This window comes from Plecotus auritus (assembly GCF_963455305.1).
Source record: "Plecotus auritus genome assembly, chromosome: 1".
Classification (NCBI taxonomy): domain Eukaryota; kingdom Metazoa; phylum Chordata; class Mammalia; order Chiroptera; family Vespertilionidae; genus Plecotus; species Plecotus auritus.
Window position 1 is genome coordinate 61563163 of NC_137770.1, and position 447593 is coordinate 62010755.

The following is a 447593-nucleotide window of genomic DNA, read 5'->3' on the forward strand; positions in this document are numbered from 1 at the left end:
AGAGATGTAAAATAGATAGTTGCAAACATAAAACAGGAAGGCGCGGTGATGGCCAGATATTTTGTAAGGAATAATCTCAGAGGGTATGTGCTGTGGAATATAATGAACAAAATAAACTGATGAACAAAAGAGATCCAGAGACATAGAAGCATAGAACAGACTTCGGAATCTCAGAGGGAAGGCAGGGGAGGTGGGTGGGTGGGAAGAGATCAACCAAAGAACTTGTATGAATATATGCATAACCCATGGACACAGATAATAGGGTGGGGAAGGCCTGGGGTGGGGGGTGAGGGCAGAGTAGAAGGGGTCAATGGGGGAAATAGAGGGACATATGTAATACTTTCAACAATAAAGATTTAATTAAAAAGAAAAAAGAAACAACAGGCACAAAATGGAATCCCTTTTGTTAAATCCTACCAAGACTTAATCCCTAACCTCATTGCAGTTTCAGCCTCTCCCAGGAGTGGAATTTTAAGCCAATCAGTCTAGAGTTTCCTGGTCGGCACTAGCAAGGTAATCTGCCTGATAAAACCCCCCTGCTTTCCCTTAGGAAAGCCGTCCTTGACTGAAATAATCCACTCATCCTAAAAATGCAAGGTTGGTTTAACATCTGAATATCATTTAATGTAAAATACCATGTTAATACAACAAGGAACAAAATCCACAGTATCATCATAAAAGATGTAGAAAAAGCATTTGACAAAGTTCAGTGTTTTTTCATGATAAAAACTCTCAACAAACTAGAAATAGAAGGGAACTTCCTCAATGTGATAAAAACACATCTATAAAAAGTCCACAGTGAAAAAGGGGACATACGTAATATTTCGAACAATCAAGATTTAAAGAATAAAGTTCAGAGTTAACATCATACTTAATGGCCAAAGACTGCTTTCCTCCTAAAACTGGGGACACGTCCAGCATCACCACTTCTATTCAAAATTGCACTGCAAGTTCTAGTCAGGACTATTAGGTAAGAAAAAGAAATAAAAGTCATCCAGACTGGAAAGGAAGAAGTAAGACCATCTCTATTCACAGATGGCATGATCTTGTGTACAGAAAATTCTGAGGGATCTACGAAAAACTAAGAAATTCAGCAATGTTGGAGGACACAAGATCATTATACAAAAATCAAGTATATTTCTATATACTAGCAACGAACGATCTGAAAATAAGAAAGAAAGAAAAAAAAATTCTGCCCTGGGTTGGAGCATCATCTGGTACACCAGAAAATGGCAAGCTTGATTCCCAGACAGGGCATGTACCCAGGTTGCAGGTCCCATCCTCAGTCAGGGTGCATGCGGGAGGCAACTGATCAATGTTTCTCTTTCTCTCTCTCTGAGATTAATTTTTTTTAAAAAGAGAAAGGAAAACTTTCATTCACATTAGCATCAAAGAGAATAAAATAGGAATAAATTTAACAAGAGAAGTGGAAGATTTGTACAGTGAAAACTCTAACACATTATTGTGTTGTAGGCAGTGAGAATGACACCAGGTGTTAGACTCATGGGGTCAGACCAGACCTGGGTTCAGCAACCTCAGGACTGAGTTCTGGCCTACAAAGAATTCCCCAAGACTCAAACTGGAAGAGAACATCCTAATATATAAAAACCCAGGGTCTGTAACATCCAAAACCACCAAAGGCTCACCAACCGGAAGTCAGTGCTGGGTCATGACTGTCACCACTGCGGGCGCCCCAACCCAGCACTGACTGCTGAGGGGGCTGTGGATCAGGCCTGAAGAGAGGCCTGGAGAGAGAAGTGCTGACCTGTAGCCTTGTGGCAGCTGTTGATCAGCACTTGCCTCTCTCTTTCACTCCGGGACTGGCCAGCAGCAGCACCTCTCTTTCTCTCAGGCCTCCCTGGGGCTGTTGATCGGCCCCACCTCTCTGATCAGGCCCATTGATAGGCCCAGAGACGCTGACTGGCATAGAAACTGACCAATCAGAACCAAAACTGGGTGAACTGTGAAGGCAGAACCTAAGGTAGGGGCTGAGGAGGGCAACAGCTGTTTGGTGTAAGGTGTAAGGGCAACAGCTGTTTGGTGTAAGGTGTAAGAAAGTGATTCAATTTTTTAATGACCAGTTTGGCAGTATAGTGTATATGGCTGGCTATCAGTCCAGATATAGGGATTATGTATTTTTGTCTGCCAAGAGCATCTCCTCCTGCAGAACAAGGCTTTTCCCCCTTATTTAAGCAATCCTATCCTATATAATCTATCTATACTACTAAAAGGGTAATATGCTAATTAGACTGGGTCAACTGGCCATCTTCTGGACATCCGACTTCCTTCCAGACAAAGCCATGGTGGTGGGGCCGAGGCAGAGGCTGTTAGGGGTGATCAGGCCGGCAGGGGATGGAAGTTTGGGGCAAGATCAGGCCAGCAGGGGAGGGCAGTTGGGGGTAACCAGGCCGGCAGGGGAGGGCAGTTGGGGGCAAGATCAGGTCGGCAGGGGAGGGCCATTGGGCGTGAGATCAGGCCGGCAGGGGAGGGCAGTTGCGGGCAACCAGGCCGGCAGGGGAGGGCAGTTAGGGGCGATCAGGCAGGCAGAGGCAGCTAGGGGTGATCAGGCCCGCAGGGGAGGGCCATTGGGGTGAGATCAGGCCGGCAGGAGAGGGCAGTTAGGGGTGACTGGGCCTGCAGGGGAGGGCAGTTGGAAGCGACCAGGCCTGCAGGGGAGGGCAGTTGGAAGCGACCAGGCCTGCAGGGGAGAGCAGTTAGGGGCAACCAGGCCAGCAGGGAAAGGCAGTTAGGGGTGACTGGGCCTGCAGGGGAGGGCAGTTGTGGGTGAGATCAGGCCGGCAGGGGAGGGCAGTTGGGGGCAACCAGGCCGGCAGGGGAGGGCAGATGGGGGCAAGACCAGGCCTGCAGGGGAGGGCAGTTGGGGGCGAGATCAGGTTGGCAGGGGAGGGCAGTTAGTGGTGACCGGGCCGGCAGGGGAGCAGTTAGGGGCAATCCGGATGGCAGGGGAGTGGTTAGGGGGTGATCAGGCTGGCAGGCAGAAGCAGTTAGGGGCAATCAGGCAGACTGGCAGGCGAGCAGTTGGGAGCCAGCAGTCCTGGATTGTGAGAGGGATGTCCGACTGCCCATTTAGGCCCTATCCCTCGAGGGGTCCCAGATTGGAGAGAGTGCAGGTTGGGCTGAGGGACACTCCCCCATGCACGAATTTTGTGCACTGGGCCTCTAGTCCTAATATATAAAAAGCCATGGGCCGTCACGATCAAAACAACCAGACGGACCACCGAACAGCAGGCTGCATGGGGCGACCAGGCTGGCAGGGGGTTAGTTAGTATTTACATCATGTCTTTGTTGTTGTTATATCATGTTGTTATTGTGTATTTATTAATCAATTTCTATATTATTTTCATATACATTTTACTAATTTTCTTTCATCTCTGACACTTCTATTATAGAGAAAGGGTAAATAGCGATATTAAACTATTTCTTCTAATTAATTTCCTTTCAACGTGCACAAATCCATGCACTAGGCCACTAGTTTATTTATAAAACTACAGAGGTGGAAGAAGTCATTCGTAGAAGAAATAAGCTTAGGAAACAAATTATAGGGGTAAAGGAAGAGCTCCAGGAGACTGGGAGTGGGGAAGGTAATGGTAAGCAGCTGAGGGTAGGGGTAGAGCGTGGGGGGTGAGGGGGGGGCGGAGGAGGTGCAGGCATGCTCTCTGGAGGGAGGGTTGTGGGTCCTCAGTCCTAAGGGTTTTAAGGGTGGAGATTTTAGGGAAGGCCTCAGGGAAAGATTGCAGTAGAATATTCAGTAGTTTCCAGGTGTGTCCTTTCAGGGTCTAGGTCTCCACTGATTGATTGGTCAGCACCAGGGCAAAGGGTCATTATCCAATGCAGCTGGACCTGAGGTCAGTCGTGAGGTCACTTGTCTGGTTTTGCTACTTTTCTGGACCTAGAGCTGAAATGCAACTGAGACCTACTAGTAGATGTTATCTCTAGGGAAGAAAAGTTCACCCTGGGGGCAAGGTCCCACCCTACAATTGTCCTTTGCTAGGCACCCAGGACTTTACCCTAGTGACCTTCTGTACCTGGACCATGTCCTTGCTCTGCTCATGTCTGTCTAACTGCCTACCACAATTGCAAGAAATTCAAGATAATGGCAGATAAGCATGTGAAAAGATGTTCAGCATCATTAGTCATTTGGGAAATGCAAACCTAAACCACTTCATACCCACTAGGATAGCTATAAAAAAAAAAATAGCTCTAGCCAGTTTGGCTCAGTGGATAGAGCATCAGCCCTTGGACTAAAAAGTCCCAGGTTTGATTCCTGTCAAGGGCATGTACTAGTACCTCTGTTGCAGGCTACATCTCTGGCCCAGGTCGGGCTAGTACCAACTGATGTGTCTCTCCCCATCCCTTCCACTCTTTCTAAAAATCAATGGAAAAATATCCTCAGGTGAAGATTAGCATCCTTGTCAGCACTTGTTATCTTTTATTTGACAAGGATGTAGAGAAATTGGAAGACTCAAACATTGCTGATGGTAATATAAAAAGGTTCAGCTGGCCCTGGATGGTTTGGCTCAGTGCCAGCCTGCAGACTGAAGCATCTCAGGTTCAATTCCCAGTCAAGGGCATGTACCTCAGTTGCAAGTTCCCCAGTCCTGGTAGGGGTGTGGAAGACAACCAATCGATGTTTCTCTCTCTCTCTCTCTCTCTCTCTCTCTCTCTCTCTCTCTCTCTCTTCCCCCCTCCTCCCTTTCACTCTCTCTAGAAATCAATGGGAAAAATATTCTCTGGTGAAGATTTAAAAAAAAGGTTCAGCTGTTTTAGAAAACAATCTGCAGTTCCTCAGAAAGTTAGTCATGAATTACCATTTGATCCAGCAATGCTACTATGCTACTTGTAGGCATATAACCAAAATAACTAAAGACATATGCTCATACAAAAAACCTGCACACAAATGTTCTTAGCATCATTGGTTGTTATAGCCAAAAAAATGGGAACAAGTCAAATGTTCATTAACTAGTTAATGGATAAACAAAGTGTGGTATGTCCATATACTGGACTATTATTCAGGTATAAAAAGAATTGACACATGCTACAACACGAATGAACCTTAATGAATTATGCTAACTGTCCAGGCAGTGTGGCTTAGTGGTTGAGCATCGACCTATGAAAGAGAAGGTCACGGTTCGATTCGCAGTCAGGGCACATACCCGGTTACAGGCTTGATCCCTGGTGGGGGCGTGCAGAAGGCAGCTGATCAATGATTCTCTCCCATCATTGACCTCTCTCTCTCTCTCTCTCTCTCTCTCTCTCTCTCTCTCTCTCTCTCTCTCTCCCTCTCCCGTCCTTTCTGAAATCAATGAAAATATATTTTAAAAAATAATTTTAAAAAGTGATGGGGCCCTAACTGGTTTGGTTCAGTGGAGAGAGTGTTAGCCTGTGGACTGAAGGGTCCCGTGTTCGATTCTAGTCAAGGGCTCATGCCCGAGTTACCCTGTCTTCCCTGGGCATCACGGCAGTGCATCAGGAATTGCCACATAGGGTTTAAAGACGATGTCACTCCCACGAAGACGCCTGGCGAGAGACAAAAATATATTTCTTCAATCTAATCATGAGAAAGTATCAGACATACTGAGGGACTATACAAAAATAACTGACCAGTGTTAGTGTCAAGAAAGACTGGGAAAGCCCGGCCAGTATTGCTCAGTGGTTGAGCATGCCCTATGAACCAGGAGGTCACAGTTCAGATTCCCAGTCAGGACTGCATCTGTCCCCAGTGGGGGATGTGCAGGAGGCAGCCGATCAATGATTCTCTCTCATCATTGATGTTTCTATCTCTCTTTCCCTCTCCCTTCCTCTCTGAAATCAATACAAAAATATATTGAAAGGAAGAAAGGAAGGAAGGAAGAAAGAAAGAAAGAAAGAAAGAAAGAAAGAAAGAAAGAAAGCAAGCAAGCCTGGGAAGCTGTCACTTTTGGAAAAGACTATGGAGACAAGGCAATATGAGATCCTGGACCAGATCCTGGACAAGAAAAAGGCCATTAGTGGGAAAACGGTCAAAATTCAAATAACCGTGTAGAGTAGGAGAAGCTCGGATCAGATACTTTGTACCGTTTGTAGTATATTGTATCGATGTTGGCTTCCTGGTTTCAACAATTACACTATGATTATGTAAGATGTTAATATTAGGGGGGCTGGGCAAAGGGTAAATGGAACTCCCTATATATTTGTTTAACTTTTCTGCCTAAAATTATTTCAACATAAAAAAGTTTTAAATCTTTGATTTAAACAATTATGTTCAGATTCATTTTTTTCCTGAAAATGCAGGTGTGGACCCCTTCTTTGGTTCATAGGTTGGTTGCTAACAGAGTCATGTGAAAAGAAGCAACACAGCAGGTTGTTTTAGAAACCTGTTTTAACATTTTCCATAGCTCGGCTCCTTGGTTATATATACCTAGACCAGTAGGTGGCAGCACTTGACCAGTTTCTCATCAGAAAAACCCCACAAGAAAAACAGCTGAGATTGAACAGTGGGAGGGAGGTAAAACAATGACACTTCCCCGGCTACAGGGAGATGCCATTTTTATGGGCACTTCAGTGATGAAGCATGGAGAAAAGAACTTGTAAACAGTGACGTAAGGCTTTTAGGCAAAATTGTCCACCCCTCCCTGGCCCCACCCAGCCCGGGGCGTCAGGAAGGAGCGTGAGGCATCACCTCCGCTGAGATGCTGATGCCCCACTGTTACAGAATAACAAAGGTCACCTGCAAATTCTACATTTCAAAGAATGAATTACAAAGAAACAATAAATCATGAATAGTATAAGAACTTCAATAGTTTTTAAATAAGACTATTGCCAGTTTGTTGTTGTTTTCTTAGAATCGCGGGCCTGGAAGGAACTCCACTCAATTCTTTTTCTCCTCTCAAACCCCAGAACTGCCCCCATCAAAGTCTCAGACCTGAGTTATCTCAGCTATCTTTAGTAGTTGCTAGGCCCCAGGCGGGGCAAGAGACTTGTTTAAAATACCACAGCCAACAAGTGCCAGAGGTAGGATTTAAAACCAGACTGTGGATGAGTCCAGTCCTCCCTCAAGTCCTTCCACCGAGCTTAAGCCCATGCTAAGCTCCTGCCTTTTATCTGTGAAGGACTGGGCTCAAAGGGGCAGGAATCCAGGTTGATTTCTGGTGTGGGCACCAAGGTCTGCCTGATGGAGTTGAGTTGCAGTAACTAAGCTGAACCTTCCCTGCAATGGTTAAGACTATAAAACATGTATTTTAATAATGTACTATATTCTGATTTTCCTAGACTGAGAATTTTTGTTCCTCAGTCTACAACCCCACCCGGCGAACCTTTTCTTTTCCCCATGGAAGTGGGAGGGTATGGTCACAGACTGTAAAACCCGAAGCTTCTGCCCAGAGCTTCCTGCTGCTCCTGCCGCTTCTCCCAGGGTGACCTCAATCACCAGGCCTGAAACCAAACAGACAAAAAAAATCTATTTAAAGATACCCTTTCTGCCACTCCTAATCCACAGCCTTCTGCTAATGGACAGATGGGCATGGTGGTGCCAGCTCAGAGAGCTCCCCACCAGTATTAAAATACTCAGTTAACAGCCCTCACCTGGCATCCCGAAACTCCCCTACCCCCACCTTCACAGCTCACTCTGGAAAGCTGTGTGCAAGGACATGGCCTTCAGAACCAGCCAGGAGCAGCAGGGATCCCTGGGGCCTAGGCTTGAGAGATATTAGGACTGACAGGGATGCGCTTAGAGAATCCGTTCCAACAGGAGATGTTCTTGAGTTTCTGGTCCAGGCCCAGGTTGGGGCCACTGAGGGAAGCCATCGCTGTGGGAGTCTTAGGAAGCGGGAGGGCCCAGATCATAGGTGGTTCTTCTCAATGGTTCCTCCTGAGAAAGGATGCCTTAGAATGTAGAGGCACAGGCATGATTCTGAAGTCTGGATGCTGGAGAGGACCCTGAAGGCCCATGTGACTCACATCTGCCTTCCCTCCCAACCTGAGTGCATGCAATTCACTTTGACCCACAATGTGCTGAGGCCCAGAGCACAGGTAGCAGTGTTGGGGGCAGGCCGACTGTATTGCTTTGGAGCTTCTTGCCACCTCTGCAGCTGAATGGGACAGGATGTGAGTGAGAGGGCTTGAATACTCTGATGCAAAACTCCATGGCTTTAGATAACACATGGCCCAAGTGCTGACAGTGCAAAACGTAAGACAAGAACTCAATACCCACACAGAGGCAACTCAAGAAAGGCAGCCATGCAGGGCTGCAAACATTTTGAGTCACTGTTATTTCCTCCCTACACACCCCACCCCCAGTTGTCAATGATGATGCTTGCTTTTAACCACAATGAAAATGAAAACATAGCACAGCCCTAAGACCCTACCCTGATCTTGTAAACCGTCTTTTTAAGGACTCAGAAAGTTCTCGGGGATGGGGAAGGGGAGAGTTGGCTGTTTATTTTTTAGCTTCCGTGTACATCTTTTTGTTGTTGTTAATCCTCACCAGAGGATATTTTTTCCATTGATTGGTTGCCTCCGGCATGCACCCTGACCAGGGCTGGGGATCAAATCAGCAACCCAGGTACGTGCCCTTGACCAGGAATCGAACCCAATACCCTTCGGTGCCCAGGCTGATACTTTAACCACTGAGCCAAGCCAGCCAAGGCTTCAATGTACATCTTTTTAAAATAAGAACTTTGGGGTTTTTTTCAGTCAAAGTAACATTTCACATTTAACCAAGATAAATTATATATATATATATATATATATATATATATATATATATATATACATACATATATATATATATATATATATATATATATCCCTAGCTGGTTTGGCTCAGTGGATAGAGTGTCGGCCTATGGACTGAAGGGTCACAGGTTCAATTCCTGTCAAAGGCACATGCCCGGGTTGTGGGCTTGATCCCCAATAGGGGGCATGCAGGAGGCAACCAATCAATGATTCTCTCTCTCATTGATGTTTCTATCTCTTTGAAATCAATAGAAAGGAAGGGAGAGGGAGAGAGAGATAAAACTGGAGACCCTTCAGTCTGTAGGCTGATGCTCTACCCACTGAGCCAAACCAGCTAGGGCTAATTATATTCTTTAATATATATAATTCCCAGTTCAAATTCAAATTCTCCCAAATTGCTCATGCCCTGGCCAATTTGGCTCAGTGGATAGAGCATCAGCCCACAGACCGAAGGGTCCCGGATTCAGTTCCAGCTAAGGGCACATACCCAGGTTGCAGGCTCCTCCCCGGCCTGGGCCCTGGTCAGGGCTCGTGCAGGAGGCAACCAATTGATGTGTTTCTCTCACATCGGTGTTTCTCTCTGTCTTTCCCTCTCTCTGAAAATCAATGACAGAAAAAAAAAATCCTTGGGTGAGGATTAATAAAAAAAATGTCCGTTATAGTTGGTTTGTCTAAAATAGGATCTAGGGAGCGGGCTGGAAGAGATTAATGGGCGGAAAGGGAGAACCTGTGTAATACTTCCAACAATAAAGATTAAAAATAATAATAACTAAAATAGGATCTAATAGCAGGTCCATACATTGCATCTGTTTTTTATATCCCTATCATCTCTTATTCTACAACAGTGACCTTTTTCAATGCTATTGACTCCCTGTAGACATGGGTCAGTTGACTTGTAAAATGTGTGGGTGTGTCTGACGGCTTCTTCCAGATGTGGTTTAGCTTGTTTCTCTATACCTTAAATTCCCTATAACCTAGAATTAGGTATAAAAGTTAGATGCAGCCCTGGCTGGTGTGGCTCAGTTGGTTGGGCATCTTCTCATGCACCAAAAGGCTGCTGGTTCGATTCCCAGTCAGGGCACATGCCCAGGTTTTGGGCTCATTCCCCAGAAGGGAGCATGCAGGAGGCAGCCAATCAATGTTTCACTCTCACATCGATGTTTTCCTCTCTCTCCCTTTCCCTTCCTCTCTCTCTAAAATCAATAAAAACATATTTTTAAATAAATAAATAAAAGTTAGGTGCAAGCCAAACATTTTTAACGTGCCAGAATTCTCAGTATATTGTATAAAATGGAGAGAGTATCCCACAGGAAAGCTGAATGAGATAAATGACAATGACCTACACTACATAAAATATCACACATGTATCAACTGGTACTGCTCAATTAGATCACATTTATCTTAACCTCATGAAACACAAAATCTACTTATATGCTGATCACATGAACGGGAATCTCCTTAAATTCTATCTTTAGACTCTCATAAGTCACAAACATGTGGTCTGAGGGGCTTGGAAAAAAATTGGCATAAAAGAAATCAGAATATTTAAAACTTCTACAGGAAACACCCCTGTTTCCTCTTAGGAAATGGACCTAATTCCATTTTTTGACTCACAACCCTACCCTGGCCCTGCTGGTTCTGGTCTGAGTCCAATCCATTTACTCCCCACGTGTTCTGTTTGTTCCCACCTCAGCCCTGCCCCATGGTGACAAATCAAGAGTAGCAACAACAAATCAAGGTGGAAGAAGGTTGGACCTTTGAAGTTCTACCATGCTTTCAAAGTTTATGTAAGAGCTTCACATTTCAAAACTTTACCCCAACATCTAACTATTTTACCATGTTTTATTGAATAAATAATTTGTTCTATGAGCTTGGGTCTTACTCAAAGAAGCCACCATCAGTGATTTTGGCCATTTCTTCTGTTCAAGGAAATGCAGAGTTTGGGGATCATTCTTGGACCGGTCAGCGCTGCCCTCTGTATGGCGGTCATGCAACATGGGGCAGGGCCCAGAGGATGCGCTCCGTCTCCGAGGGCTAAGTTGCCCTCTGTGTAAATCACTCGTGAAAAGGCCAGTTAGCTCAGTTGGTTGGAGAGTGCTCCCGATGTGCCATGGTTGCAGGTTCCATCCCTGGTCAGGGCACCATTTAAAAAACAAAACAAAAAGAAAAGCACTGGCTGGTGTGACTCAGTTGGCTGGGCATCGCCCCATGCCAGTTGCATTCCGGTTTCTGGTTCAATTCTGGTCAAAGCACATGCCCAGGTCTCAGGCTCAATCCCTGTCGGGGGAGTTGTGAAAGAGACGGCTGATTGATGGTCAATCTCACATGGATGTTTCTCTCTATTTCCTTCTCTCCCTCTCCCTTTCTTTCTAAGTGATCAATTAAAATTCCATATATAAAGAAAACTAGAAAGAAAAAAGAAAAGTTGGGAGGAAAGGTTGGGGTAGAGGTGGGGGAGCAAGGAGCCAGAGCTGTTTCCTCACATGTCGGTAAAAAACAAAGGAGGGGACCATACAGGGACATCTACCTTACAGATAGATGCCAGAATATGTATAGGATATTTTTGGAAGGATATGTAAGTTTTGTTGTTGTTGTTTAATACAATGATCTATAATGCTACCCTTCTTGGGAAGAAATGCCCTTTCACGTGTCTTCAGCTAAAGGCATCTGTCAGTGAGAGAATTTCAGGTGTCTGGTTATAGGAGTAGGGAAGACATTTTACCCAGAGAAAGCTTTTCCCAAGTCTTTTGAAATTGTGATGATAGCTCAAGACTCCCCACTGTGCTTCTGGGGAAGCGTGTGGTGGGCTGCAGCAGGGTGCCCTGGTCAAGCAGGCAGTGGCTTGTGGCCTTAGCGCCCTCTCCCCTCTCCACGGTGGAGCCCTGCTCTCCCCCAGCCAGAACAGAGAGAGGTATTTTTAACCTTGGTGTTGACTTACACAGAGCTTCAGGTATTCTCTGGGGTGTACTATGAGACAGGAAAGCTGAGATCTGACGCTTAGACTCATTTGCCCTACCTCAATGTGCTGGTTTTATGCACCTTGGAGGATTGGACCATAAAAGCTGTAATAAGGGAAAACTATTATATTTCCCTAGAAACCCTTTGGATATCATCTTTCTTTAGTTTCTGACACAGAAGTGCAGTGCAGGCATGGGCAGCTAACCCCACTGCCTACCTACTCCCCTGGGGAAGGGGATAGAACAGCGACTTTCAACTTTTTTTCATCTGTGGCACACATAAACTAATTACTAAAATTCTGTGGCACATCAAAAAATATTTTTTGCCAATCTGACAAAAAAGTAGGTATAATTTTGATTCGTTCTCAACAGATGGCTATTGTGTTGGCTGTGGTCATTTTTTTTTTTTTTTACAACCTAAGGGGAAAGAGGTCAGTGCCTCTGACTAAACAGTTAGGTATTTACAGGTCTTAAAAATTCTTTTGGCACACTGGTTGAAAATCGCTGGGATAGAAAAATGACCTCCGTATCACCTGCCTCAACCAGACCAGGAAGAGAAACCATATGTGGGTCTATTACAAAAGAACTAGAATTACAGGTAGGTTATATAGGTCCTCTTCGGAAGGTGGTGTGCATTAGTCAGAAGACCTAATGGCACATGCATGACACAAATGAAGTCAACAGGAAACTGATCATATTGCCTGGGAGACAGGGCAAACGTTGAAGTCTGTGTGCTACACAGAAATATTCTTAGGGGGTTGGGGGAATCACGGATTTTATTTTATTTTATTTTTATCACCAAAGGATAGAATGAAGGAAAGTAACCAGTCTGGGCCCATTTGGGGAGATTGTCCCTTCCCTTAAGAGACAAGAAGGCAAACATAATCAGGCAGTGAATTTGTTTCAAAAAAAGAAACGCAATAGGAAAATAAGTCTATAGAGACATCAAAAATTCTGATTAGGAGAATATGTAATTCTTTTTTCTTTTCTTTTTTTTTTTTGTTTGTTTGTTAATTTTCACTAGAGGATACTTTTTCCATTGCTTTTCAGAGATAGTGGAAGGGAGGGAGAGATGGAGGGAGAAGGAGAGAGAAAGAGAGAGAAACATCAATGTGAGAGAGACACATCGACTGGCTGCCTCCCTCACATGCCCCAAATGGGGTGGGGGTCAAACCCGCAACCCAGCCAGGTAGGTGCCCTTGACCAGGAATCAAACCCGTGACCCTTCGGTGCGCAGGACAACACTCTAATCACTTAGCAACACCAGCCAGGGCAAGGCTATGTAATTCCTAATTCCATGGCCCTTCATGAAATAGAGCCCACTGAAGACTATAAATCACATTCAGTCCAAGCTTTAGGGTTCACACTGGTGTAAGCATAAGCTTGTTCCTCGCAGTCTCTCCTCACGGTAAACGAAGACCTGGCTCCTCCTTTGTACCACTGACACAGAACGCTGCCGGTGCAAGGCAGGATGGGGCAATGCGTAGTTTTAGTATAGCTGTCTGTCTTGTTCCAGATTGCAAACGCCTCAAGGCAGGAAAGGAGGAGGCCTCTTCCAGCCGTCTGAGTCATCTCAAAAAGGAAGCCTTGGTACTGCACTCCCCTCACATCTCCATCCCCCCTGCCCAAATGTCTGTCTCTCTTCTCCAAACTCTAAAGTAACTCTGACCATGGGCTCTCTAACTCTTCAATCTTTATTTTTTACTTAATTCATTCTAATTTCTTCAGCCATATAAAATGACATGATGGAAGAAATCTGAAGTCTCTGTAATTTTAAAAATCAGAATTCATTTACAGACCAAGTCCCCATACTGAAAGGGACTCCGTGTAGTTTTGGTCTAACATCCACTGCCACACAGACCGAACTAAACAGCCTTGGTTCTTCGGTCTTGCTTCTTACTGGAAGAAGAACCTGGAAATCATTGCCAAGTAGACTGTGTGAGTCACAGCAGGTGACTGTATTTTCCTTTCTGGTGCGAGGCAGGGCAAGATAAATTTAGTTTCATTATTTTTGTTGTTTCTCAGGAAGAACAGGGCTTACAAAATAAACTGGGATTGCTGCTCTGATTCATTTCAGTCTTGGTGTCCCTCAGGGGTGTTTCTGGGCCAATAATGGACGGTCTCTTCATGAACCCCTCCCAGGCTCTCTGTGAATCAGGCCTCAGACATGATCTTTGTGTTGCTAAAACATACCTGGACCACTTACTACCCACAGCCGGGGCCTGTTCAGGGCGGGATGGACAGCTCACCGTGGGAGGCCTTGTTTTTGGTTTCACACGCACTCACTTCGCAGGCATGGAGTCCGCACCTGCCGCGTGGAGGATTGCCTTCTGCGCTGTGGGAGAGAAGGCGGTGTAAGATTTGGCCTCTGTTTTCAAGAAAACACGAATTCGGAGGTAGCCTAGATGGCAATAAATAATGTATGTGTACGTGCGAAGTTTCAGGAGAGGAAAGGTTACCCTGGGAGATTACTCAGGAAGATACGGGGGGAAGCGGAGTGAAACGGTAGGTAAGGCAGCAGTAGACTCGGAGGCACTTTGGAAGCATCTGAACAGATGCCCCAACAGAACACTAGGTGTTCAATGAAACTTGCTGCCCTGTGCATCGGTGAGCTCTCAGGAAGGGAAATTTCCCGGCGGAAGAGATTAAATGTGAGGTGGAACCAGGGTGGTGGAAGGAGCACATAGGAGGAAAGCCGCAGGTGCCGAGGGCCAGCCCTGGCGACAGCACTGTAGAGCCTGTGTTAGTTCGCTAGGGCTCACAAACTAGGTGCCCTAATGACAAATTTGCTTTCTCACAACTCTAGAGGTGAGAAGTCCGAGATCAAGGTGCCAACAGGGTTGGGTTCCTCGGAGGCCTCTCTCCTCAGCCGGCAGATCCTCTCCCTCCATCTCCTCCTCACCTGGTCATCCCTGTGCTCAAGCCTCCGTGGTCTCTTCCTTTTCTAAGAACACGGTCATAGTGGGTTAGGGCTCCACCCTAAGTCTCATTTTAACTTGATCGCCTCTTTCAAAACCTTATCATCTAATAGGCTACATTCTGAGGTACTGGGCATTGGGACTTGAACATATAAATTAGGGGGTGGACACAATTCAGCCCATAACCCTGGGTCAGCAGCAACAGGAGGGAGCTGAACCTTCGTCTCCAGGTTAAGCCAAGGACCCTGGAAGGGGCCCAAAGTTTCCAGTAGGGAGTGCCCCGCGTTTGCAGATGCAAATGAAAATTTCCTCTGAAGGAAAGTAACCCCAGTTTAGGCCCTAAGGGAGTGACAGAGTGAAATGCCTGGTCTCTTGGACTCCTGGTTCAGCCTGTTTGGTTCCCCTGGCCTTGAGGCTAATACCTTCGGCTTCATCTTCCATAAGCACATGCTAATCGTTAGAGGAATTCTGCTTGCAGCTTGAATTTTACAAAAACACCCCCTCCCATTTCCCCTCTCCCTCAACACAAAAGAGGCCTGAACTCTGTACTTCGTTAAGATGAATTTGAGGTACCACTAAGGCTCCATCTTCTTGGGTGGTGTCTTCTCCATCAATAAATCTTTTTCCATACTCCAAATTGATGTTTTGAGTTTTGGCCTTTTAACCTAGTGGGCTCAAGGACTTTGGACCTGTAACAAAGGTTCCTGCGGATTAAAATCAAACAAATAGACTGTATGTTCAGCAAAACTATTTTCCAAAAGTAAGAATAAATGAAGATGTTTTCTGATAAATAAAACTGAATTGGCCACCAATAAATTCACACTAAGAAACCTCTAAAGAATCTTGTCTTGGTTCACTTTCCCTTAAAAGTACACCCTTGATTGGCCCTTGACCAAAGTGGGAGTTAGGGGTGCTTTTGACTCTACATTTGGCCCTTCGAATCCGTGGATCAAAAACAGCATATACAATCCAGGCTGGGAAGCTGTGACTGGGAAATTGCAGATGGGAATGTGGAAATACTGTTTTCAATCTGCTGGTGGTCGAAACTATGGATAGGATGGGCTGACTGCATTGACTGAAAGAAATTTGCATGTAGAGGGACCCTGCAGTCCAAACCCCAGTAGTTCCAGGATGAACAGCTGTTTATGTGAGAAGTAATTTCAGGAAACACCTTGTGGGGTCCTGGGGAAGTGAGAAAGGAAAGGAAGGGATGCCAGAAAAGGCACATAACCAAGCAAGCCACCGCCATTGTCAACCGGAGCTTCATCCCACTGAGGAACCCACTGGGGCCAGGGCAGAAAATGTCTCAGTTTTCCTGCCTGAAAGGCAAGACAGCTGGGTATCCCCCAATTCCCTTCAACTGCTCCCAGGAGGCATTCCTCCCCTGACATTTTGTGCCTGCACCTGGCAGGAGCAAGGGGCTGGGCAGCAATCAGATAACTCAGGTCGAGTTGCAGGTGCTGGGGTGAAGATTGGCTGGCTGAGCTTGGAAACAGTAACTGTTGATGGGACATGGAAGGCCCCTGGCAAAGTCTACTACCGTATACTGCAGGAAACCTGCAAAACGACCGTGGAAGGGGAAGGTCTGGTGTACCAAAAGCAACAACGAGTCAATACATTGGCCACAAATATATATTTGCCACTATGTAGGTGCATCTAAACAAACATTGTTAGCATAAAAATATGTTAGTGCCCAGCCAATGTGGCTTGGTGTTTGAACCAGGAGGTCATGGTTCAATTCCCAGTCAGGGCACATGCCTGATTTGCGGGCTTGATTCTAAGTCTCCCAGTGCAGGAAGCAGCTGATCAATGATTCTCTCTCATCATTGATGTTTCTATCTCTCTCCCTCTCCCTTCCTCTCTGAAAAAAATTTTTTTTAAAAAGAAAAGTATAATGTTAGTATCTAATTTGTAGTCCAACACAAATCAAAACAGAACATAACTATACTATTGGATACTAGCATATTTTAAGTCAGAGTCTGCATCACTATTATGGGGAAGAAATTAAAAGTTAGGAACCATATGACCGTTTGGATTGGTAGAAGGAAGATATAGGTATGCCACCTAGGTTACCTGATGGAAGAGAAGCTTGGAGGGGAGCATGGAGTAGCACAAGCTTCCAGAAATGGCCAGCTTGATTAGAGGGGAGGAGCTGTGTTGGGAATGGCTGGAGAGGTATGGCAAGGGGGGGAATGCTGGAGAAAAACCTTGAAGACAACATTTTATCCTAGAGGCCAGGGATCCCCAATGTTTTGTCTAGTTTTATTGAGAATAATTAGCAGACATTACTGTATACGTTGAAGGCATACAGCATGATGGTTTGACTTACATATATTGTGAAATGATAACCACAATAGATTTGTTTAACATCCATCATCTCATATAGACATAATAAAAAGAAAGAAAAAAGTGCTCTCCATGTGTTGAGAACTCTTAGCCCAATTTTTAAAAGTACACATCTCCATCTTGCAGGCTCCTCCCTGCCTGGGCCCTGGTCGAGGCTCATGCAGGAGGCAACCAATCGATGTGCTTCTCTCACATCGATATTTCTGTCTTTCCCTCTCTCTTCCACTCTCTCTAAAAATCAATGAAAAAATATCCTTGAGTGAGGATATAAAAAAAAAAATTACACACCTCATCCATTAATACTTTGAGCTTGTACCTTTATGTGTAATACTTGTACTATATTACTAATATGTACAGTATAAAACATATACTCAAAAATAATTTTTAAAGTGAGATTGATTAGTTTTAATAAGCATTTTAATATTTGTTCTTCCTAAAGACAATATGAATAATTTAAGTGTGAGGATTAAGCTTGACTATGGTTCATTATTTTGGAAATCTTGACTTATGGAAGATGGGTATATTTTGACATTGGGTGTTAGTGGCTGTCATGGCCGATAAAAGATACCTTACCAAAGTAAAGCAGACCCAAAGGAAGAAGTGTACTTATAAAACATGATAATTTTTTTTGAGACCATCTTTTAATTTTATTGATTTTCTCTATTTTTTTCTTTTTTTTATTGTCTAAAGTTTTACATATGTCTCCTTTTTCCCCAATTGACCTTCCCCCCTGCCCCCCCCCCCCCCCGCAGCCATTCCCACCCCAGGCAAGCCCCCACCGCCCCAGTGTCTGTGTCTGTTGGTTATGCTAATATGCATGCATACAAGTCCTTTGGTTGCTCTCTAAACTCCCCCCTCCCCCGTCCCCTACCATTTGTCTCTGGATCTATTCTTGTTCATCAAATTATAAAACATGATAATTTTTATTTTGTCAGTCCCACGTACCCATTATGCAAGCATTTTTGTTGAAAGTCATCTAGGAAATTTCCACGTTCTCTGATTTCAATCAGTAGTAATAGCATAGTAATCAGAAGGGGCTAATTTACACTTTTTAAAACAAACAAGTCCAACCCATTGAAATTCTTCATCAGAAGAATTTTTAAACAAATTAGAAAATTATGTTTCTGCGTTTTTTTAGCAGGCCCTGCTAGGAGGCCACTGCCGCTACCAAGATTAGGACCTCCAGTCAAGAGGTGGATGGAGAAAGGAGGGGTCTCAGGACAGTTTTGGCAGAATGTGGTAATGGCCTATGCGAGAAGGAGAAGGCTAGGGCTCTAAGTTCCTGGGTTGCTCCGTTTTTTCAGGTTGCAAGATGCAATAATATAGTCAAAATACCTCTGTGAATGGGAGAGTATTATAAGGATCCATGCAAACCTAGTGGTGACAAGGAACCATCTTCGTAATTGCATTGCTGGCTCCATGAAAATGTCCCTGATGTGGTTTCAAGATTCATGTGGCTCTGGTAACCCCGTTTAACTCAGGGCTTGACTATAATCCCCGTCCATGGCTGAGTCTGTGATTCGGTTCCTCGGATCCTGCTCTTCTCTGTTTTTTTCTCACGACTCCTGCTTAATCACGGTTTCTACTTCTTCATGACTCTGCTGCTTTTCCTGTGTCTCAACCCCAATTCACTCATTCAACATCCCCTCTCTGTCTCACATGAAAAGTCTCAAAGGGAGAGAGTCTAATTTGTCCAGGCACCACATTGTTGGCCAAAGGTCTTGAGTGAGGCCAGTCCATTCACTGGCCAGACTTTACATGGCTGCCTTTGGAGTATGTGTTCATGCCTAGGGTGGTGGGTCATGTCTCCATGGCACAAATTAGAGCAACCTATGTACAAGGTACTCCTCAGAATGGACTGTGAGTTTAAAAACAACTTAAACCTTGAATAAGTGAACTGGGTAATGAGCAGGTTGCCTAATAGGGTCTGTCCATTGTAGTCAGGGAGATAGGAAGATGAGATATTCTGGATGTGGCTTATTTTACAACCATGGCCAATGATATGGATGCATGTATTTCACTTACTACCTAAAGCTTTACTTTGGTTATTAACATAAGAAATTATTACTTAAAAGTTATTATTATACTACTAGCAGAAGGATTATAAGATGCCAAGTGGTTAAGATCACAGACTTTAGAACTAGACCCCTTGTGGTCATGTCCCAGCACTCTCATTTACTGGCTGTGTGACCTTGGGCAAATCACTTAACTAGTCTGTGTCGCAGTTTCCTCATCTGTAAAATGAGCATGATATAGACCTATCTCATTGGGTTGTTATGAGAATTAAATAGTTAATATGCTTAAATTGCTTAGAACAATACCTGGCATGAAATTAGCACTATATGAATATTTGCTATTTTACTTTCAATCATGAGTTAAACTCCAACTATATACCAACATTCATGCATTATAGCTTCCACTTTAGTCCCTCTTATTTAAGTTTTTGAATTATTTTCTCATGCAGTCTTGGCTCTTTAATAAGATTTATACTTTCATCTGTATAAAATAAATACTTTCTGACTCAGAATTTTAAAACGATTTTTTTTGTTTTTATTTTATAGACAATTCTTGGAAATAATTCTTATCAAAATAAATATTCTTTTTATTTCCCCTGCTCTTATGTTTGTTTTAGGATGTTATTTTGTCATAGTTTTATTGATTTCCCTCTGGAGAAGGTCAATTTCCCGGGAACATTTGATGTCATTATTCAGAGATGAAGGTGTTACATGTTTATTTAAAGTGATCCACAAGAGTCATTCAGAAACCAGGGTACATTGATATTTTTGCCTCATTAATTTTGCTGGTCTACTCACATGCTTGAATTCGAATGCCGGTATAAATTAATCTTTTGTAAATGATCAATAGTTGGTATGATTTGCTCTAAGTATTGCAACTGTAATATTGCACTATATTTACAGATGTAACAAAGCAAATCTTCATGATATCATTATATTTTGAGATTTCACACCCTAACTGTGGGACATAAATCTACTCTTTCTAGACTTCACTTTTCTTGCTGATTTTTGTTTTGTTTTTATGTAGGAATATTAATCCCTATCTTTTGAATAATCCTGTGATGCACAAATGTAACAAAATATGTGCCAGCACTTTGAAAAATTCTTAGCACTATTCAAATGTATGGCATTATTATTATTGCTCTGATCATTGCCATGGTTATTATTAATATGACTAGAGGCCAGCACACAAAATTCGTGTGCAGGTAAGGTCCCTAGGCCTCGCCTGCGATCAGGACCATCTTCCCCGGCTGCTGACAGCCAGCCCCCCCCCCCCCCCCCCACCATTCACCCAGTTCCCTGTTCACTATTGGGCGATTGGAGCTTGCTGGCCGGTGGGGGAAGGGACCAAGAGGTGGTTAGTGACTGGTTGAGTGGTCGTTCTGGTCATTCCGCCATTAGGGTCAATTTGCATATTACCCTTTTATTATATAGGATAATATTATATCAGGGATCCTGGTACTCAGGGAAGTGTGCCCAGAGAAGGCAGTATCAGAAAATCTGAGCCAGCGTTGGAAGGTGTGAGGGATTCAGAGGGGCAGGAACAGCCCAGGCCTGGGGGGACAGGGGAGAGCAGAGCAGAGGCAAGGATGGATGTGTGAACAATATGAGGTATAGCCCCACCCGTGTGGCTCAGTGGTTGAGCATTGACCTATGAACCAGGAGGTCCACAGTTCAATTCCTGGTCAGGGCACATGCCTGGGTTGTGGGCTCAATCCCCAGTAGGGGGCGTGCAGGAGGCAGCTGATCAATGAATGACTCTTTCTCATCAGTGATGTTTCTCTTTCTCTCTCTCTCCCTCTCCCTTCCTCTCTGAACTCAATAACATACATACTTTAAAAAGAAGATAAGGTATAAGTGGGATGCCCTTGGCTGAGCAGAGGGGTTGCCAGGGGAGGAAGAGAACACATTTGTATGGATAAGGAGACTGACCCAGGGCAGATCCCACCATCAAGGGACCCCCTGTGCATGTGTCCTGCAGCTAGAAAGGAAGAAGCTGGCGTTTCCTTTTTTTTTCTCTCTAGATAAGTCTGTGCTTTTTATTGGATGAAGCAGGAGGCGTAGGCGGCCCGATGCCGTGCAGGCAGGGCTTCATCGCCTTGTAGGTGATGGAGAACTCGCCCCGGTAGTGGCCAGTCGTCTCAGGCTTGATTCCACCTGGTTGACGGTCTTGCCACTGTTCACGCCCTCCGTGCCGTCCACCATCTCCGGAAGGATGAACATGTGTCTGTCCCGCAGGTGCGTCTTCACCACGGAGGGCTGCTCCGTGGGCGGCTCCTCCTTGGCCTTGCGAGGCGGGTCAGCATCAAGTGCTGCTTCCTCCGCAGGCGCAGGCGCAGGCCCGGGTTCAGAGGCCACTGCCAGGCGTGGCGCCGCTGCATCAGCTGCTCCCAGGACGCGTGGAGCCGCTGGTGGAGATCCACGCGTGCCCGGTGAGCTTGCGGGAAGTCGCTTCTGCTCCGCATCTGCCATCCCATCGGTTCTTCGAAGGCCGGTGGTGCTTCCCTTGTTCAGGATTAGGGCTGTGCCCGGCGGTGTGCGCAGTGGTTGAGTGTGGACCTATGAACCAGGAGGTCACGGTTGGAGTCACGGCGGGGCAGCCAGGGTTGGGGCTCCATCCCTAAGCAGGAGGCAGCCAGGGGACAACTCTCTCCTATCACTGATGTTTCTCCTTTTCCCTCTCCCTTCCTCTCTGAAATCAATAAAAATATATTTACCAAAAACAAACACAAACAAACAACTAGGGTTTGCTTAGAAGAAGCCAACTAAGCAGTTCAGATGTCCAGAGAATTACAGTTGACCCATGAACAACACGGGTTTGAACGCGCGGGCCCACTTACAGGATTTGTTTTTTCCAATAAATGCATCCTGCCGGTCATATCCGGAGGTTTTGCGTCTGTGGATTCAACCAACCACAGATGGAAAGCAGTATTTTCACATTCCCAATTGTGGATTCCCAACCACGGATGAAAAATACTGTTTTGGATCCGTGGTTAGTTGACTCTGAGAATAGAAAGAGCCAACTGTAAAGGCAAAAGTTGTTCACGGATTTTGGATCGCGCAGAGGTGGCGCTAACCACCCCCTACCCCCAAACCCCTCACTCCGCATTGTTCCAGGGTCAACTGTAAGAGGTCTCATTCTGCTGCACTTCCCAACCATGGCCCCATCATTCCCAGTGAAAATGTTCTTTTCCTGTGACTTTTTTAAAACATATTTTTATTGATTTCAGAGAGGAAGGGAGAGGGAGAGAGAGAGAGAAACATCAATGATGAGAGAGAATCATTGGTCAGCTGCCTCCTGCAAGCCTTACACCGGGGATTGAGCTGGAAACCCAGGCCAGGGAATCAAATCGTGACCTCCTGGTTCATAGGTCGACACTCAACCACTGAGCCACCCTGGCCTGGCTCCTGTGACTTTTGGGCTGGAGACAACCAAGTGCCCTGAAACCACTGGCTGAATTGAGTCCACACCGCCTTGCGTTATCGCCCACCATCACGCTAGTGTTGCTCCCCGTTCCTTTAAGTTACCAATGACCTCATGCTGTGCCAATCACTGGTCACTTCTTTGTCTTCATCGTTCTTGACCTCTGCTGACACTGCGCCCGGCCCACTCACAGCATGTTTTCACAGAAGGCCGTATTGTCTGCTCCGCACTGGGAACAATGCCATCCCCAGGCAAACAGCTTCAGAATTCTGCCTGAAATTTAAACCACTGAGATATTTATACCTGTAAACCCGTGTTTTCTTTAAAATACAAATGCATCCAAGGTGGCTAAAGAGGGCTAAGGTTCGCACTTTGTTGTTAATTATTTTAATTAATTTATTTTCCTGCTGCCATCTACGTATAAACGGCACTTGAAGGAACGAAGACATGCTTGTTTTGACAAGTGTAGATGGAGGAAAGGTCATCTGCGGATGAGGGACACAGGCGGGAGGGAGGGCTTTGGTCAAGTGAAGAGCAGGGTGAGTGAGGATACCAGAGATAAACTAATTTTCAGACTTCTTCAGAACTCAGTGTTGCCCGTGTGCACACATCTAGGTTTCCCCTTCAAGCTTCTCACTGCACTCTGGGCTTTTCTCCCCCTGACAGACTCTGAAGGGAGACGCCTTTCATTCCTCAGGGCAGCTTCAAATCAAAGTAAATATAAATTACTCTCTTCCCTCCAGACAAGTCCTGTGGGGGGAGAGGGGGGTCTCAGGAGGGAATCTTCGGTTCCTTCCCAGGATTGATCTCAGAGTTTCAGTTGCAAATGCTCAAACTGCAAATTACACCTGCCTCCCCCTGCTCGCCCACCAAGAACAAGAGGGCGTGAATGTTACCCAGTGCTGCTCTGATGAAAACATGAGCTCATTTAGAAAAATATCACTTCCAGGACCCACCAGTTCTGGAATGTTCCCCTGAGAGGATAAGACAACTAAGGAACACTTCTCCCCTTATTCTCATGTTCCATCACTGACCCCTAAAATAGTTACTTCTGCCCACATTTTGTCCTCTTAGAGTAGCAAGAAAGCTGCTCCCAGCTCTGCCCTTTAGAGAGGGGTGACTGATATGACCAGGCAGATGGGGGTAAAGGTCGCACTGCCTGCTCACTCTCTCTGGCTGAGACCTGCCGGTACATGCCTGTGCAGCAAGCAAAGCTGGGAGGGGACTCGGCCTGCCACCTGGAGTGGGGCTCCTCTCGGCATCCCATAGGGACTGCGGGTCTTTACTGCACAGGCAGGTCAAGTGTGCTTTGCAGAACAGCTCTCCCCATCCACAGGTAGAACTGAAGAGCCCACCTTGGCCCCAGGTGCAAGCCGTGTCCTCTAATCCAGCCTTACCATTAATAAAGATGTGGTTTTATTCCCAAGAGTCTTGTATGCCCATTTTTCAACTAATTCAGAACCAGAAGGGAGGAACATGTGGTTGACCAGCATCCCTAAGATTCCATGACTTGAGAAAAATTGCTTAGCAAAGAATTCTACTCCTGCCCAGCAGGCGTGGCTCAGTGGTTGAGTGTCGACCTATGGACCAGGAGGTCACAGTTCTATTCCTGGTCAGGGCATATGACCAGGTTGAGGGCTCGATTTCCAGTGTGGGGCATGTAGGAGGCAGCTGATCAATGGTTATCTCTCATCATTGATGTTCCTATCTCTCTCTCCCTTTCTCTGCCTCTCTGAAATCAGTAAAAATATATTTAAAAATAAAAGAATTCTACTTCCTTGCTTCTTGATATCCTCTGAAGAACAAGAATCAATTCTGATATATTTTCTTAGAGATCTTGCCCTTACCCTCACCTCCCCGCCTAGCCTTCACCTACCCCAGCCCCATTTGAGACCTGGAGTTTGTCAGGTATATTCTGTGGGTTACAGAACAGCTAAAGTTGAAGACGAGGACCTAGCCACTCACAAATTATATCCTTTTATTTTTTTTTACACCTTTTTAGTATCCCTCAGGCTCTGGTTTGGGGCGCACTGTGGATTACCAGGGTATTTGGAATTCTCTAAGGAAAACAAGGTACACTTAAGTGTATGGTTTTCCTGCACAGTTATCGGTATTAAGAGAAAGAATGGAACATTTTTAAAATTGTTACTATTTATAAAAAAAACACATTGTGGGAACACTGTAATCTATTATTTCTCAGTGGGACCTTTCATAAGACTAAATATTTTTAATCTTTCAAGCAACCATTTGGTGTGTTACTTTTAAATAAAGATACATTTTTGTTTCTCAAAGGGGGTTTAAATAATAACTCTAGAATTCAATTACAGTGCTACATTGTCAGAGTTATCTGGCACAAACCAGTATTGCAATGTCCCATAAAAAAACAGTGAAATAAGAAACTAAACATTGTTTTTATGTCTGGAATGTTGGCTGACTGTTTGTCATGGCCATATTCTGATGGAAATAATTATATTCCAGCTATATATTTTTCATCTACAATTGGCTGGATTGGCCTGTAACAGGAAAAGTCATTTATCAGACATTTGAGGACTCAGGCTTAGAAAATCTCACCCCATTCCACTCTAGAAGTGGGCTTTCAAAATTAGTGGTAAAGCAATTTCAATAGCCCCATTTTGCAGCCAATTAAATTCTTAGCCATAAAGGCTACAGAATGAAGTTTTATTTGCATGGCTTGAGGTAACAGAATATTTAAATAGAAATCACACATTTTCCTATCAGATATTGCTGTTAATATATATTTCTAAGCAGAAGTGTTCTTATATCTAACTAGAGGCCCAGTGCACAAATTCGTGCATGGGTGGGGTCCGGCCAGCCTGCCCCAATGGGGGTAGATTGGACCGGGCCAGCGGGGGAGAGGGGATGCAGAGGGGCCCGATTGAGGTGGGGCCGGCCAGGGGGAGGGGCCACAGGTGGTTGGCTGGCTGGCCCCACCCCCGATTGGGGTGGGGGGCAATCGGGGGCCGGGTTGGGGGGGGAGGAGCCGTGGGAGGTTGCGCCAGGGGGGCGGCAATCGGGGCCCCAATCAAGCTGGTTGGCCGCTGAAGTGTGCGTCATAGCGACCGGTCGTTCTGGTCGTCCCGGTCATTCTGTTGTTCCAGTCACTTGGCTTTTATATATATAGATGTTTGGAGCAAATGCTTAAATAGCTGCATTATCCTGAACACATATGAATGGGGGGCAATTCTGTTTGAAAATATTTGGGAAACGGTGTTGCTCAGTCATGAAAAATCAATACGTGCTACAGAAATCTGAGATTTCCTATGTCAGAGGCTTACCCTGACCCTACCAATAACCCAGGATTGAAAATTTGGCATCTTCTGTTGTCTCTTTTCTTTTTTGTTCCCCGCATGTTGGTCACGCACAATCTTCCCTGTATGGCCTTCCCGACTGCTCTCTCCTTTTTATTCCTTTGGTCACAGCCTTGTCACCACCCTTCACTGGGGCTTTTGCAAGAGCTTTCTAAACGCAGTCCTGTTCTTAGCCAGGGGAGGGGCCCTGCCCTGGCCCTCCTCTGGCTGAGCCCTTCCCCACGAAAGGATACTGCAGAGCTGAGGGACATGCCACTGGGAGTCCAAGCCCTGGCTTTTACACCACTACCGGAATACTACTATTCAGACCCTGGGATTCCTTGTCCAAATAGTCCTGAGCCTGCTTCCAGAGACCGTGCAGGCTTCTTCCTGGGGTCTATCCTCCCAGCAGTGACTGGTAGGTCCCTGCATCTAGGGTAGCCTAGCCCGGCAGGCATGGCTCAGTGGTTGAGCATCGACCTATGAACCAGGAGGTCAGGGTTCCATTCCTGGTCAGGGCCCATGCCTGGGTTGCGGCCGATCGATGATTCTCTCGTCATTGATATTTCTATCTCTCCCTCTCCCTGCCTCTCTGAAATCAATAAAAAAAATTAAAGGGTGGCCTAGGGAAGGCTGTTTGCAGGGGGTATGGATGTGTAGTCTGGATGTAGGGGAGGCCTTCACAGAGCTAGATGGTGGTAGGGGAAAGAAGGGGGGTGGGCCCCAGGGCAGGGGCTGGCAGCCAGGCTCAACTCACTCTGTGATGCCACATTTTTATATGAATTTCTGAAAATTTAAAATTTAAACCTGGCCCTCCAGGTTGTTTTGAAGGTAGGAGGATAAAACGTATTTTATTTAGCAATTGGTCGGCTTTATTTACCACTTTTAAATATTTAGACGTCTGGTGTGTGGGCTTCTGTTTGTACTCTTGCCCGAGCCCTGCTAGTGTTAGCGGAAGGCCTGTCTACCCGGCCTCCCCACACCCAGAATTTTTCCAGGTAAACAGGAGCTCCTCCAGCTCACAAGCACAATGAAGAGACATCAGTGGTATCTTCGGTTTTATCTCTAAGAATCTGGAAATGGGTTTGAGGTTTTGCCTTCAATTATTCATTTTGTGTCATTTACAACGAGTTAAAAAATAAAAAGCAAGCAGCTTGTTTAAATGACGAACTGCCTTGGTGAGTCCATCAACATCTCGAACCAATCAAACCATTAAGGTGTCCAGAGTCACATTTCCCTGAACTGAGAGAACTACATACTAGCAGAGAGCAAGCAAACCAATCAACGTCTACATTTGCAGAAGCCTCCGTACAGTACCCCGCCCCATTTGACCCTTATAATTACCCCTGCAAGGCAGCTAGGGAGCAAGCTGATTCCCGTGCGTAGACAAGAAAACAGGCTTGGAGAGTTCAAATGAGTTAGTAAGTTGCCTAAAATTATACAGCTAATAAATGGCAGAGCCTCCTAAGGCCTGATTTCAACTTCTTGCTTCTAAGGGGTGTAGAATCCAAACTTCCTCTAAGACACACAGATGCTCTGTTTATATTAGGAAAGTACTAGTGTACTTGGCTTCCAGTTCTGATTTGCCACTGACTAAGGTTTCTTGGGGAAGGTGTCCAACAGAGGTGGGCCTCAGGTTCCACCTTCAAGATAAAGGAGTCAAAGGAGATACTCGCTAAGGTTTCTTCCAGCTCTGTGGTTCTTTTACAGTCTATACCCCAGATTGCTTTTCACATTTGTGAACGTGGCTTTGAAACCCAGGCAACATTGGCTGTGTTATATTAATGAGTCTTTATCAAATGGCCCCAGGTGTCCTCCATCCCCCCTGGTTAATCAGATCAACTGGCACCAGTTTAATCAGAAGTTAAAAATAAACTTTGGGGACAAAATGGCAAACCAACAGTACATATTTTGTTGCTATTTCCAGACATTTTTAGGGACAAGACCACAGGGCAGTATTTTCCACAGTAAAGCAGTTCCAAGGTATATTAATAGGATCTCCTTGAAAAGGGAGTTTTTGGTCACTGGGTTAAACAATGTCAAACAGGTATTTCTTGTGTGTGGAGATCCTTTAATACTTATATGGATTATTAATTATTAATCTCCAGGAGGAAGATTTATCATCTTCAAGAACTAGTGCTCAGAACATAGTTTGGAAAACACAATTAAAAAGTGTTTGGGCCAGACTGGGTGGCTCAGTGGTTGAGGGTCGACCTATGAACCAGGAGGTCATGGTTCCATTCCCAGTCAGGGCACATGCCCCGGTTGTGGGCTCCATCCCCAGGAGGGGGCATGCAGGAGGCAGTCCATCAATGATTCTCTAACATCAATGATGTTTCTATCTCTCTCTCTTCCTTCCTCTCTGAATTCAATATATATAATTTTAAAGTGTTTGGAGTCTACTGATTGTTTCCAGCTCCTCAGAATTTATCTCAAAAGCAAAGTGTAGCTTTTGGTGATGGCTGTGATATAAGATATAATATAAGGTGTTCAGGCAATTTGTTTGTTTTCTAATAAACCCAAATTCAAGAATGCACCTGTTTCCCTAGCTGGTTTGGCTCAGTGGATAGTGGATAGAGTGTCGGCCTACAGACTAAAGGGTCCTGGGTTCAACTGCAGTCAAGGGGACATGCCCAGGTTGCGGGCTTGATTCCCATCAGGGGGAGTGCAGGAGGCAGCTGATCCATAATTCTCTCTCATCATTGATGTTTCTATCTCTCTCTCCCTCGCCCTTCCTCTCTGAAATCAATAAAAATATATTAAATTTTAAAAAAAGAATACACCTACCTACATGGCAGTTCTTCATACTCTCCCCTAGGAGATGATATACTTAATAAAATACCCAGTCAAATCCGCCATGGTAATTAATGAAATGATGTTGGTTGTTTTATTTTTTTCTCCAAGGTATTTTCAATGTTGTTCGTTGTAAAAGTGCCAGAAGTAGCCCTGGCTGGTTTTGCTCAGTGGTTAAAGCATCAGCCCCATAGACTGAAGGGTCATGGGTTTGATTCCCGGTCAAGGGCATGTATCTCAGTTGCAGGTCCCCATCCCTGGTTGGGGGGAGTGTGGAAGGCAATCAATGGATGTGTTTCTTTCATGTCAATGTTTCTCTCTCCCACTCTTCTCTTCCTCCCTTCCACTCTCTCTAAAAATCAGTGGGAAAAATATCCTCCTGTGAGGATTAAAATGATAGTAATAATAAATAAATAAAAGTGCCAAAAGTGGTCTTTTGAAAATGAATTCTGGATTGGGTGTAATCCACAGAAAGAAATGTTCTTACAATTTAATAGTTACATTCCTCATTTTTTAAAGAAATCCCAAAACAGCTTTACTCATTGACAATTTTCATCAAATTTAACTCCTAAAATTTTTCGCTATTTTAAAAACATTTTTTAAAATATATTTTTCTGATTTCAAGAGGAAGGGAGAGAGAGAGAGAAACATCAATGATGAGAGAGAATCACTGATGGGCTGCCTCCGGCAAGCCCCCTATTGAATTTCAAGCCCTGAAACCCAGGCATCTTCCCTGACTGGGAATCAAACCGTGACCTGGTTCATAGGTTGGTGCTCAACCATTGAGCCATGTCAGCCAGGCATTACTATTTTTGAAAGTCAAATCCACCACTGTGGCAGATTGTATTTTCCAAAGATGCCTACAAGAATCTCATTCCCCATTCTCCTCTTACAATGAGACCTAGAGTCAGCTCATGAAAGTGTCAGGCACCTCTGCCTTGCCTGGGTGGGACACTTTTTCTTGGAACCCAGCTATCATGCTGTGAGGAAGTCCAAACAGGCCTGTGTGGAGACCACACTGAGAGACCATGTGTAGCTGAGCTTCACCAACAGCACCATCAACTTCCAGACCTATGATGAATGACAGGGTGTCCTTTTGATTCCAACCTTCAGCCATCAAATCACCCCAGCTGAGGACCCAGAATCAGAGCAGAGACAATTGTCCCCTCCCTGCTCTGTCAGAATTCCTAACCCACAGAATCTCTGAGCATAATAAAATGATTATTTTATGTCCCTAAGTTTCAGGGTGCGTTGTCAGGCAGTAAGTACTAGTAACTAAACAACCACCAAAGGATAAAACAAATAATTTTGAAAAAAATTTTAAGTGCCACAAATGTTTTATTTTATGAATCCTTAAGAGTTGAGATTTATAATCCTAGACTCTTGGACTTTTTTGTATTGACTATTTCTGGATTTGGCACCCAAATCATCAGCATTTTAGCATTTGAGTTTCCCCAAATCATAGTTTATTTGTTTAACAAAAATTTTCCAAGGATTTCAGAATCCTGACAATTTCTCAGCATGTCCAAGCTGGGCTCATGGAATCAAATGCCTTCAGGGGCCTGACAGGTAAGAGAAGTGAGTCAAGTAGAGATTTAGGGGTTTGGGGGGAAATTAGAAGGTTCCAACAACATTACGGGTGTGTGACTTCTCTTAGATGAAAGTGACCTGGTCCCACCTTCTCTTTTGAAACTTTACAGGAAGCCCTATTGACCTACTGCAATCCCTGCCTCATGCCAGATCTCTTTTACAAGCTCCAAAGGACACTCAGATCCCTGGGACATCCCCCAAATCTCAATCCTTTGGATGTTGAAACACGGGTTCAAAAGTTATTCTCAAACTCACTGAGCCTGCTGAGTATGCTGGTGCCATGGGACGGTCTTGATTAGACTCCTCAGCAGAAAATTAGTCTGAGACCTGGAAACTCGGTCACTTGCCCCATGGGATCCTATCACATTTTCAGGAATGAAATGCTTTTATCACTTCATAAATGTGGCCTAGAGTCCTGAGAATTCTGAGCTCCGTGGCTGACAGCTCACCTCCTAGTATGTATGTTCAAAGCAATCTGTGAACAAACAAGCAATTTCTTATTTGCTTATTGTTTTTTTAAGACACATTTTTAATTAATTAATTATTATTTTAATGGTTGTCTTCGTTTCTAGTCTGGAAGCCTCTCCTTAGGGGAACCTCTTCCTAGCTTTTTATTTTTACTGATTGATTTGAGAGAGAGATTTGTAGTTCCACTTATTTATGCATTGCCTCTTCCTATCTTGTTTACAGTTGTATCTCCTGCACTCAGCACAGTGCCTGGTACACACCAAGTACACAATAATATTTAGTCAATGAATGAATGCCCCATTCATTTAGTTAATGCACACACATTAGACACCACTTATGTGTCAGGTGTTAATATTGGAGGTAGGTATAATGGTATGAGCAATACAGACCCAAATTTGCTGTCATGGCACTTACAGTTTAGTGAGGGGAGAGGACTGGAGACATAAACAAATTATACTCAATAATTTCAGATATTACCAATAAAAGAAATAAAAAAAGTAGAATCAGCCTAGCCAGTTTTGCTCAGTGGATAGAGCTTCAGCCTGTGGACTGAAGGGTCCCAGGTTTGATTCTGGTCAAGGGCATATACCTAGGTTGCAGGCTCAGTCTCTGGCCCTGGTCAGGACACATGCGTGAGACAACCAATTGATGTGTCTCACATCAATGTTTCTCTCTCCTCCCTTCCACTCTTTCTAAAAATCAATGGAAAAATACCGTCGGGTGAAGATTAACAACAGCAACAACGAAGAAAAAGACAATCAAAAAATAGGCCCCCTCCTCCCCCCAAAAAAAGAAAAAATAATAATTTCAGGTAGTACTAATAGCTCTGAAGAAAACAAAACAGAGTCCTTTGTTACTGTACTCTTACAACCCATAAACAATCTTTGAGGGTAAAGTCAGGGGAAATCCTTAGAAAGACCGTTCCTGGTCTGACTAATGGATGTTGGGGAGCCAGATGTTTATGTAAAGGAGAGAGCAGTAGCAGTGGGATGAATGTCCCAGTTGCAGAAATAGCCCATGCAAAGGTCCAGAGGCAGAACTGGCTTATTTAAGGGATATGGTATGTTTAGAACACAGTGTAATTGGGGCATAGCGGGAGAGGGTCGCATGGTAGGGCATAAAGTTGAGCTGTTGGGGGTGCAGAGCAAGGCAAAGGAGCCCGTAGGCCCAGGCCTGTCCCTCATGGACCTAAAATAACACAAACACACACATAACAGGAACAGAAACTTGACTAGTTACAGCTGCAGTCTCCCAGGTGCTCACTCTTACAGCAGGCCTCTGAGCTTCAGGACCCCTGACCCACTGCGGCCTTTCTTTGGGACCAGCTGCCAGCAATGCAGCACGCCAGGGACTGGTCAGCAACTCACTAGCCCAAGGAATTGTGAGTTCTTGTGGGGCAGATGTCAGCCTGTTTCAACATCGTTATCACTGTAACAATAAAAACGCCCGAGCTGCTTTACTGTAGTTTGGATGAATCAGACGGCAGTGCTGGAAACCAGGCCTTAACAACCAAACTATTTGGGGTTAGTCAGTCTGTGACAGTCCAGCAACTCCCTCCAGCAAACCAGGCCTCCTCTCCTCTCTCCCTCAAGAGCTCCGTTGGTGCTTCCCCTCCCACAAACTTGACCCTCTGCAGTTGAAGCCACAAGCCAGGCTGCTGTCCTGTCTTCCGTGGCAGGGAACACTTCTGTCCCCTGTGGACAAGACCTGGTAGGTATGTGTCTGGAGAAGGGGTGTGGGGGGATGGGAAGGGAGGTTGGGGATAAGGAGATAAAAGATGGGAAAGGGGTATATGTGGGGTACGTGGTGGAGGTGAAGAGGTTGAAGAGACTAGGCAAGATGAGGAGCTCAAATAGCGTTGTAATCGGATGAGGTAAGAGTTATCTGGAGTATTCAAGGGGAACAAATGGAATTTGGTAGCAATCTTGGTGGGGGGGAAAGGAGTCTATACACATTTTATGGTAAAAGGTCAACGTGAACATAATCCATAACTTGTTTTGTTACCAGCAGCTTGGTCCTTTAAGAGAGACGGTCGAACTCAAGGTTTGGGGCAAAGTTCCACAAATGCAGTTGACTGTTGAACAACATCGGTTTGAACTGTGGGGTCCATTTATGTGCAGATCAATACGTACAGTACTGTACAAGTATTTTCCTTGTTCTTTTCTTTTTTAAATTAGGAATGGTGTCTTTTTCTTTTTAATATATTTTTATTGACTTCAGAGAGGAAAGGAGGAGAGAGAGATAGAAACATCAATGAAGAGAGAGAATCATTGATTGGCTGCCTCCCTCGCACCCCACACTGGGGATTGAGCCCACACCCCAGGCACGTGCCCTGACCGGGAATCGAACTGTGACCTCCTGGTTCATAGGTCAATGCTCAACTACTGAGCCATGCTAGCCAGACCCTTGTGATTTTCTTAGCATTTTTCTTTAGCTTACTTTATGGTAAGAATATGGAATATAATACATATAACATACAAAATATGAGTTAATCAACTGTCTTATTGGTAAGTCTTCCAGTTGAACAGTAGGTTTTGGGGGGAGTCAAAATTATATGTGAATTTTCAACAGGGTGGGGGATCAGCATCCCTAATCCCCACATTATTCAAGAGTCAACTGTACATGAAATATTTTATGTGAACTTCTCCTTCAATAATAATCACTCTACCAAATAAAGGCCAAAGATTTTGCAATGATACGTGATCAGCCAGATCCATGCAGGTTAATAAATACTGGGGGAAAGGCTCTGGGCCAGTTAACATGCCAAATGTGAAACTTCAAAATAATCAATTGCAGATTTGGGAGCTAAAAGGGAATTTAGACATCCTCTAATCTAGAGAGGGCAAAACTGACCCACTTACTTGGATGTGCTATCTCCATTGGCCCAGTCCTCACCACTCCCTAGTGCTCAGCTCACGCAGCCAGCCACACAGAACTGTGTTACTTGGTTACGCCCGCCTGGAGGTCTTGAGGTTGTGACCCCCGGTCAACTAAGAAACCTCATTTTACCAGGGAGGAAGGGGAAGACTCCCATAGTATGTCAATGAAACAATTAGCTATCTGTAAATAATTGGGTAATATTGGGGTGAGTGGCCTGGGGGTTAAAGTAAGAGGCTCAAAGAGAATTTGTTCACACCAACTGGAATAGAAAAAAAAAATTTACACCCTTTTAAATTGGTGCTGTATTCTTTCTTTCCTAAAGCAATTTAACAAAAATTCTCTCTTCAGTCCCAACAATTTTGTGAGGTAGATTTTACAAATATAACTATTCCCACGTTACAGATTGAGAAACTGAGGCAAAGAAAAGTGCCTTAATTCCCATCTATACCTTGATTTTTAAAAAGTTTCCCAAACCTGAGCTCTGTTGTAAAGTTGGTCTGAAAAGCAAAGTTCCTAAGTCGTGGGAGCAGGAGAGTTTGTGTTCTGCAATTTGATAGCAATGATCTCAAGTGGCTTACCTGGAATCCCAGGATTAGCTTTCTAGCAAATTATAAAGGTAGTAAGGATCTCTCCTTTCCTTCTTTTTTAAATGTATTTTTTTTCCCCCTTTTCTTTTTTTCCCCCCTCTTTATAACTCAGGGATTTTTTTTTTTCTTCCTTTTCTTAGTGCCTCCCTTTTCCAAAATGAGGAAATCTATTCCTAGTTTTTTCTTAGTCCTTTGCAACTGTGAATTGTACTGATTAGTTAGCTGGTTATGCTTCAGCATGAACGCATTTCCAGGTGCCATACTCTGACAATTATTTACACTGGAAGACATTATCACAAATGAAAGACTGCTTTCTGCTTAAAGGATTAAGACTCAAGTGAGGAGTTAATTTGAGGTGGGGAGTGGGAATCCGTCAGCATCAGCCTTTACTCTCAAGGCCAGTAAGTGTACTTGAGTCACCTTTTAGAACCCGAAAGAAAGCCCTCTTTCTCCCTCCCCTCCCTTCCCTGAGGAAGAGGGGCGCTGGAGCATGAGTGAGAGGAGAGGTTCTGGAAGTGTCGCTGTTCTGGTTTTAGAGTCACAGCCCCCCAAGCTGCTGAAAGCTGGCTGACCCCAGCTTCACACAGAGGGACTGACCTTCCTTCATTTTGTTCATTTTTCACCTTGTCCTGTTAAAAAGAAACAACAGGCCCAAAATGGAGTCACTTGTGGTAAGCCCCACTAAGACCTAAAACCTAACCTAATTGCAGTTTCAACCACTCCCATAGGTGGAATTTTAAACCAATTAGTCTGGAATTTCCTGGTCTGTTCTAGTGAGGTCATCTGCCTGATAAGAACTCCTGCCTTCACCTAAGGAAGCTGTCCTTGCCTGAAATAAGTCATTCCTTCCACTCCCCGTCCAGCCGTCTCTGGCTATAAAGGCCTTCTATTTCACACAGCTCCCCCAGCACCTTTCTGTTTTGTTGCATGAGATACTGCTTGGTTCATGAACCGTTCAATACAGCCAATTAGATCTTTAAAGCTACTCAATTGACTTTTCCTTCTTTAGTAGTTCTATGTACTACTATTCTTATTGTTCACTGTGTTTTTCCCTGGGTAACTCCCCTCTTTTCTTGAAGTTCCAGAAAATATCCCTAGGTCCCCTTTGGTTCTACTGTCTGGTAAGTTTTCTATGGCAAACAGATACAGTAGTGTGGATTTGGGCGTAGGGTTTTATCCTCTTTGGACAAGCAAAACTGCCCTCAGGGGCTCACATGTGAAAGGCAAATGAGTTTAACGGTATCATTTTGTGACATTTCTTACAAACAGACCCCCCCTCCATGATTTGTTTATTTATTTTTTTAATTTAATTTTATTGTTTAAGGTATTAAAATAGTAGCACGTATGTCTCCTTTTTTCCCCCCGCCCCCTCCCCCGCAGTTGGCCCCCTCCCCTCGCCCAGTGTCTTGCGTCTGTTGGTTGTGCTTATATGCATGCATACAAGTCCTTTGGTTGATCTCTTTTATTAAACTTTTATTTACAGAAACATTTTAAGAGTAGTACAGAGAGCTTCTGCATACCCTGTACCTAGATGCACCATCTTTTCAACCTTTGCCACATTTGTTCTATCATTCTCTCTCTTCTTTCCCTTCTTCTCCCCCGTCCCCTACTATTTTACTTTCAAAAAAAAAAAAAAATTGAGCCATAACCGGTTTGGCTCAGTGGATAGAGCGTTGGCCTGTGGACTGAAGGGTCCTGGGTTCGATTCCGGTCAAGGGCATGTACCTTGGTTGCGGGCACATCCCCAGTGGGGGGGTGTGCAGGAGGCAGCTGATCGATGTTTCTAACTCTATCCCTCTCACTTCCTCTCTGTAAAAAAATCAATAAAATATATCTTTTAAAAAAATTGAGTGTAGGTGCTCCTTCAGTGTGTATTTCCTAAAAACAAAGATATTCTATTACATAACCACAATATATTAACAAATTCAAAAAATTTAATACTGATAAAATAGTTTTATCTCATCTACAGTCTATATTCCAATTTTGTCAATTGTCCAAGCAACATTTTCCCCCTACTGTAGAAGATTACATCACGTGTCTTTAGCCTCCTGTGATCTGGAATAGCTCCTCAGTCTGTCTTTGTCTTTCATGACCTTGACATTTTTGAAGAATGTAGGCCAATCATTTTACATGTTCTCCAATTGGTTTATGTAGTATTTTCTCATAATTAGATTCAGATTATGCATCTCTGGCTGGATTATTACATAGATGTGAGAAAGCAAGGTGGGGAGGGAACCTCTGGGTTTGGATAAAGACTAAAATGATAAACACATACTTCTTTCACTTAGGTGGGTACAGGATAGTTAACAGTCAACAAGTAACATGATAACAATAACAATGAAGGAATTTGTGGTATCTCTCCTGGTGCACAGGGCATTTGGTTGTGGCCTGAGGGATCCTGAAAAAGAGAAGTTACAAGTTACCCTGACATTTCAAGGGTATGTTATCATGGATGCAAAAAGACAACAGGATCAGTTCAGTAAGGTAAGATTGACCTTGTCAGGGAAGGTACTGACCTGGGACATGACTACCCACCATAACTGCTTTTATTTGAAGTTTTAATTTCAGACCATCCTTGTGGTTACTTTAGGTCTTAGATTCACCACCTTTTCAACATTTGCCACACTTGCTTTATCAAATGTGCTAAGACTGCCATACAGGCCTACCCTGAGCTTGTCAGGTTAGCATGTGGCCCCTTTCATCCACACATCTGTTGGGTGATGTCAGTTTTAACCACCCAGTCATTGTTTATTTTTTCACTGTATATTCATTACTGTACCCTTACAACCAATAAACCATCCTTGGAAAGACAGTGAGGCCATGTAAATAACCTGCTCCTCATCAAACTTTTCCTTCTTGATTTAGCATTCATTCTTGTTCAAGTCAATCTTTTCCACGATGGTTGCAAAATTGTAACTTTCCTATTATACCATCACTGGCACTACATTTATCAAATGACACCTGTTGTAAGGAGGAGTCTTCCTTTGTATGCCATTTTTGTTTGTTTGCAGCTTCAGTGACATAATTCACATCTATATATATAAAACCCTAAGCGACCGTTTGTCCGGTAGCTAGGATGTGCACTGACCACCAGGGGGCAGACACTCAATGCACAGGCATGGAAACATGGAACAGACTGATGAATCTCAGAGGGAAGTGGGGAGGGGGGAGGGCGGGAAGAGATTAACCAAAGATCTTATATGCATAGTAGAGGCCCAGTGCACGGATTTGTGCACCAGTGGGATCCCTCGGCCTGGCCTGCGGGGATTGGCTGAAACCAGCAGTCCAACATCCCCCAAGGGTTCCCGGATTGCGAGAGGGTGCAGGCCAGGCTAAGGGACCCCAACTGGTGCACGAATTCATGCACCAGGCCTCTAGTACCATATAATTAATTCATTCTTTCAAAGTGTACAATTCAGTGTTTTTTTTCTCTTTATTACATAAAATACACATAATAAAAATTCATTATCTTAACCATTTTTAACTGTACAGTTCAGTTTAGTACAATGTATTTAACTGTACTAACTACATTCACATTGTGCAACCATCACCATCATCCATCCCCACAACTCTTTCATTTTGCAAAACTGAAACTATACCTCATTCTCCCCTCCCCCCCTCCCCCAGCTGCTGGCTACCATCCCTATCCTCTCTGTCTGTAACCACTCTCAATGGAATCATAAAGTAGTTGTCTGTTTGTGACTAGCTTATTTCACTTAGCATAATGTCCTCAAGGTTCATCCATGTTATAGCATATTAGCATATTCTAGAATTTATTTCCCATTGAAGGCTGAAATATTCCACTGTAAGTGTTTACCACATTTTGCTTATCTATTCACCCACTGACCAACACTTGGGTTGCTTCTGACTTTCAGCTATTGTGAATAATGTTGCTGTGAACATGGGTGTACAAATATCTCTTCCAGACCCTGCTTTCAATTCTTTTGAGCATCTACCCAGAAATGGAATTGCTGGATCATATAGTAATTTTATTTTTAATGTTTTGAGGAATGCCATACTGTTTTCCATAGCTGCTATGGTATCTTACTTCCCCACTAAGAGTGCACAAGGGTTCCAGTTTCTCCACATCCTCACCAACACTTGTTGTTTTCTTTTTTCTGGATAGTAGCCATTGTCATTGGTGTGAGGTGGTATCTCATTATAGTTTTGATTTGCATTTCCCTAATGATTAGTGGTGGTTAGCATATTTTCACATGATTATTGGTCATTTGTCTACCTTTGGAAAAATGTCCATTCAGTTCCTGTGCCCATTTTTTAACTGAGGGGTTTTTTTTGTTTGTTTTTTCTTTAGTTTTAGGAGTTCTCTATATTTAGATACTAATACCTTATCAGATATATGATTTGAAAATATTTTCTCCCTTTTTGTAAGTTGCCTTTTTACTTTGTGGATAGTGGTTTTTGGTGCACAAACTTTTAAAATTTTCATGAAATCAAATTTGTCTATTTTTTCTTTTGTTACCTGTGCCTTTTGTGTTCAGGAATTGTAAGCAGTTTGGTGTGCAGCATTCAAGTTTGCTGGATATCACTTCTTTGAGTGTGCTTTGGGTAAATGAAGGGTAGTTGCTTCTAGGTATAAATAATAAGCCTTATCACTCTAGGGATTTTTTGTTTGTTTTTTGAAGGTATCTTAGATCCCTTTGAGAACCTGAAAGCTATGGTCGGTTCCTCAAATACATATGCTCCCTTTCTCCTAAAATACATATGCTCACAGTATTTTTCATATGGTGGAGGCGGCAGAAACTCCCTGAAGCTAATTATTTGGTGCTAGTTTTGAACCCTGCTATATAGGCATTATCCAGGTTCGGTTACTTTACCCACTGGCATTAATGCATATTATTTATGCCTTTATATTTCTTCTAAGGGACTTGTAATCTATATATATAAAAGCCTAAGTGACCATTATGACCAGATGACCGGCCGGTAGCTATGACATGCACTGACCATCAGGGGGCAGACGCTCAATGCAGGAGCTGCCCCCTGGTGGTCAGTGTGCTCCCACAGCCAACCTCCCATAGTCCCCCCCGCGGCTGACCAGCCCCGATCGGCCCAATCACAGGTCAGGCCAAGGGACCCCACCCATGCACAAATTCGTGCACCGGGCCTCTAGTTTAACGTAATATGGTTCAGAGCAAATTTTAATTTGGCATGCAAAACCCCACCAAGAAGACTACAGTGTTGTCCTTGTGAAAGTAGTAGAAAAGAGAGTATCTATCTTCTTCCTCTGCTGGTGGTTAATCTAATTCCATACTAAGAATGTAAACTTTAGAATCTAAAGGATTTATACATTGAGACTGAAGTACTTGATGCCATACATATTCTGAGCATTAAGGAAGAGAAGGTGTGTTCTAGAAAGCCCCATGTCTAGTGTTCAATCTACTTCTAATTTGGAAATCTCACTCTTGGAGCTGACACTTCTAGGAGACAAAGGCAAGAAGGCAAATGACAGAATTGCTGCTGATATCACTAGTATTCTTCAGATTCTCACAAGTACTAAATCCAAATGCTACAGTAGGCAGCAAGAGTCAGACACCCCTAGAACTCTGGGTCATAGTGACCCTCTGAAGGCTAACGTGGGGACATTGATATCACATTCTAAGGACAGGCACAGATTGACTGCAGAGGAGATAAGACTGGAGAGGGAGACATGCATCCACAGATCCTTAAAGGCCCACTAACCACCATGCACTTTGACTTTTTTCTGAGACAAAGGGAGCCCACCTAAGTGGAATGACATGATGAGACCTACTTTATGGGTGAATCACTCCGGCTATTGGAGAATGGAACTAGGGGTAGAGAGGACATCAGAGGCAAGAAGACTATTTAGGAGACTGTATTAAAGGCAGTGGAAGGCACAGGCAGGACTGAAGGGATTTGGGGGTTGCATTAGGAGGACACATCCAGGATGAGGGGGTACACTTACAAGGATGTGGGAGTGTCAGGCCTTGGAGATCACACCCAGTGAGTCCCTGTCTCGCTAGCCAAATGATCTCTCTCAAAGTAATTTTCTATCTCGTGCCTGGCTGCCAAAAGAATAAAATGGTTTTCACTCCCAAGTGTTACCAGTGTGAAGACACAGACAAGAGAGAGGAAATAGGAAGTAGACGTGACAGAGATGTTGGATAACCCTAGAGTAATCATATTGCAATATGTATTTTTTTGTTTTTATTGTAACATATTTTTTTGTTTTGCTTTGTTTTTAATCCTCACCTGAGGATATTTTTTCCATTTTTTTTTTTTAGAGAGAGTGGAAGGGAGATGGAGAGACAGAGAGAAATACCCAATGTGAGAGAGACACATCAATTGGTTGCCTCCTGCATGCCCCCGACCAGAGCTGGGAGCCTGCAACCGAGGTACATGCCATTGACCAGAATCGAACCCGGAACTCTAGTCCGCAGGCCTATGCTCTATCCACTGAGCCAAATGGGCTAGGGCAATTGCAATATGTTAAATATATTACATCAACACATTGTATACCTTAAACTTATACAACATTATATGTCAATTTTATCTCAATAAAAAGAAACTTTATTTATTTATTTTAAATATATTTTATTGATTTCAGAAAGGAAGGGAGAGGGAGAGAGAGACAGATGGTGAGAGAGAATCATTGATTGGCTGCCTCCTGCACACCCCCTACCGGGAATTGAGCCCGCAACCTGGGCATGTGCCCTTGACCGGAATCGAACCTGGGACACTTTGGTCCGCAGTTTTGATACTCCATCCACTGAGCCAAACCAGCTAGGGCAATAAAAAGAAACTTAAAAAAAAAAAAAAAACCCACATGTATTGATGGTTAGGAGACCAACATTGTTACTCTGTTCAGTGAATTCTGAGCCATTGGCTTAACCCAGGTTGTTTTTGGTCCAAGGCAGAGGCACGCTTGTGTGAACGTGGTACATTTGTGTAGTGTGTTTTTGCTTTCAAAATACTTCTATTTTCATTCTCCTTTTTACTCATCCAAGAATAACTTTCTTATTTTTTCCACTGGATCAACTGGTGGTTTGTTTTGGACTATATTAAAACCATTTTCCAAATGGTTTTGCCATGGTTTGAGTTTCCCAAAACACTACCACTTCTGCAGAATTTACCAACTTTATTTTTACTAATTGAGGAATAACATGCATATGGTAAGGTGCATAAAGTGCACTAATCTTAAGCATAGAGTTTAAATGTTTACATATATATATATATATACACTAATATATACTAATATATACACACACACACACTCACGCACATCTGGATAACCACCATTAAGATAAAACTATAATATTTTCTGCACCCCATGAGATTCCCTTGTGCACTTTTCATTCTGCTCCATGAAGGAGTAATCTCTTTCCTGACTTCTAGAAACAATTTTTAGTTTTGCTTGTTCTTAAGCTTTATATAAATGGAATCATATACTAGAACTCTTTTGTGTCTGGCTTCTTTCATGTAATATAGTATCTGTGAGATTTCTCCATTTTTTTGCTAAAGCCAATTATTTCTTCTTTTAATTGATTGGTAGTGTTTCATTATATAAATGTATCACAATTTATCTGATTGTTGGTGAACAATTAGGTCGTTTCATCTTTTGGATACTATGAATAAAGCTGCTATGAATATAATGTACAACTGAGAGGACATATGCACTCATTTTTCTTGGAGATAAAGAATGACATCCTATATAATAAAAGGCCAGGACCATAAGCATAACGACCGGAACCAGTTGCCATGAGGTGCATTGACCATCTCTTGGTCCCTCCCCCACACCCTGCAGGCTCCGATCCCAGCATGGTGAACGGGGAACCACAGCGAATGGGTGGTGGCAGCGGGGCAGGACTGGGGACTATTGAGTGGCAGCGGGTAGTGGATGGCAAGCAGCGGTGAGCATCCAGCAGCGAGCTGCAGTGAGCATCGTGGGGTGGCGAGCGTCATGGGGCATCGCAGGGCATCTCAGGGCGGTGTGAGGTGGTGGACGTGGCCCTGATTGCAGGCTAGGTCTAGGGACCCTACTCACACACGATTTTGTGCACTGGGCCTCTAGTTGCTCTATAATGAAGCAAATTCATATTTAACCTTAGTAGAAACAATGGTTTTCCAAAAAGATTGTGTCATTTTGAACCCCCATCCCCACCTACAATACATGAGATCAACAACCTTGAAAACACTTGATATTCTCAGTCTTCCAAATCTTAGACTTTCTGGAATGGGAACAGTGGTCTCTCGTTGTGGTTTTAATTTATGTTTCCCTGATGAGTCATGTAAAGCCCTGGCAAGCTTGACTTCAGATGTTTACTGACCATTTGGATATCTTCTTTTTCCAAGTTCCTTTTCATGTCTTTTGTCCAGTTTTTTACTGGACTGGTTGTCTTTTTCTTACTGATTTGTAAGAGTCTTTTTTAATGGTGATTCATAGGATTTTGAAAATAATGCAGGTAATACAATCAGGTCTAAAAGGATTAGATATGGTTAGAAAAGTACTTTTAACCTTTTCTGGTCATGAATCCCTTTGGAAAACCAGTAAGTACCTAAGAATAATCATTTTAAATGTAAGTTAAGATACAGCCCTACCTGGTTTGGCTCAGTGGATAGAGCATTGGCCTGCGGACTGAAGGATCCCGGGTTTGATTCCGTTCAAGGGCACATGCTTGGGTTGCGGGCTGGATCCCCAGTATGAGGTGTGCAGGAGGCAGCTGATCAATTATTCTCTCTCATCACTGATATTTCTATCTTTCTCTGTTTCTCTCCCCCTCCCCCTTCCTCTCTGAAATCAATATAAAAATACTTAAAAAGAGGAAAAAAAAAAAGAAAGGGCCTTAAATTGTGTTCAGTGGCCTTGGTTAAAAAAAAAATACATAGACTTAAAAGGAATCCAATAACGTTGAAAATACAAAATATTTCTTAATTATGACATTTGCTCCATTATTAGCACATTTTTAAAAAGATGTAGTGGCAGTTTAATAATTATAGTAATTTCAAAGTAATAATAAGTGTAAATGATATCTTAAGATATATGTTTCAACTATGATGTGATATGAAAATATCTATAATTTTAGTTGATGACAGTCACAGGTTCTGCTAATACTATGGTTGTTGCTGACATCCATAACTAAAGGAAATATTACATTCCAGTGAGATGTTAATAAAGATAAAAATGCACTTTTCTCAGTAAGGCCACAAACCCAGTGAAGTCCATGTAGGCATCCCTAATTAGGATTCCCTGTGATTGCCTGGCTGGTGTGGCTCAGTGGTTGAGTATTGGCCTATATACCAGGAGGTCATGGTTCAATTCCTGGTCAGGGCACATGCCTGGGTTTCTGGCTTGATCCTCAGTGTGGGGCATGCAGGAAGCAGCCAATCAATGATTCTTCCTCATCAGTAATATTTCTCTCTCTCTCCCTCTCCCTTCCTCTCTGAAATCAATAAAAATATATTTTTTAAAAAAGGTTACCTAGCTGTTAGGATAGACTAAAAGGGATAAATGAGGCAGGGAGGCCATTTCAGTGGGCCAGATAAACCTGAGTAGAGGCTGTGGTCTGGGGTGGAGGACAGTCCTGGAATTTGAAACTAGAATGGAGGTGTGTGCACGTGGGAAAATGGCTGGGGGCAGGGAGGAAGGAATGACTAGGTAAGAGGGGTGATGGCAGTCCCAGCCACAGTAGCTCTTACCTGGATTGCAATAGTAGCTACTAACTGGCTAGTAGTGTCTGTTCTTGCCCCACTATAGTCTAATTGCAACAGAGTAGTCAGAGTGGACTTTTAAAACATAAGCACGATTACATAATGCCTCTGCTCAAGGCCCTGCAATTTGGCCCCTTTGGGGCCAAAGTCCCTACAATAGGCCTCAATACCCGTGTGATGTGGACCAGCATCTTCTCTCTGACCTCATCCCCTATTGTCTCCCTCTCCACCTCCTCCCTCCCCCATTCACTGTGCTCCAGATACACTTGCTCTTCTCAAACATACAAGACAATGTTCCTGCCTTGGGCCTTCGCACTGACTCCCCTCAATCTGGAAAAGCAACAGCCACATGCTAACTTCCTTAACTCTGTCAAGTCTTTGCTTAAACCTCTTCAAATCTTTGCTCCCTTAATCTTCAAATCACAAAAATGAGGTGTACCCTGACAACCCTATTTAAAATAGCCTCTCCTCAAAATAAATAAATAAGTAAGTAAGTAAGTAAGTAAGTAATAAAATAGCCTCTCTTCAAGTTCCACTTACTCTGCTCCGTTTTTCCGCTGCCTTTTATGTACCATGTAACTTAATTTATTGTCTATCTCCTCTCTCTAGAATGTAAGTCCCATGAGGACAGGGATCTTTGTTTTTGTCACTATAATTCCAGACATCAAGAACAGTGACTGGCACATAACGGTGTGCATTAGATACTGTGTGAATGAATAGGGGATAGTGATGCATCTCCAAAAAAGAAAAGGGAGGAGAGGAGTAGGAGCTTTCAGAGCACAAAGAGAATGTCACTGATTGAATATACAGAGGAAGGATCTGTGGGTCCTCCTGGGAGATGCAGATAGCTGAGTGATCTGGAATCAAGGGGAAAGGATGAGCCTGGCCAGCAGGTGGTTGAGCATCGACCTGTGAACCAAGAGGTCAGTATTCAATTCCCAGTCAGGGCACATGCCCGGGTTGCAGGCCCAATCCCCAGTAGGGGGCGTGCAGGAGGCAGACGATCTCTCATCATTGATGATTCTCTCCCTCTCCCTTCCTCTCTGAAATCAATTTAAAAAAAATTTTTTTTTTAAAGGGGAAAAGGATGATTGGTACAAAATTGGAGATTTGGAAACTAATTAGCATGTGGGAGATAGTTGAACCTTGGACTTGTTCCCAGAGTACCTGTAGAATAATAAAAGAAGAAAACTGATAAATTTTGGGGAAAACTAACATTTAAAACAGAGTCAGAAAAGAGGTCACAGTTCTTTCTATTGTTCTTTATTTCTTTTGCTATCAGAGAACATACAGTAATTACTAAGTTTACAAGTAGAAAAGTATGGTGATCCAGGGAAATCAGTGAGACAAATATATTTTTAAATTAGATTTTAAAAACACGTAATGAGTTTTTCTAATTGTGCCAACAGTGCTGTTGTAAAACAGTGGGGTTCTGTGTGTGTTACAAATGATTTGTTTCAGTGTTGTTTTCTAGCTGACTTAATACAAAGGCACCAGGTCAAATTTCCATCTATGGCTTTTTGAGTCTCAAAAGAGAAATGGTAATTATCGATTTTATTTTATTTTATTTTTAATTTAATAAATCTTTATTGTTCAGATTATTACAAATGTTCCTCTTCCCCCCCCCCCCCATAGCTCCCCTCCACCCGGTTCCCACCCTACCCCATACCCTTACCCCCCCGCTGTCCTCATCCATAGGTGTACAATTTTTGTCCAGTCTCTTCTCACACCCCCCACACTCCTTTCCCCCTGAGAATTGTCAGTCCACTCCCTTTCTATGCCCCTGATTCTATTATATTCACCAGTTTGTTCTGTTCATCAGATTTTTTTATTCACTTCATTTTTGTATTCACTTGTTGATAGATATGTATTTGTTGTTCATAATTTTTATATTTACCTTTTTCTTCTTCTTCCTCTTCTTAAAGAATACCTTTCAACATTTCATATAATACTGGTTTGGCGGTGATGAACTCCTTTAGCTTTTTCTTATCTGTGAAGCTCTTTATCTGCCCTTCAATTCTGAATGATAGCTTTGCTGGGTAGAGTAATCTTGGTTGTAGGTTCTTGCTATTCATCACTTTAAATATTTCTTGCCACTCCCATCTGGCCTGCATAGTTTCTGTTGAGAAATCAGCTGACAATCGTATGGGTGCTCCCTTGTAGGTAACCAACTGTTTTTCTCTTGCTGCTTTTAATATTCTCTCTTTGTCTTTTGCTCTTGGCATTTTAATTATGATGTGTCGTGGTGTGGTCCTCGTTGGATTCCTTTTCTTTGGGGTTCTCTGCGCTTCCTGGACTTGTAAGTCTATTTCTTTCACCAGGTGGGGGAAGTTTTCAGTCATTATTTCTTCAAATAGGTTTTCAGTATCTTGCTTTCTCTCTTCTTCAGGCACCCCCATAATTTGGATGTTGGTACACTTGAAGTTTTCCCAGAGACTTCTTACACTATCTTCAAGTTTTTGGATTCTTTTTTCTTTTTGCTTTTCCGGTTGAGTGTTTTTTGCTTCTTTGTATTTCAACTCTTTGACTTGATTCTTGCGATCCTCTAGTCTGCTGTTAGATCTCTGTATATTTTTTATTTCAGTCAGTGTATGCTTAATTTCTAGTTGGTCCTGTTTCATATCTTTGAGGATCTCACTAAATTTATTGGCCTTTTCTAGAAAATTCATGAAAAACCTTATAACTGTGGTTTTGAACTCTATATCCAGTCATTTGCTTTCCTCCATTTCTTTCATTTGTGATCTGTTTCTTTGTCTCCACATTTTGGCTGCTTCCCTGTGTTGATAGAGTGGCTTTGTGTGCTAGGTGTCCTATAGGGCCCAGTGGCTCAGCCTCCCCAGTTACCTTAGGTGGACACTCTTGGTGCACCCCTTTGTGGCCTGTGTGCACAGTCTTGTTGTAGTTAAGCCTTGACTGTTGTTGGTATCACTGGGAGGAATTAACCTCCAGGCCAATTGGCTGTAAGGATCAGCTGTGTCTACGATGGGAGAACTTCTGTGCTGGAGACACCCTTGTGAGACTAGACTTGCTAAAGCCTCTGTGCTCAGCTTGGGTGGGGCGGAGTCTCAGGGGGGAGCAGACAGCATTGGTTTCCCATCAGCCCTGCCCTAATAAGCCCCTGTGTCTCAGTGTCCTGTGGTAATCGCTGCAAGCACCTCTGAGAGAAAGCCACCCTCGAGTTTCGCCTGCTGCCAGACAGTCCAGTTTCTCTTCCAATGAGTCTGGGTCCCCAGAGTCTCACCCAGAACTGGAGTTCAGTGAAGTCAGGAGCTTTTGTCTCCCTCCCTCTTGAGAAAGCCAGCCGCATACTCAGTTGCCTGCCCTCTCCGCGCGCACACACCTCGGTACCTCTGCCTTCCGCAGTTCCTCTGAGTCTCAGTGTGCTTTTCTCTTTCCTGACAGTTTAGTTTCACCCCGTATGAGTCTGGGTCCCCAGAGTCTTGCCCGGAACTGGAGTTCAGTGCAGTCGAGAGCTTTTGTCTCCCTCATGCTTGAGAAAGCCAGCCGCGCACTCAGTTGCCCTCCCTCTCCACACGCGCATCTCAGTACCTCTGCCTCCTGCAGCTCCTCTGAGTCTCGGTGTGCTTTTCTCTTTCCTTCTAGTTGTAGAATTTCCACTCAGCCAGCCTTCCTGTGGTTCTGGATGATGTCCGTTCTGTCTTTTAGTTGTAGTTTTGAAATTGTTGTACGAGGCAGCAGTTTAGGTGTTTACCTATGCCGCCATCTTGGTTTCTCCCCAGTAATTATTGATTTTAATTCTAAGCAATTATATATTAAAACTAGAGGCCCAGTGCACAAAATTCGTGCACGGAGGGGGGTGTGTGTCCCTTAGCCCAGCCTGCACCCTCTCCAATCTGGGACCCCTCGAGGGATGTCTGACTGCCCATTTAGGCCCAATCCTACTGGACTGCTGGCTCCCAACCACTCCCCTGCCAGCCTGATAGACACCTAACTGCTCCCCTGCCGGCCCGATTGTCCCCAACTGCCCTCCCCTGCTGGCCTGGTCACCCCTAACTGCCCTCCCTTGCCAGCCTGGTCACCCCCAACTCCCCCCCCCCCGCAGGCCTGGTCGCCCCTAACTGTCCTCCCCTGCAGGCCTGGTTCCCCACAACTGCCCTCCTCTGCTGGCCCGGTCATCCCTAACTGCCCTTCCCTGCAGGCCTGATTGCCCACAACTGCCCTCCCCTGCCAGCCATCTTGTGTCCACATGGGGGTGGCCATCTTTTACCACATGGGGGTAGCCATCTTGTGTGTTGGAGTGATGGTCAATTTGCATATTACCTCTTTATTATATAGGATGTATTCAGTGGAGGTTTAAGTGTGAAATACAAAACACACACACACACAATAAACTGATTTGAAAATGTGCAAAATTCTAGGTTGTTAATTTAGTGAACTCACCTGAACAAAATAAATGAGGTCTAGGTGTGAGAAAGGAGAGAACAATTTAAATAGTGCAGGCACTCATATCTGCCATTTTCCTCAACTAATATCTCTGAGAAGCAAGGCATAAAGGGATGATTCCATTAATTGGGAAGAGTTTTCACATACTCTTAGTGTAAGCATTTTCACTGTGTGAAGTGTAATTCTAGTGTTTCATATAAACTTTTATAATCAACTTGTCAATTCCATTAAAATTTTCTTTAAAAAAATTTATTTGAAGCGCAGTTATCACACAATATAATATACAGATGATGTATTATAGAATTGTACACCTGAAACCTCTCTAATTTTATTAACCAATGTCCTCCCTTCCCCAGAATATTCAATTAAAAAAATTTCTTTGGAGATTCTGATTGATGCTGTATTAAATTTATAGCTTGAGAAAGCTTATACTTAAAACATCAAGTCTTTCTATCCATGAACATAGTCTGTCTTTTCAGTTATTTAAAGCTTCTTTTATGCCATTGTTTTTCCTGAAAGTCTTTAACATTTTTCATTAGTTTTATTTCTAAGTGAAGTAATGGTTTTGTTGCTATTGTGAATAGATACGTTTTCCCTACCATTTTTGACCTGTTTATTATTGAAGTATTAGAAGCTAATAATTTGTCAAATGTTAATCATATAGTCAATTTTTGTATTGAATTCCCTTATTAGTTTTACTAGTTTAACCATAACTTCTGAAATGGTTTTTCTCAGCCTTTCTACTTACTTGTGTCTTACATCTCTTTTCCTATGTTAGTGTGTCAGCAAAAATCTCAAATATAATAGCAAATTGTAGTGGTGGAAAAGGTATTCATATATTTTTGACTTGCAAGGGAATGGGTGCTTTGAATGTTTCACTATTAGGTTTGATGCTGCTGTAAGGTTGTGGTAATTGTCTGTAAAGAAGTTTTCTTCTTACTCTCTGAGGCATTTTAATATGAATGGTATTAAATTTTGTCAAATGTATTTTTCAGCATAAGATTATCATTTGGCTTCTACTTCCTTTAACTAGATAGTATGGTGATTTCTTTTAATAGACTTCACAACATTGAGGCACTCCTCTATTCTTAGAATAAACTTTCTTGGTCACAATGTAGTATTTCTTAAATAAACTGCCAGATTCTCTGCTAATACTTACAGTATTGGGGATTTTTGCTTCAGTGTTCAAAAATGAAATTTAGTTATTATAGTTTTTTTTGGGGGGTGGGAGTACTTTCCATTTTGTTTTGTTACAGGATCATGTTGGTCTCAGAATGAAATGGGAAGCTTTTTATCCTTTTCTTTGCTTTGGGCAGTTTATTTAACAAAAGAATGATCTGTTCTTTTACAGTTTGTTAGAATTCTCTCATAAACTCTTCTGGGCCTGGTATCTGTTTTTAAATTTTAATAATTCTTTATTGTTGAAAGTAATACATATGTCTCTTTTTCCCCCCTATTGTGGCCCCTTCAGCCCGCCCCAGGCCCTCACCACCCCATTGTCTGTGTTCATGGGTTATGCATATATGCATGCAAAGTCCTTGGTTGATTACCTCCTACCTTCCCAACCTTCCCTCTGAGATTCCACACTCTATTCCATGCTTCCATGTCTCTGGATCAACTCTGTTCATCAGTTTATTTTGTTAATTAGATTCCACATATGAGTGAGATCATGTGATACTTGTATTTCTCTGACTGACTCATTTCACTTAGCATGATACTCTCCAGGTCTCTTCATGCTGAGTCAAAAGGTAAGAGATTTTTACTGCTGCATAGTAATCCATGGTATAAATGTACCACAGCTTTTTTATCCACTCATTTACTGATGGGCATTTGGGCTGTTTCCAGATCTTAGCTATGGTGAATTGTGCTGCTATGAACATAGGGGTGCATATATTCTTTCTGATGGGTGTTTCAGATTTCTTAGGATATATTCCTAGAAGTGGGATCACAGAGTCAAATGGCAGTTTCGTATTTAATTTTTGAGGAAACTGCATACTGTTTTCCATAATGGCTGCATCAGTTTGCATTCCCACCAGCAGTGCGTGAGGGTTCCCTTTTCTCCACATCCTCACCAGCACTTGTCATTTGTGGTTTGTTGATGGTAGCCATTCTGACAAGTGTGAAGTGATACCTCATTCTCATTTTAATTTGCATCTCTCTGATGACCAGTGACTTTGAGCATTTTTTCATATGTCTCTTGGCCATCTGTATGTCCACTTTGGAGAAGTGTCTATTTAGGTTCTTTGACCATTTTTCAATTGGATTGTTTGTCTTCCTTTTGTTAAGTTGTATGAGTTTCTTATATATTTTGGATATTAACCCTTTATCAATGTATCATTGCCAAATATGTTCTTCCATGCAGTGGGCTCCCTTTTCCTTTTGTTGATGGTTTATTTTGCTGTGCAGAAGCTTTTTATTTTGATGTAATCCCATTTGTTTATTTTCTCTTTAGTTTCCTTTGCCTTAGGAGATGTATTGGTAAACATATTGCTATGAGAGGTGTCTGAGATTTTGCTGCCTATGGTGTCTTCTAGGATTTTTATGGGTTTCATGACTTATATTTAACTCTTTTATCCATTTTGAGTTTATTTTTGTGTTTGGTGGAAGTTGTGGTCTAGTTTCATTTTTTTGCATGTATCTGTCCAATTTTCCCAGCACCTTTTATTGAAGAGGTTGTCTTGACTCCATTGTATACTCTTGCCTCCTTTGTCAAATAATAATTGAGCATAATGGCTTGGGTTGATTTCTGGGGTCTCTGTTCTGTTCCATTGATCTGTATGCCTGTTCTTGTTCCAGAACCAGGCAGTTTTGATTACGGTGGCTTTGTAGTATAATTTGAAATCTTGTAGTGATTCTTCCAACTTTGTTTTTCTTTCTCAAGATTGCTACAGCTATTGGGCTCTTTTTTGATTCCATATAAATTTTTGGTATATTTGTTCTAGGTCTGTGAAATATGCTATTGGTATTTTAATAGGGATTGCATTGAATCTGTAGATTGCTTTGGGTAGTAAGGACATTTTAATGATGTTGATTCTACCAATCCATGAACAATGGGCCTGGTATTTTTGAAGAGTAGATCTTTGACTAACTTTTCTGTTTCTTAGATGATGGTTGTTCTAGTCAGATTCTCTATTCTTGGCTCTATTTTATGGTTTATATTTTTATGAGATTATCCACTTTGTTATAATTCTCATATTTGTATAAAATTATATAAATAAAACATTTTTGTAATTAAAATTATTTTCTGAGCTATAGTTACATCATCTTTCTAATTTCTAATGTTGTCTGTGTTCTCTGCTTGGAGAGCTGCAGACATTTAAACTGCAACCTATTGAACTGAACACGACAAGAGATCATTTGGGGTTTTTTTGTGTTGTTTTTTTTATCCGCATTCGAGAATATTTTTTCCATTGATATTTTTTTTTTTTTTTTTTTTTTTTAGAGAGAGTGGAAGGGAGGGGGAGAGACAGAGAGAAAATTGATGTGAGAGACACACATCAATTGGTTGCCATCCCCACCCCCTCACCCTCAACGTGCCCTGGCCAGAGCTGGTGATCAAGCCTACAACCAAGTACATGCCCTTTGAACCCGAGAGCCTTCACTCTTCGGGCCAATGCTCCAATCCCTGAGCCAAACCAGCTAGGGCAAGAGAGAATTTCTATAGCAGTACTATTGCAACCAGACTAAGTTTAATAAAGCAATTAGAAATTTAGGTGTTTAGGGATTCAGGTATTTGGAAGGAAAACCTGAAAAACACTGAATGGTAGAATATGAGAATCCAAGCAAAACAGCTAGAGAGTCTGAGAAACTCTGAACAGCTTAACAGTGTTTCCCCACCACTCTACTCTCACAGGAACATCTTATCTCTAGTAAGAAAGATATTCACTCTTAATTTTAGTCAGTCTAGGAAATATAGCATTAAAAATTTTTACTTGACTATTGAGTTACCAGCAGAATGCATCAGTGTCAATTTCTTGACATTTCAATTTCACCAAGCACCAGATTCCATCTTCTCCATTTTTCTTCAATCTAGTTTAATGAATCACCTATATCTTTATTTTCGGCCTTGTTATCATGGGTAAACCATGTCATTAATTTTCAGTTTTTCTTTTACTTAGAATGAAGAAAAATGTTCAGCCTTCTTACTTCAGGACTCACTTTCCTTACAGGAGGCACATTCCCACTGTTTCGAAACGCTGGCATATCAACGTCATCACTTCATTTCCCTCTTCCATTGATTTGTGCAAACCACACCTTGTTACTTTGCTCCTGGCTAGTTAATAGTTTATAGTTTTGTTAATCCTGTTATTTGCTGTTTCAGATGTGGTAAATCTTAGAGAGCTCTGCATGAAACTTGGTTCTGATACAGATGAAGGTATCACTAAAGCATTAACATAGGAGTTTTAATGCTATACCTTCATCAATGTAATATATTTGGAAAGCCATGAATATTTAAAACAAACGAAAACAAATGTAGAGTACAAGCTCCTGAGACATATTAAGTGTAGGTTTGACATGTTAAGTTTAGTGCATGTTAAGACCCAAGTTGCCTAAGTATTCCAGACTAGACCGCAGCACCACACAGGCAGGGGTCATGTCAATCGTGTTCACTGACTAATTCCTAATGCTAGTACAGGTCTGGCACAGAGTAGATGATCAGTACATATTGTTGATTGAATAATTAATTGACATATGGAAGGAATCTAATTCACAAATGTATCTTAACATTTTTACTCGTGACTTGAAAGTAATGTAAAGCTGTGTTAGATGATTCCATGTTTCGAGTATCAGAGATGTTCAGGTTGCCTTTGTTCTAGAGGTATTTTGGAAGGATTTATGGAGCCATAAAAGGAAGGCAAAACACCTCACCAGCTATACAATTAGGCTTTGCAGAAAAATGGACCTTCATCCCCACCTCCAGCAGCCTAATTGCAGCTCTGGGCTTACGAGGTTGATTGCCAGTCTATAGAGGGGAGACTTAAGGTCAGGAATTGAACCTTGGGCAGGGAAATAGGGTCAAATGGCAAAAAGGAGGCTACCAATGAGGCAGGTACTCGGAGGCACCTTGCCTGGCTTAGTACTGCCTTACTAATAAAAACAAGAACCAGGGTCTGTGAGGTAACCACCCAAACAGTTCTACTGGTTTTATTTCATATTCATGTTGCCACAGTGTTTGCTGCATGAATTTCATTTGCTAGACAAGCCATCAATATCCAGTCATGTTTCCTGTCATCATAATGGCATATCCTGAGAAAGGGCCAGAAATGAGCCATGATTTATTGAGAGGAAAATTTCATGTATTATAGCATACTGAAGAGAAATTTCATACATGGGCAATTATGAATAAGAGCTGGAGAGGTGGTTTTTTAAAAATCTTTTTCATATGTGACATTCCTATAAATCAGAAAATATTTCTGAAGTACATTACTCTCCGAAAAACAATTTCCCTGAGATCTCTGCATGTTAGATTTAGCTGGAAAACTTCATGAAATCATGGATAATGGTCTTTCTGGGATATACTACAAATTATGTTGAATTCCCCAAATATGTGCTTAGGGAAAATCTATTGACTATTCTCTGAATTATGCCATACTGGTCTGGTGTGAAGTAGTGATCTGATTCAAAGCATTGGCACACCGAATTTCCCAACTGTGGGTTATTTTCTGATACACAGTGAATTCAATTGGGCCCAGGCTGCCGCTGTTCATCTGTAAAAGGGCTTCAGAATTGTTCCCTCTCTTACGGGTGACACGATTACCAAATCAAAAGAATGTTTCTCAGTCCTTACTTCATTGGACTTATCCACAACAGCCGACATCGCTGAGCACCTTTCCTTCCTGTATTCCATATCTTCATCTGCCTCCAAGGAGTAACCACCATTTGTATGCTGATGGTTTCTGCGTAATATATATCTGAACGGACCTCATCCCCAAGCTATAGTGTAGAATCTTTCTCTGCTTTCAGAATATCTGTCAGGGGTGGGGAGCCTTTTTTCTGCCAAGGGCCATTTGGGTCTTTATAGCATTATTCGAGAGCCAGACAAAATTATCAACTTAAAAGTTAGCCTGCTATATTTGGTCAAACATTTAATTAACTCACCCCTAATGCCTTGGCAGGGCCAGACCAAATGATTTTGTGGGCCTTATACAGCCCTCGAGCTGGACGTTTCCCTCCCCTGACTCTAGAAGCTTACCAGTTTTTCAAACTTAATGTGTCTAAAACTAAATACCTTATATCCTGTTCTCCACCTCTACCAAACCTCTCTCCAGTCTATCTTCCCTACTTCATCCCACTGCCACTGCTGTAGTTCAGATTTGCATATTTTGGGGGTTGAACCATTGGAATAGCTTTTTTTGCCACCCTCTCCCACCATACTCTTTTCTTTTTCTTTTTAAAAAATATATTTTTATTGATTTCAGCAATGAAAGGAGAGGGAAAGATATAAACATCAATGATGAGAGAGAATCATTGATTGGCTGCCTCCTGCATGCCCCCTACTGGGGCTCGAGCCCTCAACCTGGGCATGTGTTCTTGACCAGAATCAAACCCGGGACCCTTCAGTCCACAGGCCAACGCTCTAGCCACTGAGCCAAACCAGCTGTGGCTGCCACTATCCTCTTTTCATCTCCATCTTCCACTTTGCTCCTGAAGCCATCTTTCTGAAATAATCTAATCATTTATTTATTCAAATCCTTTAAAGTTTTCTGCCACCCACAAGATAAAACCCCAATTCACTAAGATGGCTGAATTGGTTTGTTATTGCTGTGATAATTCTGCATAACAAACCATTCCCAAACGTAGTGACTTAAAGCTACAAGTGATACCCATGGCTGTATGGTTGTCTATCATGGTTCTAAAGCTGGGTTAATCTGTGGGTCAGCTGAGGTGGCTATTGTTCCAGGAACCAGGTTAGCCTAGGCATCTATTTGGTTTTCATGGTAATCCCTGAGGCACAATAGAGCAAACAGCCTGGACCTCCTAAGGTTTAGCTCAAAACTATCATTTTTGTTCACTCAAGCAAGTAATGAGGTTCAACCAGGAGCTGGGAAATATATTCAGATATATTACTGGGAGGGACTGCAAGTTACATGGGAAAGGCATAGATATAGGGAGGGATAAAGAACTGGGGCCAATGGCAAAAAAAAAAAAAAAAAAGGTAGATAAAAGAAAAAACCTCTGCTAATGTTGTATATGTTGTATCTATCACTTACATTTAACTTCCTTGAATCTGACCTTCTAATACAGCACCTTGAATAAAATATGTTCTGTCATGCCTTGGGGACATGCTGTTTCATCAGTTAGGAACAACTTTCCCATCTCCATCCCACCCCATTTACCTGTCTGATGTCCTCTCATGCTTCTGAAACTTAGCCAATATAGAGTGGGGCAAAAGTAGGTATATAGCTGTGAGTACTCAAAACAGTTTATTCTTGTATTATTATTTATTAACTAGAGGCCCGGTGCATGAAATTCATGCACGGGGTGGTGTGTCCCTCAGCCCAGCCTGCACCCTCTCCAATCTGGGACCCCTCGAGGGATGTTCGACTGCCCGTTTAGGCCCAATCCTGGTGGGATCGGGCCTAAACGGGCAGTCAGATCCCTCTCACAATCCAGGACTGCTGGCTCCAAACTGTTCACCTGCCTGCCTGCCTGATTGCCCCTAACCTCTTCTGCCTGCCAGCCTGATCACCCCCTAACTACTTCCCTGCCAGCCTGATTGATGCCTAACTGCTCCTCTGCCAGCCTGATTGCCCCTAACTGTCCTCCCCTGCAGGCCTGGTTGCCTCCAACTGCCTTCCCCTGCTGGCCCAGTCACCCCTAACTGCCCTCCCTTGCCAGCCTGGTTGCCCCTAACTGCCCTCCCCTACCGACTTGGTCGTCACCAACTGCCCTCCCCTGCAGGCCTGGTCCCCTCCAACTGCCCTCCCTTGCAGTCCTGGTCCCCCCCAACTGCCATCCCCTGCAGGCCTGGTATCCCCTAACTCCCCTCACCTGCTGGCCTGGTCGTCCCCAACTGCCATCCCCTGCAGGCCTGGTCCCCCCAAACTGCCCTCCCTTGCAGTCCTGGTCCCCCCTGCAAACTGCCTCCCCTGCAGGCCTGGTGCCCCCCAACTTCTCTCCCTGCAAGCCTGGTAGCCCCTAACTTCCCTCACCTGCCAGCCTGGTCGTCCCCAACTGCCCTCAGTGGCAGGCCTGGTCCTCCCCAACTTCTCTCCCCTGCAGACCTGGTTCCCCCCACTGCCCTCCTTGCAGGCCTGGTCACCCCTAACTGTCCTCCCTGCTGGCCTGCTCGCCCAACTGCCCTCCCCTGCAGGCCTGGTTCCCCCCCCCAACTGCCCTCCCCTGCAGGCCTGGGTCCCCCCAACTGTCCTCCCCTGCTGGCCTGATTTCCCACAACTGCCCTCCCCTGCTGGCCATCTTGTGATGGCCATCTTGTGTCCACATGGGAGCAGCCATCTCTGACCACATGGGGGCAGCCATCTTGTGTGTTGGAGTGATGGTCAATTTATTCTTTTATTAGATAGGATTATTATATTATTTTCCATATGAACAACTGTAAACCCACTTATTCTTTTATTAGATAGGATTATTATATTATTATATTATTCTTTTATTAGATAGGATTATTATATTATTTTCCATATGAACAACTGTAAACCCACTTTTGCCCCATGCTGTACATTCTCTTTTTCTTCTTTAGCAACTCTCTGTTCTAGAGAGAAGTAACATTTCTCTTCTTTGTATCACCTGTTTTCTTTAGGCTTTTTTTTTTCTTTATCAAACTAAATTGTAGTTATTTAGTTCCATGGCTATATCCTTTTAGATTAATGGAAATTTTTGAGGGTTAGTATTTGCTTTTTTGGTCTCGGTCTCTCTAGGGCCCAGCAAAGTATTTGGCATGCAAAGTTCAGTGAATGCTGTATTGAATTAAACTTACATTAGACAGAAATGACATTTTGGAAATAAGACCATTTACATTGAGTTGCAAGTACAGAATTTTCCTGTGCAATTTGGAATAAGAAGGTAGCTAATGTTCTGTTCTCTCAGAAGCAGATACATCCAGAAAGCAAATAAAAGAATCACTTCTAGAATTCTCTTTAGGCTACATGGAGTTTTTGGGTTTTGCTAGAAGCAGCAGAAATGTGACTTATTTAAAAATATCCCAGCCCTGGCCAGTGTGGCTCAGTTGGTTGAGCATTGTCCCATGCACTAAAAGATTGTCCATTCGATTCCCGGTCAGGGCACATGTGGGTTGTAGACTTGATCCCTAGTGGGACGGTATGTGAGAGGCAGCCGATTGATTGGTGTTCCTCTCTCACAATTATGCTTCTCTCTCCCTCTCCCTTCCTCTCTCTCTAAAATCAGTAAAAATACACATAAATAATAAATACATACATAAATAAAAATATTGCAGATTACTTTATCATGCTCTACCTAGTACATGTGAAGATTTTAATTTCGATTATGAATAATCCCATTTGTGAAATGGAGTTGAGGATTTCCTGCATTATTTATGTGTAATCTTACAAACCTTTGATTTCTTTCTTTAAAACCTAAGATAATAGCATAATAACCTAAGAAAAGGTCCTTTGTTTTTGTTTTGTTTTTAATCCTCAGCTGAGAATATTTTTTCCATTGATTTTTAGAAAGAGTGGAAAGGAGGAAGGAGGTGGAAAGAGAAAGAGAGAGAGAAACATTGACGTGAGAGAGACACATCAATTGGTTGCCTCTTGCACATGCCCGGACTTGGGCTGGGGATCAAACCTGCAACTGAGGTATATGCCTTTGACCAGGAATCTGAACCCACAACCATTTGGTGCTCCGGCCAATGCTCTAACATTAAGGAAAACCAGCCAGGGAGAGCGCCAAGATGGCAGCATAGGTAAACACCTGTACTTGCTGCCTCCCACAACCATATCAAAATTACAACCAAAACACATTACAGCTATCATCCATCCAGAACCGCGGGAAAGCTGGATGAGTGGAAGAACTACAACCAGAGAAGTAAAGAAGAAAGTGCACTGAGACTGGTAGGTGCGGAGGTGCAGAGGTGCAGAGGTGCGGAGGCGCGGAGGCACGGAAGTGCAGAGGCGGAATGGGCTGGCATCCAGGTGTGCTGCTTTTTTAATTGGGAGGGAGATACAAGCTCCTGCTTGCTCTGAGCTCCAGTGCCAGGCAAGACTTTGGGGGACCCAGACACATACGGGGAGAAACTGGACTCTCTGGCATGGGCTTTCTTCCTGATGGAGATGCTAGCAACAGTCATTGTTCCTGAGCTGGGACCTCCCTGGTACAGGGCTGACTGGCAGCCATTGCTGTTTGCTCTGCCCTGGAGATTCCCTCAGACCCCGCCCCATCCAATTTGCAACCCCACCTAATAGTGGCTTTTGCATATGAATGGCCCGTCCTTTCTCAGCCTAAAACCTGCCAAACTGCAGCTGGGTCAGGAAGCCCCAAAGCTATCAAAAGAAGGCAAAGACCAGCACGGTAACAGCCTGCCTTGCTTCACAGCTGGGCTTCATCTGGCCACTTCCAAACCCCATACAAAGAGGAGGGATCTGTAGATCTCTCAGTAGCTCCTGCTGAGTGGCCACAGGCAGTGACTGACTTTGCACCTCCTTGGAGATCCAAGAGCCAGTGTACCCAGTGGTCAGTGTGAGACCATCCAGATTACAACTCTTCACATCCATAAGTGACACACTCAAGGGGCAGACTCAGTGAGCACCAAAGCCCCACTGAAGCAAGTCCTGCCCCATAAGGGTGTCTCCTGCACAGCAGCTCTTCCATTGTAGACACAGCTGGTCCTCACAGCCAATTGGCCTGGATGTAAACAAACACAGGGAAGCAGCCAAAATGTGGAGACAAAGAAACAGGTCACAAATGAAAGAAATGGAAGAAAGCAAACTACTGGATATAGAGTTCAAAACCAAAGTTATAAGGTTACTCAAGAATCTTCTAGAAACCTCCAAGGAACTTAGTGAGACCTTCAAGAATCTTAGTGAGAATGCCAAAAAAAAAAAAAAAAAAAAAAAAAATGGAAAGGACCAGTCAGAAATTAAGCATACACTGACTGAAATAAAGAATAATATATAGAGATTCAACAGTAGGAGTAGAGGATCCCAAGAATCAAGTTAAAGATTTGAAATATGAGGAAGCAGAAAATACCCAACCAGAAGAGCAAAAAGAATCCAAAAATATGAAGATAGTGTAAGGAGCCTCTGGGAAAACTTCAAGTGTACCAACATCCGAATTATGGGGGTGCCAGAAGAAGAGAGAGAGCAAGATACTGAAAACCTATTTGAAGAAATAATGACAGATAACTTCCCCTACCTGGTGAAAGAAATAGACTTACAAGTCCAGGAAGCACACAGAACCCCAAACAAAAGGAATCCAACGAGGACCACACCACGACACATCATAATTAAAATGCCAAGAGCAAAAGACAAAGAGAGAATATTAAAAGCAGCAAGAGAAAAACAGTTAGTTACAAGGGAGCACCCATATGATTGTCAGCTGATTTCTCAACAGAATCTATGCAGACCAGAAGGGAGTGGCAAGAAATATTCAGAGTGATGAATAGCAAGAACCTACAACCAAGATTACTCTACCCAGCAAAGCTATCATTCAGAATTGAAGGTCAGATAAAGAGCTTCACAGATAAGAAAAAGCTAAAGGAGTTCATCACCACCAAACCAGTATTATATGAAATGCTGAAAGGTACTCTTTAAGAAGAGGAAGAAGAAGAAAAAGGTAATGATAAAAAATTATGAACAATGAAGTGACAACAAATACATATCTATCAACAAGTGAATCTAAAAATCAAGTGAATAAAAAATCTGATGAACAGAATAAACTGGTGAATGTAATAGAATCAGGGGCATGGAAATGGAGCAGAGTGACAATTCTCAGGGGGAAGGGGGAAGGGAGTGTGGGGGGTGTGCGGGAAGAAATGGGACAAAGATCTTATATGCATGTAAGCAGTACCTATGGATGCAGACAGTGGGGTGGCGAGGGCCTGGGGTGGGGTGGGAACTGGTGGAGGGGAGCTATGGGAAGAAAAAAAAGGGACATGTGTAATAATATGAACAATAAAGATTTTTAAAAAAGAAAAAGAAAAAGAAAAACCAGCCAAGGCAGAGAAGATGCTTCTTATAAACATTTTTGAAGGATAAAACTCAAGATTTTCCCCCTAAAATATATGATCATTTAGTTTGTCATGTACATTTTGAAAATCACTGCTGTTGTTTTTTTATCTACTTTTCAAGACAAAATGGTATGGATTCTTTTTCTTTTTTACTATATAAAACACTATCATAGAATTCTCATTATGATGCAATGAACTGATATATTCTTATGAAAAGATTTAAAAGATCAGTAACTTGATTTATAATTGGCTTAATGTTTCTATCAGATCATGAAGAGTTTAACTGTTTAGTGAAGTCCACATATCACTGCTTCAGAAAACAGCTCAGTGTACCGGTAAGATGGTTCTGAGTGTCAATCTCTAACAGGCAGGAAGAGAAAAATAATTTCTTTTTTTTTTTTTCATTGATGTTAGGGAGAGAGAGAGAGGAACATCAATTTCTTGTTCCACTTATTTATGCATTCATTGCTGATTCTTATATGTGCCCTGACCAGGGATGGAACCCGCAACCTTGGTGTATTGAGATGACTAACCAACTGAGCTACCCAGCGAGGGCAGTGCTTACTACGGTAAGTACTAAGGAAATGTGAGCTGCTATTATATTTTTAAATAAATCTTTATTGTTCAGATTATTACAATTGTTCCTCTTTTTCCCCCCATAGCTCCCCTCCACCCGGTTCCCACCCTACCCCATACCCTTACCTCCCCCCCACTGTCCTCATCCATAGGTGTATGATTTTTGTCCAGTCTCTTCCCGCACTCCCCCACACCACTTTCCCCCCGAGGTTTGTCAGTCCACTCCTTTTCTATGCCCCTGATTCTATTATATTCACCAGTTTCTTCTGCTCATCAGATTTTTTATTCACTTGATTTTTATATTCACTTATTGATAGATATGTATTTGTTGTTCATAATTTTTATCTTTACCTTTTTCGTCTTCCTCTTCTTAAAGAATACCTTTCAGCATTTCATATAATACTGGTTTGGCAGTGATGAACTCCTTTAGCTTTTCCTTATCTGTGAAGCTCTTTATCTGCCCTTCAATTCTGAATAATAGCTATGAACCAGGAGGTCATGGTTCAATTCCTGGTCAGGGCACATGCCCAACTGGTGAGCTCTATGCCCAGTGTGGGGCATGTAGGAGGCAGCTGATCAATGTTTCTCTCATACCATTGATATTTCTATCGCTCTCTCCCTCTCTCTTCCTCTCTGAAATCAATGAAAATATATTTAAAATAAAATAAAATGAGTCCATTTAGGAAGTAGGCTCCTTCCACTTATTAACTGTAGCTTTGGGAAAGTTACTCACCTATCTGAGCCTCCGTTTCCTAATCCACAAGATGAGAGAGTGATATTATGATCAAGTGTATAATATATGTAAAATGCTGAGTCCTTTTACTGCCACAAAAATGAACAATTATTATTTTTACAAATATTTTTTATTGATTTCAGAGGAAGGGAAAAAGAGATAGAAATATCAATGGTATGAGAGAATCATTGATCAGCTGCCTCCTATACGCCCTACACTGTGGATCCAGCCTGCAACCTGGGCATGTGCTCTGACCAGGAATCAAACTGTGACCTCCTGGTTCATAAGTCAAAGCTCAACCACTGAGCCATGCCAGCTGGGCTGAACAATTATTATCAATTTTTTTTTTATTGATTTAAGAGATAGAGAGGGGAAGGAAGAAAGAGAGAAACATCAATTTGTTGTTCCACTTATTTATGCATTCATTGGTTGATTCTTTTTGTGCTGGGGATGGAATACACAGCCTTGGCCTATTGAGATGATGTTCTAACCAACTGAGCTACCCTGAGAGGCTCTTACTAATTTTTGAAATGACCTTAAGTCTTGATGACTCAGAGACCTCCAGCAGCTCAGCAAACCTTCAAATAAAAGGTTTCTATGGCTTGAAGTTAACAGGCTTTTGTACTTTTCTAAGTACTACAGTCACTTATGCAGGCAGGAACCAATAAGAATCACTTTTCACTTCCTTATACTTGTGGTTACAAAAGTTACACAAACAGGAGCTTCAAAAAAGTACCAACCAGCCAGGAAGGTGGAGGGTTGTTTATAGTACCTTAGCAATGACTACATGATTTTTCTCTTTAGAAAAAAAAATGAACTGCAATGAATTTAAGTGAACTACTGGAAACAATTTAGCTATGGAAACGATAGCTTGTCTTTCAACTTGTTGCTTCAAGAACTAAAAGTACACAATTTGATTTTTTTTTTTTTTACTCACTAAGCAAGACTAGATTTACCTATACATTTCAGTTAATTGTACTTTTTATTTTGTTATTATTTTTAAAAATCCTCACCTAAGGATATATTTTTTTATTTTAGAGAGAGGAAAAAAGAGAGAGAAGCATTGAAGTGAGAGAAAAACATCAATGTGAAAGAGAAACATCGATCAGTTGTTTCCTATACTGCCTTGACCAGGGATTGAATCCACCACCTTTTTGGTGTACACACAAGCATGTCAAACTTGCGGCCTGTGGGCCGCATGCAGCCCACAGTGAATATTTTTGTGGCCCAGTCAATATAATGGTATGTAAAAAATGTTTTAATAAAAATTTCGTAACTTAATTTTTACAATATTATACATAATCTATATATATATAAAAGGCTAATACGCTAAGTGTCCGACCAGTCGCTATGATACACACTGACCACCAGGGGGGCAGACACTCAACACAGGAACTGCCATGATGCGCACTGGCCATTTACAGAGAAACAGCATGGCGGACCTGGCACCCACAAAGCAACACTCAGCTTCTCCCAAGTGGGACACAGTCTCCGCCATCACCCAAGAGTGACAGCGCAACAAATCAGAGCCAACACTACCGAGATCCCATGGCACAAAATGCGGCCGATAGCCCAGCCCAGCCTGGAAACAGTCGCTGTGGGTGCCGGGTAATGATGTCATGTAGCAATGCCTGGCTTCCTTTCCCTAGTGACTAGCCTCCTTGGAGTTTCTTCAGCCCAGGAACATGACTTGCTTTATAGCCAGGTGGAAACATTTTACACTTTAACCAAATGTCTGTGAAGTGTTTTCCCATGCCTCATCTCATTTGATCCTCACAGAAGTCCTGGAGTAGGTAGATAGGAGACTCAATGGAATTCTATTTCCTTTTCATTAGCTGGAAAACGGAGATTTAGAAAGCTTAGAAACTTGACCCGACTGAAAAGAAGTAAGAAATGGTGGACCTTGAAAATGACTTCAGGTTTTCTCACTGTGCAGAATATAGTCAAACACTGCTGCAGTTAAATATTTTACCCTTGAGGAAAACCAAGATGGCGGCATAGGTAAACACCTAAACTGCTGCCTCGCACAACAATTTCAAAACTACAACTAAAAGACAGAACGGACACCATCCAGAACCGCAGGAAAGCTGACTGAGTGAAAATTCTACAACTAGAAGGATAGAGAAAAGCTCACAGAGAATTGGAGGTACGGCAAAGGGGCTTTGTGCGCGCAGAGAGGAAGGGCGGCTGAGAGCCTGGCTGACTTTCTCTGGCGGAAGGGGGAAGGGAGCCCCCGACCGAACTGAACCCCGGTTCTGACTGCACTGAAACCCTGTTCCGGGTGAGCCCCTGGGGACCCACGCTCTTGTGGGGGGAGTCTGGACTCTCGGGCGGAGACTCAGGAGCCGGGGAAGGCGGAGGACTGAAAGTCCGCTCGCGCCAGTGCGCACAAAGGCTGCGGAGGCTGCCACAGGCATTCACTAGCGGAAGGGAGTGAGAGGCTCCTGACGGCACTGAACCTCAGTTCTGACTGAAGTGAGCCCCAGTTCTGACTGCAGTGAACCCCAGTTCCAGGCGAGCCCCTGGGGACCCACGCTCTTGTGGGGGGAGTCTGGACTCTCGGGCGGAGAATCGGGAGCCGGGAAGGCAGAGGACTGAAGGCACACACGTGCGTGCAAGGGCAAGGCTGACAGGAAGCCAAGACTGAGACTCCACCCCATCCAAGCTGAGCACAGAGGCTATTGCAATTTGGCAAGTCTAATCCTATAAGGCTGTCTCCAGCACCGAACTTCTCCCAGCATAGACACAGCTGATCCTTACAGCCAACTGGCCTGGAGGTCAATTCTTCCCAGTTACACCAACAACAATCAAGACTTAATTACAACAAGGCTGTACACACAGTCCACAAAGGGGTGCACCAAGAGTGTCCACCTCAGGTTAACTGGGGAGGCAGACCCACTAGGCCAAATTGGAAACCTAGCACACAAATCTACCAACCCAGGGAAGCAGTGAAAATGCGGCGTCTAAGAATCAGATCACAAACAAAAGAAATGGAGGAAAACAAACGACTGGACATAGAATTCAAAACCACAGTTATAAGGATTTTTAAGAATATCCTAGAAAAGGCCGATAAATATAACGAGACCCTCGAAGAGATGAAAAAGGACCAACTGGAAATTAAACCTACACTGACTGAAATAAAAAATATTATACAGAGACCCAAAAACAGACAAGAGGAACACAAAAATCAAGTCAAAGAATTGAAATACAAAGAAGCAAAAAACACTCAACCGAAAAAGCAAAAAGCAAAAAAAAAAATCCAAAAAGTTGAAGATAATCTAAGAAGACTCTGGGACAACTTCAAGCGTACCAACATCAGAATTATGGGGGTGCCAGAAGAAGAGAGAGAGCAAGATACTGAAAACCTATTTGAAGAAATAATGACCGAAAACTTCCCCCACCTGGTGAAAGAAATAGACTTACAAGTCCAGGAAGCCCACAGAACCCCAAACAAAAGGAATCCAAAGAGGACTACACCAAGACACATCATAATTAAAATGCCAAGAGCAAAAGACAAAGAGAGAATATTAAAAGCAGCAAGAGAAAAACAGTTAATTACCTACAAGGGAGCACCCATACGACTGTCAGCTGACTTTTCAACAGAAACTATGCAGGCCAGACGGGTGTGGCAAGAAATTTTCAATGTGATGAGTAGCAAGAACCTACAACCAAGATTACTCTACCCAGCAAAGCTATCATTCAGAATTGAAGGGCAGATAAAGAGTTTCACAGACAAGAAAAAGCTAAAGGAGTTCATCACCACCAAACCAGTATTATATGAAATGCTGAAAGGTATTCTTAAAGAAGAGGAAGAAGAAAAAAGGAAAGATAAAAATTATGAACAACAAATACATATCTATCAACAAGTGAACCTAAAAATCAAGTAAATTAAAAACCTGAGGAACAGAATAATCTGGTGAATATAATAGAATCAGGGGCATAGAAAGGGAGTGGACTGATAATTCTCAGGGGGAAAGGGGTATGGGGGGGTTCATAAAGAGACTGGACAAAAATCATACACCTATGGATGAGGACAGTGGGGGGTAGGTAAGGGCAGAAGGTGGGGTGGGAAATGGGTGGAGGGGAGCTATGGGGGAAAAAAGGAGAAATAATTGTAATAATCTGAATAAAGATTTATTTAATAAAAAAAAAATATTTTACCCTTTGTTCTCCCTGTGTGATCTACAATAATAATCTGCTTTGTGTTGATATTTACTGCTGTGTTGCTGACAATTACCTGAAAGAGAAGTTGGGATACTTCACTGGACTGGAAAAAGTTTAGCTAAATCAGAAAGCAGGTCTAATTAAGCAAGTTTATTACACACACACACATACACACCCTTTATTATATTAGCCTATATAATAAAAGGCTAATATGCAAATAGACTGAACGGTGGAAAGACCGGTCACTATGATGCACACTGACCACCAGTGGGCAGACACTCAATGCAGGAGCTGCCCCCTGGTGGTCAGTATGCTCCCACAGGGAGAGTGCCACTCAGCCAGAAACTAGGCTCATGGCTGGCGAGCGCAGCGGCGATGGTGGGAGCCTCTTCCGCCTCCGTGGGAGCGCTAAGGCTGTCCAACTGCTGGCTTAAGCCCGCTCCCCCAGGCCTAAGTCATTAGTCAGACATCCTTCGAGCGCTCCCAGACTTCAAGAGGGTGCAGGCCAGGCTGAGGGACTACCCCCCCCCCCCGAGTGTGTGAATTTCGTGCACTGGGCCTCTAGTGTATATATAAAAAGTCAGTGTCTGTGACAACCATGACAACCAAACGACCGGTCACAATGAGGTGCATTGAGCACCTCTCAGTCCCTCCTCCATGGCACACAGGCTCTGATTGCAGCAAGGCAGGCAGCAGGCGGGTGGGGCAGCGAGTGCAGCAACAAGCTGTGGGCGGATGGGTGGGACTGCAAGCATGGCAGGGCAGTGGGCGGGTGGGCGGGGCTACGAGCAGCAGTAGGCTACCATGTGCGATTTTGTGCACTGGGCTTCTAGTGTGTGTGTGTGTGTGTGTGTGTATATATATATATATATATATATATATATATATATATATACACACACACACACATACACACACACACACACACGCACACACACACATACATATACACTAGAGATCCGGTGCATGAAATTCGTGAAAGGGAGGGGTCCCCTCAGCCCAGCCTGCACCCTCTCCAATCTGGGACCCCTCAGGGGATGTCCGACTGCCGGTTTAGGCCTGAACCTGGGGATCAGGCCTAAACTGGAAGTTGGACATTCCTCTCACAATCCGGGACCACTGGCTCCTAACTGCTCACCTGCCTGATCGCCCCTAACTGCCCCCCCCCCCGCTGGCCTGGTCATCCCCAACTGCCCCCCTCTGCCAGCCTGGTCACTGCCAACTGCCCCCACCCCTGCTGGCCTGGTCACCCCACGCAGCCTGCTGTTCAGTCATTTGGTCATCCCTCACTAACCCCCCTGCTGGCCTGGTTGCCCCATGCGGCCTGCTGTTCAGTCATTTAGTCGTCCCTCACTAACCCCCCTGCAGGCCTTGTCACCCCACGCAGCTGTGTTCGGTCGTCCGTCCAGTTGTTTCGGTAGTGATGTCCCCTGGCTTTTTATATATTAGGATATGCCTAAGTTGACTCGTGCATGTGCGATATATATAAAGTTCTCCCTGGCACCAATTGCACACGTGTGTTTCGATCTGTCATTGTCGATCATGAATTTGGTTGACACTTCCATTATAGAGAAAGGGCAAATAGCGATAAGAAGATATTTCTTCTAATAAATTTCCTTTCAATGTGAATCAATCAATGCACTGGGCCACTAGTTATTAATAATGAACTACAACATTCCTAATAGCTGGTTACTATAATCATGTTGCATTCATTTCCCTTACGCACCTCACGCGCAGGTGCACCATTTCTCTTCACTAATACTAGTAGCGAATATTTTAGCAGCCAATTGTCACATCATTAGTCTTGGACTGACTTGTTTGGTGTGTGCAACGGGAAATATTTCATTTTTGGAGAACAAGAAAAATAGGTTTGTGTTATGCTTATTAATTTGTGCAGTTATTTAGTGTCTGGTAAGTTGATGTTCAAGAAAAAATATTACTTTTTATTAAATGTTCTATTATTTTATGTTAACAATTACCCATTTATTTCAGCCCTTTGTACTCAGCATGTCTCTATCGAAATAAACCTACATTCTATGGAAATTGAAGCTTTTGTTTTTTTGTGGCCCACATAAACTTAAACCTTGTTTATTTGGCCTGTGTTAGCCTTCAAGTTTGACATGCTTGGTGTACAGGATGACTGTCCAACCAACTGAGCCACCTGGCCGGGGCATTAATTGTACTATTTATTCATGTGTGGTTTTTCTTAGACATTTTAAACTATATATATATGTGTTTTATTGACTTCAGAGAGGAAGGGAGAGGGAGAGAGAGAGAGAAACATCAATAATGAGAGAGAATCATTGATCGGCTGCCTCCTGCATGACCCAGACTGGGGATTAAGCCTGCAAAATGTGGGCATTTGCCAGATCCTCTTGGTTCACAGGTTGATGCTCAATCACTGAGCCACACCAGCCAGGCCTATTTATTCTTCCCTACCACAATACTTTATGATAAACAGATCTACTAATCACCATATTTAAAATTTCATTTGATGATTTTCAATCACTTATTCATAATCGTTTCTTAGCTGTAGGTCACAAGGTTGCTCCTCCGTGACACTTGAGATTTTCTTCACATTTGCAACTGATTTATTGTAATTTTTACAGAATTAAAGACCTCTGTGTTTGGTGAGCATTCAGAACGTGGATCATTTAGAAAACTTGCAATATCAACAACACAACAGGCCAAGAAAAAATTACGACAATATTCTTTGCCAGAGTTCTATATTAGTTTCCAAGGGCTAGAGTAACAAAAGACAACAAACTTAAACGGCTGAAAACAACTGAAATTTATTCTTTGTTCTGAAGGAGAAAAAACAAAGTGAAGGTATCAGCAGGGCCATCTGCCCTCTGACATCGCTGGGGGGATTCCATACTGGCCTCTTACTAAAATTCAGGGGGCTCCCAGAAATCTTTTGTATTCTTTGGATTGCAGCTGCATCATTCCAATCTCTGTTGCCTTGTCACATGGCCATCTTCTCTGGGTCTCTCTGTCTTCATATCTCTTTCACTTTATAAGGTTACTAGTAATTGGATTTAGTATCCATCCCTATGCAGCATAACTTCATCTTAACTTTATTACATCTGCAAAGACCTTATTTCCAAATCAGGTCACATTCACAGGTACAGGAGTTAGGATTTCAACGTATTATTTCGGGGGGCACAATTCAAACAACAACACATTCCTACTATTATGAGACAACACCAAAAGTGCAATTAAAATGTATTCTTCACAAATAAAGTTTGTATCACACACTGTTTTCCCAATTCTTTTTTTCTCTTTTTTTAAAAGAAAGGCAGACTGCCATGTGCAGCACCTCATTTGGATGTGTCTGGAGTCTTGGAAGCTTGACTACCCTATGTTCTCCTACAAATGGACCTTGAGAGCTTGTTTGGAGGTTCTAGCAGGGGAGTGCAGCTACTCGTATTCCCTTGACCAAAGACCGGTCCTCTCCTCTGGGGAGAAGGTCGTCCTCTTCCACCAAGCACCGAGCACGGCTTAGGGAGGGACGCACGTGGATCTCTGAGGGAGGAGGGGGACACCCGCCTAGCCAGCCAGATCAGCCGAATCAACACTGGTGATCAGTGGGGTGACAGATGTCACAGCCAGATGGCCCTCACAACCTGTTTTCCCAATTCTTAAGCTTTATCCCACTCAGGCAGTGGTTCTCGACCTTTTTAATGCCGCGACCCTTTAATACAGTTCCTCATGTTGTTGACCTCCCAACCATAAAATTATTTTCGTTGCTATTTCATAACTGTAATTTTGCTAGTTATGAATCTTAATGTAAATATCTGTGTTTTCTGATGGTCTTAGGTGACCCTGCTAGCGGTTCTCAACCTGTGGGTCGCAGGTTGAGAACCGCTGCTGTAGAGCCTAAGACCATCGGAAAACACAGATATTTACGTTACGATTCCTTAACAGTAGCAAAATTACAGTTATGAAGTAGCAACGAAAATAATTTTATGGTTGGGGGTCACCACAACATGAGGAACTGTATTAAAGAGTCGCGGCATTAAAAAGGTTGAGAACCACTGAGGAAATGCCATTTGATATTAGGGGTACAGTTTGTGGGTATGTGCAAGAAAATTTCATTGGTCATGATAAAGGTTGACATGTATTGAGCTCCTACTCCGTGCCAGGTCCTTTACTTGGTGCTAGAGATACAGGAATAATAATTTTTTAAAAAGGCACCAATCCCTACTTTGATGGAGCTCATTATCATAGCCTAGACTGGTGCCATGACCTTGGCTATGGTAACAGCCTTGTAATAATAAAGTGAGAACACCAGCTATTTTAATCACTTTAGTAAGAGAACTTATAGAGAACTCTATTAACTACACTGTTTTGTTAGATACTGCCCATTTCAACAAAACCTGCAAAAGTTGAGGGGATTACCTTCTTGCTGAAGATGAGTTTACGTTTTTGAAGGTAGCTATGCATAAATCTTTGGGACACTAGGGGAAAGAAAAATGGAGAACAAAACAGATGGGAAAAGGGTTTGGTTTTGCCAGTTGTTTTGACTTTCTTGCGTCACCTACCCTCACCCCTCACCAAGTATGAACCAGAGATATTTATTTTGCTTGGGTGCCCCAAGATGCAAACTCACTTACTGCCAACATGTGGAGTTGCTATTGTAGGTAGGTCCTTACTTCCAAACACTCTAGACATGTTTTATGCAAATACAGGATTTGTTTAGGATTAGAAAGGAAAGAGATTATTTACTGTCAGAGTCCAAGCACCTCATTTTTATAGGTGAAAGAAGGCTGAAGAATATGACTTGACCAAGGTTATGCAACTACAGTAGTGAGTACAGGAAGCTCCATGAGAATAGTCACCCTGTTTTTGGTGACCTTTGTATTCACAGAGACTAGCACATGCCTAGCAAATAGTGAGTGCTGAGTGAACAAAATAGTAACTTGAGGAATGAATGAATGAGTCAAAAATATACCTCTTTCGAATACTTTGTGCAATGCCATAATGATCTCCAATTTCTAACAGACCTAAGATTCTCAATAAGAAGTTTCATGGTAAAAAAAAAAAAAGAAGTTTCTAACAAATGCTTAGACAACATCATTTATTCACATGCTGTTAACTTAATTATTTAAAAGAGAATTTGTTAGTTTGTGTTCCAGATTATCCAATATTTACAGCTTTTGCTCTCAACATTTTTTTCTGGCCTTTATGCTTCTTGAAAATTAAGCAGAGAAAAAGGAACTACTAGTAAATCACAGATCTTGCTGGCTTGTTCACTCAGTAAGCCTTTTACAATAGTTGTTATCTGGTCCCAGCTGTTGTGCTAAATTTAGGATTTTGGATTATATGTAACTGTTCTTTCTGTCTCCCATTACCAAGGTTAATTGAGAAGTGATTGCAGAACAAGTGAAACTTCAGTTCATAAAAGAAACTACTTAATATGGTATTCAGTAATATCAGAGCCAAATCTACTGAGAGTTAACATTTGTAGCCATTATGTAGATTAAAGAACTGTTACCATTGGTCAGAAGTTTCATCTTCATCAGAACATTTCCTTGAAAACAAAATGTTACCTCCCTGTATGTCCTGCCCTGCTCACCCAGTTTTTTCTCTGACAGGGCAAACAGCAGTGTTTTGACAGGGCAAACAGCACAGAAAGATCTGGGCAATCAATAAAGAGAGGGAGAGAGATGAAGGGAGAGAGAGAAAAACACATCAATTTGTTGTTCCACTTTTGCACGCATTCATTGGTTGATTCTTAAATGTGCCCTGACTGGAATGGAACCCACAACCTTGGTTATTTAAGGATGATGTGCTAACCAACTAAGCTACCTAGTCAAGGTTGTTTTGTTCTGTTTTTAAAAATATGTTTTTATTGATTTTTAGAGAGAGAAGAAGGGAAAAAGATAGAAACATTGATGAGAGAGAAACATAATTGATTGGCTGCCTCCTGCACACACACACACAACCTCTCCCTTCTACTGGGGACCAAGCCTGCAACCTGGGTATGGGCCCTGACTGGGAATTGAACTGGTAACCTCTTGGTTCATGGGTCCATGCTCAACCACTGAGCCATACCAGCCAGGCTGCCCTGTTTTTTTTGTGTGTATTTTTTTGTTTGCTGGTTTTTTAAATCCTCACTTGAGGAAATGTTTTTTTTAATTTTAGAGAGATGAAAGGAGGGAGAAACATCTATCTGTTGCCTCCCATAGAGGCCCCAACGGGGAATCTAACCTGAAACTGAGGTATGTGCCCTGACCAGAATCTATCCAGAAACCTTTTGTTGTACAGGTCAACACTCCAACCTACTGAACCACCTGGCCAGGACTGCCCTGTTTTGATTAGATACAATCTTAGAGTTAAGGCTGATAATTGCAGCTGTGAATGTAATTTTACAGTACATATCAACACATCTAGAACATATTACTAATTTTTCATAAAAGAAATTTCATGTATTTGATAGATCTGAGGCAAAAAAAATGCAATTTACAATTTCATACTTCCCAATAACTTTTCTGAAGTAAAAGTAGTACATACTCACTGTAAAACCTTGGATATCACAGAAGAGTACAAAGACAAAAGTAAATCACCTGTGAACCTTCCCTATTGTGATTCTTGTATGCAAAATTATTTCTAAAAAAAAATCTTTTTCTAATGAAACCAAAGAGCATGGCAAATATCATACTTCTTGCCTCTGTTTTGAGCTCACAACCCCATATGTACTTTGCCTATTAACTGAGTAGCTAATAGCTTCAGTACTTGTTAGGATTGCTTTTTTAAATTACAGCAGATCCTTGTCATCTGTTTGTGTTTGAGTGATGACACAACATCACAACCAAAATGTAATGTCACATTGTTACAGCAAACACGAAAATTACAGCTCCCAACAATAACATGGTGTCAATAGTGCTCTCCTGGCATGAGTCAGTGTTTTTAGATGTTATAAAAGTTATTTTTAGCACAGCCAGTGCCTCCGGAGCTTGGGTTCCGAATCCTACAAAAATCCCCAGTGATTGGGGAAAATCTAGGGTATGAGGGGTTATTTCTTAAACTTCCGTATCCCCGATGCGCACGGCTGCCCACTCTCCTGTCCTGATCACATTAGCCGCGGGTCCACCGTGCGCTGCAATCCACTTGGTGCTCAGTCAGAACTCTGCGCCAGCATCGCGTGTGGAGGAGGCGGCGGCGAAGGAGGAGACTAAAATTATCCTCCACGTCTGGGGCAGGCCCTCGGATGACATCTCCCCAGTCACCCTGTGTTCTAATAGCGCAGCTCAGATTCCTGGTCCCAGACGCGCTGCAGCTGGCTCAGAGCTCAGAGTTCAGACGGGAGGCGACCGCCACCGGAGCGCCTCGAGCAGTTCCGGCCTCCCGGGCTCCGCCGGCCGCTCGCAGCCGCCACCCGCGCACCCTCCCAGCCTCGGGGCACCTGCACCCAAACCCAAGCCCCTCCAACCAGCGCCCCGGGGCGCGCGGGGCGTTGCCATAACAACTGGGCGCCAGCGCGGAGGCCGCCGGGGAGGAAGTGACGAGCGGTGGGTTGGCTGTTGTTGGGACACGTGACCCGGGCAGTGTTTTGACAGGGCAAACAGCAGAGAAAGAACTGGGCGAGCAGGGGGGACCGGGAGCGGGGCGCCGGAGCAGAGGCAGGCGGAGAGCTGGCCGAGGCGCGGGGCAGGCGGGCCGGCGGGGGGCCGCAAGGCTCGGGCGCGCGTCGGCGGGGCGAGGGGCTGAGTGCGGGGAACAGCGAGGTGGCCGCCGAGGCGGGGGTGCATGGACACAGGGGCTCCGGGCAGCCACGTCCGACTCGTCCTCTCGGGCCCCCATGGTCCCCTAACGCAGCGCGGGGGGGCTCTGCGCGCCGCTCTCCGCTCCCGCCGGCCCTGCGCCTCTCCGAGCCTCACGTCTCCAGGGGGAGTGTGATGTGAGTCGCCGCGAGCGGCTGAGAAGTGCCAAGAGGAGGGATCGGGACCGCAGAGAGCGAGTTGGGCAGCTGAGGTCGGCCGGGGGAGCTATGAAAACAACTCTCCGGTGGGGAGAGGGGCTGGCGGGGCGGCGGGGCTGAGGGAAGTGCGGCCGCGCGGGACGGCTGCGCAGAGCGGGGCGAGCGCCCAGCCGTGAACCTGCCCGGGCGACCTCGGGCTCCGCCGCGCAGAGCCTGGGGTGGGAGGGCGGGACCCCGGACGGTTCCGCAGAGTGCGTTTGGGACGAGGGGCGGGGCGCGTGGAGGTGGCTCGCTTAGCTTTCTGGCCCTCTTATTGTGTAAACTTGGCCGGGGCGGGCGCAGGAAGGCTAGCCTGAGGGTAATTACACAGGTGAGGCGGCTGGAGCCCTCGGGAGGCGCCCGGGGGGGTTGAAGAGTTTCCTGCGCCCAGGCACCAGGTCGGAGGATTCCTATACCAGCCCCGGAGGAGGTGCCACTGTTCCCAGCGGCGTTTTTTTGTTTTGTGTTTTGGTTGTTTTGTGTGGTTTTTTTTTGTTGTTTTGTTTTTACAATGGGGTTATTTAGCTTGTGTTGCTTGAGTCTTTTTTTTTTTTTTTTTCCCTTGCCTGTACCTCCAGGTTATAAATAGATCTTCCTTTGGTTCAGAGACACTGTGTCAAGGAAGGACACTTTGGCCTAGAGAGCAGCGGGCAGGGAAGAGGGGTGCTGGGTCCGGAGGAGTTGGGGAAGGCGGTGCAGAAAGAGTTTTGATTTTTTCAAACCTGCCGATGGTGCTGTCACCGTAGTTAGTGCCAGGAAGAGGCCTCACTGTTAACAGTAGTTTTCTTGCAAGGTCTGAATGTTAGAGCAGGACCTGATTAATTTTATTTTGGTCTCTTTTAGCATTTTGCTAACAGCAGTAGCCACAGAATCTGCGGCGAGCCTGTTGAAAGAACCCACACGTGTATTTCACAGCACCCTGGGTGGAAATTGGATGTGAAAATGAAGCCAGACCGAGGTAAATGACTTATTTAAGTTGGCTTCACCCCCCCCCCCCCCCATGTCCCATTTTAGAAGCGTTAACCTATGGGAGGACCAACATTTTGTGTATTACATATGCTTGCTTATTTCTGTTACAGATTCCAGCTGGTAAGGTAGAGAAGGGGGCATGGAGAGACAGGATCTAGATGGGAGGATGAGGTCTTCAAAACTGAAGTAATTTCAGAAGAAGTTCTGTTGTCACTCAAACTGAGATTGTCAAGAACAGCATTTGTAACTGTTGCCACAATACTTGGTATCATTTTAGAGATACATTACTCATTTTAGGTAAAGTCAGTCTAATTTCAGTTTTAAAGAGGTTTACAAACTTTTTCAGCTTAAGAATTTGAAATTGATATGTTGAGGAAAATTTAGTTTAAGACTGTTTGAGTTGACAAATACTATTTTACTATTTGTGTCACTTCCATTAGCTGATTTTTGTGCCTTAGGCAAACTCTAAAACTTTGCAAAGTACTCTAGGGCCTTATTCAATATATCAATATATGGACAGCTAGGGCTATTGCAATCCCTAATGATAAGTAAATGTGTCATTTCCTTTCCATGCCTGTATTTTCAGGACTTATGAGAATAATGTACACACTGTTTTTTAAGGACTTCAGAGGAATTGGAAACTCATTTATCAGTTTTCTTTTGATGAATGGCATGGACCAAGATGAGATTTTAATATAGTAGTAGTTAGGAGTGAAGGCTTTTCAGTCAGATGGGGATTTGAGTCCAAGGGAGATTGTAAGATGATGATTATTGTATTTGGTAGGGAGTTGGACTAGATGACAAAGTTCCTTCCAAACCTGAGAATTAAGGTGTGGAAATGTTAATTTATCCTCATATGAATTAGATGCTCATTTAAAAAAAGATATGTATTAAACTGGTTATTTTTCCATATTTTTTTCCAAAGTGAACTAGAGAGAGAAATTTTCTTTTCTCGTCATCGGAACTAGTGTCTTTTAAAATGCACTAGAAGTGGAGAAAGCCATGCTTAACTTAGTAGCTTAAATTAGTTTAAAGTGTTAGACTGTTTCTTAAAAGCAGCCTAAGTATATTAGTAAGTTTATTGCTACTAAGCAGGTTGTTTGTGTAGAATCCCAGGTTTATTTAGACTTTTAGATTACATCAGTGACTTTGGAAAAATGGCACCAACGTCACTAATTGCATCTCGGAATAAACAAGCAAGTAAAATCAAAGTTGCTATTTGCTTTGGGGTTTTTCATTGTTGTTAAAAGTTGCTTTTAAGGTTGTAAAAAGTTCAAAAATATTGGCACACAATCTCTGTTTTTGCCAAAACTAGTACTAAACATAATAAAATGTTAGTTATATACTAATATAGATTATTAGGGAAAATAAATAAATTTATTCATCAAGACTCCTGAAGAAGTAATTTTTTTCTCTCTAAAATTGTATCTTTCTTAAGCATTATGGTGTAAATATTATGGGATTGCAAGTCTGGTACTGTAATTATATTTCACAATAATTACTTGAGTCTTTAGGCCCATGGCTCATTCTTTTGACTAGAACCCAGAGTAAGTAATACCTTTTACTTTGCAAAGTAGTATAGAAATACTGAAATAAACTTTTCACAAAACAAACTTACGTCAGTTTGTGCAATGTGGCTTGTATTTACTGTTCTATTTCTATTTTTAAAAATTGCTGTCACAACCCATTGAATTGATTTCTTGACCTGCATTTGGAAAGGCACAGTTATGGGCAACACTTATCTAGCTGACAGTGATACTTCATTGTTTTCTAAATTGTGACTAAGAAACTGTTCTATATGAGCGAATTTTCTGGATAATTGAAACCTGACCCTTTAAGTGCCAAAAATATTTTCGATTGTAATCATGATATGTGGACAGATCTCTAAAATAGTAATGCTTCCTTGCCCTTTAAAAAAAAGATCTATAGAATCAATGTAGTTTAATCTTTAATAGTAAAGGGGCATTGTTATGAATTTCAACTTTGAACTCTGTCATTACCTAGAAATGCCCTAAAGAGAGATTTAAATTTATAAGATTTTTTTTTTTGCCTCTAGCTTAAACCATTTCTACAGATTTTTGTGTTTTAGATTTGATTTTTAAATTCCCATGCTGTCAATAGTTTTTATTGCTAATATGCATATGCTTATTCTTGCCTCCACTTAATTTCATGGCTTTAGATCTGTGGGCTAGAGAGGCTAGATAACCACCACACTTAACGTTGAGTTCTCTATAAAATGAGAGTAAATAGGAGAACCCTTGGGTATTCTTCAGAATCTGAGTCAAGTGTATGAATTCTAGTGTAGAAACATTTGCTTAGTGAGACACAGGTGTGCTTCAGAGAGTTTCTAAATATGCCTACATGATTGGGTGTGATAGTTGGCTAGTTGAAAAAGTTATTTTAAGTGAGGAATTACAAAAAATAACACCCTTAATTATTCACCTGTCTTTTAATGTAGGATCAGGCCCTTTTAGGGGGTAAAATTTGGGCCCATTTTTCAGAGATAATCTTTTTTTTGTATAAAGCACACCATATGAACATCTGTTTTTGATTTTTTTAAAGTTTTTTTTAATGGATTTTAGTTTTGATTTTTTTTTAATATATTTTTTTTATTATTGATTTCAGAGAGGAAGGGAGAAGGAGAGAGATATAGAAACATCAATGATGGGAATCATTGATCAGCTGCCTTCTGCATGCCCCGTACTGGGGATCAAGCCTGCAAGCCCCTATGTGCCTGACCTGGAATCAAACCATGACTTCCTGGTTCATAGGTTGACGCCTAAACACTGAGTCATGCCAGCCGGGCTAATTTTGATTTTTTTTAACATGGAATAAGACTTTGCAGAGCAATCTGAGGGTAGAATCTCTTAAATTTTAAAAAGTTTTAATTATTTTTAATGTTTCACAATTTTATAGGTATCTTATAGGAATTTGTTTTGGGGGAGAAGGGAGTATATGCTCACCAAAATGATATTCATCAAAATATGCTCCAAAGCATTCAACATAGTTTTCACTGAAATAACTTTTGCACTCATTTCATTGGTTTATATAATATTCAAATAAATTAGTTAATTTTGGTTGGCATAAACAGATTTGGGAACAAACACCAGATACTAAACATACAACTCTACTAAGTAGGAGAAAAGCATGCAGGCAACTAGAAAATACAATAAGTCCTCACTTAATGTCATGGATATGTTCTTAGAAATGGCAACTTAAAGTAAAACAATGTGGAAAAAAAACCAATAGCCCAGCTAGTGCGGGTAGGTGGTTGGGCGTCAACCTATGAACCAGGAGATCACAGTTCGATTCCCGATCAAGGCACATACCTGGGTTCCGGGCTCGATCCCCAGTGGGGGGGCGTGTAGGAGGCAGCCAGTCAATGATTCTCTCATCATTGATGTTTCTCCCTCTCCCTCTCTCTTCCTCTCTGAAATCAATAAAAAAATATTTTTAAAAAATAAATATGTTTTTAAAAACACCAATATTACCATAGGCTAATTGATATAAACAAAAGTTAAGTTCCGGTGGCATATTTCTAGTCACAGAAACATTACCAGACTTTTAAATAAAGACCCAAAACACTTCTATTAAACATTGAAATAAATGTGAGTTATACACACATTTAAGAAGATTAATAAAAACAAGGAAGATAAAAAAATTAAAACAACAAGGAAGATAATTGTTTTCCAACCCACTTATTCCATCTCAGGGTCACAGTTGGCTGGATCCTTTCCCAGCAGCTCAGGGCAGGAGGTGGGAAACATCCTGGACAGGATGCCCTTCCATTGCAGGATGCATCACGCACACCCATACTCAGTTTGGGACAATTTAGACACCCCATTCACCTCACATGCACATCTTTGGGAAGTGGGAGGAAACCCACATAGACATGGGAGGACGTGTTAATTCCACACAGACAGTGCCCACCCTCCCACCCCTTAACCCCCTCCCCCATCTAAAAATGGATTATTTTTTCATCAACATTATAATGAAACAACGTTAACAATGATATCTCAGGACCTGTTGTACCCTATTAGCTATTAGTGACTTCTAGTTGCTTTTATGGAGGGGGAAAGCAATGGTCAACCTTGCTAGTAGGTTAAGTGAAAGTCAGGAGAGCTTCTACCATACTTTCTGATAATCAAGATGTTACTGTTTAATGCAGTGGTTACATTTCATTACAGTCAATAGTATTTACCATTTCTCAGGTAAATACTTAAAAAATTTTTTTAAAGCGTTTACATAGCATTACTTGAGCAATGCTGCCAACGATGACTCTTTCATGTTATTAGCACAGGCTTTGGAATTATTTGTATTTGTATCCTTGTTACATTACTTGCTAGCTATGTGGTCTTCATCAAATTACTTAATCCCTGAGAGTTTCAGATTCTTTGTCTGTAAAATGGGGAGAATACCAACTTCTCATAGTTGTTACAGTGAAATATGACAGTGTTTGGTACATAGATATAAATTAAATGATAACTTCGATCATGTTAAACAAGACATTACAAATGCTTCTATGTTGGTCAGTTATAAAATATGTTCAACTGAGGTAAGGAAATAATCAAATGTGCAATAACCTAACACTATTTCATTTTGTTTTAAAATTCATAGTGTTCAACCTGCTAAGGCTCAAGCAGATTTAATCGGCTGTTAATGTATAGTTATCTGAGAAAATATAAAAACTATAAAAGGATGCTTGCCATAGGTGTGATTTATTCCTTACATAGTGATTTGTTATTATAGTTATAGTTTAATCGCTCTATGTAAGAGGTGACCTGGGTGGACGAAGCTTCCTAGGAATAGCGTTTGCAAAGTTGTTAACTGCCAAGTAAAGGTGGGCAGCTGGGAAGGTTAAGTGACATTACTCTACCTTGTACTCGTGTGCCAAGGTTGGACCTGGTCCTAGACATGTATGGAATATGTCCAGTGTTTCAAGAGAAGTCCAACGTGAGACCTTCGTGTAGACATAATTAAAGCATTATGTTATGATATGCTATAAATGTATGGTATTTCTAATTATATTTATTTTTAAATGAGTGGTGTTTTTCCCCTATACAAACTTATTTCAAAACTAGAGACCCAGTGCACGAATTCATGCACAGGTAGGGTACAGCCAGCCCGCCCTGATCAGGCTGGCCCGGGGGAGGGGACACGGGAGGTTGGCCGGCCCGCCCTGTCCCCTGGTTGAACTCCCAGTCAAGGGGACAATTTGCATATTAACCTTTTATTCTATATGATAATGGACTATAACCTTACCTTTTTATTTCTAATGTTCCCAAAGTTTCAGAGTCTTAAGCTTATGGTATTGTACAATAATCTGAGTAGAACCAGCATCTTTTTAGTTTAAAATATAAATATCAATTTGGTATGCTTTATATTTTGATTAGAAACAGTTTTTTCATTAGCCATTTCTAAGAGTGTTATCTGAGCTTATGAACTGTTATGAAAAATGAAGGCCTATAAAATCTAGTAAATCATCAATAAATAATTTAAACATAGTGTGTTTCAATTCATATTTGAACACATTGTAGGCCATCTATGATTCTTAAGTTGAAGCTCTTGGAGCAAAACCTGTTCCACAAGCAAAATACCAAACAATTTTACTTTTTTGAGGTTAAAACTGAAAGGAGTGCTATCTCAGAGTATAAAAGAGGCCCAAGAAAACTCCCTCTCGCATTCCACTCTCTGAAAAGACTGCCATCTATGAGGAAGCCAAATCTGCTGGTGCCTTGATCTTAGATTTCCCAGCCTCTAGAACTATAAGAAATAAACTTCTGTTGTTTATAAACCACCTAATGTTTTTTATTTGTTTTTTTTAAATTTTATTTTTTATTGACTTTATTGTGGTGACATTGGTTAATAAAATTATATACATTTCAAGTGTACAATTCTAGAATACATCATCTGTATATTGTATTGTGTGTTCACCACTCAAAGTCAAATCTCCTTCCGTCACCATTTATCCCCTCTTTTACCCTTTTCTACCCTTCTCCCCCTTCCCCTCTAGTAATCACCATAGTATTGTCTGTATTTATGCGGGTTTTTTGTTTGTTTTTTAAATTTATTTTAGAGAGAGAGAGGAGAGAAAGAAAGAAGGAAACATCAATGTGAAAAAGAAACATAAATCCGTTGCCTACTGCATGCTCTCCCACTGGTACAGACCCTGGGTATGTGCTCTGACCAGAATCAAACCTGCCACCTTTTGGTGTACCAACCAAATGAGCCACACTGGCCAGGCCTATTTTTTTTCTTCTTAATCCCTTTACCTTTTTCAGCCAACCCCACAACTCCCCTTCCACTCTGACAGCTATCAGTCTGTTCTCTATCTATGAGTCTGTTTCTGTTTTGTTCTTCAGTTTATTTTGTTCAGTAGATTCCATATATGAGTGAAATCATATGGTACTTGTATTTCTCTGACTGGCTCATTTTACTTAGCATAATACTCTCCAGGTCCATCCATGCTGTCACAAAAGGGTAAGATTTCCTTCTTTTTTTCACGGCTGAGTAGTATTCCATTGTGTAAATTTTATCCATTCATCCGTTGATAGACACTTGGGTTGCTTCCAGATCTTGGCTATTATAAATAATGCTGCAATGAGCATAGGGGTGCATATATCATTTCAAATTAGTGTTTTGGGTTTCTTTGGATATATTCCCAGAAGTGGAATCACTGGGTCATAAGGCAGTTTCATTTTTAATTTTTTGAAGATATATTTTCTGTCCACAGTGGCTGTACCAATCTGCATTCCCACCAACAATGCATGAGGGTTCATTTTCTCAGCATCCTTACCAACATTTGTTTGTTGATTTATTGATGATAGCCATTTTGACAGCCATTCTGGTTTTAAATTGCATCTCTCTGATAATTAGTGACATTGATCATCTTTTCATATGTCTGTTGGCCATCTGTATGTCCTCTTGGGAGAAGTGTCTATTCAGCCACCTAGTTTATGATATTTTGTTACAGCAGCCCAAATGGACTTTCTGATTATATTACTAATTTAGCTTTAGCCTTGGTAGTTCAGTGGCTTATAAACTTACCTATCGTTTAATGCAAACCTGTTAACCTCCAACAGTCCCTTCCTGGGCAACTGAACTAGGAGGAAAGAAGTGGTAAGGATTAGAAAACAACAGCAAGGGAATTAGCTACATTGCTTACTTGCTAAGAATAGTTCATTGTTAGCCAGTGTAAATCAACCAATAGAAATGATAGATGTTGATAGAAAAGAAAAGAAGTGTTGATTAGATTAAATAGAGTAGCCTTTTGCTAACTTCCCGGTGGAGATGGTGGTGGTTATATTGATAATAATGGCTAAAACTTGTCCATAATATGTGCCAGGCTCTGTTCCAATTAGTTTGCATATATAACTCATTTAATCCTCACAGTTCCTCAAGCAAGTAGGTAGATGTTATTCTCATCTTGATAAATGAAACCGAGTCACAGAAAGTTTAGTAACTTAACCTTTGTTAAATAGCTAATAAGAGGGTTGGCCCAGATTTGATGTAAGCTCCAGTACATGCTCTTAACCCTTTGATTGGGAGCAGCAAATTTTGTTAAAATATTATAAAATTTTGGGACAAATTGGTTTAAAAATAGGCTTGAGGAAAACTCAAAACCAATTTGGTAAATAGTACAGTCTTGTAAAGCTCCTTATTTTCTCTGTTTTACTGCTTCTTCCTCTTTTTAAAAAAAAAATATATTTTATTGATTTTTACAGAGAGGAAGGGAGAGGGATAGAGAGCCAGAAACATCGATGAGAGAGAAACATCAATCATCTGCCTCCTGCACACCCCCTACTGGGGATGTGCCTGCAACCAAGGTACATGCCCTTGACCGGAATCGAAGCTGGGACCCTTCAGTCCACAGGTCTATGCTCTATCCACTGAACCAAACCGGTTAGGGCGCTTCTTCCTCTTTACAGTGGGAGAAGTTAGAGTACTTTTTCTTTGGGTTATTTTGAGATTAAATAAATTAATGTATGTAATGTGCTTAGCATAGTGGCTGGCACATGGTAAACATTCAAAGGTGAATGGCTATTGTTATTGGACATATTCTAAGTTAAGAAGTCAATCATTTAGGAAAGCAGGGGAGGACAAAAGAAAGGTGTTAATTGAGCTATGCGTGTTTTGCATATGCACTGTAATCTCAAAACCTGACTACTATTGATCTGTCATCCATTTACATTGATGGGTCTTGACATATGAGTAGCTGTAAAATAATCGTTGGTTTGATACAACTTCTGAGATTCAGATACTAAAGGGATTGACATAGAGGTTCTTTTTTTTTTAAATATATTTTATTGATATTTCACAGAGAGGAAGGGAGAGGGATAGAAAGCTAGAAACATCGATGAGAGAGAAACATCGATCAGCTGCCTCCTGCACACCTCCCACTGAGGATGTGCCCACAACCAAGGTACATGCCCTTGACCGGAATCGAACCCGGGACCCTTCAGTCCGCAGGCTGACGCTCTATCCACTGAGCCAAACCGGTTTCGGCGACATAGAGGTTCTTTGTGTTGTGTTTTTGCCTGCCATTTGAGGCTAAGGATGTTAAAAACTGAATATTAAACTTAGAATAACTTAATACTGATATTTCTTGTAATAAAAAAATCAAAATTGTAGTGCCTAAAAATGGTATTTTTCTTGGTAGGTAAATGACAGTCAATTTGTCTGGTTAATTCTGTCTTTGCTTAAATGGGTGAAAACTCAGAATAGTTTCTTTTTAATATATATATATATATATATTGATTTCGGAGAGGAAGGAAGAGGGAGAGAGAGATAGAAACATCAATGATAAGAGAGAAACATTGATCGGCTGCCTCCCACACATCCGACACTGGGGACCGAGCCCACAATGACTGGGAATCAAACCGTGACCTCCTGGCTCATAGGTTGACACTCAACCACTGAGCCATGCTGGCCAGCCTCGGAATAGTTTCTTGATTATGTCAGACTTCCTTACTGAACTGAAATAGGATGGACTGGGTAAAAATGGCAGTAGCTAGTAAAAATATTAGATAGTAGTCCAGGTTTAATACCAAAGACACCCAGCAATAATCTGAGTTGCGTTTTCTCATATTTTCTGTCCATATAAAAGATACTCATCCTGTAAAATTACAAGAAGGCCTTTTGCATCTCTTCCCCTTGTTCACCAGGCCTAGCTCCACTGGCTACCTTTGAGGTTTTTGATTACTTCTCAGGGCCATATATACACTATTCCTTCTGCCTAACAGCCTTTCTCTCTAGTCATCACATTGGTAACCCCTTGTCATTCTGCTGATCTTGGCTTAAATGTCATTTTTCAGAAAGGCTTTTTCTGACTACCCTATCTAGCGTGCTCAATTAATGTAAGATGCTATCATTATTAAATTAGATGTCCTTTGTTCTGTGTCTCAGCAGTCTTGTTTGTTTTCTTCATAGCGTTTACCACCTCTTGTAACTTTTTTCTCTTTGTTCATTGTCTGTCTCCAGACCAGACATTTAAGTTCTATGAGGCCTGGGACCTTATCTCTTTTTCACAGCTGTATTCCCATCACCTAGCAGGTAGCCTTATTCATATGGATGCGTTGTGGGTGCTTAGGAGTTGCTTGATATATATTTGTTCATGTTGTTGCTTCAGATGAGATATATATTTGTTCATATCTTCAGGTGAGATAATGTGTCAGAGAACTCTGAAAGCTATGAAGTGCTGTATATATGTTGACTAGCTTACCTATGGGCAGGAATGTTTATATAGATGAGCAGAGGGCAGATGCTTCCAAGTCCTGCCACCTACATCTTAGAAATATCCATTCACACAGTGCCTAATTATTACTATTTTTAGAGGTTTTCTTTGTTGTCCTCATTATACCAACTAGAAATTCATTTAGATTAATAAATGTATATTTTAGTTACATATGTTTGAGGACTATTGAAATGAAGGTTATACTTTGGTATAAAATTAGCTCAAAGGAGTCCTTTTTAGTAGCATGCTAAAATGCAGGAAGAGTTTAGGCTTTACAGTCAGACTTAGAAATTCTAACTTCAGCACTTACCAGCTAGATGACCTTGAGGAAATTATATAGCCTGTCTGAACTTCAGTTCTTTTATTTTTCAGTGGAAGGGATGGGGGCGGGGAGAAAGAGAGAAAGAGACATTGATGTGAGAGACACATTGATGTGAGAGACACATAGACTGGTTGCCTCCTGCACATGCCCCTACCAGGGCTGGGTATTGAACCCACAACCTTGGACTGACACTCTAACCACTGAGCAACCGGCCAGAGCTTCATTTCTTTTTGTTCTAACACCATCAACCATAAGGATTGTGGGAGAGACTTAGAACCCATGGTTTAGCACCTAGAATATACGTGGCACAGGGTAGGGATTGGTAAATGTTTTACTTCCAAGGATACACAACTTGGGTTAGCTGCACTGAGAAAATGAGACTTTCTTTTTTTCTTCTTCTTCTTTTTATTTATTTATTTTTTTACTAACTGAAAAACATACAGTTTATTTAGCCTTTATAAGGAAATGAAGATCTAACGAAATGGGTAAAACAGACTGTTTTTATACTAGGTTTGAGGAAGGTTGGCAAGTTGTGGGAAAATGTGATAGGTATAAGCTAAGGGTAGTAAACTGGGGAAAACTTAGAAAGACCTGTTTATTCAATTTCCTCTGGGTAGAAGGAGTTACCTCTCATGTGAGGGTCTTATGACCTGCTTCAGGGGGGATGGAGGTTATCACAGAGTCATTCTTTTTTTTTTTTTTTTTTTTTTTTTTAGAGTCATTCTTTTTAAAAAATATATATTTTATTGATTATTTTACAGAGAGGAAGGGAGAGGGAGAGAGAGTTAGAAACATCGATGAGAGAGAAACATCAATCAGCTGCCTCCTGCACACCCCCTACTGGGGATGTGCCTGCAACCAAGGTACATGCCCTTGACTGGAATCAAACCTAGGACCCTTGAGTCTGCAGGCCGACGCTCTATCCACTGAGCCAAACCGGTTAGGGCACACAGAGTCATTCTTGTACCTGCCAGAGAAAATGAGTGCTTCAATGTTCTGTTGGGAAGGCTGGTCAAAACAGCCATAAGAGATCAACAGACCCATATTGTGTCCCTCTGAAACATATTCTGCAATATACAACCAGAGGAACAGAAAACCAGCATTTGCCCTAGCTGGCTTGGCTCAATTGATAGAGGTTGGCCTACGGACTGAAAGGTCCCGGGTTCGATTCCAGTCAAGGGCACATGCCTGGGTTGCGGGCTCAATCCCCATAGCGGGCGTGCAGAAGGCAGCCGATCCATGATTCTCATCATGGATGTTTCTATCTCTCTCTCCCTCTCCCTTCCTCTCTGAAATCAATTATCTATACTAATAAAAGGGTAATATGCTAATTAGATTAGGAGACCTTCCAGGAGACCTTCCGGATGTTCTTCTGGACAAAGCCATGGTGGCAGGGCTGAGGCAGAGGCGGTTAGAGGCCAAGAGTCGAGGGCAGTTGTGGGTGATCAGTCCAGGATGGGACAGCAGTTGTGGGTGATCAGGCTGGTGGGGGGCGGGGCCGTTGGGGGTAAGCAGACCAGCAGGGAGGCCAGTTGGGGGTGAGCAGGCCGTCAGTGGGGGTCAGTTGGAGGTGATCAGGACAGTGGGGGGGGGGCAGTTTGGAGTGAGCAGGCCAGCAGGGGGGCAGTTGGGGGCGAGCAGGCCAGCGGGGAGGGGAGGTGGGGGTGAGCAGGCCAGCAGGAGAGGCAGTTGGGGGTGAGCAGGCTGGCACGGGGGGCAGTTGGGGGCAAGCACACTGGCACGGAGGGCACTTGGGGGTGATCAGGCTGGCGGGGGGGCATTTGGGGGCAAGCAGGCCAGTGGCAAGGAGCAGTAGGGGGTGAGCAGGCCAGCAGGCAGAGTGATGAGGGGCAATCAGGCAGGCAGGCAGGCAGGCAGGCAGGCAGGTAGGTAGGTGAGCGGTTAGGAGCCAGCAGTCCCAGATTGCAAGAGGGATGTCCAACTGCCGGTTTAGGCCCAATCCCTGTAAACCGGCGGTAGAACATCCTTCGCGGGGTCCCAGATTGGAGAGAGTGCAAGCCGGGCTGAGGATCACTCCCCCCCGCCCCCCCGCACTGGGCCTCTAGTGTGTGTGTGTGTGTGTGTGTGTGTGTGTGTGTGTGTGTGTGTGCGCGTGTGTGTGTAAAACCCAGCATTAGACCTCTGGAATGTGCATGCAACGAGGGAGGGAAAGTAGGTAATTGGAGCACACCAACTATTTCTGGGCAATAACGTGCTGTAATGAGCACTGAGTGCAGCACTAGGGCAGAGAGACTGGGGCGGGGTGGACTCCAGAAAGAGGTTGATGGAAAATATTAGAGCGGTGAGATAGTGTCCAAAATTGCTTTTTTCTTTATTTCAGAACATTAGCTAGGATTGATTCAGGGCTTGGAGCATGGCCCTTCAGCTTCTGTGACTCAGGATTTAGACTTGTTCCATGATGCTGCAAGTAATGGCCGTTATAGGTTCAGAAAGTTTGGTAGACTAGTCTAGGAGTCTTATTATAACTCACATTATTTATAAATAATAATATTAATTCTAAGTATGACCATTATTTACTTAAAAACTTACCCTTTTGGGAGCACAACCAATTTGTAGTTGGGGATAACATTTTAAATTAATATGGAATTTCCTTTTTTTTATTTTCCCACTTATCAAACATATATTGTTGAACGGAATTAAAATCTGGTATCAATATTTGACATGAGATCATTTAAAACTTTTATCTTGAAAATTTTTTTACATTTTTTAACCAAATCACCAATTTTCTTTTGTGAAGAGATAAGGTTTGTCACATGATAATGGGTCATTTCTACTTAAATTTATAATAGAAAGAGAATGTGTAACTTTAGGACTTACTATTGGCAAATTGCCTTTTGGCTTTTGAGGTTTGGTTTTAAAAGTAACTTTAGGTTAAAGCTCCATACCGTATTTGGTATACTTGATGAAAGGATACTGATATACAAGAATTTCTAATTTATTCATTTCACTAAAGAATTAGCCATAAGGATTTTTTTTTAAACTTCCCTACTTTATTTGCTCCATAATTTAATTTACATCTAATTTTTTAAAATTGCAAACCCACAGAAAAGTTGGAATCCCACAAGTAACATCCAAATACCTTTACATAGATTGATTGTTAACATTTTACTGCTTTTGTTTTATCTTTTACTTGATAAGTAGGTAGATGGGTAGATTAGCTGGACAGCCACAAGGATTTCTTACGTTTTTTTATTTTTTGTTTTTATAATTTGAGAGTATGTTGCAGACATCATGACACTTCAGTCCCGTGTACACGGAGCTTGCTGGCATCAGCACATGAAGCTGATTGTGTAAATTTCTTCCCAACTCTGACATCAACTTGGTTGCTTGAAGTCTGCTATGTGGTATACCATGGAAATGGACATTGCAACAAAACCAGGGGTTTTTTTTCCCCTCTGGAGCCAGTTAAACGTTTATCATCATACCACTGCACTTATCTCCTAACAATAAGAACTTTCTCCTACATACCTGCAACTCAGTTATCACAGTCAAGAGATCTAACACTGATGCAATCCTAGTACCCAAAACGCAGTTTACATTCACGTTTCCCGTAGTCATCCCAGTGTCATCTTTAGTCACATTGCCTTTTAAGGAAGTAAGTTGCTTCCTATTACAGAAATGGAGGTAGACTCATGTTGGGCAACATTTAGAAAGGTTTTAGGGGACGCTGCAAGAGCTAAAGGTAGAGTGAGTAAAAGGACTTCCTTTAGTGAAAAAACAATTAGGCCATGTAAATTTTATAATTAAGAGTTTAGCAGTTTTCCCCTTATACTGTTTAACTTTTTTAAAGATTACTTGGACAAAGTGGCTTTAAGAGGAAAAGTACTGATGAAATTTCAATATTCTTTTGAATTGGGAGAATTGTATTTTTAATCCTAACACATCAGGCTAGGACCTCAGTCCTTAGTATTCTAAGGTTCCCTGCACTTGCATTTTGGGCACATTGATCTCGCTGTTCTTCAGTCACCACAAACACATGGACGAGGTGGGGCCTTTGCATTTGCTGTCCTCTTTTGAAATACAAGTTTCATGACTGCGTCCTTTATTTCATTAGACTCTCTGCCAGGTTGTCACCTCTGCAGAGAAGCCTTCCCTGATCATCCTATCAAAAAAGGGTGTAGCACCAAAACCGGTTTGGCTCAGTGGATAGAGCGTCAGCCTGCGGACTGAAAGGTCCCAGGTTTGATTCCGGTCAAGGGCATGTAACTTGGTTGCGGGCACATTCCCAGTAGGAGGTGTGCAAGAGGCAGCTGATCGATGTTTCTCTCTCATCGATGTTTCTGACTATCCCTCTTCCTTCCTCTCTGTAAAAAATCAATAAAATATATTTAAAAAAAAAAAAAAGGGTGTAGCTCTTCTCTCTTTACTATGCATCCCTCTTCTTTAGACTCCTTCTCACTACTTAACCTGATGTTCTATATTTATTTATTTGCTCCACCCCCCCCCCCCCCAATAAGAAAGTAAGCTTCATGAGGACAAGAACTTAGTGACATTTGTTCACTGGTGTTTCCCCATGTGTGGACTGGTGCCTAGTAGTGAGTAGCTGCTCAATAAATATTGTTAAATGAATGCTTGTATGCATTCTAGCATCTTTGCGGTACAGCATAAACTTATTTTGATTGGAAATTTATACATTCTTTTTCTGTTCTTTGTTGGTTTTGTAACATAAGGAATTGATTCTCTAATCTCAGTTTCTGTTTCTAGATGCTTATATTTATGCCCACCTTTCAAGGTTATTTGGGGATCAAATGAGATGACTACACAAACATAATGCAACACAGCCCTGGCTGGTGTGCTTAGTGGTTGGAGTGTTGGCCCATGCACCAAAGGGTTCCCAAGTTCAATTCCGGATCAAGGGCACATACCTGAGTTGCAAGTTCAACCCCATCCCAGTTGGGGCATGTGCGGGCGGCAACCAATCATTGACTCTCTCATTTGCATCAGTGTTTCTCACTCCCCTTTCCACCCTCTTAAAAAATCATTGGGAAAAATATCCTCTGGTGAGGATTAACACAACAAGAAAACATAATGCAAGGCATTTGATAACTGAATAAATGGTTAGAGTAATGTCTACTATCAAGTTCATAGGAAATTATAATTACGGTGGAGCGATTAATTTCCGGGCAGGGGCTGCCTTTTTGCAGAGACAGCAGCTGGATTGAGCTTAAAAGGCAGGTATGATTTGGATAGATGAAAATTTATAGAGATTGAGAGGGAAAGGTCTGGAAGAGAGGACATTCTGAACAATTAAGATGTTCAAGGGATGGCATGTAAACTAATGTGCATTGGAGGGGTTGTTTCCCTATTTTCTCTTTGCTACCATTCTTTGTAATATATGAGAGATTAGTGTTTCCTTTTATGAAAATCTTGGGCATACTAACATAGCATACAATACCATAGCTGTTGTTTTATGATACTCTTTTGTTAGAGTCGTAAATTGCACTATTTATTATGAAGTATCCATGTGTTATAATAAATACAGGGAGGAAAGCGGGATGAAGTTGGAGGTTCCTTTCCACATTCCAGATAATTGCTAGCAAAAACATCATAAACTCTGGGATTAGCAGCCCTTGTACCTCCCAAGCTCACATGTGTTATGAAAGCAAGGAGACCCTCACAACACTGATAAACTTTCCCAGCTGTATTAAGGAGAGAATGAACTCATATCTTCTCTCTTACCCAACCAGATAAATACTTTCACACCAAAGCTTCAAGAAAACATAATTTTGGGCTATAGGAGAGGTTTGTTCAGTGTATTGTAGTAGAAAGAGCGCAAAGCAGGAAATCTTATAGGCCATCATTTATAACTCCTTTCTTAAAGATTGTTTCCCTGGGAATGTGTATTCTTCTTAAGTTGGTATACTCGCTATTCAGAAGTTAGGATAAGGAACATGCCTGTGTCTTTGAGGAAATGTATTCAAATCTTTGTAATTATTGTGTTGATTGAATACTGGTCCTGGGGGCATATTTCTTAGTCTAGCATATAACAACCCTAGCCTGTGCTTTTTCTTGTAGCTTATCTTGCAGAGTTCAGGTATCTGCCAGGGGACTCTGAATGGCTAACAATGAAAAAAAAAAAAATCCTAGGTTACATGGTGGTACAGATTACATTCCATTTTGAAGAGCTCAAGACATGAAAATGCTTTTATTATTCTGAAATTTCTCTCAAAATCATGCTATTGCCAGAAATCAGAGTAGGAAAGGTCCTCAGAGGTTGTCTCTTTCATTTTTACAGTTGAGAAAACATAAAGCCCAGAGAAAAGAAGGAATCTGTCCAACCACAGAAATAAAACTCACATTTCCTATAGGCCAGTTGAATATTTTCTGTACTACTGTACCTCTAGCAAGAGCACAGAGCACATCACCTGTAGGTTCTGGCAGCAAAAACGGCATAATGGTCATCCAGCCTTTCTCAAGGAACTTGAAAGAAACAAAGGCTGTGGTTATATTTTAACATTGTTCTCCAGTTAATGTCTAGTACATGCTGGAAATAAAATGATGAGCGAGGACTAACACGGCCTCTGGCCTCTGGAACTTGTAGCCAAATACAGTCTTTCCTGACTTTTTTTTCCAGAGTCAACGGACAGATCAGGACTGGAAGTTTCCATGTGCTGTTTGGAAGAGGCACAGGTGGGGAGTTGGGGAAGTAACCCAAGAGGAAAAGAGTATCAGAGGGCCTGCGCAGACTTGTAGAACTCCTACATTCCACTCGTCTTTTCTATTTGTGGTGGTCTCAGACATCTTTGGTTTGAGTGAGTGTGTGTGTGTTCTGTTCTGTTTTGAGAATGAGGAATGGAAATTTATTCTCAGTCAGTGCAGGTTTCAAATGAGGTGCTCCCTTCCCTAGGCTTTCTCCATTTCCCGCTCTAGGCAATGAAGCTGAAACCTTCCTGGTCTAAAAGGTTAGAAACTACTTGAGACATTCAAATCATAAGTACTTTCCACTGACCTGCTGGGTGAAATGATTGTATAAACAGAAATTGTGTGGAAAATGCAGAGCTTGATGGATTGACTGTAGCATTTGTATGAGGAAAAAGAAAACTCCTGTCTCCCTCCACACAAAAAGGTATACTCAATAGGTGCATTCCTTTGGAATCTACACATCTGTGACTCCGGTAGTGTAGTTAAGAAAGGTTTGTAGACCTCAGTTATGGCAGCCTGTGAGGTGTGTGAATTCTGGTTGTAAATGTCTAGCAACTACTTCTTTATCAAACTCTATTTAGTAAAATAAAAATATCAACCTTGAATATATGTTTCTGAAGCCCATGTTGGTTGAATGTGATAAAGTAGAACCAAATACTTATTGGGGGACATTGTAGGGGTTGGTGGTAATTGAGAGACAGTATCACATGAAGCAGTGGCTTTACATTTTTTTGCCTGCCACCCTGGCTGTTGTAGCTCAGTTGGTTAGAGTGTCGTCCTGAGTCCCAAAGGGTCTCGGGTTCAATTCCTGGTCAAGGTTCCATCCTCAGTAGGGGCCATGCAGGAGGTGGCCAATCAATGTTTCTCTCTCACATTGATGTTTTCTCTCTCTCTCTCTCTCTCTCTCTCTCTCTCTCTCTCTCTCTCTCTCTCTCTGTTCCTCTCCCTTCCTCTTTCTCTAGAATCAATGAAAACATATCCTGGGGGAAGGATTTAAAAAAATTTTTTTTGACTGCCCACAATTACAAAAAAAAATTGATGTTGCTGCCCCATAACAGCACTCTCTCTCTCCCAAAATAATAGTCTTAACCCAATCTTGCTCATGCAATGGTGGTAAATGGTGGTACATCTTTTTTCTATTTTATTTAAAAAGGAAATAATAGTCCCAACACTTTAAGTTAATTTCACAGCACATTTAATCCAACAGATTGTTTTAGCATTTAGAACCAGAAAGACCTGGGTTTAAGTTCCGGTTTTGTCACCTCTGTGTACCTAACTTCTCTGGGCTTCAGTTTCCTCACTGCTTAAAATTGAGATAATAATGGCATTTATTTTATAGTTTGTTTGTTTTTAATTTATAATGACATAACCTGAGTAAAGTGGTTGTGCCAGGCACTTGATAAACACATAACCAGTGGCTATTTTTCTCTCTCCAAGGTTTGTTAGCTTACTAGTAGAGGATTGGGAGTGAAATAATGTTGAATCTTCTTCAGAGGGAAACTAATTCAGTTGTAGGTATGTTGGAGTTTTAGGTAGCCAGAAGAGTTTAGTTATATCATTTGTTAACAAGACTATATGAAATAGTCTGAGATTAGCAAATTTTAAAAATGTAAGCAAGCAGAGTATTAAAATTTCAGGGACTTAATGATTGAGCCTTTTTTTATTAAAAAAAAAATTAACTTCAGAGAGGAAGGGAGAGGGAGAGAGAGAGAGAAACATCAGTGATGAGAGAGCATCATTGATCGTCTGCCTCCTGCCAGCCCCACAACAGGGATCGAGCCTGCAACCTGGACATGTGCCCTGACCAGGAATTGAACCGAGACCTCCTGGTTCATAGGTTGCCACTCAGCCCCAGAGCCACACCAGCCAGGCTAATTGGCTGCATGAGGTTTACTTAATTCTACACAACTGATTTACCTTTTCAGATTTCTGCTAAAATTCTCCAAAATTTAAAATACAGAATTTGTCTTACGTATGAATGACTATTGGCATAATTTGTAGAGGTTATGAGATCTACCAGTAATAGGTAGTTGTGGGAAAAAAAGACACAAGACTTGGAATTGACAGGTAAACCCACCAGCTGCCTTAAGCTCTTCATCTACAAAATATATATATTTTTAAAATTCTCACCCAAGGATATTTATTCCATTGATTTTAAGACAGTGAAAGGGAGGGAAGAGGGGGAGGAGAGAACATCGACATGAGAGAGACACATCAATTAGTTGCCTCCTGCACTTTAGTTGCCTTCTGCATGTGCCCTGACCAGGGCCAGGGATTGAACCCACAACTGAGGTACATGCCCTTTTTTTTTTTTTTTTTAATATATTTTATTGATTTTTTACAGAGAGGAAGGAAGAAGGATAGATAGTCAGAAACATCGATGAGAGAGAAACATCGAACAGCTGCCTCTTGCACACCTCCTTCTGGGGATGTGCCCGCAACCAAGTTACATGCCCTTGACCGGAATCGAACCCGGGACCTTTCAGTCCGCAGGCTGACGCTCTATACACTGAGCCAAACCGGTTTTGGCTGAGGTACATGCCCTTGACTGGGAATCGAACCCGTGACCTTTCAGTCCCCAGGTTGACACTCTAACCACTGAGCAAACCAGCCAGGGCTCTAAAAAGTCTTATTTCACAAACTTACAATGATCTTACATACAGGTAAATATAGTATACATTATCTCCATAGGAATAATTTTAGTAAAACATCATTTTTTAAATAAAAATAAAAATATTCATGATTGGTTCTAGATTTATGAGTCAATCAAACGTATCATTTTTTACTAGCAGGAGTAACAATATCCCAGAACATGTCTTTAAATAAGTATGGGTATAGGTAAAGGGAAACCCATGTGCATCTTGGCATACAATTTATGTAATAACGGTGATATTAATTTATAAAGACAAAGTATATAGGCGATTAGAAGTGAATTCTTATACCTGATCTTAACGTGTGTGTGTACAAGATATTATTAGACAAAGTGTTTGTCCAGTAGCTCAGATTATAAATAACCCCTGTTCTAGCTCATTTTAAACAATGTCGTATGAACGATGCCAAAAAAACAGGCTAGAACATTTTCTTCTCTCCAAGATCTTAGATTTTGTAAACAGAGCTCTGCTCCTGGAACTAATCTAGGTCATTATAACCCAAATCTTTTGAAAGATGAGAACCCCAATTAAGACTCTTAGGCACTTTTTAATATTTAAAAATGAAGAAGTGTTTTAGCTCTTAGAAACACAGTATTCTTGGATTCTGTTTGGCCACTTGGCTTATTTGTGCCATGCCAAAATGAATACAAATCACTGAGTAATTACAGCAATAATGATTGCTAGCAATCTCCATGGGAGTGGAAATTAATGTACTTTATTATGGCTTAATTTATCCCAATACTGTCCTAACACCATAACATTTTGTATTTGAATAAAAAGTGATTTTTTTTAAAAATAAAATGTTTAAAAAAAAGTCATTTAATGAGAAAAACAATACATTTCCCTAATTTCCAAAATTGGTAACAATGTTAAATTTTAGCTGTATAGTCTTTCTTGCAAATTAGCTATTCAGCTGTGAAATGTGTTGTTAAATATGACATATTTAAGAAGCTTTAAAAATATCAGTGTCATAAAAATCTTTCTTTGGTATTCAAGATTTAAATTTCATCCCCATTGTTATTAATATGGGATGCTGCTAATGTATTGCCCTTTATTTGTTGGAGTGGGTGTGAATACTATGTGTGTGGACACACATGCACAGTCACATCTATTAACATCCTGTAGACCTGCTGTTTGCATAGGAAAAGAGGAAACCTAAATTGCTTGAGAGCCAAGTACTCAGCTAGATGGTTTATACCTCTTAGAGAAATCATTATTCCCACTTTATAGATGAAGAAATAGATTCTTATAGGTTAAATGAATTTTTATTGATTGATTTTAGAGACAGAAGAAGAGGGGAGAGATTTGTTGTTCCCACTTATTTATGTATTCATTGGTTAATTCTTGTATATGCCCTGACCAGGGATCAAACCCAAAACCTTGGTGTATTAGGATGATGCTCTAACTGAACTACCAGGCTAGGGCTTTGGTTAAATAATTTGATAGCACAGCTTGTTAAGTGGAAAGAACTTGAGCCCTAGACTATCTGTCTCTTCTCCATTATGTCCTACTACTTGAAGGGATCATTTCCAGTAATGACACTGGATTTTGTACAAACATGTTTACTAGTATACTGCTATCCCCTAGAAGACCACCAGGGATGACAATAATACTATTGGTATAGCACTTAGCTGTTTTCAGATAACTTTAGCCTATCTTAGTTGATCCTTACAACATATCAATATTGCAGGCAAAAAATACTGACGTAAAATTTGAGCAATTTCAGAGAAGTGCTTAAGATCACAAAGCTGGTGAGAGGTAGAGTTTAGATTAGAACCCAGATCTGTGGTTCCTGGTCTAGTGCCCTTTTCTACTCCCTTTACATTGTCTGGATGAGGTATGCGATCTCTGAGCATGAAATAGTGACGTTTTACAGACTGCATCTTTTATTGTGTCATGTAGTGATCACACTACAGCTACAGTCTGACTCCCCTATTTAGCAGTCCCGTTTTCCTGTATTATAAGTATGGCAGTTTTGAGGTGTAATGGGCTGTAGTAGTGGTTATTGAATAAGTAATAATTGGGAAATGTTGACTTGAGATTTCTGCATTTAAACGTTATTTTTGTGTGAGGCCACATTTGCCTTGTGGAAATGTATATAAGAAAGGAATTGTTAGGAAAGGATAGTAGTGGTTAAGAGCATGCACATTAGATTTTGGAAGACCTACATTTGAATCCTGGATTTGCCCACTTAGTTCTGGTTACTTGGGCAAGGAACAAGATAGTAGTAGCTACCACAGGGTCAGAGGATGGGTAGTAGAGAGATTAGCACCATACCTGGCCAATGGGCCTTATATATACAATAGTTATTTAATCATTACCTTTGGCGGCCTTTTTTTTTTTTTTTTTAATAGCAATATTTCTTTTTGTTTAGAAAGTGTCTAACCTAGCATGATTATCTCTAAAGTATCTTAAAACTAGATAGTTTTCAATTACTTGTGCTAAAAGAGAGCATACATGACATGAAACAATTGGTATTTTAAATTATTCCATTTTGTATTTGAAATATGTAGTTTAAAAAAACTCATAAAAGATCTGCTTTCCTATTTATTCCATTACATTACAATAATATGAGTAATTTATATTTCTTGAGCTGGTCGTTTGGAGAACACAATTATGACATGTTAGGTGGGATGCAGGGGATCTAGGGTTTTTCTCATGGCTGGGGGTGGAGAATTAAGAATCTGGGACTAGTATTTAGTATAGAATTTCATATTACTCAGAATCCTAACTTGTAGGCTCTTGAGATCTACAAAATAGATAATGTGTCGATATGTTATAGCACATACATTTACAGCTTTGTATGTACCAAGATGAACAAACTAGGGAAAAGCAAGCATTTTTCAGGATCATATAAAGTGTCATTTTGAAATTTACTGGAAAACTGGCAGCACATTGGAAGCATTTCACTAAATAAACCTCTTGGTTGGGTTTTACTTTTGAAGATGGCATGTCTCTTGGAATGCATGTTATTCACTTATTAATATTTTTTTCTGTAAATTCTCTTTGTATATGACGTTAACCAATAGTTTTAGGTTGTAGATATAGGATATCATTAGCCTTTAATTAAAAAGTTTATGGATTATAACTCAAAGGAAGTATTCCAAAACAATTTAGAGATTATGTATTACTAGAGGCCCGGAGCACAAAATTCGTACACGGGGGGGGGGGGGGGGGGGTGTCCCTCAGCCCAGCCTGCACCCTCTCTCCAATCTGGGACCACTCAAGGGATGTGCAACTGCCCATTTAGGCCCACCGGGATCGGGCCTAAACGGACAGTCAGACATCCCTCTCACAATCCAGGACTGCTGGCTCCCAACTGCTCCCCTGCCGGCCTGATTGCCCCTAACTGCCCTCCCCTGCCAGCCTGGTCGCCTCCAACTGCCCTCCCCTGCAGGCCTGGTTCCCCCCAACTGCCCTCCCCTGCAGGCCTGGTCCCCCCCCCAACTGCGCTCCCCTGCAGGCCTGGGTCCCTAACTGCCCTCCCCTGAAGGCCTGGTCCCCCCCACCTGCCCTCCCCTGCAGGCCTTGTCACCTCCAACTGCCCTCCTCTCCAGGCCTGGTCCCCCCAAAATGCCCTCCCCTGCAGGCCTGATCGCCCACAACTTTCCTCCCCTGCTGGCCATCTTGTGGCGGCCATCTTTGACCACATGGGGGTGGCCATCTTGTGTGTTGGAGAGATGTTCAATTTGTATATTAACTATTATATAGGATTCCTTCTTTGAAAGCTACAGGAAGAGGTTAATTTTGAATTATATAGTTATTCATTCAAAAATTTTTAAAATTTTATTTCCTTTGTCTTCTAGTTGTATGATGTAAATAAACAGACTTTTAGAGCTGATTTTCTTATTCAAACACTGCAAATAATGATGCTTATTCTATTTACCTCCCATAGTTGTGAAATCAAATCAAATAGTATATGTATATAAATCAGGCATGGTGCTAGGTGAGCAATAATGTAGACAAAGCACTTACAGTGTAGTGGAGAAGAATTTTATTAAACCAGTCATTTTGCAAATAATTATTTAACATTGTATGAGCTAAGTACTAAGAAAAAAATACAGAGAACTTGACTAGTCTTGGATCTAGATTGAAAACTGCCTGGGGAAGAGAATTTAAACTGAGACATCAATTGAAGGCATTATGGAAGACCACTCCTAGTGGAATAGGAATAGTATTTGCAAAGAAGCTTAAGGGTCCTTAGTAAGTAAAAATCCAGTCTGGCTGGCAGTAAGCACCCTTTAGCCTTCACAATAGCCCTGTGAGTAGTTAACTCTATTTTACAGATAAGAAAACTGAAGCTTAGAATGGTTCAGTAATTTATATAGGGTCTTGCTGTTTATAAATGGCAGATTCATGTTTTGAACCCAGTTTGGTTGGCCCAACTCCAAAATCCTTGTTCTATCTACTGTGCCATTCTTTTTCTGAGTCACTTACCTCATAGGCTTATTGTGCTCCCCAAACACATCTTCCCTCTTGTTATTTCTCAGAGGGCTTTGTAGCTCTCCCTCCGGCTAATTGTGGAGCCAATGATCGGGTTCTTTCTTTATGCTAAGGTAATAATGGGGCTTAACTCCTACAGGTTATTTATACACTGTCTACTCTTACTTGTATGCTATAGAATAGCGATTTTCAACCTTATGTGCATCTCATGGCACATCAACTAATTACTAAAATTCTATGGCACACCAAAAAATTTATTTTCTGCCTGACCAAAAAAAAAAAGGTATAATTTTGATTCATTTTCACCAGACAGCTATTGTTTTGGTTGTTGTTGGGTTTTTTTATTTGACAAACTAAGAGAAAAAGAGGTCAGTGTCCCTGACTAAATAATCAGGTATTGCATGTTTTAAAATTCTTGAGGCATGCTGGTTGAAAAATCACTCTAGGACTCCAGGGATCCTAGAAGCTTTTGTAGGGATAAGAATCTTGCGGATTCTGGGGCTCATAGGAAACTGCAGTGTTGTTTATGGCCTCCCATTTAAAAATAGCCTCGTGGTGCTCATGGGGTACTTTAATAGAGCCAACATTTCCATCGGCCTCTGCTCCCTACCCCCAAGACACTCCAGATAAACAAAGATCTGAGTAATAGCAGTGTGCTTCTGCTGTAGCCTCTGCCTACTCCCACAAACCTGCCTGTATAAAAGTCCTCAAGCACCACTAATAATGCACTTTATTGGAAGAATGCAAGTAAAAAGGTTCCCATTGCTATAAAAGTTTGAAAAAACACTATCCTAGTTTATGTGATGTTCTGGGGAAATGTTTCCTAAATGAGGTGTTTTGTTGTTTTTCCTTCTGATCCTTCATATCTGCTTATCTCCTACTACCTGCATTAATTCCCCCAAACGTCTTTGTAAGTTGGGGAGGGATTTTGTTGTTAAAGCTTGTAAAGATAGTGCAGACTCTAGTATACTGAAGCTCAGTACTTGAAACCTGAAAAAAACCTCCTATGCCTTTATATTTCCAGATACTTTCACAATAGAGAAAATAAATGAATTCAGGCTAAATGTCATTGTTGTTTTATGTTAGAAGAGATGTTTTGTTAATATATTTATTTTTTTCTATTTTCAATGTTATCTTTTTATTGAATTTATTGGGCAACTGGTTTCAGGGGTACAATTATACAATACATCATATGTACATTGTGTTGGGTATTCACTACCAAGAAGAGATGTTTTAATGCCAATATCTAGTTAAATCTTTTACTGTTGCCAGAGTTTACTAAGTAACTGATTATTTTTCCTTTTTAAATCTTTTTCTAACCAATCTGTTAACCTCCAATTCTCTCGCCCACTTAAAAGGCACTGCATACATTTGAAGGGGGGCTGTTTCAGGCCCTCATCCATTTTAATTAACTCGTTGTGCTTTTCTAAGAATTGTGAAGTTTATGGTAAAGCAGTTCCTAGTCCTAGGTAGATGGAGGTTGATGCTTTATTTTAGTTGTAAATTTTTGTATCTCTGTGGTTTCAGGGGGTTTCACTTGGTAGAACCTGATTTACTTGAAATTCGAAGTAATAAATCGATTCCCTCCACCAACTCCCCCCCCCCCCCACCTCTTTGTCCTCAGTTTTATGTGAAACACTGACTGAAATGTTTGCCTTACAAATTTATCTCTGTTTAAAAGCACCCAGAGACATTTTAGGGGCTCGTGCTAGAATACTCTGTCATTATCGCTCTACGGTTCCTTCCTTTCAAGTTGCCTAACCACAGCTGAGTTGGTAAGAGGAGCAGAGACAACAGGAGAGTGCTGCCAAGTAGACAGGAAGCCGTAGTGGACCCAGCGAGCAGGGGCTGAGCACGCCCTGCGTCCAATCAGCTGTGAGTGCTGTTGCTATGTGCGCTCTTACTCTGCTGCCTTTGTGAACAGCCTTAGAGGGAGAGCGGAATCAGCACCCACCACTGAGCATTTGTTTTAACCACTGCAGACATCTGGATCCCTCAGTTACTGACTGTATAGCAGTTGACAGCCAGAAGGCAACTTCTTTTATGCAAGGATTCCAGTATGGTTTTCAGTGGGAACAAAGGGCTTCACAGAGAAGGTGTGTAATGAAGTGTTTTTAACGGCATTATTTTTAAGCTTCCAGTTTTCTGTAGCTGTTTACCAGTTGTGGTGTTTGCTTTGCATGGATTTGTAATAAATAGGTCAAGAAAAAATGATCTTACTTTGAAAAGCATTGAACTTAGGGAATTTTATTTAGCTTCATATAGCCTGTTTTCTTTGAACAGCATTGCTTTAGAGATTATTAAAATGCTGGTCTGAACAATGAGTAGGAAGAAAAGAAACCAAAATACAATGCGCTCACTTTAATGGGGTGTAAAATAAGATAAAAATGAGAATACTAGGAAGAGAATAGGGTTAGCCAGAACCATGAACTGTGTTTGAGGGCAGGAGGTAAAAATAAAAGCTGTTAAGGAGAATGTATTTGAAATAAGTTACATGTTTTTAACTACAATCTGTTGTTTATGAATTTGACAGATTGTCAGAATTTAGGTTAGTGAGAATTTTGACATAGTTTAAGGAATTGATGTACTTACTATCTTTTTACAAAGGATTTCTGAAGATGCTACCTCCAATTGTACAATTCCCTAATTATCTGATCTGTTGACTAATTCTGTGCAGTTCAGATAAAGGACAGTAGTATAATCCAACAGCAAAGTCAGTGTTGTGTTCTATTAAATGCCCATCTAGAAAACTGAAAATAAAGGATTTTGAACACAACATATCATAAATGGTTAAGATTGTATTTTAAAATTAAAGTAGGCCTCTTAATAATTCCATATCTGACATAGTAAATACTAGTAGAATATAGTACAATCTTATCTAATTAAACCTCACTAATTCAATATTTGTAGTACTTGAACACAATATGTGTTACAGTTTGGTTTTATGGGTTCTGGAAAAACCAGTTTATCCAACTGATTATAACCAAGTTTTAAAATATCTTAGATAAGCAAGTGTTTTTCCATGTTCTCAAATACTGTGAAATTATAGAGTTTTCATAGTTGATTTAACTAATGATTCCTTTAAGTTAATTAAAGCAGAGCAGAAGACTAATTAGCATATTATCCATTTATGAACAATTTTCTTTTGCTCGTTCAGTTTCACCTGGTTGTGTAAATAGCTCCTTTTTAATTAGTGATTTATGTCTGATGAATAAAATTAGTATAATATAAATTCAAAGTTAATATTCAAGCTTTATTTCTTTTCTCTACAAATATATTTTGGAATCAGATTGGTTTTGATAGTGTTGTTCTTTTCAAGAAGTACCTGTCATTAGGAAGGCTTAGCAATTAGTGTTAGTATTATTTGATAAGTGACAAGTTATTTCTTTTCTTTGAAAAGAACTAAAAACATATCTCACGCTTTTGCGCCCATTACGGATCACTTTTAATGATACATATATAATACTTAAATATTAAGTTAAAGACTTCAAATAGTAGATGCAAATATACAAAATAAATTGTCCTTAAACATTAAAGGAGTGTTTCAGATGAACTGACATGTTGCTGAAATTTAAGAGACTCTGGCATGTCTCAGTTTTTCCATTTGTTAGGTGTAGTCCAAAGCTTGAACTTTATAGGAGTTATAAAAATTATAACAAAATGAAGAAAGCTATTATATTCTTTGGACTCAGTGGCCTCCACAATATAAAGCACTCATTTGCAGAAGGGGAGCGGTGAGGGGGTAAAGGATGGGAGGCAGAGTTATGTTGAGAGGATTAAATAATAGCTAACCATATGGAGGTCAGTCTAGTCATTTCCATTTTTTGAGCTATCACTCTCCTCAATTACTTTTTTTAAAATTATAGAACCACAAATACCAAAGCTTTGCTTGAATTGGCTTACTGCCCTTTTCCCTTGGTTTATTTCTTAAGAATTAATAGGCTTCCAAGAGCAGGCTGATTTTATTCATATATTGCAAAAGATAAAGGAACATGATATTGGCAAGAAAATTGAGCCTATTGCTGTGTCACACAAAAGCTATGCCTTTGTGTTGCAGGAGAAACAGTCTTGGAAGAATCCCAGATTTTGTGTGTTTTTTCTGTTTGTTTTTTCCTTTCTTTTTTAATACGTTGTTATTGCTTTCATAGAAAGTAAGGGAGAGGGAGAGAGAGAGAAAAAAACACTGATGTAAGAATAAAACATTGATCAGCTGCCTCCTGCATGCCCCCTACTGGGGATCAAGTCTGAAACCTGGGCATGTATGTGCCCTGAATGGAATCGAACCATGACTTCCTTGTTCATGGGTCAATGCTCAACCACTGACCCACATAGGCTGGGTGGAAGAATCCCAGATTTTATTCCTGGGCTCAGCACCTAAACATTTATTTTGTTTTGTTAATCCTCACCCGAGGATATTTTTCCCCTTGATTTTTAGAAAGGTTAGAAGGAAAGGGGAGGGACAAAGAGAAACATCTATGTGAGAAACACATCAGTTGGTTGCCTCTTTCATATGCCCCAACCTGGACCGGGGATGGAGCCTGCAACTGAGGCATGTGCCCTTGAGTGGAATCCAACCCGAGACCCTTCAGTCTGCAGGCTGACACTCTAACCATTGAGAAAAACTGGCTAGGACTTTTTAAATTTTTATTTTAAATTCTTTTTAAAAAATATATTTTTATTGATTTCAGAGAGGAAGGGAGAGGGAGAAAGAGATAGAAACATCAGTGATGAGAGAGACTCACTGACCAGCTGTCTTCCTGCATGCCCCCACTGGGGATCGAGCCAGCAACCCTGGCGTGCACCCCTGACTGGAATCAAACCCAGGACCCTTTAGTCCTCAGGCTGACGCTCTATCCACTGAACCAAACCAGCTAGAGCTATTTTAAATTCTTCATTGTTGAAAGTATTGTACATATGTCTCCTTTTTCTCCCATTGACCTCTCTCAGCCTGCTCCCGCCCCCCTCCTCCCAAACACACACACAGGCCCTCACCCTCCTCTTGTCTGTCTATTGGTTATGCTTATATGCATGCATGCCAGTCCTTTGGATGATCTCTTACCACCCCACCCCCACCCCCGCGCCCAGTTTCCCCTCCCCTGCCTTCCCTCTGAGATTTGATGGTCTGTTCAATGCGTCTATATGTCTGGATCTATTTTTGTTCATCAGTTTATATTGTTCATTATACTACACAAATGAGTGAGATCATGTGATACTTATCTTTCTCCGACTGGCTTATTTCGCATAGCATAATACTTTCCAATTCCATCCAGGCTGTTGCAAATGGTAAGAGTTCTTTCTTTTTTACAGCAGCATAGTATTCCATTGCATAAATGTACCACAGTTGTTGTTTTTGTTTTTGTTTTTTTAATAAATCTTTATTGTTGAAAGTATTACATATGTCCTCTTTTTCCCCCCCACTGACTCCCTCCAGCCCGCCTTCGCCGCCCACCCCAGGTCTTCAGCTACCTATTGTCTGTGTCCGTGGGTTATGCATATATGCCTACAAGGTCTTTGGTTCATTACCTCCCACCCACCCACCCTTCCCTGCCTTCCCTCTGAGATTCCACACACTGTTCTATGCTTCCATGTCTCTGGATCCACTCTGTTCATCAGTTTATTTTGTTACAGATTCCACATATGAGTGAGATCATGTGATACTTACTTTTTTTCTGGCTATTTCACTTAGCATGATACTCTCCAGGTCCCTCCATGCTGTCTCAAAGTGTAAAGAGATTCTTCTTTTTTACTGCTGCATAGTATTCCATGGTATAAATGTACCACAGCTTTTTTATCCACTCACTAGAGGCCCGGTGCACGAAATTCGTGCACGGGGGGATGGTGTCCCTCAGCCCAGCCTGCACCCTCTCCAATCTGGGACCCCTCGAGGGATGTCCGACTGCCCGTTTAATCCCGATCCTGGTGGGATTGGGCCTAAACGGGCAGTCGGACATCCCTCTCACAATCCAGGACTGCTGGCTCCCAACTGCTCGCCTGCCTGCCTTCCTGATTGCCCCTAACTGCTTCTGCCTGCCAGCCTGATCACCCCCTAACCACTCCCCTGCCAGCCTGATTGATGCCTAACTGCTCCCCTGCTGGCCTGTTTGCCCCTAACAGCCCTCCCCTGCAGGCCTGGTCACCCCTAACTGCCCTTCCCTGCAAGCCAGGTCACCCCAAACTGCCCTCCCCTGCAGGCCTGGTCCCCCCCAACTGCACTCCCCTGCAGGCCTGGGTCCCCCCCAACTGCCCTCCCCTGCAGGCCTGGTCACCCCTAACTGCCCTCCCCTGCAGGCCTGGTCCTCCCCAACTGCTCTCCCCCGCAGGCCTGGGTCCCTCCGACCTGCCTTTCCCTGCAGGCCTGGTTGCCCCCAACTTCCCTCCTCTGCCGGCTTCATCACCCCTAACTGCCCTCCCCTGCAGGCTTGATCGCCCCCAACTGCCCTCCCCTGCTGGCCTGGACGCTCCCAACTGCCCTCCCCTGCTGGCCATCTTGTGGTGGCCATCTTGTGTCCACATGGGGGCAGGATCTTTGACCACATGGGGGCAGCCATCTTGTGTGTTGGAGTGATGGTCAGTCTGCATATTACTCTTTTATTAGAAAGGATAGAGGCCTGGTGCATGGGTGTGGGCCAGCTGGTTTGCCCTGAAGGGTTTCCCGGATCAGGGTGGGGGTTCCCTTGGGGCGTGGGGCAGCCTGGGCAAGGGGCCTGTGGTGGTTTGCAGGCCAGCCACGTCCCCTGACGACCCAAGCAAAGGCCCTACTATCTGGGGTTTATTTATCTTCTACAATTGAAACTTTGTAGCCTGGAGTGGAGCCAAGCCTTCTGCTTGCTCCGTGGCAGCAGCCATTTTTTTTGGATTTATGTATCTTCTATAATTGAAACTTTGTAGCCTTAAGCGGAGGCCTGGGCCCGCCAGGGTGTGCGGAAAGCTTGGCTTCCTCCATCACCGGGGGCAACCCTAGCCTCCTGCTCTTTCCAGCTCCGTGGCTGCCGCCATTTCTGTTTGGGTTTATGTATCTTCTATCATTGAAACTTTGTAGCCTTTAGTGGAGGCCTAGGCCGGCAAGGGCAGGCGGAAAGCTTGGCTTCCTCCATTGCCAGGGAAACCCAAGCCTCCCTCCTGCTCTCTGTGGCTGTAGCCATCTTGGTTGGGTTGATTTGCATATTCGCTCCTGATTGGCTGGTGCGCGTGGCTTGTGGGCGTGGCTTTGTGGGTGTAGCAGAGTGATGGTTAATTTGCATATTACTCTTTTATTAGATAGGATTGGGCTGTTTCCAGATCTTAGCTATTGTAAATTGTACTGCTATGAACATAGGGGTGCATACATTCTTTCTGATTAGTGTTTTGGGAATCTTAGGATATATTCCTAGAAGTGGGATCACAGGGTCAAATGGCAGTTCCATATTTAATTTTTTGAGGAAACGCCATACTGTTCTCCACAGTGGCTGCACCAGTTTGCATTCCCACCAGCAGTGCGTGAGCGTTCCCTTTTCTCCACATCCTCGCCAGCACTTGTCATTTGTTGATAATAGCCATTCTGACAGGTGTGAGATAGTTCCTCATGGTTGTTTGATTTGCATCTCTGATGATCAATGACTTGGAGCATGTTTTCATATGTCTTCTGGCCTTCTGTATGTTCACTTCTGAAAAGTGTCTTTTTTTCCAATAAATGAAAGTTCCTGTTCAATTTCAAAACTTCAGATTAATAACAGATGTTTATAATTTGATTAAATGTAATAGCATTGCTAGAGTATTTCAAGTCTCAGAATTTATTGTTTAACAACAAAAATTGGTCTTATTCTATGTCAAATCTTTAAATCTAAATCGGTTACATTTTTGTGTGCTTATAAGTAGAAAAATATTTCAGTTCTCAATAATAGTGATTTTTTAAAAGACCTTTAAATTTTATTTTTCAATTACAGTTTATATTCAATATTATTTTGTATTAGTTCCAACATAGTGGTCACACAACCATATACTTTACAAAGTGTTCCTCCTGATACTTCCAGTACCCACCTGCCACCATACCTAGTTATTATAATATTATTGACTATATTCTCTGTGCTGTATTTTACATCCCTGTGACTACTAGTATTTTGTAACTACCAATCTGTACTTCTCAATCCCAGTCCCTCAAGCCCCACTCCTCTCTGGCAGCCATTTGTCTCTTCTCTGTGTCTGAGTCTGTTTCAAAAAATAGTGCATTTCTTTTTGTCTTGGCCACTTGATAAAGCATAGCAAATAGAAATATTCACATTTATCAGATTTAGTGATTTCTATAATTGATTTTATTTTAAATAAATTCTTTCTTTATTTTGAAATCACCAGGCAATATTATGTAAGTAGTATCTCATTTGCAGTTCTTCAAAAAATTCTCTAATTTAAAACCTCAGGTTAGGAAGGGATAACAATTGGAATTTTTCTTTTTCTTGACAAATCTGTGAAATCTCTTTTTAAATTCATTCCTATATGAATACTCTAAAAAAAGTTTAATGTACTTTGTTGCTTTTTCTTTAATCCTCATCTGAGGATGTTTTACTGATGAGAGATAGAGAGAAAATGAGAGAAACATGTTTTTTAAATTGGCTTCAGAGAGAGGAAGGGAGGGGGGGAGAGAGAAACATCAATTGGTTGCATCCCACATGCACTTTGGGGATCGAACCTGAAACCTAGGTATAATACCCTGACTGGAAATCTAACCGGCAACCTTTAGGTGCATAGGATGATGCTCCAATCAACTGAGCCACACCAGCCAGGGCCTATATGTATGCTTTAAGTGTGGTGTGACACATGTTTCTTTGACCCTTCCTTGAAGAAATTCCTAGTCATTCATATTCTGATTCCAAAAAAATGATTTGATTATCATAGTCAGCTGAGCAGGGAATTTTAATCTTTACAACTTTTGTCAGGTCTTTTCACATGGCAACAGTGCTAGTGCATAAACTGGATTGTTTTTGTAAAAGGATAGTAAATCTTTTTTATTTTATTTTCAGATGTTACACTATCTAAAGTCAAAGACCCAAGTTTTATTATTTATTTATTATTTTGTAAAATATATTTTTATTGATTAGGGAGAGGGGAGAGAGATAGTAACATCAATGATGAGAGAGAATCATTGATTGGCTGCCTCCTGCACGCCCCCTACTGAGGACCAAGCCCACAACTTGGGCATGTGCCCTGACAGGGAATCCAACCGTGACTTCCTGGTTCATAGGTCAATGCTCAACCACTGAGCCATGCCAGTTGGGCCTGAGTTTTAAAAATATAGTTGTTTGCAGTATTGCTTGAATTTGATTATATAATCTTTTGTGGTGCAGCCAAGTTAAAAGTGGTTGCATGCAGGCTATTAATTGAGAAACGGGAAGTATCTTCTTCTTTCTTCATTGGTCTCAATTTTTTTCATTCAAAAATTTATGAACATTAAAGTATTTGAATTATAAGGTTTACAATAAGCCCAGGGACATTAAAGTAATAGATTATAGTAAGTAGTCAAGATAGGGTAGAAAAATAAGGCTCATAAGTAATTGGGCCTCAGATTTGCAGTAAGCTTCTTGTCATACAGTGTATGAAAGGGAAACTACCAGTCAGTTTTCTGTTGTTTAACATTTTATTGCTAATTTGGCAATTAAAATTTAAGTTGGTTTCTATTTTCTTAATATTTTAACTTTTGGGGCTCAGATTTGGGATAGCTTGTCCTATCCTGTATGATTTATTATTATTTTGCTACGTGATGCTGTGCCTCTTTGAGCCTCCACACCAGTAGAAAGAGGTCTTAGGGCAATTGTGGAGTTTAAATTGAAAGAAGGTATGAAAACTACTTTGATTAGTGACACAGAGTTAAGACTCAATAAAAATATGATATTTTATTATAGTAAACTTTCCTTTAAAATTATTCTACATTTTAAAATTCTGAGAATTTTTAGTATAGTTTTTTTTAGACTTTTCCCCCTGAGCTTTTTATAGGCAGGTATACTTTTCTAAGGTAGGAACTTCATGATCATATAAATATTGGGATTTATTTATTTTATGTTTTTAATATATTTTTTATTGATTTCAGAGAGGAAGGGAGGGAGAGAGAGAGAGAGAGAGAGAGACATCAATGATGAGAGAGAATCATTGATTGGCTGCCTCCTGCACGCTTCCTATTGGGGGTTGACCCCACAACCTGGGCATGTGCCCTTGACCGGAATCGAACCCGGGACCCTTCATTTGGCAGGCCTATGCTCTATCCACTGAGCCAAACCAGCCAGGGCGAAATATGGGGATTTAGACAGAAGAAAGAAGAGGGTTTGAAGGGAAGTACATGACTAAGTTTTTGAAGAAAGATAATAGTAATAGTAAGAAAAAGTAAAACAGGAAGATAAAGAAAAAAGGCAGGAAGAAAACATTTGTGTTCTTTGATGTTATTTTTGGGGTGTGTGTGTGTGTGTGTGTGTGTGTGTGTGTGTGTGGTATGCGCCTGTGCACATGCACACGAGAGCCCACAGATGCTGAACTGTCTGACTAGAATTGCTAAGTACACTGGGGATTTTTTTTTACTGGGAAATAGCTTGTTTCTGACTTTTCTTTTTAATTCCTCAGTGAGGATTGGGCTGAGAGTGACATTGTATTTGCCACCTATATTAACGACAAGGGAAAAGCCAGCTGCTTGGGAGCCAAAAATTAAATATCATCACATACATACCTGTCTTGAAATATAAGACCTTCAAGAATAACAATCTCGTGGTGTAGGGCTAAATTTTTAATTCAAACTTCTAAGCCAAAATGTTCAGAAAATGTTCTTTTATTTGTCTTTTTAATAAGCATGCAAAATTTCAACTCTCCACAGAATTTTCATTGCTTTGAGCAGTCATAATTTTATGTTATTTTGGAAAAGAGGTTTAATCTGGGTTCCCATCCTGGTTTTCCTATTTTCTTTTTAAATGTGTTGTTATTGATTTTTAGAGAGAGAGGAAGGGAGAGAGATTGAGAAACAGAAATACTGATGAGAGAGAAACATTGATCTGCTGCCTCCTGCACAGCCGCTACTGGGGGTGGAGCCCACAACCTGGGCCTGGGCCCTGAAGAGTAATCAAACCTGCAACCTTTTGGTTTATGGGTTGATGCTCAACCATGGAGCCATACCAGCCAGGCCTGGTTTTCCTATTTTTATTAAGCACTAAGATTTTGTGAGTCCTGCATTAACATATTATTTAGCCATCCAATTTGCTGAAGATACAGGTTAGCTTATTGAGAATTAGAGAACTAACTGATGTAAAGAAAAGAAAATCTCTTCCATGTGTGCTCTATTTTATCACTGTCAATGCATTCAATAACACTGCCCAAGGGGTTTCTGCAAAGAGACTGTTTTGCAGTTGACATAAAAGGTCAGAGAACTTTTTTAGAAATAAGTACCCTGGTTTTACCTGATTGCGTTGCATTGGTGTATTTGCGTTAGGTAAAGCATACTTACCTTAAATAAAAAAATCCAAACAGAAAAGAACAGAAGCTGTGACTATGTTAGTGTTTCTCAGGTTGCTGTACTGATCCTTTTGAGAATCTGCTGAACTGTCTATTCCCTTGCTCAAAAAAAAAAAAAAAAAAAGCATCATAATTTTGTGAAAAATAGCAAGATGTTCATAAATTCTCTTTGATTAAGCAATCTTGTTAAACATGGGTTCAGTCTGAGAATAAAGGCATTGATTTTTTAAAACAGGCTTAAAGCAGACTGGAAAAGGACTTCAGGATATGTATGCAAGCAAAGTATTAAGTACTGAGCATGGGGCACTGTTTTGTAGCTTCTAGGGAGATGATACAATCAATGTTCCAGCAGGTCCTCCATGCATTAGTACTCTTGCCGATTGATTTGCCTTGGGGTGTATCCCACATTCCTGCACTGACTCCTGTATTGTGGATGAGCTTTTGATAGAGAACCTAGTACAGAAGGGCCAGGCTGGAAGGCAGTGTTTAGGTGCCCAGGACTTGCGTGCCCTCTCTGACTATTAGAGGAGACCAAGGAGACACTCCTTTGGCCGTAGGCTACCTCCTGGAATCACTTCCAGGAATCATTCTGCACTAGAGGTGACAGGTCCAATGTCATGTAGTTCCATCTTTGTTTGAGAGAACTGAGCAGAACTGATCTTACTGTGTGCTCAAGTTTCTCAACTCTTAATTAAAAACAACTAATCCATCCACTTTTTTTTTTATTTTTATGGGAGTTTTAGGTTTCATGCATACAAATACACACTCAGTGAAAAATATGAATGTTGAGAGTACTTAGAAGTAGGGGTCTATGTGGTAGAGGGAAGGAGGTTGAAAGGACAGAGTGTATTTTTTGGGACCAGTCTATGTTGTAACCATATTCCCACGAGGTAAAAATGTAAGACTAAATTAGGTTAAGCTGGAGGATAATTTTGGAAAGTCATGTGCCAGTTATCTGGGATTAGTAACAGTGGAACAAAACAAAACACTAGAATAGTAGATTGTTGCTTTTTTAGCACAGGGTTGTCTTCTGAGTGTATAGCTAAATCTAGAACTTGTGGTTTTGAGAGAGGATTTTGTTTCCTTCTGTGACAATATTTTCTCAGCGTTTTGCCCCATGGTTCTTTCTGCATGGGGTGTGGAGTGATAAGACCATATAATTAGGAGTATTCCCACAAAGGACAGTGAAAAGGACAATATTTCCTACTTGAGGATTTTTAAGCCCTAAACAGTGATGAATTAGGTCTAATGGTTTACACAGAGCACAGAAAAATGAAATTAAATAGGGTTAGTGCAGGTAAGAAGCAAATGAATAAAATCTGTGTAGTTCTTAAGTTTGTGCCCATGCATCTGTGATGGTGTGGCTAGGAGCCTCATTCTGACAGCCTTTAAGGAGGCAAAACAAATGGCTACCGGTAAATTTCCTCAATAACACTGACTGGTTCTAATTCTTTCACTTTAAATATCAAGTCCTCTGGGAGCTTTCTGTGATGTCCAGGATTGATTTTCTGCCTGTGCATCCCCATAGCACCCTGATCTTCCCCTGCTTTCATTTATCACATCACCACGAGTGAGGGTGATCTATATTCTCTCCATAACATGGTCTGTAAGGCAAAGGCAGCTTGTTCTCCTAGTGCCTCCAGAGAAGAGCTGAACTGCAAAGGGACAGTCTTTGACATGTAGATAGTTCTCTTTCCCATGCTGATCTTCTAAGCCAGGGGTGGGCAAACTTTTTGACTCGAGGGCCACAATGGGTTCTTAAACTGGACCGGAGGGCTGGAACAAAAGCATGGATGGAGTGTTTGTGTGAACTAATATAAGTTCAAAGTAAAAGAGCGGAGGGGAGAGCAAGAGAACCGGATAGAACAGCCGGATCCGGCCCGCGGGCCGTAGTTTGCCCACGGCTGTAAATTACATAAAATTCAGTTCTCTTTCTAGAGCTTGAGTTGCCCGTAACGCATTACACAAGCGCTCAGTAGGTATTGCGATGAATTTTCTCTATAATCCCTTAAAAGACTGTGGAGGCCCGGAAATTCCAGTAAGCAATTTGGAAATTAGAACTCAGAAAGTGCTCTCTTCTTTTTTATTTTTGACAACTTAAATATTTTTGCCGTGGGCTAGAGATTTGGTGATTACCTAATGCAATTTTATTATTTTAAGAACAAATATTTCCTTGTCCCATTTAAGAGACTTATATTGATAAAGGGCATTAAAAACAACTCACAAAACTATTTCAGTACAAAAGAGAGAGTGGGAACTAGACCCCTCTTGATTTAAACTAAGACCTGCTTTAGAAGCAAAGAAAGTTCAGGAAATTAGGTTTAGTGCATGGTTTTATGTGATATATTTGTAGAATTTTATTTCCAACTTTGACTTTTTAATGTGAAAAAAATTAGAAACAGTTGGCAAATAAAATATCAAATCCAAAAGAAGAATAAAATGATAATTACCTGCAAAGGGTAACGCAAGGTTTTATCACTTTAATCAGAAATAGGCGTGGCTCAGTGGTGAGCATTGACCTATGAACCAGGAGCTCACGGTTCGAATCCTTGTCAGGGCACATGTCAAGTTGTGGGCTCGATCCCCAGTATAGGCTGTGCAGGAGGCAACCAATCAATGATCCTCTCTCATCATTGATGTTTCTATCTCTCTCTCTCCCTCTACCTTCCTTTCTGAAATCAATAAAAAAAATTATTTTTTAAAGAAAGAAGCTGAAATAGGAAGAAAACCACATATGATGGAACATTGACCATTCATTATTTCAACACGTGTTCAAGTGCTGGTTCATGCCAAGCCCTGTGCTGGGCAGCAGGATCAACTTGCTCTTATGGAGCTTAATGGGTTAGAGGAGAGATGCAAACACTTATTTAATTTAATTTTATTTGTGCTAAGTTTAAGTAAGGAAGAATGTAAGTTGCAATGAGCTCTTCTCCTAAGAGAAATAAAAAGCCATGGAAGAGTGTAATGGGACTGGATGAGCTGGAATTAGACCTAATGAAGAATTTTGTGTTTAAGCCAGATGAGGGATCATCTCGTCATTTCATACCCTATTTTTAAAAAAATCTGTAGAACTTTAATCAAGTGGCAAAGTTAAAATTTTAACTCCATAAAAGTAGGAATTCTGTTACGAAATGTAATAAAAAGTTCCCATGTACAAGAGCAACAAACAAATCTAATTTTGAATGAACTTAATAGAAATATTTAGGGCCTTCATTAAGAAAATATTAAAATTCTACCAACGAATGTTTTGAAAGGCTTGTATAAATGGAGAGAATTGCAGTCTTTTAAAAGTTAGATGAAGTGATTTTTGAGTCATCAGCTATAATTTTAGGAAATTACTGAAGACCAGAAAAGCAGGTAAGAAGAGTGTTAAAAGAGTTGGGAGTGCTCTCCTGATACACAAAATGATGTCACCGCCTTACCACAAAGTTTTTCCATGGTGTGGCTTTAAGAATATTGACATAATTGGAGAGAAGGATTGCAACAGCTGAGGTGGGGTCATGTGGCCTGCCAGGAAGGGGGTCGTGGGAACAGGAGGAATTTAGTGAGTCGGTGGAGTACTACAGAGGGTGGGGCACCTTGAGGTGGCTCTATGAGAGAATAAGTAGATCAGTTTAGCCAGAGCATTGGATGCATAAAGGAGAGTAATGAGAGATGAGGTGAAAAAGGACCCTATCTACCTTTTTTCACCTCTTCTCTCATTACTGCCCCGCATGCATCCAATGCTCCAGCCAAACTGAAAATGGTGAGGGATCAGGTATGGGAAGTTGTTAAAAGAAGCAGTCAGACTTTAACCATTGATGGCTTATTGGGGACAAGAGAAAGGAAGGAGGCAAGATGATTGTAACATTTTGAGCCACAAAAACAAAAATAGCTGTGGTTGGGACAAGTCTCGTACTGTGATCAGCACCCCCCTGATTATTTTTAGTTTGTAGTAGGCTAGATATACCCCCGTCAGTCTGTGCTTGTGGCAAAAGTGGTACTAACAATAAATGGGATTGTATTATTTTATAACTCCCAAAATTGGCACACGTAGAATCAGATATTTAAATTGAAGGACCATCTAGTTTCACACACCTTCATTTTACAGGTGAGTTTGCTGAGTGAGGGTCACAGTTTAACTGACCTTTCCCAAGGTCGTGAGGCTAGTTTATTATTAAAGCAGATTGGCACATTTATTTTCTAAACAGCTGATTTTAGAATAATACAACAACAAATGCTTGCTTGATCGTAATAACTATACTCAATTGACTATAGTTGTGTTTGTGAATTGGCTGAACTAAAACCAGTTTAATCTGGTTCTAGGAAATATTCTATACTTGGCTGACTGAAGTTGATAATGACCACAGAGTCATCCAATAAAACATTAATTAAAAGCATTGCTTAAGCATTAAATCCCCATGCTTGATCATTATCTTTATCAAAGGATATTGCCTTTGGCAGAGTACCATTTGAAAGGGGAAATAGAACAATATGAAACTGTCTTGGAGGAAAAACATTAGGGAGCAAAAAGTATTGTTTTTGTTTTCACCAACCTTGTATCCTATATAATAAAAGGGTAATATGCAAATAGACCAAACGGCAGAACAACCGAACAACCAATCAAATCATAGTATGCTAATGGGCTGCTCAACCACTTGCTATGAAGTGCACTGACCACCATGGGGCAGACAGTCAACTGTTGACCAGTTGCTATGACATGCACTGACCACCAGGGGGCAGATGCTCCAACCGGTAGGTTAGCTTGCTGCTGGGGTCTGGCCAATTGGGACTGAATGAGATGAGCCGGACACGCCCTGGAGCCTTCTCACAGTCCCTCCTGGGCTGGCCAACCTCCCGCATCCCTCCCCGGCCAGCCGACCCTGATTGGCCCGATCAGAACTGGGTGAGATGGGGCCGGACACACCCTGGAGCCCTCCCGTGATCCCTCCCTGGCACGATCGTGCACCGGTGGGGTCCCTCAGTCTGGCCTGCACCCTCTCACAATCCAGGACCCCTCGGGGGATGTCGGAGAGCTGGTTTCGGCCCTGTCCCACAGGCCACTCCCTTTGGGAGGGCGCCAGATGCAGAGCTCATGGCTGGCAAGTGCTGCTGCAGCAGCGCGAGCCTCTCCCGATCGGACTGATTGGGCGTGAGCCCGCAGCAGGCACAGTAGGGCCTGAATGAGCAGGAGCGGCAGATAGGAGCTGCAGGTGGCCTTGGACTGCGGGTTTCACCCAATCCCTGCAGGCTACCCAGAGGGACCCCACCCATGCACGAATTCGTGCACAGGGCCTCTAGTTTTTACAATAACCATTTACAATTAAACTGCAACTTTCCATTCTGAATAATTGATCTCACATTTGTGCAGAGGTTAATGAATGAATGCACTTGAACAAACAAATGCTTACAAGGCTGGCATTGTCTGTCTTCTTCAAGTGGTTGAGCCACTGAAGGAACCAGTGGGTATTCTTTCTCAGTGCTATTGCATCATCTCATTTTCTTTTTGGCAAGCTATCATTCTCATAGCCTCTGGTCCATTGCCCCCCTTTTTTTAGAATTGGCAGTTTTCCACTTTTGTGGAACATGGTCTCTACCCTCCCCATCATTGCTCCTTCAAATGACAGATTAGCTTCTCAGGCTGATTGAGGTGGGAGCAGTGGGCAGGGTGGAGAAGGACTTTGGTTACTTTTATAATTAGTGGTAAAATATTGAACACTTTCTTGCTAAGATCAGAAAGAAAGTCTTTAGCCACTTTATGCCACATTGCATACCAAGCCGTTGCAGTAAGTAAAAGAAAAAATAAGCATTAAGACTGGAAAGAAAGAAGTAAAATTATTTGCAGTGACATGATTATTTATATAGGAAATTCTAATGTAGAAGATACTGGAATTAATGAGCTAGCCTCTGTCTTCAAGGAACTCACTCATTGGATTGTTAGCTTTAATACCAATAGGATAAGAAATATCTGCCCGACGGAGGAAAGGATGTTTTGTTTATGCCTCTATTAAATGATTTTTAAACTAGTTCTTAAAAAGTGAAGGTTGGGGCCTTAAATTGTAAACAGTGGGAACCATTAAGGAGATTTAAGACAACATAATCACATTATCCAAATATATAAAGAGCCAAGGTCCGTCACAACCTAAATGTCCGGACGGACAACCAAGCACCAGGCTAGGGTCCCAGCCGGCGCGGCAGAAGTCAGTCCTGGGTCCTGAGAGTCAGTCCTGGGTCCCGGCAGCCCATGGCACAGCGCCTGGAGGGAGCTATGGGAACAAAGCCATGCTGCCATGGAACTGGCCTCTGGGTCCCTCCCCCTGCCCGCAGGCTCTGGGGAACCAGAGTCATGCTGCGATGGGACTGGACCCTACCCAAGGGGTCCCGGACTGTGAGAGCGTGCAGGCTGGGCTGAGAGACCCCCCAAGTGCATGAATTTTAGTGCACCGGGCCTCTAGTATTTTAAATATAGTTCTAACAAGGGATATGAGAATGTATGGGAAGAATAAGAGACTAGATGCATGGAGACCAATCACAGAGCTATTTTAATTATCCATGTAAGAGATAGCCTTAGTAGTATTGGCATGGGTTATGGAACGAGGAAAAAAGTGGCTAGCTCTACTTAGGAGGTACAATTTATAGGACTCAATTGCCAAGTTTTGGCTTAGGCAGTTGAGCATGGATAATATTAGATTATACAGGTTGGGGCAAAAGTAGGTTTACAATTATGGGTATATGAAACAGTTGATATTTGTATTACTATTTATTAATTATTGTATTATTACAGACAACTGTAAACCTACTTTTGCTCCACCCTATATAGAGAACTCAAGAGGAGGGGCAAATTTGGGGTTGGAGGTGCATGCATAGTAAGGGGGAGAAGGTTATAATATTGGGCTTAGTGAATTCTACATGTATTTATCATTGTTTTTGTTTTTCTTTTCCCTTTATTCCCCACTCGTTTTCTCTCTGATTTTCTCCCGTTACCCCTACCTTGACTTTATTAAGTAGCTATGACAAATTACAAAAGGTGTTTTTTTTTTCCTTTTGAGTAAGACTAATTTAATGGTTCAATTGACATATCTCACTTCTGATCCTCACAACAATTTTCCAATATGGTTGGATAGTCATTATAATTGCTAGGGATTCCTGGTACTACTCAACTACTCCCCATTTCTCCCTCTGAGCTCCAACTGGAATTATGTACACACATGATTGATAGTCAAATAAGAAATACTACTTTATTAACCCCATAATCTCCCAAGTGCAAGGCTTCTGGAAACCCATTTATGCCTGGTATTTTCACTCTCTCTTTTATTAATTTGAGAACATGTAGGCTCTAGGCACAGGCTGCAGCATGCCTTTTCCAGAAATCTGGAGCCAAGTACAAGACTGCTTCCTCTCAGTTTCAGGAATGGAAAGGAAATATGGAGCCACATATCTGACTTTTAGCTTTGTGGTTTTAGTCAGCTTGGGCTGCCATAACAAAATACCAGACTGGGAGGCTTAATCAACAGAAATTCGTTTTCTCACCGTTTTGAAGGCTGGGAAGTCCATGATCAGAATGACAGCTGATTTGGTTTCTGGTAAGGGTTCTCTTCCTGGCCTGTAGGCAGAGGCCTTCTTGCTGTGGGCTCATATGGCATTTCCGGAGTGCATGTGCCTAGAGAGAGAGGCAGAGGGTTCTCTTCTGCTTCCTATAAGGCCACCAATTCTATAGAATTGTAATGACCTTATTTAGTCCTAATTACCTCCTAAAAGCCGTATCTCCAAATATATTTGCTTTGGGGGTTAGGGTTTCAACATGAATTTTAGGGGAACACTATTCGGTCTGTAGCACTTGATAACCTCACTTCAGAGTAAATGGATGGTCCAGTGACTGTTAAAATCAGTCATTTAGTTCCCAAATATTTAGAGATTTTCCAGATATCCTTCTCTTACTGACTTATAATTTAATTCCATTGTGGTTGGAGAACACACTTTGAATGATTTAAATCCTTTTCCACGTAGTAAGACTTGTTTTATGGCCCAGAGTATGGTCTGTCTCGTTAAATGTATTGTGTGTACCTATTAAAGATGTGTACTCTACTTTTGTTGAGTAAAGTGTTCTGTAAATGCTAGTTAGGTCAGTCAGGTTGATGGAACTTTTCGTTTATATATTCTCATTGAAATTCTGTTACTTGTTCTGTTGATTATTGAAAAGGGGAGTGTGTTGAAATCTCCAAATAAAATTCTGGGTCTTCTGTTTCTCCTTATAGTTCTATCAGTTTTTTCTTTATCCATTTTGAAGCTATTTTATCAGGTGCAAAAACGTTTAGGGCTGTTACGCTCTTTGGATGGATTGGCCTCGTTACCATTATGAAATGGCCATCATTATCACTCGCAATATCATTTGCTCTGTCCAGAGTCTGTTTCATCTGATATTAATACAACTACTTCAGCTTTATTTCTTTTATTTAAAATATTTTTTAAAAATATCTGTATTGATATCAGAGAGAAGAAGGGAGAGGAAGAGACAGATAAAAACATCAATGATGGGAGAGAATCATCAGTTGGCTGCCTCCTGTACACCCCCTTCTAGGGATTGAGCCCACAACCCAAGCATGTGCCCTGACTGGGAACTGAGCCGTGACCCTGGATTATGGGTCGACGCTGACCCACTGAGCCACACTGGCCGGGCTCCAGCCTTTTTTGATCAATGCTAGCATGGTATATCTTCCCAATCTTGGTCTTTCAACCAATTTGTGTCTATATTTAAAGTGGGTTTTGCTTAGATGGTATGTAATTGTGTCTTGCTTTTTAATCTATTCTGATAATCTCTGCTTTTAATTAGATAATTCACATTGAAGGTTATTATTGCTATGGATGGTTTCTTACCATTTCCTTTCTATTTGTCCTATCTGGTCTTTGTTCCTTTTTCAGTTTTATAGCAGTTTTAGTTAAAATAATTTTATTTATTTATTTTTTAATATATTTTATTGATATTTCACAGAGAGGAAGGGAGAGGGATAGAGAGCTAGAAACATCGATGAGAGAGAAACATCGATCAGCTGCCTCCTGCACACCTCCCACTGGGGATGTGCCCGCAACCAAGGTACATGCCCTTGACCGGAATCGAACCCGGGACCCTTCAGTCCGCAGGCCGACGCTCTATCCACTGAGCCAAACCGGTTTCGGCTAAAATAATTTTAATGGAAGATATGTAATTACTAATAAATAAATTCCATATTTCTTAATCATGTAAGCTTTTAATCTATTTATAATATAATCACACAAGCCATTTAAATGACATAAAATATATGCCTTTTGAAAAGTTTTGCTATATTCTACAATAGTATTTTGAAAATTATATAGCACTGTATTTTTATTACAGTAATAAATAGTGATGGTAAACAAATTCTAATTGGTAGGAAATTGTTTTATATTAGGCAGTATTTGTGAAGGTGGGAGAGGGTGAGTACTTATACTATTACTTGGCTGTAAGTAACTTAAAGAACATAGGAACTCAGTGTGGCTTGATTCTGAGTACACAAGGACTGTCATAGCTCATGTCAAAGGAGTGCCTTCTAGGCTTCTAGAATTCTCTTAGGTTCTCTTAAATTTTTGTATATACAGAGTGCAGCAAAAGTAGGTTTACAGCTGTTTGTATGGAAAATAATACAATAATTAATAAATAATAATACAAGAATTCACTGTTTCATGTACTCACAATTATAAACCTACTTATAAAATTCGCAAAACACTAGTCTGGGCCTGATAGAATGCCTACAAAATGAGCAGCAGCATTAGAAAAATTTAACAAACATTTCAGAGCATTGAAATTACCAATTCCCACATGTCCAATCACTAAGCCTGTCTTTCTTTTATTCATTTATATTGGTTATACTAGTTGTGCTAATTATTAATGATAGAGAATTCGTGACTAGGGGATTAGCTAAGACTTCTTTAGTTTCTGTGAGATTTTAGTGTGATGACATTTACAAGACCTGTTCCTCAAAATTACCTGCTTTCAGCATTTTAGGCAGAACTAGCTTTCAAGTTGGAATTTTAAAAATGAATTCTCTTGAGACACTGTTGACTGAGTTCCAGGAACATACATAATATCATTTTAGTGGGGTCTGTGTGTAGGGGGAGGGGTTAACATATTTATTAAAGTATCAGTGTGAATAAGTTAAATTATTTTTTAAAAAAACATAGTAAAATAGAAGTTAAAAGAACTTCCTGTACATTGTCTGATGTTTTGACCACCTGCAGCCTGCCATTGGTTATAGGGCTAATAACCTGAGTTTACTTGTCCTATAACATCTGCATTCTTCACAGTTGGTCATACTTACATATAGATCTCAAGTAGACATACAAGTGCTAAAGCCTTTTCATTAGCTGTATAACTACACGTAAGCATACATTCATTTTGTTTATGTATTCATCGGCTCCTATATGCCAGGCACTATCCTGGGCATTGGTAAATAGAACGATGGATAGGCTCATGCACACCCAGAGTTATAGTCTAATTAGAGACAAACAGCCTAAATTACAGTGGTGTGATAATTGGAGTGGGAACACATGAAGCTTATGAGAGAATTTCTCTTTGCATCTGCTTCCCACTTGAAGTTTCACTGAAATCGGACTGAAAAGAAGTTGGAAGATTTTTCAACTTCTCCATTGGAAAATATGCAGTTTGTAGCAGTGTATTCTTTAACTCCTTTTAATGCCTTTAACTCCTGCTTCCCTCTTTGGTGTTTTCTAACTCATTCACAACTCTTCTGTTGCAACCTTCAACGTGTCAGGTTTAATTTGGGTGCCCATGGCATATTAGAATCCATACTAGGTATAATAGATATGAAGAAACATACCTGAGGTAGGTAAGCGCCTGTGTCTCAGTGGCAAAAAATAAGGTCCAGACTGGTTATATGAGCAGAGAGAGAAAGCATTCTGGCAAGAATACAGACTAGTAGCCATGTAGACTGGATGTCCAGTTAGGATTCACAAGGATTGGGAATTAGACACCAAGATGTTTTATACTAGAACCAGAATTGACGTTCAGAGGCTGGCTAACTGATACAGAGTGAGCAGCAAGAATGACCTGGATACTAAGTCAACGAATACCTAAGGCTGATTTTCCATCCATGATTCCTCCCTGAGTCAAAATTGGAATTGCACTAGTAGGGTGAAAGAATTTAGGTAGGCAGACTAGATGAGATTTGGAAATAAGTCCTCAAATTTCTAACATTTTACATACACAGGAGCTCTGGTTTAAGGCCTCATGTTATTGCTGTGTGTGTCTGAACAATCTTTTTACCTTTCTGAAGTCCAATTTCCTCACTATAAGTTACTAAAAATGCATGCTCTTGCAGGTTCCTTTTAGTTCTGTAATTCCTGAATTCCTACAAAAACCAAGTCTCAGCCTTCTTTTTTTTTTTTTTTTAATTTTACTCCTGTCTTTTTGCTCACAAAAGCGGCTTAATTTTCTTTGATGATAAAGGGACCAAGCTTGGTTTTCATTAATTCTAAGTGCTTTTATGCACAAAACAGAACTTTGAAATGCTTTATTTATAAGCATATGTAATTGTACAGTTTTTTCAAGCATTCTGAGGATAATGTTTCTTTTTTTTAAATATATTTTATTGATTTTTTTACAGAGAGGAAGGGAGAGAGATAGAGAGTTAGAAACATCGATGAGAGAGACATCGATCAGCTGCCTCTTGCACACCCCCTACTGGGGATGTGCCCCCAACCAAGGTACATGTCCTTGACTGGAATCGAACCTGGGACCTTTCAGTCCGCAGGCCGACGCTCTATCCACTGAGCCAAACCCGTCAGGGCATGAGGATAATGTTTCGAAGTGGGATATCCTCTTGCTGTTTCTGGAACCATATGTGATCTAGGCCTTTTCAATAATATCTAAACTGAGAGAGCTTTAAGCAGGCAAGACAGACAGAAAAAAAAGAATAGCTATTTAAATTCTTTTATAACCAGGAATAATTGAAAATATGTCTGTCTAAGTAGCTTTCTAGAATCTATGCCCTGAGTTGGTAGGGTAACTTTGGTGTGAAATTAAAAATATGAGCTTTTGTAATTTGAGAATTAAGAACTTTTCCTTAGAGAAGGCTTTCTAATTACTAATAATGTATGTGGCAAATGATTTTACAAATTTTGTTTCCTCATCTGAAAGTAAGAGAAAGACACCACATCATTGCATTTATTCTTATTGTAAATTTAACAAACACTTATGTGTTGCTCACTAGGTGCCAGGCAATATCCTAAAAATTTTATAAATAATAACTCAATCCTTGTGACCACCCTCTGAAGGTTGATACCAGTATTATCCCCCATTTAATAGATTAAAAAACGGAGGCAAAGAGAGGTTTTGTAACTTGTACAAAGCTGAACAACTGGCAAGTAGCAGAACTGGTTGCATGAGCTCACAGTTCATGCTCTTAACTGTTCCTCTTTGCTACGACATCATGAGAATTAAAGTGAAGAAGCACCTGATGAAACACTTCACAACTCAGAATGATGGTGATCATCTTTGTTTAAATTGAATGTTTGGATCATGTGACAATTAAAATTTAGAGGCAGTTTTCAAAGAGCTAGATTATTATAAAAAAGCATGCTTATGACTTAGATTTTCAGATGGCACCTCAGAACATTGCAATGCTTTAATCATAATTTTCACTTCAGTGGTTATTATATAATGTCAATGTACAGCAGAAATATTTGATTGAATTCAAACAAACCACATGCATGTCCAGAAAGTTGCTTTTAAAAGTCAGTCTGTAATACATCTATGTGCAGATCACTTTGCTTTTTTCATAATAGAGTGCTAAGGATTTTTAAAAATTCAGCTTATTTTGTTGTTGCTTAACAAAAAAAATAAAGAATATTTTTGTATTTGAAGATACTATTCTGGGTGTGAAAATATTTAAGTGCAACAAATATTCATAAAATAATAGTGCGCATTTAAAGTTGCTCTTTTGTTCACAGCTATAGCCACTATTTTTTGCACTTGTCACTAAAGTCAACATTGGATTTTACTCTCTGCTTAAGGACTTCTTCTCGTGGTATATAAGTCAAAAAGTGAAGAAACCTGGACTCTAGCTTGCAATATACAGCTTTGGACAAGAAAATTGATGTCTCTGTACCTTATTTTCTTCATCTAGAATTAAGGTAGATTAGGCTACATGATTTCTAAGATCCTTTTCTCAGTCAAAACAGAAACACATAACTCTGAGATTGAAACATAAGATTAGAAACCAAAAATATTTCAATGTATGTAGAATTTAACTCATATGCATCCATGAAATATTAAGAATATTATTATAAAGAAGTGGGTGGGAGCTTGTAAGCATGCTGAGTTTTTCCTGAAGTGATGGTTGATTTGCACTGACCTGCCCTTTCCTTTCTCATGGTCACTTGTGATCAGTGCCCCAAGTTTGGGAGAAGGTTGGCTGAAGTTAGCAGTACAATCTGTCCATGGGACAGAGTGAAACTTACCCACATGGTGGTGAAATTCATGACCTTAAGGTTGTGCGCCAGCACCATGAAGTAACCCTTGATAGCCTAGATTGCTTACGTGAGTTCTGGGGAGGAGTGCAAAGTAAGTGAAAGATCAGTGTGGAAATGGGTTTGGAAAGAAGTCTTTTGTGAAAAAACTAGGGAGTCAGGAAAGCTCTTCAGAAAGCTCATAATTGGTGGAAAGGAGAGGAGGAAGGCATGTCTCTAACAGAGAGTAAGCAATGGTACCAGGTGGGAAATGAGTAGAGGGCCATGTAGGGAACAGTTGGACTGGAACAGAGGGAGCATGTAGGGAGCAGTAGAAGATGAGATGAGGAAGCAAAGGGGGAGACCACTGAGACTTCGAAGGTGCAGTCTTAAGCAGGGTCTCCTCTGTATCATTCCAGCCCGCACCATTCACATCGAATCTGGCAGTGCTCTGTGTGGTGGCCCTGGCCCTCATGTCAGGCTTAAGCGTTTACATTGGATTCAGTAGCTAGGAGACCGTTGTAGTAATTCAGGTGTGAAGTAATAAGAGCTTAGCTGGGTAATTGTCTTGAGGTTACAAAGGAAGTATTTAAGTCCAAGACAACTTTAAAATAACACATTAGTAAGATTTAGTGAATGGATTTCATGGCCATAGGGAGGGAGACTCTCCTGCCCCCATCCCATAGACTTAGAAGGGAACTTCTTTTTTCTGTTTTAGGGTTTGGCAACAAATTTGTAAGAATGATGATATTGCATATTTAATACTTATCTTGCTTTTATAGAAAGGGCTATTGTGATACATGAATGGCCATTGTGTTCAAAGAATACTAGGAAAAGTAGGCTTTTGTATTTATCATCTATACCCTTCAGAATAATTGACAATTCACAATAATTGACAATAATTGACATCTGTCCAAGCTTCCATCATCACTGTCTACTGAGATCACTGTTGTCAAGGTCACCAATGACTTTATTATTGTCAAATCCAGTGGCCTCTTCTTTGTTTATATTTTATTAAACCTCACCAGTGTTTGATTCCATTAACCACACCCTCCTTGAAACTTTTCTTTTCTTGTGTCTTTTAAGATACCATATTTGACAGCTGCTTGTAGTGGTTCATCATCTACCTGATTGGTTCTTGTTGGAGGGCCCCAGGGCTCTATTAGGAGTTTCCTACATATTCCTCTGGGTAACTCTTGACTCTAAATACTTTCCAAATGCCAGTGATTCCCAAAACTATACCCCAACCCTGCACAACTACGGTGACCTCCTATCTAGTATACCTACCTACTTTGAATCTTTTTTCTGTTTTATTATCAACACTAGAGGCCTGATGCATGAAATTCGTGCAAGGGGCTCGGCCCTTGCAGCCCCAGGTTCATCCAGAAGGTAATTTGGCTGTCCAGTCTAATTAGCATATTACACTTTTATTATTATAGATAGCAACCAGGGTGATGCTTTTAAAATGTAAGCCAGATCATACCATTTCTCTAGTTAAAACCCTTCAGTGGCTTCCCGTGGCATTTGGGATAAAATCTAAACCCCTTGTAGCTTCAACACCCTATCTAATCTAGTTCCTGGCCACCATTCTAAACTTCACGTCCTACCACTTCTCCTCTCTCCCACTGCCGTTTCAGCCTCACTCAACCTCCTTTGAGTTCCAGAGACATTACCCATTCATTCTCACCTTACACCCTCGGCTCAAAATATTCTCTCCCCTATTTTCCAAAGGCTAGCTTCTTGTTCAGATCTCAGCTTAAATATTATCTGCTCAGAAAAGCCTCCCTTGAATACTCAATATACAGCGTTCATACATCACCCTTTTGACAATGATGGCACAGCACTTAGCACCATCTGATATTTTTCTTATTAATTTGTTTTTGTTTTTCTCTGCTCCCACTAGAATGTAAGCTCCAATTCTCAGTATCTAGGAAAGTGCCTGGCACACAGTAGGTGTATGATGAATATTTGTTGAATAAATGAAGTCTTAATACCTACTACATACTGGTTAAGTCAACTGAAAGTCCTATTTTTGAGCATAACCTCTTCTGCTAATTCTTAACACCTATCCTTAGATCCATCCATATATGTTTCTCATCAATATGAGTTTCTAGCTTTTACCTCAATTTTTTTGTTAAGTTATTCTTAAGCCTAGGCCAGGGTGACTCAGTTGGAGTGTCATCCTATATACCAAAAGGTCATGGGTTCAGTTCCCTGTCAGGGCACATACCTAGGTTGTGGGTTGGATCCCCAGTTGGGGCACATATAAGAGGCAACCAATTAATGTTTTTCTCTCTCAAATCAATAAACATATCTTGGTGAGAACTTTTTTAAAGTTTATTTTCACAAAGAGAGTAAAAGAAGTGTTTCAAACTGCTAAGTTCCAGTCTTTAACTCTAGAACCTGTGTGCTTCACAAATTCCCCATGTATGTCTTCATAAATTCATATATATATATATATATATATATATATATATATATATATATATATATTAAAGTAGAACAAATCCACTTGTACTTATTTGCTTTTCAATAATTTTAAATCCTTGCCAAAACCGGTTTGGCTCAGTGGATAGAGCGTCAGCCTACAGACTGAAAGGTCCCAGGTTCGATTCCGGTCAAGGGCATGTAACTTGGTTGCGGGCACATTCCCAGTAGGAGGTGTGCAAGAGGCAGCTGATCGATGTTTCTCTCTCATCGATGTTTCTCTCTCATCGATGTTTCTGACTATCTATCCCTCTTCCTTCCTCTCTGTAAAAAAATCAATAAAATATATTTTAAAAAAATAATTTTAAATCCTTGAAGGGTACAGCGTTACACAGATGCTGTGTCCAATGGCCTTAGCAGGAAGGTTGCTTTGGAATTTGACACAAACAATGCCACTGTTTCCCTGAGCACGAGTTACCTCTCCCCAGGTGACTCTGGTTTTGTTTGGTTTGCCACCAAGGAGTCACTGTGTTGTTCTTTGCCTTGTACACGTAAGCACATCTCTTGCCTAGATAGAATTCAGTTTCATCTCGAGCATAAACACCTTCACTTGTTGTTTTTAATTTTATTCTTTACACTATTATAAATGTTCCCAACCCCCACCTTCCACTTTGCCGCCTCCACCCATCCCTTGCCCCCTGCCCCTTCCCTCTGGCCAACACCACACTTTTTTGTCTGTGTCTATGGGTCATGCATATATGTTCTTTGGTTAATCCCTTCATCTAGTACCCCCTCACCTCTGACAGCTGTGGGTCTGTTCCATATATGCTATCCATGCTTCTGTTCCTGTTTTGTTCGTCAGTTTATTCTGTTCATTAGTCTCCACATATAAGTGAGATCATATGGTATTTGTCTTTTTCTGACTGGCTTATTTCTAAACACCTTCAGTTTTAAGAAGAGCTCCTCCTGGTTCCAGAGACCCCACTTATAGCCAGCAAAAATGGCCTTGGACCACAGCCTTCCACACACTTTGTTGTTTTACAAGCCCTGTTCCCAGCAGGCCTCCACAAGCTCCAAGAGGAAAGAGGAAGGTCACAAATTCCTATGTTAGTAACCAAACTATGACCTACATAGTAGGGATTCTACAAAACAATAACTAATTAAAGTGTATGACACTAGGTAATGCTTTTACTTATATGTTACTTTTCAATTAATAGGCCTTATCATTTATCTATAATCCTAGTCAGAGAATAGTAATTTATTTCAAATTTAGTTTATGGCCCTTGAGGATGTGACTCAGTTGGTTGGAACATTGTCCCATACACCCAAAGGTTTCAGGTTCTGTTCTCCGTCAGGGCACATGTCAGTGTTTCTCACATCAATGTTTCTCTCTCTCTGTCGCCCTTCCTCTCTCTCTAAAACCAATTAAAAAATAATAATAATAAAATGTAGTTTATGTGTGTGTGTTTGCTTTATAGGACTGATAATAGTTTGTTAGTATGTATATCTTTCAATGCATGTATGCCCATGTATCCCATGAACACATAATCATAACATTCTTATGAAACATTGTGTTTTCACTTACACTGTAGATATCTTAACTCAGTGGTCAGCAAACTGCGGCTCGCGAGCCACATGCGGCTCTTTGGCCCCTTGAGTGTGGCTCTTCCACAAAATACCACGTGCGGGCACACACGTACAGTGCGATGGAAACTTCGTGGCCCATGCGCAGAAGTCGGTTTTCGGCTCTCAAAAGAAATTTCAATTGTTGTACTGTTGATATTTGGCTCTGTTGACTAATGAGTTTGCCGACCACTGTCTTAACTTGTCAAAAGTAGATTTATTTTAGATATATACCACAGTATATTGAGCCAGTCCCATATTATTGGACATTTAAGTTTATTTCATTTTTTTAAACTGGTATAAACATTTTCAGTCCCCTCAATGACACCCCTGACAATTGCTTATCAGTCTGTCCTTGAACCCTGTGATGAAGAATTTACTTCCCAAGTTAGTGGATTCGTCTGTGGATCCGCTCTGATTGTTCAGAGTTTTTCCAGTGGCCAAATTGTTCACCTTTTTTTGTTAGACAGAAAAGATGACAAACTTTAAGAATATGGGTAAACTCCAGAGCCAGGCGAGCATGTCACTAAAAAGCAGCCAGTCCAGTCACGGCTCTAACTAGTAGGTCAGCCTAGCCACATTTGTCTAGATTTGAAACACTTTTTGTTTTTGAATAGGTAAATTGTTTTTAGAGGTCCTGAAATCATAACTTATTTCTGGAGTAAGTTATGTTGTATTTGTCTTTAATATCATCAAAATATCAAGTTATATCTATTGAGTTTTCTTTAGCATGACATGATATTTCCCAGTTGCTATTCATATTCTTTACTGCAGTAAACTCTCCTCCCAGGTATTTTAGAGGTTGACATTATCAAATTTAAATTGTGCAACTTTTCTAATGACTAGTGATTAATATTCTCATTAATTAAAATTCAGACACATAAATTTTTCCTGACAAATTTCTAAAGCTTGTCATCACATAGTCACATGCACGTAGGTAGTACTTTATGTGTTTCATAATACCATTGTATAGTTCATACTGTTCCTTGCAGTGCTTATGTAACAGTTACATAGCTAACTAATAGATAACTGCTGTCATCTCTAATTTTTGTTTCAAATATTTCATATAAATATTCACTACTCTGGCTAAGTTCAATAAATCATCCAAAGGATCACAGATCATGGTTTTAGAGTTTACTATCTGAGGAGATAATGACCAAAATAACCCAATTTTAGTCAAATGTTGTATTATTCAAAAGTGCTTTTTTATAATAATTCAGTTTTTATTGCTTTAAATGTGACGATTCCTAATGTATAAGTAAGCCGCTCCTGCTAGTGCTTTGGAGATTAATTATATGCCTCTTGCAGGCATAAGGATAATGAGTGAAAGGGTCCTGTTAGCCCAAAACACAACAAAAACACTCTCTCATACTCCCCTTTCCACATGCCCTCCTCTCCTCCCTAATCTGACCAGGAAGTTTTCTCTCAGCAGTAGAAATACTAGACTTTTTTTTTTCTAAGTAGCACATAAATATGAGACATCAGTTAGTTTGTGGGCCACCCTTAGTAGCTGACAGCTGGGCACCACTCAACATTCCATAGATCAGGAGCCACTGCTCTGCCACAGTTCTTAGCTCCCCAGAATTATCCCACAAACTGAGGGAGAGACCAGGATGAGCCCAGAGAAATATCCCAGGAGCTAACATGCCATGTAGCCCATGGTAAGCCTGAGCTGGCCTTGAAAACCTGCAGAACCAGCAGAGAAAGAGACTGAATGGAATTCTTTTTATGTCTTTTGCTCCCCTCTGAAGGACACCATGATTTACCTTAGTGAGTCCCAGGAGAACACAGGAAACCCCTGATTTATGTATGACCTCATTGGGCCCTGGAGGAGAGTTGAAAGTCGAGCCCTCTCCTTTTTTCCCCACATTGGCACATTATTATACTAGAGGCCCAGTGCACGAAATTTGTGAATGGGTAGGGTCCCTAGGCCTGGCATGCGATCAGGGCCAATCAGGTTCCCCGGCTCCCCGCACCCCTGCCTCCTCCTTCCCTTGCTCCCCCAGTGCCCCGCTGCCAACACTGGTTGCCTGCCATGTTCTGTACCGCCCCCTGGTGGTCAGCGCATGTCATAGCAAGCGATCAAACTCCTGTTCTCCCAGTTGAACTCCCAAGGGGACACTTTGCATATTAGCCTTTTATATATAGATTAGGGTACTATTCCTGGAAACTAATTCTATACCATAAATATTCCAAAATGTATTATTAAAATATATGTTGGATATATATTATTTTCATTTATAATTTTACAAACATAATATTAAAGTATGTAAAAACAAAATTTATAGCCAGAGTGAATGAATACATGTATGGGGTGATTAAGAACCTAGATTCTAGAGCCAAACTGTATAGGTTCAAATTCCATCTTTGCTACTTCTTAGCTCAGTGATCCTACACAGGTTCTTTAACCTCTCTGTGTTTCAGCTGTCGTAAAAGGGTGGTAATGGTTCTCACCTTCTAGAGCTGATCTGAAGACTAAACGAGTTCACGTGTAGAAAGTACTTAAAACTGGTAGTGCCTTGACAGTGTCACTAATTGTTAGCTCTTATTTTAGGTGTTATAAATAGGTCAGTTTAAGGAAACTTTACAAATCAGTGGTTCTCAACCTTCCTAATGCCGCGACCCTTTAATACAATTCCTCATGTTGTGGTGACCCCCAACCATAAAATTATTTTCGTTGCTACTTCATAACTGTAATTTTGCTACTGTTATGAATCATAATGTAAATATCTGTGTTTTCCGATGGTCTGAGGCTCTACAGCAGCGGTTCTCACAGTCGCGACCCACAGATTGAGAACCGCTGCTGTAGAGCCTAAGTCAGATCATCAGAAAACAGATATTTACATTACGATTCCTTAACAGTAGCAAAATTACAGTTATGAAGTAGCAACGAAAATAATTTTATGGTTGGGGGTCACCACAACATGAGGAACTGTATTAAAGGGTTGCGGCATTAGAAAGGTTGAGAGCCACTGTTCTAAATGGTCTTAAAATACCTGTTCAATGAAGTTGGCATTCAAGGCTCCTTCTTTTCCTGGTAAGCCTGCGTGAGTAGGCATTCTCCAAGCTCCCCTTTCAAGGCTGCCCACAATCCATCTCCAGTCCTGCCATTTCCACATTTTCCACTCAAGTTGCACTTTCTCTTTCATGGTTCTGCTCAACAACTACCTCTTTTGCAAAATTTTACCACTATCTGAACTTCTTTGGGATATATTAAAAGTATGTTGCTTAATTGGATTGCACAACAAACTGAATTTTGTGTGTGTACATGTGTGTACATGTGCATGCATGTTCAACCTGTGTAGCAGGTTAAAAATTTTGAAAGTAATCTGTTTTTAAAAATTAGAGCACATTGGAATCCAAAGAGAAAATAAACAAATGGGACTACATCAAAATAAAAAGCTTTTGCACAGCAAAAGAAACCATCAACAAAACAACAAGAAACCACACTGTATGGGAGAACATATTTGCAAATGTTATCACTGATAAAGGTTTAATCTCCAACATCTATAGGCAACTTATACAACTTAATAAAAGGAAGATAAATGATCCAATAAAAAAATGGGCAACGGACCTAAATAGAATCTTTTCAAAAGAAGACAGAAGGAAGGCCAAGAGACACATGAAAACATGCTCAAAGTCACTAATTATCCAAGAGATGCAAATCAAAACGACAATGCGATACCATCTCACACCTATCAGAATGGCTATCATCAACAAACCAACAAATGACAAGTGTTGGCAAGGATGTGGAGAAAAAGGAACCCTCGTGCACTGCTGGTGGGAATGCAGACTGGTGCAGCCACTGTGGAGAACAGTGTGGAGTTTCCTCAAAAAGCTGAAAGTGGAACTCCCATTTGACCCAGTAATCCCACTCCTAGGAATATATCCTAAGAAACTAGAAACACCAATCAGAAAGGATATATGCACCCCTATGTTCATAGCAGCACAATTTACAATAGCTAAGATTTGGAAACAGCCTAGGTGCCCGTCAGCAGATGACTGGATCAGAAAACTATGGTACATCCACACAATGGAATACTATGCTGCCATAAAAAAGAAGGAATTCTTACCATTTGTAGGAACCTGGATGGAATTAGAGAACATTATGCTAAGTGAAATAAGCCAGTCAATGAAAGAAAAATACCACATGATCTCACTCATTTGGGGATAATAAAAAACATTATAAACTGATGAACAAAAAGATAGATACAGAGGCAGTAAAGCATCAAACAGACTGTCAAATTACAGCGGGAAGGTTAGGGAGAGGTGGGGGAAATAAGAGATCAACCAAAGGACTTGCAGGCATGCATATAAGAATAACCAATAGATGCAGGACATTGGGGGGTGAGGGCATGTATGGGAGTGGGGTGGGGGGGCAATGGTAAGTTATGTACACATACAATACATTAATAAAAAAAAATAAAATAAAAATAAATAAAAAATAAAAAATTAGAGCACTTGTAAGAAATTGAAAAATTGGAGAAACCAAGATGGTAGCATAGGTAAGCACCTAAACTGCTGCCCCGCACAACAATTTCAAAACTACAACTAAAAGAACGGACACCATCCAGAACCACAGGAAAGCTGGCTGAGTGGAAATTCTACAACTAGAAGGAAAGAGAAAAGCTCACAGAGAATTGGAGGTACGGCAAAGGGTCTTTGTGCGTGCAGAGAGGAAGGGCGGCTGAGAGCCTGGCTGACTTTCTCTGGCGGAAGGGGGAAGGAAGCCCCCGACTGCACTGAACCCCAGTTCCGGGCGAAACCCCATGGACCCAGGCTCATACAGGGGGAGTCTGGACTGTCAGGTAGAGAGAAAGGCACCCGGAGACCCGGGGGAGCCCCAGCGGGCAGGGTTCCGGAGGCGCGCGCACCAGTGTGCACAAAGACTGTGAATCCACAGGCAGCAAAATCTCAGACATATGCCGAAAGAACTTTTTCAGTGATACTGCCCCTAGGGCAATGGAAGCCAAACAGAAAATAAACAAATGGGACTACATCAAAATAAAAAGCTTTTGCACAGCAAAAGAAACCATCAACAAAACAACAAGAAACCCCACTGTATGGGAGAACATATTTGCAAATGGTATCACTGATAAAGGTTTAATTTCCAACATCTACAGGCAGCTTATACAACTTAATAAAAGGAAGATAAATGATCCAATAAAAAAATGGGCAACGGACCTAAATAGAAGCTTTTCGAAAGAAGACAGAAGGAAGGCCAAGAGACACATGAAAACATGCTCAAAGTCACTAATTATCCGAGAGATGCAAATCAAAACAACAATGCGATACCATCTCACACCTGTCAGAATGGCTATCATCAACAAATCAACAAACGACAAGTGTTGGCGAGGATGCGGAGAAAAAGGAACCCTCGTGCACTGCTGGTGGGAATGCAGACTGGTGCAGCCACTGTGGAGAACAGTATGGAGTTTCCTCAAAAAACTGAAAATGGAACTCCCATTTGACCCAGTAATCCCACTCCTAGGAATATATCCTAAGAAACCAGAAACACCAATCAGAAAGGATATATGCACCCCTATGTTCATAGCAGCACAATTTACAATAGCTAAGATTTGGAAACAGCCTAGGTGCCCATCAGCAGATGACTGGATCAGAAAACTATGGTACATCTACACAATGGAATACTATGCTGCCGTAAAAAAGAAGGAATTACTACCATTTGTAGGCACTTGGATGGAATTAGAGAACATTATGCTAAGTGAAATAAGCCAGTCAATGAAAGAAAAATACCACATGATCCCACTCATTTGGGGATAATGAAAAACATTATAAACTGATGAACAAAAAGATAGTTACAGAGGCAGTAAAGCATGAAACAGACTGTCAAATTACAGTGGTAAGGTTAGGGAGAGGTGGGGGAAATAAGAGATCAACTGAAGGACTTATATGCATGTATATAAGAGTAACCAACGGATGCAAAACATTGGGGGGTGAGGGCATGTATGGGAGTGGGGTGGGGGTGGGGGGCAATGGTAAGATATGTACACATATAATACCTTAATAAAAATTTGAAAAAAAAAAAGACTGTGGAGGTTGCCACAGGCTTTCCCTAGCAGAAGGGAGTCGGAAGCTCCTGACTGTACAGAGCCCCAGTTCTGACTGCACTGAACCCCAGTTCCAGGCGAGCCCCTGGGGACCCACACTCTTGTGGGGGGAATCTGGACTCTCGGGCGGAGACTCGGGAGCCGGGAAGGCAGAGGTCTGGAGGTGTGTGCGCGCAAGGGCAAGGCTAACGGGAAGCCAAGACTGTCTGCTCTGCCCTGAGACTCCACCCCATCCAAGCTGAGCACAAAACTTTTGCAATCTGGCAAGGCTAATCCTATAAGGCTATCTCCAGCACCGAACTTCTCCCAGCTTAGACACAGCTGATCCTCACAGCCAACTGGCCTGGAGGTCAATTCCTCCCAGTGATACCAACAACAATCAAGACTTAACTACAACAAGGCTGTGCACACAGTCCACAAAGGGGTGCACCAAGAGTATCCACCTCAGGTTAACTGGGGAGGCCGACCCACTGGGCCAAATAGGAAACCTAGCACACAAATCTACCCTACCAACTCAGGGAAGCAGTGAAAATGCGGTGACAAAGAAACAGATCACAAATGAAAGAAATGGAGGAAAACAAATGACTGGATATAGAATTCAAAACCACGGTTATAAGGCTTTTCAGGAATATCCTAGAAAAGGCCGATAAGCCCTAACCAGTGTGGCTCAGTGGATAGAGCGTCGGCCTGCGGACTGAAGGGTCCTGGGTTCGATTCCGGTCAAGGGCATATACCTTGGTTGTGGGCACATCCCCAGGTGGGGGGTGTGCAGGAGGCAGCTGATGGATGTTTCTCTCTCATCAATGTTTCTAACTCTCTATCCCTCTCCCTTCCTCTCTGTAAAATAATCAATAAAATATATCTTTAAAAAAAAAAAAAAAAAAAAGGCCGATAAATATAACGAGACCCTCAAAGATATAAGAAAGGACTAACTAGAAATTAAGCATACACTGACTGAAATAAAAAATATTATACAGAGACCCAACAACAGACTAGAGGAACACAAGCAGTCAAAGAATTGAAATACAAAGAAGCAAAAAAACACTCAACCAAAAAAGCAAAAAGCAAAAAAAAAAATCCAAAAAGTTGAAGATAGTGTAAGAAGCCTCTGGGACAACTTCAAGTGTACCAACATCAGAATTATGGGGGTGCCAGAACAAGAGAGAGAGCAAGATACTGAAAACCTATTTGAAGAAATAATGACTGAAAACTTCCCCCACCTGGTGAAAGAAATAGACTTACAAGTCCAGGAAGCACACAGAACCCTAAACAAAAGGAATCCAAAGAAAATCACACCAAGACACATCATAATTAAAATGCCAAGAGCAAAAGACAAAGAGAGAATATTAAAAGCAGCAAGAGAAAAACAGTTAATTACCTACAAGGGAGCACCCATACGGTTGTCAGCTGATTTCTCAACAGAAACTATGCAGGCCAGATGGGAGTGGCAAGAAATTTTCAATGTGATAAATAGCAAGAACCTACAACCAAGATTACTCTACCCAGCAAAGCTATCATTCAGAATTGAAGGGCAGATAAAGAGCTTCACAGATAAGAAAAAGCTAAAGGATTTCATCACCACCAAACCAATATTATATGAAATGCTGAAAGGTATTCTTTAAGAAGAGGAAGAAGAAGAAAAAGGTAAAGATAAAAATTATGAACAACAAATACATATCTATCAACAAGTGAACCTAAAAATCAAGTGAATTAAAAACCTGAGGAGCAGAATAATCTGGTGAATATAATAGAATCAGGGGCATAGAAAGGGAGTGGACTGATAATTCTCAGGGGGAAAGGGGTATGGGGGGTTCAGGAAGAGACTGAACAAAAATCATACACCTATGGATGAGGACAGTGGGGGGAGATAAGGGCAGAAGGTGGGGTGGGAACCGGGTGGAGGGGAGCTATGAGGGGAAAAAGGAGAAACAATTGTAATAATCTGAATAAAGATTTATTAAAAAAAAGAAAAGAAAAGAAAATTGAAAAATTACTGAAAATAAGTGAAAATATCTGCAGGTTAGATTGTTTGGAACTGCATAGTAACCAAAAAATATCACAATTTATGTATAGCAATTCAGGCCTGCATTGCCTGCTGGATAATTACAGCATTTCTCCCTCTGAAACTGCTACTACAGCCTAGGAAAGGCAGAGAAGGTCCCCATGACTAGTGTCCACATCACAGAATTAGGGCTACGAAAATAAGGCACTAGTTAAGGAAGGGAGAAGGGAAAAAGGGGAAGAGACATGCATCTGGATCTGCATATTTTTCTAATCTATAATAATAAAAGGATAATATGCTAATTAGACTGGACATTCTTCTGGACATCCTTCCTTCTGAACAAAGGGGCAGCGGGCGGGTGCCGAGGCGGAGGCGGAGACGGCAGAGGTCCCTGGCCACGGCAACGGGAGGCGTGGGTAGAGGGGGCAGGGGTGCCCAAGGCCCTTGCACGAATTCGTGCATCAGGCCTCTAGTATTTAATAATAGTAATAAAATATCTTAACCTAAAAGGTGACATAATAAAACACTTTAACCTTTGGCTAGTGTTGAAGGGTTTTGTGTGAAAACTATTATATTTGACATCCAAAACCATAATTATCTATAGGATTAAAAATGATATACCTAAATCTTTGGTATTTTAACTGAAGTTTGCATGAAATCAATTTTATGCCATAATTTTTACCAGCTTTGTCTTAACTGGAATTTTGAATTATGCATCATCTCCTGACTCTGTGTACCTTGTGAATCAAGAGTTTATTTTAATTGCCTCATTTTTATTCTCTTTTCAGTCCTTTGTTAGTGAATATACTTGAGTATGGAATGTGACAGTTATTTTAGACATAAAAGGTGAGTTCTTGTCAAGAGAGTTCATTAAAGCAAGGGCTCTCTTCTCTCTTTTTTTAAATACCAGATAATCTAGATGAATATTTTGAATACGATGCAGAGGAGTTCTTGGTCTCCTTGGCCTTGTTAATAACAGAAGGACGAACACCAGAATGTTCTGTAAAAGGTCGTTCAGAAAGTTTCCATTGCCCTCCAGCACAGTCCTGTTACCCAGTAACCACCAAACATGAATGCAGTGACAAGCTGGCCCAGGTAAGAATTGTGTGTCAAGTGCTTTTTATTTATCTTTTATATAAACTACACAGATTCTGTCATCACCTTTGTTACACTGCAATTACAATGCCCTCATTTACATAATGAAATCGGTCACAGCCGTAACGAAGAAATCCTGATCCTGGACCATAGCCAACAACCTTGGCTCTTAAACAAGCTCTGGGAGGCACTGGGTAGTTTTGCTGATCGGCAGGCAAGTGGGCGGCCGATTTCAGACCTGCCTTCTCACACACCAGGTTTAACATTATGTTTGCTGCTGATTCAGCTTTCTTTATTTTAGAGTCTCAGCCCTGGCTTATCGACTTTATGTTCTTATTTATTTAGTGTACTAATGTTAATAATTACTTTCTCCCTATTAACCAGATTTCTATATTTCTCTTTTTTTTAATGGGTGGATGCGTTTTGCTATCACATTAATGTTTTGGGATAAAATACTGTTAAAATATTTATTTTGGTAAGTACTGTCTAATTTGCCATAAGGTTTTTTCCCCAGTTAGTTTCTTAAATGTAGTCCAAAATTTTTAACTGGTATATATTGTATATATTTAATCTTGTACATATTGAGCATTTAATGAAAATGAGTTTTTAATATTTTGGTCAGAATGAATCTTTCCTCTGTAATAATGATGTAATTAACAAACTAGGCAATGCTGGGCCACCTCAAGAAAGAGCAAAGATGTCCCCCCAACCAGAAAATTTGCATCATAAATGTTGTTCAAAACTAATCCTTGAACTTTAGAGCTCACTAGTGTGAATTCATTATTTAGTGAGGAAACCTAAATAGGCAAATCTAAGCGAGTTCTACAATTGATGACTCATTTCACATACAGATATGTACTTTACAATTATAATTTTCAAAGTAAAATATAAACTTGTGGGGTTTACTGAGACCTTTTGCTTACATTCATTTTCTCTAAGTGTCGCCAAGCCAGAAGAACCAGGTCTGAGGTCGCGTTGCTGTGGAAGAACAGCCTTCCGATCATGGTGGAGGTGATGCTGCTGCCAGACTGCTGCTACAGCGACGAGGGGCCCACCACGGACGGCGTGGACCTCAATGACCCTGCAATTAAGCAAGACGCATTATTGTTAGAAAGATGGGTGTTGGAGCCAGTTCCTCGACAGTAAGTTGCACAACTGAGTTTACAGTTGTTCTCGGTAAATCAGGTTTCCCACAACTTTCTGTACATTATTTTAATAATATATACTTTCTCAGAATCCCTCTATTTATGTAGTAAAATTTAGTGCAGATATAACTGTAGATACTTAGTACAGATATAACTTTAAGTGACAACTGGTAAGTCTACTTCTCTGCTCTTGAAAGCAGACATCCTGAGGGATATGTTTATTTCAGCTTCTCTCTATCTGAAACTCAGTTATTTTGTACTTGCTGACATTTAGATGATGCTTTTTCTTTACTTCCCTTAGGAGTGGCGATCGATTTATTGAAGAGAAGACCCTTCTATTGGCTGTCCGCTCATTTGTGTTTTTTTCTCAATTAAGTGCTTGGCTGAGTGTTTCTCATGGTGCTATTCCACGAAATATTCTTTACAGGTAAGTGTAGGCACAAAAAGAGCCGTGTGTGTTCAGCTGCATTGGTTAGCTACTGAATGATATTTTACCTTTTCAGTATTTTAGTCCCTTCATTTTTAATTTAAGTGGATAAAATTTACTGGCATTTTTCTCAAAACATATTACAGAAATGTTGATATGAATCAGTATGAGTTTTGTTTCTCGGGTTATATTTGATGTAGAATAGTTTGCAGAGAACTTTAATGCTTGGATTATAGAACCAACAGTGAACTTAGTGCTGCCGTTATAAATAAAGCAGAAAAACGTTCAGGGCTGATGAATTTCCATAATGGCAGGCTTTCTTAATTTGGGGCATTTTGATAACTATAAACATACAAACTGCTGAACAACTATCTAATTGTCTCTTAGGCAGGTGGCCATGAGATAGAGTATCTCTTAATCACCTTGCACAATAGAATTAGCTGAATCCAATTATTTAGTGGTAAATACAAAGCCCTTTTATTCTTTCTGCTCTGACAGGTAATTTTAAATTATAATATTCTTGAGCTTTAATGCTTGCGTGGTCAGTCTAGTGTTCTTAAAAAGAAGATCATCTCTATTTGAAGCATAATCTATACTTCTCATGTTGGTTTTATCAGAATGACATGCATGGCAAAGTAGCTAAAAGCAAAACCTCAGTCATAATTAATGCAAACAAAGATAAGTATATGACTGTTTAAAATTTTTTAAAATCATACACAGTAATGATTTTCATAACCTATCGATTCCATATTTTTCTGTGTGATTCTAGAATCAGTGCTGCTGATGTCGACCTGCAGTGGAATTTTTCACAGACTCCAATTGAACATGTGTTTCCTGTTCCCAATGTTTCTCACAATGTGGCCTTGAAAGTCAGTGTTCAGTCCTTGCCCAGACAATCTAATTACCCAATTTTGACGTGTAGTATCCATACTAATATTGGCCTTTATGAGAAAAGAATTCAAGAACATGAACTTAAAGCCCATCAGCACCACAATTCTAACGAAGCAGAACAGTGTAGTACAAACAGTTCACAGCGTGTGTGTAGCAAACAGACTTGGACCGTGGCACCTGAAAGCGTATTACATGCAAAAAATGGCACGCCTCCAGAATACACTGCAGCTGTCAAAAATGGCAAACTGTATCCCGGCCCTGGCGGTAAATCTGACTATGGAACTTGTCAAGCCAATATTGTGGGCTTCGGTGGTACAGGAGATAAAAAGTCACAGGAAACATCAGTGAGGACTTTAAAATCATTTTCAGTGATTGATTCCAGTGTCCCTAGCCGCCAGACTTCCTGGCAGTCAGTTGGTGAGACTAATCCTTTAGTATGCTCTTTAATTCAGGATCGACAAGAAGTTATTGCAAGAATTGCTCAGCATTTGATCCATTGTGATCCAAGCAGTTCACATGTTTCTGGACATGTATTTAATACTCAAGAGTCCAGTTCACTTAATTCAAAACTTTTCCGGGTTTCACAAGAAAATGAAAATGTGAGGAAATGTAAAGAAACTTTCTCAATTTCTTTTGGTAGTCCAGAGCTTACCTCCTCAGAAGACACCAGTGAGGGGAAGATCCGAGTAAAACCAGAAATTCCTCGAAGTGAAATTTGTACTGCTAATGGTCTTTATTCTCGTCGGTCTGTTGGTGAGACTAACCCTTTAATAGGCTCATTACTCCAGGAGCGGCAAGATGTGATTGCAAGGATTGCTCAGCACTTGGAGCACATTGATCCTGCTGGATCACGTTTACCCCGGCAATCCTTCAACGCACATGACTCTACTTTGGTTCCTTCTAAAGTGTTTAGGAGTTCATATGAAGACAAAAATTTGTTGAAGAAAAACAAGGATGATGCCTCTATTTCCATTTCTAATACAAAATTTTCCTTATTAGAAGACGGCAATGAAGGGGAAAACTTAATACCTACTAAATCTTTTAGTTCTTTTAAATGCAATAGTAAAGTCAAGTCCTCTTCGAAACCTCAAATGAGAAGAAATCTGCATCAAGACAATCCTCGTGAAGACATCCAAAGTACATTTCAGGGGATACAGAGCAAAGCCACTAGTTTATTGGCTCCCTCAAATATGTCTCATTGCAAAGAAGATAAGTTAGTTTTGACAATCAGGTTGGAAAATACACTTTCTGAGTGTCAATTTAAGGAGCAAGAAATTAGCAATGGAATTGATAAACAGTATTCAAATGGCAACGGTGTTGACAAACAGATTTGCATAAGTAAGAATAAGGAAAAAATAATTCAAAATGAAAATTGTAACCCAGAATCTTTTAACAATCACCAATTTGATAAGCCCAAAAATAATGACCCGAAAATAAAAGTTACTACATTGGAAATGTCTGGATATTTGAACAAACATGAGAACAAGTGCTCAAATAAAGACTCAAAAAGACCTACAACATATGAGCAAAATATGCAACTTAATAGTATTGAAAATTATCTCAATAAAGATAAGGAAGATTTCAAATGCAAAAGACAAGACCAATTAAAAAATGAACAGGATAAGAAAGAAGATCCAACTGATGAAAAATTTCAAAACTGTCCTCAGAGAAAGAGTGTAAATGGCTGTTTGTCTACAAGTGAACAACTGAAAAATACAGAGGTGTTGGTAAGTAATATCTAATATTTCAAATATAACTCTTAAACATCTGTTATGGTGTGGATTTTCTTTACAGGAGGTCTAGTTATAAGGTGTAAGGAGGTGCCCATTATCTATAGAACATACAAGTTGATGTAATAAACCTGCTACAGAACTGGTATTAATATCCTTGCAAATAACTCACTCATTGAAGAGCAAATGCTAGGTACATTCCTCCTGTTGCCCCTTTTTTGTTTATTTCAATATTATGAACAATTGCTGGAGAGTAAATAGGAGTCATAAATAAAATTTATTTTAACTTAACTTATTGTTGATCAATTGTTCTGTCAGTGTACGGACCTGCAACCTTGGCATATCAGGACGATGCTCTAACCAGCTGAGCGACCCGGCCAAGGCTATGTTCTATGATTCACTCCGTTTACAAATGAGAGCCCAAGGCCTGGGGAGGTTAAGTTAATTTGCCCAACATCACAAAGCTAGTAAATGGCAGAGCTAGAACCCAAATGAGTCTTTTCTGATGTTTACTCATGTGTTTTTATGAGCTTTTGATCTTTGCGTATAAACTTACCTAGATTCTGAAGAATTAGCCTATTTCCTGTATCACTTCAAAAACATGGTACTATGACTGTATTAGATATATTTTAAAATTCATGTTTATTATATTGCTGTATCATGCCCCACCAACTTATATTGTCTGAGAACCTCTTGATATTTACATAGGTTTATATTTTAGAATAGTATGCTATTTTTCCTACCTGTGAGTAGTTTTTTCACAAATAAACAGAATCAAATATTACCTTACTAGATGCTAGAATCTGAGTATTTATAAATATGACCATATGTTGATAAGGCATTTGAACATACTTTTTAAAGAATATTTGAGTTTATTTAGCATCTTAGAAAAAGCTTAGACATTGTTTTCTGATTAAAGTGTGTGTGTGTGTGTGTGTGTGTGTGTGTGTGTGTGTGTGTGTGTAAAGATACAGATATATAGATCATTAACTTCACCACCAAGGATGTAATACGTCAGTACATATTAGAAAGGAGTCTAACATAAAAAAAACCATCATCGAAATTTAATTCTTTTCCTAGCAGAAAACTATACCACTGAAACATTCAAGTGTCTGGCGGAAACATAATTTTCATTCCTTGGATGGAACCTTAACTAGAGCCTTTCATCCTCGGACTGGATTGCCTCTTCTTTCAAGTCCTGTAAGTATTTTCCTTTGATCTCATATTTAGAAATTGAAAATATCTAAAATGTTTGCAAATCATTTATCAGCATCACTCTGGTGTAAAAAGCACTATAGACTTCATTCAATATGGTGCACTAAGTTGACACAGGAAGACCTCCTCCTCCTTCCCAAACACAGAAATCCTGGATAAGACAACACAACTTGTAAATGCATAATATAGTGTAACAGCAAGAAAGGTACACCTCTGAATACTAACTTGGAAAAATTATGGCCCTCTCGGATATCTGAACTGAAGATAGTGCTAGGGTTTAATGGCCTTCCTGGGACAGGAGTCAAGGCAACAAGTCGGCTCCAGTCATAGCTGGGTCCTAAAAACCAAACTTCTCATAAAACTAGAAACAGGAGTGAACTACCCTTCTAGAACTGCGAGAGGAGGGGGGGAAATCACCTGTTTATTTAAGGGTGCAACGAGGAGGCGTATAGTGGGTGGGAAAATAATCCCCCAAAAGAATTTTGACTTTAACCTAAGCCACTCCTGGTAGTTCTGAATGTGTGCTGTCTATGAGGTTCAGAAACATCTAGCTAAGAAATAACCATAGACTAAATTGACACCTGTAAAATCCATTGAGTCCTAGCAGAAGAAACATGAAACTATTCCACGTCTATACCCCATGGCACCAAGGATTTATTTTCCTAGAAAATAACTCTTGCTGAAGATTATCTCAGAGGAAAAACACTACAGAGCACCTTAAAAAAATCAGAAGGTGCAAGAAATGGGAGAATTCACATTTAGGAATCCTGCTATCAGAGCAACCTGAAAAGAGAGTAAAAAGTAATTGTTTAAAATATTCTAAGATATAAAAGATGATAAAGACTGGGGTTAAGATGAAAGAACATGTGGATTTGAAAGAGAACTAAACACCAATTATAAATATGAAAAACTATTATAATTGAAGTATACACAGGTGTACATACACATACAGGTGGATTAAACAGTGGACTAGAATGAGCTGAATAGAAATTTAGTGAATGGATTAGACAGATATTAAGAAAGCACTTAGGGGGAAAAAAACACAAAAGAAAGCACTTAGAATGATGCATAGAAAGGAAGAGAGATGGTAAAATATGAGAGCCATGGAGGATAAAATGAGATGCTCAATATAAGTCTAGTAGAAATTCTAAAAGGAGGGCTAGATAGAATAAGGAAAATGCAGTATTAGAAGAAATAAAGATAGAAACTTTTCCAGAATCGAAGCATGAGAGTTTAGATTGAAAATTTCACATTAAGTGCTGACTAAAAAAAAATTGCCTGGTGTACTTGCACAACTCTCAAAAATATTGAGGTTGGCCCTGCCGATTTGGCTCAGTGGATAGAGTGTCGGCCTGTGAACAAAAGGGTCCCTGGCTGATTCCAGTCAAGGGCATATGCCTGGGTTGGGGGCTCGATCCCCAGTAGGGGGCGTGCAGGAGGCAGCCGATCAATGATTCTCATCATTGATGTTTCTGTATCTCACTCCTCCCTTCCTTTCTGAAATCAATAAAGTATATTTAAAAATAACGTCAGATAAGATGGTGCACATTTTAAAAAATATTGAAGTTGTTTAGCTTTCCAGTGTCATCTGTTTTTTCGTAGTCACCAATTAGACTGATCACTTGGATACTTGTATATACTTAATATTAATTCTAGAAATATCTGTCTAACTTGCAAGTTGTACATAATTTTACTTTTAATGTACACGTGGGTCTTTCATTTTTAGGATATTTTGATCTAGATGGTGGTTTGTGTTAAACGTAATCTGGTGTACAATGATGCTTCAGACTGCAAAGTGTAGTATTTTTCAAATCTATTGGCTATGGAGCCCCAGGGTTCTTGGAAATGTGCAGTGTGGTGGGGATGGGCAAAGGAGCAACACAGCTGGCCCCACCCCAGGCTCCCATCACCATTTAATTCTTCTTTTCCTTTTTATTTTAAAGCTATAAATCTTTTATTTCTGCTCCCAGAATACGGAAGTATGTAAAACAAAAACATCTTATAATTATATTGGGATTCCATGTAGGATTTAGTTTTAGAAAAAACTGGTTCTGCTTCTTAAAAAATAATAAAAACCTAGTAAAAGTGCTTTTATTAATCCCATTTTTCCCATATTAGTTAATAAAATAAGAACATAAAAACAATAAAGAACATGATTTTAAGTAAGCTGTTTGGGGAGAAAGTTTATTATTTTTAAGATACAGTTAGCTTTCATTTGTTAAGTATTGTCAATTAAAGAAAAAATTATAGTCTTTTTTTTTTTTAATTTCACAAATGATTACTTTGACCTTAGGTTCCTCAAAGAAAGACACAATCAGGTTGCTTTGATCTGGATTCTTCATTACCGCATCTGAAAAGCTTATCATCTAGAAGGTATTTACCTTAAAATTCATTTGTGTATATGAAATAGTATTACACAAAATTCTGACCTTTTACAATAAATAATGTTGGCTCTAAAAATCACAAATTTAACAGAAATCTTATTTTTCAATTGGTTATCATTTTCAATGTGATTTCACACATACAATTATTAAGGATGAGTTAGGGAGAAATTAATACTACATAAACAAATTTTTAACATTGGTTTTAACATTTAAGTGGGTTTGTATATTTCCAGTCATTCACCTCCTCTTTTGCCCTATACTCATTTGCAAAACAAGCCTCAGCATTTGTTCTAAGTTGACATATAATACTGTCATTCTTTAGTCACATAATTTTGCATTTGTATTCTCATTTTCACTGAAAACAAAGACTGATACAGGAGACTGCATTATTATATATCTCCAGCAGATGCCACTACATGATATGTTATAAATTCCACCATGAAAACTTCCAAAATGTTATATATATTCTTTATCAAATATTATAACAATGATTATAAAATCTAATCAAGAATGTTAAGCTAGATATTTAACATCTTAAAATTTGGTTAAATTAATTTTTTATGGTTAATATGTCCATTTGCTTTTTTTTTTCTTTTTACTAGTCCTCGGCCCTGTTTAAACATTGAAGGCGACCCAGAAATTCATGAAAAACCATTTCTGAGTTCTAGTGCTCCACCTATAACAAGTCTTAGTCTCCTAGGAAATTTTGAGGTAATGTTTTTTGGGGTTTTTTTTGAAACTATTTTAAGAGTGCAAGTTTCTTAAGCTAGATCCAGGGTATAATTTATGTCATTTGTTTATGAAAGGGAAATAATAAATGGGTTGTATTTTTCCAAAGCCTGGAAATCATCTTTCTTCCCCCCGCCCCCCGTTTTTTTCCTCCCCCCCCACCCCCTTCCTTTTCAGGAGAAGTGGATTTGAGAGAATTGTTAGTTGTGACATCTTAGAATTGGGTAGCTTGTAGAGGAGACAGAGGACTTAGATGCAATCAGGTTGGATCGAGGTATCTGTGACTCTAGCTGCAGGATAGACTTGACTCACCTTCTTACCTGGTGCACTTGGCTCTGGGACACAGGAGGGATGATGGTGAACTGATAGCAATCCCTTCATGACCAATGAGGTTGGCTTTTAAAATCAAATGGTTCTTTGTACTATATTTGCAATTTCTCTGTCAACCTAAATCTGTTCTAAAATATGAAGTTTTTTTAAAATCAAATGGTTAAAGGTCTCTGGTACATGTGCTGCTTTATCCAGTATGGATATTTCTACTTGGGACCAAGTGTATTATGGATTTAGTTGTCATTAATTAGAAAACGACCTTAAACATGAACCTGTTAATGACATTTTAAAAGTTACTTTAATTGATGAATTTTTATGGGAAAATAACTTAAGATTTGTATTTTTAATTTAAATAGCTTATCAGAGTTATGCTTTGATATATTAACAGTATTGCTTTATTCAAGATAATTTTTTTAATATTGAGGCTATCTTTTAAAGTTTTAGTAGCAACAACAGGAAATATGTTTTATGGTAAGTTGATTGATCTCTTTTCCATGTCACTGACCAAGGCATCAGTTCAGAGAGATTGATCTCACTATTTTTCTTTGGCATCATTTGAAAATTAGATAAGGTCATTGTGAGGCTCAGTTCCTTTGCAATCTTTGTACAGTAATCCAAGAACATTTATGAGAGGGAAAAGAGAGTTTTGATATGTGAAAACCTTAAGAAAGAGAAGATGGTTAAAAGGTCAGTACTACACTGTTCTTTTCACACGATTCTATGCAGATAGTGCATGTATTTTCACGTGACTTAAGTAGAAAAACAGAAAAGTTCTGAAACTGTCCAACTCATAGGTCCTCTTTAATTTATAATGAATTAGGTGCTCTCTCCAATAAATCACTGATGATATATATATATTTTTCTAGTGCATTTGACTCTCTATGGCAATTTTAAAAAGAGGGAGAGGATAGATGAATACTGAACTGACACATTGGTCTTGTTTCATGAAACAGGGCAAAGCCTTACCCTGCAAAGTTGTTGAGGGGAATCTGGATGTTTTTTATTATTTGTGGGGCTTCAGGTGGAGTCTAGAAACACATTGACCCAAGTAGAAGACTCTGTATTTATTTCTGAAGCTAGTGTTTTTTCCTTGCTACCATTTAGAATGTTCTATCTGATAAGGGGTTGATATCCAAAACATATAAGAACACATACAACTTTATAGCAAAAAAAAATCTTTATTAAAGTTTTCTACTCCAAAATAAGTACAGCAATTAATAAAATAAAATAAAAAGTTTTCGAGTCCAAAAACCTTGTCTTATACATTCCACTCATCTATCCTGTGAATCTCTTCCATCAATTCAGTCCAGCACAATACTGACAACTGTTAGAAATGGGTGGTGTTTTTTTTTTCTACACGAAGGAATTCCAGGAATTTCTATCACTGTAAAAAAAAACTTGCATTTTCTAAAATTTTATATAAATAGATTGATTCAGCATTTACTTTTGGGGGTGGTGGCGGTCAGGGGTTTCTTGTACTGACCATTATTAGTTATCCATATTGTCCTGTGCATCAAGAGTTGATTCCTTTTTATTGCTTTTATATGGGTATAGCACAGTATGTTTATTGGTTCACCTAATTGTAGACATTTGGGCCATTTCCAGTTGTCAGTTATTACAGATAAAGCTGCTGTGAATATTCATATTTTTGTGCTAACAAATTTTCATTTTACTTGGGTAACTACCTAGGAATGGAATGTCTCGATAGTATGGTAGGTGTATGTTTAACTTTTAAAGAAACTGCCAAGCCAAAACCGGTTTGGCTCAGTGGATAGAGCGTCGGCCTGCGGACTCAAGGGTCCCAGGTTCGATTCCGGTCAAGAGCATGTACCTTGGTTGCAGGCACATCCCCAGTAGGGGGCGTGCAAGAGGCAGCTGATCTATGTTTCTCTCTCATCGATGTTTCTAACTCTCTATTCCTCCTCTCCCTTCCGCTCTGTAAAAAATCAATAAAATATATTTTAAAAAAAAAAAAAAGAAAGAAACTGCCAAACTGTTCTCCAAAGTAGCTGTACCATTTTTAATTCCCACCAGCAATGTATGACAATTCTAGTTCCTCCACATCCATGCCAGTGTTTGCAATGGTCAGGTATTTTTTGTTATTGTTGTTTTTTAAACATCCAAGGCTGTGTTTAAATGAGTTTCCTTAAGGCCAAACTGTATTTTCTATATTTGCGTTCCATGAAATTCTCTTATATCCTTTTACTTTATTTTTCAATTATAGTTCACATTCAATATTATTCTGTCTTAGTTGCAGGTGTATAGCATAGTGGTTAGACAGTCACATTCTTTTTTTTTTTTTTTAATGTATTTTATTGATTTCAGAGAGGAAAGGAGATGGGGAGAGAGATGGAAACATCGATGAGACAGAATCATCAATCAGCTGCCTCCTGCACACCCCCTAGTGGGGATCGAGCCCACAACCCGGGCATGTGGCCTAACCGGGAATTGAACAGTGACTTCTGGTTCATGGGTCAGTCCTCAACCACTGACCCACACCAGCTGGGCTGTTGGTGGTTTTAAGACTGCTCCAGTCCCATTTAGTCCTTACTCCTGACCCGTGACACTCGTTCACTATTCTGCTGTTCTCAAATTGGCCTCCTGAACATCTAGTCAGTATCTGTTGCCTTTTCAGTCCATCAGTTGCATTGTTGCTTTTCTCTGTTTATCCCCCAAACAGATGCTGATAACATATAGCTCTTGTTACTGTAGATGTTTTCCCCTCACCCATTTGTATTATGGGGTTTTGAGGCATATTTATTACCTAGTTTTATTGTAAATATTGGTAATATTTGGTCTTATATCAATTTTCTGTATATTTTTATATGGGGATTCAACAAAGTCTAAAACTATGCTGCCACTATCTTTCCCTTTCAAGTCTTTGATGGTGGTATTAATACCTAATTTCCTCAGGGATATGATATTGTTTTTTTGGGGGGGGGTTAATTTCTTTATTGATTAAGGTGTTACATATGTATCCTTATTCCCCCATTACCTCCCCATCCCCCCCCCCACTCATGCCCTCACCCCCCTGTTGTCTGTGTCCATTGGTTAGGCTTATATGCATGGATACAAGTCCTTTGGTTGATCTCTTCCCCTTACCCCCACCCTTCCCTACCTTCCTTCTGAGGTTTGATGGTCTGATCGATGTTTCTGTCTCTGGTACTGTTTTTGTTCATCAGTTAATGTTGTTCATTATTATCCACAAATGAGTGAGATCATGTGATATTTATCTTTCTCTGGACAGTCACATTCTTTACAAAGTGTTCCTCCCAATACTTCCAGTTCCCACCTGACACCATACATGGTTATTACAATACTAGAGGCCCGGTGCATGAAATTCATGCAAGAGGGGGGCGGTGTGTGTGTGTCCCTCAGCCCAGCCTGCACCCTCTCCAATCTGGGATCCCTCTCAGAATCCAGGACTACTGCCTCTCAACTGCTCACCTGCCTGCCTGATTGCCCCTAACCACTTCTGCCTGCCAGACTGATCACCCCCTAACCACTCCCTTGCCAGCCTGATCGACACCTAACTGCTCCCCTGCCGGCCCAATTGCCCCTAACTGCCCTCCCCTGCTGGCCTGGTCACCCCTAACTTCCCTCCCCTGCCAGCCTGGTCACCTCTAACTGTCCTCCCCTATAGGCCTGGTCCCCCCCAACTGCCCTCCCCTGCAGGCCTGGATCCCCCCCCAACCACCCTCCCTTGCAGGCCTGGATTCTCCCCCCCCCCAACTGCCTTTCCCTGCTGGCCTGGTCCCCCCACCTGCCCTCCCCTGCAGGCCTCATCGCCCACAACTGCCCTCCCCTGCTGGCCATCTTGTGGTGGCCATCTTGTGTCCACATGGGGGCGGCCATCTTTGACCACATGGGGGCAGCCATCTTGTGTGTTGGAGTGGTGGTTAATTTGCATATTACCTCTTTATTATATAGGATTATTGACTACATTTCCTATGCTGTATATTACCTGCCCGTGACTCTTTTGTAACTACCCATTTGTACTTCTAATCTCTTCACCTTTTCCATCCATCCCCCAACTTCCCTCTCCTCTGGCAACGATCAGTCTGTTCTCTGTATCTATGAGTCTATTTATTTTGTTTGTTCATTAATTTTATTCTTTAGATTCCACATGTAAGTGAAATCATATGGTACTTCAATGGTCAGTCTTTCTATTTTAGCCATTCTAGTGTGTGTGTAGTGCTTTTGTACTGTAGGTTTTGTTGTTTTTAGAGAGAGAGGGAAGGAGAGAGGGGGGCTCTGTGAAGATTAACAAAATTTCTGATATCATTCCTACTCTGGTAGAGTTTTTTTTTTATTTGTTTATTTACAGAAATAAGAATAACATATTGAACAATTAGATCTAACTAATGGTGAAATTCAAGGATAGTTCAGCATGGGTTGGAATTGTGAGAGGAGGCAAACTTGATAGGATGGTAGAAGATCTATGAGAGAGGGTTAATTTCAGGTCAGATGAACATTAGAAATGAGGGCATGGCAATGGTAGCAACCACTTTTCCAGTGCCAGAAGGCATAGTAATGTATTTCTTTAAATAGAAGACAAAATGAATGTGTTATGTTAACTTTTAAAATTTATATCTGAAGAATTATTTTGTCTTCTAGGAATCTGTCTTGAACTATCGCTTAGATCCTCTCGGCATTGTTGACGGTTTTACGGCCGAGGTAGGGGCCAGTGGTGTTTTCTGCCCCACACATTTGCTGCTTCCGGTAGAAGTGTCATTCTACAGTGTCTCCGATGACAATGCTCCCTCTCCTTATATGGCAAGTATTTTTTAAATTGCCTTTTTCTGCTAAAATTTACCAACTTAATGACAGATGTCTTTAAGTTTAAAGAGATTGAAGACTGTTTTGGTGCAATGGTTGAAAATATAAAGGATTTCCTAAGAGAAAATTGAAGGCTGAATAGAGACTAATTAATATACCAACCAACATGTTACATCACAACTTCTTTCTGAGCTAGCTCCAGTAATAGATATCTTCTTTTGCATTTGACAGTGGTGCTGACATTTTACTTGTTTCTATGTGCTTTTAAAAAAAGGATAAAAATTTGATTAGTGACACGATCATTCCATGTCTTGCTAAGTTCACACAAACTCTCAAGTGCTTACTGTGCACACTGCTCCCACAAGGGTTGCCTTCACATGTGATCCTCATCTCAGTAGAGTTTAGGGAAAGGCATGGAAACCTAAGGCTTCTGCAAGTCCCTTTAACCCACTTTGTCCTGTTTGGCTTGTCTTTGGACCATTTTATTCTAATCCTAAGGTCCTTTAGAATATTAGTTATTCTGACTGAGTGCTAATGTTTTACTGGAGAGTAAGATAGCGAAGGGGAATTAGAGCAGAGTATTGAGACTTCCAGTCCTGTGATTGCATTTTTTCCATTTTTTATTCCAGTGGGTTGAGCATAAAGTAAGCCTTCAACTGCAGAAATGATACCAAATCCTGGAGTATGATTAGTATCAGCCCTTTCCCAAAACATAGAGAGCGAGAAGCAATGCAAGTCCATACAAGTTTACAGAGATGGGGTCAAATATGGAGTCAGAGCTGGTTTTCAGTTCGGTCTTCCTTTGAGAAATATACATTGCCACAGGCATAGAAATATACAGCTCTGGTCTTGCCCTGCAAATGTCCTCGCTATCACCTGGCTCAATTGCTTCCTCTCCCCCATCTTTTAGATTTTCAAGGACATTAATAACAGTGTCTTTTGTTATTAATAAAAGTTGTGAAAAGGGAATTCTACATAATCAAGAAATAACAGAGGAAGGGAAGTTTTACCTTTTTTTTAGGAACCTAAATATAGCCTACTCGCTATTGGCTCAATGAAGCCTTTTTCCATTCTAAGGGTGAATATTTTAGTCAAGATCCTGATCCACGTTTCTGCCCATTTATTCAGTTTTCTTTTTCCAATAATATTTACACTTGTGGATCATAACCATAATGATGCACAACATTGGTTATTATGAAAAACGAGGCCCACTCCTTGACAAACCTACCTGTTATCCCATAAGCCACCTTTTAGTCATTTACTATGGAAACAGGTATCCACTTTTCCAGTATAATTTTGAAGAAATTAACTCGTAATTTGGGATAATTAATATAATGGAAAGTACCATTGAGATAAGGTCAATATCAGGGTAAAAGTGCATCATACTGGAATGCTTACAATATTATAATATAATTGTGACAATGTCCATTTTGCTTTACTAGGACATCAAGAAGTCTCTTTGGTTTAGCATATTCTACTGACACATAGTGACAGAGAATGAAAGATAAGGTCTAAAATACTGTAATCTGTCATTGGGGCTGATAACCATTAGGATGGCTGAGAAATAAGATAAAAGAGTGAATTGGCTAAAAATTGGCTCAAATAAATATATTTGAGTGAAATTCATGAGCAAGAGGTCATTTGAACTATGCTTTAAAAAAGTAAAACAGCATTAATCCTTGGCCTTGGTTGACATCTAAAAAATGAAGGATTAAGAGATTTCTGTCTTTAAAAAGTACACATGGAGGCTAGGGGAAGGTCAAATGGAAAAAAAAAGGAGACATATGTACTACTATTTATAATACTTTAAACAGAAAAAAAAATAAAAAGTACACACAAATGATTACAGATTTTGAGAGTTTAAATCAGGTTATTGAGTTAGTCTAAAAGAATTCTGATTTACTTTTTTCTGATAATATTCTTCAATAAACTTTCCATTGTGTAATTTTTTTTGTCAGATTACTCATTAGAAATGGGTTCCCTTTGTAGCAAATGATGCAGTCCAAATCTTAGACCACAGATCTTTCCTACTGTAAATTAATAAAACTAATCTTGTTCTTCAGGGTAATTCCATCAGTTTTCAAAGTACTGATTATGTTTCAATAAGATAATACATATAACAGATCAGCAGAGCTGAGACACCGAACTCCTTTTTGTTACTCTAATAATAACCTTGGGCCTCACATTACAAATTACACAAATGACTCACAAAGATAAATTTTTGGCCCAGAAATTTATGCCTTTATGGTATAGAAGTGGTACTGGACTTTTCATTAAATAATTCCTTAAAAATTAACTCAAAGCTATGTAATATCTCTCTCCAATTGGGTGTCAGTGGTAAAAACGCTCTTCGAGTGTTGTATAATATGACAACACTTCACAGTTTAGAAACTATTGCTTGGTGGAACCAAGCAGAAAGGTCTAGAGCAGGTGCGCCAGTACCAAATTCATGTTATAACTTGTATTATCATCATATTAACAGGGTCCTATGTTATTTTCTCCTATTTGAAAGTAACCAAATTAAGATAAACTTCTTTCTGTTTCACTTAGATTTGTATATTTTCTACTAGACAATAATTTGAGAATAAATTTTTGTATAAGATTTGACCCAGTTCATTTATCTTCACCTTTCTATTCCATCCTAAAAGGCCAGAAGTACAGCAACTTTTTCTACATAGAAATATTGATATGCTAACCAATTAAATAATTATAATAATAGAATTCCAAATAATTTCTCCATTTCTTTCTAATTCCTAATTTGCCAACGCCATGCTGGCTTAGAAATTGTAAAGTGTTGTCCTGGCCAGTGTGGCTCAGTTGGTTGGGCATCATCCCATGCACGGAAAGGTTGCCATTCAATTCCCAGTCAGGGCACAGGCCCTGGTTGTGGCTGGATCTCTGGTTGGGGGAGTGCAGGAGGAAGCCTATCAGTGTTTCTCTCTCTCTCCCTCTGCCTCTGCCTGAAAAAAAAAAAAAAATCACTAAAAAATCTTTTTAAAAAAGAAAAGAAATTGTAAAGTGTTGCTTAAACCTGAAGTTTTATTTTTTTTTAATTCTCTTTTCTTGACATGCTTCTCCCTCCCGGAAGCATGCCTGTGCCTTTCGCTTCCCTCCGTTCTTTCCTCTTAGGCTTGTATCTCCTAAACTCTAAGGGTTCCTACAAGACTTGCAACCAGAGGAGCAATGGGCAATGGCTGCTCGTCTTGAGCTAACCCCCTGAACCTGTCTCCAACGTCCTCTTTGTTGCTTCTATTCTAAGCCCTTCCTTGTTTCACTGTCCCCCAGTTTTAACCAACTTACTCTCAAAATGAAAAAATAATCTATATTATTTCTTTATAAATTAATCTTGTTATGGTTATCATGTTCTGAAACTATTACAATTGTATTAAAGGAAATAAATACAGGCTTGATAGTAGTTTTTGAGTTACCAGTTTTCCTTTACTTATTTAAGGTAGGGTGGCACGGAAGAACAGTAATGTATTACCTGTAACAATGTGATTATAAAGGTGGCTAGTATTTATATATTTTTTACTGTTTTCCCCTGGAACTAGAAAGAAGATGCTATAGCATTTTTCATATAGAGCAGATTGTAAGAGAGATCATGTTTAAACCTTCATTGCTGTTTTGGTTAGGGATACAGTTTGTTGATACTCTTGTTTTCATGTTTCAAATAGCCATATGATAAATCACATTTGTCAAGAACCACATTTCTTCGCAGTGCCCATTTTCATGAACATTTCCCAATATTAACATGTTAACTTAACAGTCTGGTGTCAAGTGCTGTTCACTTGGAGTTGTGATATTTCCATATTGGAGTCTGTTTTCCTTTTACCTTTGTCCACTCCTTTTTACTCTCCCCTCCCTGCCCCACCTTGGCCTGTCTTTCAAACACATGGATGTTGCCTGATGGGACAGTCCTGTTTTTGTTGTTGTGGTTGTGTTTTTTTTTTAAAATATATTTTATTGATTTCTTACAGAGAGGAAAGGGAGAGGATAGATAGTTAGAAACATCGATGAGAGAGAAACATTGATCAGCTGCCTCCTGCACACCTCCCACTGGGGATGTGCCTGCAACCCAGGTACATGCCCTTGACCAGAATCGAACCCGGGACCCCTCAGTCCGCAGGCCGACGCTCTATCCACTGAGTCAAACCGGTCAGGCAGCAATCCTGTTTTATATTTAGTTTTACATAAGGTTGGTGTGTTTTTGCGTGCACAACATAAAATGATAGGATATAAAATGGAGAGTATGCAATTATTCTACTTAACTACTCAAAAGAAAACTGTTAACCCAGTTAAAACAAATGAATCAGCATTCTTCTCTTAATGCCATCTGAGAATTAAGTATCAGAATCACTGCCTGTCATTTGGTTATCTGGACATTTTTACACATTCAATCAGAGCTTCCCATGTATTAATTCGTACTTCTTTCCCATTTGAGGACTGCTGCAATGATTAGAACATCCTTTTCAGGAAACTTTATTATATAGCACAGAGGTGCTTTTTCATACATGAATGTGTGCATGATATCATCTGAGAAATCTGGTTAAAATGCAGAGTTGATTTGGTATGTCTGGGGAGGAGCCAGTAATTCTGCATTTCTAACAAGCTCACAGGTGATAATGATGATGCTGGTCTGTCTCTAATCCATATGACTAAAGAACTGAGTGCATTTTTGGCCAACACTTAGATCCTTCCATATTCCTGACTTTTTATATGTCCAAAGATCAATAAATTATTTTGCTTCATTTCCCTCCTCCCACATGATACAAGGGAATAATCCTATATCCCCTCCCTTTATCATTTTTAGTTAAGGAACTCTTACTTTTATATCTGACACCTTAATAGAAATGTCAAACAGAACTGTGTTATGTAATTGTTATTTACTTGGTATATTTGTTATCCTATATAATAAAAGGGTAATATGCAAATTGACCCTAATGGCAGAACAACCAGAAACGACTGCTGGACCAGTCACTATGAGGCACACTGACCACCTCTCAGTTTCTTTCTCCGGCCAGCAGGCTCTGATCGCCTGATGGCAAACAGAAATCCGGAGTTGGGTGGCGGGGGACATGGGCAGCACTAGGCCAAGGCCCCCACCCCACCAGTCACCCCACACACAGAGGGTGGGGGCGGGGCCAGAGATTGGGCAGGAACAACTGACCTCCGGTCCCTTTCCCCAGCCGTCAGGCACTGATCACCTGATGGAGAACAGGGAACTGGGGGTAGGCAGCGGGGGGCGGGGCCAGCTGTGGGAAACCAGGGAAGATGGCCCTGATCACAGGCCAGGCCTAGGGACTGTACCCACGCATGAATTTTGTGCACCAGGCCTCTAGTTTATTAATATATTTGATTTATATACTATTTGTTTCAACATCTTCAAGAAGAACAGTAAATTGTTTTCATACTAGTGGGACTCTCACTATTTCATACTATAGAATTATCTGTTAATGCAATGTGAATATTTTTCCCATACAAATAGAATTCTGAAATTTTTGTAATTACAGTATTTGTTATTATTTTAGTCTTTTGTATACATATGCATTAGTTTGTACTCAATTTGTCTTCTTTTATTTCAAGGGTGTGATTACTTTAGAGTCCCTTGGTAAAAGGGGTTATCGAGTACCTCCTTCAGGAACAATACAAGTGGTATGTGTTTTATAGCCTACAATTGCAATAATCATTCTCTCACATACATATAGAACTTAGCCCTTTCTCCTGCTACTGCTGCTGCAACGACTTTGGTAAGTAACAGTGGGCTGCAGCTTTGTTTGGAGTTTCCCTGCTCTGCCCCAGGAATGAACATTTGGGGACCTCCATAAAAGGAAAGCATTAATAAGCTAATCAAGGTGAATGCATTAAAAAAATAGTATACAACAGTTCACATGACTTAAATAGGGCTATTTTAATATAATCAGAACCTAGCATTACCAGTGCTTTCTATTTAAAATAGTAAGCCAGATTGAGATCAACCTATTCAAAAGGAGACCCCAAATATTAGACCCCAGGAAAACTTAGGGAACAAAATTACATATCCCTAGGGTAATCATTTCTACATTGATCTAATGAGAATGTAGTCCGACAGATATTGGGGCAGAGAAGGCATGTTTCCTTTCAGTCTAGGTGTTGATCTAGTTTGGGTCCAGGAGAACTGTTCCAGCCCAGAGCAGTCCTTCCGCATCCTTGGTCTGAGGTTCTCATAAGAGTAATTAGATAATTAGATGTCAAGGCCAACCTGCCACTGAGTTCATCTTCAAGTCAGACCCAGAATCATCTTGAAAGCCCAGAAGTCTATTTATTACAGAGTTGGCCGTTGCAGACTAAAAAGAGTCTCTTTGATATTTGTCAATTATACCTCAATAAAGCTGAAATAAAAAAAAGAGTCTAGTGAGTTCCTCACATTTAGGATCTGGTGTAATTCAACAAGCCTTTTTATGACCTTTGGCTTCGGTGGGATTGGTGCTCACCAGACCACTTTTACTCATCACCCTTGTCCCACTACAGCCAAGGAGTCTATACCTTTGTTTATTCCATATCACACAGGAATGAAACAGGACTATGAAATATGTATGTGTGTGTGTATATTGCAATTTCGAGGAAGAATCACTGCATATTAAAGTAAAATATTTATGTTCAATGCAAATCTTTAAAAGAATGATATTCTGTTCTCTTGCCTCTGGCTGTAGAGCATATGCAAGTGTGAGTCACTAGAAAGCTAGCTGTCAGTTGTCATAATAATGAGGCATAAACACAAAGGCAGCACAGTCGCCTCTTGTTTGAGGGCTGCCAACTTTAATGGTTAATTTTAAATATGAAATTTAGGTATATCTTTAATTTCTTACAGAGTTTGATTATGTATAAACATGGTTTGAACTCCTGGCTTGCTAGTTGTGTAGTTTGTTGAATGTATTAGCCTTAATCTTAAGACTCACTAAATTTTTTAAGAATTGGATCATAATATTGATATATTTCTCATTTTGATTCAGTGAGTGATGTCCAGTGCCACGGATGAGCTTCAGAAAGCATGGGCACCAAGTTACCTATTGATGTGTTGGTAATTTGGTTAAAGTCAGATCAGCAGCTTGGGATTTTGTTTATAAATCAGTATTTAAAAAAATAATATTCCTTTGATTATTCATAGTTAAGTGTCAATTGAATTTAATTCAGTCTTCACCAAGGATACATATTTTGGTCTATTTATGATATTGATGATTTTAAAAAGTGTTACTGCCGTTTTTTAAATGAACCTAACTATGAGAACATGAAGTTTTATTTAACTTACTTGGTAACTAATAATAATGAACTTTATTCTCTAAATTTGGAAGCATTTCAAATAAGAAAGAGTCTCTTTTTTGAGAACATATTTTAAATTTTAGAATAACTATATGTATTTAAAACACCAAAATGTCTACCTTTATCAAGCTTTTATTTTAAAAAAAAATTCTATTTACTCACTATGAAAATAAGAGGAAAATTAAAATTGTATTTTGAGAAATTTGCAGTTGGTACACTGTAATGAAGCTAATGTTTGAAATAAATGAACTGGATTGTTTTAATCCATTGAGGATATATTTTGCATAATCTAGTGGAGTAATTAAAATATGAACAAGGAGTAAAAGTTATATATTGTCTATTAATATAAAATTTGTGACTAAAATTTTTTATTTGTTTTAGTATTTTATATTATTGTTAAGTAAAAATATAAATTGAACTATTTTTTTAAAATATTGAATATCAGTTCACAAACTTCTGCAATTTCATTAGCTTTAGTCCCCAAAACTGAATTATATTCACTGGCATTAATTTATTATTTAAAATCTGTTTTATTATTGGCATAACCATTTTGAGTCAAATCAACAAATCACCATTTTTGAAAAAGAATTTCTACATTGTTTCTTCAGACCTTATTTAATCCTAATAAGACTGTGGTGAAGATGTTTGTTGTGATATATGACTTACGAGATATGCCAGCCAATCATCAGACATTCCTACGACAAAGGACTTTTTCTGTACCGGTTAAACAAGAAATGAAGAGAAGTGTTAATAAAGAGAACATCCGACATACAGAAGAACGGTTATTACGCTACCTCATACATCTGAGGTAATATTTAAAATGACAATAAAAATGTTACTTTAGAAGAACTCTGAAATTTTCAGTTTATTTTAAAAACTGTCACTCTAATTAGACCAGTGCCCCTTGGGATTTGCTTAACTTGGAAACTTTGATGATATGCCAGGATGCAGAAAACACATCTTCCTGCAGTCATTATTACTTCCTGAATTGGGGGAGTTTTCATTTCTAGCTGTATGCAAAGTATTTTATTTTATTTTATTTTATTTTATTTTATTTTATTTTTAATATATTTTAATATATTTTAATATATTTTAATATATATTGATTTCAGAGAGGAAGGGAGAGGGAGAAAGAGAGAGAGAGAGAGAGAGAGAGAAACATCAATGATGAGAGAGAATCATCAATCAGCTGCCTCCTGCACAGCCCACACTAGGGATTGAGCCCACAACCCAGGCATGTGCCCCTAACCAGAACTGAACCTGGGACCCTTCAGTCCGCAGGCTGATACTTTATCCACTGAGCCAAACTGGCTAGGGCTGCAAAATATTTTATATCAAAACAAATGCTGATAAATCTGGGGCAGTGAGACACATTTTCTAAACCAATGTTGTCCAATCCTATATAATAAAAACCTAATATGCTAAGTGTCCAACCGTTCGACCGTTCAACCAGTGGCTATGACATGCACTGACCACCAGGGGGCAGATGCTCCGACTGGTAGGTTAGCTTACTGCTGAGGTCTGGCTGATTGGGACTGGGTGAGACTGGCCAGACACACCCTAGAGACCTTTCACGGTCCCTCCCCAGCCCAATCATGCACCAGTGGGGTCCCTTGGCCTGGCCTGTGCCCTCTCGCAATCCAGGACCCCTCAGGGTATGTCAGAGAGCTGGTTTTGGCCTGATCCCCACAGGCCAGGCCGAGGGATCCCACCAGTGCACAAATCTGTGCACTGAGCCTCTAGTAGAATTATAATATGAGCCATATATGTAGTTATATATTTTCTAGTAGCTACATTAAAAATTTTAAGAAAAAGGCCCTAACCGGTTTGGTTCAGTGGATAGAGCATTGGCCTGCGGACTCAAGGGTCCCAGGTTCAATTCTGGTCAAGGGTATGTACCTTGGTTGTGGGCACATCCCCAGTGAGGGGCGTGCAGGAGGCAGTTGATTGATGTTTCTCTCTCATTGATGTTTCTAACTCTCTATCCCTCTCCCTTCCTCTCTGTAAAAAATCAATAAAATATATTTTTAAAATTTTTTTAAGAAAAAGGAAAGATTAATGTACTTCATTTAACCCAACATATCCAAATGTTATAATCTATTTTATTATTGGCATAAACATTTTGAGTCAAATCAAAAGTCACCATTTTAAAAAAATAATTTCTACATTGTTTTTCAGACCTTATTTAATCCCAATAAGACTGTGGTGAAGATGTAATCAGTATAAGTATTATGAATTTAGATATTTTATATTTTCTACTAGAGGCCTGGTGCACGAAAGTTGTGCACTGAGGGGAGGTCCCTCAGCCTGGCCTGTGCCCTCTCACAGTCTGGGAGCCCGGCGATTGATCACCCCAAAGAGGTAGGCCCTGCCCACCCAGCCGGGGCTTCACAATGGATCGCCCCAAAGAGGTAGGCCCTGCCCACCCAGCTGGGGCTCTTTGATGGATCGCCCCTGCAGAGGGAGGCCCCGCCCACCCACTGCAGTGCCACCACTGGGTAGCCTGGGCCTTCCTCTTTGGGGCGACCGATGGCGGGGCTCCACCATCGATTGCCCCAAAGAGGTAGGCCCTGCCCACCCAGCCGGGGCTCTGCGATGGATCACCCCCGCAGAGGGAGGCCCTGCCCACCCACTGCAGCCTGCTGGTCGGTGGCTTGGGCCTCACTCTTTGGGGCAATCAAAGGTGGAGTCCCCCAACTGATCGATCGCCCTGCTGGCTGGTTGCCTGGGCCTCTGCAGGGCGATCATGGGGTGATGGCCAGGCCCCCAACCAATCGCATCACACCTGCCTTGGCTGGCCTGGTGCCAGTGGGTGTCATAGCGTGGTCATTCGGATGGTCATTCTGCTGTTTGGCCGTTCAGTCGATTTGCATATTATGCTTTTATTATTATAGATTATTTATTATTATAAATATAAATAATACTGAAGTATTTACATTCTTCATTATTTATACTGAATACTTAAAATCAAGTATGTATTTAACACTAACAGCACAATTCAATTTACACTAGCCATATTTCAAGTGTTCAGTTAGCCACATGTGGCTAGTGGCTGTTGTATTAAACAGGGAAGTTCTTAACCTTCTTTCATTCATTCCATGAATATGTGTTAGGCATGCTTTTAGGCACTGGAAACAGTTGTGACAAATCTCTGTTCTCATTGAACTTATATTGTAGTGATTCCATTAGAAATATATTTTCCTCTCACAGCTGTAGGTTATGAGAAAGTACTGTTTGCCCTTGAGGTCCAGGTTGCCAGCATCCTAGAGTAAGGCTTTCAGACCTGAAATCCTAGTATAGCTCTCAGGATTAATGAGCAAGTCTATTGGTTAAGAGAGAACTCAATAGCCTTTTGCCTGTAACTTTATTCCTGTTATTTTTCTGATGCCATTCATAGCAAGTCCTCAATCATGTCAGTGACAGTAATTCATCTTAGTTTAACTTTTTATTCCAAGAGCCCTACTCATCAGGAGAAGGCATCTTTCATCCAGGGCCCAGGCAGAGAACCTCTTTAATCTGTTACTGATGGTGACCACTCACTCTCTTTCTATAATTTGCCTTACGGTGAGCTAGTGTGAATAAGGAGTCAGCTGTACACTTAAGTCCCACCCTTGAAAATGTCTGTTAAGTTTGGTCGCCCCCCACCACCCCCCACCACCAGCACTGCTTAATTGGTACTCTTATCTTGGGGTCTTCTGCCTGGTGTTCCACAATCTAAGGAGATGTTAAACCAGCACAGTGTGTTTAAACCCAACCTGACACACCCTGACATGAGCTTCATGGAAATGTTGTGCAAATTGTGGGATTGAAAAACATACCAGAACAGACTTGAAAGACTTTTAAAAAGAGAAATGGTATAAAATAGCAGACTATAAGAATAGCTCCCAGCCCGATCTAGGGAAAGAGTCAACTCTCTTTCAACTTCCATTTGAGACCATTTCTCTTCAAGTGCTAACAACCATACTAACATTTGCTAAAATAAAATTCAACTACCCCAGCTTTTATAATCCCTACATAATGATTAGATACTTTAAATGCTGTAAAGAACCGTCTCTGCAAAGTGTGGCATAGTTCCCAAAGCACACCATGTTCTCCTTCAGATTGAGATAATGAAAACCTTCACAGAAAGGAAAAGAATAAGACAGTCAAAGAGATCTGCTTTAATATATACGGCTGATTGCCAGATTATTCTGCTAATTTAAAAATAAAACCACAAATCCAGAGAGTATTTCTGCTATTCAGAGGAAAAACCAGAGAAGTTAGCACTAAAAGCTGTGTTTGACTATCTGCCAGTTAAGTTTATATGATTAAAGATTCTAGTGCCCTGTGTTATGCTATAAATATTAATTAGCAAGGGATAGAAACTGTTCCATATGCAGTTTTGGTAACCATTTTCATTTCACTGATAACTTTTTAAATGGTTTTTAACCATTAGGTTTTATTTAGGTAGCCACTACTAATGGTAGCAGTCCTTTCTCATCCTTTGATTGTCTTCAAAACTTGATTATTTTATCTGGAGACTTCTTAAGTATGGAATCAGTGTTAATGTACTCAAAATTGTGGGAAGACAAGCTGTGTGAAATGGATCAGTCTGTGTGGCTAGAAGATGCCTGAGCTGCAAAGCCCAAATGTAGTATAATTGGCTGATGTGAACTGAAACTTGCCACTGTAGGTGAGAAAGGTGCATGGGATGTGGTGTCAGGGCTGAAAGGTAGAGGTAAATGTGCCAGATTCACAGGAGGAGGCATCTCTGGCATTGTATGAGGGAAAGGGCAGTGTGAAGTGTTTAGGGAATAGTAAGAGAGAGACACTTAAATAGCAGCACAGGCTTTGGCAATATAAGACAAAATATTTTGTTAAAAAGTTACTATTGATATCGTGGCAAGACTAATTCTTCTAACCTTTAACATTTAATTATTCAGGGTTTTTTCTACGTTTTATTCTGCTTTAAAGACTCATTTCCTAAATGATGCACCCTTTTGTTTGTTTATTTTTTTAGGTTCCAGAGTTCTAAATCTGGAAAGATCTACCTCCATAGAGATGTCCGGCTCCTGTTCTCTAGAAAGTCAATGGAAGTTGATAGCGGTGCTGCATATGAACTCAAATCTTACACTGAATCGCCAACAAACCCTCAGTTTTCACCAAGATGTTGATAAGGAGTGACAATTTAAAGGATTCGCTCAGTACCCGAGTTTGAAAGTAAAAATTAGCGTAGAACGGAGTGTACCAAATTAGCAACCAGGAGAGTGGATCCTCTCCTGTTATCCTGGACCAGTTTTCATTAAAGGATTCCTGGAATGAGATCCACATATTCCAAGTAGACTGGAAACACTCATGTCCTAAGCCTTTTTGTACTGTTGAAACCACTTCATGGGACATGTTGCAATAGCAAAACCCCTGTTAGATTAGTGTTTACACATTTTACTTCTCAGTTATTTAATATTTAATGTTTTCCTTAATACTCAAGTGATGTTTGTCTCTAGTGTTCTAATGTAGCACAAATCCTATGTAAAATCATACTATGTATTTTTGACGTTAATGTTGAAATCTAAAATATATGCACAAGTCTTTAATTTTGTGTGATGTGTTTTAAGTATTATTCATTTAAGTTACTGAAAATGAGAATGAAATGTTGAGCTTCTTTAAGATTAATGCACTATGCAAGCATGTGTAGTTTTTATATCCCCCAAGTTCCGTTTTTAAAACACCCCTTTCATGTTGCTGTCTCACACAGTAGTCCTTAAACATTCTGTATTGGCAGTGTAATGCAGATGAAGCTGCTGCACATTCCCCTTGCAAGTTCAGATTATCATGCCCATTCGTATTCCTCCTAGAATCCCTGATCCTCAAAACAGTTCTATTTTTCCTTAATCACTACTACAGAGGCTTTACATTAAATTGCTGCCCCATGCTAGATAACTTTTACAAATGGTTAAAAAAATATGTACTTTGAAAACAAATTAGTATTTATATTGTAAATATATGTAAAAAACAAAGAACCGTGTATTTGGCTTTTATTTTTAGATAAGACATATATGTGATTGAGTGCATTTCTGATAGCTATCAGACCCTTTCCATTCTAACTTTACAGCTGACAAGAGGAGAGGGGGAGATGTCTTAAGCCTTGTCCCAATTTACTTTCTTATTCAGGGACACAATGAAAGGCATTTGGCAACTGGGAAAACCACCAAGCAAGGGAATTTGAGTGCATCACAAGCCTTACCACTGAGCCATTCTGGCCGGGAAAGAAGAGTGTTTTTAGATGTTTGTGTATGGACAGTGGGCAACAGCATATCAGACAACAAGGCATAAATACTGAGACAAAGCTGCAAGGGCGGGTTAGAAAATAGGTACAACTTAAGTATGCCAGACCCAAGAGTTCTGGGAGTCTAGAACCAGGTGAGCATTCTGGAATTTGAGAGACTAGAAGGTCTTTATTTTGGAAACTGGCTAATGGGTAGACTCTTCAAGAGAATCTGGACAGATGATAAGTGTGGGTCTGCCAGCAAGAAGCCTCTTATAAATTTATTTTAAAATACCAGAAGAGAAAGGGCTATTTGTATTTTATAAAAGTAAGAACACAATGTTTTCGGTGGAACACATTTATAAAGACTTATCTCAATCATCAGGCTGTATGGAAATAACATGAGATTGGGACCCAAAAGATTTGGATTGTAATCCCAGGTCTCAAGGTATCTGATGGGACTGACTTCAAGAAACCTTTCTGTGTCTGTGTGATTGAGAAGATGGGGTGATATTTCTAGCACTTGGCTTTCCACCTTTCTGGGCATATTTTAGAAAATTCTCAAGAAGATGATTGAAGTATCTGGGCGCATCTTGTGCTCTTCCTGACAAGCTGGTGCAAGGGAAATGTGCTCACATTTTGTTGCTCTACTTCTTAGGGCCTTCTTTGCCCATGTTGTTCTTCCCAGTGAGGAGTGGTCCCCCAGCACTGCTCTCACTTGCCCTGGTACTAGATCTATCTTAATGGTTCTTTACCATCCTTTGGTTATAGGCTGAGATTTACTGCACTACATTATAAAAGACCAGGGGACGTCACATCCTAAACTTTTATAAGCAATATCTCATGATCTCATCTCCTATCTGAGAGAGAGAGGCAAGGGCTGATCAGCAGCTGCCACAGAGGCTGCGGATCAGGCCCGGAGATGGGCCTGGGCCGGGCGGAGGCCTAACGACCTCACCTCCGTGCCCGAGATTGACTCCAGCAGGACCTGGGCCCTCCCCTCTGTGGACCAGAGGCCCTTTTCCTCAGAAATATTTTTTTAAAATACATTTTATTGATTTTTTACAGAGAGGAAGGGAGAGAGAGAGAGAGTTAGAAACATTGATGAGAGAGAAACATCAATCAGCTGCCTCCTGCACACCCCCTGCTGGGGATGTGCCCGCAACCAAGGTACATGCCCTTGACCAGAATGGAACCTGGGACTCTTGAGTCCACAGGCCGATGCTCTATCCACTGAGCCAAACCGGTTAGGGCTTCCTCAGAAATATTTACCTTACACTTGGACACTGTGGGCAGAAGAAAACATGAATGCCTACTATGTGCCAGGCACTGTAAGCAATTTATATTTAATACTGAAAGTCATACTTTAGAGACAGTATGGATATATTCTACAGTGAGAGAAAGGGAGCTTGAAGAGCTTGCCCAAGATCTCCCAGTAAGCAGAAGAGCCTGGATTCAAATATAAGTTAAACCTCCCCCCACCTCCACACACACACTCTACTACACTGTATTTTGCGTTTTTTCTTTTTACTTGTAGTTATGGCCTGGCATTAAAATATACTTTTCATCAATATTCTTGGCAATAAAGTTTATAATTCGCTGTGTGATAGGTGAGATATATAATAAGGCAATGCCCATTCATCATTGGGGGGGGATGATTTTTAAAAAGACTTTAGGAAGGAATATCCTAAAGCAACTCAGACACCATTCAACTTAGTTTACTGTCAGGAGACATGCAAATGTAGTTGAGGAAAGTTTTAGAAACACATGGTGACAAATACTTTATGAGATTTTAAAGTTTTAAAGCTTTAAAAATTTCTTCCAAACCCTACTGCTCATCATTCTTTTTAATTCATTGGACATTTTCCTGTTCTACCCTTTCCAATTCATATAAAGGTCTGCCTCTCACTAAATCCCCTCCACTTTCTAGGTCCTACTTGCAACACTTACCTTGTTGAAACAAATCTTTTTACAGTTTTCTGACCTGCTTATTTAGGTAAGTGTCCCCGGGCTTTGCTCACAGAAGTCACCATTTATCCTCAGGGGTTTTGGCACTCTGTGTCTCACTTGGTTTCCCTGAGTTGATCTTCTACTCCAGTGGTTGGCGAACTGCGGCTCGCGAGCCACATGTGGCTCTTTGGCCCCTTGAGTGTGGCTCTTCCACAAAATACCACAGCCTGGGTGAGTCTAATTTGAAGAAGTGGCGTTAGAAGAAGTTTAAGTTTAAAAAATTTGGCTCTCAAAAGAAATTTCAATCGTTGTACTGTTGATATTTGGCTCTGTTGACTAATGAGTTTGCCGACCACTGTAATCTAGTCTCTTCCTATATATTCCTTTCATTAAAATTGTGTTCTGTTCTTGGTATTTGCAATATCAGCAATGATGCAGGTGGACTTTCCTCTCTCAGAAGTTTGAGGAATGGATAGGTAGGACATGATCTCATCTCCTTTACTCAAATTTCTACCAACCAAACCTCAAAATGACCCCTGATCTCTTTAAAGGCGTTTATATACCTACCAAGTACTCAGCCCGAAAAATCCTTTGTGCATGTATGCATCAGAATCACCAGGGGGAGTTTTGGTTAAACATCAATTCTTGGACCTTGCCCCAGACCTAATCAGAATCTCTGTCAATAAGGTTTCTCAGTGATTCTAATCCCAGTGGCTAATTTAGTCAATTAAATTTAAATAAAAATTAAAATTCCATTCCTCAGTTGCATTACATCACAAATTATCAATAGTCATATGTGGTTATTGACCACCGTACTGGATAGCACAGATATAGAATATTTCCAACATCACAGAAAGTTCTATTGGACAGCACTGATCTAAAATATAGAGATGGCAACTGATGCTATGAGGGTGCAGTCATCACCTGGAGAGTGTAAAACAAGAAGAGAAAGGGTTCCAAGAACAGAATTGTTAGAACGTTTCCTATTAAGAGGCAAGTAGAGACTCAACAAAGGAGAAAGAATGGGCAGATTCTGTCAGGGGAGTGACATGATCTTAATGACTTTTATATTAAACACACTAGAGGCCTGGTGCACAAAATTCGTGCATGGGGGCGGGGGGTGTCCCTCAGCCCAGCCTGCACCCTCTCCAATCTGGGACCCCTCGAGGGATGTCTGACTGCCCGTTTAGGCCCAGTGGGATCGGGCCTAAATGGGCAGTCGAACATCCCTCTCACAATCCAGGACTGCTGGCTCCCAACTGCTCGCCTGCTTGCCTTCCTGATTGCCCCTAACCGCTTCTGCCTGCCAGCCTGCTCACCCCCAAACCACTCCCCTGCCAGCCTGATTGATGCCTAACTGCTCCCCTGCCAGCCTGTTTGCCCCTAACTGCCTTCCCCTGCAGGCCTGGTACCCCCCAACTGCTCTCTCCTGCAGGCCTGGGTCCCTCCCAACTGCCCTTCCCTGCAGACCCAGTCACCCCCAACTTCCCTCCTCTGCTGGCCTGGTCACCCCTAACTGCCCTCCCCAGCAGGCTTGATTGCCCCCAACTGCCCTCCCTTGCAGGCCTGGTCCCTCCCAACTGCCCTCCCTTGCTGGCCATCTTGTAGTGGCCATCTTGTGTCCACATGGGGGCAGGATCTTTGACCACATGGGGGCAGCCATCTTGTGTGTTGGAGTGATGGTCAATCTGCATATTACTCTTTTATTAGATAGGATAGAGACCTGGTGCATGGGTGGGGGTCAGCTGGTTTGCCCTGAAGGCTGTCCCAGATCAGGGTGGGGGTTCCCTTGAGGTGTGGGGCGGCCTGGGCGAGGGGCCTGTGGTGGTTTGCAGGCCGGCCACGCCCCCTGGTGACCCAAGCAGAGGCCCTGGGATCTGGGATTTATTTATCTTCTACAATTGAAACTTTGTAGCCTTGAGTGGAGCCAAGCCTCCTGCTCGCTCTGTGGCGGCAGCCATTTCTGTTGAGATTTATGTATCTTCTATAATTGAAACTTTGTAGCTTTAAGCGGAGGCCAAAGCAGGCCAGGGCTGCAGAAGCTTGGCTTCCTCCATCACCGCGGGCAACCCTAGCCTCCTGCTCTCTCCAGCTCCATGGCTGCCGCCATTTCTGTTGGGATTTATCTTCTATCATTGAAACTTTGTAGCATTGAGTGGAGGCCTGGGCCTGCAAGGGCAGGCGGAAAGCTTGGCTTCCTCCATTGCCAGGGAAACCCAAGCCTCCCTTCTGCTCTCTGTGGCTGCAGCCATCTTGGTTGGGTTTATTTGCATATTCCCTCCTGATTGGCTGGTGGGCATGGCTGGTGGGTGTAGAGGAGGTACAGTCAATTTGCATATTACTCTTTTATTAGATAGGATTAGCTATAGGTCCAGAAAGGATGAAGGCTGGAATAAGAGTGGAGGCAGCACTCTTTTTTCTTTCTTTTTTTTTAACATTTAAGTATTGGGCTTTATTCAGTGCTTTTTCTGAATCTATTGAAATGCTTCATATAGTTTTTCTCCTTTAATTAATTAGAAAATTGCATAAAATACATATTAATGTTAACCATCCCAGCATACATGAATAAACCACACTAGTTGACATACACAAAAAAGGAATGGCCAGAGAATAAGAGAGTGGGATCCTAGAAGTCAAGAGAAGAAATTTTAAAGAAACAGGATGCTGGTGATCAGTGTGCAATTTTAAACATTGTGGACGAAAAGAGCCACATGCTAACCTGACAAGCTCAGGAGAAGCCTGCGTGGCAGTCTTGCAAACTCAGAGACCTAAAATAACCACAAAAGATGGTTTGAAAATTAAATATTTAACTACAAACAGGTTATAGTGGTTAGTCATGTCCTAAGCCGATATTTTCCCTGACAAAGATCAACTTAGATCTTTACTGAGCCCATTTGCCTTTTTGCCTCTAATATAACATATCTGTGAGATGTCTGGGTAACTTGTAACTTCCTTTTACCCCGACCCCCTCAGGGCACAACAAATGGCATTGGGACATTCCCTCATTGTTATTGTTATCAAGTTAATTGTCAACTGTTAATTACGTTAAAGTATCCTGTATCCATCTCTGTAAAAGAAGCACCTGTCCATCATTTCACTTTTTACCCTATCCCAGAGGTTTCCCTGCTTTGCTTTATCCCACCTCCCTAATCTATCACCAATGAATTTCATGTAACTCACCTAAGTCCCTTTCCTTGGACTGCAATGTATAAATACAGATGTAACCCTCCATTCTCCAGAGCATTATCTCAATTCGTTGAGGTTCTGCTTCCTGGCATATGTCGACAGTTTGGCTCAAATAAACTCACAAAAATTCTTTACAGGTTTCAATGGTTTTTTTTTTCGTTAACAACATTAAGATTCATGGTTGACAATATAGAGGAGTTTCACTTGGAGAAGGATGGCGTCCCAGACAGGTCCCCACAGTGGGGCATTGGCCTTTGTGAGTTCTCCATTGACCAAAGTCAGCCTCCTAGAAATTCAAATCTGTCCTCATGCAAGTGTCATTTTCTTTCCAAAACAGATTCTCTTTACCCAAGGCCACATGTACTGATTTTGTTTGTTTTTTAATCCTCACCTGAGGCAATTTTTCCATTGATTTTTAGAGAGGGTGGAAGAGAGAGGAAAAGACAGAGAGAAATATCGATGTGAGAGAGATACATCGATTAATTGCCTCCTGCATGAGCACAGACCAGGGAGGAGCCTGCAACCAAGGTACGTGCCCTTGACTGGAATCGAACCCAGGACTCTTTGGTCCGCAGGCCTACTAAAAAAAAAAAAAAAAATGTTTTCATTGATTTTTAGAGAGAAAGGGATAAAGAGATAGAAACATCAGTGATAGAGAAACATTGATTGGCTGCCTCCTGCATGCACCCTACTGGGGATTGAGTCCACAAACCTGGAATGTGCCCTGACTGGGAATCAAACTGCTGACCTCTTGGTTCATGAGTCAATGGTCAGCAACTGAGCCACACCCGCTGGGCAAGGAAGGCAAATTTTTAGTAGGTTACTTTGTGAATATGGAATGAGAATACTTAATTGATCTTATAAAGTTTCTCAGCTGATACCCTTAAGATGTTGGCTGCTGGTGGAGTCAGACTGGACCTTGGTTCAGCAACCTCAGTTCTTGAGTTCTAGTTAAGAATTCAAAGCCAAGATTCATGCTGTAAGAGAAAGAAAGTCACAGACCTAGAAGTGAGCAGTAGAAGAAATAGCCTCAGGAAACAAGTTACAGAGAAAAAGGAGCTCTTGGAGCTTAGGAGAGAGAAGGGTAAATGCAATGCACCTGGGGGGAAACAGGAGGGGAAGGGGAAAGGATATGCTCTTGAGAGGGAGATCCCTTTTAAGGGTAACTTTTAGGGTGCTTGTCTCTAGTGATTGGTCAGCACAGGGGGTGTGGCAGTGGGGGAACGTTGGGGGAAATCATTAGTTATCACAGCTGGTCCCAAGGTCAGCCATAGCATCGCTTGTCTGGTTTTGCTGTTCTTTTGGCTTGAAGCTGAAACACAACTGAGGCCTAGATGTATTCGATGCAGGTCAGAACCTCATTGTCCTGGAGGTTTAATGTTTAAGAGCTATTCTTTGGCCCCTTTGTTCATTTAAGGGACTAGCAACATGACAGGGGAGGAAAGGTCAGGAGACCATCTGAACCCCGCGTGGCCAGCAATATGAAAGGTCAAGGGGGTCTAAATCGAACAACCAGTGATATGCTAGGCAGCTGGGGCAAGAAAGGTTACTCTGGAGATGAAGTCCTTGTTTTCCCAGTTTTGCCTGTTGCTAGGCCCCCTGGGGCTTTCTGCCCAGTGACCTTCTGTGCCTGGTCCATCGTCCTTGCTCTGCTCATGTCTGTTTACTACAAAGGAATGTCCTTGTCAGAGTTGGCATCTTGAACCCTTCCCAAATCTCTTCCTTTTTTGAACAAAAAGGAACCACATACTAAACCCGACAAGCTCAGGAAGGCCTGCATGACAGTTTTACACTCAGAGATCTAAAGTAACCACATAGGATGGTCTAAAATGAAAACTTTTTTTAAATCCCCACCCAAGGATACTTATTCCATTGATTTTTAGAGAGAGTGGGAGGGAGGGAGTAGGGGTAGAGGGAGAAACATTAATGTGAGAGACACATCGATTGGTTGCCTCCGGAACACGCCCGGACCAGGGCCAGGGATTGGACCTCAATCAAGGTATGTGCCCTTGACTGAAAATTGAACCCGAGACCCTTCGGGTACATGGGCCGATGCTCTAACCACTGAGAAACCAGCCAGGGGCTGAAATGAAAACTTTAAAAATAAAAGCAGTTTATGGTATCTTTTTGCATCTACCACAACATACTTTTGGAATGGCTGGGTAACTTCCCTTTTCCAGACCTCTCAGGGCACAACCAATGCACCAGGGCAGAGACCACAAATCCTCTCATTGTTATTGATGAGTTAATTGTTGACTGTTAACTATCCTATAACCACCTATATAAAAGAAGTAGTATGTGTCTACCATTTTACTTTTCACCCAGTCCCAGAGGGTTCCCCACTTTGCTTTCTCCTGCCTCCCTAATCTATCACTAATGGATTTCATGTAACCCACTTTATTCTCTTTAGACTGTAATGTATAAAGTAAGATGCAATATTTCCATTCTCTGGACCATTTTCTCAATCCGTTGAGATTTTGCTTCCTAGCAATTATTGATAGTTTGGCTCAAATAAACTCACAAAATGCTCTACAGGTTTGAATTTTGTTTGTTTGTTAATCCTCACCTGAGGATATTTTTCCATTGATTTTTGTTGTTGTTGCCTCCTGTAACGTGCCCAGACCCGGACAGACCGGGACTGATATTGCAACTGAGGATCCTGCAACCGAGATATGTCCCCTTGATCAGAATGGAACCTGAAACCCTTCAGTCCGCGGGCTGACGCTCTATCCACTGAGCCAAACTGGCTAGGGTTCTCTACAGGTTTGAATGTTTCCTACATTGACACTTTCCCCCAAAGGAGTTTTTTTAAGTTGCAATCCCAGTACAGTTCATCCTGAGAGTCTATCCAGGACAGCCTGGTTGAGTTTTGATGGTTTCCAAATTCCCACGAATTGCCTCTTAGAAGGCAATCTCATTGCCAGGTGTCTGAGAAACACTTCATTGGAACCACCCTGTATTGCCAGTAACTATCAGATGGCAAACAGAGTGAGGATTTGCTGTAGCCGGTTTGGCTCAGTGGATAGAGTGTCCGCCTGCAGACTGAAGGGTCTCAGTTCAATTCTGGTCATGCCCCAGCATGCCCCAGGAAGCAGCCAATCAATGATTCTCTCTCATCATTGATGTTTCTATCTCTCACTCTCCCTTCCTCTCTGAAATCAATAAAAATACATTCAAATAACAATAAAGATGTAAAGCCAAAGGATTTGGCAGTTAACATTGCGGACGGATCACGAGAATTCATATTACACAGTGTTTTACAAAGTATCATACTTTAAGAAGATATTAGCTTGTAAGAACATGTAATAAATAACTTCAAAAGGCAGTGGGTATTTAATTTTAAAGCGTGCCTTTAACATTTATGTAAAATGTTTTTTGTACTCATTCAGTAGAAACTTATCTGGCCCCTGGGTAAAGCTAGCAATAAAACTACTGGTCCGCAATGTGTTAAGAAAGGCATGGGAGGAGTTTGGCGCCAGCAGTTTCAGTAAAGCTGTGGGAGTGGGACCCCTAGTAGACAAATGAAGAGAAGTTGAATTCCTTAGTCAGATATTTATTGAATACTTAAGAAATGCTAGGCTCTGGGCTGAAATAAAAGCAAATATAGACGAGGTTCCTGCCCTGATGTGGCTTATCTGAGCAGAAAAGTTGACATTAATAAAGGAATAACAATGACTGTCTAACAGTGTGCGTTGCTGAACTACCCAGAGAGGGGATAGTATTTAAGAGGTGGATCTGACCCGCTGTAGGGCTAGGTTGTTTTCCCGAGGCAATGACGGAGGCTGGGGAGGTGAGAGACGAACAGGTTAAGGCAGATTAAGGAGAGGAAGCAGAAGGGGTGCGCCTTGTGCGGGGCAGCAGCACCGAGGCCCGGGCGCCCGGAAGGAAACCTGCATGGCTGCAGAGCCCAGAGCGAAGAGGAGAAGGGACCAGGAGAGTTTAGGGAGGTGGAAATAGGCCAGAAAAGGCGGGGAGAGTCGGCTCCACCTACAAACTCCAAGTCCCAGAAAGCACCGGGCAGACGGATGTGAGCGAGGCGCGAGCCGCGACCCTTGAACGGAGAGAGGAAGTGCTCGGGCGTCGCGAGCCGAGCCGCGGGGCCAGGTGGGCTGGGGCGCGGCGGACGCGGGCGGCGGTGGGCGCGGGACTCGGGAGGGGGTCGCCGAGCGCCACGCAACTCTGTCGTCATAAGGTGCCGGCCACTTTCGCGGGCGGAGGCGGCCGGGCGGGCGCTCGGAGAGCGGGGCGGGCGGGCCTGCGGCGGCCGGCGGCCTCGGCCACCGGTAATTGCATCTTTTCCCGGCGTCTCGCCTGCAGAGAGAGCAGTATGTCCGCGGAAGTCCCCGAGGCAGCCTCCGCGGAGGAGCAGAAGGTGAGTGCACGGGGCCGGGGGCCGGTGGCGCGGGGCCGGGCAGCGGCGCCCCGGGCGGAGGGGGCTGTGCCGAGGCGCCTGGGCCGCGAAGGCGGGACACTCCCTGATCCAGTGCCCGCAGCCGTTCGGGTCCTGAGCACCAACGTGCCGGGAGTTTGAACATTCGCCACGTCTTTCCTTAATAGGCAGAGAGCCCAGGATCGGTCCTTAGGCGTGGAACCTGGATTTCCCGTGGCTTCCCTCGGCCTAGGAAGTTTTGTTTTGCCCTTGAAGAACTACTGCCCTGTTGTGTAGTCTGCGTGCTGTCCACCCCCGAGGCGGCGTCGGGTTTGGGCGGCCACGGTTGGAATTTCAGTGCCAGCCCCTGTTGGCCACGGAATCTTGGTCAGTGATTCAACTCGTTAGGCTTCAGTCTCCCAGTCTGTAAAATGAATACTAGTACTTGCTTCATGTGGGAGTTTGGAGGTTCAAAGGACGGGTAATTGATGGCATTGAACGCAGTATGTGTTCAAAAATGCGAGCCGGTGATAATTGCATATGGTAATCGACTAAAAATCGAAAGGTTGGAATTAAAATTTACCCATTTAGTTGATAAGGTTTATCATGGAAACATAGGAATATTTTGTAAACTCACTTGTAATATCTTTGTTATGTAGGGAAATATGCCATGGATCGTTATGATCCAAATTACGAATATATAGGCTCTATATTTTATCTAGGCTAGTGCTTGCCCCTCCCACCATAATTCTGCTGCCCTGCCCTGCCCTCCATGATAAATTGTCCATGATAAATTGTTTCCTAAATTGTTCATGGAGCGTTACCAACATTTTCTTTAAAAAATTCAATCTGGCCGTAGCTGGTTTGGCTCAGTGGATAGAGCGTCGGCCTGCGGACTGAAGGGTCCAGGGTTTGATTCTCGTCAAGGGCACATGCCCGGGTTGCGGGCTCAATCCCTAGTGGGGGATGTGCAAGAGGCAGCCAATCAATGATTCCCTGTCTTCATTGATGTTTCTATCTCTCTCTCTCTCTCCCCCTCTCCCTTTCTCTCTGAAATCAATAAAAATTTAAAAAATGAAAAATAGAACTTTAAAAATAAATTTAATCTGCATTATCATAAGTAGGATTTTTTTTTTTAACCCTTGGACTTTGTAAGGGGCATCTAAATCCATTCCATGTGTTCTTAACTACTTTAACTTTTTCTGAGTTGGATGGTTCTGTTGTAACATTACTTGTAAAGTAACTGGAGCAAAACAAGAAAACATAGCATAAATAATAGGCCAAATTACTGCATTATTTGGAAATATTCCAATGAAACTGTGTTGGATATTTCTCACATTTTGTAAAAAAAAAAAAAAAAAAAGGGCTATGGGGGCAAAAAAATACATAGGTTAAAGAGTAAAATTTTTACAGGCCTACTAAACATCTTTTTTTATTGTTAAATATTTGTTATGGTATTCATTATTGCTTGGGAAACTCAGAAAACTCAGAAAAATAAACTCATTGTCTGTGCTCTCTTGTCCTAAATGAATCTTTTTTGACATCTGATGTACAATAGTACACTTGTCATTTTCTTTTGAGATTTGTTAGTATGTTGCCAGAGTGTAAAGTGCTGATTTCTCTAGTATAAATGCTGTAAGTTGGAACAGCCTAATACTATGTTTCAGCAATGTTAAGGATATCTTGAATATTTTCTCTTCATGAGTGTCTACGTTAAAAAGTTATTTCAGGTCCTTTGGTTTTAGGCTTGTTGTCATTAATACCAAAGAGTGTTAGTAATATAATGTCCCTTGAATTAAGGATTGGCTGTAGATGTTGAGTGCCTGTAACATGGATACCATTCCTAAACATGAGGAAAATGTGCAGAGTCACTTCTGTGTTCCTATGGGCCAAGTCACCTGTTTTTTTCTATTTGGAATTATAGTTAGATGACTTAAAACATTGGATTATTGTCTGTGTACCCAAATGACCTTTCAATTAAAGTCAAAGTGTTCAACTAAAATACCTTTATAATTTCACTAGAGGCCCGGTGCACAAAATTTGTGCGGGGGGGGGGGGGTGGGGGGGGAAGGGGTGTGTGTGTCCCTCAGCCCAGCCTGCACCCTCTCCAATCTGGGATCCCTCTAACAATCCAGGACTGCTGGCTCCCAACTGCTCGCCTCCTTGCCTTCCTGATTGCCCCTAACCGCTTCTGCCTGCCAGCCTGATCACCCCCTAACCACTCCCCTGCCATCCCTGATTGTTGCTTAAGTGCTCCCCTGCCAGCCTGTTTGCCCCTAATTGCCTTCCCCTGCAGGCCTGGTCACCCCTAACTGCCCTCCCCTGCAGGCCTGGTCACCCCTAACTGCCCTCCCCTGCAGGCCTGGTACCCCCCCCTGCAGGCCTGGTCACCCCTAACTGCCCTCCCCAGCAGGCTTGATCGCCCCCAACTGCCCTCCCTTGCAGGCCTAGTCCCTCCCAACTGCCCTCCCCTGCTGGCCTGATCTCCCACAACTGCCCTCCCTTGCAGGCCTGGTTCCTCCCAACTGCCCTCCCTTGCTGGCCATCTTGTGGTGGCCATCTTGTGTCCACATGGGGGCAGGATCTTTGACCACATGGGGGCAGCCATCTTGTGTGTTGGAGTGATGGTCAATCTGCATATTACTCTTTTATTAGATAGGATAGAGGCCTGGTGCATGGGTGGGGGTCAGCTGGTTTGCCCTGAAGGGTGTCCTGGATCAGGGTGGAGGTTCCCTTGGGCTGTGGGGTGGCCTGGGTGAGGGGCCTGTGGTGGTTTGCAGGCTGGCCACGCCCCCCGGTGACCCAAGCAGAGGCCCTGGTATCTGGGATTTATTTATCTTCTACAATTGAAACTTTGTAGCCTGGAGTGGAGCCAAGCCTTCTGCTTGCTCCATGTAGGCAGCCATTTCTGTTGGGATTTATGTATCTTCTATAATTGAAACTTTGTAGCCTTAAGCAGAAGCCAAAGCAGGCCAGGGCTGCAGAAGCTTGGCTTCCTCCATCACCGTGGGCAACCCTAGCCTCCTGCTCTCTCCAGCTCCGTGGCTGCCGCCATTTCTGCCGCCATCTTCTATCATTGAAACTTTGTAGCATTGAGTGGAGGCCTGGGCCTGCAAGGGCAGGCGGAAAGCTTGGCTTCCTCCATTGCCAGGGAAACCCAAGCCTCCCTCCTGCTCTCTGTGGCTGCAGCCACCCTGGTTGGGTTTATTTGCATATTTGCTCCTGATTGGCTGGTGGGCGTGGCCGGTGGGCGTGGCTTGTGGATGTAGCCGAGGTACGGTCAATTTGCATATTACTCTTTTATTAGATAGGATGGTACATCAGCCTCTGAAAAATTAAGGCAAAGAGATGAGTCCTGCATGGGGTAAGAGCTAGATCACTATTTCTCTACCTGAGAAGTCTGAGTACCCTTTTTAAGAGAAAAAAAATCAATAGAACTATTTCTTATTGGAATATTAAATATGCTCAAGCATAAAACTAAGTATAAATACATATCTTTTATACCACTCTAAAACTAAAATTAAATACAAACATAACCAGTCTAAACTATTACTTCAGAGTCACATGGAATTTTGGTGAAAATTTCCAGTGTATTGGGAAAATGGTAGCAATTGTTAAAGTTCAAGAGCTTTTTGAGTGTAGCAAGTTAACACTTCCAAGACCATATGATGACTCAGTTCTTCTCATTACAAGTACGTTGTGTGGTTATTTAAGTGTAGAGTCATAGATACATTATTTAAATTGTAATTCAACTCTGTTCTTTTCTCATCTTGGACAATAGGAGTAATACTGCTGAGTCTGTGGTCATAAATGAAAGCCCAGACAAGGAAGTCACATAGCTCTACTTAGATATGAGATGGATAATCTTTTAGATTATCACTGACGTGGAAACAAAACATTAAACAAGTGTTAGCAAAGGCCTCATGAGTTTATTATCTGGAAACTCCACTTTGAATACTACTAAGCTAAGGCAGACATGTTTTTTGGTCGTGGGGGTGAGGAGTTATGTGGAGACTTAAAATACATAATTGTGTTTTTATTGAGAGTAACTTAAGCTCAGGGACCTTTATTTATTTAGTTAGTAAGTTAGTTAGTTATAGTGGAAGAGAGAGAGAGAGAGACATTGATTGTTGCCATATGCATGACAGGGTATCAAACCCACAACTGGGCATGTGCCTGACTGGGAATCAAACCCTTCACCTTTTGGTGTATGGAATGACATTCCAACCAACTGAGCCACACCAGCCAGGGCAGGGACCCTCTTATTTGTCTTTTCTCCCATATCACCTAGCATAGTACCTGGCATTGTTCAGAAATGTTGAATGAATTTTTCTCAGAACTTTTCACTTGAAACTATTGCCAAAGTATTCTAATACAAATGGCAATGCTAGCACTACTGTTAAAAGAGAGGGATGAGGGTGGGGGGAGAGAGAACCCTAGCTGGTTTGGCTCAGTGGATAGAACATTGGCCTGCAGACTGAAGGGTCCCGGGTTCCATTCTGGTCAAGGGCACATCTCTCGGTTGTAGACTCAATCCCCAGCCCTGGCGTGTGGGTGGCAACCAATCCATGTGTCTCACATCCATGTTTCTCTCTCTGTGTCTCTCCCCCTTCCTTTCCACTCTCTCTCAAAATCAGTGGAAAAATATCCTCAGGTAAGGATTAACAAAAAAAGAAAAAAGAGAGAGAGAGGAATAGACCCTATCTAATAAAAGAGTAATATGCAAATTAACCACCACTCCGCCACGCCCACCAGCCACGCCCACCAGCCAATCAGGAGCAAATATGCAAATAAACCCAACCAAGATGGCTACAGCCACAGAGAGCAGGAGGGAGGCTTGGGTTTCCCCGGCAATGGAGGAAGCCTAGCTTTCCACCTGCCCTTGCCAGCCTAGGCCTCCACTCAGGGCTACAAAGTTTCAATGATAGAAGATACATAAACCCAAACAGAAATGGCAGCAGCCATGGAGCTGGAAAGAGCAGGAGGCTAGGGTTGCCCATGGCAATGGAGGGAGCCAAGCTTTCCGCACGCCCTAGCCGGCCCAGGCCTCGCTTAAGGCTACAGAGTTTCAATTATAGAAGATACATAAATCTCAACAGAAATGGCTGCCGCCACAGAGCGAGCAGAAGGCTTGGCTCCGCTCCAGGCTACAAAGTTTCAATAGTAGAAAATAAATAAACCCCAGATACCAGGGCCTCTGCTTGGGTCGCCAGGAGGCGTGGCCAGCCTGCAAACCACCACAGGCCCCTCGCCCAGGCCGCCCCACGCCCCAAAGGAACCCCCACCCTGATCCGGGACACCCTTTAGGGCAAACCAGCTGGCCCCCATCTGTGCACCAGGCCTCTATCCTATCTAATAAAAGAGTAATATGCAGATTGACCATCACTCCAACACACAAGATGGCTGCCCCCATGTGGTCAAAGATCCTGCCCCCATGTGGACACAAGATGGCCACCACAAGATGGCCAGCAAGGGAGGGCAGTTGGGAGGGACCAGGCCTGCAAGGGAGGGCAGTTGGGGGTGATCAAGCCTACAGGTAGGGCAGTTAGGGGTGACCAAGCCGGCAGAGGAGGGAAGTTGGGGGCAACCAGGCCTGCCGGGAAAGGCAGTTGGCAGGGACCCAGGCCTGCAGGGGAGAGCAGTTGGGGGGGAACCAGGCCTGCAGGGGAGGGCAGTTAGGGGTGACCAGGCCTGCAGGGGAGGGCAGTTATGGGCAAACAGGCTGACAGGGGAGCAGTTAGGCATCAATCAGGCTGGCAGGGGAGTGGTTTGGGGGTGATCAGGCTGGCAGGCAGAAGCGATTAGGGGCAATCAGGAAGGCAGGCAGGTGAGCAGTTGGGAGCCAGCAGTCCCGGATTGTGAGAGGGATGTCCGACTGCCCGTTTAGGCCCGATCCCACCGGGATCAGGCTTAAACGAGCAGTCGGACATCCCTCCAGGGGTCCCAGATTGGAGAGGGTGCAGGCTGGGCTGAGGGACACCCCCTCCCCCATGCATGAATTTCGTGCACTGGGCCTCTAGTTGTAATATAAAAATCTTAGCTTAGACCTACTTAAGTCTTAATGAAAAGGAGAAGGGGAGTTATAAAATAAGTCACAGGGATGTAATGTATAGCACAGGGAATAGAATCAATAATCTATACTAATAAAAGGGTAATATGCTAATTAGACTGGACATCTTCAGGACAAAGCCACAGTGGTGGGGGCCAAGGCAAAGGCGATTAGAGGCGATCAGGCCGGCAAGGGAGGGCAGTTAGGGGTGATCAGGCCAGCTGGGGGTAGCAGTTAGGGGGCGATCAGGCCAGCAGGGGAGCAGTTAGGGGGTGATCAGGCTGGCAGGCAGAAGCGGTTAGGGGCAATCAGGCAGGCGAGCAGTTAGGAGCCAGTGGTCCCAGATTGTGAGAGGGATGTCTGACTGCTGGTTTAGGCCTGATCCTGGCAGTCAGACATCCCCTGAGGGGTCCTGGATTGTCCTACTGATGGCTTAGGCCCACTCCCTGGGGCTCCCAGTCTGTGACAGGGGGCAGGCTGGGCTGAGGGACCCCCCCCCTCCAGTGCACGAATTCTGTGCACTGGGCCCCCAGTCTTATAATAAAATCTCTAAAGAAACTTGCTATTGAGATCTTTTTAAAATAATAAAAACTCACAATATATATGGGGAAAACATTTATATATATGTTTTATATATGGATAGAGTGTCGGCCTGTTTGATTCCTGTTAAGGGCATGTACCTTGGTTGTGGGCACATCCCCAGTGGGGATTGTGCAGGAGGCAGCTGATCGATGTTCTCTCTCATCGATGTTTCCGACTGTCTATCCCTCTCCCCTCTTCTCTGTAAAAAATCAATAAAATATATTTTTTTAAAAAGAAAAGGTGTTTTCTCTGCAGCTCATGTGCAGAGGACCCCCTGCGTTTGTCCACTGGGCTAGGGGTGTGTCCCTATGGCCCCGGGGGGGCATGCCCCCAAGGCCTGCAGCCAGCCCCGCTTGGCACCAGTGCACTCCCCCAGCCCTCAGCCGCTTGGCGCCTGCGCCTGTAGGCCCGGAGTGGCTGGGGGTGTTCTGGGACCCTGGCCGCTCAGGGCCTACGCGTGGGCCTACAGGCTAGGAGTGGCCTGGGTCCTGAGAATGTTCCTGGGACCTAGGCCACTCGGTGCCTGTGTATGCAAATTAACCATCCATCTTTGTTGGGTTAATTTGCATACTCGCTCCTGATTGGCTGGTGGTCATCGTGGAGGTAGAGTCAATTTGCATCTTTCTCTTTTATTAGTGTAGATTGATTAAATCAAGTTAGTTAAGAAGTCTTGGAGGAGACTAACTCAAGTAGAGTTTTCAACTATATTATTTCTGTCAGTTTAAAAGATATGCTTGGTCCTGCCCAGCTGGTGTGGTGCAGTGGTTGAACGTTGACCCATGAACCAAGAGGTCACAGTCCAATTCCTGGTCAGGGCACATGCCCATGTTGTAAGTGTGCAGGAGGCAGCTGATTGATAATTCTCTTTCATCATTGATGTTTCTATCCCTCTCCTTCCTCTATCTGAAATCAATAAAAACATATACGTATATATATATTTTTGTTACTCCTCACCCAAGGATATTTCTCCACGGATTTTTAGAGAGAGTGGAAAAGGGGCGAGGGGGGAGACACAGAGAGAGAAACATTGATGTGAGAGAGACACATGGATTGGTTGCCTCCCACATACACCCCGACCAGGGCAGTGAATCAAACCTGCAACTGAGGTAAGTGCCCTTTACCAGAATCAACCCAGGACCCTTCAGTCTGAGGGCCAATGCTCTTATCCAGTGAACCAAATCTGCTAGGGCAGTGGTCGTCAAACCGCAGCTCGCGAGCCACATGTGGCTCTTTGGCTCCTTGAGTGTGGCTCTTCCACAAAATACCACGTGCAGGCGTGCACGTACAGTGCGATTGAAACTTCATGGCCCATGCGCAGAAGTCGGTTTTCGGCCTGGGAGAGTCTATTTTGAAGAAGTGGCGTTAGAACACTCAAGGGGCCAAAGAGCCGCATGTGGCTCGCAAGCCGCGGTTTGCTGACCACTGTGCTAGGGTAATAAAAACATATATTCTTTAAGAAAAAAAAAAAGATATTTTTAGTTCTTTTTTGAGTGGTGGAAGAAGAGAACTAATATTTAAATTTAAAAGTGCAGTTAATACTATCATTTTCTGGGGCTGTTTTGACAATAACTTTGGTAACTAAAAGGCTTAAGAGTGTTTTCAATTCAGAGCCCAATGTGCTAAAGCTATCAGGTGTTTAGATAGAAAGTTCCTTAGCTTTATTGAAATAGCTGGAGTGTACATCGTTGTATTTGTTGAACACCCATTAAGTGGCAGGCAAGCAGCAGGGACTTAGGATGACTACAGTATTTTTCCAAAGAGGTTGACAGTATTAGTACCTTTCTGACAATATCCCAAAGGATTTTTTGCTTTCATTAATCTTTTCTATTTATTCATAAATCAGTGCATTGGTGAATATATTGCTTGGCAGATAGAGGAGAATTTGCTTAGAGTTGCCAGATTTTTATTGCTGGTGTTGCTGTGTAACTTCTCTGCTGAAGGCTAAACATTGGTATCAGTCATTCAGACTTAATATCAGTCCATGACAGACTACAAAATAATGCTTAGTTATTGAATGTCCTTTCATATGTGTGTATTTATAACTGATACCCCACCTATTTACCGAAAGGATAGCTAATGTATTTCAATAGTCTAGTTCCTAAAAATGCAAGTGCCTACCATTAGTAAATGTTAGGCCCTGTGCTAGAGTATAGAGTATACAGTGAAGATTATTTGGGGGCAGAGATACTTGTCAAGAGGATAACTGTGATTTAAAATACAGTTTTAAATTATTTTTTGTACATCATAAGCATATCTGTTAGGATATCCTGAATTTCTGCTTTCTCAGTTTGTGCCTATATTCAAAAGTCCCAGAATCCTAATGGTACTTCTCCTCTCTCCTCCCCCTCAAAGGTCAGCTAAATAAATCCACTTACTTTCCAGCACCTATTACTAAAAAGTAGTAAAATTGCTGTGTAACACAAAGGCTTCTTGGAGAATAAAATTTCAAAACCAGATTTAAATTTTAAAAAATACTTCTTGATTAAGCATGTCATTTCCCCCCTTTGTTGAACCTCTCTATTGTATCTTTGTTTTCTGTTTCATTAATTTCTGCTTTTTCTTTTCTCCTATTCTCTTTCGGTTCCGTTCTTTGTCGGATTTCTTAAGTTCGTGCATATAGCTCAGTGAGTTTTGTTTTTCCCCTCTAATATAAGCCCTTTAAGGGACAGTTGTATCCCACAGATATGTTACATGTAGATGTTTTTTCTATTTTCTTGCCCTTCTTCTCCCCCTGAAAGCCTCCCCCCATTGATTGATCTTTCTTTCATTTTATCCCCACTAGAAGTTATATACTTTGTTTCTGTTATTTAAATGGTTCCCCTAGAAATTTTATCATGCCTCCTTAACTAAACAGATTGTTAAATTAATATCAATCCTTTTCTAAACAATACTTAGAACACTTACACACTTAAACTCTAAAAATACTGTGCTGTTAAATAGTATTTTTTGTTTGTTTGTTTGTAATCATACATATTAAAACTTTAAAATTAGAAAAGTATGTCAATAAAGCTGGGGGAATAGTAGAAAAGTGAATAGTTTGTCAGTATACATACACATACCAATTTTTTTGTTTGCTCTTTTCTTCTATATCTCAAGTCTTTTTAGAGATTTATTTTCATTCTACCTGAAATAAATGTTCAGAAATAGCCCTGGTTGGTGTGGCTCAGTTGGAGCGACATTCTGTGCACCCAAGGGTCATAGGTTCCATTCTTAGTCAGGGCACCTACCCAAGTTGCAGAACCTATCGATGTTTCTCTCTCTTTCTCTCTCTGTCTCTCCCTCTCCCTCCCTCTCTCCTTTCCCCTTTTTTTCCCCCTCTTGTAACTCTTCCGCTTGCGCTAAAAATCAATTAAAATGTACTTTTAATTGATTTCAGAGGGAGGGAGAGGGAGAGATAAATCGAAACATCAATTGGGATCAAGCCTGCAACCTGGGCATGTGCCTGACTGGGAATCCAACTGTGACCTCCTGGTTCATAGGTCAACGGTCAACCACTGAGCCACTTCGGCCAGGCTCTAAAAAATCAATTTTTAAAAATTTAATGTTTAGGAATTCCTTTGAAGGATGTTCAGAAACATGCAATCACACCAAACTCTGTGTTCCCTTTTGCATTTTTTAAAAAAAATGACTCTAGGGATAAAGTGTTTATTTACCTGAATTTATCTGTTGGTGTCCTGTCTGGAGGATAGAAACCTATTTGGGTATTTTAAACAGAAAGGGGTGTGCTTTAGGGAATTAGTTTACAAATTACTAGAAGGGATAGAAGAGCAATGGTTCCAGTGGTGAGGGAAAGCTGTTGACCCTGCAAGAGTGAGCACTATTCTGAGCCCAGTGTCCTCCATTCCCCCTCTCGTGTAGCTGCTACAATAGCCTCAGGTTATCTGCTCCATGGCCCCTACAAGAGCTACTGCTACATTGTTAGTGGCATCACCAGGAACAGAATAGATTCTTTCTTGCTTGCTTTTTAATCTGGTGTAGGTACCACTGGCAGAGCCTAATAAGAATGTAGTCGGGAAATGTCATTTCAGGCTTCTAACTGTAAAGATTCAGGGGAGTTTTTAGAGAAGGGTAACTGGGCTGAATGCCAATGGACCTAGTCTGCTACCTGCCATGTTATTTATACTTCACTCCACAAGCAAATCTGTAGCTGTGTTGGAGTATTGTTGAGCGTCCAACCAGGCATTTGAATTTGCTTGCCAGTGAGGTCCTAGAACTATCTACATCTGCAGAACATCAAGAATGTTTCTTTATGGTCCATGAAAAGTATTGATGGTATTTACTATGTTTAAAAATGTAGTTTTCTATGTTTGGTCATCTCTTCTCCCTTTGGTGTTAAATGCAGCTCAAATTATGAATCCAGCTACAAATTTTCATCTAGCAGGGACTTGACATTGTGTTACATATTTGGCAAGAAAATTCAAGTAAATCCATTCTCAACCTAAATTTTCTTTTCAGCTCTAGTTGCTGTTTTGCCCAAAACATCCTTCTATAGTATATTTTTTAATTGAATTGAGCATGCTTACTATTATATGTAAATATATATAAATGTATTCCTTATTGAGAAAGTTAGGGAATGTCAGATAAGATGCACATGCTGTTCATTTTTCCCCTCCTGATTTAATATGAGGAAAACCTGAAGAAACACTGCAATTTAGGGAATGTTGCTGCCCCTATGCCAGAAATCTTAGATATAGAGAACCGATATTCAAATCAAAGGAAGAAGCAGAGAGCGTTTATTTCCTAAGCCCAAGAAAGCTGGATGGTTTCAGTGGAAATGTGGGACTCAGTTAACACATTTGAAAGCTTGAATTTGAAAGTTCTGGGACAAAAGGCTGTAATCAGGTTGGAGTCCTTTCCAACCCACATCCAAATTTAATGTCCAGCAATTTAAAAAACAATTTTACAGTGAACTCAAGTGTAGGTTCTTCCTCCCAGTTCCACTTCTGAATTGTAACACTGCTAATACCCTGGGGCCATAGTAGATACCTGAGTGAATGCTGAGACATGAAGAAGAAACTGTAGTGACCCAGCCCACCCCCTAAATTGAGCTGGTAATCTTAAATTTAAAGTTAGTAATAAGGCAAAATCACATATAACTAAAATCCCCTTGAAAAATCCCAACGAAGTCATGATCATATTGGAAACTTTTCCATCTGTTCGCAGTAGGTCAAGTAATCACTTTGTTGTCTGGTGTTTGAACAGATGGCTGGCTGATTCTTCAGGTGATTGCCAGCTGAGGAGTAGGCTTGTGATGTAGAGGCCGAGTTTTTCAACACTAGATTGATAAACAGTACATAGGTATGCTTGCACTCTGAAAGACATTCAGGGATTGAGATCATAGGAATGCATCACACACCTCACACTTCAACTCGCTGGGGCATACCCTTTAAAAAAATGTTTTCAGAGAGGAAAGGAGAGGGAGAGAGAGAGAGATTCATCAAGGATGAGAGAGAATCATTGATTGGCTGCCTCCTGCATGCCCCCAACTAGGGATGGAGCCTGCAACCCGGGCATGTGCCCCAACTGGGAATCAAACTTTGACCTCCTGGTTCATAAGTTAATGTTCAACCACTGAGCCACACTGGCGGGGCCTGGGGCATCACCTTCTTGAATGGAATGACTGGCAGAGTCACTGATGCTCTTTAGAGTCTTATCTCTGGCTGAGTACACCTAGTTGAATTTTGTGTGCACCAAGTGAGTGAATTATATGACCACTGTAAAGAGACTAAAAATCAAAATAGATGTATGAAACTGCAGCCTAAAAGGAGGAAAATAAACACTTAAAGCAGAAAGGAGCATATACATAAAGGAAACCCCATAGAACAAGTATATTTGACAACAGCTGCTTTTTTTTCAAAATCCTCTAAGACTAAAGATGAGAAGATGTAACAACACATGAAGCTGTTCAAGATGAAGGAGATATTGGTGATATATAAGGCGAATAAAGCTGATTATAAAACATGTATGAATATAATTTTGAGGAAATTAGTACAAAGTGTTTTCTTCTCTTCCTAGATTGATAAATTATTGCTAGCTTGACATTTATGGATTTAACATTCCTGCTTTTTGACTATTCATAAATAACCTGGGAGAATTGGGATATGCAGAGGTGTGTCATTTTGATGAGCTGATATGTAGAGATGAGTTCATTAGCTAGAAAGTCACCTTGCCATTGCCCCGCCTCCCTTATCAGGGCAGTTCTGGTTTTCTTGATTCATTCATTCTTCCACACTTCTTGCCATAAAGCAATGAACACTGCTTCTTTATAAAATATGGCTCTTGGGAAGAAACTAGACTATATGGTGTTAAAAGTGAATAGCCTTGCCCTGGCCAGTTGCCCTAGCCAGTGGTTAGAGCAGCCTTGGGCAAACTACGGCCCGCGGGCCGGATCTGGCTGTTCTATCCGGTTCTCTTGCTCTCCCCTCCGCTCCTTTACTTTGAATTTATATTAGTTCACACAAACACTCCATCCATGCTTTTGTTCCGGCCCTCCGGTCCAGTTTAAGAACCCATTGTGGCCCTCGAGTCAAAAAGTTTGCCCACCCCTGGGTTAGAGCATTGGTCTGTGCACCAAAGAGTCCTGGGTTCGATTCCTGGTCAAGGGCACATACCTGTGTTGTAGGTTTGATCCCTGCCCCACTCAGGGCACTTTCGGGAGGCAACCAATAGATGTGTCTCTTTCACATTGATACCCCCTTTTTCCCTTCCCCACTTCCCTCCCTTCCACTCTCTCTACTAGTAAAAATAAAAAAATATGTCCTTGTGTGATGATTAACAACAACAAAAAAAGTGAATAGCCTGAAGATATTGACAGTCATTGGCCAGAAAACATGTTTTCATACATTAAAGAATGGTATGTTTAGCATGAATAAGGTCATTAATTATGGGGCATAACTAGGTAATAATATACACGTATACGAAGACTGATGAAGATGATGTTTCTCTCCGTTACAAATGTCACAGTCTTTTGTATTGAGTTATTCAGGAAAATATGTACTGGTAACTAAGCTGCTGTTAATTTGTATTGAAGAATCTCAGGAGCTTCCAATTATGCAGGATTTTGGATAAATAGGTGATCAAAAATATATTTTGTATTTTAACAGTATTAAGATGATTTTCCATATATAGTCAAAGAGTTGATGAATTCCATAGAAGGTAACTAACTATAAATATATTATACATGACTAACAAGTAATGGCAAGCAAGACTTCAGAGCTGAGTTACCTTGATATTTTTATCCAGTGTGTGGGGTGTTGCACATGCATCACACAGCTATAATAGAGCTATCACATGGATCATTGGGAAAAAAGATAGAGATGTTTTAAAAGCTTCTGTGTTTGACTTCTTAGTCAGATGCTGCATTATTTGGCATTAGACAACTAAAATCAGAATCCAGGACTTGAAAGGTGAATTATTTTAAATAACTGAATTGTAATAAAGAAGTAATTTATTTAACATTTTTTTCAGGAAATGGAAGATAAAGTGACTAATCCAGAGAAAGCTGAAGAAGCAAAATTAAAAGCAAGGTATCCTCACCTGGGACAAAAGCCTGGAGGTTCCGATTTCTTAAGGAAACGATTGCAGAAAGGGGTAAGTTCCTTTGTCAGTCTTCAAATACTTAAGCTCTATAAACTCAGTGTGCCGATAGGGATTGTGATATGGATATCTGAGTATATAGCTCTGTGTGTGTGTATAATGGTTTTTTCCCAGTGTTTTAGCCTATTCATCCTATGATAAGAATTAAGAATCTAGGACTCTTTTATCACTTTTAACTATAAATTATTTCAAGCATGTAGAAAGGTTAAGATAATAATACAATAGAACCCATGTACTCACCATGCAGATTTAACAGGTTTATGTCTTGCCATATTTACATAAGTTTTATCTTTACAAGAAAGAAAATTTAGATATACTTAAACCTACCATTTATGTTTGTATATCACCTTTCTCCCTTCTCTCTAAAAGCAACCACCATCCAGATGCTGTTATTTATTCTTCTGCTCATGTCTTTGTGTTGTTGTTGTTTTTAACTTTTAACTGTTTTCAAGGTGATTTCTGCATAATATCCAAAGGCTTAAAATACTTTTTTATTTGGATGAAATGATCACTTATAAAAGCATAGCTTACTATTTCCTTTACATAATACATTTCAGTCACTCTGATATAATTTATTCATTGTAATTTTAGTAGTTCAAATTATTGAAAACATTTCACAATCTTATCATACTTGGTGAGGTAGAAACCATTATTTCTCAATAATGAGATCTGAATTGAGATCATGTTACATGCTTGTTCCTTAGGTTTTTTTTTCTTTTCTAACGCCTTCCTTTGTTTATAAAAAATTGAAGGACTCCATCTTCAGTCTAAGCACATTTAAATGATTTGACATATGTCGAAGCAGGGAAAAATGAAATATTGTTTATTGAATTAGAGGGCAAATCATGTTTCTCCCTAAATGAATACCTTAAACATACTGGTATCTAGCCCTGCCTGGGTTAACTCAGTTGGTTGGAGCATTGTCTCTATATGCCAAGGTTGTGGGTTTGATCCCTCGTCAGGACACTTACAAGAAGCAACCAGTGAATGCATGAATAAGTGGAACAACAAATCCATATTTCTCTCTGTCTCTCTCTCTCTCTTCCCTTATCCCCCTCTCTCCCTCTCCTCCTCTCCTTCTTCCATCCCCTCCCTCTCCTCCTCTCCTCTCTCTAAAATAAATAAAATATTTAAAAAATATTCTGGTATCTGCAGCTTGATTACAAAACTATGTCTGTATATATATTTGCTATAGTTGTATATGCATTATTTTCTCAAATCAAATTCCAAGAGGATATTTTTTCTAGCTTTACTGAGATATAATTGATATACAGCATTGTATAAGCTTAACGTTTACAATGAGACGACTTGATACATGTACTTACTGTGAAACACCACAATAAGTTAACACATCCTTTACCTCACATAATTAAAGCCCTACTCTTATTAGCAACCTTCAAGTGTACAATGCAGTATTGTTAATTATAGTCACCATACTGCACATTAGATCCCTGGGACTTATTCATCTTGTAATTGAAAAGAACATTCCTGGCTTTAAAGAAGCTAACATTAATAATAGTTTAATGGTATTTTTCTTATCTTGCATGGAAGAATAATATTCACAGCTTTGAAATAATAGGATGACAAGGAAGAATTATATCAAATATATAAAAATGTAAAACCTTTGTTTCATGAGAAATAAATTAATGGGGCAATTATTACAGAAATGGTAGTTAATATCTGTAATATATAAAGAGATCTTCCAAATATACATGAAAAACATTAAGGAGCCCCTAAGTAAAGGATTTTAACACGAAATATAGTTATTAAAAACTGAGAAAAATATTTATCCATGATAGAAATCAATGAAATATAAATAAGAACAATAATACCATAGCATATATACAAGTAAATTAGGAAAATATTTAAAATATAAAATAATACCCACTGGTGAGGGTGAAGTTGAATGTTGCTAATATACTTTAAGTTTAAAAATATTCTTTGTATTTTTAACTATAATTAGAAGCAGCACCACTATTGAAGAGCAGAGAGAGAGTTATATTGTGATAAGTCAGCAAAATGGTATCTTGAAGTTAGTGTAAGTAGTTGCAAATGAGAAAATGTCACCGATTCGAGAAATAAATTTGAGAAGATTGGTTAGATATTATTTATATGAGATCCCTTTCTGTTTTACTGTACTTGTTAATATTATAATGAGATGCCAAGGATTGACACCTATTTTAGGCTTTTAACAATATAATATGTACATAATGACCATATAGACTGTCAGAGCTGTGTGGAATATTGAGAAGCAGTCTTCTAGTCCATTTCGGGAGTTTGTGATGTTCCAAGAACACTGAGGATCCAGTTTTAAGAAACATGGTCTAAAAGTTCAACATTGTCACTTAGACGATCACTTAGTGTTGGTGCAATGATAAGTATTGATGTAAGTGTGGACCCTAAATTTGGGTGGGAGGAGGCTTTTATAAGATTGTCATCCAGACGATCCAGCTAGGTTTTGTTAATTTTTAAAGTTTGTCACTTAAAAAAACACAAAATTTAAAAATTGATAAAGATGACTAATATTGTCTTCTTAGGCTGTATCTGTCCCAATATGAGAAACATTGATCTAGTTTATTCTGTTACCTAGAAGAAGTTATAATTGTTAAGCATTGATTTTAGTTTTGCCTATATCCACACAAAATATATTTAATTCCTTTCCCCACACAGAGTAGCCTGATCCTACAGTTAAGTGAGATCTCCTTGAACTTTTGCTCACTATAAAATAGGTATCATTAGGAATTGACTTTATTACTTTGGAGGAAGTCTGCCTAAAATTTGCACTGTGTATTAAATATTTCATTTTGTGCTTTTGACTCAGTAAAAATTTGGTAGGTCACTTTGTTGTCTAGAGGCTACTAAACTTAGGTATAGCTCTCTGATACAAGTAGTGCATAAAAAGTTCTGGCAGAAAGCCTTAGAAAGGACTGGTCCAAGTTTCCTTGTTACTGTTCAATGTGTTACATGTATAGTAACACATGAAAAATGATGTTGAACTTCAGACTCTTTGACCTTACTTCAGATCTTGCTTATCAAAGAATAGACCCTGGAAGGAAGCAGCCAGTAAGAACTTTTCCCATGCCAAAACCGGTTTGGCTCAGTGGATAGAGCGTCGGCCTGCGGACTGAAGGGTCCCAGGTTCTATTCCGGTCAAGGGCATGTAACTTGGTTGCGGGCACATCCCCAGTAGGAGGTGTGCAGGAGGCAGCTGATTGATGTCTCTCTCTCATCGATGTTTCTAACTCTCTATCCCTCTTCCTTCCTCTCTGTAAAAAATCAATAAAATATATTTAAAAAAAAACAAAAACAACTTTTCCCAGGCCACTCAAGTCTTATTACTGCTAAGTTCTGAGTTCCCAGTTACTTTATTCAGCACATGAGGTATTCCTGAAGCCTCAGAGAGAATATTTGCTTTTCCCCCCTTCACTCTTTGTCTAGGCCCTCATCTCAAACGTGGATTATTCCCTCTTTCCTCTTCCGGACTGAGGTTAGTTTCCTCTCCCTTGAGCACCCATACCCCTTAAAACAGTAGTATAATAATTGATTTATTTGACTGTTGTCCATCTCCCCAGGACAACACAGTGCCTCTATATATCAAGCACTCAGCAAAGGTAGGCTAAATGTGATAGGTAGAAGTCAGAACCCAGGCAAAAATTCATCTGTGTTCACTGTGGAACAGATTACTCAATGTAGATTACTATGTAACAGTTGATCTTTAGCTTTCATTCCAAATTCTATTTTAATGATTGTTGTTACCTTATTCATCCCTCCAACTACAAAGAGCTATTTTGTACATATTTAGTGTCTTAAGTGAAATATGGAGGTGTAGGATGGGGATGTGTATTTTAAGTGATAATTTCTAGTAAGTTTAATTTTACCATTATCCTAGTATTTATATTTTAACCTTAATTTTTATTTTAGTGAACTACTCTGGTTCAAGTAAATGATATAAATCCTTACAGAAATGCTCGTTCTAGATAATGGTACAGGCAATTATAAATAACTAGAGGCCTGGTGCACAAAATTCATACACTGGGGGAGGGGTTTCCCTCAGCCCAGCCTGCACCCTCTCCAATCTGGGACCCGTCGACATCCCTCTCACAATCCGGGACTGCTGGCTCCTAACCACTCATCTGCCTGCCTGCCTGATTGCCCCTACCTGCTCCCCTGCCGGCCTGATTGATGCCTAACTGCTCCCCTGCTGGCCCAATCACCCCCAACTGCCCTCCCCTGCAGGCCTGGTTGCCCCCAACTGCCCTCCCCTGCCGGCCATCTTGTGATAGTGTGGGGGTGGTCATCTTGTGACGACATGGGGGTCCACAGTATGGGGGTGGCCATCTTGTGGCAGCCATCTTGTGATGACATGGGGGCGGCCATCTTGTGATGTGAGGGTCAATTTGCATATTATCTCTTTATTATATAGGAGGATCATTTTAATAACTATAAGATTAATTGAAAGTGGTGGCACATCCAAAACTCAGGTTGGTGAATTATGTATTTTATTTTCAAAATAATTTAAGCAAGAATATCAGCCTGCTTTTTCCACTAGTAAATGAAAGGCTTGCATTTCACTCTTTAAGTCCAGGACTGTTCCTTCCTGGGTGGATTGATAAGGAAGCTGATGTCAATCCTGAGGCTTCTATACTAAAACCAGAATGATATAAGCCTAAAGAAAGGGTTGTTGCCTAACTTCTCAGTTGGTTGACTTGTGGCTGACAGAAAGATAGCTATTTCATCTAATTTTTGTTTTTGTTTAAATTTTGTTAGAATAACTTATACCGGCAATATAGAGTCACATCTTAAACCAGTGTAATTGCATATGAAAGCTTTTAAATTCTCTGAATTTTTTTTTTCTTGTAGCAAAAATATTTTGATTCTGGAGATTACAACATGGCTAAAGCGAAGATGAAGAACAAGCAACTTCCTGCTGCAGCCCCGGATAAGACAGAGGTCACTGGTGACCACATTCCCACTCCACAGGACCTTCCTCAACGGAAACCATCCCTTGTTGCTAGCAAGCTGGCTGGCTGATTAAAAGAGCTGAACTGCATGAATCTTCTAATACCCATTGTTTTTCCTTAATATGTCACTCCCCGCTTTTTATTTTCTTCCACTCACAAGTCATTTGAGAGTGACAGCTTTGCAGGTAGTGGTAGTGTGTGCTACTATTGTAAGGGAAGATACATGTGAGAGTTTTTGATTAGTTTAACAGTGCACTGATGAAGAGAACATGTTAGAGCAGCATAAAGTAATCTACTTGAAAATAATTGTATATATTACCTAACTGCTAGTGTAGGGTGGTCCTAACAACTACCAAGCAAGTTTTACAATTTTAATGTTTTGGCTTTCTTTAATTCATCCTAATTATAGCTTTGTAGGTTACTCTTATTTAATTAACCTCTATTGTATTGATTTCTTCGATATCTTCCTTTTGGATTTTATAAACAGAGGTTTAAGACCACAAGTGGGACGAAAAGTCACATACTTCAAACACAAATAGATGGGGCTCCAAAAGATTTGTATTTCTGTGCTTGGACTTGAATGGCCTTAAACCTGTTTCAGCTTTAACAATAGAAGTTTACTTGGGCAATATTTGCCCATTCTGGTGTAACTTATGTGACGCTAGTGCTTAACAACTGCCGTTGAAGCTAATATTCTTCTTCAGTTCTATAGTTAGAATACCTTTTGTTGTTAAAGATATGAATGAAGTATGCATGTGCATCGACTGTTGAATTCACTTTTGTGCCATTTTTGTAAATACAATAGTTTTGCACAACCTCTCACAAATGTCTGTATTAATTTCATATATTAAAAAGTAGATGATGTGCCAACCAGAAGCACAAAAGTTCCTACACAAAACACTCTATGTCATTAGAGCTTTTGTATAGTAAAAGTAGTTTACAACCCTGGGCTTATAGAATACCAAACTGACATCTTTGCTCAGTCTGCCATAGACTTAAGCTTTTTCATTTGTTAGTAATATCCATGACATTCAGTGGCCTTGTGCAAATATGATATGTTGCTTAGGCATATCTTTTGTCCTATGCAGAACATTTCATTTTGACTTTTAGGAAAATTGCAATTCATGTAATTTATATAAACTTTTTAAATGTAGAAACTTTTTACTTCCACAGTCAGTTTTGGGGACACTAAAATAAAAGGCTTCAATGCTCTGCCTCCTGTGGCCCCTCCCTTCTTTTTTTTCTTGCTTCTTTGACTCAAATCATATTGGGCTGTGCTGTTCAGTCTGTTCGGAAGCATAGTGTCTATATCCTTACTCTTGAAACTTGCTCTGCTGAATGCTGGATTTTATAGTGATGTTTTCCTTACAACATTTTAGTTAATTAACCATTGTCATTCCTATATTATTAGTATTTGACAGTTTAAATAAAAGGAACTTTATAATGAAACAAGTTCTTGAGAAGACTGGCCCAGGAACCTATGTCAGGATGAGCTGAACTCTGGTAAATAATTTTAAGAAATTCTGATGAGCTAAGTGAATTAAGCTTGTGACGATTAATGTACATGATAGGTAGAACATACATATTAAAATATTTAGATGTCTTGCTTCTTATAGATGTCACTTTAATAAAATATCAATTTATTTTTACTTGTGTTTTTATCTAATTAGTAAGAACTTTAGCAGACTTTATTAGGACAAATTTACTGTTCTTATAGGAGCTCTTCCCATAAGTCGTTGTAATGTTCTAATGTGATGAGGATCAGTAATCAGGTGATACTATTTTTCTCTTCATTCTTGACTTGCACAGGGCCTCCCTTCTTTTGGGTCCAGGCACCTAAATCATCGTAGATGGTGCTTTGAGTATAGCACCTGCACTTAAAAACAGCCTAATGCTCTGAAAGCTCACTGATTATCTTTGTGCTCTACTCACCCCAAAAAGCAGAAAAGAACAAAATCAGTAATGTGTTAATTTGTAATTTTAGGAAATGGGAACAAGTAGGGTATTCCACAATACCTATAATTATTGCGGGATTGATTTAAGAATTACAAAATAGTGCTGGCTTTGGCACACATACACTAAAATTGGAAAAATAGAGCTTAGCATGGTCCCTGTGTAAGGATGACAAGCAAATTCATGAAGCGTTCTTTGTTAAAAAAAAAAAAATTACGAAGTACTCCAAAGTAGAATTTCTGCAATATCTAGTCTTTTAAAATGAATATGTGCAAGCTATCAGCATTAAATCTATGCATCAGAGATGAATCTGAAAGATCAGAGAAACCCTATTATTCTTACCACGATAGGACTCCTGCTGTGATTTGCGACAAGTGATGTAACGTCTGCCTGAGTTTTAGTTTGTAAAATACAATGCTAATATTTAACCTACCTCAAAACTTGAGGACCTGTGAAATACTGAATAAGTGCCCAAAATAAAATATTGTTGATTGTCTTTTTATTAAAAATTTCCTCATTAAACCAACCTGCCTTCTGTAAAGTCACAGTGCTTAAAATCTCAGGATTTTCCATTAGGAAAGACCTGTCATTAAGGATTTGTAGGTATAATTGCTTAGCCTCCATTATTGGTGCTTGGGATGGAGAGGTTTTAGTTTTCTGTTTTTGGTTCACCTCAATGCTCAGTTTGCTGAGGACATTTGCAGATCATTTCACCATTGCTAGAATGAAGATTTTGATTAGATGAGCTCAATCATATCCATCCATTTCTATGATTGTAGAGTTGTGGTTTGAGAGATGGCTACTTTTAATTGTCCTGTTTATTATAAACTAAAAGCCTGATGCACGAAATTCGGGCAAGGGGCTTGGCCCCTGCCGCTGCCGTGGCCGCCTCTGCCCCTGCCACCGTGGCTTTGTCTGGAAGGTTGTCCAGAAGGACATCCGGTCTAATTAGCATATTACCCTTTTATTATTTTAGATGAACGCGGAAGTAAAGTGAAGATAAATACTTCATGAACGTCTTGGATAACATCTGAAATAAATTACCTGTTTCATGTCTAGTAGCTCCTACTGGATAGTACAGTTTTGAGAAACATGCCAGTTTTGAAAGCTACAGCTGACTAATTATAGTTCTTGGCATTTGGTATAGTAGTAATGCTTGTTGGATTGTTTTTGATGAACTAGAAGGAGCATATTTGCAGTCTATTTACTAGTTAGTCAACCCTTTTGTGCTGCTGACCTGGTAAGACCTCTACTTGTTTTACTTCAACAGTGGGAATTAGTCACTCTTTTTACTTGATGTAACAAAACCATACCTCTGAATATTACTGATACTTTTTACTAAATCGGATGTATTCTTAGTCCAGATTAGTGATGTTTTATCAAAGTTGAAATGTAATCTCAACTTAAATTGTGCTCTAAACTTGGTGTTTGAGCCAGGAGCAAGGAAGCCTATAGGAAGAGCACATCTGGGTGGCGACTAAAACAGTTTCTCTGGTGGCCTTTTCACATTCCCCATTGTCCAAACACATGTCCACTCTTTTTCCTTTTTCACCTCATTTTACTGTGTCCCCCATCCTGACTTATTTAAGTCCCTGGTGGCTTTCATTAAATGGTATTTAGGGCTTGAATTATCAATTTTTACTATCGTTCCCAATAGGTTACTATTAAGGACACATTTTTAATTTTCTAAAATACTATCTTAATCTGAATAATGACTAATTTGAGCCACTATCCCAATTCTGCAATTCAGTATACACTGCCAGTCTTCCCCAGCACACCTTGTAAAATTGAGATGAAAAAAAAAATTCACATTCTGGGTATTGTTAAGAGTAAAAACACTGATTTTAATAGTTTCGGTCATTTAAGTAGGTAGGCCTATACGTTTTATTCTGCAAGTCACTGGTGGTCATGATAACCATTAATGTGTGTTTGTATTATTTTTCAACTAAATAGCATTTGAAAGGAAATATCTAATTCTTTTAATATGCCCTCAAATCTGTTACCACATCTCTTATTTGTGATGCAATAGGACACTTTGTACTAAAAGGGCCAAGAGTAAAGGCCTTTTTTGTTGAACATGTCTGTAGAGTTGGCAGATAATGCTGAAATTTGTCAAGTAGCCCTTCCAAAATTATACTTGTGAAATATACAGAAAAATAAATTGATTTACTTAATTTCTACTGATTTAATTTGCAGTTTTTGTCTCATTTAAATGTTAATGTTTTTTCAGTATATTTTGTGAAGTTGATCCCTTTAGATTATGGCTACTATTATATACAGAAAGAATTATTGTAGTCTTAAATTTTGTTTTAATTTAATGTGTGTTAATGAGATTCTAGCAATTAACTTTTATATTTGTAAAGGCTTTGTGTTTAAGGTAACATTAAATGTTTGCAGATTGTGAGTCTTATCCATGTCATGTATAAAACACGCTAGTACAATATTGTCAGAAATAGATGGATGAGACAAGGAGCTTACATTCTGAAAAGATATATATATGTTTATTATATGTGCAGAAAATTTAATGCAGGTAGAAAGTATTACATTTCTTAAGAGGTAGAAATAAAGTCCCAGGAAGTCTAGAGCAGTGGTCGGCAAACTCATTAGTCAACAGAGCCAAATATCAACGGTACAACGATTGAAATTTCTTTTGAGAGCCGAAAATATCGACTTCTGCGCATGGGCCTCGAAGTTTCAATCGCACTGTACGTGCGCACCCACACGTGGTATTTTGTGGAAGAGCCACACTCAAGGGGCCAAAGAGCCGCATGTGACTCGCGAGCCGCAGTTTGCTGATCACTGGTCTAGAGGAATGAGTTCCTCAACTTGTGGGGATAAATAGGATGAATGAAATATCAGAATAGTCTTACAGGTGGCTTTAGGAGATAGGTTGCTATAGGCATGGATGGGGGAAAAGGAAGGAGACCGTTTTAAGTAGAGGGAATGTTACTTTCAAATAGTCGCCTAACCGGTGTGGGTCAGTGGTTGAGCATCGACCTGTGAACCAAGAGATCACAGTTTGATTCCCGGTCAAGGCATTGCCCATGCTTGATCCTCAGTGTGGGGTATGCAGGAGGCAGACAGACAGTGATTCTCTCACATAGATGTTTCTATCTCTCCCTCTCCCTCCCTCTCTGAAATCAATAAAAAAACAAAAAACAAAAGAACAAAAACAAACAGTCAAGGAGTTAGGAAATGTGGACCTGTATAAGGAAGATTGAATGGAGAACATGGCATGTGAAGGAACACTTGATTTTTCTCCCTAACACTGTCCTTTTCCTTCAGCCTTCAACTCAGGTGCTCAGACCAACCTTGATTCCTCAAGCTGGGACCAACATCCACCAAAATCTATTCAGTTTTCGATTTATCTCCACCGCCACCACCATACCCCAAGCCACTAATATTTCTTACCTGGATAGCTGGTGTAGTTCTAATACATCACCTTCTACTCCTGCTCCCTTCATGCTGTGCCCTTACCCATCCTTTCGCTCCATTCTGCTTCCATTTTTAACATATAACCACTTAAAATGTTCCATGTTCATTCCTGCTCCCGTTGAACACATGTTTCTTTTCCATTAAACATTTCCCCTAGCTTGGCTGCCTCTTTTTCTTTGGATCTCAGCTCAACTTTTAACTTTCTTAGCGGGAGGTCTAATTCATTATTGTATCCTTAGCACCTAGAAACAGCTTATACTCAAATGCTTGTTGAACAAGTAAAGTAAAATAGAATATTGGGTTGGAAATGTAAGTGAAAAACCAGATTAAGGGTATGGATACGGACAGATAATGCTTGATTTCTCAGTCTCAGCCATCTAGCTTTCATTGAAGTAGGCCTTTATGCTCAGCATTTCTGTGAATGAAGAAATGTCAAAGAGCTTTGCTCTCAGAAACTTCACAACTGAAATTGGTATCCCTGGTTTCCCATGGCAAAGATGTATTAACTTGGCTGCTTCTGTGCTCTTGCTTGTGATCATAACCTTGCAAACATACTTTATCTGATTTCCGAGGCCCTTTATTGACCCATTTCCAATGCATAAGGCTGATCGATGTATTTTAGATTCTTGTTTTTCTGCAACTATACTAGCTAATGTTTATAATGACTGTGTATAAATGGAAGTTGCCATTTGTTTGAATTACTGCAGACATTATCCCTGGAGGGTAGTCACATTTTAACGATAAAGATCAGAAGCAGACTCCAGTGGGCAGCTTTCTGCCAGGCCACACTTAAAAGTTACAGAATACAAACCTTGCATATCTTCCTTAATTCTCAACTACTTTAATATCAATATTATGAAAAACCCCAATCACTATGGATGTACTAGTTAAAAGATAGACTAAAAATATGTTTTCTTTTTAATGGTAGAAATTTACTACTGATTATAAGATATGTCTGTCTTGAAAACCTGTATATGAGTTAGGTATATGGCTCATGTTGCCAACTGGGGTAATTAAAATGGTCATATACAGTATTATTCCTACCGAATTTATTTTCTGCCAGGTTTATATATAAACTTGAAAGAACTATTCATTATAACTCCTGAATATATTGTTATGATATTGCCAGCTAATTGCAGTATATTCCTATTCCCGTGAGAGATGTTTACAAGAGTCAGAAGCAAAGGGAGGAAAAGGTTTTAATAAGAGGAAGATGGTCTCCAGTGTGGAGTGTAGTACAGCAGTGAGAAGAGTGGGACTTGAAGAAAATGCCAGGAAATTTGGAAATTGGTATCACTGATCCTTTGGCAAGGACAGTTTCAGTGGAGAAGGTATGTGTGGCCATGGGGCAGAGGAATAGAAGAATGATAAACAACTAAAGATGAATTAAAGGTGAGGATGTTCTTTTGAGAGATTCTGAGGTACCTGAAAGAAGATTTTGATTTTAAATGTAGGAAAGGTTTACGTATGGTTATAGGCAAAACAAAACTATAGGGGGAGAAACCAAAGAAGGCAAGAACTGGGATCGAGCGTAGGCATGAAGAGATCAGCCTTGGCATGTCTTCCGAGTGTCAGAGGATTAATGACCAGAGTTCAGGTGGGGAAAAGAGGCAGAATGAGGATTGCTCACCGAATGACCTTAGTCTCATCCAGGTGGTAAGGTCATTTTCAAAACTGAATGGAGCAAATGCCGTCCAGCGGGGCAGAGTCATAGGGTAAATAGACAGTAAGGAATGATAGAACTAATTCTAAAATTGCTAGATTTCTTTTCCTGCTTCTATTAAAATTATACTTGTGTGTGATTCTGAACTTAAGTAGAATAGGAAGGCGTAATGAAAAGCTTTAAGAATCACAAAAAGTACCTCTACTACCGACTTTAGCGCTCTAGAGAACTACTTGAAACAGTCAAGCTGTTTTGTGTTTTTTCTGACAGTTGCCTCCATTAACTCTCAAGAATATGTTTATACCACTGTTTCTTGATTTCTTAATTTTAGGCACAAATTACTGGTTTTCAAGACTGATGAAGATTTAGTTTACAACACTTCCCACATTCCTCATGTCCTCGTAGGATCATACTGTCACTACTTTTGATTCCTTTATAGGCTTTCTTTACAATGTCAAATAATATATTTTCACCTTTATTTCTTATTTTATTGGCTGTCAACAGTATTTAGCCCTCTAGTGTGTGAGATGACAATATTAACACCCTGATGCTTCCTTTGACTCTCCTCCCTTCTCTCAAGTTTTGTCATCTGTATTCTTACATTATCCAGGTTAATAACATTTACATTCTATTTAATAATCATGAATAGTCCTCAACTCTATAGGTTGATACATACAGTTCACTGCAGATCACAGTTTATACTCTGATTACATTTCCTTCTATAATTTTTGTTTTTCTTGGTGTTTCTAATTATTATTTTCCCCTTGTACTTTTGGTTTCTATCATAGCCACAATTATTTTATGTCTTCCATCATATCTAGTATTTTAGAGTCTCCCTTTTGTTCCAGAAAACTCTCCCCTGAGGTCACTTCTCCCTTGCTTCCATCTGAACTTGTTGCTTTATTATCCCTAATGCACAGCTCTCATCGTGGGACCTAGCTGCCTTCCTGAACTGACTGATCCCATTATTTTCTAGATTCCATGTATGGAAACCATTGCTTTTTGCCTTTGTCCTAGTTCAGGTCCCCTAGAAGAAGTGGGAGTTCTTTTTGAAAAGTTTTGTGAATAGTTATATGCATCACAAATATCTTTTTCCAATTTGTGGTTTGTCTTGTCTTACTAGGGATATCTGTTGATACACTTCTAGTTATATTTTAGTTAGAACTATTTCAAACATGCCTTTGTGAAAACGGAATATTCTCCTCCCCCATGTGTTAATTGTTCCATCCGCTGACACACAATATCCATTTCCACATAACATTTTAGCATGTAATCACAGTGCATTCTAATTGCATTCATTCAGTTACTTCCTTTCCATGAAAGGTAACTTACTATTTTGCTGTAGCATTTACTTAGCCCAGTGCCTGGCCATAGTAAGTGCCCAACACATATTTTCTGGAAGAAATGACACCCTTGAGAGTGTAACCATTCTCATTCACTCCTGCTATATATATATATATACTGGAGGTCTGGTGTACGAAATTCATGCATGGGTAGGGTCCCTAAGCCTGGCTGGCAATCAGGGCCAATCGGGGCCTTCCAGCTGCTGGCCAGGGCCTCCCTTCCCCAGCTGCCAGCCAGGGTCTTCCTTCATTCTGTGCAGCCCCCTGGTGGTCAGCACACATCATAGCAAGTGATCGGTCTCCTGGTGGAACTCCCGTGGGGACAATTTGCATATTAGGCTTTTATATATATAGATATGCACACACACTATATCATGGTCAGGGCTCTTAATCACAAATTCATAATTCTGGCTCATTTAATCAGATCACATAAAATTGTTGGAATGCTAGAGAAACAGTCTTTTTTTAAAAAAAAAATATTTTTATTGATTTCAGAGAGGAAGGGAGAGGGAGGGAGAGATAGAAACATCAATGATTTGAGAATTATCGATCAGCTGCCTCCTGCACGCCCCCTACTAGGGATCAAGGCACAAACTGTGCCCCTGACTGGAATCAAACCCGGGACCCTTCAGTCCGCAGGCTGACACTCCATCCACTAAGCCAAACCGGCCAGGGCTAGAGAAACAGTCTTGGTGTAAATCTAGGAACAACCCCAGAAACATGCTCCACCAATGGCTTGATAGGGAAATTGCTGCTGCCACCACCACCAAACTGAGAGCCAGGAGCCCAGCTTGGCCACCTCTGCTGCCACCTTCACTGGCAATGGAAGTTCATTTGCAGAGCCTATTTCTTATATTCTAAGACCTAAGTCTTGTGCAGATGAATCCAGTAGACTAGGTCATATAGTCACGTATAGACATATTAGAGGCCTGGTGCACAAAATTCATGCACGGAGGGGGGGATCCCCCTCAGCCCAGCCTGCACCTTCTCCAATCCGGAACCCCTTGGGGGATGTCTGACTGCCAGTTTAGGCCCGATCCCCAGGACCCCAGGATCGGGCCTAAACAGGCAGTCAGACATCCCTCTCACAATCCTGGACTGCTGGCTCCTAATCGCTCACCTGCCTGCCTGTCTGGTCACCCCTAAATTCCTATCCTTCCCCACCCCCCGCTGGCCTGATCGCCCCTCACTGCCTCTGTGTGCTGGCCTAATTTTCCCTAACTGCCCCCCCCCTGCTGGCCTGGTCACCCCTAACTGCCCCCTGCTGCTGGCCTGGTCGCCCCCAACTGCCCTCTCCCTGCCGGCCCGGTCGCCCCACGCAGCTTGCTTGTTCAGTCATTTGGTCGTCCCTCACTAACGCCCCTGTCGGCTGGTCGAGGCAGCCATCTTGTGAGGGTGTCAGGGTCAATTTGCATATCATCTCTTTATTATATAGGATAGCATTCAAGCTGCAAAAGCGGTGGGAACTGGCATCTTGATTTTTTTATCAGGAGGCAGGACTAATGTAGAAATTTTCTTTAGTTGATCTTTTGAAATGTATTTTAGAGAAAGAGAGAGACATAAATATGAGAGAGAAACCTTGATTGGTTGCCTCCTGCACACACCCCAGTTGGGGATTGAACCCCCAACCTGGGTGCCCTGTCCAGGAACAGAGCCCGCTACCTATTTTGGTGTATGGGATGATGACACTCCAACCAACTGGCCAGGGCAAAACTTCCTTAAAATACAGAAAAGAGGACAGACAAATATGGTAGATGCCATTATATCTTCCTATATGGTCCAATACAACACTGCAGTGCTGTCTACTCTTGTACGGGAGAACTTCAGGGAGTTCTGTATTTCCTTATTTTGATTTGACAAGCCTAGAAGCATTAAAAGAGGCTCTTAAACTATATAGCCAGATGGTAACCAATTAAGTTAGAACATTTTTACAGTCCTAATCTTTGGCCTATATATATCCCTCCTGATTGACCCCCAAGTTTATTTTCCCTTCATCAAAAATGTTCTTTCAGAAGTCATTCAGTTCTTGATTGGGCTTCCTTCCCTTGAATCTTGCAACATGACAGAAGCAGGCAGTCCAGGACAGGAAGTGAACATGTGGGAGCTAGGACTGAAAATTTGATCAATATTATCTTAAAATTGTATAGCACAGACCAGTTTCCAATACTTTCTTATCTCATTTGAACCTGACAACAATACACACATAAATAGTCCTTTCTTTGCTGAATAAAAAAATGATAAGCCCAGGCTTCCCACTGTTGGAAAATTTAGGGATAAGCCAGGGGAGGGGGCTAGAATGGTTTCTGTGGTGATGGGTCAGAGTTGAAGACATTAGTATGAACTCATGCTTAGCTTAATATAGTTTCCTACATATAGAAATATTTATAGATATGTGTGTATACACAGATAAGTATACACATATTTCCTTACTCTGTGACTAGAAAAAAATGAGGCCAAGATCTTAATTTCTAATACTCTCCAATGAAAGGGACCAGGGCTCCTTGGAGAAATGGCTGACTCTAGGACTGGAGAAGAAATGAAGAAATATCAAGATGAGTCTGCAGTATCTTATTGAACTAAAAGGTAAGGAAGTGATCTTAAAAAAAAAAAAAAAAGCAAAATAAAACACAACACTATCCCTTACACAATGATGGGAGGTATCTCAAAAGGACACAGGAACCAACTGAAAGAGCTCCCAATGGCTAAAGCCTGAATAATTTCAGCAACAAAATAAATTATCAGATTATAACCAAAAGTATTAAGTAAATACTTATAAGTCTATACTTTCATAAGTAAATAATTGAATGAATAAATGGTGGAAATGAGACAAGTCGCCCATGTAGAAAAATTCCATGGAGGTGGAGCATAACTTCCCACTCATATGTGAGCTGCATATAGTGACTTCATTCGAAAAGAGGATGGAGCCCTGGCAGGTGCAGTTGGTTGAGTGTCGTCCTGTATACCAAGAGGTCACTTGTTCTATTCTGGGTCAGGGCACATGCCAGTGTTGTGGGCTCAATCCCCAGTAGGGGGCATGTTTCTCTCTCTCTCTCTCTCCCCCCTCCCTTCCTCTCTCTAAAAAAAAAAAAAAAAATCAAATGAATTTTTAAAAGAGTATGGAAAAGGGCATGTATTAGTTTGCTAGGGCTGCCATAACAAAGTATCACAGACTTGGTGGCTTAAACAACATAAATTTATTTCTCACTTTTCTGGAAGCTAGAAGTCCAAGATCAAGGTGTTGGCAAGTGTGGTTCCTTCCCTCTTAGGCTCCCTGGCTGAGTCAAAATTAAACTGACAAAAACAAATTAATAGGAGAAAGGCATGCAAACTCTTATTAAATTTTACATGACATGGGAACCTTTATAAGGAAATGAAAGACCAAAGAAATGGCAAAACCTACTTGCTTTTATATTAGGTTGAACAAAGAGAAATAATCGAGGAAAAGTGACTAAACTATGTAGGGAGGTTAAGGAAGAGAATTATTTTAAGGTCTGTATAGAATTCTCTTGGTCTCAACTTCTAGTCCTTGGTGTTAAGAATGTTACTTTCCTTCTCGTATAGGGAGAATTTCTTTCTTTCTTTCTTTCTTTCTTTCTTTCTTTCTTTCTTTCTTTCTTTTTCTTTCTTTTCTTTCTTCCTTCTTTCCTTCCTTCCTTCCTTCCTTCCTTCCTTCCTTCCTTCCTTCCTTCCTTCCTTCCTTCTTTTAGGGAGGACATCTTTCATACAGAATTTCACCTGCTTTTAAGAAAAAGAAGGAAGGTTAGAGTGTTTTTCTTATATTTGCTGTTTTTCAAGTACCCCTTGAAATAGTCCATATGCCAAAGCAGCATACCATGGGGTGACATGCCCTGACCTCCCTCATCAGCATACTCAGCACTTCTCAACAGTTGTGGGAGGTAGGTATTGTCCCAAGGGCAAGAAAACAGAATGATTACCACCTTACACAGGGTATGAAGGAATGCAAGGGGGTAGAATTCAAGTCTCTTAAATCTCAATCCAGTGCTCTTTTAAAAATATTTATGTATTTTTATTGATTTCAGAGAGGAAGGGAGAGGGAGAGAGAGATAGAAACTTCAATCATGAGGAAGAATCATTGATTGGCTGTCTCCTGTACATACAGCCCACAATCCAGGACCAGCAATTGAACCGTGACCTCCTGGTTTATAGGTAGACGCTCAACCACTGAGCCACACTAGCTGGGCCAGTGCCCTTCTATTGTACTGGTCATAACTGCACATGTGATCTTGTTTTATGTTTGGGCAATAAAGGTGGGACCCCGAAACATTAAGATTTGGTTTTAGAATGACAAGGAACACAGAGAATTCTGTAGGACTTTGTACTCTGTAGCCTTTACCTCTGGCACCTCTGGAGAGACTATGGGCAGTGAGCAAGAGAAGGAGAGGCCTGAGTTCCAGGGAGTGAGGACTGGCCCCAAGTGACCCCTCTGCCAATGATCTTCCTTCAACTACACATGCAGGACACACATAACCAAGGGTGCAGCCTTAAGAGATGGTCTTGATAGAAACCATCCCAGATTCCTATGACAGGCACTGGACACCACTTACTAGTAGAATTCAAAGAAATAGGATGAGCACACTAACAAGAAGCTGGGACTAAAATATATCCTATCTAATAAAGAGGGAATATGTTAATTGACCGTCATGCCCTCACAAAGATGGTGGCGCCCACAGCCAATAAGGAGGGAATATGCTAATTGACTGCCATGCCCTCAAAGATGGCGGCTCCCAGTCCCCTCAGCCCCGCCGGGCACCTGCTTCCGGAGTCCCCCAGTCCCCTCAGCCTCCCAGCCACCCAGGGCCTGCCCGAGGCACAGGCAAGCCTTGGATGTCGGCTGCCCAGCCACCCAGGGCCGGCCTGAGGGATGACCAAACGACTGAACAAGCAGGCTGCGTGGGGCAACCAGGCTGGCAGGAGGTTTAGTGAGGGACGACCAAATGACTGAACAGCAGGCTGCATGGGGCAACCAGGCCGGTGGGGGGGCCGTGAGGGGTGACCAGGCTGGCGGGGGGGGGGGCAGTTGGGGGCAACCAGGCTGGCAGGGGGTTTAGTGAGGGACGACCAAATGACTGAACAGCAGGCTGCATGGGGTGACCAGGCTGGTGGGGGGTTTAGTGAGGGACAACTAAATGACTGAACAAGCAGGCTGCGTGGGGCAACCAGGCCAGTGGGGGGGCCGTGAGGGGTGACCAGGCTAGCGGGGGGGGGGGGCAGTTGGGGGCAACCAGGCTGGCAGCAGGGACAGCTGGGGGCGACCAGGCCAGTGGGGGGGGGGGCAGTAAGAGGCGACCAGGCTGGCAGGGGGGGCAGTTGGTGGCGAACAGGCTGGCAGGACGGGGGCAGGTGGAGGAGACCTGACTGGCAGCGGGGGGCAGTTAGGGGCAAGCAGGCTGGCAGGGCAGGGGCAGTTAGGGGCAAGCAGGCCAGCAGGCAGGTGAGTGATTAGGAGACTGCAGTCCAGGATTTTGAGAGGGATGCCTGACTGCCAGTCTAGACCGGCAGTTAGACATCCCCTGAGGGGTCCCGCATTGGAGTGGGTGCAGGCTGGGCTGAGGACCCCCCCTCCCCCCGAAATCGTGCATGGGTGGGGGTCCCTAGGCCTCCTTGGCAATTGGGGCTGATGGGGCCAGCCAGCCAGGGGGGAGGGGCCGTGGGAGGTTGGTGGGCTGCGATGGGTCCACCAGTCGTTTGGTCACTTAGGCTTTTATATATGTAGATATGGAGAATAATCAACCCAGGAGTGAAAGTGTGGGTGGGAAGGAGGCAGATAGAGGGTGAAGACAACATGGGGGTGGGGGTGCAAAGACCATATTCTTATGTCTGATGTGCGCGGATAACAGTGAGTAGACTGAATGCTGCTTCTGAGATTGAGTTTTTTATACGGAGAGACATTGCAGGCATAGACCCTCCACAAAAGCCCTCAGGTGGCATCCTTATTGGCTTCAGCAGGATTATACTGTATATGGTGCGGATACACCGGGAACAGAAAGAGGAAGAGGCTGGAGACAGGGTACCTCTACAAACACATAGGCCTAGAACAGGTAGGCTCCTGGGCCGCCCCTGGGGGCATCTTGTTTCAAGGCTCACTTAGGTTTCTGTAGCTTAAAAAGGCCGCTATGCTTTGGCATCATTACATGACCCAGCTGCAGATAACAAGGTGTTGGGGTGACCTTGGTGATCCTTTATCTCAGATTCTTCGTCCTCACTCACTCCCTCACTCACTCTGCTGCCAACAAGCTCTTCTGGAATTCTAGGTTATCCTATGGCCTTCCAAGGAACCCCCCCCCCCCCCCCCCCAATCCTTTAGCTAGAAATGCTTGTTAGGACAGGAGAGGCAGTCTTTTACCTGGACACCCTCAGTGACACCAGCTCCCGCCGCCCTTTTCAGGGCTGGCTTATTCCGCACGGTTCAGGGCTCGCTTGGGGTAGGGGGCGTCTGGGGTGCGGGCGGGTGACCTGGGGCTGCGCGGGGTGGCCGGACAGTGATGCTCGGAGCCCGCAGCCGGCGGGAGGCGACGTGAGCCCGCGAGAGCCCGGAGCGACCGCGGCAGCCGCGCTCGAGCGCAGCCTCCTCCCGTTCCCACAATGCACAGGGCGGCGGCGGCAGCAGCATCTCCGGCCGGCGAGCGGGCTGCGGCGGCGACTCCGAGGACCCCGGGCACGCGGGGCGCTCGTGGCTGCTCGCGGTGCGCCCGGGAGTGATGGCGAGGCTCCCGCGAGCCGCCCGCGCCTGAGGCGCCCCGCCCGCCCGGCCCCGCCCGGCCCTGCCCTGCTCCCCGCGCGGCAGCCCGGGCGCTTCCTAGTCGGTGCGGGCGGCCAGCAGGCGAGGTGCGGCCTCCGCACTGGCGGGGGGCGTCGGTGCCGCGGGCGCCATGGCCGCGTCCCAGCTGTACACAAAGGTAGGGGGCCCGCGGGGTGGGGAGGGGGCTCCGCCGCCGGCTGTCAGGCGGGGGGAGGGGGTGTCGGGGGCGCGAGGGCCGCCGGCCGGCACCACCCCTTTTCCGAGCATTTCCAACCCTCCTCCCCCCCTCCTCCCCCGCCCTGCTGCCTGCGTCCGCGGAGGCGCCTTCCTCTTTCGGGCGGTGATGATGGTGAAGGCGGCGGGGCGAGGCCGGCCTCGGGGGTATCTCTGGCCCGTGCCACGCTTGTTGGGCTGGAGCGGAGCGTGTTTCTGGAAAGGAGGCCGGTGTGGATTCAGTAGGGCGGGCCCGGGTCAGGATTGCCCAGCCCTCCGTTCGCTTCAGGAAAAAATCCTGGCTGGTGGGAGATGCTTGTCAGATGGTCCCTCCCTTGGGAACACGCGCTTAAAATAACGTCTGGCGTTGGTATGCGGTGCCACTTCGACTGCCAGCCAGGCTTTCCGTGAGATTGTTTGGAATCCTGCAAAGTGTCGCCAGCCAATATTCACCGTAGTCACCGGGTTTCAGATCGCTGCCCTGGGGTGGTGAGCCCCTGGAAGGTGCAGCCGGATCAGCGCCAGCTCATTCACGGGTTGGGATGGTCCTTACTCATTTGTCGCCGGGAGTTTGCAACCTGCATGCAATCAATCCCTTAGAGCCTTGTTAGGCTCCACGTCTTCACCCTCCGCTGGGGCGAGCCTTTCCTTCTGGGTTTAATTTCAGGGAAGTGGCATCCTTTTATTTGTAATACTGACACCAGTATTCTCTGGATCTGGTATTCTCTAAATGGCATGTTTTGGAAAACTGTTCCTTTGAAAACTCTTCTGAAAAATTGTCTTGGGCAGTGAGTATGTGGAGTCAAGGCATTTTATACTGTAACTCATGTGTAGGTAGGTGTTTTGCCATCTATTAATTACCTCTAATTACAATGAACAGAATTGCCCTAACTTTTCAAGTTTGCATTTGTAGCAGAATCTCCATTTAAGATCCTGGAATCATTGTGTCCAAATGTGGCCCAAGTAAGCCAAGGGCCCATGTTGCAGCATGTTATAGAGAGAAATGAGGTCTGGACCCAACCTCAAGAGAACTGGATCCTAGCCCCAGGCCTTGTCACTTACTCTGTGACCTTGGGCAAGTCCTTAACCTCTTCAGTAAATGGAGTTAATTATACCTGCCCTGCATCTCTTACAAGGCTGTCCTGAGGATTAAGCTTAATAATAAACAGGAAAGCTTTTTGTAGCCCGTGAATTTCTCTGTACGTCCAAGGTGTTCGATTAATTTCTTCAACCATGAAATGAGGAGTTTTCATGAAACGTTCTCTGGGACCTCTTTCTTTCCAGCCTGGTTTAGGAGACTACACAGCTGGAACTTCTCTCTAAACCTGGTAATTTCTTTAGGCATTGTAGATCTCTAATATATAAATGAATACAACTGAAAACTGATTCAAAGTTTCTTTATTAACAAACATTTATACAGTGCCTACTGCCCAGTACTGTTCTAAGTGCTTTACAAATTAACTCAGTTAATTCTTATAATAAATGTATGAGGCTGCTACTAAGAAATATCAAATATCAGAGTCATTTTCACATGAAGAGATAAAGATCTGTAAACATTCCTTCACTGTGGTGAGGAGTCCATCCTTGAACTGCCTAATTGTAGGTGGGTTAACTAGAGACTAACTACATAATAAATTGCTCTTGGATTTGCTTTTTTCCACCAAGATAATCAGGGGGTTGGAGAGAGGTACTGTGATTTTTTCAATTGTAGCTTCATCACAATCTGTTTTAAAATTACCTTCTAGTCATTATAAAGACAGACTGATTTAGAGATCACGACTGAAGTTGAGCCCTGGCTGGTGCAGCTCAGTTGGTTGAGCGTCGTCCGTGAACCAAAAGGTTGCCCGGGTTGGGATGCATGTGGGATCTCACATCTCTATCTCTGTCTCTGTCTCTGTCTCTGTCTCTACCTCTTTTCTCTCTATCTCTCTCCCATCCCCTCTCTCTCTAAAATCAATAAAATATATATTCTAAAAAAAGACAAGTTGAGCTTAAGCCACCTTCTTCTAATATACTTATGCCCAAGAATAATCTGGTCACTTGGCTATTGTTGATTACTTCTTTGTGTGAATAGAATTTAGCTTAATGGTGGGCAAAAATATTTATTGAGCTCCTCCTAGGTGCCAGATATCCTGTTTTAATGTTGAGAGGTTCTAACAATGAATAAGACACAGCCCTTTCCCTCAAAGGGCTCACAGTCTGCTTTTTATATTCCTGACCAAATTTGAACCTCCAAGGGCATAAATAACCTGCTGCAACTCAACAGCAAGCAGACAGCTGTTACGGTATTAGTAGAAGTTAGGGAATAGGTTAGGATATGGGGAATGTTAGAATGATTCTAGAGATGAAAGCTTGAGCAGTGATTATTAGAGGAAGAGGGCAGTCATTAGAAGTAGTATCAATGGATAAACACAAGGATTTTTCCCTTGCAGAGGATTATAGGAAAGGAAGTTCTGGGGAAGATAACTAGGAAAGATATATTGGTGACATGCCATCATTGTGGTATTCAACATAGTGGTTAAATCTGTAAAGTGCCCCTTGAAAAATGTCATTCATCGAGCCCTGGCTGGGTAGCTCAGTTGGTTAGAGCATTGTCCTGATAACACTAAGGTTGCAGGTTCCATCCATGATCAGGTTACATACAAGAATTCAACCAATGAATGCATATGTAATTGAAACAGCAAATCCATTGCCCTAACTGGTTTGGCTCAGTGGATAGAGTGTCGGCCTGCGGACTCAAGGGTCCCGGGTTCGATTCCAGTCAAGGGCATGTACCTTGGTTGCGGGCACATACCCGGTAGGGAGTGTGCAGGAGGCAGCTGATGGATGTTTTTCTCTCATCGATGTTTCTAACATTCTGTCCCTCTCCCTTCCTCTCTGTAAAAAATCAATAAAATATATTAAAAAAAAAAAAAAGAAACAGCAAATCCATGTTTCTCTCCCTCCCTTTCTCCCTTTCTTCCTCTCTCTTATTGTCTAAAATCAGTCAATAAGTAAAGTGGGTAATCTAAATAGTTATATTGTTTTTCACATGTATTAATAAATATAGCTTTATTTAAAAAATGCCATTTAGAGCATAAAGGCAGATTTTGTTGTGTGATTCAGATCAGCTCTTATTACGGTGAAAGGCATGAGACCATTCAGTTTATTCTTTTTAGCTAATGATAATGGTTTTGTCACAGCAATTTAGTAGGGCTTCTATGTTGTAAATTTCCCCAGCAGTATAAACATTTTAAGGGCAACAGTTAGGTTCCTAGGATATAACATTTCTGAAAACTAACATTTTGTTTAAAACATGTTTGTTGGCCCTAGCCAGTTTGGCTCAGTGGATAGAGCTTTGGCTTATGGACTAAAGGGTCCCAGGTTTGATTCCAGTCAAGGGCACGTATTCGGTTGCAGGCTTAATCCCTGGCCCTGGTCGGGGCACCTTCGGGAGGCAACCGATGGATGTGTCTCTCACATCAATGTTTCTCTCTGTCTCTCCCAGTCCCTTCCACTCTCTCTAAAAATCAATGGAGAATTATCCTCAGGTGAGGATTAACAACAAAAAAAATTTTTATTGGTTTTAATATAACAGATTTATTGAGATATAATTCACATTCTATACCATTCGCCAATTCAATTGTTTTCAGAATGTTCATAGAGTTGTGTGTTGATTTGTTTTTAGATCTACCTGGCTTGTTCCCAAAAGAATTGAAGGTGGCTATGATATATCATTACCTCTGATTTTGAAAATATTTGCTAGTCTTGACTTGCCAGTGGATATCTGAATCATAACATTACCCATAGATGCTTTCAGCAACTTCAAAGGATTCAGTGTATGTGGAGCAAGGATTATTAATGAGACCTAGACGGATCACTTGCAGCAATAAAATGTCATGCTAGTCCTCTTTACTTGAGGTTCTGAGACTCATAGGTAGCACCATAGATACTGTGAAATGGCCAAGATTACCTGAAGCTGTTTCATTAGGAGTCCACATGCTGAGTTTTGTAACAGTGCAAAAAGGATTTAAAGCCCCCGATCTGGAGCCATGTAAACTTTTCTAGATGAAACAGCTGTTTAAGCCAGTTGATTGTATACTTGTAGCCTTCCTTTCCCAGCATATTCCCTCATATCTACTGAAGCTACACGGTCAAGATTTTTTCTGGGATAGTTTCAATTTTGTATTCTACTAGAGGCCTGGTGCATGAAATTTGTGCACGGGGATGGGAGGTGTCTCTCAGCCCAGCCTGCACCCTCTCCAATCTGGGACCCCTCTCACAATCCAGGACTGCTGGCTCCCAACTGCTCGCCTGCCTGCCTTTTTGATTGCCCCTAACTGCTTCTGCCTGCCAGCCTGATCACCCCCTAATCACTCCCCTGCCAGCCTGATTGATGCCTAACTGCTCCCCTGCCAGCCTGTTTGCCCATAACTGCCCTCCCCTGCAGGCCTGGTCACCCCTAACTGTCCTCCCCTGCAGGCTTGATCACCCCCAACTGCCCTTTCCTGCAGGCCCAGTTGCCCCCAACTTCCCTCCTCTGCCGGCCTGGTCACCCCTAACTGTCCTCCCCTGCAGGCTTGATCACCCTCAACTGCCCTTCCTTGCAGGCCTAGTTCCTCCCAACTGCCCTCCCCTGCTGGCCTGATCACCCACAACTGCCCTCCCTTGCAGGCCTGGTCCCTCACAACTGCCCTCCCCTGCTGGCCATCTTGTGGTGGCCATCTTGTGTCCACATGGGGGCAGGATCTTTGACCACATGGGGGCAGCCATAGGATAGAGGCCTGGTGCATGGGTGGGGACCAGCTGATTTGCCCTGAAGGGTGTCCCGGATCAGGGTGGGGGGTCCCTTGGGGTGTGGGGCGGCCTGGGCGAGAGGCCTGTGGTGGTTTGCAGGCTGGCCACGCCCCCTGGCAACTCAAGTGGAGGCCCTGGTATCTGGGATTTATTTATCTTCTACAGTTGAAACTTTGTAGCCTGGAGCAGAGCCAAGCCTTCTGCTCAATTCGTGTAGGCAGCCATTTCTGTTGGGATTTATTTACCTTCTATAATTGAAACTTTGTAGCCTTAAACGGAGGCCAAGGCAGGCCAGGGCTGCAGAAGCTTGGCTTCCTCCATCACCGGGGAAACCCAAGCCTCCCTCCTACTCTCTCCATGGCCACAACCATCTTGGCTGGGTTAATTTGAATGCTCGCTCCTGATTGGCTGGTGGGCATGGCTGGTGGGAGTAACAGAGTGATGGTTAATTTGCATATTACTCTTTTATTAGATAGGATGCCAGTGGTCGACAAACTCATTAGTCAACAGAGCCAAATATCAACAGTACAATGATTGAAATTTCCTTTGAGAGCCGAAAACCGACTTCTGGGCATGGGCCACGAAGTTTCAATTGCACTGTACGTGCGTGCCCACATGTGGTATTTTGTGTAAGAGCCACACTCAAGGATCCAAAGAGCCACATGTGGCTCATGAGCCACAGTTTGCCTACCACTGTTCTATGCCATTGTTCCTTTACTATCAATCCTGGGAATTCTAATATTTTGGTGTCAAAATTACATTTCTCAGACTGCTTCCAAAATCTTAAAGCAAAATGGTAACCTTATCTCTGATAATTTCCTCAAGTCTTCTGTTACGCCCCTTCCATCCGTATTTCCTCCTGATGTCCCTAGGCCTGTTAATTGCACTGCAGTTCTAGTCCTTCAGGTTAGAAACCTCCACAGCTTTTCCCTTGTCTTTTTACATTATACAGCTTCTTTACTAATTCTGATTTCACTTGACATCCAGCTGACATTTCTGTTTTTGTTGTTGTTTTGTTTTAAATATGTTTTTATTGATTTCAGATAGGAAGGGAGAGGGAGAGAGAGAAACATCAATGATGAGAGAATCATATATCGGCTGCTTCCTGCACACTCCCTACTGGGGATTGAGCCCCCAACCTGTGCATGTGCCCTGACCGGGAATCTAACTGTGATCTCCTGGTTCATGGGGTGACACTCCACCACTGAACCACATCTGCTGGGCCAGTTCTCTTAATGACCTTTACACATTTCCATCTTATTCTAGTTATTTGTGTGTATGTCTGCCACTTCCACGCTAACGCAAGCCCCCTGAGATGCTGATCAGAGTTTTGTTAACCTCCTGTAGAGCCTGGTTCAATGTGTAACACATAATAGGTGCTGGTTAAGTATTTATTGGATGAATGAAAGAATACATAGAAGAGGGATAGACTGCAAATAAGGGTTTAGGGTGATTAGTCCACTTGTAGAAATGAAGCAGGGTATAAAGTAGTTAGACAAGTAAGCACATTTTCAGGCATGTTTTACAGGAGTAATAATGAGAGCTGAGACCCAGGGAGACCAAGGAAACTGTTGCAGGAAACAGACTGAGTGATGAAGGTCTGGTAGACTGAGGCACAGAAGGTTAGGAAAGAAGGGGACACATCTATGAGACAGCTCTCTGTGATGGGTTAGACATAGGATGGGAAGGAGAGGAAATAATGTAAATTAATGCAAGTAGCTCTAGTTTTGGAAACTGGAAGTTCATTTCCGTTGCATCATGAATTTTTGCTGATTACAGAACTTTTAAGTTACTCAAATACTTTAGACTGCTGGAGCAAAGCAGAACACTCATGATTTTCTCTGGAAACATTACTGTCTCTTGAAGTGTGTGAAAGTTCGATGTATTGTCCAGTGGCTAAAGGATTACAAAGAGGTTCTCATTTATTGAGTTGCTACTGTCACATAAACAGTTTAAATCTTCGTGATGCTTTTAGCTTTTCAAAATAGGGGAACAGTGAAGGACGATCTATGAATGGGGTTCCAGGGATTTAACTACAATCTCCAAAGCGTTGGAGAGTGGCTCTAACATTTTTATAGGAGAGTGTGGGAGTGGATAAATGAACCCCCTTACTTTACATCTTCTCTTAGAAGGTAATTTAGCTTCTCTGTTTTTCATTTTATAATTGATTTTACCTCCATCGGGAGAATCTAGGGGCATGTGGCCCATGGAAGATGGACTTGGATTTATTTGTCTCCATTTTCGGCGGTTCCTAATGAAATATAGGTATTATTGGAAGTGTAAACTCTCAGCTGATCAATGGAATAAAGTCTGGCCCTCGGTAAAATATTGTGGGCAACTCCACTCCGCCCACTCCATCCTGAAGGGCATGTCCTCTGTCCACAATGGTCTTCCTAGACTTTTTCCATTTGTTTGCCTGGGCCATTTGTCCCCCATTTTCCTCCAGTGCCTGCCTCTCTCTGTAATCAACTTCACTGAGATATAATTTACATGTAATAAAATTCACTGATTTAAAGTGTACACTTCAATGAATTTTGACAAACGTATTTTGTCAAGTAACCACCACCACAAACAAGATATAGGACATTGTTATCACCCTCAGAAATTCCTTTGTGCTTAGTTTCTTCTTTTCTCCAGCTTATTTAGAGAGTTTACTGGAATTGCGTGTGCCCACCAGGGCAGAGAAGAGTTGTTTGTTTTCAAAAATAAATATTATGGTTCCACCTTAGCCCAACCCATAGAGACACTGAATACAGAGGCCTGACCTTGGAACTCACTCCTGTGGAGTGTCATTGAAGTGGGAGATGGGAGTAGATGGAAAGTGGTTTGGGTGGTTGATTTAATCTTTCCTTCACACACTTAGCCCTTTACCTTTCATAATGGTGTCTGCACTTGATGCCTTGTGTCCTTAGGTCCTTAGTGTACTAAATGCCCTCTTGTCAATTTTGCCCTTTAATAGTGCTCCTCCCCCATCTGCCTTGGCTGTGCTGTCAGTCTGGGTTTGTGCTGATACAGATTTCTGAACTGTGCAGAAACTTATCCCTGGCTTCACTTCTGCCTCCCAAATTCTGAATTTCTCTGCTAATCCCTCTTCAGTTGGAAGTCTCCTTACCCAGAAGCATTAGCATTAAACATCTTGTAAAGCAGAGGCTCGCTGCCAGTTGTAGAATTTAGGGATGATGTAATTATGTTTCAAAATAATGACTCTAGGACTTGGTTGAATCAAGGGAGAAATGTGTTTATCCACCCTTGAGTGTTCACAGGGACCATCTATCTACCTCCTTTTGCCTGAGGTGCTGCTGTGGCCCAAAAACATGAGCAAGATGCTAGCCTGGAGGGGGACCAGATACAAAAAAGACAAGTTTTATTTGTCCTTGGTCACTCATAAAAAAACATGCATTGTCCTGGCTGTGAATCCTGTGTGTGTGATTGGGGTTTCTACTTTTTGATAAATACATGCTGAAACTAGAGGATTTTCAGAATAGGAGAAATAAAATGAATCTGGCTAGTGAAGTGGCTAGACAAATTGAAAGGGTAGAACTCCTTGGTTTAGAAATATGAATGTGAGCTTGCAAAATAGTGAAGTATTTAACACCAAGAATGGTAGAAGTTTTTAACATCAAATCTCAGTTCAGTAGTGATAGTTGTTAAATCTTGAAAATAAATAAATATATGTAATTTAAAATGAATTTCTACCTCAAACATTAAATTTATATTTATGAAATTTATTGCCTAAAGTTATATCAGTTAAGATGTAGTACATAAAGAGAAGGTTCTGAATAATTTATAGATGATAGTTCTGACAAACCGCCTTACCTAACCTCTCTTTGACATTGTTGAATAGTTTACCAGCCTGAACTATTTTAGTTGGAAATAATGGAAACCCAACTCAAAGCCAAAAAGGATTTTATGAAAGTGTAGGCATGGCTGAATTTAAGGCTCAGACGTGGTCTCTGAGGCTCTCTGTCACTGGCTCTCATGTCAGATTGTGCTGTCTGACCTTGGTTTCATCCTCAGGACAGCTCTTTTTGGGGTGAAAATGATGGTCAGTGGTGACTGTAGATCACATGATCTTATAGCTCTGGACCTGGAGGAAGAGAGACTGGAAGATGAATTGCTTGGGGTCATGTGCCCTCTCCTTTCACTGTGCCGTGTAGGCTGTGGGGAGGAATATCATGAGTGGTCGGTCACGTCATGCTCACCCTAGATGCCAGGGGGTGCACAGGGCATCGAGATTGATAGTACCACTCAGACTTGGTGGGGTGGCTGAGAGCTATTCCCATCAGAAGGAATAGTGCTGGTAGACCAGACAACTACCCCTAGTTGATGTCCACTGTGAATAAATCACCAAAAATGACAAAGTGATTGAATTCTGTCCCTCCTTTTCTGCTCTTTGATCGAAGATTGGGAGAATTTTGCATACACAAGAGGCTATTGGATATCTTTCCCTTAGAGAATCATTTTGATTAAAAAAAAAAAAGGCATGGAGAATCATACAAGCAAGTGTTATTAAAACCATATCAGACATTGAAGATTTGAACATTATTTTGCATCAGTCTTAATTGGAGGACTGTGAACCCTATATTGCCTTTCCTTCTAATCTCTTTCTCTGCCTATTTCCTCAGCATTTTATTTCCCGTATTTTCTTCACACCCTTACTTGCATACATTATTCTCTTCCCCCATTTTCACCTAAAGATAAATTGCAAAATTCCTTATTTTCTCTTTTAGACTGTCTGAATTGTCACTTGAATTCATCTTTGGTATCTTTTTCTGCTCTCTTACCTTCCACCTTGTCATCTACTTCTTCTTTTTTTTTTTTTTTTAAATATATTTTATTGATTTGTTACAGAGAGGAAGGAAGAGGGATAGAGAGTTAGAAACATCGATGGGAGAGAAACATCGATCAGCTGCCTCTTGCACACCTCCTACTGGGGATGTGCCCGCAACCAAGGTACATGCCCTTGACCGGAATCGAACCTGGGACCCTTCAGTCCGCAGGCCGACGCTCTATCCACTGAGCCAAACCGGTTAGGGCTACTTCTTTATTTTAAATATGTTTTTATTGATTTTAGAGAGGGAGGAAGGGAGAGGGAGAGAGAAATAGAAAACATTGATAAGAAACATCAACTGGCTGCCTCCTGCATGCCCCAACTGGGGCCTGCAACCCAAGCATGTGCCCTTGACTGGAATCGAACCCAGAACCTTCAGTCCCCAGGCCAATGCTTTATCCACTGAGCAAAACCAGCTAGGGCATTAAGTCTTTTATCTATATTCATAATGCTAATTTTTATAATTTTTAAACTTAATATGTATTGTGAGAATTTTTTTTTTTTTTAAAAATATATTTTATTGATTTTTTACAGAGAGAAAGGGAGAGGGATAGAGAGTTAGAAACATCGATGAGAGAGAAACATCGATCAGCTGCCTCCTGCACACCTCCCACTGGGGATGTGCCCACAACCAAGGTATGTGCCCCTGACCAGAATCGAACCTGGGACCCTTCAGACCGCAGGCTGACGCTCTATCCACTGAGCCAAACCGGTTTTGGCTATTGTGAGAATTTTTATATCATTGAGAATGTTTTTTAATGGCTGCATGATATTCTATCATTTGGCTACTAGTATACCATAATTTATTTACTGCTGGGCATTTTCACTACTATAAGAAATGTACTATGATGAGCATCTTTGTACATAAATCTTTGCTTCAATTAGTCAGTTTTAGTCAATTTTAGACTCTAAGTCTTCTTGGCTAGAGTTGGCATTTATATTTATGCAGGATAGGGTATTCAGATTTATTTCATTTTAAAAACAGCACTTTTTATGTACATTGCTTCAGGGCTAGGCTGACCAGATGTCCATTTCTGTGAGATGCTTTCTGCCATCCAGTACCTTTATTCTGTTTTGAGAAATTCTCTTACTGTAAAAATATATCAATTTATTTCAAAACTTAACCTTTTGGGAATAAAAAATAATTGAGTTAGAAAAAAACATGAAGCTACTGCTCGAGAATCTAAACAATGTAATTTTAACTTAAAAAGTACTTGAAAATACTATACTTCACACCACATGTCCTCCTAATTAAAACAAATTACCATTTGGTTGGAATGGTCATGATGCTTTCAGTGGGCAGTCAAGAACCTGAGAGACCTTCAGTATCAGTAATTGCTTTAAAACAACTAGAATGGATCAAAATACACTCTGTGCTAAAGATAGCACCCTGGAATGGAATCTTCATAGCGCTCAGAGGTGTTTTGGGATTTGTGAGATCTGCAGTTTGTTGCTGTGTACAGCAGCCCTCCTTCAGGCCTGGTAGCCACAAATGTGAGAGGTTGATTGTGTGGATCCTTAGATATTAAGACACAGAAAACTGATTTGAAGCCTTGGGAGTTTCTTTGCTTTTCTTCCTTGATTTTTACTTTATTTAGTTGTCATTTGTTTTCTTCTAAAAACTGTAACTTGCATAAATGCATGACTACATGGCAGTATCATTATCAAATAACTAGAGGCCCGGTGCATGAAAATTCATGCACTGGAGCGGGGGGTCCCTCAGCCGGCCTGCCCCCTCTCACAGTCCAGGAGCCCTCAGGGGCAGGAGGAGACCCAGCGATCAGGGGAAGGCAACACCCCCATCACACTTCGGCTGCTGCGACTGCCGGCAGCGCAAGCCTCGGCCGGCTCAGGTTACCTGAGCCTCGGGTGGCCCTGGGCAGCTGGGCAGCTGCCATCTGAGGCTTGCCTGCACCTCGGGCCAGTCCTGGGCAGCTGGGGGACTGAGGGGACTGGGGGACTCCGGAGGCAGGCGCATGGAGTGGCGGGACCTGCCTGGGGGCGGGCCCGGCTGTGCTGCACGCCTGCTGCCCCGGTGGGGCTGAGGGGACTGGGCGCTGCCATCTTGTGGCTGTGGGTGCCACCATCTTTGAGGGTGTGACAGTCAATTAGCATATTCCCTCCTTATTGACTGTGGGCGTTGCCATCTTTGTGAGGGTGTGATGGTCAATTAGCATATTCCCTCTTTATTAGATAGGATAATGGCTTCCTGTGGACCAGATGCTAGTCTGAGAGCTTTGTTACAACTATTCCCTTCCTTGGTTCCACTGTTTCCCAGTGCCTGAAAGAGAGGCAGTGCATCAGAGCAGTCAGGGACAGGGCTCTATCTACACTCAGTGTGAATTCTGGTTTGAATCCTGAATTTACTTCTCACTTGCTGTGTGACCTTGACCAAACTATTTAAACTCTCCGTGCCTCAATTTCCTCATTTTTTAATGGTGATCATAATACTAACAGCATTTATTTTAATGATGATTAAATTATTTAATTATATGAAAATGCTTAGAATAGTGACCAATATGTAGTATGCACTTATAAATATTAGCTGTTATTATTATTGCTATTGGGGTTATAGCTCCCATCTCCTTCCTCTCTGGCTGCTTTGTCTTCATAAGCTCACCTACCTCCTATTGCCCCTTACATATTGGTGTTCCTAGGCACTGTCTTTGACCTCACACTCCTTCCCACTGTGATCCTCTCCTGAAGAGTCAAATACCAGCACTGTGCTGATGACTTCCACATCTCTGTTTCTAAACTACTTGCTCTCCCTACAAACCTAGATCCCTACAAACTACTGTCTTACGAACATCATTACAAGTACCTCAAATCTAATATATTCAAAATTGAACTTGTCATCTTTTCCATCCTCTACTTAACCTCTATGTCAGTTTCATCTGTTGGATGGGATAGCACCTACTTCAGAGTGTTGTTATGTTCATGCAAAGCACTTAAAATAAAGCCTGGTACCGATTAAGAAGTATTAGCCACTACAATTATTGTTGTTTGTATTTCTTGTCTGGTGAAATGCATCAACTTTCATCCATTCACCAAAGCTAAAATCTTAGAAATCATCTTATTTATTTCACCAACCCAAATAATTAGTTACCATTTCCTGGTACAATTCTTACTCCACTTGGGCCCTTAACATTTCTTTCCTGGATCCTGAAACAGCTTCCTAAGCAATTTTTAGTCTTACCTCCTATAATCTATTTTTTGTTCTGCTACCAGAGTGATCTTCTTTATGTAACATAAATATCTGAACTTGCCATTCACTGTCTGGCTTGAAATTCCTCAGTGATTCCCCCATAGGATTTTGCTTTGAGAAATAAATTTGTTTGGCCCGACTGTGGTGGCTCAATGGATTGAGCATTGTCCCATGGACCAAAGGGTCCTGGGTTCGATTCTCAGTCAGGGCACATGCTGGTTTGCGGGCTCTATCTCCAATAGGGGCACACAGTAGGCAGCCAATGCTTCTCTCTCCTCATTAATATTTCTCTCTCTCTCTCCCTCTCCCTTCCTCTCTGAAATCAATAAAAATATATTTAAAAAATTTTGTTTGTGTAGTGCTTCCCAAACTTTGGTGTCCATTTGCATAACCTAGGAATCTTGTTAAAATGGAGATTCTGATGTAGGTCTGTGATGGGGGCCAAGACTGCATTTCTAGCAACTCCCAGGTGATGTCAGTGCTGCTGGATTGAGGACCACTCCTTGAACAGTGAGGCTGTAATGCACAAGGCTCCTCCTTCACCCTGCCTTCACTCTGGGCCTGCCTGGCTTCTTTTGTTTCCCTGTTGGCATGCAGGTTTTTTCTTTAAAGTCAGGAGCTCTCCAGATTGCCTTCTCCCTGCTTTGCAGCATTCTCCTTGCCTGGCTTTCTCTATTCTGTTCGTGAATGAGGTCTTCCAGACCTCAGACTGGGTAAGATGTTCCGTCTGTGTGTTCATATAGAGCACTCTGTTTACCTCTGTCCTGACACCTACCACACTGCATTGTAGTTGTCTGTCTCCTCAGTGCTTTTCTGAATCCCTTAAAGACATATATCATTTGACAGTGGACATATATCATTTGTTTTGTTTTAATAAGAACTGTATTGAGCTATAATTCACATACCATACATTCATTTAAAGTGTATAATTCAGTGGTCCTCATCTGTTTTTTGACCTAACATCTAGACCAGGGTTTGGTACATAGTAAGTAATAAGTCCATGATTGAATGAATGAATGAATTAAATGACATTAAAATACCATTGTAAAGTTTTCCTCCAAAGTTCTTTTTCATGTATGTATTTTTTGGGGGGTTAACATGAGTTTAACATGTCAACATTCAATTTATCTTATTTATTCATCAGTAACTCTCCATGAGCTTCCTTCTCCCATCCTTCTTTTTGGCACCAGAGATGGGAACCACTTTATTTTTCTCTTGGTCAGTTTTAATGCATCACTATAGTTAGCTTTCCTAAGTTCTCTAGTGCTTCCAGTTCTCTTTTTCAACCCATGCTGTAATGAGTACTTACCCAAAGCATAGATGCTATTCCCCAGCTTAAAACCCTGACTGGTCCCTGACCCTCTCCTCCTCCTCCCCTAACTATCTGCTATAGAATTAACTCATTCCTTATCATGACATTCAAGACTGTGATTGTTTTCTAGCCCTATTCACTTGGCTTGGTTTCAGACTTACTGAATGTAGTAATTTGGAATGCTTTTTACTTTTTAAATTTAAAAATATATTTTTATTGATTTTTAGAGAGAGGAATGGAGAGGGAGAGAGAGAGAAACATGTATTTGAGAACAGAATATCAATCAGCTGCCTCCTATTCCTTATGGGGGATTGAACCCGCAACCTGGGCATGTGCCCTGACTGGGAATTGAACAAATGGGCAAATTTTTTGGTGAATGGGACGATGCCCAGCCAACTGAGCCACACTGGCAAGGGCTGGAATGCTTTTTAAAATGTAGATTCCTTCCACCCATGAACCAGGAGATCACAGTTTGATTCCCAGTCAGGGTACTTGCCTGGGTTGTGGGATTCATCCCCAGTAGGGGGCATGCAGGAGGCAGTTGATTGGTGATTCTCTCTCATCATTGGTGTTTCTATCTCTCTCTTCCTCTCCCTTCCTCACTCTGAAATCAATAAAAAAAAAAAAAAAAAGAAGAAGAAGAAGAAGAAGAAGGAAGAAGGAAGAAGAAGATTCCTTGGTCTTGCCTCCAGAGACTCCAAGCCAATTGGCTTGGGAGCCCCAGGAATCTGCATTTTTAACCAACACCTTAAGGGATTTTGATGCAGGTGATCTGTGGAACTCCCCTTTGTGACATTGAACCAGCCTTGCTGCTTGGGCCTGTATTCTAGCTTTGCTTGACTTTGGACTTTGTTCACCATACTACCCTCTTGCCAGAATCCCACACCTAATAAGTGCTCAATAAAAATTAGTTGAATTGAACTATTTGTTGAGTGTTGGTGGTAAGTCTTTTTTAAAATGGTCAGCCATTCCGCGCCCCCCTCCACCCCGCTATTCTTAATGTTTCACTTTTAATAGAATATGTGAGAAGACCTGGCACAAGGTAGTAACCCAATAAATATTTTTGCTATTTTTAAAGGTAACTGGAAAAACTGCATCCCTTTTGTTAAAACTTACTTCTACGGTAAAAGATATTCCATTACCTTTACTAATGATAGGTGTGAAATAGCATAAGAAATGACTTGCAAAATTACTTTGGGAGTGATTTTTCTTTAAAAAAGTTTTTTAAAAAACTATGAAATAATAAATATTTAGTGCAGAACCTTAGAAAATTAAAAAATACAAAAGAAAAAATTGCATGTAATCCATTATCCTCAGATATTCCTAATATTTTGATGTACATCCTTCTAGTTTTTTTCTATGTATATTTTCTCTAGCAAAATGGTGTTTTTTATGCATACTATATTGTAGCAAGATTTTTCTCTCTAAGTAGTATATTGTGAACATTTTCTCATGTCAACACATTTTCTCCTGCAATATGTTTTTTTATGGCTTCTGAGTATTATATTGCATGAATTAGTCATATGATACTCAATCAGTCCCTATGATAAGTACTTCCAAACTTTTGACAGTTTTTACTTAAACGTAAGAGAACCAAAATCCTTTGTGTGTCCCTTTGAAAAGAAATCAATTGTAGTTAATGAATTTGACTATAATTATAAAACATCACATTTTTCTACATAACAATATTGGTACAAAAAGCTGGTGGTTATCATCAATGTTAAGATTAATCTAGTTAGAGCTTAGAAGGACTAAAAAAACCACCACAGGAATATCAAAGCACTTAGGAATAAATCCTTAAATATAATTACAGTTTTGGGATCTCAGAGTGTCAGTCACAACGGCCCACTAGAAGGGAATTCTCCAGACTGTAGAGGTAGATAGATCAAGATTATTAATCACAGGCCAGGTGAATCACAGTGTAGGTTAGCTCCAACTTGAGAGGACAGTGGACCCCTTTCTCCTCTAGTATTTTGAAGCCATATGGTAGAATGAGTTACATTGCAATCTACACGTTCAGATACCTGCCTTTCTTGTTGGTTGAGGAGACTATACCTGACTAATAAAAGCCACTTGGGATCTGACAAGCCCCTGCATCCATGTTTAATGGTTGCTCAGAAACTGTTGCTTTAGAAATGAAATGGCTAATTTAGGCTAAAGGGAGAAGATTATAGCAGAGATAGTTTTGCAAGAAAAAACACATTTAATAAATTAAGAGAAGTAATGTGGGAAATAGTCTCTGAGACATAAGACATTTTGAAAGCTCTGAAAAGGAGTCTTTTTACTAATGTATTTCCAATAAACATCCCCCTCCCCCTTGATTTACAAATACTGTAATTAAATGTTTTTTTAAACAAGTTTCCAGCTAAAATATGTCTGGGAAACTGTCCAGGGGTTGATAGGAGCCCGGCTCTTCAGAATATGCCCAATTCCCTTGGGGCAGAGGTAGCACCTTCTTGGGTCCAAGAATTTTTTGAATCTGTGTCAGGAAAGTTAGAAGAATCTGTCAAACAAGTGAAATTGCTTCTGTAGTCACTGACCCCTGGAGTCATCGAGGTCCAGTTTGTCTTTTGGAGCTGGGGCCTCCACTGTAGTGTGTTTAACAAGGATCCGGACAAAACATGTAGAGAGCAATTTATTAATTGGTTAGAGTAAGGATTGGGATGTCTTATCTGAGTTCATGAAAAATCTAAATGATGGGGATATTCAGAAGAAAGTCAGTACAAATTTAACAAATTTGCAAGATTCAATTGTAATCTGTGCTATTCTGTACACTAAACTGAAACAAAATAATTTTGTTTTTAAAGTTAAACATCTCATATTTTTATTTTATTGTTTTAAAATATATTTTTATTGATTTCAGAGAGGAAGGGAGAGGGAGAGAGAAATAGGAACATCAGTGATGAGAGCATTGATCTGCTGCCTTCTGAATGCCCCTTAGTGGGTATTGAGCCTGTAACCTGGTTATGTACCTTTACTAGGAATTGAACCATGACCTCCTGGTTCATAGGTCGACGCTCAACCACTGAGCAACACTGTCCGGGCTCTCCTGTATTTTTATTTGCCTTGCTTACCCATTGGTTATTTTTTCAAGATTTTCTAAGGTAACTGTTATAGACTGTTAAAATTTAGTAAATCTGAATGAGCAGAGATCAAATTAATTATTTTAAAAAATATATGGGTAAAGTAGATGGAGTAGTACTGCTATACTGATTCCAACTTGAAAATTGCTTTTGTTGGGCAGCAGTTAAGGTTTTGTGAGTACGAAATTAATAGATCGAGTTTATTGAGAATGTGGTCGGTATATAAACAGAGTCTCAGAGCGCTGAAACTGCTTCTGTGCATGCTTTTCACTTTAGTCAACTTAATTCCTGAAGTAGCCGGTTGTCCTTTGGTTTTCAGTCTTCACTGCCTTAGCACAGGGGCATCAGATGCAGCTGGAGCTTAAAGAAGAAGGGTCATGTTAATTAATTCCAGTGAAGCACAAACTGCCTCATAATTAATGGAATAACAGCCTCATTTAAATACCTTAGACCTTTTTTCCCTGCTCTTCTAATTTTTCAAGGACTAGAGAAGGATAATGGCACAGATCGTTCACTTGAGACTGTTTAAAGCTATTGATCCATTTTACAGTTTTCATCTGATGGTTCTGTTTTCAACAGGGATTATTCAGGCCATGTAGTGATTTTCTCTTGAGGCTTTCTTTTTTTTTTTTTTTTTTTTTTTTTTTGGAACCTTCATTCGACTTTATTGAGATGCAACCTGTATCCAACAAAATGCCCTCATATGTTTCAGCTTTATCGAGGTATAATTAACAAATAAAATTGTAAGATATTTAAAGTGAACATCATGGTGATTTGATGTACAAATACATTGTGAAAAGATTCTCCCCATCGACTGATTATCTTACATCCATCATCTCACATATTTTTCTTCTTCTTCTCCTTCTCCTTCTTCTCCTCCTCCTCTTCCTCCTCCACTTCCTCCTCCTCCTCCTCCTTTATGAGAAGATGAAGCTCTACTCTCTTAACAAATTTCAATTATGCAATACAGGGTTATCAACTACAGTCACCATAGTATACATTATCAGGGGTGGGCAAACTTTTTGACTCGAGGGCCACATGGGTTCTTTTTTTTTTTTTTTTTTTAAATTTTTTATTTATTTTTTTTTCAAATTTTTATTAAGGTATTATATGTGTACATATCTTACCATTGCCCCCCACCCCCACCCCACTCCCATACATGCCCTCACCCCCCAATGTTTTGTATCCGTTGCTTACTCTTATATACATGCATATAAGTCCTTCAGTTGATCTCTTATTTCCCCCACCTCTCCCTAACCTTACCACTGTAATTTGACAGTCTGTTTGATGCTTTACTGCCTCTGTAACTATTTTTTTGTTCATCAGTTTATAATGTTTTTCATTATCCCCAAATGAGTGGGATCATGTGGTATTTTTCTTTCATTGACTGGCTTATTTCACTTAGCATAATGTTCTCTAATTCCATCCAAGTGCCTACAAATGGTAGTAATTCCTTCTTTTTTACGGCAGCATAGTATTCCATTGTGTAGATGTACCATAGTTTTCTGATCCAGTCATCTGCTGATGGGCACCTAGGCTGTTTCCAAATCTTAGCTATTGTAAATTGTGCTGCTATGAACATAGGGGTGCATATATCCTTTCTGATTGGTGTTTCTGGTTTCTTAGGATATATTCCTAGGAGTGGGATTACTGGGTCAAATGGGAGTTCCATTTTCAGTTTTTTGAGGAAACTCCATACTGTTCTCCACAGTGGCTGCACCAGTCTGCATTCCCACCAGCAGTGCACGAGGGTTCCTTTTTCTCCGCATCCTCGCCAACACTTGTCGTTTGTTGATTTGTTGATGATAGCCATTCTGACAGGTGTGAGATGGTATCGCATTGTTGTTTTGATTTGCATCTCTCGGATAATTAGTGACTTTGAGCATGTTTTCATGTGTCTCTTGGCCTTCCTTCTGTCTTCTTTCGAAAAGATTCTATTTAGGTCCGTTGCCCATTTTTTTATTGGATCCTTTATCTTCCTTTTATTAAGTTGTATAAGCTGCCTGTAGATGTTGGAAATTAAACCTTTATCAGTGATACCATTTGCAAATATGTTCTCCCATACAGTGGGGTTTCTTGTTGTTTTGTTGATGGTTTCTTTTGCTGTGCAAAAGCTTTTTATTTTGATGTAGTCCCATTTGTTTATTTTCTGTTTGGCTTCCATTGCCCTAGGGGCAGTATCACTGAAAAAGTTCTTTTGGCATATGTCTGAGATTTTGCTGCCTGTGGATTCCTCTAGTATTTTTATGGTTTCCCGTCTTATATTTAAGTCCTGTACCCATTTTGAGTTTATTTTTGTGTATGGTGTAAGTTGGTGATCTAGTTTCATTTTTTTGCATGTATCTGTCCAATTTTCCCAACACCATTTATTAAAGAGACTGTCTTGACTCCATTGTATGCTCATGCCTCCTTTGTCAAATATTAAATGCGCATATTGGTTTGGGTCGATATCTGGATTCTCTATTCTGTTCCATTGATCTATATGTCTGTTCTTGTGCCAGTACCAGGCTGTTTTGAGGACAGTGGCTTTGTAATACAGCTTGAAATCTGGTATTGAGATCCCTCCTACTTTATTCTTCTTTCTCAGGATTGCTGTGGCTATTCGGGGTCTTTTTTTATTCCAGATGAATTTTTGGAGAGTTCTTTCTAGGTCTGTGAAATACGCCGTTGGTATTTTAATGGGGAGTGCATTGAATCTATAGATTGCTTTGGGTAGTATGGACATTTTAATGATGTTGATTCTACCAATCCATGAACATGGTATGTTCTTCCATCTGTTTACATCTTCCTCTATCTCTTTTTTCAGGGTCCTGTAGTTTTCCGCATATAGGTCTTTTACCTCCTTGGTTAGGTTTATTCCTAAGTATCTTAATTTTTTTGGTGCAATGGAAAATGGGATTGCTTTTTTAGTCTCTCTTTCTGTAAGTTCATTGTTGGTGTATAGAAATGCCATAGATTTCTTGGCATTAATTTTGTATCCTGCTACATTGCCGAATTCATTTATTAAGTCTGTTAGTTTTTTTATGGAGTCTTTCGGGTTTTTTATGTACAATATCATGTCATCTGCAAATAAGGACAGCTTTACTTCTTCTTTTCCAATTTGGATGCCTTTTATTTCTTCTTCTTGTCTAATTGCAGTGGCTAATACTTCCAGTACTATGTCAAACAGGAGTGGTGAGAGTGGGCATCCCTGTCTTGTTCCTGTTCTTAGGGGAAATGGTTTTAGTTTTTGCCCATTGAGTATGATGTTAGCTGTGGGTTTATCATATATAGCTTTTATTATGTTGAGGTATGATCCTTCTATTCCCACCTTGTTGAGAGTTTTTATCAAGAAAGGGTGTTGGATTTTGTCAAATGCTTTTTCTGCATCAATTGATATGACTATGTGATTTTTATCTCTCAATTTGTTTATGTGATGTATCACATTTATTGATTTGCGGATATTGAACCATCCTTGCATTCCTGGGATAAATCCTACTTGGTCATGGTGTATGATCTTTCTGATGTACTGCTGGATCCTATTTGCTAGAATTTTATTGAGGATTTTGGCATCTACATTCATGAGGGATATTGGCCTGTAATTCTCCTTCATTGTGTTGTCTTTATCTGGTTTTGGTATTAGGGTGATGCTGGCTTCATAGAAGGAGCTTGGAAGTGTTCCTTCCTCTTGAATTTTTTGGAATAGTCTGAGGAGGATAGGTTTTAGTTCTTCCTTGAATGTTTGGTAGAACTCTCCTGTGAAGCCGTCTGGCCCCGGGCTTTTGTTTGCCGGAAGCTCTTTGATGACTGCTTCAATTTCTTCCATAGTTACTGGCATGTTGAGCTGTTTAGATTCTTCCTGATTGAGTTTTGGAAGGTTATATTTTTCTAGGAATATGTCCATTTCCTCCAGGTTGTCCAGTTTGTTGGAATAGAGTTGTTCGTAGTATTTTTTAACAATCCTTTGTATTTCAGCGGGATCTGTTGTTATTTCACCTCTTTCATTTCTGATCTTGTTTATTTGGGTCCTCTCTCTTTGCTTCTTGGTGAGCCTGGCTAGAGGTTCATCAATCTTGTTTATCCTTTCAAAGAACCAGCTCTTGGTCTTGTTGATCTTTTGAATTGTTTCTTTGGTCTCTATGTCGTTTATCTGTGCTCTGATCTTTATTATTTCCTTCCTTCTGCTTACACTGGGCTTTTCTTGTTGCTCTTTTTCTAACTCTTTGAGTTGTTGGGTTAGGTAATTTATTACCCCTGTTTCTTGTTTTTTGCAGTAGGCTTGTAGAGCTATGAACTTCCCTCTCAAGACTGCTTTCGTTGTGTCCCATAGATTTTGGATTGTAGTGTTTTCATTGTCATTTGTTGTCATGATGTTTTTTATTTCTTCTTTGATCTCTCTGGTAACCCAGTCATGGTTTAATAGCATGCTGTTTAGTCTCCATGTGTTTGATTTCTTTGGGTTGTTTTTATTGTAGTTGATTTCCAGTTTTATGCCACTGTGGTCTGAGAAGATGCTTGATATGATTTCTATCTTCTTGAATTTGAAGAGACTTTGCCTGTGTCCCAACATATGGTCTATCTTTGAAAATGACCCATGTGCACTTGAGAAGAATGTATATTCTGTGGCTTTGGGGTGAAATGTTCTGAAGATGTCAATTAATTCCATCTGGTCTAGTGAGTCATTTAGGATTGATGTTTCTTTGCTGATGTTTTGTTTAGAGGATTTGTCCAATGGTGATAGTGGGGTATTAAAGTCTCCTACTATGATTGTATTGCTGTCAATCTCTCCCTTGATATCCTCCAGGAGTTTTTTTATGTATTTGGGTGCTCCTGTATTGGGTGCATATATGTTTACCAGAGTTATTTCTTCTTGTTGGATTGCTCCCTTTAGTATTATGAAATGGCCTTCCTTATCTCTTGTTATGTCCTTCAGTTTGAGATCTAATTTGTCAGAAATAAGTATTGCTACCCCAGCTTTTTTTTCAGTTCCATTTGCCTGGAAAACCTTTTTCCATCCCTTCACCCTCAGTCTGTGTGCGTCTTTTTTTCTGAGGTGGGTTTCTTGTAGACAGCAGATATATGGGTCGTGTTTTCTTATCCAATCCGTTACCCTATGTCTTTTGATTGGGGCATTTAATCCATTTACATTTAAAGTTATTATTGATAGGTACTTATTTGTCGCCATTCCTATTCTTTACCCCTGTGTTACTTCTTCACTTCCTATTTCTTTTTTTTTTACAGCAGACCCTTTAGCATTTCTTGCATTGCTGGTTTGGTGGTAATAAATTCCCTTAGTCCTTTTTTGTCTGTGAAGCTCCTGATTTCACCTTCAATTTTGATTGACAGCCTTGCTGGGTACAGTATTCTTGGATTCAGCCCCTTCCTTTGCATGACTTTGTATATTTCATTCCATTCCCTTCTGGCTTGATGAGTTTCTGTTGAGAAATCAGTTGCTAGTCTGATGGGGGTTCCTTTGTATGTAACTTTCTGTCTCTCTCTTGCTGCTTTTAAGATTCTTACTTTGTCGTTGTTGTTTGCCAATTTAATTATAATGTGCCTTGGCGTCGGTCTTTTGGGGTTCATTTTGCTTGGGACTCTGTGAGCTTCTTGGATTTGTGTGTGTTTTTTCTTCCCTATATCTGGGAAATTTTCTGTCATTATTTCTTCAAAGAGGTTTTCTATTCCTTGCTCAGCTTCCTTTCCTTCTGGAACCCCTATTATGCGGATGTTGTTTTGTTTCGTGTTGTCCCAAAGTTCCCTTAGACTCTCCTCTTGCCTTTTAATTTTTTTTTCTAGAAGTTGCTTTTCTTGGGTATTTTTTTCCATCTTGTCTTCTAGCTCACTGATGCGGTCCTCTGCTTCTTCTAGTCTACTCTTGATGCTTTCTATTGAGTTCTTTACAGCAGCGATGTCATTTTTCATTTCTTCTTGGTTCTTCTTCATTTCCTCTTGGTTCTTGCTCATATTGTCGAATTTGTCTTCCATTCTTTTCAGCCACCTTATGACCATTTCTCTGAATTCTTTTTCTGGAAGGTTGCTTGCCTCCATTTCGTTTACTTCCTTTTCTGGTGATGCCTGCTTTTCTTTCATATGCGGGCTGCCTCTTTGTCTCCCCATGGTCTCTCTTCTCTGGGTGTCTGGTTATGTAGTTCTTTCTCTCCTGGGTTGATTTAAAGGCACAAAATACAGCACTACCAGGTACAACTCACAAGGCACTGAACAGGAATGTATTCACGATATTAATAACCTCCAATAAAGGTGACCACCAGAAAAAGGCAAATTAGGTGATAGGAGAGAAAGAAGAAGAGGAAAAAAGAAAGAAAGAAAGAAAAAAAGAAAAAAGGAGTGTGAAAATGAAATTGGGAAAAGGGAAAGTAAAGAGAAGAAAAAAAAGAAAAAAAAAAAGTAAGAGAGACAAGAAAGTGACTAAGAGAGATAGGGGAACAGACTATATATATTGGGGATAAAACTCCAATAGAACAATCACTAATCCCAGCAAATGCCAGCAACAAGTGCCTGGGGATTAGTACAAGCTACAACACCAACTAATATGGAGTGAGGCAAGGGAAAGCTGAAGCACAAAACAAACAAAAAAATAAACAAAAGAAGAATAAGCAAAACGATCTCACAAAAAAGCATAAAAATTGGATATAATCTACATTCAAGCAAACAACAACAAAAGGACAGAGAGAAGGACAAGTTTATGGATAGCTCAGACAGCGAAGGGAGAGGTGTATGTGGACTTGGAGCAGGGGATTGGAGATTAGATATGTAAGTAGGGTGAAATTTTAACAAGGGGTAAACAGAAAGAATAGGGAGAATCTAAAGCAGTAAAAGGGTAAGATAAACAGGACACTGAAAAGGGGGAGGTTAGGAGGGGAGTGATGGCCTAAAGGTAGAGTTGAGATAGAGTAAAACGATGCTAAAGGAAAGATAGAAATAGAATGTAGAACCCTAATCCCAAAATAAAATGAAGAGAAAATAAAATGACACTTAAAAAAAAAAAAAAAAAAAAGATAAAATAGCAGTAGTAATAATACGGATTGAAAATAAAAATGTAATAATTAAAAAGGTAAAATCAAGTGATGAAAAAAGAGAAAAAAAAGTTTCTTGATTAAAAGATGCAAAAAATGAAAATAAAAAAGAATAAAAAAATAAAATGTAAAAATAAAATGTGAAGTAGTGAAGGTCATTCACTTCCTCTGTTTTTCTGTTTGGCACGCCTGTTTCTCAGTCCAGACAGTATTGCAGTTCCCTGCGATCCACTGCTCTTCGGTGTTGTAAGCCAGTCCTGATTTTAAGCAGGCGGTGTGTCTTAATTTCTCGTATTCCTTTATTTTTGATTACTCAAGAGTCAATTTGTGATTCAGCCCCTGGGTGGCAGTGTTTCTGGATTAACTTCCGGGTCTATCTATGGCCTCTCTAGGCAGTGTTAGAGCCTTCTTTCCCGCACTCGCCACTGGCCTGTGGGAGTGGTCTGCCTCAGAGCTGACTCTCTGAGGGTCACGCCCAGCTCCGATCCCCAGGTTCCAGAAAAACAACCTTCCCCTGCAGTCTCCCAGGGTGTCCCCAACTGGGTGATCCTATGTATTGGGCTTAGTAATCAGAGGCCAGAATTTCAAGAGGAAAAAGCTCAGTTGTGCGAACTCCGGGACTCCGCGTAAGCCCAGGCACCCAGGGAACGCAGGGGCTGCGCGTAAGTCTGGACTGCCTGAAATTCTTAGGGTGTCCCTGCACTTCAGATCAAAATGGGTTGCTTTTTAGAGTGCCCTTCTCTTAGCAGCTCTGAGGACCCCTTTCCACAATCACAGATCACGCCAGCCCCTACAGCCACGGATTTTTCTAGGCACAGACTTCCCTGGTCCTCCAGCTCCCGCAAAACGCGCGTTCCTCTCTCCCTCCGGGACCAGAGACCTCACCTTATCCCAGGCGAAATCTGACCTTTCCGTGGTGGAGTGTAGAGCTCCTCTGAACCCGTGTGCTTGCGCCAGTTGGGGAGCGTTGTTCTGGGGCTCGCAGCTGTTCCTGGGGTGCCGCAGTTGTGGATTCTCAGGCTTCAGATAAGCTCCACTTTCCGGATCAAGATGGCGCAGACTCCGCGTCCAACCCCGCAGCTCCGGGAGGGGACCCAGCCGCAGTTGGTGCTGCCAGGTCAGGGGAACCCCGTTCAGCAGTCCCCCACCTCCTTCTGGAATTCAGCTGTCTCCCAACCGGCCAACAAACACTCCTTGTGCGACCCTCAGCTGTTCTTTCTTTCTGCTCCGGGACAAGGCTCGGAACACGTCTGTCTATTCCGCCGCCATTATTCCCTTCTCCTCTCTTGAGGCTTTCTGTCTTCTGTGACAGTTTTCAAGAGAGCAGTCCATGAACTTTGGCTTTGTCAGAATCTAAAAATGGCCTCTATTTAATGTTTTATTTATAGATATCATATTTTAGTTCAGATACAGTACCTAGCAAGCAAACATTTGTGTGTACAAGTAGGATGGCAAATATCAGGTCAGGTTGCCTGCTGGGTTATTGCAGAGAAGAAGAGGCTGTGTATGTTCCCATCACTGTTCTACTCAGCTAATCATACTATTAGCTGATCTTGCTTTTATGTGGTTCATTTTTATTTTGCCTTCCAAATAGTTAAGGAAAGAGGGACTGTGGACAGAGATAGCCATAGTTAGGGAAAACCAGGTCGAGACATAATTAGGAAGTTCCTTTCCCATGTGTGATCAACTCAGTTTTCAACCCAACATTCTTGTAGTAAGTAGAAGCTTCTATCTTGTGACCTAACCTTTGAGGATACTGCCTTTGAGCAAACTAGAAAGTTTAATATACTTCTAATTTTAATAGATAAAAAGGGAATAAATGGAAATTAATATGTAACATATGGTTTGCACGTTTTTGACATACTAAAAGATATGTATTTCATTGTGTTGTTGAAAATATGCTCAGGATCTTATATGTGTTCAGGAGCTAAATTTTTGGGAACATAGTAATAAAGATGTAAAGAAAAAGAAAATAAGAAATAAATAAAAGAAAACAAATAAAAGAAAACAAAAATGTAAAAAAATGCGGAGGAAAGAGTGGTTTGAGATTGAGAGATTTGAGTATGATTACCAAATGTGCTACCATATACTAGTATGTGTGGGGCACATAGGGTTATGTGCTGGGAAGGGAAACAACCTGATAACTCAGGGGACTAAAGACTTGTCTACAAATAGTATTTGCCATTGTGCTGTAGAGATAGCAAACTCAAAGTAGATGAAATGGGAGGAATTAGAACAAAGAAGACTAATATAGATGTATAGTTTCGTTGTTTGTACATTCTCTTTGTGTTGTGATGTCTTTTTCTGGTTGGTTTGCTTTCCAGATTAGTTGTAATTTTTACCTAAACTTTCTAAATTTAGCTACAAGATCTGTTTGGATTACCTGACTCTAGGTTTTTGAAAGATGTGATTGAAAAACACCTCTTTGACACTTTAGGATTTGTGTGAGCCAGATATACTATGAAAAGAAAGGGAAAAGACTTGCAATATATAAACAAGATTTAAACGTTATGAATCTGAATGCTTAAGTAACATATACGTAAAATGAATGTGAAATACTGAGAACAAATAAAGTAACAAGCAGTAATGTGTTATGGTTAAAAGCATAATTTCCAGTGTTAGGTTGAGCTTCTTCCTGTGTGACTATAGGCAAATTAGTGAAAGACTATATATATATATTATAGCTCAGTACTTTGCATATCATAATGGAGTCCATTATGTTAACTTTTAGCTGGTATTATTGACTTGTCTATTTTAAATGATTTGTAAAACTTTGTTTCCTTAAAAAAATATATATATAGCCCTAGAGAGATTTCTCCTTACCATGTTCTTAAAGCTTTTGGAAGGTTTCAGGACATGAGTTATGCGCAGTAATACAGTTTTCCCTCATTCGATTTGGCTAGAGATACTCCTTCAGTTATAATCTGTCTGCAAATCAGCACTGGCAGCACCATCTGACAAAGCTGTAGCTTTCCTCCCAGTACCTTTTTAATCTGTCTCCATCAGCATTCTCAATCTTCTTTTCTGCCAGAAAGAGGAACTTATTCTAAACCAGGGCTCTTAAAGATCCTGCACCCAGTTGTAATTAGCATAACTAGCACTTTATGCATAATACAAACGTGTGTCATAAATTACAGATTGAATCTCAAAATCTGTCCTAACCCCATTTCTCTTGCCAGTATAGAGGCTTGAAAGACAAAATACTCCTTTTCTAACTTTTGTTGCAGTTAGAGCTAGCTGTATGATTCAGTTTGGATAATGTGATATAACCAAAAATCTTCTAGAGGACCTCTACAGGGAAAATAAAAGTGCTTTTCTGATCAAAGGAACAGAAGCAGTAGAACAGTTTGGATGCATATCCCCTTCTTTCTTCTATTTTTAAGTGTGGAATATGATGTGTGGAGTTGTGACAGGGTTGCAATCATGAGGTAACGAGCCTGAGAATGGAAAGTTAAACAAGCTAAGGAGATAGAGCAGAAAGTGAGAGTCTGGGTTCTTAATGATGTTATTGGGCTGTCAAGGTAACCCTGAGATAACCTTCTCTGGATATCTTGTTTTATACATTAATAAAGTTCTAATAGTGTAAGATGCTTAGTCAGACTTTTCTGTTCCTTGTAGCTGAAAGCATTCCTAATTTAGACAAAAAATAGCAGCTTTAATATAAATAAAGTTAATATACACTTAGGAGATTTATATAGTTTTATTTATGTACAAAATAAATACAGGTGACATGGGAATAGGAAATAATTTAAGAGGTGAAAAATGAATTCTAGACATACTTTTGACATTGAAAACATAAGCAGTAATATATAATAATCCATTCTCAGTTATAATTTCTAGGTTCTCTGGCTACCTCCTGAGTCCTTTCCCACATTACTTATGGCTTAAAAAAAAAGTTTTCATTGATTTTTAGAGAGAGAGGAAGGGAGAAAGTGAAACATCTATGTGAGAGATAAGTATCAATTGGCTGCCTTCCGCACACCCCCATAGGGGAGTGAGCCCGCAACCCCGAGCATGTGCCCTGACTGGGAATGGAACCAGTGACCTCTTGGGGCATGGGATCATGCTCATCCAACTAAGCCACACTGGCCAGGGCAACTTATGTTTTATTGATTTATTTATCTATCTATCTGTTCTTTATTGATTAAGGTATTACATACATGTCCTTATCCTCCCATTGCCCCCCACCTCCCTGCTCGTGCTCTCACTCCCCTTATGTCTGTGTCCATTGGTTATGCTTATATGCATGCATACAAGTCCTTTGGTTGATCTCTCCCCTTACCCCCTCCCTCCCCTACCTTCCCTCTGAAGTTTGACGATCTGATCGATGCTTCTCTGTCTCTAGATCTGTTTTTGTTCATCAGCTTATGTTGTTCATTATAGTCCACAAATGAGTGTGATCATGTGACATTTATCTTTCTCCAACTGACTTATTTCATTTAGCATAATGGTCTTCAGGTCCATCCCTGTTGTTGTAAATGGTAAGAGTTCCTTCGTTTTTATAGCAGCATAGTATTTCATTGTGTAGATGCACCACAGTTTTTTAATCCACTCATCTGCTGATGGGCACTTAGGCTGTTTCCAAATCTTAGCTATTGTAAATTGTGCTGCTATGAACATAGGGGTGCATATATCCTTTCCGATTAGTGTTTCTAGTTTCTTGGTATATATTTCAAAGCCACTGTTCTCAAAACTGCCTGGTACTGGAACAAGAACAGACATCTAGACCAATGGAATAGAATAGAGAACCCAGAAATTGACCCAAACCACTATGCTCAATTAATATTTGACAAAGGAGGCAAGAGCATACAATGGAGTCAAGACAGTCTCTTCAATAAATGGTGTTGGGAAAATTGGACAGATACATGCAAAAAAATGAAACTAGACCACCAACTTACACCATACACAAAAATAAACTCAAAATGGATAAAGAACTTAAACTTAAGATGGGAAAACATAAAAATATTAGAGGAATCTACAAGCAGCAAAATCTCAGACATATGCTGAAGCAATATCTTCATGGATACAGCTCCTAGGGCAATGGAAATTAAAGAGAAAATAAACAAATGGGACTACATAAAAATGAAAAGCTTCTGCACAGCAAAAGAAACCATCAACAAAACAACAAGAAAGCCCACTGCATGGGAGAACATATTTGCCAATGTTATCACCGATAAGCGTTTACTCTCCAACGTTTACAGGGAACTCATGCAGCTTAACAAAAGGAAGATAAACAACCCAATCAAAAATGGGCAATGGACCTAAATACAGGCAGTCCTTGGGTTACATTGGACTCAAAGTACATTGTTTCCTGGTTACATCGCCATCTTCCATTTATTTATAAAAAAAAAAGTTCCGTCATTTTGACGTATGTACATGTGTGCTTTATGTTTTTTATTATTTATTTACCACAAGTAAAGGTCAGGAATTGTTATCTTTCTTTTAAAGTTTTTTTACTGTTTCACTTTATTACTGCTGTGTATGTGCTCCATGTGAGTGACATAGGTGCTTATGTAGGTGGGTTCTGACTTACAGTGAAAATCGCATTATATGGTACCGTAGGAACGGATCTCCAACATAACCCAGGACCTACTGTAGATACTTTTTGAAAGAGGATATAGAAGGCCAAGAGACATATGAAAACACTAGCGGCCCAGTGCATGAATTCGTGCACCTTGAAAGTAAATGTGGGCCGCGAAGCTGTGGTGGACACAAGGGTGTGTCTCGGCCCATCTTCCTTGCCCCTGCCTGGCCCTTCCCACTGTAGCCCCTGGTCCCCTGTCTGCCAGCAGCACCACTCCTGCCGCCGCCGCTCCTGCGCTGATGGCACCGGCCCTACTCTTACTCGCTGACGGCGCGGAGTTATTGAGGCCAGCACAAGCAGTGGGTGTGAGTGGGGCCGGCGCCGTCAGCAGGTGTGAGTAGCGGCTACTGCCCTGATCACCCCTCAGGAGCAGGGGGAGGTGGAGAAATCCTCCGGGGCAATTGGGGCCGGCAGCTGCCGCTCATACCCGCTGCCGTTGGAACTGGAGCTGGGCACCAGCAGCGGGTGCTAACAGTGGCTCTGGTGCAGGCAGCAGGTGTGAGTGGGGCCATTGCCAGCAGCGGGTGCAAGTGGTGACTGCTGGCCCTGATCGCCCCTCAGGAGCAGGGGGAGGTGGATAAGCCCTGAGGGGCAGTCGGGGCCAGCAGCTACTGCACGCACCCGCTGACAGCGCCGAGGATCAGAGCCAGCACTGGGCGCCAGCAGCAGGTGCGAGCAGGGCTGGTGCTGGCAGCAGGTGTGAGCGCTGGGCAGGACCACGGCTCACGGGAGCAAAGAATTTTCAGTAACCACCAGAGGTTAGCCACGATGACAGCGAGCAGTGCCCCGCCTTGGTCTGGCGCCCCCGCTCACCTGTCCACCATCCCACCGCAGCCAGTGCCTGCCATGTTCCACACTCTGCTGCCTGCCGACGCCTGCCATGTTCCACACATGCCCCCTGGTGGTCAGTGCATGTCATAGAGACTGGTTGTTCGGTTGTTCCGCCAATCGGTCTATTTGTATATTAGGGTTTTATATAGATAGATAGATGCTCAAAGTCACTAATCATCAGAGAGATGCAAATCAAAACAACAATGAGGTACCATCTCACACCTATCATCAACAAATCAACAAATGACAAGTGCTGGTGAGGATGCAGAGAAAAAGGAACCCTCATGCACTGCTGGTGGGAATGCAGACTGGGGAAGCCACTGTGGAGAACAGTATGGAATTTCCTCAAAAAAACTAAAAATGGAACTTATCGGGTTTTTTTTTTTGTTTTTTTTAAAATATATTTTATTGATTTTTTACAGAGAGGAAGGGAGAGGGATAGAGAGTTAGAAACATCGATGAGAGAGAAATATCAATCAGCTGCCTCCTGCACACCTCCTACTGGGGATGTGCCCGCAACCAAGGCACATGCCCTTGACCGGAATCGAACCTGGGACCCTTCAGTCCGCAGGCCGACGCTCTATCCACTGAGCCAAACCGGTTAGGGCGGAACTTATCGGTTTTTAAAGTCTTGCTTCCCTCAGGCTTAGACAGCTGAACATGACACAGACAAGGACTGAAGTTTCGATAAGGGAAAAGCTGGGTATGAGTGAAGGTGAGTGGGTGGAAGACATCAATTAAAAGATGAGACCAGCCCTAGCCAGTGTGGTTTAGTTGGTTGGGCATCATCCTGTGCACCAAAAGCTTGCCAGTTCGATTCCTGGTCAGGGGACATACCCAGATTACAGGCTCCATCCCCAGTAGGGGGTGTGTAGGAGGCAGTTGATCGATGTTTCGCTCTCACATCAATGTTTCTCTCTCTCCCCTTCTCCCTTCCTCTCTCTAAAAATCAATATTCTTAAAAAAAAAAAAAGTTAAGACCATACCAGTCTTCCAACTAGTGTTGTTGTTCCTGAAGCTCCTCAGTGTTCTTGAATTTCAATGTGGGAATATGAGAACAAGATATTAAAAAGACAAAGCAGCAGTAGCAGCAGCATCAGCAGCCATTGAAGGCCTACAACATTTTCTTGCAAGCATTAAAAGCCCTTTCAACGTTGAAGTTCACTTCCACTTGGTCTTTCAACTCTTATATGAAGTTTACTAGAGGCCCAGTGCACGAAATTCATGCATAGTGGGGTCCCTAGGCCTGGCTGGCAATCAGAGCCGATCAGGTTCCCCCACCTCCCTGCCTCCTCCTTCCCTCGCTGCCCAAGTTTCCTGCCTCCCTGCCTACCCCCCCTCCTTCTCTTGCCGCCTGTGTCTGCCGCCACCCACCCTCAGTTCCCTGTCCCAGCCTGGGGCCCAGCCCCGATTAGGCGATTGGGACCTGCCGGCCAGGGGGAGGGGTGAATCGCCACTATGGCGGGTGGGCGGTGGGCTGATCGGGGCCTGCTGGTTGGAGTGAGGAACCTGGGAGGTTGGCTGCCAGCCCTGAGAAGGGAGCTGTCCCTCGGACCCCCTAGGAAAGGGGCTGCATCCGCCACCACCCACCCCCAGTTCCCCATCCTAGCCCAGGGGCCTGGCCGCGGGGGAGGGACCAGGAGGTTGGCGGGGGGGCCCCAGTGATGATCAGGGTCTGCGGGCTGGGGGCAGCTCCTGCATTGAGTGTCTGCCCCATGATGGTCAGTGCGCACCATAGCGACCGGTCGTTCTGGTCATTCCTGTCGCTCCGGTTGTCCTGGTCGTTCTGTCGTAACTGTCACTTAGGCTTTTATATATACATATTAGTGGGGGGGGGGACGGTCCCTCAGCCAGGCCTTCCCCCTCTTATAGTCTGGGAGCCCTCAGGGGCAGGAGGCGACCCGGCAATCAAGAGAAGGTTATGCCCCCATCACACCTCTGCTGCTGCCACTGCTGGCAGCGCAAGCCTCGACTGGCCCTGGTTACCTGAGCCTCAGGCAGCCCTGGGCACAGGGCAGCCGCCAACCAAGGCTTGCCTGTGCCTCAGGCCGGCCCTAGGCGGCTGGGCAGCCACCATCCGAGGCTTGCCTATGCCTCGGGCCAGCCCTGGGTGGCTGGGCAGCCACCATTTGAGGCTTGCCTGCACCTTCGGCCGGCCCTGGGTGGCTGGGCGGCTGGGCGGCTGAGGGGACTGGGGACTCTGGAGGCAAGTGCGCGGAGCGGCCAGACCCTCCTGGGGGTGGGCCTGGCTGTGCTGCGCACCTGCTGCCCCAGCAGGGCTGAGGAGTCTGGGCACCACCATCTTGTGGCTGTGGGCACCACCATCTTTGAGGGCATGGCAGTGAATTAGCATATTCCCTCCTTATTGGCTGTGGGTGCCGCCATCTTTTTGAGGGTGTGACAGTCAATTAGCATATTTCCTCTTTATTAGATAGGATGATGAAGCCATGCCAATCATATGCTTAACCCAATCCCATTAAGTTTTATATTATTTAATGGTGTTAAGATGCTTGATAAGTTTGTCCATTTGTTATGAAAATTTAAAGTAGAAGTAGGCAAGAAAGGGAATACAAGTAAGAAAATACAAAGAACTCTTATGAAAAAGATAGTTAGAAAATTAAGAAAATGTTACCATATCATGAGATAAATATGATAACAATACTTTCCATTGAGGAATTGCTCTTACTTAGATTTTATCATTTGCTGAGCCTCCCAAGGCAGTGCCTCTTTTACATCTTTTTTAAAGTTAATCATAAAAGAAAATGCTAATTCTTTGTGTAACTGAAGAAATAAACCAGAATATTGTTTACCAATGAATGTCACAGTGAATTATACTTTATTTTTTTTAAATTTAATAAATCTTTATTGTTCAGATTATTACACTTGTTCCTTTTTTCCCCCCCCATAGCTCCCCTCCACCCGGTTCCCACCCCACCCTCTGCCCTTACCCCTCCCCCCTCATCCATAGGTGTACGATTTTTGTCCAGTCTCTTCCTGCACCTCCCATGCCCCTTTCCCCCCGAGGATTGTCAGTCCACTCCCTTTCTATGCCCCTGATTCTATTATAGTCACCAGTTTATTCTGTTCATCAGATTTTTTTATTCACTTGATTTTTAGATTCACTTGTGGATAGATACATATTTGTTGTTCATAATTTTTATCTTTACCTTTTTCTTCTTCTTCCTCTTCTTAAAGAATACCTTTCAGCATTTCATATAATACTGGTTTGGCGGTGATGAACTCCTTTAGCTTTTTCTTATCTGTGAAGCTCTTTATCTGACCTTCAATTCTGAATGATAGCTTTGCTGGGTAGAGTAATCTTGGTTGTAGGTTCTTGCTATTCATCACTTTGAATATTTCTTGCCACTCCCGTCTGGCCTGCATAGTTTCTGTTGAGAAATCAGCTGACAATCGTATGGGTGCTCCCTTGTAGATAATTGTTTTTCTCTTGCTGCTTTTAATATTCTCTCTTTTTCTTTTGCTCTTGGCATTTTAATTATGTGTCTTGGTGTGGTCCTCTTTAGATTCCTTTTGTTTGGGGTTCTCTGCGCTTCCTGGACTTGTAAGTCTATTTCTTTCACCAGGTGGGGAAAGTTTTTGGTTATTATTTCTTCAAATAGGTTTTCAGTATCTTGCTTTCTCTCTTCTTCTGGCACCCCCATAATTCTGATGTTGGTTCGCTTGAAGTTGTCCCAGAGGCTCCTTACACTATCTTCATATTTTTTGGATTCTTTTTTCTTTTTGCTTTTCCGGCTGAGTTTTTTTTTTTTTTTGCTTCTTTCTATTTCAAATCTTTGACTTGATTCTTGCAATCCTCTAGTCTGCTGTTAGGTCTCTGTATAATATTTTTTATTTCAGTCAGTGTATGCTTAATTTCTAGTTGGTCCTTTTTCATATCCTCGAGGGTCTCGCTAAATTTATCAGCGAGACCACTTATAACCGTGGTTTTGAACTCTATATCCAGTCGTTTGCTTTCCTCCATTTCTTTCATTTGTGACCTGTTTCTTTGTCTCCGCATTTTGGCTGCTTCCCTGAGTTGATAGAGTGGCTTTGTGTGCTAGGTGTCCTATAAGGCCCAGTGGCTCAGCCTCCCCAGTTACCTGAGGTGGACACTCTTGGTGCACCCCTTTGTGGGCTGTGTGCACAGTCTTGTTGTAATTAAGCCTTGATTGTTGTTGGTATCACTGGGAGGAATTGACCTCCAGGCCAGTTGGCTGTGAGGATCAGCTGTGTCTATGCTGGGAGAACTTCTGTGCTGGAGACACCCTTATGGGAGAAGACTTGCAAAAGCCTCTGTGCTCAGCTTGGGTGGGGCGGAGTCTCAGGGCGGAGCAGACAGCATTGGTTTCCCATCAGCCCTGCCCTAATAGGCTCCTGTGTCTCAGTGTCCCATGGTAATCACTGCAAGCACCTCTGAGAGAAAGCCGCCCTCGAGTTCCGCCCGCTGCCAGACAGTCCAGTTTCACCCTGTATGAGTCTGGGTCCCCAGAGTCTTGCCCGGAACTGGAGTTCAGCACAGTTGTGAGCTTTTGTCCCCCTCCCACTTGAGATAGCCAGCCGCGCACTCAGTTGCCAGTCCTTTCCGCACGCGCCTCAGTACCTCTGCCTCCTGCAGCTCCTCTGAGTCTCAGTGTGGTTTTCTCTTTCCTTCTAGTTGTAGAATTTCCACTCAGCCAGCCTTCCTGTGGTTCTGGATGATGTCCGTTTTGTCTTTTGGTTGTAGTTTTGAAATTGTACGGGGCAGCAGTTTAGGTGTTTACCTATGCCGCCATCTTGGTTTCCCCTCTGAATTATACTTTAAATGGAGGCTGACATGCACAAACTCCCATATATATTCATCTTTCTTTTACATTGATCAGCAAGCTTGATAGCCTCTCTTTTGGAAATGACTGGCCTTACTGATCTCATATTTCTATAGATGCTGCATTTTCTGAGGAGATATTATTTCTGGTACAGAGTCAGAAAAGCACTATAGGCAGATATGGGAGGGCTGGAACTGCAGCACTGTTAGATTCATATATCATTTACAGTGATAGGGAGTAATCTAGGTTCCGCTTTGCAGTTCCTCCTCGCTCTGTTCAGTGTTTGACTTGGAGTGCTTTTGATCATATTAGAATCCATTTTGTCTTCTGTTTTGTGACATTTTTAAAACTCAATTTTTAGTTTACATATGTACTTTATTGATGTTATTAAAAACGATAGTTAACAGTGTTTCATATTGATGTGGATAGATGTCCAGGATATATTGTGAAGTAAAAATAGCACAAGTTGCCCTGGCTGGTGGCTCAGTTGGTTGGAGCATCATCACATGCACCAAAAGATTGTGGGTTTGATTCCAGATCAGGGCATATACGTAGGGTGCAGCTTCGATCCCCAGTTGTGACACATGCAGGAGGCAACCAATCAATGCTTCTCTCTCACATTGATAGTTTTCTCTTTCTCTCTCCACTCTCTCCCTTTCTCTCTCTCTAAAAATCAATAAACATATCCTCCGTTGAGGGAGGGAGGGAGGGAGGGAGGCAGGGAGGAAGGAAGAAAGGAAGGGAGGGAGGGAGGGAGGAAGAAAAGAAGGGAGGAGAAGAGAAGAGAAGAGAAGAGAAAGAAAAAGAAAGAAAGGGAACAAGTTAACTTTGGGTCACCTAAGACAATTTCAGTTACATCACAATTTTACCATACTCTGGCTCAGCCCCACAAAGCCTAGAATCCAAAGGTATCTCCAGGGTTTTTAAGAATCTCAGATGATATTTTATCTTTGATATCTTCTATAGAGTTTCAGACTACATTCCTGGGCCAGCAAGATTTTTATTTTTTACTTAATTTTTTACGTTTTTATTGAGTTTTTAAAGAGAGAGGAAGGGAGAGGGAGAGAGAGAAACACTGATGTGAGAGAGAAACATTGTTCTCTTGCCTCCCGTACACACCCCTACTGGGGATTGGATCCACAACCCGGGCATGCACCCAGACTGAGAATTGAACTGGCAATGCTTTGGTGCGTGGGAGGACACTCAACCAGCTGAACCACATTGTCCATGGCAATAGCAAGATATTTATTTGTAGAGATTCATTAAGTTCTTACTCATGGTTTTCCATTAGGTGATTATTTACATAGTAATCTTAGTATAGAGCTGGTATTAGCAAACAGCAAATGAAAGGCAAACCATAAAGGAAAAAAAATTGATAAGAATTTAAACAATTTAGCCCTGGCTGGTTTGGCTCAGTGTCTAGAGCCGTGGTTGGCAAACTGCGGCTCGTGAGCCACATGCGGCTCTTTGGCCCCTTGAGTGTGGCTCTTCCACAAAATACCACGGCTTGGGTGAGTCTATTTTGAAGAAGTGGCGTTAGAAGAAGTTTAAGTTTAAAAAATTTGGCTCTCAAAAGAAATTTCAATCGTTGTACTGTTGATATTTGGCTCTGTTGACTAATGAGTTTGCCGACCACCGGAGAGCGTCGGCCTATGGACTGAAGGGTCCCAGGTTCGATTTCGGTCAAGGGCACATGCCCAGGTGTGGGCTCTATCCCCAGTTGGGGGCATGGAGGAGGCAGCTGATCAATAATTCTCTCTTATCATTGATGTTTCTCTCTCTCTCCCCCTCCCTTCCTCTCTGAAATCAATAAAAATATATTTTTTAAAAAATAAATAAAATAAAATGGGGTTTACTTGTTAAAAAAAAAGAATTTGAACAATTTAAACATCTCTACAACAACATAAACAAAATTCTCTAAATGACATTAGTAGGCAAATTGATAGAATAGGAAAATATTTTTAATTGTTTGATTAAGGACTCAATATCCTTAACATATGCCCTAACCGGTTTGGCTCAGTGGATAGAGCGTCGGCCTGCAGACTGAAAGGTCCCAGGTTCGATTCCGGTCAAGGGCATGTACCTTGGTTGCGGGCACATCCCCAGTAGGAGGTGTGCAGGAGGCAGCTGATTGATGTTTCTCTCTCATCGATATTTCTAACTCTCTATTCCTCTCCCTTCCTCTCTGTAAAAAATCAATAAAAAAAAATATATATATATATAAAAAATCCTTAACATATAAAAAGGTAATAAAAATCTATAAAAAAAGACTAACATCTTCATAGAAAAGTAGAAAGTGCTAATAGGCAATTCATAAAGGATAAAACTTAAATAGCCCCAAAACATTGAAAAGGTATTCAACTTCATTAGTAACCTAAGAAATGCACATTAAGATGATGAGATACACCCTAGCTGGTTTGGTTCAGTGGATAGAGCATTGGCCTGCTGTCAGTGTTTCTCTCTCTGTGTCTCTTTCTTCTCCCTTCCATTCTCTCTAAAAATCAATGGAAAAAATATCCTTGAGTGAGGATTAACAACAACAAAAAGATGAAATACTATTTTTTTTACTAATCAAATTGAGGAATATTTTTTAAAAATATAATTGTTACTTAGGGACATGATTAGTATCATAAGCTGGTAATGAGAGTAAAATTGGTTTAGTCTTTTTCTAGGGCAGTTTAGCAACATAGGCATCAAAAGTCTTAGAATTTTTTACATCCTTTAAGCCAAAAGTGATATATTTTTAAGAATTTGTTTTAAGGAAATAAATATGAATGAAAACTACAATGTCCAACAATAGGACTTGTTATATACTACAAAGCTAGTATCTAATAATTGTATTAGTATTTTAAATAATTAATTTTTGGCTCTATTGATTTTTGTTTACTGTACAATTATTATCTAGTTTGTTGATTATTTTTGTGTTTGTCTTTATGTTCTTTTACTTTCCTTGAGTTTAATTTGCTTTTTTTTTCTAGTTCTTGTGATAGATACTTAGACATTGATTTTCAGTATTCCTTCTCTTGTATATAATTTAAGGACATAAATTCACCTTAAAAGAGAGCTTTAGCAATATTCCTCTGTGTTGTTTTTTTTAAATCTTTTCCTTTTTAAAAAATACATTTTTATTGATTTCAGAGAGGAAGGGAGAAGGAGAGAGAGATAGAAACATCAATTATGAGAGGGAATCACTGATTGGCTGCCTCCTGACTATCCCCCAGTGGGGATCAAGCCCACAACCCGGGCAGGCGCCCTTGACTGAAATCGAACCTGGGACCCTTCAGTGTGCAGGCTGATGCTCTGTCCACTAAGCCAGACCAACTAGGCCAATCTTTTATTTTTCAATTACACTTGATATTCAATATTATATTAATTTCAGATATACCCAGTGATTAGACATTATATAACTTGCAAAGTTATCACCCCTATAAATCTAGTATCCATCTGACACCATACATGGTTATTATAATACTAGTGGCCCGGTACATGAATTCGTGCACATTGAAAGGAAATTAATTAGAAGTAATATTTTAATGTCACTATTCGCCCTTTCTCTATAATAGAAGTGTCAACCAAATTCACGATTGACAATGACAGATGGAAATACACAGGTGCAATTGGCGCCAGCAAGAGCTTTACTGGTATATGTATTGCGCATGCATGAGTCAACTTAGCCTTTCATAGATATAGAATAAACTTGCTTAATTAGACCTGCTTTCTGATTTAGCTAAACTTTTTCCAGCCCAGTGAAGCACCCCAACTTCTCTTTCAGGTAATTGTCAGCAACACAGCAGTAAATATCAACACAAAGCAGATTATTATTGTAGATCATGCAGGGAGAACAAAGGGTAAAATATTTAACTTGCAGCAGTGTTTGACTAAATTCTGCACATTGAGAAAACCTGAAGTCATTTTCAAGGTCCACCATTTCTTCTTTTCAGTCAGGTCAAATTTCTAAGCTTTCTAAATCTCCGTTTTCCAGCTAATGAAAAGAAAATAGGATTCCACCGCGTCTCCTATCTACCTACTCCAGGACTTCTGTGAGGATCAAATGAGATGAGGCACGTGAAAACACTTCACAGACATTTGGTTACAGTGTGAAATGTTTCCACCTGGCTATGGAACAAGTCGTGTTCCTGGGCTGAAGAAACTGCAAGGAGGCTAGTCTCTAGGGAGAGGAAGCTGGGCGTTGCTACGTGACATCATTACCCGGACAGTTGGACACTTAGCATATTAGCCTTTTATATATATTATTGACTATATTTCCTATGCTGTACTTTACATTACTCTGGTTTTTGTATTGAACTTTTATTATTGTTCAGTTCAAAATATGTTCTTATTTCCCTTGAGAATTTCATTTTGACTTATGGGTATTTAGAAATACATTGCTTCATTTATAGAAATTTGGTAGTTTTCTAGTCTCTCTCTCTCTCCTGTTGATTTGTAGCATAATTCCATTGTGGACATTTAAGTTACTCTGTTATCTGTGTATGTTCTTTGAAATTTGTTTTGACTCACCATCTCAAAGACACTACCCCCGCCCCACCCCCCTCCAAATGCCACCTGCTATCAGCTGCTTTTTAAAGTTTTTCTCTTTGTTTATGGTTGTTTTTAAAAAATGTTTTTATTGATTTTTTAGAGAGAGTGCAAGGGAGATGGAGAAAGAAACATTGATATGATATTGATAACTTTCTGCACACTCCCCACTGGGGATCAAGCCTGCAACCTGGTTATGTGCTTTGAGTAGCAATTGAACCAGCAACCTCTTGGTATACTGGATCATGCTCATCCAAATGAACCACACCAGCCAGGGCTCTGTTTTGATGGTTTTCAGCAGTTTCACTATGTTGTATCTGCATATGGTTTTCTTCTCATTTATTCCATGATAGGCCCTTACAGCTTCTTCCTATGGCTTTATGTTTTTCATCAGTTTTGGAAAACATTTGTCCAGTACCTCTTCAAATATTAGTAATGCCCTATTCTCTCTGTCCTCTGGGATTCAATTACATATGAGTTAGACAATATCACTTTATTTTGTATGTCCCTGAAACTCTTTTCTCGAGTACTTAATTTTTTCTATTTTTGGTTCAATTTTTTATTTTCTATTGACCTATCTTTCACTTCACAAATCCTCTCTTCTGCTGTGTCTAATCCATTTACTGAATTCTTGATTCTAGTTATCATATTTTTTAGTTCTAAAGGGTCTACTTGTGTTTTATAAATATTCAAGTTCTCTGGTAAAATGATCTATTTGCATATTTAACAATATATTAATCATAGTTATTTTAAAGTCTGTGTTTGAGCATGCCAATATCTGGGTCACATGTGTCTCCTTTTCTGTTGGCTATTTATTCTCTTGGTTTTGGTCATTTAGTATTTTTTCTTATTACGCCCACTAAGTTTTTATTGAATGGAGCATATTCTATATGAAAAATTATAGAGGCTCTGGATGATATATATATTTTTCAGAAATGATTTAATTTTTGTCTGGCAGCCAGACTGATAATTAGGGATTGAGATATTTCAGTGTGTTACAGATTTTGTAAGAACAGTCAATTTCCAGTTTGGCCTTAATTTTAGGATATGTTTTAAGGATCTCATCTGAAAGCTGGCTTATATTCACCAGACCCTTCTTTCTTCCTGGCCCTGAACTCTGATTTTTGCTTTCTCATCAATTTGAATTGCTTAAATTTCTACTTAGCTCTTTAGCTTTTTAATGATTGCTTCCTGCTTGGTTTCTCACCCACTTTTCCTGCACATTTATAATTTAGAAACTGACGGAATGCTCCAAGGGGAAATTGTGAGCAACTGAGACCACCTCTTTTTCTCCAAGATTCTGCTCCCTTCAATTGTGGAGTTTAAGGCTAATCTTATAAGCCAGTGTTTGTCTTCTTAGACCAGTGAGACTGCCTCAACTTTTGGGTAAACACTCAGCCTCCACACCCCATAAGGTGAATTGGGAAGCGACCTGAGGGAAAAAAAAGAAGTATCAAATATAGGGCTCACTTAAGTGCATGCATTTTTCCTTCTCTCTGGAATCTTGGTCCCTCAAATTATGATTCTTTGGTTGCTATCCAACACCTTTAATGTCGTGTGTGTGTGTGTGTGTGTGTGCGTGTGTGTGTGTGTGGTTTTTGTTTGTTTTTTGCGTTGTTTTTTTTTTGTGTGTGTGTGTTTTATCCAGTTTCTTAGTTGTTCTCAGTAAGAATGTTAGTCTGATACAAGTTGCTCCATCATATCTAGAACCAAAAGTCCTTTGCTAAGCTATTTTTAAGGGTATATGATAGCATTTTCTTACGCAGTTGCAGGAGTAACAATTTGTGAAATTTTATCAGATATCAATCAAACTAAAGATGTATAACCCAGCATTGTGTGTGAGTGGGTGTGAAGTAAATTCTAAAATAGCTTTCCATTTTTAAAGACAGACTACGTTTTCCTAATATTTTTAGAATTTTTACATTTTTGTTGGTTGTGTGGTATACAAAGTGAAAACTTAATTTTGACTAGTATTCAATTTATGACCTATTTGATAACATTGTTTTTGCATTTTTTATAATGTTTCTTAGAGACAAATTTGAATTTGTTTAAATTTAAAAAATAACCAAAACTTTGCTATACATATAATACATTTTTTCTATAACTAAATTTTCTATATACTCCTGTTAAGCACATTTATTTCTCTAAGTGTATTGGGTATACATTTTTCTAAAATCCATTATTAAAAATAGGGTGTACATTTTTTTTTAATTTGGAAAAAAATGCAGGAGACCCTGGTAAAGAATTGAAATGACAAGACAAAACAAAAGCTACCCACCAAAGACAACCATTGCTAACATTTAGATATATTCTCTGTTGTAGATACTGCGCTATAATATCCAGATCTTTTAGGACTTCCCAGCTCCCTTTTCTCAGATGCTGCAATGTTGCTGAGAATTTCTCAGCTTAAAAGAACCATGTAGCCCAAGGTTACACTCTTTTCTAGGGCAGCTTACATCCAGTGACTGGTTGATAAAGATATGAAAGTCCAGCCTCCTTGTGGCAACTCAGGACAACTCTTATGGACCATTCCAGTTTCACAGCTCTGCATGGGGTTGACTGAGATCTTTGTTAGGCCTACATCGCAGTTCACCTTCTCTCTCTGCCCAGTCACGCTTCCTTCTCATCCATTAATAGCTGAAGATCCCAAGAGCACTCCCTATAAACTGCCTATATACTAATCTCCACCTCAGAGTATGCTTGCTGGAGAACTCAGACTGCAATAATTCTTTTATAACTCTTTCATTTATGTTTTTATATTTTTACATAGTCAAGATTATTTTACATATATATTTTTCTATGCAGCTCTTTTCCCTATTTATGACATGAACATTTTTCCTTGTTATTTAAAATTATTTATTTTTCAGATTATATGGATTAGATCTATTTTATTTTACCTTTGCTCTATTGCTGGACATTTACGTTATTTCAACCACTTGGGTATCCTATCTAATAAAGAGGGAATATGCTAATTGACCCCCTCGCTGTCGCAAAGATGGCGGTGCCCACAGCCAATAAGGAGGGAATATGTTAATTGACTGCCTCACCCTCAAATATGGCAGCGCCCACAGCCAATAAGGAGGGACTATGCTCATTGATTGCCATGCCCTCAAAAATGGTGGTGCCCACAGCCACAAGATGGCGGTGCCCACAGTCACAAGATGGTGGCGCCCAGTCCCCTCAGCCACACGCCTGCCTCCGGAGTCCCCTAGTCCCTTCAGCCCCCCAGCCACCCACGGCCAGCCCAAGGCATAGGCAAGCCTCTGATGGCAGCTGCCCAGCCGCCCAGGGCCGCCCGAGGCTCAGGTAACCAGGGCCAGCTGAGGCTTGTGCTTCTGGCAGTGGCAGCAGCAGAGGTGTGATGGGGCGTCGCCTTCCCCTGATCGCTGGGTCGCCTCCTGCCCCTGAGGGCTCCTGGAATGTGAGAGGGGGCAGGCTGTGCTGAGGGACTCGCCCGTTCCAGTGCATGAATTTTCATGTACCGGGCCTCTAGTTACAAATAATGCTATTATGAATATTTGTTAAATTCATTGTTACTTGTGTTTTGTACTGTTTTCATAAAACCAATTCCTAAAGACAGAGTCACTGAATATTTTTTAAGGTGCTTTCTATTTTTAAATTGCTTTCCAGAAAGAGTGTACCATTTTATTTTATTACTAGAGGCCTGTTGCATGATATTCATGCAAGAATAGGCCTTCCTTCTCCTGGCTTCGCTCCCAGCCGCCCGGGAGCCGGCAAGTCCTTGCTCCCGACTGGAGCACTGCTCCTGTAGCTCCCTCTGACCACCCCTCCCCCCCAGCAGGCATCCCACCCCGCCTGGTCGCTCCGCACCTGCATATGCAAATTAACCTGCCATCGTTGTGTTAATTTGCATACTCACTCCTGATTGGCTGTGGGCGTAGCGGAGGTATGGTAAGTTTACATGTTTGTCTATTATTAGGTAAGATTTTTTAATTCTCACTTGAGGATATGCTTATTGATAAGAGAGAGAGAGAAAGAAACATTGATTGGTCATCTTCCCGTACACTCCCTGACTGAAGACTGAACCATCAACCTAGGTATGTGCCCTGATCAGAAATCAAACCCACAGCCTTTTCGTGCATGGATTAAGCTCCAATCAGCTGAGCCACCTGGCCAAGGCAACCTTTAACATTTATTTAAAAGTAGTTGGTTTCCTAGTGCTCATGTAAAATAAATTCAGCAGAATCATTAGTACTTGGCCAAGCTTGGCACCTAGAGAACAGATAAGAAATAGCATTCTACCTTTTACTTAATCGGAATAACTTTTATCTTGATAACAATTGTCTTGACGGAACTCTGTAACTAAATAGGGTACTACATTTGTAATGCAGTGCTAAGTAATGATGCTGTGCTTTATGGAGTTGCTGTGCTTTTCCATTGGCAGGAAAGATCTGTGGACTTTTAGTACAGAATCAAGGATACCCTTGGTCCCTTGTATATCTGTAGGCTTTGTTCTGGTGCCAAGCCCAGAGATTTCATGATATGTTTTTGGTTATATGGGCAAATTGGATGAGAGTGTGGATGGATTCATGAAAAGCCATCCTTGTGAATAGGGAATGTTTTATTGATGAGTCAATGATAGGCAAAAATCCTTATTGTTTGGAGACCAGGGATGGCACCACTCAGTGGTGAATACATATTTTCTTAACATAAGAGAGGGAAGATGTATAAGTCTGTATAACTGATTTGGGCTGGTCCTCCCTGCTTCATTCTTTTCCATCTAGTACAGGTTGAACTGTCATACTGTGGGGTGTTGGAGTGAGGGGCCAGGTGGTAATGCTTGTTATGCTGATAGTTCACCCTTGGGCTTTTAGTTGTTTTTTTCCACCCTTATATAATACAAGCTAAAACAGGGTTTCATTATATTTGTGTTACAAATAATTTATTATTAAGTAGAGATTATTTGTAGCTTCAGAGGACAGGATATACTCCCCCTCCCCCATATTTCCCCCTACCTCTTTTAATTTTCCTATTATTTCTCATTTAAGTAAAGCAAAATTTAATGCTGTCTATGGAGGCTGTGTAGCAGTGAGTCAGAATACTCAGGAGCTCTTAATGTTTGGAACTTGTTGCCAAGGTTTTGGTCACTCTTAGGCTAATGTATTCCAGTGTATAATATGTGAGTAATATGTTTCAGTACTAAGGAATATATTTTTGAAATGAAAGAAACATTCTCCATTCTTTGTTCATGTGCTGTGGGAAAGAGTAACTACATATTTATTTTATGGCTCAGCAGTTAATGACGTAAACTATATTAAACCTGATTTGTAAAACTTTATAGATTGTTTAAAGCCTGGAGAGGGGATGGGAATGGGGTGGAGGGAGTCAACGGGGGAAAAAAAGGGACATCTGTAATACTTCCAACAATAAGATAAATTAAGAAAAAAATAACTTCACTATAGGTTTCACAGAATGTACAGCTTATTAAAACACTAAAACTAGACCTTTCTCAACAGACTTTACTAGTAGCATTTAGAATTGTATTGGTTTTACATTATCGTGTAGAATAATACATGCATTGCCTATTTGGAATGTATTTCACAGGTGAATTTACAAAAAAAAGACTTTGTTGATTGTTTAAAGTCATTTGCTAGCCACTTAATCTGTGACTACAATCAAATCACTCTCAAATGTTTGGCTCTGAGATATAGTTTGCCTTGGAAAAGAGCCTACCCTTTCTGCCCCTAGTTCAAGAACTGTGACCTGTTCAAAGCCTGCTCACAATGGCCTGAGACAGCCGCTCTTCCTCAGGCCTTGGTAGCGGCCCAAGGGTTCTGCAACTCCAGTTCTCATCCCCATTGATTCATAGCCTAAGCACTGGCTCTAAGTTTTCTGCTATGATAAAAAACACACAACTTTTTATTATGGGAGTATTTAAAACATGTACTAAAGTAGAAATGACAGTACAATAAGTTTCCAAGTACTCATTCCCCAGCCTCAACAATATCAACTCATGGCTAATCTACTCACTTCTGCCCTCCCATATTGCTTTGAGGTAAATCTCAGACATACATACTGTCATTTCATCCAGATATTTCAGTATCTATCTGTGCAGAAAGGAGTTCTACCAAGCCTGATTGCTGTTCTTGGAAAGGCTTGCTTACAAGTTTGCCTTTGGCTGGCATCTGGGAAAGTGGATTTCAGGAGGGTTCTCCCCACCTTAATTGACAGGGTCTCTCTGTGCCTAAGCTTTGTGGATAAACAATATGGTGTATGCTGAACACCTACTTTCTTTCTTGGAGTCTGGAATTTTGGCAGGGGCTAGATAAAGTGAGCCAGTGTAACCAGCCCCCAATAAAACCTTGGGCACCGAGTCTGTAATGAGCTTCTCTGGTAGACAGCATTGTCACAACTTGTTGCTGGAGGAATTTAAGCACTTTTTCCTTTGCTGATTTTGCTCTGTATCCTTTTGCTATAATAAATCTTAGACTTGAGTATGGTATATACTGAGTCCTGTGAACCTTCCTAGGAAATCACTGAACCTGGGAGTGATCTTGGGGATTTCTGACCCAGTATCTCTAATACAAGCACTTCAAAACTTATGTACAGTGCCATTATTATACATAAAAGCCATAATAATTCCTTACTGTTGTCAAATGTCAAGTCAGTCTTTGCACTTCCAATAGTATCATTAATATCAATCTTTTTTTTACAGTTTGTTTGAATCAAGTTTCAGATATTGCAGTTGGTATTTCTTACAGTCTCTTAATCTATAGTCTATCTCTCTCCTTGAAATTTATTTGTTGAAGAAATGGGGTCAATTTCCCAGTCCTGTTTTTGTTGATTATATTGCCTTGGTGTAGTTTCACATGTTTCCCCCTAAATTGGTGGTTGTATCTAGAGGTTTTCTGTGTGACTTTTTGAAATCCTAATGCCTTCAGATGTCCTGAGGCTATGCCTTAATTTTAGTTTGGTTAATGTTTGCTAAGCACTTTGAGTACTTGGATAAAAGGGACTCTAACAGTAAATATCTTTGTTTTCATTAACATGAGACTAGATCTTCTGACATTTGGAGTCTGACTCACTGCACTTTAGAGAATCCAATAAAAAATACATGGCTTAGTGTTTATTGCCTGACTTTTGGGTACTAATCCTGGCAAAGTTCCCTGAGCTAGAGCTGGCTTGAGTTATCTTGGGTTGGTATAGTGCCATGGTGACTAGATATTATGATGCAGGTGGAAATGTGTTTTTTTAAAAAAGTCTCTCTATTTTTTTTAAAAAATATATTTTATTGATATTTTACAGAGAGGAAGGGAGAGGGATAGAGAGCTAGAAACATCGATGAGAGAGAAACATCGATCAGCTGCCTCCTGCACACCCCCCACTGGGGATGTGCCCGCAACCAAGGCACATGCCCCTGACCGGAATCGAACCCGGGACCCTTCAGTCCGCAGGCCGACGCTCTATCCACTGAGCCAAACCGGCTTCGGCTCTTACTATTTTTTAAAAAAATATATTTTATTGCTTTTTTACAGAGAGGAAGGGAGAGGGATAGAGAGTTAGAAACATCGATGAGAGAGAAACATCGATCAGCTGCCTCCTGCACACCTCCTACTGGGGATGTGTCCGCAACCAAGGTACATGCCCTTGACCGGAATCGAACCTGGGACCTTTCAGTCCGCAAGCCGACCCTCTATCCACTGAGCCAAACCGGTTGGGGCTCTCTTACTATTTTTAAGGCCCTAAAACTTGATACAGAAAACATCAGAACCCTACTGAAATCGGTAAACTCCAACATGCATTAGTTTGCTATGCAACAGAATCATTTGGAATCTCAGTAACTAAGTTCTTCCTAATTAATGACTTACTAAGTTTCTCTTATTTCAACTCTATAGGAATAATTCGACAACAGGAGTCCAATGTAGTTATCATAGGTCATCTTTGGAGGTGTACCTTTTTTAAGTTACTATGTGTTTGGGCTTTTATTTTAAACATTTAGAATACAGATATTTGCTTTTTAAAACCTTTATTTTTAATAAAACACATACATTTTTTTTTCTACTGAACCATTTTTAAGTGTACAGTTTATTAGTGTTAACTACATTCATATTGTGCAACCAATCTCCGGAACTGTTTCATCTTGCAAAACTAAAACTCTGTACCCATTAAACCACAACTCCTTATTCCCTCCTTCTCCCCAACCCCTGGTACTCACTTTCTACTTCTATCTATTAATTTGACTACTCTAGGTTCCTCATGTAAGTGGAATCATACAGTCTTTTTTTGTGACTGTCTTATTTCACTGCATATGTCAAAATTTCCTTCCTTTTAAAGGTTGAATGATATTACACTGTATGTATATATGTATTACATTTTGTTTACCCATTCATTTGTTGGTGGGTACCTTGTGTTGCTTTCACCTTTTGGACATCCTATCTAATAAAAGAGTAATATGCAAATTGACTGTCATTCCAACTCACAAGATGGCTGCCCCCATGTGGTCAAAGATGGCCGCCACAAGATGGCCAGCAGGGGAGGGCAGTTGGGAGGGACCAGGCCTGCAAGGGAGGGCATTTGGGGGCAATCAAGCCTGCAGGGGAGGGCAGTTAGGGGTGACCAGGCCTGCAGGGGAGGGCAGTTGGGGGGGACCCAGGCCTGCAGGGGAGGGCAGTTAGGGTTGACCAGGCTGGCAGGGGAAGGCAGTTAAGGGCAATCAGGCTGGCAGGGGAGCAGTTAGGCATCAATCAGGCTGGCAGGGGGTTGGTTAGGGGGTGATCAGGCTGGCAGGCAGAAGCAGTTAGGGGCAATGAGGAAGGCAGGCAGGCAAGCAGTTGGGAGCCAGCAGTCCTGGATTGTGAGAGGGATCAAGCCTAAACAGGCAGTCGGACATCCCTCGAGGGGTCCCAGATTGGAGAGGATGCAGGCTGGGCTGAGGGACACACCTCCTCCCCCTGTGCATGAATTTCATGCACCAGGCCTCTAGTTATTAATAATGCTACTGTGAACATGAATATAAAAATATTTCTTAGACCCTGCTTTCAATTCTTTTGGGTATATACTAAAAAGTAGAATTGCTGGATTAGATGATTAGTCTATGTTTAATATTTTAAAGAACTGCCATACTGTTTTCCATAGCAGCTGCACCATTTTACATTACTACCAACAGTGCACAAAGGTTTTAATTTCTTCAAATCCTTTCCATCACTTGTTATTTTCTGTGGTTTTATGTGTGTGTATGTTTAATAGTGGGCATTCTGATGGGTATGAGGTAGTGTCTCATTGTGGCTTTGATTTGCATTTCCCTAATAATTAATGATATTGGGTATTTTCTCATACGTTTGTTGGCCATTTGTATCTCTTCTTTGGAGAAATGTCTATTCAAGTCCTTGGTTTACTTTTAATCAGATTGTTCATTTTTATTGTTGTAGAATGAAAGGAATTATTTATATATTCTGGATATTAACTCCTTATCAAATATATGACTTGTAAATATTTTTTCCCATTTCTCAGTTGCATTTTCACTCTGTTGAAATTTTTAATTTTGACATAGTTCAATTTATTTATTTTTCTCTTCTTTTTGCTTGTGCTTGTGGTATCATAGCCAAGAAACCATTCCCAAATCCAATAACAGGAAGGAAGCTTTTTCCTTATGTTTTCTTCTAAGAGTTTAAAGCAGGGGTGGGCAAACTTTTTGACTCGAGGGCCACAATGTGTTCTTTAAACTGGACCGGAGGGCTGGAACAAAAGCATGGATGGAGTGTTTGTGTGAACTAATATAAATTCAAAGTAAAGGAGTGGAGGGGAGAGCAAGAGAACCGGATAGAACAGCTGGTTCCGGCCCGTGGGCTGTAGTTTGCCCATGGCTGGTTTAAAGGTTTAACTCTTACATTTAGATCTTTGACCCATTTTCAGTTTATTTTTTTAAAATACTCTGCAGCAGATACTTTAAAAATATATATGTTTTTATTGATTTGAGAGAGAGAGGAAGGGAGAAGAGAGAAAGAAAAATATCCATGAGGGAGAACCAAGGATCAGCTGCCTCCTGCACGCTCCCCGCCGGTGGTTTGAGCCTGCAACCCAGGCATGTGTCCTGACCTGGAATTGAACCTCAACCTCCCAGTGGGTGGGACCATGCTTAACCAACTGAGCCACACTGGCCAGGGCTTGAGTTAATTTTTATATGTAGTATAAGGTTAGATCTAGCCTCATTCTCTATTATATTTTTACACTTTTGCTTAATGATGTATGATCACACCATCTTACAGGTGGGGAGGGAGGGCTATCAAGTCAGTTATGTTACTGACAACTGCTTGCTTTGAGAAAATGGCCTTAACTCCTCCTACCTTGTGCTATGATCTAGCTCATTTCCCTTGAAGAGTCTAAGTTTTAAGAAGGTAGTAGAAATTATTAAACAGTATTTATTAATAAGTAGTCATTATTCATAATTTTTAGTTTAGATTCTTAAACATTTTTAATGAAAAGTTTTCAAATATGCACAAAGTAAAGAGAATCTATATATATAAAAAGCCAGTGTCCCTAACGACTGAAACAACCAAACATCTGGTCGCCATGAAGTGGCATTGACCACTTTTCGGTCCCTCCCTCCCCTGCCCCCGCCCCCCCTTGCCTGCGAGCGGGGGCATGGCAGGACTGGCGACTGGCGAGTGGGCTGAACTGCTGACCTCTTGGTCCCTCTTCTCGGCCCGCAGGCTCCGATGGATCAGCGATGGTGAACAAAGGAATCGGGGTGGGTGGCAGGAGGACCGGGCTGGCTGTCAGGTGGTTGGGATCACCAGCTCATCCCCAGCTGCTCGGGGGCTCAGGCCTGCGGGAAAGCAGGTCCCAGCAACTTCACTTTCATGCACAGGCACCAGGCCGGGCACTGATGGAACGCGCTGCCCACTCGGAGCTGTTCACGCAGGGGCGGGTAGGTTGTGGGCATGCCCCGCAGCCTCCGTCAGCACCTCAAGCCGGAGTAGCAGTGGCAATGGCAGCGGCAGCAGCACCCGCGTGAGTGGCCCGAGCAGGCAGCACCATTCCACCAGCGGCCGGCCCAGTGCCTGTGCATGGAGGTGAAGTCTCGGCACCCGCTTTCCTTGTAGGCCTGAGCTCGGCAGCAGCTGGGGGATGAGCTGGCGATCCCAAAGGCCTGACAGCCTGGCGGCGGAGGCGGCGTTCGGCCTGGGGACTGGCGAATGGGCAGAAGGTGGCCCTGATTGCAGGAGGCTAGGCCTAGGGGCCCTACCCACACGATTTAATCATGCGCTGGGCCTCTAGTAGTAAAATAAACCCCCAAACACACAGCTTCAACAAATATCAGCATCTTGCACATCTTACTTCATTTAGTCTTTTTCCCAACTTTTTTCTTTCTGGAGTATTTTCAAGTAAATCCCAATCATTTTATCTCTTTGCTTATATTTGTATGTTTAATGTAAGCATACAGAAATATTTATTCTGTCAGAGTGTGCATTTCTATATACTTGGCAGTGGAATACTTGTATAATCAATTTCTATTGTTTTAAACCCTAGGACTAGGATTTTGGTATTTGAAATTGCTTTCGAGTTTTATAATTTTGCAATTGCTTTATGTCATTTCTTTGATCATATCTACAACTAATATACAAGTCAGCCTCAGAAACCCAAACCTCAGTTATAACATTGCTCTTTTGGGGAAATATGAACTGCTTTACAGCTCTCCATGTTAGAATGTGGTTTCTAAAAACTGATTATTTATGGATATCATCCATATATATACATACATATATATGTATATATATATATACACACTGCTATAATGAGAACTTACAGGAAAGATTACAAAGATAGGCTTTTCTTTTCTTTTAACTTTTTCCATTGGTGTTTTGAGTCCTAGTGGGTATTATATAAGACCAACCACTTGATCCATGATTCTTTCAGCCTCTTACTTTTTTTTTAACTGGGAAATTTAATTTTTTTTAAATCCCCACCAGAAGACATGTTTTCACTGATTCAAGGGAGAGAGGAAGGCAGAGAGAGAAACATCAATCAGTTGTTTCCTGTACGTTCCCTGACTGGCAATCGAACCCGAAACCTGGGTGTCTGCCCTGACTGGGCATTGAAACTGCCACCTCTTGGCACATGGGACGATGCTCCAACCAACTGAGCCACACCAACCAGGACTTAACTGGGGAACTTAATAACGTTCAATAAATTGGGTAACTTTTTGCTATAAAAGAAATGCTACATCAGAAGAAGTTAAGAATTTAGAAGCACATGACATTGAATTGAGAGATAACCAGAGATCTCATCCAAGGTTAGAATGTTTTCTTCTTAGTCTTTATATTGCCTGATTATCCAGTGCTACTGGAATGGAACCCAGAGGTGGACTCTAGATAGGTTATCTCAGCAGGCTGTTTAAAGTACAGTTGTTTGATAATTGAGATTGAGTGTGGGCGTGAGGAGAGTCAGAGGTGTTGAGAGCTCTTGCTGTACAAGTAAGTTAGTTCTTTCAACTAGGGAAGAATTAAGGCTGTATAACAGGGTCTGAATACCCAAGAACGGTGGGCAAGGATAATGCAAAATTGAAACCAGGAAAAGCTGTAATGTAAAACCCATTTTAGCACACTGTACCATACATGCCTCAGATAAATAGTTTTGTGTTAGATAATGTATTCTCTCTAAGTGCCCCTAAATTTTTAATATCAAGGTTAAAAATCTTTCACAGAGTCTTCTGAAGGTACTTAAGAAGCATTCAAACATAACACAAATACTAATTCATTATTTTCTTAAGAAAGCCACAACCCCATGCTGACATTTCAAACTCTGAATGTCTATTTCATTCACGTGTCTAAAGGGGTGTATCTTTTTGGGGAATCTTCCACAGAGCCTTGATTGTGAGCATCTGATTACTCCATGGGGCATGACAGTAGTCAGGGTTGCACACTTGGCCTTTAGAATTTGCTCCCACGCCTCTTAGCCTTTCAGTGAAGTGACACGGGAGAAAGTGCAATTCTGCTTTCCTTCTTAACATCATCCTTATTTTTCTCGTCGGAGTCTTTTCCTTTTTTCAAAAAATTTTTACCCAAGTTACTATTTGAAAAAAATATGCAAAAGGCTTTTGTTTGTTTTCAACTGGAAAAGACTCTCAGGGTCCAGACTCTTTTAAATGTGAAGAAAATAAAGCTACTAATATAAGAGGATGGTCTGCCTCTCTGAGAAGGAGACATTTGAGCTGAGGTTTGAATAAGAAACTTCCTAATGAGCCCATTGTAATGGAGAGAGAATGAAAGTTGGGGTTACACATTCTTGGGTCAAATCTTGGCTCTATCACTTAACTAGCCATGTTATCTTGGCCAGGCTACCTTCTTTCACCCAATCTCTGTTTTTTCCATCTATAAAACAGGGGTAATAATGCCCAATAATAGGCTTCTTCAGATTAACATGGACCATGGTTCTTTGACCTCCTTTTGACATTTGACCAGAAAGAGAGGCCTGACCTGGCAAGCGGAGAACTGACTATCGTGTGGTCCTCTCATTTCATTTCTATCCTCACAGAATGTGATTTAAACAATTCATAAAAATTAAAAACAATTTACCTTGGAAATGTTGCTAGAACTGTGACCTCCTGACTGCTTGTCTGTGGTGATAATTAGCAACTTAAAATAATTTTATGTAGTTGCTTATTACCAGGCTCTTGAAATCATTCCTGAGGCTCAGCCTAAAGGATTTTCCATCACATTTTTAGCTTTGGATATCAGAAGCCTTCAGGTTGGTATGGTCTAACAGACTAGTGGCAGCTGCTATCGAATTTTAAAAATAACATTGTGAGCTGACAAATAGATTTGCTTATTGTTATAGGAATGATTTAAGAAATTTAATTATTTAGCATTACCATAATGCTAAAAAAAACAAAACAAAACAACCACAGGGCAAGAATCTTTATTCTTGTCTTCTCAAAGTTGTGGGGCTTTTTATACCAAAAGTTTGTGGTCTTTTTTCTAAATAGTCTGCCCACTTCACTTCCTAGCTGTGGTGTGTAAAATTATATTTGTGTAGTAGAAGCATGTATAGTTAGTATCCATGGAAGAGGTTTCTTAAATCTAAAAAAAAAAGGATAAAGATTAATTTGATTTGTGTTTTTCTTTTTATTTTATTTCAGTAACATTGGTCAATACTACCTAGGGTAAGATTTCTAATAAGACCTTGTTTTTCGGCAATTCACTATCTCATGATCTCATCAGAGGTATCATGTAGAGATCAACTGACTTTTCAAAAAGCTGCTTAACTCACGTGACAGAAAATGTGAACTCTCTAGGGAGTCCCCTTAATTCCAATAGTATTTGTGAATGTTCTCTATCTACTTTGTTCAAACTCAATACTAAAACATGTATTTTTTCCAAACATCTTTTGATATTGAAATGATTCATCACTTGACAATCTTTTTCCACACAGTGAACTTCTGTCTTTTATTCTCTCTTTTAAATAATAAAAAGAACTAGGACAGTATAGTGTTTTCCCCCTGAATATTCACCTCCTCGCTTCCCAGCAACTAGAACAGGTTTACAGTCTTACTGTTTATGTTCTAGTTTTTTGCATTCTTATTCAATTACTAGAGGCCCAGTGCACAAAATTTGTGCATGGGGTGCGGGGTGTCCCCCCTTAGCCCAGCCTGTACCTTCTCCAATCCAGGACCCCTCGGGGGATGTCCTACTGCTGATTTAGGCCCGATCCCACAGGGACGGACATCCCTCTCTCAATCCAGGACTGCTGGCTCCTAACTGCTCGCCTGCCTGCCTGCCTGCCTGATCACCCCTAACCACTCTGCCTGGCGACCTGATCACCCCTAACTACTCTGCTGGCCAGCCTGATGCTCCTAACTGCCTCTGCCTGCCAGCCTGATCACCCCTAACAGCTTTGCCTGCCAGCCTGATTCCTAACTGCTCTCCCCTGCTGGCCTGATCTCCCTAACCGCCTCTACCTCGGCCCTGCCACCATGGCCGTCCAGAAGACGTCCGGTCTAATTAGCATATTACCCTTTTATTAGTATAGGTATTTTTAGGAAAATGTAATGTGTAAAAAGCAAGGCACACCTATAAAATATTCATTGCCTTATAATTGTCATAGAATACTTTTGAGTCTGCTTGTATAGCCATTTAATGAGTAAACTTAATTATTTTAATTTTTCTTAAGCTAGGACTTCAAAGGTTAGTGCCCCTCCCCCACCCCCACCCCGTTTGCTTGTTCGTGTATCGAAGCTCAGCAATTCCAGTGTATACTAACAAATCTTTAAAGAGATAAAGAGGTCTCTTCAGTCCTGACTGACTTCCTTGGAGGCTTCTAGAGCTCCAGCTCTGCTGGCTGCTTCCTGATTGGGAAAGGGCTGCCTGCAGTTGCTTTAAGAAGGGATTCGTACTGCTAGAAGCAAGGCTTTGGCTCAGAAGTACTCACTTCTACAGCGTGACATTTGCTGTATAGACCAGACTGTTCTTCCAAATCACTGTGTTACAATGGTAAAGGTGGAAGAATCACACTTAGGGCCATGATAAGTATGTGGACACAGCTCTAAGCTAAGGAAAAGGTTAATCTAGCTTTGGAATGGACCTCAAATACTTGTCCCTGTGTCTCTTAAGGTCTCATTTTGCTCAATTAAAATGTCTTCAGAACCTAGGATATTGGAGAGTGGGGGTAGATGTTTTTCTAAATTATGGGATGGGAGTGGGTGGGGAAGGGATGAGGAGTGCTGAGAATGGATTTTTCAGGAATGTTTAGTTGTGTCTCTGCTGTTAAAGACCTTGCACACAAATCTTTTATATTGCTAAGCCTCTAGTACCACCCAGATGTCATTTCTTCCATCTCAAGATTTCTGCCAAGGCCTTGCTATCATCAGTGTATCATAAATGAATTCATAGTGAGCGCTGTACCCACAGTTCCTGCTAAGGCTCATTGTCCCTCCTTCTAGACTCTTGCTGAGGAACCATATGACGCAGCCCCTTTCTGGTCAAGCTGACCGGACTAGGGGAGGCCCTGGCCCAAGGGTAGCTCACTCACAAGCTGGCAATTGTCTTGTGATATTGCCTAGTCTCAAAAGTTCAGATGTTTTGTTTTGGAAATTGTTGCAATTTTCCGAGGAGTATAGAAAAGATAAAACAGAGAAGAGTGATGTGGACACATGGATAATGATGACCCCGTTAACACCAATCCATCTGAAACGCCATAGATCTCTCTTTGCTGCACGTGCCTGGGAATATTAAACTTAATTTTTAGCCTCTGTGAGACTCAGCCCTCCTTTGGTTCCTTATCCTTTTATTTCCCCCATGTTCTTAATATATGCCCTTCCCATTCTTCACTCTGATGAACTTAAGTGAGTCTCAGCCCCTTGTCATCACAGGAGCCCAATCATAGGCTCTTAGATGCCTAGAGGAGCAAAAACAGGGAGGTGGTCCAGGGATGTGAGGGTCAGAGTCACAGTTCTGGGCCTGGATATTGGGAACATGGACCTCAGGCTCCCAGTCTTGAGCTGTGTCAACTTCTATACTAATGGACTTCTGTTTTGCTTTGTTTTTGTTAAACACACTTTATATTTTAGAGCAGTTTTAGGTTTATAGAAAAATTGAGCAGAGTGCAAAGAGTTCCTGTATACCCCTGCCCCCATACATGCACAGCCTCACTTTTTATTTAAAAAAAAAAAAAAGATACATAATGAACAGAAAACCAGTGTTAGAGATATTAAAAAGATAAATTTCACCTTGTTGAGTTGTTTTTGGTGTATGATGAAAATTTTTTAGAATTTATGACCAGTAGTTATGGTATCTCCCTCCCTTATTAACCTGATTGCTTCTGTTTTCTTATCCTTACTGAAAATCTACTCTGGGCCAGAATTCCTGTGTGTTTCAGTATGGAATTGTTAGACTATGGGTTGTGCCGACTTGCTTTTCTCCCAGCTCTGGATATTCTCTCCCTCTTCAGCAGCAGTAAGGGACTCAAGTCCACTTACAAAAGCAACCATCAGGAAGTAAAGATGAGTTTTACTTCTTCCCAGTTCAGGCTTTCCTCCATGCTTTGCCATGAGGAAAGCAGGTAGAGTCACAGGTACTTTATTTATGTTGATTGTATTTAGGCATGGGATGGGGGGAGAAAAAAGAGATGGTCGTTATATCCAAGAAGTTCTCAAACTCAGAGACACTGAGTGTGCCCTTTCTATATTTTTCCGTATGATCCCAGCCTGTGTCTTCTGTGCAGGCCCCACCCCAGCTCTTTCCTCTCTTATGGTCACAAGAATATAGAAACTGTTCAGCCATTTCCTCTTTATTATGCCTACATGTCAAAGTAACATGCTGAGTGAGCCATGTTCTTGCTGACTGCACCATGTTCTTATTATTCTATTTATGCATTATATTTTGTTTCTACTAACAACATGAATATACAAAATATGCCCAACATGCATGACAAATGCTCATATCTTTTCCTTGATGAAAGCTGTAGCCAATTCTTTTATCAAATATTTTGAACACTACTATGTGCCAGGTCCTTACAATCAGAGCTTTGTGTATGTCTCTGGTTTCCTTTCATTTCTTGCTATTGTGATTCTAAACTGATCATTTTCCCTCACACATATTTCATTCTGTTTCACGTCTTTATGCCTTTATTCACATTGTCTCTGTCGGGAATGTTCCCCCATTTGCCTGACTAACTCCTATTCAGCCTTCTAACTCCTGTTTAGGTACTCTCTCCTTGAGGAAGCCACTGTGTGCTCCATTGCTTTGCCCAAGATGGGTGAAATTTGCCTCAATTCGCATCCCAGGGTACCGCATGCATACCTCACTACCACGCTTACCATGTTATAGTGACTATCTGTTTATGTCCATCTCGTCGGCAGACCTAAGAGGAGGGATGACATCATACTCATTTTTGTTTCTGCAGTTCTTAAAACAGTGCATGTAATAAAATATACTCTATATAGTAATCATTTATGGAACCAAACAGAATCAGTCATAGTATAATGTCAAATAGAAAATTTTGTAGAATCTCTAGGCAATCCGTGGTTGCATTTAACATTATTTTTCACTGCTAGAGACCTTTTACCTAAATCTCCAGCAAGGGCATTTCTAGCATCTGTTGTAGCAATATGTCAGTCACGAGTTACAGGCACACCACCTGATTTTTACTATATAACAGCTGACCTGGATTTTGGCACTGTGGATAAAGGTGCCTGAGTCAAGTTCTAGTCCTGTCCCTTGAACTTAGTCAGTGAACATGATTTTAATCTTTTTAATAGTGTATAATGTTACTTTATTGCTACTTTAATTTGCATTTCCTGGGTGATGATGTGAAATGTATTTTTTTTAAATATGTTTTTATTTATTTTAGAGAGACAGGAAGGGAGAGGAAAAACATCTATGTGAGAGCTAGACATCAGTTGGCTGCCTCCTGCATTCCCCCTACCAGGGATTGAGCCAACAACCAGGGTTTGTACCCTGTTTGGGGATTGAATTGGCAACCTTTCAGTGCATGGGACTATGCCCAAATCACCTAAGCCACACTGGCCAGGGCATTTAGCACTTTTTAAAATCAGGTTGTTTATTTTCCTATTGTTGAGCTTTAAGAGTTCTTAATGTGTTGTTCTGTTTGTTTGTTTTTTGATAACAGCCCTTTATCAGATGTGCCTTTTGCAAATATTTTCTCCCAGTCTGTGTCTTATTTTCTCAGTCTATTGACATTGCCTTTGGCAGAGCAGGAATTTTTAATTTTAATGAAATTCAGTGTATCAGTTATTTCTTTCATGGATCATACTTTTGGTGTTTTGTCTAAAAAGGTCATCTAGTTCTTCTCCTCTGTTATCTTCTAGGAATTTATAGTTTTGCATTTTACATTTTAGGCTTTTTTTTTTTTTTTTTTTTTTTTTTTAAATATATTTTATTGATATTTTACAGAGAGGAAGGAAGAGGGATAGAGAGCTAGAAACATCGATGAGAGAGAAACATCGATCAGCTGCCTCCTGCACACCTCCCACTGGGGATGTGCCTGCAACTAATGTACATGCCCCTGACCGGAATCGAACCCGGGACCCTTCAGTCCGCAGGCCGACGCTCTATCCACTGAGCCAAACCGGTTCTGGCTACATTTTAGGCTTGTGATCCATTTTAGTTAGTTTTGTGAAGGGTATACAATCTGATTCTGGATTCATTTTTCTTTTCTTTTCTTTTCTTTTTTTTTTTTTTTTGTGTGTGTGTGTATGTATGTATGTCCTCTTATTCCAGCACGATTTATTGAAAAGAGTATCTTTGCTTCATTATATTGCCTTGCTCCTTGGTCAAAGATCAGTTGATTATACTGATGTGGATTTATTTCTGGCCTCTCTATTCTGTTCCATTAATTTATGCATCTCTTCTTTCACCAATACCACACTATCTTGATTACTGCAGATATATAGTAGGTCTTGAAGTCAGATAGGGTCAGTCCTCCAACTTTGTTCTTCTTCAAATTTGTGTTGGCTATTCTGGGTCTTTTTGTCTCCCCATATAAGTTTTAGAATTAGTTTATAGATATCTATAAATAACTTGATGGGATTTTAATTGAGATTGCGATGAATCAATAGATCAAGTTGGGAAGGACTTACATCTTGAAAATACTGAGTCTTCCTAACCATGAACATGAAATATCTCTCTATTTATTTAGTTCCTTGATTTTATTCATCAGAGTTTTGTAGTTTCCTCATATAAATCTGGTGCATATTTTGTTAGATTTATACCAGAGTATTTCTTTTTTTAAAAATAAATATTTATTGTTCAGATTATTACAGATGTTTCTCTTTTTTCCCCCCATAGCTCCCCTCCACCCAATTCCCCCCCCCCATGCCCTTACCCCCCGCCACTGTCCTCATCCATAGGTGTAAGATTTTTGACCAATCTCTTCCCACACCCCTCACACTCCCTTCCCCCCGAGAATTGTCAGTCCACTCCCTTTCTATGCCCCTGATTCTATTATATTCACCAGTCTATTCTGTTCATCAGATTTTTTATTGACTTGATTTTTAGATTCACTTGTTGATAGATATGTATTTGTTGTCACTTTGTTGTTTATAATTTTTATCTTTACCTTTTTCTTCTTCTTCCTCTTCTTAAAGAATACTCTTCAGCATTTCATATAATCCTGGTTTGGTGGTGCTGAACTCCTTTAGCTTTTTCTTGTCTGTGAAGCTCTTTATCTGACCTTCAATTCTAAATGATAGCTTTGCTGGGTAGAGTAATCTTGGTTGTAGGTTCTTGCTGTTCATCACTTTGAATATTTCTTGCCACTCCCATCTGGCCTGCATAGTTTCTGTTGAGAAATCAGCTGACAGTCATATGGGTACTCTCTTGTAGGTAACTGTTTTTCTCTTGCTGCTTTCAAGATTCTCTCTGTCTTCTGCCCTTGGCATTTTAATTATGATGTGTCTTGGTGTGGTCCTCTTTGGATTCCTTTTGTTTGGGGTTCTGTGTGCTTCCTGGACTTGTAAGTCTATTTCCTTTACCAGGTTGGGAAAGTTTTCTGTCATTATTTCTTCAAATAGGTTTTCAATATCTTGCTCTCTCTCTTCTGCTAGCACCCCCATAATTCTGATGTTGGTATGCTTGAAATTGTCCCAGAGGCTCCTTATACTATCTTCATATTTTTGGATTCTTTTTTATTTTTGTTTTTCTGGTTGGGTGTTTTTTGCTTCTTTGTATTTCAAATCTTTGGTTTGATTCTTGGGGTCTTCTAGTCTACTGTTGAATTTCTGTATGTTATTCTTTATTTCAGACAGTGTATGCTTAATTTGTGACTGGTCCTTTTCCATTTTTTTGGCATTCTCATTAAGATCCTTGAAGGTCTCACTAAGCTCCTTGGAGGTCTCACTAAGTTTCTTGGAGGTTTCTAGAAGATTCTTGAGTAACCTTATAACTGTGGTTTTGAACTCTATATCCAGTAGTTTGCTTTCCTCCATTTGTGACCTGTTTCTTTGTCTCCGCATTTTGGTTGTTTCCCTGTGTTGATGGAATGGCTTTGTGTGGTAGGTGATCTATAGGGCCCATTGGGTCAGCCTCCCCAATCACCTGAGGTGGACACTCTTGGTGCACCCCTTTGTGGACTTTGTGCACAGTCTTGTAATTAAGCCTTGATTGCTGATGGTACACTGGGAGGAATTGACCTCTAGGCCAATTGGCTGTGAGGACCCACTGTGTCTATAATGGAAGAACTGTTGTGCTGGAGACACCCTTATGGGGCAGGACTTGCTTCAGTGGGGCTTTGGTGCTCACTGAGTCTGCCTCTTGAGTGTGTCACTTATGGATGTGAGGAGTTGAAATCTGGTGTCTCACACTGACCACTAGGTACACTGGCTCCTGGATCTCCAAGGAGGTGCAAGTCAGCTACTGCCTGAGGCCACCCAGCAGGAGCTATAGCGAGATCTGCAGATACCTTCTCTTTGTTTGGGGTTTGGAAGTTTTGGAGCTGTCTGACCCAGCTGCAGTTTGTTAGGTTAAGCTGCGAAAGGGCAGGCCATTCATATGCAAAAGCCCCTGTGCACAGCTTGGGTGGATTTATAAATGGGTGGGGTGGGGTCTCAGGGAATCACCAGAGTGTAGCAAACAGCGATGGCTGCCAGTCAGCTGTCTCTGTGTCTCCACGTCTCCGCGTCCCAGTATCCTGCACCCCAGTGCAGTAAACAATTATTCCTGTGCACACCTCTGAGAGAAAGCCACCCTCACTTTCTGACCTGATGCCAGATAGTCCAGTTTCTCCCCGTAGGAGTCTGGGTCCCCAGAGTCTCGCCGGAAACTGGTGTTCAGAGCAGTCGTGAGCTTGTAACTCCCTCCCGATTGAAAAAAAACAGCGCACCCTCCTGCCAGCCCGATTCACGCGCCTCTGTACCTCTGCTTTTCCACGCCTCTGCACGTCCTACCCGGTCTCAATGTGCTTTTTTCTTTCCTTCTAGTTGTAGAACTTCCACTCAGCCAGCTTTCCCATGGTTCTGGGTGATAGTTGTTTTGTCTTTTAGTTGTAGTTTTGGTGTGGTTGTGAGAGGCAGCACGTACAGGTGTATACCTTATGCTGCCATATTGGTTTCTCTATATCAGCGTATATCATTTGGGGGGGCGGTGCTCATGTAAGTGGAATGGTCTTGTTGCTGTTTTTAAATCCTCACCTGAAGAGTGAGAATATTTTTTTCATTGATTTATTTTTTTAAGAGAGAATGAAAGGGAGGGGTGAAGGGGGGAGAGAGAGAGAGAGAGAGAGAGAGAGAGAGAGAGAGAGAGAGAGAGAGAGAGAGGAAGAAGAGAAACATCTATGTTAGAGAGACACTTTGATTGGTTGCCTCCCTCATGCGCCCTGGTGGATGGAACCTGCAGCCCAGATACTCTTGTTGACTGGGAATCAAACTCGCAACCCTTTGGTACACAGGCTGACACTCTAACCACTGAAGAACACTGGCCAGAGCAATGGTATGATGTTTTTACCTTCTTTTTTAAAAAAAAATATTTTTATTGATTACATAGAGGAAGGAAGAGGGAGGGAAAGATAGACACATCAATGATGAGAGAGAATCATTGATTGGCTGCCTCCTGCACTCCCTGCACTAGGGATCGAGCCCAGCAACCCCGGGCATGTGCCCTGACCGGGAATTGAACTGTGACTTCCTGATTCATAGGTTGAAGCTCAACTACTGAGCCATGTCATTCTTGCTGGTGTTTTTAATTTCAAATTCTACTTGTTCATTGCTAGTGGTAATTTTTCATATAGTGTGTTTAGCAAGTTATCCATAATCATGCATATATACATATACACATACTGTTCATTCATGTTCCAGGCATTGTTCTAGATGGTCGAGATGCAACAGTGAGCAAAAATAAGCAGGGTGGAGCTGCTGGGGGGAGAGTGACAAATGTCATGACACAGCTGTGCTAAGCGCCCCAAAGGGGAGGTTCACAGTGCTGTGGGGGCACTCAGAGCAGCAGCAGCTGATCAGATGGGGGTGCTTGCTTCTCTGGAAGATTTGAAAGAAGCCTAGTGGTTAATGAGGGAAGTAGTAACAGCCAGAGGGCATGCACTGTGAGAAGTCCTGTGACGGGTAGAGTCTGTCACCTTTGAGGAACTGAAAAAGGACAGTGGGTTTGAGTGCAAAGAAGCAAAGGGGAATATAATGAGAGATAAAGCTCAAGAGGAGGGGAGGGGCCAGCTACTTTGTAGGCCAAGGGTGGGCTAGGATGTGGGGGTTGGGGTAGAGCCAACAGTGTATGGTTATAACAGTCACTTTCAGAGATTTCTTGACAATTTTCACTTTCATCATAGGTGCAAACAGGTAGCTTTATTGCACAATTCTGTCCTACAAAGAAACAATTTTTTAAAAAAATCTCTTCAGGAGTGCACACATAGATGAATGGAGAAGAGCAAAGCCAGGTTGAGTGGAGTCCAGGGCAGGGTCAGTCCCACTACCCAGTTCTGGTTTCCCTTCCCAGGAAGGTCTCACAGAAAGTGTCACTCATTTATGACTGGCAAAGGGGTGAATGTTCAGATGTCATAGACTTTCAGTGTTCATAAAGAGTGGACACCATGAAAGAAAATTGGTACTGTCAAGCCAATCTATACTAATTAGGGCGGACATCTTCTGGCTGACCATCTGGATGTCCTTTCGGACAAAGCCGCAGCGGTTGCCTGAGGCTCAGGCAAGCCATGGATGGCGGCTGCCGCTGCCCAGGGTCAGCTAGAGGCTCATGCAAACCACGGATGGCGGCTGCCGCTGCCTAGGCTGGCCCGAGGCTCAGGAAGCCATGGTGGCTGCCACTGACAGCAGCAGTGGAGTGATGTGGGGGGTGGGTGCCTTCCCCTGATCGGCCAAGTCGCCTCTGGCAGAGGAAGGCCAGACTGTGGCTTAGGCTGGGGGCCGAAGTAGAGGCAGTTAGGGGCCATCAGGCCGGCAGCGGGTCAAGGTAGGGGCGATCAGGCTGGCAGGGGCCAAGGTAGGGGTGATCAAGCCGGCAGGGGGGCAGTTAGGGGTGATCAGGCAGGCAGGCAGATGAGCGGTTAGGCGCCAGTGGTCCCAGATTGCGAGAGGATGTCTGTCTGCTGGTTACGGATGTCCGTAAACCAGCAGTTGGACATACACCCTAGGGGTCCCAGATTGGAGAAGGTGTAGGCCTGGCTGAGGGACCCTGCCCTGGACTCCACTCAACCTGGCTTTGCTCTTCTACATTTGTCTATGTGTGCACGCCCGACCCCCATGCACGAATTTTGTGCACTGGTCCTCTAGTATAGTATATGGATCTATAAATACATATTGAACAAAAGTAGAATCATAAAATGATGCTGTTTTACAACTGGCCCTTTTTCAACAGTATCTTTCTCTGTCAGTACTTTATTCTTTTAAAGTATTTGTATAGTCTTTTAATTATATATTACTACAGTTATATTAACCTTTATATTAATATAGATATATATTAACCTTGTGTCCTTTCTAAATTTTCACTTTTACAAACATTGCTGCAGAACATCCTTGGAAATATAGTTCACCCCTGCACCGTTCAAACTCATGTTGTAATTATTTCTACTTTTGGTATCCATAGGAGAAAGTTCCTAGATATAGACTCTCGAAATCAAGGATATGTATATTTTTTAAAATGTTTGGTTTTATTATTAAATAGTTATCAAAAATGCAAAATATAGGAACACATAAATAACAAAATCAAAAGTCTGCCCTCCTCCCAGGTTGTTATGCATTCCTGAAATAGACATTTTACATGGTGAAAGAAATAACCAAATTGCAGTCTAATAAGGTTATGCCTGTTTATCTATGAAAATGTCTGATTTTCTACTCTCTTTCCAACACATGTTATTATCAATTCTTTAATAATTGTTCAATCAGTACACAAAATTTTAATTGTTTTAAATTTACAGTTCTTTAATTATTAGTGAGATTAAACATTTTCTTAGGTTTAATTTTTAAATTTTTTTTTTTCTCAGCAGTGCTTCTGTGAGTTGCCTGTTGCTTTCTCTTGCCTGTTTTGTTACTGGGTTGTTAATCTTTTTCTTAATAATTTGTAAGAGCTCTTCACACATTAAGAGAATTTGTTACAAGTTTTTTTTTGTTTTTTTTTTGGCCAATATGTAATTTGACTTTGTATATTGCCACACAGAAGTTTTTAATTTTTCTTAAACACCTTTTGAGCTGACCTTTCTTCCAAATACAGGGTCTAGGTCAACTTTCATAGCTGCTTTTTCCAGTTAAAAGGACACTTAAAAAAAAGAGATAGTGGATGGGATAAGGAAGCAGCCTGTAGCTCATCCTATCTAATAAAAGACTAATATGCAAATTGACTGTACCTCTGCTACACCCACAAGCCACACCCACCAGCCATTAAGGAGCGAGTATGCAAATTAACCCAACCAAGATGGCTGCGGCCAAGGAGCGAGCAGGAGGCTTGGGTTTCCCCGGCAATGGAGGAAGCCAAGCTCCCATAGCTCTGGCCTCCACTCAAGGCTACAAAGTTTCAATTATAGAAGATAAATAAATCCCAACAAAAATGGTAGCAGCCAAGGAGCTGGAGAGAGCAGGAGACTTGAGTTGTCCCCGGCGATGGAGGAATCCAAGCTCCCACAGCCCTGGCCTCCACTCAAGGCTACAGTTTCAGTTATAGAAGATAAATAAACCCCAGATACCAGGGCCTCCGCTTGGGTTGCTGGGAGGCGTGGCCGGCCTGCAAACCACCACAGGCCCCTCGCCCAGGCTGCCCCATGCCCCAAGGGAACCCCCACCCTGATCCAGGACACCCTTCAGGGCAAACCAGCCGGCCCCCACCTGTGCACCAGGCCTCTATCCTATCTAATAAAAGAGTAATATGCAAATTGACTTGTCACTCCAACACACAAGATAGCTGCCCCCATGTGGACACAAGATGGCCGCCACAAGATAGCCAGCAGGGGAGGGCAGTTAGGGTTGACCAGGCCTGCAGGGGAGGGCACTTGGGGGGGAGGGCAGTTAGGGGCAATCTGGCTGGCAGGGGAGCAGTTAGGCATCAATCAGGCTGGCAGGGGAGTGGTTAGGGGGTGATCAGGCTGGCAGGCAGAAGCAGTTAGGGGCAATCAGGAAGGCAGGCAGGCGAGCAGTTGGGAGCCAGCAGTCCTGGATTGTGAGAGGGATGTCCGTGCACCGGGCCTCTAGTCTCACAATAATAGCAGCTAAACTGCCCTCCCAGCCCCTGTCCTTAGGTAAAGTTGATTGACAGTCCCACCAGTGCAAGCCTCATTTGCCCAATATGAATGACATATTGGGAGCAATTTTGTGTATATTAGATAAATCCTGTCTACAGACAAAATGTGATAGTAGTGTACACATGAGTGGGGGAGAGAACAGCTAATCACAAGTAGAAGCTGTACAAGATGTGCTTTTGATATGATTAAAGAAGGGCCAATTATGCCCGGTTGGTGTGGCTCAGTGGTTGAGCGTCAACCTATGAACCCGGATGTCAATGTTCAATGCCTGGTCAGGGCACATGCCCAAGTTGCGGGCTCGATCCCCAGGGTAGGGCATGCAGGAAGCAGCCAATAGTGATTCTCTCTCTCCCCTTCTCCTTTTCTTTCTGAAATCAATAAAAATATATTTTTAAAAGAAAGAATGGCCAATTAGAACCCGGCTATGAGAAACATCTGGTCACTCATTGCCCTGCTGGAAAGCCTTTGATGAATCCCTTTCTTCTGCAGTATAAATGCCAAACTGCCTACATGGTAATGTGACATATTTCACATCCTGGTCCTAAACTATTTTTAAAGTCAGCTAGACACTGTGTGAAGTACTTTGATTCCACACACATTTATTGAATACCTACTAAGTTGCGAGACATTCTTTTGCTTCTGGAATTAGTGGTAGTTCCTGCTCTTACATGGCTTTCAGACTAGTTGGAAAGACATAATCCCAAGTAAATAAAGCATTTTATAGAGTGGCCAGGAGGGGCCTTTCTGAGAAGAAGATATCTAAACTGAGACCTGAAGAGTGAGAAGGACCAGTTGTAAGAAGAGTTAAGGGATGAAGGTATGATGCTCTAGGCCAGTGGTCAGCAAACTCATTAGTCAACAGAGCGGCAAACCGCGGCTCACGAGCCGCATGTGGCTCGCAAGCTGCAGTTTGCCGACCACTGCTCTAGGCAAAGGGCAGGAGAACAGCTTTAAAGTTGAAATGAGTTTGGTGTGTTATAAGGGCAATAGAAGGCTGGCACAGCCAGAGCTCAGAGGAAGGGAGAATAACCCAGTGATATTTAACCTAAGGTCAGGGACCAAATTGTATTCCTTGTAGAATACAGTAAAGGAATTCAGGTTAAACACAATGAAGTGGTTGGGGTGGGTGGTGTTGATGACAATATAATGTAATTGTCTTTAAACTTTATCTCATTTATCTACATAACAATTACCTGATGTAGATATTATTAATAACCAGTTTTATGGATGAGGACTAAGGACCCCCAGGAAGGTAGTTGGGTAATTTGTTCAAGGTCATATAGTTGGAAAATACTGGAGCCACTAAATCTCTTGAGCATCTACTTTACTAAGCACTGGGCCAGGTATGGTGGTGATGCCAGTGGATAAATCATAGATCTTGTCTCTATGGAGGTCACAATCTAGTTAAAGAGACAGGCCTATGAGAGGATAACATGGTAGTTAAGGAAGGCTTTTTGGAGGTCATAATAAATAAGTTTTAAAGTGCTGTTGTTGTTTTTTGTGTGTGTTTTTTTTAAAGAAAGGACATATATTTCTTTTAAGCAAAAGTTTAAAAAGTAGAAGAAAAGAAGGGAAAAATACAGACATAAAATAGAGTCAGCACTGTGGTTAAGAACAATGTGTACAATAATGATCTGCTCTTTTTATTCAGTTCTGACATGCACGTTGTTTTTTCACATTTAAAATGCATCTTATCATTGATGGTATCTTAGCTTTGATAAAATAGGACATTCATTTATTCAATAGGTAGTTATTGGGCACCTATTGTAGATCAGACACTATGTTTAGCCCTTGGCATAAATTTTAAGCAAAATAGACAAAGTTCCTGTCCTCATGTCCTTTATCATAATAATAGGCCAAGAGGTGTCACGACCGAAATGACCAAATGACCGGTCACCAGGAGGTGCATGGAGGCCGGGTGCCTTGCACGCGGTGGGAGGCGGGAGGCGGAGTGCCTCACGAGTGGTGGGAGGCAGGAGGCGGGAGGTGGTCCCTATGAGGTGGGGGGCTGGCGAGGGGAACCGGCTGGCTGGTGGCGGCAGCAGTGGCCAGGGACTGGAGAGCAGGCGAAAAATGGCCCTGATTGCAGGCTAGGCCTAGGGACCCTAACCACACACGATTTTGTGTGCTGGGCCTCTAGTAGTGAATAAAAGTACAGGATTATGTGAGAAAGTATAACAGAGGGGCTTTATTTAGATGGAGAAGTCAGGAAGGGTCTTTCAGAATGGTAGATATTTAAGCTGAGATGTGAAAGGTAAGTAGGAATCAGTAACACAACAGTGAGGCTAAGGGTTCCAGGCTAAAAGAAAGTAGGAGAGAAGGCCTTGAGGCTTGAGGTAGCATGGCTTGTGTAAGTTGTTGAAGGAAAAAGTGCAGATGGCCCTTGGTGGGGTGGAGAGAGGGGCTAAGCAGTGGGAGTAGTGGGGACTGTCATGGGATGAGACTGGTTCTCCAAGACCTTCTGGAGGCAGATGCCGAGTAATACAAGGTGCAGAGGGTTATGTGGATGTTTTATTCTCAGTTACTAAGGATTTTAAGTAAGGCTGAGACATCATCAGATTTTTCCATTTCAAAAAGAACACTCTGGTTGCTTAATAGAGAATGGGGGAGGGAAAGCTTGATAGCTATTTCTAGCATCAGGGCGAGAAATGATGGTGCTAGGATTTGGGAGGTGGCCATGAAGGTGGAGAGAAGTGGTCCAGCGTTTCTGTATATTGGAGGTAGGACTTAGTGGTGGATTTGATATAGGGGTCCAGGAGAAGGTGATGGTAACTATCAGTTTTCTCCCAAGAGCTGGGTAGAGATGTCTGTGACTGACATGGGGATACTGTAGGAAGGACAGATTTAAAAGTCAGTGGAAGAAGAGTTCTGTTTTAGACTTAAATTTAACATTGTTTGAGACACCTAGCCCAGAGGTCTGGGCTAGATATAGAAATTTGGGGGAAAATTGTATTTAAACTCAAGAGGGGGTGGGATACAATGTAGATATAAAAATAACAATAATGATCTCTAATCATAACTATAATATTAATATTTATGAGGATAGCTAATACTTATTGACTGCCTTAGGTGTGTTAAGCACTGTTCTGTGTGCTTTATATTAACTGATTTAATCTTCATGATAGCTCTATGTTGTAGGCATTATTATTACTCTTATTGCAGATGAGGCACACAAAAACCACAGGGGTAATAAACAATAAAACCCAGTCAGTTTGGTCCTAAAGCCTGAATGTTTAATTAGAAGAGGAAGAGACTCAGCTCAGAGATCTGGGCAATTCCGACATTTAGAGAATGGAGAGGAAAGGTGGACCTGGCAGAAGAAACTGAAAAAAAGTGATTTGAAAGGTAGGAGGGACCATGGGGATGGAATGTCTCAGGAGCCAGGCAGAGTGTTCCGATTGGTTGTTAAGGTCAGTGATCAAATGCGGCTGAAAGATGGCCTCTTAAAGGACACAAGGCATTAAATGGGTGATGAGGATGGGAAAAGGGTTTGCCAAACTTTGGGAAAATGTGACTAAAAGATATAGACACAGAGAAATCAGATGCTGTTTGCAGTTGTTACAGGGTCAAGTGCAGGCCAGGAATGGTGAGAGGTCAGACTGGAGAAGTACACAGGAGCCAGATCATGAAAGACTTATAATGTGCCCCAGGTGAGCACCAGACCGTGATCTTAGCAGAATTGTCTGTCCCGAAAGCTGGGAGCAAAACAAAGGGAGACACTTGCTACAAATGGAGGGAACTATATACTGGTGTCTGTTTATCGATGCTGTCTCATGTAATGTATATATTGTCTGATTTCTTCAAAATTTACCATGTTGAGACATTTTATTTAAGAATTAAATTAACCATGACTTTTTTAAAAAAAAAATTCTTTATTGATTAAGGTATTACATATGTGTCCTTATTCCCCCATTACCCCCCACCTCTCATTCATGCCCCCAACCCCCTGTTGTCTGTGTCCATTGATTAGGCTTACATGCATGCATATAAGACCTTTGGTTGATCAATCCCCCTTACCCCCACCCTCCCCTACCTTCCCTGAGGTTTGATGTTCTGATCAATGCTTCTCTGTCTATAGATCTGTTTTTGTTCATCAGCTTATGTAGTTCATTATATTCCACAAATGAGTGAAAGCATGTGATATTTATCTTTCTCTGCCTGGCTTATTTCACTTAGCATAATGCTCTCCATCTCCAGCGATGTTGTTGCAAATGGTAAGGACTCCTTCTTTTTTACTGCAGCATAGTATTCCATTGTGTAGATATACCACAGTTTTTTAACCCACTCATCTGCTGATGGGCACTTAGGCTGTTTCCAAATCCTAGCTATGGTGAATTGTGCTGCTATGAACATAGGGGTGCATATATCCTTTCTGATTGCTGTTTCTAGTTTCTTGGGATATATTCCTAGAAGTGGGATGACTGGGTCAAATGGGAGTTCCATTTTTTGTTTTTTGAGGAAACTCCATACTATTCTCCACAGTGGCTGCACCAGTCTGCATTCCCACCAGCAGTGCATGAGGTTTCCTTTTTCTCCGCATCCTCACCAGCACTTGTCGTTTGTTGATTTGTTGATAATAGCCATTCTGACAGGTGTGAGATGGTACCGCATTGTTGTTTTGATTTGCATCTCCCCGATGATTAGTGACTTTGAGCAGGTTTTCATATGTCTCTTTGTCTTCCTTCTGTCTTCTTTCAAAAAGTGTCTATTTAGATCAGTTGCCCTTTTTTTGATTGGGTTGTTTATCATCTTTTTGTTAAGCTGCATGAGTTCCCTGTAAATGTTGGAGATTAAACCCCTATCGTTGATATCATTGGCAAATACGTTCTCCCGTGCAATGGGCTTTCTAGTTGTTTTATTGATGGTCTCCTTTGCTGTGCAAAAGCTTTTTATTTTGATGTAGTCCCATTTGTTTATTTTCTCTTTAGTTTCCATTGCCCTAGGAGCAGTATCAGTGAAGAAATTGCTTCGGCATATGTCAGAGATTTTTCTGACTGTGGATTCCTCTAGTATTTTTATGGTTTCTCGTCGTGTGTTTAAGTCCTTGATCCATTTTGAGTTTATTTTTGTGTATGGTGTAAGTTGGTGGTCTAGTTTCATTTTTTTGCATGTATCTGTCCAATTTTCCCAACACCATTTATTGAAGAGACTGTCTTGACTCCATCGTATGTTCATGCCTCCTTTGTCAAATATTAATTGAGCGTAGTGGTTTGGGTCTATTTCTGGGTTCTCTATTCTATTCCATTGATCTATATGTCTGTTCTTGTGCCAGTACCAGGCAGTTTTAAGAAAAATGGCTTTGTAATACAGCTTGAAATCTGGTATTGAGATCCCACCTACTTTGTTCTTCTTTCTTAGGATTGCTGTGGCTATTTGGGGACTTTTTTTATTCCACTTGAATTTTTGGAGAGTTCTTTCTAGGTCTGTGAAATATGCCGTTGGTATTTTAATGGGGAGTGCATTGAATCTACACATCGCTTTGGGTAGTATGGACATTTTAATGATGTTGATTCTACCAATCCATGAACATGGTATGCTCTTCCATCTGTTTACGTCTTCCTCTATCTCTTTTTACAGTGTCCTGTAGTTTTCAGCGTATAGGTCTTTTACCTCCTTAGGTAAGTTTATTCCGAGGTATCTTAATTTTTTTAGTGCAATGGTAAATGGGATTGCTTTTTTAGTCTCTCTTTCTGTAAGTTCACTATTGGTGTATAGAAATGCAATAGATTTCTTGGCATTAATTTTGTATCCTGCTACATTGCCGAATTCATTTATTAAGTCTATTAGTTTTTTGATGGAGTCTTTCGTGTTTTCTATGTACAATATCATGTCATCTGCAAATAAGGACAGTTTTACTTCTTCTTTTCCAATTTGGATGCCTTTTATTTCTTCTTCTTGTCTAATTGCAATGGCTAATACTTCCAGTACTATGTCAAACAGGAGTGGTGAGAGTGGGCATCCCTGTCTTGTTCCTGTTCTTAAGGGAAATGGTTTTAGTTTTTGCCCATTGAGTATGATGTTAACTGTGGGTTTATCATATATGGCTTTTATTATGTTGAGGTATGATCCTTCTATTCCCACCTTGCTGAGAGTTTTTATCAAGAAAAGGTGTTGGATTTTGTCAAATGCTTTTTCTGCATCAATTGATATGACTATGTGATTTTTATCTCTCAATTTGTTTATGTGATGTATCACGTTTATTGATTTGCGGATATTGTACCATCCTTGCATTCCTGGGATAAACCCTACTTGGTCATGGTGTATGATCTTTCTGATGTAGTGCTGGATCCGATTTGCTGGAATTTTGTTGAGGATTTTGGCATCTATGTTCATGAGGGATATTGGCCTGTAATTCTCTTTCATTGTGTTGTCTTTATCTGGTTTTGGTAGTAGGGTGATGCTGGCTTCATAGAATGAGCTTGGAAGTGTTCCTTCCTCTTGAATTTTTTTGGAATAGTCTGAGGAGGATAGGTTTTAGTTCTTCCTTGAATGTTTGGTGAAACTCCCCTGTGAAGCCATCTGGCCCCAGGCTTTTGTTTGCTGGAAGCTTTTTGATGACTGCTTCAATTTCTTCCATAGTTATTGGCCTATTGAGATGTTTAGATTCTTCCTGGTTGAGTTTTGGAAAGTTGTATTTTTCTAGCAATATGTCCATTTCCTCCAGGTTGTCCAGTTTTTTGGAATAGAGTTGTTCATAGAATTTTTTAACAATCCTTTGTATTTCTGTGGGGTCTGTTGTTATTTATCCTCTTTCATTTCTGATTGTGTTTATTTGGGTCCTCTCTCTTTGCTTCTTGGTGAGCCTGGCTAGAGGTTCATCAATCTTGTTTAGCCTTTCAAAGAACCAGCTCTTGGTTTTGTTGATCTTTTGTATTGTTTTTTTGGTCTCAATGTCATTTATCTTCGCTCTGATCTTTATTATTTCCTTCCTTCTGCTTACACTGGGCTTTTCTTATTGCTCTCTTTCTAACTCTTTGAGTTGTAGGGTTAGGTAATTTATTACCATTGTTTCTTCATTTTTTGCAGTAGGCTTGTAGAGCTATGAACTTCCCTCTCAAGATTGTTTTTTGCTGTGTCCCACAGATTTTGGATTGTTGTGTTTTCATTTTCATTTGTTGCCATAATGTTTTTTATTTCTTTTTTGATCTCTCTGGTAACCCAGTCATTGTTTAATAGCATGCTGTTTAGTCTCCATGTGTTTGATTTTTTTGGATTGTTTTTATTGTAGTTGATTTCCAGTTTTATGCCACTGTGGTCTGAGAAGATGCTTGATATGATTTCTATCTTCTTGAATTTGAAAAGACTTTGCCTGTGACCCAGTATATGGTCTATCTTTGAAAATGTCCCTTGTGCACTTGAGAAGAATGTATATTCTGTGGCTTTGGGGTGAAATGTTCTGAAGATGTCAATTAATTCCATCTGGTCTAGTGAGTCATTTAGGATTGTTGTTTCTTTGCTGATTTTTTTGTTTAGAGGATTTGTCCAATGGTGATAGTGGGGTATTAAAGTCCCCCACTATGATTGTATTGCTGTCAATCTCTCCTTTGATATCCTCCAGGAGTTTGTTTTTTTTAATGTATTTGGGTGCTCCTGTATTGTGTGTATATGTTTACCAGAGTTATTTCTTCTTGTTGGATTGCTCCCTTTAGTATTATGAAGTAGCCTTCCTTATCTCTTTTTATGTCCTTCACGTTGAGATCTAATTTGTCAGTTATAAGTATTGCTACCCCAGCTTTTTTTTTCATTTCCATTCGCCTGAAAAACCTTTTTCCATCCATTCACCCTCAGTCTATGTGCCTCTTTTTTTCTGAGGTGGGTTTCCTGTAGACAGCAGATATATGGGTCATGTTTTCTTATCCACTCAGTTACCCTATGTCTTTTGATTGGGCATTAAACCATTTACATTTAAAGTTATTATTGATAGGTACTTGTTTGTCACCATTTTTATTCTTTACCCCTGTGTTTCTTCTTTGCTTCCTATTTCTTCTTTTCATAGCAGACCCTTTAGCATTTCTTACATTGCTGGTTTGGTGGTAATAAACACCCTTAGTCCTTTTTTGTCTGTGAAGCTCCTGATTTCACCCTACTTATTGATTGATAGCCTTGCTGGGTACAGTATTCTTGGATTCAGACCCTTCCTTTGTATGACTTTGTATATTTCATTCCATTCCCTTCTGGCCTGATGTGTTTCTGTTGAGAAATCAGTCGGTAGTCTGATGGGGGATCCTTTGTAGGTAACTTTCTGTCTCCTTCTGGCTGCTTTTAAGATTCTTACTTTGTGGTTGGTATTTGCCAATTTAATTATAATGTGCCTTGGCATTGGTCTTTTGGGGTTCATTTTGTTTGGGACTCTGTGACTCTGTGAGGGAAGTTTTCTGTCCTTATTTCTTCAAACAGGTTTTCTATTCCTTGCTTGGTTTCCTCTCCTACTGGCACCCTATTATTCGGACATTGTTTCATTAAGTGTTGTCCCAAAGTTCCCTTAGGCTCTCCTCCTGCTTTTTAATTTTTTTTTCTAGAAGTTGCTCTGCTTGTGTATTTTTTCCTTCCTTGTCTTCTAGCTCACTGATGTGGTCTTCTGCTTCTAGTCTACTGTTGATGCTTTCTATTGAGTTCTTTATAGCAGCGATGTCATTTTTTAATTTCTTCTTGGTTCTTCTTCATTTCCTCTTGGTTCTTATGCATATTGTTGAATTTGTCTTCCATTCTTTTCATCCACCTAATGACCATTTCTCTGAATTCTTTCTCTGACAGGTTGCTTGCCTCTCTTTCATTTACTTCCTTTTCTGGTTATGCTTGCTTTTCTTTCATATGCGGGCTATTTCTTTGTCTCCCCATGATCTCTCTTCTCTGGTGTCTGGTTATGTAGTTCTCTCTCTCTCTCCTTATCCTAGGCGAAATCTGACCTTTCCGTGAGAGGGTTCAGAGCTCCTCCAAATCTGTATGTTCGCGCTACTTGGGGACCGGTGTTCCTGGCTTTGCAGTTGTTCACTGGGTGTTGTTGTTGTAGACCCGGGATTTTTAGGCTTCTGATAACATCCACTCTCCTCTTCAAGATGGCATGGTCTCCGCGTCAGAGGCGTTAGCTCTGGGAGGGATTTCAGCAGCAGTGGAGGCTTCCCGGTCAGGGGAAGCCTGTCTGGCAATCCCCTACAGTCCCTTGGAGTATAGTTGTCCCTCAACTCACAAATAAACACTCCCCGTGCAACCACACACTTGCCTTTCGTTCTCTCACTCACACACTATCTTGCAGTCTGCTTTCCTGTCAGCAGCCATCTTAAAAAAAAAATCTTGGCGATTCCATTTTAATTTTGATTCTTTTAATTGTTTAGAATTTTGTAATTTATCCTCAAATATCTCTAGCTAATTGTAGATGGAAATAATGATAATTTTTCTTGATGTGCACTTTAAGACTATGCTTATAACATGGGACCTAGTTCTAAAGATAATCTCTACAGGATTATTACAGAACTGCAGTATCTGAAAATAGTCATTCCATCTTACATGCAATTCTAGAGAAATAGTTATTTAATTTTTGCTATTGGATGGTGACAAAATATAAACATTAATTTGCAAAGTTATTTTTTCCTTCATGAATTTAAAATAATTTCAGTGTTTGCTGGAAACTGACTTGAACTTAATTTACTTTTAAACCATGCACATTTTATTGTACATGCAGGGTAACTTTAAGAGTTACAAAGAAATTAAATACCTTAAATCATTTTATTTATTTTAAATATATTTTATTGATTTTAGACAGGGAGGGAGAGGGGGAGAGAGATAGAAACATCAATGATGAGAAAGAATCATTGATCTGCTGCTTTTGGCACACTCCCCACTGTGAATCAAGCCCACAATCCAGGCATGTGCCCTGACCGGCAATCGAACCGTGACCTGGTTCATAGGTCCATGCCCAACCACTAAGTCACACCAGCTGGGCCATTTTATTTATTTATAAAAGTAAATGAAGCTGAAATTATTCATTTATTAAAATTTTAGTCCTTGGCATCTCAGATTATTATTATTATTATTATTATTATTTTGCTCTTATTTTCTAAACTCATTTTTGGTAGAGCCTCATTCTATGGGCAGAGCCCATTGGAATACTGAAGGATGGATGCCAGGCTGATTACTGTTGCTTTGACACATTGTCGTAGATGAGGTATTTCTAAGTCTCACCTGATCACATAGACCAGTTCAATAGCTGTTTCCATTATGATACCAGGAGGAACATTTTTGGAGTGAAGGAGGAGAGTTTTTTCTTCACGAAATCTACTTTCTTAATAAGGGGGAAGTGTGGTGGAGTGGAAAGAGCAGATATAGATTTGGACCCCAGCTCTACCACTTTTAAGGTCTAAGCCTCCATATCTGTTACAATGGGTTAGTAATAGGGTTATGGTAATGATTGAATGGAATTATGTATGTACAATAACTAGGCCTCTATTAACACAGAGAAAGTTCTTAATAGATGTTAGCTCTCATTCCTCACCATCGGTGTCAGGTTCCTGAGGCAGGTTGGCGTTTGTCATTTTGCTCAACAGCAGCATGCATTGCTATAAAGCTACAGCAGAACCACAGGGCACTTCGCTCTTCACTTCCAACGCTACCCAGAAGGCACCATGTGTTCACCCCCAGCCCTTCTTTTCTCTTTCTCCCCATTTTAGTGTGACCTCCTTACCCTGCCCTAACCCTCTGGCTTAACTTCCTTCCCATCTGTTCCCTCTTTGCTGCTCCAGGAGATGGCTGTGGAAGTGGTCACAATACGTTTGCCTTCTGAGTGAGGAGTTTTGGGGATTGGGATGGGGCACTCTGTTCTAGAAGTTAGGGGTAGCTTTCACTCTAAACATGTGAATTATGAAGAGATTAAAGTGTGGGTTTGTGGTGGGGGAGGGAAGGATGTTTCATTACTTCTCTATTACTTAAATGCCTGTCTCTCTTTCCTTCTGTCACACCAAGATTTCGACATAACTCAATTTTCAAGTATTGCTTACATTTTTCTCTGTTTCTGGGAATTGTAGACCTTTTCAGAAGATTCTGAGAGCCTCTTGCCAATACTTCATTTAGTCTGCTCTTTTAGAGTGTAATTAATGTCTGAGGCCAAGAATATACATATCACAAAAGTTTATTAAGAAATTATTATAGGCAGGCCCTGTGTTAAGTGCTGAAAAGGCAAGGATGAATAAGATGTACCCCTTCTCTTAAGCAGCTCACAGTCTCTAGAGGAAGGAAGGCGTGCAAAATCATCATTTAGTGGGAAAGGTTCTAGTGGAAGATTGTATGAGGTAGTGGGGACAATGAGAATGGAGTGCCAAATGATAAGTCAGGAAAGGCTTCTTAGAGGAGGTGCTACTTTAACACAGGTATGAAGGATAAACAGGAGTCTGCTGGCTGACCAAGAGGAGGGCTTGTGTTCCAGATGGAGGAAGTAGAGCAAAGGCACAGAAGTGTGAGGCAGCAGGGCTTTTTTGGGGTACAGCAAACCCATAGTTTGCCATGGAGAACAGCAGTGGTGAGGGAAAATGACATGTTAAAGAAGATATTCCATTGAGGAGTTTCAATGATAGTAATGTTTTATTTCTGACCCAAGTGGTGGGTATATGGGAGTTCATTGTATCATTCTTTCATTCAACAAATATTTGGGGTGTGTGTGTGTGTGTATAAAAGTTCTAGAAAGCCCATTGTGTGCTTTACGGTAGGAGTTTCTGAATTTTTTTTATGTCAAAACATGTGAGAAGGGTTATATGAATTACTTAGTAACCATGTGGACTATCAATGTTAATGTCCCAGTTCAGAGGCTGGGGTATTAATGATTCAGGATTTCTCTCCTGCTTCAGTTCCTAGGATACTTAGTTTTTATCACAGGCTTTTTTGAATTGTCACATAAGGCATTCCTTTTTGCAGACATTCACAATGGGATATCAGAAATGAATCAAGGCAGATTCCATGTTGCCAAGCTGCTTACGATGTAATAGGGGAGCTAGGAAAGATGTATAGGTGTGTTGGGTCAGATTTTCGGGAACTTGTCATTTACTCTGTTAGTGCTGTCTTGTTCTCAAAGTGTCCCAGGCATCGGAAACAGCTGCTTTTGGTGCCCACATCTCAGAGTTCCTTGACTAATAAAATGCAAATTAGCAAAACTTCCAGTGAGTCATCAGCACTAATCAGGGATCTCTTGAGTGTTGTCATGTGGTAGGAAACAAAAAGAAAGATGACTGGTGCTTCCTTAAGGGTACAGGAATGGTGTAACCCCTGAGAAGGTATGAGGGCTATCTATGCTAGGCTGAGCCAACACTGTTTACTACCCCTTTCTGCCAAGTACTAGTGCAAGCATGAACCCCAAACCTGCTTTTCCAGTGTTATTCCATTAGATTCTGAGAATTACCTCGTCAATGCAAGCCAGGCCTCATTAAGTTGTATTGTGAACAATACATGGTTTTTATTTTCCTCGCAAGCTATTATGCAACTTAAATCTGTGGTAGCATTGTTTTCTCACATTTGACTGTTATAAAATTAAGCCCATCTCCATTTTGTCCCATCTTTCTAATCAGGTGTTCCTTTGAGTTATTTAAATCTTCTTTGGTATGTGTTTACATTTTCACATTATCTGCTTAAATCTTTTTTCTCTTTTCATCTACAGTTTTTTGTTTGTTTGTTTGTTTGTGTGGTTTTAGTGATAGTGCCTCAGATCCCAAATCCCTAGTTCCTACATCAGATGTTTATTCTTTCTTTGCCTACTATTTCAGGAATCTCTCTTCTTTAAGTCTCTGGCTCCTCCCCCATCTTTGTGGTTTCATAAAAATTTTCCTGAGGTAGGCCTGTGAAGTTTGCCTTTGCTACCTTTCATCCAAGTTCTCCCATCTTTTTGTAATGTTTTAATCCTCACCCAAGGACATGTTTTTATTGATTTTAGAGAGAGAAGAAGAGAGAGGGAGGGAGGGGATGGAGGGAAGGGAGGTAAGAGGAGGAGAGGAGAAGGGGGGGGAAAGAGAGAGACAGGAGAGAGAGAGAGAGAGAGAGAGAGAGAGAGAGAGAGAGAGAGAGAGAGAGAGAGAGAGATCTGTTGCCTGATTTAATCCCTGACTGGGGATTGAACCCGCAACCTGTTTATGTGCCCTGACCAGGAATCGAACCCACCATCTCTCCGTGTATGGGGCGATGTTCCAACTGAGCCATACCAGCCAGGGCAAGTTCTCCCATCTTTTTTCCTTCCCCTGCCCTACCTCTGTCTTAAATAACATTAACAAAAATGTGCTGCCCACCAGCAGTGGGCAAGGAAGTTGGCCAACTTTAGAGGGGATTCAAAGATGGCTTAAAGATACAGAGTTCAATGTGAGAGGCAGAGAGATCCATAAATAACCCAGATAGGGTCTGAGGTATTATGAGTGAGATAGATATTTGAGGGACTTACAAGATAATGAGGGACAAAACTAGAGTAGTATAAATAGAAAAGGGAATGAGGAGTATTGCAGGAAAGCTCCACCCTCTTCCGGCTAATCCTGCCAGAGTGACATTGGACCCTCTCTTATTTTGCTGGGAGCTGTGTCCAGTTTGGGGCTATCTTTTGCTAACTGTTTCTGTTTCACAGGAAGCCCCTGAGCAGACTTCCGGATATGTGTGTCCACCCCTATTTCTGATTCCTGCCTGTTTCTTGGCTGCCATATCCCATTTCTAGATTTTTCATGTGATCATGGGGCCTTGCCTTTTTGTCTTTCTTCCTGCAGTCTTAGCACTGAATGTGGCTGGACAAGTGTAGTCTTATTCTCAGGGCTGCCATGTGTATTTTCATGGGGTTCTGGGGGAAAAGTGGAAAGTAGGGTTGTTAGTGACAGAGGCAATAGGAAGGGGTATTGTCAGGTTGCAATTCCTCTGAGTTTTAGCAACTATGTATTTATACCTCTCAAATTGACCCAGTTCTGGTATAGTTGTTTCTGTAGTCACCATTAAAGGTGGAAAAGAACCATAAAAAGACAGTGGTAATAATAGACTGATTTCTGACCTATTTCTCCTTGGATACTTTCCCAAGAAATAGAGTTAAGGTAAAGGGTAAGGCAGGGAGTGTTTAAATATCTTACCTTTGCAGTGTGCAAGGGCCTTACTTAGCCTTCCTCTCCTTTCTGTTAACACCTAGCTTTTGGAAATCTAGCCTTGGAAAAGTACTTACCCATTACTGTTTCCAAAATACTTGTGAAAATCCAAGCTGCAGCTTGCTATTGACAAAGAACACAAAGGCTCTTCTTTCTAGATTTAGTTGAAAATCTCATGTTTAGAGCTGGTCAGTCAGCCTTCTACAAACTCACTTGGACCCATTTTGCTTATTTATGCTTTCATCAGTCAGGGTAGTAGGTAATTTTATGACTCTGTATCTCATATATTACATATCTTTTCTAGAACCAGTAAATCCTTCCAGAGGAAGTTATGTAAATACTGACTTTCTAAAGTGAGCTTCAGAGTGGGACCAGTTGGTACACAGAAATGTTTATTGAATGAGTAAGATTTTAGTAATGTGCATAGTTAGTACTCAGTTTATGGGCTGTGTAGCTAGGGGGAAAGTTATAAAACTAATTTCAGTAATATTTGACATAGAACATTAGCAATCACTTTTTATGGGGAAAACATTAATAATTGTACTTATGCAGTATATTTGTTTATGTTTTTCACAAAGTTTCTATGTGTATAAGCTCTTTTTTAAAAATATATTTTTATTGATTTCAGAGAGGAAGGGAGAGGGAAGAAGAGATAGAAACATCAATGATGAGAGAGAATCATTGATCGGCTGCCTTCTATTGGGGATTGAGCTTGAAACCTGGGCATGTGCCCTTGACCAAAATCAAACCCAGGACCTTTCAATCCACAGGCCGACACTCTATCCACTGAGCCAAACGGGCTAGGGGTATGTGTAAGCTCTTGACATAAAATAGATGAGTATTCCTATCACCCCCATTTTATAGGTGCCTGAAATAAAGGTTAAAAATGATAGTTTTGGGATTAGAACCCATAACCTAGTTTAGTACTCTTTCCTCTCCAAACTGTTCAGGCAGAAAGTTTGCATGAGTTTGTGATAAGAGAACAATAAAGTAATGGGTGCATTTATTTTATCATACTATATTATTCAATTTAAGGAGATACCTTTTATTCTGAGATTCTTTCAACAAATACTAAGTGCCCAGCCTTGTACCAGGTTCACAGCTACTCGATATTATGTTGAATAATACAAATATGGAGCTTATGTTCTAATGAATGAAGAGAAATAATAAATAAGAAAAATAAGCAATGAGAGCTCTGAAGAAAATAGAGAAAGGCTGATGGTGCTGCTTTCATTTATTCTTGAAAAATGGGCATCAGGGTTTAGAGTACATATGTTTTAAAGAGAGACTCCTTCCTGAGGAAACCAAGAAATCATGAAACATCTTTTCAGTATGGTATTTGGAGGATTCTTTCCTATAAATATACAATTTGTTCTTTTTCTTCAACATTAACCTAAAGTCCAAAATTGGCTTAAGTCCAGAGTGTCTAATTGAGGCTAAAGATCTGCTGCTTCAGGAACCCCTGACCCTATTTCTTTCATGACATTGAGGCTACGAGATCCAAGCTTATTGCTAGCCAAAGATACATTTTTACCATTTTCTCTCATCTTTACAAAACAATGAAGGTAAAATATTGCTTTCTAATTTCTTTTTCATTAGCAATAGAACTTTTCTTCAGTGAAAATTCCTGATACCCAGATGTAAAACAGCTATGGCTCCAAGTCCCAGGCTTCCTCTCCTCTTCACTCGAATGGCCTGGAGCAGCACCTGGGAAGTCACTAAGGGTTTGCAGAGCATAGAATGAAAACCACAATAAAAATTCAATTTGTAATCCTGCTGTAAAAGATAGCTGTGTTGCTGAAACTGGCAGAGCCACCATACTAGTGATTCAAAATTATATTTTGAAAGTCCACATTTAGTGAACAAATAGATTTATATGTACATTTTAACCTAAAATATATTTTCAGGTAGCATCCTTTCTAATAAAGAGGGAATATGCAAATTGACCATCACACCATCACAAAGATGGCAGTGCCCATAGCCACAAGATGGCGGCACCCAGTCCCCTCAGCCCCGCTGGAGTCCCACAGTCCTTTCAGCCCAACCAGGGGGGTGGGCAGCAGGCACAAGGTGTGGCTGGACCCGCCCTCAGCCTCCCAGCCGCCCAGGGCCGGCCCGAGGCACAGGCAAGCCTCGGATATTGGCTGCCCAGCCGCCCAGGGCTGGCCCGAGGCACAGGCAAGCCTCAGATGTCGGCTGCCCAGCCGCCTAGGGCCGCCCAAGGCTCAGGTAACCAGGGCCGGCCGAGGCTTGTGCTGCCAGCAGTGGCAGCAGCAGAGGTGTGATGGGGGTGTCGCCTTCCCCTGATCGCCAGGTCGCCTCCTGCCCCTGAGGGCTCCTGGACTGTGAGAGAGGGGGCAGGCCGGGCTGAGGGACCCCCCATCCAGTGCATGAATTTTCATGCACCGGGCCTCTAGTTTACTATATAAAGCAAAGTCATTCTTTCATTGTAGCTGAAAGTTTATTGAGATATAGTTGACAGATAGCCCTGTATAAGTTTGTATATGGCATAGTGATTTAACTTACATATATTGTGAAATTATTACTACAATACAGAGTATACTTTTTATATTATGTAGGTATGACAGTACTATGGGTCTAAAATACTTTTCATCTACTAATTTAAAAATTAAATTTTATATTGACCAAGAATTATTTTTTCATAAATTATTTAATTATAAATAAATCCATGATATGTTTTATATATCATTATAACATAACTAGAGGCCTGATGCATGAAATTTGTGCAAGGGGCTCAGCCCTAGCAGCCCCAACTGCCTCGGCCAGCCCTTGCAGCCCCGGCCCACCTTTGCAGTCCTGGTCAGCCCGCACAACCCCAGCTGCCTCAGCTGGCCCTCGCAGCCCTGCCTTCATCTGGAAGGTCGTCCGGACAGTCGTTCTGCTGTTCGGTCTAATTAGCATATTAGTTCTTTATTATATAGTATTGATTTGCTAGTTTCAATTTTTTTCTTTTTGTTTTCCAGTTTGCCAGAGTGTGGATACCTGATCCTGAGGAAGTTTGGAAATCAGCAGAGCTGCTCAAAGATTACAAGCCAGGAGACAAAGTCCTCCTGCTTCACCTTGAGGAAGGAAAGGTAAGAATTTGGTTTTATTTGTTGTCATTGGCACAAAGTGAAGGGAATTCAAAAGTTTTAAATTTTGAACCAATTTAATATTTTTACATATTAAATTGATTACAAATTGCAAAATGGCAAACTCAAATTTCTATCCCAGTGGGTTAGTGGAAATAGCAGATACTTTAAAAATTCATTATTTTTGTCTATGAATTGATTATGACTAGATTTATATTCACACTAGAGGCCCGGTGCACAAAATTCATGCACTGGGAGGGGGATGTCCCTCAGCCCAGCCTGCACTCTCTCTAATCTGGGATCCCTCGGAGGATGTCTGACTGCTGGTTTAGGCCCGATCCTCAGGATCATGCCTAAACTGGCAGTCAGACATCCCTCTCACAATCTGGGACTGCTGGCTCCCAAACGCTTGCCTGCCTGCCAGCCTGATAACACCCTAACCACTCCCCTGCCAGCCTGATCAATGCCTAACTGCTCCCCTGCTGGCCCAATTGCCCCCAACTTCCCTCCCCTGCCGGCCTGATTGCCCCCAACTGCCCTCCCCTGCTGGCCTGGTCGCCCCTAACTGTCCTACCCTGCAGGCCTGGTCCCCCCCAACTGTTCTCCCCTGCTGGCCTGGTTGCCCCCAACTGCCCTCCCCTGCCAGCCTGGTCACCCCTAACTGCCCTCCCCTGCCAGCCTGGTCGCCCTCAACTGCCCTCCCCTGCAGGCCTGGTCATCTCCAAGTGCCCTCCCCTGTAGGCCTGATCTGCCCCAACTGCCTGCCCCTGCCAACCTTGTTGCCCCTAACTGCCCTCCCCTGCTGGCCTGGTCCCCCCCCCCCCAACTGCCCTCCTCTGCCAGCCTGGTCGCCCCCAACTGCCCTCCCCTGCTAGCCTGGTCGTCCACAACTACCCTCCCTTGCCAGCCATCTTGTGGTGGCCATCTTTGACCACATGGGGCGGCCATCTTGTGCAAGGGCGTGAGGGTCAATTTGCATATTACCTCTTTATTATATAGGATATAATTCTCCAAAATATGCATTTGTTTATCTGCATTTTGTTTAGGCTAGCATTAAAATGCTTTCATATTGCCCGGCTCAAGTGGCTCAGCTAGTTGAGTGTCGTCCCATGCACCTAAAGGTCACTGGTTCAATTCCCAGTCAGGTTGTGGGTTTATTCCCCAGTCAGGGAGCATACAGAAGGCTACTGATCAATGCTTCTCTCACATTGATGTTTCTCTTCCCACCACCTCCCCGCTTCCTCTCTCTAAGCATGTCCTCAGGTAAGGATTAAAAAGATAGAAAAAAATGTTTTGATATTAACTAACATATTTCATATCATCTAAGGAGCCATTTGGTTTTTGCTGGAACTAATTATTTGAAAAATTTTACTGATAAGTTAATGTGTATAAACACTTTGCTCATGACCAGAAATATTTAAAACCAATTGTACATCTATATTTCCCTGTCTGCATTTGCTGGATGAGTGGATTTGTTTTAGTGTTTACTCCTTTTAATCTTTTCACTGCATTTGACAGGCCATATCACACTTTTTTCTTAAAAACCTTTGTGACATTAATTTCCTTTAAACAAGGAAGCTGTATAAATACATGAAAAGTTAAGTAAAGTAAAACTATATAGAACAGTTCAACACCACTAAGATGTGAAAAGGTTAGTTTATGATTAACTACCAAATGAATAATACTCTCCTGACAGTTAACATGTATTGAGCACTTAGTAAGTGCTTAATTTGCTATAACTCATTCAATCCTCACAACAAGCCTATGAGATGAGGCTATTATTATTACCACTTTATGGATGAAGAGACTGAGGCTCCGAGAGTTTAGGACTTGCTCAGGGTTATATAGGTATTAAGGTATGAAGCTGGGATTTAAAGCCAGGAAACAAAAGTAGAACAGAGCGGGGATGGTCAGGGGGCTGGGAAAGGTAAGGGGTCAGGGAGGCATTCTCTGAAGAATGAGTGGACAAGGGGAGTGCATTTCAGGGATCCAGAAAAGTCAGGCAAAGGCAGGGAGGCATGCATACAATGTGTGTTTAGGGAGCTACCCAAGTTCCAAGTTGTTGGGATGTGAATGAGGGTACAGGACCAGCAAGGGGATAGGGATGTAAAGTGAGAGCACAGGACCAGCAAGATCATAGAAGGCCTGGTGTTCTTCCTAAAACTCTTGGGCTTCAACTAGTATGCTACGATGAGTGACTATAATATTTATAAACTGAGGAAGGGTGTCAGGTTGTGTTTTAGAAAGGACTCATTGGTGGCAGCATGCAGGATAAATTTCAGGAGAGCAACACAGAGGTAAGGAGATTAGTTGGGAAGATGGTAGGGAAGAATTAGGTGAAATTAGGAGAACCCTGAATGCCAAACTAAGGAATTAATTTATTCAGCATTTATTGATCATCTATTATGTATTAGGTACACATTAGGTACTTTGGGCTATATTTTCTTATGTTAATTCTTACAGCAATCCTGTGGGTCAGTAGGTGGTTTTTTGACTATTTTTCAGATAAAGAAGTCAATGATCAGAGACATTAAGTAGTTCTGCCTGAGATCACACCGCTGGAAGTGGCTTTTGTGTATTGCAGGGGCCAATGCAAGGACCAGTCAGTTTTGGGGAAGGACATTATCTATAATAATAAAAGCATAATATGCTAATTAGACCAGATGACCTTCTGGATGAAGCTGAGCCTGCGAGGGAAGCCCGGCTCCCGGTGCCTGCCAATGGCCAGAGGGAAGCCTGGGTCCCGGGTGCCAAAGGGAAGTCAGTGCCGCAGCTGGGGGGAGAAAAGCCTACTCTTACACGAATTTCGTGCATTGGGCCTCTAGTACCCTAATAATAGGCAGAGAGAGATAGAATGGCAGGTTGTAAAATTTCCTCCCCAATTAGCATCATTTCAAACAGATTTGAATATATGACCTCTGTATATCTCATCAGTATTAAGTGACTTTTTATAAAACCAGCTTGTCCTTCCCTACAATTAAATTGCATTTTTCCCCCTATTCATTTGTCATGTTATTTGTCCTTAATACATAGTTGAGTTACAGTTTCCAAGCTTGGCTTTGCCATAAAGTCATATTCTCTTGGCTTTAAGTGAGTAAGTACTTCTTAACTTTGAGGCCAAGCACCTCATTAAAAATCAAATGAAAGCTATGGACTATCTTTCAAAAAAGTACATATATGATATAGCTGATTTCAAGGTATTCTTTGACCCCTTGGGGTTCAGTATTCCGAAGTATTTACCACGCACCAGGCATTGCCTCATTTAATTTTTACCACACCCCTGTAAGCAGTTTCTATTATGCCCTTTTTACAAATGAAGGATTCAGGTTAGATAACACACCCAAGACCACAAAAGAATTAAGTACTAGTTTTAGAATTTGAACCCAGGTCGATCTCACTCTAGAGCCAAACTCTTAACCACTGTTTTATACTGCCTTTTATATCATAGATGAAGATAGGAAAAAAACACCACACACCTTGAATAAAGATTAAAAACTTATGCTCCAGTAACTGGGTAAAAATGTCTAGGCTCAAACTATATAAGCAAAAATTGTTAATACATATATATACATCTAGTGAATAAAGAAGATTCTCCTTATTTTTTTTTATTTTTATTTTTTGCCATTTGCATTAGTTTCTTATTTTGGAAGGTGCTAAGAAAATAATGAATTTAATAGCTGAGAAGCAAATAGGAATAGGAAATAAGCAAAATGCAATGGGCCTATTTCACGTTTACTGCCATGATTTATCCAGATGTTGTATCTTGTGCATTTTCAGGATTTGGAATATCGTCTGGATCCAAAGACCAAGGAATTGCCTCACTTAAGAAACCCTGACATTCTTGTAGGTGAAAATGACCTCACAGCCCTCAGCTATCTTCATGAGCCTGCTGTGCTCCACAATCTCAGAGTCCGCTTTATTGATTCCAAACTTATTTATACATATTGTGGTGAGTGTACCTTGCTGTCCTCTTTCCTCTAATGCAGTGGTCGGCAAACTGCGGCTCGGCTCACGAGCCGTGGTTTGCCACTCTGTTGACTAATGAGTTTGCCAACCACTGCTCTAATGGACTTGGCCATGGAAATATGGCAATGGGGAAGGAAGACTGTGATTGGATTTTCTCTTAGAGACAATTTCACTTCATAGTTATTAAAAAGATTTACCAATGCTCATAGCTAGCTGTACTTTATGCAGAATAAGCTATTTTGTGAACTTACATAATTTTTGTCAAAATACAAAGAACTGGGTTCCTCTTTTGGATCCTCCCACCTCACAGAATTTAGATGCCAAATTTAATGTCAATTTGCCAGTTATTTTAATCTCTTTTAAAAACATGAAGAGTAAATGTCCAAAGACTTATCTTTGGGGCTGGTTCAGGAAGTTTAGTGTCTTTCTCAATTACTTAGAAATGCAGGACTGACTTGATTTGTAGTAGCTATTCCTGTTTGATCTGCTTGCCTAGGCTCCTGCTCCTTATAGTATTGGCTGCCAAGGACCCAGCTCAGAATTCTTTTTATGTCTCTTAGAAATTAAGCATGTTCATGTATGTATATTTTGGTTTCTTTCCCTCTTTCTTTCTTTTTTCTCTCTTTCTCTATTTTTTTTGTTTTGTTTTGTTAATCCTCACCTAAGGATATTTTTCCATTGATTTTTTTTTTAGAGAAAGTGGAAAGGAGGGGGAGAGACACAGAGAGAGAAACATCGATGTGAAAGAGACACATCAATTGGTTGTCTCCTACACATGCCCTGACCAGGGCCAGGGTTGGGGCCTACAACCGAGGTATATGCCCTTGACTGTAATTGAACCTGGGACCCTTCCTCCATGTGCCAATGCACCAGCTGGGGCTCTATTTTCTTCTTAACCTTTGTTTTCTCTCTCATCCCTGCGTCTTTTTTTTTTTTTTTTTAATTTTATATATTTTATTGACTTTTTACAGAGAGGAAGGAAGAGGGATAGAGAGTTAGAAACATCGATGAGAGAGAAACATCGATCAGCTGCCTCCTGCACACCTCCTACTGGGGATGTGCCCGCAACCAAGGTACATGCCCTTGACCGGGATCGAACCTGGGACCCTTCGGTCCGCAGGCCAACGCTCTGTCCACTGAGCCAAACCGGTCAGGGCCCTGCGTCTTTTTTTTTGACTTCTTATCTTTCTTTCACTAATCATTCTCCTCTGAGACTCAGATCTGAGATTTCCATTAGTTTCCTTCTATTTGCTTGGGATACCCAATTCAGTGGTGACCATTTCTTCATTACTGTTCTGTTTGGGACAGGAACAGATATCTTTTCTTTTTGAAATAATTTATATCTTTTATATCCTTGATATTAACTCCCTTTCTTCCTTGTGTATTAACTGAATTTTTTTTTTAATTTTTCTTTTACTTTAATTTTTTTTGCACATATGTTACCTTCTTGGTGAAGCCTTCCCTGCCCTACCCTCCCATCTAAGTCATAAACTCCTTGTCCCCTGTTTAGTATCTGTCTTCCTTTTCTGTTTAAATTTTCTCCTTTTCCTTACTACTATCTAACCAATGATATGTATTTTTTCTTATTTATCTTGTGAATTGTTTGAATTTCCCTCTAGAATATAAGGTCCAAGAGGGTAAAGATTTCTTTTTTGTTTGTTTGTTTACTGTTGTAAGTCTAGAACTTAGACTTGAAACATAGTTGGAGCTGAAAAAATATTTGCTGAATGAATGAGTTAATATACACCTACTGTAAAAGTTAAGGAAATACAAAAAAAGTATAAAAACAAAAGTAACTCATCACTGAAAAATAACAATATCTTTTGGTTTATGTGTGCATATGTGAGAGTATAAATAGTTATAAAATTGGAGTCAGTCTCTATATAGTTGTGTGTCATGTTTTCCTATGACTTTTAATATTCTTTAAAAATATGATTATGTTTGTAGCACAATAGTGTGTCATATGGCTGTAACAAAATTATTTAATCACTCTATTATATATTTTGTTTGTTTTCACTTTTCACTGTTATGAATAACATTTTAATAAACATCTTAATTTAAAGAAAAACACTCTTGCATGAATCTGATTATTTCATTTGAAGTGGAATTTTTGTTTTAAATATTATAAAAATATTTAAAGTTATTTTAACATTGTCCCAATTGTCATTATTTTAAATAACCTAGTTCAGTGTTTAATTGGTACTGTATTTAGGACTAGGTATAATGGGTTTGGAGACAAAGGCTGTGTCGTATTTTGATCCTTACCAATTTGTTCAGTATAAACTGAAATGGAAATTTGTGTTAGCTGTGATTCTCAGTTAACCAAGTTTTGTATGCTCATTAGGATATCATTGATTTCTTCTTTTGCTTTTTCACCCCCTTCTCCAGGTATAGTCCTAGTAGCTATAAATCCTTATGAACAGCTGCCTATTTATGGAGAAGATATTATAAATGCATACAGTGGTCAGAACATGGGTGATATGGATCCACATATCTTTGCAGTAGCTGAAGAAGCTTACAAGCAAATGGCCAGGTTGGTGGAAGCTCTATTTATTATTTAATGACTCTTATTAGATGTGATAACTTCTTCATTGCTGAGTCACAGATATTTTAAAATACAATGAGTGGCAGCTTATAAATTATTATTAAATAATAATAAATAATGATCAGTGATTTTCTCTCATCATTGATGTTTCTATCTCTCTTTCTCTTGACTAGCTTGTCTTAGATGGCCTGCATTATTTTTTAAAATAACATACATTTGTAAAAGGCATATGATTTTTATTTTTATTTATTTATTTTTTAGAAGGCCACTGACTTTATTGATTTAAAAAACTTTATATGGACAGTGACTGTTTTGCCAAAAGAGAAGCCAAATGTCATTAAACAGACCAGGGGTGAGGGTAGGGGCCAGAAATCCACTCAGAAAAGCTGATTATTGACCTGAAACTGGCAGGGGAAAGAGAAGAGAGATGCATGCAAGAGTGAGAATTCCAAAAAAGGTGAAATGGTGAGGGTAGAGAACTCCCCCAAAGACCCGGAGAACATTGGTGGTGAGCAGTCAGCAATCGTTTCCTTTGTAGAGGACAAGGGAGTAGCCCCCACTCAGCTGCAAACTCTGGAGACTCAAGGCTGGTGTTAGGGATTGGGGGCTCCTCAGAGAGCATCACAAGAAGGCGTCACACCACTCTTGAAGGCACCCAAACAGTCCCGGGACTGCTTGGCATTGGCGCCACATGTGTCCTTTAGCCATTCCCGGAAGAGGTCTTCATCTTTCTTTAGCGCCAGAAACTGGCCGAGGACCACGTAAGCCTTGTCAAAGCCCCTTTCCTCCAGCTTCTTGCCCAGGACTTCACCGATCCCCGCCATGCTCCCCACTGGCTTTTCCCCCATGGGCTCTGCCACGAAGTCTCGGTGCTTTTGGGAGGTTGTCATCTTGATCAGGATTAATCGGCAGTTCCAGCTCCCATAACGGCTCCTCCCCAAGGCATATGATTTTTAAAAACCACTTTTGGAATCTCATTGTGATCCTGTGACTATACAAGTACAGATGTTACATTTTACAGATGAGTGGATCAAGGATTGGTAGTACTAAATGGCTTGCCCCATGTCATTCAGCTGAGTGGCAGGCAAGAACTAAAAACTGGAAGAAATCTACTTGTATCTTAGAAAATTAACTACCAAGGAAATTGTGAATTTCAGTGTTAGCATTATGTACTACAACATCAGTGATCCTAAATAGCATCAGAAAAATGTCTTTGGTATTAACCATGGAACATTAATATTTTAAGAATGGAAAATCAGAGGAAAAAAAGCTACTTTTAAGACTAGATTATACTCTTAATAATATAATGTTATGTAATGCAAAACTGTGGATGCATAGAAGAATAGTTTATATTTATCTCATTTTTCCAGCCCACAGGTAAAAACTTGGCATGTTATAAATATGATATGGGAAACCCTCAAACAATTTGTGAAGTGGAGAGAAAACTAACACTGCAGAGGTTTTTGTTTTTTCCTTTCCAGCCAGAGTTGTTTATTTATACATAATTCGATCCGTGTGTGACAGAATTTTAGAATTGTTCAGTGACAGTCCATAGATGTCATTATACCCTTTTATTAGTAAAGTATTACTAATACTTTTTATAGCAGCAAGCAGTTATTAAGTACTATCTTTGTGCAGTACACTGTTTATTTGCTTTCTATTTATGAACTAACTAATTTTATCCTCACAGAACCTTCTGAGGTAGTATTACTATTAATTTTTATTTTACTGAGAAGTTATGTAACTTTCCCAAGGCCACATAACTAGGAAGACTAGTTTTCAAAATCAATTAGTCTGACACTATGAAATATTAACATATTAAATATAAAATGACTAAACATAGTTTTATACTACATAACATTGCCATATTGTACCAGGTTCTACTATAAATAGTAACGAGTGTCAAAAGTTTAAGAAAGCCCGACCGGCGTGACTAGGTAGTTGAGCATTGATTTATGAACCCGGAGGTCACGGTTCAGTTCCCCATCAGGGCATATGTCCAGGTTGCGGGCTCCATTGCCAGTGGGGGGTGTGCAGGAGGCAGCTGATCAGTGATTTTCTCTCATCATTGATGTTTCTATCTCTCTTTCTCCCTCTTCCTTCCGCTCTGAAATAAATAAAAATATATTTATATAAAAAATAAAAGTTTAAGAAACTGTTTTTTAAGCTTAAATTTGAGAAAATTCCATCTATTAGTATAATTTTTCCATAAAGTTAGAAAAGCCCGCCAGTATTTGATTTGTACAGTATTGGTTCCTTGCAGTAGAGTTAGCACTATACAAGCACAACCTGAGAACTAGGCAGAGAGGTAAGTGCATGGAGTGCTAGAGCCTAAAAGTAATCTCAAATTTTTTTTGCTGCTCATAGAGAACTATATTACTTCTTTGAAAATGCTCTTCCTTAAATATGAAAGCTTGGCTCTTACCATCTTTGCTACTGGTAATTTACAAATAGTATTAGATTTATAGGAATATTTTTTGCTTTTTACCCTTAGATTTATTAACATTCACCCCCTCATTATCCCCCTGTGGCTCAGCAACTCAATGTGATTTATTAACTGCAGGTTTGTTGGTTGGTTTTTCTCTTTACTTAGTTTTGTTTTTTTACACAATTTTACAATATGCTTTAGTCAATTATGATATTAAGTTTACCTTTTATATGAATAAATCTACACCCATAAAATGTGCCATAAGAGCTAAATAGACCATGTCTGCTTAGACTTATAATCGGGAATTGATGTTGCAGGATCTTTTTTTTTCCTTACCAAATAAAGATGTGCCATCTTTACTAGATGTGAATTCTGGTGTTTCGCATTACTGGTGGCTCCTCGAGGCCCCTGGCGTCTTCAGGGAGGCACAGTTCATTGCTTGTTCAATAGACCCTTACTGAGCACCATCCAAGCACTCTTTGGGGCATGGGGGACACAGCAGTGAACAAATTAGACAAAATAGACAAACATTTTTACCCGCATGAAGTGAGGCATGATAAACAATAAAAATAAATAAGATGCAGCTCTAGCCTGTTTGGCTCAGTGGAAAGAGCGTTGGCCTGGGGACTGAAGGGTCCTGGGTTCGATTCCAGTCAAGGGCATGTACCTCAGTTGCAGGCTCGATCCCCAGCCCTGGTCGAGCATGTGCAAAGGCAACCAATCTATGTGTCTCTCTCACATCAATGTTTTTCTCTCTCCCCCTTCCATTCTCTCTAAAAATCAATGGAAAAATATCTTCAGGTGAGGATTAACAACAACAAAAACCAACAAAAAACAAAAAAATAAGAGGCTGCCCTGGCCTGTGTGGCTCAGTTTGTTGAAGCATCATCCTATGCACCAAAGGGTCACGGGTTTGATTCCTGGTCAGGGCGCATACCCAGGTTGCAGGTTCGATCCCTGGTCAGCGTGTGTGCTGGAGACAGCCCACTGATGTTTCTCTCTCCATAGATGTTTCTCTCTCTCCCTTTCCCTTCTCTCTCTAAAATTAATAATCCTAATATATAAAAACCCTGGGTCATAATGACCAGTAACGACTGGAGGCTGACCAACTAGAAGTCAGTGCTGGCCCCGCCCCCAAGCAAGCAGTAAGGGGCAATCAGGCAGGCAAGCAGAGGGGTTAGGGGTGACCAGGTAGGCAGACCAGCAGTTTGGGGTGATCAGGTAAGCAGGCAAGCGGTTAGGGGAGATCAGGTAGGCAAACGTTCCCTCACCGGGCTGGCCCTGCCCCCAAGCAAGCGGTTAGGGGCAATTAGGCAGGCAGGCAGTGTGGTTAGGGGTGATCAGGTAGGTAGACCAGCGGTTAGGGGTGATCAGGTAGGCAGGCAAGTGGTTAGGGGAGATCAGGTAGGCAGACGAGTGAATACGGGTGATCAGGTAGGCAGACCAGTGGTTAGGGGCAATCAGGCAGGCAGGCAGAGTGGTTAGGGGAGATCAGATAGGCAGACAGCCCCTTGGCGGGCTGGCCCTGCCCCCAAGCAAGCGGTTAGGGGCAATCAGGCAGGCAGGCAGAGTGGTTAGGGGAGATCAGATAGGCAGACAGCCCCTTGGCGGGCTGGCCCTGCCCCCAAGCAAGCAGTAAGGGGCAATCAGGCAGGCAGGCAGAGTGGTTAGGGGTGATCAGATAGGCAGACCAGCAGTTAGGGGTGATCAGATAGGCAGACCAATGGTTAGGGGTGATCAGGTAGGTAGGTGAGTGGTTAAGGATGATCAGGTAGGCAGATGGCCTCTTGCAGGGCTGTCCCCGACCCCCAGCAAAGAAAGAGGGAGGCCCAGGCCAGCCAAGCCATTGCACCCCAGCCTGTTGCCTGCAGAGAGAGGCCACTGGTGGCAGGGGAGGGGGGGCAGCTCTGCACAGATGGCAAGCAGTGACAGCGGCGGGGGTGGGGCCAGCTGCCTGCAGCCCAGGGAAGGAAAGCCAAGATAGGCCCTGATCTCAGGCCAGGCCTGGGGACCCTACCTGAGGGGTCCCGGATTGTGAGAGGGTGCACACACACACCCCCCACCCCCCAGTGCATGAATTTTCGTGTACCGGGCCTCTAGTAAAAAATAATAGAGTTGAAAAAATAAATAATATGCATATGTTGTCATATATTAGTAAGTGGTACTGTGAAAAAAATAAAATCAGAAAAGGAGGTAGGGAATGCTGAGTGGGTCAGAGGTATATGTTACAGATTCAGGGAAAGCCTCATTCTAAAGCTACCTTTTCTTTTTTCTAAACTTAAAAAAAAAGTTCATACTTACAAAAAGGTTGAAAAATTTTATACTTCTGACACCTATGATGAGTTGCCATGTGGTACCAAGTACCCTACTTAGCAAATAGACTTGAAGGAATGCATGCTTCCTGATAAAGAGAGTTTTATGTATGGTATGTAAAAGTGGATTAACTTGCATTAATTAATAGCTACCCTGTTTAGATGCCTAGTAGGTGCCAAGCATGGTGTCAACGTATTACCTCTATCTAATCTTCATGACAGCCTGGGAGCAGATAGATGAAGAAAGTAACTTGTTTGGGTTATCATACTAATAGTTTCTGGGGATTGAGATTTGTATCCAGCTCCAAGACTCTGAAGCCTTGGCATTTAATTTTCTTATTTTCAGCTAAGTGGTCCTGCTCTAACACATCTATTCCCTCAAGTTAACTGTGCATAGTTCTATTTCTGGACCTTTTATTCAGCCTAGAATAGCCTTTTTCATGCTCCTTTATCTGCCTGATTTCTGTTTATTCTTCATGATTCCACTCAAATTTTACTTTTAGACCACCTTAGCTCCCGGTAAGTGATGCCTCTTTAGAATTCTTTATTATATGAACTTGGAACTTGCTGAGTACTCTACCCCATAGGATTCAGTAGGAATAAAATACAGTAAGTGTAAGAGTCTGTACAAGTTATAAACACATATAATTAGCTATTTCTTTTATGGCATCTTTATATTAATCTCAGAGGCTCTGTATTGATTGAACAAAAAGTCAGATTATGTGAGAGGACCTTACAGCCATATGACAGGCTTTTGACCAGGAATTACATGACCTCAGCGTGTATCTCTAGGGAATACTTATTTTCATTTTCTGAATAGTGTCCTTGACTCTCTAAAGCACAGCTTTCACCAGTGCCAGCACACTCTTTTATAGTAAATATTTACACTTCAAAAGTAATACTTAATATTGTCATTGTGAACTCATTGCCTAGTATAAATCTTTTAAAGTTTAAATCTTTTCTTCTTGGGATTGATTTCAAAAGCAGAAATCATAGAGAGATAGCAGAGTAGCTTGATTTTGACAAGTGATAATAATGTAGGAAAACTTAGCATTTCTCTTATAAGGGAGATAGGGACTTCTAGAGTATCAAGTGAAGCCACATCTTTAAGTCACCACAGTAAAAGCACAGCTTTGGAAGAAAGCAATATATTACATGTTTTCTTGTTTTAGTGAGGGATTAAATGAAGGGAGAAATCATTATATTGATTGCCTAAAAAAAGTAAAACTCTAGCCCAGTCAGTGTGGCTCAATGGTTGAGCATCAACTCATGAACCAAGAGGTCTCTGATTCGATTCCCGGTCTGGGCACATGCCCAGGTTGCAGGCTTGATTCCCCAGTGGGGAGCAGGCAGGAGGCAACCAATCAATGATGTCTTTCTCTTGATGTTTATATCCCTCTCCCTTCCTCTCTCTTTCTCTCTCTCTCTAAAAAATCAATATAAACATATTTTTTTAAAAAGTAAAACTAGGTTTTGTTTCATGGAGCATGTTCACTTATAAGCTAAAAATTAGACCCAGGCGCTTGTACACTTTATCAGGGTAGGTGGCAACACTCAGTGGGTGATTATCAGAAAGTAAATATCACCATGGGTGGATATATTAAATTGTGTTCTGCATGAGTCAGGTCTGTGGTTGCATTGCTTCGTTTCCTCATTAATGACCTGGATGTGAATTGAAAGTATATTCATTACATTTATGAATATGTAATGAGGACGAGTTGATGGTATTGGAAGATGTGAATAGTATTCAGTGTAGTCATGATAAACTAGAGAGTTTACATTTTTAAAGGGTAAAGTTTAGAAGGAAAAATCTATAAAATAATACATTTGATACAAAACGAAAATTTAATAAAAATAAGGAAAGGCTGGAGAGACCAAAGAGATATAGATATTGGTACTAAATAGATATAGATACTAAACAGATATAGATACTGAGGACCATAGAAGGAAAATAAACTAAAGCACAAAACCTCTCTCTTGCATCAACCCAGAGTGGATATTGTTCATGAATAATTTTTTCCTGGGGTTTTGGGTGCCTCCACATAATTTAATTCTCAGTTCTTTTTCTCACACAATCTGGTTTATACTAATAACTATATAAGAGTCAATTTAGGCATCACCGCCTCTAGAAAATGTTTCCTGACATCCCCTTCTTACCTATTCTGGAAATTCTGTGTCCTTCTTCCTAGTATCCTGGATAGACCTCTTTTCTAGTAATTATCCACTGTATTTTAACCTTGTACTTGCCACTCTCCTACAATAAGCTATGACCCTAAAATATTTTATCTTCATAAAGTGTTTAGCATTTTTGGCTGCTCATTACATGTTTGTTGAATGAAAGAATAAAGCAATATTTTTAGGTGGGGCTTTTAGTTCACATAAGAGCCTCTGTGCCACCATTGACTGAAACAGGTCAGAAGAGCTCACCTCTACTCCAAGACACCAGTACTCAAGCCAATTAGAATCACTGTAGAGGCCCTTGAGAGGCCTGGCCATACCTGAAATCATAAATCTTTGGTTTATGCATCCCTAGGATGCTCCAGATTGATCTGTCCTTGATGAGGAGTGGAGAATCTCTCTTCCTTAATTTGTTTTTTATCAGGCCCTTAAAGTGTGATACCTGCTATATCCCAAAAGTAGAAAGAAGGTTCTTATAAGGACAAGAGCACCCAAAGTATTATGAGTAGTGACTGATTGGCTAATCAAAATTTCGTAGAATTATACATTTTTTACATGAAAAGAACAATCTGAAGGCCACAGTTCAAATGAAAAATAAAAATTTTATCCCTCATGTTCTTGTCTGTTTTCTCCCTATCTTTATCATACCCTTGTTTTTCCCTTTGTATGTCTTTAATAGGTATTACCCTTCTCCCTTCAGTATCTCTACTTGGCTCTTCACTCTTGTCCTACTTTTTTGACATTTCTTCCTATGGCCACATAGAACTGAAAAACATTTTAAAGACCGTATTGTACTTACTTTATAAAGATTTCTGATTCCTGTTCTTAATTTAAAAGCAAGTCAATGAATCATATTACATTTTTCTCATTGTAGCCCTTTATTGATTCTGGCCATCTCTAATTCAGGGGTTCTCCAGAGAAGAAATGTTGCCCATCTCATATATGGCCATTCAAGACTGAGTATCTGTAGGCCTGTCCTGTTCTGGTTCTAAGAGTTTACCCTGGCATAGAGTGTAGGCTATGGCCAACCCAACATCTAAAAAATCAACTACAAAGTTAGTTTGACTTTTAGATCATAGCACTTCAGCTTTTAAGAGGTCTTTAGATGCTATTTAATCTTAAAGATGAGAAAACCGTGACCCAGAGAGGTTATGTAATTGCTCAGCACCATGAAGCTGGTAAATGTCAGAGTAGGACTGGAATCTGGATTCAGAGAAGTTTATATAATGGAAGAGTGGTGCTTATTTATATATTGGAATGGTCTATGGGGCTTGGGACAAAAAGAATTCTCTCTGCCAAAAAGTCAGGAATAATAAAGTAAGAAATAACCCTGGCTGGTGATGTTCAGTGGTTATAGCGTTAGCCTGCAGACCAAAGGGTAGAGGGTTTGATTCCTGGTCAAGGGCACAAACCTGGGTTGTGGGTGGGTTCACTGGCCACCATCAGGGGCAAATGTGGGAGGCAACTGGTCAATGTGTCTCTCACATTGATCTCTCTCTCCCTCTCTCCCTCTCTCCCTCTCTCCCTGTCTCCCTCTCTCCCGCTCTCCCTTCCTGCCTCCCTCCCGCTCTTTCTCCCTTCCACTCTCTTTAAAAAATTGATGGAGCCCTAGCTGGTTTGGCTCAGTGGTTAGAGTGTCGGCCTGTGGACCTAAGGGCCCAGGTTCAATTCCCAGTCAGGGCACATGCCTGGGTTGCGAGCTTGATCCCCAGCAGGGGGTGTGCAGGAGGCAGCCGATCCATGATTCTCTCTCATCATGGATGTTTCTATCTCTCTCTCCCTCTCCCTTCCTCTCTGAACTCAATAAAAATATTAAAAAATAAAAAAATAAAAAATTGATGGAAAAATATCCTCAGGTGAGGATTAAAAAAAAAGAAGAAAAGAAAAGAAAGAAAGAATAAAGTCTCATAAATATTTAAAAACTGTTAGCATTAATTTTTTAATATATTTTTATTGATTTCAGAGAGGAAGGTAGAGGGAGAGATAGATACATCAATGATGAGAGAGAATCATTGATGGGCTGCCTCCTGCACGCCCCCAAATGGGGATTGAGCCCGCAAGCCACGCATATGCCCTTGCCCGGAATTGAACCTGGGACCCTTCAGTCCACAGGCCGATGCTCTATCCACCGAGCCAAACAGCATTAATTTTTTAACTGGTGCTAGGGTTGTGTTATTTGTATTTTTCTGATTCTGCCTTTGAGAGTTACTCTGTTTCGGTGCTGCTGATGAGCTCTTAATGTTCTTCAGAATTGTTCTTTGAGTAATACAGATATTACCTTTTATATAAAAAATAATAAAGTTCCTTAAAAACATTCAAAAATTGTTGTTTATATGAATATAGGATTATGAATCATGGAAAAAATGTGTCTGGCTCATGCTTGATATCAGAATGTATATGTGTGTATTTGTACAAATCTGATTTGTTTGAACAATCCTTGATCTTATTGCCTTTAATATTTTTCTCTTTCTTCATATTATAGGAAAGGGCTCTCTATATGGATTTTTAGTGTTGTTGTTTTTTTTTTGATACATTTTGTCATTAAAACATGAAATAAGTAGCTTTTCAAAGGCAGTGCAGTTTAGGATAGCCGTTCTATTAATATATACTTTCATCAGACTAGTGGCAGCTTCCTCAGCTTGTTTGCTATTAGAAGTGCTGGGAGAATTTTGTCAAGCTAGCTAGCACACAGGGTGTAGTGACAGAACTGATCATGCAAGAATCAGGAAAAGGTAATTTTTCTAATCATATTGTAGAAGGTAATCTGAGGACTGCTGATACTGTTTCTTTTTTTCTTTTTTTTACTGTTTTTTAATGTATTGAAAAAGATAAATTCTGAGGACATTGTAATGACTAAAAGAAAGGACATTGGTTCCACAATGAGAACTGTTTTACTAGTGATTCATCTTGAAATCAGCCATGAATGAACAGAGGCCATGAGAGTATCCAGTATAGTCTAGAAATTAAAATAAAAGGGAAATGAGATGGTGAGTATGACATACAGGAAGTTTCACAAAAACGGGATTACATACAAGCTTGTTCTATGAGGACTGGACGTCCCTTAGTTTGTTACCAAGGTCCTCAATATGGGAGTCAGAGTTTCAGGAACAGCTGCTATGTGGCGCTGGTGTGTGATGTGAATTGCTTGATCAGGCATATATTATATGCCTATTGTATTTTTCAAGGCCTGTGAAATAAGTCAGTGAACCTCATTTTCTCAAAGAAAAAAGAACCTTTTCCTTAGAAAAGTTCTAAATTTCTACTTTGGAAATTTATTACCAAGTACTGTTGATTACTACCATTTATCTCTTAAACCAGTGGTCAGCAAACCGCGGCTCGAAAGCCACATGCAGCTCTTTGGCTCCTTGAGTGTGGCTCTTCCACAAAATACCACGGCCTGGGCGAGTCTATTTTGGAGAAATGGCGTTAGAAGAAGTTTAAGTTTAAAAATTTGGCTCTCAAAAGAAATTTCAATTGTTGTACTGTTGATATTTGGCTCTGTTGACTAATGAGTTTGCCGACCAGTGTCTTAAACCATTTGTCTCTCTCAATAATAACCTTTGTTCATACTTGGACCCTTTACCACCGTATTCCACATTGCTGCCAGAGTGATTTTATTAACTGAGTTGTGTTATTTTCTGTTTAAAGCCCTGCAAAAGCACTCCATGACCTTTAGGTAAACTTCAAATTCTTTAACATCTCATGTAAAGCCTTTATGACCCAGTTCTTGCTAACTTCTGCAACCTTATCTGTCATCAATCCATGTTCTAGCCAAAGTTAGTTACCCACTTTTCCCTATCTTCTCATGTATCTGAGCTTTCATTTATGTTACCTCCTTTCCCTGGAATGTTCCCTTCCTAACTTTCTCATCCCTTACTTGTTTTCTCCTACTCCTCGTTTCTAGACCTGGCTCAGGTATCATCTCCAGGGAGTCTTCCTTGATCACCTCCTTCTCTCTTAGTGCTCCATCACATATATTATAATCTTTTTTTAAAAAATAAATCTTTATTCAGATTATTACAATTATTTCTCCTTTTTCCCCCATAGCTCCCCTCCACCCAGTTCCCACCCCACCTTCTGCCCTTACCTCCCCCCACCCAATGTCCTCATCCATAGGTGTATGATTTTTGTCCAGTCTCTTCATGAACCCCCCATACCCCTTTCCCCCTGAGAATTATCAGTCCACTCCCTTTCTATGCCCCTGATTCTATTATATTCACCAGATTATTCTGTTCCTCAGGTTTTTAATTCACTTGATTTTTAGGTTCACTTGTTGAAAGATATGTATTTGTTGTTCATAATTTTTATCTTTACTTTTTTCTTCTTCCTCTTCTTTAAGAATACCTTTCAGCATTTCATATAATACTGGTTTGGTGGTGATGAACTCCTTCAGCTTTTTCTTATCTGTGAAGCTCTTTATCTGACCTTCAATTCTGAATGATAGCTTTGCTGGGTAGAGTAATCTTGGTTGTAGGTTCTTGCTATTCATCACATTGAAAATTTCTTGCCACTCCCGTGTGGCCTGCATAGTTTCTGTTGAGAAATCAGCTGACAGTCGTATGGGTGCTCCCTTGTAGGTAACAAACTGTTTTTCTCTTGCTGCTTTTAATATTCTCTCTTTGTCTTTTGCTCTTGGCATTTTAATTATGATGTGTCTTGGTGTGGTCCTCTTTGGATTCCTTTTGTTTGGGGTTCTGTGCGCTTCCTGGACTTGTAAGTCTATTTCTTTCACCAGGTGGGGGAAGTTTTCAGTCATTATTTCTTCAAATAGGTTTTCAGTATCTTGCTCTCTCTCTTCTTCTGGCACCCCCATAATTCTGATGTTGGTACGCTTGAAGTTGTCCCAGAGTCTTCTTGCACTATCTTCAACTTTTTGGATTTTTTTTTTTTTTTTTGCTTTTTGCTTTTTCGGTTGAGTGTTTTTTGCTTCTTTGTATTTCAATTCTTTGACTTGATTTTTATGTTCCTCTAGTCTGTTTTTGGGTCTCTGTATAATATTTTTTATTTCAGTCAGTGTATGTTTAATTTCTAGTTGGTCCTTTTTCATATCTTCGAGGGTCTCGTTATATTTATCGGCCTTTTCTAGGATATTCTTAAAAAGCCTTATAACCGTGGTTTTGAATTCTATATCCAGTCGTTTGTTTTCCTCCATTTCTTTCGTTTGTGATCTGATTCTTTGACGCCGCATTTTCACTGCTTCCCTGAGTTGGTAAGGTAGATTTGTGTGCTAGGTTTCCAATATGGCCCAGTGGGTCTGCCTCCCCAGTTAACCTGAGGTGGACATTCTTGGTGCACCCCTTTGTGGACTGTGTGTACAGCCTTGTTGTAATTAAGTCTTGATTGTTGTTGGTATCACTGGGAAGAATTGACCTCCAGGCCAGTTGGCTGTAAGGATCAGCTGTGTCTATGCTGGGAGAAGTTCGGTGCTGGAGACAGCCTTATAGGATTAGACTTGCCAAATTGCAATAGCCTCTGTGCTCAACTTGGATGGGGTGGAGACTCAGTCTTGGCTTCCCATCAGCCTTGCCCTTGCGCGCACATGCGCGCCTTCAGACCTCTGCCTTCCTGGCTCCCGAGTCTCCGCCCGAGAGTCCAGATTCCCCCCACAAGAGTGTGGGTCCCCAGGGGCTCGCCTGGAACTGGGGTTCACTGCAGTCAGAACTGGGGCTCAGTGCAGTCAGGAGCCTCTGACTCCCTTCCACTAGGTAAAGCCTGTGGCAACCTCCGCAGCCTTTGTGCGCACTGGCACGCGTGCGCTTTCAGATCTCCGCCTTCCCTGGCTCCTGAGTCTCCGCCCGAGAGTCCAGACTCCCCCCACAAGAGCGTGGGTCCCCAGGGGCTCGCCTGGAACCGGGGTTCAGTGCAGTCAGAACTGGGGCCCAGTGCCGTCAGGAGCCTCCGACTCCCTTTCACTAGGGAAAGCCTGTGGCAACCTCCGCAGCCTTTGTGCGCACTGGCACGCGCACGCCTTCAGACTTCTGCCTTCCCCAGCTCCCGAGTCTCCGCCCGAGAGTCCAGACTCCCCCCGTAAGAGTGTGGGTCCCCAGGGGCTCGCCCGGAACTGGGGTTCAGTGCAGTCAAAACTGAGGTTCAGTGCGGTTGGGGGCTTCCTTCCCCCTTCCGCCAGAGAAAGACAGCCAGGCTCTCAGCCGCCCTTCCTCCCTGCGTGCACAAAGACCCTTTGCCGTACCTCCAATTCTCTGTGAGCTTTTCTCTCTCCTTCTAGTTGTAGAATTTTCACTCAGCCAGCTTTCCTGTGGTTCTGGATGGTGTCCGTTCTGTCTTTTAGTTGTAGTTTTGAAATTGTTGTGCGAGGCAGCAGTTTAGGTGCTTACCTATGCCGCCATCTTGGTTTCTCTCATATATTATAATCTTGAAATAAATAGTAGTCTGTTTTTCCTATTAGACCATCAACCACTTGAGGATGCAGATCATGGTTTATGTAAATTCTATTTCTAGGATTTAGTAAAACGTTAGTCAAGTAGTAGGTGTTTGATAAATATTTGTTGGATAAATAAATCTCTTAAAAGATAAAAAGATCACCTTCTGTAGTGTAATAACCTCCCCCATTTGTGGCCTTGTAGGATAGTTCCACTAAAAACTTTTGAAGTCATCTTGTCTTTGTAAAGTAAGGGTACAATTGATACCACCTTTATGTATTTGCTCAGTTGTTTTTGTTTGTTTTTTTTGTAAGTTTTTAACTTTTTTTCAGAATATGGTATGACAGGCATTGCTTACATGTAGCCTCCCAGGCAGATCAATCCTTTGCAGCTGTTGTCATAACTAATATCAGTATCTATAGTCATATTAATCCAGCAGTGAGGCCCCACTGATCCTGCAACTGGGCAGAGTCTTTGCTTGGCTTCACCATATTCTGGTTATTTTGAACACATAGATATAGCCTGGGGAACAATTGGTGGGATAAAGGACATAGTTATTCTTAATGAAACATGACAGAGGAACAAAAAAGTTGCTTTTAGGAAGAGCTCCACGAAATATATATCCCATTTGTATTTTTGGTGTATATGATAAAAATTTTAGCCAAGTCTATCAATCTTTCACAATTCCCAGATGCAAAAGAAAAGACATCATAATTTTCTACAAAAACTTGTTTTGTAGGCAGCTATCAAAGTCAATCTAACTTTTTCCTCTGCTTCAGTGGCTTCCTAATGGTGAAAAAATGGAATGGGAGAGTATATGCCTTTTAGATATATAAATAATTGTATGAGTGTCATAGATTTCTGTGGAGGAGAAAGTTTCCTATATTATTGACCAAGCATGTATTGTTGCTGAGCTCCACTTGTTTTCTAGCTTGAAAATTATTAATATCTACATGTATTTATTTTCATTGATATTCACCAAAAGTCCTTAAGTGGGAAAAAAAAAAAGAAAAGAAAAGAAAAAAGAAGGCCAGTCCAGATTATGGGATCTATAAGTGTAGTTAATCTAGGGGACACTTAACTTTCTGAACCCCAGTTCTCTCACCTGTCACATGACATCCAGAATGGGCATGAAATTGCATGAAGACACTGTGTACAATTCCTGGCACATAGCAGGTACTCAAAAAGTACTTAGGTTAAGATTTAATATAAGTCAGGCTGGTTCTAGGCATCTCTGTTTGCTCATCCCATTTATTTTCTTCTTGCTCAGTTATTTTGATGAATTAAAGCTTATGGCTGGCTTTGTCTCAGGAATGGTCATTTACTGTCCTATCCTTGTTGAAATAATAGACAAAAGTAGAAAGATTCATTTCTAGGCTTGGTTGTTCATTGAAGTTCAATTTACTTACAGACAATACAGATTTATTGAGCATTTGTGATGTGTCAGGCTCTGGACTAGGTGCTGGATATAAAAGATAAAGATGACATAGGTTCTTATCCCCAAAGAAATGATAGTCTTATGAGCAAGTTCATCACTTAGAGTTTTTGAGTCGTTGTCTGAATGAAGTAAAGAAATAATAATGACAGTCTTTGAGTTCTGACCTATCTGAACAAATCAGCCAACGAATGAAGCATTTCTTCTCTGGTAGTGAGGATATTTTGTGGGAGACACTACTTTATGAACTATTAGCTAGTAGACAATTTATCATTTTAATTAAATAGGATTTTTTTCTAAATTCCTTTGCTATGACTCCTTTCTTTTTAGAGGTGGTAGACAATGGTACTGTAATGTACCAAAATAATTTTCTAGAAATAAAATAATGTTTGAGATATGTACACACAAAAAAATTCAAAGACCTTTGATTTCAGATTTATCCTTAGATGTGATACTCTCTAATTTAAAACTTGATATCTTCTCCCTCTCTGTTCCTTGATAGTTTATAAGTAGTTATTTTTATTAAGAAACTAGGGGCCCGGTGCACAAAATTCGTGCGTGGGGGTGTGTGTCCCTCAGCCCAGCCTGCACCCTCTCCAAACTGGGACCCCTCGAAGGATGTCCAACTGCCCGTTTAGGCACGATCCTACCGTAGGATTGGGCCTAAACGGGCAGTCAGGCATCCCTCTCACAATCCAGGACTGCTGGCTCCCAACTGCTCGCCTGCCTGCCTTCCTGATTGCCCCTAACCGCTTCTGCCTGCCAGCCTGATTGATGCCTTACTTCTCCCCTGCCAGCCTGTTTGCCCCTAACTGCCCTCCCCTGCAGGCCTGGTCACCTCTCACTGCCCTCCCCTGCAGGCCTGGTACTCCCCATCTGCTCTCCCCTGCAGGCCTGGGGTACCCCCAACTGCCCTTCCCTGCAGGCCCGGTCGCCCCCAATTTCCCTCCTCTGCCAGCCTGGTCACCCCTAACTGCCCTCCACAGCAGGCTTGATCACCCCAAACTGCCCTCCCTTGCAGGCCTGGTCCCTCCCAACTGCTCTCCCCTGCTGGCCTGATCGCCCACAATTTCCCTCTCTTGCAGACCTGATCCCTCCCAACTGCCCTCCCCTGCTGGCCATCTTGTGGCAGCCATCTTGTGTCCACATGGGGGAAGTCATCTTTGACCACATGGGGGCAGCCATCTTGTGTGTTGGAGTGATGGTCAATTTGTATATTATTCTTTTATTAGATAGGATTAGATAGGATAGAGGCCTGGTGCACGGGTGGGGGCCGGTTGGTTTGCCCTGAAGGGTGTCCCGGATCAGGGTGGGGGTTCCCTTGGGGCATGGGGCGGCCTGGGTGAGGGGCCTGTGGTGGTTTGCAGGCCAGCCGTGTCCCCCAGTGACCCAAGCGGAGGCCCTGGTATCTGGAATTTATTTATCCTCTATAATTTAAACTTTGTAGCCTTGAGCGGAGCCAAGCCTCCTGCTCATTCCATGGCCGCAGCCATTTTTGTTGGGATTTATTTATCTTCTATAATTGAAACTTTGTAGACTTAAGCGGAGGCCAAGGCAGGCCAGAGCTGTGGAAACTTGGCTTCCTCCATCGCCAGGGGCAACTCAAGCCTCCTGCTCTCTCCAGCTCTGTGGCTGCTGCCATTTTTGTTGGGATTTATTTATCTTCTATAATTGAAACTTTGTAGCCTTAAGCAGAGGCCAACGCAAGCCAGGGTAGGCAGAAAGCTTGGCTTCCTCCATTGCTGGGGAAACCCAAGCCTCCTGCTTTCTCCATGGCTGTAGCCATCTTGGTTGGGTTAATTTGCATACTCACTCCTGATTGGTTGGTGGGCGTGGCTTGTGGGTGTGGCGGAGGTATGGTCAATTTGCATATTACTCTTTTATTAGATAGGCTATTATTCTTAACTTCTTTCCCACATTGTTGCATGTATGAACCCTTAGAAACTCACCATGGCTCATTGATGGGAACACAGAGGAAATGTTAATTATATTCAGAAGTGGGTAGCCCTGTCAGTTACTCTTCTTTGTTTTACAGAGATGAACGAAATCAGTCCATCATTGTAAGTGGAGAGTCTGGGGCAGGAAAAACAGTCTCAGCTAAGTATGCCATGCGATACTTTGCCACTGTAAGTGGTTCTGCCAGTGAAGCCAATGTAGAGGAAAAGGTCTTGGCCTCCAACCCCATCATGGAGGTAAGACAGCAGGCTTGCCTTCTTACTATATTCTCTTGTTAAGAAGATACAGCACATGTGAGAAAGTCTGGGATCTCCTACCCACTAATAGAAGGAAAATACTTTTTCACATGTTAGTGAGAGATCTAGAAACAATAAATATTCAAGAAGTTAGATATTTTGAGTAAAGTTCAGCTGTAGAGGAATTTACTTTATTTCTTAATCCAGCATTTTCAATCTAGCATTGAATTGTTGCCTCTAAAGAGCTGGCAATGCTACTTCATTTCCTGAAGTTTCTTTCTAATAGTTAATTAACTCAAATCTATTGCTCCTTGTTCTGGAAGTATAAGTTATTAATTTCCCCTCAATCCTGGGTTCTTATTTAAGCTCCTTCCAAAATATAGGATTCACTGTGTTCGAGCATGAATAAGTTTCATTATTCCTTTGTCCACATGTCATTTTCTGTACTTAGCCCAACCTGTTTAGCTATAAAATTTGATTTTTTTTTCCAGATTTGAACTATAAACTTAAATCATGATCTTGTAAACATTTTCCTTCATGTTTCTGTCAAGCATATCACACAATTTTAGGTTAGAAAAAGAAATTCAATAACTATAAATTCTTGAGAAAGAAGTTTTTAAAAGTGGAATATGTATATCAAGTAGAAAATGCTTGTGCCAAAGAAAATGGACCTATTTGTGTGAGAATTTTAGTATTTGTAAGTAGAGAATTATCTGTCTGATATTCTAGGAAAGTTACATTTTAAGTACTTCCATTAAATGGAGAAAAATAAGTCATTAAATGGAGAGAAATTAGTTTTCAGAAACAAATCTTTCTTATTAAAATTCAAATCAGCATATTTTATTCCTGTTTTTTTCTTTGTCAAGCCTTATTTGCCACCCAAACACAGATGGAGTTTAGAACTGGCCTGGTGCACCGGTGGTACAAGTGGTTTTTGCAATAATCAGTCCAGAGGTAATTGTGCCTGGTTTGCGGTGCTGTGTGTGACACTTCAGAACAGATGCTGTGACCCATTGCTTATAGGGCTGCCTCCTAGAACCATAGGACTTCTTCTGTTCTGGGGCATTTAAGAGGCCTCCTGGGCTGGGTGCACTGTGGAAAGAGAACTGGAAAAGTTTTCTGAAATAGCATGGACTGGAGGAAACAGAAGTTTGTGCCAAAAGAGAATAGTAAAGATTTTAAGCAACTATTAAGATTTTGAAGAATTTAAGCTACAGTAGTGGGTGCTACTAGTATTAATATTGGGGCATTTCAGTCTGTAGAGCCAGTTTTGGGATTTGTTGGCTCAGGAAACAACAGGGCTTCACTTCTTACCATTATTTTGACTGTTTTTGGTCATGACAGTGAATTCTTAGTATATGACAATAGTTTAGGCCATTCTTAGTCCCTAATGTTAGAATATGCCAAAGTCTTCATTGTGATAGTATCAGGAAATCCCATCTTTTCTAGGCCTGGACCATACAGTAATGTAAGTCTGGAATGAACCTGCTAAAATATGTCAAGTTGAATGAAATAGTTTATGACCTTGCTATATTCTCTTTCCAAAAATAGCTACATTGGTTTTTCTGCAACACAGATTTCAGTTGTGTTAATGGAGTGATATTAAAAATTTGGAATAGCCACAGAGACTAATTTTTAATATGCTGATATAAGGAATTTACCCTCTTTGCTAGGATGAGCAAAAAAAAAAAAAAATAAGAAAAAGCCATCAGTTATGCTTATATACTTCCATCTTTATTTTTGTTTAGTTTTTCTATAAGAACTTGGAGAAAGAAAGTTCAGTAAAGACAGAACTAATTTTAAAAAACTATCAGTGAAGGCATCCCAATTTGAAAGATTAAAATGGAATATGGGGCTTATGAATGGTGACAACGAGTTTACAGTATAAGAAAAAATAACATAGGTACAATATTGAATATGTGGCCCATAAAATTTGTAGCTTTAAACCTGCCTCAAGACTATGTTGTTGTATCAGAGTCCTTTACTTTGATTTCAAGAAAGGCAGTCCGGATTGCCAATGATCTGCTGAAATGCCTCATTGGATAATGAGCATGCTTTATGGTTAACATCACAGCCCAGTGGCTAATAGGATTTTCACATTATCCTTCCAAGAGCAAGCTCCTCATCCTCAGCATGGGCTCCTTTTGCAAAATACAAATGATGTAAAAAAAAATGATTCTTTTCGTTCTATTTTATCACGTTTTCATTTTCTCCCTTTCTCCTGGAAATTTTTGCCCTAAGATGGGACATAGAAGATTTTTGGGGCACATTGGGTCTTTCTTAATTGTTGTTTTTCATCTTCAGTCACTGTAGTTGAAGAATTTCATCTCCATTTAGTAAAAAAGAAGAATAAATCACTGAACATTTTACTGAAGTCAATAGTAAAATCAAGATCACAAATTTTCTCCTTTCCTGTAGCAATTTCTTGCTGAATGAAATGAAAATAGCATTAAGGGAGGCTGTTGTAAATACTTATAAGGCAGAGGAAACAGGGAGAATGGACAAAAGGTACTGTTTATATATAGAACCGTCTTTCCATATCAGGTTCAAGGCTTAGAATCATGTCTTTTTATTTTAAAAGAACCTGAGAGCTCATCTATCCTAGACAGTTTATACTTCGGGACACTAAAGCTTCTCAAAGGATTAAATCAGGGGAGGGGGACATCCAGCCCACAGGCCATCTAAGGCCCACAAAATCATTTGGTCTGGCATGCCAAGGCATTAGGGGTGAGTTAATTAAATGTCTGACCAAATAGAGCAGGCTAATTTTTAAGTTGATAATTTTGTATGGCCCTTGAATAATGTTATAAATATCCAAATGGCCTTTGGCAGAAAAAAGGTTCCCCACCCCTGGATTAAATGATGGCAAGTTGGTACCGTGTTTCCCCAAAAATAAAACATCCTCCGAAAATAAGACCTACTTACAGGTTTCCTTCTGAGTGAAATATAAGGCATCCCCCGAAAATAAGGCCCCCAGGCTCTGTCTCAGAATGAAAATTAATTTACCGTAAACTGGTCGCTAGGGCCGCCCCAACTGGCGTCTAGCAACCAGTGACGTTACGCGGAGTCCTGACGTCACTGCTGTGTGGAGGCGGAGCGGAGGTCTGAGTGAGCGGTGAGCACGGGGCGGGAGAGAGGAGGAGACTTTCGCACATGCATGTAGAAGAACAGGAGGATTAGAGCGGACGGGACGCGGTGAAGGTGGTGAGTGCTGGTCTGTCTCTGGTGACACTACCTGATGCTCGCGGCCACCTTCATGATGACTGAAGGTTCTCAGTCAGTGGCAGACCCTGCTCCAGCCCAGATCCAGGCCCAGGCAAGCCCAGTGACAGTCCCCAGGCAGGCCCCAGGGGGTAAATGTCTGATAAAGGGGTAGGGGGGATGTCTGGTGAAGGTGTTCAGTGGCACAGGGGTGGGGGGAGGGGGATCACTTAAATGACACAGGAGGATCAGAGGGGGCAATCAAAATGACACAGGAGGATCAGAGGGGACAATCAAAATGACACAGGAGGATCAGAGGGGACAATCAAAATGACACAGGAGGATCAAAAGGGGTTACTAAAATGGTAATCCCCCCTCTGATTCTCCTGTGCCATTTTGATTCCCCCCTCTGATCCCCCCTGTGTCATTTTGAGTGATCCTCCTTCCCCCACCTTGATACCCCAATTCCTTTTTTTTTACCCCTACGGTAGAAATGAGTGCAAAAAGAAAAAGCTACTCCGTGGAGTACAAGAAAGGAATCGTGGAAGACTCTTGGGGCCAAAATCTTACTGCTTTCTGCAAAGAGAAGATGTTGAGTATCCGATTGGTCCGAAAATGGCGAGCAGAGTATGGTAACCTCATTGAACAAGTGGACAAGGGAAATGCTAAAAAGCGCAAGTGTGGATCAGGTCAGCAACCATTATTTTCCGAGCTGGAAGACCTGATCTGTGAATGGGTTGTCGACAGGAGAGCAAAGGCTTTGGTTGTGAATAGGGCTCAGATTCAAGAATTTGCCCTTGCAATGGCACCACAGTTTGACATAGCTCCCGAAGACTTCAAAGCATCACAACACTGGCTGGATAATTTCCTTCAGCGAAGTGAACTGTCTTTAAGAAGATCTACAACATTGTTTAGGTTGGAAGATACTCAAGTTATTAAGCGAGCACTTGCATTCAAGTCCTTTATTGATGATGCTGACTTCTCTAAATACAATCTTTCTGCCCAAACCGGTTTGGCTCAGTGGATAGAGCGTCAGCCTGCGGACTCAAGGGTCCCAGGTTCGATTCTGGTCATGGGCATGTATCTTAGTTGTGGGCACATCCCCAGTAGGGGTTGTGCAGGAGGCAGCTGATCGATGTTTCTCTCTCATCGATGTTTCTAACTCTCTATCCCTCTCCCTTTCTCGCTGTAAAAAATCAATAAAATGTATAAAAAAAAATAAATAAATACAATCTTTCCAACATGATTGCTATGGATGAAACTGCAGTGTTTATGGGCCAATCATCTCAAACAACAATTGAACAGCGGGGTGCCTCCTTGGCGTACATTCCCTCTACTGCTTATGAAAGTGCACGTGTTTCCTGTATTTTGGCAATTCGTCTGGATGGCACTAAAATCCCACCTTTAATAATTTCTATGGGCAAGAAGGAAAAGATTGAACGTGTTTTGGGCGTTTTTATTCGTGAAACTGAAAAAGCCTGGGCCACACAAGCAGTTATAAGGAAGTGGGTCGATTTAATGCTGCCGCTTGTTATGCGAGGGAGCCAAAGAGGTCTGCTAGTCTGGGATGCAGCCAGCACTCACTGCGCTAAAGACATGAAGACATTTCTTCACGAAAGAAAAATAGATCAGATAATGATTCCTGCAGGAATGACGGCCTATCTCCAGACTCTTGATATTGCAATAAACAAGCCATTCAAAGACAATTTGCGCATGGAAATTAATGACTACATTGAAAATAGAATGGAGAGAAATCAGCGTGGAAACTTTGTGAAACCTAAACTGCAAGAAGTTGTGACTTGGGTGAAGAATTCATGGGAGAAAATCACTGACAGTTGCATTGCAAATGCACTGCGAGCAGGCCACCTTGACAAGAAGTACTCATTTAAAGACAGTGCTATTGCTAAACGTGAGAGATTTGGTCCACTGATTCTGAAAGAAATGGAGTCACAAGAAATTCACCAGGAAATTCAGGAATTGGATTGTTATGATGATGTTCCAGAAGATGATGACATGATTGTCATTGAATAAATGAGTAAATTCTTGATACTGTAGGATTCACAGTTTGTCTGGTTTGTGTTGACAACTACCGTACTACCGTACCGTATACAGGTAATAAATTTCCTTTATTTTTATTTAACAATAAATGTGTACCGTATTCTTCTTCATGGAAAAATAAGACATCCCCTGAAAATAAGACCTAGCGCATCTTTGGGGGCAAAAATTAATATAAGACACTGTCTTATTTTCGGGGAAACACGGTAGTAGGGCCTGGCCTGATATTCACATCTTTAGACTTCTGTTTCATTTGCTTCTTTTACCATTTTTTGCTCTGTGTATAAATACCTTTTACTCAAAGGCAAAGGTGTATGTTTTAACCCTTGCCTACCCACTGTAGTGTATAGTATTGTTTAGGCAGGTTGGCCACTCTAATTTCCACTCGGAGTAGAGAGGAGAGAGATGCCATAAGGAGGGTGAGATAAGGAAGGGAGGGAGGGAGGGAGGGAGGGGAAGCTGTAGCTCACCTTTCCCTAACTTGCTTAGATGCTGGCAGGAAAGTACTTAGGACAGTGCCTGGTAAGCACTCTGCAACTACTACTGCTGCTGCCAGTGCTGCTGCTGTAACCCTCCACCTGCTCTTTCACAGAATATATGGTGTTGAAAGGAAATTCTGCATTTGTCATTAATTTTCTTTTCTAAACAAAATAAAAATAATGGGAATATATGGAGACTTTTTTACTGTGCTTTTTATAATATCAAGAAGGGGAACCCTGGCTGGGTGGGGTGGCTCAGTTGCTTGGAGCATCATCACATACACCAAAAGGGTGTGGGTTCAATTCCGGTTTAGAGCACATATCTAGGTTGTGGGTTTTTTCCCCGGTTTGGGCGTGTATAGGAGGCAACCAGTCCATTTCCTCTCTCTCTCTTTCTCTCCCTCGCTCCCTCCCTCCTGTCTTCTTCTCTAAGATCAATAACAGAAAATATCCTCTGGTGAGGGTTTTAGAAAAAAGAAAAAAGAAGGGGAATATTTGAGTAAATATCTTATTGTTAAATTATGTCACTGTTATTTTTGCTGGGAAGATAGCTTTCAATCACTCTTTCCATTAAAAATATTAATTGAAATATAGCAGTATTCTCATTGCCAAAACAAAACAGAGCAGTGGTTCTCAACCTTTTTAATGCCGCGACCCTTTAATACAGTTCCTCATGTTGTGGTGACCCCCAACCATAAAATTACTTTCGTTGCTACTTCACAACTGTAATGTTGCTACTGTTAATGAATCGTAATGTAAATATCTGTGTTTTCCGATGATCTTAGGCTCTACAGCAGCGGTTCTCAACTTGTGGGTCATGACCCACAGATTGAGAACTGCTAGCAGGGTCGTGACCCACAGGTTGAGAACCGCTAGCAGGGTCGCCTTAGACCATCGGAAAACACAGATATTTACATTACGATTCATAACAGTAGCAAAATTACAGTTATGAAGTAGCAACAAAAATAATTTTATGGTTGGGGGTCACCACAACATGAGGAACTGTATTAAAGGGTCGCGGCATTAAAAAGGTTGAGAACCACTGAAATAGAGCAATACTTGCCGTGTATTTCAGAGAGCAAAAATACATTTTCTTTGATGGAGCAGATAGTGTAATATGTTGACTTTTGTGGCTATGCTACTTTTTTCATCACATATTTCCATCCCCCCCCCCCCTTTTTTTTTAACACTCCAGAGCATTTTCATATCTTTCTTACTGCTATGGTTTCAATATACTAATCTTGATAGTCACAGACTTTGCACAACTAAAATAATTTATGAAAGTATCATTTTGAAGATTTAATATATGCATTTTATGAACACTTGCTTTTCTAACTATACTGTGGTTTTTGCTTTGCCAAAAGAAAAATGTTAGAAGCATGTTATCTTAATTTTTAAGATTATATTAAAAATTTACATTCTCTGCATTCTGTAGCAGATGTTTTGCAAGTTAGATAATACTACCAAAATCCAAAGCCAAATTTTACTGTCTCTGGCTTCTGAAAATGGTTTTGAATGGAGTAATTACTAATTCTCCAACTGGACCTTTGTTGTCACAGGATGAGCGGATAGGAACTTCTGCTAAAGAAATCCTGAACACCAGCACCATATTTTCAGGAGAATATTAATTTGGCTTAGCCAGCTTATTAAAATAAAACATACTTCAGATTTTTAAGAAATCAAAAACCTGGTATTTAACTAAGAGGGTTTGTGCCTTGGCAGCTCCCATCCGTTCTGTTCCTTTTCTGCCATGAATGAACATGTTCAGATACCACACATGGTGTATGAAGATCTCCCAGCTGTGGTTCAGGTTTACTGTTTATGAAAATAATTTGTGTGACAATAATAGGGCAGATGGAATCTATTAGTATTATCTGTGTGGTTGTGCAGTGAGCAAAACATACACTTGTGCCCGCAGAGGCAATATTTGTTCTGGTCTTAAAAGAATCAGTTTTAAAGGATTGTGTTCTACTCTGTCCTTTCCGTGAACCAACTCTGTAAATGCCGTGTCATGAATTGCACTTCTAAAAGATGGTTTGACTTTGGGTGGTGGGCACACAGTGCAATATACAGATCTTGTATCACAGAAATGTACACTTGAAACCTATATGATCCTATTAACCAATGTCACCCGAATAAGTTTATTTTAAAAAATAATAAAATCTTATCCCCTCCCCCTCCTTGTTTCTTAGTCAATTGGAAATGCTAAGACAACCAGGAATGATAATAGCAGCCGTTTTGGGAAGTATATTGAGATTGGTTTTGATAAGAGATATCGAATCATTGGTGCCAATATGAGAACTTACCTTTTAGAGAAATCTCGAGTGGTGTTCCAGGTAAGTTGGGCATGTACACATATACGTGTGTTAGGTTGCCATAGAATTCCAGAGCTCATGCTCGCTGGTTTGCATTTTATTTGCAGATATTCTTGAGTGTATTGTGACAATATTAGCACAAACCACATTTGAACTGAAACATGAAAATGATGCTTGCTGGAGGTGGGGTAATACCATCAGACACAAGCATGTCAAACTCACAGCCGGCAGGCTGCATGCTTCATTTATTTAAAGGAGGCATGCGGCTCACCGGCCGGGAGTTTGACATGCTTGCATCAGATTAATGGTCTTTGGGGCTGGGCACTCATTTAGGTTTAATAGTTTTGACTGTTTCCAGCAGATGCTTGTAGGATAAGCTTAATTAAGAAGAGGTGCTATTATTTGTGTCTCTCTCTCATATATTTCAATTGATAGGAAAAACATTAGTTGATGCGTTCAATGAGTTGCAGTTTGAACTAAGTTTAAGAAAAAAATTATTATTGTTTTCTTTCCTTCTTCCTTCTCCTCTCTTAGAATATGATATTATTTAGATAAAATAATGAGGGTTTAAAAAACCTTCACAACTCATTTGTAAACTACTGTCAGCATACTCAAGTTTATACGTCTCTGCAGGAAATCCTTCACAAATCTGCTCTTGGTCCTTTTTTATCTGTAAGTGGGAAATAGTATAGATTACAACACGGGCAGGCACGCATCAATATATTTACAGGCATGAGAAAGAAATATATTCTTATCATTGGAAAACTCCCAGTAGAAAGCTCCTGATGCCTCACTGCACACTGTGAGATCAGGGTTTCTGTAGCCCCTTAACTGGATGCCCACTGCACTGAAGTTCAGATTCCTCTGGCACTGCCATGTAGCAGCATCTACAGTTTCCATTGCACAAGTCAGTTATGGTTTTGAAAGTGCCTGGGACATACTGAGAGTCATGAGTTTTGGCAGCCTGCAGTTACCTTGGCTTTGACGTTGGGCATGTGCCTGATTTGTGCATCTGTTCGGTCACATTCAACATAAAATATCTGATAGTAATGTGCATCTGTATAATACCTGAGTAAAGCAAGAGCCACTCTTTTCCATTGTTTTAATATGTAGGTACACACAGAGCAGTGTTAATACTTACACATATATACCTGCATAGGTTTTAAAAAATGTTAAGTAGCCTAAAGAAAGAATGGGGAAAATATGTAGATTTAAGAGAAAATTGGGTTTTAATAGTACAGATATGATTGATCGATAAACAATTAAAGGTTAAGTGGGTATGGTGGCCAGAGGCTAGTTGGGCTTAAGACAGAATGTTAAGGCCTAATCCTGTCTTAACGAGCGATATTCAAGCAATTCTAGTTGTTGCCCAATTCCCAGGGCTAATATTGAGGATGCTTGGTATGCCAAAATGAGTCAGATGAGCCTAACTGATACTGCCCTCCATGTACAGAGGACCAAAGCATTTCTGTAGATTCACCCATTTTTCTAGTTGTTTGTGAGCCAGATTACCTGATCATGCTTATGATTATTTGTTGTACTGTTAATGTGTTCTGTATCTTCTGTCCCCGAAATAGGTATTCTTAACCCAGCATCAGCTCCCTTTGGGCATCAAACCTGACCTTGGCCTTACTTGCACTATTCTTTAGTCAGCTGAATACACTGAATAATTCAAGGATATGATAATAGAGTAGTATTTAATTTTGCATGAATATTATTACAACTGTGTTTTTAAAGTATATACTAGTATGTGGGAAAATATTCAAGAAATACTAAGAAATTATTTTAGATTTGTACATGATTTATTTATTTATTTATTTTTTAAAATATATTTTATTGATATTTCACAGAGAGGAAGGGAGAAGGATAGAGAGCTAGAAACATCGATGAGAGAGAAACATCGATCAGCTGCCTCCTGCACACCTCCCACTGAGGATGTGCCCGCAACCAAGGTACATGCCCTTGACCGGAATCGAACCCGGGACCCCTCAGTCCGCAGGCCGACGCTCTATCCACTGAGCCAAACCGGTTCCGGCAGTACATGATTTATTTTATATTTTATAAAATATTTTTATTGATATTAAAATATATAAGCCAAAATACACAAGATGTAGTGTATTTGTGAATTTCTTAAAACAACCACAGTAGATAGTCCCGTCTACATTATGGCAAAGGTAAGGTATTCTTTGTCATCCAAGGTGTTAGGAAGACCATGAATCTAAGAGGCACTGTGAGAAAATATTGAGTATTCTAAAAAAAATTATTTTAGCTTCCCTCAAAGGCAATGATCTCTTATGACAATGGCATATATCAAGCTGTTCACAAGTTCAGAAAGCATTACTATCAGATATTTTATGTTGAATATGACTAACAGATGCACACTTACCCATTTGCACATGGCTAATCATAAGATTTAGTAATCATAAATACGTATTAGGAAATTTGGGAAAGGACAGTTTATTGCACCAAGATAATTAAATATTAAATTTTTATTTATGTTTGAATTTTCTGAGTTTTAGATTAAAATGCTCTCATTGAAAACTCTTCTTATTTTAAAGGCAGAAGAGGAAAGAAACTATCATATCTTTTATCAGCTTTGTGCCTCAGCAAAGTTACCTGAATTTAAGATATTGCGATTAGGTAAGAATATGGCATTAGACCTAATGCACTAGTATTGTTTGCTGTTAAATTATGTTAATTATGAGTTTATAAGCTTACTTGTTAAAAAGCAGATTATCTCATACTGAAATATTTATGGATGACATAAGAGGTCTGCAATTGGCTTTAAGATAACCCATGGGATAGGGATGGAGGAATAGCTGTCTAAATGAAACAAGATTGGTCTTGTTTAAGATGAATGATGAGTACACAGGTGCTCATTATGCCAGTCTCTCTACTTTTGTATATGTTTGAAATTTGCCTTAGTAAAAAAAGTTAAAGGAGATTATGTGATGGAAGCCTGTGAAGTTTTTGATGAGGGGAGTGAAGTGTTTGAAGCATGTTGATTGGAATAATACCAACATAGAAAAAGACTATTCGTTTCACCAAATAAGATAAACTATAAACATTTCACTTTATTATACAATTTTGAGTTTTGTATTAAAATATAATTGAAAACACAGGCAGTAGAACTCCTGACTCTATACACTCAACTGCGCTGTCATTGCTCCTAATTCAGAGTAGATGAAAGGGTAGAAATCTTTTTCATAGACTGCAAATCTTTTCCTTCTTATTTGCAGGAAATGCAAATCACTTTCATTACACGAAGCAAGGTGGCAGTCCAGTGATTGAAGGAATCGATGATGCCAAGGAGATGGCCCATACCAGGCAAGCCTGCACTTTGCTAGGTAATGTGATTTTATTCTTGAGCTTTATGAGCAATAGCTTTTTGACTCAAGCAGCCTTTATTTGGATTGTTGACTTGGCTTCATATTAAGTGGTGAGTATAGTTGAGGGATATTTAACATTCCTTATAAAACATATTTGGACAGCAAATGGGCACTAGTTTTTTGTTTGTTTGTTTGTTTTTTTGCTGGGATGGGAACTGTTCTAAAATTAGATTGTGGTGATGGTTGCACAACTTTGTAAATTTACTAAAAGTCATTGAATTGCATGCTTACAATGGGAATTTTAAGCTATGCAAATAATCCGTCAATAAAGCTATTTAAAATGCACATTCAAGACATCAAGGGAGGTAGGACTAATTAACTGTTTAAGTGTTTACAAAATCTAAAACCTAGAGATAAATGAAATGGGTTCATATTTTGCGGGGTGTTTTTTTGTTTGTTTTCTGTGGCTGGGAAATGTGACTGAGCTGGTTGGGTAACAAAACAATGTATTACATGTAGTTTATTTTGTTGTTGAAATGACTCAGATGTCACTGTCTTCTTTCTGATATTTAAAAAATACTGGATCTACATATAAATAAATAATTCTTTAAAACTTAGTGTACGACTTTAATGATGAATTATTTATATAAAAAACCTCAGAATATGAATAAATCTAAAATTGTATGTTGGTAATTTTGAGGGTACTCTGAAGTGAATTAACTTAATTGAAAAGCATTGCTATTCAGAGTATGGTCCAGGACCACGATAGATCTTGTAAAAATTCAAAATCTCAGGTCTAACTCAGACCTACTGAGTCAGAATCTGCATTTGAACAAGATACATTGGTAACTCGTATGCATATTAAATTTTTTAAAACACTGACTTCTAGGCATAAATCTGTTTATAAGTAGAAAATTAGAAAACAAAACATAACGCAAGAGATGGCAAGAATATTCATTATAAGATCAATGCTTAGTTTCCCTGGATATGATTACACATTTGGAAATAATTTTACTATATTTACTTGTATGTATGCACATCTAATATTCTGGAATTCTTACCTTATTGAAAAATGAAACCAGATCTGATCAAAAGCCAAGAGCTATCCAGCTTTCTTATCCTCCCTTATACTCGGGTCCCGCTTTAATGATGCACTTGGACACTCATTCATCAGCCTGAACACTTCTAATCTTGGTGTCTCTTTGACTTATACTTGGTCTGTAGTTAAAGAAGTAATTAAAAAATCTGACTTAAAACTGCCTTATTGGGCTATATTATATCTCATTTGAACTAGAGATAAAAACAAAAAGTAATAATGTTAATAAAATACTTAAATCTAGTTTATGATGATGATGATAATTTGCTTAGCATTTACTATGTGTCACATTTAATGTTCATAATTACTCTTTGAGATAGTCACAATTATTCCCATATCTCAGATGAGAAAACAGAAGCATAGCAGGGTGAAGCTACCTGCCCATGTGCGATGGCAGGTCGGGAGCAGAGCCAGGTGTGTCTCACTCCACACCTCATGCTCTCAGCCATGATGGAAATAATGTTAACTATGATACATTATAATGTGCACAATATCTGACAATGTTTAAAAATTAAAAATAGGCTTAAAATTATCTGCTATAATTATTTAAGAATTAAAATAGGCACATAGACTTAAAGTTGTCTGCTATTTTAAAATTAATCACTGCTCGTTTATTGTTTCAGGAATTAGTGAAAATTATCAGATGGGAATTTTCCGAATACTTGCTGGCATTCTTCACCTAGGTAACGTTGGATTTACATCTCGAGATTCAGACAGCTGCGCAATACCTGTAAGTTCAGAACAAGCTTGGTGCGATGGCAGTTGATTTGTATTTTAGATTTGTTGCTTCTTTGTGGAAGAAATATATTTGAAGTCTCTCTATTAACATCAGAGAGATAATTATCAAACATGTGAAATTAAATATGGATTCTAACCCCTGGTGCACAGTGAGTTTGTGTGTGTGTGTGTGTGTGTGTGTGTGTGTGAGAGAGAGAGAGAGAGAGAGAGAGAGAGAGAGAGAGAGAGAGAGAGAGAGAGAGAGAGAGGCAGAGACAGAGGATAGGAGACTCAAACTTGTACACATGTCTGATCAGAGAGAGAGAGGCAGAGGCAGAGAGACAGAGGATAGGAGACTCAAACTTGTACACATGTCTGATCAGAGAGAGAGAGAAAGAGAGAGAGAGAGAGAGAGAGAGAGGCACAGAGAGACAGAGGATAGGAGATTCAAACATGTATACATGTCTGATCTGTGTAAACAGAGGTCAGAAATAGATGTGAAAGTTGGATTGATGAGTCTAGCGAGAAGGTTTTATTTGGCACAAGTGCCAAGAATTGATAACTTTATTTTTTTCTCTAGCTGATATGGTTCAAAAACTATTGAAGAAACTGTTAGCAGTGGTTACTCCTAGGAAGAGGGACTAGATGGCTGTGAGACAGGGTGTCTTCATTATGATTTACATATTCTTCCATACATAGTGATAATTGCACACAGAACTAAAACCCACTTCCATATGTGGAAACATTTTTTTAAACTAACAAACCTGACAGTCCAAATTGTCCTCATTGGGCATTTGTGATTTGTAGTGTTTGCTGATCATTATCATCAAAGATAACACACACACACACACACACACACACACACACACATGTATTTATTAGTTATCTTTTAACTTTATTAAAATAGAGGAAGTTTTAATTAGTTCTTTTTCCAACCTGCTTCTTCAAGTACTGTAATAGAAGATAATCTTGAGATTTGTGTTTCATTCTTCAGATATCGTAGTTGATATTAGCAAATTTACATGTAGATTAACTTGTGACTTAAATTTGGGTAAATTCAACTTTAGTTTTGAAATACATGTTTCATTATCTCTTGTTTCGGTTCAGTCCCAACTCTGCTATTTACTCTGTGTTTTGGGGTAAGTAGCTTTGCTTCTTTGAACCTGTTTTGGACTAAGTGCTCTGATTGACTTTCATGCTGAATAAATTAGATTTTAAAATATTTTTTAAAAACACATAAGAACCACTCAGAGGCTAAAACTTGGTAGAAATAGGAATGCAAAGAACAAAGCAGAACCCTGAAGTTAAGATTAATCTCGAGGAAATTTGCAGAACCCAGTGACCATGAGCTTTGGATTTCATAGCCAAGTGGGATGCAGAAGAGAAAAGATAAAGTCTAATACTTTCATAAACAGGGCAACAAATATGGGAACCACTACTAAAATGGAGAACCTAATTGGGGAACCAATAATAAACTTGTCCACCACCCACTACAAGAGTACAAAGGAAAATTCATCAGGCTCAAGCCTTGGTGCTAAGTAGAGGAGGAAAATATAGTTCCCTAAAAATTTATAGAAGTGACTTGATCATCACACATACTCCCAGGCTGATTTCATAGTTCCTGGATAATCCCAGAAAGCTACATAGAGAAAACTTAGCTAAATTTGTCCTGGAATGGTAGTGCTCTAGATGTTGGACAGAAGCAAGGGCAAATTTACTTTGGAGGATCCACCTTCAATCAGGGCCTCAATAGAGTTGATAAAGTTACAAGAAATATTGGCTCATAGTAAAAAATCACAAATACCACAATGAAACAAAATAGAAGGACCTAGGTAAAATAACAGAATAGCAAGGTCAAACCTAAGAAAGAAATTAATAGCAGATTTGACACAACTAAGGAGAAAACTGATTAGCTAGAAGCTAAATGGGAAGAAATCCAAAATGCAAGAAGAAGCACTTAAAAACAATAGATAAGAGAGACGAAGGATAGAGTAATAATTTCTAACTTTAAAGAGGATTTCTGACAGAGAAAGAAGAAAATAAGACAGACATAATCTTTGAAAAGATAATTTCTAACTAATTTCAGAACTTGTGAAATGTCACTAAACTACAGATTTGGAAAGTCCAAAAAATCCCATTTAAAATAAATAAAGAGAAAATCCATCTCTAAGCACCATAATGATAGCAAATGCAGAGAGAAAATTCTTTAAACAGGCAGAGAAATATGACATTCAGCAATACTCTTGAAGAAATAGCAATTAAATTGATAGCTCATTTTCCAATTTCTACAATGAGACAGAAAACAGTGGACTACTATCTTTATTGTTACAGAATAAGTTACTATTAACTTAGACTTGTATATCCAATAAAAATATCTTTCTGGAATGAAGGAAAAACAGAAGTATTTTTAGACAAGTATTTTTAGGCACTTGTGAGAATTTGTCACCAATAGGCCCTCACTAAAAGAAATATTAAAGGACATAGTTTAGGCAAAAGGAAAATGACCCCAGGCAGGAGATCTAAAATGTGAGAAGAAATGATTTAATAGACTAATAAAGTTCAGGCAAATATAGATAAAATTTGATTAATTAAAACAATGATAATAATAAATAATGTATTGGGTTGCAAAAAATAGCACTCTGCATAGAATACTTATTAGTTACAAAGGGAAAAATAGTTATCTTTCTAGTGGAGAAACCTAGCGGACATTCCTTTAACCAAGTGACCACAAAGGACATGACCAGTAATGGGACCAAGCAACATCACATAACTTCTGGAGCCCCGTTTCTGTAGCTCCCTCTGTCCCCCCACCCTCCCCCTCATAGCAGGCGTCCTGCCCCACCCGGCCACTCCGCGCCTGCGTATGCAAATTAACCATCTTTGTTGGGTTAATTTGCATACTCACACCTGGTTGGCTGATGGGTGCCGTGGAGGTATGGTCAATTTGCATATTTCTCTTTTATTAGTGTAGATACCCTAGATATGTAAGTGATTAAAGAGATTCTAATGTAAGAAGTCGCACACATAACTATCAAGTTATCTTTTTAAAACCCTTCAGTGGCCTCCCATTGCTATCAGGATAAAGACCAGTCGTGGTATAGCCTCTGCCTGTCTCTGGCTTCATTACATACATCTTCTCCCTCTCTCAACTTCAGTCCTGCATATTGATGGTCACCCTCCCATCGCAGGATTTTTACATCAGCTATTCCCTCAGCTTGGAAGACCCTTTCCTCCCCCTTTCATTAAGTTAATACATTCTTGTCTTTCAGATCTGAACTCCTTGTCTCAAGGCAGCTTTCTCCTACCTCTCTGAAAAGGGCACATGCATCTCACCTGCAATCTTATTGCAGTGTTCTTCTCCTTTATTAGTAATACTAGAGGCCCGATGCACAAAATCATGCAAGGGGCTTGGCCCTTGCAGCCCCAGCTGCCTTGCAGCCCCGCCCCCCACCCACTGGTTGTTCCAGAAGGTCATTCTGGAAGGTTGTTCTGCCGTCCGGTGTAATTAGCATATTGGCTCTTTATTATATAGGATTACATGTTGGAGAGCAATTATTTGTTGAATATCCATTTCCCCTGGAACTATAAGTTCTAGGAGGACAAAGACCCTGTCTGTTTTTGTTTACTGGCATATAATAGGGACTCAGTAAATATTTGTTGACAGGCTGACTGATTTTCTGATTGACCGACTGAATGAGTATGTCTGAAAAGAGATACAAACAAGTACTCTGAAGAGACAGGTGATTTTTGAAATGAGCCTTAGAAGAAATTGCAAATGCTGCTTAGATGCTGGTTTGATGGATAATTTTGATTATTATCATCACTGATTAGCTCTCAGTGATTTGGGTGTTTGTTATAACAAAGAATTTGATGGGTTTTATTTATTACCACTTTGTTAGTATTTTTCAGTAAATTCTTATTTGATTGATCTTGTCAGAGGAGATAACCCATTCTCTTTTGGCAGCCCAAGCATGAACCTCTCAACATCTTCTGTGACCTCATGGGTGTGGACTATGAGGAGATGTGTCACTGGCTCTGCCATCGGAAGCTAGCCACTGCCACAGAAACATACATCAAGCCCATCTCCAAGCTGCAGGCCACGAATGCCCGTGATGCTTTGGCCAAGCACATCTATGCCAAGCTCTTTAACTGGATTGTAGATCATGTCAATCAAGCACTCCATTCTGCTGTCAAGCAGCACTCTTTTATTGGTGTGCTGGACATTTATGGGTAGGTATATTAGGCTTAGTGGCCTGCCAGAGACCATTTCTTTTTAGAGATTTTCTAGTAACTCTACATGGGTATTTGATTCTGACTCCTACTGGTAAGAAGGAAAAATTACAAGAGAATTTCTAAAAATCTTAATTTCATTTGCTAGTTTTCCTTCTCTGGGTACCCTTTTTTAACTGTTAAAATCCTTCCTCTATATTTGTGCTTTTTGATGCCTACTTTTTCATTAACTGCTTCAATTTTTCAAAAGAACCTATGAGATATCTATTCCTAGTTCCCTTCTATGTGTGTTTAGACACCGAGTCTATCCAATGACAAGAGCAATGGCTTTATCATAATAACAAGTGTTCCTCACTTGGGGATGGATTAGCCCTCAAAAACTTATACTGCTGAGTTCATCTACATGTCAGAATATTTTTAAAAATCTCTGCCACTGGCTGATGCCTTTCCTGGGTACATACCCCATGTACTGACTTAAAAACCTTTATCTTCACTGATATGGTAAGAAAGTTTCACAATGTTGGGGAATTTCCTATTTCTTTCTAATATGCACATTTTGAATATTTTTTACAAACTACTTGTTACCTTTTTTCCTCTTACCATATTTTTTTGTTTAACAGATTTGAAACATTTGAGATAAATAGTTTTGAACAGTTTTGCATAAATTATGCAAATGAAAAACTACAGCAACAGTTCAATCTGGTAAGAATTATTTTTTAAATAATATTCTGCTATAATTTATTCTCTTGAATTCCTAGTCTGCATTTAAAGTCTGATTCCTAAAATGAAGTTATGAGTTATAATTATTATCTGGCATTTAGAACAGCTAAAGTGCTGAGGAACTGATGATAAATAAATGATGCCACATTAGAAAACTGTTTATGGTCTAGATGGGATTCAAGGTCGTCCTTGGATTGTTGTCTGAGAATAGTGAAAATTTTGTACAAATAAGTTGAGTGAGGGAAGCAAAAAGCTTTGAGCATAGGGATATCCTTCAGTTTCTTGTCCTGAGGCTAACTATATGTGGAGTTAAGACTACTTTAACTCTTACTTGTTGTATTTGCAAGATGCCAAAACAAAAACTCAGAACATATTCTCTCTTCTACATATTTTTTACATATTTTCTTTTCAACAGTTTGAGACACTCAACGAGACAATGGCAATGAGTGTATTTTGAGAGTAGGGTGTCTCTTGTGAAGTAGGAATATCAAATATCTAAGAACATTATCATGATGTCGAGGGATTTGAAGGTGCTTCAAAATGAGGGGTAGTTAGAGGGAAGGTAGGGGAGGGTGGGGGTAAGGGGGAAGAGGTCAACCAAAGGACTTGTATGCGTGCATATAAGCCTAACCCAGTGGTTGGCAAACTCATTAGTCAACAGAGCCAAATATCAACAGTACAACAATTGAAATTTCTTTTGAGAGCCAAATTTTTTAAACTTCTTCTAACGCCACTTCTTCAAAATAGACTCGCCCAGGCCGTGGTATTTTGTGGAAGAGCCACACTCAAGTGGCCAAAGAGCCGCATGTATCTCGCGAGCCACAGTTTGCCGACAACTGGCCTAACCAATGGACAGACACCAGGGGAGTGAGGGCATGAGTGGGGGGGATGGAGGGGTAATGGGGCAATAAGGACACATATGTAACACCTTAATCAATAAAGAAAAAAAAAAAAATGAGGGGTAGCACAGATGCCCTGAGCTGAATTGCTTGGGTTAGAGTCCTACTCTGCCTTGACCCAGGGGACCTTGGACAAGTTAAGGGACCTTCTTGGCCTTAGTCTCCTCATCTGTACAGTGGGGTAAATAATAGTACCTACTGCATATAGTTCTATGGATTAAATAAGTTGGGGTGTATAAAGTGCTCACCATATGCTAGGCACAGTTCTAAAGTGCAAGATTAGGGGTAGTTATTAGATTGATGAAAGACAATATTAAAAATGAGTTACAGAGAGAGAGTTCAAGTGATATAGTCTATGGTTGATGAAGTTTAAAGGTATTATTATTTTTTAATCCTCACTGAGGATGTTTTTCCATTGATTTTTAATTATTTATTTTTTGGGTTTAAAAACAGATAAATGCACTTTATTTCTTTAACATTACACATGTTGGTTGCTAATTCCTGGCAATTTTCTGGACTTTTTTTTTTTCTTTCCAGTTTCTTTTTCTTTTCTTTTTCTTTTTTTTTTTTTTTATTGTTTAAAGTGTTACACATAGTAGTACAAATAACTTGTTTTTTTCCCCCCATTGACTTTCCCCCAGCCTCCCCTACTCCCTGTCGCATGCCCTCATCCCACACTCCCAGTGTCTTGTGTCCATTGGTTGTGCTTATATGCATGTATACAAGTCCTTTGGTTGATCTCTTTCCCCCCCTCCTCAATACTCCCCAGCCTTTCGCTGTAATTTGATCGTCTGTTTGATGCTTTACTGCCTCTGCATCTATTTTTTGTTCATCAGGTTATAGTGTTCTTTATTTTCCATTAATGAGTGAGATCATGAGGTATTTTTTTTTTTTTTCGTTGCCTGGCTTATTTCACTTAGCACAATGCTTTCCAGTTCCATCCATGCTGCTGCAAATGGTAAGAATTTCTTCATTTTTATAGCAGCATAGTATTCCATTATGTAGATATACCACAATTTTCTAATCCACTCCTCTGCTGATGGGCATTTAGGCTGTTTCCAAATCTTAGCTATGGTGAATTGTGCTTCTATGAACATAGGGATGCATATATCCTTTCTGATTGGTGTTTCTAGTTTCTTGGGATATATTCCTAGAAGTGGGATCACTGGGTCAAATGGGAGTTCCATTTTTAGTTTTTTGAGGAAACTCCATACTGTTCTCCACAGTGGCTGCACCAGTACACAGGGTTCCTTTTTCTCCCCATCCTCGCCAGCACTTGTCGTTTGTTGATTTGGTGATGATTGCCATTCTGACAGTTGTGAGATGGTACCGCATTGTCGTTTTGATTTGCATCTCTCAGATAATTAGTGACTTTGAGCAGGTTTTCATATATCTCTTGGCCTTCCTTATGTCTTCTTTCGAAAAGTATTTAGGTCCGTTGCCCATTTTTTTTATTGGATCATTTATCTTCCTTTCATTAAGTTGTATGAGTACCCTGTAAATGTTAGAGATTGAACCTTTGTCAGTGATAACATTTGCAAATATGTTCTCCCATACAGTGGGCTTTCTTGTTGTTTTGTTGATGGTTTCTTTTGCTGTGCAAAAGGTTTTTATTTTGATGTAGTCCCATTTGTTTATTTTCTCTTTAGCTTCCATTGCCCTAGGAGCAGTATCGGTGAAGAGATTGCTTCGGCATATGTCTGAGATTTCGCTGCCTATGGATTCCTCTAGTATATTTATGGTTTCCTGTCTTATGTTTAAGTCCTTTATCCATTTTGAGTTCATTTTTGTGTATGGTGTAAGTTGGTGGTCTAGTTTCATTTTTTGCATGTATCTGTCCAATTTTTCCAACACCATTTATTGAAAAGACTGTCTTGATTCCATTGTATATTCATGACTCCTTTGTCAAATATTAATTGAGCATAGTGGTTTGGGTCAATTTCTGGGTTCTCTATTCAATTCTATTGGTCTATATGCCTGTTCTTGTGCCAGTACCAGGCTCTTTTGAGAACAGTGGCTTTGTAATACATCTTAAAATCTGGTATTGAGCTCTCACCTACTTTTTTCTTCTTTCTCAGGATTGCTGCAGCTATTCGGGGTCTTTTTTTTATTCCAGATGAATTTTTGGAGAGTTCTTTCTAGGTCTGTGAAATATGCCGTTGGTATTTTAATGGGGAGTGCATTGAATCTATAGATTGCTTTCGGTAGTATGGACATTTTAATGATGTTGATTCTACCAATCCATGAACATGGTATGTTCTTCCATCTGTTTATGTCTTCCTCTATCACTTTTTTTCAGTGTCCTGTAGTTTTCCGCATATAAGTCTTTTACCTCCTTAGTTAAGTTTATTTTTAGGTATCTTAATTTTTTTGGTGAGATGGTAAATGGAATTGCTTTTTTAGTCTCTCTTTCTGTAAGTTTATTATTGGTGTATAGAAATGCCATAGATTTCTTGGCGTTAATTTTGTATCCTGCTACATTGCTGAATTCATTTATTATGTCTATTAGTTTTTTGATGGAGTCTTTAGTGTTTTTTATGTACAATATCATGTCATCTGCAAATAAGGACAGTTTTACTTCTTCTTTTCCAATTTGGATGCCTTTTATTTATTCTTCTTGTCTAATCGGAATGGCTAGTACTTCCAGTACTATGTCGAATAGGAGTGGTGAGAGTGGGCATCCCTGTCTTGTTCCTGTTCTTAAGGGAAATGGTTTTAGTTTTTGCCCATTGAGTATGATGTTGGCTGTGGGTTTGTTGTATATGGCTTTTATTATGTTGAGGTATGATCCTTCTATTCCCACCTTGCTGAGAGTTTTTGTCAAGTGCTTTTTCTGCATCCATTGATATGACTATGTGGTTTTTATCTCGCAGTTTGTTTATGTGATGTATCACATTTATTGATTTGCAGATATTCTACCATCCTTGCATTCCTGGGATAAATCCTACTTGGTCAGGGTGTATGATCTTTCTGATGTTGTGCTGGATCCGATTTGCTAAAATTTTGTTGAGGATTTTGGCATCTATGTTCATGAGGGATATTGGCCTGTAATTCTCTTTCATTGTGTTGTCTTTATCTGGTTTTGGTATTAGGGTGATGCTGGCTTCATAGAATGAGCTTGGAAGTGTTCCTTCCTCTTGAATTTTTTGGAATAGTCTGAGGAGGATAGGCTTTAGTTCTTCCTTGAATGTTTGGTGAAACTCCCCTGTGAAGCCATCTGGCCCCAGGCTTTTGTTTGCTGGAAGCTTTTTGATGACTGCTTCAATTTCTTCCATAGTTATTGGCCTATTGAGATGTTTAGATTCTTCCTGGTTGAGTTTTGGAAGGTTGTATTTTTCTAGGAATATGTCCATTTCCTCCAGGTTGTCCAGTTTGTTGGAATAGAGTTGTTCATAGTATTTTTTAACAATCCTTTCTATTTCTGTGGGGTCTGTTGTTACTTCTCCTCTTTCATTTCTGATTGTGTTTATTTGGGTCCTCTCTCTTTGCTTCTTGGTGATCCTGGCTAGAGGTTCATCAATCTTGTTTATCCTTTCAAAGAACCAGCTCTTGGTTTTGTTGATCTTTTGTTTTTTTGTTTTTTTTTGTTTTTTTGGTCTCTATGTCATTTATCTCTGCTGTGATCTTTATTATTTTCTTTCTTCTATTTACGCTGGGCTTTTCTTTCTTTTTTAATTTAATAAATCTTTATTGTTCAGATTATTACAATTGTTTCTCCTTTTCCCCCCATAGCTCCCCTCCATCCAGTTCCCACCCCACCCTCTGCCCTTACCTCCCCCTCACTGTCCTCATCCGTAGGTGTACAATTTTAGTCCAGTCTCTTCCTGCACCCCCATACCCTTTCCCCCCAAGAATTGTCAGCTCACTCCCTTTCTATGCACCTGATTCTATTATATTCACCAGTTTATTTTGTTCATCAGATTTTTAATTCACTTGATTTTTAGGTTCACTTGTTGATAGATATGTATTTGTTGTTCATAATCTTTATCTTTACTTTTTCTTCTTCCTCTTCTTAAAGAATACCTTTCAGCATTTCATATAATACTGGTCTGGTGGTGATCAACTCCTTTAGCTTTTTCTTATCTGTGAAGCTCTTTATCTGACCTCCAACTCTGAATGATAGCTTTGCTGGGTAGAATAATCTTGGTTGTAGGTTCTTGCTATTCATCACTTGAATATTTCTTGGCACTCCAGTCTGGCCTGCATAGTTTCTATTGAGAAATCAGCTGACAATAGTATGGTAATGTTCTCTCTTTGTCTTTTGCCCTTGGCAATTTAATTATGATGTGTCTTGGTGTGTTCCTCTTTGGATTCCTCTTGTTTGGGGTTCTCTGCACTTCCTGGACTTGTAAGTCTATTTCTTTCACCAGATAGGGAAAGTTTCCAGTCATCATTTCTTCAAATAGGTTTTCAGTATCTTGCTCTCTGTCTTCTTCTGTCACCCCCATAATTCTGATGTTGGTACGCTTGAAGTTGTCCCAGAGGCTTCTTAACACTATCTTCAACTTTTTGGATTCTTTTTGCTTTTCCGGTGAGTGTTTTTCAAATCTTTGACTTGATTCTTTTGTTCCTCTAGTCTGCTGTTGGGTCTCTGTATAGTATTTTTTATTTCAGTCAGTGTATGTATAATTTATAGTTGGTCCTTTTTCATATCCTCGAGGGTCTCGCTAAATTTATCGGCCTTTTCTAGGATATTCTTGAAAAGCCTTATAACCGTGGTTTTGAATTCTGTATCCAGTCGTTTGTTTTCCTCCATTTTTTTCGTTTGTGATCTGTTTTTTTTGCCTCTGCATTTTTTCTGCTTCCCTGAGTTGGTAGAGTAGCTTTGTGTGCTAGGTTTCCTATATGGCCTAGTGGGTCGGCCTTCCCGGTTAACCTGAGTTGGACACTCTTGGTGTACCCCTTTGTGGACTGTGTGTACAGCCTCACAAAATCCAGGACTGCTGCTCGCCAAAACCGGTTTGGCTCAGTGGATAGAGCGTCGGCCTGCGGACTGAAAGGTCCCGGGTTCGATTCCCGTCAAGGGCATGTACCTTGGTTGCGGGCACATCCTCAGTGGGAGGTGTGCAGGAGGCAGCTGATCGATGTTTCTCTCTCATCGATGTTTCTAGCTCTCTGTCCCTCTCCCTTCCTCTCTGTGAAATATCAATAAAATATATTAAAAAAAAAAAAAATCCAGGACTGCTGGCTCCCAACTGCTCACCTGCCTGCCTTCCTGATTGCCCCTAACTGCTTCTGCCTGCCAGCCTGATCACGCCCTAACCACTCCCCTGCCAGCCTCATTGATGCCTAACTGCTCCCCTGCCAGCCTGTTTTCCCCTAACTGCCCTCCTCTGCAGGCCTGGTCACCCCTAACTGCCCTCCCCTGCTGGCTTGGTCCCCCCCAACTGCCCTTCCCTGCAGGCCTGGTTGCCCACAACTTCCCTCCTCTGCTTGCCTGGTCACCCCCAACTGCCCTCCCTTGCAGGCCTGGTCCCTCCCAACTGCCCTCCCCTGCTGGCCATCTTGTGGTGGCCATCTTGTGTCCCCATGGGGGCAGGCATCTTTGACCACATGGGAGCAGCCATCTTGTGTGTTGGAATGACGGTCAATTTGCATATTATTCTTTTATTAGATAGGATAGAGGCTGGGTGTACGGGTGGGGTCCAGCTGGTTTGCTCTGATGGGTGTTCCGGATCAGGGTGGGGGTTCCCTTGGGGCGTGGGGCAGCCTGGGTGAGGAGCCTGTGGTGGTTTGCAAGACAGCCACGCCCTCCGGCGACCCAAGCGGAAGCCTTGGTATCTGGGGTTTATTTATTTTTTACAATTGAAACTTTGTAGCCTGGAGCGGAGCCAAGCCTTCTGCTTGCTCCGTGGCGGCAGCCATTTCTGTTGGGATTTATGTATCTTCTATAATTGAAACTTTGTAGCCTTAAGTGGAGGCCAAGGCAGGCCAGGGCTGCAGAAGTTTGGCTTCCTCCATCGCTGGGGGCAACGCTAGCCTCCTGCTCTCTCCAGCTCCGTGGCTGCTGCCATTTTAGTTGGGATTTATTTATCTTCTATCATTGAAACTTTGTAGCAGTGAGTGGAGGCCTGGGCTGGCATGGGCAGACAGAAAGTTTGACTTCCTCCATTGCTGGAAACCCAAGCCTCCCTCCTGCTCTCTCTGTGGCCGCAGCCATCTTGGTTGGGTTTATTTGCATATTTGCTCCTGATTGGCTTGTGGGTGTAGCAGAGGTATGGTCAATTTGCATATTACTCTTTTATTAGATAGGATAGGTACTTGTTTGTCACCATTTTTATTCTTTACGCCTGTGTTGCTTCTTCACTTCCTACTCATTCTTTTCACAGCGGACCCTTTAACATTTCTTGCATTGCTGGTTTGGTGGTAATAAACTCCCTGAGTCCTTTTTTGTCTGTGAAGCTCCTGATTTCACCCTACATTTTGATTGATAGCCTTGCTGGGTACAGTATTCTTGTATTCAGACCCTTCCTTTGCATGACTTTTTATATTTCATTCCATTCCCTTCTGGCCTGATGTGTTTCTGTTGAGAAATCAGTCACTAGTCTGATGGGGGATCCTTTGTAGGTAACTTTCTGTCTCTCTCTGGCCGCTTTTAAGATTCTTACTTTGTCGTTGGTGTTTGCCAATTTAATTATAATGTGCCTTGGCGTCAGTCTTTTGGGGTTCATTTTGCTTGGGACTCTGTGATCTTCTTGGATTTGTGTGAGTTTTTTCTTTCCTATATCAGGGAAATTTTCTGTCATTATTTCTTCAAACAGGTTTTCTATTCCTTGCTCAATTTCCTCTCCTTCTGGCACCCCTATTATGCAGATGTTGTTTCATTTCATATTGTCCCAAAGTTCCCTGAGGCTCTCCCCCTGCTTTTTAATTTTTTTTTCTAGAAGCTGCTCTGCTTGGGTATTTTTTCCTACCTTGTCTTCTAGCTCACTGATGTGGTCCTCTGCTTCTTCTAGTCTACTCTTGATGCTTTCTATTGAGTTCTTTACAGCAGCGATGTCATTTTTCATTTCTTCTTGCTTCTTCTTCATTTCCTATTGGTTCTTACACATCTTGTTGAATTTGTCTTCCATTGTTTTCAGCCACCTTATGACCATTTCTCTGAATTCTTCCTCTGGAAGGTTGCTTCCCTCCATTTCGTTTACTTCCTTTTCTGGTGATGCCTGCTTTTCTTTCATATGCGGGCTTTTTTTTTGTCTCCCCATGGTCTCTCTTCTCCGGGTGTTTGGTTATGTAGTTCTCTCTCTCCTGTGTTGATTTAAAGGCACAAAATACAACACAACAAGGCACCACGCACAAGGCACTGAACACAAATGTATTCACGATACTAATAACCCCAAATAAAGGTGACCACCAGAGAAAAGAGAATTAGCGGATAAGAAAGAAAGACGAAGAAAAGAGAGAGAAAAAGGAGTGCAAAATTGAAATTCGGAAAAGGGGAAATAAGTAAGAGAGGAAAAAAAAGAGAATAAAAAAGATGAGGGAAAAGAAACTGTATCGGGAGAAAACTCCAATAGAACAGCCATTATTCCCAACAAATGCCAGCAACAATCTAGAGATGAATGCAAACTACAAACAACAACTAATATCAGGCAAGGTGAGGGAAAACAGAAGCAAAAAAAACAAACAAAAACAAAACAAACAAAAAGCAAAAGCAAAACAATCTGACAAACAAGCATAAAACCAATATAATCAATAATAAAGCAAACAACAACAAAAGGACAGAGAGAAAAAAATTTTGCATAGTGAAGAAAGAGAGAAGAGAGGTGTGTATGGCACACTGTTAAAATCCCTAGGCTGCCCTTTTATGCCCAGTTCAGCTATGGGCTGCTTTCTAGAGTTCCCTTCTGTTAGCACTCTTGTGGATCCCCTTTCACACACGCGGATCACCCCAGCCCCAATGGCCGCAGATTCTTTCTGGGCGCAGACTTCCCTGTGTGCATGTTTCTCTCTCCTGCCCAGACCACAGAACTCACCTTATCCCAGGCAAAATCTGACCTTTCAATGAGGAGGCGCAGAGCTCCTCCGAATCCGCGTGCTCATGTCACTTGGGGACCGGTGTTCCAGGGTTCGCCGCTGTTCACTGGGTGCCGGTGTTGTAGATTCTCGGATTTTCAGGCTTCCGACAACATCCACTTTCCCCTTCAAGATGGTGCGGTCTCTGCGGCAGAGCTGGTCCCTCCGGGAGGGATCCCAGCAGCAGTGGAGGCTGCCCGTTCAGGGGAACCCCGTCCTGCTATCCCCCACAGTCCCCTGGAGTATAGCTGTCCTTCAACTCACAAACAAACACTTCCCATGCGACTACACACCCTTTCTTCGTTCTCTCACTCACGCACTATCTTGCAGTCTGCCTTCCCGTCGGCATCCATCTTCCTTTTTCCTCCATTGATTTTTAGAGAGAGTGGAAGAGAGAGTGAAAGACAGAGAGAAATATTGATGTGAGAGATACACATTGATTGGTTGCCTCCTGCACGAGCCCTGACCAGGGCCTGGAAGGGCAGGAGCCTACAACCAAGGTATGTGCCCTTGACCAGAATCAAACCTGGGACCCTTTGGTTTGCAGACTGATGCTCTAGCCACTGAGCCAAACTGGCTAGTGCAAGATATTATTATAAGTTACAAAATTAATAAAAACTTGAAGAATATTTAAAAATAGTAATAGTGGGAGTATGGGGAGAAGCAATTAAGAGTTGGTATATGTGAATTTAGAGTCATCTACCTTATTAAGAAATCAATAGATAAGGTTTCAAATAAAAGCATATTCTTTAAAGGCAGATAACAGAAGAAATATTTAAGAGAGTATGCCCTGGCTAGATAGCTTAGGTGGTTAGAGCATTGACCTGATACCCCAAAGTTGCAAGTTTGATCCATGATGAGGACACATATAAAAATCAACCAGTGAATGCATAAATAAGTGGAACAACAAATCAATTCTCTCTCTTTCTCCCTCTTTTGTTCTCTCTCCCACACCCACACACACAACACCCCATACTGCATCTTAGCTTCTCTCTGCACAACTGCTCCGCTCCCTCTTATTATCAGGTGGCATATTCTTTCCTTCTATTCTGTACGTATTTTCTTTACCTTAAGGTTTCTGTTTATTCACTTCATACTTCTTGTGAACCAGCAGTTGTTGGAGTGTGCTTACCATTCTCTTAACTTGGTTAACTCCCATTTTCCTTGACTTCTTTAAGCTGCAGCTTCCACTGATAACCCACTTCATTTTTTCATTAGAGGTTTCTGGTGGTAGAGTGCCCTTAAATACCTACACTTAGTCAGCTGTGACTAGGAACATGGGGTCTCACAATAAAGAACTTGGCTGCTTAGGGCTGCTCCCTCAGCAAGACTGTGGGTATGGCATTGGTCATGAAAACCATGTTTACTGCTTGGAGGCATTACATGTTGACCAGGATTTCTTGCCGTATTGAACCCCTGCCCACATTGTCTTTTTGACAATTGAGCATTCAAAATTTGGAGGCCCCATCCACTTTTCCAAACTTAGACGTAGATATGTGTGTGAGAAAAAAGCCTCTTTAAAGCCTGAGCCGTGTTTCTGTTAGCGGTGTGGAGACTGCATATAATTTAATGAATTAAAAAAGAGGGCTCATTTTTTAGAAAATATTGGTACCATCAGTCAGGGCATCCTGCTGACACATGACGCCTATTTGCCTTCTCATTAATAAAAAAAAATAAGAAGAAATCTGCTTTCTAATTAGTATGACATAAATATTCATACAGTTTATTTTTTATGGTTTTTTTGTTTTGTTTTTTACTAAAGCTTATTGCAGCTGGTTAGACTACAAATGCTGCAAATGGGCCAAGAGCGGAATTATAAGAGAGTATGTATCAGAAATCTTGGTGACACTTAAGTTTTATGGGCTTTGGGGGCCTATATATGTGTTGCCTGCTCATAGCCACAGAGGGCTAATTTTACCAGAAAAGTAGTAAGAAGTGTGTGCAAACCAAGAGAGACAAGAAAAGACTAGTGAAGGAAAGCAGAAACCTCCAGAACTAACAAATGGAGGTCATTAGCATCTGTAGAGACCAGAAGTTGTGGGTGGGCTGATTGGCTGGGTGGGAGCAGAGATGGGATTGCTCTTCCCATTGGACTCCCATTCATCTGTGGAGTTCAGATCACACAGCCACACAGCCTTTCCTCGGAAGCCTTCCCTCACCACCCTGTATCCAAACCAGATGAGGACGCTGGCTCTCATAGCTCACATTATTTTCCTCTGTAACATCACAGTTTGTAATTATATTCCTTGTGATTATTTTATTTCTGTCTGCTTCTTCCACTAGTCTCCAAATTCCATGAAGGCAGAGCCCACATCTATTTTGTTAATGGTGTTTGGTGACTGCCACATAGTAGCAGTCAATGCATATTTTTGCTTAAATGAATGAATGGAGATTAGAAGCAATGGCGAGGGTGGTGGCTGAAACATTTAGCAGAAATAGCATGAATTGATAATGGCTCCAGCAGAGATGGATGTAGAATCCAGGAAAGTGAGCGGTGGGTTTCCTGACTATGGAGAATAATGAGGGCAGACACCAAAGATCACTGTTACATAACTCTTGAGACACATGGACTTCAATACCACAGTCCTTTAAGAGAATGTCTCTGTTATGCTGTAAGTATCTCCCTGCATGGTTCAGTAGTCTGGAGGACGTCCACGCTGCAGAGTTGCTCGAGGCCAGCTAAGGCAGGCTGTGCCCCTGTTTTAACAGCACTATGCAGTAACTTAAGAGGCCAAAAAAGTATATAGTTGGGATGGATACATATCAAAAATTGAAAACTACTACATTTATCAGCTATTTAAAACATTCACTTACCTAGATTTACTTGTTCATCAAGAACCCTATATAGTTGTTTACTGTCTGTGGTTTTTATTTGCTTTATTTTATTGTTCTCTTTGTGGAAATCATGTTTCTCCCGCGAGATTGTTGTTCCTAGAAGCCATGGACTATCTCAAATTATGTTAGCATCTTAGAGTATTTTATATAAACACTAGAAGTCTGGTGCACGAAATGCGTACACTCAGGGGGAAGGGGGTCCTCAGTCCGGCCTTCGCCGTCAGTCGGACATTTTTAGTGCTGCCACGGAGGCAGGAGAGGCTCCTGCCACCACCGCTGCACTCACCAGCCATGAGCCCGGCTTCTGGCTGAGCAATGCTCCCCCTGTGGGAGAGCACTGACCACCAGGGGGCAGCTCCTGCATTGAGCATCTGCCACCCTGGTGGTCAGTGCGCGTCATAGTGACCAGTCATTCTGCCTTTCAGTCAATTTTCATATTAGCCTTTTATTATATACGATTGTTTCTTGACTAACATTACTTATGATAATAATCCAGTAATGCCACTTTTTTCTTTTTCATTTTAGCATGTCTTCAAATTAGAACAAGAGGAATATATGAAGGAACAAATTCCATGGACTCTCATAGATTTTTATGATAATCAGCCTTGCATTAATCTTATAGAATCTAAACTGGGCATTCTAGATTTGCTGGATGAGGAATGCAAAGTAAGTATGATTCCCTGATGTACTTAGTGTATCCAAATAGATATTTCAAGGTCAGAAAGTAAGTGGGTTTAAGCAGAGATTCATAGTGTTCCATGAGTTGCCATTGTGAGGTCACTCTAACTTGCATTCTGAAGGGTCACCAGACCCCAAGGCCTTTAAATACAAGTGAAACTAGGAGAATTCCCTTCCCTTTTCACTTTATTCTAAATTATGTGAAAAATTAACATTTGATACAACTACTACCAATTTTAGCCACTTCTGTTAATCAATATGCTTATATTTGGTACTTTTTGTTCATTAGTATTATATATTTAAAGAAATGCAATAAATTACAAAAGATATTTTGAACAATAGCTCTAAATATTCATAATTTAAAATTTGACTAGTTCTTTATTACTGATATGTATGTTAGGGAGGGAGTTTTAGCTTTAAATTTGAAGATGTAGCGTGATAGAAAAATATGAGATTCCCAGCTCTACTGCTGGGTGATCTTAGACAAATACCTATTCATTCTCTTTATTTAATTTATAAGCATCCAGATTTTCTACAGCATTCAGAATGCATGTAGTGACAAGGTCCTTGCCTCACTCAAAATTAAATAAAATATGAGTCAAAACAAAAACAAGTTACTGTTTTACTTATCAAGATATTTTAAATTTAATAATACCTTTCTTTTGATACTACCAAATGAATATTTATTGCATATATATTCTTGATGACGGGCATGAATTAGTACAACATATTTTAAAGGAATTTGGTAATATTCATCAAAATTGTAAATACATTTATATTTTGACTCAGCAGTGGAACTGATGGGAGTTTACCCTACAAATATACTTGCAAAAGTATTCAGGATATATATGTAAAATAAGTCATTGTTACAAAAATCAGTAAAAACATAGTGATCATAAATACAAGAATGCTATTATTAAAGAGAAAAAGATGCAGTGAATTTAGAGAATGAGCCTATTTGTGTATATGTGTTTAGAGACAGAAAGATAAAGAAGTCAATGGAAGTGGTGAGAGGAGACTACCCTCCATTTCATACCTCTCTGAATTATATAAATATTTCACTATATGCACATGTTATCTTTAACATATTTTTAGAAAATACTTGATAGTCATGATATTTCATCTTTTACTAGTGAGGCTTTTATTGTTTTAAGAGCAAATATTACTTGATGATTCCATCTAAAGGCAGATTGAGCTGCCCATGGGGAGGTCTCAGTCTTTGTTCTCCGTTAATAATTGGTTTTAGGCCACTAAGAGAGAAATGTGGAAGAAATAAGTTCCTAATTTGAATATAAAAATTGGTAGGTGAAGCCAAAAAATGGTCTCTTAATTAATGCATTAGAAAAGTCTCATACAATATTCACTTGTTTTTTTTCTTTTCGTTTTTCTTTCATTAAATGTAGATGCCTAAAGGTACAGATGACACTTGGGCCCAGAAATTGTACAACACACATTTGAACAAATGTGCACTCTTTGAAAAGCCCCGTCTATCAAACAAAGCTTTCATCATCCAACATTTTGCTGACAAAGTAAGGAAGCTGTATTATCTTTTTTCTTTTTGAATACTTAAGTTCAAAGAGGAAACAATGAATATTCAAGAGGTACATTTTTTTTTCTTGGCTAAAGTTTGCATTCTTCAGGGCCTTTTAGGAAAAGTAATCTTCATTGTTGGCGTGTTGTTTTTCTTTTTCTTTAACCTAAATGGAATTATGAAGTAAATGTGGGTCTACAATCCTCTATCTATAATTTTGAAATTCAAGAAACTCTGAAAAGCAAAATCTTTTCATAATTTCTTTAGTGGCCAAACCTGATCTCTGACCTAAACTAACATGAGGTTATTTATAGTTTTTACTTATCCTATTTAGGCTGGATATTTACATATTGCACTGTAGAAATGATAATGTATTTGATCACTGCTGCCTCATACTTTGCTGGAAAATTCCGAGTTCTAAAGCATAGCTGACCCCAAGGGTTTCAGAATAGAAATTGTGGACTTGTGTCACCCTCTGATATTGATTCACTGGTTCTCTGGTAATAAGGCAGGCAGACTTGCTGCTCCACAAGTTCTATAGTCTACTGAGAAAATCAGGAGCTGTAAGACTAATTTATGTTCCAAGGAGGTTGTAGGGTAGGCTGTGGAGTAAGCTTCTCAGGGTCTCTTTCAGGATTTAGGGGCCTTCTGAGTCCACCTTAATTCTGTCTGGAAGCCTTAGAATGGCTTTAGGGCCGTCTAAGGGCTTTGGTGCACAAACTGGGAGCCCCTTGAGTAGTAGATGGCTGAAGCCACTGGAGTTTTGGAAGCAGTAATAGTCCATTCTGAAGTAATTCCACTTACCAAATCAGACAGTATTTACCTGCCTCCACTTCCATCCATCATCAGCTCTTCTACTTTCTTTCTATCAGACAGCTATTTGTTTCTTTTTATATTCTCTCCCAAGAGGAGACTTAACCCTCCTGGATGGTGAACTAGGTTAGGAGGAGATATACTGGGTCAGCGCTGAAGGAGTTGCCAACATGGGAGAGGAGAATGAACTTCAAATGAGTCAGCTTACCCATGACGGGAGGATCTTTTAGACCATAGTTATTCAGCACTACCACTGTTCCCTAAGAAAAACAATTATTTGTTTTACTCAAGGGTTAACATACTTCTTATCAAGTTTGTAGTTTCTTAGAATAAAACCCCAGTCATATAGCCCGAGCTTAATAAATATTTTGTTGATGATGATTATGATTTCTATTCAAAAGTTGTATAAGTTGAGATTTTTCTGTGTTTTCAGGTGGAATACCAGTGTGAAGGCTTTCTGGAAAAGAATAAAGACACTGTTTTTGAAGAACAAATTAAAGTTCTTAAATCAAGCAAGGTAACCACGTACATGGTTTTCTTCAATCAGGATATATTCAACAAAATGTTAATTAAGCCTTATCTTTTAAACAATAATGATGATTTCTCTAACAAAGTCAGCTTTATTGTTAGTTTTTTACTTGTCAGATGTACAATGCTTACTGTGTGTTAGGTCCTGATTTAAATGCCATACAAATGTTAACTCATCTCATCCTCATAATGAGGTGACATTCTCATTATCCTGCTGATTTTACAGATGAGGGATCTGAGGCACAGGGATTTCAGAGCTAATGAGTTTTCAGCCTAGGCTGTCTGGCTCAGAGTCTGTCTTAACCACTATGCAGTGTTGTCTTTCAGTTTTATGGGACATTTTTGCCTGCACAGTAGTTCTGGGCTTTTCTTGTGCTTCTGTGAGAGACTGTGAGAGAAAACCAGTGTTTTTGCTGTGTCATTTTAAAGGGATGCACTTGAAACATGGCCTTACGTACTCTGTTCAAACGGATATTGATCTCTGGATCATTGAGTGTAGTTTCAGGTGTGGTCCAAAGCATTTCAAAATTATATTTCTTTGGTATAGACTCTAGATTCAGCCGTGGGCAAACTATGGCCCGCGGGCTGGATCTGGCTGTTCTATCCGGTTCTCTTGCTCTCCCCTCCACTCCTTTACTTTGAATTTATATTAGTTCACACAAACATTCCATCCATGCTTTTGTTCCGGCCCTCCGGTCCAGTTTAAGAACCCATTGTGGCCCTCGAGTCAAAAAGTTTGCCCACCCCTGCTCTAGAAACACTGCTTTCTAGTGGGAAAGAAAATTCCAGAGGGCAAGGAACTATGATGGTTACTCTGGATTGACCCCAGTCTCCTTCCTTTATATATATATATATATATATATATATATATATATATATATATACACACACACACACACACACACACACACACACACACACACACACTAGAGGCCCGGTGCACGAAATTCGTGCATGGGGGTGTGTGTCCCTCAGCCCAGCCTGCACCCTCTCCAATCTGGGACCCCTCGAGGGATGTCTGACTGCCCGTTTAAGCCCGATCCTAAACGGGCAGTCGGACATCCCTCTCACAATCCAGGACTGCTGGCTCCCAACTACTCGCCTGCCTGCCTTCCTGATTGCCCCTAACCACTCTGCCTGCCAGCCTGATCACCCCCTAACCACTCTCCTGCCAGCCTGATTGATGCCTAACTGCTCCCCTGCCAGCCTGTTTGCCCCTAACTACACTCCCCTGCAGGCCTGGTCCCCCCCAACTACTCTCCCTTGCAGGCCTGAGGCCCCCCCAACTGCCCTTCACTGCAGACCCAGTCACCCCCAACTTCCCTCCTCTGCTGGCCTGGTCACCCCAACTGCCCTCCCCTGCAGGCTTGATCGCCCCCAACTGCCCTCCCTTACAGGCCTTGTCTCTCCCAACTGCCGTCCCCTGCTGGCCTGATCACCCACAACTGCCCTCCCTTCCAGGCCTGGTCTCTCCCAACTGCCCTCGCCTGCTGGCCATCTTGTGGTGTCCATCTTGTGTCCACATGGGGGCAGCCATCTTGTGTGTTGGAGTGATGGTCAATTTGCATATTACTCTTTTATTAGATAGGATATATATATATATTTTTAATTGATTTCAGAGAAGAAGGGAGAGGGAGAGAGAGATAAAAACATCAATGATGAGAGAGAATCATTGATTGGCTGCCTCCTGCATGCCCTCTACTGGGGATCGAGCCTGCAACCCAGGCATGTGCCCTTGACTGGAATTGAACCTGGGACCCTTCAGTCCACAGGCTGATGCTATATCTACTGAGCCAAACCAACTAGGGCTCAGTCACATTCCTTTGATTCTCCTCAGGAAAAGATGGAAGGGGAAGGACAGCTCATTTTCATTCTATAGGGAACCAACCAGGAAGCCAGCTACTCAGTTTAGCAAAATTAATATTCAATTATTAAATAAAAAACTAGGTATATTCATCAAATTCTTCTAGATTACTGATTGGCACTTTTTTTTTTAGTTTATTCTAGAACTGCCAGTTTTTCTGGTTTATCCTAAGACAATCCTTTTAACTTCAATGGAATATTATATGAATACTAGAGGCCCCGTTCACAAAATTCGTGCATGGGGGGAGCTCCCTTAGCCTGGCCTGCACCCTCTCCAAGCCAGGACCCTTCGGGGGATGTCCAACTGCCTCTTGCAATCCAGGACTGCTGGCTCCTAACTGCTCGCCTGCCTGCCTGCCTGCCTTCCTGCCTGATTGCCCCTAACCCCTCTGCCTGCCTGCCTGATCACCCCTAACTGCTCCCCTACCGGCCTGATTGCCCCTACCCTAACTACTCCCCTGCTGGCCTGATCACCCCTAACTGCCTCTGCCTCACCCTGCACCCAGGACCCAGGATTCCCTCCACTGGCCGGTCGCAGGCACCCAAGACCCGGGATTCCCTCCCTCTGGCCGGCCACAGGCACCCAGGACACGGGCCAGCTTCACCCGGGCTGGCCACTGCTGCAGGAGACCATGGGCAGGTGGCTTCGCCTGGGCCGCAGCCACAGGCACCTGGGACCACAGGGTGGGCAGCTTGTCCCTCTCCCGGGCCACAGGCACTGGCACCTGGGACCACGGGGTGGGTGGCTTGTCCCTCTTCTGGGTCGCAGGAGAAGGCGCAGCCGCTGACGCCGGGAACCGTGGGGCGGATGGCTTGTCTCTCTCCTGGGCCGCAGCCTGGCTGGACCCCATTCCTCTCTTGCAAGCTCATTTGTGCCTGGCTGGTCCCCATTTCTCTCTCCCCACTGTTGAGTGTCTGAGCCCTTAGGACGTGAGGGTATGATGTCCGTTTGCATATTAACTCTTTATTATATAGGATTTTTACTCTTGTTTTTAGAATAGATTCTAAAATCTTTTGATAATAGAAAGACCAATTCTTTTGATAATAGAAAGACCAAATTCCAGTGTTATGCCTCAGTAAATAGTGAGTATAGTGTCTTCTGAGAAAGTCAGTTTTTCACTTATCCTCATAGGCACTGGTCATTAATGCTTGACAGCTTATGGAACTGGGGTAGAAGAGAAAATTCTCTCACAGGCCAATGCCAGAGTATTATTCAGTTAAAGATTATAAATCATTTTGATTTATAAATAGTGATGAAAACCATGACATTCTAGCATCATTACTCTGCCTAAGTAATTAGCTTAAATAGCATATTCATAGGTTCCCATCCCCCAGGTACCCATATTAATTGTATCTTTATTCTGGCTTAACTTTTCTGATTGGCTAATTATCAGCATAATTATCAGAAGGTAGGTATACATTCTAAGGAATCATTTGGAGTGCCTACCAGTCTATACAGCATTGTTGCTATTGGAATGGGGACAGTGTGTGATTTACATAGAATCTTTTTTTTAAATTTCTTTATTGATTAAGGTATTACAAATGTGTCCTTATTCCCCTATTACCCCCCCCCCACCTCCCATTCATGACCCTACCCCCCTGTTGTCTGTGTCCATTGATTAGGCTTATATGCATGCATATAAGCCTTTTGGTTGATCTCTCCTCCTTACCCCTACCCTGCCCTACCTTCCCTGAGGTTTGACGTTCTGATTGATGTTTCTCTGTCTCTGGATCTATTTTTGTTCATCAGTTTATGTTGTTCATTATATTCCACAAATGAGTGAGATCATGTGATATTTATCTTTCTCTGCCTGGCTTATTTCACTTAGCATAATGCTCTCCATCTCCATCCATGTTGTTGCAAATGGTAAGAACTCCTTTTTTAACCGCAGCGTAGTATTCTACTGTGTAGATGTACCACAGTTTTTTAATCCACTCATCTATTGATGGGCACTTAGGCTGTTTCCAAATCTTAGCTATGGTGAATTGTGCTGCTATGAACATAGGGGTGCATATATCCTTTCTGATTGGTGTTTCTAGTTTCTTGGGATATATTCCCAGAAGTGGGATCACTGGGTCAAATGGGAGTTCCATTTTTAGTTTTTTGAGGAAACTCCATACTGTTCTCCACAGTGGCTGCACCAGTCTGCATTCCCACCATGAGTGCACGAGGGTTCCTTTTTCTCCACATCCTCACCAGCACTTGTCATTTGTTGATTTGTTGATAATAGCCATTCTGACAGTTGTGAGATGGTACCGCATTGTTGTTTTGATTTGCATCTCTCTGATGATTAGTGACTTTGAGAAGGTTTTCATATGTCTCTTGGCCTTCCTTCTGTCTTCTTTCGAAAAGTGTCTATTTAGATCAGTTGCCCATTTTTTGATTGGGTTGTTTATCTTCTTTTTGATAAGCTGCATGAGTTCCCTGTAACGTTGGAGATTACACCCTTATCATTGATATCATTGGCAAATATGTTCTCCCATGCAGTGGGCTTTCTTGTTGTTTTATTGATGGTCTCCTTTGCTGTGCAAAAGCTTTTTATGTTGATGTAGTCCCATTTGTTTATTTTCTCTTTAGCTTCCATTGCCCTAGGAGCAGTATCAGTGAAGAAATTGCTTCGGCATATGTCAGAGATTTTTCTGACTGTGGATTCCTCTAGTATTTTTATGGTTTCTCGTCGTATGTTTAAGTCCTTTATCCATTTTGAGTTTATTTTTGTGTATGGTGTAAGTTGGTGGTCTAGTTTCATTTTTTTGCATGTATCTGTCCAATTTTCCCAACACCATTTATTGAAGAGACTGTCTTGACTCCATCGTATGTTCATGCCTCTTTTGTCAAATATTAATTGAGCGTAGTGATTTGGGTCGATTTCTGGGTTCTCTATTCTATTCCATTGATCTATATGTCTGTTCTTGTGCCAGTACCAGGCTCTTTTGAGAACAGTGGCTTTGTAATACATCTTAAAATCTGGTATTGAGCTCTCACCTACTTTTTTCTTCTTTCTCAGGATTGCTGCAGCTATTCGGGGTCTTTTTTTTATTCCAGATGAATTTTTGGAGAGTTCTTTCTAGGTCTGTGAAATATGCCGTTGGTATTTTAATGGGGAGTGCATTGAATCTATAGATTGCTTTCGGTAGTATGGACATTTTAATGATGTTGATTCTACCAATCCATGAACATGGTATGTTCTTCCATCTGTTTATGTCTTCCTCTATCACTTTTTTCAGTGTCCTGTAGTTTTCCGCATGTAAGTCTTTTACCTCCTTAGTTAAGTTTATTTTTAGGTATCTTAATTTTTTTGGTGAGATGGTAAATGGGATTGCTTTTTTAGTCTCTCTGTAGGTTCACTATTGGTGTATAGAAATGCCATAGATTTCTTGGCGTTAATTTTGTATCCTGCTACATTGCCGAATTCATTTATTAAGTCTATTAGTTTTTTGATGGAGTCTTTCGTGTTTTCTATGTACAATATCATGTCATCTGCAAATAAGGACAGTTTTACTTCTTCTTTTCCAATTTGGATGCTTTTTATTTCTTCTTCTTGTCTAATCGGAATGGCTAGTACTTCCAGTACTATGTCGAATAGGAGTGGTGAGAGTGGGCATTCCTGTCTTGTTCCTGTTCTTAAGGGAAATGGTTTTAGTTTTTGCCCATTGAGTATGATGTTAGCTGTGGGTTTATCATATATAGCTTTTATTATGTTGAGGTATGATTCTTCTTTTCCCACCTTGTTGAGAGTTTTTATCAAGAAAGGGTGTTGGGAGAGAAAAACCAAGATGGCAGCATAGGTAAACACCTATACTGCTGCCTCGCACAGCAATTTCAAAACTGCAACTAAAAGACAAAATGGACATCATCCAGAACCACTGGAAAGCTGGCTGAGTGGAAATTCTACAACTAGAAGGAAAGAGAAAAGGACACTGAGACTCAGAGGAGCAGCGGAGGGCAGAGGTGTGGAGATGCGAAGACGCGCATGTACGCTTAAAGGGCAGGCGGCTGAATACGCGCCTGGCTTTCTCGAATGGGAGGGAGACAAAGGCTCCGCACTGCGCTGAACTCCAGTTCTGGTGAGACTCAGGGAACCCAGACTCCTGTGGGGTGAAACTGGACTGTCAGGAGGAAGCACAATGAGACTCAGGGGAGCTGCGGAAGGCAGAGGTGCGGAGGCACGTGCACGGAGAGGGTGAGCAGCTTAGCGCGTGGCTGGCTTTCTCATTCAGGAGGGAAACAAAACCTCCTGACTGCACTGTACTCCAGTTCCAGGTGAGACTTTGGGTACCCAGATTCATTCAGGGAGAAACTGGACTGTCTGGTAGCAGGCAAAACTCAAGGGCAGCTTTCTCTGAGAGTTGTGTGCAGCCATTGCCGCAGGACACTGAGACCCAGGGGTCTCTTAGTGGGGGGGCTGATGGGAAACCAAGGCTGTCTGCTCCACCCTGAGATTCCGCCCCATCCAAGCTGAGCACAGAAGCTCTCCCAGCCTAGACATAGCTGATCCTCACAGCCAGTTGGCCTGGAGGTCAATTCCTCCCAGTGATACCAACAACAATCAAGGCTTAACTACAACAAGACTGTGCACACAGCCCACAAAAGGGTGCACCAAGAGTGTCCACCTCAGGTAACTGGGGAGGCTGAGCCACTGGGCCCTATAGGACACCTTGCACACAAAGCCACTCTATCAACTCAGGGAAGCAGCTAAAATGCAGAGACAAAGAGGCAGGTCACAAATGAAAGAAATGGAGGAAAGCAAATGACTGGATATAGAGTTCAAAACCACGGTTATAAGGCTTTTCAAGAATTTCCTAGAAAAGGCCGATAAATTTAGCGAGACCCTCGAAGATATGAAAAAGGATCAACTAGAAATTAAGCATACACTGACTGAAATAAAAAATACTATACAGAGACCCAACAGCAGACTAGAGGAACACAAGAATCAAGTCAAAGATTTGAAATACAAAGAAGCAAAAAACACTCACCGGAAAAGCAAAAAGAAAAAAGAATCCAAAAATATGAAGATAGTGAAAGGAGCTTCTGGGACAACTTCAAGTGTACCAATATCAGAATTATGTGGGTGCCAGGAGAAGAGAGAGAGCAAGAAACTGAAAACCTATTTGAAGAAATAGTGACCGAAAAATTACCCCACCTGGTGAAAGAAATAGACTTACAAGTCCAGGAAGTGCAGAGAACCCCAAACAAGGGGAATCCAAAGAGGAACACACCAAGACACATCATAATTAAAATGCCAAGAGCAAAAGACAAAAAGAGAATATTAAAAGCAGCAAGAGAAAAACAGTTACCTACAAGGGAGCACCCATATGATTGTCAGCTGATTTCTCAATAGAAACTATGCAGGCCAGATGGAAGTGGCAAGAAATATTCAAAGTGATGAATAGCAAGAACCTACAACCAAGATTACTCTACCCAGCAAAGCTGTCATTCAGAATTGAAAGGCAGATAAAGAGCTTCACAAATAAGAAAAAGCTAAAGGAGTTCATCACCACCAAACCAGTATTATATGAATGCTGAAAGGTATTCTTTAAGAAGAGGAAGAAGAAGAAAAGGTAAAGATAAAAATTATGAACAACAAATACATATCTATCAACAAGTGAATCTAAAAACCTAGTGAATAAAAAATCTGATGAACAGAATAAACTGGTGAATATAATAGAATCATGTGCATAGAAAGGGAGTGAACTGACAATTCTTGGGGTGGAAAGGGTGTGGGGGTGCAGGAAGAGACTGGACAAAAATCGTACACCCTTGGATGAGGACAGTGGCGGCGGGGGGGGGGGGGGCGGTAAGGGCAGAGGGTGAGGTGGGAACCGGGTGGAGGGGAGCTATGGGGGGAAAAAAGAGGAACAATTGTAATAATCTGAACAATAAAGATTCATTTTAAAAAAAGAAAGGGTGTTGGATTTTGTCAAATGATTTTTCTGCATCAATTGATATAACTATGTGGTTTTTATCTCTCAATTTGTTTATGTGATGTATCACATTTATTGATTTGCAGATATTCTACCATCCTTGCATTCCTGGGGTAAATCCTACTTGGTCATGGTGTATGATCTTTCTGATGTAGTGCTGGATCCGATTTGCTAGAATTTTGTTGAGGATTTTGGCATCTATGTTCATGAGGGATATTGGCCTGTAATTCTCTTTCATTGTGTTGTCTTTATATGATTTTGGTATTAGGGTGATGCTGGCTTCATAGCATGAGCTTGGAAGTGTTCCTTCCTCTTGAATTTTTTGAAATAGTCTGAGGAGGATAGGTTGTAGTTCTTCCTTGAATGTTTGGTGAAACTCCCCTGTGAAGCCATCTGGCCCAGGCTTTTGTGTGCTGGAAGCTTTTTGATGACTGCTTCAATTAATTCCATAGTTATTGGCCTATTGAGATGTTTAGAATCTTCCTGATTGAGTTTTGGAAGGTTATATTTTTCTAGGAATATGTCCATTTCCTCCAGGTTGTCCAGTTTGTTGGAATAGTGTTGTTCATAGTGTTTTTTAACAATCCTTTGTATATCTGTGGGGTCTGTTGTTATTTCTCCTCTTTCATTTCTGATTTTGTTTATTTGGGTCCTCTCTCTTTGCTTCTTGGTGATCCTGGCTAGACGTTCATCGATCTTGTTTATCCTTTCAAAGAACCAGCTCTTGGTTTTGTTGATCTTTTGTATTGTTTCTTTTTTTTCTTTTTTTGGTCTCTCTGTCGTTTATCTCTGCTCTGATCTTTATTATTTCCTTCCTTCTGCTTACACTGGGCTTTTCTTGTTGTTCTCTTTCTAACTCTTTGAGTTGTAGGGTTAGGTAATTTATTACCATTGTTTCTTGATTTTTGCAGTAGGCTGGTAGAGCTAGAAACTTCCCTCTCAAGACTGCTTTCGCTGTGTCCCATATTTTTGGATTGTTGTGTTTACATTGTCATTTGTTGCCATGATGTTTTTTATTTCTTCGTTGATCTCTCTGGTAACCCAGTCATTGTTTAATAGCTTGCTGTTTAGTCTCTATTTGTTTGATTTTTTTGGATTGTTTTTATTGTAGTTGATTTCCAGTTTTATGCCACTGTGATCTGAGAAGATGCTTGATATGATTTCTATCTTCTTGAATTTGAAGAGACTTTGCCTATGACCCTACATATGGTCTGTCTTTGAAAATGACCCATGGGCACTTGAGAAGAATGTATATTCAGTGGCTTTGGGGTGAAATGTTCTGAAGATGTCAATTAATTCCATCTAGTCTAGTGAGTCATTTAGGATTGATGTTTCTTTGCTGATTTTTTGTTTAGAGGATTTGTCCAATGGTGATAGTGGGCTATTAAAGTCTCCTACTATGATTGTATTGCTGCCAGTCTCTCCTTTGATATCCTCCAGGAGTTTTTTTATGTATTTGGGTGCTCCTGTATTGGGTGCGTATATGTTTACCAGAGTTATTTCTTTTTGTTGGATTGCTCCCTTTAGTATTATTAAGTGGCCTTCCTTATCTCTTGTTATGTCCTTCACTTTGAGATCTAATTTGTCAGATATAAGTATTGTTACCCCAGCTTTTTTTTCATTTCCATTCACCTGAAAAACCTTTTTCCATCCCTTCACCCTTAGTGTGTGTGTGTCTTTTTTTTCTGAGGTGGGTTTCTTATAGACAGCAGATATATGAGTCATGTTTTCTTATCCAATCCGTTACCCTATGTCTTTTGATTGGGGCATTTAATCCATTTACATTTAAAGTTATTATTGATAGGTACTTATTTGTTGCCATTTTTATTCTTTACCCCTGTGTTCCTTCTTCACTTCCTATTTCTTACTTTCTTTTATTTATTTATTTATTTATTTATTTATTTATTTATTTATTTATTTATTTTTTTACAGCAGACCCTTTAGCATTTCTTGCATTGCTGGTTTGGTGGTAATGAACACCCTTAGTCCTTTTTTGTCTGTGAAGCTCCTGATTTCACCCTACATTTTGATTGATAGCCTTGCTGGGTACAGTATTCTTGTATTCAGACCCTTCCTTTGCATGACTTTGTATATTTCATTCTATTCCCTTCTGGCCTGATGAGTTTCTGTTTAGAAATCAGTTGCTAGTCTGATGGGGGTTCCTTTGTAGGTTACTTTCTGTCTCTCTCTGGCTGCTTTTAAGATTTTTTGTCGTTGGTGTTTGCCAATTTAATTATAATGTGCCTTGGCGTCGGTCTTTTGGGGTTCATTTTGCTTGGGACTCTGTGAGCTTCTTGTACTTGTGTGAGTTTTTTCTTCCCTATATCAGGGAAGTTTTCTGTCATTATTTTTTCAAACAGGTTTTCTATTCCTTGCTCAGTTTCCTCTCCTTCTGGCACCCCTATTATGCGGATGTTGTTTCGTGTTGTCCCAAAGTTCCCTTAGGTTCTCCTCCTGCTTTTTAATTTTTTTTTCTAGAAGCTGCTCTACTTGGGTATTTTTTCCTACCTTGTCTTCTAGCTCACTGATGTGGTCCTCTGCTTCTTCTAGTCTACTCTTGATGCTTTCTATTGAGTTCTTTACAGCAGCGATGTCATTTTTAAATTTTCTTGGTTCTTCATTTCCTCTTGGTTCTTACTCATATTGTCAAATCTGTCTTCCAATCTTTGCATCCACCTTATGACCATTTCTCTGAATTCTTTCTCTGGCAGGTTGCTTGCCTCCATTTTGTTTACTTCCTTTTTTGGTGATGCCTGCTTTTCTTTCATATGTGGGGTGTTTCTTTGTCTCCCCATGGTCTCTCTTCTCCGGGTGTCTGGTTATGTAGTTCTCTCTCTCCTTATCCCAGGCGAAATCTGACCTTTCCATGGTGGAGTGTAGAGCTCCTCTGAATCCACATGTTTGCGCCAGTTGGGGACTGGTGCTCTGGGGTTTGCAGCTCTTTGTGGGTGCCCCAGTTGTAGATTTTCAGCATTCCGATAACATCCACTTTCCCCTTCAAGATGGCGCGGTCTTCGCGTCCAAGCCAGTGGCTCCGGGAGAGAACCCAGCAGCACTGGGGGCTGCCTGGTCAGGGGAGCCCCGTCCAGCAGTCCCCCACCTTCTCCTGGAGTAAAGCTGTCCCTTAACTCACCAACAGACACTCGCCGTGCGACCCTCAGCTGTTCTTTCTATCTGCTCTGGGACAAAGCTCGGGACATGTCTGTCTATTCCGCCGCCATTTTTTTTCTCTCTTACATGGAATCTTAAAGGCCTCCCCTGCTCCCAGTCCAAAAACCATCCCCTCAGAAACCTCAACTTAAATGGATGGACTTTATATGTTAATGTTTATGCACTTGATTGGAAGAAAGTATAATATAGTGTTTATTTGTTCTCTTGGGTGTACTAATTTTAAAAGGGTAATGTTTGTGTTATATGTTTTAAATAGAATTATTTTGTGGTAATACAGTGTGAGGTTGAGTTTTTATGTGTATGTGTTTTGTCTTTTTTTTCTTTAATTTTGCAGCCTCTAGCCAAATTTTCAACTTGAAAAAGAATTAAGGTCTTATAAACTTAACAAAAAGTGTCTTAAGATTTCTTTACAGTGATAAAACATACATTATGTTGCCACATCTAATATCAGAGAGCACATACATGAATTGCAACTCGACCAAATACTACTAAATTGCAACTCTACCAAATACCATTAAAAAGAGTTTTAACTCCTACTTTCCATGTTGCTTTTTCACAAGGGGAAGCAATGAGTTTATGCCTTAGGTCTCTTATCTATGGAACAGTATCATAATATTATCTAAGGGGTTCTTATGAGGATTAAAAAGGTTTCATTAAGCCCTTAGAGTAGTGTTTCATTCATAAAGAGCTCTTAGTGAATAATGTTGTTGTTACAGAAATGATTTCCCACAGTTTCATGAAGGTGCTACTTGGATTATTTTATTTTCTTTAACACTGTTTCCTAGACAGATCAAAGAAACAAGATGGAATGTCCAGGCATACCTACCTACTTATTATTATTATTATTTTATTTTTTTGTTAATCCTCACCCTACGATATTTTTTCCATTGAAGTCTCTTTTGTTCCATAAAATTTCTCCCAATCATATTGCCTTATACCATCCACCCAATTACAAAATGCCAAACCTTTTGAAAATCTTTCTTTTAAAAAAAAATGCTTTTATTGATTTTATACAGAGCAGAAAGGAGAGGAAGAGAGAGAGAAACATCAATGTGAGAGAGAAACTTGAGTCCACAACCTGGGTGTGTGCCCTGACCAGGAATCGAACTGGCCACCTTCTGGTGTTTAGGACAATGCTCCAACTGAGCCACACTAGCCAGGCCTTGATAATCTTTCATACTGCTAACCTGATAGAACACAAAATTGATTAGAGGAGTTATGCAATCAAGTTATAAATCCTTTGAAAACAAATATAAAAGTTACAGGATAAGGACAGGGTTTTTTACTTGCCCCTTCTACCCTCCATAATCCAACTTATTTTCTAAAAAATTTTATTGATTAGTAATTATTTTTAATACTATAATACTGTAGAACTATTTCATGACATTCTTCCTGCTGAGATTTTCTGTGGTATTTTTGAGCTTGTTCTCACCATTTGAATTAGTGGGTAGATAAACGAAGCATGCTGATAAAGCATTTCGTGGAAACTAAGATAATAAGATAGGACTTTCAATTAGTATTTTTCTCATAAAATAATTATAATTCAAACTCAGTAATATATTTAGAGTGGCCAGTTAGGATTTCAGGTCTTAGTGCAGTAGTTTTTATTTTGTTCCCCCAAACATGGTTGTAGAATTGTTGCATTTTTGCACCTAAATATTTAGACCATATATGTCACCTTCCTCTCATACTCTTGGCTCCTAACACAGATATTGATTACTTCTGGTGTGTGACTCTGAAAGAGTTTGCTTAAAGAAGGGAATCACTATGGATTGCAAATCTTCCTGGTTCTATAAAGGTTTACATTTAAGTTTGAGTTTATTTTTATTTATTTATTTTGAGTTTGCGTTTACAGTGTAATATTCGTTCGCTCTTTCTGCTTCAGTTTAAGATGCTCCCAGAATTATTTCAAGATGATGAGAAGGCCATCAGTCCAACCTCAGCCACCTCTTCAGGGCGCACACCCCTCACCCGCATTCCTGCAAAGCCCACCAAAGGTCGACCAGGCCAGACAGCCAAAGAGCACAAGAAAACGGTGGGGCACCAGGTGAGTTCAGGAAACCACTGCTGTGGTGTCCTTTCCTCCTTGGCTCTGCTGAAGCCTCAGGTCTTCCTTCCTCAGCCTCCCAGGTGAGGAGAGGCTGGAGCTTTCACTGTGAGAACGTGCAACACCATCCACTCTTACTCCTCTCCACCTAACTTTAGACCTGTGACTGATTAAGCCTTTTACAAATAATGTTTTTTTCGTCTTAATTCTTCTTCCTTATGGACCACTGTTGCCTTTGTTTTGTTCTCTGGTTGCTTCCTCTCTGGATTTGTACAGAACATCAGCTCCTTCAACTGGAACAGTGCCCTCTCCTTGTTTTTGATGTCTTAGCCCTCCGTGGGGAGTGGAAAATGTAACATGCATACTTAGTGCCTGAACAGGGGCCCAGGCTTTGGACAGGCGGCTAAGCACTGGTCAGCTTGTTTTCCTGTGTGTGTGACCCTGTGCCTGGTGCGGACAGGAAACAGGGCCAGACACAGGTCTACTGCCTTCATCCTGATCCCATGTCCCTACTGGTAATCCCACCTGGCTCTACTCTCCCATTCTCCCATTCATTGCCTATACTCTTAAGTCATCTGTTATATTTTTCAGTATCTTACAGCAAAACTCCCACTCTACATAATTAAATGGCCTTAATATTCATAAAGCAAAGTTATATTTTTAGTCAGAATTTCGCGTTCCCAACAGAAAACAGCAGAGTTGTATATTAAAAGGAGAATAGGAAGACAGAACTCTAATGTAAACGATGGACTTTGGGAGATTATAATGTTTATGTCCATCAACTGTAACAGATATACAACTCTGTTGGGGGATGTTAATAATGGGGAAGGCTGTGCATGTGTGAGGATAAGGGATGTATGGGAAATCCCCATATCTTCTCAATTTTGCTGTGAACCTAAAACTGCTCTAAGAAAACAGAGCCTATAAAAAAGGGGGGTGTGGGAAAAGGAATGGGAGAGAGTGAATGTATATTTAGTAGAGTAAGCATATAAATAGTAGAATTTAAGCAAATTGTAACATAAAGCATTCTTGTTTGATAGCAGCTCCCCTTCTGAGGGTGGGTCAATCTCTACTACTGTCATTAGAAGAAAATTTTAACTTGTTTTACATAATCTTTGGCTTTGACAAAACCTTGATGCCCCTTTCTGCTCTTTCCCGTGCAGTTCCGAAATTCCCTTCACCTGCTAATGGAGACCCTCAATGCCACTACCCCTCACTATGTGCGCTGTATTAAGCCTAATGATTTCAAGTTCCCATTCACGTAAGTATTTCTCAACTACTGAATTTAAAAGTATCCATATATCAAAAGGATTACCAAAACAATAGAAGGAAAAAATATTTGGGTAATTCTTCATGTCTTCTATAGGGAAACTACTAGTTAATAGAACTTAAAAATAATTTTTTTAACCTTTTGACACCCCCTCCCCCCCTTACCCATTTCTCTTACCTGTCAACCCCTACCTCTGGCAATCACCAATCTGTTCTCTGTATCTATAGCTTGGATTTAGTGTGTGTATGCTTGTGTTGGTGTGTGTTGTTTTGTTTTGTGTTTTTTATTTTTTATGAGTTTATTTGAGCCAAAATGATGACAATTGCCAGGAAACAAGATCTCAAATGCTCCATGTTTTATGTTTTTTAGATTTCACATATAAGAGGGATCATATGGCATTTGTCTTTCTGACTTAATTTCCTTTAGCATCATGCCTTCAACGTCCATCTTGCCCAAATGGCAAGATTTCATTTTCTTTCTTTATTTTAAAAAAATATATTTTTGTTTATTTCAGAGAGGAAGGGAGAGAGAGAGAAAGATAGAAACATCAATAATGAGGGAGAGGGAGAATCATTGATTGGCTGCCTCCTTCACGCCCCATACTGGGGATTGAGCCAGCATAACTTCCTGGTTCATAGGTCAGCGCTCAACCACTGAGCCATGCCAGCCGGGCTCATTTTCTTTTATGGATGAAGAATATATACAACAGTTTGTTCATCCATTCATTGGGTAGTGTCCATATTTTGGCTATCCTATCTAATAAAAGAGTAATATGCAGATTGACCATCACTCCAACACACAAGATGGCTGCCCCCATGTGGTCAAAGATCCTGCCCCCATGTGGACACAAGATGGTCACCACAAGATGGCCAGCAGGGGAGGGCAGTTGGGGGGTACCAGGCCTGCAGGGGAGGGCAGTTAGGGGTGACCAGGCCGGCAGAGGAGGGAAGTTGGGGATGACCAGGCCTGCAGGGAGGGCAGTTATGGGCAAACAGGCTGGCAGGGGAACAGTTAGGCATCAATCAGGCTGGCAGGGGAGTGGTTAGGGGGTGATCAGGCTGGCAGGCAGAAGTGGTTAGGGACAATCAGGAAGGCAGGCAGGTGAGCAGTTGGGAGCCAGCAGTCCTCGATTGTGAGAGAGATGTCCGACTGCCCATTGGTGGGATTGGGCCTAAACGGGTAGTCGGACATCCCTCGAGGGGTCCCAAATTGGAGAGGGTGCAGGCTGGGCTGAGGGACACCCCTTCGTGCACGAATTTCGTGCACCGGGCCTCTAGTTGTAAATAATGCTGCAATGAAATGGGGTTGCATATATCTTTTTGAGTTAGTGTTTTTGTTTCCTTTGCATAAATATCCAGAAGTGGAATTTCTGGAACATATGGTAGTTGTATTTTTAATTTTTTAAAGGAATCTCCATACTGTTTTCCATAGTGGCTGCTTGTTTATTTTTATTTTGTTGCTTTTACTTTTGGTGTCTGATTAAAAAAATCATTGCCAAGACCTATGTTATGGACCTTATACCTGTTTTTTAAATTATTATTAGTTGCTAATTATTGTATTATTTTCTTCTTGTTAATTTATTTTATTGTTGACAGTATTACAGATGTCTCCCATTTTTCCTTCATTTACCCCACTCTGCCTAGCCCCTACCCCCCAGCCCCCAGGACTTCACTACCCTATTGCCCATGTCCATGGACTATACATACATATACACACACACACACACACACACACACACACACACACACGCATACTAGAGGCCCGGTGCACGAAATTCGTGCATGGGGTGGGGTGTGTCCCTCAGCCCAGCCTGCACCCTCTCCAATCTGGGACCCCTCGAGGGATGTCCGACTAAAGGGGCAGTCGGACATCTCTCTCACAATCCAGGACTTCTGGCTCCCAACTGCTCGCCTGCCTGCCTTCCTGATTGCCCCTAACTGCTTCTGCCTGCCGGCCTCATCACGCCCTAACCACTCCCCTGCCAGCCTGTTTGCTCCAACTGCCTTCCTCTGCAGGCCTGGTACCCCCCAGCTGCTCTCCCCTACAGACCTGGGTCCCCCGCAACTGCCCTTCCCTGCAGGCCCAGTCGCCCCCAACTTCCCTCCTCTGCTGGCCTGGTCACCCCTAACTGCCCTCCCCTGAAGGCTTGATCGCCCACAACTGCCCTCCCTTGCAGGCCTGGTCCCTCACAACTGCCCTCCCCTGCTGGCCTGATCACCCACAACTGCCCTCCCTTGCAGGCCTGGTCCCTCACAACTGCCCTCCCCTGCTCGCCATCTTGTGGTGGCCATCTTGTGTCCACCTGGGGGCAGCCATCTTTGACCACATAGGGGCAGCCATCTTGTGTGTTGGAGTGACAGTCAATTTGCATATTACTCTTTTATTAGATAGGATAGAGGCCTGGTGCATGGGTGGGGGCCAGCTGGTTTGCCCTGAAGGGTGTCCCAGGTCAGGTTGGGAGTTCCCTTGGGGCATGTGCAGCCTGGGTGAGGGGCCTGTGGTGGTTTGCAGGCCAGCCACGCCCCCAGCGACCCAAGTGGAGGCCGTGGTATCTGGGATTTATTTATCTTCTATAATTGGAACTTTGTAGCCTTGAGCAGAGGCCAAGGCAGGCCAGGGCTGTGGAAGCTTGGCTTCCTCCACCGCCAGGGGCAACTCAAGCCTCCTGCTCTCTCCAGCTCTGTGGCTGCCACCATTTTTGTTGGGATTTATTTATCTTCTATAATTGAAACTTTGTAGCCTTGAGCAGAGGCCTGGGCTGGCCAGGGAAGGCAGAAAGCTTGGCTTCCTCCATTGCCGGGGAAACCCAAGCCTCCTGCTCTCTCCGAGGCCGTAGCCATCTTGGTTGGTTAATTTGCATACTCGCTCCTGATTGGCTGGTGGGGCGTGGCTTGTGGGTGTAGCGGAGATACGGTGAATTTGCATATTACTCTTTTATTAGATAGGATATAAAAGCCTAAGCAACCTGCCGACTGGCCGGTAGCTATGGCACACAATGACCACCAAGAGGCAGATGCTCCAACTGGTAGCTGTGACATGCCCTGATCCCCAGGGGGCAGACACTCAACACAGGAGCTACAGAGCTGCGGTGACTTGGCAGCTGCGGTTCTCGGGTGACGCACCTGGAACCAGAGAGGAAGAAGCCCAAGTCCAGGGTGCATCACCCGAGAACCACCCTCTTGCAATCTGGGACCCCTCAGGGGATGTTGGAGAGCCAGTTTTGGCCCAATCCCCCACAGACCAGGACGAGGGACCCCACTGGTGCACGAATCCGTGCACTGGGCCCCTAGTAAGTATATAAGTTCTTTGGTTTCTCTCTCTTCATCCCCCCACTCCCACATGGAGGTATGTCAGTCTGTTCCATACCTCTATGCTTTGGGTCTTGTTTTGTTGGTCAATTCACTTTGCACCTATGTTTTCTTCTAGGAATTTTATGGTTTTAGGTTTATGAGCAAGTTTTTAGTCCATTTTGAGTTAATTTTTGTGAATGGTATAAGATAAGTACCCAGTTTCATTGTTTGCATGTGGCAATCCAGTTTTTCTAACACCATTTGTCAAAGAGATTGTCCTCTTCCCATTGTATATTCTTGGCTTGTTTGTCATAAATTAATTGATCATATATGTGTGGGTTTATTTCTGGACTTTCTATTCTGTTCCATTGATTATTGTGTCTGTTTTTATGCCAGTGTCATACCATTTAATTACTATAGTTTTGTATCAGTGTTTGAAATCAGGGAGCATCATGCCTCCAGCTTTGTTGTTCTTTCTCAAGATTTCTTTGGCTGAGTTTTTTTTTTCCTTGTTTTTTTTTTTTCCAGTTTTTGTTCCCTTTTGAGAATGTGAGAACAAATGAATAGTTGGCCTTATGAAGATTTTAAAAGTTGAGTTTAAGCAAGCATTCATAGTTCTATTTTTTATTTTGAATTTACTTCAGTTTAAGAACTTTCTGAGTTTTTGTTAATTTGGGCATTAGTTAAAACCAGAGCTGGGTGGGTAACAGTACTTTGGCAAATGCTTAAAGTTATCCCTGCTACTTTTCCACTGTTGAAACCATCATAGAATGTCTGCTTTTACCAAACATTTTGTTCTACGTCAATTACCATATGTGGAGGGAATGGTGGTTTTTTTCCCCAGAAGAAACATATTTCTCTAATTTTAAAAGTAATGTATGTACGAAGAACAATAAAAAAGAAAAAAGGTTTAAAAAAAAAACAAAAAATAGAAGTAATGTGTGTATATTGTAAAAACAATATCCAGAAACTATAAAATAGTATAAAAACAAATGCAAAAGCATTCATTATACCCAGAGAGATAACTAGTATTAAGTGACCAACATTTCTTCCCTGCTGTGTGTGTGTGTGTGTGAGAGAGAGAGAGAAAGAGCAAGAGAGAGACACACTAATGAGAGGAGCTCATGCTGCAATTGCTGTTTTATACCTGCTTTTATCTTAATAAATTGTGCATACTTTCCAGTTAGTAAATAAAAAAATCCACATCATCATCATCCTAATGGCTACATAATGTCCCACTGTTTAGACATACCATCATTTATTTTAATTATTTCCTATTGATTGCCATTTAGGTTATTCCAACAATGCTATGATAATCATCTTTTGCCAAACATTTTTATATTTTTGCCTGATTACCTCCTTAGGATAATGTATTTCTAGAAGTAGAATTTGTGAGTTAGAGATTAGACACATTTACCAAAGGTTATAAGAGTTTCAACTCCTACTGTACAGCGTAGGAGTGCTCTTTTTCCTACACCCCTGCCAACCCTGCCCTCTGGCTATTTGCCTTAGACTGGAGGGCAATTCTGAAAAACTGTTATATCCTCCTCATTGCCAAGAAGCCCTTCCTAGAGGAAGTGGGAAGCAGAAGAAGCTGCCACACCCTGGGCCACTCTAGCTAACCCCATCTCCCACCACCATCACCACCACCACCAGAACTTGAGAAAATAGCACAGCAGAGCGTTGGAGCGGTTGCTCAGAGCTTAACTGGGAGAGTACGAGGAGTGATCATTCAGTGAGTGGCAGGCCTTACCATTTCCTCTTTTAGGGTCAATTTAATGTTAAGATATCAGTTGTCTAGAGTAAAATAAACATCCTATATAATAAAAGGGCAATATGCAAATTGACCCTAATGGCGGAACAACCGGGAACTGACTCTCACTGACCACCAGGGGGCAGATGCTCAATGCAGGAGCTGCCCCCTGGTGGTCACTGTGCTCCCACAGGGGGAGCTCCACTCAGCCACAAGCCAGGCTGACGGCTGTGAGTGCAGCGGTGGTGGCAGGAGCCTCTCCCGCCTCCTCAGCAGTGCTAAGGATGTCTGACTGATGGCTTAGGCCCACTCCTCACGAGAGCGGGCCTAAGCCATCAGTCAGACATCCCCCGAGGGCTCCCGGGCTGCCAGAGGGCGCAGGCCAGGCCTAAGCTGGTAGGTGGACATCCCTCGAGGGCTCCCAGACTGTGAGAGGGCGCAGGCCAGGCTGAGTGACCTCCCCACCCCAAGTGCACGAATTTTTGTGCATTGGGCCTCTAGTAAATTATATAAGATTTAATACAAAACAAAAATATTTTCCATTGATGTGGGCACTGTAAATGCTTAGTATGTACACACCAATAGCTTTTAGAACACCAATAATTTTTAAAAGAATAACTTAATGCGTCATATTTAATTTGTCCTTCTTGTTAGAGAAAACTTCAGAGCTGGCCAGTCTTTATTACAGAGGAAATTGTATAGTGAGCTAAAGAATTATAATCACAGTGATTTAAGCCAAGCCTTGTAATGAGTATGGGCAAAGTACAGAAGGGTTTTTTGTTTGTTTTAAATATTCTCACTGGTACTTCTTATGAGTTGTGGTATGAACAACAGATAATGTTTATGGCTCTTTAGTTTTACTGCTAATTGTCCCCTCCCCACTCACACGTGGAGTTTTTCATTTTGATCACTGCTACGACTTTTGAATGCTTTCTTTTCTGATGTATCTATTTGGCTCTTTACAGAAGAATCTCTGGATTGAGGAGGATAATTTGCAGCTCTAGCCAGGCTACTTTGTGTAGTAATTATTTTCTTTTGTACATGTAGATTTGATGAGAAGAGGGCAGTGCAGCAGCTGAGAGCATGTGGTGTCCTGGAAACCATCCGCATCAGTGCAGCAGGCTTCCCCTCACGGTGAGCTTGGCATTTTCAAATAGAAGGGATCCTAATGAGATCAATTCCTACTTATTTAAATAAGCTAATGTGAGGGTTTTTTTATAGGTGGACTTACCAAGAATTTTTCAGCCGCTACCGTGTCCTAATGAAGCAAAAAGATGTGCTGAGTGACAGAAAGCAAACATGCAAGAATGTATTAGAGAACCTTATCCCAGTAAGAAAAATTTTCACTTTATCTTTATCTGAACAGATTATGGCCAAAGGCCTTGTGATTATAATCTGTGGAAGCCCTGGGAACATCCAAATACCACTACTCCAGATTATTCAGGTCTGGGAGGGAGGAGGGCACACTGGCTTGGAGATCAAGGCTCCCTGTATTTAGTATGCTCGGGCTAACTCCTGAGGATGGTGGTCCTCCTTCAGGAAACTGGGTGGCGAGGCCTGGACCCAGGCTTGAGTCACATTCTTTTTAGAGTTTTATCATTATCAATAAAAATTTACCTAGTATTTACTTACGGGAAATATCAGGCCAGATGTTGTGTGATTAAGAAAAAATAAGTCTTATCCTCAGGTAACGTAATCTATCTTGGAAATTAATGCATTTTAAAGATAAGTATAATATACCTTAGTGTTTATCAAATGCTGAGTGAGTGAAACAGGAAATCAGCAAGGCAAAGCCATATCAGCCATGTAGAGGAGGAACAATTTCATGGAAGACCTGTGTTTTGAGTCGGACTGGATAACATTGTATAAAAGTAGAAGGAGAATATTGTAATAGGAAGCATGGTGTGAAGAAGTAGGAAACCATAGAGTTTGCTCAGAAAACATTAATGTAGTTTCTCTGCAGTATAAGATTAGTCTGTGGGACAGTAAGGAAATGCCTACGAAATGTAGGTTGGTGTTTGGAGAGTCTTGCATTCCAAACTAAGGGGTACTCAAACTTTAAATGTATCAGTCCCCTGGAGGGCTTGTTAAAACACAGATTGCTGGGCCCCACCCCCAGAATTTCTGACTCAGTAGGTCTGGGATGGGTCCAACAATCTGCATTTCTAAGAAGTTACCAGGTGATGCTGATGCTGGTTGAGGACTACACTTTGGGAACCACTAATCTAGGTCATGGAGAATTTAAGATTCATGAAAGATCTTAAAAAGTATTTTCACTTGTTTGACACTAGTTTAGGATGGGTTATCTCACTCTAAGGCAGTCATAATTAACTAAATAGAATATCTTCTTTTTGTAATAATAACATTTTCCCCTCTATGGAAGAGCTAAGACCACTTCCTTAGTAATATGTAAAAGAATTGGGAACTTTTTGAGTTTGGCCTGACTCCTTTCTAACCTGTGTTCAGATGGGACTGCAGAGCAGAAAGTAAGGACAGTCCTATGCCTAACACCCCCATGTAGGCCCGGTTCAGGGCTTTGCAGGGTACAAATCGAGGAGTACAGGTTGGTGTGGGGTAGAGTGGGGGAAGCTGAGATCAGACAGGGAGAAGGAAAGGTAACCACTTTTTAGCTCTTATATGTATCTCCAGCCAGGCTTCCTATGTAAATTTTATTAAAATTGAAATAATTTTAGATTTATGTGGAGATTTCTGATTTTCTGATTTCATGTACAAGATAAGAGATTTCTACTTACAGTGAAAAGTTATTTTCTGTTGCCCTGGCCAGTGTGGCTCAGTTGCTTGAGCATCGTCCTTTGCACCAAAGGGTCGTCGGTTCAATTCCCAATCCAGGCACATGCTCAGGTTGCCATTTCGGTCCACAGTCTGGGTACATGCTGGAGGCAACAAATAGATGTTTCTTTCTTTCTCTCTCTCTCTCTCCCTTCCTCTCCCCCCCACCTCCTCTCTCTCTCAAATAAATAAAAAAAAAATCTTAAAAAATGATTTTCTGTTTTCACACCGATTATATTAGTGATGATTATAAATAAATTCCACTCTTGTTGTATGAGAATAACCGTTGCAGGCTTCCAAATAAGGTGGATCAGAGTGTAATGGACCAAAAATTTCATGCATCTCTGTGTTTACTGCTTGGTTCTGCTTATTATAAAAAGTAAATGGACAATATAAGTAGTTATATTTTTGTAAAAGGAATTTTGAAATTTGTACAAGTAATTTATAGGGTTTTATGTATTTATTTTCAGATACCATTGATAGTGCAAAGATATAGCAAGAAACTTAACTCTCTTAATATGAGTGCACAAGGTTTTTTTTGTTTAATTTTTATTTCGTGCTCATTGCTTCCTGCCTTATTCTTTATACTGGTGTTTTTGTCCCTTCAGCTTTCACATGGAACACACAGCCTGATGTAATCCTTACAGCCTGGGTCAGTCAGAGGGAGTGTCAGCATCTCCATTTCCTTGAAATATTTAAAATACAAACAAGCAAATAATAGCTGCCTATAACCCACAACCAAGGTTTTGGCCTCAGATAATAATTCCAGGTAGAATAATTCTAGAAAATCACTCTTAAACTGCAGTTTTCCTTAAAATCCCTTCTATTTGCTCAACTTGCATAAGATAAAAAATCTGGCTCCATTAGTTAATCATGATGTAGCCCAAGTTTTAGCTAATAGATTCATCCCTTTACTGATTCTGCTTTTAGACGTATTTTTTCTCTTTTACAATTTTATTTATATGTTCATTATTTCAACTTCTGAGTGTACAATTTCTTCCAAAAATAGGACAAGGACAAATACCAGTTTGGTAAGACAAAGATCTTTTTCCGTGCTGGTCAAGTGGCCTATCTAGAAAAATTGAGGGCAGACAAGCTGAGGGCTGCCTGCATTCGGATCCAGAAGACAATCCGAGGGTGGCTGCAGCGGAAGAAGTACCTGCGCATGCGGAAGGCGGCCATTACTGTGCAGAGATATGTGCGAGGCTACCAGGCCCGATGGTAGGTCTCCTGGGGACCCATCCACTCTGGCTTACCGCTCCTAAGGATTGCACAGCTCATCTGATTCATTGTCCAAACCAGGACAGTTTTGTGTGGTCACCCAATATGAGAAGGCAATACCTCACCTCTTCTTAGATTTAAGGAATAAGAAATGAACTCATAAAACAGTTAAATAGAAAAAAATTTCACCCTTATGATTTATTCAGAATCATCTTCAAAATAATTACAAATTATTTTGTGCTCATGTCCTCAGTATCTTTTATTTTTTATATTTTTATATAGGCTTGAAGAAGTTACCTGTAAACTAAAACAGTCATGAATATGAGCTAGTTAATAATGACTCCATTGAGATGTTTTCAGGAGCAATAAGCTGTGAAAGTGTTTCTAGAATTACACTTCAGTGTGATTATATATTAGAATAATTTTAATTTAGAAATATTAGTAGAAATGAATTAATGATAAAGAATTTATGCCCAGACAGAAAGAGTTTGAAAAATATTGTACGTTAGCAAAGGATGCATTTAAGAAAGCTAGTGATGAGTAAGTATGAGATTACTGTGTACAGCCAGTCTACTGCGCAAGGGGGACATAACCTGGGGTAATGAGCCCTGTCCTAGAAAGAATAAATCTTTATGAGCTTCATTCTCTTTATTGTAAAATCAGGTAATATGGGACATTATGATCAGGAAGGCTTAATGAATAAAAAATATTTGTGGGAACTATAAATTGCTATAATATAAGAAATATGAATGTTAATATTGTATACTATTGGAATAATACAATGGAGGTACTACTTATGCTGAAGATATTGGTTCTTTTTTTTAAAATTTTTAAAAATATATTTTATTGATATTTTACAGAGAGGAAGGGAGAGGGATAGAGAGCTAGAAACATCGATGAGAGAGAGAAACATTGATCAGCTGCCTCCTGCACATCTCCCACTGAGGATGTTCCCATGCCCTTGACCGGAATCGAACCCGGGACCCTTCAGTCCGCAGGCCGACGCTCTATCAACTGAGCCAAACCGGTTTCGGCAGAAGATATTGGTTCTTTAAGTCTCTACAAAATATATTCCTGGGTTTTTCTGACTACTAACAAATGCACCGCTTCTTTCTTTGGTCAGCTATGCTAAGTTTCTGCGCAGAACCAAGGCAGCAACCATCATTCAGAAGTACTGGCGCATGTATGTAGTCCACAGGAAGTACAAAAGTAAACGAGCTGCCACTATTGTTCTTCAGTCTTACTTACGAGGCTACTTGGCCAGAAATAGGTATCGCAAGGTGAGTCATTATTTTCAACTTCGTTTATTTATTCCATTAATGTTAATCAAATTTCACATCTGTACACCACAGAGGTTCCAATGGACATAGGAGGCATATGGAGACAACAAACAATTGAAGTATATTTTAAAATATTAAATAAGTGCATATATTTAATTAACAAGACAATGGGAAAACAAAATTTACCCCCTTTTTATCCCTCTTGACAATTTAATGTGAAGAAAACTTAGTGTATTAGTTTCCTATAGATGTTATCAACTTGGTTGCTTAAAACAATAGAAATTTATTTTCTCACAGTTCTGGAGGTCAAAATTCCACAATCAGTATCACTGAGCCAAAATCAAGGTGTTGGCAGGGCTGTACTCCCTCCAGAAACTCTAGGGGAGAATTTATTCCTTGCTCTTCCAGCTTCTGATGGCTACCAGTATTTCTTGTGTTTGTGGCCATATCACTCCAATCTCTGCCTTTTTTCTTTAAATTAATCCTCACTTGAGGATATTTTTCCTTTTTTTTTTAAGGAAGCATGGAAGAGAGAGGGAAAGACAGAGAAACATTGATATGAGAGGAACACATCAATTGGTTGCCTCCTGCACGAGCCTTGACCAGGGTTCGGACTGGGGAGGACCCTGCAACCAATATATGTGCCCTTGACCAGAATGGAACCTGAGACCCTTTGGTCCACAGGCTGACGCTCTATCCACTGAGCAAACCAGCTAGGACCAATCTCTGCCTTCATCTTCACATCATCATCTCTGTGTGTCTAACTTCACTTCTTTTGTCTGTCTCTTATGAGAATATTTGTGATGGATTTAGGATCCATGAGGATAATCCAGTATAATTTCCTCATCTCAAGATTTTTAGCTTAATCACATCTGCAAAAACCCTTTTCCCAAATTACCTGCTGTTGACAGATTCCACAGATTAGGATCTGATATCTTTGGGGGCCTCTATTTAACTCACTGTGGTGAGCTTTGAAGAGGTAGACTATATGACATATGTGTGGAAATTTGTTCCAAGAATGAAAAACCTTGGAATAATTTATTGTAGTGAAAAGGAGATAAATAACATTAAGGTGGTTAAACTTGTACTGACTAGAATATGATGTTCTGAGCATCTTTGACAATCTTTATATCTGGCAATAAACAACATGACAAAAATAATGGATCACTAGATTAATCTTTTTAAAAAAATATTTTTATTGATTTCAGAGAGGAAGGGAGAGATAGAAACATCAATGATGAGAGAATCATTGGTCGGCTGCCTCCTGCATGGCCCATACTGGGCATGTGCCCTGATCGGGAATCGAACTGTGACCTCATTTGTAGGTTGATGCTCAACTACTGAGCCATGCTGGCTGGGCGCCAGGTTAATCTTAATCATCACCTCTGACAATATATGATCTAGTTGAAAGGTTTTTCTCCTTCATTTTGGCAAGGTTTTGAGTTTGTCCTTCATGATATATTCCTAATAAGCCAGAAGTACAGTCTAGATCAGGGGTGGGCAAACTTTTTGACTCGAGGGCCACAATGGGTTCTTAAACTGGACCGGAGGGCCGGAACAAAAGCATGGATGGAGTGTTTGTGTGAACTAATATAAATTCAAAGTAAAGGAGCGGAGGGGAGAGCAAAGAACCGGATAGAACAGCCGGATCCGGCCCACAGGCCGTAGTTTGCCCATGGCTGGTCTAGATCTTAGAGCTCTGTGGGTACCACTGGTAGAAGGAGCATCAATAGAGCGCTTTGAGGGACAGGTCTCTAATCACAGGCAGTCTGTGAGGGTGGCCTAAGCCCTATTCGTGTATGTATTTTACTTTATTTTGAAGTAATTTTAGACAACAAAGAAAAACTAATGAGGCTTGAATGAGAATATTTAATGGCTGTGTTTTGAAGAAAATTTGAAAATAGCTACTCCAGCTCTTTCTTTCTGCCCATGCTGGCTTTATACTCTGGCGTTCTTTCTCTACAAGCATGAGCTTTCAGGGGAAGGAAATGCCTTATTCAACTTTTAGATACACCAAACTGGTTACACTTCAGTTTTCTTGATGACTCTCCTCCAGGATCATCTGAACTGGGTTTTGAGACCAATGGTTGAGCAGTAGCAGTCTCTGGCCTGCTCAGCTCCAACTGACGACACACATGGGGATGGCAGCTCACGTATAGGCCACTAGTGCTCCTTTTGGCCGTGTTTTCGGTGTTTCCAGTCCAGGCTTCCCCTTCTTATGGCTTGGGAATCTAAGGGAGAGGAGGCATTGTTTAATTTCTCTAACTCAGTGGTCGGCAAACTGAGGCTCTGTTGACTAATGAGTTTGCGGACCACTGCTCTAACTCACTAATGGAGATGAGATTGCTAACGGAAGATCTAATTATATACTGTTTCCACTTGACTGAAATTACAGAAATGGATCAATGTCTGAAGTAACATGGAAAGAAGGAAATGGAATAGGAAAATTGACATTCATAGCTTTGCCACTCTTTGCTGCTTGACTTTGAAAGTCTGAAATTTGCCATTACTGAGTCTTACCCAGTTGGTCACTAGTCATCAGGATAAGACAAGAGGCTCCCTTGGAGTCATGATGTTTAGTGAGGGCTCAGGATGGGACCTCACTGCAGCATGAGGCACAGTGACTGCACTCAGTGGAAAGCAGACTGTCTTAGCGTTAGATAAACAGCCAAAGGGGAGCCTTGACTTGGCAAAGGTCTCCTGAACGCTTAGGTTTATTTTGTATTTGGTGGTTTAATACTTAACCACTTATTTCTTCACCGTATCCTCTAGAATGGCACTTTTTTTTCATTGTTTTTCTCAGGTCCATAACCCAAAAATAGGAACTATTGTTTTAATAAACTGCTATCTATTTGAATAGATGGTTTTAGAATTTTTTTTAAATATATTTTTATTGATTTCAGAGAGGACGAGAGGAGAGAGAGATAGAAACATCAGCGATGAGAATCATTGATTAGCTGCCTCCTGTACACCCCACACTGGAGATGGAGCCTACAACCCAGGCATGTGCCCAGACCAGGAATTGAACCATGACCTCCTGGTTCATAGATTGATGTTCAACCACTGAGCCATGCATGCAGGGCCAGAAATGTTTACATTTAGAAAGTTTCATAAGAGATACATTATGTTCATTTGTAATAATCCTATATAATAAAAGCCTAATATGCTAAGTGTCTGGTCCTCCGGTCATCCATTCAACCAATCAAAGCGTAATATGCTAATGATATGCTAAGGCCACTCAACCGCTTGCTATGATGTGCACTGACCACCAGGGGTCAGACAGTCGACTGGTTGACCAGTCGCTATGATGTGCACTGACCTCCAGAGGGCAGACGCTCTAACCCAGGGGTGGGCAAACTTTTTGACTCGAGGGCCACAATGGGTTCTTAAACTGGACCGGAGGGCCGGAACAAAAGCATGGATGGAGTGTTTGTGTGAACTAATATAAATTCAAAGTAAAGGAGCGGAGGGGAGAGCAAGAGAACCCTCCGCTCTTTCCGCTCCGCGGGCCGGATAGAACAGCCGAACGGGCTGGATCCGGCCCGTGGGCCGTAGTTTGCCCACGGCTGCTCTAACCGGTAGGTTAGCTTTCTGCTGGGGTCTGGCCAATCGAGACTGAGCAAGATGGGCCAGACATGCCCTGGAGCCCTCCCGTGATCCCTCCCTGGCTGGCCAACCTTCTGCATGGGGTCCATGATTATGCACCGGTGGGGTCCCTCAGTCTGACCTGCACCTTCTCACAATCCAGGACCCCTCGGGGGATGTTGGAGAGTCAGTTTTGGCCTGATCCTGCAGTCTAGGCCGAGGGACCCCCACAGGTGCATGAATTCGTGTACCAAGCCTCTAGTTACTAATAAGTGCTAATAATAACTAATAATTACTAATAAGTAACCCCTTGAATGCATATATTTAAATATCATTTATATCATACAAGAGTTGTTTTATAAAAGCATAGACTTAGAAGGATCTCAGAATGTTTTGATAGTTCACCCTTTATTAATTTCAAGATTTTCTTTTCTATCATTCCTGGAAATTGTTTAGACCAAGCATGTCAAACTCAAAGGCTGACATGGGCCAAATAAATGAGGCATGCAGCCCACAGGTTGCAAGTTTGACATGCTTGGTTTAGACAATCTCTGCATATTGTTGTTAATCCTTACCGGAGGGTATTTTTTCCATTGATTTTTTTTTTTAAGAGAGAGTGGAGGGGAGGGAAGGAGGGAGAAAGAGAGAGAGAGAGAGAGAGAGAGAGAGAGAGACATCCATGGACTGTTTGCCTCCTGCACACATCCTGGCCAGGGCTGGGGATCAAACCTGCAACCCAGGTACATGTCCTTGATTGGGAATCAAATCTGTAACCCTTCAGTGTGTGGACTGACACTCTAACCACTGAGCAACACCAGCCAGGGCTAGACAATCTCTGCTTGATGGTCTTAGTGATAAGAAATTCTTATAAGGCAATCTTTTGTTATAAGTTATTTGTAAGTTTAGGGAAATATATTCTTATTTAGAAAGTATAACAAACTCAAAATTAAGATTTGTTTATTTCCCTCTATCTTACCTTTAGCTTTCCTTTTAAAGCTTTATCCTTACTACCTTTGACTCTCATAAGTGGATTCCTGCTACATTTGAAACAGCAATGGGAAATCCTCACTAGAATAGTATTCTTCAAATAGGGCAACCAACAGTGTCATTTTTTGTTTGTTTCTGGAAAAGAAATCAACAAATTAATAATAAACTTTGCAGTACTCCAACTGTTGGCCTCTACAGCCAGCTTATTGGCCATATTCCATATCCTCAATCATAGACCTAATGCACAGTGAGATGGTATCAGCAGTAAGGGTGGTGGCCAAGTCTTTTATTTTAATAGCATGTAATTCACAGGGTGCCAAGTTCTGTTCACTTTATAGAGGATCGCCTGTTGCCGACAGATATACACCAATAGGAAACCTAGTGTGTTTTTTCTTTATTTTTGAATTGTTTGCCTTTTATTAAGCTGGTGCCTTTTATTTAGATAGCTTCTGTGTGTACACCAAGCATGTCAAACTCACAGCCGCCAGGCTGCAGGCCTCATTTATTTAAACAAGGCCTGTGGCCCGCCTGCTGCGAGTTTGACATGCTAGGTGTATACTTTGTTTCTCAAATCATCCTTTGAAGTCTACTTTTTAAATCACCTTGTAAAACAATTTTGTGCTTGCATATATTTGTGATATGTACAATCTTCATACTACATTGTTACTTCAACTTTTGTGTCTTTCACTTTATGTCTTCTCAGCCTGACAGCCATAGTTTGATAGAATTGAACCCAGAGTCTAGTGTAGAGTCTGATGTTGTACATACCTTTCTCTGCAGATACTCCGTGACCACAAAGCAGTCATCATTCAGAAGTGGGTCCGGGGCTGGCTGGCTCGCACCTACTACAAGAAGAGCCTGCATGCCATCATCTACCTTCAGTGCTGCTTACGGCGGATGATTGCCAAGCGCGAGCTAAAGAAGCTCAAGATTGAGGCCCGCTCCGTGGAGCGCTATAAGAAACTCCACATTGGCATGGAGAACAAGATCATGCAGCTGCAGCGCAAAGTTGATGAACAGGTGTGTTTTGAACAGGACCCTGAAAGTGAGCATGCCTAAAGAAGCCCACTGGGATTGTGGTCAGCAGTGTCTCCCCTGAACTTTACCTTTTAGTCTTAGCAGGAAAGTAAAATAATAATGACAGTAATGAGAATGGAAATAGTGATGAGTTCTTAGGTAAGAGCATCATTGCAGGAAATTATTTTTGAGAATACAGCCAGATTTACTAGCACTCCAAACCTTTATGACTAAGAGCCATCATGTACTTTATACTTCACAAAGCCCTTTCATCATTGCCAGTCATTTGCATGTAGTATAATGCTCCTTTTGCAGGTGACTTGTTTAACCAAGTGACAAAACAATCTGTAAGATGTCCATGCTTCTGAGGAATCTACAGCCTGTTTGCAGAGATAAAAGTTTGGTTTTTTAGAGATAGTTACTAAGTAATATTTTAGTACATGCAAATGACATGAAGGTAATTAGTACTACATAAATACTACATAGGGCAAAAAAGCCCACAATGAAATAGGGTTCATCAGAAATGTTTTCTGAGTGTGAGGAGGAATTTGAGGTAGTAAACAAAGAGATCTGTAAGAAATTTGTGATTTTTGAGGCCATTTTATCATTCTTAATGCATCACCTGGCTAGCACATGACTTTTAGTAGCACAGTGATTTGTTTTCAAAAGCAAGTATAGATTTTCCTATTTTGGGATTAAAAATCAGGAAATTAAGAATTTCCTCTGGTAACTCACCTTGCAGCTAAGAGTAAAATCACATCTATGTTGCTCATCATATAAAAAAGAAATACTGCTATTCTCTTCTCTCTTTATATCACTAAGAGAGTATTGATTATGTTACTATAAATGTTGTTAGAATTTTGGTTAGATACTATAATATTATGATATAGCATGACTATGATGAATAAGCCTAGTTTTCTGACTATATACATTTGATGGCATGTCTGTTTACTTATTGTTTGTGTGTGTTTAAAGAACAAAGACTACAAATGCCTCATGGAGAAATTGACCAATCTGGAAGGAATATACAACTCTGAGACTGAGAAACTACGAAGTGACTTAGAACGTCTTCAACTAAGTGAGGAGGAGGCTAAGATTGCCACTGGACGGGTTCTCAGTCTACAGGAAGAAGTTGCCAAGCTCCGGAAAGACCTGGAACAAACTCGGTCAGAGAAAAAATCCATTGAGGAACGTGCAGATAGGTACAAGCAAGAAACTGAGCAGGTAGGAAGGAACTAATTTCATATCCTTTTTACAAAGGAAATGTGCCGTCATCTTGATCTGTCCCCTTGTGGCTCAGTGTTGGTTTCAGAGCTGAAATTTTATTATTTGTGTTTCCCAAGCATTTCTTCCACATGATGAGTCAGTAGTTGTTTTAGTAGAACCTTTTGACTCTAATGAGAACAGAGGAAAAGCAGTATTGTAAGAAGAGAATTAATAGCCATGTCCCCACTATATAGATACTCTTTTTCTTTATATACATAGGTCTGGATAGAGAGTAGACTCCTTTTTCTTGGGTTAACATGATTAAGAAGTAAATCAAACAATGAACTCTCAATAGCTGATACTAGGGAGCTTTACGGAAATGAATTAAGACTATGTTGAGAAGTCCAATGGGAAATCCACATGTCTGCACACTGATTGTAGCCAAGAGCTGCTATGCAGATAGAACAAACAAAAAAAAATTTTTTTAACAGATTGACCAGTGTTTCCACAATACAAATTTGTATTTACTTATGTTAAAACTTAACTAAACACAGAAAACATTAAGGTTCTCAAGCAGCAATGAGATGCATTGCTTAAACAAAATAAAAATGCCTCAACATAAGGCTTACTGGGGAAAAAAGTAATTTTCAGGGAGTCCACTAGTGTGACCATCTTTAAGTGAAAACAGAGTTCACTGTGCTGATTGTTAACTATGAGCAAGAATCCCGATGCTCTGTTTCTGCGCTGACAGCTGAACATTAACCTTCTGAGCTCAGTGAGAATCTCCGAAGGAGCATAGATGCACTTCAGGTAGGAGAGTGTACCTAATAAAACTGCAATCCTTCCACAGTGTTCAGGGTCCCAATAGAACAATTCCTCCTATTTCTCTAGTAGATCTGGGCTCGTATTGTGGAAACAGCAATGCCATTAATGTGTTATTTGACATGGCAAGTTCTGTCAGAATTTAAATATGCATTCAAAGCAATACCCTTGAGGTTTAAGATTTTATCTTTTTTTCTTGTTGCCATTTTCTGAGTCCACAGAATCTTCCAGATTCCTCTGAATCTAGAGTATTTAAGCTTGGTAGGAAAATTCTCTTTCCTCTTTAAAGTCAAGTTCATACCTTTCTAGTTTGATAGAATAGTACACATGAACAGATACAGATTTCTCCTTTTTTTATCTGCTTTTCACAGGCTAGCTATAGGCATTATCGCTTATTCTTTTGGATGGAGTGTAGTAATGTGGAATGAAAAAACTTCACTGTGACAGCCAGCTTTATGATCAGGAAAGCTATGTACCTTCAGGGAGCCTAGAAGGTACACTAGAACTGTGGTTCTTAACCAGGAGTGTGTATCAGAATCAGCTGGGAGTTGTTTTAAAGATACCTGCCCAAGCGCTGGGAGTGTGGACTAGGCACAAGTATTTTGAAAAAGCATCCCCCTGATAAAGAGCAGTTTCTTTCAAGAGCATAGGGAACTCGGGTCTCCCTGTTGAGGTGGAGGGTAAGGCTAGGTCAGTATGGAGGGAAGAGACTGGACCCTCCGAAGGAACACCTGGCGACTTCAGCTGTGGCAGTGTAGCTGTCCACTTCCCTGTTCTCCAGGGATCCTGTCACAGAGCCCTCTCTCTCTATCTGAACTCCTGACACTTTTCTTTATTATTAGCTATCACTTTTAGAGTTCCTTGAACTTATGCTTAGAGAAGAAATTTAGATTTCACTCATCACAAGTACATTATTTTATTGCAGAGATGAACTGAGTAAATTATGACCTTTGCAAAGTTTTCTTTGGTTTTGACTTTTGCTTCCTGGGAATCCTTATCCAACTAGGAACTAGAAAGTTAATTGTTTTTTAAAAAAATATTAAAATATACATAGCATAAAATTTACCATATTAGCCACTTTTTTAAGTATACAGTTCAGTGGCATTAAGTGCATTCACTGTAGTAAGGTCAATGCTTAAACATGGGATAAAAGGACTAGTTTACAATCTTGCAAAACTCTTAAAAGGGGATGAAAGGAAAATTCTCTTTTTCAAGACAGACAGCAGGGAGCGTCAGAAAATCTTCAGTGAATTTCCAGAACCAAAATGCCCTTCAAGTCTTTCTTAACCTCTTCAGTCTTCTACCTGAATCATGGGTAAGCACGTAGCTTTGTGCTAGGCCAGTGGTCGGCAAACTCATTAGTCAACAGAGCAGCAAACCGCGGCTCGCAAGCCGCATGTGGTTCACGAGCCGCAGTTTGCCGACCACTGTGCTAGGCTGCTGCGGTGAAAAGGCATTATCGTTGCTTTAAGAGCAAATGCTTACGAGGTGCCAGGCAGTTGCTAAATGCTCAAGGTACAAAGTGAAACAACAGCAGTAATCATCTTTGTCCTCCAGGAATTTCTAGTCTATTAGGGAAGTAAAAGTAAATCATTTATAAGGACTATAAAGAAGCATATACAGGGCCCTATAGTAGCCAGAAAGGAAACGTCTATTTGGAGAGAGTTTCCAGGAAGGCTTTCTGGAGGAGGTATTGCTTGAACCAAATTTGAAAGATGACTAGCCATAACTATGCAAAGAAATGAGGCTCAGAGATGTGGAAGTACGGAGTGAGTGACTGCAGTGTCATCTTTATATTTAGGACCTGGTTTGCTCTGTCTGTTGCAGCTACCTCAGTTTATTTCATTTTATAGGTGGTATCAACTCTGAAGGAAGAAAATACTTTGCTGAAGCAGGAAAAAGAGGCCCTCAATCTCCTTATCGTGGAACAGGCTAAGGAGATGACAGGTAAGGCTCACGTGGGCTCAAACTAATGCATGCTAACCAACCTCCCAAAGTTTTTAAGATGCCACTTTTTTTTAATCCTTCTCAAAAGAGGAAGAGGGGAAGGGAGGAAGGAGGGAGGAAAGGAGGGAAGAAGGGGAGGAGAGAGAGAGAGAGAGAGAGAGAGAGAGAGAGAGAGAGAGAATCAAAGAATCATTGATCAGTTGCCTTCCATAAATGCCCAAACTGGGGTTCAAACCCACAAGCCAGGAATTGAACCGGCAACCTTCCAGCCAGGCTATAAGATACAACTTTCTTTCCTTAGAGCTTAAATATTTTTAAAAGGTGAGGCTGCCATTAGTAAATTTATAAAATTCTGAGAGGCAAGCGCTCTAAATATTTTGGTTGAAATAGCTGGTGAACTTAAATCTGGTCTCTCTGTGTACAAATGTGAACTAATGTTTAGTCAGTGTCATATGTAGTTAAAAATACTAATTATTCTTCATGTATGATTCATCAGTTATGGCTTAAAGGATTCCTGTTGATTTAGGAAGAATCATTGAGCTAATATGTATATGTGTATATGTGTCTGTGTGTATTATTTTTATTTACTTACTTTTTGCTAAGCTAATGGATATTATTCTCCCAAGATCCACCACTCTTTGCCAACAAACAAACAAACAGTAAAGCCCACTGATATTTTGAATAGGGGACTAACTAAATGTAAATATTTATTTTATTTGCTCTTTGTGAGAAAGATTAGAATGACGATATTTTATAAGAAATCCCTATGTTCATAAACATGGTATAAGAAGGTACAAATCTAGGAGGAGAAACCAAGATGGCGGCATAGGTAAACACCTAAACTGCTCCCTCGCGCAACAATTTCAAAACTACAACTAAAAGACAGAACGGACACCATCCAGAACCACAGGAAAGCTGGCTGAGTGAAAATTCTACAACTAGAAGGAAAGAGAAAAGCTCACAGAGAATTGGAGGTACGGCAAAGGGTCTTTGTGCGCGCAGAGAGGAAGGGCGGCGGAGAGCCTGGCTGACTTTCTCTGGCGGAAGGGGGAAGGAAGCCCCCGACCGCACTGAACCCCAGTTCTGACTGCACTGAACCCCAGTTCCGGGCGAGCCCCTGGGGACCCACGCTCTTGTGGGGGGAGTCTGGACTCTCGGGCGGAGACTCGGGAGCCGGGGAAGGCGGAGGACTGAAAGCACGTGCGTGCCAGTGCGCACAAAGGCTGCGGAGGTTGCCACAGGCTTTCCCTAGTGGATGGGAGTCAGAGGCTCCTGACTACACTGAGCCCCAGTTCTGACTGCAGTGAACCCCAGTTCCAGGCGAGCCCCTGGGGACCCACGCTCTTGTGGGGGGAGTCTGGACTCTCGGGCGGAGACTCGGGAGCCAGGAAAGCAGAAGTCTGAAGGCGCGCATGTGCGCGCAAGGGCAAGGCTGACAGGAAGCCAAGACTGAGACTCCACCCCATCCAAGCTGAGCACAGAGGCTATTGCAATTTGGCAAGTCTAATCCAATAAGGCTGTCTCCAGCACCGAACTTCTCCCAGCATAGACACAGCTGATCCTTACAGCCAACTGGCCTGGAGGTCAATTCTTCCCAGTGATACCAACAACAATAAAGACTTAATTACAACAAGGCTGTACACACAGTCCACAAAGGGGTGCACCAAGCGTGTCCACCTCAGGTTAACTGGGGAGGCAGACCCACTGGGCCATATAGGAAACCTAGCACACAACCAACTCAGGGAAGCAGTGAAAATGCGGCGTCAAAGAATCAGATCACAAACGAAAGAAATGGAGGAAAACAAACGACTGGATATAGAATTCAAAACCACGGTTATAAGGCTTTTTAAGAATATCCTAGAAAAGGCCGATAAATATAACAAGACCCTCGAAGATATGAAAAAGGACCAACTAGAAATTAAACATACACTGACTGAAATAAAAAATATTATACAGAGACCCAAAAACAGACAAGAGGAACACAAAAATCAAGTCAAAGAATTGAAACACAAAGAAGCAAAAAAAACTCAACCGAAAAAGCAAAAAGCAAAAAAAAAAATCCAAAAAGTTGAAGATAATGTAAGAAGTCTCTGGGACAACTTCAAGCGTACCAACATCAGAATTATGGGGGTGCCAGAAGAAGAGAGAGAGCAAGATACTGAAAACTTATTTGAAGAAATAATGACTGAAAACTTCCCCCACCTGGTGAAAGAAATAGACTTACAAGTTCAGGAAGCACAGAGAACCCCAAACAAAAGGAATCCAAAGAGGACCACACCAAGACACATCATAATTAAAATGCCAAGAGCAAAAGACAAAGAGAGAATATTAAAAGCAGCAAGAGAAAAACAGTTAGTTACCTACAAGGGAGCACCCATACGACTGTCAGCTGACTTCTCAACAGAAACTATGCAGGCCAGACCGGAGTGGCAAGAAATTTTCAATGTGATGTATAGCAAGAACCTACAACCAAGATTACTCTACCCAGCAAAGCTATCATTCAGAATTGAAGGGCAGATAAAGAGCTTCACAGATAAGAAAAAGCTGAAGGAGTTCATCACCACCAAACCAGTATTATATGAAATGCTGAAAGGTATTCTTAAAGAAGAGGAAGAATAAAAAAGTAAAGAGAAAAATTATGAACAGCAAATACATATCTATCAACAAGTGAACCTAAAAATCAAGTGAATTAAAAACCTGAGGAACAGAATAATCTGGTGAATATAATAGAATCAGGGGCATAGAAAAGGAGTGGACTGATAATTCTCAGGGGGAAAGGGGTATGGGGGGTTCATGAAGAGACTGGACAAAAATCATACACCTATGGATGAGGACAGTGGGGGGGAGGTAAGAGCAGAAGGTGGGGTGGGAACTGGGTGGAGGGGAGCTATGGGGGGAAAAAGGAGAAATAATTGTAATAATCTGAATAAAGATTTATTTAAAAAAAAAAGGTACAAATCTAAACTGCAGTAATGGGTGGTGGAAATGGAAAGGAAGAGATGGATTGGAATGAGGATATATAATATGAAAAGAATCAACAGAATGTTATTTTTGATATGGTATTCAAAAAAGGAATAAAAATATTCTAATGTTTTAGTATGAGATTTCAAAACAATAATGGTGTTTTATTAGTAACAAAGAATTTGAATAAGAAAAGTAAGTACCTGTTTATGAGGAAAATTAATGAGATCAGTTGTTAGAGTGTTAAATTTTGGTTGTCACCTAGGGCCTCCAGATAAAGATGTTCTGAAACCAAATTAAGATGAAAGATTAGAGCGAAAAGAAATGAGCCTTAAGGTACCCATCAAAGCTGTGTTGATAAGAGAACCCTCTGTACTTTCCCCCACACTGCCCCCTTTCTCCCAAGGGAATAATGTAAATGAAAAGAAGAAAACCTGGAATTAAGCCTTATAGGATAACCATATGTAAGGGATAAGGTGGGGGGAAAAAGAGGGGGCAGAAAAATATTCAGAAGAGAAGGAGTAAACAAAACAGACACTGAAGACATGGAAATAAAGCTGCTAGGATGCAGAATGTGATGGAGGGATCCAGAATGATTAGAATGCTTCTAGGAAAATAGATTTGCCCAGGGACAATTTGTTGGTAGCTTTGGGCAGCTTCTGCAAACTGGTAGGAATAAATGGCAATTTATAGAACGTTATAGAGAGAAGAAGTTCTTCCATTCATTTACAAATTATTAAAGCCTTATATAGGGAAACACTGTGATGGCACCAGGGAAGCAGTTGAGACAAGACACTTGGCAGCCCGTGCGTGCCCTCATGGAGCTGACAGAGAAAGAAATGGTGAAGTAATAGAAGTGGGCAGGGCAGATTAACATTTAGCCACAAAATATGAGGGTAAAGTGGACCAGAATGGTAGCAAGCTTAATATTTATAAATGTGACTGGTTGGCTCATCGAGTTAAAACATACAGCTAAGGTTTGAGGGTTTTTTTATTTTGCTTTATCTGTAGTCAGGGGCTAATCTCCAATCTCCAGGTGCTGTTCTAGCCAAATGCAAGCCACTGGCAAAAGAGAGGATTAGAATGGAGTGGGTTCCCTCAGCAGCACACAGGAAAAGTAACACAGTTGACAGGCATGGGAGTGTACCTGATTAAAAATGGGGACATAATAGGAATCATAGGGGGGAGTTCAGAGTGCTGGAAAATTGATAGGACAGGGGGGAGTTCAGAGTGCTGGAAAATTGATAAAAGAGAACCTGGCTACACATGAGTGGAGAAGAGTGTAGAGTAGGACAGCCAGATCCACTGAAAAGTTGCCATTCCCTCAGAGACTGGGGCATATCTGACTTTTTGACAGAGTATACTAATTTGGACAAAACAATTTATGAATAGCCTAAAATAGAATACTATTGGAATAAAACATGTATACTTTTGTTACTAGACAATGACTTAGTGGAAGTTCTTCAAGCATGTGCTATGACCAGAGAATGAACTAGAGGCACTAAGTCTGTAGTTCATGGAAGAACTCCACAGATGATTATTACTATTATCAATAAGTTATTTGAATTTTTGGTTATGATATTTTTTCTCGTTTTTTTTTATTTTTTATTTTTTTTATTTTAGATAGAGGTGGGAATGGGGAAAGAGAGAGAAACATCAATTTGTTGTTCCACTTATTGATGCATTCATTGGTTGATTTTTGTGTGTACCCTGACAGAGATCAAACCCTCAACCTTGGCTTATAGGGACGATGCTCTAACCAACTGAGCTACCTGGCCAGGGCTTCTCTTTCCCTACATTGACTGTGAAGAGACTCTTCATAGATCATATTGGTACTAAAAGTAAAAGCCCTGTGGAGAAACTGGAAGTCAGGGTCCATGCTTGTACTGTTGTATTCTGTGGAGCCATCTTCGATATGCTTTTTCCTCTTTTCCTCAGAGACTATGGAGAAGAAGTTGGTAGAAGAAACGAAACAACTGGAACTCGATCTTAATGATGAAAGGCTGAGATATCAGAACCTTCTGAATGAGTTTAGTCGCTTAGAAGAACGATATGATGACCTCAAGGAAGAGATGACTCTGATGTTGGTAGGTCATCTACTTTTGCTTTTTTTTTTTAATGAAAAATTTTAAACATATACAACAGTAGATAGAGTAGGAAAATGAACTCCCGTGTATTCCATGTACTCATCACCCAGTTCCAAAATGGAAAACACTTTTCTACCCCTCCATCCCACCCCATCCAATGGGTTGGATTATTTTAAAGCAAATCTCAGAAATCATATAACTTTATTTATAAATAATTTATAAAGTCAAACACTTTAAAGACTGGACTGTAAGATAGTATAAAGTCAGTATAGCTGGACTTTGTTTCATGTATTAAATGACTTAATGTAAAATTTGCATACAAAGCAAATATTTATATGATTATTTTCCTCTACTGGTTTTTATTATAATTTCAGAGGTATATTCCTACAAAAAGAAGATTCAGCCTCTATTTGTAATAACTTAGCTATTTCAAGGACTCTTCTGCATCTGCCAGTGTACCTTTTAAGACTTCTCCCTATTTTACTTAACCTGCTATCAGGAAACAAAGAAATCCCTAGCTCTCTTTTTCCCTGAAGTGTCAGCCTTTAAGGTAACTTCATGGTACAAATGGCCAGAAATGCTTTGAAATATCTTTTAAACAAATAGATAATTTGATGTGTGTGGGGTTCAGTACTTGCTTCAATTTTTGCCTCAATCTGGATCCTTTGACAAAGTTCTATAAAATTGGATGTTTAAAAAGTCAAAATAAAAGAGATTATGTAACAAAAGAAATGAAATAAATTTACCACCTTGAAATGAGAAAGCCTAGTCTCAAAGAGGTTAAAATGCTAACTTAAATTCCATAGTTGGACCATTATTTCAAACCTCACTACTCTACTCTGTGATTTATATGTGACAAAGAGAAATTAGAAGTAGGAGTAGGTCACCGTTATCCTTGCAATGAATACATTGGAAGGACCCTCATTAAGTCTTGTCCTCTTTGCTCTCCCGGCTGCACTTGGCCCTGGAGAAACCTTTTTTTGTTCACATTCTCTCATTCCAGCTTTCTCTAGAGTCCTGTGTGGTTAATGGGTCTCCTTTGTCAGAGGGGCAGCCACCTCTAGAAAAGACCCTCCAGTGATTTCCATCAGCAATTTCCTTCCTGCTGAGAAAGTCTGCCTGCTATTTATTTTGTTCCCAGCTGTGCTATGGAAAAACAAAGATGTAACCAAGTTCTAGGAGTAGTTTAGCTGCTTGTTTTCTGATTTCTCAGCCTATTTCCCTCTCCATTGGATGCCTGTGACTCATTGTCATTCCTCTTGGGTAACAGAATGGTCAGAGGAAGGAGCCTCAGGGGTAGTTTGGTTTCCTAGCTCCAGATACAATCAAGTTTGCAGTCTTTTCAGGAAATGTTTGGTGAGAATAAAAAATTCGACTTTATATTTAGGAGTATTGAAATATTAATAGCAGCATCTTATTTTAATGATTAGAACTTAGCAACTAACAGATGGGTTCTTGGCTAATATTTCATTGACATTGTTAATGAAATGAGCTCTCACTGCCCCAGTGCTAAGGAAGCATTTTATGTTATCAGTGAGGAGAGCTCCAAGTTCCCTTCTGTTGCTCTTGGGAGTGGGCTTCTTGCGATCCCAAGGAAAGGAATTTTCTGAGACCCGCACGGGAGGATGAGGTACTGTAGAGAGTTTTATTTCTGTGGAGTTAAACCCCTAGGTTTCCTAAGGTCCCATTTCCCTTTGCCCTGCCACAGAAGAAGTATAGCTGTGGCTTCAGCAGAGCTAGAATCAGTATCCAATCCAGCATCAGGGTCGCTTAGTTTGTGTTCCCAGTTGCAGTACATCAGTCCATTGCATGTGGGGTCCACAGGGCCACATGGCTATGGAGGAAACACCGGCAAATGCAAGAGAGCCACAAGCCAAGAGAGTGAAAGCCTTTGTTTGTGGGATTATGTATCCCCAAATTTACGAGGGTTTGCAATGGCCCTGCCTGCACTAGCCAATGATCTCTGTTTCCAGGTTTGACTGACAGGTACCTTCCCTAGTCACCCCAGCTTTACTGCACAGGTGTCTGTCTCCCCAGTTGTCCCAGTCCTTCCCTCAGTGATCTGCAGGGAATGGGCTGGTTGTTCCCTGGGGAGTGTGAAGCTGCAGCTTCCTGGTGAAGCTGCCCAAATGACATGCCTATAATGTCTGGCCTCCCTTTTGTTCCTTTCCTATTATTAGTAACTAGCGAATTACAATGGTATCAGATAGACTCCTCAAATGGATGTGGGGAAACTTAAGGGAGGAAAATTGATAGATTGCCTCAGGGCTTCCCTTATGTGAAGATAGTGCCACTGATTACCAGAGTCTAGATTTGTTTTTCCTGGTACTAAGAAGTGTTGGGTTTTTCTCCAGGAACATTCTGTTGTAGGGCAGAAGCCAGTAAGGGGTACGGAAGCCCGTAAGGGGTACAATAAAAGGATAATGAGGCCAGCGAATCCAGGCTTATGAAGTGTTTGTAGATAATTAATTCCAAGTAAGGAGGGAATCCACATGTCAACAATAGGGTCATTAATCTTGACAAAGGGAGTAAACAAGATTCAAGAGAAGGAAGAGTTATGGAAGAAATGACAGATAAGGAGAGGAGGTGCTGCACACAGATCTTGAAGGAGAACACGCTGATCAAGTCATATGTTCATCCTTGTAATTGAATAGCATATTGAATGAAAATGGAAGGGCCACCAAGGGAGCTGAATTATTGCAGGGTCCTAACAATTATAGCAGCATCAGTTACCATTCACTGAATGCTTGTTATGTCCTAGGTACTATGCTAAATTCTTCACTTGCACTCTCTTATGTAATCCTCACATAAACCCTATGAGGTAGATAATATGATCCCCTTTTTCTGGAAGATGAAAATGAGGCCTGGAGAAGTTGGGTAAGGGACAGGCAAGTGACAGAACTGGGATTCTCACCCACTCTCTCCTGCTTTCAACCCAGAGCACTTAACCATTGCCATGCATGCAAAAGTTACAGTAAATAGCAATTCTATAGTATTGCTTCTATTCATATCTGAAGATACTTGTTTTTTAAAAATATATACATGTGGAAAAATAGGGGTCTCACACATCTTTAATAAACTTATTAAAAACTAGAGGCCCATTGCACGATATTCGTGCAAGAATAGGCCTTCCTTCCCCTGGCTTCACTCCCAGCTGCCCAGGAGCCGGCAAGTTCCCGCTCCTGGGCCGCCTGGCAGCTGGCAAGTCTCCGCTCCCTGGCTGCCCAGGAGCCGGTACCTCCTCACTCCCGGGCTGCCCAGAGCCGGCAAGTCCTCGCTTCTGTCTGAAGCACCACTACAGTAGCTCCCTCCGCCGCCCCCCTTCCCCTCATAGCAGGCTTCACTCCACTCTGCGCCTGCATATGCAAATTAACCTCCATCTTTGTTGGGTTAATTTGCATACTCACTCTGATTGGCTGTGGGCATAGCGGAGTAATGGTCAATTTGCATGTTTCTCTTTTATTAGGTAAGATTATTGTCCTAGTATTTATGGACCTGTTTTTCTTAAGAACATACCATCCTATGTAATAAAACCCTAATAAAACCCTAATCGTTCCACTGAACGGTGGAACGATTGGCAAAATGACTGGCGGAACGACCAGTTGATATGATGCACACTGACCACCAGGGGGCAGAAGCTCCATGCAGGAGCTGCCTCCTGGTGGTCAGTGTGCTCCCAAAGGGGGAGTGCTACTCAGACAGAAGCCGGGCTCATGGCTTACAGCTGGCAAGCACAGCGGTGGTGGTGGGAGCCTCTCCCGCCTCCGCTGCAGGCGGGTGGTAAGGAGTGAAGGGTACCAGACTGCAAGAGCCCCAGACTGCAAGAGAGATATCTGACTGCTGGCTTAGGCCTGATCCCCCTGCAGGCAGACATCCCCTGAGGGGTCCCGGCCTGCGAGAGGGTGTAAGCCTGGCTGAGGGGACCCTCCACTCCCAGTGCACGAATTTCATGCACCGGACCTCTAGTTTATTAAATAAAGTCCATCTTATGCAACTACTGTCTTAAGCTAGGAACTTTAAGTCACTGTGCCTGTGTGTGTAAGCAGAGTAACCTGAGCACGTTGGGCTTTATCTGTGGCAGTTCTCCTGTGGTGTGCACCCAACTGCTAGATAGGTCAGAGGTTCTGGTGTTCTGGGGTCTTCCCTATGCACTGGCATGTGTGTTGGGCTGGTCTGGGAGACTCAGTTGCCCCATATGTCAGCTTCACTTTGGTTGCACTGATGGATCTGCTCCCTATAAGTCTGAATGGCAGAAGGAAAGAGGCAAAGAACCACCTTGTGGCTTCTGGCTCCTTTCCCGCATTTGGGGGAGGAATAAAGGAAATTGGACAGATCAGAAAGCCCTCTGAGGCCTTTCTGAAGCTCCCAGGATCAGTAACCCTGTGAGATCTAGGCCACCAAATTTCTCCACCTCTTCTGCTGGGGGCACCTGAGGACTGAGGGGCACAAACCCAGCCATTTTCTTCCTTCTTCCTTCAAGTCATTCTCCAGCCCCTATTGCAGAAAGGAGGGGACTGCAATTGCTTAACTTTTCTGTTCCCCACAAACTTTCTGAATGCAATTTCATAGGTACCACGTGCCATAAAGTGTCACCTGGACTCCCTGAATGAATAACCCAACGATCTTCAGAGCTTTCTTAGAGCAGTTTTCTTGACTCTCTTGCTCATCCTTCCCACTGCTGACTCCAGAGAGTCACCTTCATGCAAAAAAGTGACAGAAATTACAGTCACTTTGTGAAAACCCCCTTCTTTATTAACTATGCCCAAACACAGCACAATAAAATGACTATGCTGTCATTAAATACACCTTATAAACTTTTTGGTAATGTTTACTTGATTGTGACATTGAAGTCAGTGTGTGGATGCTGAAGCATCCTACTTTTGCTCCACCAGTGTGGCTGGCAGCTCACAACTTAAAAACCCAGAGGGAACTCTGCTAACAGCCACAGGTGACTCTTATTCAAGCATTTGGTTTTGCCACTGTTCTTGTCATGTCTGCTGGTGCATGTCTCTTTCTTTGAGGAGCTCACAAGGTGACCCTTCTGTGAGAGTTTGGTAAAGACAACATGGAATAGATCATTTGGTCATAAGAATAGCAAGTCAGTGAGTGGTGATTAAAACCAGGTTAAGATGGATGCTGCCTTAACTATACCAGGTTTAATTTTGTTGTGTGTATTATATCCTGTTTGCCTTGCAGAATGTGCCTAAGCCTGGACACAAGAGAACAGACTCCACCCACAGCAGCAATGAGTCTGAATACACTTTTAGCACTGAAATTGGAGAAACTGAAGACATTCCATTGAGGACAGAGGTACACTTTGTTTTATTTTATTTATTCATTCATTTATTTATTTATATTAAATTTAGAGAGAGGAAAGGAGAGAGAGAGAGAGAGAGAGAGAGAGAGAGAGAGAGAGAGAGAATATCTATGTGAGAGAGTAACATCTATCGGCTACCTTCCATATGCACCCCAACTGGGCATCGAATCCACCCCCTCTGGTGTATAGGACAGCACTCCAGCCAACGGAGCCACACCGGCCAGGGTGAATTCAGAGGTACATTTTAGACACCTGTCACTAAAAGTAGAATATGACCATGCTGTTGTAAACAGAGCACATTTCCATTGCAGAACAGATCCCATTTGCCCATAAATGTATAATTTGTTTTGAACTCTTTATTCTTCAGATGTGACTTATAGGTGCTTAATTAGCTATGTACTATATACTTATTGCATATATTTTTTGTCAGTAGACATTTTAATTTTAATGTAATTTTGATGACCAGATTTTCCCTTTTGTAATCCCCTTTTATACCTTAATGTAGTCTATGTATACTAGTAAAAAAATATAGCCTATCATGAATTTATTTCCGACAGAGGAAAATTATTTAAAAAGTAAGCCCTTTGCCCTTGAATATTATAAATACCAATGCCCAAGAGTTTTGTAAGACTGCTGCCTCTGTTTGATGACAGTTTTTACCAATGCAATTTTCTTCCACAAAAATACTTGAAAAATAGCTTATAAATCTGCCTTAGTGTTTTGTGTTATGTGGTATAAAACCAAAATGACATATTCCTGTAACTACAAGAGTACAGTGATGTTTCTGTCTCTCTTTCCTTCTCCCTTCCTCCCTCTGAAATCAATAAAAGCATATTTTTAAAAAAGAAAATGCTTTGATCATGCCTATCTTTAAAAGATAACCCAAATATATAATGAAAATATTATTTCACTTCCATAAATCTACAGCAGGAAGACTGAACAAAATTATGGGTTTTCTCTGGATATGAGATTGATTATGCTTGCATTTCTCTTCTTTGTACTTTTCTTATTTCCTAGATTTTCTCTAGAAATGTATTTTGCTTTTATAGAGGCCTGATGCACAAAATTCTTGCAAGAGTAGGCCTTCCTTCCCCCGGTTGCCTGCACCAGCTTCCCTCTGGCACCCGGGACCCGGGCTTCCCTTGCAGCCCCAGCTTTGTCCAGAAGGACATCCGGTCTAATTAGCATATTATGCTTTTATTACTATAGATTAAAAACATTTGTTTTAAAAATTGACAATTGGAAATATAAGATTAGCTAATCAGTTAATTATATTTTGACCATTTAGTTAAATAAATGTTATTACCTTTCTCTCAAACAAAAAGGGACTCCTTATTATTCCATTAAATCTAAAGATACAATTCTTTCTCTTCTTACCTCATTAAAAGTTCAAACCCCAAGTACACAAGGTGAAACGATTATGGCTCTCTCAGAACTTCCATGATGGTGGTTAGTTCTTTCTGTTTGCTTAGCTTTAATTAGTGTGTCTTTATTTATCCTAGTAGTTCTCACTGTGGTTCTGTTTTAGAACCAACTGTCATACTTTTTAAAATGCTACTAGGATATCTTTCAGTTTTTTAAGGGGTATATATGTTTTCTTTTTCTCTCATTTTTTTTTAAGTGCAATTTTATTTTATTATTTTTTTAAAATAAATCCTTATTGTTCAGATTATTACAGATGTTCCTCTTTTTTCCCCCCCATAGCTCCCCTCCACCTAATTCCCCACCCCACCCCACCCATGCCCTTATCCCCCGCCACTGTCTTCATCCATATGTGTAAGATTTTTGTCCAATCTCTTCCCGCACTCCTCACACCCCCTTCCCCCTGAGAATTGTCAGTACACTCCCTTTCTATGTCCCTGATTCTATTATATTCACCAGTCCATTCTGTTCTTCAGATTTTTTATTCACTTGATTTTTAGATTCACTTGTTGGTAGGTATGTATTTGATGTCATTTTGTTGTTCATAATTTTTATCTTTACCTTTTTCTTCTTTTCCTCTTCTTAAAGAATACCCTTCAGCATTTCATGTAATTCTGGTTTGGTGGTGATGGACTCCTTTAGCTTTTTCTTGTCTGTGAAGCTCTTTATCTGCCCTTCAACTCTGAATGATAGCTTTGCTGGGTAGAGTAATCTTGGTTGTAGGTTCTTGCTGTTCATCACTTTGAATATTTCTTGCCACTCCCTTCTGGCCTGCATAGTTTTTGTTGAGAAATCAGCCGACAGTTGCATGGGTACTCCCTTGTAGGTAACTAACTGTTTTTCTCTTGCTGCTTTCAAGATTCTCTCTTTGTCTTTTGCCCTTGGCATTTTAATTATGATGTGTCTTGGTGTGGTCCTATTGGATTCCTCTTGTATGGGGTTCTGTGCGCTTCCTGGACTTGTAAGTCTATTTCTTTCACCGGATAGGGAAAGTTTTCTGTCATTATTTCTTCTAATAGGTTTTCAATATTTTGCTCTCTCTCTTCTTCTGGCACCCTAAAAATTCGGATGTTGGTATGCTTAAAGTTGTCCCAGAGGCTCCTTACACTATCTTCATATTTTTGGATTCTTTTTTCTTTTTGTTTTTCTGGTTGGGTGTTTTTTGTTTCCTCATATTTCAGATCTTTGGTTTGATTCTTGGGGTCCTTTGATCTACAGTTGAATTTCTGTATATTCTTTATTTCAGACAGTGTATGCTTAATTTCTAACTGGTCCTTTTCCATTTTTTTTGGCATTCTCATTAAGGTCCTTGAAGGTCTCACTAAGCTCCTCGGAGGTCTCATCAAGTTTCTCAGCGGTTTTTAGAAGATTCTTGAGTAACCTTATAAATGTGGTTCTAAACTCTGTGTCGTCCAGTAGTTTGCTTTCCTCCATTTCTTTCATTCATGACATGTTTCTTTGTCTCCCCATTTTGCTCCTTCCCTGTGTTGATGGAGTGGCTTTGTGTGGTAGGTGACCTATAGGGGCCAGTAGCTCAGCCTCCCCAATCACCTGAGGTGGACGCTCTTGGTACACCCCTTTGTGGGCTGAGTGCAAAGTCTTGGTGTAGTTAAGCCTTGATTGCTGTTGGTACACTAGGAGGAACTGACCTCCAGGCCAATTGGCTGTGAGAACCCGCTGTGTCTATAATGGAAGAACTGCTGCGCTAGAGACACGCTTATGGTGCAGGACTTGTTTCAGTGGGGCTTTGGTGCTCACTGAGTTTGCCTCTTGAATGTGTCACTTATGGATGTAAGGAGTTGAAATCCGGTGTCTCACACTGACCACTAGGTACACTGGCTTCTGGATCTCCAATGGGGTGCAGGTCAGCTACTGTCTGAGGCTACCCAGCAGGCGCTACAGCGAGAACTACAGTTTTTCTCCTCTTTGCTTGGGGTTTGGAGGTTTTGGAGCTGTCTGACCCGGGCTGCAAGTTTGCTATGTTAAGCTGAGATAGGGCAGGCCATTCATATGCTAAAGCCGCTGCTTGGAGCTTGGGTGGGTTTGTAGGTTGTGCAGGGCGGGGTCTCAGGGCGTCACTAGGCTAGGGCGTGGCAAACAGCAATGGCTGCCAGTGGCTCTGTGTCTCTGACCACGTCCTTGCATCCCGCGCCCCAGCACAGTAAACAATTATTCCTGCGTGCAGCCCTGCAAGCAAGCCACCCTCACTTTCCGACCCGATGGCAGACAGTCCAGCTTCTCCCCGTAGGAGTTTGGGTCCCCCGCGTCTCCCCAGAAACTGGAGTTCCGAGTAATCAGGAGCTTGTCTCCCTTCGGGTTGAAAAAAGCAGTGCTCCCAGTTGCCCGCTGCCAGCCCGATTCGCGCACCTCCGTACCTCAGCTTTTCAGCGCTTGTGCACGTCTCAATGCTCTTTTCTCTTTCCTTCTAGTTGTAGAACTTCCACTCAGCCAGCTTTCCCGTGGTTCTGGGTGATAGACGTTTTGTCTTTTAGTTGTAGTTTTGAAATTGTTGTGCGAGGCAGCAGTTTAGGTGTTTACCTACGCCGCCATCTTGGATCCTCCTCCCTTTTTCTCTCATTCTGATCTCAATATATTTATGCTGACTGCCTTTTCAAAATTATTTTTTCCAATTACAGAAGAATTCAAATATAGAAATGTCTAAAGTAAAAAATTAAACTTTCCCATAGTACCTCCCATTCTCCAAGGTAACCATTGAAGGACTTCTAGATATTTGTATGCTATGTTCTATGTATGTTTAAAACTCCACATACATTTATGTTTTTTCTAAATAAAACATAAGATCATAATATAAATACTGTCCTGCAACTTGTATATTTTACTTTTAATACTTTAATCTGGGAAATATTTACATACTCATATAGATCTATTTCATTCTTTTTAACAGCTATAAAGTATCTCATAATTTGGCTCTACCATAATTTATTTAAAACACTCACATTAACTAACATTTGGGTTCTTCACAGTTTTTTGTAATTACAAAAATAATGCTGCAATGAACATCTTTTTCCATATATTTTTGTGTATTTGTGTAAGTAGTATATCTGTGGGATTAATTTTTAAACATAGATTGCTAGCTTAAAGGGTATCATACATTTAAATTTTAATAGATATAACTAACTTGCTCTTTTAAAAGGCCTACTTTTACTTCCACCAATATCATGTAAGACCCTGTTACTAAAACATGGCACTATAAATCTTTCCAGTCTTTGCCAATCTGATAAGGGAAAAATAATACCTCACTGTTGTTTAATTTGCATTTCTCCTAGTAGCTAGGTTGACCTGTTAATGTATATTCTTTGGCCCTTTATATTTTTTCTGTAAGTTTGCCTATTTTTTCTTTTGGGCTATGCATCATTTTCTCATTGGCTTACACATCGTCTGGATTGTCTTGACCGTCTTATTTTTTCTGGGGATTAGGAGCCAAGTGAGAAGAAGGTACCACTGGACATGTCATTGTTCCTCAAGCTCCAGAAGCGGGTCTCGGAGCTGGAGCAGGAAAAGCAGGTGATGCAGGATGAGCTGGACCGCAAGGAGGAACAGGTGCTCCGCAGCAAGGCAAAGGTGCGCAATGCTGTCCACCCCAGGGCCGCGGGCAAACCCAGCACTGAGGCTGGGACTTTATATCCAGTTCTACAGTTTCTTCTTTTTTTTTTGGTCCAGTTTTTTTTTTATTATTATTATTGATTAAGGTATTACATGTGTCCATATCCCCCCATTTCCCCTCCCACCCCACTCCCATACATGCCCTTACCCCGCAGTGTCTTGTGTCCATTGGTTATGCTTATATGCATCCATATACTTCTTAATGGAAGCCCAGCCCAGAAGCACTCTAACCAAGTAGGATTTGGTTCAAGTAGTGAGGGCTGACCTCTCCTCACTGTTTTCTGCAGAGCAAGGAAATATTTTAAGAGTAAAAATGTAACAATTAAAATATAACTACTTGTTTATAAAGTTTTTAATTTATCTTTTCCTTAGGAAGAAGAACGGCCACAAATTAGAGGTGCAGAACTAGAATATGAGTCACTCAAGGTAATGGAATATTTCTGCCCAAGACCTGAAATAGAGATCTGCTTAGAGCCTCTCTTTTTCTCAGAGAATATGTTTCAGGGCACCTGAGGCCCTAGCTTAAGCTTTATTCAGGCATTACGTCTAGCCTTGTATTGTTTCCTTTTATAAGTTCTATTCTGTATAAATGGAATTCAGTTAAACAGAAACAGGACTAGTAGCTGAAATTTGAGGCTGTAGAAGGTAGTAAAGGACATGGACACTAGCATCAAACTGCCTGGGTTCAGATGCTAAATCCACCACTATATGGCTGTGTGCAAGTCATGTATCCTTCCTGTGCCTCAGTTTTCTATAATATGGGGATAGGTCTCTTATGAGGATTATATGAACTAATCCATGTAAATAGGTTAGAATAGTGCTCAGTACTGTATTTAATAGTATCCAACAAATGTTGGCTGTTATCATTATCATCATCATTTTTAAAATATAGGTATTTTACATATCAGCTCTAATTCTTACAACAGTCCTGCAAGTCAATATTTTAGTTCCCATTTGATAGATAAGAAAATCGAAGCCAGGAGATTTAAGTAAGTTCCCTAAGATCACCCCACTGGAAACCTACAAGTATCTCTGGCTTCAAACCCCATACTTTAACCACCAAACCCCACTAAAACTATGTGTTTGAAGAGAAAGGCTGCTAAGCATTAGTTTGCAAAGTAGAAACATACTCTAACTTATTTTTTTAAAAAAACAACAACAGTTGGGAGGAAGGGGATAAAGGTGGAAAGTTGTATCTTCTTAATGTTTAAAGGCAGTGTCTAACTGGACAGTAATAAACTGCCACTGTGTGTCCCAGAGCACTTGAAAAAGGCGACAGGCACTGGATTGGGAGCAGTAGTTCCTGACATACAAAGTACCTTGGTAACACAGGAGTTGAAGTTTAGGGGTGGGTGGGGAAGAATCCATTCCTTGATAGCAGGCTGTGCTCTCCCCCACCCCACACACACACACCTGCTCCCAGCCCCAGCCCCTGGCTCCTTCCTCTGGTTTCCAGAATGAGAACCTTTTGAGCCCTGCAGTGTCTGAGCTATCAAGCTGACAGCTCTCAAAACACCTCAGCTTCAGAAGTTTTCTAGGTTGTTAATTAATATACTAGAGGCTCAGTGCACGAATTCACACACCTGTGGGGTTCCTCAGCCTGGCCTGCAGGATTGGGCTGACACCGGCTTTCCAACATCCCCAAGGGATCCTGGATTGTGAGAGGGCACAGGCCAGGCCTAGGGACCACACTGGTGCATGATCGGGGCCAGGGAGGGATGCAGGAGGGCTCAGGGCATGTCTGGCCCATCTTGCTCAATCCTGATCCGCTGGACCCCAGCAGCAAGCTAACCTACCAGTTGGAGCATCTGCCTCTGGTGGTCAGTGCATGTCATAGCGAGCAGTTGAGCAGCCTTGGCATATCATTAGCATATTATACTTTGATTGGTTGAACAGACGACCGGACATTTAGCATATTAGGCTTTTATTATATAGGATTAGTCTTAAATTTATTTTTCTCAGATATTTTCTGCCTGTGTCAATTTTTTACTATTTTCTGCTTTTTAAAATTATAGTCTAGGGTGGAAAATTATAGTAAGGTTTATGATTAAAACAAAACTAAAAGTTAGAAAAGCCACAAAATAGCATAAGGAAACTCATTATTTTAAAGACTTTATGTATATTTGAGATTTCCTAGGGTCTCTCTAAACTGTCCTGAATTTTTTTTCTTTTTCAGTAATATTACTTCAAGTCAAGTCCTGATATATTTTTCCCTAATACTGCGATTTGGAACGTAATTTATGCTCATTGATAGGCCCCTGTCCTCTGTGGATTTTCCACTTCCCACTGAACAGAACTGCTGACTATTGCTTCCTCTTCAGGCTGTATGGCATCTTGGTACAGAGAATGCCTGTCCTTTACTGTGCCCAAACCCACACTCTTATCAGCTCCTTCCCCGAAAGATAGTTAGAATTTTTAAACTAATATTTTAAAAACGCTTGACTCATAATACCTGTATTTATAGTTTGAAAAGTTTTTCCTACACCTTATCTTATTTAGTCATTGTCACAACTTCTGAGATAAGTTTTTTATTTTTAAATATTAGTACTCTGAGGAGTTAGAAGTTAAGAGATATACTCATAGGTGATAGAGTCTGTTCTTGAATCCAGGTCTCCAGACTAAGGAAACTTTCGTGCGTGGTGTGTGTGTGTGTGTGTGTGTGTGTGTGTGTGTGTGTGTGTGTGTTTTAAAAATATGTATTTTTATTGATTTCAGAGAGGAAGGGAGAGAGATAGAAACATCAATGATGAGAGAGAATCATGGATTGGCTGCCTCCTGCACACCCCCCACTGGGAATTGAGCCCACAACCAGTGCATGTGCCCTGACCGGGAATCAAACCATGACCTCCTGGTGATGCTCAACCACTGAGCCATGCTGGCCAGGCTAAGGAATCTTTCTAACCATCTTAGGTTCCTATCATTACTTGTTTGAAAACTAATTAAAAAAAATATATATATATATAGTGTTTACTTTTAAAATACCCCATCATTGATGTTTCTATCTCTCCTTCTCTCTTCCTCTCTGAAATCAATAAAGAAATATATATTTTTTTAAAAAGACCCTTTTACCCTTTCTAATTACAATAGGAATGGATCTCTTGCTCTTGCAGTAAATGCACTACTTGAGTAGTATTTATATTTGCGGAAGGAGAAAAGTGTGGCAGCAGGTGGGCACCTCTGTTATTCCTACTTTCATTGCCTGTTGCACTCTCTGTCCAGAAGACCAGAACCTGTTGAGATGGGACGGGACAGGTCAGAGAAATGGGGTTAGGAATCTGATCTCTAGCTCTACTCACTCTGCCTACCTCACACAAAAATGAACAAATAAAGACATCCTCTGTATATGAAGAAGCCTAGATCACAGAGTTCCCAAGAATTAGTGTGAGTGTTTCTCAGAATGTTGTTTCTGGACCAGGAGCATCAACATTAGCTGGTAACTTGGAAATGCAAATTTGTGGGCCTCACTCCAGACCTATGGAATTGGAAACTCTGTGGGTAGGCCCTGCACCTGTCCTCCAAGCAGTCTTGATGCTCGAGGAAGCTTAGGAAACAGTGCATCAGAGCGTAGGTGTCAGAGTAAAGACAGCCATGCTTTCTGTTGCAGACATGAGCAATGCGCATCTGAGTACCAGTTGATGGGAGATGGGATAGGAAGGAACATTCTTTTGCACATAAGGTTAAACTAATTCATGAAAGAAAAGGTTACTTATTCTTAACTAGGAAAAAAAAGACTAAATAGTTTTACTAAAACATGTTTAAAAGTCTGATATGGTGCTACAAGCACAAGATTGCCTCTGGAAAAAAAGCAATAAAATATTTTATCTTTATACAGAAGTACTTCATGTCCACTATCATAAGGCCTTATCTCATGTGCTAAATAAGTCATCATGGTGCTTTTATTTATTTACTTAAAAAATTTTTCAATTATAGTTCACATTCAATATTATTTTGTATTAGGTTCAGGTATAAACATGGTGCTTTTAAATGACTGTCTACTGCACTGTTTCTCAACTGGTATTCTGTGACATTTGTATTCTAGTGCCAGTAAATATAGTTCAATGTGAGAACTCTATTCTGGGTTCTCATTGCCATTGCTTGAGCAGGATGTGCAGAGGGCAGCACCTTGCAGTATACGGATGGCTGCTGGTATGTGTGCGTGTAAAGGATGTGTGCGTCCATCTGGATGGTAAAGGAGGAGGTGGCCCATCCTTCCTCCCACCTCTCAGAACTCTGCCAGCAACTTCACAAGCATGTCACACAGGAAAGAAGTGTGAAAAAGATATATCTGTGCTTGCTTCGGCAGCACACATACTAAAATTGGAACAATACAGAGACTAGCATGGCCCCAGTGCAAGGATGGCATGCAAACTTGTGGAACTTTCCATATTTTTTTAAAAGATTATTTGTTTTCATCAGAATACTAAGGGGAATTGAATTAGTTTAAGTGATGTGGTAATTTTTTTTTATTAGAAGTTAAAAGCCTAAGATTTCAGTGGTCTTTTCATTCTGTTTTACAAAGGAAATAAAAAGATGTTCCTCTTCTTTCAGGGAGTCACTCATTTGAACTATTCATTGGAAATAACCTGACTAGCTGGACCCTCATAGTTGCCCTTACATTTATTTACCCACAAACAAAACTGGGCTTCCTAGGTCTGGGCTAAACTCGCCCCTTGGAACTCAGCAATCGCCAGGCCTGGGAACACACCGTGGGCAGGCCTGGAATAAATTCGGCTCTGGAATTTAGGTTGATGAAGCAAACTACCATTCACCTTGCTCAATTCTACTTGATGTCAGACTTCCTGAATTTGCAGAGTAGAGTTCCCAGTAGAACCTGGGAAGTCATTCACTAGGGTAGCTCTGACAGTCTTTTCCAGCAGAATTCTTCTACCATCTTGGGGGGAGGTGAATATTCCAATGTAAAGTTGAGGATGACAGCAATGAACTATTCTTTGTCTATTTACACAGCGACAAGAACTAGAATCAGAAAACAAAAAACTGAAAAATGAGCTAAATGAGTTACGCAAAGCCCTTAGTGAGAAAAGCGCCCCAGAGGTGACTGCTCCGGGGGCACCAGCATACCGTGTCCTCATGGAGCAGCTTACCTCTGTGAGTGAGGAGCTCGATGTCCGCAAGGAGGAGGTCCTCATCTTGAGGTCTCAGCTGGTGAGCCAGAAAGAGGCCATCCAACCCAAGGTAAGCACAAGCAAGTGGCTAAGGAGGGTGTTGGGGTTCTGGCCTCTGTTTCTGTCTATCCATTCCGTCCAATGTATAACGAAGGAAACACGTAAGAGCATTTTTAGTCTAAATGAAGATATTACAATTTTTTTTAAATCTCAGTGTTATTTTAAAACGATTGCAAATGTCAATTGGAGTGAGCAAAAAGCACATGAAATCCCAAATGGTATTCAGTCTCATCTCTCACTCATGAGCCAAGTGCTTTTAAAGTTATTTTTTGTAGTAATTTGGCCACAATAAATTTTGATAAAAAATAAAATGCTATTAAGTACACAAATCCGTAAATTGTCTTGCTGTGGGAAGGCATGAACGACTTTAAAATTATTGTTGAAGGTAGCCTGTTTAACTGGAAAGGTAACACGGAGAGATTAGAAAGGAGATCAGTGGTGGAAGTTGCATGGAGATTTCTGCTCATTTCAGGGAGTTCTGTTTACTAGGGAAGCTGTCCCAGCAGGAGGGGCTGTGGTTAGTGAGGCAGCAGAAAGGACCATGCTGGAAGATATAGATGGCCCTCTGAAGTCCTTTCCTGCCCTCAGGTATTTTGAGACCATGTGCTGATCAGAAATGGGCCTTTTTGTCATGTGCCATCAGATAAAAATTACCGGATTAATCACCTTAAATCCTGATCTGTGTCCCTGCCTGTGTTCATGCAGCAAAGTGTTACCAAAGCTTGAGGCAATAAACTACCCCACCTGCGTGACATGCCAAATGAAATATGACTGTGATATATGATGAACTGGGTGCTTGAAAGATGTGAGAGTGCTTCTCTTAGAAATGGTAGTTGTGCAGGTGGCTGAGATACCGAACCTTGCACGTAGGTTTGGATTTGATAATGGCAACTCTCACCTAGGATTAACATTGATCCAGAAAATATAAAATTCTGGAAAATCCCGGTAACAAATGGAGTTATATGAAGAAATGACCTTCCTTATTTTAAAACAAATCTCAAGCCCCTTAAGTCTGAAATGAGAAGTTGGAGATTGGGAGTCTCTCCCTGGGCTTGGCCCTATATGTACATCTCGCCTTCCCTGGGGCTGACGACCACTCAAGTAACAAGTTCTCGCCTCTGCTTGCTAGCTGGAGCAGAGTCCACAATTAGGATTCCTTCCTCTGGTTCCCTTGTGACAAATTGGTATTCTCATAGGAAACTTCAGTAAAAGTTACGGGAAAGGAAAAGAAAAATGAACCAAGGGGCATAAAAACAATCCAGCTAACAGAGCACATAGTTCTGGGATCACACACCCTCACTTACCCAGCTCACATACCCCACGTGACGACTGCTTGTTAGCCCCTAATGGGCTGGCCCTGTCTAATCGAGGTTTCTGCTCTCTGAGCTTCCAGCTTACACATGGTAGCAGCTTGTCCTCTCCTGGGAAAAATGCCCATGATGCTGATAAAGACCTTTCAAATACCCCAGGGCTGTTCATTCCACTCAGTTTCTAGTCATAAACACATATGTCATAACTTCTTTGCAGGACAGTGGTGACACCCAGTGAGCAAGGTGATGATCCAGCCCAGCCAGGTCTAGTGTGTCTGCTCCACCCCCATGAGTATTCTAGGAGGCTTCACTGTAACTCTCACAGACACTGGGAGAGAATTTTACCCATGTACTCTAACAGGAGGGTCATTCTTTCACTACTAAAAATACTTTACAATAAAAAAATACAGAATTTCAAGCACTTGTTTCTGAGAATTAAGACTTGCCATCACATAAATACATGTTAACGTTCACCTCATGTCAGTTTTATGAATATTTATTTATCTATTGAGTTAGTTTTAGGGAAACAATTCATGGTTGTTTTTTATAGTTAGCTCTTATTTGTTATGATGGAGACTCAATGTAGAATTTATTTATAGAAGTAAGGGTTTATTGTTTTCTCCATTTGTTTTTTGTGCTTGCCAACTTGGGATTTTCAGGATGACAAGGTAATTATAAAATTTTTAGTATATACTATTTAATCCTAATGTTAGTTTACAAATATCCCTCAATATATGCAATTGATGCTTTTTGGCCACCAAGTCTATTTTTATATTTGGGAAGTCAGTGGGAAAATGTGGATAATAGTAGTCTCCAGTCTGGCTCACAGAGAGGCCTCCCTGACTGACTGCTAACTCACAGCCAGCTCTGTGCTTCACTGTGGTAGTTGTAGGCCATCCACAGAGTGGGGAGCGGGGGAGGGAGCCCTTAACTTGGAGGATCTCCCGTGTTCACGTGTCTACCAGCTGTGGGTCTGAGGATGAAGAGGAGCCTGAGTTGCTGAGCACACCTGGAAAGGGTGGGATTTTCCTACATGGTTCAACCCTTTCAGGACTTCCGGTCACTGGCTCAGGGGAGACACACTGAGCAGTGAGTCAGGAACTTGGGAATCTAAGTCTGATGCCATGCCCCAGCCACCACTTCTTAGCTAAGATAGGCCAGATGAGGGAAGGATTGGCAATACACTAAGAGGCCTGGCTCAGCACAGGAACACACTAAGAGGCCCAGCTTTCCTCTGCATTAGTTAATTAGATCAATTTACCTAATTATGAAAAGTTCAAAACCACATTCTATAAGTAGGTCCTCAGATATCAGAGAATACATGTAGCATTAGAGAACCTGGGCCTTTGAGAGTTATTACTTAAAACTTAAAAATCTGAGTATGCCCCTTTATGAAATAAAAAGATTTTCTCCTTTCAGAGAAAAAGGAAATTTTCTATGATATGTGTACTAAAATATTTATAAAAATAGCTAAAGAAATGCTGTATGTGGTGTTTCTGGAAAAGATGTTTAAAATGTAATAAAATATAAGCTTTTGTTAATAGCTTTTGTCAGATTTTTTTGGTCTTCTCTAAGGATACATTTATAAACTCACAAAAGAACAGCATTAGGAGAAAAGTGGGATTTTTTTTTTTTTTTTTTTTTTTTTTTTTTTTTTTTTTAGAAAAAGGATGCTTCTAATAAACACTGACATTCAAAAGCAAGTGTTGGTAGGCCTCTAGTTGGCATTCAAGTTATCTAAGATCCTGGTATTTGAAGTGGATTCTGTGAGTGCCACTTCGTTGTGAGATCTGGCTGGAACAAACTTGGACGAAAGGATCAGATATGTACTATTTAGACAAATAGGATGGCCCCGTGGGTTCTAAAGTGTATTCTTTAGAGACTATAAAACAGTGGTTCTTATTGTGTATTTTTGCTTTGGTTTAGGAGAGATAAGAGAATAGCTGAGTAGAAGCAAAATTTTGAAATTATAGTGGTTTTCAGACAGATTAGACCATAAAGGAAAAATAAAAAGGAAGTAAAAAGGTTTAACAGGGAAGTTCTTTTTATATAAAACTAGAAGCCCTGTGGATGAAATCATGCGCGGGTATGGTCCCTAGGCCTAGCCTGCAATCAGGGCCATCTTCCCCGGCTGCCAGCAGCCGGCCCCACCCCCCGCTGCCACCCACCCGGGTTCTCCGTTCCCCATCCCTCATCCAGTGATGGGAGCCTGACAGCCAGGGGAGGGACTGAGAGTTCTGCCGTTCCTGCCTGCTTGCTGGCCTCACCCCCACTGCCCATTGCTCTCTGTGTGTGGGGTGACCAGCGGGGTGGGGGCCTTGGCCTGGTGCCACCCGCATCCCCCACTACCCACCCCAGTTCCCTGTTCACCATCGGTGGCGATCGGAGCCTGCCGGCCGGGGAAAGAGACCAAGAGGTGGTCAGTGCACCTCATAGTGACTGGTTGAGCGGTCATTCTGGTCGTTCTGCCGTTACGGTCAGTGGGTTTTTATTATATAGGATCCTCAGTAATTCTGACCTGCCAGGCATTTATTTCAAAAGCTTATGTACCATGTGATACTGTAACAGAGGATAAAGAATTGAATAACAGCAGATTGTAGATATTTATAAGGAGCTAAATTCTTCCCATTTATATATAGCTAAAGATGTGACGAAAAGCTTTTAATTTTGCTAAAGCATACATCTGAATGCTACCTCTTTGTACTGAGTTTTTCATGGAAGAATGAGCTTTATGACCAACTTTTAGTGTGTTATTATAACTGATATTGTAATATTATAAGTGTTACAATAACAAATGTTTTATTATAATAACTGATCAAAAAGTAGTAGGAAGAACAGTTTTGTCCATTTCACTAAATACTCAGTGTTCTTGCCTGGTTTTTATTCTAATGCTGTGTATATATTTTGAAATATATATATTTGTACTATGTGTATATATATATTTTTTAAACATATGAAACCTATTTTATATGTATAAAGTATATAGTATATACAGCATTAGAGCAATAACCAGTCAAGAACACCTTAGAACTATATAATGGAATATATATATTCACCCCCAACACACACACACACACACACACACACAATGTAAAACAACATAGCCCGTCAATTATTTTATTTACAGGACTGTGGTATTCGGAATCTCACCATGTTCATAGCAGCACGTTAAGAATTCTCAAGAGAAGGACTGACAGCTTCCCTTTTCCTTGACTACCTGTGCCCCCCTGCCCTCTGGAGTCTGGAGGGGCAGAGTTGTGGTGGGCACATAAACACATGAATATGTCGTATGTGGGCCAAAGCTTGTGAGTTGGTTCTTTATGTGGAAATGTGTCATTTCCCCTTCAGAATACAATGACAGATGCCACAGTACTTTTGGAAGATGTACAAAAAATGAAAGATAAAGGCGAAATAGCGCAAGCATACATTGGTTTGAAAGAAACAAACAGGTAAGTTGATACTGTTTTTATTCCATTTTGGTTTAATCATGTTGATCTTTGGTTCTTAGCCTCTTATACAGAAAGTCAACATATTTATACATTGCTTTAGTAGACATCAACTAACCTTGAAAGGGAATCCAAGTTTTTCAATATGTTCAATAAAATCTCATTTATAACAAGGTAGCATTATTGATGAAAGGTGTCAGGGGAAATGTTCTTCACATCACGAGGATATACACTGAGTGGCCAGATTATTATGATCTCTGAATGCATAATAATCTGGCCACTCAGTGTGTGTGTATATATATATGAGGCCTGGTGCATGAATTCGTGCATCGGTGTGGTCCGGCCAGCCTGGCCAGGGGGAGGGGATATGGGCGGTTGGCCGGCCTGCCTGCTGGTCGAACTCCTGGTCGAGGGGACAATTTGCATATTAGCCTTTTATTATATAGGATATACACTGAGGGTCCAGATTATTATGCGTTCAGAGATCATAGTAATCTGGCCACTCAGTGTATATGTCTGTATCTTTAAGGTCTTAGCCTTGAGGAGGAAACCAGTTGCTCACTGTTGATTGTCTTGGGTAGTTCCTTTCATTCCTCATTCAGGCTGGTTATTTGTGAGTGTTGTTAGGGGCAACTGCAGCTTCCAGTAATCAAAATTTAATGTGAAGGGAAACGATGGAGTATCTGAAATCATATTAGTGGTAGCCATATAATTCTCTAAGGGTTCCATAATTGTTAGGGCAGAACCCTGCTATTTGAGACCATATTTTTGTCATGTTCCCTAAGTTGTTCTAAGAAAATTCTAACTCTGGTTTTATTCCATTTACTATAAATGTGAATGAAATTGCAGATGGCACTTAGATCAGTCACTCTACACTTAAGAACTTTAGGTGGGCTGGCTGAGAATGCAGAATTTGTACCATCACTAAATGACTGAACTTTCCTGAGGCTTTTTTTTATAGCTGAGTTTATATAACAAGACTAGAGGCCTGGTGCATGAAATTTGTGCACGGGGGGAGGGGTGGTATGTGTCCCTCAGCCCAGCCTGCACCCTCTCCAATCTGGGACCCCTTGTGGGATGTCCAACTGCCTGTGTAGGCCCAATCCCCGGGATAGGGCCTACTCGGGCAGTCGGACATCTCTCTCACAATCCAGGACTGCTGGCTCCCAACCTCTCGCCTGCCTGCCTGCCTTATTGCCCCTAACCACTTCTGCCTGTTAGCCTGATCACCCCCTAACGACTTCCCTGCCAGCCTGATCGACACCTAACTGCTCCCAGCAGGCCCAATCGCCCCTAACTGCCCTCCCCAGCTGGCCTGGTCACCCCTAACTGCCCTCCCCTGCCGGCCTGGTTGCCCCTAACTCTTCCCCTGCAGGCCTGGTTGCCCCCAACTGCCCTCCCCTGCTGGCCCGGTCACCCCTAACTGCCCTCCCTTGCCAGCCTGGTCGCCCCCAAATGCCCTCCCCTGCTGGCCCGATCACCCCTAACTTCCCTACCTTGCCAGCCTGGTCCCCCTCAACTGCCCTCCCCTGCAGGCCTGGTCCCCTCCAACTGCCTTCCCCTCCTGGCTCGGTCACCCCTAACTGCCCTCCCCTGCAGGCCTGGTCGCCCCTAACTGCCTTCCCCTGCAGGCCTGGTCCCCCCCAACTGCCCTTCCCTGCAGGCCTGGTCCCCCCAACTGCCCTCCCCTGCAGGCCTGGTTGTCCCCAACTGCCCTCCCCTGCAGACCTGGTTGCCCCAACTACCCTCCCCTGCAGGCTTGGTCCCCCCCCAACTGCCCTCCCCTGCAGGCCTAGGTCCCCCCCCCCAACTGTCCTCCCCTGCAGGCCTAGGTCCCCCCCCCAACTGTCCTCCCCTATTGGCCTGGTCACCCCCAACTGCCCTCCCCTGCAGGCCTGATCACCCCCAACTGCCCTCCCTTGCAGGCCTGGTCCCCCCCAACTTCCCTCCCCTGCTGGCCATCTTGTGGTGGCCATCTTGCGTCCACATGGGGGCAGCCATCTTTGACCACATGGGGGCAGAGATCTTGTGTGTTGGAGTGATGGTCAATTTGTATATTACTCTTTTATTAGATCGGATAAAGGCTTGTCTCTGGAATTCCCTCAGGCTTCTTCTCACCCCCTTCCCAGCAGATCCTTAGTGCTATTGAACTCGGACCTAAAAAGGCTACATGCTTTAAATAATATGGCCAGTGATGATCACAGAGAAAGGCAGTTCTGGAGATTCTATTATCAGTGTGCAGTCTGGGTCTCCTGGTGCATAGTACCATGATTGGCATATAGAAATACTTCACAAACTAAAGAATATCTTCTTTTATGGGCAAGGGTGGAAAATGTTGATAAGAGTATTTGGTTAAACTTGAATTTTAATTTATGAATGTAAAATATAAATAGCACATATCTTGTATCTAAGATTGTGTAAGTATAAAAATAGCCAGATTACGCTGTTATTTCATCCACTGAGCTCTTCAGTTACCAGAGATGTATTGCATGCCTGTTTAATGCCAGGTCCTGTGCCACACACTGGGAATATTAGCAGTCAGCAAGGTAAATGCACTCCTTACTTTCACAGGGTTTATGGGCTGTTGGGGAGACAGATTAGAGAATTTGGACTTCACTTCAATGATAGTGGGAGCTGTTGGAAGATTTTAAGTAGGAAAATATAACGAGATTTGAATTTTAGAAAGCTAACCCTGGCTAGATTGTAGTGGAACAAGATTGAAAGCATAAAGACCAGTTAAGAGGCTAGGTTATGGTGACTTTGATTTAGTTTGTGGCATTAGGGATTGAGAGAAGTGGGACACTTTGAAGATGCATAGGAAGATGAGGTCAGTAAAGCCTTGTGTTTTATTGGAATAGGGGTTGTGATGGATGACTCTGAAGTGTCTGCTGTGGATACTTGGTTGGATGTGGTGATGCCATTTGTGATCCTGGTCTGAGGTGAAGGGAAGTATGGGGCGGAGATGATTAGTAGATTTACAGATATTGAATTTAAGGAGCTAGGAAGACATCCAAGGAGAGAAATCCATTAGGCATTTGAAAATATAGATCTAAAGCAGGAGAGATGTGTGGGCTGAAATATAAATGTTGATGTCATCAGCATATAATATATACAATTGAGACCATGCGAATAGGTCAACTCTTCAGGGAGAGATGGTAGGTGGAAAATAGAACATGCTCTGGAATTTGTTTTATGTAAACACCGTATCAACACAGAAGTCTTGGAGGACTGAGAACTTGGGCTCGCGCCGGATGGCCCTGAGGCCACTGCTTTCCAGCTGCGTAGCCTCCATAGGCATCTTACTTCCAAGCCTCACATCTTTCTCTGTGATGTGGCAAAAGATGTGTATTGGGTGACTGGGAGAGCTAAGTGAAATAATATATGCGGGAGTTATAGACAATACCTGACACTTAGCAAACATTCACGTATATCATTTTAATACCCTAGATGGAAGAAATCTTGTAATCAAGCATGCCGTTATTATTTATTATTTATTAATACCTATTACTTAGTATACATACTTTTAATAAAATATGTCACATCATTAATATAAAAACAGTTTCCGTAGGCCTTAAAATTAATTTTGAGACAAAGAAAAAAGTCTTTTAAAAGTTGTGTCATAAAAGCTGCGAACTTTGAACATATTCTTATTTATAAGTTACTCCTATAAGAGTTTTTTAAAACTAGGAAACGAGATTTTATTAAGTCAAAACAAGTTCCTACCCATAAAACTTAAAATTTCATTTTGAAATGGATTATGAAGATTGCCACATGAAGACAATAGCTGCAGTTTTCATATTATATGTGTGTGACTGTTATGGTTAGTCTTGAATATAATAAGTGACATATAAGATCATTCTGATAGCTGAATAAAATGTTAAAAACAGAACCTCTCTCTCACCTTTTGAATCATTTCTTATTTTACAGGAAAAATCGCTGTAGATCCTTGATTCATTTGTTTTACTTTCTACCCAATTAGATGTTACACATTTTTAAAAAAATTAACCAGAAATAATTTTTTGTGATAATGTCTTAAGTTATCTGTAATTAACAAAAACAGTATGAAATGTCATGTGGTGCTGTTGACCATCATCATCTCATTCCCAATCTGTATCCTTTGTGTTTTGCATTGTTCCTTTTGCATGGAAGGTCGTCTGCTATGGATTACCATGAGTTGAATGAGGATGGAGAGCTGTGGCTGGTTTATGAAGGGTTAAAACAAGCCAACAGGTTATATTTGTGTCCTCAAAATGCAATGTTATTCATTTGTTGTTTTTCTTACTAACAGTGGCCTCCTGACTTTAAATTATATATTTCTTGTACATTGTCTAACTAAGTAAATTTTAGTAAAACTGAGCATTCAACCAAATATCTTCCTAAAAACCTTTAGTAAGGGATGCTGTTAAAGCTGAAATAGATTGATGATGAATAAGAGTTGCTGCCCATAAGTGAAAGATGCTAACTAGACTGCCCTTCAGACACTGAAATTTGTGAATATCTCACTAGGAGTTGGAAAAAAACCCAAAACCTTTCAACTAGAGCTCAAACTACTGTGGGGAGAGATTAATACCTATTACTTAGTAGTTTCTTGTTTGGAATAATGATCAATCTAAAGGATAAATATGCCCATGGATGTGTGGCTGCATTCCTGTATATTGTTGCCATGCTGCTTTTCGGCAGTATTAAGTGCCTGACTTGGCATTCTGTGTGGTTATTGTGAAGTTCCAATTTGTGAAACAGCAAATCAGGAGGGTTTCCTGCATTGCTACAGTTCAAAATAATTACCCAGATTCAACATGTTAAATACGTTTAGGGGGAAGCAAATAAAATTGAATCAGCAGCACCTTTCTAACACAGATACTCCTCTGCTCTAGTGATGTTTGTGTCCTAAAAATCTCATAAAAATACTATTTAGTGTTTAAGCTTGAAAAATACCTTTGTTCAAGGGGCTCCTGCTTATTCTGCTTTGTTTGTTCTAACCATAAACCATTGTCATTAACTTTGTGGTGTTACTGGTTCAAAACCTCTTGAAATTTTATACTCACTAAAATATTTTTAGTCTGCTGTTAACAGTTTGCTTGCAATGGCATCAATAAATCTTGCCCAGCAGTTGGTAACCAAGGGGATTAGAATAAAAGAACATTCTTTCTTTCTTCATGTTAATTACTAACTGTAACTTTGTTTTGTGTTTAGAAAGGGGGTGAATGTGGGGTGCATGATAAAGGGGGGATGCTATTTCTCTCTGCTGTGCTCACTGCTGATGCCTGGGCATAGCTAACTTGAGTGTTTGCTCAGAGAAGCAGCAACCACTTTGTTGGTCCTGTTAATACTTATGTTCTAAAACCATGTCTTGTTAGGATTCTTTTACTGATAGGGAAGTTTATGGGGAGAAAGAAGATGACAGATTTAAAATACTTGTATATGAAATTTCAGAACTACCTGTCTGGATTTGGTAAATCTGTATATATTTCAAAGAAGCATTCAGCTATTCCTTTCATCACAGATAAGAGTAGAAAGTAAAAAGGGGACCCTGGTTACACCCTCTGCCTGAAGTTAGTAATGCTGACATTCTTGAAGTCATACGAATTAGATCAATTGTTTGTAATCTTGGATCCATAATGCAGTTATTTTGTGGCAAAGGTACTGTCTTTGCCAACTTGAATGCTTGTTTGTAGTCAGCCAGATTGAAGCTGTCTTTTAATTGGTTATTTTATTCATCATTCCTGTGAACTCTCAAAAGAGCTAAAACTCCCCTGCTTCTCAGGGCCTTTAGAACTTTATATTCGTAGCCGGGCCCACAGTTCAGAAAGACACAAACGTGTCCAGTTCTGGTCTTGAGTTTCCTGACTTTAATCTAAAGTCAGAAGTTGCGCAGACACTCGAGCCCCCGCTTTTCCTGCCCTTGCTAGTGAGCACGAAGCCTCGCCCCACCAGGCAGGGACTCTGTGTCATCATCACCCTTCCCTACCCGTGTGGCTTCTCCACAGGCTCCTGGAATCCCAGCTCCAGTCACAGAAGAGGAGCCATGAGAACGAGGCCGAAGCCCTCCGTGGGGAGATCCAGAGCCTGAAGGAAGAGAACAACCGGCAGCAGCAGCTGCTGGCCCAGAACCTGCAGCTGCCCCCCGAGGCCCGCATCGAGGCCAGCCTGCAGCACGAGATCACCCGGCTGACCAACGAAAACTTGGTAAGGGCCTGGCTCTGCAGGGTGCCCCACACCGTCACCCTCTCACTCAGCAGAGATGGAGTGAGGAAAATAGGACTCTGTTGGCAGAAATGGAAAAGGCATGTGCGCAGGTTGTGTTTCTCACAGGAGCTCTCTCAGACCCACTTGGAGGGTCTCGGAGGTATCAACCAGCTGCATGCATGCTGGGCTCTTAAGATCCTCGAGAACTCGCGTGGCCTCTTTTCCACTTCGCTGCAGAATCTCTGCCATTCTCTGCCCTTGGTTATGTGGTTGTTGTGACAGAGACTGGGGCCAAGGTTTGTTCAACTGTGGTTCCCAAACAGCCACTGAGGCCACCCCAGCCTCCATCTGTAGCAGACAGGTGGGGGTTAGAGCTGTGGTCTGCAAGGCAGTTGGCAGAACCAAAGGGAACTTCTGGTTGACATTGGATGGAGCTCCCAGGTCATAGAGGAGAGAGCAGTATGCAAGTTTATACATTTTTTATTCTTTTAAACAGAACGTGTGCAATGAAATGAGGAGAGGTTTTTTTTTTTTTCTCTTCCCAGATTCTGAACAGTGGCACCAGATTTTTTCTTTTCTTTTTCTCTTTCTTTATTTCATAGAAAGTATTTTCTAGAATATTTCTTTCTCAGTCACAAAATAACTTTTATTACAGATTTATAGATTTTTTTAAATCTACTTAAATTTGATAATATATTTATTAAATGAAAGGTCATTGAAAAGTAATGATTCCATGTTTCTATATAAAATCTAGATTGTAATGTCAGCCTGGTTTTGAGAACAGCTGTTTAAGGCTGATAGTGTTTTATCTTCTTTTCTTTAATTCAGGGTTTTAATCTATAATAAATAGTTTGGATTTTCTCTGAAGATTTAACAATCTGAATTATCCCTCCATTATTCCATTAGTGATCATTTTATGTTACAAATAGTTTTCTGGTGTCATCTATCCAACTGTCTTTTATATTAATCAGAAGCAAAACACAAAGGTGTTCTTTTCAGAGCCCATCTGTCCCCTCGAGGACAGAGGACACATGTGGGAGGCTCCACTGTGGGAATGGGGGAGAAGGCTGAGGGCAGTGTTTGGACTCTCCACGGTGACTGAAATATCACTGATTGCTGGGGGGAAATCTTCCAGATCATGGACTGAAATGTCTTTTCATTATTTTCAAGTGTATTGTTGCTTAAGTTTAACTAACAATGCTTAAATGCCTAAGAATTGATAAATATACTAAATAATATAATAACGATTGATCAGTGTATAAATTATCTGCTTATAAATGATTGTCTTCAAGTATGAGGTGAAACCGTGAAGTAAAGATGCTTCTGGGTGCAGATTCCCAGTTTTTTCATCAAGCTGATTAAGCATTTCCCTTGCAGCCTTGTCTGTAGTATTCTTTTTCTTGATAATTTTGCGTAACTAATACAGAAGTAAACTAAGCCCCCAAATTCTAAGCTGGTAGTCTAGTTAATGATTTTGTCTTCGGTTTAGGAAAATCCTTTGCAGCTCAGCCGCTTCTCCTGCCTCGCTGACTGGAGACTGGATTCAAACCTAAGTATAGGGAGTGATGCACTTTTTCAAAGTCATTGTAGTTTCTCAATGTTAACTGTACATTTCTTTGGGAAATACGTGAGCAGAATATTAAAACGGCTGGGAACCGAGGCTTAGGCCTTGGAACTGCTGCCCTGAGTAACCCGCCCGCCTACCTGCCCCAACACAAACAGAAGCTTTTCCTCCTCCTCTAGTGAACAAGCTTCCCAGGCCTCCCATGCTGCCTTTCAGGGGAGGAAGGCACACAGCTGCTCGCCGGCCTTTTCCACCTTCAAACAGCAGCGCCCATATTGCCATTAATTCTATTTGCCTGCCCTACTCTTGCCACAACTGCTGGCAACAAAAAGTGCAGAAACTTGTGAGCAGGTCTAAGGAGTGAAATTATAGCAGCCTTACCCGGGGACTCAACCACCACTTTGTTCCCCTGCTAACTGATGGCATCCTGGCTGTGGCCTGTTTCCTCTGAGCACGTGACAGCATATGTCACAGCATAAAGCTGGAATTGTCTGTACCAGAAAGATCAGAGGGCAATGGCAGATGACAAACCAGAGCTTTTTCAGTAGATACAGTTTCATTATTTATCTTAAAATATTTTAAAAATTGATTTTGCTGAGGGGTAGCATTCCCCTCAACAACACAGAGAACAACAAATATCCATTATGCCTGTTTTTTCAGTATTTTGAGGAATTATATGCAGATGACCCTAAGAAGTATCAATCATATCGGATTTCACTTTACAAACGGATGATTGTATGTAAACTCAAGAGTGCTTTCCTGTTGCTTTCTGCACTACTTCTAGCTCTCTGCAACGGAGGGGCTGCCCTGCCTGCTCCTCCCAGGAAGTCTCTGCAAAAACTCTGATGAAACCTGTTTCTCCCCACAGCTGTCTGTCAGCCAGTGGTGTCACCTCTACTAGTGTCCTGCGTCCATTGTCGTGTTTGGTTTGTTACTGACTCTAGGCTTGCAGTGTGATGGAAGTCAAAAGTCAAAAGCTCCTACCCAAGTTCAACTGCCCTTAAAACTCTGCACAAAACATTTTGTGCATTCATCAAAATTTATTTTGCCTCTTCCCACTTTAAAAGAAAACATTGCACTGGAATAGTGGTACATTTTACAAGCATTTAATTGTTTTGCCCACATGGAGTCTACTGGAAAAGACTCCCCAGTGAGCCTGCTGTCCGTCACGCTGTAAAGGATTGTACTGTATAGTGTATTTTAACATTCGGCTTGTATTATAGCTGCATTTCCCATGCCTGCCAGTTTCAGCCAGGTGGTGGCTCCACCAGTGAGCTTTTCTGGAGCTTTTATGTGGAAACTAACAGTGCTATTTCTATGATTTTGTGTCTGCTTTCCTTCTGTGCATTTTAGAAGACCTATTTTGATCATTCTGTTGTATTTCTCATTTTGACCTTTAGGATTTGATGGAACAACTTGAAAAACAAGATAAGACTGTCCGGAAACTAAAAAAGCAACTAAAAGTATTTGCCAAAAAAATTGGTGAACTAGAAGGTATTTTAAACATGTTTTATAACAATTGCTGAATCTTGGTTTTGTATTGCTATACTAGTGTCCTAATAGGTTTACATGCGAATATCGGGGATGATAACAAAAATTACTTTGAGCAAACCTAGTGTCTGTGTAGTGGATGCTTCCGTTTTGAGGTGGGGGAAATATTGTTTTCATTGTAATAACAATTTACAAAGCAAGATAATCCATTCAACAAATATCAATTACTACTATGTCAGGCACTGTGCTAAGTTAAAAGCATGGATCCTGGAGCTAAGCCTTTTAGATTCAAATCCTGGCCTTCTTCTATTAGTCATCTGATATTGGGCAAGTTATTGAACCTCTCAGTACCTCAGTTTTCCCACCTGTTAAATGGGAATGATAACGGTGTACTTGACATGGTTTGTAAAAATTAAATGAGTTAATATGTATTGCATTACTATAGATCCTGGTACATAGTAAATGCTATATATAACTTAGTTATTATTATTGTTAGTATCAGGGATATTAAGATAGTAAGACAAAATCTGTATCCTCAAAGAACTTACCATCTAATGCAGATAAATAGAGAAGTAAATAAGAAAAAACTGAATTACGATTATAAAGAAGTAATATTTTTTAAAACATCTCATGATTTATATATGATGAGGATGTGAACATACCTTAAGAATGAATCAAATATCAGTTGTTATTATTATACTAGAGGCCCGGTGCACAAAATTCATGCACTGGGTCAGGAGGAGGGGGGTACCTCAGCCCAGCCTGCACCGTCTCCAATCTGGGACATCCCTCTCACAATCTGGGATTGCTGGCTCCCAACCGCTCGCCTGCCTGCTAGCCTGATCACCCCCTAACCACTCCCCTGCCAGCCTGATCGACGCCTAACTGCCCTCCCCTTCAGGCCTGGTCCCCCACCTCAACTGCCCTCCTCTGCAGGCCTTGTCCCTCCCAACTGCTCTCCGCTGCTGGCCCAGTCACCCCTAACTGCCCTCCCTTGCAGGCCTGGCCCTCCCCTGCTGGCTCGGTCACCCCTAACTGCCCTCCCCTGCCAGCCCGGTCACCCCTAACTGCCCTCCCCTGCAGGCCTGGTTCCCCCCAACTGCCCTCCCTGCTGGCCTGGTTGCCCCTAACTGCCTTCCCCTGCTGGCCTGATCGCCCACAACTATCCTCCCCTGCCGGCTATCTTGTGGTGGCCATCTTTGACCACATGGGGCAGCCATCTTGTGCGAGGGTGTGAGGGTCAATTTGCATATTACCTCTTTATTATATAGGATACAAATGAATCTCAGCGTGTGGGTTAGTGTGTTTTTTCCTTCAGATTAGCGTATTTAGGTACCAAGAATATAGCAGTGATCAGGGCTAAAGCCAAATTCTAACAATGCTCTCATTGTTCAAGAGATTTAGGGTTCTTCTTTGGAACTGCCTTCAAATCTATGCAAACTATGATCATTTTGAAAAAAAATGATACTGTGTTGTCCGACCACCTATCCTCCCAATGTCACTCTGCCTCGAAGGGTGAAGAGTCCCTAGCACTGGGAATGGTCACAGTAATGTACCATGATTCACTCTGTGGTTTTCATTCTCCAACATGCCAGGCATGTGGGTCTTTCTGTTCTCTTGGTCAGGTTCTGCTCATCCTTTGAGAAGATCAGAGTCATGTGTCACATCCTCAAGAGCATGATTTCCTGATCACCAGACAGACCTTATGGTTCCACCTCTATGTATCACAGTTTGACTCACTTTTATGATTTTCACTGTCATATTTTTAGCCATTTTTCTCTTTGAATTACTGGTTTCCTCAATGGACTATGAGCTTCCTGACCATGGGACCACCTCTTACTTCCCCTTTTCACAATACCTCACATAGTATTTGGCCCATCTTAATCATTCCATAAATGTTTCCTGAATGAATAAGTTTCAGAAATATTTAGAATGGCAATGTAGATATTTACTTTGAAGATATTTACTTTGTATTCCCTTGGATATACAAATGCTGAAAGATTTACTTAGAAATCAGATTACTTGGCTGTTGTATTTTATATGTAATCCTTATAGCATTATTGATTCAGATCTTATATATCGGAATAAAGTTTTGAATCTCCAAATCACACACATGGGCTAAAATGTCTATTGGCCCTAGCTGGTTTGGGTCAGTGGATAGAGCATCAGCCTGCAGACCAAAGGGTCCTGGGTTCGATTCTGGTCAGGGGCACATAACCTCAGTTGCATTCTTCTCCCTGGCCCCAGCCCTGGTCCAGGCATGTGTAGGAGGCAACCAATTGATGTGTTTCACTCACATCAATATTTCTCTCTCTGTCTTTCCCTCTCTCTTCCACTCTCTCTAAAAATCAATTGAAAAAATATCCTCGGATGAGGATTAAAAAAATAAAATGTCTGTTAGCAGAACTTTGAAAACCTTTATTCACAGAACATTTCTGCACTTAACTCTGCACTAATTATATCATGAGATGATAATTAGATTGCAGAGTACTTGCTTGAAAGAAACTGATTTCAAGGTATCGATTTGTGAGATTATTTTTTAAAACTCCTAATGGTTTCACTTAATATTTTAAGTTCTTACTAAGATTTCTTTGATATGTATCTTTTTAATTAAAGAGATAGATTAGGATATTTTAAGATGCCAGCAGGTTGAAGCCATTATCAATCAGAAATCTTCTGGTCAGTTAAACTGTCCTGCCAACTATGTTCTTAAACCTGTACATAGCACTTGAGGAGGCAATTCATAGATTAAACAAAAAGATCATTAAAATATCCTTAAGAGAAGTTGAATAACTGATGCATGTCTAAAGAATAAAATGAAATCAGTTTATTTGCTCTGGGCCCTTGTGGAGAGCAGTATTCCCCCACCTCCCAGAATTAGGGAATAAAGGTGACAGGCTCCTTGAACATTTTTCCTGTCCCCTACCCCATTATACAGAAAATACTGGCAACCATGTACAGCGAAGCACCTTCTAATATATAGAAATCTTTGTATATTTTTAAAAATGTATATTATAATATACTTAAGTTCTTCTTGTTTAAAATAGGAGGTTCTTGCCTCCTTCTATGAGTAACATTTAATTATGGAGACTTCTGTAGAAGCCAATGAAAACTTTTTTTAAACATCAACATATATAATTTTAGCAGAAATTACATAGCTAATGGAAAGTGTTTCAAAATTTGATCTGCGTTGTGTTATATTTTAATCCAGGAGTGGGTGTTCCATTTCAGTTTTCATGGAGTCAAGGAATTTAGACCTTAAAGAATTCTAGAAATGGGTTAATCATATTATAGGAGGAAAAAAATTGAGGCCCAGAAACCATAACTGACTTTTAAAGTTTCATCCAGTTAGTGGCCAAACTAGGACTAGAACCCAAGTCTTCTGAGAACCACTGACTTCTTTCCTTTGTGTCATATTTTCTAACAGACTCTCTCTATTTATAGAAATTTGACTGCCTCAATTAAACTGTGACTAAGATCTACCTAGTACCAAAGTGAAAAAAAATAAATTAAAATACTAGCCCTAGCCAGTTTGGCTCAGTGGAGAGCATTGGCTGGCAGACCTAAGGGTCCCTGGTTCGATTCTGGTCAAGGGCAGGTACCTAGGTTGCAGGCTTGATCTCTGGCCCTGCTCAGGGTGCGCGAGGATGTGTCTCTCTCACATTGATGTTTCTCTCTCTCTGTGTCGCTCCCCTCTCCCTTCCACTCTCTAAAAAATCAATGGAAAAATATCCTCTGGTGAGGATTAACAACATCAACAACAAAAAATTCTAGTGTCCTTTCCTTTTCCAGGACAAAAAGGTTCAGGAATGTTTTTCCTCAAGTATAAAGAATCTGTGAGATAGAAATAGGGATCTCTTCAGGTCTTTCTAGAAGGAGGTCAGTAAGAGATGGGGCATTGGACTGGATGATCCCCCAAGGTCTCTTTTGTCTTTAAAAACTGGGGTGGTGTCCTGCCTTCTCTCTTTCAGACTTTATGCTTTTCTGATGCTATACGAGGGTTGACATTTTATTTTAGTAGCAGGTGATTTGCTAAGTGAATCAAGGTTATATTGAGTTGACATTTATATATTTTTAAAGATTTTTTTATTGATTGGTTTTAGAGAAAAGGAGAGAGAGAGAGAACACACACGTAGATTTGTTGTTTCATTTATTTATGCATTCATTGGTTGATTCTTATATGTGCCCTGATGGGGGATCGAACCCACAATCTTGGTGTATCAGGATGACACTCTAACCAACTGAGCTACCGGGCCAGGGCTGACATCTACACTTTATCTGTGAGGTTTTTTTTATTTATATATTTTTAATTTTATTTTTATTGATTTCAGAGAGGAAAGGAGAGGGAGAGAGAGATAGAAATATCAATAATGAGAGAAAATCATTGATCAGCTGCTTCCTGCACATCCCCTATTGGGGATCACACCTGCAACCCAGGCATGTGCCCTTGACCAGAATCAAACCCAGGACCCTTCAGTCCATAGGTCGATGCTCTATCCACTGAATCAAACCAACTAGAGCTATCTGTGAGTTTTTATAAAGACTCTAATCTCTTGGGAGAATTCAAAGGCAGAGAGAAAATTTTTAATTAAAGTATGACAAATTTTGTCTTTGACATTTTATACAGAACCAAAAATATCTTGGTTAGAGATTTTGCAAAAGGGAAGTGAAGCTTTCTTTTAAAACATATTTCATAAATTCTGAGGTGATATTGGGGACTTTTTGAATCCTTAGCATTATTCTTCTCCAGCAGCTGCTACTGACAGTAGTGACCACTTTTAACCTCTGAAACGGGTTAACCAGTAGCTGTGCTTTAATGGTTGCAACTTCATGGTAGGACTGTTAACACTTTACTAGAAACAAACAAACAAAAACTGAATAGTATTTAGGAAATTACATTAAATAGAGGTGGTTTTATCCGCTCATTATTTCTTTGGGAATGAGGGATGGCTGGAGCAAGTTAGGTCTTTGTCTTGGGAAGCCTCTGTCAAAAAGAAAACATTTCAAATCAACTAGTGTGAGGACACATTATCCTACCAGCTCTCTCATTGGTTTTAACTGATTGCAATGATACATTTAAAGTAAATGTTCTGAGGAGGATCCAAGATGGCGGCATAGGTAAACACCTAAACTGCTGCCTCGCACAACAATTTCAAAACTACAACTAAAAGACAAAACGTCTATCACCCAGAACCACGGGAAAGCTGGCTGAGTGGAAGTTCTACAACTAGAAGGAAAGAGCAAACAGCATTGAGGGGTGCACAAGTGTGGAAAAGCTGAGGTACGGAGACGCGCGAATCGGGAGCGCAGCTGTTTTCAACCCGAAGGGAGATAAGCTCCCGATTACTCCGAACTCCAGTTTCTGGGTAGACGCGGGGGACCCAAACTCCTGTGGGGAGAAGGGGAGAAGCTGGACTGTCTGCCGTGGGGTCGGAAAGTGAGGGAGGCTTGCTTGCAGGGCTGCGTGCAGGAATAATTGTTTATTGTGCTGGGGCTGGCAGCCATTGCTGTTTGCCACGCCCTAGCCTAGTGAGGACCTGAAACCCCGCCCCACACAACCTACAAACCCACCCAAGCTCCAAGCAACGGCTTTAGCATATGAATGACCTGCCCTATCGCAGCTTAACATAGCAAACTTGCAGCCCAGGTCAGACAGCTCCAAAACCTCCAAACCCCAAGCAAAGAGGAGAAAACTGTAGTTCTCGCTCTAGTGCCTGCTGGGTGGCCTCAGACAGTAGCTGACCTGCACCCCATTGGAGATCCAGAAGCCAGTGTACCTAGTGGTCAGTGTGAGACAACAGATTTCAACTCCTCACATCCATAAGTGACACATTCAAGAGGCAGACTCAGTGAGCACCAAAGCCCCACTGAAACAAGTCCTGCACCATAAGCGTGTCTCCAGCACAGCAGTTCTTCCATTATAGACACAGCCGGTCCTCACAGCCAATTGGCCTGGAGGTCAATTCCTCCCAGTGTACCAACAGCAATCAAGGCTTAACTACACCAAGACTTTGCACTCAGCCCACAAAGGGGTGTACCAAAGGCATCCACCTCAGGTGATTGGGGAGGCTGAACTACTGGCCCCTATAGGTCACCTACCACACAAAGCCACTCCATCAACACAAGGAAGCAGCAAAATGCGGAGACAAAGAAACATGTCACGAATGAGAGAAATGGAGGAAAGCAAACTACTGGATGACATAGAGTTCAGAATCACATTTATAAGGTTACTCAAGAATCTTCTAAAAACCGCTGAGGAACTTAGTGAGACCTTTAAGGATCTAAATGAGAATGCCAAAAAAATGGAAAAGGACCAGTCAGAAATTAAGCATACACTGTCTGAAATAAAGAATATACAGAAACTCAACTGTAGATCAAAGGACCCCAAGAATCAAACCAAAGATCTGAAATATGAGGAAACAAAAAACACCCAACCAGAAAAACAAAAAGAAAAAAGAATCCAAAAATATGAAGATAGTGTAAGGAGCCTCTGGGACAACTTTAAGCGTACCAACATCCGAATTTTTGGGGTGCCAGAAGAAGAGAGAGAGCAAAATATTGAAAACATATTAGAAGAAATAATGACAGAAAACTTTCCCTACCTGGTGAAAGAAATAGACTTACAAGTTCAGGAAGCACACAGAACCCCATACAAGAGGAATCCAAAGAGGACCACACCAAGACACATCATATTAAAATGCCAAGGGCAAAAGACAAAGAGAGAATCTTGAAAGCAGCAAGAGAAAAACGGTTAGTTACCTACAAGGGAGCATCCATACGACTGTCAGCTGATTTCTCAACAGAAACTATGCAGGCCAGACGGGAGTGGCAAGAAATATTCAAAGTGATGAACAGCAAGAACCTACAACCAAGATTACTCTACCCAGCAAAGCTATCATTCAGAGTTGAAGGTCAGATAAAGAGCTTCACAGACAAGAAAAAGCTAAAGGAGTTCATCACCACCAAACCAGGATTACATGAAATGCTAAAGGGTGTTCTTTAAGAAGAGGAAGAAGAAGAAAAAGGTAAAGATAAAAATTATGAACAACAAAATGACATCAAATACATACCTACCAACAAGTGAATCTAAAAATCAAGTGAATAAAAAATCTGAAGAACAGAATGAACTGGTGAATATAATAGAATCAGGGACAAAGAAAGGGAGTGGACTGACAACTCTCAGGGGGGAGGGGGTGTGAGGGGTGCGGGAAGAGATTGGACAAAAAGCTTACACCTATGGATGAAGACAGTGGCAGGGGGTAAGGGCATGGGGTGGGGTGGGGAATCAGGTGGAGGGGAGCTATGGGGAAAAAAAGAGGAACACCTGTAATAATCTGAACAATAAAGATTTATTTAAAAAAATAAAGTAAATGTTCTTTTTCTTTAATGACTAGATTCATAGAGCTGAAAGTGAGGGGAATCTTCTACAGTTTTTCTTCCTCTTTGTAGAATATTATGTTTTTCCTTCTGTCCTTTTGTGATTTAAAGTCTAAATATATTTAACTATTTATGATTAATAACAATTCATTAACCAAGAAATTAAACCACTAACTTTGGGAACATTTAATCTTATTACAGAGTAAATTTATTACCTCCTCCTCCCCCCACAAAAAAAAAAAAAACGCTTTTGAATCAAGTAAGGTTCTCTGACATTAATAGTAGCCCAGCACTGGTGGCTGTCAGTGACATCACCATACAATTTTGACATTTACAGCCAATTTTAGCAGAAAAGGTAATTAAAGAGGGGAGTGGGCTGGGGGGCCAATGGGAGGATATGGACACATGTAATACCTTAAACAATAAAAAAATAAAAAAAAATTAAATATATTTGCTTGAAAAAAAACAAAAAAAATAAGATAAAAAAGGTGACAATTAAGTGGCAAATATGGCACATTTTTGTTGTTATAGAATTCATCATTTAAAATTATAGGAACATGGAACCTTCTCATCTTTTCTCCCTGGAAAACCTTTTCTTCTCCTTTTTGTTTCTCACGAAGTGGGCCAGATGGAGAACATATCCCCAGGACAGATAATTGATGAACCCATCCGTCCAGTCAACATTCCCAGGAAAGAAAAGGATTTCCAAGGAATGCTGGAATACAAGAAGGAGGATGAGCAAAAACTTGTTAAGAACCTGATTCTGGGCAAGTGTTTTCTTTTCTTCTATTCTCTCAGTTCTGCAGGCTAGGAAGTCCAAGATCAAGGTGCCAGTTAGTTTAGTTCCTGGTGAGGCCTCTCTGGCTGGCTTGCCAACAGCCCTCTTCTGGCCGCCCTCACAGAAACAAAAGAGAAAATGGAGGGGGGGCGGGAGAGGAAGGAGGGAGGAGAGAGAGAGAAAGAAAGAAAGAGATCTCGAATACACAAGTATTTTGTGCCTGGGTTAAAAGGTCTTTCTGGTACACATGTCAGTGGTGGGAAAGACTAGTCACTGATTTTTGAAATATTCAACACCAGTTTCTTTAGTCCTCATTACATACTGGGCATTTGGCCCTGCGGAAGCATCCTGGCCGCCATGCATTGTCAGTCAAACAGCAGGGACGCTTGCCTAGGAAGCAAGTCCACCCATACAGATCCCTGGAGGCCAGGCCTTCTCAGCTCTGGTTAGACTAACCTGGAAGCTTTTGAAAAGTATTGTTGTATGGTCCCCACCACAGACTGATCACATTACAATCTAGAGCAGTGGTTCTCAACCTTTCTAATGCCAGTGGTTCTCAACCTTTCCAATGGTCTTAGGCTCTACAGCAGAGGTTCTCAACCTGTGGGTCGTGACCCACAGATTGAGAACCGCTAGCAGGGTCGCCTAAGACCATCGGAAAACACAGATATTTACATTACGATTCATAACAGTAGCAAAATTACAGTTATGAAGTAGCAACGAAAATAATTTCATGGTTGGGGGTCACCACAACATGAGGAACTGTATTAAAGGGTCGCGGCATTAGAAAGGTTGAGAACCACTGATCTAGAGGGAAGAACCTGGCCATGTCTAATATTTTTAAAAAAATCTTTCAAGGAATTGATCACGCTGCTCTAGGCTATTTGCATTCCTGAATTTCTGTTTTCCTTGCTTCCCTAGAAAGTGTATGACTAAATATATCAACAACAACAGCTCAGTAATAGAGGAAAAATACACACACAAAAGAATTAAGGAAAATATTTTAGCAATGGAAGGAGAGGTCCGGACAAATGAAATGGGTGTGGAAGAAGCATTTCAGAGCAGCCTGAGGTCTTGGAGATTGCTCTGAGGAATACTTTTTAGGGGAGGATGGGAAATGGTTAGGAAGTGTGCACAGTTCTGAACTGAATGCTGAACACCTCTCAGCCTTGGCATAGCATTCCTCCCCCAGGTGCCAGGTGACAGCAGTGTGATTGGCAGTTACACCTGATTTAAAGTACCTAAGGTTCCTGGCATTAAACTTAGTACTATATTTAGGTGCAGAGGTGCTAAAGTTTCAACTTGATCTTCATTTACCAAAAATGTTAAGGAGCCACTGATTTTTAAATATGGAGTTTAAGCAAAGATTCATCAGGTCAATAAACATTTAGTATGCTCTTACCAAGTGCCACACATTTTCTGTGCTGGGTAACAGAGAGAATAGAGTCCCTATTCTCATATAACTTATATTCCAGTGCAAGAGAAGATAGGGAAAAAGCCCTAGCTGGGTAGCTCAGTTGGTTAGAACATCGTCCCGATATGCCAAGGTTGTGGGTTCCATCTCCAGTCAGGGTACCTACAAGAATCAACCAGTGAATGCATAAATAAGTGGAGCAACACAAATTGAGTTTCTCTCTGTCTCACTCCTCTCTCTCCTTTCCTCTCTCTCTCTCTAAAATCAATAACTAAAAAAGAGAATAAAAAATATATATATATAATGGGGTAAAAAGGATGAAGAGTGAAGGCAGGTGTACTAATTTATATAAAACTGTTAGGAAAGGCCTCTTTGACAAGGTGATCTTTGGACAGAGACTGAGGAAGTAAGGAAGCAGTTCATGCTGATGATATCTGAGGAAGAACATTCCAGGCAGAAAATAGTTGGCACATAGGCCCTGGGGTGGGGGCATGCCTGGCACGTTCAGCCAACTGCAAGGAGACCCGTTTTACTGGAGCACAGTGACCTGGGGCAGAGGATCAGACCTGATCACACAGACCATGCTGAGGATTTCGTTTTTAAATGAAGGAGGTGAGAAGCTACTTGGAAGATTTTCGTAACAAGAGTGACATGATCTGATTGACATTTTCCTATAGAATTACTCTGGTTGTCAGGTGAAAATGTACCACTGGGGAACGAGGGATGGATCAGAGACCACAATCCAGGAGGAGATGGTGGGGACCTAGACCAGGGCTGTTGGTAGCTGGATTCTGGATGTGTTTTGTAGGTAAAGCCAACAGGATTTGTTGATGGATTAGGTGTGTGGTGTGAGAAAAAGAAAGACATCAAAGGTGATGACAGGTTTATAACCTGAGAAACTCAAAGGCTGGAACTGCCACTTTCTGAGAGGGGGACAACTCCTGGAAGAGCAGGTACCACAGGAATGGAGTTTAGTTTGGATGGGCTCAGTCTGACTTGTCTGAGCTGAGATGCCAAGAAGGCAGCTGATCCAAGAGACTGGAATTCAAGGGAAAAGTCAGGGCAGAAAATAGAGATTTGGGAGTTGTCTTGGCAGAGACAACTAAAATTCACCATGTTTCCACCCTCAAGAACTTCTGAGCTATTAAAATACGCTTTTTATGTGACCTGTTTACTCTGAATGATTGGACTCTCACATGAGAACTGTGCTTTCATTGTCTCTCAAAGCGCTTCTCATGAAGACTGTCAGTGTTAGGTAAGATTGTTTTCTCTCTCTTCTCTTTTCAGAACTGAAGCCACGTGGTGTAGCAGTCAACTTGATCCCAGGGTTACCAGCGTATATCCTGTTCATGTGTGTTCGACATGCCGACTACCTGAACGATGACCAGAAAGTGAGGTCGCTGCTAACATCCACAATTAACAGTATCAAAAAAGTATTAAAGGTCAGTCATGTTTAACAAAATTCTCATGAGTATAATGACAGAACCTGCATGTAGGGACTTTTTCTCCCTCAGCCTTGAGGAAGGTGTGAATACTTTGCAGTCTTAACTGCTACCTTCCACTGTGAAAATGTATCACAGTAGGAAACGTTTTTTCTTACAGATTGTCTGCTTCTTTCAAAACAGGGCTCAGGATAAACAGTAATCAAAACTAATTTGATTTAATTGCATTTATGGAGAAAATTGTTTCTTCAAAGACAGAAATAGTCTGCTTTAAGGTCTTACTTAGAAGTAAATTTAAAATATTTAATGGAGTCCATCATATACAGGGAATATGATGCTATAGTTAAGATAGGTATTAAATAAGTTCAATAATACATGGCTCATTGATATAAGAAGATAGTTGATGAAATAAAGTTTTTCTTTGAACTTTTCTTACCATTTTTCTCCAAATCACCCATAATTTTCCTTGCAACCTGTGCCTGATTCCACGGGAGAAGCAACACACAGTTACTAATCAGAAAGGAAAGGCTTGGAAAAGACAGAAAAGTTATGTACTAGAGCAGGAAGTCCTACTTAATGACTCAGTGATTATGTTGCATAATCCTCCTCCTGACTCTAGAAAAACAATGAACGTTATTCTTAGTTTTAACTCAGGTGTTTCTGTGAGGAGCTAAGACAATGTGTTCTAAATACTTTGCTTTCTGATTATCTGACTTAAGGAGAATTTTTAGAATGGAGATAAGTGGATAGTTAACATGCCCAGTGGGCACTCAAATCTAAGATGTGTTTCATGAAATACTTTTTTTATTGTGGTAAAATATACATAACAAAAATTATAGCATTTAACCATTATTTTTATCCTCACCTGAGGACATGTGGAGTTTTGTTGTTTGTTTTTATTAATTTCACAGAGAGAGAGCGAGAAACATTGATGTGAGAAAGAGACATCGATTGGTTGCCTCCCATATGCATCCTGACCGGGGATCCAACCCAAAACCTGGTATGTGCCCTGACCAGGAATCAAATCCTCGGCCTTTCGGTGCATGGGATAATACTGCAACCAGCTGAGCCACCTGGCCAGGGCTTAACCAGTGACCACCTCTGTGCATAAAGTGCATTCATATTGTTGTGCAGCCATCACCACCCATCTCCAGAGCCTTTTCATCTTCCCCATCTGAAACTGCACTCAAGAAACACACCCCGCCCCCTAGCACCTGGTCATGACCTTCTGACAGATGCTAGTTCTCAGTCCCTGTTGCTAAGATGTTCTATGTAGTTACAATCTATAGTAGTTACTGAAATGTGGAATTTCTGAAGATTTAATATTTAAAAATTGATGAGCATCTTCTGAATAGAATTCATTTCATTTTTGGTATATTGATGCTCTATTGCACTTAGACTACAAGTTTTGCTATTTCTTAGGCCAACTTTTACCAAGACAACAAAATCAAATCATAAGGTTTTCTCCCTTTCATCTTAATTGCAAGAAGGCATTTATCTAATTTGACTAATTATTGTACCAGATTGTTTCAAGATTACAAAAGAGAGGGTACTAGAACCTAACACCCTTTTGATACCATTTAAAATTGATGTGCATTTGTCACACATCCCTTTTTGAATTGAAGTATATTTGTCTTGTATCCTCACCAGAGGGTAGCTTTTCATTTATTTGTTTATTTATTTTTAGAGAGAGTGGAAGGGGAGGAAGGGAGCGGAAGAGAAGGAGAAACATCAATGTGAGAGAGACACATCAGTTGGGGCTAGGGTTAGAAACTGCAACCCAGGTGCATGCCCTTGACCGGGAATCGAATTTGAGACCCTTTGGTGCACAGGCTGCTACTCTAACCACTGAGCATACCAGCCTGGGCTCTGTTTGGATTTAGCACTGAGTATTTTGGACATGTGCCCCAGTCCTGATGAAGAGACAAGTAGCTTCCCTTGTGTACTGCTCTGCACTGGACTTCCTTCATCTCATTTCTGATTCACTGCTCAGAAATTGTATCTTATCACCCTGGCCGGTGTGGCTCAGTTGGCTGAGCATTGTCCCATGCACCAAAAGGTCACCGGTTCAATTCACTTCAGGCACCTGCCTGGGTTGTAGGCTTGATCCCTAGTAGTGGGTGTGCAGGAGGCAGGTGATCGATGTTCCACTCTCACATTAATGTTTCTCTCTCTCCTCTCCCTTCCTCTTTCTAAGAAAACAATTTAAAATCTTTTTTTTAATTGTATCTTATCACTGACATGATGTTTAACCTAACCTGGGTTTCAGTGTTTCACAGTCTTTCTGGCTCTCCTTTGTGATTTGTAATTGTTTATAATGGTAACTGAAAGAATGGGCCTTCTGGTATCTGTTCAGTTATTTTTCAGATTGTTATTTCTCCAAGCAAAAAGCAAATTTAGGCTTATTCTCTCTTTCAGAAAAGAGGTGATGATTTTGAAACCGTTTCCTTCTGGCTCTCTAACACTTGCCGGTTTTTGCACTGTTTGAAGCAGTACAGCGGAGAAGAGGTGAGAAAAACTTGACTATAAAACTAACATGCTATGCCTTCTCTGATCTTTTTAAGGAAAATGTTTAAACATTGGTTAATTTAGAAACATGAATTCAGAGGTGGCTTGGAAGTTCATAGTTTTGTTTGATGTTTATTATTTATGGAACAGTGACTGTGGGGAACAACAAAGTTTCTTTCCTCTGAGAGTTTGTATTATAAGAAAACACAGTAGAAATAAAATGAGATTGGTCAATGAATAGTTGGAACCATGAAACTTTTTGTCAATATGTGGAAGTTAAGGACTCTTTAAAAATTAAACAGTTTTAGCTTACAATAATGCTTTAAAGGTGATAAGTTAAGAGGTGTCTTTTTAAATTTGTCCAAAAATCTGTTTGGCTTTTGTTTTTAGTGATGTATTCATCAATTGTTTGACAGACTTTATTTTTTCAAAAATGTAATATGTTAATAATTACTGTTTATAAAGGGCTGCTTACTATGTATGCATCAGACAGCACTTACTAGACACTGTGTCACTTAATTCTTACAACATTTCTGTGCGATAGGGATTATGACCCAGTTTTACAGATGAGGAAACTGAAGCTCAGTAAAGGTCATTCGTTTGCCCAAGTCTTCTCAGCCATAAGAAGCAGGGCTAGGATTCTGGGTCTGCCTGCTTCCGAGAGCCCGTGCCCCTAACCACTCCCCTGCACCGCCCATCCTTTGCCAGGAGGGTAAAAGAGAAGCTGAGCTGCAGCACTTGCTGAGCACCCACACAGAGGCTCGGGGCAGAGGATGGTCCTGGCAAATGATGGGAAATACAAATGTGAGCAAGATGTGGTCCCTGGGAAGATGGGACTGACATACCAGAGTTTCCCAGAGGGGCCATTCGCTGCCCTGTCATTCCCACTTCTGGACCATATTGTTAAGGACTATGGGCAGAACCCATCAAGTAGGCTGTTGCCTTTGGCAGGCAATATCTGACAGAAGTACTTTCTTGTACCGTTGTCTTTCCATTTTAACAAATACCACCAAAAGATGAAAATCATCTGTGGATGCCATGAAAGGAAAACTTTTTATGTATCTACCAGTCTGTGTAGAAATCAATCTGTTTTAAGCTATGAATGCCCTTTGGGTACAGTATTTATAAATAAGACTATATTTAATGAACTGAAGTTTAAACATGTTAGTACTTTAGGTGGTTTAGTGTTTAGCAGTAAACTTCATGTTTCATAAGTGAAACATATTATTTTTTTACAATCCTCATCAGAGGATATGTTTTTATTGATTTTAGAGAGAGAGGAAAGAAGAGGGGGAGAGAGAGAGAGAGAAACATCAATCAGTTGCCTTCCGTACACACCCTGACCCAGACCAGGGATTGATCCGTGATGTTTTGGTATATGGGACCATGTTCAACTAACTGAGCCACACCAACTAGGGAATTTTTTTTTTTTTTTAGATTAAATTTTCCCATCCTATTTTATTGACATTGCTATTGGAAAGAAAATGCTAGGTTACCAAGTTTAGATATTATTCAAAAGCTAGTAAGAAGTGGAATTTTAAAGATGGAAACACACACTGAAAATGATTATCCTGGCATTTATGTGTGGGATGGATGGAAACTCTGTGAAGAGAGAAAAAGGACAGGAAGATACTGATAAAGTGAGTCTGACAGACAGCAGACATCTCACTTCCTGTGCATCATTAACTCTGCGTTGTGGCTCTAGGGCTTTATGAAGCACAACACATCTCGCCAGAACGAACACTGCCTCACCAACTTCGACCTGGCTGAGTACCGGCAGGTACTAAGTGACCTGGCCATTCAGATCTACCAGCAGCTTGTGCGGGTGCTGGAGAACATCCTTCAGCCCATGATCGGTAAGGCCAGGGCGTCGCGGACATCAAGTCTGTCCATCTCACATGCCCACCAGTAGACGACCACCAGTGGCACATGTCTCATAGCATGTATTCAAACGGAGAACATTAAAATGGTCCTAAAATTACCTGAGGAATCCCAGAACATGGGATGTTAGCTATGACTAACTGCGATACATCAGAATCACTGCTTCCACAAGACCAGGACGGCAATATCTAGTTTCCCTCCCCAGTGTGCAGTACCTCTCTCTAAGATTGGGTAATGCTGTGTACCCAGCAGTAGACCTTATTCCTTGTCCAGTTTTGAAAAACACTTCAAACTTTGGTTTAGGACAGTGGTCGGCAAACTCATTAGTCAACAGAGCGGCTCGCGAGCCACAGTTTGCCAACCACTGGTCTAGGAAACTACTACACTACATCTAAAACTAAGAAGGCTGGGGAGGGTTTGCACTTTGGCTGATTAATAGGCTACAGTAAAAGAGGTGGGAGGGTACCGTGGCAACAGAACAGGGCTCAGACACCCCAGGCTAAGTTGTACATCTTGTGGCCCCTCTGGAATTGTTAAAGGCAATTTGCTTTAATGCAGCAGTTTCTAATTCAGTGAGCCCCACTGGTTATGTGTGTGTGGGTGTGTACTTTGTGTGTTTCTGTTTCTATATATGTGTTTTCAGCTAATGTGATTCCATGTACCTCCCTTCACATGTGTGCACTCATTCTGCATGTTTATTTATGTATCGTGCTGCACTGTGCAATGTGTAGCATGTTTGAAGTCAGAATTAGGGGGCATGTACAGATTGCAGGCTGCTAACTTTAAATGCATTGAATTTAAAAAAACAGGCACACACACTTGTTTTTAACCTATCAAACTCTCATTCTCAGGCAGATTATCAGCAGCCTCTGAAGACTGCTCCCAGCTGCCCTTTCCTCCCCACCCATGTGTTTTCCTCATTTCCACAATTTCTTTCCCTTCTGTGGGCTCAGAGTGTTCCATTTTCTATTGTAAGCCCTCAATCAAACTAGAAACATAACAGGCTGAGGAAACCATGTGAGTCGGGTGATTTCTTCAATCATCCCCTGAAAAGTCATGAGTTTAAAGCAGCTTAGGTCAGCTAAAATGCAAGAGGTGCAGATGCAGAGAAGATCAGCTTCAGCCAAACTTTTTTCCTATTTGTGCCTATTTTTATTGGCTAAACAAGAAATTTACCTCTCAGGTGTCCCACTTAAACCCACCACCCAATCCCCCAGTGATTCAACAGCAACTGTATGAGGTTCTTGGAGGCTGAGGTTAGCACTAGGAGAAATAAAAGTGAGTCAGGCTTGGCCCTTGCTCTTAGGGGGCTCCCAGCCCAGGAGTAGGCATCCCAAAACCGTCCTAGAGGACACTTAGGCTACATGTTATGAGAGCACAGGAGAGGAGCAGCAGTGCCCCAGAGGAGAAGGCTGAGTCCTGGGAGGCAGAGCTCAGGGCAAGGAAGGGCCCAGCTTTCCAGCCCTGCACAACTGCCCCTCCCAAGTCTTCTCCAAGACCTCTGTCCAGGCTCCTGCCTTTCTTCTTCTTCTTTTTTTAAACATATATTTTACTGATTTCAGAGAAGAAGGGAGAGGGAGAGAGAGAGATAGAAACATCAATTATGAGAGAGAATTAATGATCGGTTGCTTACTGCATGCCCTATACTGGGGATCAAGTCTGCAACCCAGGCATGTGCCCTAACTGGGAATCAAACCATGACCTCCTGGTTCATTGGTCGACATTCAGCCACTGAGCCACACCAGCTGGACAGGCTTCTGCCCTTGCTACTTGATTTGTTTGTCTCTGGGGCTCACACAGCGCTGGAGAACGCTCATCTTCTCCTAACTGCTGCATACCTCTCTCAGAACCTCCCAAGGTACCACACCCTGGTGCTAGTACAGACTGCTGCTTCTTAGTTTAGAAAAAACACCATTAAGATTTCTTAATAAGTTTTTGCATTTAGGAATTATTCCTTTATTAAAAATCTAGAAGCTTTTTTTGGGGGAGTTTTTTCCCCCTCTGTTTAGATGCTCAGATCATTTTCCTAAACTGAATGTGTGAATGTGTGTGCACTTGAAACGGTGCCCTTCCAGATCCTCTCTTTTAATGTGAACTCCTCGTGCAGTCTCAGGCATGCTGGAGCATGAGACCATTCAGGGCGTGTCCGGGGTGAAGCCAACAGGGCTGAGGAAGCGGACCTCCAGCATCGCCGATGAGGGCACCTACACACTGGACTCCATCCTCCGGCAGCTCAGCTCCTTCCACTCGGTCATGTGTCAGCACGGCATGGACCCCGAGCTGATCAAGCAGGTGGCCAAGCAGATGTTCTACATCGTGGGGGCCATCACACTGAACAACCTCCTCCTGCGGAAGGACATGTGCTCCTGGAGCAAAGGCATGCAGATCAGGTGAGAAACGCCAACAGTGATGGCCTCTTCTCGCTGCCCCATGACTGCCTGCCAGCGTGCGGGGAGCTGATGGCTGGCTCGAGGTCAGTGCACCTGATGGCTGTCTGGGCCATAGCCAAGCAGCAAAGGGAGCGTGGGCATGGAGCCACGTCCTGCGGCCTGGCTGGCCCTCTCCTCAGTCATCATTGATCCGCTGTGCCTCCAGCAGGTTCCACTCACTGCTAAGTTAAGTCTTCAGAGGGATTGGAAAGATGATGAAAAATACATAAAGGTGGGATAGTTGCTTCCTCTTCTTTTGTGTGTATTTTATTTTTTAATATATTTTTATTGATTTCAGAGATGAAGGGAGAGGGAAAGAGAGAGAGAAACATCAGTGATGAGAGAGAATCATTGATTGGCTGCCTCCTGCACGCCCCCTACTGGGGACCGAGCCAAAACCCGGGCATGCACCCTTGACCAGAATCGAACCTGGGACCCTTCAGTCCGCAGTCCAACTCTTTATCTGCTGAGCCAAACTGGCTAGGGCTTTTGTGTGTGTTTTAATTGTACAATAATAAAATATCAAATTATAATGAAGAATTATAATGCTTGGTTGCTCTTGGAAATTTATTTTAACAAAATACCTTTCTCTACCATGGCAACAAGAGCATGTTTAATGAGTCTTTCACTAATATTTGAAATGTGCCCCTTGGTGTTTTAGGAAGAGCTGCACTTGGTTTGATGCCAACTACTCTTCAGCATAACCTCATTATCATAATAGAATTGACTTATTTTACAAGTAATTTATTTTAAAACAGAAAATTCACCAAGGGGAGGCAGGAATTCTCCTACAAAAGTCTTTACTCAGTCTCAAGAAACGGCATTCTTTTCAGATTTCCCATTCTGACCTACATCCATTGTAGTTAACATTGAGGAGCTAATGCCTTACCCCCAGGTAGCAGAATCTCTTTCCCTATAAGCTGTTTATACATTTGCAGCACCTAATAATTCCTCTTGTTAGCGTGATTATTCACTCTGATTGTGTGTCCATCTACCTCATTTTAGTTTGAAAATCACTGTTACTTGGTTGGCCATCTCTTGACACCTCAGCACCCATGTAGTTTTGGGGTCTTCCTCTCTTCCGGTGGACCCCACTTGCCTTTCTCTCCTCCCCTCCCTGAGCTTCCTCGGGCCACTGCCTCCATCATCCACATTCTTCCCTAAAGAAGGCTAGAGCACAGAGTGTGTGGGGGGGGTTATTATTCAGATGGACTTAAGTAAGAGAGAGGACTTAAAGGATTATCATTTCTCACCTCTGAAGTTGTAGGAGAAACTACAAAGTGTTTCTGGTCCGCTGTTTAAGGAGGGCACAGCCACATAATGTGTTTTGTCTTATCTTTTTGCCAGTCTCACTTCATAACTTTTGCTATAATGGCTACTTTTCTATCTTGCATTAAAGATAATTATATTCTCTAGTCGTTTACTCTTATATAATTGTGATTATAAACCTCATGACTTTTTATAATTGTAATTTTTAAGTACAGCTGATAAGATTTAAGAAAAGCAAACAAGAATACTGCCTGTCATTTTAACAAATTCCTGACAAAGTCATACACAGAAAATTAAGGCATTTATGACAACATTCAGTAAATTTGCATTCTCCCCCTTCTCTCCTCTCTCCCTCTCCCTCTCCCCCCCCCCCCCCTCTCTCTCTCTCTCTCTCTCTCTCTCTCTCTCTCGGCACAGATACAATGTCAGTCAACTGGAAGAATGGCTGCGTGACAAGAATCTGATGAACAGTGGGGCTAAAGAAACCCTAGAACCTCTCATTCAAGCTGCTCAGCTTCTGCAAGTGAAAAAGAAAACAGATGATGATGCAGAAGCCATCTGCTCCATGTGCAATGCTTTAACTACTGCCCAGGTAACGTAGCTTCTCTCCTTTGACATCATTTCACATTCGTCAAGGGTGATATTGGGCAAAAAAAGAAGTCCTCTAGCTATTGCTCTTGTCTGAGCAACTTCTCTGTGTCAGAGAAGACATATATCGGACAGCTCCTGAAGTAGTGTTTTACCAGGAAGTCACACATTTCAGTGCACTGAGACACAGCCAGGAACGAAAGAGTCCCTGCTCTGAGGGGTTAGCATCCTAGGCCTGCTATGGAGCTTGTGTTCCAAAAATAATTTTCTGTATTATTTCATAAGTATTTTGACTTCTCTATTTTAAGACAGATAATTCTTATTTCTGAATTGAGTTCCTATCTCAAGGGACCACACTTGTTGCTGAGGGAAACACTTCAATATATAAGGGACAATCCCTGCTGAAAAGGAACTGCAAGTTTAGTAGGGAAGACAGATGTGCCCAGCTGATTCTGCTGGAAGGGATTCTAGTGAGCTCAGTGGTGAGATGTCTGAAGGAGTGCTGAGGGCAATAACTGGACTGTTCAGAGGAGGGCCCATCAGGCACGACACTGAGTTTAAGGAGGGAGCAGAGAAGAGAGGACCTTGAGGACCGGCAGCCGCATGAGGGGAGGCGTAGGCATGCGCATGCCCACTTCTCATTTGCCCAGTTATTTCTGTGCTTACTCTTGGACTTTCTTAGTGTTCATCACGTATCTCATAGCATAGGAAGCTCACATAGGTTACACATAGAGTATGTACAGAAAGCAGCTAGGAGGATAGTAAGGATCCTGTCAAAAATTGCCACTTTGGGAAACTGGGAGGATGGGAGTGGGGGCACTTTTGCTTTTTATGTTTTGGGTTTTTTTTGTACAGTTTGAATGTTTTTCCAAACTTACATTGCTTTTTAAAATGTACAAAGATAATACATTTTTATTATAAAAATTAAAAGAGTAAAAATACATGTGCCCTCAGACCATCTCATCTCCCCTCCTGCCCCACCAGCCTTGGGAGGAATGGAAACTATGCTGAGATCTTTTCAGTCTTCTATATTATGAGCCCCAGTGCACTTAACTATCTGCTGAAAACTTTGATCATTTTATTTCTCACAGATTGTCAAAGTGCTGAATTTGTATACGCCAGTTAATGAATTTGAAGAAAGAGTCTCTGTGTCATTTATTCGTACTATACAGGTAAGATCGCCCAAGACAGTTTTTTAATGGAAATTTTACAATTTGCTGAAGGATAATTTTTTTAATTTTTATCATATTTTTACAGTGCATTAAGTTTTTCTTGTAACAGCTTATTGGGAAAATGAAGTGAATTTAAAACAAATGTAAACATTCTTCATTAGTTGGGGAATTTTGGGTAGGATTTTTGGCAGAAGAAAATTATCTTTATAGATTCAAAGAATTGATGCTCTGCTTTTTTGTTTTTTTAATCTTCTTAGATGCGTTTACGAGACAGGAAGGACTCTCCTCAGCTGCTCATGGATGCTAAACACATCTTTCCCGTCACCTTTCCTTTCAACCCATCCTCCCTCGCCCTGGAGACCATCCAGATCCCAGCCAGCCTGGGCCTGGGCTTCATCTCCCGGGTCTGAAAGCCACATCGAGGCAAAAGGACAGTACATTTTTTGCCTGAAATAAGAACGCATTATTTCCAGTGAGCTACTGAAAACACATTTTTAAAGAAGATGTAGTCATTATCTTCCAAACAAGAGGTTATTAACTGGAAATCTCCCTAGAATACTTTCATCACCTCGGAAAGAAAGTCACACTCCTTCGTGCTGTTACCTGTAGCACCGCGCACCCTTGCTCATTAGGTACCCCGAGTTCACATGCAGGTGAATGATGGAAGGAAGGGGGAAATGTATCTTGAGTTGCTAGCATTTACTTTAAATCCTTAGCACTACATCTAAATGGTATAAAAAAACATAAATTCCAGATATGAGTGGTTGTTAGGAAGGTACCCACAGAGAACCTCCTCTGTGTAACCAGAAGAAAAATCACTATTGAGTACATATCCTATCAGTTTAGGAATCATGGTGATGTTTAACTGGATCACAGAAATCAACTGCAGTAGGTATAGTAGCTGGACAAGTAACGTCCTTTATGTGTCATTATGATGTAGAGATATTAAGAAAATGCTGTTTTACTGAATAGCATATAAGTCCATTTGCACTGTAGTTTCCTGAGCATTTTAAACTGCTGCTACATACTGGGTTCTTCAACATGTAAGCGGTATTCTTGTTAGGTACTACAACAATAAGCTTCTCTTTTATCAACTCTGTTTACAGTACAATCAGATCAGTTTTAACTGGATTCTTTGCAAACATCTATAGATTCACCTGCACAAGTAGCAGACACTGGGAAGTCATGCAGTAATATGACAAAATGTTTGACATTCAGGGGTAGGATTAGACAGAACGGCAGTTGTTGGTGTCATTATTTATTCAGGACATATTACAGTAGTGTGCTCATTATTTTTCCCTGGTGGATACCACTGCAGGGTACAGCGTTCTGTAAAGTGACTTATTTTTAGTTCCCAGATCTGATTTCTGCAATGCATATAGTCAACCTTGACAGGTTTCCTTTCTTCTTAATTTATTAAGAATTTATCTCAGTCACTATCTAGAGAGCATTGTCAGAATATTCATGATTCAGGTCTTGAAACCTTGATTATCCTATAAATTATGCAAAAGAAGGTGTGTAATGAATAATTATGATTCCTTTTTTTTTAGCCTTTGCAATTTCTATAAATGTTCTCAGTAACACTAGATACTTTAAAGAGCATTGTGTTAGAAATACTCTGACTTATCTAAGAAATATTAGAAGATTGCTGAATTTTACAGAGGATTGGGCTTCATAAGACCCAGATTCTATGTTTTCACCCCTAAATTTTAATTAAATATATTATGCATTTTTCCTTAAAAATCTTATACATAAATCTTTCAGGTTGTGCAAATATAAATCCTTAGCTTTCATCAGAAACTCTGGTTCTTCATTGCAATCATAGATTTATATAATTTAACTCCCAGATGGTTTATAAAAATGCATCTTATTAAAATATGTGCAATAGTATTAATGGAAGTCAAACAGTTTAGAACCAGTGATAAAGATTTTATTAAAAGATAAATACTATCTGTTAACTTATTTGGGTCTCAGATTCCTCTTTTATAAATAAGAGGATTGGACAACGGACTCTTAAGGTCCCTTCCACGTCTAACATCTCTCCTCTCGGCGCTTAGATCTTAGAGAAATGAGCTGTAGTTCCTCAGTAAGTTTATCCTCTGATGTAGAGACCAGTGTTCGGTGCCTGTTAAGTCTGAGGGATTAATAAAACTATCACAAGTCTGTTTAGTTATAACCTTTCTTCAGTGTGCATGATCTGTGCCCATGCTTTTAGAAAATTAATTGGTCTAGGTGATTTTTATTGAATCACATACTGCTGTATTCAGTTGGATACATTTATTTGCAAAACCAACCCAAAACATTACTAATTCAATCAGATTCTCTCAGTTTTTGGTTTGTCACTGTGTTTTCAGTGAACAATGAACTCGTAACCAGATGGTTAGTGCTGAATGTGTCATAGTCTAAGAGCATAAGTGGGACTTGCATGGGGAGAGGCTCACAACAAAATGCCACCGTCCGTAGGCTGTCCACCGAAGCCCCGTCCTCCCCAGCTCAGTCCTGTGCAGCATGTCCATGCTGCCCTCAGTCTTGTCAGGTCTTCAAGATGCGCCGTGGCTCCCGCTGCCTTGCAGCCCCTTTTCCTGCTCCCAGACAGCTCGCGTCCTGAAGCGTCTGTCGTCGAGGCCTTTGTCTCTCCCCGGACTGCCGTTGAAGGCAGTAGTGGATGTCGTTAGTCCTCAGCTGCCCCCTGGCCTGCCTGGTGGTTTACCTCAAGGCTAATCTGTAAAACTTGTTCTTCTTCTCTGTAGTACATTTTTAACATTATCACTAATTTACTTTTTCATAATTCCTCTATGACACACATTAGGAATTCAAAGGAAGATCTTGAAAGAATAGCAGTTTATTGTCTTAAGCCCTTCTCAATACTCAACTCCCCGCTCACTCACATCTAGATTAGCTCACACCTTGGAATTCAAAGTTGAAAAATTACAAGCGGTTTCCCTTCTTGTAGCTTTTCTTAGGTTAAGGCTTTGATCCGCCTGAGAGTAACTACAAAGATGGGGGAAGATGAATATGGTATAAGATCCACAAATGTGGCTTCATGATTTCTTTGGAAGTTTTGAAAAATCCCCATGTACCTGACACTTCTTTTGTCAGGATAAAAGTACATATCTATATATTCCAAAGCCAACTTAAAGGAGATTTGGGGATTGGGATCAGTTAGTATGATTTGCTTTATTTCAATGGATAATTGAGAGTTGGCTCTTTCTGGGTAATAGTGTATAATATAGAGCAAATCTTTTCATAACAGTGGGGGAAACTATGAAAATACTTTATTAGAATCTCAGTACAGTGATTGTTGAGAAATTACTTTCCTGGTAACCCTAGGTAAAGGGGCAACTGCCACCATCTGAGAAGTCTCTCTCTCTCTCGCTCTCGCTCTCGCTCTTTCTCCCTCTCTCAAACACACACAGTCACCAGTTCATAGAGTTCCTCAGGAGGCATAATCAAGTATCCTCTGGGTAGCTTCAACTACTTAGGATAAAACAGCAACAATTAGTGTTTGACCTTTAAATTCTCCTGTAGAACATACCTCGCATCTGGCTCTGCTTTCCTCCAGTGTGCTTTCTCGTTACCTCACTGTATCCTCACAGCAGCACTGGAGGGTAGAACTGTGGCTACAGTCATTTGCTGATGGTGATATGGGAGGTAGGTCAGACTTGCCTGAGTCCCGCAGCCCTCCAGCCAAGCTGCTCTCCCCACAGCAGTGGCAAGTCCTGGGGTTACATCTGTTCCTCGGTACCTGTGGGGTGCCCCGGGTCAGCAAGAGGTGCTCTTTCTCCTTATCAGAGTTGGCAGCTGGCATATGGGAGCTGAGCCATGAGCAATGCCGAGTTCTTTTTGCTGACGAGACAGCGCCTAGAGCCAGCGGTTTTCTTTCTGTCACAGTTGCCTGCTACCACTAGGCTTGGCTTTGTAATTACCCAGTGCTCCCTTGCAGGGTGCAACACTCTGTGTTTAGGTCATTAATTAGTAGCAGGCTGTCTCAGCCTGATGGAAAGCAGTGAACACCTCCCAAAGTGATGAGGAAGGTCACTCTCAACACACACCCCTCTGTTAGAGCCAACAGGTGAGCTGTTAGAGCCACCAGTGAGCTGTGCAGCCCTTGGGGAAACTGCAGCTGCAGGCCAAGCCCGTGGGTGCTTCTGAGCGCCATCCCCCGCCAGGCCATGCACAAGTCAAGGCATGCTTAGACATTACTGTGTGTGCATGCTGCCAGTGTCTGCTTTGCAGCTAGGAGGTGTGCTGTATGCATGCGTGTTAGGGAGGCTGTGTGTTGCTGTGGCCTCCGTTCATGGATAAGGGCATCGTCATTTCTTCTCAGGCCGTGCTGTGAGGGCCGCCTTAACCCCTGCTCCCTTCCCTCCTGGAGCTGCCTTAAGTTCTCCAAAACTTTTCCTCTGTACGGGGATGTCTTGCCTGGAGAGAATATCAAGCCCTGTTTCTCAAGGACTTGTGAGGGTTTTGGTTGGGTGTGGCCTCCAACCACTAATTCCTTTCCCCACGTCTGCATGCTCCTCCCCCACCGGTTACTTCTTCCTTTGTTTTCTGTTATTTCCTAACAGGTAATAGAACTCTGAGGCAGCAACAATCTCAGAACCAATGGAATGTGGGCTTAGAAAGCCTTCCTGAGTTTGGGGGTCAAGGGGTGGGAAGACTGTGTCACAAGTAAGCAAATGAACATATGGAAGAAATGTTAGATTTTTGGTAGTATTTAAATGGCTTGTTTTCCACCAGCCTTTTCTTAATAAATAAAGGTAAAGAGTACCACTGTAAAACTTTTCATGGATATTCTTTAAAAATATTTTTTAAGAACCCGGTACTATAAAAGGTTGAAAACAAGAAAAAGTGCTATAAATTCGAACCCATTGTATTACCCCTAAATTAAATCAGCCTGGAGTTAGTGGGTTTTCAGAAGATCAGGAACAGAAAAGTACTATGTAACATATCTACCAAAATGTGTTTTATACATTTTTTAATTTTATAATTCGGTCTAGCTAAAATGTTCATTAGCTTAACTTAATGGGTGTTAGTAGAGTCATAAATATCTGAAAATGACTAACCTTTTTAGTACTGTAATATTGCCTGAAATATTTGAAAGAAAAATGTTTTTTGAGTTGAAACCGGAATGTATAATTCAATGCTTGGTAGGTGAGTACATTTTAATGCATTTTTCAGAGTCAATAATTTCAAATGTCTTATTGTTGCCATATGTTGTAAGATTTTAGCTCACTTTTGAGGCTTTCTAAATCATTTGAGCCATTTAATTTTTTCCAAACAAATGCTGATTTTTCCCCCATTAAATGTGGATATGTGTGTTGTAATTTATGATTCCTAGTTATGTATTTCTGTGGAATCCTGGAGTAAGGTTGACATTTTTGTATCTTGGAAATTTTAATTGCTCTAACAGTGTTGCACAGAAATGAGCTCATGACATTTAACATGCTGTATTTTAATTATTAACTTTAAATTGTTAATTTATTGTGAAATGGCTATGTCTTTTAACTAAAATGAAATTGAACATTGCAATTTTCCAAACAGTTTTTCTTCTTGGACCTGGAAAAGTTTTTAGGTACAGTATTCATCCATAAAAAAGGAAGCAGAAGTACTGAGAAATGAAGGAATTACCAACCAACTCTAGTTTTAAAGGGAACCCATCCCAGCATATCTCACATGTAGTTTTTAAAAATATGTTAATAATTCACCTCGTTTTAACAAAAGCCTTTGAAACATGGGTTTTTCACTAGATATCACCTAGTGCTAAGATGGAAACCAAAACAATATCGGATTGACATTTAAGCTCTAAATTTGTAGTTGTCTAATGTTGTACTTAGTAAATGTGTGTCATTAATGCTGTATTCTCCTAGCTATTATAGAAAATTGTTCAAATAAAGATATGGATATAAAGGATATTTGTTGGTGTCTTATAAATAAACCCACAACACATGAAACATGGAATATAGACCACATTCTGGATCACCTTTAAAATTTAAAAAATAGAAGTCCTATAATGTATGCTTTCAGATGAAAACAGAATTAAACTAGAAATCAATGACAAGAAAAATGGTTGAAAAATATCCAAATACTTGGAGATTAAACAACACACTTCTAAATAACACATGAGTCAAAGAAGAAATCTCAGGAGAAATTTAAAAATATTTTTAACTAAATGAAAATACAACTTATCAAAATGTGAGGGTTGCAAAGAAAGCAGTACTTAGAGGGAAATTTATAGCATAGACTACATGTATTAGGGAAAAAGAAGGCCCTAACATCAAATATCTAACTTTCTACTTTAGGAAATGAAAGAGAGAGAATTAGGTGCAAAATAAGAAGGAGGAAAGAAATAACAATTAGAGCAGAAGTTAATGAGATTTAGGACAGGAAACCAATAGAGAAAATCAGTGAAATAAAAGAACTGGTTCTTTGAAAAGATCAATAAAAAATTGATAAGCCTCTAGCCAGGCTAATTAAGGAAAAAAGAGAAATGACATACAGTAGATAAGTGGTTGCATACCTACACTTAGGAGTAGAGGGTACTGAGCGGGTAGGGAGTGATAACTACTGGTAAAGAGCATTGGAGTTTCCTTGGAGATGACCATGTTTTAAAATTGACTGTGGTGATAGTTTAACATATCTGTGACTATATTAAAAACTACTGAGTTGTATACTTTAAATGGGTGAAGTTTATAGTATGAGAATTATATTGCAATAAATTTTTATTTTTCAGCAGACTTTTGCCACCTGGTATGGCAGACTGAGGAAGGAGCTCAACAAAGTCCTCAAAAAAGCAAGCACAACACTAAACAAAAGTATCCAAAACAACAATTTTAGAGCTCTATAAATTGATCAACAGCATATAACAAATTAGTAATAGTTATCCATGAAAAACCAGTGAACTCTGAGTAAGAACAATGGAATCTGACATTGTTGCCTGGGACTGCTCCATCCTCCTCCCCTCCCCCAGTTCAGATAATGTGGTAGTTCTGCCACAATTGGGGAGCTGTGAAAACCAGCAGCTTTGCTGTGGGAGGGCTCACTTGAATGGAGTGGAGCGCAGTAAAACCCCCACAATGAGCCGTACTGTGAGAGAATACATTTCAGTTGTTTTAAGCCTTCGTTACAACAGCTGAAGGAAAGTAATACAGTATTAAACTGAAGTATCTGTGATGAGTTCAAATGCATTAGTTAATCCCTAGAGGAACCACTAATAATTTAACTCAAAGAGCCTTGGTCGGTTTGGGTCAGTGGTTAGAGTGACAGTCTGAGGACCAATGGGTCTCAGGTTTGATTCCCGATCAAGGGCACATACCTTGGTTGCATGTTTGGGCAAAGTGGGAGGCAACCAGTTGTGTTTCTCTCTCTCCCTGATCCCTTTCTTCCACTTTGTTTAAAAAATCAATGGAAAAAATATCCTTGGGTAAGGATTAAAAAAAAAAATTAACTCAAGAAATATAGGTCTTTTAAAGGTAGGAATTAAAATGGTCCACTAAAAAAAAAATCTATCACCACAAATATCAGTAAAAGAGAAGCAGAGGAATAAAAAAGACCTGAGCACATAGAAAAGATGTCAATCATAAATCCACCCATATCAATGGTCACATTAAATGTGAATGGATTAAACACTTCCACCAGAAGCAGAGATTGTGAAACTGGATTAAAAAAACAAAAAAGCAATAACAACAACAAAAAACAAGACCCAACTGTATTGCTGTCTATAGATTAAAAAACAAACAGGTTGAGAAAAAAAGGAAAAATATATCAATCCCATTCAATATTGAAAAAAAACATCATAACAAACTAGGAGTAAGAGGAAATTCATGTATGGAAAGACCTACTGCTAACCTTATAATTAATGCCAAAAAAACACAAAACAAAAAATGGAATACTTTCCCCCTAAATTGGGAACAAGGCAAGGATGTCTATTTGTTCTTACCACTGCCACTGGACATTGTGCTGGTGGTTCTAGCCAACTCAGTAGGCACATATGAAAATAAATGCACCTAGGCTGAAAAGAAAGTTAAAAAAAAGTGTATTCATTTGCAAATGACATTTTGTATGTGGAAAAATCCTAAGGAATCCACAAAAAAATTACTATAATAAACAAATTCAGGAAAGGTCACAAGATATAGGATCAATATACAAAAATCAATTACATCCTATCTAATAAAAGAGTAATATGCAAATTAACCATCACTCCGTTACACCCACAAGCCATACCCATAAGCCATGCCCACCAGCCAATCAGGAGCAGATATGCAAATAAACCCAACCAAGATGGCTACGGCCACAGAGAGCAGGAGGGAGGCTTGGGTTTCCCTGGCAATGGAGGAAGCCAAGCTTTCCGCCTGCCCTTGCCGGCCTAGGCCTCCACTCAAGGCTACAAAGTTTCAATGATAGAAAATACATAAACCCAAACAGAAATGGCGGCAGCCATGGAGCTGGAAAGAGCAGGAGGCTAGGGTTGCCCCGGTGATGGAGGAAGCCAAGCTTTCCGAACACCCTGGCCGGCCCAGGCCTCGCTTAAGGCTACAAAGTTTCAATTATAGAAGATACATAAATCCCAACAGAAATGGCTGCCGCCATGGAGCAAGCAGAAGGCTTGGCTCTGCTCCAGGCTACAAAGTTTCAATTGTAGAAGATAAATAAACCCCAGATACCAGGGTCTCCGCTTGGGTTGCCAGGGGGCGTGGCCGGCCTGCAAACCACCACAGGCCCCTCGCCCAGGCCACCCCATGCCCCAAGGGAAACCCCACCCTGATCCGGGACACCCTTCAGGGCTAACCAGCTGGCCCCCACCCGTGCACCAGGCCTCTATCCTATCTAATAAAAGAGTAATATGGAGATTGACCATCACTCCAACACACAAGATGGCTGCCCCCATGTGGTCAAAGATCCTGCCCCCATGTGGACACAAGATGGCCACCACAAGATGGCCAGCAGGGTAGGGCAGTTGGGAGGGACCAGGCCTGCAAGGGAGGGCAGTTGTGGGCGATCAGGCAGCAGGGGAGGGCAGTTGGGAGGGACCAGGCCTGCAAGGGAGGGCAGTTGGGGGCAATCAAGCCTTCAGGGGAGGGCAGTTAGGGGTGACCAAGCTGTCAGAGGAGGGAAGTTGGGGGGGACCAGGCCTGCAGGGAAGGGTAGTTGGGGGGGACCAGGCCTGCAGGGGAGAGCAGTTGGGGGGGACCAGGCCTGCAGGGGAGGGCAGTTAGGGGCAAACAGGCTGGCAGGGGAGCAGTTAGGCATCAATCAGGCTGGCAGGGGAGTGGTTAAGGGGTGATCAGGCTGGCAGGCAGAAGTGGTTAGGGGCAATGAGGAAGGCAGGCAGGCGAGCAGTTGGGAGCCAGCAGTCCTGGATTGTGAGAGGGATGTCCGACTGCCCATTTAGGCCTGATCCCACCAGGATCGGGCTTAAACGGGCAGTCGGACATCCCTCGAGGGGTCCCAGATTGGAGAGGGTGCAGGCTGGGCTGAGGGACACCCCACTCCCCCGTGCACGAATTTCATGCACCGGGCCTCTAGTTTCTACATATTAGCAATAAACAATTGGGAAATGAAATTAAGAAATCATTTATATACATTCATAATAGCATAAAAAAGAATAATATGCCTGAGAATCAATTTAGTAAAAGAAGTGCCAGACATGTACACTGAAAACTACGGAACATGGCTGAGCCATCTTGAAGAAGTTTTCCAGCAATCCACACACTTCCCAGAGGCTGGTGCTCAACCAGGATGGACCTTTTGACCATAAAAAATGTCAAATAATTGTACAGTTTCCCAAAAGTCCTGCTAGGGTTTTTGTTCCAAATATATTAGGCTTATATATTATTAATTTGGGTAGAATTGACACCTGTACAATATTAAATATTCCCATCCATGAAAATGACATGTCTCCCCATTTACTGAGGTCTTCTTTTATGCCCATGAAGGGAAATTTAA

The 447593-nt window shown here is 41.1% G+C and overlaps 3 protein-coding genes and 2 pseudogenes across 19 annotated transcripts; 3 read left to right on the forward strand and 2 right to left on the reverse strand.

Moving 5' to 3' along the window:
- The first annotated feature begins 72730 nt into the window (after positions 1-72730).
- Positions 72731-163109, forward strand: ATOSA (atos homolog A). 13 transcript variants are annotated; one of them, XM_080643905.1, is made up of 13 exons: positions 72731-73239; positions 74532-74646; positions 136421-136605; positions 137545-137747; positions 138052-138177; positions 138947-140795; positions 141879-141998; positions 144307-144386; positions 145000-145108; positions 150074-150232; positions 155819-155887; positions 158140-158339; positions 162531-163109. In XM_080643905.1, the coding sequence occupies exons 2-13, from the start codon at positions 74631-74633 to the stop codon at positions 162682-162684; spliced, it is 3270 nt and encodes a 1089-aa protein (XP_080500031.1). In that variant the 5' UTR covers positions 72731-73239; positions 74532-74630; the 3' UTR covers positions 162685-163109. The 13 variants fall into 13 exon arrangements, 11 of the variants coding, with proteins under 11 accessions (XP_080500031.1, XP_080500034.1, XP_080500030.1 ...); XM_080643908.1 differs by having other exon boundaries at positions 141882-141998; XM_080643904.1 differs by lacking the exon at positions 72731-73239 and adding an exon at positions 73298-73702.
- LOC308254084 (large ribosomal subunit protein eL33-like) lies at positions 126179-130496 on the reverse strand (annotated as a pseudogene). The gene is made up of 4 exons: positions 130434-130496; positions 127818-127890; positions 126755-126842; positions 126179-126423 (listed from the first exon to the last, which is right to left on the reverse strand). The product of its transcript is annotated as a large ribosomal subunit protein eL33-like (transcript).
- Positions 163110-172923: 9814 nt separating the features above from the next.
- On the forward strand, positions 172924-196595 carry ARPP19 (cAMP regulated phosphoprotein 19). Of its 3 annotated transcripts, none has more exons than XM_080650066.1 (4): positions 172924-173015; positions 173229-173283; positions 187379-187501; positions 192368-196595. In XM_080650066.1, exons 2-4 carry the CDS (start codon positions 173239-173241, stop codon positions 192536-192538), a joined length of 339 nt encoding a protein of 112 aa, XP_080506192.1. In that variant the 5' UTR covers positions 172924-173015; positions 173229-173238; the 3' UTR covers positions 192539-196595. The 3 variants fall into 3 exon arrangements, with proteins under 3 accessions (XP_080506192.1, XP_080506194.1, XP_080506193.1); XM_080650067.1 differs by having other exon boundaries at positions 173012-173103; XM_080650068.1 differs by lacking the exon at positions 173229-173283 and having other exon boundaries at positions 172955-173015.
- Positions 196596-207464: 10869 nt separating this feature from the next.
- MYO5A (myosin VA) lies at positions 207465-443555 on the forward strand. Its single transcript, XM_080650082.1, has 41 exons — positions 207465-207779; positions 291040-291150; positions 294925-295096; positions 297502-297646; positions 314427-314583; positions 322511-322654; positions 325192-325273; positions 325873-325980; positions 327682-327788; positions 331740-332005; positions 332626-332707; positions 345001-345141; positions 346557-346682; positions 347931-348014; positions 360870-361031; positions 362195-362292; positions 368392-368478; positions 368566-368674; positions 371144-371355; positions 372479-372635; positions 377988-378227; positions 379200-379448; positions 382106-382199; positions 387099-387247; positions 392444-392557; positions 397425-397568; positions 397983-398036; positions 402576-402803; positions 407452-407552; positions 411699-411779; positions 413537-413735; positions 415960-416034; positions 416700-416793; positions 424788-424934; positions 427647-427801; positions 430220-430309; positions 432015-432165; positions 434298-434580; positions 436306-436480; positions 437568-437648; positions 437906-443555. The coding sequence occupies exons 1-41, from the start codon at positions 207753-207755 to the stop codon at positions 438056-438058; spliced, it is 5634 nt and encodes a 1877-aa protein (XP_080506208.1). The 5' UTR covers positions 207465-207752; the 3' UTR covers positions 438059-443555.
- Positions 298280-298548, reverse strand: LOC308245014 (barrier-to-autointegration factor-like; annotated as a pseudogene). Its single transcript has one exon. The product of its transcript is annotated as a barrier-to-autointegration factor-like (transcript).
- Positions 443556-447593: the final 4038 nt, after the last annotated feature.

Coding starts and splice junctions, on each gene's coding strand:
- ATOSA (XM_080643900.1), top strand. CDS start 100,529: ATGGTTTTCAGTGGGAACAAAGGGCTTCACAGAGAAG. Junction 141,999..144,306: donor TGCCTCTTCTTTCAAGTCCT/GTAAGTATTTTC, acceptor CTTTGACCTTAG/GTTCCTCAAAGAAAGACACA. Junction 144,387..144,999: donor AAAAGCTTATCATCTAGAAG/GTATTTACCTTA, acceptor TCTTTTTACTAG/TCCTCGGCCCTGTTTAAACA.
- ARPP19 (XM_080650066.1), top strand. CDS start 173,239: ATGTCCGCGGAAGTCCCCGAGGCAGCCTCCGCGGAGGAGCAGAAG. Junction 173,284..187,378: donor CCTCCGCGGAGGAGCAGAAG/GTGAGTGCACGG, acceptor CATTTTTTTCAG/GAAATGGAAGATAAAGTGAC. Junction 187,502..192,367: donor GGAAACGATTGCAGAAAGGG/GTAAGTTCCTTT, acceptor TTTTTCTTGTAG/CAAAAATATTTTGATTCTGG.
- MYO5A (XM_080650082.1), top strand. CDS start 207,753: ATGGCCGCGTCCCAGCTGTACACAAAG. Junction 325,274..325,872: donor ATTTAAGATATTGCGATTAG/GTAAGAATATGG, acceptor TCTTATTTGCAG/GAAATGCAAATCACTTTCAT. Junction 382,200..387,098: donor ACAGGCTAAGGAGATGACAG/GTAAGGCTCACG, acceptor TCTTTTCCTCAG/AGACTATGGAGAAGAAGTTG.